Here is a 576,716-nt window from a genome sequence, read left to right on the forward strand (position 1 = left end):
CGTCAATAAGAAGGTCAGAGGGATACAGTAAACCTGAAGTGAAGCATCGGAATCTTTAACTAGTGTCACAGGAATGGTTCAAAACATAGACAGTAAGAAGAGTCAGTCTTTTTGTACTTAAGTCGGCATTGTGCCTTTTGTATATAATGCCGATGCAATTTCTGAGCTTCATCGTCAATAAGAATGTCAGCTGGATACAGTAAACCCGAAGTGAAGCATCGGAATCTATAACTAGTGTCACAGGAATGGTTCAAAACATAAACAGTAAGAAGAGCCGGTCTTCTTGTACTTGAGCCGGCATTGTGCCTTTTGTATTTAATTCCGATGAATTTTCTGTGTTTGATCGTCAATAAGAAGGTCAGAGGGATACAGTAAACCTGAAGTGAAGCATCGAAAACTTTAAGTAGTGTCACAGGAATGGTTCAAAACATAGACAGTAAGAAGAGTCAGTTTTCTTGTACTTATGTCGGCATTGTGCCTTTTGTATTTAATTCCAATGCAATTTCAGTGTTTCATCGTCAATAAGAAGGTCACAGGGATACAGTAAACTTGAAATGAAGCAACAGATTCTATAACTAGTGTCACAGGAATGGTTCAAAACATAAACAGTAAGAAAAGTCAGTTTTCTTGTACTTAGGTCGGCAGTGTGCCTTTTGTATTTAATTCCGATGCAATTTCTGTGTTTCATCGTCAATAAGAACGTCAGAGGGATACAGTAAACCTGAAGTGAAGCATCGGAATCTATAACTAGTGTCACAGAATGGTTCAAAACATAGACAGTAAGAAGAGACAGTCTTCTTGTACTTGAGTCGGCATTGTGCCTTTTGTATTTGATTCCGATGCAATTTCTGTGTTTCATCGTCAATAAGAACGTCAGAGCGATACAGTAAACCTGACGTGAAGCATCGGAATCTATAACTAGTGTCACAGGAATGGTTCAAAACATAGACAGTAAGAAGAGACAGTCTTCTTGTGCATAAGTCGGCATTGTGCCTTTTGTATATAATTCCGATGCAATTACGTGTTTCATCGTCAATAACAAGGTGAGAGGGATACAGTAAACCTGAAGTGAAGCATCGGAAACTATAACTAGTGTCACAGGAATGGTTCAAACCATAGACAGTAAGATGAGTTAGTGTTCTTGTACTGAAGTCGGCATTGTTCCTTTTGTATTTAATTCCGATGCAATTACGTGTTTCATCGTCAATAACAAGGTGAGAGGGATACAGTAAACCTGAAGTGAAGCATCGGAATCTATAACTAGTGTCACAGGAATGGTTCAAAACATAGACAGTATGAAGGGTCAGTCTTCTTGTACTTAAGTCGGCATTGTGCCTTTTGTATTTAATCCAATGAAATATCTGTGTTTCTTCGTCAATAAGGAGGTCAGAGGGATACAGTAAACCTGAAGTGAAGCATCGGAATCTATAACTAGTGTCACAGAGTTGGTTCAAACCATAGACAGTAAGAAGAGACAGTCTTCTTGTACTTGAGTCGGCATTGTGCCTTTTGTATTTAATTCCGATGCAATTTCTGTGTTTCATCGTCAATAAGAACGTCAGAGGGATACAGTAAACCTGAAGTGAAGCATCGGAATCTATAACTAGCTTCACAGGAATGGTTCAAACCATAGACAGTAAGATGAGTTAGTGTTCTTGTACTGAAGTCGGCATTGTGCCTTTTGTATTTAATTAAGATGCAATTTCTGTGTTTCATCGTCAATAAGAAGGTCAGAGGGATACAGTAAACCTGAAGTGAAGCATCGGAATCTTTAACTAGTGTCACAGGAATGGTTCAAAACATAGACAGTAAGAAGAGTCAGTCTTCTTGTACTTAAGTCGGCATTGTGCCTTTTGTATATAATTCCGATGCAATTTCTGTGCTTCATCGTCAATAAGTAGGTCAGAGGGATACAGTAAACCTGAAGTGAAGCATCGGAATCTATAACTAGCTTCACAGGAATGGTTCAAACCATAGACAGTAAGATGAGTTAGTGTTCTTGTACTGAAGTCGGCATTGTGCCTTTTGTATTTAATTAAGATGCAATTTCTGTGTTTCATCGTCAATAAGAAGGTTAGAGGGATACAGTAAACCTGAAGTGAAGCATCGGAATCTTTAACTAGTGTCACAGGAATGGTTCAAAACATAGACAGTAAGAAGAGTCAGTCTTTTTGTACTTAAGTCGGCATTGTGCCTTTTGTATATAATGCCGATGCAATTTCTGTGCTTCATCGTCAATAAGAAGGTCAGCTGGATACAGTAAACCTTAAGTGAAGCATCGGAATCTATAACTAGTGTCACAGGAATGGTTCAAAACATAAACAGTAAGAAGAGCCGGTCTTCTTGTACTTGAGCCGGCATTGTGCCTTTTGTATTTAATTCCGATGAATTTTCTGTGTTTGATCGTCAATAAGAAGGTCAGAGGGATACAGTAAACCTGAAGTGAAGCATCGAAAACTTTAAGTAGTGTCACAGGAATGGTTCAAAACATAGACAGTAAGAAGAGTCAGTTTTCTTGTACTTATGTCGGCATTGTGCCTTTTGTATTTAATTCACATGCAATTTCAGTGTTTCATCGTCAATAAGAAGGTCACAGGGATACAGTAAACTTGAAATGAAGCAACAGATTCTATAACTAGTGTCACAGGAATGGTTCAAATTATAAACAGTAAGAAGAGTCAGTTTTCTTGTACTTAGGTCGGCAGTGTGCCTTTTGTATTTAATTCCGATGCAATTTCTGTGTTTCATCGTCAATAAGAACGTCAGAGGGATACAGTAAACCTGAAGTGAAGCATCGGAATCTATAACTAGTGTCACAGAATGGTTCAAAACATAGACAGTAAGAAGAGACAGTCTTCTTGTACTTGAGTCGGCATTGTGCCTTTTGTATTTAATTCCGATGCAATTTCTGTGTTTCATCGTCAATAAGAACGTCAGAGCGATACAGTAAACCTGACGTGAAGCATCGGAATCTATAACTAGTGTCACAGGAATGGTTCAAAACATAGACAGTAAGAAGAGACAGTCTTCTTGTGCTTAAGTCGGCATTGTGCCTTTTGTATTTAATTCCGATGCTATTTACGTGTTTCATCGTCAATAAGTAGGTCAGAGGGATAAAGTAAACCTGAAGTGAAGCATCGGAATGTATAACTAGTGTAACAGCAATGGTTCGAATCATGGACAGTAAGAAGAGTCAGTTTTCTTGTACGTAAGACGGCATTGTGCCTTTTGTATTTAATTCCGATGCAAATTCTGCGTTTCATCGTCAATAAGAAGGTCACAGGGATACAAAAAACCTGAAATGAAGCAACAGAATCTATAACTAGTGTCACAGGAATGGTTCAAAACATAAACAGTAAGAAGAGTCAGTTTTCTTGTACTTAAGTCGGCATTGTGCCTTTTGTATATAATTCCGATGCAATTTCTGTGCTTCATCGTCAATAAGAAGGTCAGCTGGATACAGTAACCTGAAGTGAAGCATCGGAATCTATTACTAGTGTCACAGGAATGGTTCAAACCATAGACAGTAAGAAGAGTCAGTGTTCTTGTACTTTAGTCGGCATTGTGCCTTTTGTATTTAATTAAGATGCAATTTCTGTGTTTCATCGTCAATAAGAAGGTGAAAGGGATACAGTAAACCTGAAGTGAAGCATCGGAATCAATAACTAGTGTCACAGGAATGGTTCAAAACATAGGCAGTAAGAAGAGTCAGTTTTCTTGCACTTATGTCGGCATTGTGCCTTTTGTATTTAATTCCAATGCAATTTCTGTGTTTCATCGTCAATAAGAAGGTCACAGGGATACAGTGAACTTGAAATGAAGCAACAGAATCTATAACTAGTGTCACAGGAATGGTTCAAAAGATAAACAGTAAGAAGAGTCAGTTTTCTTGTACTTAGGTCGGCAGTGTGCCTTTTGTATTTAATTCCGATGCAATTTCTGTGTTTCATCGTCAATAAGAACGTCAGAGGGATACAGTAAACCTGAAGTGAAGCATCGGAAACTATAACTAGTGTCACAGGAATGGTTCAAACCATAGACAGTAAGATGAGTTAGTGTTCTTGTACTGAAATCGGCATTGTTCCTTTTGTATTTAATTCCGATGCAATTACGTGTTTCATCGTCAATAACAAGGTCAGAGGGATACAGTAAACCTGAAGTGAAGCATCGGAATCTATAACTAGTGTCACAGGAATGGTTCAAAACATAGACAGTATGAAGGGTCAGTCTTCTTGTACTTAAGTCGGCATTGTGCCTTTTGTATTTAATCCGATGAAATATCTGTGTTTCTTCGTCAATAAGGAGGTCAGAGGGATACAGTAAACCTGAAGTGAAGCATCGGAATCTATAACTAGTGTCACAGAATTGGTTCAAACCAAAGACAGTAAGAAGAGACAGTCTTCTTGTACTTGAGTCGGCATTGTGCCTTTTGTATTTAATTCCGATGCAATTTCTGTGTTTCATCGTAAATACGAACGTCTGAGCGATTCAGTAAACCTGACGTGAAGCATCGGAATCTATAACTAGTGTCACAGGAATGGTTCAAAACATAGACAGTAAGAAGAGTCAGTCTTCTTGTGCTTAAGTCGGCATTGTGCCGTTTTTATATGATTCCGATGCAATGTACGTGTTTCATCGTCAATAAGTAAGTCAGAGGGATACAGTAAACCTGAAGTGAAGCATCGGAATCTATAACTAGTGTCAGAGGAATGGTTCAAAACATAGACAGTAAGAAGAGTCAGTCTTCTTGTGCTTAAGTCCGCATTGTGCCTTTTCTATTTAATTCCGATGCAATTTACGTGTTTCATCGTCAATAAGTAGGTCAGAGGGATACAGTAAACCTGAAGTGAAGCATCGGAATCTATACCTAGCTTCACAGGAATGGTTCAAACCTTAGACAGTAAGATGAGTTAGTGTTCTTGTACTGAAGTCGGCATTGTGCCTTTTGTATTTAATTAAGATGCAATTTCTGTGTTTCATCGTCAATAAGAAGGTCAGAGGGATACAGTAAACCTGAAGTGAAGCATCGAAACCTTTAACTAGTGTCACAGGAATGGTTCAAAACATAGACAGTAAGAAGAGTCAGTCTTCTTGTACTTAAGTCGGCATTGTGCCTTTTGTATTTAATTCCGATGCAATTTCTGTGTTTCATCGTCAATAAGAACGACAGAGGGATACAGTAAACCTGAAGTGAAGCATCGGAATCTATAACTAGCTTCACAGGAATGGTTCAAACCATAGACAGTAAGATGAGTTAGTGTTCTTGTACTGAAGTCGGCATTGTGCCTTTTGTATTTAATTAAGATGCAATTTCTGTGTTTCATCGTCAATAAGAAGGTCAGAGGGATACAGTAAACCTGAAGTGAAGCATCGGAATCTATAACTAGTGTCTCAGGAATGGTTCAAAACATAAACAGTAAGAAGAGCCGGTCTTCTTGTACTTGAGCCGGCATTGTGCCTTTTGTATTTAATTCCGATGAATTTTCTGTGTTTGATCGTCAATAAGAACGTCAGAGGGATACAGTAAACCTGAAGTGAAGCATCGGAATCTTTAACTAGTGTCACAGGAATGGTTCAAAACATAGACAGTAAGAAGAGTCAGTCTTCTTGTACTTAAGTCGGCATTGTGCCTTTTCTATATAATTCCGATGCAATTTCTGTGCTTCATCGTCAATAAGGTCAGCTGGATACAGTAAACCTGAAGTGATGCATCGGAATCTATAACTAGTGTCACAGGAATGATTCAAAACATAGACAGTAAGAAGAGTCAGTCTTCTTGTGCTTAAGTCCGCATTGTGCCTTTTGTATTTAATTCCGATGCAATTTCTGTGTTTCATCGTCAATAAGAACGTCAGAGGGATACAGTAAACCTGAAGTGAAGCATCGGAATCTTTAACTAGTGTCACAGGAATGGTTCAAAACATAGACAGTAAGAAGAGTCAGTCTTCTTGTACTTAAGTCGGCATTGTGCCTTTTGTATATAATTCCGATGCAATTTCTGTGCTTCATCGTCAATAAGGTCAGCTGGATACAGTAAACCTGAAGTGAAGCATCGGAATCTATAACTAGTGTCACAGGAATGGTTCAAAACATAGACAGTAAGAAGAGTCAGTCTTCTTGTGCTTAAGTCCGCATTGTGCCTTTTGTATTTAATTCCGATGCAATTTACATGTTTCATCGTCAATAAGTAGGTCAGAGAGATACAGTAAACCTGAAGTGAAGCATAGGAATCTATAACTAGCTTCACAGGAATGGTTCAAACCATAGACAGTAAGATGAGTTAGTGTTCTTGTACTGAAGTCGGCATTGTGCCTTTTGTATTTAATTAAGATGCAATTTCTGTGTTTCATCGTCAATAAGAAGGTCAGAGGGATACAGTAAACCTGAAGTGAAGCATCGGAATCTTTAACTAGTGTCACAGGAATGTTTCAAAACATAGACAGTAAGAAGAGTCAGTCTTCTTGTACTTAAGTCGGCATTGTGCCTTTTGTATATAATTCCGATGCAATTTCTGTGCTTCATCGTCAATAAGAAGGTCAGCTGGATACAGTAAACCTGAAGTGAAGCATCGGAATCTATAACTAGTGTCACAGGAATGGTTCAAAAAATAAACAGTAAGAAGAGCCGGTCTTCTTGTACTTGAGCCGGCATTGTGCATTTTGTATTTAATTCCGATGAATTTTCTGTGTTTAATCGTCAGTAAGAAGGTCAGAGGGATACAGTAAACCTGAAGTGAAGCATCGGAATGTATAACTAGTGTAACAGCAATGGTTCGAATCATGGACAGTAAGAAGAGTCAGTTTTCTTGTACGTAAGTCGGCATTGTGCCTTTTGTATTTAATTCCGATGCAATTTCTGCGTTTCATCGTCAATAAGAAGGTCACAGGGATACAAAAAACCTGAAATGAAGCAACGGAATCTATAACTAGTGTCACAGGAATGGTTCAAAACATAAACAGTAAGAAGAGTCAGTTTTCTTGCACTTATGTCTGCATTGTGCCTTTTGTATTTAATTCCAATGCAATTTCTGTGTTTCATCGTCAATAAGAAGGTCACAGGGATACAGTAAACTTGAAATGAAGCAACAGAATCTATAACTAGTGTCACAGGAATGGTTCAAAAGATAAACAGTAAGAAGAGTCAGTTTTCTTGTACTTAGGTCGGCAGTGTGCCTTTTGTATTTAATTCCGATGCAATTTCTGTGTTTCATCGTCAATAAGAACGTCAGAGGGATACAGTAAACTTGAAGTGAAGCATCGGAATCTATAACTAGTGTCACAGAATTGGTTCAAAACATAGACAGTAAGAAGAGACAGTCTTCTTGTACTTGAGTCGGCATTGTGCCTTTTGTATTTAATTCCGATGCAATTTCTGTGTTTCATCGTCAATAAGAACGTCAGAGGGATACCGTAAACCTGACGTGAAGCATCGGAATCTATAACTAGTGTCACAGGAATGGTTCAAAACATAGACAATAAGAAGAGTCAGTCTTCTTGTGCTTAAGTCCGCATTGTGCCTTTTGTATTTAATTCCGATGCAATTTACGTGTTTCATCGTCAATAAGTAGGTCAGAGGGATACAGTAAACCTGAAGTGAAGCATCGGAATCTATAACTAGCTTCACAGGAATGGTTCAAACCATAGACAGTAAGATGAGTTAGTGTTCTTGTACTGAAGTCGGCATTGTGCCTTTTGTATTTAATTAAGATGCAATTTCTGTGTTTCATCGTCAATAAGAAGGTCAGAGGGATACAGTAAACCTGAAGTGAAGCATCGGAATCTTTAACTAGTGTCACAGGAATGGTTCAAAACATAGACAGTAAGAAGAGTCAGTCTTCTTGTACTTAAGTCGGCATTGTGCCTTTTGTATATAATTCCGATGCAATTTCTGTGCTTCATCGTCAATAAGAAGGTCAGCTGGATACAGTAAACCTGAAGTGAATCATCGGAATCTATAATTAGTGTCACAGGAATGGTTCAAAACATAAACAGTAAGAAGAGCCGGTCTTCTTGTACTTGAGCCGGCATTGTGCCTTTTGTATTTAATTCCGATGAATTTTCTGTGTTTGATCGTCAATAAGAAGGTCAGAGGGATACAGTAAACCTGAAGTGAAGCATCGAAAACTTTAAGTAGTGTCACAGGAATGGTTCAAAACATAGACAGTAAGAAGAGTCAGTTTTCTTGTACTTATGTCGGCCTTGTGCCTTTTGTATTTAATTCCAATGCAATTTCAGTGTTTCATCGTCAATAAGAAGGTCACAGGGATACAGTAAACTTGAAATGAAGCAACAGATTCTATAACTAGTGTCACAGGCATGGTTCAAAACATAGACAGTATGAAGGGTCAGTCTTCTTGTACTTAAGTCGGCATTGTGCCTTTTGTATTTAATCCGATGAAATATCTGTGTTTCTTCGTCAATAAGGAGGTCAGAGGGATACAGTAAACCTGAAGTGAAGCATCGGAATCTATAACTAGTGTCACAGAATTGGTTCAAACCATAGACAGTAAGAAGAGACAGTCTTCTTGTACTTGAGTCAGCATTGTGCCTTTTGTATTTAATTCCGATGCAATTTCTGTGTTTCATCGTAAATTCGAACGTCTGAGCGATACAGTAAACCTGACGTGAAGCATCGGAATCTATAACTAGTGTCACAGGAATGGTTCAAAACATAGACAGTAAGAAGAGTCAGTCTTCTTGTCCTTAAGTCGGCATTGTGCCGTTTTTATATGATTCCGATGCAATGTACGTGTTTCATCGTCAATACGTAAGTCAGAGGGATACAGTAAACCTGAAGTGAAGCATCGGAATCTATAACTAGTGTCATAGGAATGGTTCAAACCATTGACAGTAAGATTAGTTAGTGTTCTTGTACTGAAGTCGGCATTGTGCCTTTTGTATTTAATTAAGATGCAATTTCTGTCTTTCATCGTCAATAAGAAGGTCAGAGGGATACAGTAAACCTGAAGTGAAGCATCGAAAACTTTAAGTAGTGTCACAGGAATGTTTCAAAACATAGACAGTAAGAAGAGTCAGTCTTCTTGTACTTAAGTCAGCATTGTGCCTTTTGTATATAATTCCGATGCAATTTCTGTGCTTCATCGTCAATAAGGTCAGCTGGATACAGTAAACCTGAAGTGAAGCATCGGAATCTATAACTAGTGTCACAGGAATGGTTCAAAACATAGACAGTAAGAAGAGTCAGTCTTCTTGTGCTTAAGTCCGCATTGTGCCTTTTGTATTTAATTCCGATGCAATTTACGTGTTTCATCGTCTATAAGTAGGTCAGAGGGATACAGTAAACCTGAAGTGAAGCATCGGAATCTATACCTAGCTTCACAGGAATGGTTCAAACCATAGCAGCAAGATGAGTTAGTGTTCTTGTACTGAAGTCGGCATTGTGCCTTTTGTATTTAATTAAGATGCAATTTCTGTGTTTCATCGTCAATAAGAAGGTCAGAGGGATACAGTAAACCTGAAGTGAAGCATCGGAATCTTTAACTAGTGTCACAGGAATGTTTCAAAACATAGACAGTAAGAAGAGTCAGTCTTCTTGTACTTAAGTCGGCATTGTGCCTTTTGTATATAATTCCGATGCAATTTCTGTGCTTCATCGTCAATAAGAAGGTCAGCTGGATACAGTAAACCTGAAGTGAAGCATCGGAATCTATAACTAGTGTCACAGGAATGGTTCAAAAAATAAACAGTAAGAAGAGCCGGTCTTCTTGTACTTGAGCCGGCATTGTGCCTTTTGTATTTAATTCCGATGAATTTTCTGTGTTTAATCGTCAGTAAGAAGGTCAGAGGGATACAGTAAACCTGAAGTGAAGCATCGGAATGTATAACTAGTGTAACAGCAATGGTTCGAATCATGGACAGTAAGAAGAGTCAGTTTTCTTGTACGTAAGTCGGCATTGTGCCTTTTGTATTTAATTCCGATGCAATTTCTGCGTTTCATCGTCAATAAGAAGGTCACAGGGATACAAAAAACCTGAAATGAAGCAACGGAATCTATAACTAGTGTCACAGGAATGGTTCAAAACATAAACAGTAAGAAGAGTCAGTTTTCTTGTACTTAGGTCGGCATTGTGCCTTCTGTATTTAATTCCGATGCAATTTCTGTGTTTCATCGTCAATAAGGTCAGAGGGATACAGTAAACCTGATGTGAAGCATCGGAATCTATAACTAGCGTCACAGGAATGGTTCAAAACATAGACAGTAAGAAGAGCCAGTCTTCTTGTACTTGAGCCGGCATTGTGCCTTTTGTATTTAATTCCGATGAATTTTCTGTGTTTGATCGTCAATAAGGTCAGAGGGATACAGTAAACCTGAAGTGAAGCATCGGAATCTATTACTAGTGTCACAGGAATGGTTTAAACCATAGACAGTAAGACGTGACAGTGTTCTTGAACTTAAGTCGGCATTGTGCCTTTTGTATTTAATTAAGATGCAATTTCTGTGTTTCATCATCAATAAGAAGGTGAAAGGGATACAGAAACCCTGAAGTGAAGCATCGGAATCTATAACTAGTGTCACAGGAAAGGTTCAAAACATAGGCAGTAAGAAGAGTCAGTCCTCTTGTACTTAAGTCGGCATTGTGCCTTTTGTATATAATTCTGATGCCATTTCTGTGTTTCATCGTCAATAAGAAGCTCACAGGGATACTGCAAACTTGAAGTGAAGCATACGGAATCTATAACTAGTGTCACAGGAATTTTTCAAAACATAGACAGTAAGAAGAGTCAGTCTTTTTGTACTGAAGTCGGCATTGTGCCTTTTGTATTTAATTCCGATGCAATTTCTGTGTTTCATCGTCAATACGAAGGTCAGAGGGATACAGTAAACCTGAAGTGAAGCATCGGAATCTATAACTAGTGTCACAGGAATGGTTCAAAACATAGACAGTAAGAAGGGTCAGTCTTCTTGTACTTAAGTCGGCATTGTGCCTTTTGTATTTAATCCGATGAAATATCTGTGTTTCTTCGTCAATAAGAAGGTCAGAGTGATACAGTAAACCTGAAGTGAAGGCACAATGCCGACTTAAGTACAAGAACACTGTCACGTCTTACTGTCTATGGTTTAAACCATTCCTGTGACACTAGTAATAGATTCCGATGCTTCACTTCAGGTTTACTGTATCCCTCTGACCTAATTGACGATCAAACACAGAAAATTCATCGGAATTAAATACAAAAGGCACAATGCCGGCTCAAGTACAAGAAGACTGGCTCTTCTTACTGTCTATGTTTTGAACCATTCCTGTGACGCTAGTTATAGATTCCGATGCTTCACATCAGGTTTACTGTATCCCTCTGACCTTATTGACGATGAAACACAGGAATTGCATCGGAATTAAATACAGAAGGCACAATGCCGACCTAAGTACAAGAAAACTGACTCTTCTTACTGTTTATGTTTTGAACCATTCCTGTGACACTAGTTATAGATTCCGTTGCTTCATTTCAGGTTTTTTGTATCCCTGTGACCTTCTTATTGACGATGAAACGCAGAAATTGCATCGGAATTAAATACAAAAGGCACAATGCCGACTTACGTACAAGAAAACTGACTCTTCTTACTGTCCATGATTCGAACCATTGCTGTTACACTAGTTATACATTCCGATGCTTCACTTCAGGTTTACTGTATCCCTCTGACCTACTTATTGACGATGAAACACGTAAATAGCATCGGAATTAAATACAAAAGGTACAATGCCGACTTAAGCACAAGAAGACTGACTCTTCTTACTGTCTATGTTTTGAACCATTCCTGTGACACTAGTTATAGATTCCGATGCTTCACGTCAGGTTTACTGTATCGCTCTGACGTTCTTATTGACGATGAAACACAGAAATTGCATCGGAATTAAATACAAAAGGCACAATGCCGACTCAAGTACAAGAAGACTGTCTCTTCTTACTGTCTATGTTTTGAACCATTCTGTGACACTAGTTATAGATTCCGATGCTTCACTTCAGGTTTACTGTATCCCTCTGACGTTCTTATTGACGATGAAACACAGAAATTGCATCGGAATTAAATACAAAAGGCACACTGCCGACCTAAGTGCAAGAAAACTGACTCTTCTTACTGTTTATGTTTTGAACCATTCCTGTGACACTAGTTATAGAATCTGTTGCTTCATTTCAAGTTTACTGTGTCCCTGTGACCTTCTTATTGACGATGAAACATTGAAATTGCATTGGAATTAAATACAAAAGGCACAATGCCGACATAAGTACAAGAAAACTGACTCTTCTTACTGTCTATGTTTTGAACCATACCTGTGACACTACTTAAAGTTTTCGATGCTTCACTTCAGGTTTACTGTATCCCTCTGACCTTCTTACTGACGATTAAACACAGAAAATTCATCGGAATTAAATACAAAAGGCACAATGCCGGCTCAAGTACAAGAAGACCGGCTCTTCTTACTGTTTATGTTTTGAACCATTCCTGTGACACTAGTTATAGATTCCGATGCTTCACTTCAGGTTTACTGTATCCAGCTGACCTTCTTATTGACGATGAAGCACAGAAATTGCATCGGAATTACATACAAAAGGCACAATGCCGACTTAAGTAGAAGAAGACTGACTCTTCTTACTGTCTATGTTTTGAACCATTCCTGTGACACTAGTTATAGATTCCGATGCTTCACTTCAGATTTACTGTATCCAGCTGACCTTATTGACGATGAAGCACAGAAATTGCATCGGAATTATATACAAAAGGCACAATGCTGACTTAAGTACAAGAAGACTGACTCTTCTTACTGTCTATGTTTTGAAACATTCCTGTGACACTAGTTATAGATTCCGATGCTTCACTTCAGGTTTACTGAAATGAAGCATCGGAATCTATAACTAGTGTCATAGGAATGGTTCAAACCATAGACAGTAAGATTTGTTAGTGTTCTTGTACTGAAGTTGGCATCGCCAATAAGAAGGTCAGAGGGATACAGTAAACCTGAAGTGAAGCATCGGAATCTATAACTAGTGTCACAGAATTGGTTCGAAACATAGACAGTAAGAAGAGACAGTCTTCTTGTGCTTCAGTCGGCATTGTGCTATTTGTATATGATTCCGATGCAATTTACGTGTTTCATCGTCAATAAGTAAGTCAGTGATATACAGTAAACCTGAAATGAAGCATCGGAATCTATAACTAGTGTCATAGGAATGGTTCAAACCATAGACAGTAAGACTTGTTAGTGTTCTTGTACTGAAGTCGGCATTGTGCCTTTTGTATTTAATTAAGATGCAATTTCTGTGTTTCATCGTCAATAAGAACGTCAGAGGGATACAGTAAACCTGAAGTGAAGCATCGGAATCTATAACTAGTGTCACAGGAATGGTTCAAAACATAGACAGTAAGAAGAGGTAGTCTTCTTGTACTTAGGTCGGCATTGTGCCTTCTGTATTTAATTCCGATGCAATTTCTATGTTTCATCGTCAATAAGGTCAGAGGGAACAGTAAACCTGAAGTGAAGCATCGGAATATATAACTAGTGTCACAGGATTGGTTCAAAACATAGACAGCAAGAAGGGTCAGTCTTCGTGTACTTAAGTCGACATTTTGCCTTTTGTATTTAATTCCGATGCAATATCTGTGTTTCTTCGTCAATAGGAAGGTCAGAGGGATACAGTAAACCTGAAGGGAAGCATCGGAATCTATAACTAGTGTCACAGGAATGGTTCAAACCATAGACAGTAAGATGGGTTAATGTTCTTGTCACGAAGTCAGCATTGTGCCTTTTGTATTTAATTAAGATGCAATTTCTGTGTTTCATCGTCAATAAGAAGGTCAGAGGGATACTGTAAACCTGAAGTGATGCATCGAAACCTTTAACTAGTGTCACAGGAATGGTTCAAAACATAGACAGTAAGAAGAGTCAGTCTTCTTGTACTTAAGTCGGCATTGTGCCTTTCGTATATAATTCCGATGCAATTTCAGTGCTTCATCGTCAATAAGAAGGTCAGCTGGATACAGTAAACCTGAAGTGAAGCATCGGAATCTATAACTAGCGTCACAGGAATGGTTCAAAACATAGACAGTAAAAAGAGTCAGTATTCTTGTACTTGAGCCGGCATTGTGCCTTTTGTATTTTATTCCGATGAATTTTCTGTGTTTGATCGTCAATAAGGTCAGAGGGATACAGTAAACCTGAAGTGAAGCATCGGAATCTATTACTAGTGTCACAGGAATGGTTTAAACCATAGACAGTAAGACGTGACAGTGTTCTTGTACTTAAGTCGGCATTGTGCCTTTTGTATTTAATTAAGATGCTATTTCTGTGTTTCATCATCAATAAGAAGGTGAAAGGGATACAGAAACCCTGAAGTGAAGCATCGGAATCTATAACTAGTGTCACAGGAATGGTTCAAAACATAGGCAGTAAGAAGAGTCAGTCTTGTACTTAAGTCGGCATTGTGCCTTTTGTATATAATTCTGATGCCATTTCTGTGTTTCATCGTCAATAAGAAGCTCACAGGGATACTGCAAACCTGAAGTGAAGCATACGGAATCTATAACTAGTGTCACAGGAATTTTTCAAAACATAGACAGTAAGAAGAGTCAGTCTTTTTGTACTTAAGTCGGCATTGTGCCTTTTGTATTTAATTCCGATGCAATTTCTGTGTTTCATCGTCAATACGAAGGTCAGAGGGATACAGTAAACCTGAAGTGAAGCATCGGAATCTATAACTAGTGTCACAGGAATGGTTCAAAACATAGACAGTAAGAAGGGACAGTCTTCTTGTACTTAAGTCGGCATTGTGCCTTTCGTATTTAATCCGATGAAATATCTGTGTTTCTTCGTCAATAAGAAGGTCAGAGTGATACAGTAAACCTGAAGTGAAGCATCGGAATCTATAACTAGTGTCACAGAAATGGTTCAAAACATAGACAGTATGAAGAGACAGTCTTCTTGTACTTAAGTCGGCATTGTGCCTTTTGTATTTAATCCGATGAAATATCTGTGTTTCTTCGTCAATAAGAAGGTCAGAGTGATACAGTAAACCTGAAGTGAAGCATCGGAATCTATAACTAGTGTCACAGGAAAGGTTCAAAACATAGGCAGTAAGAAGAGTCAGTCCTCTTGTACTTAAGTCGGCATTGTGCCTTTTGTATATAATTCTGATGCCATTTCTGTGTTTCATCGTCAATATGAAGCTCACAGGGATACTGCAAACCTGACGTGAAGCATCGGAATCTATAACTAGTGTCACAGGAATGGTTCAAAACATAGACAGTAAGAATAGTCAGTCTTCTTCTGCTTAAGTCGGCATTGTGCCTTTTGTATATGATTCCGATGCAATTTACGTGTTTCATCGTCAATAAGTAAGTCAGAGGGATACAGTAAACCTGAAATGAAGCATCTGAATCTATAACTAGTGTCATAGTAATGGTTCAAATCATAGACAGTAAGATTAGTTAGTGTTCTTGTACTGAAGTCGGCATTGTGCCTTTTGTATTTAATTAAGATGCAATTTCTGTGTTTCATCGTCAATAAGAAGGTCAGAGGGATACAGTAAACCTGAAGCGAAGCATCGAAATCTTTAAGTAGTGTCACAGGAATGGTTAAAACCATAGACAGTAAGAAGAGTCAGTCTTCTTGTACTTAAGTCAACATTGTGCCTTTTGTATATAATTCCGATGCAATTTCTGTGCTTCATCGTCAATAAGGTCAGCTGGATACAGTAAACCTGAAGTGAGGCATCGGAATCTATAACTAGTGTCACAGGAATGGTTCAAAACATAGACAGTGAGAAGGGACAGTCTTCTTGTACTTAAGTCGGCATTGTGCCTTTTGTATTTTATTCCGATGAATTTTTTGTGTTAGATCGTCAATAATAAGGTACGAGGGATACAGCAAACCTGAAAGTTCGAGGGATATAGCAAACCTGAAGTGAAGCATCGGAATCTATTACTAGTGAAACAGGAATGGTTCGAAACATAGTCAGTAAGAAGAGTCAGTTATCTTGTACTTATGTCGGCATTGTGCCTTTTGTATTTAATTCCGATGCAATTTCTGTGTTTCATAGTTAATAAGAAGGTCAGAGGAATACAGTAAACCTGAAGTGAAGCATCGGAACCTATAACTAGTGTCACAGAAATGGTTCATAGCATAGTTAGTAAGAAGAGACAGTCTTCTTGTACTTTAGTCGGCATTGTGCCTTTTGTATTTAATTCCGATGCAATTTACGTGTTTCATCGTCAATAAGAAGGTCAGAGGGATACAGTAAACCTGAAGCGAAGCATCGGAAACTATAACTAGTGTCACAGGAATGGTTCAAAACATAGACAGTAAGAAGAGTCAGTTTTCGTGTACTTAAGTCGGCATTGTGCCTTTTGTATTTAACTCCGATGCAATTTCTGTGTTTCATCGTCAATAAGAAGGTCACAGGGATACAGTAAACCTGAGGTGAAGCATCGGAATCTATAACTAGTGTCACAGGAATGGTTTAAACATAGACTGTAAGAAGAGTCAGTTTTCTTGTACTTAAGTCGGAATTGTGCCCTTTGTACTTAATTCGGATGCAACTTCTGTGTTTCATAATCAATAAGAGCGTCAGAGGGATACAGTAAACCTGAAGTGAAGCATCGGAATCTAAAAGTAGTGTCACAGGAATGGTTCAAATCATAGTCAGTAAAAAGAGTCAGTTCTCTTGTACTTAAGCCAGCATTGTGCCTTTTGTATTTAATTCCGATGCAATTTCTGTGTTTCATCGTTAATAACAAGGTCGGAGGGATACAGTAAACCTGAAGTGAAGCATCGGAATCTATGACTAGTGTCACAGGAGTGGTTCAAAACATAGACAGTAAGAAGAGTCAGTCTTTTTGTACTTAAGTCGGCCTTGTGCCTTTTGTATTTAATTCCGATGCAATTTCTGTGTTTCATCGTCAATACGAAGGTCAGAGAGATACAGTAAACCTGAAGTGAAGCATCGAAATCTATAACTAGTGTCACAGGAATGGTTCAAAACATAGACAGTAAGGAGGGTCAGTCTTCTTGCACTTAAGGCGGCATTGTGCTTTTTGTATTTAATCCGATGCAATATCTGTGTTTCTTCGTCAATAAGAAGGTCAGAGGGATACAGTAAACCTGAAGTTAAGCATCGGAATCTATAACTAGTGTCACCGAAATGGTTCAAAACATAGACAGTAAGAAGAGCCAGTCTTCTTGTACTTGAGTCGGCATTGTGCCTTTTGTATTTAAGTACGATGCAATTTATGAGTTACATCGTCAATAAGAAGGTAAGAGGGATACAGTAAACCTGAAGTGAAGCATCGGAATCTATAACTAGTGTCACAGGAATGGTTCAAAGCATAGACAGTAAGAATAGTCAGTGTTCTTGTACTGAAGTCGGCATTGTGCCTTTTGTATTTAATTCCGATGAATTTTCTGTGTTTGATCGTCAATAAGAAGGTCCGAGGGATACAGCAAACCTGAAGGTCCGAGGGATACAGCAAACCTGAAGTGAAGCATCGGAATCTATAACTAGTTTCACAGGAATGGTTCAAAACATAGTCAGTAAGAAGAGTCAGTTATCTTGTACTTAAGTCGGCATTGTGCCTTTTATATTTAATTCCGATGCAATTTCTGTGTTTCACCCTTAATAAGAAGGTCAGAGGGATACTGTAAACCTGAAGTGAAGCATCGGAATCTATGACTAGTGTCACAGGAATGGTTCAAAACATAGACACTAAGAAGAGTCAGTCTTTTTGTACTGAAGTCGGCATTGTGCCTTTTGTATTTAATTCCGATGAATTTTCTGTGTTAGATCGTCAATAAGAAGGTACGAGGGATACAGCAAACCTGAAGGTCCGAGGGATACAGCAAACCTGAAGTGAAGCATCGGAATCTATAACTAGTGTCACAGGAATGGTTCAAAACATAGTCAGTAAGAAGAGTCAGTTATCTTGTACTTAAGTCGGCATTGTGCCTTTTGTATTTAATTCCGATGCAATTTCTGGGTTTCATCGTTAATAAGAAGGTCAGAGGGATACAGTAAACCTGAAGTAAAGCATCGGAATCTATGACTAGTTCCACAGGAATGGTTCAAAACATAGACAGTAAGAAGAGTCAGTCTTTTTGTACTTAAGTCGGCTTTGTGCCTTTTGTATTTAATTCCGATGCAATTTCTGTGTTTCATCGTCAATACGAAGGTCAGAGGGATACAGTAAACCTGAAGTGAAGCATCGGAATCTATAACTAGTGTCACAGGAATCGTTCAAAACATGGACAGTAAGAAGGGTCAGTCTTCTTGTACTTAAGTCGGCATTGTGCCTTTTGTATTTAATTCCGATGCAATATCTGTGTTTCTTCGTCATTAAGAAGGTCAGAGTGATACAGTAAACCTGAAGTGAAGCATCGGAAACTATAACTAGTGTCACAGAAATCGTTCAAAACATAGTTAGTAAGAAGAGCCAGTCTTCTTGTACTTGAGTCGGCATTTTGCCTTTTGTATTTAATTCCGATGCAATATCTGTGTTTCTTCGTCAATAGGAAGGTCAGAGGGATACAGTAAACCAGAAGTGAAGCATCGGAATCTATAACTAGTGTCACAGAATTGGTTCAAAGCATAGACAGTAAGAAGAGTCAGTCTTCTTGTGCTTAAGTCGGCATTGTGCCCTTTGTATATGATTCCGATGCAATTTACGTGTTTCATCGTCAATAGGTAGGTCAGAGGGATACAGTAAACCTGAAGTGAAGCATCCGAATCTATAACTAGTGTCACAGGAATGGTTCAAACCATAGACAGTAAGATGGGATAGTGTTCTTGTACTGAAGTCGGCATTGTGCCTTTTGTATTTAATTCCGATGCAATTACGTGTTTCATCGTCAATAACAAGGTCAGAGGGATACAGTAAACCTGAAGTGAAGCATCGGAATCTATAACTAGTGTAACAGCAATGCAGAGGGATACAGTAAACCTGAAGTGAAGCATCGGAATCTATAACTAGTGTCATAGGAATGGTTCAAACCATAGACCGTAGATTAGTTAGTGTTCTTGTACTGAAGTCGGCATTGTGCCTTTTGTATTTAATAAAGATACAATTCCTGTGTTTCATCGTCAATAAGAAGGTCAGAGGGATACAGTAAACCTGAAGTGAAGCATCGGAATCTATAACTAGTGTCACAGGAATGGTTCAAATCAAAGACAGTAAGAAGAGCCAGTCTTCTTGTACTTGAGTCGGCTTTGTGCCTTTTGTATTTAATTCCGATGAATTTTCTGTGTTTGATCGTCAATAAGAAGGTCAGAGGGATACAGTAAACCTGAAGTGAAGCATCGGAATCTATTACTAGTGTCACAGGAATGGTTCAAACCACAGACAGTAAGAATAGTCAGTGTTCTTGTACTGAAGTCGGCATTGTACCTTTTGTATTTAATTCCGATGAATTTTCTGTGTTAGATCGTCAACAATAAGGTACGAGGGATACAGCAAACCTGAAGGTCCGAGGGATACAGCAAACCTGAAGTGAAGCATCGGAATCTATAACTAGTGTCACAGGAATGGTTCAAAACATAGACAGTAAGAAGGGCCAGTCTTCTTGTACTTGAGTCGGCATTGTGCGTTTTGTATTTGATTCCGATGCAATTTATGTGTTTCTTCGTCAATAAGAAGGTCAGAGGGACACAGTAAACCCTAAGTGAAGCGTCGGAATCTATAACTAGTGTCACAGGAATGGTTCAAAACATAGACAGTAAGAGGAGTCAGTCTTCTTGTACTTAAGTGGCCATTGTGCCTTTTGTATTTAATTCCGATGCAATTTCTGTGTTTCATCGTCAATACGAAGGTCAGAGGGATACAGTAAACCTGAAGTGAAGCATCGGAATCTGTAACTAGTGTCACAGAAATGGTTCAAAACGTAGACAGTAAGAAAAGTCAGTCCTCTTGTACTTAAGTTGGCATTGTGCCTTTTGTATACAATTCTGACGCAATTTCTGTGTTTCATCGTCAATAAGAAGTGCACAGGGATGCAGCAAACCTGAATTGAAGCACACGGAATCTATAACTAGTGTCACAGGAATTTTTCAAAACATAGACAGTAAGAAGAGCCAGTCTTTTTGTACTTAAGTCGTCATTGTGACTTTTGTATTTAATTCCGATGCAATTTCTGTGTTTCATCGTCAATACGAAGGTCAGAGGGATACAGTAAACCTGAAGGGAAGCATCGGAATCTATAACTAGTGTCACAGAAATGGTTCAAAACATAGACAGTAAGAAGAGGCAGTCTTCTTGTACTTGAGTCGGCATTGTGCTTTTTGTATTTAATTCCGATGCAATTTCTGTGTTTCATCGTAAATAAGAAAGTCAGAGCGATACAGTAAACCTGACGTGAAGCATCGGAATCTATAACTAGTGTCACAGGAATGGTTCAAAACATAGACAGTAAGAAGAGTCAGTCTTCTTGTGCTTTAGTCGGCATTGTGCCTCTTGTATATGATTCCGACGCAATTTACGTGTTTCATCGTCAATAAGTAAGTCAGAGGGATTCAGTAAACCTGAAGTGAAGCATCGGAATCTATAACTAGTGTCATAGGAATGGTTCAAACCATAGACCGTAGATTAGTTAGTGTTCTTGTACTGAAGTCGGCATTGTGCCTTTTGTATTTAATTAAGATACAATTCCTGTGTTTCATCGTCAATAAGAAGGTCAGAGGGATACAGTAAACCTGAAGTGAAGCATCGAAATCTTTAAGTAGTGTCACAGGAATGGTTCAAAACATAGACAGTAAGAAGAGTCAGTCTTCTTGTACTTAAGTCAGCATTGTGCCTTTTGTATATAATTCCGATGCAATTTCTGTGCTTCATCGCAATAAGGTCAGCTGGATACAGTAAACCTGAAGTGAAGCATCGGAATCTATAACTAGTGTCACAGGAATGGTTCAAATCATAGACAGTAAGAAGAGCCAGTCTTCTTGTCCTTGAGTCGGCTTTGTGCCTTTTGTATTTAATTCCGATGAATTTTCTGTATTTGATCGTCAACAAGAAGGTCAGAGGGATACAGTAAACCTGAAGTGAAGCATCGGAATCTATTACTAGTGTCACAGGAATGGTTCAAACCATAGACAGTAAGAAGAGTCAGTGTTCATGTACTTAAGTCGGCATTGTGATTTTTGTATTTATTTAAGATGCAATTTCTTTGTTTCATCGTCAATACGAAGGTCAGAGGGATACAGTAAACCTGAAGTGAAGCATCGGAATCTATAACTAGTGTCGCAGGAATGGTTCAAAACATAGACAGTGAGAAGGGACAGTCTTCTTGTACTTAAGTCGGCATTGTGCTTTTTGTATTTAATTCGATGCCATATCTGTGTTTCTTCGTCAATAAAAGGGTCAGAGGGATACAGTAAACCTGAAGTGAAGCATCGGAAACTATAACTAGTATCACAGAAATGGTTCAAAAAATAGACAGTAAGAAGAGCCAGTATTCTTGTACTGAAGTCGGCATTGTGGCTTTTGTATACAATTCCGATGAATTTTCTGTGTTTGATCGTCAATAAGAAGGTCCGAGGGATACAGCAGACCTCAAGTGAAGCATCGGAATCTATAACTAGTGTCAGGAATGGTTCAAAACATAGACAGTAAGAAGGGTCAGTCTTCTTGTACTTAAGTCAGCATTGTGCCTTTTGTATTTAATCCGATGCAAAATCTGTGTTTCTTCGTCAATAAGAAGGTCAGAGGGATACAGTAAACCTGAAGTGAAGCATCGGAATCTATAACTAGTGTCACAGGAATGGTTCAAAACATAGACAGTAAGAAGAGCCAGTCTTCTTGTACTTGGGTCGGAATTGTGCCTTTTGCACTTAATTCGGATGCAACTTCTGTGTTTCATTATCAATAAGAGCGTCAGAGGGATACAGTAAACCTGAAGTGAAGCATCGGAATCTATAACTAGTGTCACAGGAATGGTTCAAAACATAGACAGTAAGAATAGTCAGTGTTCTTGTACTGAAGTCGGCATTGTGCCTTTTGTATTTAATTAAGATGCAATGTTTTTGTTTCATCGTCAATAATAAGGTCCGAGGGATACAGTAAACCTGAAGTGAAGCATCGGAATCTATAAGTAGTGTCACAGGAATGGTTCAAAACATAGACAGTAAGAAGAAGCAGTCTTCTTGTACTTAAGTCGCCATTGTGCTTTTTGTATTTAATTAAGATGCAATTTCTGTGTTTCTTCGTCAATAAAAAGGTGAAAGGGATACAGTAAACCTGAAGTGAAGCATCGGAATCTATAACTAGTGTCACAGGAATGATTCAAAACATAGACAGTAAGAATAGTCAGTCTTTTTGTCCTTAAGTCGGCATTCTGCCATTTGTATATGATTCCGATGCAATTTCTGTGTTTCATCGTCAACAAGAAGCTCAGAGGGATACAGTAAACCTGAAGTGAAGCATCGGAATCTATAACTAGTGTCACAGGAATGGTTCAAATCATAGTCAGTAAGAAGAGTCAGTTATCTTGTACTTAAGCCGGCATTGTGCCTTTTGTATTTAATTCCGATGCAATGTCTATGTTTCATCGTTAATAAAAAGGTCGGAGGGATACAGTAAACCTGAAGTGAAGCATCGGAATCCATGACTAGTGTCACAGGAATGGTTCAAAACATAGACAGTAAGAAGAGTCAGTCTTTTTGTACTTAAGTCGGCTTTGTGCCGTTTGTATTTAATTCCGATGCTATTTCTGTGTTTCATCGTCAATACGAAGGTCAGAGGGATACAGTGAACCTGATGTGAAGCATCGGAATCTATAACTAGTGTCACAGGAATGATTCAAAACGTAGACAGTAAGAATAGACAGTCTTCTTGTACTTAAGTTTGCTTTGTGCTTTTTGTATTTAATTCCGATGCTATTTCTGTGTATCATCGTCAATACGAAGGTCAGAGGGATACAGTAAACCTGATGTGAAGCATCGGAATCTATAACTAGTGTCACAGGAATGGTTCAAAACATAGACAGTAAGAAGAGCCAGTCTTCTTGTACTTGAGTCGGCATTGTGCCTTTTGTATTTAACTCCGATCCGTGTTACATCGTCAATAAGAAGGTCAGAGGGATACAGTAAACCTGAAGTGAAGCATCGGAATCTATAACTAGTGTCACAGGAATGGTTCAAATCCTAGGCAGTAAGAATAGTCAGTGTTCTTGTACTGATGTCGGCATTGTGCCTTTTGTATTTAATTCCGATGAATTTTCTGTGTTTGATCGTCAATAAGAAGGTCCGAGGGATACAGCAAACCTGAAGGTCCGAGGGATACAGCAAACCTGAAGTGAAGCATCGGAATCTATAAATTGTGTCACAGGAATTGTTCAAAACATAGTCAGTAAGAAGAGTCAGTTATGTTGTACTTAAGTCGGCATTTTGCCTTTTGTATTTAATTCCGATGCAATTTCTGTGTTTCATCGTTAATAAGAAGGTCAGAGGGATACAGTAAACCTGAAGTGAGGCATCGGAATCTATGACTAGTGTCACAGGAATGGTTCAAAACATAGACAGTAAAAAGAGTCAGTCTTTTTGTACTTAAGTCGGCTTTGTGCCTTTTGTATTTAATTCCGATGCAATTTCTGTGTTTCATCGTCTATACGAAGGTCAGAGGGATACAGTAAACCTGAAGTGAAGCATCGGAATCTATAACTAGTGTCACAGGAGTGGTTCAAATCATAGACAGTAAGAAGAGTCAGTTCTCTTATACTTAAGTCGGCATTGTGCCTTTTGTATTTAACTCCGATGCAATTTCTGAGTTTCATCGTCAATAAGAAGGTCACAGGGATACAGTAAAGCTGAAGTGAAGCATCGGAATCTATATCTAGTGTAACAGGAATGGTTCAAAACATTGACAGTAAGAAGAGTCAGTTTTCTTGTACTTACGTTGGCATTGAATCTTTTGACTATAATTACGGTGCAATTTCTGTGTCTCTTCGTCAATAAGAAGGTCTGAGGGATACAGTAAACCTGAAGGCAAGCATCGGAAACTATAACTAGTGTCACAGAAATGGTTCAAAACATAGACAGTAAGAAGAGTCAGTCTTCTTGTACTTGAGTCGGCATTGTGCATTTTGTATTTCATTCCGATGCAATTTATGAGTTTCTTCGTCAAAAAGAAGGTCAGAGGCACAGTAAACCAGAAGTGAAGCATCGGAATCTATAACTAGTGTCACAGGAATGGTTCACAACATAGACAGTAAGAAGAGCCAGTCTTCTTGTACTTGCGTCGGCATTGTGCCTTTTGTATTTAATTCGGATGCAACTTCTGTGTTTCATCATCAATAACAGCGTCACAGGGATACAGTAAACTTGAAGTGAAGCATCGGAATCTATAACTAGTGTCACAGGAATGGTTCAAAACATAGACAGTAAGAAGAGTCAGTCTTCTTGTGCTTAAGTCCGCATTGTGCCTATTGTATTTAATTCCGATGCAATTTACGTGTTTCATCGTCAATTAGTAGGTCAGAGGGATACAGTAAACCTGAAGTGAAGCATCGGAATCTATAACTAGCGTCACAGGAATGGTTCAAACCATAGACAGTAAGATGAGTTAGTGTTCTTGTACTGAAGTCGGCATTGTGCTTTTTGTATTTAATTAAGATGTAATTTCTGTGTTTCATCGTCAATAAGAAGGTCAGAGGAATACAGTAAACCTGAAGTGAAGCATCGGAATCGATTACTAGTGTCACAGGGATGGTTGAAACCATAGACAGTAAGAAGAGTCAGTGTTCTTGTACTTTAGTCGGCATTGTGCCTTTTGTATTTAATTAAGACGCAATTTCTGTGTTTCATCGTCAATAAGAAGGTGAGAGGGATACAGTAATCCTGAAGTGAAGCATCGGAATCTTTAACTAGTGTCACAGGAATGGTTCAAAACATAGACAGTAAGAAGAGTCAGTTTTCTTGTACTTATGTCGGCATTGTGCCTTTTGTATTTAATTCCAATGCAATTTCTGTGTTTCATCGTCAATAAGAAGGTCACAGGGATACAGTAAACTTGAAATGAAGCAACACATTCTATAACTAGTGTCACAGGAAAGGTTCAAAACATAAACAGTAAGAAGAGTCAGTTTTCTTGTACTTAGGTCGGCAGTGTGCCTTTCGTATTTAATTAAGATGCAATTTCTGTGTTTCATCGTCAATAAGAAGGTAAGAGGGATACAGTAAACCTGAAGTGAAGCATCGGAATTTATGATTAGTGTCACAGGAATGGTTCAAAACATAGACAGTAAGAAGAGTCAGTCTTTTTGTACTTAAGTCGGATTTGTGCATTTTGTATTTAATTCCGATGCAATTTCTGTGTTTCATCGTCAATACGAAGGTCAGAGGGATACAGTAAACCTGAAGTGAAGCATCGGAATCTATAACTAGTGTCACAGGAATCGTTAAAAACATAGACAGTAAGAAGGGTCAGTCTTCTTGTACTTGAGTCGGCATTGTGCCTTTTGTATTTAATTCCGATGCAATTTCTGTGTTACATCGTCAATAAGAAGGTCAGAGGGATACAGTAAACCTGAAGTGAAGCATCGGAATCTATAACTAGTGTCACAGGAATGGTTCAAACATAGACAGTAAGAATAGTCAGTGTTCTTGTACTGAAGTCGGCATTGTGCCTTTTGTATTTAATTCCGATGAATTTTCTGTGTTAGATCGTCAATAAGAAGGTACGAGGGATACAGCAAACCTGAAGGTCCGAGGGATACAGAAAACCTGAAGTGAAGCATCGGAATCTATAACTAGTGTCACAGGAATGGTTCAAAACATAGTCAGTAAGAAGAGTCAGTTATCTTGTACTTAAGTCGGCATTGTGCCTTTTGTATTTAATTCCGATGCAATTTCTGGGTTTCATCGTTAATAAGAAGGTCAGAGGGATACAGTAAACCTGAAGTAAAGCATCGGAATCTATGACTAGTTCCACAGGAATGGTTCAAAACATAGACAGTAAGAAGAGTCAGTCTTTTTGTACTTAAGTCGGCTTTGTGCCTTTTGTATTTAATTCCGATGCAATTTCTGTGTTTCATCGTCTATACGAAGGTCAGAGGGATACAGTAAACCTGAAGTGAAGCATCGGAATCTATAACTAGTGTCACAGGAATCGTTCAAAACATGGACAGTAAGAAGGGTCAGTCTTCTTGTACTTAAGTCGGCATTGTGCCTTTTGTATTTAATTCCGATGCAATATCTGTGTTTCTTCGTCATTAAGAAGGTCAGAGTGATACAGTAAACCTGAAGTGAAGCGTCGGAATCTATAACTAGTGTCACAGAAATCGTTCAAAAGATAGTTAGTAAGAAGAGCCAGTCTTCTTGTACTTGAGTCGGCATTTTGCCTTTTGTATTTAATTCCGATGCAATATCTGTGTTTCTTCGTCAATAGGAAGGTCAGAGGGATACAGTAAACCAGAAGTGAAGCATCGGAATCTATAACTAGTGTCACAGAATTGGTTCAAAGCATAGACAGTAAGAAGAGTCAGTCTTCTTGTGCTTAAGTCGGCATTGTGCCCTTTGTATATGATTCCGATGCAATTTACGTGTTTCATCGTCAATAGGTAGGTCAGAGAGATACAGTAAACCTGAAGTGAAGCATCCGAATCTATAACTAGTGTCACAGGAATGGTTCAAACCATAGACAGTAAGATGGGATAGTGTTCTTGTACTGAAGTCGGCATTGTGCCTTTTGTATTTAATTCCGATGCAATTACGTGTTTCATCGTCAATAACAAGGTCAGAGGGATACAGTAAACCTGAAGTGAAGCATCGGAATCTATAACTAGTGTAACAGCAATGCAGAGGGATACAGTAAACCTGAAGTGAAGCATCGGAATCTATAGCTAGTGTCACAGAAATGGTTCAAAACATAGACAGTAAGAAAAGTCAGTCCTCTATACTTAAGTTGGCATTGTGCCTTTTGTATACAATTCTGACGCAATTTCTGTGTTTCATCGTCAATAAGAAGTGCACAGGGATGCAGCAAACCTGAATTGAAGCACACGGAATCTATAACTAGTGTCACAGGAATTTTTCAAAACATAGACAGTAAGAAGAGCCAGTCGTTTTGTACTTAAGTCGGCATTGTGCCTTTTGTATTTAATTCCGATGCAATTTCTGTGTTTCATCGTCAATACGAAGGTCAGAGGGATACAGTAAACCTGAAGTGAAGCATCGGAATCTATAACTAGTGTCACAGGAATGGTTCAAAACATAGACAGTAAGAAGGGTCAGTCTTCTTGTACTGAAGTCGGCATTGTGCCTTTTGTATTTAATCCGATGAAATATCTGAGTTTCTTCGTCAATGAGAAGGTCAGAGGGATACAGTAAACCTGAAGTGAGGCATCGGAATCTATAACTAGTGTCACAGAAATGGTTCAAAGCGAGGACAGTATGAAGAGCCAGTCTTCTTGTACTTGAGTCGGCATTGTGCCTTTTGTATTTAATTCCGATGCAATTTCTGTGTTACATCGCCAATAAGAAGGTCAGAAGGATACAGTAAACTGGAAGTGAAGCATCGGAATCTATAACTAGTGTCACAGAAATGGTTCAAAACATAGACAGTAAGAAGAGGCAGTCTTCTTGTACTTGAGTCGGCATTGTGCTTTTTGTATTTAATTCCGATGCAATTTCTGTGTTTCATCGTAAATAAGAAAGTCAGAGCGATACAGTAAACCTGACGTCAAGCATCGGAATCTATAACTAGTGTCACAGGAATGGTTCAAAACATAGACAGTAAGAAGAGTCAGTCTTCTTGTGCTTAAGTCGGCATTGTGCCTCTTGTATATGATTCCGATCCAATTTACGTGTTTCATCGTCAATAAGTAAATCAGAGGGATACAGTAAACCTGAAGTGAAGCATCGGAATCTATAACTAGTGTCATAGGAATGGTTCAAACCATAGACCGTAGATTAGTTAGTGTTCTTGTACTGAAGTCGGCATTGTGCCTTTTGTATTTAATAAAGATACAATTCCTGAGTTTCATCGTCAATAAGAAGGTCAGAGGGATACAGTAAACCTGAAGTGAAGCATCGGAATCTATAACTAGTGTCACAGGAATGGTTCAAATCAAAGACAGTAAGAAGAGCCAGTCTTCTTGTACTTGAGTCGGCTTTGTGCCTTTTGTATTTAATTCCGATGAATTTTCTGTGTTTGATCGTCAATAAGAAGGTCAGAGGGATACAGTAAACCTGAAGTGAAGCATCGGAATCTATTACTAGTGTCACAGGAATGGTTCAAACCATAGACAGTAAGAATAGTCAGTGTTCTTGTACTGAAGTCGGCATTGTACCTTTTGTATTTAATTCCGATGAATTTTCTGTGTTAGATCGTCAACAATAAGGTACGAGGGATACAGCAAACCTGAAGGTCCGAGGGATACAGCAAACCTGAAGTGAAGCATCGGAATCTATAACTAGTGTCACAGGAATGGTTCAAAACATAGACAGTAAGAAGGGCCAGTCTTCTTGTACTTGAGTCGCCATTGTGCCTTTTGTATTTAATTCCGATGCAATTTCTGTGTTTCATCGTCAATACGAAGGTCAGAGGGATACAGTAAACCTGAAGTGAAGCATCGGTATCTATAACTAGTGTCACAGAAATGGTTCAAAACGTAGACAGTAAGAAAAGTCAGTCCTCTTGTACTTAAGTTGGCATTGTGCCTTTTGTATACAATTCTGACGCAATTTCTGTGTTTCATCGTCAATAAGAAGTGCACAGGGATGCAGCAAACCTGAATTGAAGCACACGGAATCTATAACTAGTGTCACAGGAATTTTTCAAAACATAGACAGTAAGAAGAGCCAGTCTTTTTGTACTTAAGTCTGCATTGTGCCTTTTGTATTTAATTCCGATGCAATTTCTGTGTTTCATCGTCAATACGAAGGTCAGAGGGATACAGTAAACCTGAAGGGAAGCATCGGAATCTATAACTAGTGTCACAGGAATGGTTCAAAACATAGACAGTAAGAAGGGTCAGTCTTCTTGTACTGAAGTCGGCATTGTGCCTTTTGTATTTAATCCGATGAAATATCTGAGTTTCTTCATCAATGACAAGGTCAGAGGGATACAGTAAACCTGAAGTGAAGCATCGGAATCTATAACTAGTGTCACAGAAATGGTTCAAAGCATAGATAGTATGAAGAGCCAGTCTTCTTGTACTTGAGTCGGCATTGTGCCTTTTGTATTTAATTCCGATGCAATTTCTGTGTTACATCGCCAATAAGAAGGTCAGAAGGATACAGTAAACCGGAAGTGAAGCATCGGAATCTATAACTAGTGTCACAGAAATGGTTCAAAACATAGACAGTAAGAAGAGGCAGTCTTCTTGTACTTGAGTCGGCATTGTGCTTTTTGTATTTAATTCCGATGCAATTTCTGTGTTTCTTCGTAAATAAGAAAGTCAGAGCGATACAGTAAACCTGACGTGAAGCATCGGAATCTATAACTAGTGTCACAGGAATAGTTCAAAACATAGACAGTAAGAAGAGTCAGTCTTCTTGTGCTTAAGTCGGCATTGTGCCTCTTGTATATGATTCCGATGCAATTTACGTGTTTCATCGTCAATAAGTAAGTCAGAGGGATACAGTAAACCTGAAGTGAAGCATCGGAATCTATAACTAGTGTCATAGGAATGGTTCAAACCATAGACCGTAGATTAGTTAGTGTTCTTGTACTGAAGTCGGCATTGTGCCTTTTGTATTTAATTAAGATACAATTCCTGTGTTTCATCGTCAATAAGAAGGTCAGAGGGATACAGTAAACCTGAAGTGAAGCATCGAAATCTTTAAGTAGTGTCACAGGAATGGTTCAAAACATAGACAGTAAGAAGAGTCAGTCTTCTTGTACTTAAGTCAGCATTGTGCCTTTTGTATATAATTCCGATGCAATTTCTGTGCTTCATCGCAATAAGGTCAGCTGGATACAGTAAACCTGAAGTGAAGCATCGGAATCTATAACTAGTGTCACAGGAATGGTTCAAATCATAGACAGTAAGAAGAGCCAGTCTTCTTGTCCTTGAGTCGGCTTTGTGCCTTTTGTATTTAATTCCGATGAATTTTCTGTGTTTTATCGTCAATAAGAAGGTCAGAGGGATACAATAAACCTGAAGTGAAGCATCGGAATCTATTACTAGTGTCACAGGAATGGTTCAAACCATAGACAGTAAGAAGAGTCAGTGTTCATGTACTTAAGTCGGCATTGTGATTTTTGTATTTATTTAAGATGCAATTTCTTTGTTTCATCGTCAATACGAAGGTCAGAGGGATACAGTAAACCTGAAGTGAAGCATCGGAATCTATAACTAGTGTCGCAGGAATGGTTCAAAACATAGACAGTGAGAAGGGACAGTCTTCTTGTACTTAAGTCGGCATTGTGCTTTTTGTATTTAATTCGATGCCATATCTGTGTTTCTTCGTCAATAAAAGGGTCAGAGGGATACAGTAAACCTGAAGTGAAGCATCGGAAACTATAACTAGTATCACAGAAATGGTTCAAAAAATAGACAGTAAGAAGAGCCAGTATTCTTGTACTGAAGTCGGCATTGTGGCTTTTGTATACAATTCCGATGAATTTTCTGTGTTTGATCGTCAATAAGAAGGTCCGAGGGATACAGCAGACCTCAAGTGAAGCATCGGAATCTATAACTAGTGTCAGGAATGGTTCAAAACATAGACAGTAAGAAGTGTCAGTCTTCTTGTACTTAAGTCAGCATTGTGCCTTTTGTATTTAATCCGATGCAAAATCTGTGTTTCTTCGTCAATAAGAAGGTCAGAGGGATACAGTAAACCTGAAGTTAAGCATCGGAATCTATAACTAGTGTCACAGAAATGGTTCAACACATAGACAGTAAGAAGAGCCAGTCTTCTTGTACTTGAGTCGGCATTGTGCCTTTTGTACTTAATTCCGATGCAATTTCTGTGTTACATCGTCAATAAGAAGGTCAGAGGGATACAGTAAACCTGAAGTGAAGCATCGGAATCTATAACTAGTGTCACAGGAATGGTTCAAAACATAGACAGTAAGAAGAGCCAGTCTCTTGTACTTGGGTCGGAATTGTGCCTTTTGCACTTAATTCGGATGCAACTTCTGTGTTTCATTATCAATAAGAGCGTCAGAGGGATACAGTAAACCTGAAGTGAAGCATCGGAATCTATAACTAGTGTCACAGGAATGGTTCAAAACATAGACAGTAAGAATAGTCAGTGTTCTTGTACTGAAGTCGGCATTGTGCCTTTTGTATTTAATTAAGATGCAATGTTTTTGTTTCATCGTCAATAATAAGGTCAGAGGGATACAGTAAACCTGAAGTGAAGCATCGGAATCTATAAGTAGTGTCACAGGAATGGTTCAAAACATAGACAGTAAGAAGAAGCAGTCTTCTTGTACTTAAGTCGCCATTGTGCTTTTTGTATTTAATTAAGATGCAATTTCTGTGTTTCTTCGTCAATAAAAAGGTGAAAGGGATACAGTAAACCTGAAGTGAAGCATCGGAATCTATAACTAGTGTCACAGGAATGATTCAAAACATAGACAGTAAGAATAGTCAGTCTTCTTGTCCTTAAGTCGGCATTCTGCCATTTGTATATGATTCCGATGCAATTTCTGTGTTTCATCGTCAACAAGAAGCTCAGAGGGATACAGTAAACCTGAAGTGAAGCATCGGAATCTATAACTAGTGTCACAGGAATGGTTCAAATCATAGTAAGAAGAGTCAGTTATCTTGTACTTAAGCCGGCAATGTGCCTTTTGTATTTAATTCCGATGCAATTTCTGTGTTTCATCGTTAATAAAAAGGTCGGAGGGATACAGTAAACCTGAAGTGAAGCATCGGAATCCATGACTAGTGTCACAGGAATGGTTCAAAACATAGACAGTAAGAAGAGTCAGTCTTTTTGTACTTAAGTCGGCTTTGTGCCGTTTGTATTTAATTCCGATGCTATTTCTGTGTTTCATCGTCAATACGAAGGTCAGAGGGATACAGTAAACCTGATGTGAAGCATCGGAATCTATAACTAGTGTCACAGGAATGATTCAAAACGTAGACAGTAAGAATAGACACTCTTCTTGTACTTAAGTTTGCTTTGTGCTTTTTGTATTTAATTCCGATGCTATTTCTGTGTTTCATCGTTAATAAGAAGGTCAGAGGGATACAGTAAACCTGAAGTGAGGCATCGGAATCTATGACTAGTGTCACAGGAATGGTTCAAAACATAGACAGTAAGAAGAGTCAGTCTTTTTGTACTTAAGTCGGCTTTGTGCCTTTTGTATTTAATTCCGATGCAATTTCTGTGTTTCATCGTCTATACGAAGGTCAGAGGGATACAGTAAGCCTGAAGTGAAGCATCGGAATCTATAACTAGTGTCACAGGAGTGGTTCAAATCATAGACAGTAAGAAGAGTCAGTTTTCTTATACTTAAGTCGGCATTGTGCCTTTTGTATTTAACTCCGATGCAATTTCTGAGTTTCATCGTCAATAAGAAGGTCACAGGGATACAGTAAAGCTGAAGTGAAGCATCGGAATCTATATCTAGTGTAACAGGAATGGTTCAAAACATTGACAGTAAGAAGAGTCAGTTTTCTTGTACTTACGTTGGCATTGAATCTTTTGACTATAATTACGGTGCAATTTCTGTGTCTCTTCGTCAATAAGAAGGTCTGAGGGATACAGTAAACCTGAAGGCAAGCATCGGAAACTATAACTAGTGTCACAGAAATGGTTCAAAACATAGACAGTGAGAAGAGCCAGTCTTCTTGTACTTGCGTCGGCATTGTGCCTTTTGTATTTAATTCGGATGCAACTTCTGTGTTTCATCATCAATAACAGCGTCACAGGGATACAGTAAACTTGAAGTGAAGCATCGGAATCTATAACTAGTGTCACAGGAATTGTTCAAAACATAGACAGTAAGAAGAGTCAGTCTTCTTGTGCTTAAGTCCGCATTGTGCCTATTGTATTTAATTCCGATGCAATTTACGTGTTTCATCGTCAATTAGTAGGTCAGAGGGATACAGTAAACCTGAAGTGAAGCATCGGAATCTATAACTAGCGTCACAGGAATGGTTCAAACCATAGACAGTAAGATGAGTTAGTGTTCTTGTACTGAAGTCGGCATTGTGCTTTTTGTATTTAATTAAGATGTAATTTCTGTGTTTCATCGTCAATAAGAAGGTCAGAGGGATACAGTAAACCTGAAGTGAAGCATCGGAATCGATTACTAGTGTCACAGGGATGGTTGAAACCATAGACAGTAAGAAGAGTCAGTGTTCTTGTACTTTAGTCGGCATTGTGCCATTTGTATTTAATTAAGACGCAATTTCTGTGTTTCATCGTCAATAAGAAGGTGAAAGGGATACAGTAATCCTGAAGTGAAGCATCGGAATCTTTAACTAGTGTCACAGGAATGGTTCAAAACATAGACAGTAAGAAGAGTCAGTTTTCTTGTACTTATGTCGGCATTGTGCCTTTTGTATTTAATTCCAATGCAATTTCTGTGTTTCATCGTCAATAAGAAGGTCACAGGGACACAGTAAACTTGAAATGAAGCAACACATTCTATAACTAGTGTCACAGGAAAGGTTCAAAACATAAACAGTAAGAAGAGTCAGTTTTCTTGTACTTAGGTCGGCAGTGTGCCTTTTGTATTTAATTAAGATGCAATTTCTGTGTTTCATCGTCAATAAGAAGGTAAGAGGGATACAGTAAACCTGAAGTGAAGCATCGGAATCTATGATTAGTTTCACAGGAATGGTTCAAAACATAGACAGTAAGAAGAGTCAGTCTTTTTGTACTTAAGTCGGATTTGTGCCTTTTGTATTTAATTCCGATGCAATTTCTGTGTTTCATCGTCAATACGAAGGTCAGAGGGATACAGTAAACCTGAAGTGAAGCATCGGAATCTATAACTAGTGTCACAGGAATCGTTAAAAACATAGACAGTAAGAAGGGTCAGTCTTCTTGTACTTGAGTCGGCATTGTGCCTTTTGTATTTAATTCCGATGCAATTTCTGTGTTACATCGTCAATAAGAAGGTCAGAGGGATACAGTAAACCTGAAGTGACGCATCGGAATCTATTACTAGTGTCACAGGAATGGTTCAAACATAGACAGTAAGAATAGTCAGTGTTCTTGTACTGAAGTCGGCATTGTGCCTTTTGTATTTAATTCCGATGAATTTTCTGTGTTAGATCGTCAATAATAAGGTACGAGGGATACAGCAAACATGAAGGGTCGAGGGATATAGCAAACCTGAAGTGAAGCATCGGAATCTATAACTAGTGTCACAGGAATGGTTCGAAACATAGTCAGTAAGAAGAGTCAGTTATCTTGTACTTAAGTCGGCATTGTGCCTTTTGTATTTAATTCCGATGCAATTTCTGTGTTTCATCGTTAATAAGAAGGTCAGAGGGATACAGTAAACCTGAAGTGAAGCATCGGAACCTATAACTAGTGTCACAGAAATGGTTCATAGCATAGTTAGTAAGAAGAGCCAGTCTTCTTGCACTTGAGTCGGCATTGTTACTTTTGTATTTAATTCCGATGCAATTTACGTTTTTCATCGTCAATAAGAAGGTCAGAGGGATACAGTAAACCTGAAGGGAAGCATCCGAAACTATAACTAGTGTCACAGAGATGGTTCAAAACATAGACAGTAAGAAGAGCCAGTCTTCTTGTACTTGAGTCGGCATTGTGCGTTTTGTATTTAATTCCGATGCAATTTCTGTCTTTCATCGTTAATAAGAGGGTCAGAGGGATACAGTAAACCCTAAGTGAAGCGTCGGAATCTATAACTAGTGTCACAGGAATGGTTCACAACATAGACAGTAAGAAGAGCCAGTCTTCTTGTACTTGGGTCGGAATTGTGCCTTTTGTACTTAATTCGGAGGCAACTTCTGTGTTTCATAATCAATAAGAGCGTCAGAGGGATACAGTAAACCTGAAGTGAAGCATCGGAATCTATAAGTAGTGTCACAGGAATGGTTCAAAACATAGACAGTAAGAATAGTCAGTGTTCTTGTACTGAAGTCGGCATTGTGCCTTTTGTATTTAATTCCGATGAATTTTCTGTATTTGATCGTCAATAAGAAAGTCCGAGGGAAACAGCAAACCTATAGGTCCGAGGGATACAGCAAACCTGAAGTGAGGCATCGGAATCTATAACTAGTGTCATAGGAATGGTTCAAACCATAGACAGTAAGAAGAGTCAGTGTTCTTGTACTGAAGTCGGCATTGTGCCTTTTGTATTTAATTAAGATGCAATGTTTGTGTTTCATCGTCAATAATAAGGTCAGAGGGATACAGTAAACCTGAAGTGAAGCATCGGAATATTTAAGTAGTGTCACAGGAATGGTTCAAAACATAGACAGTAAGAAGAGTCAGTCTTCTTGTACTTAAGTCGCAATTGTGCTTTTTGTATTTAATTAAGATGCAATTTCTGTGTTTCTTCGTCAATAAAAAGGTGGAAGGGATACAGTAAACCTGAAGTGAAGCATCGGAATCTATAACTAGTGTCACAGGAATGGTTCAAAACACAGTCAGTAAGAAGAGTCAGTTATCTTGTACTTAAGTCGGCATTGTGCCTTTTGTATTTAATTCCGATGCAATTTCTGGGTTTCATCGTTAATAAGAAGGTCAGAGGGATACAGTAAACCTGAAGTGAAGCATCGGAATCTATGACTAGTTCCGCAGGAATGGTTCAAAACATAGACAGTAAGAAGAGTCAGTCTTTTTGTACTTAAGTCGGCTTTGTGCTTTTTGTATTTAATTCCGATGCAATTTCTGTGTTTCATCGTCAATACGAAGGTCAGAGGGATACAGTAAACCTGAAGTGAAGCATCGGAATCTATAACTAGTGTCACAGGAATCGTTCAAAACATAGACAGTAAGAAGGGTCAGTCTTCTTGTATTTAAGTCGGCATTGTGCCTTTTGTATTTAATTCCGATGCAATATCTGTGTTTCTTCGTCATTAAGAAGGTCAGAGGGATACAGTAAACCTGAAGTGAAGCATCGGAATCTATAACTAGTGTCACAGAAATGGTTCAAAACATAGTTAGTAAGAAGAGCCAGTCTTCTAGTTCTTGAGTCGGCATTTTGCCTTTTGTATTTAATTCCGATGCAATATCTGTGTTTCTTCGTCAATAGGAAGGTCAGAGGGATACAGTAAACCTGAAGTGAAGCATCGGAATCTATACCTAGTGTCACAGAATTAGTTCAAAGCATAGACAGTAAGAAGAGTCAGTCTTCTTGTGCTTAAGTCGGCATTGTGCCCTTTGTATATGATTCCGATGCAATTTACGTGTTTCATCGTCAATAGGTAGGTCAGAGGGATACAGTAAACCTGAAGTGAAGCATCGGAATCTATAACTAGTGTCACAGGAATGGTTCAAACCATAGACAGTAAGATGGGTTAGTGTTCCTGTACTGAAGTCGGCATTTTGCCTTTTGTATTTAATTCCGATGCAATTACTTGTTTCATCGTCAATAACAAGGTCAGAGGGATACAGTAAACCTGAAGTGAAGCATCGGAATCTATATCTAGTGTAACAGGAATGGTTCAAAACATTGACAGTAAGAAGAGTCAGTTTTCTTGTACTTACGTTAGCATTGAATCTTTTGACTATAATTACGGTGCAATTTCTGTGTCTCTTCGTCAATAAGAAGGTCTGAGGGATACAGTAAACCTGAAGGCAAGCATCGGAAACTATAACTAGTGTCACAGAAATGGTTCAAAACATAGACAGTGAGAAGAGCCAGTCTTCTTGTACATGAGTCGGCATTGTGCATTTTGTATTTCATTCCGATGCAATTTATGAGTTTCTTCGTCAAAAAGAAGGTCAGAGGCACAGTAAACCAGAAGTGAAGCATCGGAATCTATAACTAGTGTCACAGGAATGGTTCACAACATAGACAGTAAGAAGAGCCAGTCTTCTTGTACTTGCGTCGGCATTATGCCTTTTGTATTTAATTCGGATGTAACTTCTGTGTTTCATCATCAATAACAGCGTCACAGGGATACAGTAAACTTGAAGTGAAGCATCGGAATCTATAACTAGTGTCACAGGAATGGTTCAAAACATAGACAGTAAGAAGAGTCAGTCTTCTTGTGCTTAAGTCCGCATTGTGCCTATTGTATTTAATTCCGATGCAATTTACGTGTTTCATCGTCAATTAGTAGGTCAGAGGGATACAGTAAACCTGAAGTGAAGCATCGGAATCTATAACTAGCGTCACAGGAATGGTTCAAACCATAGACAGTAAGATGAGTTAGTGTTCTTGTACTGAAGTCGGCATTGTGCCTTTTGTATTTAATTAAGATGTAATTTCTGTGTTTCATCGTCAATAAGAAGGTCAGAGGGATACAGTAAACCTGAAGTGAAGCATCGGAATCGATTACTAGTGTCACAGGGATGGTTGAAACCATAGACAGTAAGAAGAGTCAGTGTTCTTGTACTTTAGTCGGCATTGTGCCTTTTGTATTTAATTAAGACGCAATTTCTGTGTTTCATCGTCAATAAGAAGGTGAAAGGGATACAGTAATCCTGAAGTGAAGCATCGGAATCTTTAACTAGTGTCACAGGAATGGTTCAAAACATAGACAGTAAGAAGAGTCAGTTTTCTTGTACTTATGTCGGCATGGTGAATTTTGTATTTAATTCCAATGCAATTTCTGTGTTTCATCGTCAATAAGAAGGTCACAGGGATACAGTAAACTTGAAATGAAGCAACACATTCTATAACTAGTGTCACAGGAAAGGTTCAAAACATAAACAGTAAGAAGAGTCAGTTTTCTTGTACTTAGGTCGGCAGTGTGCCTTTTGTATTTAATTAAGATGCAATTTCTGTGTTTCATCGTCAATAAGAAGGTAAGAGGGATACAGTAAACCTGAAGTGAAGCATCGGAATCTATGATTAGTGTCACAGGAATGGTTCAAAACATAGACAGTAAGAAGAGTCAGTCTTTTTGTACTTAAGTCGGATTTGTGCCTTTTGTATTTAATTCCGATGCAATTTCTGTGTTTCATCGTCAATACGAAGGTCAGAGGGATACAGTAAACCTGAAGTGAAGCATCGGAATCTATAACTAGTGTCACAGGAATCGTTAAAAACATAGAAAGTAAGAAGGGTCAGTCTTCTTGTACTTGAGTCGGCATTGTGCCTTTTGTATTTAATTCCGATGCAATTTCTGTGTTACATCGTCAATAAGAAGGTCAGAGGGATACAGTAAACCTGAAGTGAAGCATCGGAATCTATAACTAGTGTCACAGGAATGGTTCAAACATAGACAGTAAGAATAATCAGTGTTCTTGTACTGAAGTCAGCATTGTGCCTTTTGTAATTAATTCCGATGAATTTTCTGTGTTAGATCGTCAATAATAAGGTACGAGGGATACAGCAAACATGAAGGTTCGAGGGATATAGCAAACCTGAAGTGAAGCATCGGAATCTATAACTAGTGTCACAGGAATGGTTCGAAACATAGTCAGTAAGAAGAGTCAGTTATCTTGTACTTAAGTCGGCATTGTGCCTTTTGTATTTAATTCCGATGCAATATCTGTGTTTCATCGTTAATAAGAAGGTCAGAGGGATACAGTAAACCTGAAGTGAAGCATCGGAACCTATAACTAGTGTCACAGAAATGGTTCATAGCATAGTTAGTAAGAAGAGCCAGTCTTCTTGCACTTGAGTCGGCATTGTTCCTTTTGTATTTAATTCCGATGCAATTTACGTTTTTCATCGTCAATAAGAAGGTCAGAGGGATACAGTAAACCTGAAGGGAAGCATCCGAAACTATAACTAGTGTCACAGAGATGGTTCAAAACATAGACAGTAAGAAGAGCCAGTCTTCTTGTACTTGAGTCGGCATTGTGCGTTTTGTATTTAATTCCGATGCAATTTCTGTCTTTCATCGTTAATAAGAGGGTCAGAGGGATACAGTAAACCCTAAGTGAAGCGTCGGAATCTATAACTAGTGTCACAGGAATGGTTCACAACATAGACAGTAAGAAGAGCCAGTCTTCTTGTACTTGGGTCGGAATTGTGCCTTTTGTACTTAATTCGGAGGCAACTTCTGTGTTTCATAATCAATAAGAGCGTCAGAGGGATACAGTAAACCTGAAGTGAAGCATCGGAATCTATAAGTAGTGTCACAGGAATGGTTCAAAACATAGACAGTAAGAATAGTCAGTGTTCTTGTACTGAAGTCGGCATTGTGCCTTTTGTATTTAATTCCGATGAATTTTCTGTATTTGATCGTCAATAAGAAAGTCCGAGGGAAACAGCAAACCTATAGGTCCGAGGGATACAGCAAACCTGAAGTGAGGCATCGGAATCTATAACTAGTGTCATAGGAATGGTTCAAACCATAGACAGTAAGAAGAGTCAGTGTTCTTGTACTGAAGTCGGCATTGTGCCTTTTGTATTTAATTAAGATGCAATGTTTGTGTTTCATCGTCAATAATAAGGTCAGAGGGATACAGTAAACCTGAAGTGAAGCATCGGAATATTTAAGTAGTGTCACAGGAATGGTTCAAAACATAGACAGTAAGAAGAGTCAGTCTTCTTGTACTTAAGTCGCAATTGTGCTTTTTGTATTTAATTAAGATGCAATTTCTGTGTTTCTTCGTCAATAAAAAGGTGGAAGGGATACAGTAAACCTGAAGTGAAGCATCGGAATCTATAACTAGTGTCACAGGAATGGTTCAAAACACAGTCAGTAAGAAGAGTCAGTTATCTTGTACTTAAGTCGGCATTGTGCCTTTTGTATTTAATTCCGATGCAATTTCTGGGTTTCATCGTTAATAAGAAGGTCAGAGGGATACAGTAAACCTGAAGTGAAGCATCGGAATCTATGACTAGTTCCGCAGGAATGGTTCAAAACATAGACAGTAAGAAGAGTCAGTCTTTTTGTACTTAAGTCGGCTTTGTGCTTTTTGTATTTAATTCCGATGCAATTTCTGTGTTTCATCGTCAATACGAAGGTCAGAGGGATACAGTAAACCTGAAGTGAAGCATCGGAATCTATAACTAGTGTCACAGGAATCGTTCAAAAATAGACAGTAAGAAGGGTCAGTCTTCTTGTATTTAAGTCGGCATTGTGCCTTTTGTATTTAATTCCGATGCAATATCTGTGTTTCTTCGTCATTAAGAAGGTCAGAGGGATACAGTAAACCTGAAGTGAAGCATCGGAATCTATAACTAGTGTCACAGAAATGGTTCAAAACATAGACAGTGAGAAGAGCCACTCTTCTTGTACTTGAGTCGGCATTGTGCCTTTTGTATTTAATTCCGATGCAATATCTGTGTTTCTTCGTCAATAAGAAGGTGAGAGGAATACAGTAAACCTGAAATGAAGCATCGGAATCTATTACTAGTGTCACAGGAATGGTTCAAACCGTAGACAGTAAGAAGAGTCAGTGTTCTTGTACTTAAGTCGGCATTGGGCCTTTTGTATTTAATTAAGATGTAATTTCTGTGTTTCATCATCAATAAGGAGGTGAAAGCGATACAGAAACCCTGAAGTGAAGCATCGGAATCTATAACTAGTGTCACAGAAATGGTTCAAAACATAGACAGTAAGAAGAGTCAATTTTCTTGTACTTATGTCGGCATTGTGACTTTTGTATTTAATTCCGATGCAATTTCTGTGTTTCATCGTCAATACGAAGGTCAGAGGGATACAGTAAACCTGAAGTGAAGCATCGGAATCTATAACTAGTGTCACAGAAATGGTTCAAAACATAGACAGTGAGAAGAGCCACTCTTCTTGTACTTGAGTCGGCATTGTGCCTTTTGTATTTAATTCCGATGCAATTTCTGTGTTACATCGTCAATAAGAAGGTCAGAGGGATACAGTAAACCTGAAGTGAAGCATCGAAATCTTTAAGTAGTGTCACAGGAATGGTTCAAAGCATAGACAGTAAGAAGAGTCAGTCTTCTTGTGCTTAAGTCGGCATTGTGCCCTTTGTATATGATGCCGAAGCAATTTACGTGTTTCATCGTCAATAAGTAGGTCAGAGGGATACAGTAAACCTGAAGTGAAGCATCGGAATCTATAACTAACGTCACAGGAATGGTTAAAACATAGACAGTAAGAAGAGCCAGTCTTCTTGTACTTGAGCCGGCATTGTGCCTTTTGTATTTAATTCCGATGAATTTTCTCTGTTTGATCGTCAATAAGAAGGTGAGAGGAATACAGTAAACCTGAAATGAAGCATCGGAATCTATTACTAGTGTCACAGGAATGGTTCAAACCGTAGACAGTAAGACGAGTCAGTGTTCTTGTACTTAAGTCGGCATTGGGCCTTTTGTATTTAATTAAGATGCAATTTCTGTGTTTCATCATCAATAAGGAGGTGAAAGGGATACAGAAACCCTGAAGTGAAGCATTGGAATCTATAACTAGTGTCACAGAAATGGTTCAAAACATAGACAGTAGAAAGAGTCAGTTTTCTTGTACTTATGTCGGCATTGTGCCTCTTGTATTTAATTCCGATGCAATTTCTGTGTTTCATCGTCAATAAGAAGCTCACAGGGATACAGCAAACCTGAATTGAAGCATACGGAATCTCTAACTAGTGTCACAGGAATTTTTCAAAACATAGACAGTAAGAAGAGCCAGTCTTTTTGTACTTAAGTCGGCATTGTGACTTTTGTATTTAATTCCGATGCAATTTCTGTGTTTCATCGTCAATACGAAGGTCAGAGGGATACAGTAAACCTGAAGTGAAGCATCGGAATCTATAACTAGTGTCACAGGAATGGTTCAAAACATAGACAGTAAGAAGGGTCAGTCTTCTTGTACTGAAGTCAGCATTGTGCCTTTTGTATTTAATCCGATGAAATATCTGTGTTTCTTCGTCAATGAGAAGGTCAGAGGGATACAGTAAACCTGAAGTGAAGCATCGGAATCTATAACTAGTGTCATAGGAATGGTTCAAACCATAGACCGTAGATTAGTTAGTGTTCTTGTACTGAAGTCGGCATTGTGCCTTTTGTATTTAATTAAGATACAATTCCTGTGTTTCATCGTCAATAAGAAGGTCAGAGGGATACAGTAAACCTGAAGTGAAGCATCGAGATCCTTAAGTAGTGTCACAGGAATGGTTCAAACATAGACAGTAAGAAGAGTCAGTCTTCTTGTACTTAAGTCAGCATTGTGCCTTTTGTATATAATTCCGAGGCAATTTCTGTGCTTCATCGTCAATAAGGTCAGCTGGATACAGTAAACCTGAAGTGAAGCATCGGAATCTATAACTAGTGTCACAGGAATGGTTCAAATCATAGAAAGTAAGAAGAGCCAGTCTTCTTGTACTTGAGTCGGCTTTGTGCCTTTTGTATTTAATTCCGATGAATTTTCTGTGTTTGATCGTCAATAAGAAGGTCAGAGGGATACAGTAAACCTGAAGTGAAGCATCGGAATCTATAACTAGTGCCACAGCAATGGTTCAAAACATAGACAGTGAGAAGGGACAGTTTTCTTGTACTTAAGTCGGCATTGTGCTTTTTGTATTTAATTCGATGCCATATCTGTGTTTCTTCGTCAATAAAAAGGTCAGAGGGATACAGTAAACCTGAAGTGAAGCATCGGAAACTATAACTAGTGTCACAGAAATGGTTCAAAAAATAGACAGTAAGAAGAGTCAGTCTTTTTGTACTTAAGTCGGCTTTGTGCCTTTTGTATTTAATTCCGATGCTATCTCTGTGTTTCATCGTCAATACGAAGGTCAGAGGGATACAGTAAACCTGATGTGAAGCATCGGAATCTATAACTAGTGTCACAGGAATCGTTCAAAATATAGACAGTAAGAAGGGTCAGTCTTTTTGTACTTAAGTCGGCATTGTGCCTTTTGTATTTAATTCCGATGCAATTTCTGTGTTTCATTGTCAATACGAAGGTCAGAGAGATACAGTAAACCTGAAGTGAAGCATCGGAATCTATAACTAGTGTCACAGGAATGGTTCAAGACATAGACTTTAAGAAGGGTCAGTCTCCTTGTACTTAAGTCGGCATTGTGCCTTTTGTATTTAATCCGATGCAATATCTGTGTTTCTTCGTCAATAAGATGGTCAGAGGGATACAGTAAACCTGAAGTTAAGCATCGGAATCTATAACTAGTGTCACAGAAATGGTTCAAAACATAGACAGTGAGAAGAGCCACTCTTCTTGTACTTGAGTCGGCATTGTGCCTTTTGTATTTAATTCCGATGCAATTTCTGTGTTACATCGTCAATAAGAAGGTCAGAGGGATACAGTAAACCTGAAGTGAAGCATCGAAATCTTTAAGTAGTGTCACAGGAATGGTTCAAAGCATAGACAGTATGAAGAGCCTGTCTTCTTGTACTTGAGTCGGCATTGTGCCTTTTGTATTTAATTCCGATGCAATTTCTGTGTTACATCGCCAATAAGAAGGTCAGAACGATACAGTAAACCGGAAGTGAAGCACGGAATCTATAACTAGTGTCACAGAAATGGTTCAAAACATAGACAGTAAGAAGATACTGTCTTCTTGTACTTGAGTCGGCATTGTGCTTTTTGTATTTAATTCCGATGCAATTTCTGTGTTTCATCGTAAATAAGAAAGTCAGAGCGATACAGTAAACCTGACGTGAAGCATCGGAATCTATAACTAGTGTCACAGGAATGGTTCAAAACATAGACAGTAAGAAGAGTCAGTCTTCTTGTGCTTAAGTCGGCATTGTGCCTCTTGTATATGATTCCGATGCAATTTACGTGTTTCATCGTCAATGAGTAAGTCAGAGGGATACAGTAAACCTGAAGTGAAGCATCGGAATCTATAACTAGTGTCATAGGAATGGTTCAAACCATAGACCGTAGATTAGTTAGTGTTCTTGTACTGAAGTCGGCATTGTGCCTTTTGTATTTAATTAAGATACAATTCCTGTGTTTCATCGTCAATAAGAAGGTCAGAGGGATACAGTAAACCTGAAGTGGAGCATCGAAATCTTTAAGTAGTTATATAATTCCGATGCAATTTCTGTGCTTCATCGTCAATAAGGTCAGCTGGATACAGTAAACCTGAAGTGAAGCATCGGAATCTATAACTAGTGTCACAGGAATGGTTCAAATCATAGACATTAAGAAGGGTCAGTCTTCTTGTACTTAAGTCGGCATTGTGCCTTTTGTATTTAATTCCGATGCAATTTCTGTGTTTCATTGTCAATACGAAGGTCAGAGAGATACAGTAAACCTGAAGTGAAGCATCGGAATCTATAACTAGTGTCACAGGAATGGTTCGAGACATAGACTTTAAGAAGGGTCAGTCTCCTTGTACTTAAGTCGGCATTGTGCCTTTTGTATTTAATCCGATGCAATATCTGTGTTTCTTCGTCAATAAGATGGTCAGAGGGATACAGTAAACCTGAAGTTAAGCATCGGAATCTATAACTAGTGTCACAGAAATGGTTCAAAACATAGACAGTGAGAAGAGCCACTCTTCTTGTACTTGAGTCGGCATTGTGCCTTTTGTATTTAATTCCGATGCAATTTCTGTGTTACATCGTCAATAAGAAGGTCAGAGGGATACAGTAAACCTGAAGTGAAGCATCGAAATCTTTAAGTAGTGTCACAGGAATGGTTCAAAGCATAGACAGTATGAAGAGCCTGTCTTCTTGTACTTGAGTCGGCATTGTGCCTTTTGTATTTAATTCCGATGCAATTTCTGTGTTACATTGCCAATAAGAAGGTCAGAACGATACAGTAAACCGGAAGTGAAGCACGGAATCTATAACTAGTGTCACAGAAATGGTTCAAAACATAGACAGTAAGAAGATACAGTCTTCTTGTACTTGAGTCGGCATTGTGCTTTTTGTATTTAATTCCGATGCAATTTCTGTGTTTCATCGTAAATAAGAAAGTCAGAGCGATACAGTAAACCTGACGTGAAGCATCGGAATCTATAACTAGTGTCACAGGAATGGTTCAAAACATAGACAGTAAGAAGAGTCAGTCTTTTTGTACTGAAGTCGGCATTGTGCCTTTTGTATTTAATTCCGATAAATTTTCTGTGTTAGATCGTCAATAAGAAGGTACGAGGGATACAGCAAACCTGAAGGTCCGAGGGATACAGCAAACCAGAAGTGAAGCATCGGAATCTATAACTAGTGTCACAGGAATGGTTCAAAACATAGTCAGTAAGAAGAGTCAGTTATCTTGTACTTAAATCGGCATTGTGCCTTTTGTATTTAATTCCGATGCAATTTCTGTGTTTCATCGTTAATACGAAGGTCAGAGGGATACAGTAAACCCGAAGTGAAGCATCAGAATCTATGACTAGTGTCACAGGAATGGTTCAAAACATAGACAGTAAGAAGAGTCAGTCTTTTTGTACATAAGTCGGCTTTGTGCCTTTTGTATTTAATTCCGATGCAATTTCTGTGTTTCATCGTCAATAAGAAGGTCACAGGGATACAGTAAACCTGAAGTGAAGCATCCGAAACTAAAACTAGTGTCACAGAAATGGTTCAAAGCATAGACAGTAAGAAGCGCCAGTCTTCTTGAACTTGGGTCGGAATTGTGCCTTTTGTGCTTAATTCGGATGCAACTTCTGTGTTTCATCATCAATAAGAGCGTCAGAGGGATACGGTAAACCTGAAGTGAAGCATCGGAATCCATAAGTAGTGTCACAGGAATGGTTCAAAACATAGACAGTAAGAGGAGTCAGTCTTCATGTACTTAGGTCGGCATTGTGCCTTTTGTATTTATTTCCGATCCGTGTTACATCGTCAATAAGAAGGTCAGAGGGATACAGTAAACCTGAAGTGAAGCATCGGAATCTATAACTAGTGTCACAGGAATCGTTCAAAACATAGACAGTAAGAAGGGTCAGTCTTCTTGTACTTAAGTCGGCATTGTGCCTTTTGCATTTAATTCCGATGCAATTTCTGTGTTTCATCGTCAATACGAAGGTCAGGGAGATACAGTAAACCTGAAGTGAAGCATCGGAATCTATAACTAGTGTCACAGGAAAGGTTCAAAACATAGACAGTAAGAAAGGTCAGACTTCTTGTACTTAAGTCGGCATTGTGCCTTTTGTATTTAATCCGATGCAATATCTGTGTTTCTTCGTCAATAAGAAGATCAGAGGGATACAGTAAACCTGAAGTTAAGCATCGGAATCTATAACTAGTGTCACAGAAATGGTTCAAAACATAGACAGTAAGGAGAGCCAGTCTTCTTGTACTTGAGTCGGCATTGTGCGTTTTGTATTTAATTCCGATACCTGTTACATCGTCAATAAGAAGGTCAGAGGGATACAGTAAACCTGAAGTGAAGCATCGGAATCTATAACTAGTGTCACAGGAATGGTTCAAATCATAGGCAGTAAGAATAGTCAGTGTTCTTGTACTGATGTCGGCATTGTGCCTTTTGTATTTAATTGCGATGAATTTTCTGTGTTTGATCGTCAATAAGAATGTCCGAGGGATACAGCAAACCTGAAGGTCCGGGGGATACAGCAAACCTGAAGTGAAGCATCGGAATCTATAAATAGTGTCACAGGAATGGTTCAAAACATAGTCAGTAAGAAGAGTCAGTTATATTGTACTTAAGTCGGCATTGTGCCTTTTGTATTTACTTCCGATGCAATTTCTGTGTTTCATCGTTAATAAGAAGGTCAGAGGGATACAGTAAACCTGAAGTGAGGCATCGGAATCTATGACTAGTGTCACAGGAATGGTTCAATACATAGACAGTAAGAAGAGTCAGTCCTTTTGTACTTAAGTCGGCTTTGTGCGTTTTGTATTTAATTCCGATGCAATTTCTGTGTTTCATCGTCTATACGAAGGTCAGAGGGATACAGTAAACCTGAAGTGAAGCATCGGAATCTATAACTTGTGTCACAGGAGTGGTTCAAATCATAGACAGTAAGAAGAGTCAGTTTTCTTATACTTAAGTCGGCATTGTGCCTTTTGTATTTAACTCCGATGCAATTTCTGAGTTTCATCGTCAATAAGAAGGTCACAGGGATACAGTAAAGCTGAAGTGAAGCATCGGAATCTATATGTAGTGTAACAGGAATGGTTCAAAACATAAACAGTAAGAAGAGTCAGTTTTCTTGTACTTACGTTGGCATTGAATCTTTTGACTATAATTACGGTGCAATTTCTGTGTCTCTTCGTCAATAAGAAGGTCTGAGGGATTCAGTAAACCTGAAGGCAAGCATCGGAAACTATAACTAGTGTCACAGAAATGTTTCAAAACATAGACAGTAAGAAGAGCCAGTCTTCTAGTACTTGACTCGGCATTGTGCATTTTGTATTTAATTCCGATGCAATTTATGTGTTTCTTCGTCAAAAAGAAGGTCAGAGGCACAGTAAACCTGAAGTGAAGCATCGGAATCTATAACTAGTGACACAGGAATGGTTCACAACATAGACAGTAAGAAGAGCCAGTCTTCTTGTACTTACGTCGGCATTGTGCCTTTTGTATTTAATTCGGATGCAACTTCTGCGTTTCATCATCAATAAGAGCGTCACAGGGATACAGTAAACTTGAAGTGAAGCATCGGAATCTATAACTAGTGTCACAGGAATTGTTCAAATCATAGACAGTAAGAAGAGTCAGTCTTCTTGTACTTATGTCGGCATTGTGCCTTTTGTATTTAATTCCGATGCAATTTACGTGTTTCATCGTCAATAAGTAGGTCAGAGGGATACAGTAAACCTGAAGTGAAGCATCGGAATCTATAACTAGCGTCACAGGAATGGTTCAAACCATAGACAGTAAGATGAGTTAGTGTTCTTGTACTGAAGTCGGCATTGTGCCTTTTGTATTTAATTAAGATGCAATTTCTGTGTTTCATCGTCAATAAGAAGGTCAGAGGGATACAGTAAACCTGAAGTGAAGCATCGGAATCTTTAACTAGTGTCACAGGGATGGTTGAAACCATAGACAGTAAGAAGAGTCAGTGTTCTTGTACTTTAGTCGGCATTGTGCCTTTTGTATTTAATTAAGATGCAATTTCTGTGTTTCATCGTCAATAAGAAGGTGAAAGGGATACTGTAATCCTGAAGTGAAGCATCGGAATCTTTAACTAGTGTCACAGGAATGGTTCAAAACATAGACAGTAAGAAGAGTCAGTTTTCTTGTACTTATGTCGGCATTGTGCCTTTTGTATTTAATTTCAATGCAATTTCTGTGTTTGATCGTCAATACGAAGGTCACAGGGATACAGTAAACCTGACGTGAAGCATCGGAATCTATAACTAGTGTAACAGCAATGGTTCGAATCATGGACAGTAAGAAGAGTCAGTTTTCTTGTACGTAAGTCGGCATTGTGCCTTTTGTATTTAATTCCGATGCAAGTTCTGCGTTTCATCGTCAATAAGAAGGTCACAGGGATACAAAAAACCTGAAATGAAGCAACGGAATCTATAACTAGTGTCACAGGAATGGTTCAAAACATAAACAGTAAGAAGAGTCAGTTTTCTTGTACTTAGGTCGGCATTGTGCGTTCTGTATTTAATTCCGATGCAATATCTGTGTTTCTTCGTCAATAGGAAGGTCAGAGGGCTACAGTAAACCTGAAGTGAAGCATCGGAATCTATAACTAGTGTCACAGGAATGGTTCAACCCATAGAGAGTAAGATGGGTTAATGTTCTTGTCACGAAGTCGGCATTGTGCCTTTTGTATTTAATTAAGATGCAATTTCAGTGTTTCATCGTCAATAAGAAGGTCAGAGGGATACTGTATACCTGAAGTGAAGCATCGAAACCTTTAACTAGTGTCACAGGAATGGTTCAAATCATAGACAGTAAGAGAAGTCAGTCTTCTTGTATTTAAGTCGGCATTGTGCCTTTTGTATATAATTCCGAAGCAATTTCAGTGCTTCATCGTCAATAAGAAGGTCAGCTGGATACAGTAAACCTGAAGTGAAGCATCGGAATCTATAACTAGCGTCACAGGAATGGTTCAAAACATAGACATTAAGAAGAGCCAGTCTTCTTGTACTTGAGCCGGCATTGTGCCTTTTGTATTTAATTCCGATGAATTTTCTGTGTTTGATCGTCAATAAGAAGGTCAGAGGGATACAGTAAACCTGAAGTGAAGCATCGGAATCTATTACTAGTGTCACAGGAATGGTTCAAACCATAGACAGTAAGAAGTGACAGTGTTCTTGTACTTAAGTCGGCATTGTGCCTTTTGTATTTAATTAAGATGCAATTTCTGTGTTTCATCATCAATAAGAAGGTGAAAGGGATACAGAAACCCTGAAGTGAAGCATCGGAATCTATAACTAGTGTCACAGGAATTTTTCAAAACATAGACAGTAAGAAGAGTCAGTCTTCTTGTGCTTAAGTCAGCATTGTGCATTTTGTATATGATTCCGATGCAATTTACGTGTTTCATCGTCAATAAGTAAGTCAGAGGGATACAGTAAACCTGAAATGAAGCATCGGAATCTATAACTAGTGTCATAGGAATGGTTCAAACCATAGACAGTAAGATTAGTTAGTGTTCTTGTATTGAAGTCGGCATTGTGCCTTTTGTATTTAATTAAGATGCAATTTCTGTGTTTCATCGTCAATAAGAAGGTCAGAGGGATACAGTAAACCTGAAGTGAAGCATCGAAATCTTTAAGTAGTGTCACAGGAATGGCTAAAACCATAGACAGTAAGAAGAGTCAGTCCTCTTGTACTTAAGTCAGCATTGTGCCTTTTGTATATAATTCCGATGCAATTTCTGTGCTTCATCGTCAATAAGGTCAGCTGGATGCAGTAAACCTGAAGTGAAGCATCGGAATCTATAACTAGTGTCACAGGAATGGTTCAAATCATAGACGGTAAGAAGAGCCAGTCTTCTTGTACTTGAGTCGGCTCTGTGCCTTTTGTATTTAATCCCGATGACTTTTCTGTGTTTGATCGTCAATAAGAAGGTCAGAGGGATACAGTAAACCTGCAGTGAAGCATCGGAATCTATAAGTAGTGTCACAGGAATGGTTCAAAACATAGACAGATAGAAGAGTCAGTCTTCTTGTACTTAAGTCGCCATTGTGCCTTTTGTATATAATTCTGATGCAATTTCTGTGTTTCATCGTCAATAAGAAGCTCACAGGGATACTGCAAACCTGAAGTGAAGCATACGGAATCTATAACTAGTGTCACAGGAATTTTTCAAAACATAGACAGTAAGAAGAGTCAGTCTTCTTGTGCTTAAGTCAGCATTGTGCATTTTGTATATGATTCCGATGCAATTTACGTGTTTCATCGTCAATAAGTAAGTCAGAGGGATACAGTAAACCTGAAATGAAGCATCGGAATCTATAACTAGTGTCATAGGAATGGTTCAAACCATAGACAGTAAGATTAGTTAGTGTTCTTGTATTGAAGTCGGCATTGTGCCTTTTGTATTTAATTAAGATGCAATTTCTGTGTTTCATCGTCAATAAGAAGGTCAGAGGGATACAGTAAACCTGAAGTGAAGCATCGAAATCTTTAAGTAGTGTCACAGGAATGGCTAAAACCATAGACAGTAAGAAGAGTCAGTCCTCTTGTACTTAAGTCAGCATTGTGCCTTTTGTATATAATTCCGATGCAATTTCTGTGCTTCATCGTCAATAAGGTCAGCTGGATGCAGTAAACCTGAAGTGAAGCATCGGAATCTATAACTAGTGTCACAGGAATGGTTCAAATCATAGACGGTAAGAAGAGCCAGTCTTCTTGTACTTGAGTCGGCTCTGTGCCTTTTGTATTTAATCCCGATGACTTTTCTGTGTTTGATCGTCAATAAGAAGGTCAGAGGGATACAGTAAACCTGCAGTGAAGCATCGGAATCTATAAGTAGTGTCACAGGAATGGTTCAAAACATAGACAGATAGAAGAGTCAGTCTTCTTGTACTTAAGTCGCCATTGTGCCTTTTGTATTTCATTCCGATGCAATTTCTGTCTTTCATCGTTAATAAGAAGGTCAGAGGGATACAGTAAACCTGAAGTGAAGCATCGGAATCTATGATTAGTGTCACAGGAATGGTTCAAAGCATAGACAGTAAGAAGAGTCAGTCTTTTTGTACTTAAGTCGGATTTGTGCCTTTTGTATTTAATTCCGATGCAATTTCTGTGTTCCATCGTCAATACGAAGGTCAGAGGGATACAGTAAACCTGAAGTGAAGCATCGGAATCTATAACTAGTGTCACAGGAATCGTTAAAACATAGACAGTAAGAAGGGTCAGTCTTCTTGTACTTGAGTCGGCATTGTGCCTTTTGTATTTAATTCCGATGCAATTTCTGTGTTACATCGTCAATAATTAGGTCAGAGGGATACAGTAAACCTGAAGTGAAGCATCGGAACCTATAACTAGTGTCACAGAAATAGTTCATAGCATAGTTAGTAAGAAGAGCCAGTCTTCTTGTACTTAAGTCGCCATTGTGCCTTTTGTATTTAATTCCGATGTAATTTCTGTCTTTCATCGTTAATAAGATGGTCAGAGGGATACAGTAAACCTGCAGTGAAGCATCGGAATCTATAACTAGTGTCACAGGAATCGTTCAAAACATAGACAATAAGAAGGGTCAGTCTTCTTGTACTTAAGTCGGCATTGTGCCTTTTGTATTTAATTCCGATGCAATTTACGTGTTTCATCGTCAATAAGAAGGTCAGAGGGATACAGTAAACCTGAAGTGAAGCATCGGAATCTGTAACTAGTGTCACAGGAATGGTTCAAAACATAGACAGTAAGAAGAGTCAGTTTTTTTGTACTTAAGTCGGCATTGTGCCTTTTGTATTTAACTCCGATGCAATTTCTGTGTTTCATCGTCAATAAGAAGATCACAGGGATACAGTAAACCTGAAGTGAAGCATCGGAATCTTTAACTAGTGTCACAGGAATGGTTTAAACATAGACAGTAAGAAGAGTCAGTTTTCTTGTACTTAAGTCGGCATTGGGTCTTTTGATTATAATTACGGTGCAATTTCTGTGTCTCTTCGTCAATAAGATGGTCTGAGGGATACAGTAAACCTGAAGGGAAGCATCCGAAACTATAACTAGTGTCACAGAGATGGTTCAAAACATAGACAGTAAGAAGCGCCAGTCTTCTTGTACTTAAGTCGGCATTGTGCCTTTTGTATTTAATTCCGATGCAATTTACGTGTTTCATCGTCAATAAGAAGGTCAGAGGGATACAGTAAACCTGAAGTGAAGCATCGGAATCTATAACTAGTGCCACAGCAATGGTTCAAAACATAGACAGTGAGAAGGGACAGTTTTCTTGTACTTAAGTCGGCATTGTGCTTTTTGTATTTAATTCGATGCCATATCTGTGTTTCTTCGTCAATAAAAAGGTCAGAGGGATACAGTAAACCTGAAGTGAAGCATCGGAAACTATAACTAGTGTCACAGAAATGGTTCAAAAAATAGACAGTAAGAAGAGTCAGTCTTTTTGTACTTAAGTCGGCTTTGTGCCTTTTGTATTTAATTCCGATGCTATCTCTGTGTTTCATCGTCAATACGAAGGTCAGAGGGATACAGTAAACCTGATGTGAAGCATCGGAATCTATAACTAGTGTCACAGGAATCGTTCAAAATATAGACAGTAAGAAGGGTCAGTCTTTTTGTACTTAAGTCGGCATTGTGCCTTTTGTATTTAATTCCGATGCAATTTCTGTGTTTCATTGTCAATACGAAGGTCAGAGAGATACAGTAAACCTGAAGTGAAGCATCGGAATCTATAACTAGTGTCACAGGAATGGTTCAAGACATAGACTTTAAGAAGGGTCAGTCTCCTTGTACTTAAGTCGGCATTGTGCCTTTTGTATTTAATCCGATGCAATATCTGTGTTTCTTCGTCAATAAGATGGTCAGAGGGATACAGTAAACCTGAAGTTAAGCATCGGAATCTATAACTAGTGTCACAGAAATGGTTCAAAACATAGACAGTGAGAAGAGCCACTCTTCTTGTACTTGAGTCGGCATTGTGCCTTTTGTATTTAATTCCGATGCAATTTCTGTGTTACATCGTCAATAAGAAGGTCAGAGGGATACAGTAAACCTGAAGTGAAGCATCGAAATCTTTAAGTAGTGTCACAGGAATGGTTCAAAGCATAGACAGTATGAAGAGCCTGTCTTCTTGTACTTGAGTCGGCATTGTGCCTTTTGTATTTAATTCCGATGCAATTTCTGTGTTACATCGCCAATAAGAAGGTCAGAACGATACAGTAAACCGGAAGTGAAGCACGGAATCTATAACTAGTGTCACAGAAATGGTTCAAAACATAGACAGTAAGAAGATACTGTCTTCTTGTACTTGAGTCGGCATTGTGCTTTTTGTATTTAATTCCGATGCAATTTCTGTGTTTCATCGTAAATAAGAAAGTCAGAGCGATACAGTAAACCTGACGTGAAGCATCGGAATCTATAACTAGTGTCACAGGAATGGTTCAAAACATAGACAGTAAGAAGAGTCAGTCTTCTTGTGCTTAAGTCGGCATTGTGCCTCTTGTATATGATTCCGATGCAATTTACGTGTTTCATCGTCAATGAGTAAGTCAGAGGGATACAGTAAACCTGAAGTGAAGCATCGGAATCTATAACTAGTGTCATAGGAATGGTTCAAACCATAGACCGTAGATTAGTTAGTGTTCTTGTACTGAAGTCGGCATTGTGCCTTTTGTATTTAATTAAGATACAATTCCTGTGTTTCATCGTCAATAAGAAGGTCAGAGGGATACAGTAAACCTGAAGTGGAGCATCGAAATCTTTAAGTAGTTATATAATTCCGATGCAATTTCTGTGCTTCATCGTCAATAAGGTCAGCTGGATACAGTAAACCTGAAGTGAAGCATCGGAATCTATAACTAGTGTCACAGGAATGGTTCAAATCATAGACATTAAGAAGGGTCAGTCTTCTTGTACTTAAGTCGGCATTGTGCCTTTTGTATTTAATTCCGATGCAATTTCTGTGTTTCATTGTCAATACGAAGGTCAGAGAGATACAGTAAACCTGAAGTGAAGCATCGGAATCTATAACTAGTGTCACAGGAATGGTTCGAGACATAGACTTTAAGAAGGGTCAGTCTCCTTGTACTTAAGTCGGCATTGTGCCTTTTGTATTTAATCCGATGCAATATCTGTGTTTCTTCGTCAATAAGATGGTCAGAGGGATACAGTAAACCTGAAGTTAAGCATCGGAATCTATAACTAGTGTCACAGAAATGGTTCAAAACATAGACAGTGAGAAGAGCCACTCTTCTTGTACTTGAGTCGGCATTGTGCCTTTTGTATTTAATTCCGATGCAATTTCTGTGTTACATCGTCAATAAGAAGGTCAGAGGGATACAGTAAACCTGAAGTGAAGCATCGAAATCTTTAAGTAGTGTCACAGGAATGGTTCAAAGCATAGACAGTATGAAGAGCCTGTCTTCTTGTACTTGAGTCGGCATTGTGCCTTTTGTATTTAATTCCGATGCAATTTCTGTGTTACATTGCCAATAAGAAGGTCAGAACGATACAGTAAACCGGAAGTGAAGCACGGAATCTATAACTAGTGTCACAGAAATGGTTCAAAACATAGACAGTAAGAAGATACAGTCTTCTTGTACTTGAGTCGGCATTGTGCTTTTTGTATTTAATTCCGATGCAATTTCTGTGTTTCATCGTAAATAAGAAAGTCAGAGCGATACAGTAAACCTGACGTGAAGCATCGGAATCTATAACTAGTGTCACAGGAATGGTTCAAAACATAGACAGTAAGAAGAGTCAGTCTTTTTGTACTGAAGTCGGCATTGTGCCTTTTGTATTTAATTCCGATAAATTTTCTGTGTTAGATCGTCAATAAGAAGGTACGAGGGATACAGCAAACCTGAAGGTCCGAGGGATACAGCAAACCAGAAGTGAAGCATCGGAATCTATAACTAGTGTCACAGGAATGGTTCAAAACATAGTCAGTAAGAAGAGTCAGTTATCTTGTACTTAAATCGGCATTGTGCCTTTTGTATTTAATTCCGATGCAATTTCTGTGTTTCATCGTTAATACGAAGGTCAGAGGGATACAGTAAACCCGAAGTGAAGCATCAGAATCTATGACTAGTGTCACAGGAATGGTTCAAAACATAGACAGTAAGAAGAGTCAGTCTTTTTGTACATAAGTCGGCTTTGTGCCTTTTGTATTTAATTCCGATGCAATTTCTGTGTTTCATCGTCAATAAGAAGGTCACAGGGATACAGTAAACCTGAAGTGAAGCATCCGAAACTAAAACTAGTGTCACAGAAATGGTTCAAAGCATAGACAGTAAGAAGCGCCAGTCTTCTTGAACTTGGGTCGGAATTGTGCCTTTTGTGCTTAATTCGGATGCAACTTCTGTGTTTCATCATCAATAAGAGCGTCAGAGGGATACGGTAAACCTGAAGTGAAGCATCGGAATCCATAAGTAGTGTCACAGGAATGGTTCAAAACATAGACAGTAAGAGGAGTCAGTCTTCATGTACTTAGGTCGGCATTGTGCCTTTTGTATTTATTTCCGATCCGTGTTACATCGTCAATAAGAAGGTCAGAGGGATACAGTAAACCTGAAGTGAAGCATCGGAATCTATAACTAGTGTCACAGGAATCGTTCAAAACATAGACAGTAAGAAGGGTCAGTCTTCTTGTACTTAAGTCGGCATTGTGCCTTTTGCATTTAATTCCGATGCAATTTCTGTGTTTCATCGTCAATACGAAGGTCAGGGAGATACAGTAAACCTGAAGTGAAGCATCGGAATCTATAACTAGTGTCACAGGAAAGGTTCAAAACATAGACAGTAAGAAAGGTCAGACTTCTTGTACTTAAGTCGGCATTGTGCCTTTTGTATTTAATCCGATGCAATATCTGTGTTTCTTCGTCAATAAGAAGATCAGAGGGATACAGTAAACCTGAAGTTAAGCATCGGAATCTATAACTAGTGTCACAGAAATGGTTCAAAACATAGACAGTAAGGAGAGCCAGTCTTCTTGTACTTGAGTCGGCATTGTGCGTTTTGTATTTAATTCCGATACCTGTTACATCGTCAATAAGAAGGTCAGAGGGATACAGTAAACCTGAAGTGAAGCATCGGAATCTATAACTAGTGTCACAGGAATGGTTCAAATCATAGGCAGTAAGAATAGTCAGTGTTCTTGTACTGATGTCGGCATTGTGCCTTTTGTATTTAATTGCGATGAATTTTCTGTGTTTGATCGTCAATAAGAATGTCCGAGGGATACAGCAAACCTGAAGGTCCGGGGGATACAGCAAACCTGAAGTGAAGCATCGGAATCTATAAATAGTGTCACAGGAATGGTTCAAAACATAGTCAGTAAGAAGAGTCAGTTATATTGTACTTAAGTCGGCATTGTGCCTTTTGTATTTACTTCCGATGCAATTTCTGTGTTTCATCGTTAATAAGAAGGTCAGAGGGATACAGTAAACCTGAAGTGAGGCATCGGAATCTATGACTAGTGTCACAGGAATGGTTCAATACATAGACAGTAAGAAGAGTCAGTCCTTTTGTACTTAAGTCGGCTTTGTGCGTTTTGTATTTAATTCCGATGCAATTTCTGTGTTTCATCGTCTATACGAAGGTCAGAGGGATACAGTAAACCTGAAGTGAAGCATCGGAATCTATAACTTGTGTCACAGGAGTGGTTCAAATCATAGACAGTAAGAAGAGTCAGTTTTCTTATACTTAAGTCGGCATTGTGCCTTTTGTATTTAACTCCGATGCAATTTCTGAGTTTCATCGTCAATAAGAAGGTCACAGGGATACAGTAAAGCTGAAGTGAAGCATCGGAATCTATATGTAGTGTAACAGGAATGGTTCAAAACATAAACAGTAAGAAGAGTCAGTTTTCTTGTACTTACGTTGGCATTGAATCTTTTGACTATAATTACGGTGCAATTTCTGTGTCTCTTCGTCAATAAGAAGGTCTGAGGGATTCAGTAAACCTGAAGGCAAGCATCGGAAACTATAACTAGTGTCACAGAAATGTTTCAAAACATAGACAGTAAGAAGAGCCAGTCTTCTAGTACTTGACTCGGCATTGTGCATTTTGTATTTAATTCCGATGCAATTTATGTGTTTCTTCGTCAAAAAGAAGGTCAGAGGCACAGTAAACCTGAAGTGAAGCATCGGAATCTATAACTAGTGACACAGGAATGGTTCACAACATAGACAGTAAGAAGAGCCAGTCTTCTTGTACTTACGTCGGCATTGTGCCTTTTGTATTTAATTCGGATGCAACTTCTGCGTTTCATCATCAATAAGAGCGTCACAGGGATACAGTAAACTTGAAGTGAAGCATCGGAATCTATAACTAGTGTCACAGGAATTGTTCAAATCATAGACAGTAAGAAGAGTCAGTCTTCTTGTACTTATGTCGGCATTGTGCCTTTTGTATTTAATTCCGATGCAATTTACGTGTTTCATCGTCAATAAGTAGGTCAGAGGGATACAGTAAACCTGAAGTGAAGCATCGGAATCTATAACTAGCGTCACAGGAATGGTTCAAACCATAGACAGTAAGATGAGTTAGTGTTCTTGTACTGAAGTCGGCATTGTGCCTTTTGTATTTAATTAAGATGCAATTTCTGTGTTTCATCGTCAATAAGAAGGTCAGAGGGATACAGTAAACCTGAAGTGAAGCATCGGAATCTTTAACTAGTGTCACAGGGATGGTTGAAACCATAGACAGTAAGAAGAGTCAGTGTTCTTGTACTTTAGTCGGCATTGTGCCTTTTGTATTTAATTAAGATGCAATTTCTGTGTTTCATCGTCAATAAGAAGGTGAAAGGGATACTGTAATCCTGAAGTGAAGCATCGGAATCTTTAACTAGTGTCACAGGAATGGTTCAAAACATAGACAGTAAGAAGAGTCAGTTTTCTTGTACTTATGTCGGCATTGTGCCTTTTGTATTTAATTTCAATGCAATTTCTGTGTTTGATCGTCAATACGAAGGTCACAGGGATACAGTAAACCTGACGTGAAGCATCGGAATCTATAACTAGTGTAACAGCAATGGTTCGAATCATGGACAGTAAGAAGAGTCAGTTTTCTTGTACGTAAGTCGGCATTGTGCCTTTTGTATTTAATTCCGATGCAAGTTCTGCGTTTCATCGTCAATAAGAAGGTCACAGGGATACAAAAAACCTGAAATGAAGCAACGGAATCTATAACTAGTGTCACAGGAATGGTTCAAAACATAAACAGTAAGAAGAGTCAGTTTTCTTGTACTTAGGTCGGCATTGTGCGTTCTGTATTTAATTCCGATGCAATATCTGTGTTTCTTCGTCAATAGGAAGGTCAGAGGGCTACAGTAAACCTGAAGTGAAGCATCGGAATCTATAACTAGTGTCACAGGAATGGTTCAACCCATAGAGAGTAAGATGGGTTAATGTTCTTGTCACGAAGTCGGCATTGTGCCTTTTGTATTTAATTAAGATGCAATTTCAGTGTTTCATCGTCAATAAGAAGGTCAGAGGGATACTGTATACCTGAAGTGAAGCATCGAAACCTTTAACTAGTGTCACAGGAATGGTTCAAATCATAGACAGTAAGAGAAGTCAGTCTTCTTGTATTTAAGTCGGCATTGTGCCTTTTGTATATAATTCCGAAGCAATTTCAGTGCTTCATCGTCAATAAGAAGGTCAGCTGGATACAGTAAACCTGAAGTGAAGCATCGGAATCTATAACTAGCGTCACAGGAATGGTTCAAAACATAGACATTAAGAAGAGCCAGTCTTCTTGTACTTGAGCCGGCATTGTGCCTTTTGTATTTAATTCCGATGAATTTTCTGTGTTTGATCGTCAATAAGAAGGTCAGAGGGATACAGTAAACCTGAAGTGAAGCATCGGAATCTATTACTAGTGTCACAGGAATGGTTCAAACCATAGACAGTAAGAAGTGACAGTGTTCTTGTACTTAAGTCGGCATTGTGCCTTTTGTATTTAATTAAGATGCAATTTCTGTGTTTCATCATCAATAAGAAGGTGAAAGGGATACAGAAACCCTGAAGTGAAGCATCGGAATCTATAACTAGTGTCACAGGAATTTTTCAAAACATAGACAGTAAGAAGAGTCAGTCTTCTTGTGCTTAAGTCAGCATTGTGCATTTTGTATATGATTCCGATGCAATTTACGTGTTTCATCGTCAATAAGTAAGTCAGAGGGATACAGTAAACCTGAAATGAAGCATCGGAATCTATAACTAGTGTCATAGGAATGGTTCAAACCATAGACAGTAAGATTAGTTAGTGTTCTTGTATTGAAGTCGGCATTGTGCCTTTTGTATTTAATTAAGATGCAATTTCTGTGTTTCATCGTCAATAAGAAGGTCAGAGGGATACAGTAAACCTGAAGTGAAGCATCGAAATCTTTAAGTAGTGTCACAGGAATGGCTAAAACCATAGACAGTAAGAAGAGTCAGTCCTCTTGTACTTAAGTCAGCATTGTGCCTTTTGTATATAATTCCGATGCAATTTCTGTGCTTCATCGTCAATAAGGTCAGCTGGATGCAGTAAACCTGAAGTGAAGCATCGGAATCTATAACTAGTGTCACAGGAATGGTTCAAATCATAGACGGTAAGAAGAGCCAGTCTTCTTGTACTTGAGTCGGCTCTGTGCCTTTTGTATTTAATCCCGATGACTTTTCTGTGTTTGATCGTCAATAAGAAGGTCAGAGGGATACAGTAAACCTGCAGTGAAGCATCGGAATCTATAAGTAGTGTCACAGGAATGGTTCAAAACATAGACAGATAGAAGAGTCAGTCTTCTTGTACTTAAGTCGCCATTGTGCCTTTTGTATATAATTCTGATGCAATTTCTGTGTTTCATCGTCAATAAGAAGCTCACAGGGATACTGCAAACCTGAAGTGAAGCATACGGAATCTATAACTAGTGTCACAGGAATTTTTCAAAACATAGACAGTAAGAAGAGTCAGTCTTCTTGTGCTTAAGTCAGCATTGTGCATTTTGTATATGATTCCGATGCAATTTACGTGTTTCATCGTCAATAAGTAAGTCAGAGGGATACAGTAAACCTGAAATGAAGCATCGGAATCTATAACTAGTGTCATAGGAATGGTTCAAACCATAGACAGTAAGATTAGTTAGTGTTCTTGTATTGAAGTCGGCATTGTGCCTTTTGTATTTAATTAAGATGCAATTTCTGTGTTTCATCGTCAATAAGAAGGTCAGAGGGATACAGTAAACCTGAAGTGAAGCATCGAAATCTTTAAGTAGTGTCACAGGAATGGCTAAAACCATAGACAGTAAGAAGAGTCAGTCCTCTTGTACTTAAGTCAGCATTGTGCCTTTTGTATATAATTCCGATGCAATTTCTGTGCTTCATCGTCAATAAGGTCAGCTGGATGCAGTAAACCTGAAGTGAAGCATCGGAATCTATAACTAGTGTCACAGGAATGGTTCAAATCATAGACGGTAAGAAGAGCCAGTCTTCTTGTACTTGAGTCGGCTCTGTGCCTTTTGTATTTAATCCCGATGACTTTTCTGTGTTTGATCGTCAATAAGAAGGTCAGAGGGATACAGTAAACCTGCAGTGAAGCATCGGAATCTATAAGTAGTGTCACAGGAATGGTTCAAAACATAGACAGATAGAAGAGTCAGTCTTCTTGTACTTAAGTCGCCATTGTGCCTTTTGTATTTCATTCCGATGCAATTTCTGTCTTTCATCGTTAATAAGAAGGTCAGAGGGATACAGTAAACCTGAAGTGAAGCATCGGAATCTATGATTAGTGTCACAGGAATGGTTCAAAGCATAGACAGTAAGAAGAGTCAGTCTTTTTGTACTTAAGTCGGATTTGTGCCTTTTGTATTTAATTCCGATGCAATTTCTGTGTTCCATCGTCAATACGAAGGTCAGAGGGATACAGTAAACCTGAAGTGAAGCATCGGAATCTATAACTAGTGTCACAGGAATCGTTAAAACATAGACAGTAAGAAGGGTCAGTCTTCTTGTACTTGAGTCGGCATTGTGCCTTTTGTATTTAATTCCGATGCAATTTCTGTGTTACATCGTCAATAATTAGGTCAGAGGGATACAGTAAACCTGAAGTGAAGCATCGGAACCTATAACTAGTGTCACAGAAATAGTTCATAGCATAGTTAGTAAGAAGAGCCAGTCTTCTTGTACTTAAGTCGCCATTGTGCCTTTTGTATTTAATTCCGATGTAATTTCTGTCTTTCATCGTTAATAAGATGGTCAGAGGGATACAGTAAACCTGCAGTGAAGCATCGGAATCTATAACTAGTGTCACAGGAATCGTTCAAAACATAGACAATAAGAAGGGTCAGTCTTCTTGTACTTAAGTCGGCATTGTGCCTTTTGTATTTAATTCCGATGCAATTTACGTGTTTCATCGTCAATAAGAAGGTCAGAGGGATACAGTAAACCTGAAGTGAAGCATCGGAATCTGTAACTAGTGTCACAGGAATGGTTCAAAACATAGACAGTAAGAAGAGTCAGTTTTTTTGTACTTAAGTCGGCATTGTGCCTTTTGTATTTAACTCCGATGCAATTTCTGTGTTTCATCGTCAATAAGAAGATCACAGGGATACAGTAAACCTGAAGTGAAGCATCGGAATCTTTAACTAGTGTCACAGGAATGGTTTAAACATAGACAGTAAGAAGAGTCAGTTTTCTTGTACTTAAGTCGGCATTGGGTCTTTTGATTATAATTACGGTGCAATTTCTGTGTCTCTTCGTCAATAAGATGGTCTGAGGGATACAGTAAACCTGAAGGGAAGCATCCGAAACTATAACTAGTGTCACAGAGATGGTTCAAAACATAGACAGTAAGAAGCGCCAGTCTTCTTGTACTTGAGTCGGCATTGTGCGTTTTGTATTTAATTCCGATGCAATTTATGTGTTTCTTCGTCAATAAGAAGGTCAGAGGGACACAGTAAACCCTAAGTGAAGCGTCGGAATCTATAACTAGTGTCACAGGAATAATTCACAACATAGACAGTAAGAAGAGCCAGTCCTCTTGTACTTGGGTCGGAATTGTGCCTTTTGTACTTAATTCGGATGCAACTTCTGTGTTTCATAATCAATAAGAGCGTCAGAGTGGTACAGTAAACCTGAAGTGAAGCATCGGAATCTATAAGTAGTGTCACAGGAATGGTTCAAAACATAGACAGTAAGAGGAGTCAGTCTTCTTGAACTTAAGTCGCAATTGTGCCTTTTGTATTTAATTCCGATGCAATTTCTGTATTTCATCGTCAATACGAAGGTCAGAGGGATGCAATAAACCTGAAGTGAAGCATCAGAATCTATAACTAGTGTCACAGGAATGGTTCAAAACATAGACAGTAAGAATAGTCAGTGTTCCTGTACTTAAGTCGGCTTTGTGCCTTATGTATTTAATTCCGATGCTATTTCTGTGTTTCATCGTCAATACGAAGGTCAGAGGGATACAGTAAACCTGATGTTAAGCATCGGAATCTATAACTAGTGTCACCGAAATGGTTCAAAACATAGACAGTAAGAAGAGCCAGTCTTCTTGTACTTGAGTCGGCATTGTGCTTTTGTATTTCATTCCGATTCAATTTCTGTGTTACATCGTCAATAAGAAGCTCAGAGGGATACAGTAAACCTGAAGTGAAGCATCGGAATCTATAACTAGTGTCACAGGAATGGTTCAAAACATAGACAGTAAGAATAGTCAGTGTTCCTGTACTGAAGTCGGCATTGTGCCTTTTGTATTTATTTCCGATGAATTTTCTGTGTTTGATCGTCAATAAGAAGGTCCGAGGGATACAGCAAACCCGAAGGTCCGAGGGATACAGCAAACCTGAAGTGAAGCATCGGAATCTATAACTAGTGTCACAGGAATGGTTCAAAACATAGTCAGTAAGAAGAGTCAGTTATCTTGTACTTAAGTCGGCATTGTGCCTTTTGTATTTAATTCCGATGCAATTTCTGTGTTTCATCGTTAATAAGAAGGTCAGAGGGATACTGTAAACCTGAAGTGAAGCATCGGAATCTATGACTAGTGTCACAGGAATGGTTCAAAACATAGACAGTAAGAAGTGTCAGTCTTTTTGTACTGAAGTCGGCATTGTGCCTTTTGTATTAAATTCCGATGAATTTTCTGTGTTAGATCGTCAATAAGAAGGTACGAGGGATACAGCTAACCTGAAGGTCCGAGGGATACAGCAAACCTGAAGTGAAGCATCGGAATCTATAACTAGTGTCACAGGAATGGTTCAAAACACAGTCAGTAAGAAGAGTCAGTTATCTTGTACTTAAGTCGGCATTGTGCCTTTTGTATTTAATTCCGATGCAATTTCTGGGTTTCATCGTTAATAAGAAGGTCAGAGGGATACAGTAAACCTTAAGTGAAGCATCGGAATCTATGACTAGTTCCACAGGAATGGATCAAAACATAGACAGTAAGAAGAGTCAGTTATCTTGTACTTAAGTCGGCATTGTGCCTTTTGTATTTAATTCCGATGCAATTTCTGTGTTTCATCGTTAATAAGAAGGTCAGAGGGATACTGTAAACCTGAAGTGAAGCATCGGAATCTATGACTAGTGTCACAGGAGTGGTTCAAAACATAGACAGTAAGAAGTGTCAGTCTTTTTGTCCTGAAGTCGGCATTGTGCCTTTTGTATTTAATTCCGATGGATTTTCTGTGTTAGATCGTCAATAAGAAGGTCACAGGAATACAGTAAACCTGAAATGAAGCATCGGAATCTATTACTAGTGTCACAGGAATGGTTCAAACCATAGACAGTAAGAAGGGTCAGTCTTCTTGTACTTAAGTCGGCTTTGTGCGTTTTGTATTTAATTCCGATGCAATTTCTGTGTTTCATCGTCTATACGAAGGTCAGAGGGATACAGTAAACCTGAAGTGAAGCATCGGAATCTATAACTTGTGTCACAGGAGTGGTTCAAATCATAGACAGTAAGAAGAGTCAGTTTTCTTATACTTAAGTCGGCATTGTGCCTTTTGTATTTAACTCCGATGCAATTTCTGAGTTTCATCGTCAATAAGAAGGTCACAGGGATACAGTAAAGCTGAAGTGAAGCATCGGAATCTATATGTAGTGTAACAGGAATGGTTCAAAACATAAACAGTAAGAAGAGTCAGTTTTCTTGTACTTACGTTGGCATTGAATCTTTTGACTATAATTACGGTGCAATTTCTGTGTCTCTTCGTCAATAAGAAGGTCTGAGGGATTCAGTAAACCTGAAGGCAAGCATCGGAAACTATAACTAGTGTCACAGAAATGTTTCAAAACATAGACAGTAAGAAGAGCCAGTCTTCTTGTACTTGACTCGGCATTGTGCATTTTGTATTTAATTCCGATGCAATTTATGTGTTTCTTCGTCAAAAAGAAGGTCAGAGGCACAGTAAACCTGAAGTGAAGCATCGGAATCTATAACTAGTGACACAGGAATGGTTCACAACATAGACAGTAAGAAGAGCCAGTCTTCTTGTACTTACGTCGGCATTGTGCCTTTTGTATTTAATTCGGATGCAACTTCTGCGTTTCATCATCAATAAGAGCGTCACAGGGATACAGTAAACTTGAAGTGAAGCATCGGAATCTATAACTAGTGTCACAGGAATTGTTCAAATCATAGACAGTAAGAAGAGTCAGTCTTCTTGTACTTATGTCGGCATTGTGCCTTTTGTATTTAATTCCGATGCAATTTACGTGTTTCATCGTCAATAAGTAGGTCAGAGGGATACAGTAAACCTGAAGTGAAGCATCGGAATCTATAACTAGCGTCACAGGAATGGTTCAAACCATAGACAGTAAGATGAGTTAGTGTTCTTGTACTGAAGTCGGCATTGTGCCTTTTGTATTTAATTAAGATGCAATTTCTGTGTTTCATCGTCAATAAGAAGGTCAGAGGGATACAGTAAACCTGAAGTGAAGCATCGGAATCTTTAACTAGTGTCACAGGGATGGTTGAAACCATAGACAGTAAGAAGAGTCAGTGTTCTTGTACTTTAGTCGGCATTGTGCCTTTTGTATTTAATTAAGATGCAATTTCTGTGTTTCATCGTCAATAAGAAGGTGAAAGGGATACTGTAATCCTGAAGTGAAGCATCGGAATCTTTAACTAGTGTCACAGGAATGGTTCAAAACATAGACAGTAAGAAGAGTCAGTTTTCTTGTACTTATGTCGGCATTGTGCCTTTTGTATTTAATTTCAATGCAATTTCTGTGTTTGATCGTCAATACGAAGGTCACAGGGATACAGTAAACCTGACGTGAAGCATCGGAATCTATAACTAGTGTAACAGCAATGGTTCGAATCATGGACAGTAAGAAGAGTCAGTTTTCTTGTACGTAAGTCGGCATTGTGCCTTTTGTATTTAATTCCGATGCAAGTTCTGCGTTTCATCGTCAATAAGAAGGTCACAGGGATACAAAAAACCTGAAATGAAGCAACGGAATCTATAACTAGTGTCACAGGAATGGTTCAAAACATAAACAGTAAGAAGAGTCAGTTTTCTTGTACTTAGGTCGGCATTGTGCGTTCTGTATTTAATTCCGATGCAATATCTGTGTTTCTTCGTCAATAGGAAGGTCAGAGGGCTACAGTAAACCTGAAGTGAAGCATCGGAATCTATAACTAGTGTCACAGGAATGGTTCAACCCATAGAGAGTAAGATGGGTTAATGTTCTTGTCACGAAGTCGGCATTGTGCCTTTTGTATTTAATTAAGATGCAATTTCAGTGTTTCATCGTCAATAAGAAGGTCAGAGGGATACTGTATACCTGAAGTGAAGCATCGAAACCTTTAACTAGTGTCACAGGAATGGTTCAAATCATAGACAGTAAGAAGAGTCAGTCTTCTTGTATTTAAGTCGGCATTGTGCCTTTTGTATATAATTCCGAAGCAATTTCAGTGCTTCATCGTCAATAAGAAGGTCAGCTGGATACAGTAAACCTGAAGTGAAGCATCGGAATCTATAACTAGCGTCACAGGAATGGTTCAAAACATAGACATTAAGAAGAGCCAGTCTTCTTGTACTTGAGCCGGCATTGTGCCTTTTGTATTTAATTCCGATGAATTTTCTGTGTTTGATCGTCAATAAGAAGGTCAGAGGGATACAGTAAACCTGAAGTGAAGCATCGGAATCTATTACTAGTGTCACAGGAATGGTTCAAACCATAGACAATAAGAATAGTCAGTCTTCTTGTACTTAAGTCGGCATTGTGCCTTTTGTATATAATTCTGATGCAATTTCTGTGTTTCATCGTCAATAAGAAGCTCACAGGGATACTGCAAACCTGAAGTGAAGCATACGGAATCTATAACTAGTGTCACAGGAATTTTTCAAAACATAGACAGTAAGAAGAGTCAGTCTTCTTGTGCTTAAGTCAGCATTGTGCATTTTGTATATGATTCCGATGCAATTTACGTGTTTCATCGTCAATAAGTAAGTCAGAGGGATACAGTAAACCTGAAATGAAGCATCGGAATCTATAACTAGTGTCATAGGAATGGTTCAAACCATAGACAGTAAGATTAGTTAGTGTTCTTGTATTGAAGTCGGCATTGTGCCTTTTGTATTTAATTAAGATGCAATTTCTGTGTTTCATCGTCAATAAGAAGGTCAGAGGGATACAGTAAACCTGAAGTGAAGCATCGAAATCTTTAAGTAGTGTCACAGGAATGGCTAAAACCATAGACAGTAAGAAGAGTCAGTCCTCTAGTACTTAAGTCAGCATTGTGCCTTTTGTATATAATTCCGATGCAATTTCTGTGCTTCATCGTCAATAAGGTCAGCTGGATGCAGTAAACCTGAAGTGAAGCATCGGAATCTATAACTAGTGTCACAGGAATGGTTCAAATCATAGACGGTAAGAAGAGCCAGTCTTCTTGTACTTGAGTCGGCTCTGTGCCTTTTGTATTTAATCCCGATGACTTTTCTGTGTTTGATCGTCAATAAGAAGGTCAGAGGGATACAGTAAACCTGCAGTGAAGCATCGGAATCTATAAGTAGTGTCACAGGAATGGTTCAAAACATAGACAGATAGAAGAGTCAGTCTTCTTGTACTTAAGTCGCCATTGTGCCTTTTGTATTTCATTCCGATGCAATTTCTGTCTTTCATCGTTAATAAGAAGGTCAGAGGGATACAGTAAACCTGAAGTGAAGCATCGGAATCTATGATTAGTGTCACAGGAATGGTTCAAAGCATAGACAGTAAGAAGAGTCAGTCTTTTTGTACTTAAGTCGGATTTGTGCCTTTTGTATTTAATTCCGATGCAATTTCTGTGTTCCATCGTCAATACGAAGGTCAGAGGGATACAGTAAACCTGAAGTGAAGCATCGGAATCTATAACTAGTGTCACAGGAATCGTTAAAACATAGACAGTAAGAAGGGTCAGTCTTCTTGTACTTGAGTCGGCATTGTGCCTTTTGTATTTAATTCCGATGCAATTTCTGTGTAACATCGTCAATAATTAGGTCAGAGGGATACAGTAAACCTGAAGTGAAGCATCGGAACCTATAACTAGTGTCACAGAAATAGTTCATAGCATAGTTAGTAAGAAGAGCCAGTCTTCTTGTACTTAAGTCGCCATTGTGCCTTTTGTATTTAATTCCGATGTAATTTCTGTCTTTCATCGTTAATAAGATGGTCAGAGGGATACAGTAAACCTGCAGTGAAGCATCGGAATCTATAACTAGTGTCACAGGAATCGTTCAAAACATAGACAATAAGAAGGGTCAGTCTTCTTGTACTTAAGTCGGCATTGTGCCTTTTGTATTTAATTCCGATGCAATTTACGTGTTTCATCGTCAATAAGAAGGTCAGAGGGATACAGTAAACCTGAAGTGAAGCATCGGAATCTATAACTAGTGTCACAGGAATGGTTCAAAACATAGACAGTAAGAAGAGTCAGTTTTTTTGTACTTAAGTCGGCATTGTGCCTTTTGTATTTAACTCCGATGCAATTTCTGTGTTTCATCGTCAATAAGAAGATCACAGGGATACAGTAAACCTGAAGTGAAGCATCGGAATCTTTAACTAGTGTCACAGGAATGGTTTAAACATAGACAGTAAGAAGAGTCAGTTTTCTTGTACTTAAGTCGGCATTGGGTCTTTTGATTATAATTACGGTGCAATTTCTGTGTCTCTTCGTCAATAAGATGGTCTGAGGGATACAGTAAACCTGAAGGGAAGCATCCGAAACTATAACTAGTGTCACAGAGATGGTTCAAAACATAGACAGTAAGAAGCGCCAGTCTTCTTGTACTTGAGTCGGCATTGTGCGTTTTGTATTTAATTCCGATGCAATTTATGTGTTTCTTCGTCAATAAGAAGGTCAGAGGGACACAGTAAACCCTAAGTGAAGCGTCGGAATCTATAACTAGTGTCACAGGAATAATTCACAACATAGACAGTAAGAAGAGCCAGTCCTCTTGTACTTGGGTCGGAATTGTGCCTTTTGTACTTAATTCGGATGCAACTTCTGTGTTTCATAATCAATAAGAGCGTCAGAGTGGTACAGTAAACCTGAAGTGAAGCATCGGAATCTATAAGTAGTGTCACAGGAATGGTTCAAAACATAGACAGTAAGAGGAGTCAGTCTTCTTGAACTTAAGTCGCAATTGTGCCTTTTGTATTTAATTCCGATGCAATTTCTGTATTTCATCGTCAATACGAAGGTCAGAGGGATGCAATAAACCTGAAGTGAAGCATCAGAATCTATAACTAGTGTCACAGGAATGGTTCAAAACATAGACAGTAAGAATAGTCAGTGTTCCTGTACTTAAGTCGGCTTTGTGCCTTATGTATTTAATTCCGATGCTATTTCTGTGTTTCATCGTCAATACGAAGGTCAGAGGGATACAGTAAACCTGATGTTAAGCATCGGAATCTATAACTAGTGTCACCGAAATGGTTCAAAACATAGACAGTAAGAAGAGCCAGTCTTCTTGTACTTGAGTCGGCATTGTGCTTTTGTATTTCATTCCGATTCAATTTCTGTGTTATATCGTCAATAAGAAGCTCAGAGGGATACAGTAAACCTGAAGTGAAGCATCGGAATCTATAACTAGTGTCACAGGAATGGTTCAAAACATAGACAGTAAGAATAGTCAGTGTTCCTGTACTGAAGTCGGCATTGTGCCTTTTGTATTTATTTCCGATGAATTTTCTGTGTTTGATCGTCAATAAGAAGGTCCGAGGGATACAGCAAACCCGAAGGTCCGAGGGATACAGCAAACCTGAAGTGAAGCATCGGAATCTATAACTAGTGTCACAGGAATGGTTCAAAACATAGTCAGTAAGAAGAGTCAGTTATCTTGTACTTAAGTCGGCATTGTGCCTTTTGTATTTAATTCCGATGCAATTTCTGTGTTTCATCGTTAATAAGAAGGTCAGAGGGATACTGTAAACCTGAAGTGAAGCATCGGAATCTATGACTAGTGTCACAGGAATGGTTCAAAACATAGACAGTAAGAAGTGTCAGTCTTTTTGTACTGAAGTCGGCATTGTGCCTTTTGTATTAAATTCCGATGAATTTTCTGTGTTAGATCGTCAATAAGAAGGTACGAGGGATACAGCAAACCTGAAGGTCCGAGGGATACAGCAAACCTGAAGTGAAGCATCGGAATCTATAACTAGTGTCACAGGAATGGTTCAAAACACAGTCAGTAAGAAGAGTCAGTTATCTTGTACTTAAGTCGGCATTGTGCCTTTTGTATTTAATTCCGATGCAATTTCTGGGTTTCATCGTTAATAAGAAGGTCAGAGGGATACAGTAAACCTTAAGTGAAGCATCGGAATCTATGACTAGTTCCACAGGAATGGATCAAAACATAGACAGTAAGAAGAGTCAGTTATCTTGTGCTTAAGTCGGCATTGTGCCTTTTGTATTTAATTCCGATGCAATTTCTGTGTTTCATCGTTAATAAGAAGGTCAGAGGGATACTGTAAACCTGAAGTGAAGCATCGGAATCTATGACTAGTGTCACAGGAGTGGTTCAAAACATAGACAGTAAGAAGTGTCAGTCTTTTTGTCCTGAAGTCGGCATTGTGCCTTTTGTATTTAATTCCGATGGATTTTCTGTGTTAGATCGTCAATAAGAAGGTCACAGGAATACAGTAAACCTGAAATGAAGCATCGGAATCTATTACTAGTGTCACAGGAATGGTTCAAACCATAGACAGTAAGAAGGGTCAGTCTTCTTGTACTTAAGTCGGCTTTGTGCCTTTTGTATTTAATTCCGATGTAATTTCTGTGTTTCATCGTCAATACGAAGGTCAGAGGGATACAGTAAACCTGAAGTGAAGCATCGGAATCTATAACTAGTGTCACAGGAATCGTTCAAAACATAGACAGTAAGAAGGGTCAGTCTTCTTGTACTTAAGTCGGCATTGTGCCTTTTGTATTTAATTCCGATGCAATATCTGTGTTTCTTCGTCATTAAGAAGATCAGAGGGATACAGTAAACCTGAAGTGAAGCATCGGAATCTATAACTAGTGTCACAGAAATGGTTCAAAACATAGTTAGTAAGAAGAGCCAGTCTTCTTGTACTTGAGTCGGCATTTTGCCTTTTGTATTTAATTCCGATGCAATATCTGTGTTTCTTCGTCAATAGGAGGGTCAGAGGGATACAGTAAACCTGAAGTGAAGCATCGGAATCTATAACTAGTATCACAGAATTTGTTCAAAGCATAGACAGTAAGAAGAGTCAGTCTTCTTGTGCTTAAGTCGGCATTGTGCCCTTTGTATATGATTCCGATGCAATTTACGTGTTTCATCGTCAATAGGTAGGTCAGAGGGATACAGTAAACCTGAAGTGAAGCATCGGAATCTATAACTAGTGTCACAGGAATGGTTCAAACCATAGACAGTAAGATGGGTTAGTGTTCTTGTACTGAAGTCGGCATTGTGCCTTTTGTATTTAATTCCGATGCAATTACGTGTTTCATCGTCAATAACAAGGTCAGAGGGATACAGTAAACCTGAAGTGAAGCATCGAAATCTATAACTAGTGTAACAGCAATGCAGAGGGATACAGTAAACCTGAAGTGAAGCATCGAAATCTTTAAGTAGTGTCACAGGAATGGTTCAAAACATAGACAGTAAGAAGAGTCAGTCTTCTTGTGCTTAAGTCGGCATTGTGCCCTTTGTATATGATGCCGATGCAATTTACGTGTTTCATCGTCAATAAGTAGGTCAGAGGGATACAGTAAACCTGAAGTGAAGCATCGGAATCTATAACTAGCGTCACAGGAATGGTTAAAACATAGACAGTAAGAAGAGCCAGTCTTCTTGTACTTGAGCCGGCATTGTGCCTTTTGTATTTAATTCCAGTGAATTTTCTGTGTTTGATCGTCAATAAGAAGGTCACAGGAATACAGTAAACCTGAAATGAAGCATCGGAATCTATTACTAGTGTCACAGGAATGGTTCAAACCATAGACAGTAAGAAGAGTCAGTGTTCTTGTACTTAAGTCGGCATTGGGCCTTTTGTATTTAATTAAGATGCAATTTCTGTGTTTCATCATCAATAAGGAGGTGAAAGGGATACAGAAACCCTGAAGTGAAGCATCGGAATCTATAACTAGTGTCACAGAAATGGTTCAAAACATAGACAGTAAGAAGAGTCAGTCCTCTTGTACTTAAGTTGGCATTGTGCCTTTTGTATACAATTCTGACGCAATTTCTGTGTTTCATCGTCAATAAGAAGCTCACAGGGATACAGCAAACCTGAATTGAAGCATACGGAATCTCTAACTAGTGTCTCAGGAATTTTTCAAAACATAGACAGTAAGAAGAGCCAGTCTTTTTGTACTTAAGTCGGCATTGTGACTTTTGTATATGATTCCGATGCAATTTACGTGTTTCATCGTCAATACGTAAGTCAGAGGGATACAGTAAACCTGAAATGAAGCATCGGAATCTATTACTAGTGTCACAGGAATGGTTCAAAACATAGACAGTAAGAAGGGTCAGTCTTCTTGTTCTGAAGTCAGCATTGTGCCTTTTGTATTTAATCCGATGAAATATCTGTGTTTCTTCGTCAATGAGAAGGTCAGAGGGATACAGTAAACTTGAAGTGAAGCTTCGGAATCTATAACTAGTGTCACAGAAATGGTTCAAAACATAGACAGTATGAAGAGACAGTCTTCTTGTACTTGAGTCGGCATTGTGCCTTTTGTATTTAATTCCGATGAAATTTCTGTGTTACATCGCCAATAAGAAGGTCAGAAGGATACAGTAAACCGGAAGTGAAGCATCGGAATCTATAACTAGTGTCACAGGAATGGTTCAAAACATAGACAGTAAGAAGAGTCAGTCTTCTTGTGCTTAAGTCGGCATTGTGCCTCTTGTATATGATTCCGATGCAATTTACGTGTTTCATCGTCAATACGTAAGTCAGAGGGATGCAGTAAACCTGAAGTGAAGCATCGGAATCTATAACTAGTGTCACAGGAATGGTTCAAAACATAGACAGTAAGAAGAGTCAGTCTTCTTGTGCTTAAGTCGGCATTGTGCCTCTTGTATATGATTCCGATGCAATTTACGTGTTTCATCGTCAATACGTAAGTCAGAGGGATGCAGTAAACCTGAAGTGAAGCATCGGAATCTATAACTAGTGTCATAGGAATGGTTCAAACCATAGACCGTAGATTAGTTAGTATTCTTGTACTGAAGTCGGCATTGTGCCTTTTGTATTTAATTAAGATACAATTCCTGTGTTTCATCGTCAATAAGAAGGTCAGAGGGATACAGTAAACCTGAAGTGAAGCATCGGAATCTATAACTAGTGTCACAGGAATGGTTCAAATCATAGACAGTAAGAAGAGCCAGTCTTCTTGTACTTGAGTCGGCTTTGTGCCTTTTGTATTTAATTCCGATGAATTTTCTCTGTTTGTTCGTCAATAAGAAGGTCAGAGGGATACAGTAAACCTGAAGTGAAGCATCGGAATCTATTACTAGTGTCAAAGGAATGGTTCAAACCATAGACAGTAAGAAGAGTCAGTGTTCATGTACTGAAGTCGGCATTGTGATTTTTGTATTTATTTAAGATGCAATTTCTGTGTTTCATCGTCAATACGAAGGTCAGAGGGATACAGTAAACCTGAAGTGAAGCATCGGAATCTATAACTAGTGTCACAGGAATGGTTCAAAACATAGACAGCAAGAAGAAGCAGTCTTCTTGTACTTATGTCGCCATTGTGCTTTTTGTATTTAATTAAGATGCAATTTCTGTGTTTCATCGTCAACAAGAAGCTCAGAGGGATACAGTAAACCTGAAGTGAAGCATCGGAATCTATAACTAGTGTCACAGGAATGGTTCAAAACATAGACAGTAAGAAGGGTCAGTCTTCTTGTACTTAAGTCGGCATTGTGCCTTTTGTATTTAATCCGATGCAATATCTGTGTTTCTTCGTCAATAAGAAGGTCAGAGGGATACAGTAAACCTGAAGTTAAGCATCGGAATCTATAACTAGTGTCACAGAAATGATTCAACACATAGACAGTAAGAAGAGCCGGTCTACTTGTACTTGAGTCGGCATTGTGCCTTTTGTATTTAATTCCGATGCAAATTCTGTGTTACATCGTCAATAAGAAGGTCAGAGGGATACAGTAAACCTGAAGTGAAGCATCGGAATCTATAACTAGTGTCACAGGAATGGTTCAAAACATAGACAGTAAGAATAGTCAGTGTTCTTGTACTGAAGTCGGCATTGTACCTTTTGTATTTAATTCCGATGAATTTTCTGTGTTAGATCGTCAATAATAAGGTACGAGGGATACAGCAAACCTGAAGGTCCGAGGGATACAGCAAACCTGAAGTGAAGCATCGGAATCTATAACTAGTATCACAGGAATGGTTCAAAACATAGGCAGCAAGAAGAAGCAGTCTTCTTGTACTTATGTCGCCATTGTGCTTTTTGTATTTAATTAAGATGCAATTTCTGTGTTTCTTCGTCAATAAAAAGGTGAAAGGGATACAGTAAACCTGAAGTGAAGCATCGGAACCTATAACTAGTGTCACAGGAATGATTCAAAACATAGACAGTAAGAATAGTCAGTCTTCTTGTCCTTAAGTTGGTATTGTGCCTTTTGTGTATGATTCCGATGCAATTTCTGTGTTTCATCGTCAACAAGAAGCTCAGAGGGATACAGTAAACCTGAAGTGAAGCATCGGAATCTATAACTAGTGTCACAGGAATGGTTCAAATAATAGTCAGTAAGAAGAGTCAGTTATCTCGTACTTAAGTCTGCATTGTGCCTTTTGTATTTAATTCCGATGCTATTTCTGTGTTTCATCGTTAATACGAAGGTCGGAGGGATACAGTAAACCTGAAGTGAAGCATCGGAATCTATGACTAGTGTCACAGGAATGGTTCAAAACATAGACAGTAAGAAGAGTCAGTCTTTTTGTACTTAAGTCGGCTTTGTGCCTTTTGTATTTAATTCCGATGCTATTTCTGCGTTTCATCGTCAATACGAAGGTCAGAGGGATACAGTAAACCTGAAGTGAAGCATCGGAATCTATAACTAGTGTCACAGAATTTGTTCAAAGCATAGACAGTAAGAAGAGTCAGTCTTCTTGTGCTTAAGTCGGCATTGTGCCCTTTGTATATGATTCCGATGCAATTTACGTGTTTCATCGTCAATAGGTAGGTCAGAGGGATACAGTAAACCTGAAGTGAAGCATCGGAATCTATAACTAGTGTCACAGGAATGGTTCAAACCATAGACAGAAAGATGGGTTAGTGTTCTTGTACTGAAGTCGGCATTGTGCCTTTTGTATTTAATTCCGATGCAATTACGTGTTTCATCGTCAATAACAAGGTCAGAGGGATACAGTAAACCTGAAGTGAAGCATCGGAATCTATAACTAGTGTAACAGCAATGCAGAGGGATACAGTAAACCTGAAGTGAAGCATCGAAATCTTTAAGTAGTGTCACAGGAATGGTTCAAAACATAGACAGTAAGAAGAGTCAGTCTTCTTGTGCTTAAGTCGGCATTGTGCCCTTTGTATATGATTCCGATGCAATTTACGTGTTACATCGTCAATAAGTAGGTCAGAGGGATACAGTAAACCTGAAGTGAAGCATCGGAATCTATAACTAGCGTCACAGGAATGGTTAAAACATAGACAGTAAGAAGAGCCAGTCTTCTTGTACTTGAGCCGGCATTGTGCCTTTTGTATTTTATTCCAGTGAATTTTCTGTGTTTGATCGTCAATAAGAAGGTCAGAGGAATACAGTAAACCTGAAATGAAGCATCGGAATCTATTACTAGTGTCACAGGAATGGTTCAAAGCATAGACAGTAAGAAGAGTCAGTGTTCTTGTACTTAAGTCGGCATTGGGCCTTTTGTATTTAATTAAGATGCAATTTCTGTGTTTCATCATCAATAAGGAGGTGAAAGGGATACAGAAACCCTGAAGTGAAGCATCGGAATCTATAACTAGTGTCACAGAAATGGTTCAAAACATAGACAGTAAGAAGGGTCAGTCTTCTTGTTCTGAAGTCAGCATTGTGCCTTTTGTATTTAATCCGATGAAATATCTGTGTTTCTTCGTCAATGAGAAGGTCAGAGGGATACAGTAAACTTGAAGTGAAGCATCGGAATCTATAACTAGTGTCACAGAAATGGTTCAAAACATAGACAGTATGAAGAGCCAGTCTTCTTGTACTTGAGTCGGCATTGTGCCTTTTGTATTTAATTCCGATGCAATTTCTGTGTTACATCGCCAATAAGAAGGTCAGAAGGATACAGTAAACCGGAAGTGAAGCATCGGAATCTATAACTAGTGTCACAGAAATGGTTCAAAACATAGACAGTAAGAAGAGACAGCCTTCTTGTACTTGAGTCGGCATTGTGTTTTTTTATTTAATTCCGATGCAATTTCTGTGTTTCATCGTAAATAAGAAAGTCAGAGCGATACAGTAAACCTGACGTGAAGCATCGGAATCTATAACTAGTGTCACAGGAATGGTTCAAAACATAGACAGTATGAAGAGTCAGTCTTCTTGTGCTGAAGTCGGCATTGTGCCTCTTGTATATGATTCCGATGCAATTTACGTGTTTCATCGTCAATAAGTAAGTCAGAGGGATGCAGTAAACCTGAAGTGAAGCATCGGAATCTATAACTAGTGTCATAGGAATGGTTCAAATATAGACCGTAGATTAGTTAGTGTTCTTGTACTGAAGTCGGCATTGTGCCTTTTGTATTTAATTAAGATACAATTCCTGTGTTTCATCGTCAATAAGAAGGTCAGAGGGATACAGTAAACCTGAAGTGAAGCATCGGAATCTATAACTAGTGTCACAGGAATGGTTCAAATCATAGACAGTAAGAAGAGCCAGTCTTCTTGTACTTGAGTCGGCTTTGTGCCTTTTGTATTTAATTCCGATGAATTTTCTCTGTTTGATCGTCAATAAGAAGGTCAGAGGGATACAGTAAACCTGAAGTGAAGCATCGGAATCTATTACTAGTGTCACAGGAATGGTTCAAACCATAGACAGTAAGAAGAGTCAGAGTTCATGAACTGAAGTCGGCATTGTGATTTTTGTATTTATTTAAGATGCAATTTCTGTGTTTCATCGTCAATACGAAGGTCAGAGGGATACAGTAAACCCTTAAGTGAAGCATCGGAAACTATAACTAGTGTCACAGAAATGGTTCAAAAAATAGACAGTAAGAAGAGCCAGTCTTCTTGTACTGAAGTCGGCATTGTGGCTTTTGTATATAATTCCGATGAATTTTCTGTGTTTGATCGTCAATAAGAAGGTCCGAGGGATACAGCAAACCTGAAGTGAAGCATCGGAATCTATAACTAGTGTCACAGGAATGGTTCAAAACATAGACAGTAAGAAGGGTCAGTCTTCTTGTACTTAAGTCGGCATTGTGCCTTTTGTATTTAATCCGATGCAATATCTGTGTTTCTTCGTCAATAAGAAGGTCAGAGGGATACAGTAAACCTGAAGTTAAGCATCGGAATCTATAACTAGTGTCACAGAAATGATTCAACACATAGACAGTAAGAAGAGCCGGTCTTCTTGTACTTGAGTCGGCATTGTGCCTTTTGTATTTAATTCCGATGCAATTTCTGTGTTACCACGTCAATAAGAAGGTCAGAGGGATACAGTAAACCTGAAGTGAAGCATCGGAATCTATAACTATTGTCACAGGAATGGTTCAAAACATAGACAGTAAGAATAGTCAGTGTTCTTGTACTGAAGTCGGCATTGTACCTTTTGTATTTAATTCCGATGAATTTACTGTGTTAGATCGTCAATAATAAGGTACGAGGGATACAGCAAACCTGAAGGTCCGAGGGATACAGCAAACCTGAAGTGAAGCATCGGAATCTATAACTAGTGTCACAGGAATGGTTCAAAACATAGACAGTAAGAAGAAGCAGTCTTCTTGTACTTATGTCGCCATTGTGCTTTTTGTATTTAATTAAGATGCAATTTCTGTGTTTCTTCGTCAATAAAAAGGTGAAAGGGATACAGTAAACCTGAAGTGAAGCATCGGAACCTATAACTAGTGTCACAGGAATGATTCAAAACATAGACAGTAAGAATAGTCAGTCTTCTTGTCCTTAAGTCGGCATTGTGCCTTTTGTATATGATTCCGATGCAATTTCTGTGTTTCATCGTCAACAAGAAGCTCAGAGGGATACAGTAAACCTGAAGTGAAGCATCGGAATCTATAACTAGTGTCACAGGAATGGTTCAAATCATAGTCAGTAAGAAGAGTCAGTTATCTCGTACTTAAGCCGGCATTGTGCCTTTTGTATTTAATTCCGATGCAATTTCTGTGTTTCATCGTTAATAAGAAGGTCGGAGGGATACAGTAAACCTGAAGTGAAGCATCGGAATCTATGACTAGTGTCACAGGAATGGTTCAAAACATAGACAGTAAGAAGAGTCAGTCTTTTTGTACTTAAGTCGGCTTTGTGCCTTTTGTATTTAATTCCGATGCTATTTCTGTGTTTCATCGTCAATACGAAGGTCAGAGGGATACAGTAAACCTGATGTGAAGCATCGGAATCTATAACTAGTGTCACAGGAATCGTTCAAAACATAGACAGTAAGAAGGGTCAGTCTTCTTGTACTTAAGTCGGCATTGTGCCTTTTGTATTTAATTCCGATGCAATTTCTGTGTTTCATTGTCAATACGAAGGTCAGAAAGATACAGTAAACCTGATGTGAAGCATCGGAATCTATAAGTAGTGTCACAGGAATGGTTCAAGACATAGACTTTAAGAAGGGTCATTCTCCTTGTACTTAAGTCGGCATTGTGCCTTTTGTATTTAATCCGATGCAATATCTGTGTTTCTTCGTCAATAAGATGGTCAGAGGGATACAGTAAACCTGAAGTTAAGCATCGGAATCTATAACTAGTGTCACAGAAATGGTTCAAAACATAGACAGTAAGAAGAGCTAGTCTTCTTGTACTTGAGTCGGCATTGTGCCTTTTGTATTTAATTCCGATGCAATTTCTGTGTTACATCGTCAATAAGAAGGTCAGAGGGATACAGTAAACCTGAAGTGAAGCATCGGAATCTATAACTAGTGTCACAGGAATGGTTCAAAACATAGACAGTAATGATAGTCAGTGTTCTTGTACTGAAGTCGGCATTGTGCCTTATGTATTTAATTCCGATGCTATTTCTGTGTTTCATCGTCAATACGAAGGTCAGAGGGATACAGTAAACCTGATGTTAAGCATCGGAATCTATAACAAGTGTCACAGGAATGGTTCAAAACATAGACAGTAAGAATAGTCAGTGTTCCTGTACTGAAGTCGGCATTGTGCCTTTTGTATTTATTTCCGATGAATTTTCTGTGTTTGATCGTCAATAAGAAGGTCCGAGGGATACAGCAAACCCGAAGGTCCGAGGGATACAGCAAACCTGAAGTGAAGCATCGGAATCTATAACTAGTGTCACAGGAATGGTTCAAAACATAGTCAGTAAGAAGAGTCAGTTATCTTGTACTTAAGTCGGCATTGTGCCTTTTGTATTTAATTCCGATGCAATTTCTGTGTTTCATCGTTAATAAGAAGGTCAGAGGGATACTGTAAACCTGAAGTGAAGCATCGGAATCTATGACTAGTGCCACAGGAATGGTTCAAAACATAGACAGTAAGAAGTGTCAGTCTTTTTGTACTGAAGTCGGCATTGTGCCTTTTGTATTTAATTCCGATGAATTTTCTGTGTTAGATCGTCAATAAGAAGGTACGAGGGATACAGCAAACCTGAAGGTCCGAGGGATACAGCAAACCTGAAGTGAAGCATCGGAATCTATAACTAGTGTCACAGGAATGGTTCAAAACACAGCCAGTAAGAAGAGTCAGTTATCTTGTACTTAAGTCGGCATTGTGCCTTTTGTATTTAATTCCGATGCAATTTCTGGGTTTCATCGTTAATAAGAAGGTCAGAGGGATACAGTAAACCTTAAGTGAAGCATCGGAATCTATGACTAGTTCCACAGGAATGGATCAAAACATAGACAGTAAGAAGAGTCAGTTATCTTGTACTTAAGTCGGCATTGTGCCTTTTGTATTTAATTCCGATGCAATTTCTGTGTTTCATCGTTAATAAGAAGGTCAGAGGGATACTGTAAACCTGAAGTGAAGCATCGGAATCTATGACTAGTGTCACAGGAGTGGTTCAAAACATAGACAGTAAGAAGTGTCAGTCTTTTTGTACTGAAGTCGGCATTGTGCCTTTTGTATTTAATTCCGATGGATTTTCTGTGTTAGATCGTCAATAAGAAGGTACGAGGGAGACAGCGAACCTGAAGGTCCGAGGGATGCAGCAAACCTGAAGTGAAGCATCGGAATCTATAACTAGTGTCACAGGAATGGTTCAAAACACAGTCAGTAAGAAGAGTCAGTTATCTTGTACTTAAGTCGGCATTGTGCTTTTTGTATTTAATTCCGATGCAATTTCTGGGTTTCATCGTTAATAAGAAGGTCAGAGGGATACAGTAAACCTGAAGTGAAGCATCGAAATCTATGACTAGTTCCACAGGAATGGTTCAAAACATAGACAGTAAGAAGAGTCAGTCTTTTTGTACTTAAGTCGGCTTTGTGCCTTTTGTATTTAATTCCGATGTAATTTCTGTGTTTCATCGTCAATACGAAGGTCAGAGGGATACAGTAAACCTGAAGTGAAGCATCGGAATCTATAACTAGTGTCACAGGAATCGTTCAAAACATAGACAGTAAGAAGGGTCAGTCTTCTTGTACTTAAGTCGGCATTGTGCCTTTTGTATTTAATTCCGATGCAATATCTGTGTTTCTTCGTCATTAAGAAGATCAGAGGGATACAGTAAACCTGAAGTGAAGTATCGGAATCTATAACTAGTGTCACAGAAATGGTTCAAAACATAGTTAGTAAGAAGAGCCAGTCTTCTTGTACTTGAGTCGGCATTTTGCCTTTTGTATTTAATTCCGATGCAATATCTGTGTTTCTTCGTCAATAGGAGGGTCAGAGGGATACAGTAAACCTGAAGTGAAGCATCGGAATCTATAACTAGTATCACAGAATTTGTTCAAAGCATAGACAGTAAGAAGAGTCAGTCTTCTTGTGCTTAAGTCGGCATTGTGCCCTTTGTATATGATTCCGATGCAATTTACGTGTTTCATCGTCAATAGGTAGGTCAGAGGGATACAGTAAACCTGAAGTGAAGCATCGGAATCTATAACTAGTGTCACAGGAATGGTTCAAACCATAGACAGTAAGATGGGTTAGTGTTCTTGTACTGAAGTCGGCATTGTGCCTTTTGTATTTAATTCCGATGCAATTACGTGTTTCATCGTCAATAACAAGGTCAGAGGGATACAGTAAACCTGAAGTGAAGCATCGGAATCTATAACTAGTGTAACAGCAATGCAGAGGGATACAGTAAACCTGAAGTGAAGCATCGAAATCTTTAAGTAGTGTCACAGGAATGGTTCAAAACATAGACAGTAAGAAGAGTCAGTCTTCTTGTGCTTAAGTCGGCATTGTGCCCTTTGTATATGATGCCGATGCAATTTACGTGTTTCATCGTCAATAAGTAGGTCAGAGGGATACAGTAAACCTGAAGTGAAGCATCGGAATCTATAACTAGCGTCACAGGAATGGTTAAAACATAGACAGTAAGAAGAGCCAGTCTTCTTGTACTTGAGCCGGCATTGTGCCTTTTGTATTTAATTCCAGTGAATTTTCTGTGTTTGATCGTCAATAAGAAGGTCACAGGAATACAGTAAACCTGAAATGAAGCATCGGAATCTATTACTAGTGTCACAGGAATGGTTCAAACCATAGACAGTAAGAAGAGTCAGTGTTCTTGTACTTAAGTCGGCATTGGGCCTTTTGTATTTAATTAAGATGCAATTTCTGTGTTTCATCATCAATAAGGAGGTGAAAGGGATACAGAAACCCTGAAGTGAAGCATCGGAATCTATAACTAGTGTCACAGAAATGGTTCAAAACATAGACAGTAAGAAGAGTCAGTCCTCTTGTACTTAAGTTGGCATTGTGCCTTTTGTATACAATTCTGACGCAATTTCTGTGTTTCATCGTCAATAAGAAGCTCACAGGGATACAGCAAACCTGAATTGAAGCATACGGAATCTCTAACTAGTGTCTCAGGAATTTTTCAAAACATAGACAGTAAGAAGAGCCAGTCTTTTTGTACTTAAGTCGGCATTGTGACTTTTGTATTTAATTCCGATGCAATTTCTGTGTTTCATCGTCAATACGAAGGTCAGAGGGATACAGTAAACCTGAAGTGAAGCATCGGAATCTATAACTAGTGTCACAGGAATGGTTCAAAACATAGACAGTAAGAAGGGTCAGTCTTCTTGTTCTGAAGTCAGCATTGTGCCTTTTGTATTTAATCCGATGAAATATCTGTGTTTCTTCGTCAATGAGAAGGTCAGAGGGATACAGTAAACTTGAAGTGAAGCATCGGAATCTATAACTAGTGTCACAGAAATGGTTCAAAACATAGACAGTATGAAGAGCCGTCTTCTTGTACTTGAGCCGGCATTGTGCCTTTTGTATTTAATTCCGATGCAATTTCTGTGTTACATCGCCAATAAGAAGGTCAGAAGGATACAGTAAACCGGAAGTGAAGCATCGGAATCTATAACTAGTGTCACAGAAATGGTTCAAAACATAGACAGTAAGAAGAGACAGTCTTCTTGTACTTGAGTCGGCATTGTGCTTTTTGTATTTAATTCCGAAGCAATTTCTGTGTTTCATCGTAAATAGAAAGTCAGAGCGATACAGTAAACCTGACGTGAAGCATCGGAATCTATAACTAGTGTCACAGGAATGGTTCAAAACATAGACAGTAAGAAGAGTCAGTCTTCTTGTGCTTAAGTCGGCATTGTGCCTCTTGTATATGATTCCGATGCAATTTACGTGTTTCATCGTCAATACGTAAGTCAGAGGGATGCAGTAAACCTGAAGTGAAGCATCGGAATCTATAACTAGTGTCATAGGAATGGTTCAAACCATAGACCGTAGATTAGTTAGTATTCTTGTACTGAAGTCGGCATTGTGCCTTTTGTATTTAATTAAGATACAATTCCTGTGTTTCATCGTCAATAAGAAGGTCAGAGGGATACAGTAAACCTGAAGTGAAGCATCGGAATCTATAACTAGTGTCACAGGAATGGTTCAAATCATAGACAGTAAGAAGAGCCAGCCTTCTTGTACTTGAGTCGGCTTTGTGCCTTTTGTATTTAATTCCGATGAATTTTCTCTGTTTGTTCGTCAATAAGAAGGTCAGAGGGATACAGTAAACCTGAAGTGAAGCATCGGAATCTATTACTAGTGTCACAGGAATGGTTCAAACCATAGACAGTAAGAAGAGTCAGTGTTCATGTACTGAAGTCGGCATTGTGATTTTTGTATTTATTTAAGATGCAATTTCTGTGTTTCATCGTCAATACGAAGGTCAGAGGGATACAGTAAACCTGAAGTGAAGCATCGGAATCTATAACTAGTGTCACAGGAATGGTTCAAAACATAGACACCAAGAAGAAGCAGTCTTCTTGTACTTATGTCGCCATTGTGCTTTTTGTATTTAATTAAGATGCAATTTCTGTGTTTCTTCGTCAATAAAAAGGTGAAAGGGATACAGTAAACCTGAAGTGAAGCATCGGAACCTATAACTAGTGTCACAGGAATGATTCAAAACATAGACAGTAAGAATAGTCAGTCTTCTTGTCCTTAAGTTGGTATTGTGCCTTTTGTATATGATTCCGATGCAATTTCTGTGTTTCATCGTCAACAAGAAGCTCAGAGGGATACAGTAAACCTGAAGTGAAGCATCGGAATCTATAACTAGTGTCACAGGAATGGTTCAAAACATAGACAGTAAGAAGGGTCAGTCTTCTTGTACTTAAGTCGGCATTGTGCCTTTTGTATTTAATCCGATGCAATATCTGTGTTTCTTCGTCAATAAGAAGGTCAGAGGGATACAGTAAACCTGAAGTTAAGCATCGGAATCTATAACTAGTGTCACAGAAATGATTCAACACATAGACAGTAAGAAGAGCCGGTCTACTTGTACTTGAGTCGGCATTGTGCCTTTTGTATTTAATTCCGATGCAATTTCTGTGTTACATCGTCAATAAGAAGGTCAGAGGGATACAGTAAACCTGAAGTGAAGCATCGGAATCTATAACTAGTGTCACAGGAATGGTTCAAAACATACACAGTAAGAATAGTCAGTGTTCTTGTACTGAAGTCGGCATTGTACCTTTTGCATTTAATTCCGATGAATTTACTGTGTTAGATCGTCAATAATAAGGTACGAGGGATACAGCAAACCTGAAGGTCCGAGGGATACAGCAAACCTGAAGTGAAGCATCGGAATCTATAACTAGTATCACAGGAATGGTTCAAAACATAGGCAGCAAGAAGAAGCAGTCTTCTTGTACTTATGTCGCCATTGTGCTTTTTGTATTTAATTAAGATGCAATTTCTGTGTTTCTTCGTCAATAAAAAGGTAAAAGGGATACAGTAAACCTGAAGTGAAGCATCGGAACCTATAACTAGTGTCACAGGAATGATTCAAAACATAGACAGTAAGAATAGTCAGTCTTCTTGTCCTTAAGTTGGTATTGTGCCTTTTGTGTATGATTCCGATGCAATTTCTGTGTTTCATCGTCAACAAGAAGCTCAGAGGGATACAGTAAACCTGAAGTGAAGCATCGGAATCTATAACTAGTGTCACAGGAATGGTTCAAATCATAGTCAGTAAGAAGAGTCAGTTATCTCGTACTTAAGTCTGCATTGTGCCTTTTGTATTTAATTCCGATGCAATTTCTGTGTTTCATCGTTAATACGAAGGTCGGAGGGATACAGTAAACCTGAAGTGAAGCATCGGAATCTATGACTAGTGTCACAGGAATGGTTCAAAACATAGACAGTAAGAAGAGTCAGTCTTTTTGTACTTAAGTCGGCTTTGTGCCTTTTGTATTTAATTCCGATGCTATTTCTGCGTTTCATCGTCAATACGAAGGTCAGAGGGATACAGTAAACCTGAAGTGAAGCATCGGAATCTATAACTAGTGTCACAGAATTTGTTCAAAGCATAGACAGTAAGAAGAGTCAGTCTTCTTGTGCTTAAGTCGGCATTGTGCCCTTTGTATATGATTCCGATGCAATTTACGTGTTTCATCGTCAATAGGTAGGTCAGAGGGATACAGTAAACCTGAAGTGAAGCATCGGAATCTATAACTAGTGTCACAGGAATGGTTCAAACCATAGACAGAAAGATGGGTTAGTGTTCTTGTACTGAAGTCGGCATTGTGCCTTTTGTATTTAATTCCGATGCAATTACGTGTTTCATCGTCAATAACAAGGTCAGAGGGATACAGTAAACCTGAAGTGAAGCATCGGAATCTATAACTAGTGTAACAGCAATGCAGAGGGATACAGTAAACCTGAAGTGAAGCATCGAAATCTTTAAGTAGTGTCACAGGAATGGTTCAAAACATAGACAGTAAGAAGAGTCAGTCTTCTTGTGCTTAAGTCGGCATTGTGCCCTTTGTATATGATTCCGATGCAATTTACGTGTTACATCGTCAATAAGTAGGTCAGAGGGATACAGTAAACCTGAAGTGAAGCATCGGAATCTATAACTAGCGTCACAGGAATGGTTAAAACATAGACAGTAAGAAGAGCCAGTCTTCTTGTACTTGAGCCGGCATTGTGCCTTTTGTATTTTATTCCAGTGAATTTTCTGTGTTTGATCGTCAATAAGAAGGTCAGAGGAATACAGTAAACCTGAAATGAAGCATCGGAATCTATTACTAGTGTCACAGGAATGGTTCAAAGCATAGACAGTAAGAAGAGTCAGTGTTCTTGTACTTAAGTCGGCATTGGGCCTTTTGTATTTAATTAAGATGCAATTTCTGTGTTTCATCATCAATAAGGAGGTGAAAGGGATACAGAAACCCTGAAGTGAAGCATCGGAATCTATAACTAGTGTCACAGAAAGGGTTCAAAACATAGACAGTAAGAAGGGTCAGTCTTCTTGTTCTGAAGTCAGCATTGTGCCTTTTGTATTTAATCCGATGAAATATCTGTGTTTCTTCGTCAATGAGAAGGTCAGAGGGATACAGTAAACTTGAAGTGAAGCATCGGAATCTATAACTAGTGTCACAGAAATGGTTCAAAACATAGACAGTATGAAGAGCCAGTCTTCTTGTACTTGAGTCGGCATTGTGCCTTTTGTATTTAATTCCGATGCAATTTCTGTGTTACATCGCCAATAAGAAGGTCAGAAGGATACAGTAAACCGGAAGTGAAGCATCGGAATCTATAACTAGTGTCACAGAAATGGTTCAAAACATAGACAGTAAGAAGAGACAGTCTTCTTGTACTTGAGTCGGCATTGTGCTTTTTGTATTTAATTCCGATGCAATTTCTGTGTTTCATCGTAAATAAGAAAGTCAGAGCGATACAGTAAACCTGACGTGAAGCATCGGAATCTATAACTAGTGTCACAGGAATGGTTCAAAACATAGACAGTAAGAAGAGTCAGTCTTCTTGTGCTGAAGTCGGCATTGTGCCTCATGTATATGATTCCGATGCAATTTACGTGTTTCATCGTCAATAAGTAAGTCAGAGGGATGCAGTAAACCTGAAGTGAAGCATCGGAAACTATAACTAGTGTCATAGGAATGGTTCAAATATAGACCGTAGATTAGTTAGTGTTCTTGTACTGAAGTCGGCATTGTGCCTTTTGTATTTAATTAAGATACAATTCCTGTGTTTCATCGTCAATAAGAAGGTCAGAGGGATACAGTAAACCTGAAGTGAAGCATCGGAATCTATAACTAGTGTCACAGGAATGGTTCAAATCATAGACAGTAAGAAGAGCCAGTCTTCTTGTACTTGAGTCGGCTTTGTGCCTTTTGTATTTAATTCCGATGAATTTTCTCTGTTTGATCGTCAATAAGAAGGTCAGAGGGATACAGTAAACCTGAAGTGAAGCATCGGAATCTATTACTAGTGTCACAGGAATGGTTCAAACCATAGACAGTAAGAAGAGTCAGAGTTCATGAACTGAAGTCGGCATTGTGATTTTTGTATTTATTTAAGATGCAATTTCTGTGTTTCATCGTCAATACGAAGGTCAGAGGGATACAGTAAACCCTTAAGTGAAGCATCGGAAACTATAACTAGTGTCACAGAAATGGTTCAAAAAATAGACAGTAAGAAGAGCCAGTCTTCTTGTACTGAAGTCGGCATTGTGGCTTTTGTATATAATTCCGATGAATTTTCTGTGTTTGATCGTCAATAAGAAGGTCCGAGGGATACAGCAAACCTGAAGTGAAGCATCGGAATCTATAACTAGTGTCACAGGAATGGTTCAAAACATAGACAGTAAGAAGGGTCAGTCTTCTTGTACATAAGTCGGCATTGTGCCTTTTGTATTTAATCCGATGCAATATCTGTGTTTCTTCGTCAATAAGAAGGTCAGAGGGATACAGTAAACCTGAAGTTAAGCATCGGAATCTATAACTAGTGTCACAGAAATGATTCAACACATAGACAGTAAGAAGAGCCGGTCTTCTTGTACTTGAGTCGGCATTGTGCCTTTTGTATTTAATTCCGATGCAATTTCTGTGTTACATCGTCAATAAGAAGGTCAGAGGGATACAGTAAACCTGAAGTGAAGCATCGGAATCTATAACTAGTGTCACAGGAATGGTTCAAAACATAGACAGTAAGAATAGTCAGTGTTCTTGTACTGAAGTCGGCATTGTACCTTTTGCATTTAATTCCGATGAATTTACTGTGTTAGATCGTCAATAATAAGGTACGAGGGATACAGCAAACCTGAAGGTCCGAGGGATACAGCAAACCTGAAGTGAAGCATCGGAATCTATAACTAGTGTCACAGGAATGGTTCAAAACATAGACAGTAAGAAGAAGCAGTCTTCTTGTACTTATGTCGCCATTGTGCTTTTTGTATTTAATTAAGATGCAATTTCTGTGTTTCTTCGTCAATAAAAAGGTGAAAGGGATACAGTAAACCTGAAGTGAAGCATCGGAACCTATAACTAGTGTCACAGGAATGATTCAAAACATAGACAGTAAGAATAGTCAGTCTTCTTGTCCTTAAGTCGGCATTGTGCCTTTTGTATATGATTCCGATGCAATTTCTGTGTTTCATCGTCAACAAGAAGCTCAGAGGGATACAGTAAACCTGAAGTGAAGCATCGGAATCTATAACTAGTGTCACAGGAATGGTTCAAATCATAGTCAGTAAGAAGAGTCAGTTATCTCGTACTTAAGCCGGCATTGTGCCTTTTGTATTGAATTCCGATGCAATTTCTGTGTTTCATCGTTAATAAGAAGGTCGGAGGGATACAGTAAACCTGAAGTGAAGCATCGGAATCTATGACTAGTGTCACAGGAATGGTTCAAAACATAGACAGTAAGAAGAGTCAGTCTTTTTGTACTTAAGTCGGCTTTGTGCCTTTTGTATTTAATTCCGATGCTATTTCTGTGTTTCATCGTCAATACGAAGGTCAGAGGGATACAGTAAACCTGATGTGAAGCATCGGAATCTATAACTAGTGTCACAGGAATCGTTCAAAACATAGACAGTAAGAAGGGTCAGTCTTCTTGTACTTAAGTCGGCATTGTGCCTTTTGTATTTAATTCCGATGCAATTTCTGTGTTTCATTGTCAATACGAAGGTCAGAGAGATACAGTAAACCTGATGTGAAGCATCGGAATCTATAACTAGTGTCACAGGAATGGTTCAAGACATAGACTTTAAGAAGGGTCAGTCTCCTTGTACTTAAGTCGTCATTGTGCCTTTTGTATTTAAACCGATGCAATATCTGTGTTTCTTCGTCAATACGATGGTCAGAGGGATACAGTAAACCTGAAGTTAAGCATCGGAATCTATAACTAGTGTCACAGAAATGGTTCAAAACATAGAAAGTAAGAAGAGCTAGTCTTCTTGTACTTGAGTCGGCATTGTGCCTTTTGTATTTAATTCCGATGCAATTTCTGTGTTACATCGCCAATAAGAAGGTCAGAGGGATACAGTAAACCTGAAGTGAAACATCGCAATCTATAACTAGTGTCACAGGAATGGTTCAAAACATAGACAGTAAGAATAGTCAGTGTTCTTGTACTGAAGTCGGCATTGTGCCTTTTGTATTTAATTCCGACGAATTTTCTGTGTTTGATCGTCAATAAGAAGGTCCGAGGGATACAGCAAACCTGAAGGTCCGAGGGATACAGCAAACCTGAAGTGAAGCATCGGAATGTATAACTAGTGTCACAGGAATGGTTCAAAACATAGTCAGTAAGAAGAGTCATTTATCTTGTACTTAAGTCGGCATTGTGCCTTTTGTATTTAATTCCGATGCAATTTCTGTGTTTCATCGTTAATAAGAAGGTCAGAGGGATACAGTAAACCTGAAGTGAAGCATCGGAATCTATGACTAGTGTCACAGGAATGGTTCAAAACATAGACAGTAAGAAGAGTCAGTCTTTTTGTGCTGAAGTCGGCATTGTGCCTTTTGTATTTAATTCCGATGAATTTTCTGTGTTAGATCGTCAATAAGAAGGTACGAGGGATACAGCAAACCTGAAGGTCCGAGGGATACAGCAAACCTGAAGTGAAGCATCGGAATCTATAACTAGTGTCACAGGAATGGTTCAACACATAGTCAGTAAGAAGAGTCAGTTATCTTGTACTTAAGTCGGCATTGTGCCTTCTGTATTTAATTCCGATGCAATTTCTGTGTTTCATCGTTAATAAGAAGGTCAGAGGGATACAGTAAACCTGAAGTGAAGCATCAGAATCTATGACTAGTGTCACAGGAATGGTTCAAAACATAGACAGTAAGAAAAGTCAGTCTTCTTGTACTTAAGTCGGCTTTGTGCCTTTTGTATTTAATTCCGATGCAATTTCTGTGTTTCATCGTCAATACGAAGGTCAGAGGGATACAGTAAACCTGAAGTGAAGCATCGGAATCTATAACTAGTGTCACAGGAATCGTTCAAAGCATAGTTAGTAAGAAGAGCCAGTCTTCTTCTACTTCAGTCGGCATTGTGCCTTTTGTATTTAATTCCGATGCAATTTACGTGTTTCATCGTCAATAAGAATGTCAGAGGGATACAGTGAACCTGAAGTGAAGCATCGGAATCTATAACTAGTGTCACAGGAATGGTTTAAACATAGACAGTAAGAAGAGTCAGTTTTCTTGTACTTAAGTCGGCATTGGGACTTTTGAATATAATTACGGTGCAATTTCTGTGTCTCTTCGTCAATAAGAAGGTCTGAGGGATACAGTAAACCTGAAGGGAAGCATCCGAAACTATAACTAGTGTCACAGAAATGGTTCAAAACATAGACAGTAAGAAGCGCCAGTCTTCTTTAACTTGGGTCGGAATTGTGCCTTTTGTACTTAATTCGGATGCAACTCTTGTGTTTCATCATCAATAAGAGCGTCAGAGGGATACGGTAAACCTGAAGTGAAGCATCGGAATCTATAAGTAGTGTCACAGGAATGGTTCAAATCATAGTCAGTAAGAAGAGTCAGTTATCTTGTACTTAAGCCGGCATTGTGCTTTTTGTATTTAATTAAGATGCAATTTCTGTGTTTCTTCGTCAATAAAAAGGTCAGAGGGATACAGTAAACCTGAAGTGAAGCATCGGAAACTATAACTAGTGTCACAGAAATGGTTCAAAAAATAGACAGTAAGAAGAGCCAGTCTTCTTGTACTGAAGTCGGCATTGTGGCTTTTCTATATAATTCCGATGAATTTTCTGTGTTTGATCGTCAATAAGAAGGTCCGAGGGATACAGCAAACCTGAAGTGAAGCAGCGGAAACTATAACTAGTGTCACAGAAATGGTTCAAAAAATAGACAGTAAGAAGAGCCAGTCTTCTTGTACTGAAGTCGGCATTGTACCTTTTGTATTTAATTCCGATGAATTATCTGTGTTAGATCGTCAATAATAAGGTACGAGGGATACAGTACACCCTAAGTGAAGCGTCGGAATCTATAACTAGTGTCACAGGAATGGTTTACAACATAGACAGTAAGAAGAACCAGTCTTCTTGTACTTGGGTCGGAATTGTGCCTTTTGTACTTAATTCGGATGCATCTTCTGTGTTTCATAATCAATAAGAGCGTCAGAGGGATACAGTAAACCTGAAGTGAAGCATCGGAATCTATAAGTAGTGTCACAGGAATGGTTCAAAACATGGACAATAAGAGGAGTCAGTCTTCTTGTACTTAAGTCGCCATTGTGCCTTTTGTATTTAATTCCGATGCAATTTCTGTGTTTCATCGTCAATACGAAGGTCAGAGGGATGCAGTAAAGCTGAAGTGAAGGATCAGAATCTATGACTAGTGTCACAGGAATGGTTCAAGACATAGACAGTAAGAATAGTCAGTGATCTTGTACTGAAGTCGGCATTGTGCCTTTTGTATTTAATTAAGATGCAATGTTTGTGTTTCATCGTCAATAATAAGGTCAGAGGGATACAGTAAACCTGAAGTGAAGCATCGGAATCTATAAGTAGTGTCACAGGAATGGTTCAAAACATAGACAGTAAGAAGAAGCAGTCTTCTTGTACTTAAGTCGCCATTGTGCTTTTTGTATTTCATTAAGATGCAATTTCTGTGTTTCTTCGTCAATAAAAATGTGAAAGGGATACAGTAAACCTGAAGTGAAGTATCGGAATCTATAACTAGTGTCACAGGAATGATTCAAATCATAGACAGTAAGAATAGTCAGTCTTCTTGTCCTTAAGTCAGCATTGTGCCTTTTGTATATGATTCCGATGCAATTTCTGTGTTTCATCGTCAACAAGAAGCTCAGAGGGATACAGTAAACTTGAAGTGAAGCATCGGAATCTATAACTAGTGTCGCAGGAATGGTTCAAATCATAGTCAGTAAGAAGAGTCAGTTATCTCGTACTTAAGCCGGCATTGTGCCTTTTGTATTTAATTCCGGTGCAATTTCTGTGTTTCATCGTTAATAAGAAGGTCGGAGGGATACAGTAAACCTGAAGTGAAGCATCGGAATCTATGACTAGTGTCACAGGAATGGTTCAAAACATAGACAGTAAGAAGAGTCAGTCTTTTTGTACATCAGTCGGCTTTGTGCCTTTTGTATTTAATTCCGATGCTATTTCTGTGTTTCATCGTCAATACGAAGGTCAGAGGGATACAGTAAACCTGATGTGAAGCATCGGAATCTATAACTAGTGTCACAGGAATCGTTCAAAACATAGACAGTAAGAAGGGTCAGTCTTCTTGTACTTAAGTCGGCATTGTGCCTTTTGTATTTAATTCCGATGCAATTTCTGTGTTTCATTGTCAATACGAAGGTCAGAGAGATACAGTAAACCTGAAGTGAAGCATCGGAATCTATAACTAGTGTCACAGGAATGGTTCAAGACATAGACTTTACGAAGGGTCAGTCTCCTTGTACTTAAGTCGGCATTGTGCCTTTTGTATTTAATCCGATGCAATATCTGTGTTTCTTCGCCAACAAGATGGTCAGAGGGATACAGTAAACCTGAAGTTAAGCATCGGAATCTATAACTAGTGTCACAGAAATGGTTCAAAACATAGACAGTAAGAAGAGCTAGTCTTCTTGTACTTGAGTCGGCATTGTGCCTTTTGTATTTAATTCCGATGCAATTTCTGTGTTACATCGTCAATAAGAAGGTCAGAGGGATACAGTAAACCTGAAGTGAAGCATCGGAATCTATGACTAGTGTCACAGGAATGGTTCAAAACATAGACAGTAAGAAGAGTCAGTCTTTTTGTACTGAAGTCGGCATTGTGCCTTTTGTATTTAATTCCGATGAATTTTCTGTGTTAGATCGTCAATAAGAAGGTACGAGGGATACAGCAAACCTGAAGGTCCGAGGGCTACAGCAAACCTGAAGTGAAGCATCGGAATCTATAACTAGTGTCACAGGAATGGTTCAAAGCATAGTCAGTAAGAAGAGTCAGTTATCTTGTACTTAAGTCGGCATTGTGCCTTTTGTATTTAATTCCGATGCAATTTCTGTGTTTCATCGTTAATAAGAAGGTCAGAGGGATACAGTAAACCTGAAGTGAAGCATCAGAATCTATGACTAGTGTCACAGGAATGGTTCAAAACATAGACAGTAAGAAAAGTCAGTCTTCTTGTACTTAAGTCGGTTTTGTGCCTTTTGTATTGAATTCCGATGCAATTTCTGTGTTTCATCGTCAATGCGAAGGTCAGAGGGATACAGTAAACCTGAAGTGAAGCATCGGAATCTATAACTAGTGTCACAGGAATGGTTTAAACATAGACAGTAAGAAGAGTCAGTTTTCTTGTACTTAAGTCGGCATTGGGACTTTTGAATATAATTACGGTGCAATTTCTGTGTCTCTTCGTCAATAAGAAGGTCTGAGGGATACAGTAAACCTAAAGGGAAGAATCCCAAACTATAACTAGTGTCACAGAAATGGTTCAAAACATAGACAGTAAGAAGCGCCAGTCTTCTTTAACTTGGGTCGGAATTGTGCCTTTTGTACTTAATTCGGATGCAACTTCTGTGTTTCATCATCAATTAGAGCGTCAGAGGGATACGGTAAACCTGAAGTGAAGCATCGGAATCTATAAGTAGTGTCACAGGAATGGTTCAAAACATAGACAGTAAGAGGAGTCAGTCTTCATGTACTTAAGTTGGTATTGTGCCTTTTGTATTTAATTCCGATGCAATTTCTGTGTTTCATCGTCAATGCGAAGGTCAGAGGGATGCAGTAAACCTGAAGTGAAGCATCGGAATCTATAACTAGTGTCACAGGAATGGTTCAAATCATAGTCAGTAAGAAGAGTCAGTTATCTTGTACTCAAGCCGGCATTGTGCCTTTTGTATTTAATTCCGATGCAATTTCTGGGTTTCATCGTTAATAAGAAGGTCAATGGGTTACAGTAAACCTGAAGTGAAGCATCGGAATCTATAACTAGTGTCACAGTTATGGTACAAACATAGACAGCAAGAAGAGTCAGTCTTTTTGTACTTAAGTCGGCATTGTGCCTTTTGTATTTAATTCCGATGCAATTTCTGTGTTTCATCGTTAATAAGAAGGTCAGAGGGATACAGTAAACCTGAAGTGAAGCATCGGAATCTATGACTAGTGTCACAGGAATGGTTCAAATCATAGACAGTAAGAAGAGTCAGTCTTTTTGTACTGAAGTCGGCATTGTGCCTTTTGTATTTAATTCCGATGAATTTTCTGTGTTAGATCGTCCATAAGGAGGTACGAGGGATACAGCAAACCTGAAGGTCCGAGGGATACAGCAAACCTGAAGTGAAGCATCGGAATCTATAACTAGTGTCACAGGAATGGTTCAAAACATAGTCAGTAAGAAGAGTCAGTTATCTTGTACTTAAGTCGGCATTGTGCCTTTTGTATTTAATTCCGATGCAATTTCTGTGATTCATCGTTAATAAGAAGGTTAGAGGGATACAGTAAACCTGAAGTGAAGCATCAGAATCTATGACTAGTGTCACAGGAATGGTTCAAAACATAGACAGTAAGAAAAGTCAGTCTTCTTGTACTTAAGTCGGCTTTGTGCCTTTTGTATTTAATTCCGATGCAATATCTGTGTTTCATCGTCAATACGAAGGTCAGAGGGATACAGTAAACCTGAAGTGAAGCATCGGAATCTATAACTAGTGTCACAGGAATCGTTCAAAACATAGACAGTAAGTAGGGTCAGTCTTCTTGTACTTAAGTCGGCATTGTGCTTTTTGTATTTAATTCCGATGCAATATCTGTGTTTCTTCGTCATTAAGAAGGTCAGAGGGATACAGTAAACCTGAAGTGAAGCATCTGAATCTATAACTAGTGTCACAGAAATGGTTCAAAACATAGTTAGTAAGAAGAGCCAGGCTTCTTCTACTTCAGTCGGCATTGTGCTTTTTGTATTTAATTCCGATGCAATTTCTGTGTTTCATCGTCAATACGAAGGTCAGAGGGATACAGTAAACCTGAAGTGAAGCATCGGAATCTATAACTAGTGTCACAGGAATCGTTCAAAACATAGACAGTAAGAAGAGTCAGTTTTCTTGTACTTAAGTCGGCATTGGGACTTTTGAATATAATTACGGTGCAATTTCTGTGTCTCTTCGTCAATAAGAAGGTCTGAGGGATACAGTAAACCTGAAGGGAAGCATCCGAAACTATAACTAGTGTCACAGAAATGGTTCAAAACATAGACAGTAAGAAGCGCCAGTCTTCTTTAACTTGGGTCGGAATTGTGCCTTTTGTACTTAATTCGGATGCAACTTCTGTGTTTCATCATCAATAAGAGCGTCAGAGGGATACAGTAAACCTAAAGTGAAGCATCGGAATCTATAACTAGTGTCACAGGAATGGATCAAAACATAGACAGTAGGAAGAGTCAGTCTTCTTGTACTTAATTCGGCATTGTGCCTTTTGTATCTAATTAAGATTTAATTTCTGTGTTTCATCGTCAATAATAAGGTCAGAGGGATACAGTAAACCTGATGTGAAGCATCTGAATCTATAACTAGTGTCACAGGAATGGTTCAAAGCATTGACAGTAAGAAGAGTCAGTCTTCTTCTACTTATGTCGCCATTGTGCCTTTTGTAAATAATTCCGATGCAATTTCTGTGTTTCATCGTCAATAAGAAGCTCAGAGGGATACGGTAAATCTGAAGTGAAGCATCGGAATCTATAACTAGTGTCACAGGAATGGTTCAAAACATAGACAATAAGAAGGGGCATTCTCTTGTTCTTAAGTCGGCATTGTGCCTTTTGTATTTAATTCCGATGCAATTTACGTGTTTCATCGTCAATAAGAAGGTCAGAGGGATACAGTAAACCTGAAGTGAAGCATCGGAATCTATAACTAGTGTCACAGGAATGGTTCAAAACATAGACAGTAAGAAGAGTCAGTCTTCTTGTACTTAAGTCGACATTGTGCCTTTTGTATATATTTCCGATGCAATTTCTGTGTTTCATCGTCAATAAGAAGCTCACAAGGATACAGTAACCCTGAAGCGAAGCATCGGAATCTATAACTACTGTCACAGGCATGGTTCAAAACATAGACAGTAAGTAGAGTCAGTCTTTTTGTGCTTAAGTCGGCATTGTGAATTTTTTTTTTAATTCCGGTGCAATTTCTGTGTTTCATCGTCAATACGAAGGTCAGAGGGATACAGTAAACCTGAAGTGAAGCTTCGGAATCTATAACTAGAGTCACAGGAATGGTTCAAAACATAGACCGTAAGAAGGATCTGTCTTCTTGAACTTAAGTCGGCATTGTGCCTTTTGTATTTAATTCCGATGCAATTTCTGTATTTCTTCGTCAATAAGAAGGTCAGAGGGATACAGTATACCTGAAGTGAAGCATCGGAATCTATAACTAGTGTCACAGAAATGGTTCAAAACATAGACAGTAAGAAAAGTCAGTCTTCTTGTACTTAAGTCGGCTTTGTGCCTTTTGTATTTAATTCCGATGCAATTTCTGTGTTTCATCGTCAATACGAAGGTCAGAGGGATACAGTAAACCTGAAGTGAAGCATCGGAATCTATAACTAGTGTCACAGGAATCGTTCAAAGCATAGTTAGTAAGAAGAGCCAGTCTTCTTCTACTTCAGTCGGCATTGTGCCTTTTGTATTTATTTCCGATGCAATTTACGTGTTTCATCGTCAATAAGAATGTCAGAGGGATACAGTGAACCTGAAGTGAAGCATCGGAATCTATAACTAGTGTCACAGGAATGGTTTAAACATAGACAGTAAGAAGAGTCAGTTTTCTTGTACTTAAGTCGGCATTGGGACTTTTGAATATAATTACGGTGCAATTTCTGTGTCTCTTCGTCAATAAGAAGGTCTGAGGGATACAGTAAACCTGAAGGGAAGCATCCGAAACTATAACTAGTGTCACAGAAATGGTTCAAAACATAGACAGTAAGAAGCGCCAGTCTTCTTTAACTTGGGTCGGAATTGTGCCTTTTGTACTTAATTCGGATGCAACTCTTGTGTTTCATCATCAATAAGAGCGTCAGAGGGATACGGTAAACCTGAAGTGAAGCATCGGAATCTATAAGTAGTGTCACAGGAATGGTTCAAATCATAGTCAGTAAGAAGAGTCAGTTATCTTGTACTTAAGCCGGCATTGTGCTTTTTGTATTTAATTAAGATGCAATTTCTGTGTTTCTTCGTCAATAAAAAGGTCAGAGGGATACAGTAAACCTGAAGTGAAGCATCGGAAACTATAACTAGTGTCACAGAAATGGTTCAAAAAATAGACAGTAAGAAGAGCCAGTCTTCTTGTACTGAAGTCGGCATTGTGGCTTTTCTATATAATTCCGATGAATTTTCTGTGTTTGATCGTCAATAAGAAGGTCCGAGGGATACAGCAAACCTGAAGTGAAGCAGCGGAAACTATAACTAGTGTCACAGAAATGGTTCAAAAAATAGACAGTAAGAAGAGCCAGTCTTCTTGTACTGAAGTCGGCATTGTACCTTTTGTATTTAATTCCGATGATTATCTGTGTTAGATCGTCAATAATAAGGTACGAGGGATACAGTACACCCTAAGTGAAGCGTCGGAATCTATAACTAGTGTCACAGGAATGGTTTACAACATAGACAGTAAGAAGAACCAGTCTTCTTGTACTTGGGTCGGAATTGTGCCTTTTGTACTTAATTCGGATGCAACTTCTGTGTTTCATAATCAATAAGAGCGTCAGAGGGATACAGTAAACCTGAAGTGAAGCATCGGAATCTATAAGTAGTGTCACAGGAATGGTTCAAAACATGGACAATAAGAGGAGTCAGTCTTCTTGTACTTAAGTCGCCATTGTGCCTTTTCTATTTAATTCCGATGCAATTTCTGTGTTTCATCGTCAATACGAAGGTCAGAGGGATGCAGTAAAGCTGAAGTGAAGGATCAGAATCTATGACTAGTGTCACAGGAATGGTTCAAGACATAGACAGTAAGAATAGTCAGTGATCTTGTACTGAAGTCGGCATTGTGCCTTTTGTATTTAATTAAGATGCAATGTTTGTGTTTCATCGTCAATAATAAGGTCAGAGGGATACAGTAAACCTGAAGTGAAGCATCGGAATCTATAAGTAGTGTCACAGGAATGGTTCAAAACATAGACAGTAAGAAGAAGCAGTCTTCTTGTACTTAAGTCGCCATTGTGCTTTTTGTATTTCATTAAGATGCAATTTCTGTGTTTCTTCGTCAATAAAAAGGTGAAAGGGATACATTAAACCTGAAGTGAAGTATCGGAATCTATAACTAGTGTCACAGGAATGATTCAAATCATAGACAGTAAGAATAGTCAGTCTTCTTGTCCTTAAGTCGGCATTGTGCCTTTTGTATATGATTCCGATGCAATTTCTGTGTTTCATCGTCAACAAGAAGCTCAGAGGGATACAGTAAACTTGAAGTGAAGCATCGGAATCTATAACTAGTGTCGCAGGAATGGTTCAAATCATAGTCAGTAAGAAGAGTCAGTTATCTCGTACTTAAGCCGGCATTGTGCCTTTTGTATTTAATTCCGGTGCAATTTCTGTGTTTCATCGTTAATAAGAAGGTCGGAGGGATACAGTAAACCTGAAGTGAAGCATCGGAATCTATGACTAGTGTCACAGGAATGGTTCAAAACATAGACAGTAAGAAGAGTCAGTCTTTTTGTACATCAGTCGGCTTTGTGCCTTTTGTATTTAATTCCGATGCTATTTCTGTGTTTCATCGTCAATACGAAGGTCAGAGGGATACAGTAAACCTGATGTGAAGCATCGGAATCTATAACTAGTGTCACAGGAATCGTTCAAAACATAGACAGTAAGAAGGGTCAGTCTTCTTGTACTTAAGTCGGCATTGTGCCTTTTGTATTTAATTCCGATGCAATTTCTGTGTTTCATTGTCAATACGAAGGTCAGAGAGATACAGTAAACCTGAAGTGAAGCATCGGAATCTATAACTAGTGTCACAGGAATGGTTCAAGACATAGACTTTACGAAGGGTCAGTCTCCTTGTACTTAAGTCGGCATTGTGCCTTTTGTATTTAATCCGATGCAATATCTGTGTTTCTTCGCCAACAAGATGGTCAGAGGGATACAGTAAACCTGAAGTTAAGCATCGGAATCTATAACTAGTGTCACAGAAATGGTTCAAAACATAGACAGTAAGAAGAGCTAGTCTTCTTGTACTTGAGTCGGCATTGTGCCTTTTGTATTTAATTCCGATGCAATTTCTGTGTTACATCGTCAATAAGAAGGTCAGAGGGATACAGTAAACCTGAAGTGAAGCATCGGAATCTATGACTAGTGTCACAGGAATGGTTCAAAACATAGACAGTAAGAAGAGTCAGTCTTTTTGTACTGAAGTCGGCATTGTGCCTTTTGTATTTAATTCCGATGAATTTTCTGTGTTAGATCGTCAATAAGAAGGTACGAGGGATACAGCAAACCTGAAGGTCCGAGGGCTACAGCAAACCTGAAGTGAAGCATCGGAATCTATAACTAGTGTCACAGGAATGGTTCAAAGCATAGTCAGTAAGAAGAGTCAGTTATCTTGTACTTAAGTCGGCATTGTGCCTTTTGTATTTAATTCCGATGCAATTTCTGTGTTTCATCGTTAATAAGAAGGTCAGAGGGATACAGTAAACCTGAAGTGAAGCATCAGAATCTATGACTAGTGTCACAGGAATGGTTCAAAACATAGACAGTAAGAAAAGTCAGTCTTCTTGTACTTAAGTCGGTTTTGTGCCTTTTGTATTTAATTCCGATGCAATTTCTGTGTTTCATCGTCAATGCGATGGTCAGAGGGATACAGTAAACCTGAAGTGAAGCATCGGAATCTATAACTAGTGTCACAGGAATGGTTTAAACATAGACAGTAAGAAGAGTCAGTTTTCTTGTACTTAAGTCGGCATTGGGACTTTTGAATATAATTACGGTGCAATTTCTGTGTCTCTTCGTCAATAAGAAGGTCTGAGGGATACAGTAAACCAAACTATAACTAGTGTCACAGAAATGGTTCAAAACATAGACAGTAAGAAGCGCCAGTCTTCTTTAACTTGGGTCGGAATTGTGCCTTTTGTACTTAATTCGGATGCAACTTCTGTGTTTCATCATCAATTAGAGCGTCAGAGGGATACGGTAAACCTGAAGTGAAGCATCGGAATCTATAAGTAGTGTCACACGAATGGTTCAAAACATAGACAGTAAGTGGAGTCAGTCTTCATGTACTTAAGTTGGTATTGTGCCTTTTGTATTTAATTCCGATGCAATTTCTGTGTTTCAACGTCAATACGAAGGTCAGAGGGATGCAGTAAACCTGAAGTGAAGCATCGGAATCTATAACTAGTGTCACAGGAATGGTTCAAATCATAGTCAGTAAGAAGAGTCAGTTATCTTGCACTCAAGCCGGCATTGTGCCTTTTGTATTTAATTCCGATGCAATTTCTGGGTTTCATCGTTAATAAGAAGGTCAATGGGTTACAGTAAACCTGAAGTGAAGCATCGGAATCTATAACTAGTGTCACAGGAATCGTTCAAAACATAGACAGCAAGAAGAGTCAGTCTTTTTGTACTTGAGTCGGCATTGTGCCTTTTGTATTTAATTCCGATGCAATTTCTGTGTTTCATCGTTAATAAGAAGGTCAGAGGGATACAGTAAACCTGAAGTGAAGCATCGGAATCTATGACTAGTGTCACAGGAATGGTTCAAAACATAGACAGTAAGAAGAGTCAGTCTTTTTGTACTGAAGTCGGCATTGTGCCTTTTGTATTTAATTCCGATGAATTTTCTGTGTTAGATCGTCCATAAGGAGGTACGAGGGATACAGCAAACCTGAAGGTCCGAGGGATACAGCAAACCTGAAGTGAAGCATCGGAATCTATAACTAGTGTCACAGGAATGGTTCAAAACATAGTCAGTAAGAAGAGTCAGTTATCTTGTACTTAAGTCGGCATTGTGCCTTTTGTATTTAATTCCGATGCAATTTCTGTGATTCATCGTTAATAAGAAGGTTAGAGGGATACAGTAAACCTGAAGTGAAGCATCAGAATCTATGACTAGTGTCACAGGAATGGTTCAAAACATAGACAGTAAGAAAAGTCAGTCTTCTTGTACTTAAGTCGGCTTTGTGCCTTTTGTATTTAATTCCGATGCAATTTCTGTGTTTCATCGTCAATACGAAGGTCAGAGGGATACAGTAAACCTGAAGTGAAGCATCGGAATCTATAACTAGTGTCACAGGAATCGTTCAAAACATAGACAGTAAGTAGGGTCAGTCTTCTTGTACTTAAGTCGGCATTGTGCTTTTTGTATTTAATTCCGATGCAATATCTGTGTTTCTTCGTCATTAAGAAGGTCAGAGGGATACAGTAAACCTGAAGTGAAGCATCTGAATCTATAACTAGTGTCACAGAAATGGTTCAAAACATAGTTAGTAAGAAGAGCCAGTCTTCTTCTACTTCAGTCGGCATTGTGCTTTTTGTATTTAATTCCGATGCAATTTCTGTGTTTCATCGTCAATACGAAGGTCAGAGGGATACAGTAAACCTGAAGTGAAGCATCGGAATCTATAACTAGTGTCACAGGAATCGTTCAAAACATAGACAGTAAGAAGAGTCAGTTTTCTTGTACTTAAGTCGGCATTGGGACTTTTGAATATAATTACGGTGCAATTTCTGTGTCTCTTCGTCAATAAGAAGGTCTGAGGGATACAGTAAACCTGAAGGGAAGCATCCGAAACTATAACTAGTGTCACAGAAATGGTTCAAAACATAGACAGTAAGAAGCGCCAGTCTTCTTTAACTTGGGTCGGAATTGTGCCTTTTGTACTTAATTCGGATGCAACTTCTGTGTTTCATCATCAATAAGAGCGTCAGAGGGATACAGTAAACCTAAAGTGAAGCATCGGAATCTATAACTAGTGTCACAGGAATGGATCAAAACATAGACAGTAGGAAGAGTCAGTCTTCTTGTACTTAATTCGGCATTGTGCCTTTTGTATCTAATTAAGATTTAATTTCTGTGTTTCATCGTCAATAATAAGGTCAGAGGGATACAGTAAACCTGATGTGAAGCATCTGAATCTATAACTAGTGTCACAGGAATGGTTCAAAGCATTGACAGTAAGAAGAGTCAGTCTTCTTCTACTTATGTCGCCATTGTGCCTTTTGTAAATAATTCCGATGCAATTTCTGTGTTTCATCGTCAATAAGAAGCTCAGAGGGATACGGTAAATCTGAAGTGAAGCATCGGAATCTATAACTAGTGTCACAGGAATGGTTCAAAACATAGACAATAAGAAGGGGCATTCTCTTGTTCTTAAGTCGGCATTGTGCATTTTGTATTTAATTCCGATGCAATTTACGTGTTTCATCGTCAATAAGAAGGTCAGAGGGATACAGTAAACCTGAAGTGAAGCATCGGAATCTATAACTAGTGTCACAGGAATGGTTCAAAACATAGACAGTAAGAAGAGTCAGTCTTCTTGTACTTAAGTCGTCATTGTGCCTTTTGTATATATTTCCGATGCAATTTCTGTGTTTCATCGTCAATAAGAAGCTCACAAGCATACAGTAACCCTGAAGCGAAGCATCGGAATCTATAACTACTGTCACAGGCATGGTTCAAAACATAGACAGTAAGTAGAGTCAGTCTTTTTGTGCTTAAGTCGGCATTGTGAATTTTTTTTTTAATTCCGGTGCAATTTCTGTGTTTCATCGTCAATACGAAGGTCAGAGGGATACAGTAAACCTGAAGTGAAGCTTCGGAATCTATAACTAGAGTCACAGGAATGGTTCAAAACATAGACCGTAAGAAGGATCTGTCTTCTTGAACTTAAGTCGGCATTGTGCCTTTTGTATTTAATTCCGATGCAATTTCTGTATTTCTTCGTCAATAAGAAGGTCAGAGGGATACAGTATACCTGAAGTGAAGCATCGGAATCTATAACTAGTGTCACAGAAATGGTTCAAAACATAGACAGTAAGAAGAGTCAGTCTTTTTGTACTTAAGTCGGCATTGTGCCTTCTGTATTTAATTCCGATGCAATTTCTGTGTTTCATCGTCAATACGAAAGTCAGAGGGATACAGTAAACCTGAAGTGAAGCATAGGAATCTATAACTAGTGTCACAGGAAAGGTTCAAAACATAGACAGTAAGAGGGGTCAGTCTTCTTGTACTTAAGTCGGCATTGTGCCTTTTGTATTTAATTCCGATGCAATTTACGTGTTTCATCGTCAATAAGAAGGTCAGAGGAATACAGTAAACGTGAAGTGAAGCATCGGAATCTATAACTAGTGTCTAAGGAATGGTTCAAAACATAGACAGTAAGAAGGGTAAGTTTTCTTGTACTTAGGTCGGCATTGGGCCTTTTGAATATAATTACGATGCAATTTCTGTGCTTCTTCGTCAATAAGAAGGTCTGAGGGAAGCAGTAAACCTGAAGGGAAGCATCGGAATCTATAACTAGTGTCACAGAAATAGTTCAAAACATAGACAGTAATAAGAGCCAGCCTTCTTGTACTTGTGTCGGCATTGTGCCTTTTCTATTTAATTCGGATGCAACTTCTGTGTTTCATCGTCAATAAGAGCGTCAGAGGGATACAGTAAACCTGAAGTAAAGCATCAGAATCTATACCTAGTGTCAAAGGAATGGTTCAAAACATAGACAGTAGGAACAGTCAGTCTTCTTGTACTTAAGTCGGCATTGTGCCTTTTGTATTTAATTCCGATGTAATTTCTGTGTTTCATCGTCAATAAGAAGCTCAGAGGGATACAGTATACCTGAAGTGAAGCATCGGAATCTATAACTAGTGTCACAGGAATTGTTCAAAACATAGACAGTAAGAACAGTCAGTCTTTTTGTACTTAAGTCGGCATTGTGCCTTTTGTATTTTATTCCGATGCAATTTCTGTGTTTCATCGTCAATACGAAAGTCAGAGGGATACAGTAAACCTGAAGTGAAGCATAGGAATCTATAACTAGTGTCACAGGAAAGGTTCAAAACATAGACAGTAAGAAGGGTCCGTCTTCTTGTACTTAAGTCAGCATTGTGTCTTTTGTATTTAATTCCGATGCAATATCTGTGTTTTTTCGTCATTAAGAAGGTCAGAGGGATACAGTAAAACTGAAGTCAAGCATCGGAATCTATAACTAGTGTCACAGAAATGGTTCAAAACATAGACAGTAAGAAGAGCCAGTCTTCTTGTACTTGAGTCGGCATTGTGCCTTTTGTATTCAATTAGGATGCAACGTCTGTGTTTCATCGTCAATAAGAAGGTCAGAGGGATACGGTAAACCAGAAGTGAAGCATCGGAATCTATAACTAGTGTCACAGGAATGGTTCAAAACATAGACAATAAGAAGACCCATTCTTCTTATACTTATATCGGCATTGTGCCTTTTGTATTTAATTCCGATTCAATTTCTGTGTTTCATCGTCAATAAGAAGGTCACAGGGAGACAGTAAACCTGAACTGAAGCATCGGAATCTATAACTAGTGTCACAGGAATGGTTCAAAACTTAGACAGTAAGAAGAGCCAGTCTTCTTGTACTTGGGTCGACATTGTGCCTTTTGTATTTAATTCGGATCCAACTTCTGTGTTTCATCGTCAATAAGAGCGTCAGAGGGATACAGTAAACCTGAAGTGAAGCATCGGAATCTATTACTAGTGTCACAGGAATGGTTCAAAACATAGACAGTTGGAAGAGTCAGTCTTCTTGTACTTAATTCGGCATTGTGCCTTTTGTATTTAATTAAGATTTAATTTCTGTGTTTCATCGTCAATAATAAGGTCAGAGGCATACAATAAACCTGATGTGAAGCATCGGAATCTATAACTAGTGTCACAGGAATGGTTCAAATCATAGTCAGTAAGAAGAGTCAGATATCTTGTAATTAAGTCGGCCTTGTGCCTTTTGTATTTAATTCCGGTGCAATTTCTGTGTTTCATCGTCAATCAGAAGGTCAGAGGGATACAGTAAACCTGAAGTGAAGCATCGGAATCAATAACTAGTGTCACAGGAACGGTTCAAACATAGACAGTAAGAAGAGTCAGTCTTTTTGTACTTAAGTCGGCATTGTGCCTTTTGTATTTTATTCCGATGCAATTTTTGTGTTTCATCGTCAATACGAAAGTCAGAGGGATACAGTAAACCTGAAGTGAAGCACCGGAATCTATAACTAGTGGCACAGGAATGGTTCAAAACATAGACAGTAAGAAGGGTCGGTCTTCTTGTACTTAAGTCAGCATTGTGCCTTTTGTATTTAATTCCGATGCAATATCTGTGTTTCTTCGTCATTAAGAAGGTCAGAGGGATACAGTAAAACTGAAGTCAAGCATCGGAATCTATAACTAGTGTCACAGAAATTGTTCACAACATAGTAAGAAGAGCCAGTCTTCTGGTACTTGAGTCGGCATTGTGCCTTTTGTATTTAATTAGGATGCAACTTCTGTGTTTCATCGTCAATAAGAAGGTCAGTGGGATACGGTAAACCTGAAGTGAAGCATCGGAATCTATAACTAGTGTCACAGGAATTTTTCAAAACATAGACAGTAAGAAGACCCTTTCTTCTTATACTTAAGTCGGCATTGTGCTTTTTGTATTTAATTCCGATGCAAGTTACGTGTTTCTTCGTCAATAAGAAGGTCAGAGGGATACAGTAAACCTGAAGTGAAGCATCGGAATCTACAACTAGTGTCACAGGAATCGTTCACAGCATAGTCAGTAAGAAAAGTCAATCTTCTTGTACTTAAGTCGGCATTGTGCCTTTTGTATTTAATTAAGATGCAATATCTGTGTTTCATCGTCAATAGGAAGGTGAAAGGGATACAGTAAACCTGAAGTGAAGCTTCGGAATCTATAACTAGTGACTCAGGAATGGTTCAAAACATAGACAGTAGGAAGAGTCAGTTTTCTTGTGCTTAAGTCGGCATTGTGCCTTTTGTATATAATTCCGATGCAATTTCTGTGTTTCATCGTCAATAAGAAGCTCAGAGGGATACAGTAAACCTGAAGTGAAGCATCCGAATCTATAACTAGTGCCACAGGAATGGTTCAAACATAGACAGTAAGAAGAGTCAGTCTTTTTGTAATTAAGTCGGCATTGTGCCTTTTGTATTTAATTCCGATGAATTTTCTGTGCTTGATCGTCAATAAGAAGGTCAGAGGGAAACAGTATACATGATGTGAAGCATGGGAATCTATTACTAGTGTCACAGGAATGGTTCAAGCCAATGACAGTAAGAAGAGTCAGTGTTCTTGTACTTAAGTCGGCATTGTGCCTTTTGTATTTAATTAACATGCAATTTCTGTGTTTCATCGTCAATAAGAAGGTCAGAGGGATACAGTAAACCTGAAGTGAAGCATCGGAATCTATAACTAGTGTCACAGGAATGGTTCAAAACATAGACAGTAAGAAGAGTCAGTCTTCTTGTACTTAAGTCGACATTGTGCCTTTTGTATATATTTCCGATGCAATTTCTGTGTCTCATCGTCAATAAGAAGCTCACAAGGATACAGTAACCCTGAAGTGAAGCATCGGAATCTATAACTAGTGTCACAGGCATGGTTCAAAGCATAGACAGTAAGTAGAGTCAGTCTTTTTGTACTTAAGTCGGCATTGTGAATTTTTTTTTTAATTCCGCTGCAATTTCTGTGTTTCATCGTCAATACGAAGGTCAGAGGGATACAGTAAACCTGAAGTGAAGCATCGGAATCTATAACTAGAGTCACAGGAATGGTTCAAAACATAGACCGTAAGTAGGATCTGTCTTCTTGAACTGAAGTCGGCATTGTGCCTTTTGTATTTAATTCCAATGCAATTTCTGTATTTCTTCGTCAATAAGAAGGTCAGAGGGATACAGTATACCTGAAGTGAATCATCGGAATCTATAACTAGTGTCACAGAAATGGTTCAAAAGATAGACAGTAAGAAGAGTCAGTCCTCTTGTACTTATGTCGGCATTGTGCCTTTTGTAAATAATTCCGATGCAATTTTCGTGTTTCATCGTCAATAAGAAGCTGAGAGGGATGCAGTAAATCTGAAGTGAAGCATCGGAATCTATAACTAGTGTCACAGGAATGGTTCAAACATAGACAGTAAGAAGAGGCATTCTTCTTGTACTTAAGTCGGCATTGTGCCTTTTGTATTTAATTCCGATGCAATTTACGTGTTTCATCGTCCATAAGAAGGTCAGAGGGATACAGTAAACCTGAAGTGAAGCATCGGAATCTATAACTAGTGTCACAGGAATGGTTCAAAACATAGACAGTAAGAAGAGTCAGTCTTTTTGTACTTAAGTCGGCATTGTGCCTTTTGTATTTAATTCCGATGCAATATCTGTGTTTCATCGTCAATACGAAAGTCAGAGGGATACAGTAAACCTGAAGTGAAGCATCAGAATCTATAACTAGTGTCACAGGAAAGGTTCAAATCATAGACAGTAAGAAGAGTCAGTTTTCTTGTACTTAGGTCGGCATTGGGCCTTTTGAATATAATTACGATGCAATTTCTGTGCTTCTTCGTCAATAAGAAGGTCTGAGGGAAGCAGTAAACCTGAAGGGAAGCATCGGAATCTATAACTAGGGTCACAGAAATGGTTCAAAACATAGACAGTAATAAGAGCCAGCCTTCTTGTACTTGTGTCGGCATTGTGCCTTTTCTATTTAATTCGGATGCAACTTCTGTGTTTCATCGTCAATAAGAGCGTCAGAGGGATACAGTAAACCTGAAGTGAAGCATCGGAATCTATACCTAGTGTCACAGGAATGGTTTAAAACATAGACAGTAGGAACAGTCAGTCTTCTTGTACTTAATTCGGCATTGTGCCTTTTGTATTTAATTAAGATTTAATTTCTGTGTTTCATCGTTAATAATAAGGTCAGAGGCATACAGTAAACTGGATGTGAAGGATCGGAATCTATAACTAGTGTCACAGTAATGGTTCAAAACATAGTCAGTAAGAAGAGTCAGTTATCTTGTACTTAAGTCGGCATTGTGCCTTTTGTATTTTATTCCGATGCAATTTCTGTGTTTCATCGTCAATACGAAAGTCAGAGGCATACAGTAAACCAGAAGTGAAGCATCGGAATCTACAACTAGTGTCACAGGAATGGTTCAAAACATAGACAGTAAGAAGGGTCCGTCGTCTTGTACTTAAGTCAGCATTGTGCCTTTTGTATTTAATTCCGATGCAATATCTGTGTTCTTTCGTCATTAAGAAGGTCAGAGGGATACAGTAAACCTGAAGTGAAGCATCTGAATCTATAACTAGTGTCACAGAAATGGTTCAAAACATAGTTAGTAAGAAGAGCCAGTCTTCTTCTACTTCAGTCGGCATTGTGCTTTTTGTATTTAATTCCGATGCCATTTCTGTGTTTCATCGTCAATACGAAGGTCAGAGGGATACAGTAAACCTGAAGTGAAGCATCGGAATCTATAACTAGTGTCACAGGAATCGTTCAAAACATAGACAGTAAGAAGAGTCAGTTTTCTTGTACTTAAGTCGGCATTGGGACTTTTGAATATAATTACGGTGCAATTTCTGTGTCTCTTCGTCAATAAGAAGGTCTGAGGGATACAGTAAACCTGAAGGGAAGCATCCGAAACTATAACTAGTGTCACAGAAATGGTTCAAAACATAGACAGTAAGCAGCGCCAGTCTTCTTTAACTTGGGTCGGAATTGTGCCTTTTGTACTTAATTCGGATGCAACTTCTGTGTTTCATCATCAATAAGAGCGTCAGAGGGATACAGTAAACCTAAAGTGAAGCATCGGAATCTATAACTAGTGTCACAGGAATGGATCAAAACATAGACAGTAGGAAGAGTCAGTCTTCTTGTACTTAATTCGGCATTGTGCCTTTTGTATCTAATTAAGATTTAATTTCTGTGTTTCATCGTCAATAATAAGGTCAGAGGGATACAGTAAACCTGATGTGAAGCATCTGAATCTATAACTAGTGTCACAGGAATGGTTCAAAGCATTGACAGTAAGAAGAGTCAGTCTTCTTCTACTTATGTCGCCATTGTGCCTTTTGTAAATAATTCCGATGCAATTTCTGTGTTTCATCGTCAATAAGAAGCCCAGAGGGATACGGTAAATCTGAAGTGAAGCATCGGAATCTATAACTAGTGTCACAGGAATGGTTCAAAACATAGACAATAAGAAGGGGCAGTCTCTTGTTCTTAAGTCGGCATTGTGCCTTTTGTATTTAATTCCGATGCAATTTACGTGTTTCATCGTCAATAAGAAGGTCAGAGGGATACAGTAAACCTGAAGTGAAGCATCGGAATCTATAACTAGTGTCACAGGAATGGTTCAAAACATAGACAGTAAGAAGAGTCAGTCTTCTTGTACTTAAGTAGTCATTGTGCCTTTTGTATATATTTCCGATGCAATTTCTGTGTTTCATCGTCAATAAGAAGCTCACAAGGATACAGTAACCCTGAAGCGAAGCATCGGAATCTATAACTACTGTCACAGGCATGGTTCAAAACATAGACAGTAAGTAGAGTCAGTCTTTTTGTGCTTAAGTCGGCATTGTGAATTTTTTTTTTAATTCCGGTGCAATTTCTGTGTTTCATCGTCAATACGAAGGTCAGAGGGATACAGTAAACCTGAAGTGAAGCTTCGGAATCTATAACTAGAGTCACAGGAATGGTTCAAAACATAGACCGTAAGAAGGATCTGTCTTCTTGAACTTAAGTCGGCATTGTGCCTTTTGTATTTAATTCCGATGCAATTTCTGTATTTCTTCGTCAATAAGAAGGTCAGAGGGATACAGTAAACCTGAAGTGAAGCATCGGAATCTATAACTAGTGTCACAGGAAAGGTTCAAAACATAGACAGTAAGAAGGGTCAGTCTTCTTGTACTTAAGTCGGCATTGTGCCTTTTGTATTTAATTCCGATGCAATTTACGTGTTTCATCGTCAATAAGAAGGTCAGAGGAATACAGTAAACGTGAAGTGAAGCATCGGAATCTATAACTAGTGTCTAAGGAATGGTTCAAAACATAGACAGTAAGAAGGGTAAGTTTTCTTGTACTTAGGTCGGCATTGGGCCTTTTGAATATAATTACGATGCAATTTCTGTGCTTCTTCGTCAATAAGAAGGTCTGAGGGAAGCAGTAAACCTGAAGGGAAGCATCGGAATCTATAACTAGTGTCACAGAAATAGTTCAAAACATAGACAGTAATAAGAGCCAGCCTTCTTGTACTTGTGTCGGCATTGTGCCTTTTCTATTTAATTCGGATGCAACTTCTGTGTTTCATCGTCAATAAGAGCGTCAGAGGGATACAGTAAACCTGAAGTAAAGCATCAGAATCTATACCTAGTGTCAAAGGAATGGTTCAAAACATAGACAGTAGGAACAGTCAGTCTTCTTGTACTTAAGTCGGCATTGTGCCTTTTGTATTTAATTCCGATGTAATTTCTGTGTTTCATCGTCAATAAGAAGCTCAGAGGGATACAGTATACCTGAAGTGAAGCATCGGAATCTATAACTAGTGTCACAGGAATTGTTCAAAACATAGACAGTAAGAACAGTCAGTCTTTTTGTACTTAAGTCGGCATTGTGCCTTTTGTATTTTATTCCGATGCAATTTCTGTGTTTCATCGTCAATACGAAAGTCAGAGGCATACAGTAAACCTGAAGTGAAGCATCGGAATCTACAACTAGTGTCACAGGAATGGTTCAACACATAGACAGTAAGAAGGGTCCGTCTTCTTGTACTTAAGTCAGCATTGTGTCTTTTGTATTTAATTCCGATGCAATATCTGTGTTTTTTCGTCATTAAGAAGGTCAGAGGGATACAGTAAAACTGAAGTCAAGCATCGGAATCTATAACTAGTGTCACAGAAATGGTTCAAAACATAGACAGTAAGAAGAGCCAGTCTTCTTGTACTTGAGTCGGCATTGTGCCTTTTGTATTCAATTAGGATGCAACGTCTGTGTTTCATCGTCAATAAGAAGGTCAGAGGGATACGGTAAACCAGAAGTGAAGCATCGGAATCTATAACTAGTGTCACAGGAATGGTTCAAAACATAGACAATAAGAAGACCCATTCTTCTTATACTTATATCGGCATTGTGCCTTTTGTATTTAATTCCGATTCAATTTCTGTGTTTCATCGTCAATAAGAAGGTCACAGGGAGACAGTAAACCTGAACTGAAGCATCGGAATCTATAACTAGTGTCACAGGAATGGTTCAAAACTTAGACAGTAAGATGAGCCAGTCTTCTTGTACTTGGGTCGACATTGTGCCTTTTGTATTTAATTCGGATCCAACTTCTGTGTTTCATCGTCAATAAGAGCGTCAGAGGGATACAGTAAACCTGAAGTGAAGCATCGGAATCTATTACTAGTGTCACAGGAATGGTTCAAAACATAGACAGTTGGAAGAGTCAGTCTTCTTGTACTTAATTCGGCATTGTGCCTTTTGTATTTAATTAAGATTTAATTTCTGTGTTTCATCGTCAATAATAAGGTCAGAGGCATACAGTAAACCTGATGTGAAGCATCGGAATCTATAACTAGTGTCACAGGAATGGTTCAAATCATAGTCAGTAAGAAGAGTCAGATATCTTGTAATTAAGTCGGCCTTGTGCCTTTTGTATTTAATTCCGGTGCAATTTCTGTGTTTCATCGTCAATCAGAAGGTCAGAGGGATACAGTAAACCTGAAGTGAAGCATCGGAATCAATAACTAGTGTCACAGGAACGGTTCAAACATAGACAGTAAGAAGAGTCAGTCTTTTTGTACTTAAGTCGGCATTGTGCCTTTTGTATTTTATTCCGATGCAATTTTTGTGTTTCATCGTCAATACGAAAGTCAGAGGGATACAGTAAACCTGAAGTGAAGCACCGGAATCTATAACTAGTGGCACAGGAATGGTTCAAAACATAGACAGTAAGAAGGGTCGGTCTTCTTATACTTAAGTCAGCATTGTGCCTTTTGTATTTAATTCCGATGCAATATCTGTGTTTCTTCGTCATTAAGAAGGTCAGAGGGATACAGTAAAACTGAAGTCAAGCATCGGAATCTATAACTAGTGTCACAGAAATTGTTCACAACATAGTAAGAAGAGCCAGTCTTCTGGTACTCGAGTCGGCATTGTGCCTGTTGTATTTAATTAGGATGCAACTTCTGTGTTTCATCGTCAATAAGAAGGTCAGTGGGATACGGTAAACCTGAAGTGAAGCATCGGAATCTATAACTAGTGTCACAGGAATTTTTCAAAACATAGACAGTAAGAAGACCCTTTCTTCTTATACTTAAGTCGGCATTGTGCTTTTTGTATTTAATTCCGATGCAATTTACGTGTTTCTTCGTCAATAAGAAGGTCAGAGGGATACAGTAAACCTGAAGTGAAGCATCGGAATCTACAACTAGTGTCACAGGAATCGTTCACAGCATAGTCAGTAAGAAGAGTCAATCTTCTTGTACTTAAGTCGGCATTGTGCCTTTTGTATTTAATTAAGATGCAATATCTGTGTTTCATCGTCAATAGGAAGGTGAAAGGGATACAGTAAACCTGAAGTGAAGCTTCGGAATCTATAACTAGTGACTCAGGAATGGTTCAAAACATAGACAGTAGGAAGAGTCAGTTTTCTTGTGCTTAAGTCGGCATTGTGCCTTTTGTATATAATTCCGATGCAATTTCTGTGTTTCATCGTCAATAAGAAGCTCAGAGGGATACAGTAAACCTGAAGTGAAGCATCCGAATCTATAACTAGTGCCACAGGAATGGTTCAAACATAGACAGTAAGAAGAGTCAGTCTTTTTGTAATTAAGTCGGCATTGTGCCTTTTGTATTTAATTCCGATGAATTTTCTGTGCTTGATCGTCAATAAGAAGGTCAGAGGGAAACAGTATACATGATGTGAAGCATGGGAATCTATTACTAGTGTCACAGGAATGGTTCAAGCCAATGACAGTAAGAAGAGTCAGTGTTCTTGTACTTAAGTCGGCATTGTGCCTTTTGTATTTAATTAACATGCAATTTCTGTGTTTCATCGTCAATAAGAAGGTCAGAGGGATACAGTAAACCTGAAGTGAAGCATCGGAATCTATAACTAGTGTCACAGGAATGGTTCAAAACATAGACAGTAAGAAGAGTCAGTCTTCTTGTACTTAAGTCGACATTGTGCCTTTTGTATATATTTCCGATGCAATTTCTGTGTCTCATCGTCAATAAGAAGCTCACAAGGATACAGTAACCCTGAAGTGAAGCATCGGAATCTATAACTAGTGTCACAGGCATGGTTCAAAGCATAGACAGTAAGTAGAGTCAGTCTTTTTGTACTTAAGTCGGCATTGTGAATTTTTTTTTTAATTCCGCTGCAATTTCTGTGTTTCATCGTCAATACGAAGGTCAGAGGGATACAGTAAACCTGAAGTGAAGCATCGGAATCTATAACTAGAGTCACAGGAATGGTTCAAAACATAGACCGTAAGTAGGATCTGTCTTCTTGAACTGAAGTCGGCATTGTGCCTTTTGTATTTAATTCCGATGCAATTTCTGTATTTCTTCGTCAATAAGAAGGTCAGAGGGATACAGTATACCTGAAGTGAATCATCGGAATCTATAACTAGTGTCACAGAAATGGTTCAAAACATAGACAGTAAGAAGAGTCAGTCCTCTTGTACTTATGTCGGCATTGTGCCTTTTGTAAATAATTCCGATGCAATTTCCGTGTTTCATCGTCAATAAGAAGCTGAGAGGGATGCAGTAAATCTGAAGTGAAGCATCGGAATCTATAACTAGTGTCACAGGAATGGTTCAAAACATAGACAGTAAGAAGAGGCATTCTTCTTGTACTTAAGTCGGCATTGTGCCTTTTGTATTTAATTCCGATGCAATTTACGTGTGTCATCGTCAATAAGAAGGTCAGAGGGATACAGTAAACCTGAAGTGAAGCATCGGAATCTATAACTAGTGTCACAGGAATGGTTCAAAACATAGACAGTAAGAAGAGTCAGTCTTTTTGTACTTAAGTCGGCATTGTGCCTTTTGTATTTAATTCCGATGCAATATCTGTGTTTCATCGTCAATACGAAAGTCAGAGGGATACAGTAAACCTGAAGTGAAGCATCAGAATCTATAACTAGTGTCACAGGAAAGGTTCAAATCATAGACAGTAAGAAGAGTCAGTTTTCTTGTACTTAGGTCGGCATTGGGCCTTTTGAATATAATTACGATGCAATTTCTGTGCTTCTTCGTCAATAAGAAGGTCTGAGGGAAGCAGTAAACCTGAAGGGAAGCATCGGAATCTATAACTAGGGTCACAGAAATGGTTCAAAACATAGACAGTAATAAGAGCCAGCCTTCTTGTACTTGTGTCGGCATTGTGCCTTTTCTATTTAATTCGGATGCAACTTCTGTGTTTCATCGTCAATAAGAGCGTCAGAGGGATACAGTAAACCTGAAGTGAAGCATCGGAATCTATACCTAGTGTCACAGGAATGGTTTAAAACATAGACAGTAGGAACAGTCAGTCTTCTTGTACTTAATTCGGCATTGTGCCTTTTGTATTTAATTAAGATTTAATTTCTGTGTTTCATCGTTAATAATAAGGTCAGAGGCATACAGTAAACTGGATGTGAAGGATCGGAATCTATAACTAGTGTCACAGTAATGGTTCAAAACATAGTCAGTAAGAAGAGTCAGTTATCTTGTACTTAAGTCGGCATTGTGCCTTTTGTATTTTATTCCGATGCAATTTCTGTGTTTCATCGTCAATACGAAAGTCAGAGGCATACAGTAAACCAGAAGTGAAGCATCGGAATCTACAACTAGTGTCACAGGAATGGTTCAAAACATAGACAGTAAGAAGGGTCCGTCGTCTTGTACTTAAGTCAGCATTGTGCCTTTTGTATTTAATTCCGATGCAATATCTGTGTTTTTTCGTCATTAAGAAGGTCAGAGGGATACAGTAAACCTGAAGTGAAGCATCTGAATCTATAACTAGTGTCACAGAAATGGTTCAAAACATAGTTAGTAAGAAGAGCCAGTCTTCTTCTACTTCAGTCGGCATTGTGCTTTTTGTATTTAATTCCGATGCCATTTCTGTGTTTCATCGTCAATACGAAGGTCAGAGGGATACAGTAAACCTGAAGTGAAGCATCGGAATCTATAACTAGTGTCACAGGAATCGTTCAAAACATAGACAGTAAGAAGAGTCAGTTTTCTTGTACTTAAGTCGGCATTGGGACTTTTGAATATAATTACGGTGCAATTTCTGTGTCTCTTCGTCAATAAGAAGGTCTGAGGGATACAGTAAACCTGAAGGGAAGCATCCGAAACTATAACTAGTGTCACAGAAATGGTTCAAAACATAGACAGTAAGCAGCGCCAGTCTTCTTTAACTTGGGTCGGAATTGTGCCTTTTGTACTTAATTCGGATGCAACTTCTGTGTTTCATCATCAATAAGAGCGTCAGAGGGATACAGTAAACCTAAAGTGAAGCATCGGAATCTATAACTAGTGTCACAGGAATGGATCAAAACATAGACAGTAGGAAGAGTCAGTCTTCTTGTACTTAATTCGGCATTGTGCCTTTTGTATCTAATTAAGATTTAATTTCTGTGTTTCATCGTCAATAATAAGGTCAGAGGGATACAGTAAACCTGATGTGAAGCATCTGAATCTATAACTAGTGTCACAGGAATGGTTCAAAGCATTGACAGTAAGAAGAGTCAGTCTTCTTCTACTTATGTCGCCATTGTGCCTTTTGTAAATAATTCCGATGCAATTTCTGTGTTTCATCGTCAATAAGAAGCCCAGAGGGATACGGTAAATCTGAAGTGAAGCATCGGAATCTATAACTAGTGTCACAGGAATGGTTCAAAACATAGACAATAAGAAGGGGCAGTCTCTTGTTCTTAAGTCGGCATTGTGATTTTGTATTTAATTCCGATGCAATTTACGTGTTTCATCGTCAATAAGAAGGTCAGAGGGATACAGTAAACCTGAAGTGAAGCATCGGAATCTATAACTAGTGTCACAGGAATGGTTCAAAACATAGACAGTAAGAAGAGTCAGTCTTCTTGTACTTAAGTCGACATTGTGCCTTTTGTATATATTTCCGATGCAATTTCTGTGTTTCATCGTCAATAAGAAGCTCACAAGGATACAGTAACCCTGAAGCGAAGCATCGGAATCTATAACTACTGTCACAGGCATGGTTCAAAACATAGACAGTAAGTAGAGTCAGTCTTTTTGTGCTTAAGTCGGCATTGTGAATTTTTTTTTTAATTCCGGTGCAATTTCTGTGTTTCATCGTCAATACGAAAGTCAGAGGCATACAGTAAACCAGAAGTGAAGCATCGGAATCTACAACTAGTGTCACAGGAATGGTTCAAAACATAGACAGTAAGAAGGGTCCGTCGTCTTGTACTTAAGTCAGCATTGTGCCTTTTGTATTTAATTCCGATGCAATATCTGTGTTTTTTCGTCATTAAGAAGGTCAGAGGGATACAGTAAACCTGAAGTGAAGCATCTGAATCTATAACTAGTGTCACAGAAATGGTTCAAAACATAGTTAGTAAGAAGAGCCAGTCTTCTTCTACTTCAGTCGGCATTGTGCTTTTTGTATTTAATTCCGATGCCATTTCTGTGTTTCATCGTCAATACGAAGGTCAGAGGGATACAGTAAACCTGAAGTGAAGCATCGGAATCTATAACTAGTGTCACAGGAATCGTTCAAAACATAGACAGTAAGAAGAGTCAGTTTTCTTGTACTTAAGTCGGCATTGGGACTTTTGAATATAATTACGGTGCAATTTCTGTGTCTCTTCGTCAATAAGAAGGTCTGAGGGATACAGTAAACCTGAAGGGAAGCATCCGAAACTATAACTAGTGTCACAGAAATGGTTCAAAACATAGACAGTAAGCAGCGCCAGTCTTCTTTAACTTGGGTCGGAATTGTGCCTTTTGTACTTAATTCGGATGCAACTTCTGTGTTTCATCATCAATAAGAGCGTCAGAGGGATACAGTAAACCTGAAGTAAAGCATCAGAATCTATACCTAGTGTCAAAGGAATGGTTCAAAACATAGACAGTAGGAACAGTCAGTCTTCTTGTACTTAAGTCGGCATTGTGCCTTTTGTATTTAATTCCGAGGTAATTTCTGTGTTTCATCGTCAATAAGAATCTCAGAGGGATACAGTATACCTGAAGTGAAGCATCGGAATCTATAACTAGTGTCACAGGAATTGTTCAAAACATAGACAGTAAGAACAGTCAGTCTTTTTGTACTTAAGTCGGCATTGTGCCTTTTGTATTTAATTCCGGTGCAATTTCTGTGTTTCATCGTCAATCAGAAGGTCAGAGGCATACAGTAAACCTGAAGTGAAGCATCGGAATCAATAACTAGTGTCACAGGAACGGTTCAAACATAGACAGTAAGAAGAGTCAGTCTTTTTGTACTTAAGTCGGCATTGTGCCTTTTGTATTTTATTCCGATGCAATTTTTGTGTTTCATCGTCAATACGAAAGTCAGAGGGATACAGTAAACCTGAAGTGAAGCACCGGAATCTATAACTAGTGACACAGGAATGGTTCAAAACATAGACAGTAAGAAGGGTCGGTCTTCTTGTACTTAAGTCAGCATTGTGCCTTTTGTATTTAATTCCGATGCAATATCTGTGTTTCTTCGTCATTAAGAAGGTCAGAGGGATACAGTAAAACTGAAGTCAAGCATCGGAATCTATAACTAGTGTCACAGAAATTGTTCACAACATAGTAAGAAGAGCCAGTCTTCTGGTACTTGAGTCGGCATTGTGCCTTTTGTATTTAATTAGGATGCAACTTCTGTGTTTCATCGTCAATAAGAAGGTCAGTGGGATACGGTAAACCTGAAGTGAAGCATCGGAATCTATAACTAGTGTCACAGGAATTTTTCAAAACATAGACAGTAAGAAGACCCTTTCTTCTTATACTTAAGTCGGCATTGTGCTTTTTGTATTTAATTCCGATGCAATTTACGTGTTTCTTCGTCAATAAGAAGGTCAGAGGGATACAGTAAACCTGAAGTGAAGCATCGGAATCTACAACTAGTGTCACAGGAATCGTTCACAGCATAGTCAGTAAGAAGAGTCAATCTTCTTGTACTTAAGTCGGCATTGTGCCTTTTGTATTTAATTAAGATGCAATATCTGTGTTTCATCGTCAATAGGAAGGTGAAAGGGATACAGTAAACCTGAAGTGAAGCTTCGGAATCTATAACTAGTGACTCAGGAATGGTTCAAAACATAGACAGTAGGAAGAGTCAGTTTTCTTGTGCTTAAGTCGGCATTGTGCCTTTTGTATATAATTCCGATGCAATTTCTGTGTTTCATCGTCAATAAGAAGCTCAGAGGGATACAGTAAACCTGAAGTGAAGCATCCGAATCTATAACTAGTGCCACAGGAATGGTTCAAACATAGACAGTAAGAAGAGTCAGTCTTTTTGTAATTAAGTCGGCATTGTGCCTTTTGTATTTAATTCCGATGAATTTTCTGTGCTTGATCGTCAATAAGAAGGTCAGAGGGAAACAGTATACATGATGTGAAGCATGGGAATCTATTACTAGTGTCACAGGAATGGTTCAAGCCAATGACAGTAAGAAGAGTCAGTGTTCTTGTACTTAAGTCGGCATTGTGCCTTTTGTATTTAATTAACATGCAATTTCTGTGTTTCATCGTCAATAAGAAGGTCAGAGGGATACAGTAAACCTGAAGTGAAGCATCGGAATCTATAACTAGTGTCACAGGAATGGTTCAAAACATAGACAGTAAGAAGATTCAGTCTTCTTGTACTTAAGTCGACATTGTGCGTTTTGTATATATTTCCGATGCAATTTCTGTGTCTCATCGTCAATAAGAAGCTCACAAGGATACAGTAACCCTGAAGTGAAGCATCGGAATCTATAATTAGTGTCACAGGCATGGTTCAAAGCATAGACAGTAAGTAGAGTCAGTCTTTTTGTACTTAAGTCGGCATTGTGAATTTTTTTTTAATTCCGCTGCAATTTCTGTGTTTCATCGTCAATACGAAGGTCAGAGGGATACAGTAAACCTGAAGTGAAGCATCGGAATCTATAGCTAGAGTCACAGGAATGGTTCAAAACATAGACCGTAAGTAGGATCTGTCTTCTTGAACTGAAGTCGGCATTGTGCCTTTTGTATTTAATTCCGATGCAATTTCTGTATTTCTTCGTCAATAAGAAGGTCAGAGGGATACAGTATACCTGAAGTGATTCATCGGAATCTATAACTAGTGTCACAGAAATGGTTCAAAACATAGACAGTAAGAAGAGTCAGTCCTCTTGTACTTATGTCGGCATTGTGCCTTTTGTAAATAATTCCGATGCAATTTCCGTGTTTCATCGTCAATAAGAAGCTGAGAGGGATGCAGTAAATCTGAAGTGAAGCATCGCAATCTATAACTAGTGTCACAGGAATGGTTCAAAACATAGACAGTAAGAAGAGGCATTCTTCTTGTACTTAAGTCGGCATTGTGCCTTTTGTATTTAATTCCGATGCAATTTACGTGTTTCATCGTCAATAAGAAGGTCAGAGGGATACAGTAAACCTGAAGTGAAGCATCGGAATCTATAACTAGTGTCACAGGAATGGTTCAAAACATAGACAGTAAGAAGAGTCAGTCTTTTTGTACTTAAGTCGGCATTGTGCCTTTTGTATTTAATTCCGATGCAATTTCTGTGTTTCATCGTCAATACGAAAGTCAGAGGGATACAGTAAACCTGAAGTGAAGCATCAGAATCTATAACTAGTGTCACAGGAAAGGTTCAAATCATAGACAGTAAGAAGAGTCAGTTTTCTTGTACTTAGGTCGGCATTGGGCCTTTTGAATATAATTACGATGCAATTTCTGTGCTTCTTCGTCAATAAGAAGGTCTGAGGGAAGCAGTAAACCTGAAGGGAAGCATCGGAATCTATAACTAGGGTCACAGAAATGGTTCAAAACATAGACAGTAATAAGAGCCAGCCTTCTTGTACTTGTGTCGGCATTGTGCCTTTTCTATTTAATTCGGATGCAACTTCTGTGTTTCATCGTCAATAAGAGCGTCAGAGGGATACAGTAAACCTGAAGTGAAACATCGGAATCTATACCTAGTGTCACAGGAATGGTTTAAAACATAGACAGTAGGAACAGTCAGTCTTCTTGTACTTAATTCGGCATTGTGCCTTTTGTATTTAATTAAGATTTAATTTCTGTGTTTCATCGTTAATAATAGGGTCAGAGGCATACAGTAAACCGGATGTGAAGGATCGGAATCTATAACTAGTGTCACAGTAATGGTTCAAAACATAGTCAGTAAGAAGAGTCAGTTATCTTGTACTTAAGTCGGCATTGTGCCTTTTGTATTTTATTCCGATGCAATTTCTGTGTTTCATCGTCAATACGAAAGTCAGAGGCATACAGTAAACCTGAAGTGAAGCATCGGAATCTACAACTAGTGTCACAGGAATGGTTCAAAACATAGACAGTAAGAAGGGTCCGTCGTCTTGTACTTAAGTCAGCGTTGTGCCTTTTGTATTTAATTCCGATGCAATATCTGTGTTTTTTCGTCATTAAGAAGGTCAGAGGGATACAGTAAAACTGAAGTGAAGCATCGGAATCTATAACTAGTGTCACAGAAATGGTTCAAAACATAGACAGTAAGAAAAGCCAGTCTTCTTGAACTTGAGTCGGCATTGTGCCTTTTGTATTTAATTCCGATGCAATATCTGTGTTTTTTCGTCATTAAGAAGGTCAGAGGGATACAGTAAAACTGAAGTGAAGCATCGGAATCTATAACTAGTGTCACAGGAATGGTTCAAAACATAGACAGTAAGAAGAGTCAGTTTTCTTGTACTTAATTCGGCATTGGGCCTTTTGAATATTATTACGATGCAATTTCTGTGTTTCTTCGTCAATAAGAAGGTCTGAGGGATACAGTAAACCTCAAGGGAAGCATCGGAATCTATAACTAGTGTCACAGAAATGGTTCAAAACATAGACAGTAAGGAGAGCCAGTCTTCTTGTACTTGTGTCGGCATTGTGCCTTTCGTATTTAATTCCGATGCAATCTATGTGTTTCTTCGTCAATAAGAAGGTCAGAGGGACACAGTAAACCTGAAGTGAAGCATCGGAATCTATATCTAGTGTCACAGGAATGGTTCAAAACATAGACAGTAATAAGAGCCAGTCTTCTTGTACTTGGGTCGGCATTGTGTCTTTTGTATTTAATTAAGATTTAATTTCTGTGTTTCATCGTCAATAATAAGGTCAGAGGGATACAGTAAACCTGAAGTGAAGCATCGGAATCTATAACTAGTGTCACAGGAATGGTTCCAAATCATAGTCAGTAAGAAGAGTCAATGTTGTTGTACTTAAGTCGGCCTTGGGCCTTTTGTATTTAATAAGATGCAATTTCTGTGTTTCATCGTGAATAGGAAGGTGAAAGGGATACAGTAAACCTGGAGTGAAGCTTCGGAAATTTATAACTAGTGTCACAGGAATGGTTCAAATCATAGACAGTAGGAAGAGTCAGTCTTCTTGTACTTAAGTCGGCATTGTGCCTTTTGTATATAATTCCAATGCAATTTCTGTGTTTCATCGTCAATAAGAAGCTTAGAGGGATACAGTAAACCTGAAGTGAAGCATCGGAATCAATAACTAGTGTCACAGGTATGGTTCAAAACATAGACAGTAAGAAGATTCAGTTTTCTTGTACTTAAGTCGGCATTGTGCCTTTTGTATTTAATTCCGATGCAATTTCTGTGTTTCTTCGTCATTAAGAAGGTCAGAGGGATACAGTAAACCTGAAGTGAAGCATCGGAATTTATAACTAGTGTCACAGGATTGGTTCAAAAAATAGACAGTAAGAAGGGTCACTCTTCTTGTACTTAAGTCGGCATTGGGCCTTTTGTATTTAATTCCGATGCAATATCTGTGTTTCTTCGTCATTAAGAAGGTCAGAGGGATACAGTAAACCTGAAGTGAAGCATCGGAATCTATAACTCGTGTCACAGAAATGGTTCAAAACATAGACAGTAAGAAAAGCCAGTCTTCTTGTACTTGAGTCGTTATTGTGCCTTTTGTATTTAATTCCGATGCAATTTCTGTGTTTCATCGTCAATAAGAGGGTCACAGGGATACAGTAAACCTGAAATGAAGCTTCGGAAACTATAACTAGTGTCACAGGAATGGTTCAAAACATAAACAATAAAAAGAGTAAGTTTTTTTGTACTAAGGTCGGCATTGTGCCTTTGGAATTTAATTCCGAAGCAATTTCTGTGTTTCATTGTCAATAAGAAGGTCAGAGGGATACAGTAAACCTGAAGTGAAGCATCGGAATTTATAACTAGTGTCACAGGATTGGTTCAAAAAATAGACAGTAAGAAGGGTCACTCTTCTTGTACTTAAGTCGGCATTGTGCCTTTTGTATTTAATTCCGATGCAATATCTGTGTTTCATCGTCAATAAGAAGGTCAGAGGGATACAGTAAACCTGAAGTGACGAATCGGAATCTATAACTAGTGTCACAGAAATGGTTCAAAACATAGACAGTAAGAAGAGACAGTCTTCTTGTACTTGAGTCGGCATTGTGCCTTTTCTGTTTAATTCCGATACAATTTCTGTGTTTTTTCGTCAATAAGATCGTCAGAAGGATACAGTAAACCTGAAATGAAGCATCGGAATCTATAACTAGAGTCACAGGAATGGTTCAAAACATAGACAGTAAGAAGAGTCAGTCTTCTTGTACTGAAGTCGGCATTGTGCCTTTTGTATTTAATTAAAATGCTATTTCTATGTTTCATCGTCAATAAGAAGGTCAGAGGGATACAGTAAACCTGAAGTGAAGCATCGGAATCTATAACTAGTGTCACAGGAATGGTTCAAAACATAGACAGTAAGAAGAGTCAGTCTTCTTGTACTTAAGTCGGCATTGTGCTTTTTGTATATAATTACGATGCAATTTCTGTGTTTCATCGTCAATAAGAAGGTCAGCTGGATACAGTTACCTGAAGTGAATCATCGGATTCTATAACTAATGTCACCGGAATGGTAGAAAACATTGACAGTAAGAAGAGTCAGTCTTCTTGTACTTAAGTGGGCATTTTGCCTTTTGTATTTAATTCTGATGCAATTTCTGTGCCTCATCGTCAATAAGAAGGTCAGCTGGATACAGTAAACCTGAAGTGAAGCATCGGAATCTATAACTAGTGTCACAGGAAGGGCTCAAAACATAGACAGTAAGAAGAGCCAGTCTTCTTGTACTTGAGTCGGCATTGTGCCTTTTGTATTTAATTCCGATGAATTTTCTGTGTTTGATCGTCAATAAGAAGGTCAGAGGGATACAGTAAACCTGAAGTAAAGCATCGGAATCTATAACTAGTGTCACAGGAATGGTTCAAAGCATTGACAGTAAGAAGAGTCAGTCTTCTTGTTCTTAAGTCGGCATTGTGCCTTTTGCATTTAATTCCGATGCAATTTACGTGTTTCATCGTCAATAAGAAGGTCAGAGGAATACAGTAAACCTGAAGTGAAGCATCGGAATCTATAACTAGAGTCACAGGAATGGTTCAAAACATGGACCGTAAGAAGGATCTGTCTTCTTGAACTTAAGTCGGCATTGTGCCTTTTGTATTTATTTCCGATGCAATATCTGTAATTCTTCGTCAATAAGAAGGTCAGAGGGATGCAGTAAACCTGAAGTGAAGCATCGGAATCTATAACTAGTGTCACAGAAATGGTTCAAAACATAGACAGTAAGAAGAGCCAGTCTTCTTGTACTTGAGTCGGCATTGTGCCTTTTGTTTTTAATTCCGATGCAATTTCTGTATTTCTTCGTCAATAAGAAGGTCAGAGGGATACAGTATACCTGAAGTGAAGCACCGGAATCTATAACTAGTGTTACAGAAATGGATCAAGGTATTGACAGTAAGAAGAGTCAGTCTTCTTGTACTTATGTCGGCATTGTGCCTTTTGTAATTAATTCCGATGCAATATCTGTAATTCTTCGTCAATAAGAAGGTCAGAGGGATGCAGTAAACCTGAAGTGAAGCATCGGAATCTATAACTAGTGTCACAGGAATGGTTCAAAACATAGACACTAAGAAGAGTCAGTCTTATTGTACTTAAGTCGGCATTGTGCCTTTTGTATTTAATTCCGATGCTATTTCTGTGTTTCATCGTCAATACGAAAGTCAGAGGGATACAGTAAACCTGAAGTGAAGCATCGGAATCTATAACTAGTGTCACAGGAAAGGTTCAAAACATAGTCAGTAAGAAGGGTCAGTCTTCTTGTACTTAAGTCGGCATTGTGCCTTTTGTATTTAATTCCGATGCAATTTACGTGTTTCATCGTCAATAAGAAGGTCAGAGGAATACAGTAAACCTGAAGTGAAGCATCGGAATCTATAACTAGTGTCTAAGGAATGGTTCAAAACATAGACAGTAAGAAGAGTCAGTTTTCTTGTACATAAGTCGGCATTGTGCCATTTGTAATTAATTCCGATGCAATTTCTGTGTTTCATCGTCAATAAGAAGGTCACAGGGAGACAGTAAACCTGAACTGAAGTATCGGAATCTATAACTAGTGTCACAGGAATGGTTCAAATCATAGACAGTAAGAAGAGTCAGTTTTCTTGCACTTAGGTCGGCATTGGGCCTTTTGAATCTAATTACGATGCAATTTCTGTGCTTCTTCGTCAATACGAAGGTCTGAGGGATGCAGTAAACCTGAAGGGAAGCATCGGAATCTATAACTAGTGTCACAGAAATGTTTCAAAACATAGACAGTAATAAGAGCCAGCCTTCTTGTACTTGTGTCGGCATTGTGCCTTTTCTATTTAATTCGGATGCAACTTCTATGTTTCATCGTCAATAAGAGCGTCAGAGGGATACAGTAAACCTGAAGTGAAGCATCGGAATCTATAACTAGTGTCACAGGAATGGTTCAAAACATAGACAGTAGGAACAGTCAGTCTTCTTGTACTTAATTTGGCATTGTGCCTTTTGTATTTAATTAAGATTTAATTTCTGTGTTTCATCGTCAATAATCAAATCAGAGGCATACAGTAAACCTGATGTGAAGCATCGGAGTCTATAACTAGTGTCACAGGAATGGTTCAAAACAAAGTCAGTAAGAAGAGTCAGTTATCTTGTACTTAAGTCGGCATTGTGCCTTTTGTATTTAATTCCGATGCAATTTCTGTGTTTCATCGTCAATAAGAAGGTCAGAGGGATACATTATACCTGAAGTGAAGCATCGGAATCTATAACTAGTGTCACAGGAATTGTTCAAATCATAGACACTAAGAACAGTCAGTCTTTTTGTACTTAAGTCGGCATTGTGCCTTTTGTATTTTATTCCGATGCAATTTCTGTGTTTCATCGTCAATAAAGAGGTCAGAGGGATACAGTAAACCTGAAGTGAAGCATCGGAATCTACAACTAGTGTCACAGGAATGGTTCAAAGCATAGTCAGTAAGAAGAGTCAGTCTTCTTGTACTTAAGTCGGCATTGTGCCTTTTGTATTTAATTACGATGCAATTTCTGTGTTTCATCGTCAATAAGAAGGTCAGCTGGATACAGTTACCTGAAGTGAATCATCGGATTCTATAACTAATGTCACCGGAATGGTAGGAAACATTGACAGTAAGAAGAGTCAGTCTTCTTGTACTTAAGTCGGCATTGTGCCTTTTGTATTTAATTAAGATGCGATTTCTGTGTTTCATCGTCAATAAAGAAGTCAGAGGGACACAGGAAACCTGAAGTGAAGCATCGGAATCTAAAACTAGTGTCACAGAAATGGTTCAAAACATAGACAGTAAGAAGACCCATTCTTCTTATACTTATATCGGCATTGTGCCTTATGTATTTAATTCCGATGCAATTTACGTGTTTCGTCGTCAATAAGAAGGTCACAGGGATACAGTAAACCTGAAGTGAATCATCGGATTCAATAACTAATGTCACCGGAATGGTAGAAAACATTGACAGTAAGAAGAGTCAGTCTTCTTGTACTTAAGTCGGCATTGTGCCTTTTGTATTTAATTCCGATGCAATTTCTGTGTTTCATCGTCAATAAGAAGGTCAGAGGGATACAGTATACTTGAAGTGAAGCATCGGAATCTATAACTAGTGTCACAGGAATTGTTCAAATCATAGACAGTAAGAACAGTCAGTCTTTTTGTACTTATGTCGGCATTGTGCCTTTTGTATTTTATTCCGATGCAATTTCTGTGTTTCATCGTCAATACGAATGTCAGAGGGATACAGTAAACCTGAAGTGAAGCATCGGAATCTATAACTAGTGTCACAGGAATGGTTCAAAACATAGACAGTAAGAAGACCCATTCTTCTTATACTTATATCGGCATTGTGCCTTTTGTATTTAATTCCGATGCAATTTACGTGTTTCGTCGTCAATAAGAAGGTCACAGGGATACAGTAAACCTGAAGTGAAGCATCGGAATCTACAACTAGTGTCACAGGAATGGTTCAAAGCATAGTCAGTAAGAAGAGTCAATCTTCTTGTACTTAAGTCGGCATTGTGCCTTTTGTATTTAATTAAGATGCAATATCTGTGTTTCATCGTCAATAGGAAGGTGAAAGGGATACAGTAAACCTGAAGTGAAGCTTCGGAATCTATAACTAGTGACACAGGAATGGTTCAAATCATAGACAGTAGGAAGAGTCAGTTTTCTTGTGCTTAAGTCGGCATTGTGGCTTTTGTATATAATTCCGATGCAATTTCTGTGTTTCATCGTCAATAAGAAGCTCAGAGGGATACAGTAAACCCTTAAGTCAAGCATCGGAATCTATAACTAGTGTCACAGAAATGGTTCAAAACATAGACAGTAAGAAGAGCCAGTCTTCTTGTACTTGAGTCGGCATTGTGCCTTTTGTATTTAATTAGGATGCAACGTCTGTGTTCCATCGTCAATAAGAAGGTCAGAGGGATACGGTAAACCTGAAGTGAAGCATTGGAATCTATAAGTAGTGTCACAGAATGGTTCAAAACATAGACAGTAAGAAGACCCATTCTTCTTATACTTATATCGGCATTGTGCCTTTTGTATTTAATTACGATGCAATTTACGTGTTTCATCGTCAATAAGAAGGTCAGAGGGATACAGTAAACCTGAAGTGAAGCATCGGAATCTACAACTAGTGTCACTGGAATGGTTCAAATCATAGACAGTAAGAAGAGTCAGTCTTTTTGTACTTAAGTCGACATTGTGCCTTTTGTATTTAATTCCGATGCAATTTCTGTGTTTCATCGTCAATACGGAAGTCAGAGGGATACAGTAAACCTGAAGTGAAGCATCGGAATCTATAACTAGTGTCACAGGAATGGTTCAAAGCATAGACAGTAAGAAGGGTCAGTCTTCTTGTACTTAATTCGGCAATGTGCCTTTTGTATTTAATTCCGATGCAATTTACGTGTTTCATCGTCAATAAGAAGGTCAGAGGGATACAGTAAACCTCATGTGAAGCATCGGAATCTATAACTAGTGTCACAGGAATGGTTCAAAACATAGATAGTAAGAAGAGTCAGTCTTTTTGTACTTAAGTCGGCATTGTGCCTTTTGTATTTAATTCCGATGCAATTTCTGTGTTTGATCGTCAATACGAAGGTCAGAGGGAAACAGTATACATGATGTGAAGCATGGGAATCTATTACTAATGTCACAGGAATGGTTCAAACCAATGACAGTAAGAAGAGTCAGTGTTCTTGTACTTAAGTCGGCATTGTGCCTTTTGTAATTAATCAAGATGCAATTTCTGTGTTTCATCGTCAATAAGAAGGTGAAAGGGCACAGTAAACCTGAAGTGAAGCATCGTAATCTATAACTAGAGTCACAGGAATGGTTCAAAACATGGACAGTAAGAAGAGTCAGTCTTCTTGTACTTAAGTCGACATTGTGCCTTTTGTATGTATTTCCGATGCAATTTCTGTGTTTCATCATCAATAAGAAGCTCACAAGGATACAGTAACCATGAAGTGAAGCATCGGAACCTATAACTAGTGTCACAGGCATGGTTCAAAAAATAGACAGTAAGTAGAGTCAGTCTCTTTGTACTTAAGTCGGCATTGTGAATTTTTTTTTAATTCCGGTGCAATTTCTGTGTTTCAACGTCAATACGTAGGTCAGAGGGATACAGTAAACCTGAAGTGAAGCATCGGAATCTATAACTAGAGTCACAGGAATGGTTCAAAACATAGAAAGTAAGAAGGATCTGTCTTCTTGAACTTAAGTCGGCATTGTGCCTTTTGTATTTAATTCCGATGCAATATCTGTATTTCTTCGTCAATAACAAGGTCAGAGAGATGCAGTAAACCTGAAGTGAAGCATCGGAATCTATAACTAGTGTCACAGAAATGGTTCAAAACATAGACAGTAAGAAGAGTCAGTCTTCTTGTACTTATGTCGGCATTGTGCCTTTTGTAAATAATTCCGATGCAATTTCTGTGTTTCATCGTCAATAAGAAGCTCAGAGGGATACAGTAAATCTGAAGTGAAGCATCGGAATCAAAAACTAGTGTCACAGGAATGGTTCAAAACATAGACAGTAAGAAGAGGCATTCTTCTTGTACTTAAGTCGGCATTGTGCCTTTTGTATTTAATTCCGATGCAATTTACGTGTTTCATCGTCAATAAGAAGGTCAGAGGGATACAGTAAACCTGAAGTGAAGCATCGGAATCTATAACTAGTGTCACAGGAATGGTTCAAAACATAGACAGTAAGAAGAATCAGTCTTTTTGTACTTAAGTCGGCATTGTGCCTTTTGTATTTAATTCCGATGCAATTTCTGTGTTTCATCGTCAATACGAAAGTCAGAGGGATACAGTAAACCTGAAGTGAAGCATCGGAATCTATAACTAGTGTCACAGGAAAGGTTCAAAACATAGACAGCAAGAAGGGTCAGTCTTCTTGTACTTAAGTCGGCAATGTGCCTTTTGTATTTAATTCCGATGCAATTTACGTGTTTCATCGTCAATAAGAAGGTCAGAGGGATACAGTAAACCTCATGTGAAGCATCGGAATCTATAACTAGTGTCACAGGAATGGTTCAAAACATAGACAGTAAGAAGAGTCAGTCTTTTTGTACTTAAGTCGGCATTGTGCCTTTTGTATTTAATTCCGATGCAATTTCTGTGTTTCATCGTCAATACGAAAGTCAGAGGGATACAGTAAACCTGAAGTGAAGCATCGGAATCTATAACTAGTGTCACAGGAATGGTTCAAACATAGACAGTAAGAAGAGTCAGTCTTTTTGTACTTAAGTCGGCATTGTGCCTTTTGTATTTAATTCCGATGAATTTTCTGTGTTTGATCGTCAATACGAAGGTCAGAGGGAAACAGTATACATGATGTGAAGCATGGGAATCTATTACTAATGTCACAGGAATGGTTCAAACCAATGACAGTAAGAAGAGTCAGTGTTCTTGTACTTAAGTCGGCATTGTGCCTTTTGTATTTAATCAAGATGCAATTTCTGTGTTTCATCGTCAATAAGAAGGTGAAAGGGCACAGTAAACCTGAAGTGAAGCATCGTAATCTATAACTAGAGTCACAGGAATGGTTCAAAACATGGACAGTAAGAAGAGTCAGTCTTCTTGTACTTAAGTCGACATTGTGCCTTTTGTATGTATTTCCGATGCAATTTCTGTGTTTCATCATCAATAAGAAGCTCACAAGGATACAGTAACCATGAAGTGAAGCATCGGAACCTATAACTAGTGTCACAGGCATGGTTCAAAAAATAGACAGTAAGTAGAGTCAGTCTCTTTGTACTTAAGTCGGCATTGTGAATTTTTTTTTAATTCCGGTGCAATTTCTGTGTTTCAACGTCAATACGTAGGTCAGAGGGATACAGTAAACCTGAAGTGAAGCATCGGAATCTATAACTAGAGTCACAGGAATGGTTCAAAACATAGAAAGTAAGAAGGATCTGTCTTCTTGAACTTAAGTCGGCATTGTGCCTTTTGTATTTAATTCCGATGCAATATCTGTATTTCTTCGTCAATAACAAGGTCAGAGAGATGCAGTAAACCTGAAGTGAAGCATCGGAATCTATAACTAGTGTCACAGAAATGGTTCAAAACATAGACAGTAAGAAGAGTCAGTCTTCTTGTACTTATGTCGGCATTGTGCCTTTTGTAAATAATTCCGATGCAATTTCTGTGTTTCATCGTCAATAAGAAGCTCAGAGGGATACAGTAAATCTGAAGTGAAGCATCGGAATCAAAAACTAGTGTCACAGGAATGGTTCAAAACATAGACAGTAAGAAGAGGCATTCTTCTTGTACTTAAGTCGGCATTGTGCCTTTTGTATTTAATTCCGATGCAATTTACGTGTTTCATCGTCAATAAGAAGGTCAGAGGGATACAGTAAACCTGAAGTGAAGCATCGGAATCTATAACTAGTGTCACAGGAATGGTTCAAAACATAGACAGTAAGAAGAATCAGTCTTTTTGTACTTAAGTCGGCATTGTGCCTTTTGTATTTAATTTCGATGCAATTTCTGTGTTTCATCGTCAATACGAAAGTCAGAGGGATACAGTAAACCTGAAGTGAAGCATCGGAATCTATAACTAGTGTCACAGGAAAGGTTCAAAACATAGACAGCAAGAAGGGTCAGTCTTCTTGTACTTAAGTCGGCAATGTGCCTTTTGTATTTAATTCCGATGCAATTTACGTGTTTCATCGTCAATAAGAAGGTCAGAGGGATACAGTAAACCTCATGTGAAGCATCGGAATCTATAACTAGTGTCACAGGAATGGTTCAAAACATAGACAGTAAGAAGAGTCAGTCTTTTTGTACTTAAGTCGGCATTGTGCCTTTTGTATTTAATTCCGATGCAATTTCTGTGTTTCATCGTCAATACGAAAGTCAGAGGGATACAGTAAACCTGAAGTGAAGCATCGGAATCTATAACTAGTGTCACAGGAATGGTTCAAACATAGACAGTAAGAAGAGTCAGTCTTTTTGTACTTAAGTCGGCATTGTGCCTTTTGTATTTAATTCCGATGAATTTTCTGTGTTTGATCGTCAATACGAAGGTCAGAGGGAAACAGTATACATGATGTGAAGCATGGGAATCTATTACTAATGTCACAGGAATGGTTCAAACCAATGACAGTAAGAAGAGTCAGTGTTCTTGTACTTAAGTCGCCATTGTGCCTTTTGTATTTAATCAAGATGCAATTTCTGTGTTTCATCGTCAATAAGAAGGTGAAAGGGCACAGTAAACCTGAAGTGAAGCATCGGAATCTATAACTAGAGTCACAGGAATGGTTCAAAACATGGACAGTAAGAAGAGTCAGTCTTCTTGTACTTAAGTCGACATTGTGCCTTTTGTATGTATTTCCGATGCAATTTCTGTGTTTCATCGTCAATAAGAAGCTCACAAGGATACAGTAACCCTGAAGTGAAGCATCGGAATCTATAACTAATGTCACAGGCATGGTTCAAAAAATAGACAGTAAGTAGAGTCAGTCTCTTTGTACTTAAGTCGGCATTGTGAATTTTTTTTTAATTCCGGTGCAATTTCTGTGTTTCAACGTCAATACGTAGGTCAGAGGGATACAGTAAACCTGAAGTGAAGCATCGGAATCTATAACTAGAGTCACAGGAATGGTTCAAAACATAGAAAGTAAGAAGGATCTGTCTTCTTGAACTTAAGTCGGCATTGTGCCTTTTGTATTTAATTCCGATGCAATATCTGTATTTCTTCGTCAATAACAAGGTCAGAGAGATGCAGTAAACCTGAAGTGAAGCATCGGAATCTATAACTAGTGTCACAGAAATGGTTCAAAACATAGACAGTAAGAAGAGTCAGTCTTCTTGTACTTATGTCGGCATTGTGCCTTTTGTAAATAATTCCGATGCAATTTCTGTGTTTCATCGTCAATAAGAAGCTCAGAGGGATACAGTAAATCTGAAGTGAAGCATCGGAATCTAAAACTAGTGTCACAGGAATGGTTCAAAACATAGACAGTAAGAAGAGGCATTCTTCTTGTACTTAAGTCGGCATTGTGCCTTTTGTATTTAATTCCGATGCAATTTACGTGTTTCATCGTCAATAAGAAGGTCAGAGGGATACAGTAAACCTGAAGTGAAGCATCGGAATCTATAACTAGTGTCACAGGAATGGTTCAAAACATAGACAGTAAGAAGAATCAGTCTTTTTGTACTTAAGTCGGCATTGTGCCTTTTGTATTTAATTCCGATGCAATTTCTGTGTTTCATCGTCAATACGGAAGTCAGAGGGATACAGTAAACCTGAAGTGAAGCATCGGAATCTATAACTAGTGTCACAGGAAAGGTTCAAAACATAGACAGTAAGAAGGGTCAGTCTTCTTGTACTTAAGTCGGCATTGTGCCTTTTGTATTTAATTCCGATGCAATTTACGTGTTTCATCGTCAATAAGAAGGTCAGAGGAATACAGTAAACCTGAAGTGAAGCAACGGAATCTATAACTAGTGTCTAAGGAATGGTTCAAAACATAGACAGTAAGAAGAGTCAGTTTTCTTCTACATAAGTCGGCATTGTGCCTTTTGCAATTAATTCCGATGCAATTTCTGTGTTTCATCGTCAATAAGAAGGCCACAGGGAGACAGTAAACCAGAACTGAAGTATCGGAATCTATAACTAGTGTCACAGAAATGGTTCAAAACATAGACAGTAATAAGAGCCAGCCTTCTTGTACTTGTGTCGGCATTGTGCCTTTTCTATTTAATTCGGATGCAACTTCTGTGTGTCATCGTCAATAAGAGCGTCAGGGGGATACAGTAAACCTGAAGTGAAGCATCGGAATCTATAACTAGTGTCACAGGAATGGTTCAAAACATAGACAGTAGGAACAGTCAGTCTTCTTGTACTTAATTCGGCATTGTGACATTTGTATTTAATTAAGATTTAATTTCTGTGATTCATCGTCAATAATAAGGTCAGAGGCATACAGTAAACCTGATGTGAAGCATCGGAATCTATAACTAGTGTCACAGGAATGGTTCAAAACATAGTCAGTAAGAAGAGTCAGTTATCTTGTACTTAAGTCGGCATTGTGATTTTGTATTTAAATCCGACGCAATTTCTGTGTTTCATCGTCAATAAGAAGGTCAGAGGGATACAGTATACCTGAAGTGAAGCATCGGAATCTATAACTAGTGTCACAGGAATTGTTCAAATCATAGACAGTAAGAACACTCAGTCTTTTTGTACTTAAGTCAGCATTGTGCCTTTTGTATTTTATTCCGATGCAATTTCTGTGTTTCATCGTCAATACGAAAGCCAGAGGGATACAGTAAACCTGAAGTGAAGCATCGGAATCTGTAACTAGTGTCACAGGAATGGTTCAAAACATAAACAGTAAGAAGGGTCCGTCTTCTTGTACTTAAGTCAGCATTGTGCCTTTTGTATTTAATTCCGATGCAATTTCCGTGTTTCATCGCCAATAAGAAGGTCAGAGGGATACAGTAAACCTGAAGTGAAGCATCGGAATCTATAACTAGAGTCACAGGAATGGTTCAAAACATAGAAAGTAAGAAGGATCTGTCTTCTTGAACTTAAGTCGGCATTGTGCCTTTTGTATTTAATTCCGATGCAATATCTGTATTTCTTCGTCAATAAGAAGGTCAGAGGGATGCAGTAAACCTGAAGTGAAGCATCGGAATCTATAACTAGTGTCACAGAAATGGTTCAAAACATAGACAGTAAGAAGAGCCAGTCTTCTTGTACTTGAGTCGGCATTGTGCCTTTTGTATTTAATTCCGATGCAATTTCTGTATTTCTTCGTCAATAAGAAGGTCAGAGGGATACAGTAAATCTGAAGTGAAGCATCGGAATCTATAACTAGTGTCACAGGAATGGTTCAAAACATAGACAGTAAGAAGGGTCAGTCTTCTTGTACTTAAGACGGCATTGTGCCTTTTGTATTTAATTCCGATGCAATTTACGTGTTTCATCGTCAATAAGAAGGTCAGAGGAATATAGTAAACCTGAAGTGAAGCATCGGAATCTATAACTAGTGTCTAAGGAATGGTTCAAAACATAGACAGTTAGAAGAGTCAGTTTTCTTGTACATAAGTCGGCATTGTGCCTTTTGTAATTAATTACGATGCAATTTCTGTGTTTCATCGTCAATAAGAAGGTCAGAGGGATACAGTATACCTGAAGTGAAGCATCGGAATCTATAACCAGTGTCAAAGGAATGGTTCAAAACATAGACAGTAAGAAGGGTCCGTCTTCTTGTAATTTAGTCAGCATTGTGCCTTTTGTATTTAATTCCGATGCAATATCTGTGTTTTTTCGTCATTAAGAAGGTCAGAGGGATACAGTAAAACTGAAGTCAAGCATCGGAATCCATAACTAGTGTCACAGAAATGGTTCAAATCATAGACAGTAAGAAGAGCCAGTCTTCTTGTACTTGAGTCGGCATTGTGCCTTTTGTATTTAATTAGGATGCAACGTCTGTGTTCCATCGTCAATAAGAAGGTCAGAGGGATACGGTAAACCTGAAGTGAAGCATCGGAATCTATAAGTAGTGTCACAGAATGGTTCAAAACATAGACAGTAAGAAGACCCATTCTTCTTATACTTATATCGGCATTGTGCCTTTTGTATTTAATTACGATGCAATTTACGTGTTTCATCGTCAATAAGAAGGTCAGAGGGATACAGTAAACCTGAAGTGAAGCATCGGAATCTACAACTAGTGTCACAGGAATGGTTCAAATCATAGACAGTAAGAAGAGTCAGTCTTTTTGTACTTAAGTCGACATTGTGCCTTTTGTATTTAATTCCGATGCAATTTCTGTGTTTCATCGTCAATACGGAAGTCAGAGGGATACAGTAAACCTGAAGTGAAGCATCGGAATCTATAACTAGTGTCACAGGAATGGTTCAAAACATAGACAGTAAGAAGGGTCAGTCTTCTTGTACTTAAGTCGGCAATGTGCCTTTTGTATTTAATTCCGATGCAATTTACGTGTTTCATCGTCAATAAGAAGGTCAGAGGGATACAGTAAACCTCATGTGAAGCATCGGAATCTATAACTAGTGTCACAGGAATGGTTCAAAACATAGACAGTAAGAAGAGTCAGTCTTTTTGTACTTAAGTCGGCATTGTGCCTTTTGTATTTAATTCCGATGCAATTTCTGTGTTTCATCGTCAATACGAAAGTCAGAGGGATACAGTAAACCTGAAGTGAAGCATCAGAATCTATAACTAGTGTCACAGGAATGGTTCAAACATAGACAGTAAGAAGAGTCAGTCTTTTTGTACTTAAGTCGGCATTGTGCCTTTTGTATTTAATTCCGATGAATTTTCTGTGTTTGATCGTCAATACGAAGGTCAGAGGGAAACAGTATACATGATGTGAAGCATGGGAATCTATTACTAATGTCACAGGAATGGTTCTAACCAATGACAGTAAGAAGAGTCAGTGTTCTTGTACTTAAGTCGGCATTGTGCCTTTTGTATTTAATCAAGATGCAATTTCTGTCTTTCATCGTCAATAAGAAGGTGAAAGGGCACAGTAAACCTGAAATGAAGTATCGGAATCTATAACTAGTGTCACAGGCATGGTTCAAAAAATAGACAGTAAGTAGAGTCAGTCTTTTTGTACTTAAGTCGGCATTGTGAATTTTTTTTTTAATTCCGGTGCAATTTCTGTGTTTCAACGTCAATACGTAGGTCAGAGGGATGCAGTAAACCTGAAGTGAAGCATCGGAATCTATAACTAGAGTCACAGGAATGGTTCAAAACATAGAAAGTAAGAAGGATCTGTCTTCTTGAACTTAAGTCGGCATTGTGCCTTTTGTATTTAATTCCGATGCAATATCTGTATTTCTTCGTCAATAACAAGGTCAGAGAGATGCAGTAAACCTGAAGTGAAGCATCGGAATCTATAACTAGTGTCACAGAAATGGTTCAAAACATAGACAGTAAGAACAGTCAGTCTTTTTGTACTTAAGTCGGCATTGTGCCTTTTGTATTTTATACCGATGCAATTTCTGTGTTTCATCGTCAATACGAAAGCCAGAGGGATACAGTAAACCTGAAGTGAAGCATCGGAATCTGTAACTAGTGTCACAGGAATGGTTCAAAACATAAACAGTAAGAAGGGTCCGTCTTCTTGTACTTAAGTCAGCATTGTGCCTTTTGTATTTAATTCCGATGCAATTTCTGTGTTTCATCGTCAATAAGAAGGTCAGAGGGATGCAGTAAACCTGAAGTGAAGCATCGGAATCTATAACTAGAGTCACAGGAATTGTTCAAAACATAGAAAGTAAGAAGGATCTGTCTTCTTGAACGTAAGTCGGCATTGTGCCTTTTGTACTTAATTCCGATGCAATATCTGTATTTCTTCGTCAATAAGAAGGTCAGAGGGATGCAGTAAACCTGAAGTGAAGCATCGGAATCTATAACTAGTGTCACAGAAATGGTTCAAAACATAGACAGTAAGTAGAGCCAGTCTTCTTGTACTTGAGTCGGCATTGTGCCTTTTGTATTTAATTCCGATGCAATTTCTGTATTTCTTCGTCAATAAGAAGGTCAGAGGGATACAGTATACCTGAAGTGAACCATCGGAATCTATAACTAGTGTCACAGAAATGGTTCAAAACATAGACAGTAAGAAGAGTCAATCTTCTTGTACTTATGTCGGCATTGTGCCTTTTGTAAATAATTCCGATGCAATTTCTGTGTTTCATCGTCAATAAGAAGCTCAGAGGGATACAGTAAATCTGAAGTGAAGCATCGGAATCTATAACTAGTGTCACAGGAATGGTTCAAAACATAGACAGTAAGAAGAGGCATTCTTCTTGTACTTAAGTCGGCATTGTGCCTTTTGTATTTAATTCCGATGCAATTTACGTGTTTAATCGTCAATAAGAAGGTCAGAGGGATACAGTAAACCTGAAGTGAAGCATCGGAATCTATAACTAGTGTCACAGGAATGGTTAAAAACATAGACAGTAAGAAGAGTCAGTCTTTTTGTACTTGAGTCGGCATTGTGCCTTTTGTATTTAATTCCGATGCAATTTCTGTGTTTCATCGTCAATACGAAAGTGAGAGGGATACAGTAAACCTGACGTGAAGCATCGGAATCTATAACTAGTGTCACAGGAAAGGTTCAAAACATAGACAGTAAGAAGGGTCAGTCTTCTTGTACTTAAGACGGCATTGTGCCTTTTGTATTTAATTCCGATGCAATTTACGTGTTTCATCATCAATAAGAAGGTCAGAGGAATACAGTAAACCTGAAGTGAAGCATCGGAATCTATAACTAGTGTCTAAGGAATGGTTCAAAACATAGACAGTTAGAAGAGTCAGTACTCTTGTACATAAGTCGGCATTGTGCCTTTTGTAATTAATTACGATGCAATTTCTGTGTTTCATCGTCAATAAGAAGGTCAGAGGGATACAGTATACCTGAAGTGAAGCATCGGAATCTATAACCAGTGTCACAGGAATGGTTCAAAACAGAGACAGTAAGAAGGGTCCGTCTTCTTGTACTTTAGTCAGCATTGTGCCTTTTGTATTTGATTCTGATGCAATATCTGTGTTTTTTCGTCATTAAGAAGGTCAGAGGGAAACAGTAAAACTGAAGTCAAGCATCGGAATCTATAACTAGTGTCACAGAAATGGTTCAAAACATAGACAGTAAGAAGAGCCAGTCTTCTTGTACTTGAGTCGGCATTGTGCCTTTTGTATTTAATTAGGATGCAACGTCGGTGTTCCATCGTCAATAAGAAGGTCAGAGGGATACGGTAAACCTGAAGTGAAGCATCGGAATCTATAAGTAGTGTCACAGAATGGTTCAAAACGTAGACAGTAAGAAGACCCATTCTTCTTATACTTATATCGGCATTGTGCCTTTTGTATTTAATTACGATGCAATTTACGTGTTTCATCTTCAATAAGAAGGTCAGAGGGATACAGTAAACCTGAAGTGAAGCATCGGAATCTACAACTAGTGTCACAGGAATGGTTCAAATCATAGACAGTAAGAAGAGTCAGTCTTTTTGTACTTAAGTCGACATTGTGCCTTTTGTATTTAATTCCGATGCAATTTCTGTTTTTCATCGTCAATACGGAAGTCAGAGGGATACAGTAAACCTGAAGTGAAGCATCGGAATCTATAACTAGTGTCACAGGAATGGTTCAAAACATAGACAGTAAGAAGGGTCAGTCTTCTTGTACTTAAGTCGGCAATGTGCTTTTTGTATTTAATTCCGATGCAATTTACGTGTTTCATCGTCAATAAGAAGGTCAGAGGGATACAGTAAACCTCATGTGAAGCATCGGAATCTATAACTAGTGTCACAGGAATGGTTCAAAACATAGACAGTAAGAAGAGTCAGTCTTTTTGTACTTAAGTCGGCATTGTGCCTTTTGTATTTAATTCCGATGCAATTTCTGTGTTTCATCGTCAATACGAAAGTCAGAGGGATACAGTAAACCTGAAGTGAAGCATCGGAATCTATAACTAGTGTCACAGGAATGGTTCAAACATAGACAGTAAGAAGAGTCAGTCTTTTTGTACTTAAGTCGGCATTGTGCCTTTTGTATTTAATTCCGATGAATTTTCTGTGTTTGATCGTCAATACGAAGGTCAGAGGGAAACAGTATACATGATGTGAAGCATGGGAATCTATTACAAATGTCACAGGAATGGTTCAAACCAATGACAGTAAGAAGAGTCAGTGTTCTTGTACTTAAGTCGGCATTGTGCCTTTTGTATTTAATCAAGATGCAATTTCTGTGTTTCATCGTCAATAAGAAGGTGAAAGGGCACAGTAAACCTGAAGTGAAGCATCATAATCTATAACTAGAGCCACAGGAATGGTTCAAAACATGGACAGTAAGAAGAGTCAGTCTTCTTGTACTTAAGTCGACATTGTGCCTTTTGTATGTATTTCCGATGCAATTTCTGTGTTTCATCGTCAATAAGAAGCTCACAAGGATACAGTAACCCTGAAGTGAAGCATCGGAATCTATAACTAGTGTCACAGAAATGGTTCAAAACATAGACAGTAAGAAGAGTCAGTCTTCTTGTACTTATGTCGGCATTGTGCCTTTTGTAAATAATTCCGATGCAATTTCTGTGTTTCGTCGTCAATAAGAAGCTCACAGGGATACAGTAAATCTGAAGTGAAGCATCGGAATCTATAACTAGTGTCACAGGAATCGTTCAAAACATAGACAGTAAGAAGAGGCATTCTTCTTGTACTTAAGTCGGCATTGTGCCTTTTGTATTTAATTCCGATGCAATTTACGTGTTTCATCGTCAATAAGAAGGTCAGAGGGATACAGTAAACCTGAAGTGAAGCATCGGAATCTATAACTAGTGTCACAGGAATGGTTCAAAACATAGACAGTAAGAAGAGTCAGTCTTATTGTACTTAAGTCGGCATTGTGCCTTTTGTATTTAATTCCGATGCAATTTCTGTGTTTCATCGTCAATTCGAAAGTCAGAGGGATACAGTAAACCTGAAGTGAAGCATCGGAATCTATAACTAGTGTCACAGGAAAGGTTCAAAACATAGACAGTAAGAAGGGTCAGTCTTCTTGTACTTAAGTCGGCATTGTGCCTTTTGTATTTAATTCCGATGCAATTTACGTGTTTCATCGTCAATAAGTAGGTCAGAGGAATACAGTAAACCTGAGGTGAAGCATCGGAATCTATAACTAGTGTCTAAGGAATGGTTCAAAACATAGACAGTAAGAAAAGTCAGTTTTCTTGTACATAAGTCGGCATTGTGCCTTTTGCAATTAATTCCGACGCAAATTCTGTGTTTCATCGTCAATAAGAAGGCCACAGGGAGACAGTAAACCTGAACTGAAGTATCGGAATCTATAACTAGTGTCACAGGAATGGTTCAAAACATAGACAGTAATAAGAGCCAGCCTTCTTGTACTTGTGTTGGCATTGTGCCTTTTCTATTTAATTCGGATGCAACTTCTGTGTTTCATCGTCAATAAGAGCGTCAGACGGATACAGTAAACCTGAAGTGAAGCATCGGAATCTATAACTAGTGTCACAGGAATGGTTCAAAACATAGTCAGTAAGAAGAGTCAGTTATCTTGTACTTAAGTCGGCATTGTGATTTTGTATTTAAATCCGATGCAATTTCTGTGTTTCATCGTCAATAAGAAGGTCAGAGGGATACAGTATACCTGAAGTGAAGCATCGGAATCTATAACTAGTGTCACAGGAATTGTTCAAATCATAGACAGTAAGAACAGTCAGTCTTTTTGTACTTAAGTCGGCATTGTGCCTTTTGTATTTTATTCCGATGCAATTTCTGTGTTTCATCGTCAATACGAAAGCCAGAGGGATACAGTAAACCTGAAGTGAAGCATCGGAATCTGTAACTAGTGTCACAGGAATGGTTCAAAACATAAACAGTAAGAAGGATCTGTCTTCTTGAACTTAAGTCGGCATTGTGCCTTTTGTATTTAATTCCGATGCAATATCTGTATTTCTTCGTCAATAAGAAGGTCAGAGGGATGCAGTAAACCTGAAGTGAAGCATCGGAATCTATAACTAGTGTCACAGAAATGGTTCAAAAAATAGACAGTAAGAAGAGCCAGTCTTCTTGTACTTGAGTCGGCATTGTGCCTTTTGTATTTAATTCCGATGCAATTTCTGTATTTCTTCGTCAATAAGAAGGTCAGAGGGATACAGTATACCTGAAGTGAAGCATCGGAATCTATAACTAGTGTCACAGAAATGGTTCAAAACATAGACAGTAAGAAGAGTCAGTTTTCTTGTACATAAGTCGGCATTGTGCCTTTTGCATTTAATTCCGATGCAATTTCTGTGTTTCATCGTCAATAAGAAGGTCACAGGGAGACAGTAAACCTGAACTGAAGCATCGGAATCTATAACTAGTGTCACAGGAATGGTTTCTAAACATAGACAGTAAGAAGGGTCCGTCTTCATGTACTTTAGTCAGCATTGTGCCTTTTGTATTTAATTCCGATGCCATATCTGTGTTTTTTCGTCATTAAGAAGGTCAGAGGGATACAGTAAAACTAAAGTCAAGCATCGGAATCTATAACTAGAGTCACAGAAATGGTTCAAAACATAGACAGTAAGAAGAGCCAGTCTTCTTGTACTTGAGTCGGCATTGTGCCTTTTGTATTTAATTAGGATGCAACGTCTGTGTTTCATCGTCAATAAGAAGGTCAGAGGGATACGGTAAACCTGAAGTGAAGCATCGGAATCTATAATTAGTGTCACAGGAATGGTTTAAAACATAGACAGTAAGAAGACCCATTCTTCTTATACTTATATCGGCATTGTGCCTTTTGTATTTAATTACGATGCAATTTACGTGTTTCATCATCAATAAGAAGGTCAGAGGGATACAGTAAACCTGAAGTGAAGCATCGGAATCTACAACTAGTGTCACAGGAATGGTTCAAAACATAGACAGTAAGAAGAGTCAGTTTTCTTGTACATAAGTCGGCATTGTGCCTTTTGTATTTAATTCCGATGCAATTTCTGTGTTTCATCGTCAATAAGAAGGTCACAGGGAGACAGTAAACCTGAAGTGAAGCATCGGAATCTATAACTAGTGTCACAGGAATGGTTCAAAACATAAACAGTAAGAAGGGTCCGTCTTCTTGTACTTAAGTCAGCATTGTGCCTTTTGTATTTAATTCCGATGCAATATCTGTGTTTTTTCGTCATTAAGAAGGTCAGAGGGATACAGTAAAACTGAAGTCAAGCATCGGAATCTATAACTAGTGTCACAGAAATGGTTCAAAACATAGACAGTAAGAAGAGCCAGTCTTCTTGTACTTGAGTCGGCATTGTGCCTATGGTAATTAATTAGGATGCAACGTCTGTGTTTCATCGTCAATAAGAAGGTCAGAGGGATACGGTAAACCTGAAGTGAAGCATCGGAATCTATAACTAGTGTCACAGGAATGATTTAAAACATAGACAGTAAGAAGACCCATTCTTCTTATACTTAAGTTGGCATTGTGCCTGTTGTATTTAATTCCGATGCAATTTACGTGTTTCATCGTCAATAAGGTCAGAGGAATACAGTAAACCTGAGGTGAAGCATCGAAATCTATAACTAGTGTCTAAGGAATGGTTCAAAACATAGACAGTAAGAAGAGTCAGTTTTCTTGTACATAAGTCGGCATTGTGCCTTTTGCAATTAATTCCGACGCAAATTCTGTGTTTCATCGTCAATAAGAAGGCCACAGGGAGACAGTAAACCTGAACTGAAGTATCGGAATCTATAACTAGTGTCACAGGAATGGTTCAAATCATAGACAGTAAGAAGAGTCAGTTTTCTTGTACTTAGGTCGGCATTGGGCCTTTTGAATATAATTACGATGCAATTTCTGTACTTCTTCGTCAATAAGAAGGTCTGAGGGATGCAGTAAACCTGAAGGGAAGCATCGGAATCTATAACTAGTGTCACAGAAATGGTTCAAAACATAGACAGTAATAAGAGCCAGCCTTCTTGTACTTGTGTCGGCATTGTGCCTTTTCTATTTAATTCGGATGCAACTTCTGTGTTTCATCGTCAATAAGAGCGTCAGAGGGATACAGTAAACCTGAAGTGTAGCATCGGAATCTATAACTAGTGTCACAGGAATGGTTCAAAACATAGACAGTAGGAACAGTCAGTCTTCTTGTACTTAATTCGGCGTTGTGACTTTTGTATTTAATTAAGATTTAATTTCTGTGTTTCATCGTCAATAATAAGGTCAGAGGCATACAGTAAACCTGATGTGAAGCATCGGAATCTATAACTAGTGTCACAGGAATGGTTCAAAACATAGTCAGTAAGAAGAGTCAGTTATCTTGTACTTAAGTCGGCATTGTGATTTTGTATTTAAATCCGATGCAATTTCTGTGTTTCATCGTCAATACGAAGGTCACAGGGAGACAGTATACCTGAAGTGAAGCATCGGAATCTATAACTAGTGTCACAGGAATTGTTCAAATCATAGACAGTAAGAACAGTCAGTCTTTTTGTACTTAAGTCGGCATTGTGCCTTTTGTATTTTATTCCGATGCAATTTCTGTGTTTCATCGTCAATAAGAAGGTCAGAGGGATACAGTAAACCTGAAGTGAAGCATCGGAATCTATAACTAGTGTCACAGGAATGGTTCAAAACATAGTCAGTAAGAAGAGTCAGTTATCTTGTACTTAAGTCGGCATTGTGATTTTGTATTTAAATCCGATGCAATTTCTGTGTTTCATCGTCAATAAGAAGGTCAGAGGGATACAGTATACCTGAAGTGAAGCATCGGAATCTATAACTAGTGTCACAGGAATTGTTCAAATCATAGACAGTAAGAACAGTCAGTCTTTTTGTACTTAAGTCGGCATTGTGCCTTTTGTATTTTATTCCGATGCAATTTCTGTGTTTCATCGTCAATACGAAAGCCAGAGGGATACAGTAAACCTGAAGTGAAGCATCGGAATCTGTAACTAGTGTCACAGGAATGGTTCAAAACATAGAAAGTAAGAAGGATCTGTCTTCTTGAACTTAAGTCGGCATTGTGCCTTTTGTATTTAATTCCGATGCAATATCTGTATTTCTTCGTCAATAAGAAGGTCAGAGGGATGCAGTAAACCTGAAGTGAAGCATCGGAATCTATAACTAGTGTCACAGAAATGGTTCAAAACATAGACAGTAAGAAGAGCCAGTCTTCTTGTACTTGAGTCGGCATTGTGCCTTTTGTATTTAATTCCAATGCAATTTCTGTATTTCTTCGTCAATAAGAAGGTCAGAGGGATACAGTATACCTGAAGTGAAGCATCGGAATCTATAACTAGTGTCACAGAAATGGTTCAAAACATAGACAGTAAGAAGAGTCAGTTTTCTTGTACATAAGTCGGCATTGTGCCTTTTGTATTTAATTCCGATGCAATTTCTGTGTTTCATCGTCAATAAGAAGGTCACAGGGAGACAGTAAACCTGAACTGAAGCATCGGAGTCTATAACTAGTGTCACAGGAATGGTTTCTAAACATAGACAGTAAGAAGGGTCCGTCTTCATGTACTTTAGTCAGCATTGTGCCTTTTGTATTTAATTCCGATGCCATATCTGTGTTTTTTCGTCATCAAGAAGGTCAGAGGGATACAGTAAAACTGAAGTCAAGCATCGGAATCTATAAGTAGAGTCACAGAAATGGTTCAAAACATAGACAGTAAGAAGAGCCAGTCTTCTTGTACTTGAGTCGGCATTGTGCCTTTTGTATTTAATTAGGATGCAACGTCTGTGTTTCATCGTCAATAAGAAGGTCAGAGGGATACGGTAAACCTGAAGTGAAGCATCGGAATCTATAACTAGTCTCACAGGAATGGTTCAAAACATAGACAGTAAGAAGACCCATTCTTCTTATACTTATATCGGCATTGTGCCTTTTGTATTTAATTACGATGCAATTTACGTGTTTCATCGTCAATAAGAAGGTCAGAGGGATACAGTAAACCTGAAGTGAAGCATCGGAATCTACAACTAGTGTCACAGGAATGGTTCAAAACATAGACAGTAAGAAGAGTCAGTTTTCTTGTACATAAGTCGGCATTGTGCCTTTTGTATTTAATTCCGATGCAATTTCTGTGTTTCATCGTCAATAGGAAGGTCACAGGGAGACAGTGAACCTGAACTGAAGCATCGGAATCTATAACTAGTGTCACAGGAATGGTTCAAAACTTAGACAGTAAGAAGAGCCAGTCTTCTTGTACTTGGGTCGACATTGTGCCTTTTGTATTTAATTCGGATGCAACTTCTGTGTTTCATCGTCAATAAGAGCGTCAGAGGGATACAGTAAACCTGAAGTGAAGCATCGGAATCTATAACTAGTGTCACAGGAATGGTTCAAAACATAGACAGTTGGAAGAGTCAGTCTTCTTGTACTTAATTCGGCATTGTGCCTTTTATATTTAATTAAGATTTAATTTCTGTGTTTCATCGTCAATAATAAGGTCAGAGGCATACAGTAAACCTGATGTGAAGCATCGGAATCTATAACTAGTGTCACAGGAATGGTTCAAAACATAGTCAGTAAGAAGAGTCAGTTATCTTGTACTTAAGTCGGCATTGTGCCTTTTGTATTTAATTCCGATGCAATTTCTGTGTTTCATCGTCAATAAGAAGGTCAGAGGGATACAGTATACCTGAAGTGAAGCATCGGAATCTATAACTAGTGTCACAGGAATTGTTCAAATCATAGACAGTAAGAACAGTCAGTCTTTTTGTACTTAAGTCGGCATTGTGCCTTTTGTATTTTATTCCGATGCAATTTCTGTGTTTCATCGTCAATACGAAAGTCAGAGGGATACAGTAAACCTGAAGTGAAGCATCGGAATCTATAACTAGTGTCGCAGGAATGGTTCAAAACATAAACAGTAAGAAGGGTCCGTCTTCTTGTACTTAAGTCAGCATTGTGCCTTTTGTATTTAATTCCGATGCAATATCTGTGTTTTTTCGTCATTAAGAAGGTCAGAGGGATACAGTAAAACTGAAGTCAAGCATCGGAATCTATAACTAGTGTCACAGAAATGGTTCAAAACATAGACAGTAAGAAGAGCCAGTCTTCTTGTACTTGAGTCGGCATTGTGCCTATGGTAATTAATTAGGATGCAACGTCTGTGTTTCATCGTCAATAAGAGCGTCAGAGGGATACAGTAAACCTGAAGTGAAGCATCGGAATCTATAACTAGTGTCACAGGAATGGTTCAAATCATAGACAGTTGGAAGAGTCAGTCTTCGTGTACTTAATTCGGCATTGTGCCTTTTGTATTTAATTAAGATTTAATTTCTGTGTTTCATCGTCAATAATAAGGTCAGAGGCATACAGTAAACCTGATGTGAAGCATCGGAATCTATAACTAGTGTCACAGGAATGGTTCAAATCTTAATCAGTAAGAAGAGTCAGATATCTTGTACTTAAGTCGGCATTGTGCCTTTTGTATTTAATTCCGGTGCAATTTCTGTGTTTCATCGTCAATAAGAAGGTCAGAGGGATACAGTAAACCTGAAGTGAAGCATCGGAATCTATAACTAGTGTCACAGGAACGGTTCAAACATAGACAGTAAGAAGAGTCAGTCTTTTTGTACTTAAGTCGGCATTGTGCCTTTTAAATTTTATTCCGATGCAATATCTGTGTTTCTTCGTCATTAAGAAGGTCAGAGGCATACAGTAAAACTGAAGTCAAGCATCGGAATCTATAACTAGAGTCACAGAAATTGTTCACAACATAGTAAGAAGAGCCAGTCTATTGGTACTTGAGTCGGCATTGTGCCTTTTGTATTTAATTAGGATGTAACTTCTGTGTTTCATCGTCAATAAGAAGGTCAGTGGGATACGGTAAACCTGAAGTGAAGCATCGGAATCTATAACTAGTGTCACAGGAATTTTTCAAAACATAGACAGTAAGAAGACCCTTTCTTCTTATACTTAAGTCGGCATTGTGCTTTTTGTATTTAATTCCGCTGCAATCTACGTGTTTCATCGTCAATAAGAAGGTCAGAGGGATACAGTAAACCTGAAGTGAAGCATCGGAATCTACAACTAGTGTCACAGGAATGGTTCAAAGCATAGTCAGTAAGAAGAGTCAATCTTCTTGTACTTAAGTCGGCATTGTGCCTTTTGTATTTAATTAAGATGCAATATCTGTGTTTCATCGTCAATAGGAAGGTAAAAGGGATACAGTAAACCTGAAGTGAAGCTTCGGAATCTATAACTAGTGATACAGGAATGGTTCAAAACATAGACAGTAGGAAGAGTCAGTTTTCTTGTGCTTAAGTCGGCATTGTGCGTTTTGTATATAATTCCGATGCAATTTCTGTGTTTCATCGTCAATAAGAAGGTCAGAGGGACACAGTAAACCTGAAGTGAAGCATCGGAATCTATAACTAGTGTCACAGGAATGGTTCAAAACATGGACAGTAAGAAGAGTCAGTCTTCTTGTACTTAATTCGGCATTGTGCCTTTTGTATTTAATTAAGATTTAATTTCTGTGTTTCATCGTCAATAATAAGGTCAGAGGGATACAGTAAACCTGAAGTGAAGCATCGGAATCTATAACTAGTGTCACAGGAATGGTTCAAAAACATAGTCAGTAAAAAGAGTCAATCTTCTTGTACTTAAGTCGGCATTGTCCCTTTTGTATTTAAATCCGATGCAATTTCTGTGTTTCATTGTCAATAAGAAGGTCAGAGGGATACAGTAAACCTGAAGTGAAGCATCGGAATTTATAACTAGTGTCACAGGATTGGTTCAAAAAATAGACAGTAAGAAGGGTCAGTCTTCTTGTACTTAAGTCGGCATTGTGCTTTTGTATTTAATTCCGATGCAATATCTGTGTTTCTTCGTCAATAAGAAGGTCAGAGGGATACAGTAAACCTGAAGTGACGAATCGGAATCTATAACTAGTGTCACAGAAATGGTTCAAAACATAGACAGTAAGAACAGACAGTCTTCTTGTACTGAAGTCGGCATTGTGCCTTTTGTATTTTATTAAAATGCTATTTCTATGTTTCATCGTCAATAAGAAGGTCAGAGGGATACAGTAAACCTGAAGTGAAGCATCTGAATCTAAAACTAGTGTCACAGGAATGGTTCAAAACAAAGACACTAGGATGGGTCAGTCTTCTTGTACTTAAGTCGGCATTGTGCTTTTTGTATTTAATTCCGATGCAATATCCGTGTTTCTTCGTCTATAAGAAGGTCAGAGGGATACAGTAAACCTGAAGTGAAGCATTGGAATCTATAACTAGTGTCACAGAAATGGTTTAAATCATAGACAGTAAGAGGAGCCAGTCTTCTTGTACTTGAGTCGGCATTGTGCCTTTGGTATTTAATTCCGATGCAATTTATGTGTTTCTTTGTCTATACGAAGGTCAGAGGGAATCAGTAAACCTAAAGTCAAGCATCGGAATCTATAACTAGTGTCACAGGAATGGTTCAAAACATAGACAGTAAGAAGAGTCATTTTTTTTTTTTTTTGTACTTAAGACGGCATTGTGCCTTTTGTATTTAATTCCGATGCAATTTCTGTGTTTCATCGTCAATACGAAGGTCAGAGGGATACAGTAAACCTAAAGTGAAGCATCGGTATCTATAACTAGTGTCACAGGAATGGCTCAAAACTTAGACAGTAAGAAGGGTCGGTCTTCTTGAACTTAAGTCGGCATTGTGCTTTTGTATTTAATTCCGATGCAATATCTGTGTTTCATCGTCAATAAGAGGGTCAGAGGGATACAGAAAACCTGAAGTGAAGCATCGGAATCTATAACTAGTGTCACAGGAATGGTTCAAAGCATAGACAGTAAGAAGACCCGTTCTTCTTGTACTTAAGTCGGCATTGTGCCTTTTGTATTTAATTCCGATGCAATATCTGTGTTTTTTCGTCATTAAGAAGGTCAGAGGGATACAGTAAACCTGAAGTGAAGCATCGGAATCTATAACTAGTGTCACAGGAATGGCTCAAAACTTAGACAGTAAGAAGGGTCAGTCTTCTTGTACTTAAGTCGGCATTGTGCTTTTGTATTTAATTCCGATGCAATATCTGTGTTTCTTCGTCATTAAGAAGGTCAGAGGGATACAGTAAACCTGAAGTGAAGCATCGGAATCTATAACTAGTGTAACAGGAATGGTTCAAAACATAGACAGTAAGAAGAGTCAGTCTTCTTGTACTTAATTCGGCATTGTGCCTTTTGTATTTAATTAAGATGCAATTTCATTGTTTCATCGTCAATAGGAAGGTGAAAAGGATACAGTAAACCTGAAGTGAAGCATCGGAATCTATAACTAGTGTCACAGGAATGGTTCAAATCATAGACAGTAGGAAGAGTCAGTCTTCTTCTACTTAAGTCGGCATTGTGCATTTTGTAACTAATTCCGATGCAATTTCTGTGTTTCATCGTCAATAAGTAGGTCCGAGGGATACAGTAAAACTGAAGTGAAGCATGGGAACCCATAACTAGTGTCACAGGAATTGTTCAAATCATAGACAGTAAGAAGAGTCAGTCTTCTTGTACTTAAGTCGGCATTTTGCCTTTTGTATTTAATTCCGATGCAATTTCCGTGCTTCATCGTCAATAAAAAGGTCAGCTGGATACAGTTACCTAAAGTGAATTATCGGAATCTATAACTAATGTCACCGGAATGGTAGAAAACATTGACAGTAAGAAGAGTCAGTCTTCTTGTACTTAAGTCGGCATTGTGCCTTTTGTATTTAATTAAGATGCAATTTCTGTGTTTCACCGTCAATAAAGAGGTCAGAGGGATACAGAAAACCTGAAGTGAAGCATCGGAATCTAAAACTAGTGTCACAGGATTGGTTCAAAACATAGACATTAGGAAGAGTCAGTCTTCTTGTACTTAAGTCGGCATTGTGCCTTTTGTATTTAATTCCGATGCAATTTCTGTGTTTCATCGTCAATAAGAGGGTCAGAGGGATACAGTAAAACTGAAGTGAAGCATGGGAAACTATAACTGGTGTCACAGGAATGGTTCAAAACATAGACAGTAACAAGACCCATTCTTTTTGTACTGAAGTCGGCATTGTGCATTTTGTATTTAATTCCGATGCAATTTACGTGTTTCATCGTCAATAAGAAGGTCAGAGGGATACAGTAAACCCGAAGTGAAGCATCGGAATCTATAACTAGTGTCACAGGAATGGCTCAAAACATAGAAAGTAAGAAGAGCCTGCCTTCTTGTACTTGAGTCGGCATTGTGCCTTTTGTATTTAATTCCGATTAATTTTCTGTGTTTGATCGTCAATAAGAAGGTCAGCTGGATACAGTAAACCTGAAGTGAAGCATCGCAATCTATAACTAGTGTCACAGGAATGGTTCAAAACATAGACAGTAAGAAGAGTCAGTCTTCTTGTACTTAATTCGGCATTGTGCCTTTTGTATTTAATTAAGATGCAATTTCATTGTTTCATCGTCAATAGGAAGGTGAAAAGGATACAGTAAACCTGAAGTAAAGCATCGGAATCTATAACTAGTGTCACAGGAATGGTTCAAAGCATTGACAGTAAGAAGAGTCAGTCTTCTTGTACTTAAGTCGGCATTGTGCCTTTTGTATATATTTCCGATGCAATTTCTGTGATTCATCGTCAATAAGAAGCTCACAGGGATACAGTTAACCTGAAGTGAAGCATCCGAATCTATACTTAGTGTCACAGGAATGGTTCAAAACATAGACATTAAGAAGAGTCACTCTTTTTGTACTTAAGTCGGCATTGTGCCATTTGTATTTAATACCGATGCAATTTCTGTGTTTCATCGTCAATACGAAGGTCAGAGGGATACAGTAAACCTGAAGTGAAGCATCGGTATCTATAACTAGTGTCACAGGAATGGTTCAAAGCTTAGACAGTAAGAAGGGTCAGTCTTCTTGTACTTAAGTCGGCATTGTGCCTTTTGTATTTGATTCCGATGCAATATCTGTGTTTCTTCGTCAATAAGAAGGTCACAGGGATACAGTAATCCTGAAGGGATGCATCGGAATCTATAACTAGTGTCACAGAAATGGTTCAAAACATAGACAGTAAGAAGAGCCAGTCTTCTTGTACTTGAGTCGGCATTGTGCCTTTTGTATTAAATTCCGATGCAATTTCTGTGTTTCATCGTCAATAAGAAGGTCAGAAGGATACAGTAAACCTGTAGTGAAGCATCGGAATCTATAACTACTGTCACAGGAATGGTTCAAAACATAGACAGTAAGAAGGGTCAGTCTTCTTGTACTGAAGTCGGCATTGTGCCTTTTGTATTTAATTCCGATGCAATATCTGTGTTTCTTCGTCATTAAGAAGGTCACAGGGATACAGTAAACCTGAAGTGAAGTATCGGAATCTATAACTAGTGTAACAGGAACGGTTCAAACCGTTGACAGTAAGATGAGTTAGTGTTCTTGTACTTAAGTCGGCACTGAGACTTTTGTATTTAATTAAGATGCAATTTCTGTGTTTCATCGTCAATAAAGAGGTCAGAGGGATACAGAAAACCTGAAGTGAAGCATCGGAATCTAAAACTAGTGTCACAGGATTGGTTCAAAACATAGACAGTAGGAAGAGTCAGTCTTCTTGTACTTAAGTCGGCATTGTGCCTTTTGTATTTAATTCCGATGCAATTTCTGTGTTTCATCGTCAATAAGAAGGTCAGAGGGATACAGTAAAACTGAAGTGAAGCATGGGAACCTATAATTAGTGTCACAGGAATCGTTCAAATCATAGACAGTAAGAAGAGTCAGTCTTCTTGTACTTAAGTCGGCATTTTGCCTTTTGTATTTAATTCCGATGCAATTTCTGTGCTTCATCGTCAATAAGAAGGTCAGATGGATACAGTAAACCTAAAGTGAAGCATCGGAATCTATAATTAGTGTCACAGGAATGGCTCAAATCATAGACAGTAAGAAGAGCCTGTCTTCTTGTACTTGAGTCGGCATTGTGCCTTTTGTATTTAATTCCGATGAATTTTCTGTGTTTGATCGTCAATAAGAAGGTCAGAGGGATACAGTAAACCTGAAGTAAAGCATCGGAATCTATAACTAGTGTCACAGGAATGGTTCAAACATTGACAGTAGGAAGAGTCAGTCTTCTTGTACTTAAGTCGGCATTGTGCCTTTTGTATATAATTCCGATGCAATTTCTGTGTTTCATCGTCAATAAGAAGCTCACAGGGATACAGTAAACCTGAAGTGAAGCATCGGAATCTATAACTAGTGTCACAGGAATGGTTCAAAACGTAGACAGTAAGAAGAGTCACTCTTTTTGTACTTAAGTCGGCATTGTGCCATTTGTATTTAATTCCGATGCAATTTCTGTGTTTCATCGTCAATACGAAGGTCAGAGGGATACAGTGAACCAGAAGTGAAGCATCGGAATCTATAACTAGTGTCACAGGAATGGTTTAAAACAAAGACAGTAGGATGGGTCAGTCTTCTTGTACTTAAGTCAGCTTTGTGCCTTTTGTACTTAATTCCGATGCAATATCTGTGTTTCTTCGTCAATAAGAAGGTCAGAGGGATACAGTAAAACTGAAGTGAAGCATTTAACTAGTGTCACAGGAATGGTTCAAATCATAGACAGTAAGAAGAGTCAGTCTTCTTGTACTTAATCGGCGTTGTGCCTTTTGTACTTAACTCTGATGCAATTTCTGTGTTTCATCGTCAATAAGATGGTCAGAGGGATACAGTAAACGTGAAGTGAAGCATCGGAATCTATAACTAGTGTCACAGGAATGGTTCAAAACGTAGTCAGTAGGAAGAGTCAGTTATCTTGTACTTAAGTCGGCATTGTGCCTTTTGTATTTAATTAAGATGCAATTTCATTGTTTCATCGTCAATAGGAAGGTGAAAAGGATACAGTAAACCTGAAGTGAAGCATCGGAATCTATAACTAGTGTCACAGGAATGGTTCAAATCATAGACAGTAGGAAGAGTCAGTCTTCTTCTACTTAAGTCGGCATTGTGCCTTTTGTAACTAATTCCGATGCAATTTCTGTGTTTCATCGTCAATAAGAAGGTCAGAGGGATACAGTAAAACTGAAGTGAAGCATGGGAACCCATAACTAGTGTCACAGGAATTGTTCAAATCATAGACAGTAAGAAGAGTCAGTCTTCTTGTACTTAAGTCGGCATTTTGCCTTTTGTATTTAAGTCCGATGCAATTTCCGTGCTTCATCGTCAATAAAAAGGTCAGCTGGATACAGTTACCTAAAGTGAATTATCGGAATCTATAACTAATGTCACCGGAATGGTAGAAAACATTGACAGTAAGAAGAGTCAGTCTTCTTGTACTTAAGTCGGCATTGTGCCTTTTGTATTTAATTAAGATGCAATTTCTGTGTTTCACCGTCAATATAGAGGTCAGAGGGATACAGAAAACCTGAAGTGAAGCATCGGAATCTAAAACTAGTGTCACAGGATTGGTTCAAAACATAGACATTAGGAAGAGTCAGTCTTCTTGTACTTAAGTCGGCATTGTGCCTTTTGTATTTAATTCCGATGCAATTTCTGTGTTTCATCGTCAATAAGAGGGTCAGAGGGATACAGTAAAACTGAAGTGGAGCATGGGAAACTATAACTGGTGTCACAGGAATGGTTCAAAACATAGACAGTAACAAGACCCATTCTTTTTGTACTGAAGTCGGCATTGTGCATTTTGTATTTAATTCCGATGCAATTTACGTGTTTCATCGTCAATAAGAAGGTCAGCTGGATACAGTAAACCTGAAGTGAAGCATCGGAATCTATAACTCGTGTCACAGGAATGGTTAAAACATAGTCAGTAGGAAGAGTCAGTTATCTTGTACTTAAGTTGGCATTGTGCCTTTTTTATTTAATTAAGATGCAATTTCTGTGTTTCATCGTCAATAGGAAGGTGAAAGGGATACAGTAAACCTGAAGTGAAGCTTCGGAATCTATAACTAGTGTCACAGGAATGGTTCAAAACATAGACAGTAGGAAGAGTCAGTCTTCTTGTACTTAAGTCGGCATTGTGCCTTTTGTATTTAATTCCGATGCAATTTCTGTGTTTCATCGTCAATAAGAAGGTCACAGGGATACAGTAAAACTGAAGTGAAGCATGGGAACCTATAACTAGAGTGACAGGAATGGTTCAAATCACAGACAGTAAGAAGAGTCAGTCTTCTTGTACTTAAGTCGGCATTTTGCCTTTTGTATTTAATTCCAATGCAATTTCTGTGTTTCTTCGTCTATAAGGAGGTCAGAGGGATACAGTAAACCTGAAGTGAAGCATCGGAATCTATAATTAGTGTCACAGGAATGGCTCAAAACATAGACAGTAAGAAGAGCCAGTCTTCTTGTACTTGAGTCGGCATTGTGCCTTTTGCATTTAATTCCGATGAATTTTCTGTGTTTGATCGTCAAAACGAAGGTCAGAGGGATACAGTAAACCTGAAGTAAAGCATCGGAATCTATAACTAGTGTCACAGGAATGGTTCAAAACATTGACAGTAAGAAGAGTCAGTCTTCTTGTACTTAAGTCGGCATTGTGCCTTTTGTATATATTTCCGATGCAATTTCTGTGTTTCATCGTCAATAAGAAGCTCACAGGGATACAGTAAACCTGAAGTGAAGCATCCGAATCTATACTTAGTGTCACAGGAATGGTTCCAAACATAGACATTAAGAAGAGTCACTCTTTTTGTACTTAAGTCGGCATTGTGCCATTTGTATTTAATACCGATGCAATTTCTGTGTTTCATCGTCAATACGAAGGTCAGAGGGATACAGTAAACCTGAAGTGAAGCATCGGTATCTATAACTAGTGTCACAGGAATGGTTCAAACATTGACAGTAAGAAGAGTCAGTCTTCTTGTACTTAAGTCGGCATTGTGCCTTTTGTATTTAATTCCGATGCAATATCTGTGTTTCTTCGTCATTAAGAAGGTCACAGGGATACAGTAAACCTGAAGTGAAGTATCGGAATCTATAACTAGTGTAACAGGAACGGTTCAAACCGTTGACAGTAAGATGAGTTAGTGTTCTTGTACTTAAGTCGGCACTGAGCCTTTTGTATTTAATTAAGATGCAATTTCTGTGTTTCATCGTCAATAAAGAGGTCAGAGGGATACAGAAAACCTGAAGTGAAGCATCGGAATCTAAAACTAGTGTCACAGGATTGGTTCAAAACATAGACAGTAGGAAGAGTCAGTCTTCTTGTACTTAAGTCGGCATTGTGCCTTTTGTATTTAATTCCGATGCAATTTCTGTGTTTCATCGTCAATAAGAAGGTCAGAGGGATACAGTAAAACTGAAGTGAAGCATGGGAACCTGTAACTAGTGTCACAGGAATGGTTCAAATCATAGACAGTAAGAAGAGTCAGTCTTCTTGTACTTAAGGGGATACGGAATCGGATTTTGGGTTAAAAAATCGAATTTTTTTTTATTGGCGTATTATATTCTGCCATGTTTCCTCTTTAAAATGACGTATCATACATAGTTCTACTACAATTATAACTATTTTATTTTTTTATATTTGTGAGATCGGGTATTGCGCTTTAGTTACACACGTCTCTCGTGGCTGACCATGAACTTTTTGGCAGTACCTTTAAAGTGACATGAATTCAAATATCCCGGTTTCCAGCGACTATTTATACACTAGTTGCCCGAAAATGTTTCTCTCTGGTTTCCTCAAGTTACTCTTTGACTTTGTGGTGGGACTGTTTTGTAAACAGTGTGATATAAGAAAGTAGTTGTTGTTGAGTTATTTTGTGTTTAGTGCTTCATTTTTCGCAGTGAAAATGCCTAGAGCTAAAGCAAAAGTATTTAAAAAGCGTGTGAACTGGCAAAAGAAAAGAAATAATGATTCATTAGCAAAGCAAAGCGGTTCATCATCATCACTGTTGGAAAATGTGAATCCACTTATTACTGATTTGCCGAACGAACTTACACCAAATGAAAACAGTGCTTCTCATAAAAAACTAAGAGATTTGGAAGAGAAATATAATTTACTTGATAGAGGGAATGAAGTTTTTGAACTCGTTGATACGAATATATTGTGTGAAGCTCTTGAAAACAGTTTGTGCTGCAAAAAATGTCATGGAAACGTTTTTCTGAAAGTAGAATCCCATGTTGGCCTGGCTGCCCAGTTTAATTTAATATGCAGTGTTTGTAAATACAGCTGTAAGTTTCCAAGTTCGGTTTCAGTAACTGTAAATAATGGATACAAGAAAACTGAACTTTATGGTGTAAATATTAGGTTAGTTTATGGATTGCGAGCAATTGGTAAGGGCAAAGCAGCTGGTGATATGCTATGTGGTGTTCTAAATCTTCCAAGTGCACCTTCAAAGTTTGAAGCTTACAATTATGTAGCAGGATCTGCAGTTGAAGATGTAGCACAGAAGTCAATGCAGGTTGCTGTGGAAGAAGCAGTGGAAGAAAATGACGGCAGTCGTGACCTCACAGTGGCGTTTGATGGCACGTGGCAGAAAAGGGGCCACACCTCCAACAATGGTGTTGTAACAGCAACTAGTGTTGATACTGGCAAGGTTATTGATGTTGCAATAATGTCTAAATACTGTAGGTGCACAGGCAGGCTGAAAAATGAACACAGTGATGACTGTATTGCTAATTATTATGGTAGTAGTGGTGGCATGGAGGTTGCTGGGGTGAAGAAAATTTTTCATCGCTCTTCACGGTGGTATAATGTTCGCTATGTCAAATATCTGGGAGATGGTGACTCTAAAGCATTCAAAGAAGTTTTGGAAAGCAAACCATATGGGAACAGTGTAAATATAAGCAAACTTGAATGTGTAGGACATGTGCAGAAGAGAATGGGTGCCAGGCTGAGAAGGTTAAAATCAGTTATGAAAGGGAAAAAACTAGATGATGGGAAAACCTTGGATGGCAGAGGAAGATTGACTGATTCCATAATAGACCACATTCAGAACTGCTATGGCCTTGCAATCAGGCAAAATACAGGCAATCTTGAAGAAATGAGGAGAGCTATATGGGCTTTATATTTCCACACCGCATCCACGGATGAGCATCCACAACATGGTTTGTGCCCCAAAGGTGAAAACAGCTGGTGTAAATACAATAGGGGACTAACAACAGGAGAGAAATACATTCACCACCACAGTCTACCATCAGCCATCATGGCAGAAATAAAGCCCATTTTCAGAGATCTGGCTGACAGAAGTCTTCTGATGAAATGTCTTCACGGAAAAACGCAGAACCCCAACGAGTGCTTGAATAGTGTGATATGGCATCGTCTCCCAAAAACAGTGTTTGTCGGAATTAATACACTACATTTTGGTGTGTATGATGCTGTGGCAACCTTCAATCTTGGAAATATAACTAAATGCAAGGTCCTTCAAAAGTTGGGTATGTGTGTTGGTTCCCGTACGGTACGTGCTATGTTCTTTTTAGATCAGCACAGACTAAGGCATGCTGATAATATAATCAAGACATTAGTGAAAAAAGCAAGACAGGTGCAGAGGGGTGCCAAAAGAAGACTTGAAGATGATTATGAAGACTGTGAAGGGGGTATTAGCTACGGATCAGGAATGTTTTATCTTCTTTCTCCGTTTCCCGAAAGTTTACTTTTTACTTCATCTAGGAACATTATCTCAGAAATTTTTATGACGTAGTGACATAGGTCCCTATTACATACTGAAACAACGATTTTTTAATTACTTGATTTACAAAAGACTTAGGGGTGATAGTCTAGTAAAAAGCGATGGAAAAAATTTACTTAAAAATAAATGTACAATATCTCTGTAAGAAAATACTTTGACAATAAACTGTTGTTTCAGTATTGTTGTAACATATGAATGCACATACAGTAAAATTTTTACCTCTCTGTCTAAAGTAGTTTGTGAGAAAATGTTCCCTATAGTAGGCATATATTAACATTGCGGGGATAGGTGATTCCCTATCCCCTTAAGTCGGCATTTTGCCTTTTGTATTTAATTCCGATGCAATTTCTGTGCTTCATCGTCAATAAGAAGGTCAGCTGGATACAGTAAACCTGAAGTGAAGCATCGGAATCTATAACTAGTGTCACAGGAATGGCTCAAAACATAGACAGTAAGAAGAGCCAGTCGTCTTGTACTTGAGACGGCATTGTGCCCTTTGTATTTAATTCCGATGAATTTTCTGTGTTTGATCGTCAATAAGAAGGTCAGAGGGATATAGTAAACCTGAAGTAAACCATCGGAATCTATAACTAGTGTCACAGGAATGGTTCAAATCATTGACAGTAAGAAGAGTCAGTCTTCTTGTACTTAAGTCGGCATTGTGCCTTTTGTATTTGATTCCGATGCAATTTCTGTGTTTCTTCGTCAATAAGAAGGTCACAGGGATACAGTAATCCTGAAGGGATGCATCGGAATCTATAACTAGTGTCACAGAAATGGTTCAAAACATAGACAGTAAGAAGGGTCAGTCTTCTTGTACTGAAGTCGGCATTGCGCCTTTTGTATTTAATTCCGATGCAATATCTGTGTTTCTTCGTCATTAAGAAGGTCACAGGGATACAGTAAACCTGAAGTGAAGTATCGGAATCTATAACTAGTGTAACAGGAATGGTTCAAACCATTGACAGTAAGATAAGTTAGTGTTCTTGTACTGAAGTCGGCATTGTGCCTTTTGTATTTAATTGAGGTGCTATTTCTGTGTTTCATCGTCAATAAAATGGTCAGAGGCATACAGTAAACCTGAAGTGAAGCATCGGAATCTATAACTAGTGTCACAGGATTGGTTCAAAACATAGACATTAGGAAGAGTCAGTCTTCTTGTACTTATGTCGGCATTGTGCCTTTTGTATTTAATTCCGATGCAATTTCTGTGTTTCATCGTCAATAAGAAGGTCAGAGGGATACAGTAAAACTGAAGTGAAGCATGGGAACCTATAACTAGTGTCACAGGAATGGTTCAAATCATAGACAGTAAGAAGAGTCAGTCTTCTTGACCTTAAATCTGCATTTTGCCTTTTGTACTTAATTCCGATGCAATTTCTGTGCTTCATCGTCAATAAGAAGGTCAGCTGGATACAGTAAACCTGAAGTGAAGCATCGGAATCTATAACTAGTGTCACAGGAATGGTTCAAAACGTAGTCAGTAGGAAGAGTCAGTTATCTTGTACTTAAGTCGGCATTGCGCTTTTTGTATTTATTTAAGATGTAATTTCTGTGTTTCATCGCCAATAGGAAGGTGAAAGGGATACAGTAAACCTGAAGTGAAGCTTCGGAATCTATAACTAGTGTCACAGGAATGGTTCAAAACATAGGCATTAGGAAGAGTCAGTCTTCTTGTACTTAAGTCGGCATTGTGCCTTTTGTATTTAATTCCGATGCAATTTCTGTGTTTCATCGCCAATAAGAAGGTCAGAGGGATACAGTAAAACTGAAGTGAAGCATGGGAACCTATAATTAGTGTCACAGGAATCGTTCAAATCATAGACAGTAAGAAGAGTCAGTCTTCTTGTACTTAAGTCGGCATTTTGCCTTTTGTATTTAATTCCGATGCAATTTCTGTGCTTCTTCGTCAATAAGAAGGTCAGATGGATACAGTAAACCTAAAGTGAAGCATCGGAATCTATAATTAGTGTCACAGGAACGGCTCAAATCATAGACAGTAAGAAGAGCCTGTCTTCTTGTACTTGAGTCGGCATTGTGCCTTTTGTATTTAATTCCGATGAATTTTCTCTGTTTGATCGTCAATAAGAAGGTCAGAGGGATACAGTAAACCTGAAGTGAAGCATCGCAATCTATAACTAGTGTCACAGGAATGGTTCAAAACATAGACAGTAAGAAGAGTCACTCTTTTTGTTCTTAAGTCGGCATTGTGCCATTTGTATTTAATTCCGATGCAATTTCTGTGTTTCATCGTCAATACGAAGGTCAGAGGGATACAGTAAACCTGAAGTGAAGCATCGGTATCTATAACTACTGTCACAGGAATGGTTCAAAGCTTAGACAGTAAGAAGGGTCAGTCTTCTTGTACTTAAGTCGGCATTGTGCCTTTTGTATTTGATTCCGATGCAATATCTCTGTTTCTTCGTCAATAAGAAGGTCACAGGGATACAGTAATCCTGAAGGGATGCATCGGAATCTATAACTAGTGTCACAGAAATGGTTCAAAACATAGACAGTAAGAAGAGCCAGTCTTCTTGTACTTGAGTCGGCATTGTGCCTTTTGTATTAAATTCCGATGCAATTTCTGTGTTTCATCGTCAATAAGAAGGTCAGAGGGATACAGTAAACCTGTAGTGAAGCATCGGAATGGTTCAAAACATAGTCAGTAAGAAGGGTCAGTCTTCTTGTACTGAAGTCGGCATTGTGCCTTTTGTATTTAATTCCGATGCAATATCTGTGTTTCTTCGTCATTAAGAAGGTCACAGGGATACAGTAAACCTGAAGTGAAGCATCGGAATCTATAACTAGTGTCACAGGATTGTTTCAAAACATAGACATTAGGAAGAGTCAGTTTTCTTGTACTTATGTCGGCATTGTGCCTTTTGTATTTAATTCCCTTGCAATTTCTGTGTTTCATCGTCAATAAGAAGGTCAGAGGGATACAGTAAAACTGAAGTGAAGCATGGGAACCTATAACTAGTGTCACAGGAATGGTTCAAATCATAGACAGTAAGGAGAGTCAGTCTTCTTGACCTTAAATCTGCATTTTGCCTTTTGTATTTAATTCCGATGCAATTTCTGTGCTTCATCGTCAATAAGAAGGTCAGCTTGATACAGTAAACCTGAAGTGAAGCATCGGAATCTATAACTAGTGTCACAGGAATGGTTCAAAACGTAGTCAGTAGGAAGAGTCAGTTATCTTGTACTTAAGTCGGCATTGCGCCTTTTGTATTTAATTAAGATGCAATTTCTGTGTTTCATCGCCAATAGGAAGGTGAAAGGGATACAGTAAACCTGAAGTGAAGCTTCGGAATCTATAACTAGTGTCACAGGAATGGTTCAAAACATAGACAGTAGGAAGAGTCAGTCTTCTTGTACTTAAGTCGGCATTGTGCCTTTTGTATATATTTCCGATGCAATTTCTGTGTTTCATCGTCAATAAGAAGCTCACAGGGATACAGTAAACCTGAAGTGAAGCATCCGAATCTATACTTAGTGTCACAGGAATGGTTCCAAACATAGACATTAAGAAGAGTCACTCTTTTTGTACTTAAGTCGGCATTGTGCCATTTGTATTTAATACCGATGCAATTTCTGTGTTTCATCGTCAATACGAAGGTCAGAGGGATACAGTAAACCTGAAGTGAAGCATCGGTATCTATAACTAGTGTCACAGGAATGGTTCAAACATTGACAGTAAGAAGAGTCAGTCTTCTTGTACTTAAGTCGGCATTGTGCCTTTTGTATTTAATTCCGATGCAATATCTGTGTTTCTTCGTCATTAAGAAGGTCACAGGGATACAGTAAACCTGAAGTGAAGTATCGGAATCTATAACTAGTGTAACAGGAACGGTTCAAACCGTTGACAGTAAGATGAGTTAGTGTTCTTGTACTTAAGTCGGCACTGAGCCTTTTGTATTTAATTAAGATGCAATTTCTGTGTTTCATCGTCAATAAAGAGGTCAGAGGGATACAGAAAACCTGAAGTGAAGCATCGGAATCTAAAACTAGTGTCACAGGATTGGTTCAAAACATAGACAGTAGGAAGAGTCAGTCTTCTTGTACTTAAGTCGGCATTGTGCCTTTTGTATTTAATTCCGATGCAATTTCTGTGTTTCATCGTCAATAAGAAGGTCAGAGGGATACAGTAAAACTGAAGTGAAGCATGGGAACCTGTAACTAGTGTCACAGGAATGGTTCAAATCATAGACAGTAAGAAGAGTCAGTCTTCTTGTACTTAAGGGGATACGGAATCGGATTTTGGGTTAAAAAATCGAATTTTTTTTTATTGGCGTATTATATTCTGCCATGTTTCCTCTTTAAAATGACGTATCATACATAGTTCTACTACAATTATAACTATTTTATTTTTATATATTTGTGAGATCGGGTATTGCGCTTTAGTTACACACGTCTCTCGTGGCTGACCATGAACTTTTTGGCAGTACCTTTAAAGTGACATGAATTCAAATATCCCGGTTTCCAGCGACTATTTATACACTAGTTGCCCGAAAATGTTTCTCTCTGGTTTCCTCAAGTTACTCTTTGACTTTGTGGTGGGACTGTTTTGTAAACAGTGTGATATAAGAAAGTAGTTGTTGTTGAGTTATTTTGTGTTTAGTGCTTCATTTTTCGCAGTGAAAATGCCTAGAGCTAAAGCAAAAGTATTTAAAAAGCGTGTGAACTGGCAAAAGAAAAGAAATAATGATTCATTAGCAAAGCAAAGCGGTTCATCATCATCACTGTTGGAAAATGTGAATCCACTTATTACTGATTTGCCGAACGAACTTACACCAAATGAAAACAGTGCTTCTCATAAAAAACTAAGAGATTTGGAAGAGAAATATAATTTACTTGATAGAGGGAATGAAGTTTTTGAACTCGTTGATACGAATATATTGTGTGAAGCTCTTGAAAACAGTTTGTGCTGCAAAAAATGTCATGGAAACGTTTTTCTGAAAGTAGAATCCCATGTTGGCCTGGCTGCCCAGTTTAATTTAATATGCAGTGTTTGTAAATACAGCTGTAAGTTTCCAAGTTCGGTTTCAGTAACTGTAAATAATGGATACAAGAAAACTGAACTTTATGGTGTAAATATTAGGTTAGTTTATGGATTGCGAGCAATTGGTAAGGGCAAAGCAGCTGGTGATATGCTATGTGGTGTTCTAAATCTTCCAAGTGCACCTTCAAAGTTTGAAGCTTACAATTATGTAGCAGGATCTGCAGTTGAAGATGTAGCACAGAAGTCAATGCAGGTTGCTGTGGAAGAAGCAGTGGAAGAAAATGACGGCAGTCGTGACCTCACAGTGGCGTTTGATGGCACGTGGCAGAAAAGGGGCCACACCTCCAACAATGGTGTTGTAACAGCAACTAGTGTTGATACTGGCAAGGTTATTGATGTTGCAATAATGTCTAAATACTGTAGGTGCACAGGCAGGCTGAAAAATGAACACAGTGATGACTGTATTGCTAATTATTATGGTAGTAGTGGTGGCATGGAGGTTGCTGGGGTGAAGAAAATTTTTCATCGCTCTTCACGGTGGTATAATGTTCGCTATGTCAAATATCTGGGAGATGGTGACTCTAAAGCATTCAAAGAAGTTTTGGAAAGCAAACCATATGGGAACAGTGTAAATATAAGCAAACTTGAATGTGTAGGACATGTGCAGAAGAGAATGGGTGCCAGGCTGAGAAGGTTAAAATCAGTTATGAAAGGGAAAAAACTAGATGATGGGAAAACCTTGGATGGCAGAGGAAGATTGACTGATTCCATAATAGACCACATTCAGAACTGCTATGGCCTTGCAATCAGGCAAAATACAGGCAATCTTGAAGAAATGAGGAGAGCTATATGGGCTTTATATTTCCACACCGCATCCACGGATGAGCATCCACAACATGGTTTGTGCCCCAAAGGTGAAAACAGCTGGTGTAAATACAATAGGGGACTAACAACAGGAGAGAAATACATTCACCACCACAGTCTACCATCAGCCATCATGGCAGAAATAAAGCCCATTTTCAGAGATCTGGCTGACAGAAGTCTTCTGATGAAATGTCTTCACGGAAAAACGCAGAACCCCAACGAGTGCTTGAATAGTGTGATATGGCATCGTCTCCCAAAAACAGTGTTTGTCGGAATTAATACACTACATTTTGGTGTGTATGATGCTGTGGCAACCTTCAATCTTGGAAATATAACTAAATGCAAGGTCCTTCAAAAGTTGGGTATGTGTGTTGGTTCCCGTACGGTACGTGCTATGTTCTTTTTAGATCAGCACAGACTAAGGCATGCTGATAATATAATCAAGACATTAGTGAAAAAAGCAAGACAGGTGCAGAGGGGTGCCAAAAGAAGACTTGAAGATGATTATGAAGACTGTGAAGGGGGTATTAGCTACGGATCAGGAATGTTTTATCTTCTTTCTCCGTTTCCCGAAAGTTTACTTTTTACTTCATCTAGGAACATTATCTCAGAAATTTTTATGACGTAGTGACATAGGTCCCTATTACATACTGAAACAACGATTTTTTAATTACTTGATTTACAAAAGACTTAGGGGTGATAGTCTAGTAAAAAGCGATGGAAAAAATTTACTTAAAAATAAATGTACAATATCTCTGTAAGAAAATACTTTGACAATAAACTGTTGTTTCAGTATTGTTGTAACATATGAATGCACATACAGTAAAATTTTTACCTCTCTGTCTAAAGTAGTTTGTGAGAAAATGTTCCCTATAGTAGGCATATATTAACATTGCGGGGATAGGTGATTCCCTATCCCCTTAAGTCGGCATTTTGCCTTTTGTATTTAATTCCGATGCAATTTCTGTGCTTCATCGTCAATAAGAAGGTCAGCTGGATACAGTAAACCTGAAGTGAAGCATCGGAATCTATAACTAGTGTCACAGGAATGGCTCAAAACATAGACAGTAAGAAGAGCCAGTCGTCTTGTACTTGAGACGGCATTGTGCCCTTTGTATTTAATTCCGATGAATTTTCTGTGTTTGATCGTCAATAAGAAGGTCAGAGGGATATAGTAAACCTGAAGTAAACCATCGGAATCTATAACTAGTGTCACAGGAATGGTTCAAATCATTGACAGTAAGAAGAGTCAGTCTTCTTGTACTTAAGTCGGCATTGTGCCTTTTGTATTTGATTCCGATGCAATTTCTGTGTTTCTTCGTCAATAAGAAGGTCACAGGGATACAGTAATCCTGAAGGGATGCATCGGAATCTATAACTAGTGTCACAGAAATGGTTCAAAACATAGACAGTAAGAAGGGTCAGTCTTCTTGTACTGAAGTCGGCATTGCGCCTTTTGTATTTAATTCCGATGCAATATCTGTGTTTCTTCGTCATTAAGAAGGTCACAGGGATACAGTAAACCTGAAGTGAAGTATCGGAATCTATAACTAGTGTCACAGGAATGGTTCAAACCATTGACAGTAAGATAAGTTAGTGTTCTTGTACTGAAGTCGGCATTGTGCCTTTTGTATTTAATTGAGGTGCTATTTCTGTGTTTCATCGTCAATAAAATGGTCAGAGGCATACAGTAAACCTGAAGTGAAGCATCGGAATCTATAACTAGTGTCACAGGATTGGTTCAAAACATAGACATTAGGAAGAGTCAGTCTTCTTGTACTTATGTCGGCATTGTGCCTTTTGTATTTAATTCCGATGCAATTTCTGTGTTTCATCGTCAATAAGAAGGTCAGAGGGATACAGTAAAACTGAAGTGAAGCATGGGAACCTATAACTAGTGTCACAGGAATGGTTCAAATCATAGACAGTAAGAAGAGTCAGTCTTCTTGACCTTAAATCTGCATTTTGCCTTTTGTACTTAATTCCGATGCAATTTCTGTGCTTCATCGTCAATAAGAAGGTCAGCTGGATACAGTAAACCTGAAGTGAAGCATCGGAATCTATAACTAGTGTCACAGGAATGGTTCAAAACGTAGTCAGTAGGAAGAGTCAGTTATCTTGTACTTAAGTCGGCATTGCGCTTTTTGTATTTATTTAAGATGTAATTTCTGTGTTTCATCGCCAATAGGAAGGTGAAAGGGATACAGTAAACCTGAAGTGAAGCTTCGGAATCTATAACTAGTGTCACAGGAATGGTTCAAAACATAGGCATTAGGAAGAGTCAGTCTTCTTGTACTTAAGTCGGCATTGTGCCTTTTGTATTTAATTCCGATGCAATTTCTGTGTTTCATCGCCAATAAGAAGGTCAGAGGGATACAGTAAAACTGAAGTGAAGCATGGGAACCTATAATTAGTGTCACAGGAATCGTTCAAATCATAGACAGTAAGAAGAGTCAGTCTTCTTGTACTTAAGTCGGCATTTTGCCTTTTGTATTTAATTCCGATGCAATTTCTGTGCTTCTTCGTCAATAAGAAGGTCAGATGGATACAGTAAACCTAAAGTGAAGCATCGGAATCTATAATTAGTGTCACAGGAACGGCTCAAATCATAGACAGTAAGAAGAGCCTGTCTTCTTGTACTTGAGTCGGCATTGTGCCTTTTGTATTTAATTCCGATGAATTTTCTCTGTTTGATCGTCAATAAGAAGGTCAGAGGGATACAGTAAACCTGAAGTGAAGCATCGCAATCTATAACTAGTGTCACAGGAATGGTTCAAAACATAGACAGTAAGAAGAGTCACTCTTTTTGTTCTTAAGTCGGCATTGTGCCATTTGTATTTAATTCCGATGCAATTTCTGTGTTTCATCGTCAATACGAAGGTCAGAGGGATACAGTAAACCTGAAGTGAAGCATCGGTATCTATAACTACTGTCACAGGAATGGTTCAAAGCTTAGACAGTAGGAAGGGTCAGTCTTCTTGTACTTAAGTCGGCATTGTGCCTTTTGTATTTGATTCCGATGCAATATCTCTGTTTCTTCGTCAATAAGAAGGTCACAGGGATACAGTAATCCTGAAGGGATGCATCGGAATCTATAACTAGTGTCACAGAAATGGTTCAAAACATAGACAGTAAGAAGAGCCAGTCTTCTTGTACTTGAGTCGGCATTGTGCCTTTTGTATTAAATTCCGATGCAATTTCTGTGTTTCATCGTCAATAAGAAGGTCAGAGGGATACAGTAAACCTGTAGTGAAGCATCGGAATGGTTCAAAACATAGTCAGTAAGAAGGGTCAGTCTTCTTGTACTGAAGTCGGCATTGTGCCTTTTGTATTTAATTCCGATGCAATATCTGTGTTTCTTCGTCATTAAGAAGGTCACAGGGATACAGTAAACCTGAAGTGAAGCATCGGAATCTATAACTAGTGTCACAGGATTGTTTCAAAACATAGACATTAGGAAGAGTCAGTTTTCTTGTACTTATGTCGGCATTGTGCCTTTTGTATTTAATTCCCTTGCAATTTCTGTGTTTCATCGTCAATAAGAAGGTCAGAGGGATACAGTAAAACTGAAGTGAAGCATGGGAACCTATAACTAGTGTCACAGGAATGGTTCAAATCATAGACAGTAAGGAGAGTCAGTCTTCTTGACCTTAAATCTGCATTTTGCCTTTTGTATTTAATTCCGATGCAATTTCTGTGCTTCATCGTCAATAAGAAGGTCAGCTTGATACAGTAAACCTGAAGTGAAGCATCGGAATCTATAACTAGTGTCACAGGAATGGTTCAAAACGTAGTCAGTAGGAAGAGTCAGTTATCTTGTACTTAAGTCGGCATTGCGCCTTTTGTATTTAATTAAGATGCAATTTCTGTGTTTCATCGCCAATAGGAAGGTGAAAGGGATACAGTAAACCTGAAGTGAAGCTTCGGAATCTATAACTAGTGTCACAGGAATGGTTCAAAACATAGACAGTAGGAAGAGTCAGTCTTCTTGTACTTAAGTCGGCATTGTGCCTTTTGTATTTAATTCCGATGCAATTACTGTGTTTCATCGTCAATAAGAAGGTCAGAGGGATACAGTAAAACTGAAGTGAAGCATGGGAACCTATAATTAGTGTCACAGGAATCGTTCAAATCATAGACAGTAAGAAGAGTCAGTCTTCTTGTACTTAAGACGGCATTTTGCCTTTTGTATTTAATTCCGATGCAATTTCTGTGCTTCATCGTCAATAAGAAGGTCAGATGGATACAGTAAACCTAAAGTGAAGCATCGGAATCTATAATTAGTGTCACAGGAATGGCTCAAATCATAGACAGTAAGAAGAGCCTGTCTTCTTGTACTTGAGTCGGCATTGTGCCTTTTGTATTTAATTCCGATGAATTTTCTGTGTTTGATCGTCAATAAGAAGGTCAGAGGGATACAGTAAACCTAAAGTAAAGCATCGGAATCTATAGCTAGTGTAACAGGAATGGTTCAAACATTGACTGTAAGAAGAGTCAGTCTTCTTGTACTTAAGTCGGCATTGTGCCTTTTGTATATAATTCCGATGCAATTTCTGTGTTTCATCGTCAATAAGAAGCTCACAGGGAGACAGTAAACCTGAAGTGAAGCATCGGAATCTATAACTAGTGCCACAGGAATGGTTCAAAACATAGACAGTAAGAAGAGTCAGTCTTCTTGTACTTCTGTCGGCATTGTGCCTTTTGTATATAATTACCATGCAATTTCTGTGTTTCGTCGTCAATAAGAAGGTCAGCTGGATACAGTTAACTGAATTGAATTATCGGAATCTATAACTAATGTCACCGGAATGGTAGAAAAAATTGACAATAAGAAGAGTCAGTCTTCTTGTACTTAAGTCGGCATTGTGCCTTTTGTATTTAATTAAGATGCAATTTCTGAGTTTCATCGTCGATAAAGTGGTCAGAGGGATACAGAAAACCTGAAGTGAAGCATCGGAATCTATAACTAGTGTCACAGGAATGGTTCAAATCATAGACAGTAGGAAGAGTCAGTCTTCTTCTACTTAAGTCGGCATTGTGCCTTTTGTATTTAATTCCGATGCAATTTCAGTGTTTCATCGTCAATACGAAGGTCAGCTGGATACAGTAAACCTGAAGTGAAGCATCGGAATCTATAACGAGTGTCACAGGAATGGCTCAAAACATAGACAGTAAGAAGAGCCAGTCGTCTTGTACTTGAGTCGGCATTGTGCCTTTTGTATATAATTCCGATGCAATATCTGTGTTTCCTCGTCAATAAGAAGCTCACAGGGATACAGTAAACCTGAAGTGAAGCATCGGAATCTATAACTAGTGTCACAGGAATGGTTCAAATCATGGACAGTAAGAAGAGTCACTCTTTTTGTACTTAAGTCGGCATTTTGCCATTTGTATTTAATTCCGATGCAATTTCTGTCTTTCATCGTCAATACCAAGGTCAGAGGGATACAGTGAACCTGAACTGAAGCATCGGAATCTTTAACTAGTGTCACAGGAATGGTTCAAAACAAAGACAGTGGGATGGGACAGTCTTCTTGTACTTAACTCGTCATTGTGCCTTTTGTATTTAATTCCGATGCAATATCTGTGTTTCTACGTCAATAAGAAGGTCAGAGGGATACAGAAAACCTGAAGTGAAGCATCGGAATCTATAACTAGTGTCACAGAAATGGTTTAAATCATAGACAGTAAGAAGAGCCAGTCTTCTTGTACTTGTGTCGGCATTGTGCCTTTTGTATTTAATTCCGATGCAATTTATGTGTTTCTTTGTCTATAAGAAGGTCAGAGGGAATCAGTAAACCTAAAGTCAAGCATCGGAATCTATAACTAGTGTCACAGGAAAGGTTCGAAACATAGACAGTAAGAAGAGTCAGTCTTTTTGTACTTAAGATGGCATTGTGCCTTTTGTGTTTAATTCCGATGCAATTTCTGTGTTTCATGGTCAATACGAAGGTCAGAGGGATACAGTAAACCTGAAGTGAAGCATCGGTATCTATAACTAGTGTCACAGGAACGGTTCAAAACATAGACAGTAAGAAGGGTCAGTCTTCTTGTACTTAAGTCGGCATTGTGCCTTTTGTATTTAATTCCGATGCAATATCTGTGTTTCTTCGTCAATAAGAAGGTCACAGGGATACAGTAATCCTGAAGGGATGCATCGGAATCTATAACTAGTGTCACAGAAATGGTTCAAAACATAGACAGTAAGAAGAGCCAGTCTTCTTGTACTTGAGTCTGCATTGTGCGTTTTGTATTAAATTCCGATGCAATTTCTGTGTTTCGTCGTCAATAAGAAGGTCAGAGGGATACAGTAAACCTGAAGTGAAGCATCGGAATCTATAACTAGTGTCACAGGAACGGTTCAAAACATAGACATTAAGAAGGGTCAGTCTTCTTGTACTGAAGTCCTCATTGTGCCTTTTGTATTTAATTCCGATGCAATATTTGTGTTTCTACGTCATTAATAAGGTCAGAGTTATACAGTAAAACTGAAGTGAAACATCGGAATCTATAACTAGTGTCACAGAAATGGTTCAAAACATAGACAGTAAGAATAGCCAGTCATCTTGTACTTGAGTCGGCATTGTGCCTTTTGTATTTAATTAGGATGCAATTTCTGTGTTTCATTGTCAATAAGAAGGTCAGAGGGATAAAGTAAACCTGAAGTGAAGCATCGAAATCTATAACTAGTGTCACAGGAATGGTTCAAAACATAGACAGTAAGAAGACCCATTCTTTTTGTACTTAAGTCGGCATTGTGCATTTTGTCTTTAATTCCGATGCAATTTACGTGTTTCATCGCTAAGAAGAAGGTCAGAGGGATACAGTAAACCCGAAGTGAAGCATCGGAATCTATAACTAGTGTAACAGGAATGGTTCAAACCATTGACTGTCAGATGAGTTAGTGTTGTTGCACTGAAGTCGGCATTGTGCCTTTTGTATTCAATTAAGATGCTATTTCTGTGTTTCGTCGTCAATAAGAAGGTCAGCTGGATACAGTTACCTGAAGTGAATCATCGGAATCTATAACTAATGTCACCGGAATGGTAGAAAACATTGACAATAAGAAGAGTCAGTCTTCTTGTACTTAAGTCGGCATTGTGCCTTTTGTATTTAATTAAGATGCAATTTCTGTGTTTCATCGTCGATAAAGAGGTCAGAGGGAAACAGAAAACCTGAAGTGAAGCATCGGAATCTAAAACTAGTGTCACAGGAATGATTCAAATCATAGACAGTAGGAAGAGTCAGTCTTCTTCTACTTAAGTCGGCATTGTGCCTTTTGTATTTAATTCCGATGCAATTTCAGTGTTTCATCGTCAATAAGAAGGTCAGAGGGATACAGTAAAACTGAAGTGAAGCATGGGAACCTGTAACTAGTGTCACAGGAATGGTTCAAATCATAGACAGTAAGAAGAGTCAGTCTTCTTGTACTTAAGTCGGCATTTTGCCTTTTGTATTTAATTCCCATGCAATTTCTGTGCTTCATCGTCAATAAGAAGGTCAGCTGGATACAGTAAACCTGAAGTGAAGCATCGGAATCTATAACTAGTGTCACAGGAATGGCTCAAAACATAGCCAGTAAGAAGAGCCAGTCGGCTTGTACTTGAGTCGGCATTGTGCCTTTTGTATTTAATTCCGATGAATTTTCTGTGTTTGATCGTCAATAAGAAGGTCAGAGGGATATAGTAAACCTGAAGTAAACCATCGGAATCTATAACTAGTGTCACAGGATTGGTTCAAAACATTGACAGTAGGAAGAGTCAGACTTCTTGTACTTAAGTCGGCATTGTGCCTTTTGTATATAATTCCGATGCAATTTCTGTGTTTCATCGTCAATAAGAAGCTCACAGGGATACAGTAAACCTGAAGTGAAGCATCGGAATCTATAACTAGTGTCACAGGAATGGTTCAAATCATAGACAGTAAGAAGAGTCACTCTTTTGTACTTAAGTCGGCATTTTGCCATTTGCATTTAATTCCGATGCAATTTCTGTGTTTCATCGTCAATACGAAGGTCAGAGGGATACAGTAAACCTGAAGTGAAGCATCGGAATCTATAACTAGTGTCACAGAAATGGTTTAAATCCATAGACAGTAAGAAGAGCCAGTCTTCTTGTACTTGAGTCGGCATTGTGCCTTTTGTATTTAATTCTGATGCAATTTATGTGTTTATTTGTCTATAAGAAGGTCAGAGGAATCAGTAAACCTAAAGTCAAGCATCGGAATCTATAACTAGTGTCACAGGAAAGGTTCGAAACATAGACAGTAAGAAGAGTCAGTCTTTTTGTACTTAAGATGGCATTGTGCCTTTTGTATTTAATTCCGATGCAATTTCTGTGTTTCATCGTCAATACGAAGGTCAGAGGGATACAGTAAACCTGAAGTGAAGCATCGGTATCTATAACTAGTGTCACAGGAATGGTTCAAAACAGTCAGTATGAAGAGACAGTCTTCTTTTACTTAAGTCCGGCATTGTGCCTTTTGTATTCCATTCCGATGCAATTTCTGTGTTTCATCGTCAATAAGAAGGTCAGAGGGATACAGTAAAACTGAAGTGTAGCATCAAAATCAATAACTAGTATCACAGGAATGGTTCAAACTTAGACAGTTGGATGAGTCAGTCTTCTAGTACTTAAGTCGGCATTGTGCCTTTTGTATTTAATTCCGATGAAATTTCTGTGTTTCATCGTCAATAAGAAGGTCCAAGGGGTACAGTAAACCTGAAGTGAAGCATCGGAATCTATAACTAGTGTCACAGGAATGTTTCAAAGCATAGAGAGTAAGAAAGGTCAGTCTTCTTGTACTTATGTCGGCATTGAGCCTTTTGTATTTCATTCCGATGCAATTTCTGTGTTTCATCGTCAATAAGAAGGTCCAAGGGATACAGTAAACCTGAAATGAAGCATCGGAATCTATAACTAGTGTCACAGAAATGGTTCAAAACATAGACAGTAAGAAGAGCCAGTCTACTTGTACTTGAGTCGGCATTGTGCCTTTTGTATTAAATTCCGATGCAATTTCTGTGTTTCATCGTCAATAAGAAGGTCAGTGGGATACAGTAAACCTGAAGTCGAAGCATCGGAATCTATAACTAGTGTCACAGGAATGGTTCAAAACATAGACAGTAAGAAGGGTCAGTCTTCTTGTATTGAAGTCGGCATTGTGCGTTTTGTATTTAATTCCGATGCAATATCTGTGTTTTCTTCGTCATTAAGAAGGTCAGAGTTATACAGTAAAACTGAAGTGAAGCATCGGAATCTATAACTAGTGTCACAGAAATGGTTCAAAACATAGACACTAAGAAGAGCCAGTCTTCTTGTATTTGAGTCGGCAATGTGCCTTTTGTATTTAATTAGGATGCAATTTCTGTGTTTCATTGTCAATAAGAGGGTCAGAGGGATACAGTAAACCTGAAGTGAAGCATCGGAATCTATAACTAGTGTCACAGGAATGGTTCAAAACATAGACAGTAAGAAGACCCATTCTTTTTGTACTTAAGTCGGCATTGTGCATTTTGTATTTAATTCCGATGCAATTTACGTGTTTCATCGTCAATAAGAAGGTCAGCAGGATACAGTAAACCTGAAGTGAAGCATCGGAATCTATAACTAGTGTCACAGGAGATGGTTCAAAACGTAGTCAGTAGGAAGAGTCAGTTATCTTGTACTTAAGTCGGCATTGTGCCTTTTGTATTTAATTAAAATGCAATTTCTGTGTCTCATCGTCAATAGGAAGGTGAAAGGGATACAGTAAACCTGAAGTGAAGCATCGGAATCTATAAGTAGTGTCACAGGAATGGCTCAAAACATAGACAGTAAGAAGAGCTAGTCGTCTAGTACTTGAGTCGGCATTGTGCCTTTTGTATTTAATTCCGATGAATTTTCTGTGTTTGATCGTCAATAAGAAGGTCAGAGGGATATAGTAAACCTGAAGTAAACCATCGGAATCTATAACTAGTGTCACAGGAATGGTTCAAAACATTGACAGTAAGAAGAGTCAGTCTTCTTGTACTTAAGTCGGCATTGTGCCTTTTGTATATAATTCCGATGAAATTTCTGTGTTTCATCGTCAATAAGAGGCTCACAGGGATACAGTAAACCTGAAGTGAAGCATCGGAATCTATAACTAGTGTCACAGGAATGGTTCAAATCATAGACAGTAAGAAGAGTCGCCCTTTTTGTACTTAAGTCGGCATTTTGCCATTTGTATTTAATTCCGATGCAATTTCTGAGTTTCATCGTCAATACGAAGATCAGAGGGATACAGTGAACCTGAAGTGAAGCATCGGAATCTATAAGTAGTGTCACAGGAATGGTTCAAAACAAAGACAGTGGGATGGGTCAGTCTTCTTGTACTTAAGTCGTAATTGTGCCTTTTGTATTTAATTCTGATGCAATATCTGTGTTTCTACGTCAATAAGAAGGTCAGAGGGATATAGTAATCCTGAAGGGATGCATCGGAATCTATAACTAGTGTCACAGAAATGGTTCAAAACATAGACAGTAAGAAGAGCCAGTCTTCTTGTACTTGAGTCGGCATTGTGCCTTTTGTATTAAATTCCGATGAAATTTCTGTGTTTCATCGTCAATAAGAAGGACAGAGGGATACAGTAAACCTGAAGTGAAGCATCGGAATCTATAACTAGTGTCACAGGAATGGTTCAAAACATAGTCAGTAGGAAGAGTCAGTTATGTTGTACTTAAGTCGGCATTGTGCCTTTTGTATTTAATTAAAATGCAATTTCTGTGTTTCATCGTCAATAAGAAGCTCACAGGGATACAGTAAACCTGAAGTGAAGCATCGGAATCTATAACGAGTGTCACAGGAATGGTTCAATTCATAGACAGTAAGAAGAGTCAGTCTTCTTGTACTTAAGTCGGCATTTTGCCTTTTGTATTTAATTCCGATGCAATTTCTGTGCTTCATCGTCAATAAGAAGGTCAGCTGGATACAGTAAACCTGAAGTGAAGCATCGGAATCTATAACTAGTGTCACAGGAATGGCTCAAAACATAGACAGTAAGAAGAGCCAGTCGTCTTGTACTTGAGTCGGCATTGTGCCTTTTGTATTTATTTCCGATGCAATTTATGTGTTTCTTTGTCTATAAGAAGGTCAGAGGGAATCAGTAAACATGAAGTGAAGCATCGGAATCTATAACGAGTGTCACAGGAATGGTTCAAATCATAGACAGTAGGAAGAGTCAGTCTTCTTATACTTAAGTCGGCATTGTGCCTTTTGTATTTAATTCCGATGCAATTTCTGTGTTTCATCGTCAATAAGAAGGTCAGAGGGATACGGTAAAACTGAAGTGAAGCATGGGAAACTGTAACTAGTGTCACAGTAATGGTTCAAATTATAGACAGTAAGAAGAGTCAGTCTTCTTGTACTTAAGTCGGCATTTTGCCTTTTGTATTTAATTCCGATGCAATTTCTGTGCTTCATCGTCAATAAGAAGGTCAGCTGGATACAGTAAACCTGAAGTGAAGCATCGGAATCTATAACTAGTGTCACAGGAATGGCTCAAAATATAGACAGTAAGAAGAGCCAGTCGTCTTGTACTTGAGTCGGCATTGTGCCTTTGGTATTTAATTCCGATGAATTTTCTGTGTTTGATCGTCAATAAGAAGGTCAGAGGGATATAGTAAACCTGAAATAAACCATCGGAATCTATAACTAGTGTCACAGGAATGGTTCAAAACATTGACAGTAAGAAGAGTCAGTCTTCTTGTACTTAAGTCGGCATTGTGCCTTTTGTATATAATTCCGATGCAATTTCTGTGTTTCATCGTCAATAAGAAGCTCACAGGGATACAGTAAACCTGAAGTGAAGCATCGGAATCCATAACTAGTGTCACAGGAATGGTTCAAATCATAGACAGTAAGAAGAGTCACTCTTTTTGTACTTAAGTCGGCATTTTGCCATTTGTATTTAATTCCGATGTAATTTCTGTGTTTCATCGTCAATACGAAGGTCAGAGGGATACAGTGAACCTGAAGTGATGCATCGGAATCTATAACTAGTGTCACAGGAATGGTTCAAAACAAAGACAGTGGGATGGGTCAGTCTTCTTGTACTTAAGTCGTCATTGTGCCTTTTGTATTTAATTCTGATGCAATATCTGTGTTTCTACGTCAATAAGAAGGTCAGAGGGATCCAGTAAACCTGAAGTGAAGCATCGGAATCTATAACTAGTGTCACAGGAATGGTTCAAAACAGTCAGTATGAAGAGTCAGTCTTCTTTTACTTAAGTCGGCATTGTGCCTTTTGTATTGCATTCCGATGCAATTTCTGTGTTTCATCGTCAATAAGAAGGTCAGAGGGATACAGTAAAACTGAAGTGTAGCATCAAAATCAATAACTAGTATCACAGGAATGGTTCAAACTTAGACAGTTGGATGAGTCAGTCTTCTTGTACTTAAGTCGGCATTGTGCCTTTTGTATTTAATTCCGATGAAATTTCTGTGTTTCATCGTCAATAAGAAGGTCCAAGGGGTACAGTAAACCTGAAGTGAAGCATCGGAATCTATAACTAGTGTCACAGGAATGTTTCAAAGCATAGAGAGTAAGAAAGTTCAGTCTTCTTGTACTTATGTCGGCATTGAGACTTTTGTATTTCATTCCGATGCAATCTCTGTGTTTCATCGTCAATAAGAAGGTCCAAGGGATACAGTAAACCTGAAATGAAGCATCGGAATCTATAACTAGTGTCACAGGAACGTTTCAAAGTATAGACAGTAGGAAGAGTCAGTCTAAATGTACTTAAGTCGGCATTGTGCCTTTTGTATTTAATTCCGATGCAATTTCTGTGTTTCATCGTCAATAAGAAGGTCAGTGGGATACAGTAAACCTGAAGTGAAGCATCGGAATCTATAACTAGTGTCACAGGAATGGTTCAAAACATAGACAGTAAGAAGGGTCAGTCTTCTTGTACTGAAGTCGGAATTGTGCCTTTTGTATTTAATTCCGATGCAATATCTGTGTTTCTTCGTCATTAAGAAGGTCAGAGTTATACAGTAAAACTGAAGTGAAGCATCGGAATCTATAACTAGTGTCACAGAAATGGTTCAAAACATAGACAGTAAGAAGAGAGAGTCTTCTTGTATTTGAGTCGGCATTGTGCCTTTTGTATTTAATTAGGATGCAATTTCTGTGTTGCATTGTCAATAAGAGGGTCAGAGGGATACAGTAAACCTGAAGTGAAGCATCGGAATCTATAAGTAGTGTCACAGGAATGGTTCAAAACATAGACAGTAAGAAGACCCATTCTTTTTGTACTTAAGTCGGCATTGTGCATTTTGTATTTAATTCCGATGCAATTTACGTGTTTCATCGTCAATAAGAAGGTCAGCTGGATACAGTAAACCTGAAGTGAAGCATCGGAATCTATAACTAGTGTCACAGGAATGGTTCAAAACGTAGTCAGTAGGAAGAGTCAGTTATCTTGTACTTAAGTCGGCGTTGTGCCTTTTGTATTTAATTAAAATGCAATTTCTGTGTTTCATCGTCAATAGGAAGGTGAAAGGGATACAGTAAACCTGAAGTGAAGCATCGGAATCTATAACGAGTGTCACAGGAATGGTTCAAATCATAGACAGTAGGAAGAGTCAGTCTTCTTCTACTTAAGTCGGCATTGTGCCTTTTGTATTTAATTCCGATTCAATTCCTGTGTTTCATCGTCAATAAGAAGGTCAGAGGGATACAATAAAACTGAAGTGAAGCAAGGGAACCTGTAACTAGTGTCACAGGAATGGATCAAATCATAGACAGTAAGAAGAGTCAGTCTTCTTGTACTTAAGTCGGCATTTTGCCTTTTGTATTTAATTCCGATGCAATTTCTGTGCTTCATCGTCAATACGAAGGACAGCTGGATACAGTAAACCTGAAGTGAAGCATCGGAATCTATAACTAGTGCCACAGGAATGGCTCAAAACATAGAGAGTAAGAAGAGCCAGTCGTCTTGTACTTGAGTCGGCATTGTGCCTTTTGTATTTAATTCCGATGAATTTTCTGTGTTTGATCGTCAATAAGAAGGTCAGAGGGATATAGTAAACCTGAAGTAAACCATCACAATCTATAACTAGTGTCACAGGAATGGTTCAAAACATTGACAGTAAGAAGAGTCAGTCTTCTTGTACTTAAGTCGGCATTGTGCCTTTTGTATATAATTCCGATGCAATTTCTGTGTATCATCGTCAATAAGAAGGTCTGAGGGATACAGTACAACTGAAGTGAAGTATGGGAACCTGTAACTAGTGTCACAGGAATGGTTCAAATCATAGACAGTAAGTAGAGTAGGTCTTCTTGTACTTAAGTCGGCATTTTACCTTTTGTATTTAATTCCGATGCAATTTCTGTGCTTCATCGTCAATAAGAAGGTCAGCTGGATACAGTAAACCTGAAGTGAAGCATCGGAATCTATAACTAGTGTCACAGGAATGGCTCAAAACATAGACAGTAAGAAGAGCCAGTCGTCTTGTACTTGAGTCGGCATTGTGCCTTTTGTATTTAATTCCGATGAATTTTCTGTGTTTGATCGTCAATAAGAAGGTCAGAGGGATACAGTGAACCTGAAGTGAAGCATCGGAATCTATAACTAGTGTCACAGGAATGGTTCAAAACAAAGACAGTGGGATGGCTCAGTCTTCTTGTACTTAAGTCGTCATTGTGCCTTTTGTATTTAATTCTGATGCAATATCTGTGTTTCCAAGTCAATAAGAAGGTCAGAGGGATACAGTAAACCTGAAGTTAAGCATCGGAATCTATAACGAGTGTCACAGGAATGGTTCAAATCATAGACAGTAGGAAGAGTCAGTCTTCTTCTACTTAAGTCGGCATTGTGCCTTTTGTATTTAATTCCGATTCAATTCCTGTGTTTCATCGTCAATAAGAAGGTCAGAGGGATACAATAAAACTGAAGTGAAGCAAGGGAACCTGTAACTAGTGTCACAGGAATGGATCAAATCATAGACAGTAAGAAGAGTCAGTCTTCTTGTACTTAAGTCGGCATTTTGCCTTTTGTATTTAATTCCGATGCAATTTCTGTGCTTCATCGTCAATACGAAGGACAGCTGGATACAGTAAACCTGAAGTGAAGCATCGGAATCTATAACTAGTGCCACAGGAATGGCTCAAAACATAGAGAGTAAGAAGAGCCAGTCGTCTTGTACTTGAGTCGGCATTGTGCCTTTTGTATTTAATTCCGATGAATTTTCTGTGTTTGATCGTCAATAAGAAGGTCAGAGGGATATAGTAAACCTGAAGTAAACCATCACAATCTATAACTAGTGTCACAGGAATGGTTCAAAACATTGACAGTAAGAAGAGTCAGTCTTCTTGTACTTAAGTCGGCATTGTGCCTTTTGTATATAATTCCGATGCAATTTCTGTGTATCATCGTCAATAAGAAGGTCTGAGGGATACAGTACAACTGAAGTGAAGTATGGGAACCTGTAACTAGTGTCACAGGAATGGTTCAAATCATAGACAGTAAGTAGAGTAGGTCTTCTTGTACTTAAGTCGGCATTTTACCTTTTGTATTTAATTCCGATGCAATTTCTGTGCTTCATCGTCAATAAGAAGGTCAGCTGGATACAGTAAACCTGAAGTGAAGCATCGGAATCTATAACTAGTGTCACAGGAATGGCTCAAAACATAGACAGTAAGAAGAGCCAGTCGTCTTGTACTTGAGTCGGCATTGTGCCTTTTGTATTTAATTCCGATGAATTTTCTGTGTTTGATCGTCAATAAGAAGGTCAGAGGGATACAGTGAACCTGAAGTGAAGCATCGGAATCTATAACTAGTGTCACAGGAATGGTTCAAACAAAGACAGTGGGATATCTCAGTCTTCTTGTACTTAAGTTGTCATTGTGCCTTTTGTATTTAATTCCGATGCAATATCTGTGTTTCTTCGTCATAAAGAAGGTCAGAGTTATACAGTAAAACTGAAGTGAAGCATCGGAATCTATAACTAGTGTCACAGAAATGGTTCAAAACATAGACAGTAAGAAGAGCCAGTCTTCTTGTATTTGAGTCGGCATTGTGCCTTTTGTATTTAATTAGGATGCAATTTCTGTGTTTCATTGTCAATAGAAGGTCAGAGGGATACAGTAAACCTGAAGTGAAGCATCGGAATCTATAACTAGTGTCACAGGAATGGTTCAAAACATAGACAGTAAGAAGACCCATTCTTTTTGTACTTAAGTCGGCATTGTGCATTTTGTATTTAATTCCGATGCAATTTACGTGTTTCATCGTCAATAAGAAGGTCAGTTGGATACAGTAAACCTGAAGTGAAGCATCGGAATCTATAACTAGTGTCACAGGAATGGTTCAAAACGTAGTCAGTAGGAAGAGTCAGTTATCTTGTACTTAAGTCGGCATTGTGCCTTTTGTATTTAATTAAAATGCAATTTCTGTGTTTCATCGTCGATAGGAAGGTGAAAGGGATACAGTAAACCTGAAGTGAAGCATCGGAATCTATAACGAGTGTCACAGGGATGGTTCAAATCATAGACAGTAGGAAGAGTCAGTCTTCTTCTACTTAAGTCGGCATTGTGCCTTTTGTATTTAATTCCGATGCAATTTCTGTGTTTCATCGTCAATAAGAAGGTCAGAGGGATACAATAAAACTGAAGTGAAGCCAGGGGAACCTGTAACTAGTGTCACAGGAATGGATCAAATCATAGACAGTAAGAAGAGGTCAGTCTTCTTGTACTTAAGTCGGCATTTTGCCTTTTGTATTTAATTCCGATGCAATTTCTGTGCTTCATCGTCAATACGAAGGACAGCTGGATACAGTAAACCTGAAGTGAAGCATCGGAATCTATAACTAGTGCCACAGGAATGGCTCAAAACATAGACAGTAAGAAGAGCCAGTCGTCTTGTACTTGAGTCGGCATTGTGCCTTTTGTATTTAATTCCGATGAATTTTCTGTGTTTGATCGTCAATAAGAAGGTCAGAGGGATATAGTAAACCTGAAGTAAACCATCACAATCTATAACTAGTGTCACAGGAATGGTTCAAAACATTGACAGTAAGAAGAGTCAGTCTTCTTGTACTTAAGTCGGCATTGTGCCTTTTGTATATAATTCCGATGCAATTTCTGTGTTTCATCGTCAATAAGAGCCTCACAGGGATACAGTAAACCTGAAGTGAAGCATCGGAATCTATAACTAGTGTCACAGGAATGGTTCAAATCATAGACAGTAAGAAGAGACACCCTTTTTGTACTTAAGTCGGCATTTTGCCATTTGTATTTAATTCCGATGCAATTTCTGAGTTTCATCGTCAATACGAAGGTCAGAGGGATACAGTGAACCTGAAGTGAAGCATCGGAATCTATAACTAGTGTCACAGGAATGGTTCAAAACAAAGACAGTGGGATGGGTCAGTCTTCTTGTACTTATGTCGGCATTTTGCCTTTTGTATTTAATTCCGATGCAATTTCTGTGCTTCATCGTCAATAAGAAGGTCAGCTGGATACAGTAAACCTGAAGTGAAGCATCGGAATCTATAACTAGTGTCACAGGAATGGCTCAAAGCATAGACAGTAAGAAGAGCCAGTCGTCTTGTACTTGAGTCGGCATTGTGCCTTTTGTATTTATTTCCGATGCAATTTATGTGTTTCTTTGTCTATAAGAAGGTCAGAGGGAATCAGTAAACATCAAGTGAAGCATCGGAATCTATAACGAGTGTCACAGGAATGGTTCAAATCATAGACAGCAGGTAGAGTCAGTCTTCTTATACTTAAGTCGGCATTGTGCCTTTTGTATTTAATTCCGATGCAATTTCTGTGTTTCATCGTCAATAAGAAGGTCAGAGGGATACGGTAAAACTGAAGTGAAGCATGGGAACCTGTAACTAGTGTCACAGTAATGGTTCAAATCATAGACAGTAAGAAGAGTCAGTCTTCTTGTACTTAAGTCGGCATTTTGCCTTTTGTATATAATTCCGATGCAATTTCTGTGCTTCATCGTCAATAAGAAGGTCAGCTGGATACAGTAAACCTGAAGTGAAGCATCGGAATCTATAACTAGTGTCACAGGAATGGCTCAAAATATAGACAGTAAGAAGAGCCAGTCGTCTTGTACTTGAGTCGGCATTGTGCCTTTGGTATTTAATTCCGATGAATTTTCTGTGTTTGATCGTCAATAAGAAGGTCAGAGGGATATAGTAAACCTGAAATAAACCATCGGAATCTATAACTAGTGTCACAGGAATGGTTCAAAACATTGACAGTAAGAAGAGTCAGTCTTCTTGTACTTAAGTCGGCATTGTGCCTTTTGTATATAATTCCGATGCAATTTCTGTGTTTCATCGTCAATAAGAAGCTCACAGGGATACAGTAAACCTGAAGTGAAGCATCGGAATCTATAACTAGTGTCACAGGAATGGTTCAAATCATAGATAGTAAGAAGAGTCACTCTTTTTGTACTTAAGACGGCATTTTGCCATTTGTATTTAATTCCGATGCAATTTCTGTGTTTCATCGTCAATACGAAGGTCAGAGGGATATAGTGAACCTGAAGTGAAGCATCGGAATCTATAACTAGTGTCACAGGAATGGTTCAAAACAAAGACAGTGGGATGGGTCAGTCTTCTTGTACTTAAGTCGTCATTGTGCCTTTTGTATTTAATTCTGATGCAATATCTGTGTTTCTACGTCAATAAGAGGGTCAGAGGGAATCAGTTAAACCTAAAGTCAAGCATCGGAATCTATAACTAGTGTCACAGGAATGGTTCAAATCATAGACAGTAGGAAGAGTCAGTCTTCTTATACTTAAGTCGGTATTGTGCCTTTTGTATTTAATTCTGATGCAATTTCTGTGTTTCATCGTCAATAAGAAGGTCAGAGGGATACAGTAAAACTGAAGTGAAGCATGGGAACCTGTAACTAGTGTCACAGTAATGGTTCAAATCATAGACAGTAAGAAGAGTCAGTCTTCTTGCACTTAAGTCGGCATTTTGCCTTTTGTATTTAATTCCGATGCAATTTCTGTGCTTCATCGTCAATAAGAAGGTCAGCTGGATACAGTAAACCTGAAGTGAAGCATCGGAATCTATAACTAGTGTCACAGGAATGGCTCAAAGCATTGACAGTAAGAAGAGCCAGTCGTCTTGTACTTGAGTCGGCATTGTGCCTTTGGTATTTAATTCCTATGAATTTTCTGTGTTTGATCGTCAATAAGAAGGTCAGAGGGATATAGTAAACCTGAAGTAAACCATCGGAATCTATAACTAGTGTCACAGGAATGGTTCAAAACATTGACAGTAAGAAAAGTCAGTCTTCTTGTACTTAAGTCGGCATTGTGCCTTTTGTATATAATTCCGATGCAATTTCTGTGTTTCATCGTCAATAAGAAGCTCACAGGGATACAGTAAACCTGAAGTGAAGCATCGGAATCTATAACTAGTGTCACAGGAATGTTCAAATCATAGACAGTAAGAAGAGTCACTCTTTTTGTACTTAAGTCGGCATTTTGCCATTTGTATTTAATTCCGATGCAATTTCTGTGTTTCATCGTCAATACGAAGGTCAGAGGGATACAGTGAACCTGAAGTGAAGCATCGGAATCTATAACTAGTGTCACAGGAATGGTTCAAAACAAAGACAGTGGGATGGGTCAGTCTTCTTGTACTTAAATCGTCATTGTGCCTATTGTATTTAATTCCGATGCAATATCTGTGTTTCTACGTCAATAAGAAGGTCAGAGGGATACAGTAAACCAGAAGTGAAGCATCGGAATCTATAACTAGTGTCACAGAAATAGTTTAAAATCATAGACAGTAAGAAGAGCCAGTCTTCTTGTACTTGAGTCGGCATTGTGCCTTTTGTATTTAATTCCGATGCAATTTATGTGTTTCTTTGTCAATAAGAAGGTCAGAGGGAATCAGTAAACCTAAAGTCAAGCATCGGAATCTATAACTAGTGTCACAGGAAAGGTTCGAAACATAGACAGTAAGAAGAGTCAGTCTTTTTGTACTTAAGATGGCATTGTGCCTTTTGTATTTAATTCCGATGCAATTTCTGTGTTTCATCGTCAATACGAAGGTCAGAGGGATACAGTAAACCTGAAGTGAAGCATCGGTATCTATAACTAGTGTCACAGGAATGGTTCAAAACTTAGATAGTAAGAAGGGTCTGTCTTCTTGTACTTCAGTCGGCATTGTGCCTTTTGTATTTAATTCCGATGCAATATCTGTGTTTCTTCGTCAATAAGAAGGTCAGAGGGATATAGTAATCCTGAAGGGATGCATCGGAATCTATAACTAGTGTCACAGAAATGGTTCAAAACATAGACAGTAAGAAGAGCCAGTCTTCTTGTACTTGAGTCGGCATTGTGCCTTTTGTATTAAATTCCGATGGAATTTCTGTGTTTCATCGTCAATAAGAAGGTCAGAGGGATACAGTAAACCTGAAGTGAAGCATCGGAATCTATAACTAGTGTCACAGGAATGGTTCAAAACATAGTCAGTAGGAAGAGTCAGTTATCTTGTACTTAAGTCGGCATTGTGCCTTTTGTATTTAATTAAAATGCAATTTCTGTGTTTCATCGTCAATAAGAAGCTCACAGGGATACAGTAAACCTGAAGTGAAGCATCGGAATCTATAACGAGTGTCACAGGAATGGTTCAAATCATAGACAGTAAGAAGAGTCACTCTTTTTGTACTTAAGTCGGCATTTTGCCATTTGTATTTAATTCCGATGCAATTTCTGTGTTTCATCGTCAATACGAAGGTCAGAGGGATATAGTGAACCTGAAGTGATCGGAATCTATAACTAGTGTCACAGAAATGGTTTAAATCATAGACAGTAAGAAGAGCCAGTCTTCTTGTACTTGAGTCGGCATTGTGCCTTTTGTATTTATTTCCGATGCAATTTATGTGTTTTCTTTGTCTATAAGAAGGTCAGAGGGAATCAGTAAACCTAAAGTCAAGCATCGGAATCTATAACTAGTGTCACAGGAAAGGTTCGAAACATAGACAGTAACCAGAGTCAGTCTTTTTGTACTTAAGATGTCATTGTGCATTTTGTATTTAATTCCGATGCAATTTCCGTGTTTCATCGTCAATACGAAGGTCAGAGGGATACAGTAAACCTGAAGTGAAGCATCGGTATCTATAACTAGTGTCACAGGAATGGTTCAAAACAGTCAGTATGAAAAGTCAGCCTTCTTTTACTTAAGTCGGCATTGTGCCTTTTGTATTCCATTCCGATGTAATTTCTGTGTTTCATCGTCAATAAGAAGGTCAGAGGGATACAGTAAAACTGAAGTGTAGCATCAAAATCAATAACTAGTATCACAGGAATGGTTCAAACTTAGACAGTTGGATGAATCAGTCTTCTTGTACTTAAGTCGGCATTGTGCCTTTTATATTTAATTCCGATGAAATTTCTGTGTTTTCATCGTCAATAAGAAGGTCCAAGGGGTACAGTAAACCTGAAGTGAAGCATCGGAATCTATAACTAGTGTCACAGAAATGGTTCAAAACATAGACAGTAAGAAGAGCCAGTCTTCCTGTATTTGAGTCGGCATTGTGCCTTTTGTATTTAATTAGGATGCAATTTCTGTGTTGCATTGTCAATAAGAGGGTCAGAGGGATACAGTAAACCTGAAGTGAAGCATCGGAATCTATAACTAGTGTCACAGGAATGGTTTCAAAACATAGACAGTAAGAAGACCCATTCTTTTTGTACTTAAGTCGGCATTGTGCATTTTGTATTTAATTCCGATGCAATTTACGTGTTTCATCGTCAATACGAAGGTCAGAGGGATACAGTGAACCTGAAGTGAAGCATCGGAATCTATAACTAGTGTCACAGGAATGGTTCAAAAACAAAGACAGTGGGATGGGTCAGTCTTCTTGTACTTAAGTCGTCATTGTGCCTTTTGTATTTAATTCTGATGCAATATCTGTGTTTCTACGTCAATAAGAAGGTCAGAGGGATCCAGTAAACCTGAAGTGAAGCATCGGAATCTATAACTAGTGTCACAGAAATGGTTTAAATCATAGACAGTAAGAAGAGCCAGTCTTCTTGTACTTGAGTCGGCATTGTGCCTTTTGTATTTATTTCCGATGCAATTTATGTGTTTCTTTGTCTATAAGAAGGTCAGAGGGAATCAGTAAACCTAAAGTCAAGCATCGGAATCTATAACTAGTGTCACAATAATGGTTCAAATCATAGACAGTAGGAAGAGTCAGTCTTCTTATACTTAAGTCGGTATTGTGCCTTTTGTATTTAATTCCGATGCAATTTCTGTGTTTCATCGTCAATAAGAAGGTCAGAGGGATACAGTAAAACTGAAGTGAACCATGGGAACCTGTAACTAGTGTCACAGTAATGGTTCAAATCATAGACAGTAAGAAGAGTCAGTCTTCTTGCACTTAAGTCGGCATTTTGCCTTTTGTATTTAATTCCGATGCAATTTCTGTGCTTCATCGTCAATAAGAAGGTCAGCTGGATACAGTAAACCTGAAGTGAAGCATCGGAATCTATAACTAGTGTCACAGGAATGGCTCAAAGCATAGACAGTAAGAAGAGCCAGTCGTATTGTACTTGAGTCGGCATTGTGCCTTTGGTATTTAATTCCGATGAATTTTCTGTGTTTGATCGTCAATAAGAAGGTCAGAGGCATATAGTAAACCTGAAGTAAACCATCGGAATCTATAACTAGTGTCACAGGAATGGTTCAAAACATTGACAGTAAGAAAAGTCAGTCTTCTTGTACTTAAGTCGGCATTGTGCCTTTTGTATTTAATTAGGATGCAATTTCTGTGTTGCATTGTCAATAAGAGGGTCAGAGGGATACAGTAAACCTGAAGTGAAGCATCGGAATCTATAAGTAGTGTCACAGGAATGGTTCAAAACATAGACAGTAAGAAGACCCATTCTTTTTGTACTTAAGTCGGCATTGTGCATTTTGTATTTAATTCCGATGCAATTTACGTGTTTCATCGTCAATAAGAAGGTCAGCTGGATACAGTAAACCTGAAGTGAAGCATCGGAATCTATAACTAGTGTCACAGGAATGGTTCAAAACGTAGTCAGTAGGAAGAGTCAGTTATCTTGTACTTAAGTCGGCGTTGTGCCTTTTGTATTTAATTAAAATGCAATTTCTGTGTTTCATCGTCAATAGGAAGGTGAAAGGGATACAGTAAACCTGAAGTGAAGCATCGGAATCTATAACGAGTGTCACAGGAATGGTTCAAATCATAGACAGTAGGAAGAGTCAGTCTTCTTCTACTTAAGTCGGCATTGTGCCTTTTGTATTTAATTCCGATTCAATTCCTGTGTTTCATCGTCAATAAGAAGGTCAGAGGGATACAATAAAACTGAAGTGAAGCAAGGGAACCTGTAACTAGTGTCACAGGAATGGATCAAATCATAGACAGTAAGAAGAGTCAGTCTTCTTGTACTTAAGTCGGCATTTTGCCTTTTGTATTTAATTCCGATGCAATTTCTGTGCTTCATCGTCAATACGAAGGACAGCTGGATACAGTAAACCTGAAGTGAAGCATCGGAATCTATAACTAGTGCCACAGGAATGGCTCAAAACATAGAGAGTAAGAAGAGCCAGTCGTCTTGTACTTGAGTCGGCATTGTGCCTTTTGTATTTAATTCCGATGAATTTTCTGTGTTTGATCGTCAATAAGAAGGTCAGAGGGATATAGTAAACCTGAAGTAAACCATCACAATCTATAACTAGTGTCACAGGAATGGTTCAAAACATTGACAGTAAGAAGAGTCAGTCTTCTTGTACTTAAGTCGGCATTGTGCCTTTTGTATATAATTCCGATGCAATTTCTGTGTATCATCGTCAATAAGAAGGTCTGAGGGATACAGTACAACTGAAGTGAAGTATGGGAACCTGTAACTAGTGTCACAGGAATGGTTCAAATCATAGACAGTAAGTAGAGTAGGTCTTCTTGTACTTAAGTCGGCATTTTACCTTTTGTATTTAATTCCGATGCAATTTCTGTGCTTCATCGTCAATAAGAAGGTCAGCTGGATACAGTAAACCTGAAGTGAAGCATCGGAATCTATAACTAGTGTCACAGGAATGGCTCAAAACATAGACAGTAAGAAGAGCCAGTCGTCTTGTACTTGAGTCGGCATTGTGCCTTTTGTATTTAATTCCGATGAATTTTCTGTGTTTGATCGTCAATAAGAAGGTCAGAGGGATACAGTGAACCTGAAGTGAAGCATCGGAATCTATAACTAGTGTCACAGGAATGGTTCAAAACAAAGACAGTGGGATGGCTCAGTCTTCTTGTACTTAAGTCGTCATTGTGCCTTTTGTATTTAATTCTGATGCAATATCTGTGTTTCCAAGTCAATAAGAAGGTCAGAGGGATACAGTAAACCTGAAGTGAAGCATCGGAATCTATAACTAGCGTCACAGATATGGTTTAAATCATAGACAGTAAGAAGAGCCAGTCTTCTTGTACTTGAGTCGGCATTGTGCCTTTTGTATTTATTTCCTATGCAATATATGTGTTTCTTTGTCTATAAGAAGGTCAGAGGGAATCAGTAAACCTAAAGTCAAGCATCGGAATCTATAACTAGTGTCACAGGAAAGATTCGAAACATAGACAGTAACCAGAGTCAGTCTTTTTGTACTTAAGATGGCATTGTGCCTTTTGTATTTAATTCCGATGCAATTTCTGTGTTTCATCGTCAATACGAAGGTCAGAGGGATACAGTAAACCTGAAGTGAAGCATCGGTATCTATAACTAGTGTCACAGGAATGGTTCAAAACTTAGACTGTAAGAAGAGTCACTCTTTTTGTACTTAAGTCGGCATTTTGCCATTTGTATTTAATTCCGATGCAATTTCTGTGTTTCATCGTCAATACGAAGGTCAGAATGATACAGTGAACCTGAAGTGAAGCATCGGAATCTATAACTAGTGTCACAGGAATGGTTCAAACAAAGACAGTGGGATATCTCAGTCTTCTTGTACTTAAGTTGTCATTGTGCCTTTTGTATTTAATTCCGATGCAATATCTGTGTTTCTTCGTCATAAAGAAGGTCAGAGTTATACAGTAAAACTGAAGTGAAGCATCGGAATCTATAACTAGTGTCACAGAAATGGTTCAAAACATAGACAGTAAGAAGAGCCAGTCTTCTTGTATTTGAGTCGGCATTGTGCCTTTTGTATTTAATTAGGATGCAATTTCTGTGTTTCATTGTCAATAAGAAGGTCAGAGGAATACAGTAAACCTGAAGTGAAGCATCGGAATCTATAACTAGTGTCACAGGAATGGTTCAAAACATAGACAGTAAGAAGACCCATTCTTTTTGTACTTAAGTCGGCATTGTGCATTTTGTATTTAATTCCGATGCAATTTACGTGTTTCATCGTCAATAAGAAGGTCAGTTGGATACAGTAAACCTGAAGTGAAGCATCGGAATCTATAACTAGTGTCACAGGAATGGTTCAAAACGTAGTCAGTAGGAAGAGTCAGTTATCTTGTACTTAAGTCGGCATTGTGCCTTTTGTATTTAATTAAAATGCAATTTCTGTGTTTCATCGTCAATAGGAAGGTGAAAGGGATACAGTAAACCTGAAGTGAAGCATCGGAATCTATAACGAGTGTCACAGGGATGGTTCAAATCATAGACAGTAGGAAGAGTCAGTCTTCTTCTACTTAAGTCGGCATTGTGCCTTTTGTATTTAATTCCGATGCAATTTCTGTGTTTCATCGTCAATAAGAAGGTCAGAGGGATACAATAAAACTGAAGTGAAGCCAGGGAACCTGTAACTAGTGTCACAGGAATGGATCAAATCATAGACAGTAAGAAGAGTCAGTCTTCTTGTACTTAAGTCGGCATTTTGCCTTTTGTATTTAATTCCGATGCAATTTCTGTGCTTCATCGTCAATACGAAGGACAGCTGGATACAGTAAACCTGAAGTGAAGCATCGGAATCTATAACTAGTGCCACAGGAATGGCTCAAAACATAGACAGTAAGAAGAGCCAGTCGTCTTGTACTTGAGTCGGCATTGTGCCTTTTGTATTTAATTCCGATGAATTTTCTGTGTTTGATCGTCAATAAGAAGGTCAGAGGGATATAGTAAACCTGAAGTAAACCATCACAATCTATAACTAGTGTCACAGGAATGGTTCAAAACATTGACAGTAAGAAGAGTCAGTCTTCTTGTACTTAAGTCGGCATTGTGCCTTTTGTATATAATTCCGATGCAATTTCTGTGTTTCATCGTCAATAAGAGCCTCACAGGGATACAGTAAACCTGAAGTGAAGCATCGGAATCTATAACTAGTGTCACAGGAATGGTTCAAATCATAGACAGTAAGAAGAGACACCCTTTTTGTACTTAAGTCGGCATTTTGCCATTTGTATTTAATTCCGATGCAATTTCTGAGTTTCATCGTCAATACGAAGGTCAGAGGGATACAGTGAACCTGAAGTGAAGCATCGGAATCTATAACTAGTGTCACAGGAATGGTTCAAAACAAAGACAGTGGGATGGGTCAGTCTTCTTGTACTTATGTCGGCATTTTGCCTTTTGTATTTAATTCCGATGCAATTTCTGTGCTTCATCGTCAATAAGAAGGTCAGCTGGATACAGTAAACCTGAAGTGAAGCATCGGAATCTATAACTAGTGTCACAGGAATGGCTCAAAGCATAGACAGTAAGAAGAGCCAGTCGTCTTGTACTTGAGTCGGCATTGTGCCTTTTGTATTTATTTCCGATGCAATTTATGTGTTTCTTTGTCTATAAGAAGGTCAGAGGGAATCAGTAAACATGAAGTGAAGCATCGGAATCTATAACGAGTGTCACAGGAATGGTTCAAATCATAGACAGCAGGTAGAGTCAGTCTTCTTATACTTAAGTCGGCATTGTGCCTTTTGTATTTAATTCCGATGCAATTTCTGTGTTTCATCGTCAATAAGAAGGTCAGAGGGATACGGTAAAACTGAAGTGAAGCATGGGAACCTGTAACTAGTGTCACAGTAATGGTTCAAATTATAGACAGTAAGAAGAGTCAGTCTTCTTGTACTTAAGTCGGCATTTTGCCTTTTGTATTTAATTCCGATGCAATTTCTGTGCTTCATCGTCAATAAGAAGGTCAGCTGGATACAGTAAACCTGAAGTGAAGCATCGGAATCTATAACTAGTGTCACAGGAATGGCTCAAAATATAGACAGTAAGAAGAGCCAGTCGTCTTGTACTTGAGTCGGCATTGTGCCTTTGGTATTTAATTCCGATGAATTTTCTGTGTTTGATCGTCAATAAGAAGGTCAGAGTGATATAGTAAACCTGAAATAAACCATCGGAATCTATAACTAGTGTCACAGGAATGGTTCAAAACATTGACAGTAAGAAGAGTCAGTCTTCTTGTACTTAAGTCGGCATTGTGCCTTTTGTATATAATTCCGATGCAATTTCTGTGTTTCATCGTCAATAAGAAGCTCACAGGGATACAGTAAACCTGAAGTGAAGCATCGGAATCTATAACTAGTGTCACAGGAATGGTTCAAATCATAGACAGTAAGAAGAGTCACTCTTTTTGTACTTAAGACGGCATTTTGCCATTTGTATTTAATTCCGATGCAATTTCTGTGTTTCATCGTCAATACGAAGGTCAGAGGGATACAGTGAACCTGAAGTGAAGCATCGGAATCTATAACTAGTGTCACAGGAATGGTTCAAAACAAAGACAGTGGGATTGGTCAGTCTTCTTGTACTTAAGTCGTCATTGTGCCTTTTGTATTTAATTCTGATGCAATATCTGTGTTTCTACGTCAATAAGAAGGTCAGAGGGAATCAGTAAACCTAAAGTCAAGCATCGGAATCTATAACTAGTGTCACAGGAATGGTTCAAATCATAGACAGTAGGAAGAGTCAGTCTTCTTATACTTAAGTCGGTATTGTGCCTTTTGTATTTAATTCTGATGCAATTTCTGTGTTTCATCGTCAATAAGAAGGTCAGAGGGACACAGTAAAACTGAAGTGAAGCATGGGAACCTGTAACTAGTGTCACAGTAGTGGTTCAAATCATAGACAGTAAGAAGAGTCAGTCTTCTTGCACTTAAGTCGGCATTTTGCCTTTTGTATTTAATTCCGATGCAATTTCTGTGCTTCATCGTCAATAAGAAGGTCAGCTGGATACAGTAAACCTGAAGTGAAGCATCGGAATCTATAACTAGTGTCACAGGAATGGCTCAAAGCATTGACAGTAAGAAGAGCCAGTCGTCTTGTACTTGAGTCGGCATTGTGCCTTTGGTATTTAATTCCGATGAATTTTCTGTGTTTGATCGTCAATAAGAAGGTCAGAGGGATATAGTAAACCTGAAGTAAACCATCGGAATCTATAACTAGTGTCACAGGAATGGTTCAAAACATTGACAGTAAGAAAAGTCAGTCTTCTTGTACTTAAGTCGGCATTGTGCCTTTTGTATATAATTCCGATGCAATTTCTGTGTTTCATCGTCAATAAGAAGCTCACAGGGATACAGTAAACCTGAAGTGAAGCATCGGAATCTATAACTAGTGTCACAGGAATGGTTCAAATCATAGACAGTAAGAAGAGTCACTCTTTTTGTACTTAAGTCGGCATTTTGCCATTTGTATTTAATTCCGATGCAATTTCTGTGTTTCATCGTCAATACGAAGGTCAGAGGGATACAGTGAACCTGAAGTGAAGCATCGGAATCTATAACTAGTGTCACAGGAATGGTTCAAAACAAAGACAGTGGGATGGGTCAGTCTTCTTGTACTTAAATCGTCATTGTGCCTATTGTATTTAATTCCGATGCAATATCTGTGTTTCTACGTCAATAAGAAGGTCAGAGGGATACAGTAAACCAGAAGTGAAGCATCGGAATCTATAACTCGTGTCACAGAAATAGTTTAAATCATAGACAGTAAGAAGAGCCAGTCTTCTTGTACTTGAGTCGGCATTGTGCCTTTTGTATTTAATTCCGATGCAATTTATGTGTTTCTTTGTCAATAAGAAGGTCAGAGGGAATCAGTAAACCTAAAGTCAAGCATCGGAATCTATAACTAGTGTCACAGGAAAGGTTCGAAACATAGACAGTAAGAAGAGTCAGTCTTTTTGTACTTAAGATGGCATTGTGCCTTTTGTATTTAATTCCGATGCAATTTCTGTGTTTCATCGTCAATACGAAGGTCAGAGGGATACAGTAAACCTGAAGTGAAGCATCGGTATCTATAACTAGTGTCACAGGAATGGTTCAAAACTTAGACAGTAAGAAGGGTCTGTCTTCTTGTACTTCAGTCGGCATTGTGCCTTTTGTATTTAATTCCGATGCAATATCTGTGTTTCTTCGTCAATAAGAAGGTCAGAGGGATATAGTAATCCTGAAGGGATGCATCGGAATCTATAACTAGTGTCACAGAAATGGTTCAAAACATAGACAGTAAGAAGAGCCAGTCTTCTTGTACTTGAGTCGGCATTGTGCCTTTTGTATTAAATTCCGATGGAATTTCTGTGTTTCATCGTCAATAAGAAGGTCAGAGGGATACAGTAAACCTGAAGTGAAGCATCGGAATCTATAACTAGTGTCACAGGAATGGTTCAAAACATAGTCAGTAGGAAGAGTCAGTTATCTTGTACTTAAGTCGGCATTGTGCCTTTTGTATTTAATTAAAATGCAATTTCTGTGTTTCATCGTCAATAAGAAGCTCACAGGGATACAGTAAACCTGAAGTGAAGCATCGGAATCTATAACGAGTGTCACAGGAATGGTTCAAATCATAGACAGTAAGAAGAGTCACTCTTTTTGTACTTAAGTCGGCATTTTGCCATTTGTATTTAATTCCGATGCAATTTCTGTGTTTCATCGTCAATACGAAGGTCAGAGGGATATAGTGAACCTGAAGTGAAGCATCGGAATCTATAACTAGTGTCACAGAAATGGTTTAAATCATAGACAGTAAGAAGAGCCAGTCTTCTTGTACTTGAGTCGGCATTGTGCCTTTTGTATTTATTTCCGATGCAATTTATGTGTTTCTTTGTCTATAAGAAGGTCAGAGGGAATCAGTAAACCTAAAGTCAAGCATCGGAATCTATAACTAGTGTCACAGGAAAGGTTCGAAACATAGACAGTAACCAGAGTCAGTCTTTTTGTACTTAAGATGTCATTGTGCATTTTGTATTTAATTCCGATGCTATTTACGTGTTTCATCGTCAATACGAAGGTCAGAGGGATACAGTGAACCTGAAGTGAAGCATCGGAATCTATAACTAGTGTCACAGGAATGGTTCAAACTTAGACAGTTGGATGAATCAGTCTTCTTGTACTTAAGTCGGCATTGTGCCTTTTATATTTAATTCCGATGAAATTTCTGTGTTTCATCGTCAATAAGAAGGTCCAAGGGGTACAGTAAACCTGAAGTGAAGCATCGGAATCTATAACTAGTGTCACAGAAATGGTTCAAAACATAGACAGTAAGAAGAGCCAGTCTTCCTGTATTTGAGTCGGCATTGTGCCTTTTGTATTTAATTAGGATGCAATTTCTGTGTTGCATTGTCAATAAGAGGGTCAGAGGGATACAGTAAACCTGAAGTGAAGCATCGGAATCTATAACTAGTGTCACAGGAATGGTTCAAAACATAGACAGTAAGAAGACCCATTCTTTTTGTACTTAAGTCGGCATTGTGCATTTTGTATTTAATTCCGATGCTATTTACGTGTTTCATCGTCAATACGAAGGTCAGAGGGATACAGTGAACCTGAAGTGAAGCATCGGAATCTATAACTAGTGTCACAGGAATGGTTCAAATCATAGACAGTAGGAAGAGTCAGTCTTCTTATACTTAAGTCGGTATTGTGCCTTTTGTATTTAATTCCGATGCAATTTCTGTGTTTCATCGTCAATAAGAAGGTCAGAGGGATACAGTAAAACTGAAGTGAAGCATGGGAACCTGTAACTAGTGTCACAGTAATGGTTCAAATCATAGACAGTAAGAAGAGTCAGTCTTCTTGCACTTAAGTCGGCATTTTGCCTTTTGTATTTAATTCCGATGCAATTTCTGTGCTTCATCGTCAATAAGAAGGTCAGCTGGATACAGTAAACCTGAAGTGAAGCATCGGAATCTATAACTAGTGTCACAGGAATGGCTCAAAGCATAGACAGTAAGAAGAGCCAGTCGTCTTGTACTTGAGTCGGCATTGTGCCTTTGGTATTTAATTCCGATGAATTTTCTGTGTTTGATCGTCAATAAGAAGGTCAGAGGGATATAGTAAACCTGAAGTAAACCATCGGAATCTATAACTAGTGTCACAGGAATGGTTCAAAACATTGACAGTAAGAAAAGTCAGTCTTCTTGTACTTAAGTCGGCATTGTGCCTTTTGTATTTAATTAGGATGCAATTTCTGTGTTGCATTGTCAATAAGAGGGTCAGAGGGATACAGTAAACCTGAAGTGAAGCATCGGAATCTATAAGTAGTGTCACAGGAATGGTTCAAAACATAGACAGTAAGAAGACCCATTCTTTTTGTACTTAAGTCGGCATTGTGCATTTTGTATTTAATTCCGATGCAATTTACGTGTTTCATCGTCAATAAGAAGGTCAGCTGGATACAGTTAACCTGAAGTGAAGCATCGGAATCTATAACTAGTGTCACAGGAATGGTTCAAAACGTAGTCAGTAGGAAGAGTCAGTTATCTTGTACTTAAGTCGGCGTTGTGCCTTTTGTATTTAATTAAAATGCAATTTCTGTGTTTCATCGTCAATAGGAAGGTGAAAGCGATACAGTAAACCTGAAGTGAAGCATCGGAATCTATAACGAGTGTCACAGGAATGGTTCAAATCATAGACAGTAGGAAGAGTCAGTCTTCTTCTACTTAAGTCGGCATTGTGCCTTTTGTATTTAATTCCGATTCAATTGCTGTGTTTCATCGTCAATAAGAAGGTCAGAGGGATACAATAAAACTGAAGTGAAGCAAGGGAACCTGTAACTAGTGTCACAGGAATGGATCAAATCATAGACAGTAAGAAGAGTCAGTCTTCTTGTACTTAAGTCGGCATTTTGCCTTTTGTATTTAATTCCGATGCAATTTCTGTGCTTCATCGTCAATACGAAGGACAGCTGGATACAGTAAACCTGAAGTGAAGCATCGGAATCTGTAACTAGTGCCACAGGAATGGCTCAAAACATAGAGAGTAAGAAGAGCCAGTCGTCTTGTACTTGAGTCGGAATTGTGCCTTTTGTATTTAATTCCGATGAATTTTCTGTGTTTGATCGTCAATAAGAAGGTCAGAGGGATATAGTAAACCTGAAGTAAACCATCACAATCTATAACTAGTGTCACAGGAATGGTTCAAAACATTGACAGTAAGAAGAGTCAGTCTTCTTGTACTTAAGTCGGCATTGTGCCTTTTGTATATAATTCCGATGCAATTTCTGTGTATCATCGTCAATAAGAAGGTCTGAGGGATACAGTACAACTGAAGTGAAGTATGGGAACCTGTAACTAGTGTCACAGGAATGGTTCAAATCATAGACAGTAAGTAGAGTAGGTCTTCTTGTACTTAAGTCGGCATTTTACCTTTTGTATTTAATTCCGATGCAATTTCTGTGCTTCATCGTCAATAAGAAGGTCAGCTGGATACAGTAAACCTGAAGTGAAGCATCGGAATCTATAACTAGTGTCACAGGAATGGCTCAAAACATAGACAGTAAGAAGAGCCAGTCGTCTTGTACTTGAGTCGGCATTGTGCCTTTTGTATTTAATTCCGATGAATTTTCTGTGTTTGATCGTCAATAAGAAGGTCAGAGGGATACAGTGAACCTGAAGTGAAGCATCGGAATCTATAACTAGTGTCACAGGAATGGTTCAAAACAAAGACAGTGGGATGGCTCAGTCTTCTTGTACTTAAGTCGTCATTGTGCCTTTTGTATTTAATTCTGATGCAATATCTGTGTTTCCAAGTCAATAAGAAGGTCAGAGGGATACAGTAAACCTGAAGTGAAGCATCGGAATCTATAACTATCGTCACAGATATGGTTTAAATCATAGACAGTAAGAAGAGCCAGTCTTCTTGTACTTGAGTCGGCATTGTGCCTTTTGTATTTATTTCCTATGCAATATATGTGTTTCTTTGTCTATAAGAAGGTCAGAGGGAATCAGTAAACCTAAAGTCAAGCATCGGAATCTATAACTAGTGTCACAGGAAAGATTCGAAACATAGACAGTAACCAGAGTCAGTCTTTTTGTACTTAAGATGGCATTGTGCCTTTTGTATTTAATTCCGATGCAATTTCTGTGTTTCATCGTCAATACGAAGGTCAGAGGGATACAGTAAACCTGAAGTGAAGCATCGGTATCTATAACTAGTGTCACAGGAATGGTTCAAAACTTAGACAGTAAGAAGAGTCACTCTTTTTGTACTTAAGTCGGCATTTTGCCATTTGTATTTAATTCCGATGCAATTTCTGTGTTTCATCGTCAATACGAAGGTCAGAATGATACAGTGAACCTGAAGTGAAGCATCGGAATCTATAACTAGTGTCACAGGAATGGTTCAAACAAAGACAGTGGGATATCTCAGTCTTCTTGTACTTAAGTTGTCATTGTGCCTTTTGTATTTAATTCCGATGCAATATCTGTGTTTCTTCGTCATAAAGAAGGTCAGAGTTATACAGTAAAACTGAAGTGAAGCATCGGAATCTATAACTAGTGTCACAGAAATGGTTCAAAACATAGACAGTAAGAAGAGCCAGTCTTCTTGTATTTGAGTCGGCATTGTGCCTTTTGTATTTAATTAGGATGCAATTTCTGTGTTTCATTGTCAATAAGAAGGTCAGAGGGATACAGTAAACCTGAAGTGAAGCATCGGAATCTATAACTAGTGTCACAGGAATGGTTCAAAACATAGACAGTAAGAAGACCCATTCTTTTTTTACTTAAGTCGGCATTGTGCATTTTGTATTTAATTCCGATGCAATTTACGTGTTTCATCGTCAATAAGAAGGTCAGTTGGATACAGTAAACCTGAAGTGAAGCATCGGAATCTATAACTAGTGTCACAGGAATGGTTCAAAACGTAGTCAGTAGGAAGTGTCAGTTATCTTGTACTTAAGTCGGCATTGTGCCTTTTGTATTTAATTAAAATGCAATTTCTGTGTTTCATCGTCAATAGGAAGGTGAAAGGGATACAGTAAACCTGAAGTGAAGCATCGGAATCTATAACGAGTGTCACAGGGATGGTTCAAATCATAGACAGTAGGAAGAGTCAGTCTTCTTCTACTTAAGTCGGCATTGTGCCTTTTGTATTTAATTCCGATGCAATTTCTGTGTTTCATCGTCAATAAGAAGGTCAGAGGGATACAATAAAACTGAAGTGAAGCCAGGGAACCTGTAACTAGTGTCACAGGAATGGATCAAATCATAGACAGTAAGAAGAGTCAGTCTTCTTGTACTTAAGTCGGCATTTTGCCTTTTGTATTTAATTCCGATGCAATTTCCGTGCTTCATCGTCAATACGAAGGACAGCTGGATACAGTAAACCTGAAGTGAAGCATCGGAATCTATAACTAGTGCCACAGGAATGGCTCAAAACATAGACAGTAAGAAGAGCCAGTCGTCTTGTACTTGAGTCGGCATTGTGCCTTTTGTATTTAATTCCGATGAATTTTCTGTGTTTGATCGTCAATAAGAAGGTCAGAGGGATATAGTAAACCTGAAGTAAACCATCACAATCTATAACTAGTGTCACAGGAATGGTTCAAAACATTGACAGTAAGAAGAGTCAGTCTTCTTGTACTTAAGTCGGCATTGTGCCTTTTGTATATAATTCCGATGCAATTTCTGTGTTTCATCGTCAATAAGAGCCTCACAGGGATACAGTAAACCTGAAGTGAAGCATCGGAATCTATAACTAGTGTCACAGGAATGGTTCAAATCATAGACAGTAAGAAGAGACACCCTTTTTGTACTTAAGTCGGCATTTTGCCATTTGTATTTAATTCCGATGCAATTTCTGAGTTTCATCGTCAATACGAAGGTCAGAGGGATACAGTGAACCTGAAGTGAAGCATCGGAATCTATAACTAGTGTCACAGGAATGGTTCAAAACAAAGACAGTGGGATGGGTCAGTCTTCTTGTACTTATGTCTGCATTTTGCCTTTTGTATTTAATTCCGATGCAATTTCTGTGCTTCATCGTCAATAAGAAGGTCAGCTGGATACAGTAAACCTGAAGTGAAGCATCGGAATCTATAACTAGTGTCACAGGAATGGCTCAAAGCATAGACAGTAAGAAGAGCCAGTCGTCTTGTACTTGAGTCGGCATTGTGCCTTTTGTATTTATTTCCGATGCAATTTATGTGTTTCTTTGTCTATAAGAAGGTCAGAGGGAATCAGTAAACATGAAGTGAAGCATCGGAATCTATAACGAGTGTCACAGGAATGGTTCAAATCATAGACAGCAGGTAGAGTCAGTCTTCTTATACTTAAGTCGGCATTGTGCCTTTTGTATTTAATTCCGATGCAATTTCTGTGTTTCATCGTCAATAAGAAGGTCAGAGGGATACGGTAAAACTGAAGTGAAGCATGGGAACCTGTAACTAGTGTCACAGTAATGGTTCAAATCATAGACAGTAAGAAGAGTCAGTCTTCTTGTACTTAAGTCGGCATTTTGCCTTTTGTATTTAATTCCGATGCAATTTCTGTGCTTCATCGTCAATAAGAAGGTCAGCTGGATACAGTAAACCTGAAGTGAAGCATCGGAATCTATAACTAGTGTCACAGGAATGGCTCAAAATATAGACAGTAAGAAGAGCCAGTCGTCTTGTACTTGAGTCGGCATTGTGCCTTTGGTATTTAATTCCGATGAATTTTCTGTGTTTGATCGTCAATAAGAAGGTCAGAGGGATATAGTAAACCTGAAATAAACCATCGGAATCTATAACTAGTGTCACAGGAATGGTTCAAAACATTGACAGTAAGAAGAGTCAGTCTTCTTGTACTTAAGTCGGCATTGTGCCTTTTGTATATAATTCCGATGCAATTTCTGTGTTTCATCGTCAATAAGAAGCTCACAGGGATACAGTAAACCTGAAGTGAAGCATCGGAATCTATAACTAGTGTCACAGGAATGGTTCAAATCATAGACAGTAAGAAGAGTCACTCTTTTTGTACTTAAGTCGGCATTTTGCCATTTGTATTTAATTCCGATGCAATTTCTGTGTTTCATCGTCAATACGAAGGTCAGAGGGATACAGTGAACCTGAAGTGAAGCATCGGAATCTATAACTAGTGTCACAGGAATGGTTCAAAACAAAGACAGTGGGATGGGTCAGTCTTCTTGTACTTAAGTCGTCATTGTGCCTTTTGTATTTAATTCTGATGCAATATCTGTGTTTCTACGTCAATAAGAAGGTCAGAGGGAATCAGTAAACCTAAAGTCAAGCATCGGAATCTATAACTAGTGTCACAGGAATGGTTCAAATCATAGACAGTAGGAAGAGTCAGTCTTCTTATACTTAAGTCGGTATTGTGCCTTTTGTATTTAATTCTGATGCAATTTCTGTGTTTCATCGTCAATAAGAAGGTCAGAGGGATACAGTAAAACTGAAGTGAAGCATGGGAACCTGTAACTAGTGTCACAGTAATGGTTCAAATCATAGACAGTAAGAAGAGTCAGTCTTCTTGCACTTAAGTCGGCATTTTGCCTTTTGTATTTAATTCCGATGCAATTTCTGTGCTTCATCGTCAATAAGAAGGTCAGCTGGATACAGTAAACCTGAAGTGAAGCATCGGAATCTATAACTAGTGTCACAGGAATGGCTCAAAGCATTGACAGTAAGAAGAGCCAGTCGTCTTGTACTTGAGTCGGCATTGTGCCTTTGGTATTTAATTCCGATGAATTTTCTGTGTTTGATCGTCAATAAGAAGGTCAGAGGGATATAGTAAACCTGAAGTAAACCATCGGAATCTATAACTAGTGTCACAGGAATGGTTCAAAACATTGACAGTAAGAAAAGTCAGTCTTCTTGTACTTGAGTCGGCATTGTGCCTTTTGTATTTATTTCCTATGCAATATATGTGTTTCTTTGTCTATAAGAAGGTCAGAGGGAATCAGTAAACCTAAAGTCAAGCATCGGAATCTATAACTAGTGTCACAGGAAAGATTCGAAACATAGACAGTAACCAGAGTCAGTCTTTTTGTACTTAAGATGGCATTGTGCCTTTTGTATTTAATTCCGATGCAATTTCTGTATTTCATCGTCAATACGAAGGTCAGAGGGATACAGTAAACCTGAAGTGAAGCATCGGTATCTATAACTAGTGTCACAGGAATGGTTCAAAACTTAGACAGTAAGAAGAGTCACTCTTTTTGTACTTAAGTCGGCATTTTGCCATTTGTATTTAATTCCGATGCAATTTCTGTGTTTCATCGTCAATACGAAGGTCAGAATGATACAGTGAACCTGAAGTGAAGCATCGGAATCTATAACTAGTGTCACAGGAATGGTTCAAACAAAGACAGTGGGATATCTCAGTCTTCTTGTACTTAAGTTGTCATTGTGCCTTTTGTATTTAATTCCGATGCAATATCTGTGTTTCTTCGTCATAAAGAAGGTCAGAGTTATACAGTAAAACTGAAGTGAAGCATCGGAATCTATAACTAGTGTCACAGAAATGGTTCAAAACATAGACAGTAAGAAGAGCCAGTCTTCTTGTATTTGAGTCGGCATTGTGCCTTTTGTATTTAATTAGGATGCAATTTCTGTGTTTCATTGTCAATAAGAAGGTCAGAGGGATACAGTAAACCTGAAGTGAAGCATCGGAATCTATAACTAGTGTCACAGGAATGGTTCAAAACATAGACAGTAAGAAGACCCATTCTTTTTTTACTTAAGTCGGCATTGTGCATTTTGTATTTAATTCCGATGCAATTTACGTGTTTCATCGTCAATAAGAAGGTCAGTTGGATACAGTAAACCTGAAGTGAAGCATCGGAATCTATAACTAGTGTCACAGGAATGGTTCAAAACGTAGTCAGTAGGAAGTGTCAGTTATCTTGTACTTAAGTCGGCATTGTGCCTTTTGTATTTAATTAAAATGCAATTTCTGTGTTTCATCGTCAATAGGAAGGTGAAAGGGATACAGTAAACCTGAAGTGAAGCATCGGAATCTATAACGAGTGTCACAGGGATGGTTCAAATCATAGACAGTAGGAAGAGTCAGTCTTCTTCTACTTAAGTCGGCATTGTGCCTTTTGTATTTAATTCCGATGCAATTTCTGTGTTTCATCGTCAATAAGAAGGTCAGAGGGATACAATAAAACTGAAGTGAAGCCAGGGAACCTGTAACTAGTGTCACAGGAATGGATCAAATCATAGACAGTAAGAAGAGTCAGTCTTCTTGTACTTAAGTCGGCATTTTGCCTTTTGTATTTAATTCCGATGCAATTTCTGTGCTTCATCGTCAATACGAAGGACAGCTGGATACAGTAAACCTGAAGTGAAGCATCGGAATCTATAACTAGTGCCACAGGAATGGCTCAAAACATAGACAGTAAGAAGAGCCAGTCGTCTTGTACTTGAGTCGGCGTTGTGCCTTTTGTATTTAATTCCGATGAATTTTCTGTGTTTGATCGTCAATAAGAAGGTCAGAGGGATATAGTAAACCTGAAGTAAACCATCACAATCTATAACTAGTGTCACAGGAATGGTTCAAAACATTGACAGTAAGAAGAGTCAGTCTTCTTGTACTTAAGTCGGCATTGTGCCTTTTGTATATAATTCCGATGCAATTTCTGTGTTTCATCGTCAATAAGAGCCTCACAGGGATACAGTAAACCTGAAGTGAAGCATCGGAATCTATAACTAGTGTCACAGGAATGGTTCAAATCATAGACAGTAAGAAGAGACACCCTTTTTGTACTTAAGTCGGCATTTTGCCATTTGTATTTAATTCCGATGCAATTTCTGAGTTTCATCGTCAATACGAAGGTCAGAGGGATACAGTGAACCTGAAGTGAAGCATCGGAATCTATAACTAGTGTCACAGGAATGGTTCAAAACAAAGACAGTGGGATGGGTCAGTCTTCTTGTACTTATGTCTGCATTTTGCCTTTTGTATTTAATTCCGATGCAATTTCTGTGCTTCATCGTCAATAAGAAGGTCAGCTGGATACAGTAAACCTGAAGTGAAGCATCGGAATCTATAACTAGTGTCACAGGAATGGCTCAAAGCATAGACAGTAAGAAGAGCCAGTCGTCTTGTACTTGAGTCGGCATTGTGCCTTTTGTATTTATTTCCGATGCAATTTATGTGTTTCTTTGTCTATAAGAAGGTCAGAGGGAATCAGTAAACATGAAGTGAAGCATCGGAATCTATAACGAGTGTCACAGGAATGGTTCAAATCATAGACAGCAGGTAGAGTCAGTCTTCTTATACTTAAGTCGGCATTGTGCCTTTTGTATTTAATTCCGATGCAATTTCTGTGTTTCATCGTCAATAAGAAGGTCAGAGGGATACGGTAAAACTGAAGTGAAGCATGGGAACCTGTAACTAGTGTCACAGTAATGGTTCAAATCATAGACAGTAAGAAGAGTCAGTCTTCTTGTACTTAAGTCGGCATTTTGCCTTTTGTATTTAATTCCGATGCAATTTCTGTGCTTCATCGTCAATAAGAAGGTCAGCTGGATACAGTAAACCTGAAGTGAAGCATCGGAATCTATAACTAGTGTCACAGGAATGGCTCAAAATATAGACAGTAAGAAGAGCCAGTCGTCTTGTACTTGAGTCGGCATTGTGCCTTTGGTATTTAATTCCGATGAATTTTCTGTGTTTGATCGTCAATAAGAAGGTCAGAGGGATATAGTAAACCTGAAATAAACCATCGGAATCTATAACTAGTGTCACAGGAATGGTTCAAAACATTGACAGTAAGAAGAGTCAGTCTTCTTGTACTTAAGTCGGCATTGTGCCTTTTGTATATAATTCCGATGCAATTTCTGTGTTTCATCGTCAATAAGAAGCTCACAGGGATACAGTAAACCTGAAGTGAAGCATCGGAATCTATAACTAGTGTCACAGGAATGGTTCAAATCATAGACAGTAAGAAGAGTCACTCTTTTTGTACTTAAGTCGGCATTTTGCCATTTGTATTTAATTCCGATGCAATTTCTGTGTTTCATCGTCAATACGAAGGTCAGAGGGATACAGTGAACCTGAAGTGAAGCATCGGAATCTATAACTAGTGTCACAGGAATGGTTCAAAACAAAGACAGTGGGATGGGTCAGTCTTCTTGTACTTAAGTCGTCATTGTGCCTTTTGTATTTAATTCTGATGCAATATCTGTGTTTCTACGTCAATAAGAAGGTCAGAGGGAATCAGTAAACCTAAAGTCAAGCATCGGAATCTATAACTAGTGTCACAGGAATGGTTCAAATCATAGACAGTAGGAAGAGTCAGTCTTCTTACACTTAAGTCGGTATTGCGCCTTTTGTATTTAATTCTGATGCAATTTCTGTGTTTCATCGTCAATAAGAAGGTCAGAGGGATACAGTAAAACTGAAGTGAAGCATGGGAACCTGTAACTAGTGTCACAGTAATGGTTCAAATCATAGACAGTAAGAAGAGTCACTCTTCTTGCACTTAAGTCGGCATTTTGCCTTTTGTATTTAATTCCGATGCAATTTCTGTGCTTCATCGTCAATAAGAAGGTCAGCTGGATACAGTAAACCTGAAGTGAAGCATCGGAATCTATAACTAGTGTCACAGGAATGGCTCAAAGCATTGACAGTAAGAAGAGCCAGTCGTCTTGTACTTGAGTCGGCATTGTGCCTTTGGTATTTAATTCCGATGAATTTTCTGTGTTTGATCGTCAATAAGAAGGTCAGAGGGATATAGTAAACCTGAAGTAAACCATCGGAATCTATAACTAGTGTCACAGGAATGGTTCAAAACATTGACAGTAAGAAAAGTCAGTCTTCTTGTACTTAAGTCGGCATTGTGCCTTTTGTATATAATTCCGATGCAATTTCTGTGTTTCATCGTCAATAAGAAGCTCACAGGGATACAGTAAACCTGAAGTGAAGCATCGGAATCTATAACTAGTGTCACAGGAATGGTTCAAATCATAGACAGTAAGAAGAGTCACTCTTTTTGTACTTAAGTCGGCATTTTGCCATTTGTATTTAATTCCGATGCAATTTCTGTGTTTCATCGTCAATACGAAGGTCAGAGGGATACAGTGAACCTGAAGTGAAGCATCGGAATCTATAACTAGTGTCACAGGAATGGTTCAAAACAAAGACAGTGGGATGGGTCAGTCTTCTTGTACTTAAATCGTCATTGTGCCTATTGTATTTAATTCCGATGCAATATCTGTGTTTCTACGTCAATAAGAAGGTCAGAGGGATACAGTAAACCCGAAGTGAAGCATCGGAATCTATAACTAGTGTCACAGAAATAGTTTAAATCATAGACAGTAAGAAGAGCCAGCCTTCTTGTACTTGAGTCGGCATTGTGCCTTTTGTATTTAATTCCGATGCAATTTATGTGTTTCTTTGTCAATAAGAAGGTCAGAGGGAATCAGTAAACCTAAAGTCAAGCATCGGAATCTATAACTAGTGTCACAGGAAAGGTTCGAAACATAGACAGTAAGAAGAGTCAGTCTTTTTGTACTTAAGATGGCATTGTGCCTTTTGTATTTAATTCCGATGCAATTTCTGTGTTTCATCGTCAATACGAAGGTCAGAGGGATACAGTAAACCTGAAGTTAAGCATCGGTATCTATAACTAGTGTCACAGGAATGGTTCAAAACTTAGACAGTAAGAAGGGTCTGTCTTCTTGTACTTCAGTCGGCATTGTGCCTTTTGTATTTAATTCCGATGCAATATCTGTGTTTCTTCGTCAATAAGAAGGTCAGAGGGATATAGTAATCCTGAAGGGATGCATCGGAATCTATAACTAGTGTCACAGAAATGGTTCATAACATAGACAGTAAGAAGAGCCAGTCTTCTTGTACTTGAGTCGGCATTGTGCCTTTTGTATTAAATTCCGATGGAATTTCTGTGTTTCATCGTCAATAAGAAGGTCAGAGGGATACAGTAAACCTGAAGTGAAGCATCGGAATCTATAACTAGTGTCACAGGAATGGTTCAAAACATAGTCAGTAGGAAGAGTCAGTTATCTTGTACTTAAGTCGGCATTGTGCCTTTTGTATTTAATTAAAATGCAATTTCTGTGTTTCATCGTCAATAAGAAGCTCACAGGGATACAGTAAACCTGAAGTGAAGCATCGGAATCTATAACGAGTGTCACAGGAATGGTTCAAATCATAGACAGTAAGAAGAGTCACTCTTTTTGTACTTAAGTCGGCATTTTGCCATTTGTATTTAATTCCGATGCAATTTCTGTGTTTCATCGTCAATACGAAGGTCAGAGGGATATAGTGAACCTGAAGTGAAGCATCGGAATCTATAACTAGTGTCACAGAAATGGTTTAAATCATAGACAGTAAGAAGAGCCAGTCTTCTTGTACTTGAGTCGGCATTGTGCCTTTTGTATTTATTTCCGATGCAATTTATGTGTTTCTTTGTCTATAAGAAGGTCAGAGGGAATCAGTAAACCTAAAGTCAAGCATCGGAATCTATAACTAGTGTCACAGGAAAGGTTCGAAACATAGACAGTAACCAGAGTCAGTCTTTTTGTACTTAAGATGTCATTGTGCATTTTGTATTTAATTCCGATGCAATTTCTGTGTTTCATCGTCAATAAGAAGGTCCAAGGGGTACAGTAAACCTGAAGTGAAGCATCGGAATCTATAACTAGTGTCACAGGAATGGTTCAAAACATAGACAGTAAGAAGACCCATTCTTTTTGTACTTAAGTCGGCATTGTGCATTTTGTATTTAATTCCGATGCAATTTACGTGTTTCATCGTCAATACGAAGGTCAGAGGGATACAGTGAACCTGAAGTGAAGCATCGGAATCTATAACTAGTGTCACAGGAATGGTTCAAAACAAAGACAGTGGGATGGGTCAGTCTTCTTGTACTTAAGTCGTCATTGTGCCTCTTGTATTTAATTCTGATGCAATATCTGTGTTTCTACGTCAATAAGAAGGTCAGAGGGATCCAGTAAACCTGAAGTGAAGCATCGGAATCTATAACTAGTGTCACAGAAATGGTTTAATTCATAGACAGTAAGAAGAGCCAGTCTTCTTGTACTTGAGTCGGCATTGTGCCTTTTGTATTTATTTCCGATGCAATTTATGTGTTTCTTTGTCTATAAGAAGGTCAGAGGGAATCAGTAAACCTAAAGTCAAGCATCGGAATCTATAACTAGTGTCACAGGAATGGTTCAAATCATAGACAGTAGGAAGAGTCAGTCTTCTTATACTTAAGTCGGTATTGTGCCTTTTGTATTTAATTCCGATGCAATTTCTGTGTTTCATCGTCAATAAGAAGGTCAGAGGGATACAGTAAAACTGAAGTGAAGCATGGGAACCTGTAACTAGTGTCACAGTAATGGTTCAAATCATAGACAGTAAGAAGAGTCAGTCTTCTTGCACTTAAGTCGGCATTTTGCCTTTTGTATTTAATTCCGATGCAATTTCTGTGTTTCATCGTCAATAAGAAGGTCTGAGGGATACAGTAATCCTGAAGGGATGCATCGGAATCTATAACTAGTGTCACAGGAATAGTTTAAATCATAGACAGTAAGAAGAGCCTGTCTTCTTGTACTTGAGTCGGCATTGTGCCTTTTGTATTTAATTCCGATGCAATTTATGTGTTTCTTTGTCAATAAGAAGGTCAGAGGGAATCAGTAAACCTAAAGTCAAGCATCGGAATCTATAACTAGTGTCACAGGAAAGGTTCGAAACATAGACAGTAAGAAGGGTCTGTCTTCTTGTACTTCAGTCGGCATTGTGCCTTTTGTATTTAATTCCGATGCAATATCTGTGTTTCTTCGTCAATAAGAAGGTCAGAGGGATATAGTAATCCTGAAGGGATGCATCGGAATCTATAACTAGTGTCACAGAAATGGTTCAAAACATAGACAGTAAGAAGAGCCAGTCTTCTTGTACTTGAGTCGGCATTGTGCCTTTTGTATTAAATTCCGATGCAATTTCTGTGTTTCATCGTCAATAAGAAGGTCAGAGGGATACAGTAAACCTGAAGTGAAGCATCGGAATCTATAACTAGTGTCACAGGAATGGTTCAAAACATAGTCAGTAGGAAGAGTCAGTTATCTTGTACTTAAGTCGGCATTGTGCCTTTTGTATTTAATTAAAATGCAATTTCTGTGTTTCATCGTCAATAAGAAGCTCACAGGGATACAGTAAACCTGAAGTGAAGCATCGGAATCTATAACTAGTGTCACAGAAATGGTTCAAAACATAGACAGTAAGAAGAGCCAGTCTTCTTGTATTTGAGTCGGCATTGTGCCTTTTGTATTTAATTAGGATGCAATTTCTGTGTTGCATTGTCAATAAGAGGGTCAGAGGGATACAGTAAACCTGAAGTGAAGCATCGGAATCTATAACTAGTGTCACAAGAATGGTTCAAAACATAGACAGTAAGAAGACCCATTCTTTTTGTACTTAAGTCGGCATTGTGCATTTTGTATTTAATTCCGATGCAATTTACGTGTTTCATCGTCAATAAGAAGGTCAGCTGGATACAGTAAACCTGAAGTGAAGCATCGGAATCTATAACTAGTGTCACAGGAATGGTTCAAAACTTAGTCAGTAGGAAGAGTCAGTTATCTTCTACTTAAGTCGGCATTGTGCCTTTTGTATTTAATTAAAATGCAATTTCTGTGTTTCATCGTCAATAGGAAGGTGAAAGGGATACAGTAAACCTGAAGTGAAGCATCGGAATCTATAACGAGTGTCACAGGAATGGTTCAAATCATAGACAGTAGGAAGAGTCAGTCATCTTCTACTTAAGTCGGCATTGTGCCTTTTGTATTTAATTCCGATGCAATTTCTGTGTTTCATCGTCAATAAGAAGGTCTGAGGGATACAGTAAAACTGAAGTGAAGTATGGGAACCTGTAACTAGTGTCACAGGAATGGTTCAAATCATAGACAGTAAGTAGAGTAGGTCTTCTTGTACTTAAGTCGGCATTTTACCTTTTGTATTTAATTCCGATGCAATTTCTGTGCTTCATCGTCAATAAGAAGGTCAGCTGGATACAGTAAACCTGAAGTGAAGCATCAGAATCTATAACTAGTGTCACAGGAATGGCTCAAAACATAGACAGTAAGAAGAGCCAGTCGTCTTGTACTTGAGTCGGCATTGTGCCTTTTGTATTTAATTCCGATGAATTTTCTGTGTTTGATCGTCAATAAGAAGGTCAGAGGGATACAGTGAACCTGAAGTGAAGCATCGGAATCTATAACTAGTGTCACAGGAATGGTTCAAAACAAAGACAGTGGGATGGCTCAGTCTTCTTGTACTTAAGTCGTCATTGTGCCTTTTGTATTTAATTCTGATGCTATATCTGTGTTTCCACGTCAATAAGAAGGTCAGAGGGGTACAGTAAACCTGAAGTGAAGCATCGGAATCTATAACTAGCGTCACAGAAATGGTTTAAATCATAGACAGTAAGAAGAGCCAGTCTTCTTGTACTTGAGTCGGCATTGTGCCTTTTGTATTTATTTCCTATGCTATTTATGTGTTTCTTTGTCTATAAGAAGGTCAGAGGGAATCAGTAAACCTAAAGTCAAGCATCGGAATCTATAACTAGTGTCACAGGAAAGATTCGGAACATAGACAGTAACCAGAGTCAGTCTTTTTGTACTTAAGATGGCATTGTGCCTTTTGTATTTAATTCCGATGCAATTTCTGTGTTTCATCGTCAATACGAAGGTCAGAGGGATACAGTAAACCTGAAGTGAAGCATCGGTATCTATAACTAGTGTCACAGGAATGGTTCAAAACTTAGACAGTAAGAAGAATCACTCTTTTTGTACTTAAGTCGGCATTTTGCCATTTGTATTTAATTCCGATGCAATTTCTGTGTTTCATCGTCAATGCGAAGGTCAGAGGGATACAGTGAACCTGAAGTGAAGCATCGGAATCTATAACTAGTGTCACAGGAATGGTTCAAAACAAAGACAGTGGGATATCTCAATCTTCTTGTACTTAAGTTGTCATTGTGCCTTTTGTATTTAATTCTGATGCAATATCTGTTTTTCTACGTCAATAAGAGGGTCAGAGGGATACAGTAAACCTGAAGTGAAGCATCGGAATCTATAACTAGTGTCACAGGAACGGTTCAAAACACAGACAGTAAGAAGGGTCAGTCTTCTTGTACTGAAGTCGGCATTGTGCCTTTTGTATTTAATTCCGATGCAATATCTGTGTTTCTTCGTCATTAAGAAGGTCAGAGTTATACAGTAAAACTGAAGTGAAGCATCGGAATCTGTAACTAGTGTCACAGAAATGGTTCAAAACATAGACAGTAAGAAGAGCCAGTCTTCTTGTATTTGAGTCGGCATTGTGCCTTTTGTATTTAATTAGGATGCAATTTCTGTGTTTCATTGTCAATAAGAAGGTCAGAGGGATACAGTAAACCTGAAGTGAAGCATCGGAACCTATAACTAGTGTCACAGGAATGGTTCAAAACATAGACAGTAAGAAGACCCATTCTTTTTGTACTTAAGTCGGCATTGTGCATTTTGTATTTAATTCCGATGCAATTTACGTGTTTCATCGTCAATAAGAAGGTCAGTTGGATACAGTAAACCTGAAGTGAAGCATCGGAATCTATAACTAGTGTCACAGGAATGGTTCAAAACGTAGTCAGTAGGAAGAGTCAGTTATCTTGTACTTAAGTCGGCATTGTGCCTTTTGTATTTAATTACAATGCAATTTCTGTGTTTCATCGTCAATAGGAAGGTGAAAGGGTTACAGTAAACCTGAAGTGAAGCATCGGAATCTATAACGAGTGTCACAGGAATGGTTCAAATCATAGACTGTAGGAAGAGTCAGTCTTCTTCTACTTAAGTCGGCATTGTGCCTTTTGTATTTAATTCCGATGCAATTTCTGTGTTTCTTCGTCAATAAGAAGGTCAGAGGGATATAGTAATCCTGAAGGGATGCATCGGAATCTATAACTAGTGTCACAGAAATGGTTCAAAACATAGACAGTAAGAAGAGCCAGTCTTCTTGTACTTGAGTCGGCATTGTGCCTTTTGTATTAAATTCCGATGCAATTTCTGTGTTTCATCGTCAATAGGAAGGTGAAAGGGATACAGTAAACCTGAAGTGAAGATTCGGAATCTATAACGAGTGTCACAGGAATGGTTCAAATCATAGACAGTAGGAAGAGTCAGTCTTCTTCTACTTAAGTCGGCATTGTGCATTTTGTATTTAATTCCAATGCAATTTCTGTGTTTCATCGTCAATAAGATGGTCAGAGGGATACAATAAAACTGAAGAGAAGCAAGGGAACCTGTAACTAGTGTCACAGGATTGGATCAAATCATAGACAGTAAGAAGAGTCAGTCTTCTTGTACTTAAGTCGGCATTTTGCCTTTTGTATTTAATTCCGATGCAATTTCTGTGCTTCATCGTCAATAAGAAGGTCAGCTGGATACAGTAAACCTGAAGTGAAGCATCGGAATCTATAACTAGTGTCACAGGAATGGCTCAAAACATAGACAGTAAGAAGAGCCAGTCGTCTTGTACTTGAGTCGGCATTGTGCCTTTTTTATTTAATTCCATGAATTTTCTGTGTTTGATCGTCAATGAGAAGGTCAGAGGGATATAGTAAACCTGAAGTAAACCATCGGAATCTATAACTAGTGTCACAGGACTGGTTCAAAACATTGACAGTAAGAAGAGTCAGTCTTCTTGTACTTAAGTCGGCATTGTGCCTTTTGTATGTAATTCCGATGCAATTTCTGTGTTTCATCGTCAATAAGAAGCTCACAGGGATACAGTAAACCTGAAGTGAAGCATTGGAATCTATAACTAGTGTCACAGGAATGGTTCAAATCATAGACAGTAAGAAGAGTCACTCTTTTTGTACTTAAGTCGGCATTTTGCCATTTGTATTTAATTCCGATGCAATTTCTGTGTTTCATCGTCAATACGAAGGTCAGAGGAGTACAGTGAACCTGAAGTGAAACATCGGGATCTATAACTAGTGTCACAGGAACGGTTCAAAGCAAAGACAGTGGGATGGGTCAGTCTTCTTGTACTTAAGTCGTCATTGTGCCTTTTGTATTTAATTCTGATGCAATATCTGTTTTTCTACGTCAATAAGAGGGTCAGAGGGATACAGTAAACCTGAAGTGAAGCATCGGAATCTATAACTAGTGTCACAGGAACGGTTCAAAACACAGATAGTAAGAAGGGTCAGTCTTCTTGTACTGAAGTAGGCATTGTGCCTTTTGTATTTAATTCCGATGCAATATCTGTGTTTCTACGTCAATAAGAAGGTCAGAGGGATACAGTAAACCTGAAGTGAAGCATCGGAATCTATAACTAGCGTCACAGAAATGGTTTAAATCATAGACAGTAAGAAGAGCCAGTCATCTTGTACTTGAGTCGGCATTGTGCCTTTTGTATTTATTTCCTATGCAATTTATGTGTTTCTTTGTCTATAAGAAGGTCAGAGGGAATCAGTAAACCTAAAGTCAAGCATCGGAATCTATAACTAGTGTCACAGGAAAGATTCGAAACATAGACAGTAACCAGAGTCAGTCTTTTTGTACTTAAGATGGCATTGTGCCTTTTGTATTTAATTCCGATGCAATTTCTGTGTTTCATCGTCAATACGAAGGTCAGAGGGATACAGTAAACCTGAAGTGAAGCATCGGTATCTATAACTAGTGTCACAGGAATGGTTCAAAACTTAGACAGTAAGAAGAGTCACTCTTTTTGTACTTAAGTCGGCATTTTGCCATTTGTATTTAATTCCGATGCAATTTCTGTGTTTCATCGTCAATAAGAAGGTCAGAGGGATACAGTAAACCTGAAGTGAAGCATCGGAATCTATAACTAGTGTCACAGGAATGGTTCAAAACATAGTCAGTAGGAAGAGTCAGTTATCTTGTACTTAAGTCGGCATTGTGCCTTTTGTATTTAATTAAAATGCAATTTCTGTGTTTCATCGTCAATAAGAAGCTCACAGGGATACAGTAAACCTGAAGTGAAGCATCGGAATCTATAACGAGTGTCACAGGAATGGTTCAAATCATAGACAGTAAGAAGAGTCACTCTTTTTGTACTTAAGTCGGCATTTTGCCATTTGTATTTAATTCCGATGCAATTTCTGTGTTTCATCGTCAATACGAAGGTCAGAGGGATATAGTGAACCTGAAGTGAAGCATCGGAATCTATAACTAGTGTCACAGGAATGGTTCAAAACAAAGACAGTGGGATGGGTCAGTCTTCTTGTACTTAAGTCGTCATTGTGCCTTTTGTATTTAATTCTGATGCAATATCTGTGTTTCTACGTCAATAAGAAGGTCAGAGGGATCCAGTAAACCTGAAGTGAAGCATCGGAATCTATAACTAGTGTCACAGAAATGGTTTAAATCATAGACAGTAAGAAGAGCCAGTCTTCTTGTACTTGAGTCGGCATTGTGCCTTTTGTATTTATTTCCGATGCAATTTATGTGTTTCTTTGTCTATAAGAAGGTCAGAGGGAATCAGTAAACCTAAAGTCAAGCATCGGAATCTATAACTAGTGTCACAGGAAAGGTTCGAATCATAGACAGTAACCAGAGTCAGTCTTTTTGTACTTAAGATGTCATTGTGCATTTTGTATTTAATTCCGATGCAATTTCTGTGTTTCATCGTCAATACGAAGGTCAGAGGGATACAGTAAACCTGAAGTGAAACATCGGTATCTATAACTAGTGTCACAGGAATGGTTCAAAACAGTCAGTATGAAGAGTCAGTCTTCTTTTACTTAAGTCGGCATTGTGCCTTTTGTATTCCATTCCGATGCAATTTCTGTGTTTCATCGTCAATAAGAAGGTCAGAGGGATACAGTAAAACTGAAGTGTAGCATCAAAATCAATAACTAGTATCACAGGAATGGTTCAAACTTAGACAGTTGGATGAGTCAGTCTTCTTGTACTTAAGTCGGCATTGTGCCTTTTGTATTTAATTCCGATGAAATTTCTGTGTTTCATCGTCAATAAGAAGGTCCAAGGGGTACAGTAAACCTGAAGTGAAGCATCGGAATCTATAACTAGTGTCACAGGAATGTTTCAAAGTATAGACAGTAGGAAGAGTCAGTCTAAATGTACTTAAGTCGGCATTGTGCCTTTTGTATTTAATTCCGATGCAATTTCTGTGTTTCATCGTCAATAAGAAGGTCAGTGGGATACAGTAAACCTGAAGTGAAGCATCGGAATCTATAACTAGTGTCACAGGAATGGTTCAAATCATAGACAGTAAGAAGGGTCAGTCTTCTTGTACTGAAGTCGGAATTGTGCCTTTTGTATTTAATTCCGGATCAATATCTGTGTTTCTTCGTCATTAAGAAGGTCAGAGTTATACAGTAAAACTGAAGTGAAGCATCGGAATCTATAACTAGTGTCACAGAAATGGTTCAAAACATAGACAGTAAGAAGAGCCAGTCTTCTTCTATTTGAGTCGGCATTGTGCCTTTTGTATTTAATTAGGATGCAATTTCTGTGTTGCATTGTCAATAAGAGGGTCAGAGGGATACAGTAAACCTGAAGTGAAGCATCGGAATCTATAACTAGTGTCACAGGAATGGTTCAAAACATAGACAGTAAGATGACCCATTCTTTTTGTACTTAAGTCGGCATTGTGCATTTTGTATTTAATTCCGATGCAATTTACGTGTTTCATCGTCAATAAGAAGGTCAGCTGGATACAGTAAACCTGAAGTGAAGCATCGGAATCTATAACTAGTGTCACAGGAATGGTTCAAAACTTAGTCAGTAGGAAGAGTCAGTTATCTTGTACTTAAGTCGGCATTGTGCCTTTTGTATTTAATTAAAATGCAATTTCTGTGTTTCATCGTCAATAGGAAGGTGAAAGGGATACAGTAAACCTGAAGTGAAGCATCGGAATCTATAACGAGTGTCACAGGAATGGTTCAAATCATAGACAGTAGGAAGAGTCAGTCTTCTTCTACTTAAGTCGGCATTGTGCCTTTTGTATTTAATTCCGATACAATTTCTGTGTTTCATCGTCAATAAGAAGGTCTGAGGGATACAGTAAAACTGAAGTGAAGTATGGGAACCTGTAACTAGTGTCACAGGAATGGTTCAAATCATAGACAGTAAGTAGAGTAGGTCTTCTTGTACTTAAGTCGGCATTTTACCTTTTGTATTTAATTCCGATGCAATTTCTGTGCTTCATCGTCAATAAGGTCAGCTGGATACAGTAAACCTGAATGAAGCATCGGAATCTGTAACTAGTGTCACAGGAATGGCTCAAAACATAGACAGTAAGAAGAGCCAGTCGTCTTGTACTTGAGTCGGCATTGTGCCTTTTGTATTTAATTCCGATGAATTTTCTGTGTTTGATCGTCAATAAGAAGGTCAGAGGGATGCAGTGAACCTGAAGTGAAGCATCGGAATCTATAACTAGTGTCACAGGAATGGTTCAAATCATAGACAGTGTGAAGAGTCACTCTTTTTGTACTTAAGTCGGCATTTTGCCATTTGTATTTAATTCCGATGCAATTTATGTGTTTCTTTGTCAATAAGAAGGTCAGAGGGAATCAGTAAACCTGAAGTGAAGCATCGGAATCTATAACTAGTGTCACAGAAATGGTTTAAATCATAGACAGTAAGAAGAGCCAGTCTTCTTGTACTTGTGTCGGCATTGTGCCTTTTGTATTTAATTCCGATGCAATTTATGTGTTTCTTTGTCAATAAGAAGGTCAGAGGGAATCAGTAAACCTAAAGTCAAGCATCGGAATCTATAACTAGTGTCACAGGAAAGGTTCGAAACATAGACAGTAAGAAGAGTCAGTCTTTTTGTACTTAAGATGGCATTGTGCCTTTTGTATTTAATTCCGATGCAATTTCTGTGTTTCATCGTCAATACGAAGGTCAGAGGGATACAGTAAACCTGAAGTGAAGCATCGGTATCTATAACTAGTGTCACAGGAATGGTTCAAAACTTAGACAGTAAGAAGGGTCAGTCTTCTTGTACTTCAGTCGGCATTGTGCCTTTTGTATTTATTCCGATGCAATATCTGTGTTTCTTCGTCAATAAGAAGGTCAGAGGGATATAGTAATCCTGAAGGGATGCATCGGAATCTATAACTAGTGTCACAGAAATGGTTCAAAACATAGACAGTAAGAAGAGCCAGTCTTCTTGTACTTAAGTCGGCATTTTGCCATTTGTATTTAATTCCGATGCAATTTCTGTGTTTCATCGTCAATACGAAGGTCAGAGGGATACAGTGAACCTGAAGTGAAGCATCGGAATCTATAACTAGTGTCACAGGAATGGTTCAAAACAAAGACAGTGGGATGGGTCAGTCTTCTTGTACTTAAGTCGGCATTTTGCCTTTTGTATTTAATTCCGATGCAATTTCTGTGCTTCATCGTCAATAAGAAGGTCAGCTGGATACAGTAAACCTGAAGTGAAGCATCGGAATCTATAAGTAGTGTCACAGGAATGGCTCAAAACATAGACAGTAAGAAGAGCCAGTCGTCTTGTACTTGAGTCGGCATTGTGCCTTTTGTATTTATTTCCGATGCAATTTATGTGTTTCTTTGTCTATAAGAAGGTCAGAGGGAATCAGTAAACATGAAGTGAAGCATCGGAATCTATAACGAGTGTCACAGGAATGGTTCAAATCATAGACAGTAGGAAGAGTCAGTCTTCTTATACTTAAGTCGGCATTGTGCCTTTTGTATTTAATTCCGATGCAATTTCTGTGTTTCATCGTCAATAAGAAGGTCAGAGGGATACGGTAAAACTGAAGTGAAGCATGGGAACCTGTAACTAGTGTCACAGTAATGGTTCAAATCATAGACAGTAAGAAGAGTCAGTCTTCTTGTACTTAAGTCGGCATTTTGCCTTTTGTATTTAATTCCGATGCAATTTCTGTGCTTCATCGTCAATAAGAAGGTCAGCTGGATACAGTAAACCTGAAGTGAAGCATCGGAATCTATAACTAGTGTCACAGGAATGGCTCAAAATATAGACAGTAAGAAGAGCCAGTCGTCTTGTACTTGAGTCGGCATTGTGCCTTTGGTATTTAATTCCGATGAATTTTCTGTGTTTGATCGTCAATAAGAAGGTCAGAGGGATATAGTAAACCTGAAATAAACCATCGGAATCTATAACTAGTGTCACAGGAATGGTTCAAAACATTGACAGTAAGAAGAGTCAGTCTTCTTGTACTTAAGTCGGCATTGTGCCTTTTGTATATAATTCCGATGCAATTTCTGTGTTTCATCGTCAATAAGAAGCTCACAGGGATACAGTAAACCTGAAGTGAAGCATCGGAATCTATAACTAGTGTCACAGGAATGGTTCAAATCATAGACAGTAAGAAGAGTCACTCTTTTTGTACTTAAGTCGGCATTTTGCCATTTGTATTTAATTCCGATGCAATTTCTGTGTTTCATCGTCAATACGAAGGCCAGAGGGATACAGTGAACCTGAAGTGAAGCATCGGAATCTATAACTAGTGTCACAGGAATGGTTCAAAACAAAGACAGTGGGATGGGTCAGTCTTCTTGTACTTAAGTCGTCATTGTGCCTTTTGTATTTAATTCTGATGCAATATCTGTGTTTCTACGTCAATAAGAAGGTCAGAGGGATCCAGTAAAGCTGAAGTGAAGCATCGGAATCTATAACTAGTGTCACAGAAATGGTTTAAATCATAGACAGTAAGAAGAGCCAGTCTTCTTGTACTTGAGTCGGCATTGTGCCTTTTGTATTTATTTCCGATGCAATTTATGTGTTTCTTTGTCTATAAGAAAGTCAGAGGGAATCAGTAAACCTAAAGTCAAGCATCGGAATCTATAACTAGTGTCACAGGAAAGGTTCGAAACATAGACAGTAAGAAGAGTCAGTCTTTTTGTACTTAAGATGGCATTGTGCCTTTTGTATTTAATTCCGATGCAATTTCTGTGTTTCATCGTCAATACGAAGGTCAGAGGGATACAGTAAACCTGAAGTGAAGCATCGGTATCTATAACTAGTGTCACAGGAATGGTTCAAAACTTGGACAGTAAGAAGGGTCTGTCTTCTTGTACTTCAGTCGGCATTGTGCCTTTTGTATTTAATTCCGATGCAATATCTGTGTTTCTTCGTCAATAAGAAGGTCAGAGGGATATAGTAATCCTGAAGGGATGCATCGGAATCTATAACTAGTGTCACAGAAATGGTTCAAAACACAGACAGTAAGAAGAGCCAGTCTTCTTGTACTTGAGTCGGCATTGTGCCTTTTGTATTAAATTCCGATGGAATTTCTGTGTTTCATCGTCAATAAGAAGGTCAGAGGGATACTGTAAACCTGAAGTGAAGCATCGGAATCTATAACTAGTGTCACAGGAATGGTTCAAAACATAGTCAGTAGGAAGAGTCAGTTATCTTGTACTTAAGTCGGCATTGTGCCTTTTGTATTTAATTAAAATGCAATTTCTGTGTTTCATCGTCAATAAGAAGCTCACAGGGATACAGTAAACCTGAAGTCAAGCATCGGAATCTATAACGAGTGTCACAGGAATGGTTCAAATCATAGACAGTAAGAAGAGTCACTCTTTTTGTACTTAAGTCGGCATTTTGCCATTTGTATTTAATTCCGATGCAATTTCTGTGTTTCATCGTCAATACGAAGGTCAGAGGGATATAGTGAACCTGAAGTGATGCATCGGAATCTATAACTAGTGTCACAGGAATGGTTCAAAGCAAAGACAGTGGGATGGGTCAGTCTTCTTGTACTTAAGTCGTCATTGTGCCTTTTGTATTTAATTCTGATGCAATATCTGTGTTTCTACGTCAATAAGAAGGTCAGAGGGATCCAGTAAACCTGAAGTGAAGCATCAGAATCTATAACTAGTGTCACAGAAATGGTTTAAATCATAGACAGTAAGAAGAGCCAGTCTTCTTGTACTTGAGTCGGCATTGTGCCTTTTGTATTTATTTCCGATGCAATTTATGTGTTTCTTTGTCTATAAGAAGGTCAGAGGGAATCAGTAAACCTAAAGTCAAGCATCGGAATCTATAACTAGTGTCACAGGAAAGGTTCGAAACATAGACAGTAACCAGAGTCAGTCTTTTTGTACTTAAGATGTCATTGTGCATTTTGTATTTAATTCCGATGCAATTTCTGTGTTTCATCGTCAATACGAAGGTCAGAGGGATACAGTAAACCTGAAGTGAAGCATCGGTATCTATAACTAGTGTCACAGGAATGGTTCAAAACAGTCAGTATGAAGAGTCAGTCTTCTTTTACTTAAGTCGGCATTGTGCCTTTTGTATTCCATTCCGATGAAATTTCTGTGTTTCATCGTCAATAAGAAGGTCAGAGGGATACAGTAAAACTGAAGTGTAGCATCAAAATCAATAACTAGTATCACAGGAATGGTTCAAACTTAGACAGTTGGATGAGTCAGTCTTCTTGTACTTAAGTCGGCATTGTGCCTTTTGTATTTAATTCCGATGAAATTTCTGTGTTTCATCGTCAATAAGAAGGTCCAAGGGGTACAGTAAACCTGAAGTGAAGCATCAGAATCTATAACTAGTGTCACAGAAATGGTTCAAAACATAGACAGTAAGAAGAGCCAGTCTTCTTGTATTTGAGTCGGCATTGTGCCTTTTGTATTTAATTAGGATGCAATTTCTGAGTTGCATTGTCAATAAGAGGGTCAGAGGGATACAGTAAACCTGAAGTGAAGCATCGGAATCTATAACTAGTGTCACAGGAATGGTTCAAAACATAGACAGTAAGAAGACCCATTCTTTTTGTACTTAAGTCGGCATTGTGCATTTTGTATTTAATTCCGATGCAATTTACGTGTTTCATCGTCAATACGAAGGTCAGAGGGATACAGTGAACCTGAAGTGAAGCATCGGAATCTATAACTAGTGTCACAGGAATGGTTCAAAACAAAGACAGTGGGATGGGTCAGTCTTCTTGTACTTAAGTCGTCATTGTGCTTTTTGTATTTAATTCTGATGCAATATCTGTGTTTCTACGTCAATAAGAAGGTCAGAGGGATCCAGTAAACCTGAAGTGAAGCATCGGAATCTATAACTAGTGTCACAGAAATGGTTTAAATCATAGACAGTAAGAAGAGCCAGTCTTCTTGTACTTGAGTCGGCATTGTGCCTTTTGTATTTATTTCCGATGCAATTTATGTGTTTCTTTGTCTATAAGAAGGTCAGAGGGAATCAGTAAACCTAAAGTCAAGCATCGGAATCTATAACTAGTGTCACAGGAATGGTTCAAATCATAGACAGTAGGAAGAGTCAGTCTTCTTATACTTAAGTCGGTGTTGTGCCTTTTGTATTTAATTCCGATGCAATTTCTGTGTTTCATCGTCAATAAGAAGGTCAGAGGGATACAGTAAAACTGAAGTGAAGCATGGGAACCTGTTACTAGTGTCACAGTAATGGTTCAAATCATAGACAGTAAGAAGAGTCAGTCTTCTTGCACTTAAGTCGGCATTTTGCCTTTTGTATTTAATTCCGATGCAATTTCTGTGCTTCATCGTCAATAAGAAGGTCAGCTGGATACAGTAAACCTGAAGTGAAGCATCGGAATCTATAACTAGTGTCACAGGAATGGCTCAAAGCATAGACAGTAAGAAGAGCCAGTCGTCTTGTACTTGAGACGGCATTGTGCCTTTGGTATTTAATTCCGATGAATTTTCTGTGTTTGATCGTCAATAAGAAGGTCAGAGGGATATAGTAAACCTGAAGTAAACCATCGGAATCTATAACTAGTGTCACAGGAATGGTTCAAAACATTGACAGTAAGAAAAGTCAGTCTTCTTGTACTTAAGTCGGCATTGTGCCTTTTGTATATAATTCCGATGCAATTTCTGTGTGTCATCGTCAATAAGAAGCTCACAGGGATACAGTAAACCTGAAGTGAAGCATCGGAATCTATAACTAGTGTCACAGGAATGGTTCAAATCATAGACAGTAAGAAGAGTCACTCTTTTTGTACTTAAGTCGGCATTTTGCCATTTGTATTTAATTCCGATGCAATTTCTGTGTTTCATCGTCAATACGAAGGTCAGAGGGATACAGTGAACCTGAAGTGAAGCATCGGAATCTATAACTAGTGTCACAGGAATGGTTCAAAACAAAGACAGTGGGATGGGTCAGTCTTCTTGTACTTAAATCGTCATTGTGCCTTTTGTATTTAATTCCGATGCAATATCTGTGTTTCTACGTCAATAAGAAGGTCAGAGGGATACAGTAAACCCGAAGTGAAGCATCGGAATCTATAACTAGTGTCACAGAAATAGTTTAAATCATAGACAGTAAGAAGAGCCAGTCTTCTTGTACTTGAGTCGGCATTGTGCCTTTTGTATTTAATTCCGATGCAATTTATGTGTTTCTTTGTCAATAAGAAGGTCAGAGGGAATCAGTAAACCTAAAGTCAAGCATCGGAATCTATAACTAGTGTCACAGGAAAGGTTCGAAACATAGACAGTAAGAAGAGTCAGTCTTTTTGTACTTAAGATGGCATTGTGCCTTTTGTATTTAATTCCGATGCAATTTCTGTGTTTCATCGTCAATACGAAGGTCAGAGGGATACAGTAAACCTGAAGTGAAGCATCGGTATCTATAACTAGTGTCACAGGAATGGTTCAAAACTTGGACAGTAAGAAGGGTCTGTCTTCTTGTACTTCAGTCGGCATTGTGCCTTTTGTATTTAATTCCGATGCAATATCTGTGTTTCTTCGTCAATAAGAAGGTCAGAGGGATATAGTAATCCTGAAGGGATGCATCGGAATCTATAACTAGTGTCACAGAAATGGTTCAAAACACAGACAGTAAGAAGAGCCAGTCTTCTTGTACTTGAGTCGGCATTGTGCCTTTTGTATTAAATTCCGATGGAATTTCTGTGTTTCATCGTCAATAAGAAGGTCAGAGGGATACAGTAAACCTGAAGTGAAGCATCGGAATCTATAACTAGTGTCACAGGAATGGTTCAAAACATAGTCAGTAGGAAGAGTCAGTTATCTTGTACTTAAGTCGGCATTGTGCCTTTTGTATTTAATTAAAATGCAATTTCTGTGTTTCATCGTCAATAAGAAGCTCACAGGGATACAGTAAACCTGAAGTCAAGCATCGGAATCTATAACGAGTGTCACAGGAATGGTTCAAATCATAGACAGTAAGAAGAGTCACTCTTTTTGTACTTAAGTCGGCATTTTGCCATTTGTATTTAATTCCGATGCAATTTCTGTGTTTCATCGTCAATACGAAGGTCAGAGGGATATAGTGAACCTGAAGTGATGCATCGGAATCTATAACTAGTGTCACAGGAATGGTTCAAAACAAAGACAGTGGGATGGGTCAGTCTTCTTGTACTTAAGTCGTCATTGTGCCTTTTGTATTTAATTCTGATGCAATATCTGTGTTTCTACGTCAATAAGAAGGTCAGAGGGATCCAGTAAACCTGAAGTGAAGCATCGGAATCTATAACTAGTGTCACAGAAATGGTTTAAATCATAGACAGTAAGAAGAGCCAGTCTTCTTGTACTTGAGTCGGCATTGTGCCTTTTGTATTTATTTCCGATGCAATTTATGTGTTTCTTTGTCTATAAGAAGGTCAGAGGGAATCAGTAAACCTAAAGTCAAGCATCGGAATCTATAACTAGTGTCACAGGAAAGGTTCGAAACATAGACAGTAACCAGAGTCAGTCTTTTTGTACTTAAGATGTCATTGTGCATTTTGTATTTAATTCCGATGCAATTTCTGTGTTTCATCGTCAATACGAAGGTCAGAGGGATACAGTAAACCTGAAGTGAAGCATCGGTATCTATAACTAGTGTCACAGGAATGGTTCAAAACAGTCAGTATGAAGAGTCAGTCTTCTTTTACTTAAGTCGGCATTGTGCCTTTTGTATTCCATTCCGATGAAATTTCTGTGTTTCATCGTCAATAAGAAGGTCAGAGGGATACAGTAAAACTGAAGTGTAGCATCAAAATCAATAACTAGTATCACAGGAATGGTTCAAACTTAGACAGTTGGATGAGTCAGTCTTCTTGTACTTAAGTCGGCATTGTGCCTTTTGTATTTAATTCCGATGAAATTTCTGTGTTTCATCGTCAATAAGAAGGTCCAAGGGGTACAGTAAACCTGAAGTGAAGCATCAGAATCTATAACTAGTGTCACAGAAATGGTTCAAAACATAGACAGTAAGAAGAGCCAGTCTTCTTGTATTTGAGTCGGCATTGTGCCTTTTGTATTTAATTAGGATGCAATTTCTGTGTTGCATTGTCAATAAGAGGGTCAGAGGGATACAGTAAACCTGAAGTGAAGCATCGGAATCTATAACTAGTGTCACAGGAATGGTTCAAAACATAGACAGTAAGAAGACCCATTCTTTTTGTACTTAAGTCGGCATTGTGCATTTTGTATTTAATTCCGATGCAATTTACGTGTTTCATCGTCAATACGAAGGTCAGAGGGATACAGTGAACCTGAAGTGAAGCATCGGAATCTATAACTAGTGTCACAGGAATGGTTCAAAACAAAGACAGTGGGATGGGTCAGTCTTCTTGTACTTAAGTCGTCATTGTGCTTTTTGTATTTAATTCTGATGCAATATCTGTGTTTCTACGTCAATAAGAAGGTCAGAGGGATCCAGTAAACCTGAAGTGAAGCATCGGAATCTATAACTAGTGTCACAGAAATGGTTTAAATCATAGACAGTAAGAAGAGCCAGTCTTCTTGTACTTGAGTCGGCATTGTGCCTTTTGTATTTATTTCCGATGCAATTTATGTGTTTCTTTGTCTATAAGAAGGTCAGAGGGAATCAGGAAACCTAAAGTCAAGCATCGGAATCTATAACTAGTGTCACAGGAATGGTTCAAATCATAGACAGTAGGAAGAGTCAGTCTTCTTATACTTAAGTCGGTGTTGTGCCTTTTGTATTTAATTCCGATGCAATTTCTGTGTTTCATCGTCAATAAGAAGGTCAGAGGGATATAGTAAAACTGAAGTGAAGCATGGGAACCTGTAACTAGTGTCACAGTAATGGTTCAAATCATAGACAGTAAGAAGAGTCAGTCTTCTTGCACTTAAGTCGGCATTTTGCCTTTTGTATTTAATTCCGATGCAATTTCTGTGCTTCATCGTCAATAAGAAGGTCAGCTGGATACAGTAAACCTGAAGTGAAGCATCGGAATCTATAACTAGTGTCACAGGAATGGCTCAAAGCATAGACAGTAAGAAGAGCCAGTCGTCTTGTACTTGAGACGGCATTGTGCCTTTGGTATTTAATTCCGATGAATTTTCTGTGTTTGATCGTCAATAAGAAGGTCAGAGGGATATAGTAAACCTGAAGTAAACCATCGGAATCTATAACTAGTGTCACAGGAATGGTTCAAAACATTGACAGTAAGAAAAGTCAGTCTTCTTGTACTTAAGTCGGCATTGTGCCTTTTGTATATAATTCCGATGCAATTTCTGTGTGTCATCGTCAATAAGAAGCTCACAGGGATACAGTAAACCTGAAGTGAAGCATCGGAATCTATAACTAGTGTCACAGGAATGGTTCAAATCATAGACAGTAAGAAGAGTCACTCTTTTTGTACTTAAGTCGGCATTTTGCCATTTGTATTTAATTCCGATGCAATTTCTGTGTTTCATCGTCAATACGAAGGTCAGAGGGATACAGTGAACCTGAAGTGAAGCATCGGAATCTATAACTAGTGTCACAGGAATGGTTCAAAACAAAGACAGTGGGATGGGTCAGTCTTCTTGTACTTAAATCGTCATTGTGCCTTTTGTATTTAATTCCGATGCAATATCTGTGTTTCTACGTCAATAAGAAGGTCAGAGGGATACAGTAAACCCGAAGTGAAGCATCGGAATCTATAACTAGTGTCACAGAAATAGTTTAAATCATAGACAGTAAGAAGAGCCAGTCTTCTTGTACTTGAGTCGGCATTGTGCCTTTTGTATTTAATTCCGATGCAATTTATGTGTTTCTTTGTCAATAAGAAGGTCAGAGGGAATCAGTAAACCTAAAGTCAAGCATCGGAATCTATAACTAGTGTCACAGGAAAGGTTCGAAACATAGACAGTAAGAAGAGTCAGTCTTTTTGTACTTAAGATGGCATTGTGCCTTTTGTATTTAATTCCGATGCAATTTCTGTGTTTCATCGTCAATACGAAGGTCAGAGGGATACAGTAAACCTGAAGTGAAGCATCGGTATCTATAACTAGTGTCACAGGAATGGTTCAAAACTTGGACAGTAAGAAGGGTCTGTCTTCTTGTACTTCAGTCGGCATTGTGCCTTTTGTATTTAATTCCGATGCAATATCTGTGTTTCTTCGTCAATAAGAAGGTCAGAGGGATATAGTAATCCTGAAGGGATGCATCGGAATCTATAACTAGTGTCACAGAAATGGTTCAAAACACAGACAGTAAGAAGAGCCAGTCTTCTTGTACTTGAGTCGGCATTGTGCCTTTTGTATTAAATTCCGATGGAATTTCTGTGTTTCATCGTCAATAAGAAGGTCAGAGGGATACAGTAAACCTGAAGTGAAGCATCGGAATCTATAACTAGTGTCACAGGAATGGTTCAAAACATAGTCAGTAGGAAGAGTCAGTTATCTTGCACTTAAGTCGGCATTGTGCCTTTTGTATTTAATTAAAATGCAATTTCTGTGTTTCATCGTCAATAAGAAGCTCACAGGGATACAGTAAACCTGAAGTCAAGCATCGGAATCTATAACGAGTGTCACAGGAATGGTTCAAATCATAGACAGTAAGAAGAGTCACTCTTTTTGTACTTAAGTCGGCATTTTGCCATTTGTATTTAATTCCGATGCAATTTCTGTGTTTCATCGTCAATACGAAGGTCAGAGGGATATAGTGAACCTGAAGTGATGCATCGGAATCTATAACTAGTGTCACAGGAATGGTTCAAAACAAAGACAGTGGGATGGGTCAGTCTTCTTGTACTTAAGTCGTCATTGTGCCTTTTGTATTTAATTCTGATGCAATATCTGTGTTTCTACGTCAATAAGAAGGTCAGAGGGATTCAGTAAACCTGAAGTGAAGCATCGGAATCTATAACTAGTGTCACAGAAATGGTTTAAATCATAGACAGTAAGAAGAGCCAGTCTTCTTGTACTTGAGTCGGCATTGTGCCTTTTGTATTTATTTCCGATGCAATTTATGTGTTTCTTTGTCTATAAGAAGGTCAGAGGGAATCAGTAAACCTAAAGTCAAGCATCGGAATCTATAACTAGTGTCACAGGAATGGTTCAAATCATAGACAGTAGGAAGAGTCAGTCTTCTTATACTTAAGTCGGTGTTGTGCCTTTTGTATTTAATTCCGATGCAATTTCTGTGTTTCATCGTCAATAAGAAGGTCAGAGGGATACAGTTAAACTGAAGTGAAGCATGGGAACCTGTAACTAGTGTCACAGTAATGGTTCAAATCATAGACAGTAAGAAGAGTCAGTCTTCTTGCACTTAAGTCGGCATTTTGCCTTTTGTATTTAATTCCGATGCAATTTCTGTGCTTCATCGTCAATAAGAAGGTCAGCTGGATACAGTAAACCTGAAGTGAAGCATCGGAATCTATAACTAGTGTCACAGGAATGGCTCAAAGCATAGACAGTAAGAAGAGCCAGTCGTCTTGTACTTGAGACGGCATTGTGCCTTTGGTATTTAATTCCGATGAATTTTCTGTGTTTGATCGTCAATAAGAAGGTCAGAGGGATATAGTAAACCTGAAGTAAACCATCGGAATCTATAACTAGTGTCACAGGAATGGTTCAAAACATTGACAGTAAGAAAAGTCAGTCTTCTTGTACTTAAGTCGGCATTGTGCCTTTTGTATATAATTCCGATGCAATTTCTGTGTTTCATCGTCAATACGAAGCTCACAGGGATACAGTAAACCTGAAGTGAAGCATCGGAATCTATAACTAGTGTCACAGGAATGGTTCAAATCATAGACAGTAAGAAGAGTCACTCTTTTTGTACTTAAGTCGGCATTTTGCCATTTGTATTTAATTCCGATGCAATTTCTGTGTTTCATCGTCAATACGAAGGTCAGAGGGATACAGTGAACCTGAAGTGAAGCATCGGAATCTATAACTAGTGTCACAGGAATGGTTCAAAACAAAGACAGTGGGATGGGTCAGTCTTCTTGTACTTAAATCGTCATTGTGCCTTTTGTATTTAATTCCGATGCAATATCTGTGTTTCTACGTCAATAAGAAGGTCAGAGGGATACAGTAAACCCGAAGTGAAGCATCGGAATCTATAACTAGTGTCACAGAAATAGTTTAAATCATAGACAGTAAGAAGAGCCAGTCTTCTTGTACTTGAGTCGGCATTGTGCCTTTTGTATTTAATTCCGATGCAATTTATGTGTTTCTTTGTCAATAAGAAGGTCAGAGGGAATCAGTAAACCTAAAGTCAAGCATCGGAATCTATAACTAGTGTCACAGGAAAGGTTCGAAACATAGACAGTAAGAAGAGTCAGTCTTTTTGTACTTAAGATGGCATTGTGCCTTTTGTATTTAATTCCGATGCAATTTCTGTGTTTCATCGTCAATACGAAGGTCAGAGGGATACAGTAAACCTGAAGTGAAGCATCGGTATCTATAACTAGTGTCACAGGAATGGTTCAAAACTTAGACAGTAAGAAGGGTCTGTCTTCTTGTACTTCAGTCGGCATTGTGCCTTTTGTATTAAATTCCGATGCAATTTCTGTGTTTCATCGTCAATAAGAAGGTCAGAGGGATACAGTAAACCTGAAGTGAAGCATCGGAATCTATAACTAGTGTCACAGGAATGGTTCAAAACATAGTCAGTAGGAAGAGTCAGTTATCTTGTACTTAAGTCGGCATTGTGCCTTTTGTATTTAATTAAAATGCAATTTCTGTGTTTCATCGTCAATAAGAAGCTCACAGGGATACAGTAAACCTGAAGTGAAGCATCGGAATCTATAACGAGTGTCACAGGAATGGTTCAAATCATAGACAGTAAGAAGAGTCACTCTTTTTGTACTTAAGTCGGCATTTTGCCATTTGTATTTAATTCCGATGCAATTTCTGTGTTTCATCGTCAATACGAAGGTCAGAGGGATACAGTGAACCTGAAGTGAAGCATCGGAATCTATAACTAGTGTCACAGGAATGGTTCAAAACAAAGAAAGTGGGATATCTCAATCTTCTTGTACTTAAGTTGTCATTGTGCCTTTTGTATTTAATTCTGATGCAATATCTGTTTTTCTACGTCAATAAGAGGGTCAGAGGGATACAGTAAACCTGAAGTGAAGCATCGGAATCTATAACTAGTGTCACAGGAACGGTTCAAAACACAGACAGTAAGAAGGGTCAGTCTTCTTGTACTGAAGTCGGCATTGTGCCTTTTGTATTTAATTCCGATGCAATATCTGTGTTTCTTCGTCATTAAGAAGGTCAGAGTTATACAGTAAAACTGAAGTGAAGCATCGGAATCTATAACTAGTGTCACAGAAATGGTTCAAAACATAGACAGTAAGAAGAGCCAGTCTTCTTGTATTTGAGTCGGCATTGTGCCTTTTGTATTTAATTAGGATGCAATTTCTGTGTTTCATTGTCAATAAGAAGGTCAGAGGGATACAGTAAACCTGAAGTGAAGCATCGGAACCTATAACTAGTGTCACAGCAATGGTTCAAAACATAGACAGTAATAAGACCCATTCTTTTTGTACTTAAGTCGGCATTGTGCATTTTGTATTTAATTCCGATGCAATTTACGTGTTTCATCGTCAATAAGAAGGTCAGTTGGATACAGTAAACCTGAAGTGAAGCATCGGAATCTATAACTAGTGTCACAGGAATGGTTCAAAACGTAGTCAGTAGGAAGAGTCAGTTATCTTGTACTTAAGTCGGCATTGTGCCTTTTGTATTTAATTAAAATGCAATTTCTGTGTTTTATCGTCAATAGGAAGGTGAAAGGGATACAGTAAACCTGAAGTGAAGCATCGGAATCTATAACGAATATCACAGGAATGGTTCAAATCATAGACAGTAGGAAGAGTCAGTCTTCTTCTACTTAAGTCGGCATTGTGCCTTTTGTATTTAATTCCGATGCAACTTCTGTGTTTCTTCGTCAATAAGAAGGTCAGAGGGATATAGTAATCCTGAAGGGATGCATCGGAATCTATAACTAGTGTCACAGAAATGGTTCATAACATAGACAGTAAGAAGAGCCAGTCTTCTTGTACTTGAGTCGGCATTGTGCCTTTTGTATTAAATTCCGATGCAATTTCTGTGTTTCATCGTCAATAGGAAGGTGAAAGGGATACAGTAAACCTGAAGTGAAGCATCGGAATCTATAACGAGTGTCACAGGAATCGTTCAAATCATAGACAGTAGGAAGAGTCAGTCTTCTTCTACTTAAGTCGGCATTTTGCCATTTGTATTTAATTCCGATGCAATTTCTGTGTTTCATCGTCAATACGAAGGTCAGAGGAATACAGTGAACCTGAAGTGAAACATCGGGATCTATAACTAGTGTCACAGGAATGGTTCAAAGCAAAGACAGTGGGAAGGGTCAGTCTTCTTGTACTTATGTCGTCATTGTGCCTTTTGTATTTAATTCTGATGCAATATCTGTTTTTCTACGTCAATAAGAGGGTCAGAGGGATACAGTAAACCTGAAGTGAAGCATCGGAATCTATAACTAGTGTCACAGGAACGGTTCAAAACACAGATAGTAAGAAGGGTCAGTCTTCTTGTACTGAAGTAGGCATTGTGCTTTTGTATTTAATTCCGATGCAATATCTGTGTTTCTACGTCAATAAGAAGGTCAGAGGGATACAGTAAACCTGAAGTGAAGCATCGGAATCTATAACTAGCGTCACAGAAATGGTTTAAATCATAGACAGTAAGAAGAGCCAGTCTTCTTGTACTTGAGTCGGCATTGTGCCTTTTGTATTTATTTCCTATGCAATTTATGTGTTTCTTTGTCTATAAGAAGGTCAGAGGGAATCAGTAAACCTAAAGTCAAGCATCGGAATCTATAACTAGTGTCACAGGAAAGATTCGAAACATAGACAGTAACCAGAGTCAGTCTTTTTGTACTTAAGATGGCATTGTGCCTTTTGTATTTAATTCCGATGCAATTTCTGTGTTTCATCGTCAATACGAAGGTCAGAGGGATACAGTAAACCTCAAGTGAAGCATCGGTATCTATAACTAGTGTCACAGGAATGGTTCAAAACTTAGACAGTAAGAAGAGTCACTCTTTTTGTACTTAAGTCGGCATTTTGCCATTTGTATTTAATTCCGATGCAATTTCTGTGTTTCATCGTCAATAAGAAGGTCAGAGGGATACAGTAAACCTGAAGTGAAGCATCGGAATCTATAACTAGTGTCACAGGAATGGTTCAAAACATAGTCAGTAGGAAGAGTCAGTTATCTTGTACTTAAGTCGGCATTGTGCCTTTTGTATTTAATTAAAATGCAATTTCTGTGTTTCATCGTCAATAAGAAGCTCACAGGGATACAGTAAACCTGAAGTGAAGCATCGGAATCTATAACGAGTGTCACAGGAATGGTTCAAATCATAGACAGTAAGAAGAGTCACTCTTTTTGTACTTAAGTCGGCATTTTGCCATTTGTATTTAATTCCGATGCAATTTCTGTGTTTCATCGTCAATACGAAGGTCAGAGGGATATAGTGAACCTGAAGTGAAGCATCGGAATCTATAACTAGTGTCACAGGAATGGTTCAAAACAAAGACAGTGGGATGGGTCAGTCTTCTTGTACTTAAGTCGTCATTGTGCCTTTTGTATTTAATTCTGATGCAATATCTGTGTTTCTACGTCAATAAGAAGGTCAGAGGGATCCAGTAAACCTGAAGTGAAGCATCGGAATCTATAACAAGTGTCACAGAAATGGTTTAAATCATAGACAGTAAGAAGAGCCAGTCTACTTGTACTTGAGTCGGCATTGTGCCTTTTGTATTAAATTCCGATGCAATTTCTGTGTTTCATCGTCAATAAGAAGGTCAGCTGGATACAGTAAACCTGAAGTGAAGCATCGGAATCTATAACTAGTGTCACAGGAATGGCTCAAAACATAGACAGTAAGAAGAGCCAGTCGTCTTGTACTTGAGTCGGCATTGTGCCTTTTGTATTTAATTCCGATGAATTTTCTGTGTTTGATCGTCAATGAGAAGGTCAGAGGGATATAGTAAACCTGAAGTAAACCATCGGAATCTATAACTAGTGTCACAGGACTGGTTCAAAACATTGACAGTAAGAAGAGTCAGTCTTCTTGTACTTAAGTCGGCATTGTGCCTTTTGTATGTAATTCCGATGCAATTTCTGTGTTTCATCGTCAATAAGAATCTCACAGGGATACAGTAAACCTGAAGTGAAGCATTGGAATCTATAACTAGTGTCACAGGAATGGTTCAAATCATAGACAGTAAGAAGAGTCACTCTTTTTGTACTTAAGTCGGCATTTTGCCATTTGTATTTAATTCCGATGCAATTTCTGTGTTTCATCGTCAATACGAAGGTCAGAGGAATACAGTGAACCTGAAGTGAAACATCGGGATCTATAACTAGTGTCACAGGAATGGTTCAAAGCAAAGACAGTGGGATGGGTCAGTCTTCTTGTACTTAAGTCGTCATTGTGCCTTTTGTATTTAATTCTAATGCAATATCTGTTTTTCTACGTCAATAAGAGGGTCAGAGGGATACAGTAAACCTGAAGTGATGCATCGGAATCTATAACTAGTGTCACAGGAACGGTTCAAAACACAGATAGTAAGAAGGGTCAGTCTTCTTGTACTGAAGTAGGCATTGTGCCTTTTGTATTTAATTCCGATGCAATATCTGTGTTTCTACGTCAATAAGAAGGTCAGAGGGATACAGTAAACCTGAAGTGAAGCATCGGAATCTATAACTAGCGTCACAGAAATGGTTTAAATCATAGACAGTAAGGAGAGCCAGTCTTCTTGTACTTGAGTCGGCATTGTGCCTTTTGTATTTATTTCCTATGCAATTTATGTGTTTCTTTGTCTATAAGAAGGTCAGAGGGAATCAGTAAACCTAAAGTCAAGCATCGGAATCTATAACTAGTGTCACAGGAAAGATTCGAAACATAGACAGTAACCAGAGTCAGTCTTTTTGTACTTAAGATGCCATTGTGCCTTTTGTATTTAATTCCGATGCAATTTCTGTGTTTCATCGTCAATACGAAGGTCAGAGGGATACAGTAAACCTGAAGTGAAGCATCGGTATCTATAACTAGTGTCACAGGAATGGTTCAAAACTTAGACAGTAAGAAGAGTCACTCTTTTTGTACTTAAGTCGGCATTTTGCCATTTGTATTTAATTCCGATGCAATTTCTGTGTTTCATCGTCAATACGAAGGTCAGAGGGATACAGTGAACCTGAAGTGAAGCATCGGATCTATAACTAGTGTCACAGGAATGGTTCAAAACAAAGACAGTGGGATGGCTCAGTCTTCTTGCACTTAAGTTGTCATTGTGCCTTTTGTATTTAATTCTGATGCAATATCTGTTTTTCTACGTCAATAAGAGGTTCAGAGGGATACAGTAAACCTGAAGTGAAGCATCGGAATATATAACTAGTGTCACAGGAACGGTTCAAAACACAGACAGTAAGAAGGGTCAGTCTTCTTGTACTGAAGTCGGCATTGTGCCTTTTGTATTTAATTCCGATGCAATATCTGTGTTTTTTCGTCATTAAGAAGGTCAGAGTTATACAGTAAAACTGAAGTGAAGCATCGGAATCTATAACTATTGTCACACAAATGGTTCAAAACATAGACAGTAAGAAGAGCCAGTCTTCTTGTATTTGAGTCGGCATTGTGCCCTTTGTGTTTAATTAGGATGCAATTTCTGTGTTTCATTGTCAATAAGAAGGTCAGAGGGATACAGTAAACCTGAAGTGAAGCATCGGAATCTATAACTAGTGTCACAGGAATGGTTCAAAACAAAGACAGTGGGATGGGTCAGTCTTCTTGTACTTAAGTCGTCATTGTGCCTTTTGTATTTAATTCTGATGCAATATCTGTGTTTCTACGTCAATAAGAAGGTCAGAGGGATCCAGTAAACCTGAAGTGAAGCATCGGAATCTATAACTAGTGTCACAGAAATGGTTTAAATCATAGACAGTAAGAAGAGCCAGTCTTCTTGTACTTGAGTCGGCATTGTGCCATTTGTATTTATTTCCGATGCAATTTATGTGTTTCTTTGTCTATAAGAAGGTCAGAGGGAATCAGTAAACCAAAGTCAAGCATCGGAATCTATAACTAGTGTCACAGGAAAGGTTCGAAACATAGACAGTAACCAGAGTCAGTCTTTTTGTACTTAAGATGTCATTGTGCATTTTGTATTTAATTCCGATGCAATTTCTGTGTTTCATCGTCAATAAGAAGGTCAGCTGGATACAGTAAACCTGAAGTGAAGCATCGGAATCTATAACTAGTGTCACAGGAATGGCTCAAAACATAGACAGTAAGAAGAGCCAGTCGTCTTGTACTTGAGTCGGCATTGTGCCTTTTGTATTTAATTCCGATGAATTTTCTGTGTTTGATCGTCAATGAGAAGGTCAGAGGGATATAGTAAACCTGAAGTAAACCATCGGAATCTATAACTAGTGTCACAGGACTGGTTCAAAACATTGACAGTAAGAAGAGTCAGTCTTCTTGTACTTAAGTCGGCATTGTGCCTTTTGTATGTAATTCCGATGCAATTTCTGTGTTTCATCGTCAATAAGAATCTCACAGGGATACAGTAAACCTGAAGTGAAGCATTGGAATCTATAACTAGTGTCACAGGAATGGTTCAAATCATAGACAGTAAGAAGAGTCACTCTTTTTGTACTTAAGTCGGCATTTTGCCATTTGTATTTAATTCCGATGCAATTTCTGTGTTTCATCGTCAATACGAAGGTCAGAGGAATACAGTGAACCTGAAGTGAAACATCGGGATCTATAACTAGTGTCACAGGAATGGTTCAAAGCAAAGACAGTGGGATGGGTCAGTCTTCTTGTACTTAAGTCGTCATTGTGCCTTTTGTATTTAATTCTAATGCAATATCTGTTTTTCTACGTCAATAAGAGGGTCAGAGGGATACAGTAAACCTGAAGTGATGCATCGGAATCTATAACTAGTGTCACAGGAACGGTTCAAAACACAGATAGTAAGAAGGGTCAGTCTTCTTGTACTGAAGTAGGCATTGTGCCTTTTGTATTTAATTCCGATGCAATATCTGTGTTTCTACGTCAATAAGAAGGTCAGAGGGATACAGTAAACCTGAAGTGAAGCATCGGAATCTATAACTAGCGTCACAGAAATGGTTTAAATCATAGACAGTAAGGAGAGCCAGTCTTCTTGTACTTGAGTCGGCATTGTGCCTTTTGTATTTATTTCCTATGCAATTTATGTGTTTCTTTGTCTATAAGAAGGTCAGAGGGAATCAGTAAACCTAAAGTCAAGCATCGGAATCTATAACTAGTGTCACAGGAAAGATTCGAAACATAGACAGTAACCAGAGTCAGTCTTTTTGTACTTAAGATGCCATTGTGCCTTTTGTATTTAATTCCGATGCAATTTCTGTGTTTCATCGTCAATACGAAGGTCAGAGGGATACAGTAAACCTGAAGTGAAGCATCGGTATCTATAACTAGTGTCACAGGAATGGTTCAAAACTTAGACAGTAAGAAGAGTCACTCTTTTTGTACTTAAGTCGGCATTTTGCCATTTGTATTTAATTCCGATGCAATTTCTGTGTTTCATCGTCAATACGAAGGTCAGAGGGATACAGTGAACCTGAAGTGAAGCATCGGATCTATAACTAGTGTCACAGGAATGGTTCAAAACAAAGACAGTGGGATGGCTCAGTCTTCTTGTACTTAAGTTGTCATTGTGCCTTTTGTATTTAATTCTGATGCAATATCTGTTTTTCTACGTCAATAAGAGGTTCAGAGGGATACAGTAAACCTGAAGTGAAGCATCGGAATATATAACTAGTGTCACAGGAACGGTTCAAAACACAGACAGTAAGAAGGGTCAGTCTTCTTGTACTGAAGTCGGCATTGTGCCTTTTGTATTTAATTCCGATGCAATATCTGTGTTTTTTCGTCATTAAGAAGGTCAGAGTTATACAGTAAAACTGAAGTGAAGCATCGGAATCTATAACTATTGTCACACAAATGGTTCAAAACATAGACAGTAAGAAGAGCCAGTCTTCTTGTACTTGAGTCGGCATTGTGCCCTTTGTGTTTAATTAGGATGCAATTTCTGTGTTTCATTGTCAATAAGAAGGTCAGAGGGATACAGTAAACCTGAAGTGAAGCATCGGAATCTATAACTAGTGTCACAGGAATGGTTCAAAACAAAGACAGTGGGATGGGTCAGTCTTCTTGTACTTAAGTCGTCATTGTGCCTTTTGTATTTAATTCTGATGCAATATCTGTGTTTCTACGTCAATAAGAAGGTCAGAGGGATCCAGTAAACCTGAAGTGAAGCATCGGAATCTATAACTAGTGTCACAGAAATGGTTTAAATCATAGACAGTAAGAAGAGCCAGTCTTCTTGTACTTGAGTCGGCATTGTGCCATTTGTATTTATTTCCGATGCAATTTATGTGTTTCTTTGTCTATAAGAAGGTCAGAGGGAATCAGTAAACCAAAGTCAAGCATCGGAATCTATAACTAGTGTCACAGGAAAGGTTCGAAACATAGACAGTAACCAGAGTCAGTCTTTTTGTACTTAAGATGTCATTGTGCATTTTGTATTTAATTCCGATGCAATTTCTGTGTTTCATCGTCAATAAGAAGGTCAGAGGGATACAGTAAACCTGAAGTGAAGCATCGGTATCTATAACTAGTGTCACAGGAATGGTTCAAAACAGTCAGTATGAAGAGTCAGTCTTCTTTTACTTAAGTCGGCATTGTGCCTTTTGTATTCCATTCCGATGCAATTTCTGTGTTTCATCGTCAATAAGAAGGTCAGAGGGATACAGTAAAACTGAAGTGTAGCATCAAAATCAATAACTAGTATCACAGGAATGGTTCAAACTTAGACAGTTGGCTGAGTCAGTCTTCTTGTACTTAAGTCGGCATTGTGCCTTTTGTATTTAATTCCGATGAAATTTCTGTGTTTCATCGTCAATAAGAAGGTCCAAGGGGTACAGTAAACCTGAAGTGAAGCATCGGAATCTATAACTAGTGTCACAGGAATGTTTCACAGCATAGAGAGTAAGAAAGGTCAGTCTTCTTGTACTTATGTCGGCATTGAGCCTTTTGTATTTCATTCCGATGCAATTTCTGTGTTTCATCGTCAATAAGAAGGTCCAAGGGATACAGTAAACCTGAAATGAAGCATCGGAATCTGTAACTAGTGTCACAGGAATGTTTCAAAGTATAGACAGTAGGAAGAGTCAGTCTAAATGTACTTAAGTCGGCATTGTGCCTTTTGTATTTAATTCCGATGCAATTTCTGTGTATCATCGTCAATAAGAAGGTCAGTGGGATACAGTAAACCTGAAGTGAAGCATCGGAATCTATAACTAGTGTCACAGGAATGGTTCAAAACATAGACAGTAAGAAGGGTCAGTCTTCTTGTACTGAAGTCGGAATTGTGCCTTTTGTATTTAATTCCGATGCATTATCTGTGTTTCTTCGTCATTAAGAAGGTCAGAGTTATACAGTAAAACTGAAGTGAAGCATCGGAATCTATAACTAGTGTCACAGAAATGGTTCAAAACATAGACGGTAAGAAGAGCCAGTCTTCTTCTATTTGAGTCGGCATTGTGCCTTTTGTATTTAATTAGGATGCAATTTCTGTGTTGCATTGTCAATAAGAGGGTCAGAGGGATACAGTAAACCTGAAGTGAAGCATCGGAATCTATAACTAGTGTCACAGGAATGGTTCAAAACATAGCCAGTAAGAAGACCCATTCTTTTTGTACTTAAGTCGGCATTGTGCATTTTGTATTTAATTCCGATGCAATTTACGTGTTTCATCGTCAATAAGAAGGTCAGCTGGATACAGTAAACCTGAAGTGAAGCATCGGAATCTATAACTAGTGTCACAGGAATGGTTCAAAACTTAGTCAGTAGGAAGAGTCAGTTATCTTGTACTTAAGTCGGCATTGTGCCTTTTGTATTTAATTAAAATGCAATTTCTGTGTTTCATCGTCAAAAGGAAGGTGAAAGGGATACAGTAAACCTGAAGTGAAGCATCGGAATCTATAACGAGTGTCACAGGAATGGTTCAAATCATAGACAGTAGGAAGAGTCAGTCTTCTTCTACTTAAGTCGGCATTGTGCCTTTTGTATTTAATTCCGATGCAATTTCTGTGTTTCATCGTCAATAAGAAGGTCTGAGGGATACAGTAAAACTAAAGTGAAGTATGGGAACCTGTAACTAGTGTCACAGGAATGGTTCAAATCATAGACAGTAAGTAGAGTAGGTCTTCTTGTACTTAAGTCGGCATTTTACCTTTTGTATTTAATTCCGATGCAATTTCTGTGCTTCATCGTCAATAAGAAGGTCAGCTGGATACAGTAAACCTGAAGTGAAGCATCGGAATCTATAACTAGTGTCACAGGAATGGCTCAAAACATAGACAGTAAGAAGAGCCAGTCGTCTTGTACTTGAGTCGGCATTGTGCCTTTTGTATTTAATTCCGATGAATTTTCTGTGTTTGATCGTCAATAAGAAGGTCAGAGGGATACAGTGAACCTGAAGTGAAGCATCGGAATCTATAACTAGTGTCACAGGAATGGTTCAAAACAAAGACAGTGGGATGGCTCAGTCTTCTTGTACTTAAGTCGTCATTGTGCCTTTTGTATTTAATTCTGATGCTATATCTGTGTTTCCACGTCAATAAGAAGGTCAGAGGGGTACAGTTAACCTGAAGTGAAGCATCGGAATCTATAACTAGCGTCACAGAAATGGTTTAAATCATAGGCAGTAAGAAGAGCCAGTCTTCTTGTACTTGAGTCGGCATTGTGCCTTTTGTATTTATTTCCTATGCAATTTATGTGTTTCTTTGTCTATAAGAAGGTCAGAGGGAATCAGTAAACCTAAAGTCAAGCATCGGAATCTATAACTAGTGTCACAGGAAAGATTCGGAACATAGACAGTAACCAGAGTCAGTCTTTTTGTACTTAAGATGGCATTGTGCCTTTTGTATTTAATTCCGATGCAATTTCTGTGTTTCATCGTCAATACGAAGGTCAGAGGGATACAGTAAACCTGAAGTGAAGCATCGGTATCTATAACTAGTGTCACAGGAATGGTTCAAAACTTAGACAGAAAGAAGAGTCACTCTTTTTGTACTTAAGTCGGCATTTTGCCATTTGTGTTTAATTCCGATGCAATATCTGTTTTTCTACGTCAATAAGAGGGTCAGAGGGATACAGTAAACCTGAAGTGAAGCATCGGAATCTATAACTAGTGTCACAGGAACGGTTCAAAACACAGACAGTAAGAAGGGTCAGTCTTCTTGTACTGAAGTCGGCATTGTGCCTTTTGTATTTAATTCCGATGCAATATCTGTGTTTCTTCGTCATTAAGAAGGTCAGAGTTATACAGTAAAACTGAAGTGAAGCATCGGAATCTATAACTAGTGTCACAGAAATGGTTCAAAACATAGACAGTAAGAAGAGCCAGTTTTCTTGTATTTGAGTCGGCATTGTGCCTTTTGTATTTAATTAGGATGCAATTTCTGTGTTTCATTGTCAATAAGAAGGTCAGAGGGATACAGTAAACCTGAAGTGAAGCATCGGAACCTATAACTAGTGTCACAGGAATGGTTCAAAACATAGACAGTAAGAAGACCCGTACTTTTTGTACTTAAGTCGGCATTGTGCATTTTGTATTTAATTCCGATGCAATTTACGTGTTTCATCGTCAATAAGAAGGTCAGTTGGATACAGTAAACCTGAAGTGAAGCATCGGAATCTATAACTAGTGTCACAGGAATGTTTCAAAACGTAGTCAGTAGGAAGAGTCAGTTATCTTGTACTTAAGTCGGCATTGTGCCTTTTGTATTTAATTAAAATGCAATTTCTGTGTTTCATCGTCAATAGGAAGGTGAAAGGGATACAGTAAACCTGAAGTGAAGCATCGGAATCTATAAGGAGTGTCACAGGAATGGTTCAAATCATAGACAGTAGGAAGAGTCAGTCTTCTTCTACTTAAGTCGGCATTGTGCCTTTTGTATTTAATTCCGATGCAATTTCTGTGTTTCATCGTCAATAAGATGGTCAGAGGGATACAATAAAACTGAAGAGAAGCAAGGGAACCTGTAACTAGTGTCACAGGAATGGATCAAATCATAGACAGTTAGAAGAGTCTGTCTTCTTGTGCTTAAGTCGGCATTTTGCCTTTTGTATTTAATTCCGATGCAATTTCTGTGCTTCATCGTCAATAAGAAGGTCAGCTGGATACAGTAAACCTGAAGTGAAGCATCGGAATCTATAACTAGTGTCACAGGAATGGCTCAAAACATAGACAGTAAGAAGAGCCAGTCGTCTTGTACTTGAGTCGGCATTGTGCCTTTTGTATTTAATTCCGATGAATTTTCTGTGTTTGATCGTCAATGAGAAGGTCAGAGGGATATAGTAAACCTGAAGTAAACCATCGGAATCTACAACTAGTGTCACAGGACTGGTTCAAAGCATTGACAGTAAGAAGAGTCAGTCTTCTTGTACTTAAGTCGGCATTGTGCCTTTGGTATGTAATTCCGATGCAATTTCTGTGTTTCATCGTCAATAAGAAGCTCACAGGGATACAGTAAACCTGAAGTGAAGCATTGGAATCTATAACTAGTGTCACAGGAATGGTTCAAATCATAGACAGTAAGAAGAGTCACTCTTTTTGTACTTAAGTCGGCATTTTGCCATTTGTATTTAATTCCGATGCAATTTCTGTGTTTCATCGTCAATACGAAGGTCAGAGGAATACAGTGAACCTGAAGTGAAACATCGGGATCTATAACTAGTGTCACAGGAATGGTTCAAAGCAAAGACAGTGGGATGGGTCAGTCTTCTTGTACTTAAGTCGTCATTGTGCCTTTTGTATTTAATTCTGATGCAATATCTGTTTTTCTACGTCAATAAGAGGGTCAGAGGGATACAGTAAACCTGAAGTGATGCATCGGAATCTATAACTAGTGTCACAGGAACGGTTCAAAACACAGATAGTAAGAAGTGTCAGTCTTCTTGTACTGAAGTAGGCATTGTGCCTTTTGTATTTAATTCCGATGCAATATCTGTGTTTCTACGTCAATAAGAAGGTCAGAGGGATACAGTAAACCTGAAGTGAAGCATCGGAATCTATAACTAGCGTCACAGAAATGGTTTAAATCATAGACAGTAAGAAGAGCCAGTCTTCTTGTACTTGAGTCGGCATTGTGCCTTTTGTATTTATTTCCTATGCAATTTATGTGTTTCTTTGTCTATAAGAAGGTCAGAGGGAATCAGTAAACCTAAAGTCAAGCATCGGAATCTATAACTAGTGTCACAGGAAAGATTCGAAACATAGACAGTAACCAGAGTCAGTCTTTTTGTACTTAAGATGGCATTGTGCCTTTTGTATTTAATTCCGATGCAATTTCTGTGTTTCATCATCAATACGAAGGTCAGAGGGATACAGTAAACCTGAAGTGAAGCATCGGTATCTATAACTAGTGTCACAGGAATGGTTCAAAACTTAGACAGTAAGAAGAGTCACTCTTTTTGTACTTAAGTCGGCATTTTGCCATTTGTATTTAATTCCGATGCAATTTCTGTGTTTCATCGTCAATACGAAGGTCAGAGGGATACAGTGAACCTGAAGTGAAGCATCGGAATCTATAACTAGTGTCACAGGAATGGTTCAAAACAAAGACAGTGGGATGGCTCAGTCTTCTTGTACTTAAGTTGTCATTGTGCCTTTTGTATTTAATTCTGATGCAATATCTGTTTTTCTACGTCAATAAGAGGTTCAGAGGGATACAGTAAACCTGAAGTGAAGCATCGGAATATATAACTAGTGTCACAGGAACGGTTCAAAACACAGACAATAAGAAGGGTCAGTCTTCTTGTACTGAAGTCGGCATTGTGCCTTTTGTATTTAATTCCGATGCAATATCTGTGTTTTTTCGTCATTAAGAAGGTCAGAGTTATACAGTAAAACTGAAGTGAAGCATCGGAATCTATAACTAGTGTCACACATATGGTTCAAAACATAGACAGTAAGAAGAGCCAGTCTTCTTGTATTTGAGTCAACATTGTGCCCTTTGTGTTTAATTAGGATGCAATTTCTGTGTTTCATTGTCAATAAGAAGGTCAGAGGGATACAGTAAACCTGAAGTGAAGCATCGGAATCTATAACTAGTGTCACAGGAATGGTTCAAAACATAGACAGTAAGAAGACCCATTCTTTTTGTACTTAAGTCGGCATTGTGCATTTTGTATTTAATTCCGATGCAATTTACGTGTTTCATCGTCAATAAGAAGGTCAGTTGGATACAGTAAACCTGAAGTGAAGCATCGGAATCTATAACTAGTGTCACAGGAGTGGTTCAAAACGTAGTCAGTAGGAAGAGTCAGTTATCTTGTACTTAAGTCGGCATTGTGCCTTTTGTATTTAATTAAAATGCAATTTCTGTGTTTCATCGTCAATAGGAAGGTGAAAGGGATACAGTAAACCTGAAGTGAAGCATCGGAATCTATAACGAGTGTCACAGGAATGGTTCAAATCATAGACAGTAGGAAGAGTCAGTCTTCTTCTACTTAAGTCGGCATTGTGCCTTTTGTATTTAATTCCGATGCAATTTCTGTGTTTCATCGTCAATAAGAAGGTCAGAGGGATATAGTAATCCTGAAGGGATGCATCGGAATCTATAACTAGTGTCACAGAAATGGTTCAAAACATAGACAGTAAGAAGAGCAAGTCTTCTTGTACTTGAGTCGGCATTGTGCCTTTTGTATTAAATTCCGATGCAATTTCTGTGTTTCATCGTCAATAGGAAGGTGAAAGGGATACAGTAAACCTGAAGTGAAGCATCGGAATCTATAACGAGTCTCACAGGAATGGTTCAAATCATAGACAGTAGGAAGAGTCAGTCTTCTTGTACTTAAGTCGGCATTGTGCCTTTTGTATGTAATTCCGATGCAATTTCTGTGTTTCATCGTCAATAAGAAGCTCACAGGGATACAGTAAACCTGAAGTGAAGCATCGGAATCTATAACTAGTGTCACAGGAATGGTTCAAATCATAGACAGTAAGAAGAGTCACTCTTTTTGTACTTAAGTCGGCATTTTGCCATTTGTATCTAATTCCGATGCAATTTCTGTGTTTCATCGTCAACACGAAGGTCAGAGGAATACAGTGAACCTGAAGTGAAGCATCGGAATCTATAACTAGTGTCACAGGAATGGTTCAAAGCAAAGACAGTGGGATGGGTCAGTCTTCTTGTACTTAAGTCGTCATTGTGCCTTTTGTATTTAATTCTGATGCAATATCTGTGTTTCTACGTCAATAAGAAGGTCAGAGGGATACACTAAACCTGAAGTGAAGCATCGGAATCTATAACTAGTGTCACAGGAATGGTTCAAAACAGTCAGTATGAAGAGACAGTCTTCTTTTACTTAAGTCGGCATTGTGCCTTTTGTATTCCATTCCGATGCAATTTCTGTGTTTCATCGTCAATCAGAAGGTCAGAGTGATACAGTAAAACTGAAGTGTTGCATCAAAATCAATAACTAGTATCACAGGAATGGTTCAAACTTAGACAGTTGGATGAGTCAGTCTTCTTGTACTTAAGTCGGCATTGTGCCTTTTGTATTTAATTCCGATGAAATTTCTGTGTTTCATCGTCAATAAGAAGGTCCAAGGGGTACAGTAAACCTGAAGTGAAGCATCGGAATCTATAACTAGTGTCACAGGAATGTTTCAAAGCATAGAGAGTAAGAAAGGTCAGTCTTCTTGTACTTATGTCGGCATTGAGCCTTTTGTATTTCATTCCGATGCAATTTCTGTGTTTCATCGTCAATAAGAAGGTCCAAGGGATACAGTAAACCTGAAATGAAGCATCGGAATCTGTAACTAGTGTCACAGGAATGTTTCAAAGTATAGACAGTAGGAAGAGTCAGTCTAAATGTACTTAAGTCGGCATTGTGCCTTTTGTATTTAATTCCGATGCAATATCTGTGTTTCTTCGTCAATAAGAAGGTCAGAGTGATATAGTAATCTTGAAGGGATGCATCGGAATCTATAACTAGTGTCACAGAAATGGTTCAAAACATAGACAGTAAGAAGAGCCAGTCTACTTGTACTTGAGTCGGCATTGTGCCTTTTGTATTAAATTCCGATGCAATTTCTGTGTTTCATCGTCAATAAGAAGGTCAGTGGGATACAGTAAACCTGAAGTGAAGCATCGGAATCTATAACTAGTGTCACAGGAATGGTTCAAAACATAGACAGTAAGGAGGGTCAGTCTTCTTGTACTGAAGTCGGCATTGTGCCTTTTGTATGTAATTCCGATGCAATATCTGTGTTTCTTCGTCATTAAGAAGGTCAGAGTTGTACAGTAAAACTGAAGTGAAGCATCGGAATCTATAACTAGTGTCACAGAAATGGTTCAAAGCATAGACAGTAAGAAGAGCCAGTCTTCTTGTATTTTAGTCGGCATTGTGCCTTTTTTATTTAATTAGGATGCAATTTCTGTGTTTCATTGTCAATAAGAGGGTCAGAGGGATACAGTAAACCTGAAGTGAAGCATCGGAATCTATAACTAGTGTCACAGGAATGGTTCAAAACATAGACAGTAAGAAGACCCATTTTTTTTGTACTTAAGTCGGCATTGTGCATTTTGTATTTAATTCCGATGCAATTTACGTGTTTCATCGTCAATAAGAAGGTCAGCTGGATACAGTAAACCTGAAGTGAAGCATCGGAATCTATGACTAGTGTCACAGGAATGGTTCAAAACGTAGTCAGTAGGAAGAGTCAGTTATCTTGTACTTAAGTCGGCATTGTGCCTTTTGTATTTAATTAAAATGCAATTTCTGTGTTTCATCGTCAATAGGAAGGTGAAAGGGATACAGTAAACCTGAAGTGAAGCATCGGAATCTATAACGAGTGTCACAGGAATGGTTCAAATCATAGACAGTAGGAAGAGTCAGTCTTCTTCTACTTAAGTCGGCATTGTGCCTTTTGTATTTAATTATGATGCAATTTCTGTGTTTCATCGTCAATAAGAAGGTCAGAGGGATACAGTAAACCTGAAGTGAAGCATCGGAATCTATAACTAGTGTCACAGGAATGGTTCAAAGCAAAGACAGTGGGATGGGTCAGTCTTCTTGTACTTAAGTCGTCATTGTGCCTTTTGTATTTAATTCTGATGCAATATCTGTGTTTCTACGTCAATAAGAAGGTCAGAGGGATACACTAAACCTGAAGTGAAGCATCGGAATCTATAACTAGTGTCACAGGAATGGTTCAAAACAGTCAGTATGAAGAGACAGTCTTCTTTTACTTAAGTCGGCATTGTGCCTTTTGTATTCCATTCCGATGCAATTTCTGTGTTTCATCGTCAATCAGAAGGTCAGAGTGATACAGTAAAACTGAAGTGTTGCATCAAAATCAATAACTAGTATCACAGGAATGGTTCAAACTTAGACAGTTGGATGAGTCAGTCTTCTTGTACTTAAGTCGGCATTGTGCCTTTTGTATTTAATTCCGATGAAATTTCTGTGTTTCATCGTCAATAAGAAGGTCCAAGGGGTACAGTAAACCTGAAGTGAAGCATCGGAATCTATAACTAGTGTCACAGGAATGTTTCAAAGCATAGAGAGTAAGAAAGGTCAGTCTTCTTGTACTTATGTCGGCATTGAGCCTTTTGTATTTCATTCCGATGCAATTTCTGTGTTTCATCGTCAATAAGAAGGTCCAAGGGATACAGTAAACCTGAAATGAAGCATCGGAATCTGTAACTAGTGTCACAGGAATGTTTCAAAGTATAGACAGTAGGAAGAGTCAGTCTAAATGTACTTAAGTCGGCATTGTGCCTTTTGTATTTAATTCCGATGCAATTTCTGTGTTTCATCGTCAATACGAAGGTCAGAGGGATACAGTAAACCTGAAGTGAAGCATCGGTATCTATAACTAGTGTCACAGGAATGGTTCAAAACTTAGACAGTAAGAAGGGTCAGTTTTCTTGTACTTAAGTCGGCATTGTGCCTTTTGTATTTAATTCCGATGCAATATCTGTGTTTCTTCGTCAATAAGAAGGTCAGAGTGATATAGTAATCTTGAAGGGATGCATCGGAATCTATAACTAGTGTCACAGAAATGGTTCAAAACATAGACAGTAAGAAGAGCCAGTCTACTTGTACTTGAGTCGGCATTGTGCCTTTTGTATTAAATTCCGATGCAATTTCTGTGTTTCATCGTCAATAAGAAGGTCAGTGGGATACAGTAAACCTGAAGTGAAGCATCGGAATCTATAACTAGTGTCACAGGAATGGTTCAAAACATAGACAGTAAGGAGGGTCAGTCTTCTTGTACTGAAGTCGGCATTGTGCCTTTTGTATGTAATTCCGATGCAATATCTGTGTTTCTTCGTCATTAAGAAGGTCAGAGTTGTACAGTAAAACTGAAGTGAAGCATCGGAATCTATAACTAGTGTCACAGAAATGGTTCAAAGCATAGACAGTAAGAAGAGCCAGTCTTCTTGTATTTTAGTCGGCATTGTGCCTTTTTTATTTAATTAGGATGCAATTTCTGTGTTTCATTGTCAATAAGAGGGTCAGAGGGATACAGTAAACCTGAAGTGAAGCATCGGAATCTATAACTAGTGTCACAGGAATGGTTCAAAACATAGACAGTAAGAAGACCCATTTTTTTTGTACTTAAGTCGGCATTGTGCATTTTGTATTTAATTCCGATGCAATTTACGTGTTTCATCGTCAATAAGAAGGTCAGCTGGATACAGTAAACCTGAAGTGAAGCATCGGAATCTATGACTAGTGTCACAGGAATGGTTCAAAACGTAGTCAGTAGGAAGAGTCAGTTATCTTGTACTTAAGTCGGCATTGTGCCTTTTGTATTTAATTAAAATGCAATTTCTGTGTTTCATCGTCAATAAGAAGCTCACAGGGATACAGTAAACCTGAAGTGAAGCATCGGAATCTATAACGAGTGTCACAGGAGTGGTTCAAATCATAGACAGTAGGAAGAGTCAGTCTTCTTATACTTAAGTCGGCATTGGGCCTTTTGTATTTAATTCCGATGCAATTTCTGTGTTTCATCGTCAATAAGAAGGTCAGAGGGATACAGTAAAACTGAAGTGAAGCATGGGAACCTGTAACTAGTGTCACGGTAATGGTTCAATTCATAGACAGTAAGAAGAGTCAGTCTTCTTGTACTTAAGTCGGCATTTTGCCTTTTGTATTTAATTCCGATGCAATTTCTGTGCTTCATCGTCAATAAGAAGGTCAGCTGGATACAGTAAACCTGAAGTGAAGCATCGGAATCTATAACTAGTGTTACAGGAACGGCTCAAAACATAGACAGTAAGAAGAGCCAGTCGTCTTGTACTTGAGTCGGCATTGTGCCTTTTGTATTTATTTCCGATGCAATTTATGTGTTTCTTTGTCTATAAGAAGGTCAGAGGGAATCAGTAAACATGAAGTGAAGCATCGGAATCTATAACGAGTGTCACAGGAATGGTTCAAATCATAGACAGTAGGAAGAGTCAGTCTTCTTATACTTAAGTCGGCATTGTGCCTTTTGTATTTAATTCCGATGCAATTTCTGTGTTTCATCGTCAATAAGAAGGTCAGAGGGATACGGTAAAACTGGAGTGAAGCATGGGAACCTGTAACTAGTGTCACAGTAATGGTTCAAATCATAGACAGTAAGAAGAGTCAGTCTTCTTGTACTTAAGTCGGCATTTTGCCTTTTGTATTTAATTCCGATGAAATTTCTGTGTTTCATCGTCAATAAGAAGGTCCAAGGGGTACAGTAAACCTGAAGTGAAGCATCGGAATCTATAACTAGTGTCACAGGAATGTTTCAAAGCATAGAGAGTAAGAAAGGTCAGTCTCCTTGTACTTATGTCGGCATTGAGCCTTTTGTATTTCATTCCGATGCAATTTCTGTGTTTCATCGTCAATAAGAAGGTCAGTGGGATACAGTAAACCTGAAGTGAAGCATCGGAATCTATAACTAGTGTCACAGGAATGGTTCAAAACATAGACAGTAAGAAGGGTCAGTCTTCTTGTACTGAAGTCGGAATTGTGCCTTTTGTATTTAATTCCGATGCAATATCTGTGTTTCTTCGTCATTAAGAAGGTCAGAGTTATACAGTAAAACTGAAGTGAAGCATCGGAATCTATAACTAGTGTCACAGAAATGGTTCAAAACATAGACAGTAAGAAGAGCCAGTCTTCTTGTATTTGAGTCGGCATTGTGCCTTTTGTATTTAATTAGGATGCAATTTCTGTGTTGCATTGTCAATAAGAGGGTCAGAGGGATACAGTAAACCTGAAGTGAAGCATCGGAATCTATAACTAGCGTCACAGAAATGGTTTAAATCATAGACAGTAAGAAGAGCCAGTCTTCTTGTACTTGAGTCGGCATTGTGCTTTTTGTATTTATTTCCTATGCAATTTATGTGTTTCTTTGTCTATAAGAAGGTCAGAGGGAATCAGTAAACCTAAAGTCAAGCATCGGAATCTATAACTAGTGTCACAGGAAAGATTCGAAACATAGACAGTAACCAGAGTCAGTCTTTTTGTACTTAAGATGGCATTGTGCCTTTTGTATTTAATTCCGATGCAATTTCTGTGTTTCATCGTCAATACGAAGGTCAGAGGGACACAGTAAACCTGAAGTGATGCATCGGTATCTATAACTAGTGTCACAGGAATGGTTCAAAACTTAGACAGTAAGAAGAGTCACTCTTTTTGTACTTAAGTCGGCATTTTGCCATTTGTATTTAATTCCGATGCAATTTCTGTGTTTCATCGTCAATACGAAGGTCAGAGGGATACAGTGAACCTGAAGTGAAGCATCGGAATCTATAACTAGTGTCACAGGAACGGTTCAAAACACAGACAGTAAGAAGGGTCAGTCTTCTTGTACTGAAGTCGGCATTGTGCCTTTTGTATTTAATTCCGATGCAATATCTGTGTTTCTTCGTCATTAAGAAGGTCAGAGTTATACAGTAAAACTGAAGTGAAGCATCGGAATCTATAACTAGTGTCACAGAAATGGTTCAAAACATAGACAGTAAGAAGAGCCAGTCTTCTTGTATTTGAGTCGGCATTGTGCCCTTTGTATTTAATTAGGATGCAATTTCTGTGTTTCATTGTCAATAAGAAGGTCAGAGGGATACAGTAAACCTGAAGTGAAGCATCGGAATCTATAACTAGCGTCACAGGAATGGTTCAAAACATAGACAGTAAGAAGACCCATTCTTTTTGTACTTAAGTCGGCATTGTGCATTTTGTATTTAATTCCGATGCAATTTACGTGTTTCATCGTCAATAAGAAGGTCAGAGGGATACAGTAAACCTGAAGTGAAGCATCGGAATCTATAACTAGTGTCACAGGAATGGTTCAAAACGTAGTCAGTAGGAAGAGTCAGTTATCTTGTACTTAAGTCGGCATTGTGCCTTTTGTATTTAATTAAAATGCAATTTCTGTGTTTCATCGTCAATAGGAAGGTGAAAGGGATACAGTAAACCTGAAGTGAAGCATCGGAATCTATAACGAGTGTCACAGGAATGGTTCAAATCATAGACAGTAGGAAGAGTCAGTCTTCTTCTACTTAAGTCGGCATTGTGCCTTTTGTATTTAATTCCGATGCAATTTCTGTGTTTCATCGTCAATAAGAAGGTCAGAGGGATACAGTAATCCTGAAGGGATGCATCGGAATCTATAACTAGTGTCACAGAAATGGTTCAAAACATAGACAGTTAGAAGAGCATGTCTTCTTGTACTTGAGTCGGCATTGTGCCTTTTGTATTAAATTCCGATGCAATTTCTGTGTTTCATCGTCAATAGGAAGGTGAAAGGGATACAGTAAACCTGAAGTGAAGCATCGGAATCTATAACGAGTGTCACAGGAATGGTTCAAATCATAGACAGTAGGAAGAGTCAGTCTTCTTGTACTTAAGTCGGCATTGTGCCTTTTGTATGTAATTCCGATGCAATTTCTGTGTTTCATCGTCAATAAGAAGCTCACAGGGATACAGTAAACCTGAAGTGAAGCATCGGAATCTATAACTAGTGTCACAGGAAAGGTTCAGATCATAGACAGTAAGAAGAGTCACTCTTTTTGTACTTAAGTCGGCATTTTGCCATTTGTATTTAATTCCGATGCAATTTCTGTGTTTCATCGTCAATACGAAGGTCAGAGGAATACAGTGAACCTGAAGTGAAGCATCGGAATCTATAACTAGTGTCACAGGAATGGTTCAAAGCAAAGACAGTGCGATGGGTCAGTCTCCTTGTACTTAAGTCGTCATTGTGCCTTTTGTATTTAATTCTGATGCAATATCTGTGTTTCTACGTCAATAAGAAGGTCAGAGGGATACACTAAACCTGAAGTGAAGCATCGGAATCTATAACTAGTGTCACAGAAATGGTTTAAATCATAGACAGTAAGAAGAGCCAGTCTTCTTGTACTTGAGTCGGCATTGTGCCTTTTGTATTTATTTCCGATGCAATTTATGTGTTTCTTTGTCTATAAGAAGGTCAGAGGGAATCAGTAAACCTAAAGTCAAGCATCGGAATCTATAACTAGTGTCACAGGAAAGGTTCGAAACATAGACAGTAACCAGAGTCAGTCTTTTTGTACTTAAGATGTCATTGTGCCTTTTGTATTCCATTCCGATGCAATTTCTGTGTTTCATCGTCAATCAGAAGGTCAGAGGGATACAGTAAAACTGAAGTGTAGCATCAAAATCAATAACTAGTATCACAGGAATGGTTCAAACTTAGACAGTTGGATGAGTCAGTCTTCTTGTACTTATGTCGGCATTGTGCCTTTTGTATTTAATTCCGATGAAATTTCTGTGTTTCATCGTCAATAAGAAGGTCCAAGGGGTACAGTAAACCTGAAGTGAAGCATCGGAATCTATAACTAGTGTCACAGGAATGTTTCAAAGCATAGAGAGTAAGAAAGGTCAGTCTTCTTGTACTTATGTCCGCATTGAGCCTTTTGTATTTCATTCCGATGCAATTTCTGTGTTTCATCGTCAATAAGAAGGTCCAAGGGATACAGTAAACCTGAAATGAAGCATCGGAATCTATAACTAGTGTCACAGGAATGTTTCAAAGTATAGACAGTAGGAAGAGTCAGTCTAAATGTACTTAAGTCGGCATTGTGCCTTTTGTATTTAATTCCGATGCAATTTCTGTGTTTCATCGTCAATACGAAGGTCAGAGGGATACAGTAAACCTGAAGTGAAGCATCGGTATCTATAACTAGTGTCACTGGAATGGTTCAAAACTTAGACAGTAAGAAGGGTCAGTTTTTTGTACTTAATTCGGCATTGTGCCTTTTGTATTTAATTCCGATGCAATATCTGTGTTTCTTCGTCAATAAGAAGGTCAGAGGGATATAGTAATCTTGAAGGGATGCATCGGAATCTATAACTAGTGTCACAGAAATGGTTCAAAACATAGACAGTAAGAAGAGCCAGTCCTCTTGTATTTGAGTCGGCATTGTGCCTATTGTATTTAATTAGGATGCAATTTCTGTGTTTCATTGTCAATAAGAGGGTCAGAGGGATACAGTAAACCTGAAGTGAAGCATCGGAATCTATAACTAGTGTCACAGGAATGGTTCTAAACATAGACAGTAAGAAGACCCATTTTTTTTTGGTACTTAAGTCGGCATTGTGCATTTTGTATTTAATTCCGATGCAATTTACGTGTTTCATCGTCAATAAGAAGGTCAGCTGGATACAGTAAACCTGAAGTGAAGCTTCGGAATCTATGACTAGTGTCACAGGAATGGTTCAAAACGTAGTCAGTAGGAAGAGTCAGTTATCTTGTACTTAAGTCGGCATTGTGCCTTTTGTATTTAATAAAAATGCAATTTCTGTGTTTCATCGTCAATAGGAAGGTGAAAAGGATACAGTAAACCTGAAGTGAAGCATCGGAATCTATAACGAGTGTCACAGGAATGGTTCAAATCATAGACAGTAGGAAGAGTCAGTCTTCTTCTACTTAAGTCGGCATTGTGCCTTTTGTATTTAATTATGATGCAATTTCTGTGTTTCATCGTCAATAAGAAGGTCAGAGGGATACAGTAAACCTGAAGTGAAGCATCGGAATCTATAACTAGTGTCACAGGAATGGTTCAAAACATAGTCAGTAGGAAGAGTCAGTTATCTTGTACTTAAGTCGGCATTGTGCCTTTTGTATTTAATTAAAATGCAATTTCTGTGTTTCATCGTCAATAAGAAGCTCACAGGGATACAGTAAACCTGAAGTGAAGCATCGGAATCTATAACGAGTGTCACAGGAGTAGTTCAAATCATAGACAGTAAGAAGGGTCAGTTTTCTTGTACTTAAGTCGGCATTGTGCCTTTTGTATTTAATTCCGATGCAATATCTGTGTTTCTTCGTCAATAAGAAGGTCAGAGTGATATAGTAATCTTGAAGGGATGCATCGGAATCTATAACTAGTGTCACAGAAATGGTTCAAAACATAGACAGTAAGAAGAGCCAGTCTACTTGTACTTGAGTCGGCATTGTGCCTTTTGTATTAAATTCCGATGCAATTTCTGTGTTTCATCGTCAATAAGAAGGTCAGTGGGATACAGTAAACCTGAAGTGAAGCATCGGAATCTATAACTAGTGTCACAGGAATGGTTTAAAACATAGACAGTAAGGAGGGTCAGTCTTCTTGTACTGAAGTCGGCATTGTGCCTTTTGTATGTAATTCCGATGCAATATCTGTGTTTCTTCGTCATTAAGAAGGTCAGAGTTGTACAGTAAAACTGAAGTGAAGCATCGGAATCTATAACTAGTGTCACAGAAATGGTTCAAAGCATAGACAGTAAGAAGAGCCAGTCTTCTTGTATTTTAGTCGGCATTGTGCCTTTTTTATTTAATTAGGATGCAATTTCTGTGTTTCATTGTCAATAAGAGGGTCAGAGGGATACAGTAAACCTGAAGTGAAGCATCGGAATCTATAACTAGTGTCACAGGAATGGTTCAAAACATAGACAGTAAGAAGACCCATTTTTTTTGTACTTAAGTCGGCATTGTGCATTTTGTATTTAATTCCGATGCAATTTACGTGTTTCATCGTCAATAAGAAGGTCAGCTGGATACAGTAAACCTGAAGTGAAGCATCGGAATCTATGACTAGTGTCACAGGAATGGTTCAAAACGTAGTCAGTAGGAAGAGTCAGTTATCTTGTACTTAAGTCGGCATTGTGCCTTTTGTATTTAATTAAAATGCAATTTCTGTGTTTCATCGTCAATAAGAAGCTCACAGGGATACAGTAAACCTGAAGTGAAGCATCGGAATCTATAACGAGTGTCACAGGAGTGGTTCAAATCATAGACAGTAGGAAGAGTCAGTCTTCTTATACTTAAGTCGGCATTGGGCCTTTTGTATTTAATTCCGATGCAATTTCTGTGTTTCATCGTCAATAAGAAGGTCAGAGGGATACAGTAAAACTGAAGTGAAGCATGGGAACCTGTAACTAGTGTCACAGTAATGGTTCAATTCATAGACAGTAAGAAGAGTCAGTCTTCTTGTACTTAAGTCGGCATTTTGCCTTTTGTATTTAATTCCGATGCAATTTCTGTGCTTCATCGTCAATAAGAAGGTCAGCTGGATACAGTAAACCTGAAGTGAAGCATCGGAATCTATAACTAGTGTTACAGGAACGGCTCAAAACATAGACAGTAAGAAGAGCCAGTCGTCTTGTACTTGAGTCGGCATTGTGCCTTTTGTATTTATTTCCGATGCAATTTATGTGTTTCTTTGTCTATAAGAAGGTCAGAGGGAATCAGTAAACATGAAGTGAAGCATCGGAATCTATAACGAGTGTCACAGGAATGGTTCAAATCATAGACAGTAGGAAGAGTCAGTCTTCTTATACTTAAGTCGGCATTGTGCCTTTTGTATTTAATTCCGATGCAATTTCTGTGTTTCATCGTCAATAAGAAGGTCAGAGGGATACGGTAAAACTGGAGTGAAGCATGGGAACCTGTAACTAGTGTCACAGTAATGGTTCAAATCATAGACAGTAAGAAGAGTCAGTCTTCTTGTACTTAAGTCGGCATTTTGCCTTTTGTATTTAATTCCGATGAAATTTCTGTGTTTCATCGTCAATAAGAAGGTCCAAGGGGTACAGTAAACCTGAAGTGAAGCATCGGAATCTATAACTAGTGTCACAGGAATGTTTCAAAGCATAGAGAGTAAGAAAGGTCAGTCTCCTTGTACTTATGTCGGCATTGAGCCTTTTGTATTTCATTCCGATGCAATTTCTGTGTTTCATCGTCAATAAGAAGGTCCAAGGGATACAGTAAACCTGAAATGAAGCATCGGAATCTATAACTAGTGTCACAGGAATGTTTCAAAGTATAGACAGTAGGAAGAGTCAGTCTAAATGTACTTAAGTCGGCATTGTAGCTTTTGTATTTAATTCCGATGCAATTTCTGTGTTTCATCGTCAATAAGAAGGTCAGTGGGATACAGTAAACCTGAAGTGAAGCATCGGAATCTATAACTAGTGTCACAGGAATGGTTCAAAACATAGACAGTAAGAAGGGTCAGTCTTCTTGTACTGAAGTCGGAATTGTGCCTTTTGTATTTAATTCCGATGCAATATCTGTGTTTCTTCGTCATTAAGAAGGTCAGAGTTATACAGTAAAACTGAAGTGAAGCATCGGAATCTATAACTAGTGTCACAGAAATGGTTCAAAACATAGACAGTAAGAAGAGCCAGTCTTCTTGTATTTGAGTCGGCATTGTGCCTTTTGTATTTAATTAGGATGCAATTTCTGTGTTGCATTGTCAATAAGAGGGTCAGAGGGATACAGTAAACCTGAAGTGAAGCATCGGAATCTATAACTAGCGTCACAGAAATGGTTTAAATCATAGACAGTAAGAAGAGCCAGTCTTCTTGTACTTGAGTCGGCATTGTGCTTTTTGTATTTATTTCCTATGCAATTTATGTGTTTCTTTGTCTATAAGAAGGTCAGAGGGAATCAGTAAACCTAAAGTCAAGCATCGGAATCTATAACTAGTGTCACAGGAAAGATTCGAAACATAGACAGTAACCAGAGTCAGTCTTTTTGTACTTAAGATGGCATTGTGCCTTTTGTATTTAATTCCGATGCAATTTCTGTGTTTCATCGTCAATACGAAGGTCAGAGGGACACAGTAAACCTGAAGTGATGCATCGGTATCTATAACTAGTGTCACAGGAATGGTTCAAAACTTAGACAGTAAGAAGAGTCACTCTTTTTGTACTTAAGTCGGCATTTTGCCATTTGTATTTAATTCCGATGCAATTTCTGTGTTTCATCGTCAATACGAAGGTCAGAGGGATACAGTGAACCTGAAGTGAAGCATCGGAATCTATAACTAGTGTCACAGGAACGGTTCAAAACACAGACAGTAAGAAGGGTCAGTCTTCTTGTACTGAAGTCGGCATTGTGCCTTTTGTATTTAATTCCGATGCAATATCTGTGTTTCTTCGTCATTAAGAAGGTCAGAGTTATACAGTAAAACTGAAGTGAAGCATCGGAATCTATAACTAGTGTCACAGGAATGGTTCAAAACGTAGTCAGTAGGAAGAGTCAGTTATCTTGTACTTAAGTCGGCATTGTGCCTTTTGTATTTAATTAAAATGCAATTTCTGTGTTTCATCGTCAATAGGAAGGTGAAAGGGATACAGTAAACCTGAAGTGAAGCATCGGAATCTATAACGAGTGTCACAGGAATGGTTCAAATCATAGACAGTAGGAAGAGTCAGTCTTCTTCTACTTAAGTCGGCATTGTGCCTTTTGTATTTAATTCCGATGCAATTTCTGTGTTTCATCGTCAATAAGAAGGTCAGAGGGATACAGTAATCCTGAAGGGATGCATCGGAATCTATAACTAGTGTCACAGAAATGGTTCAAAACATAGACAGTAAGAAGAGCATGTCTTCTTGTACTTGAGTCGGCATTGTGCCTTTTGTATTTAATTCTGATGCAATATCTGTGTTTCTACGTCAATAAGAAGGTCAGAGGGATACACTAAACCTGAAGTGAAGCATCGGAATCTATAACTAGTGTCACAGAAATGGTTTAAATCATAGACAGTAAGAAGAGCCAGTCTTCTTGTACTTGAGTCGGCATTGTGCCTTTTGTATTTATTTCCGATGCAATTTATGTGTTTCTTTGTCTATAAGAAGGTCAGAGGGAATCAGTAAACCTAAAGTCAAGCATCGGAATCTATAACTAGTGTCACAGGAAAGGTTCGAAACATAGACAGTAACCAGAGTCAGTCTTTTTGTACTTAAGATGTCATTGTGCCTTTTGTATTCCATTCCGATGCAATTTCTGTGTTTCATCGTCAATCAGAAGGTCAGAGGGATACAGTAAAACTGAAGTGTAGCATCAAAATCAATAACTAGTATCACAGGAATGGTTCAAACTTAGACAGTTGGATGAGTCAGTCTTCTTGTACTTAAGTCGGCATTGTGCCTTTTGTATTTAATTCCGATGAAATTTCTGTGTTTCATCGTCAATAAGAAGGTCCAAGGGGTACAGTAAACCTGAAGTGAAGCATCGGAATCTATAACTAGTGTCACAGGAATGTTTCAAAGCATAGAGAGTAAGAAAGGTCAGTCTTCTTGTACTTATGTCCGCATTGAGCCTTTTGTATTTCATTCCGATGCAATTTCTGTGTTTCATCGTCAATAAGAAGGTCCAAGGGATACAGTAAACCTGAAATGAAGCATCGGAATCTATAACTAGTGTCACAGGAATGTTTCAAAGTATAGACAGTAGGAAGAGTCAGTCTAAATGTACTTAAGTCGGCATTGTGCCTTTTGTATTTAATTCCGATGCAATTTCTGTGTTTCATCGTCAATACGAAGGTCAGAGGGATACAGTAAACCTGAAGTGAAGCATCGGTATCTATAACTAGTGTCACTGGAATGGTTCAAACATTAGACAGTAAGAAGGGTCAGTTTTTTGTACTTAAGTCGGCATTGTGCCTTTTGTATTTAATTCCGATGCAATATCTGTGTTTCTTCGTCAATAAGAAGGTCAGAGGGATATAGTAATCTTGAAGGGATGCATCGGAATCTATAACTAGTGTCACAGAAATGGTTCAAAACATAGACAGTAAGAAGAGCCAGTCCTCTTGTATTTGAGTCGGCATTGTGCCTATTGTATTTAATTAGGATGCAATTTCTGTGTTTCATTGTCAATAAGAGGGTCAGAGGGATACAGTAAACCTGAAGTGAAGCATCGGAATCTATAACTAGTGTCACAGGAATGGTTCTAAACATAGACAGTAAGAAGACCCATTTTTTTTTGTACTTAAGTCGGCATTGTGCATTTTGTATTTAATTCCGATGCAATTTACGTGTTTCATCGTCAATAAGAAGGTCAGCTGGATACAGTAAACCTGAAGTGAAGCTTCGGAATCTATGACTAGTGTCACAGGAATGGTTCAAAACGTAGTCAGTAGGAAGAGTCAGTTATCTTGTACTTAAGTCGGCATTGTGCCTTTTGTATTTAATAAAAATGCAATTTCTGTGTTTCATCGTCAATAGGAAGGTGAAAAGGATACAGTAAACCTGAAGTGAAGCATCGGAATCTATAACGAGTGTCACAGGAATGGTTCAAATCATAGACAGTAGGAAGAGTCAGTCTTCTTCTACTTAAGTCGGCATTGTGCCTTTTGTATTTAATTATGATGCAATTTCTGTGTTTCATCGTCAATAAGAAGGTCAGAGGGATACAGTAAACCTGAAGTGAAGCATCGGAATCTATAACTAGTGTCACAGGAATGGTTCAAAACATAGTCAGTAGGAAGAGTCAGTTATCTTGTACTTAAGTCGGCATTGTGCCTTTTGTATTTAATTAAAATGCAATTTCTGTGTTTCATCGTCAATAAGAAGCTCACAGGGATACAGTAAACCTGAAGTGAAGCATCGGAATCTATAACGAGTGTCACAGGAGTAGTTCAAATCATAGACAGTAGGAAGAGTCAGTCTTCTTATACTTAAGTCGGCATTGGGCCTTTTGTATTTAATTCCGATGCAATTTCTGTGTTTCATCGTCAATAAGAAGGTCAGAGGGATACAGTAAAACTGAAGTGAAGCATGGGAACCTGTAACTAGTGTCACAGTAATGGTTCAATTCATAGACAGTAAGAAGATTCAGTCTTCTTGTACTTAAGTCGGCATTTTGCCTTTTGTATTTAATTCCGATGCAATTTCTGTGCTTCATCGTCAATAAGAAGGTCAGCTGGATACAGTAAACCTGAAGTGAAGCATCGGAATCTATAACTAGTGTTACAGGAATGGCTCAAAACATAGACAGTAAGAAGAGCCAGTCGTCTTGTACTTGAGTCGGCATTGTGCCTTTTGTATTTATTTCCGATGCAATTTATGTGTTTCTTTGTCTATAAGAAGGTCAGAGGGAATCAGTAAACATGAAGTGAAGCATCGGAATCTATAACGAGTGTCACAGGAATGGTTCAAATCATAGACAGTAGGCAGAGTCAGTCTTCTTATACTTAAGTCGGCATTGTGCCTTTTGTATTTAATTCCGATGCAATTTCTGTGTTTCATCGTCAATAAGAAGGTCAGAGGGATACGGTAAAACTGGAGTGAAGCATGGGAACCTGTAACTAGTGTCACAGTAATGGTTCAAATCATAGACAGTAAGAAGAGTCAGTCTTCTTGTACTTAAGTCGGCATTTTGCCTTTTGTATTTAATTCCGATGCAATTTCTGTGCTTCATCGTCAATAAGAAGGTCAGCTGGATACAGTAAACCTGAAGTGAAGCATCGGAATCTATAACTAGTGTCACAGGAATGGCTCAAAACATAGACAGTAAGAAGAGCCAGTCGTCTTGTACTTGAGTCGGCATTGTGCCTTTGGTATTTAATTCCGATGAATTTTCTGTGTTTGATCGTCAATAAGAAGGTCAGAGGGATATAGTAAACCTGAAATAAACCATCGGAATCTATAACTAGTGTCACAGGAATGGTTCAAAACATTGACAGTAAGAAGAGTCAGTCTTCTTGTACTTAAGTCGGCATTGTGCCTTTTGTATATAATTCCGATGCAATTTCTGTGTTTCATCGTCAATAAGAAGCTCACAGGGATACAGTAAACCTGAAGTGAAGCATCGGAATCTATAACTAGTGTCACAGGAATGGTTCAAATCATAGACAGTAAGAAGAGTCACTCTTTTTGTACTTAAGTCGCCATTTTGCCATTTGTATTTAATTCCGATGCAATTTCTGTGTTTCATCGTCAATACGAAGGTCAGAGGGATACAGTGAACCTGAAGTGAAGCATCGGAATCTATAACTAGTGTCACAGGAATGGTTCAAAACAAAGACAGTGGGATGGGTCAGTCTTCTTGTACTTAAGTCGTAATTGTGCCTTTTGTATTTAATTCTGATGCAATATCTGTGTTTCTACGTCAATACGAAGGTCAGAGGGATACAGTAAACCTGAAGTGAAGCATCGGAATCTATAACTAGTGTCACAGAAAAGGTTTAAATCATAGACAGTAAGAAGAGCCAGTCTTCTTGTACTTGAGTCGACATTGTGCCTTTTTTATTTATTTCCGATGCAATTTATGTGTTTCTTTGTCTATAAGAAGGTCAGAGGGAATCAGTAAACCTAAAGTCAAGCATCGGAATCTATAACTAGTGTCACAGGAAAGGTTCGAAACATAGACAGTAACCAGAGTCAGTCTTTTTGTACTTAAAATGTCATTGTGCATTTTGTATTTAATTCCGATGCAATTTCTGTGTTTCATCGTCAATACCAAGGTCAGAGGGATACAGTAAACCTCAAGTGAAGCATCGGTATCTATAACTAGTGTCACAGGAATGGTTCAAAACAGTCAGTATGAAGAGTCAGTCTTCTTTTACTTAAGTCGGCATTGTGCCTTTTGTATTCCATTCCGATGCAATTTCTGTGTTTCATCGTCAATAAGAAGGTCAGAGGGATAGAGTAAAACTGAAGTGTAGCATCAAAATCAATAACTAGTATCACAGGAATGGTTCAAACTTAGACAGTTGGATGAGTCAGTCTTCTTGTACTTAAGTCGGCATTGTGCCTTTTGTATTTAATTCCGATGAAATTTCTGTGTTTCATCGTCAATAAGAAGGTCCAAGGGGTACAGTAAACCTGAAGTGAAGCATCGGAATCTATAACTAGTGTCACAGGAATGTTTCAAAGAATAGAGAGTAAGAAAGGTCAGTCTCCTTGTACTTATGTCGGCATTGAGCCTTTTGTATTTCATTCCGATGCAATTTCTGTGTTTCATCGTCAATAAGAAGGTCCAAGGGATACAGTAAACCTGAAATGAAGCATCGGAATCTATAACTAGTGTCACAGGAATGTTTCAAAGTATAGACAGTAGGAAGAGTCAGTCTAAATGTACTTAAGTCGGCATTGTACCTTTTGTATTTAATTCCGATGCAATTTCTGTGTTTCATCGTCAATAAGAAGGTCAGTGGGATACAGTAAACCTGAAGTGAAGCATCGGAATCTATAACTAGTGTCACAGGAATGGTTCAAAACATAGACAGTAAGAAGGGTCAGTCTTCTTGTACTGAAGTCGGAATTGTGCCTTTTGTATTTAATTCCGATGCAATATCTGTGTTTCTTCGTCATTAAGAAGGTCAGAGTTATACAGTTAAACTGAAGTGAAGCATCGGAATCTATAACTAGTGTCACAGGAATGGTTCAAAACGTAGTCAGTAGGAAGAGTCAGTTATCTTGTACTTAAGTCGGCATTGTGCCTTTTGTATTTAATTAAAATGCAATTTCTGTGTTTCATCGTCAATAGGAAGGTGAAAGGGATACAGTAAACCTGAAGTGAAGCATCGGAATCTATAACTAGTGTCACAGGAATGGTTCAAATCATAGACAGTAAGTAGACCCATTCTTTTTGTACTTAAGTCGGCATTGTGCCTTTTGTATTTAATTCCGATGCAATTTCTGTGTTTCATCGTCAATTCGAAGGTCAGAGGGATACAGTAAACCTGAAGTGAAGCATCGGTATCTATAACTAGTGTCACTGGAATGGTTCAAAACTTAGACAGTAAGAAGGGTCAGTTTTTTGTACTTAAGTCGGCATTGTGCCTTTTGTATTTAATTCCGATGCAATATCTGTGTTTCTTCGTCAATAAGAAGGTCAGAGGGATATAGTAATCTTGAAGGGATGCATCGGAATCTATAACTAGTGTCACAGAAATGGTTCAAAACATAGACAGTAAGAAGAGCCAGTCTTCTTGTATTTGAGTCGGCATTGTGCCTATTGTATTTAATTAGGATGCAATTTCTGTGTTTCATTGTCAATAAGAGGGTCAGAGGGATACAGTAAACCTGAAGTGAAGCATCGGAATCTATAACTAGTGTCACAGGAATGGTTCTAAACATAGACAGTAAGAAGACCCATTTTTTTTTGTACTTAAGTCGGCATTGTGCATTTTGTATTTAATTCCGATGCAATTTACGTGTTTCATCGTCAATAAGAAGGTCAGCTGGATACAGTAAACCTGAAGTGAAGCTTCGGAATCTATGACTAGTGTCACAGGAATGGTTCAAAACGTAGTCAGTAGGAAGAGTCAGTTATCTTGTACTTAAGTCGGCATTGTGCCTTTTGTATTTAATAAAAATGCAATTTCTGTGTTTCATCGTCAATAGGAAGGTGAAAAGATACAGTAAACCTGAAGTGAAGCATCGGAATCTATAACGAGTGTCACAGGAATGGTTCAAATCATAGACAGTAGGAAGAGTCAGTCTTCTTCTACTTAAGTCGGCATTGTGCCTTTTGTATTTAATTATGATGCAATTTCTGTGTTTCATCGTCAATAAGAAGGTCAGAGGGATACAGTAAACCTGAAGTGAAGCATCGGAATCTATAACTAGTGTCACAGGAATGGTTCAAAACATAGTCAGTAGGAAGAGTCAGTTATCTTGTACTTAAGTCGGCATTGTGCCTTTTGTATTTAATTAAAATGCAATTTCTGTGTTTCATCGTCAATAAGAAGCTCACAGGGATACAGTAAACCTGAAGTGAAGCATCGGAATCTATAACGAGTGTCACAGGAGTAGTTCAAATCATAGACAGTAGGAAGAGTCAGTCTTCTTATACTTAAGTCGGCATTGGGCCTTTTGTATTTAATTCCGATGCAATTTCTGTGTTTCATCGTCAATAAGAAGGTCAGAGGGATACAGTAAAACTGAAGTGAAGCATGGGAACCTGTAACTAGTGTCACAGTAATGGTTCAATTCATAGACAGTAAGAAGATTCAGTCTTCTTGTACTTAAGTCGGCATTTTGCCTTTTGTATTTAATTCCGATGCAATTTCTGTGCTTCATCGTCAATAAGAAGGTCAGCTGGATACAGTAAACCTGAAGTGAAGCATCGGAATCTATAACTAGTGTTACAGGAATGGCTCAAAACATAGACAGTAAGAAGAGCCAGTCGTCTTGTACTTGAGTCGGCATTGTGCCTTTTGTATTTATTTCCGATGCAATTTATGTGTTTCTTTGTCTATAAGAAGGTCAGAGGGAATCAGTAAACATGAAGTGAAGCATCGGAATCTATAACGAGTGTCACAGGAATGGTTCAAATCATAGACAGTAGGCAGAGTCAGTCTTCTTATACTTAAGTCGGCATTGTGCCTTTTGTATTTAATTCCGATGCAATTTCTGTGTTTCATCGTCAATAAGAAGGTCAGAGGGATACGGTAAAACTGGAGTGAAGCATGGGAACCTGTAACTAGTGTCACAGTAATGGTTCAAATCATAGACAGTAAGAAGAGTCAGTCTTCTTGTACTTAAGTCGGCATTTTGCCTTTTGTATTTAATTCCGATGCAATTTCTGTGCTTCATCGTCAATAAGAAGGTCAGCTGGATACAGTAAACCTGAAGTGAAGCATCGGAATCTATAACTAGTGTCACAGGAATGGCTCAAAACATAGACAGTAAGAAGAGCCAGTCGTCTTGTACTTGAGTCGGCATTGTGCCTTTGGTATTTAATTCCGATGAATTTTCTGTGTTTGATCGTCAATAAGAAGGTCAGAGGGATATAGTAAACCTGAAATAAACCATCGGAATCTATAACTAGTGTCACAGGAATGGTTCAAAACATTGACAGTAAGAAGAGTCAGTCTTCTTGTACTTAAGTCGGCATTGTGCCTTTTGTATATAATTCCGATGCAATTTCTGTGTTTCATCGTCAATAAGAAGCTCACAGGGATACAGTAAACCTGAAGTGAAGCATCGGAATCTATAACTAGTGTCACAGGAATGGTTCAAATCATAGACAGTAAGAAGAGTCACTCTTTTTGTACTTAAGTCGCCATTTTGCCATTTGTATTTAATTCCGATGCAATTTCTGTGTTTCATCGTCAATACGAAGGTCAGAGGGATACAGTGAACCTGAAGTGAAGCATCGGAATCTATAACTAGTGTCACAGGAATGGTTCAAAACAAAGACAGTGGGATGGGTCAGTCTTCTTGTACTTAAGTCGTAATTGTGCCTTTTGTATTTAATTCTGATGCAATATCTGTGTTTCTACGTCAATACGAAGGTCAGAGGGATACAGTAAACCTGAAGTGAAGCATCGGAATCTATAACTAGTGTCACAGAAAAGGTTTAAATCATAGACAGTAAGAAGAGCCAGTCTTCTTGTACTTGAGTCGACATTGTGCCTTTTTTATTTATTTCCGATGCAATTTATGTGTTTCTTTGTCTATAAGAAGGTCAGAGGGAATCAGTAAACCTAAAGTCAAGCATCGGAATCTATAACTAGTGTCACAGGAAAGGTTCGAAACATAGACAGTAACCAGAGTCAGTCTTTTTGTACTTAAAATGTCATTGTGCATTTTGTATTTAATTCCGATGCAATTTCTGTGTTTCATCGTCAATACCAAGGTCAGAGGGATACAGTAAACCTCAAGTGAAGCATCGGTATCTATAACTAGTGTCACAGGAATGGTTCAAAACAGTCAGTATGAAGAGTCAGTCTTCTTTTACTTAAGTCGGCATTGTGCCTTTTGTATTCCATTCCGATGCAATTTCTGTGTTTCATCGTCAATAAGAAGGTCAGAGGGATAGAGTAAAACTGAAGTGTAGCATCAAAATCAATAACTAGTATCACAGGAATGGTTCAAACTTAGACAGTTGGATGAGTCAGTCTTCTTGTACTTAAGTCGGCATTGTGCCTTTTGTATTTAATTCCGATGAAATTTCTGTGTTTCATCGTCAATAAGAAGGTCCAAGGGGTACAGTAAACCTGAAGTGAAGCATCGGAATCTATAACTAGTGTCACAGGAATGTTTCAAAGAATAGAGAGTAAGAAAGGTCAGTCTCCTTGTACTTATGTCGGCATTGAGCCTTTTGTATTTCATTCCGATGCAATTTCTGTGTTTCATCGTCAATAAGAAGGTCCAAGGGATACAGTAAACCTGAAATGAAGCATCGGAATCTATAACTAGTGTCACAGGAATGTTTCAAAGTATAGACAGTAGGAAGAGTCAGTCTAAATGTACTTAAGTCGGCATTGTACCTTTTGTATTTAATTCCGATGCAATTTCTGTGTTTCATCGTCAATAAGAAGGTCAGTGGGATACAGTAAACCTGAAGTGAAGCATCGGAATCTATAACTAGTGTCACAGGAATGGTTCAAAACATAGACAGTAAGAAGGGTCAGTCTTCTTGTACTGAAGTCGGAATTGTGCCTTTTGTATTTAATTCCGATGCAATATCTGTGTTTCTTCGTCATTAAGAAGGTCAGAGTTATACAGTTAAACTGAAGTGAAGCATCGGAATCTATAACTAGTGTCACAGGAATGGTTCAAAACGTAGTCAGTAGGAAGAGTCAGTTATCTTGTACTTAAGTCGGCATTGTGCCTTTTGTATTTAATTAAAATGCAATTTCTGTGTTTCATCGTCAATAGGAAGGTGAAAGGGATACAGTAAACCTGAAGTGAAGCATCGGAATCTATAACTAGTGTCACAGGAATGGTTCAAATCATAGACAGTAAGTAGACCCATTCTTTTTGTACTTAAGTCGGCATTGTGCCTTTTGTATTTAATTCCGATGCAATTTCTGTGTTTCATCGTCAATTCGAAGGTCAGAGGGATACAGTAAACCTGAAGTGAAGCATCGGTATCTATAACTAGTGTCACTGGAATGGTTCAAAACTTAGACAGTAAGAAGGGTCAGTTTTTTGTACTTAAGTCGGCATTGTGCCTTTTGTATTTAATTCCGATGCAATATCTGTGTTTCTTCGTCAATAAGAAGGTCAGAGGGATATAGTAATCTTGAAGGGATGCATCGGAATCTATAACTAGTGTCACAGAAATGGTTCAAAACATAGACAGTAAGAAGAGCCAGTCTTCTTGTATTTGAGTCGGCATTGTGCCTATTGTATTTAATTAGGATGCAATTTCTGTGTTTCATTGTCAATAAGAGGGTCAGAGGGATACAGTAAACCTGAAGTGAAGCATCGGAATCTATAACTAGTGTCACAGGAATGGTTCTAAACATAGACAGTAAGAAGACCCATTTTTTTTTGTACTTAAGTCGGCATTGTGCATTTTGTATTTAATTCCGATGCAATTTACGTGTTTCATCGTCAATAAGAAGGTCAGCTGGATACAGTAAACCTGAAGTGAAGCTTCGGAATCTATGACTAGTGTCACAGGAATGGTTCAAAACGTAGTCAGTAGGAAGAGTCAGTTATCTTGTACTTAAGTCGGCATTGTGCCTTTTGTATTTAATAAAAATGCAATTTCTGTGTTTCATCGTCAATAGGAAGGTGAAAAGATACAGTAAACCTGAAGTGAAGCATCGGAATCTATAACGAGTGTCACAGGAATGGTTCAAATCATAGACAGTAGGAAGAGTCAGTCTTCTTCTACTTAAGTCGGCATTGTGCCTTTTGTATTTAATTATGATGCAATTTCTGTGTTTCATCGTCAATAAGAAGGTCAGAGGGATACAGTAAACCTGAAGTGAAGCATCGGAATCTATAACTAGTGTCACAGGAATGGTTCAAAACATAGTCAGTAGGAAGAGTCAGTTATCTTGCACTTAAGTCGGCATTGTGCCTTTTGTATTTAATTAAAATGCAATTTCTGTGTTTCATCGTCAATAAGTAGCTCACAGGGATACAGTAAACCTGAAGTGAAGCATCGGAATCTATAACGAGTGTCACAGGAGTAGTTCAAATCATAGACAGTAGGAAGAGTCAGTCTTCTTATACTTAAGTCGGCATTGGGCCTTTTGTATTTAATTCCGATGCAATTTCTGTGTTTCATCGTCAATAAGAAGGTCAGAGGGATACAGTAAAACTGAAGTGAAGCATGGGAACCTGTAACTAGTGTCACAGTAATGGTTCAATTCATAGACAGTAAGAAGATTCAGTCTTCTTGTACTTAAGTCGGCATTTTGCCTTTTGTATTTAATTCCGATGCAATTTCTGTGCTTCATCGTCAATAAGAAGGTCAGCTGGATACAGTAAACCTGAAGTGAAGCATCGGAATCTATAACTAGTGTTACAGGAATGGCTCAAAACATAGACAGTAAGAAGAGCCAGTCGTCTTGTACTTGAGTCGGCATTGTGCCTTTTGTATTTATTTCCGATGCAATTTATGTGTTTCTTTGTCTATAAGAAGGTCAGAGGGAATCAGTAAACATGAAGTGAAGCATCGGAATCTATAACGAGTGTCACAGGAATGGTTCAAATCATAGACAGTAGGCAGAGTCAGTCTTCTTATACTTAAGTCGGCATTGTGCCTTTTGTATTTAATTCCGATGCAATTTCTGTGTTTCATCGTCAATAAGAAGGTCAGAGGGATACGGTAAAACTGGAGTGAAGCATGGGAACCTGTAACTAGTGTCACAGTAATGGTTCAAATCATAGACAGTAAGAAGAGTCAGTCTTCTTGTACTTAAGTCGGCATTTTGCCTTTTGTATTTAATTCCGATGCAATTTCTGTGCTTCATCGTCAATAAGAAGGTCAGCTGGATACAGTAAACCTGAAGTGAAGCATCGGAATCTATAACTAGTGTCACAGGAATGGCTCAAAACATAGACAGTAAGAAGAGCCAGTCGTCTTGTACTTGAGTCGGCATTGTGCCTTTGGTATTTAATTCCGATGAATTTTCTGTGTTTGATCGTCAATAAGAAGGTCAGAGGGATATAGTAAACCTGAAATAAACCATCGGAATCTATAACTAGTGTCACAGGAATGGTTCAAAACATTGACAGCAAGAAGAGTCAGTCTTCTTGTACTTAAGTCGGCATTGTGCCTTTTGTATATAATTCCGATGCAATTTCTGTGTTTCATCGTCAATAAGAAGCTCACAGGGATACAGTAAACCTGAAGTGAAGCATCGGAATCTATAACTAGTGTCACAGGAATGGTTCAAATCATAGACAGTAAGAAGAGTCACTCTTTTTGTACTTAAGTCGGCATTTTGCCATTTGTATTTAATTCCGATGCAATTTCTGTGTTTCATCGTCAATACGAAGGTCAGAGGGATACAGTGAACCTGAAGTGAAGCATCGGAATCTATAACTAGTGTCACAGGAATGGTTCAAAACAAAGACAGTGGGATGGGTCAGTCTTCTTGTACTTAAGTCGTAATTGTGCCTTTTGTATTTAATTCTGATGCAATATCTGTGTTTCTACGTCAATACGAAGGTCAGAGGGATACAGTAAACCTGAAGTGAAGCATCGGAATCTATAACTAGTGTCACAGAAAAGGTTTAAATCATAGACAGTAAGAAGAGCCAGTCTTCTTGTACTTGAGTCGACATTGTGCCTTTTTTATTTATTTCCGATGCAATTTATGTGTTTCTTTGTCTATAAGAAGGTCAGAGGGAATCAGTAAACCTAAAGTTAAGCATCGGAATCTATAACTAGTGTCACAGGAAAGGTTCGAAACATAGACAGTAACCAGAGTCAGTCTTTTTGTACTTAAAATGTCATTGTGCATTTTGTATTTAATTCCGATGCAATTTCTGTGTTTCATCGTCAATACGAAGGTCAGAGGGATACAGTAAACCTGAAGTGAAGCATCGGTATCTATAACTAGTGTCACAGGAATGGTTCAAAACAGTCAGTATGAAGAGTCAGTCTTCTTTTACTTAAGTCGGCATTGTGCCTTTTGTATTCCATTCCGATGCAATTTCTGTGTTTCATCGTCAATAAGAAGGTCAGAGGGATAGAGTAAAACTGAAGTGTAGCATCAAAATCAATAACTAGTATCACAGGAATGGTTCAAACTTAGACAGTTGGATGAGTCAGTCTTCTTGTACTTAAGTCGGCATTGTGCCTTTTGTATTTAATTCCGATGAAATTTCTGTGTTTCATCGTCAATAAGAAGGTCCAAGGGGTACAGTAAACCTGAAGTGAAGCATCGGAATCTAGAACTAGTGTCACAGGAATGTTTCAAAGAATAGAGAGTAAGAAAGGTCAGTCTCCTTGTACTTATGTCGGCATTGAGCCTTTTGTATTTCATTCCGATGCAATTTCTGTGTTTCATCGTCAATAAGAAGGTCCAAGGGATACAGTAAACCTGAAATGAAGCATCGGAATCTATAACTAGTGTCACAGGAATGTTTCAAAGTATAGACAGTAGGAAGAGTCAGTCTAAATGTACTTAAGTCGGCATTGTACCTTTTGTATTTAATTCCGATGCAATTTCTGTGTTTCATCGTCAATAAGAAGGTCAGTGGGATACAGTAAACCTGAAGTGAAGCATCGGAATCTATAACTAGTGTCACAGGAATGGTTCAAAACATAGACAGTAAGAAGGGTCAGTCTTCTTGTACTGAAGTCGGAATTGTGCCTTTTGTATTTAATTCCGATGCAATATCTGTGTTTCTTCGTCATTAAGAAGGTCAGAGTTATACAGTTAAACTGAAGTGAAGCATCGGAATCTATAACTAGTGTCACAGGAATGGTTCAAAACGTAGTCAGTAGGAAGAGTCAGTTATCTTGTACTTAAGTCGGCATTGTGCCTTTTGTATTTAATTAAAATGCAATTTCTGTGTTTCATCGTCAATAGGAAGGTGAAAGGGATACAGTAAACCTGAAGTGAAGCATCGGAATCTATAACTAGTGTCACAGGAATGGTTCAAATCATAGACAGTAAGTAGACCCATTCTTTTTGTACTTAAGTCGGCATTGTGCATTTTGTATTTAATTCCGATGCAATTTACGTGTTTCATCGTCAATACGAAGGTCAGAGGGATACAGTAAACCTGAAGTGAAGCATCGGTATCTATAACTAGTGTCACAGGAATGGTTCAAAACTTAGACAGTAAGAAGAGTCACTCTTTTTGTACTTAAGTCGGCATTTTGCCATTTGTATTTAATTCCGATGCAATTTCTGTGTTTCATCGTCAATACGAAGGTCAGAGGGATACAGTGAACCTGAAGTGAAGCATCGGAATCTATAACTAGTGTCACAGGAATGGTTCAAAACAAAGACAGTGGGATGGCTCAGTCTTCTTGTACTTAAGTTGTCATTGTGCCTTTTGTATTTAATTCTGATGCAATATCTGTTTTTCTACGTCAATAAGAGGGTCAGAGGGATACAGTAAACCTGAACTGAAGCATCGGAATCTATAACTAGTGTCACAGGAATGGTTCAAAACATAGACAGTAAGAAGACCCATTCTTTTTGTACTTAAGTCGGCATTGTGCATTTTGTATTTAATTCCGATGCAATTTACGTGTTTCATCGTCAATAAGAAGGTCAGTTGGATACAGTAAACCTGAAGTGAAGCATCGGAATCTATAACTAGTGTCACAGGAATGGCTCAAAACATAGACAGTAAGAAGAGCCAGTCGTCTTGTACTTGAGTCGGCATTGTGCCTTTTGTATTTAATTCCGATGAATTTTCTGTGTTTGATCGTCAATACGAAGGTCAGAGGGATATAGTAAACCTGAAGTAAACCATCGGAATCTATAAGTAGTGTCACAGGAATGGTTCAAAACATTGACAGTAAGAAGAGTCAGTCTTCTTGCACTTAAGTCGGCATTGTGCCTTTTGTATATAATTCCGATGCAATTTCTGTGTTTCATCGTCAATAAGAAGCTCACAGGGATACAGTAAACCTGAAGTGAAGCATCGGAATCTATAACTAGTGTCACAGGAATGGTTCAAATCATAGACAGTAAGAAGAGTCACTCTTTTTGTACTTAAGTCGGCATTTTGCCATTTGTATTTAATTCCGATGCAATTTCTGTGTTTCATCGTCAATACGAAGGTCAGAGGGATACAGTGAACCTGAAGTGAAGCATCGGAATCTATAACTAGTGTCACAGGAATGGTTCAAAACAAAGACAGTGGGATGGGTCAGTCTTCTTGTACTTAAGTCGTAATTGTGCCTTTTGTATTTAATTCTGATGCAATATCTGTGTTTCTACGTCAATACGAAGGTCAGAGGGATACAGTAAACCTGAAGTGAAGCATCGGAATCTATAACTAGTGTCACAGAAAAGGTTTAAATCATAGACAGTAAGAAGAGCCAGTCTTCTTGTACTTGAGTCGACATTGTGCCTTTTTTATTTATTTCCGATGCAATTTATGTGTTTCTTTGTCTATAAGAAGGTCAGAGGGAATCAGTAAACCTAAAGTTAAGCATCGGAATCTATAACTAGTGTCACAGGAAAGGTTCGAAACATAGACAGTAACCAGAGTCAGTCTTTTTGTACTTAAAATGTCATTGTGCATTTTGTATTTAATTCCGATGCAATTTCTGTGTTTCATCGTCAATACGAAGGTCAGAGGGATACAGTAAACCTGAAGTGAAGCATCGGTATCTATAACTAGTGTCACAGGAATGGTTCAAAACAGTCAGTATGAAGAGTCAGTCTTCTTTTACTTAAGTCGGCATTGTGCCTTTTGTATTCCATTCCGATGCAATTTCTGTGTTTCATCGTCAATAAGAAGGTCAGAGGGATAGAGTAAAACTGAAGTGTAGCATCAAAATCAATAACTAGTATCACAGGAATGGTTCAAACTTAGACAGTTGGATGAGTCAGTCTTCTTGTACTTAAGTCGGCATTGTGCCTTTTGTATTTAATTCCGATGAAATTTCTGTGTTTCATCGTCAATAAGAAGGTCCAAGGGGTACAGTAAACCTGAAGTGAAGCATCGGAATCTATAACTAGTGTCACAGGAATGTTTCAAAGAATAGAGAGTAAGAAAGGTCAGTCTCCTTGTACTTATGTCGGCATTGAGCCTTTTGTATTTCATTCCGATGCAATTTCTGTGTTTCATCGTCAATAAGAAGGTCCAAGGGATACAGTAAACCTGAAATGAAGCATCGGAATCTATAACTAGTGTCACAGGAATGTTTCAAAGTATAGACAGTAGGAAGAGTCAGTCTAAATGTACTTAAGTCGGCATTGTACCTTTTGTATTTAATTCCGATGCAATTTCTGTGTTTCATCGTCAATAAGAAGGTCAGTGGGATACAGTAAACCTGAAGTGAAGCATCGGAATCTATAACTAGTGTCACAGGAATGGTTCAAAACATAGACAGTAAGAAGGGTCAGTCTTCTTGTACTGAAGTCGGAATTGTGCCTTTTGTATTTAATTCCGATGCAATATCTGTGTTTCTTCGTCATTAAGAAGGTCAGAGTTATACAGTTAAACTGAAGTGAAGCATCGGAATCTATAACTAGTGTCACAGGAATGGTTCAAAACGTAGTCAGTAGGAAGAGTCAGTTATCTTGTACTTAAGTCGGCATTGTGCCTTTTGTATTTAATTAAAATGCAATTTCTGTGTTTCATCGTCAATAGGAAGGTGAAAGGGATACAGTAAACCTGAAGTGAAGCATCGGAATCTATAACTAGTGTCACAGGAATGGTTCAAATCATAGACAGTAAGTAGACCCATTCTTTTTGTACTTAAGTCGGCATTGTGCATTTTGTATTTAATTCCGATGCAATTTACGTGTTTCATCGTCAATACGAAGGTCAGAGGGATACAGTAAACCTGAAGTGAAGCATCGGTATCTATAACTAGTGTCACAGGAATGGTTCAAAACTTAGACAGTAAGAAGAGTCACTCTTTTTGTACTTAAGTCGGCATTTTGCCATTTGTATTTAATTCCGATGCAATTTCTGTGTTTCATCGTCAATACGAAGGTCAGAGGGATACAGTGAACCTGAAGTGAAGCATCGGAATCTATAACTAGTGTCACAGGAATGGTTCAAAACAAAGACAGTGGGATGGCTCAGTCTTCTTGTACTTAAGTTGTCATTGTGCCTTTTGTATTTAATTCTGATGCAATATCTGTTTTTCTACGTCAATAAGAGGGTCAGAGGGATACAGTAAACCTGAACTGAAGCATCGGAATCTATAACTAGTGTCACAGGAATGGTTCAAAACATAGACAGTAAGAAGACCCATTCTTTTTGTACTTAAGTCGGCATTGTGCATTTTGTATTTAATTCCGATGCAATTTACGTGTTTCATCGTCAATAAGAAGGTCAGTTGGATACAGTAAACCTGAAGTGAAGCATCGGAATCTATAACTAGTGTCACAGGAATGGCTCAAAACATAGACAGTAAGAAGAGCCAGTCGTCTTGTACTTGAGTCGGCATTGTGCCTTTTGTATTTAATTCCGATGAATTTTCTGTGTTTGATCGTCAATACGAAGGTCAGAGGGATATAGTAAACCTGAAGTAAACCATCGGAATCTATAAGTAGTGTCACAGGAATGGTTCAAAACATTGACAGTAAGAAGAGTCAGTCTTCTTGCACTTAAGTCGGCATTGTGCCTTTTGTATATAATTCCGATGCAATTTCTGTGTTTCATCGTCAATAAGAAGCTCACAGGGATACAGTAAACCTGAAGTGAAGCATCGGAATCTATAACTAGTGTCACAGGAATGGTTCAAATCATAGAAAGTAAGAAGAGTCACTCTTTTTGTACTTAAGTCGGCATTTTGCCATTTGTATTTAATTCCGATGCAATTTCTGTGTTGCATCGTCAATACGAAGGTCAGAGGGATACAGTGAACCTGAAGTGAAGCATCGGAATCCATAACTAGTGTCACAGGAATGGTTCAAAACAAAGACAGTGGGATGGGTCAGTCTTCTTGTACTTAAGTCGTCATTGTGCCTTTTGTATTTAATTCCGATGCAATATCTGTGTTTCTACGTCAATAAGAAGGTCAGAGGGATACAGTAAACCTGAAGTAAAGCATCGGAATCTATAACTAGAGTCACAGAAATGGTTTAAATCATAGACAGTAAGAAGAGCCAGTCTTCTTGTACTTGAGTCGGCATTGTGCCTTTTGTATTTAATTCCGATGCAATTTATGTGTTTCTTTGTCTATAAGAAGGTCAGAGGGAATCAGTAAACCTTAAGTCAAGCATCGGAATCTATAACTAGTGTCACAGGAAAGGTTCGAAACATAGACAGTAAGAAGAGTCAGTCTTCTTCTACTTAAGTCGGCATTGTGCCTTTTGTATTTAATTATGATGCAATTTCTGTGTTTCATCGTCAATAAGAAGGTCAGAGGGATACAGTAAACCTGAAGTGAAGCATCGGAATCTATAACTAGTGTCACAGGAATGGTTCAAAACATAGTCAGTAGGAAGAGTCAGTTATCTTGTACTTAAGTCGGCATTGTGCCTTTTGTATTTAATTAAAATGCAATTTCTGTGTTTCATCGTCAATAAGAAGCTCACAGGGATACAGTAAACCTGAAGTGAAGCATCGGAATCTATAACGAGTGTCACAGGAGTAGTTCAAATCATAGACAGTAGGAAGAGTCAGTCTTCTTATACTTAAGTCGGCATTGGGCCTTTTGTATTTAATTCCGATGCAATTTCTGTGTTTCATCGTCAATAAGAAGGTCAGAGGGATACAGTAAAACTGAAGTGAAGCATGGGAACCTGTAACTAGTGTCACAGTAATGGTTCAATTCATAGACAGTAAGAAGATTCAGTCTTCTTGTACTTAAGTCGGCATTTTGCCTTTTGTATTTAATTCCGATGCAATTTCTGTGCTTCATCGTCAATAAGAAGGTCAGCTGGATACAGTAAACCTGAAGTGAAGCATCGGAATCTATAACTAGTGTTACAGGAATGGCTCAAAACATAGACAGTAAGAAGAGCCAGTCGTCTTGTACTTGAGTCGGCATTGTGCCTTTTGTATTTATTTCCGATGCAATTTATGTGTTTCTTTGTCTATAAGAAGGTCAGAGGGAATCAGTAAACATGAAGTGAAGCATCGGAATCTATAACTAGTGTCACAGGAATGTTTCAAATCATAGACAGTAAGAAGGGTCAATCTTCTTGTACTTAAGTCGGCATTGTGCCTTTTGTATTTAATTAAGATGCAATTTCTGTGTTTCATCGTCAATAGGAAGGTGAGAGGGATACAGTACACCTGAAGTGAAGCATCGGAATCTATAACTAGTGTCACAGGAATGGTTCAAAACATAGACAGTAAGAAGAGCCAGTCTTCTTGTACTTGGGTCGGCATTTTCCCTTTTGTATATAATTCCGATGCAATTTCTGTGTTTCATCGTCAATAAGAAGGTCAGAGGGATACAGTAAAACTGAAGTGAAGCATCGGAATCTATAACTAGTGTCACAGAAATGGTTCAAAACATAAACAGTAAGAAGTGCCAGTCTTCTTGTACTTGAGTCGGCATTGTGCCTTTTGTATTTAATTAGGATGCAATTTCTGTGTTTCATCGTCAATAACAAGGTCAGAGGGATACAGTAAACCTGAAGTGAAGCATCGGAATCTATAACTAGTGTCACAGGAATGGTTCAAAATATAGACAGTAAGAAGACCCATTCTTCTTGTACTTAAGTCGGCATTGTGCCTTTTGTATTTAATTCCGATGCAATTTACGTGTTTCATCGTCAGTAAGAAGGTCAGAGGGATACAGTAAACCCGAAGTGAAGCATCGGAATCAATAACTAGTGTCACAGGAATGGTTAAAAACATAGACAGTAAGAAGAGTCAATTTTCTGGTACTTAAGTCGGCATTGGGCCTTTTGATAAAATTACGATGCAATTTCCGTGTTTCTTCGTCAATAAGAAGGTCTGAGGGATACAGTACACCTGAAGGGAAGCATCGGAATCTATAACTGGTGTCACAGAAATGGTTTACAACATGGTCAGTAAGAAGAGCCACTCTTCTTGTACTCGTGTCGGCATTGTGCCTTTTGTATTTAATGAGGATGCAATTTCTGTGTTTCATCGTCAATAAGAAGGTCAGAGGGATACAGTAAACCTGAAGTGAAGCATCGGAATCTATAACTAGTGTCACAGGAATGGTTCAAAACATAGACAGTAAGAAGACCCATTCTTCTTGTACTTAAGTCGGCATTGTGACTTTTGTATTTAATTCCGATGCAATTTATGTGTTTCTTCGTCAGTAAGAAGGTCAGAGGGACACAGTAAACCTGAAGTGAAGCATCGGAATCTATAACTAGTGTCACAGGAATTGTTCAAAACATAGACAGAAAGAAGAGCCAGTCTTCTTGTACTTGGGTCGGCATTGTGCCTTTTGTATTTAATTGGGATGTAACTTCTGTGTTTCATCGTCAACAAGAGCGTCAGAGGGATACAGTAAACCTGAAGTGAAGCATCAGAAACTATAACTAGTGTCACAGGAATGGCTAATATCATAGACAGTAGGAAGAGTCAGTCTTCTTGTACTTATTTCGGCATTGTGACTTTTGTATTTATTTAAGATTTAATTTCTGTGTTTCATCGTCAATAATAAGGTCAGTGGGATACAGTAAACCTGAAATGAAGCATCGGAATCTATAACTAGTATCACAGGAATGTTTCAAAACATAGACAGTAAGAAGAGTCAATCTTCTTGTACTTAAGTCGGCTTTGTGCCTTTTGTATTTAATTAAGATGCAATTTCTGTGTTTCATCGTCAACAGGAAGGTGAAAGGGATACAGTAAACCTGAAGTGAAGCATCGGAATCTATAACTAGTGTCACAGGAATGGTTCAAAGCATAGATAGTAAGAAGACCCATTTTTCTTGTACTTAAGTCGGCATTGTGCCTTTTGTATTTAATTCCGATGCAATTTACGTGTTTCATCGTCAATAAGAAGGTCAGAGGGATACAGTAAACCCGGAGTGAAGCATCGGAATCTATAACTAGTGTCACAGGAATGGTTCAAAACATAGACAGTAAGAAGAGTCAGTTTTCTTGTACATAAGTCGGCATTGTGCCTTTTGTATTTAATTCCGATGCAATTTCTGTGTTTCATCGTCAATAAGAAGGTCACAGGGATACAGTAAACCTGAAGTGAAGTATCGGAATCTATAACTAGTGTCAAAGGAATGGTTAAAAACATAGACGGTAAGAAGAGTCAGTTTTCTTGTACTTAAGTCGGCATTGGGCCTTTTGAATATAATTACGATGCAATTTCTGTGGTTTCTTCGTCAATAAGAAGGTCTGAGGGATACAGTAAACCTGAAGAGAAGCATCGGAAGCTATAACTAGTGTCACAGAAATGGTTTAAAACATAGTTAGCAAGAAGAGCCAGCCTTCTTGTACTTGTGTCGGCATTGTGCCTTTTGTATTTAATTCCGATGCAATTTCTGTGTTTCATCGTCAATAAGAAGGTCACAGGGATACAGTAAAACCTGAAGTGAAGCATCGAAATCTATAACTAGTGTCAAAGGAATGATTAAAGACCTAGACAGTAAGAAGAGTCAGTTTACTTGTACTTAAGTCGGCATTGGGCCTTTTGAATATAATTACGGTGCAATATCTGTGTTTCTTCGTCAATAAGAAGGTCTGAGGGATACAGTAAGACTGAAGGGAAGCATCGGAATCTATAACTAGTGTCACAGAAATGGTTTAAAACATAGTCAGTAAGAAGAGCCAGTCTTCTTGTACTTGTGTCGGCATTGTGCCTTTTGTATTTAATTCCGATGCTATTTATGTGTTTCTTCGTCAATAAGAAGGTCAGAGGGACACAGTAACCCTGAAGTGAAGCATCGGAATCTATAATTAGTGTCACAGGAATGGTTCAAAACATAGACAGTAAGAAGAGCCAGACTTCATGTACTTGGGTCGACATTGTGCCTTTTGTATTTAATTCGGATACAACTTCTGTGTTTCATCGTCAATAAGAAGCTCAGAGGGATACAGTAAACCTGAAGTGAAACATCGGAATCAATAGGTAGTGTCACAGGTATGGTTCAAATCATAGCCAGTTCGAAGAGTTAGTTTTCTTGTACTTAAGTCGGCATTGTGCCTTATGTATTTAATTCCGATGCAATTCCTATGTTTCATCGTCAATACGAAGGTCAGAGGGATACAGTAAACCTGAAGTGAAGCATCGGAATCTATAACTAGTGTGACAGGAATGGTTCAAACCATAGACAGTAAGATGAGTTAGTGTTCTTGTACTGAAGTCGGCATTGTGCCTTATGTATTTAATTAAGATGCTATTTCTGTGTTTCATCGTCTATAGGAAGGTCAGAGGGATACAGTAAACCGGAAGTGAAGCATCGGAATCTATAACTAGTGTCACAGGAATTGTTCAAACCATAGGCAGTAAGAAGAGTCAGTGTTCCTGTACTGATGTCGGTATTGTGCCTTTTGTATTTCATTAAGATGCAATTTATGTGTTTCATCGTCGATAATAAGGTCAGAGGGATACAGTAAACCTGAAGTGAAGCATCGGATTCTATAAGTAGTGTCACAGAAATGGTTTAAATCATAGACAGTAAGAAGAGCCAGTCTTCTTGTACTTGAGTCGGCATTGTGCCTTTTGTATTTAATTCCGATGCAATTTATGTGTTTCTTTGTTAATACGAAGGTCAGAGGGATTCAGTAAACCTAAAGTCAAGCATCGGAACATAAAACTAGTGTAACAGGAATGGTTCAAAACATAGACAGTAAGAAGACCCATTCTTCTTGTACTTAAGTCGGCATTGTGACATTTGTATTTAATTCCGATGCAATTTCTGTGTTTCATCGTCAATACGAAGGTCAGAGAGATACAGTAAACCTGAAGTGAAGCATCGGAATCTATAACTAGTGTCACAGAAATGGTTCAAAACATAGACAGTAAGAAGAGCCAGTCTTCTTGTACTTGAGTCAGCATTGTGCCTTTTGTATTTAATTAGGATGCAATTTCTGTGTTTCATCGTCAATAGGAAGGTCAGAGGGATACAGTAAACCTGAAGTGAAGCATCGAAATCTATAACTAGTGTCACAGGAATGGTTCAAAACATAGACAGTAAGAAGACCCATTCTTCTTGTACTTAAGTCGGCATTGTGCCTTTTGTATTTAATTCCAATGCAATTTACGTGTTTCATCGTGAATAAGAAGGTCAGAGGGATACAGTAAACCTGAAGTGAAGCATCGGAATCTAAAACTAGTGTCACAGGAATGGTTCAAAACAAAGACATTTGGAAGAGTCAGTCTTCTTATTCTTATGTCGGCATTGTGCCTTTTGTATTTAATTCCGATGCAATTTCTGTGCTTCATCGTCAATAAGAACGTCAGAGAGATACAGTGAAACGGAAGTGAAGCATGGGAGCCTATAACTAGTGTCACAGGAATGGTGCAAATCATAGACAGCAAGAAGAGTCAGTCTTCTTGTACTTAAGTCGGCATTGTACCGTCAATAAGAAGCTCAAAGGCATACAGTAAACCTGAAGTGAAGCATCGAAATCAATAACTAGTGTCACAGTTATGGTTCAAAACATAGACAGTAAGAAGAGTTAGTTTTCTTGTACTTAAGTCGGCATTGTGCCTTTTGTATTTAATTCCGATGCAATTTCTGTGTTTCATCGTCAATAAGAAGGTCAGAGGGAAACAGTAATCCTGAAGTGAAGCATCGGAGTCTATAACTAGTGTCACAGGAATGGTTCAAGGCATTGACAGTAAGAAGAGTCAGTCTTCTCTACTTAAGTCGGCATTGTGCCTTTTGTATATAATTCCGATGCAATTTCTGTGTTTCATCGTCAATAAGAAGCTCACAGGGATACAGTAAAACTGAAGTGAAGCATCGGAATCTATAACTAGTGTCAAAGGAATGGTTCAAAACATAGACAGTAAGAAGAGACACTCTTTTTGTACTTAATTCGGCATTGTGCCTTTTGTATTTAATTCCGATGCAATTTCTGTGTTTCATCGTCAATACGAAGGTCAGAGGGATACAGTAAACCTGAAGTGAGGCATCGGAATCTATAACTAGTGTCACAGGAATGGTTCAAATCATAGACAGTAAGAAGAGTCAGTCTTCTTGTACTTAAGTCGGCATTTTGCCTTTTGGATTGAAATAAGATTTAATTTCTGTGTTTCTTCGTCAATAAGAAGCTCAGAGGGATACAGTAAACCAGAAGTGAAGCATCGGAATCTATAACTAGTGTCACAGGAATGGTTCAAAACATAGACAGTAAGAAGGGTCTGTCTTCTTGTACTTAAGTCGGCATTGTGCCTTTCGTATTTAATTAGGCTGCAATATCTGTGTTTCATCGTCAATAAGAAGGTCAGAGGGATACAGTAAACCTGAAGTGAAGCATCGGAATCTGTAACCAGTGTCACAGGAATGGTTCAAAACATAGACAGTGAGAAGACCCATTCTTCTTGTACTTAAGTCGGCATTGTGCCTTTGTATTTAATTCCGATGCAATTTACGTGTTTCATCGTCAATAAGAAGGTCAGAGGGATACAGTAAACCTGAAGTGAAGCGTCGGAATCTATAACTAGTGTCACAGGAATGGTTCAAAACATAGACGGTAAGAAGAGTCAGTTTTCTTGTACTTGAGTCGGCATTGTGCATTTTGTATTTAATTCCGATGCAATTTTTGTGTTTCATCGTCGATAAGAAGGTCACAGGGATACAGTAAACCCGAAGTGAAGCATCGGAATCTATAACTAGTGTCACAGGAATGGTTCAACACATAGACAGTAAGAAGAGTCAGTTTTCTTGTACTTAAGTCGGCATTGGGCCTTTTGGATATTATTACGATGCAATTTCTGTGTTTCCTCGTCCATAAGAAGGTCTGAGGGATACTGTAAACCTGAAGGGAAGCATCGGAATCTATAACTAGTGTCACAGAAATGGTTTAAATCATAGACAGTAAGAAGAGCCAGTCTTCTAGTACTTAGGTCGGCATTGTGCTGTTTGTATTTAATTCGGATGCAACTTCTGTGTATCATCGTCAATAAGAGCATCAGAGGAATACAGTATACCTGAAGTGAAGCATCGGAATCTATAACTAGTGTCACAGAAATGGTTTAAATCATAGACAGTAAGAAGAGCCAGTCTTCTTGTACTTGAGTCCTCATTGTGCCTTTTGTATTTAATTCCGATGCAATTTATGTGTTTCTTTGTCAATAAGAAGGTCAGAGGGATTCAGTAAACCTAAAGTCAAGCATCGGAATCTATAACTAGTGTCACAGGAATGGTTCAAAACATAGACAGTGAGGAGAGTCAGTCTTCTTGTACTTAAGTCGGCATTGTGCCTTTTGTATTTAATTCCGATGCAATATCTGTGTTTCTTCGTCAATAAAAAGGTCAGAGGGATACAGTAAACCTGAAGTGAAGCATCGGAATCTATAACTAGTGTCACAGAAATGGTTTAAATCATAGACAGTAAGAAGAGCCTGTCCTCTTGTACCTGAGTCGGCATTGTGCCTTTTGTATTTAATTGCGATGCAATTTATGTGTTTCTTTGTCTATAAGAAGGTCAGAGGGATTCAGTAAACCTAAAGTCAAGCACCGGAATCTATAACTAGTGTCACAGGAATGGTTCAAAATATAGACGGTAAGAAGAGTCCGTCTTTTTGTACTTAAGACGGCATTGTGCCTTTTGTATTTACTTCCGATGCAATTTCTGTGTTTCATCGTCAATAAGAAGGTCAGAGGGATACAGTAAACCCGAAGTGAAGCATCGGAATCTATAACTAGTGTCACAGGAATGGTTCAACACATAGACAGTAAGAAGAGCCTGTCTTCTTGTACCTGAGTCGGCATTGTGCCTTTTGTATTTAATTACGATGCAATTTCTGTGTTTCCTCGTCCATAAGAAGGTCTGAGGGATACAGTAAACCTGAAGGGAAGCATCGGAATCTATAACTAGTGTCACAGAAATGGTTTAAATAATAGACAGTAAGAAGAGCCAGTCTTCTAGTACTTAGGTCGGCATTGTGCCTTTTGTATTTAATTCGGATGCAACTTCTGTGTATCATCGTCAATAAGAGCATCAGAGGAATACAGTATACCTGAAGTGAAGCATCGGAATCTATAACTAGTGTCACAGAAATGGTTTAAATCATAGACAGTAAGAAGAGCCAGTCTTCTTGTATTTGAGTCCTCATTGTGCCTTTTGTATTTAATTCCGATGCAATTAATGTGTTTCTTTGTCAATAAGAAGGTCAGAGGGATTCAGTAAACCTAAAGTCAAGCATCGGAATCTATAACTAGTGTCACAGGAATGGTTCAAAACATAGACAGTAAGAAGAGTCAGTCTTCTTGTACATAAGTCGGCATTGTGCCTTTTGTATATAATTCCGATTCAATTTCTGTGTTTCATCGTCAAAAAGAAGCTCAAAGGCATACAGTAAACCTGAAGTGAAGCATCGGAATCTATAACTAGTGTCACAGAAATGGTTCAAATCATAACCAGTTCGAAGAGTTAGTTTTCTTGTACTTAAGTCGGCATTGTGCCTTATGTATTTAATTCCGATGCAATTCCTATGTTTCATCGTCAATACGAAGGTCAGAGGGATACAGTAAACCTGAAGTGAAGCATCGGAATCTATAACTAGTGCGACAGGAATGGTTCAAACCATAGACAGTAAGATGAGTTAGTGTTCTTGTACTGAAGTCGGCATTGTGCCTTATGTATTTAATTAAGATGCTATTTCTGTGTTTCATCGTCTATAGGAAGGTCAGAGGGATACAGTAAACCTGAAGTGAAGCATCGGAATCTATAACTAGTGTCACAGGAATTGTTCAAACCATAGACAGTAAGAAGAGTCAGTGTTCCTGTACTGATGTCGGCATTGTGCCTTTTGTATTTCATTAAGATGCAATTTATGTGTTTCATCGTCAATAATAAGGTCAGAGGGATACAGTAAACCTGAAGTGAAGCATCGGATTCTATAACTAGTGTCACAGAAATGGTTTAAATCATAGACAGTAAGAAGAGCCAGTCTTCTTGTACTTGAGTCGGCATTGTGCCTTTTGTATTTAATTCCGATGCAATTTATGTGTTTCTATGTTAATACGAAGGTCAGAGGGATTCAGTAAACCAAAAGTCAAGCATCGGAATCTAAAACTAGTGTAACAGGAATGGTTCAAACATAGACAGTAAGAAGAGTCAGTCTTTTTGTACTTAAGTCGGCATTGTGACATTTGTATTTAATTCCGATGCAATTTCTGTGTTTCATCGTCAATACGAAGGTCAGAGGGATACAGTAAACTTGAAGTGAAGCATCGGAATCTAAAACAGTGTCACAGAAATGGTTCAAAACATAGACAGTAAGAAGGGTCAGTATTCTTGTACTTAAGTCGGCATTGTGCCTTTTGTATTTAATTACGATGCAATATCTGTGTTTCTTCGTCATTACGAATGTCAGAGGGATACAGTAAAACTGAAGTGAAGCATCGGAATCTATAACTAGTGTCACAGGAATGGTTCAAAACATAGACAGTAAGAAGACCCATTCTTCTTGTACTTAAGTCGGCATTGTGACATTTGTATTTAATTCCGATGCAATTTCTGTGTTTCATCGTCAATACGAAGGTCAGAGAGATACAGTAAACCTGAAGTGAAGCATCGGAATCTATAACTAGTGTCACAGAAATGGTTCAGAAACATAGACAGTAAGAAGAGCCAGTCTTCTTGTACTTGAGTCAGCATTGTGCCTTTTGTATTTAATTAGGATGCAATTTCTGTGTTTCATCGTCAATAGGAAGGTCAGAGGGATACAGTAAACCTGAAGTGAAGCATCGAAATCTATAACTAGTGTCACAGGAATGGTTCAAAACATAGACAGTAAGAAGACCCATTCCTCTTGTACTTAAGTCGGCATTGTGCCTTTTGTATTTAATTCCAATGCAATTTACGTGTTTCATCGTGAATAAGGGTCAGAGGGATACAGTAAACCTGAAGTGAAGCATCGGAATCCATAACTAGTGTCACAGGAATGGTTCAAAACATAGACAGTAAGAAGAGTCAGTTTTCTTGTACATAAGTCGGCATTGTGCCTTTTGTATATAATTCCGATGCAATTTCTGTGTTTCATCGTCAATATGAAGCTCAGACGGATACAGTAAACCTGAAGTGAAACATCGGAATCAATAGGTAGTGTCACAGGTATGGTACAAATCATAGCCAGTTCGAAGAGCTAGTTTTCTTGTACTTAAGTCGGCATTGTGCCTTATGTATTTAATTCCGATGCAATTCCTATGTTTCATCGTCAATACGAAGGTCAGAGGGATACAGTAAACCTGAAGTGAAGCATCGGAATCTATAACTAGTGTCACAGGAATGGTTCAAAACATAGACAGTAAGAAGAGCCAGTCTTCTTGTACTTGAGTCGGCATTGTGCCTTTTGTATATAATTCCGATGCAATTTCTGTGTTTCATCGTCAATAAGAAGGTCAGCTGGACACAGTTACCTGAAGTGAATCATCAGAATCTATAACTAATGTCACCGGAATGGTAGAAAACATTGACAGTAAGAAGAGTCAGTCTTCTTGTACTTAAGTCGGCATTGTGCCTTTTGTATTTAATTGAGATGCAATTTCTGTGTTTCATCGTCAATAAGGAGGTCAGAGGGATACAGAAAACCTGAAGTGAAGCATCGGAATCTAAAACTAGTGTCACAGGAATGGTTCAAAACAAAGACATTTGGAAGAGTCAGTCTTCTTATTCTTATGTCGGCATTGTGCCTTTTGTATTTAATTCCGATGCAATTTCTGTGCTTCATCGTCAATAAGAACGTCAGAGAGATACAGTGAAACTGAAGTGAAGCATGGGAGCCTATAACTAGTGTCACAGGAATGGTGCAAATCATAGACAGCAAGAAGAGTCAGTCTTCTTGTACTTAAGTCGGCATTGTACCTTTTGTATTTAATTAAGATTTAATTTCTGTGTTTCAACGTCAATAAGAAGCTCAAAGGCATACAGTAAACCTGAAGTGAAGCATCGTAATCAATAACTAGTGTCACAGTTATGGTTCAAAACATAGACAGTAAGAAGAGTTAGTTTTCTTGTACTTAAGTCGGCATTGTGCCTTTTGTATTTAATTCCGATGCAATTTCTGTGTTTCATCGTCAATAAGAAGGTCAGAGGGATACAGTAATCCTGAAGTGAAGCATCGGAATCTATAACTAGTGTCACAGGAATGGTTCAAGGCATTGACAGTAAGAAGAGTCAGTCTTCTCTACTTAAGTCGGCATTGTGCCTTTTGTATATAATTCCGATGCAATTTCTGTGTTTCATCGTCTAAAGAAGCTCACAGGGATACAGTAAAACTGAAGTGAAGCATCGGAATCTATAACTAGTGTCAAAGGAATGGTTCAAAACATAGACAGTAAGAAGAGACACTCTTTTTGTACTTAATTCGGCATTGTGCCTTTTGTATTTAATTCCGATGCAATTTCTGTGTTTCATCGTCAATACGAAGGTCAGAGGGATACAGCAAACCTGAAGTGAAGCATCGGAATCTATAACTAGTGTCACAGGAATCGTTCAAATCATAGACAGTAAGAAGAGTCAGTCTTCTTGTACTTAAGTCGGCATTTTGCCTTTTGTATTGAAATAAGATTTAATTTCAGTGTTTCTTCGTCAATAAGAAGCTCAGAGGGATACAGTAAACCAGAAGTGAAGCATCGGAATCTATAACTAGTGTCACAGGAATGGTTCAAAACATAGACAGTAAGAAGGGTCTGTCTTCTTGTACTTAAGTCGGCATTGTGCCTTTCGTATTTAATTAGGCTGCAATATCTGTGTTTCATCGTCAATAAGAAGGTCAGAGGGATACAGTAACCCTGAAGTGAAGCATCGGAATCTGTAACTAGTGTCACAGGAATGGTTCAAAACATAGACAGTGAGAAGACCCATTCTTCTTGTACTTAAGTCGGCATTGTGCCTTTGTATTTAATTCCGATGCAATTTACGTGTTTCATCGTCAATAAGAAGGTCAGAGGGATACAGTAAACCTGAAGTGAAGCATCGGAATCTATAACTAGTGTCACAGGAATGGTTCAAAACATAGACGGTAAGAAGAGTCAGTTTTCTTGTACTTGAGTCGGCATTGTGCATTTTGTATTTAATTCCGATGCAATTTTTGTGTTTCATCGTCAATAAGAAGGTCACAGGGATACAGTAAACCCGAAGTGAAGCTTCGGAATCTATAACTAGTGTCACAGGAATGGTTCAACACATAGACAGTAAGAAGAGTCAGTTTTCTTGTACTTAAGTCGGCATTGGGCCTTTTGGATATTATTGCGATGCAATTTCTGTGTTTCCTCGTCCATAAGAAGGTCTGAGGGATACAGTAAACCTGAAGGGAAGCATCGGAATCTATAACTAGTGTCACAGAAATGGTTTAAATAATAGACAGTAAGAAGAGCCAGTCTTCTAGTACTTAGGTCGGCATTGTGCCTTTTGTATTTAATTCGGATGCAACTTCTGTGTATCATCGTCAATAAGAGCATCAGAGGAATACAGTATACCTGAAGTGAAGCATCGGAATCTATAACTAGTGTCACAGAAATGGTTTAAATCATAGACAGTAAGAAGAGCCAGTCTTCTTGTACTTGAGTCCTCATTGTGCCTTTTGTATTTAATTCCGATGCAATTAATGTGTTTCTTTGTCAATAAGAAGGTCAGAGGGATTCAGTAAACCTAAAGTCAAGCATCGGAATCTATAACTAGTGTCACAGGAATGGTTCAAAACATAGACAGTAAGAAGAGTCAGTCTTCTTGTACATAAGTCGGCATTGTGCCTTTTGTATATAATTCCGATTCAATTTCTGTGTTTCATCGTCAAAAAGAAGCTCAAAGGCATACAGTAAACCTGAAGTGAAGCATCGGAATCTATAACTAGTGTCACAGAAATGGTTCAAAACATAGACAGTAAGAAGAGCCAGTCTTCTTGTACTTGAGTCAGCATTGTGACTTTTGTATTTAATTAGGATGCAATTTCTGTGTTTCATCGTCAATAGGAAGGTCAGAGGGATACAGTAAACCTGAAGTGAAGCATCGAAATCTATAACTAGTGTCACATTAATCGTTCAAAACATAGACAGTAAGAAGAGCCAGTCTTCTTGTACTTGAGTCAGCATTGTGACTTTTGTATTTAATTAGGATGCAATTTCTGTGTTTCATCGTCAATAGGAAGGTCAGGGGGATACAGTAAACCTGAAGTGAAGCATCGAAATCTATAACTAGTGTCACAGGAATGGTTCAAAACATAGACAGTAAGAAGACCCATTCTTCTTGTACTTAAGTCGGCATTGTGCCTTTTGTATTTAATTCCAATGCAATTTACGTGTTTCATCGTGAATAAGAAGGTCAGAGGGATACAGTAAACCTGAAGTGAAGCATCGGAATCCATAACTAGTGTCACAGGAATGGTTCAAAACATAGACAGTAAGAAGAGTCAGTTTTCTTGTACATAAGTCGGCATTGTGCCTTTTGTATATAGTTCCGATGCAATTTCTGTGTTTCATCGTCAATAAGAAGGTCAGCTGGACACAGTTACCTGAAGTGAATCATCAGAATCTATAACTAATGTCACCGGAATTGTAGAAAACATTGACAGTAAGAAGAGTCAGTCTTCTTGTACTTAAGTCGGCATTGTGCCTTTTGTATTTAATTAAGATGCAATTTCTGTGTTTCATCGTCAATAAGGAGGTCAGAGGGATACAGAAAACCTGAAGTGAAGCATCGGAATCTAAAACTAGTGTCACAGGAATGGTTCAAAACAAAGACATTTGGAAGAGTCAGTCTTCTTATTCTTATGTCGGCATTGTGCCTTTTGTATTTAATTCCGATGCAATTTCTGTGCTTCATCGTCAATAAGAACGTCAGAGAGATACAGTGAAACTGAAGTGAAGCATGGGAGCCTATAATTAGTGTCACAGGAATGGTGCAAATCATAGACAGCAAGAAGAGTCAGTCTTCTTGTACTTAAGTCGGCATTGTACCTTTTGTATTTAATTAAGATTTAATTTCTGTGTTTCAACGTCAATAATAAGGTCAGAGGGATACAGTAAACCTGAAGTGAAGCATCGGAATCTATAACTAGTGTCACAGGAATGGTTCAAAGATATAGACAGTAAGAGGAGTCTCTCTTCTTGTACTTAAGTCGGCATTGTGCATTTTGTATTTAATTAAGATGCAATTTCTGTGTTTCATCGTCAATAGGAAGGTGAAAGGGATACAGTAAACCTGAAGTGAAGCATCGGAATCTATAACTAGTGTCACAGGAATTGTTCAAAACATAGACAGTAAGAAGAGTCAGTCTTCTTGTACATAAGTCGGCATTGTGCCTTTTGTATATAATTCCGATTCAATTTCTGTGTTTCATCGTCAATAAGAAGCTCAAAGGCATACAGTAAACCTGAAGTGAAGCATCGAAATCAATAACTAGTGTCACAGTTATGGTTCAAAACATAGACAGTAAGAAGAGTTAGTTTTCTTGTACTTAAGTCGGCATTGTGCCTTTTGTATTTAATTCCGATGCAATTTCTGTGTTTCATCGTCAATAAGAAGGTCAGAGGGATACAGTAATCCTGAAGTGAAGCATCGGAATCTATAACTAGTGTCACAGGAATGGTTCAAGGCATTGACAGTAAGAAGAGTCAGTCTTCTCTACTTAAGTCGGCATTGTGCCTTTTGTATATAATTCCGATGCAATTTCTGTGTTTCATCGTCAATAAGAAGCTCACAGGGATACAGTAAAACTGAAGTGAAGCATCGGAATCTATAACTAGTGTCAAAGGAATGGTTCAAAACATAGACAGTAAGAAGAGACACTCTTTTTGTACTTAATTCGGCATTGTGCCTTTTGTATTTAATTCCGATGCAATTTCTGTGTTTCATCGTCAATACGAAGGTCAGAGGGATACAGTAAACCTGAAGTGAAGCATCGGAATCTATAACTAGTGTCACAGGAATGGTTCAAATCATAGACAGTAAGAAGAGTCAGTCTTCTTGTACTTAAGTCGGCATTTTGCCTTTTGTATTGAAATAAGATTTAATTTCTGTGTTTCTTCGTCAATAAGAAGCTCAGAGGGATACAGTAAACCAGAAGTGAAGCATCGGAATCTATAACTAGTGTCACAGGAATGGTTCAAAACATAGACAGTAAGAAGGGTCTGTCTTCTTGTACTTAATTCGGCATTGTGCCTTTCGTATTTAATTAGGCTGCAATATCTGTGTTTCATCGTCAATAAGAAGGTCAGAGGGATACAGTAAACCTGAAGTGAAGCATCGGAATCTGTAACTAGTGTCACAGGAATGGTTCAAAACATAGACAGTAAGAAGACCCATTCTTCTTGTACTTAAGTCGGCATTGTGCCTTTGTATTTAATTCCGATGCAATTTACGTGTTTCATCGTCAATAAGAAGGTCAGAGGGATACGGTAAACCTGAAGTGAAGCATCGGAATCCATAACTAGTGTCACAGGAATGGTTCAAAACATAGACGGTAAGAAGAGTCAGTTTTCTTGTACTTGAGTCGGCATTGTGCATTTTGTATTTAATTCCGATGCAATTTTTGTGTTTCATCGTCAATAAGAAGGTCACGGGGATACAGTAAACCCGAAGGGAAGCATCGGAATCTATAACTAGTGTCACAGGAATGGTTCAACACATAGACAGTAAGAAGAGTCAGTTTTCTTGTACTTAAGTCGGCATTGGGCCTTTTGGATATTATTACGATGCAATTTCTGTGTTTCATCGTCAATAAGAAGGTCAGAGGGATACAGTTAACCCAAAGTGAAGCATCGGAATCTATAACTAGTGTCACAGGAATGGTTCAAAACATGGACAGTAAGAAGAGTCAGTATTCTTGTACATAAGTCGGCATTGTGCCTTTAGTATTTATTTCGGATGCAACTTCTGTGTTTCATCGTCAATAAGAGCGTCAGAGGGATACAGTAAACCCGAAGTGAAGCATCGGAATCTATAACTAGTGTCACAGGAATGGTTCAAAACATAGACAATAGGAAGAGTCAGTCTTCTTGTACTTATTTCGGCATCGTGCCTTTTGTATTTAATCAAGATTTAATTTCTGTGTTTCATCGTCAGTAATAAGGTCAGAGGGATACAGTAAAACTGAAGTGAAGCATCGGAATCTATAACTAGTGTCACAGAAATGGTTCAAAACATAAACAGTAAGAAGTGCCAGTCTTCTTGTACTTGAGTCGGCATTGTGCCTTTTGTATTTAATTAGGATGCAATTTCTGTGTTTCAACGTCAATAACAAGGTCAGAGGGATACAGTAAACCTGAAGTGAAGCATCGGAATCTATAACTAGTGTCACAGGAATGGTTCAAAATATAGACAGTAAGAAGACCCATTCTTCTTGTACTTAAGTCGGCATTGTGCCTTTTGTATTTAATTCCGATGCAATTTACGTCTTTCATCGTCAGTAAGAAGGTCAGAGGGATACAGTAAACCCGAAGTGAAGCATCGGAATCAATAACTAGTGTCACAGGAATGGTTCAAAACATAGACAGTAAGAAGAGTCAGTTTTCTTGTACATAAGTCGGCATTGTGCCCTTTGTATTTAATTCCGATGCAATTTCTGTTTTTCATCGTCACTAACAAGGTCACAGGGAAACAGTAAACCTGAAGTGAAGTATCGGAATCTATAACTAGTGTCAAAGGAAAGGTTAAAAACATAGACAGTAAGAAGAGTCAATTTTCTGGTACTTAGGTCGGCATTGGGCCTTTTGAATATAATTACGATGCAATTTCCGTGTTTCTTCGTCAATAAGAAGGTCTGAGGGATACAGTAAACCTGAAGGGAAGCATCGGAATCTATAACTAGTGTCACAGAAATGGTTTAAAACATGGTCAGTAAGAAGAGCCAGTCTTCTTGTACTCGTGTCGGCATTGTGCCTTTTGTATTTAATTAGGATGTAATTTCTGTGTTTCATCGTCAATAAGAAGGTCAGAGGGATACAGTAAACCTGAAGTGAAGCATCGGAATCTATAACTAGTGTCACAGGAATGGTTCAAAACATAGACAGTAAGAAGACCCATTCTTCTTGCACTTAAGTCGGCATTGTGACTTTTGTATTTAATTCCGATGCAATTTACGTGTTTCATCGTCAATGAGATGGTCAGAGGGATACAGTAAACCCGAAGTGAAGCATCGGAATCTATAACTAGTGTCACAGGAATGGTTCAAAACATAGACAGTAAGAAGAGTCAGTTTTCTTGTACTTAAGTCGGCATTGTGCCTTATGTATTTAGTTCCGATGCAATTTCTGTGTTTCATCGTCAATAAGAAGGTCACAGGGATACAGTAAACCTGCAGTGAAGCATCGGAATCTATAACTAGTGTCAAAGGAATGGTTAAGAACATAGACAGTAAGATGAGTCAGTTTTCTTGTACTTAAGTTGGCATTGGGCCTTTTGAATATAATTACGATGCAATTTTGGTGTTTCTTCGTCAATAAGAAGGTCTGAGGGATACAGTAAACCTGAAGGGAAGCATCGGAATCTATAACTAGTGTCACAGAAATGTTTTAAAACACAGTCAGTAAGAAGAGCCAGTCTTCTTGTGCTTGTGTCGGCATTGTGCCTTTTGTATTTAATTCCGATCCAATTTATGAGTTTCTTCGTCAGTAAGAAGGTCACAGGGACACAGTAAACCTGAAGTGAAGCATCGGAATCTATAACTAGTGTCACAGGAATGGTTCAAAACATAGACAGTAAGAAGAGCCAGTCTTCTAGTACTTAGGTCGGCATTGTGCCTTTTGTATTTAATTCGGATGCAACTTCTGTGTATCATCGTCAATAAGAGCATCAGAGGAATACAGTATACCTGAAGTGAAGCATCGGAATCTATAACTAGTGTCACAGAAATGGTTTAAATCATAGACAGTAAGAAGGGTCAGTCTTCTTGTACTTGATTCGGCATTGTGCCTTTTGTATTTAATTAGGCTGCAGTTTCTGTGTTTCATTGTCAATAAGGAGGTCAGAGAGATACAGTAAACCTGAGGTGAAACATCGGAATCTATAACTAGTGTCACAGGAATGGTTCAAAGCATAGACTGTATGAAGTGTCAGTCTTCTTGTACTTAAGTCGGCATTGTGCCTTTTCTATTTAATTCCGATGCAAATTTCTGTCTTTCATCGTCAATAAGAAGGTCAGAGGGATACAGTAAACCTGAAGTGAAGCATCGGAGTCTATCACTAGTGTCACAGGAATGGTTCAAAACATAGACCGTAGGAAGAGTTTGTCTCCTTGTACTTAAGTCGGCATTGTGCCTTTTCTATTTAATTCCGATGCAATTACTGTGTTTCATCGTCAATAAGAAATACGAGGGATACAGTAAACCTGAAGTGAGGCATCGGAATCTATAACTAGTGTCACAGGAATGGTTCAAAACAGTTAGTAATAAGAGTCAGTCTTCTTGTACTTAAGTCGGCATTGTGCCTTTTCTATTTAATTCCGATGCAATTTCTGTGATTCATCGTAAATAAGAAGGTCCGAGGGATACAGTAAACCTGCAGTGAAACGTCGGAATCTATAATTAGTGTCACAGGTATGATTCAAAACATAGGCAGTAGAAAGAGTCAGTCTTCTTGTACTTAAGTGGGCATTGTGTCATTTTTATTTAATTCCGATGCACTTTCTGTGTTTCATCGTCAATAAGAAGGTCCAAGGGATACAGTTAACCTGAAAGGAAGCATCGGAATCTATAACTAATGTCACAGGAATGTTTCAAAACATAGACAGTAGGAAGAATCAGTCTACATGTACTTAAGTCGGCATTGTGTTTTTTGTATTTAATTCCGACGCAATTTCTGTCTTTCATCGACAACAAGAAGGTCAGAGGGATGCAGTAATCCTGAAATGAAGCATCGGAATCTGTAACTAGCGTCACAGGAATAGTTCAAAGCATAGACAGTAGTAAGAGTCAAACTTCTTGTACTTAAGTCGGCATTGTGCCTTTTCTATTTAATTCCGATGCAATTTCTGTGTTTTATCGTCAATAAGAAGATCAGAGGTATACAGCAAACCTGAAGTGAAGCATCGTAATCTATAACTAGTGTCACAGGAATGGTTCAAAACATAGACAGGAGGAGGAGTCAGGCTTCTTGTACTTAAGTGGGCATTGTGCCTTTTCTGTGCAATTCCTGTGTTTAATCGTCAATAAGAAGGTCAGAGGGATACAGTAAACCTGATGTAAGGCATCGGAATCTATAACTAGTGTCACAGGAATGGTTCAAAACATAGACAGTAGGAAGACTCAGTCTTCTTGTACTTATCTCGGCATTGTGCCTTTTCTATTTAATTCCGTTGCACTTTCTGTGTTTCATCGTCAATAAGAAGGTCCAAGGGATACAGTAATCCTGAAATTAAGCATCGGATTCTATAACTAGTGTCACAGGAATGATTCAAACCATAGACAGCAGGAAGAGTCAGTCTACATGTACTTAAGTCGGCTTTGTGCCTTTTGTATTTAATTCAGATGCAATTTCTGTGTTTGATCGTCAATATGAAGGTTTAAGGGATACAGTAAACCTGAAGTGAAGCATCGGAATCTATAACTAGTGTCACAGGAGTGGTTCAAACCGTAGTAAGTAAGAAGAGTCAGTCTGCTTGTACTTAAGTCGGCATTGTGCCTTTTGTATTAAATTCTGATACAATTTCCGTGTTTCATTGTCAATAAGAAGGTCCAAGGGATACAGTAAACCTGAAGTGAATCATCGGAATCTGTAACTAGCGCCACAGGAATGGTTCAAAGCATAGACAGTAAGAAGAGGCAGTCTTCTTGTACTTAGGTCGGCATTATGCCTTTTCTATTTAATTCCGATGCAATTTCTGTGTTTCATCGTCAATAGGAAGGTCGGAGGGATACAGTAAACCTGAAGTGATACATCGGAATCTATAACTAGTGTCACAGGAAGGGTTCAAAACATAGTCAGAAAGAAGAGTCAGTCTTCTTGTGCTTAAGTCGGCATAGTGTCTTTTCAATTTAATTCCGATGCAATTTCTGTGTTTCATTGTCAATAAGAAGGTCAGAGTGATGCAGTAAACCTGAAGTGAAGCATCGGAATCTGTAACTAGCGTCACAGGAATGGAACAAAACACAGACAATAAGAAGAGTCAGTCTTCTTGTGCTTAAGTCGCCATTGTGCCTTTTGTATTTAATTCCGATGCAATTTCTGTCTTTCATTGACAACAAGAAGGTCAGAGGGATGCAGTAATCCTGAAATGAAGCATCAGAATCTGTAACTAGCGTCACAGGAGTGGTTCAAAACACAGTCAATAAGAAGAGTCAGTCTTCTTGTACTTAAGTCAGCATTGTGCCTTTTCTATTTAATTCCGATGCAATTTCTGTGTTTCATCGTCATTAAGATGGTCAGAGGGATACAGTAAACCTGAAGTTAAGCAGCGGAATCTATAACTAATGTCACAGGAATGGTTCAAAACATAGACAGTAGGAAGAGTCAGTCATCTTGTACTTGAGTCGGCATTGTGCCTATTGTATTTAATTTCCATGCAATTTCTGTGTTTCATCGTCAATAAGAAGATCAGAGGTATACAGCAAACCTGAAGTGAAGCATCGTAATCTATAACTAGTGTCACAGGAATGGTTCAAAACATAGACAGGAGGAGGAGTCAGGCTTCTTGTACTTAAGTAGGCATTGTGCCTTTTCTGTGCAATTTCTGTGTTTAATCGTCAATAAGAAGGTCAGAGGGATACAGTAAACCTGAAGTGAGGCATCGGAATCTATAACTAGTGTCACAGGAACGGTTCAAAACATAGACAGTAAGTAGAGTCAGTCTTCTTGTACTTGAGTCTGCATTGTGCCTTTTGTATTTAATTCCGATGCAATTTCTGTGTTTCATCGTCAATAAGAAGGTCAGAGGGATACAGTAAACCTGAAGTGAAGAATTGGATTCTATAACTAGGGTCACAGGAATGGTTCAAAAGCATAGTACGTAGGAAGAGTGAGTCTTCTTGTACTTAAGTCGGCATTGTGCCTTTTCTATTTTATTCCGATGGAATTTCTGTGTTTCATCGACAATAAGAAAGTCAGAGGGATACAGTAAACCTGATGTAAGGCATCGGAATCTATAACTAGTGTCACAGGAATGGTTCAAAACATAGACAGTAGGAAGAGTCAGTCTTCTTGTACTTAACTAGGCATTGTGCCTTTTCTATTTAATTCCGTTGCACTTTCTGTGTTTCATCGTCAATTAGAAGGTCCAAGGGATACAGTAATCCTGAAATTAAGCATCGGATTCTATAACTAGTGTCACAGGAATGGTTCAAAGCATAGACAGTAGTAAGAGTCAGTCTTCTTGTACTTGAGTCAGCGTTGTGCCTTTTGTATTTAATTCCGATGCAATTTCTGTGTTTCATCGTCATTAACATGGTTAGAGGGATACAGTAAAGCTGAAGTGAAGCATCGGAATTTGTAAATAGCGTCACAGGCATGGGTCAAAACATAGACAGTAAGAAGAGTCAGTCTTCTTGTACGTAAGTCGGCATTGTGCCTTTTCTACTTAATTCCGATGCAATTTCTGTGTTTCATCATCATTAAGAAGGTCCAAATCATACAGTAAACCTGAAGTGAAGCATCGGAATCTATAACTAGTGTCACAGGAATGGTTCAAAACATAGACAGTAAGACGGGTCAGTCTTCTTGTACTTAAGTCGGCATTGTGCCTTTTGTATTTTATACCGATGCAATTTCTGTGTTTCATCGTCAATAAGAAGGTCAGAGGGATACAGTAAACCTGAAGTGAAGCATCGGAATCTATAACTAGTGTCACAGGAATGGTTCAAAACATAGACAGTAAGGAGAGTCAGTCTTCTTGTACTTAATTCGGCATTGTGCCATTTGTATATAATTCCGATGCAATTTCTGTGTTTCATCGTCAATAAGAAGGTCAGAGGGATACAGTAAACCTGAAGTAAAGCATCGGAATCTATAACTAGTATCACAGGAATGGTTCAAAACAGTTAGTAAGAAGAGTCAGTCTTCTTGTACTTAAGTCGGCATTGTGCCTTTTCTATTTAATTCCGATGCAATTTCTGTGATTCATCGTCAATAAGAAGGTCAGAGGGATACAGTAAACCTGAAGTAAAGCATCGGAATCTATAACTAGTATCACAGGAATGGTTCAAAACAGTTAGTAAGAAGAGTCAGTCTTCTTGTACTTAAGTCGGCATTGTGCCTTTTCTATTTAATTCCGATGCAATTTCTGTGATTCATCGTAAATAAGAAGGTCCGAGGGATACAGTAAACCTGCAGTGAAACGTCGGAATCTATAATTAGTGTCACAGGAATGATTCAAAACATAGGCAGTAGGAAGAGTCAGTCTTCTTGTACTTAAGTGGGCATTGTGTCATTTTTATTTAATTCCGATGCACTTTCTTTGTTTCATCGTCAATAAGAAGGTCCAAGGGATACAGTTAACCTGAAAGGAAGCATCGGAATCTATAACTAAGGTCACAGGAATGTTTCAAAACATAGACAGTAGGAAGAATCAGTCTACATGTACTTAAGTCGGCATTGTGCCTTTTGTATTTAATTCCGATGCAATTTCTGTGTTTCATCGTCAATAAGAAGGTCAAAGGGATACAGTAAACCTGAAGTGAAGCATCGGAATCTATAACTAGTGTCACAGGAATGGTTCAAAACATAGACAGTAAGAAGAGCCAGTCTTCTAGTACTTAGGTCGGCATTGTGCCTTTTGTATTTAATTCGGATGCAACTTCTGTGTATCATCGTCAATAAGAGCATCAGAGGAATACAGTATACCTGAAGTGAAGCATCGGAATCTATAACTAGTGTCACAGAAATGGTTTAAATCATAGACAGTAAGAAGGGTCAGTCTTCTTGTACTTGATTCGGCATTGTGCCTTTTGTATTTAATTAGGCTGCAGTTTCTGTGTTTCATTGTCAATAAGGAGGTCAGAGAGATACAGTAAACCTGAGGTGAAACATCGGAATCTATAACTAGTGTCACAGGAATGGTTCAAAGCATAGACTGTATGAAGTGTCAGTCTTCTTGTACTTAAGTCGGCATTGTGCCTTTTCTATTTAATTCCGATGCAAATTTCTGTCTTTCATCGTCAATAAGAAGGTCAGAGGGATACAGTAAACCTGAAGTGAAGCATCGGAGTCTATCACTAGTGTCACAGGAATGGTTCAAAACATAGACCGTAGGAAGAGTTTGTCTCCTTGTACTTAAGTCGGCATTGTGCCTTTTCTATTTAATTCCGATGCAATTACTGTGTTTCATCGTCAATAAGAAATACGAGGGATACAGTAAACCTGAAGTGAGGCATCGGAATCTATAACTAGTGTCACAGGAATGGTTCAAAACAGTTAGTAATAAGAGTCAGTCTTCTTGTACTTAAGTCGGCATTGTGCCTTTTCTATTTAATTCCGATGCAATTTCTGTGATTCATCGTAAATAAGAAGGTCCGAGGGATACAGTAAACCTGCAGTGAAACGTCGGAATCTATAATTAGTGTCACAGGTATGATTCAAAACATAGGCAGTAGAAAGAGTCAGTCTTCTTGTACTTAAGTGGGCATTGTGTCATTTTTATTTAATTCCGATGCACTTTCTGTGTTTCATCGTCAATAAGAAGGTCCAAGGGATACAGTTAACCTGAAAGGAAGCATCGGAATCTATAACTAATGTCACAGGAATGTTTCAAAACATAGACAGTAGGAAGAATCAGTCTACATGTACTTAAGTCGGCATTGTGTTTTTTGTATTTAATTCCGACGCAATTTCTGTCTTTCATCGACAACAAGAAGGTCAGAGGGATGCAGTAATCCTGAAATGAAGCATCGGAATCTGTAACTAGCGTCACAGGAGTGGTTTAAAACACAGTCAATAAGAAGAGTCAGTCTTCTTGTACTTAAGTCGGCATTGTGCCTTTTGTATTTAACTCCGATGCAATTTCTGTCTTTCATCGACAACAAGAAGGTCAGATCGATACAGTAAACCTGAAGTGAAGCATCGGAATCTATAACTAGTGTCACAGGAATAGTTCAAAGCATAGACAGTAGTAAGAGTCAAACTTCTTGTACTTAAGTCGGCATTGTGCCTTTTCTATTTAATTCCGATGCAATTTCTGTGTTTTATCGTCAATAAGGAGATCAGAGGTATACAGCAAACCTGAAGTGAAGCATCGTAATCTATAACTAGTGTCACAGGAATGGTTCAAAACATAGACAGGAGGAGGAGTCAGGCTTCTTGTACTTAAGTGGGCATTGTGCCTTTTCTGTGCAATTTCTGTGTTTAATCGTCAATAAGAAGGTCAGAGGGATACAGTAAACCTGAAGTGAGGCATCGGAATCTATAACTAGTGTCACAGGAACGGTTCAAAACATAGACAGTAAGTAGAGTCAGTCTTCTTGTACTTGAGTCAGCATTGTGCCTTTTGTATTTTATTCCGATGCAATTTCTGTGTTTCATCGACAACAAGAAAGTCAGAGGGATACAGTAAACCTGATGTAAGGCATCGGAATCTATAACTAGTGTCACAGGAATGGTTCAAAACATAGACAGTAGGAAGACTCAGTCTTCTTGTACTTATCTCGGCATTGTGCCTTTTCTATTTAATTCCGTTGCACTTTCTGTGTTTCATCGTCAATAAGAAGGTCCAAGGGATACAGTAATCCTGAAATTAAGCATCGGATTCTATAACTAGTGTCACAGGAATGATTCAAACCATAGACAGCAGGAAGAGTCAGTCTACATGTACTTAAGTCGGCTTTGTGCCTTTTGTATTTAATTCAGATGCAATTTCTGTGTTTGATCGTCAATATGAAGGTTTAAGGGATACAGTAAACCTGAAGTGAAGCATCGGAATCTATAACTAGTGTCACAGGAGTGGTTCAAACCGTAGTAAGTAAGAAGAGTCAGTCTGCTTGTACTTAAGTCGGCATTGTGCCTTTTGTATTAAATTCTGATACAATTTCCGTGTTTCATTGTCAAGGGATACATAAAACCCTGGAGAATTCATCCAGGAATCCGTAACGACGCCACAGGAATGGTTTCAAAGCATAGACTAGATAGAAGAGTGCTAGTGCCGTCTCGTGTACTTGAAGGGTCGAGCATTATGCCTTTTCATATTAATTCCGATGCAATTTCTGTGTTCATCCGTCAATAGGAAGGTCGGAGGGATACAGTAAACCTGAAGTGATACATCGGAATCTATAACTAGTGTCACAGGAAGGGTTCAAAACATAGTCAGAAAGAAGAGTCAGTCTTCTTGTGCTTAAGTCGGCATAGTGTCTTTTCAATTTAATTCCGATGCAATTTCTGTGTTTCATTGTCAATAAGAAGGTCAGAGTGATGCAGTAAACCTGAAGTGAAGCATCGGAATCTGTAACTAGCGTCACAGGAATGGAACAAAACACAGACAATAAGAAGAGTCAGTCTTCTTGTGCTTAAGTCGCCATTGTGCCTTTTGTATTTAATTCCGATGCAATTTCTGTCTTTCATTGACAACAAGAAGGTCAGAGGGATGCAGTAATCCTGAAATGAAGCATCAGAATCTGTAACTAGCGTCACAGGAGTGGTTCAAAACACAGTCAATAAGAAGAGTCAGTCTTCTTGTACTTAAGTCAGCATTGTGCCTTTTCTATTTAATTCCGATGCAATTTCTGTGTTTCATCGTCATTAAGATGGTCAGAGGGATACAGTAAACCTGAAGTTAAGCAGCGGAATCTATAACTAATGTCACAGGAATGGTTCAAAACATAGACAGTAGGAAGAGTCAGTCATCTTGTACTTGAGTCGGCATTGTGCCTATTGTATTTAATTTCCATGCAATTTCTGTGTTTCATCGTCAATAAGAAGATCAGAGGTATACAGCAACCCTGAAGTGAAGCATCGTAATCTATAACTAGTGTCACAGGAATGGTTCAAAACATAGACAGGAGGAGGAGTCAGGCTTCTTGTACTTAAGTAGGCATTGTGCCTTTTCTGTGCAATTTCTGTGTTTAATCGTCAATAAGAAGGTCAGAGGGATACAGTAAACCTGAAGTGAGGCATCGGAATCTATAACTAGTGTCACAGGAACGGTTCAAAACATAGACAGTAAGTAGAGTCAGTCTTCTTGTACTTGAGTCTGCATTGTGCCTTTTGTATTTAATTCCGATGCAATTTCTGTGTTTCATCGTCAATAAGAAGGTCAGAGGGATACAGTAAACCTGAAGTGAAGAATTGGATTCTATAACTAGGGTCACAGGAATGGTTCAAAAGCATAGTACGTAGGAAGAGTGAGTCTTCTTGTACTTAAGTCGGCATTGTGCCTTTTCTATTTTATTCCGATGCAATTTCTGTGTTTCATCGACAATAAGAAAGTCAGAGGGATACAGTAAACCTGATGTAAGGCATCGGAATCTATAACTAGTGTCACAGGAATGGTTCAAAACATAGACAGTAGGAAGAGTCAGTCTTCTTGTACTTAACTAGGCATTGTGCCTTTTCTATTTAATTCCGTTGCACTTTCTGTGTTTCATCGTCAATTAGAAGGTCCAAGGGATACAGTAATCCTGAAATTAAGCATCGGATTCTATAACTAGTGTCACAGGAATGGTTCAAAGCATAGACAGTAGTAAGAGTCAGTCTTCTTGTACTTGAGTCAGCGTTGTGCCTTTTGTATTTAATTCCGATGCAATTTCTGTGTTTCATCGTCATTAACATGGTTAGAGGGATACAGTAAAGCTGAAGTGAAGCATCGGAATTTGTAAATAGCGTCACAGGCATGGGTCAAAACATAGACAGTAAGAAGAGTCAGTCTTCTTGTACGTAAGTCGGCATTGTGCCTTTTCTACTTAATTCCGATGCAATTTCTGTGTTTCATCATCATTAAGAAGGTCCAAATCATACAGTAAACCTGAAGTGAAGCATCGGAATCTATAACTAGTGTCACAGGAATGGTTCAAAACATAGACAGTAAGACGGGTCAGTCTTCTTGTACTTAAGTCGGCATTGTGCCTTTTGTATTTTATACCGATGCAATTTCTGTGTTTCATCGTCAATAAGAAGGTCAGAGGGATACAGTAAACCTGAAGTGAAGCATCGGAATCTATAACTAGTGTCACAGGAATGTTTCAAAACATAGACAGTAAGGAGAGTCAGTCTTCTTGTACTTAATTCGGCATTGTGCCATTTGTATATAATTCCGATGCAATTTCTGTGTTTCATCGTCAATAAGAAGGTCAGAGGGATACAGTAAACCTGAAGTAAAGCATCGGAATCTATAACTAGTATCACAGGAATGGTTCAAAACAGTTAGTAAGAAGAGTCAGTCTTCTTGTACTTAAGTCGGCATTGTGCCTTTTCTATTTAATTCCGATGCAATTTCTGTGATTCATCGTCAATAAGAAGGTCAGAGGGATACAGTAAACCTTAAGTAAAGCATCGGAATCTATAACTAGTATCACAGGAATGGTTCAAAACAGTTAGTAAGAAGAGTCAGTCTTCTTGTACTTAAGTCGGCATTGTGCCTTTTCTATTTAATTCCGATGCAATTTCTGTGATTCATCGTAAATAAGAAGGTCCGAGGGATACAGTAAACCTGCAGTGAAACGTCGGAATCTATAATTAGTGTCACAGGAATGATTCAAAACATAGGCAGTAGGAAGAGTCAGTCTTCTTGTACTTAAGTGGGCATTGTGTCATTTTTATTTAATTCCGATGCACTTTCTTTGTTTCATCGTCAATAAGAAGGTCCAAGGGATACAGTTAACCTGAAAGGAAGCATCGGAATCTATAACTAAGGTCACAGGAATGTTTCAAAACATAGACAGTAGGAAGAATCAGTCTACATGTACTTAAGTCGGCATTGTGCCTTTTGTATTTAATTCCGATGCAATTTCTGTGTTTCATCGTCAATAAGAAGGTCAAAGGGATACAGTAAACCTGAAGTGAAGCATCTGAATCTATAACTAGTGTCACAGGAGTGGTTCAAACCGTAGTAAGTAAGAAGAGTTAGTCTGCTTGTACTTAAGTCGACATTGTGCCTTTTGTATTAAATTCCGATACAATGTCCGTGTTTCATTGTCAATAAGAAGGTCCAAGGGATACAGTAAACCTGAAGTGAATCATCGGAATCTGTAACTAGCGCCACAGGAATGGTTCAAAGCATAGACAGTAAGAAGAGGCAGTCTTCTTGTACTTAGGTCGGCATTATGCCTTTTCTATTTAATTCCGATGCAATTTCTGTGTTTCATCGTCAATAGGAAGGTCGGAGGGATACAGTAAACCTGAAGTGATGCATCGGAATCTATAACTAGTGTCACAGGAAGGGTTCACAACATAGTCAGAAAGAAGAGTCAGTCTTCTTGTACTTAAGTCGGCATAGTGTCTTTTCAATTTAATTCCGATGCAATTTCTGTTTTTCATCGTCAATAAGAAGGTCAGAGTGATACAGTAAACCTGAAGTGAAGCTTCGGAATCTATAAGTGGTGTCACAGGAATGGTTCAAATCATAGTCAGTAAAAAGAGTCAGTCTTCATGTACTTGAGTCGGCACTGTGCTTTTGCTATTTAATTCCGATACAATTTCAGTGTTTCATCGTCAATAAGAACGTCCAAGGGATACAGTAAACCTGAAGTGAGGCATCGGAATTTATAACTAGTGTCACAGGAATGGGTCCAAACATAGACAGTAAGTAAAGTCAGTCTTCTTGTACTTGAGTCAGCATTGTGCCTTTTGTATTTAATTCCGATGCAATTTCTGTGTTTCATCGTCAATAAGAAGGTCAGAGGGATACAGTAAAACTGAAGTGAAGAATTGGATTCTATAACTAGGGTCACAGGAATGGTTCAAATGCATAGAAAGTAGGAAGAGTGAGTCTTCTTGTACTTAAGTCGGTATTGTGCCTTTTTTATTTTATTCCGATGCAATTTCTGTGTTTCATCGTCAATAAGAAAGTCAGAGGGACACAGTAAACCTGAAGTAAGGCATCGGAATCTATAACTAGTGTCACAGGAATGGTTCAAAACATAGTCAGTAATGAGAGTCAGTCTTCTTGTACTTAAGTCGATATTCTGCCTTTTCTATTTAATTCCGATGCAATTTCTGTGTTTCATCGTCAATAAGAAGGTCAGAGGGATACAGTAAACCTGAAGTGAAGAATTGGATTCTATAACTAGTCTCACAGGAATGGTTCAAAAGCATAGAAAGTAGGAAGAGTGAGTCTTCTTGTACTGAAGTCGGCACTGTGCTTTTTCTATTTAATTCCGATACAATTTTAGTGTTTCATCGTCAATAAGAACGTCCAAGGGATACAGTAAACCTGAAGTGAGGCATCGGAATCTATAACTAGTGTCACAGAAATGGTTCACAACATAGACAGTAAGTAGAGTCAGTCTTCTTGTACTTGAGTCAGCATTGTGCCTTTTGTATTTAATTGTGATGCAATTTCTGTGTTTCATCGTCAATAAGAAGCGTCGGAATCTATAAGTGGTGTCACAGGAATGGTTCAAATCATAGTCAGTAAGAAGAGTCAGTCATCTTGTACTTAGGTCGGCACTGTGCTTTTTCTATTTAATTCCGATACAATTTCAGTGTTCCATCGTCAATAAGAACGTCCAAGGGATACAGTAAACCTGAAGTGAAGCGTCGGAATCTATAACTAGTGTCACAGGAATGGTTCAAAACATAGACAGGAGGAAGAGTCAGTCTTCTTGTACTTTAGACCTCATCGTGTCATTTCTCTTTCATTCTGATGCAATTTCTGTGTTTCATCGTCATTAAGAAGGTCAGAGGGATACAGAAAACCTGAAGTGAAGCATGGGAATCTGTAACTAGCGTCACAGGAATGGTTCAAAACATAGATAGTAGGAAGGGTCAGTCTTCTTGTACTTAAAACGGCATTGTGCCTTTTCTATTTAATTCCGATGCAATTTCTGTGTTTCATCGTCATTATGATGGTCAGAGGGATACAGTAAACCTGAAGTGAAACATCTGAATCTGTAAACAGCGTCACAGGAATGGTTCAAAATATAGACAGTAAGAAGGGTCAGCCTTCTTGTACTTAAGTCGGCATTGTGCCTTTTCTACTTAATTCCGATGCAATTTCTGTGTTTCATCGTCAATAAGAAGTTCCAAAGGATACAGTAAACCTGAAGTGAAGCATCGGAATCTATAACTAGTGTCACTGGAATGGTTCAAACCATAGACACTAAGAAGAGTCAGTCTTCTTGTACTTAAGTCGGCATTGTGCCTTTTGTATTTCATTCCTTCGCAATTTCTGTGTTTCATCGTCAATAAGAAGGTCAGAGGGATACAGTAAACGTGAAGTGAAGCATCGGAATCTATAACTAGTGTCACTGGAATGATTCAAACCATAGACAGTAAGAAGAGTCAGTCTTCTTGTACTTAAGTCCGCATTGTGCTCTTCTCTTTGATTCCTATGCAGTTTCTGTGTTTCATCGTCAGTAAGAAGGTCAGAGGGATACAGTAAACCTGAAGTGAAGCATCGAAATCCATAACTAGTGTCACAGGAATGGTTCAAAACATAAACAGTAAGTAGAGTCAGTCTTCTTGTACTTGAGTCAGCATTGTGCCTTTTGTATTTCATTCCTTCGCAATTTCTGTGTTTCATCGTCAATAAGAAGGTCAGCGGGATACAATAAACCTGAAGTGAAGCATCGGAATCTATAACTAGTGTCACAGGAGTGGTTCAAACCGTAGTAAGTAAGAAGAGTCAGTCTGCTTGTACTTAAGTCGGCATTGTGCCTTTTGTATTAAATTCCGATACAATTTCCGTGTTTCATCCTCAATAGGAAGGTCGGAGGGATACAGTAAACCTGAAGTGATGCATCGGAATCTATAACTAGTGTCACAGGAAGGGTTCAAAACATAGTCAGAAAGAAGAGTCAGTCTTCATGTACTTGAGTCGGCACTGTGCTTTTTCTATTTAATTCCGATACAATTACAGTGTTTCATCGTCAATAAGAACGTCCAAGGGATACAGTAAACCTGAAGTGAAGCATCGGAATCCATAACCAGCGTCACCAGAATGGTTTCAACATAGACAGTAAGAAGGGTCAGTCTTCTTGTACTTAACACGGCATTGTGCCTTTTCTATTTAATTCCGATGCAATTTCTGTGTTTCATCGTCATTATGATGGTCAGAGGGATACAGTGAACCTGAAGTGAAGCATCTGAATCTGTAAATAGCGTCACAGGAATGGTTCAAAATACAGACAGTAAGAAGGGTCAGTCTTCTTGTACTTAAGTCGGCATTGTGCCTTTTCTACTTAATTCCGATGCAATTTCTGTGTATCATCGTCAATAAGAAGGTCCAAGGGATACAGTAAACCTGAAGTGAATCATCGGAATCTATAACTAGTGTCACAGGAAGGGTTCAAAACATAGTCAGCAGTAAGAGTCAGTCTTCTTGTACATAAGTCGATATTGTGCCTTTTCTATTTAATTCCGATGCAATTTCTGTGTTTCATCGTCAATAAGAAGGTCAGAGGGATGCAGTAAATCTGAAGTGAAGCATCGGAATCTGTAACTAGCGTCACAGGAATGGTTCAAAACACAGACAATAAGAAGAGTCAGTCTTCTTGTACTTAAGTCGGCATTGTGCCTTTTGTATTTAATTCCGATGCAATTTCTGTCTACCATCGACAACAAGAAGGTCACATCGATACAGTAATCCTGAAATGAAGCATCGTATTCTATAACTAGTGTCACAGGAGTGTTTCAAAGCATAGACAGTAGGAAGAGTCAGTCTACATGTACTTAAGTCGGCACAGTGCTCTTCTATTTAATTCCGATACAATTTTAGTGTTTCATCGTCAATAAGAACGTCCAAGGGATACAGTAAACCTGAAGTGAGGCATCGGAATTTATAACTAGTGTCACAGGAATGGTTCAAAACGTAGACAGTAAGTGGAGTTAGTCTTCTTGTACTTGAGTCAGCATTGTGCCTTTTGTATTTAATTCCGATGCAATTTCTGTGTTTCATCGTCAATAAGAAGGTCAGAGGGATACAGTAAAACTTAAGTGAAGAATTGGATTCTATAACTAGTGTCACAGGAATGGTTCAAAACATAGTCAGTAATGAGAGTCAGTCTTCTTGTACTTAAGTCGATATTCTGCCTTTTCTATTTAATTCCGATGCAATTTCTGTGTTTCATCGTCAATAAGAAGGTCAGAGGGATACAGTAAACCTGAAGTGAAGAATTGGATTCTATAACTAGTCTCACAGGAATGGTTCAAAAGCATAGAAAGTAGGAAGAGTGAGTCTTCTTGTACTGAAGTCGGCACTGTTCTGTTTCTATTTAATTCCGATACAATTTTAGTGTTTCATCGTCAATAAGAACGTCCAAGGGATACAGTAAACCTGAAGTGAAGCATCGGAATCTATAACTAGTGTCACAGGAATGGTTCAAAACATAGACAGGAGGAAGAGTCAGTCTTCTTGTACTTTAGACCTCATCGTGCCATTTCTCTTTCATTCTGATGCAATTTCTGTGTTTCATCGTCATTAAGAAGGTCAGAGGGATACAGAAAACCTGAAGTGAAGTATGGGAATCTGTAACTAGCGTCACAGGAATGGTTAAAAGCATAGACAGTAGGAAGGGTCAGTCTTCTTGTACTTAAAACGGCATTGTGCCTTTTCTATTTAATTCCGATGCAATTTCTGTGTTTCATCGTCATTATGATGGTCAGAGGGATACAGTAAACCTGAAGTGAAGCATCGAAATCCATAACTAGTGTCACAGGAATGGTTCAAAACATATTCAGTAGCAGCAGTTAGTCTTCTTGTACTTAAGTCGGCATTGTGCATTTTCTATATCATTCCGATGCAATTTCTGTGTTTCATCGTAAATAAGAAGGTCAGAGGGATACAGTAAACCTGAAGTGAAGCATCGGAATCTGTAACTAGTGTCACAGGAATGCTTCAAAGCATAGACAGTAAGAAAGGTCAGTCTTCTTGTACTTAAGTCGGCATTGTGCCTTTTGTATTTCATTCCTTCGCAATTTCTGTGTTTCATCGTCAATAAGAAGGTCAGAGGGATACAGTAAACCTGAAGTGAAGCATCGGAATCTATAACTAGTGTCACTGGAATGGTTCAAACCATAGACAGTAAGAAGAGTCAGTCTTCTTGTACTTAAGTCCGCATTGTGCTCTTCTCTTTGATTCCTATGCAGTTTCTGTGTTTCATCGTCAGTAAGAAGGTCAGAGGGATACAGTAAACCTGAAGTGAAGCATCGAAATCCATAACTAGTGTCACAGGAATGGTTCAAAACATAAACAGTAAGTAGAGTCAGTCTTCTTGTACTTGAGTCAGCATTGTGCCTTTTGTATTTAATTCCGATGCAATTTCTGTGTTTCATCGTCAATAAGAAGGTCAGAGGGATACAGTAAACCTGAAGTGAAGAATTGGATTCTATAACTAGTGTCACAGGAATGGTTCAAAAGCATAGAAAGTAGGAAGAGTGAGTCTTCTTGTACTTAAGTCGGCATTGTGCCTTTTCTATTTTATTCCGATGCAATTTCTATGTTCATCGTCAATAAGAAAGTCAGAAGGATACAATAAACCTGAAGTAAGGCATCGGAATCCATAACTAGTGTCACAGGAATGGTTCAAAACATAGACAGTAGGAAGAGTCAGTCTTCTTGTGCTTAAGTCGGCATTGTGCCTTTTTTATTTAATTCCGTTGCACTTTCTGTGTTTCATCGTCAATAAGAAGGTCCAAGGGATACAGTAATCCTGAAATGAAGCATCGTATTCTATAACTAGTGTCACAGGAGTGTTTCAAAGCATAGACAGTCGGAAGAGTCAGTCTACATGTACTTAAGTCGGCATTGTGCCTTTTGTATTTAATTCCGATGCAATTTCTGTGTTTCGTCGTCAATAAAAAGGTTTAAGGGATACAGTAAACCTGAAGTGAAGCATCCGAATCTGTAACTAGCGTCACAGGAATGGTTCAAAACACAGACAATAAGAAGAGTCAGTCTTCTTGTACTTAAGTCGGCATCGTGCCTTTTGTATTTAATTCCGATGCAATTTCTGTCTGTCATCGACAACAAGAAGGTCAGATCGATACAGTAAACCTGACGTGAAGCATCGGAATCTGTAACTAGTGTCACAGGAATGGTTTAAAGCATTGACAGTAGTAAGAGTCAGTCTTCTTCTACTGAAGTCTTCACTGTGCTTTTTCTATTTAATTCCGATACAATTTTAGTGTTTCATCGTCAATAAGAACGTGCAAGGGATACAGTAAACCTGAAGTGAGGCATCGGAATCTATAACTAGTGTCACAGGAACGGTTCAAAACATAGACAGTAAGTAGAGTCAGTCTTCTTGTACTTGAGTCTGCATTGTGCCTTTTGTATTTAATTCCGATGCAATTTCTGTGTTTCATCGTCAATAAGAAGGTCAGAGGGATACAGTAAACCTGAAGTGAAGAATTGGATTCTATAACTAGGGTCACAGGAATGGTTCAAAAGCATAGTACGTAGGAAGAGTGAGTCTTCTTGTACTTAAGTCGGCATTGTGCCTTTTCTATTTTATTCCGATGGAATTTCTGTGTTTCATCGACAATAAGAAAGTCAGAGGGATACAGTAAACCTGATGTAAGGCATCGGAATCTATAACTAGTGTCACAGGAATGGTTCAAAACATAGACAGTAGGAAGAGTCAGTCTTCTTGTACTTAACTAGGCATTGTGCCTTTTCTATTTAATTCCGTTGCACTTTCTGTGTTTCATCGTCAATTAGAAGGTCCAAGGGATACAGTAATCCTGAAATTAAGCATCGGATTCTATAACTAGTGTCACAGGAATGGTTCAAAGCATAGACAGTAGTAAGAGTCAGTCTTCTTGTACTTGAGTCAGCGTTGTGCCTTTTGTATTTAATTCCGATGCAATTTCTGTGTTTCATCGTCATTAACATGGTTAGAGGGATACAGTAAAGCTGAAGTGAAGCATCGGAATTTGTAAATAGCGTCACAGGCATGGGTCAAAACATAGACAGTAAGAAGAGTCAGTCTTCTTGTACGTAAGTCGGCATTGTGCCTTTTCTACTTAATTCCGATGCAATTTCTGTGTTTCATCATCATTAAGAAGGTCCAAATCATACAGTAAACCTGAAGTGAAGCATCGGAATCTATAACTAGTGTCACAGGAATGGTTCAAAACATAGACAGTAAGACGGGTCAGTCTTCTTGTACTTAAGTCGGCATTGTGCCTTTTGTATTTTATACCGATGCAATTTCTGTGTTTCATCGTCAATAAGAAGGTCAGAGGGATACAGTAAACCTGAAGTGAAGCATCGGAATCTATAACTAGTGTCACAGGAATGGTTCAAAACATAGACAGTAAGGAGAGTCAGTCTTCTTGTACTTAATTCGGCATTGTGCCATTTGTATATAATTCCGATGCAATTTCTGTGTTTCATCGTCAATAAGAAGGTCAGAGGGATACAGTAAACCTGAAGTAAAGCATCGGAATCTATAACTAGTATCACAGGAATGGTTCAAAACAGTTAGTAAGAAGAGTCAGTCTTCTTGTACTTAAGTCGGCATTGTGCCTTTTCTATTTAATTCCGATGCAATTTCTGTGATTCATCGTCAATAAGAAGGTCAGAGGGATACAGTAAACCTGAAGTAAAGCATCGGAATCTATAACTAGTATCACAGGAATGGTTCAAAACAGTTAGTAAGAAGAGTCAGTCTTCTTGTACTTAAGTGGGCATTGTGTCATTTTTATTTAATTCCGATGCACTTTCTTTGTTTCATCGTCAATAAGAAGGTCCAAGGGATACAGTTAACCTGAAAGGAAGCATCGGAATCTATAACTAAGGTCACAGGAATGTTTCAAAACATAGACAGTAGGAAGAATCAGTCTACATGTACTTAAGTCGGCATTGTGCCTTTTGTATTTAATTCCGATGCAATTTCTGTGTTTCATCGTCAATAAGAAGGTCAAAGGGATACAGTAAACCTGAAGTGAAGCATCGGAATCTATAACTAGTGTCACAGGAATGGTTCAAAACATAGACAGTAAGAAGAGCCAGTCTTCTAGTACTTAGGTCGGCATTGTGCCTTTTGTATTTAATTCGGATGCAACTTCTGTGTATCATCGTCAATAAGAGCATCAGAGGAATACAGTATACCTGAAGTGAAGCATCGGAATCTATAACTAGTGTCACAGAAATGGTTTAAATCATAGACAGTAAGAAGGGTCAGTCTTCTTGTACTTGATTCGGCATTGTGCCTTTTGTATTTAATTAGGCTGCAGTTTCTGTGTTTCATTGTCAATAAGGAGGTCAGAGAGATACAGTAAACCTGAGGTGAAACATCGGAATCTATAACTAGTGTCACAGGAATGGTTCAAAGCATAGACTGTATGAAGTGTCAGTCTTCTTGTACTTAAGTCGGCATTGTGCCTTTTCTATTTAATTCCGATGCAAATTTCTGTCTTTCATCGTCAATAAGAAGGTCAGAGGGATACAGTAAACCTGAAGTGAAGCATCGGAGTCTATCACTAGTGTCACAGGAATGGTTCAAAACATAGACCGTAGGAAGAGTTTGTCTCCTTGTACTTAAGTCGGCATTGTGCCTTTTCTATTTAATTCCGATGCAATTACTGTGTTTCATCGTCAATAAGAAATACGAGGGATACAGTAAACCTGAAGTGAGGCATCGGAATCTATAACTAGTGTCACAGGAATGGTTCAAAACAGTTAGTAATAAGAGTCAGTCTTCTTGTACTTAAGTCGGCATTGTGCCTTTTCTATTTAATTCCGATGCAATTTCTGTGATTCATCGTAAATAAGAAGGTCCGAGGGATACAGTAAACCTGCAGTGAAACGTCGGAATCTATAATTAGTGTCACAGGTATGATTCAAAACATAGGCAGTAGAAAGAGTCAGTCTTCTTGTACTTAAGTGGGCATTGTGTCATTTTTATTTAATTCCGATGCACTTTCTGTGTTTCATCGTCAATAAGAAGGTCCAAGGGATACAGTTAACCTGAAAGGAAGCATCGGAATCTATAACTAATGTCACAGGAATGTTTCAAAACATAGACAGTAGGAAGAATCAGTCTACATGTACTTAAGTCGGCATTGTGTTTTTTGTATTTAATTCCGACGCAATTTCTGTCTTTCATCGACAACAAGAAGGTCAGAGGGATGCAGTAATCCTGAAATGAAGCATCGGAATCTGTAACTAGCGTCACAGGAGTGGTTTAAAACACAGTCAATAAGAAGAGTCAGTCTTCTTGTACTTAAGTCGGCATTGTGCCTTTTGTATTTAACTCCGATGCAATTTCTGTCTTTCATCGACAACAAGAAGGTCAGATCGATACAGTAAACCTGAAGTGAAGCATCGGAATCTATAACTAGTGTCACAGGAATAGTTCAAAGCATAGACAGTAGTAAGAGTCAAACTTCTTGTACTTAAGTCGGCATTGTGCCTTTTCTATTTAATTCCGATGCAATTTCTGTGTTTTATCGTCAATAAGGAGATCAGAGGTATACAGCAAACCTGAAGTGAAGCATCGTAATCTATAACTAGTGTCACAGGAATGGTTCAAAACATAGACAGGAGGAGGAGTCAGGCTTCTTGTACTTAAGTGGGCATTGTGCCTTTTCTGTGCAATTTCTGTGTTTAATCGTCAATAAGAAGGTCAGAGGGATACAGTAAACCTGAAGTGAGGCATCGGAATCTATAACTAGTGTCACAGGAACGGTTCAAAACATAGACAGTAAGTAGAGTCAGTCTTCTTGTACTTGAGTCAGCATTGTGCCTTTTGTATTTTATTCCGATGCAATTTCTGTGTTTCATCGACAACAAGAAAGTCAGAGGGATACAGTAAACCTGATGTAAGGCATCGGAATCTATAACTAGTGTCACAGGAATGGTTCAAAACATAGACAGTAGGAAGACTCAGTCTTCTTGTACTTATCTCGGCATTGTGCCTTTTCTATTTAATTCCGTTGCACTTTCTGTGTTTCATCGTCAATAAGAAGGTCCAAGGGATACAGTAATCCTGAAATTAAGCATCGGATTCTATAACTAGTGTCACAGGAATGATTCAAACCATAGACAGCAGGAAGAGTCAGTCTACATGTACTTAAGTCGGCTTTGTGCCTTTTGTATTTAATTCAGATGCAATTTCTGTGTTTGATCGTCAATATGAAGGTTTAAGGGATACAGTAAACCTGAAGTGAAGCATCGGAATCTATAACTAGTGTCACAGGAGTGGTTCAAACCGTAGTAAGTAAGAAGAGTCAGTCTGCTTGTACTTAAGTCGGCATTGTGCCTTTTGTATTAAATTCTGATACAATTTCCGTGTTTCATTGTCAATAAGAAGGTCCAAGGGATACAGTAAACCTGAAGTGAATCATCGGAATCTGTAACTAGCGCCACAGGAATGGTTCAAAGCATAGACAGTAAGAAGAGGCAGTCTTCTTGTACTTAGGTCGGCATTATGCCTTTTCTATTTAATTCCGATGCAATTTCTGTGTTTCATCGTCAATAGGAAGGTCGGAGGGATACAGTAAACCTGAAGTGATACATCGGAATCTATAACTAGTGTCACAGGAAGGGTTCAAAACATAGTCAGAAAGAAGAGTCAGTCTTCTTGTGCTTAAGTCGGCATAGTGTCTTTTCAATTTAATTCCGATGCAATTTCTGTGTTTCATTGTCAATAAGAAGGTCAGAGTGATGCAGTAAACCTGAAGTGAAGCATCGGAATCTGTAACTAGCGTCACAGGAATGGAACAAAACACAGACAATAAGAAGAGTCAGTCTTCTTGTGCTTAAGTCGCCATTGTGCCTTTTGTATTTAATTCCGATGCAATTTCTGTCTTTCATTGACAACAAGAAGGTCAGAGGGATGCAGTAATCCTGAAATGAAGCATCAGAATCTGTAACTAGCGTCACAGGAGTGGTTCAAAACACAGTCAATAAGAAGAGTCAGTCTTCTTGTACTTAAGTCAGCATTGTGCCTTTTCTATTTAATTCCGATGCAATTTCTGTGTTTCATCGTCATTAAGATGGTCAGAGGGATACAGTAAACCTGAAGTTAAGCAGCGGAATCTATAACTAATGTCACAGGAATGGTTCAAAACATAGACAGTAGGAAGAGTCAGTCATCTTGTACTTGAGTCGGCATTGTGCCTATTGTATTTAATTTCCATGCAATTTCTGTGTTTCATCGTCAATAAGAAGATCAGAGGTATACAGCAACCCTGAAGTGAAGCATCGTAATCTATAACTAGTGTCACAGGAATGGTTCAAAACATAGACAGGAGGAGGAGTCAGGCTTCTTGTACTTAAGTAGGCATTGTGCCTTTTCTGTGCAATTTCTGTGTTTAATCGTCAATAAGAAGGTCAGAGGGATACAGTAAACCTGAAGTGAGGCATCGGAATCTATAACTAGTGTCACAGGAACGGTTCAAAACATAGACAGTAAGTAGAGTCAGTCTTCTTGTACTTGAGTCTGCATTGTGCCTTTTGTATTTAATTCCGATGCAATTTCTGTGTTTCATCGTCAATAAGAAGGTCAGAGGGATACAGTAAACCTGAAGTGAAGAATTGGATTCTATAACTAGGGTCACAGGAATGGTTCAAAAGCATAGTACGTAGGAAGAGTGAGTCTTCTTGTACTTAAGTCGGCATTGTGCCTTTTCTATTTTATTCCGATGCAATTTCTGTGTTTCATCGACAATAAGAAAGTCAGAGGGATACAGTAAACCTGATGTAAGGCATCGGAATCTATAACTAGTGTCACAGGAATGGTTCAAAACATAGACAGTAGGAAGAGTCAGTCTTCTTGTACTTAACTAGGCATTGTGCCTTTTCTATTTAATTCCGTTGCACTTTCTGTGTTTCATCGTCAATTAGAAGGTCCAAGGGATACAGTAATCCTGAAATTAAGCATCGGATTCTATAACTAGTGTCACAGGAATGGTTCAAAGCATAGACAGTAGTAAGAGTCAGTCTTCTTGTACTTGAGTCAGCGTTGTGCCTTTTGTATTTAATTCCGATGCAATTTCTGTGTTTCATCGTCATTAACATGGTTAGAGGGATACAGTAAAGCTGAAGTGAAGCATCGGAATTTGTAAATAGCGTCACAGGCATGGGTCAAAACATAGACAGTAAGAAGAGTCAGTCTTCTTGTACGTAAGTCGGCATTGTGCCTTTTCTACTTAATTCCGATGCAATTTCTGTGTTTCATCATCATTAAGAAGGTCCAAATCATACAGTAAACCTGAAGTGAAGCATCGGAATCTATAACTAGTGTCACAGGAATGGTTCAAAACATAGACAGTAAGACGGGTCAGTCTTCTTGTACTTAAGTCGGCATTGTGCCTTTTGTATTTTATACCGATGCAATTTCTGTGTTTCATCGTCAATAAGAAGGTCAGAGGGATACAGTAAACCTGAAGTGAAGCATCGGAATCTATAACTAGTGTCACAGGAATGTTTCAAAACATAGACAGTAAGGAGAGTCAGTCTTCTTGTACTTAATTCGGCATTGTGCCATTTGTATATAATTCCGATGCAATTTCTGTGTTTCATCGTCAATAAGAAGGTCAGAGGGATACAGTAAACCTGAAGTAAAGCATCGGAATCTATAACTAGTATCACAGGAATGGTTCAAAACAGTTAGTAAGAAGAGTCAGTCTTCTTGTACTTAAGTCGGCATTGTGCCTTTTCTATTTAATTCCGATGCAATTTCTGTGATTCATCGTCAATAAGAAGGTCAGAGGGATACAGTAAACCTTAAGTAAAGCATCGGAATCTATAACTAGTATCACAGGAATGGTTCAAAACAGTTAGTAAGAAGAGTCAGTCTTCTTGTACTTAAGTCGGCATTGTGCCTTTTCTATTTAATTCCGATGCAATTTCTGTGATTCATCGTAAATAAGAAGGTCCGAGGGATACAGTAAACCTGCAGTGAAACGTCGGAATCTATAATTAGTGTCACAGGAATGATTCAAAACATAGGCAGTAGGAAGAGTCAGTCTTCTTGTACTTAAGTGGGCATTGTGTCATTTTTATTTAATTCCGATGCACTTTCTTTGTTTCATCGTCAATAAGAAGGTCCAAGGGATACAGTTAACCTGAAAGGAAGCATCGGAATCTATAACTAAGGTCACAGGAATGTTTCAAAACATAGACAGTAGGAAGAATCAGTCTACATGTACTTAAGTCGGCATTGTGCCTTTTGTATTTAATTCCGATGCAATTTCTGTGTTTCATCGTCAATAAGAAGGTCAAAGGGATACAGTAAACCTGAAGTGAAGCATCTGAATCTATAACTAGTGTCACAGGAGTGGTTCAAACCGTAGTAAGTAAGAAGAGTTAGTCTGCTTGTACTTAAGTCGACATTGTGCCTTTTGTATTAAATTCCGATACAATGTCCGTGTTTCATTGTCAATAAGAAGGTCCAAGGGATACAGTAAACCTGAAGTGAATCATCGGAATCTGTAACTAGCGCCACAGGAATGGTTCAAAGCATAGACAGTAAGAAGAGGCAGTCTTCTTGTACTTAGGTCGGCATTATGCCTTTTCTATTTAATTCCGATGCAATTTCTGTGTTTCATCGTCAATAGGAAGGTCGGAGGGATACAGTAAACCTGAAGTGATGCATCGGAATCTATAACTAGTGTCACAGGAAGGGTTCACAACATAGTCAGAAAGAAGAGTCAGTCTTCTTGTACTTAAGTCGGCATAGTGTCTTTTCAATTTAATTCCGATGCAATTTCTGTTTTTCATCGTCAATAAGAAGGTCAGAGTGATACAGTAAACCTGAAGTGAAGCTTCGGAATCTATAAGTGGTGTCACAGGAATGGTTCAAATCATAGTCAGTAAAAAGAGTCAGTCTTCATGTACTTGAGTCGGCACTGTGCTTTTGCTATTTAATTCCGATACAATTTCAGTGTTTCATCGTCAATAAGAACGTCCAAGGGATACAGTAAACCTGAAGTGAGGCATCGGAATTTATAACTAGTGTCACAGGAATGGGTCCAAACATAGACAGTAAGTAAAGTCAGTCTTCTTGTACTTGAGTCAGCATTGTGCCTTTTGTATTTAATTCCGATGCAATTTCTGTGTTTCATCGTCAATAAGAAGGTCAGAGGGATACAGTAAAACTGAAGTGAAGAATTGGATTCTATAACTAGGGTCACAGGAATGGTTCAAATGCATAGAAAGTAGGAAGAGTGAGTCTTCTTGTACTTAAGTCGGTATTGTGCCTTTTTTATTTTATTCCGATGCAATTTCTGTGTTTCATCGTCAATAAGAAAGTCAGAGGGACACAGTAAACCTGAAGTAAGGCATCGGAATCTATAACTAGTGTCACAGGAATGGTTCAAAACATAGTCAGTAATGAGAGTCAGTCTTCTTGTACTTAAGTCGATATTCTGCCTTTTCTATTTAATTCCGATGCAATTTCTGTGTTTCATCGTCAATAAGAAGGTCAGAGGGATACAGTAAACCTGAAGTGAAGAATTGGATTCTATAACTAGTCTCACAGGAATGGTTCAAAAGCATAGAAAGTAGGAAGAGTGAGTCTTCTTGTACTGAAGTCGGCACTGTGCTTTTTCTATTTAATTCCGATACAATTTTAGTGTTTCATCGTCAATAAGAACGTCCAAGGGATACAGTAAACCTGAAGTGAGGCATCGGAATCTATAACTAGTGTCACAGAAATGGTTCACAACATAGACAGTAAGTAGAGTCAGTCTTCTTGTACTTGAGTCAGCATTGTGCCTTTTGTATTTAATTGTGATGCAATTTCTGTGTTTCATCGTCAATAAGAAGCGTCGGAATCTATAAGTGGTGTCACAGGAATGGTTCAAATCATAGTCAGTAAGAAGAGTCAGTCATCTTGTACTTAGGTCGGCACTGTGCTTTTTCTATTTAATTCCGATACAATTTCAGTGTTCCATCGTCAATAAGAACGTCCAAGGGATACAGTAAACCTGAAGTGAAGCGTCGGAATCTATAACTAGTGTCACAGGAATGGTTCAAAACATAGACAGGAGGAAGAGTCAGTCTTCTTGTACTTTAGACCTCATCGTGTCATTTCTCTTTCATTCTGATGCAATTTCTGTGTTTCATCGTCATTAAGAAGGTCAGAGGGATACAGAAAACCTGAAGTGAAGCATGGGAATCTGTAACTAGCGTCACAGGAATGGTTCAAAACATAGATAGTAGGAAGGGTCAGTCTTCTTGTACTTAAAACGGCATTGTGCCTTTTCTATTTAATTCCGATGCAATTTCTGTGTTTCATCGTCATTATGATGGTCAGAGGGATACAGTAAACCTGAAGTGAAACATCTGAATCTGTAAACAGCGTCACAGGAATGGTTCAAAATATAGACAGTAAGAAGGGTCAGCCTTCTTGTACTTAAGTCGGCATTGTGCCTTTTCTACTTAATTCCGATGCAATTTCTGTGTTTCATCGTCAATAAGAAGTTCCAAAGGATACAGTAAACCTGAAGTGAAGCATCGGAATCTATAACTAGTGTCACTGGAATGGTTCAAACCATAGACACTAAGAAGAGTCAGTCTTCTTGTACTTAAGTCGGCATTGTGCCTTTTGTATTTCATTCCTTCGCAATTTCTGTGTTTCATCGTCAATAAGAAGGTCAGAGGGATACAGTAAACGTGAAGTGAAGCATCGGAATCTATAACTAGTGTCACTGGAATGATTCAAACCATAGACAGTAAGAAGAGTCAGTCTTCTTGTACTTAAGTCCGCATTGTGCTCTTCTCTTTGATTCCTATGCAGTTTCTGTGTTTCATCGTCAGTAAGAAGGTCAGAGGGATACAGTAAACCTGAAGTGAAGCATCGAAATCCATAACTAGTGTCACAGGAATGGTTCAAAACATAAACAGTAAGTAGAGTCAGTCTTCTTGTACTTGAGTCAGCATTGTGCCTTTTGTATTTCATTCCTTCGCAATTTCTGTGTTTCATCGTCAATAAGAAGGTCAGCGGGATACAATAAACCTGAAGTGAAGCATCGGAATCTATAACTAGTGTCACAGGAGTGGTTCAAACCGTAGTAAGTAAGAAGAGTCAGTCTGCTTGTACTTAAGTCGGCATTGTGCCTTTTGTATTAAATTCCGATACAATTTCCGTGTTTCATCCTCAATAGGAAGGTCGGAGGGATACAGTAAACCTGAAGTGATGCATCGGAATCTATAACTAGTGTCACAGGAAGGGTTCAAAACATAGTCAGAAAGAAGAGTCAGTCTTCATGTACTTGAGTCGGCACTGTGCTTTTTCTATTTAATTCCGATACAATTACAGTGTTTCATCGTCAATAAGAACGTCCAAGGGATACAGTAAACCTGAAGTGAAGCATCGGAATCCATAACCAGCGTCACCAGAATGGTTTCAACATAGACAGTAAGAAGGGTCAGTCTTCTTGTACTTAACACGGCATTGTGCCTTTTCTATTTAATTCCGATGCAATTTCTGTGTTTCATCGTCATTATGATGGTCAGAGGGATACAGTGAACCTGAAGTGAAGCATCTGAATCTGTAAATAGCGTCACAGGAATGGTTCAAAATACAGACAGTAAGAAGGGTCAGTCTTCTTGTACTTAAGTCGGCATTGTGCCTTTTCTACTTAATTCCGATGCAATTTCTGTGTATCATCGTCAATAAGAAGGTCCAAGGGATACAGTAAACCTGAAGTGAATCATCGGAATCTATAACTAGTGTCACAGGAAGGGTTCAAAACATAGTCAGCAGTAAGAGTCAGTCTTCTTGTACATAAGTCGATATTGTGCCTTTTCTATTTAATTCCGATGCAATTTCTGTGTTTCATCGTCAATAAGAAGGTCAGAGGGATGCAGTAAATCTGAAGTGAAGCATCGGAATCTGTAACTAGCGTCACAGGAATGGTTCAAAACACAGACAATAAGAAGAGTCAGTCTTCTTGTACTTAAGTCGGCATTGTGCCTTTTGTATTTAATTCCGATGCAATTTCTGTCTACCATCGACAACAAGAAGGTCACATCGATACAGTAATCCTGAAATGAAGCATCGTATTCTATAACTAGTGTCACAGGAGTGTTTCAAAGCATAGACAGTAGGAAGAGTCAGTCTACATGTACTTAAGTCGGCACAGTGCTCTTCTATTTAATTCCGATACAATTTTAGTGTTTCATCGTCAATAAGAACGTCCAAGGGATACAGTAAACCTGAAGTGAGGCATCGGAATTTATAACTAGTGTCACAGGAATGGTTCAAAACGTAGACAGTAAGTGGAGTTAGTCTTCTTGTACTTGAGTCAGCATTGTGCCTTTTGTATTTAATTCCGATGCAATTTCTGTGTTTCATCGTCAATAAGAAGGTCAGAGGGATACAGTAAAACTTAAGTGAAGAATTGGATTCTATAACTAGTGTCACAGGAATGGTTCAAAACATAGTCAGTAATGAGAGTCAGTCTTCTTGTACTTAAGTCGATATTCTGCCTTTTCTATTTAATTCCGATGCAATTTCTGTGTTTCATCGTCAATAAGAAGGTCAGAGGGATACAGTAAACCTGAAGTGAAGAATTGGATTCTATAACTAGTCTCACAGGAATGGTTCAAAAGCATAGAAAGTAGGAAGAGTGAGTCTTCTTGTACTGAAGTCGGCACTGTTCTGTTTCTATTTAATTCCGATACAATTTTAGTGTTTCATCGTCAATAAGAACGTCCAAGGGATACAGTAAACCTGAAGTGAAGCATCGGAATCTATAACTAGTGTCACAGGAATGGTTCAAAACATAGACAGGAGGAAGAGTCAGTCTTCTTGTACTTTAGACCTCATCGTGCCATTTCTCTTTCATTCTGATGCAATTTCTGTGTTTCATCGTCATTAAGAAGGTCAGAGGGATACAGAAAACCTGAAGTGAAGTATGGGAATCTGTAACTAGCGTCACAGGAATGGTTAAAAGCATAGACAGTAGGAAGGGTCAGTCTTCTTGTACTTAAAACGGCATTGTGCCTTTTCTATTTAATTCCGATGCAATTTCTGTGTTTCATCGTCATTATGATGGTCAGAGGGATACAGTAAACCTGAAGTGAAGCATCGAAATCCATAACTAGTGTCACAGGAATGGTTCAAAACATATTCAGTAGCAGCAGTTAGTCTTCTTGTACTTAAGTCGGCATTGTGCATTTTCTATATCATTCCGATGCAATTTCTGTGTTTCATCGTAAATAAGAAGGTCAGAGGGATACAGTAAACCTGAAGTGAAGCATCGGAATCTGTAACTAGTGTCACAGGAATGCTTCAAAGCATAGACAGTAAGAAAGGTCAGTCTTCTTGTACTTAAGTCGGCATTGTGCCTTTTGTATTTCATTCCTTCGCAATTTCTGTGTTTCATCGTCAATAAGAAGGTCAGAGGGATACAGTAAACCTGAAGTGAAGCATCGGAATCTATAACTAGTGTCACTGGAATGGTTCAAACCATAGACAGTAAGAAGAGTCAGTCTTCTTGTACTTAAGTCCGCATTGTGCTCTTCTCTTTGATTCCTATGCAGTTTCTGTGTTTCATCGTCAGTAAGAAGGTCAGAGGGATACAGTAAACCTGAAGTGAAGCATCGAAATCCATAACTAGTGTCACAGGAATGGTTCAAAACATAAACAGTAAGTAGAGTCAGTCTTCTTGTACTTGAGTCAGCATTGTGCCTTTTGTATTTAATTCCGATGCAATTTCTGTGTTTCATCGTCAATAAGAAGGTCAGAGGGATACAGTAAACCTGAAGTGAAGAATTGGATTCTATAACTAGTGTCACAGGAATGGTTCAAAAGCATAGAAAGTAGGAAGAGTGAGTCTTCTTGTACTTAAGTCGGCATTGTGCCTTTTCTATTTTATTCCGATGCAATTTCTATGTTCATCGTCAATAAGAAAGTCAGAAGGATACAATAAACCTGAAGTAAGGCATCGGAATCCATAACTAGTGTCACAGGAATGGTTCAAAACATAGACAGTAGGAAGAGTCAGTCTTCTTGTGCTTAAGTCGGCATTGTGCCTTTTTTATTTAATTCCGTTGCACTTTCTGTGTTTCATCGTCAATAAGAAGGTCCAAGGGATACAGTAATCCTGAAATGAAGCATCGTATTCTATAACTAGTGTCACAGGAGTGTTTCAAAGCATAGACAGTCGGAAGAGTCAGTCTACATGTACTTAAGTCGGCATTGTGCCTTTTGTATTTAATTCCGATGCAATTTCTGTGTTTCGTCGTCAATAAAAAGGTTTAAGGGATACAGTAAACCTGAAGTGAAGCATCCGAATCTGTAACTAGCGTCACAGGAATGGTTCAAAACACAGACAATAAGAAGAGTCAGTCTTCTTGTACTTAAGTCGGCATCGTGCCTTTTGTATTTAATTCCGATGCAATTTCTGTCTGTCATCGACAACAAGAAGGTCAGATCGATACAGTAAACCTGACGTGAAGCATCGGAATCTGTAACTAGTGTCACAGGAATGGTTTAAAGCATTGACAGTAGTAAGAGTCAGTCTTCTTCTACTGAAGTCTTCACTGTGCTTTTTCTATTTAATTCCGATACAATTTTAGTGTTTCATCGTCAATAAGAACGTGCAAGGGATACAGTAAACCTGAAGTGAGGCATCGGAATCTATAACTAGTGTCACAGGAATGGTTCAAATCATAGACAGGAGGAAGAGTCAGTTTTCTTGTACTGTAGTCGGCATTGTGATTATTCTATTTAATTCCGATGCAATATCTGTGTTTCATCGTCTATAAGAAGGTCAGAGGGATACAGTAAACCTGAAGTGAAGCATCGGAATCTATAACTAGCGTCACCGGAATAGTTCAAACATAGACAGTAGGAAGGGTCAGTCTTCTTGTACTTAAAACGGCATTGTGCCTTTTCTATTTAATTCCGATGCAAGTTCTGTGTTTCATCGTCAATAAGAAAGTCAGAGGGATACAGTAAACCTGAAGTGAAGCATCGGAATCTATAACTAGTGTCACAGGAATGCTTCAAAGCATAGACAGTAAGAAAGGTCAGTCTTCTTGTACTTAAGTCGGCATTGTGCCTTTTGTATTTCATTCCTTCGCAATTTCTGTGTTTCATCGTCAATAAGAAGGTCCGAGGGATACAGTAAACCTGAAGTGAAGCATCGGAATCTATAACTAGTGTCACAGGAATGATTCAAAACATAGACAGTCTCCTTGTACTTAAGTCAGCATTGTGCCTTTTCTATTTAATTCCGATGCACTTTCTGTGTTTCATCGTCAATAAGAATCTCCATGGGATACAGTAAACCTGAAGTGAAGCATCGGAATCTATAACTAGTGTCACAGGAATGCTTCAAATCATAGACAGTAAGAAGAGTCAGTCTTCTTGTACTTAAGTCGGCATTGTGCCGCATCAATTTAATTCCGATGCAATTACTGTGTTTCATCGTCAATGAGAAGGTCAGAGGGATACAGTAAACCTGAAGTGAAGCATCGGAATCTGTAACTAGCGTCACAGGAATGGTTCAAAACATAGACAGTACGAAGAGTCAGTCTTCTTGTACTTAAGTCGGCATTGTGCTTCTTCTATTTAAATCCGATGCAATATCTGTGATTCATCGTCAATAAGAAGGTTTAAGGGATACAGTAAACCTGAAGTGAATCATCGGAATCTATAACTAGTGTCACAGGAATGGTTCAAAACATAGTCAGTAATAAGAGTCAGTCTTCTTGTACTTAAGTCCGCATTGTGCTCTTCTCTTTGATTCCGATGCAGTTTCTGTGTTTCATCGGCAGTAAGAAGGTCAGAGGGAGACAGTAAACCTGAAGTGAAGCATCGAAATCCATAACTAGTGTCACAGGAATGGTTCAAAACATAAACAGTAAGTAGAGTCAGTCTTCTTGTACTTGAGTCAGCATTGTGCCTTTTGTATTTAATTCCGATGCAATTTCTGTGTTTCATCGTCAATAAGAAGGTCAGAGGGATACAGTAAACCTGAAGTGAAGAATTGGATTCTATAACTAGTGTCACATGAATGGTTCAAAAGCATAGAAAGTAGGAAGAGTGAGTCTTCTTGTACTTAAGTCGGCATTGTGCCTTTTCTATTTTATTCCGATGCAATTTCTGTGTTTCATCGTCAATAAGAAAGTCAGAAGGATACAGTAAACCTGAAGTAAGGCTTCGGAATCTATAACTAGTGTCACAGGAATGGTTCAAAACATAGACAGTAGGAAGAGTCAGTCTTCTTGTACTTAAGTCGGCATTGTGCCTTTTTTATTTAATTCCGTTGCACTTTCTGTGTTTCATCGTCAATAAGAAGGTCCAAGGGATACAGTAATCCTGATATGAAGCATCGTATTCCATAACTAGTGTCACAGGAGTGTTTCAAAGCATAGACAGTCGGAAGAGTCAGTCTACATGTACTTAAGTCGGCATTGTGCCTTTTGTATTTAATTCCGATGCAATTTCTGTGTTTCGTCGTCAATAAGAAGGTTTAAGGGATACAGTAAACCTGAAGTGAATCATCGGAATCTATAACTAGTGTCACAGGAAGGGTTCAAATCATAGTCAGTAATAAGAGTCGGTCTTCTTGTACTTAAGTCGAAATTGTGCCTTTTCTATTTAATTCCGATGCAATTTCTGTGTTTCATCGTCAATAAGAAGGTCAGAGGGATGCAGTAAACCTGAAGTGAAGCATCGGAATCTGTAACTAGCGTCACAGGAATGGTCCAAAACACAGACAATAAGAAGAGTCAGTCTTCTTGTACTTAAGTCGGCATTGTGCCTTTTGTATTTAATTCCGATGCAATTTCTGTCTATCATCGACAACAAGAAGGTCAGATCGATACAGTAAACCTGAAGTGATGCATCGGAATCTATAACTAGTGTCACAGGAATGGTTCAAAGCATAGATTGTAGTAAGAGTCAGTCCTCTTGTACTGAAGTCTTCACTGTGCTTTTTCTATTTAATTCCGATACAATTTTAGTGTTTCATCGTCAATAAGAACGTCCAAGGGATACAGTAAACCTGAAGTGAAGCATCGAAATCTATAACTAGTGTCACAGGAATGGTTCAAACCATAGTCAGTAAGAAGAGTCAGTCTTCTTGTACCTTAGTCGGCATTGTGCTTTTTGTATTTAATTCCGATGCAATTTCTGTGTTTCATCGTCAATACGAAGGTCAGAGGGATACAGTAAACCTTAAGTCAAGCATCGGAATCTACAACTAGTTTCGCAGGAATGGTTCAAATCATAGTCAGTAAGATGAAATGTCTTCTTGTACTTAAGTCAGCATTGTGCCATTTGTATTTAGTTCCGATGCAATTTCTGTGTTTCATCGTCAATAAGAAGGTCCTAGGTATGCAGTAAACCTGAAGTGAAGCATCGGAATCTATAAGTTGTGTCACAGGAATGGTTCAAAACATAGACAGTAGGAAGAGACAGTCTTCTTCTACTTAAGTTGGCATTATGCCTTTTGTATTAATTTCCGATGCACTATCTGCGTGTCATCGTCAATAAGAAGGTCCAAGGGATACAGTAAATCTGAAATGAAGCATCGGAATCTATAACTAGTGTCACAGGAATGGTTCAAACATAGACAGTAGGAGGATTCTTTCTACATGTACTTAAGTCGGCATTGAGCCTTTTGTATTTATATCCCATGCAATTTCTGTGTTTCATCGTCAATAAGGAGGTCAGAGGGAAACAGTAAACCTGAAGTGAAGCATCGGAATCTATAACTAGTGTCATAGGAATGGCTCCAAACATAGTCAGGAAGAAGAGTCAGTCTTCTTGTACTTAAGTCGGCATTGTGCCTTTTCTATTTATTCCCATGCAATTTCAGTGTTTCATCGTCAATAAGAGGGTCCAAACGATACAGTAAAACTGAAGTGAATCATCGGAATCTATAACTAGTGTCACAGGAATGGTTCGAAACATAGACAGTAAGAAAAGTCAGTCTTCTTGTACTTAAGTCGGCATTGATCCCTTTTCAATTGAATTCCGATGCAATTACTGTGTTTCATCGTCAATAAAAAAGTCAGAGAGATACAGTAAACCTGAAGTGAAGCATCGGAATCTATAACTAGTGTCACAGGAATGGTTCAAAACATAGTCAGTAAGAAGAGTCAGTCTTCTTGTACCTAAGTCGGCATTGTGCCTTTTGTATTTAATTCCGATGCAATTTCTGAGTTTCATCGTCAATACGAAGGTCCGAGGGATACAGTAAACCTTAAGTGAAGCGTCGGAATCTACAACTAGTGTCGCAGGAATGGTTCAAATCATAGTCAGTAAGATGAAACAGTCTTCTTGTACTTAAGTCGGCATCGTGCCATTTGTATTTAGTTCCGATGCAATTTCTGTGTTTCATCGTCAATAAGAAGGTCCTAGGGATACAGTAAACCTGAAGTGAAGCATCGGAATCTATAAGTTGTGTCACAGGAATGGTTCAAAACATAGACAGTTAGAAGAGTCAGTCTTCTTGTACTTAAGTCGGCATAGTGCCCTTTTCAAATTAATTCCGATGCAATTACTGTGTTTCATCGTCAATACGAAGGTCAGAGGGATATAGTGACCTGAAATGAAGCATCGGAATCTCTAACTAGAGTAACACGAAAGATTCAACACATAGTCGGTAAGAAGAGTCAGTCTGCCTGTACTTAAGACGGCATTGTGCATTTTCTATTTAATTCCGATGCAATTTCTGTGTTTTATCGTCAATAAGAAGGTCCAAGGGATACAGTAAACCTGAAATGAGGCATCGGAATCTATAACTAGTGTCACAGGAATGGTTCAAAACATTGACAGTAGGAAGATTCAGTCTACATGTACTAAAGTCGGCATTGTGCCTTTTGTATTAATTTCCGAAGCAATTTCTGTGTTTCATCGTCAATACGAAAGTCAAAGGGATACACTAAACCTGAAGTGGAGCATCGGAATCTATAACTAGTGTCACAGGAATGGTTCAAAACATAGACAGTAAGAAGATTCAGTCTTCTTGTACTTAAGTCGGCATTGTTCCCTTTTCAATTGAATTCCGATGCAATTATGTGTTTCATCGTCAATAAAAAAGTCAGAGGGATACAGTAAACCTGAAGTGAAGCATCCGAATCTCTAACTAGTGTAACAGGAATGGTTCAACACACAGTCCGTAAGAAGAGTCAGTCTGCTTGTACTTAAGACCGCATTGTGCTTTTTGTATTTAATTCCGATGCACTATCTGTGTTTCATCGTCAATAAGAACGTCCAAGGGATACAGTAAAACTGAAATGAAACAAAGGAATCTATAACTAGTGTCACAGGAATGGTTCAAAACATACTCATTAAGAATAGTCAGTCTTCTTGTACTTAAGTCGGCATTGTGCCTTTTGTATTTAATTCCGATGCAATTCCTGTGTTTCATCGTCAATAAGAAGGTCCAAGGGATACAGTAAACTTGATGTGGAGCATCGGAATCTATAACTAGTGTAACAGGAATGGTTCAACACATAGTCAGTAAGAAGAGTCAGTCTGCTTGTACATAAGACGGCATTGTTCCTTTTCTATTTAATTCCGATGCAATTTCTGTGTTTCATGGTCAATAAGAAGGTCCAAGGGATACAGTAAACCTGAAGTGAAGCATGGGAATCTGTAACTAGCGTCACTGGAATGGTTCAAAACATAGACACTAAGAAGAGTCAGTCTGCTTGTACTTAAGTCGGCATTGTGCCTTTTCTATTTAATTCCGATCAATTTCTATGTTTCATCGTCAATAAGAAGGTCCTAGGGATACAGTAAACCTGAAGTGAAGCATCGGAATCTATAACTAAAGTCACAGGATTCGTTCAAAACATAGGTAGTAGGAAGAGTCAGTCTTCTTGTACTTAAGTCGGCATTGTGCCATTTCTATTTATTTCCGATGTTATTTCTGTGTTTCGTCGTCCATAAGAAGGTCCATGGGATACAGTAAACCTGAAGTGAAGCATCCGAATCTATAACTAGCGTCACAGGAATGGGTCAAAACATAGACAGTAAGAAGAGTCAGTCTTCTTGTACTTAGGTCGGCATTTAGATTTTTGTATTTAATTCCGATGCAATTTCTGTGATTCATCGTCAATAAGAAGGTCCAAGGGATACAGCAAACCTGAAGTGAAGCATCGGAATCTATAAGTAGTGTCACAGGAATGGTTCATACAAAGTCAGTAAGAAGTGTCAGTATTCTAGTACTTAAGTCGACAATGTGCCTTTTGTATTTAATTCAGATGCTATTTCTGTGTTTCATCGTCAATAAGAAGGTCAGAGGGACACAGTAAACCTTAAGTGAAACATCGGAATCTATAACTAGTGTCACAGGAATGGTTCAAAACATACTCAGTAAGAAGAGTCAGTCTTCTTGTACATAAGTCGGCATTGTGCCTTTTCTATTTAATTCCGATGCAATTTCAGTGTTTCATCGTCACAAGAGGGTCCAAGCGATACAGTAAAGCTGAAGTGAATCATCAGAATCTATTACTAGTGTCACAGGAATGGTTCAAAACATACTCAGTGAGAAGAGTCAGTCTTCTTGTACTTAAGTCGGCATTGTGCCATTTGTATTTAGTTCCGATGCAATTTCTGTGTTTCATCGTCAATAAGAAGGTCCTAGGGATACAGTAACCCTGAAGTGAAGCATCGGAATCTATAACTAGTGTCACAGGAATGGTTCAAACCATAGTCAGTAAGAAGAGTCAGTCTTCTTGTACCTTAGTCGGCATTGTGCTTTTTGTATTTAATTCCGATGCAATTTCTGTGTTTCATCGTCAATACGAAGGTCAGAGGGATACAGTAAACCTTAAGTCAAGCGTCGGAATCTACAACTAGTTTCGCAGGAATGGTTCAAATCATAGTCAGTAAGATGAAACAGTCTTCTTGTACTTAAGTCAGCATTGTGCCATTTGTATTTAGTTCCGATGCAATTTCTGTGTTTCATCGTCAATAAGAAGGTCCTAGGTATGCAGTAAACCTGAAGTGAAGCATCGGAATCTATAAGTTGTGTCACAGGAATGGTTCAAAACATAGACAGTAGGAAGAGTCAGTCTTCTTCTACTTAAGTTGGCATTGTGCCTTTTGTATTAATTTCCGATGCACTATCTGCGTGCCATCGTCAATAAGAAGGTCCAAGGGATACAGTAAATCTGAAATGAAGCATCGGAATCTATAACTAGTGTCACAGGAATGGTTCAAACATAGACAGTAGGAGGATTCTTTCTACATGTACTTAAGTCGGCATTGTGCCTTTTGTATTTATATCCGATGCAATTTCTGTGTTTCATCGTCAATAAGGAGGTCAGAGGGAAACAGTAAACCTGAAGTGAAGCATCGGAATCTCTAACTAGTGTCACAGGAATGGTTCAAAGCATAGACAGTAGGAAGAGTCAGTCGTCTTGTACTTAAGTCGGCATTGTGCATTTTCTATTTAATTCCGATGCAATTTCTGTGTTTCGTCGCCAATAAGAAGGTCCAAGGGATACAGTAAACCTGACGTGAAGCATCGGAATCTATAACTAAAGTCACAGGATTCGTTCAGACATAGGCAGTAGTAAGAGTCAGTCTTCTTGTACTTAAGTCGGCATTGTGCCCTTTGTATTTAATTCCGATGCAATATCTGTGTTTCATCGTTGATAAGAAGGTCAGTGGGTTACATTTAACCTGAAGTGAAGCATCGGAATCTACGACTAGTGTCACAGGAATGGTTCAAATCGTAGTCAGTAAGAAGAGTCTGTCTTCTTGTACTTGAGTCGGCATTTAGACTTTTGTATTTAATTCTGATGCAATTTCTGTGATTCATCGTCAATAAGAAGGTCCAAGGGATATTGTAAACCTGAAGTGAAGCATCGGAATCTATAACTAGTGTCACAGGAATGGTTCATACAAAGTCAGTAAGAAGAGTCAGTCTTCTAGTGCTTAAGTCGACAATGTGCCTTTAGTATTTAATGCAGATGCCATTTCTGATTTTCATCGTCAATAAGAAGGTCAGAGGGATACAGTAAACCTGAAATTAAGCATCGGAATCTATAACTAGTGTCACAGGAATGGCTCCAAACATAGTCAGGAAGAAGAGTCAGTCTTCTTGTACTTAAGTCGGCATTGTGCCTTTTCTATTTATTCCCATGCAATTTCAGTGTTTCATCGTCAATAAGAGGGTCCAAACGATACAGTAAAACTGAAGTGAATCATCGGAATCTATAACTAGTCTCACAGGAATGGTTCGAAACATAGACAGTAAGAAAAGTCAGTCTTCTTGTACTTAAGTCGGCATTGATCCCTTTTCAATTGAATTCCGATGCAATTACTGTGTTTCATCGTCAATAAAAAAGTCATAGAGATACAGTAAACCTGAAGTGAAGCATCGGAATCTATAACTAGTGTCACAGGAATGGTTCAAAACATAGTCAGTAAGAAGAGTCAGTCTTCTTGTACCTAAGTCGGCATCGTGCCATTTGTATTTAGTTCCGATGCAATTTCTGTGTTTCATCGTCAATAAGAAGGTCCTAGGGATACAGTAAACCTGAAGTGAAGCATCGGAATCTATAAGTTGTGTCACAGGAATGGTTCAAAACATAGACAGTAGGAAGAGTCAGTCGTCTTGTACTTAAGTCGGCATTGTGCATTTTCTATTTAATTCCGATGCAATTTCTGTGTTTCGTCGCCAATAAGAAGGTCCAAGGGATACAGTAAACCTGACGTGAAGCATCGGAATCTATAACTAAAGTCACAGGATTCGTTCAAAACATAGGCAGTAGGAAGAGTCAGTCTTCTTGTACTTAAGTCGGCATTGTGCCCTTTGTATTTAATTCCGATGTAATATCTGTGTTTCATCGTTGATAAGAAGGTCAGTGGGATACAGTTAACCTGAAGTGAAGCATCGGAATCTACGACTAGTGTCACAGGAATGGTTCAAATCGTAGTCAGTAAGAAGAGTTTGTCTTCTTGTACTTGAGTCGGCATTGTGCCTTTTGTATTTAATTCCGAAGCAATTTCTGTGTATCATCGTCAGTAAGAAGGTCCAAGGGATACAGTAAACCTGAAGTGAAGCATCGGAATCTATACCTAGTGTCACAGGAATGGTTCAAAACATAGACAGTAAGAAGAGTCAGTCCTCTTGTACTTAAGTCGGCATAGTGCCCTTTTCAATTTAATTCCGATGCAATTACTGTGTTTCATCGTCAATACGAAGGTCAGAGGGATACAGTGAACCTGAAATGAAGCATCGGAATCTCTAACTAGTGTAACACGAAAGATTCAACACATAGTCGGTAGGAAGAGTCAGTCTGCCTGTACTTAAGACGGCATTGTGCCTTTTCTATTTAATTCCGATGCATTTTTCTGTGTTTTATCGTCAATAAGAAGGTCCAAGGGATACAGTAAACCTGAAATGAGGCATCGGAATCTATAACTAGTGTCACAGGAATGGTTCAAAACATTGACAGTAGGAAGATTCAGTCTACATGTACTAAAGTCAACATTGTGCCTTTTGTATTAATTTCCGAAGCAATTTCTGTGTTTCATCGTCAATACGAAAGTCAAAGGGATACACTAAACCTGAAGTGGAGCATCGGAATCTATAACTAGTGTCACAGGAATGGTTCAAAACATAGACAGTAAGAAGATTCAGTCTTCTTGTACTTAAGTCGGCATTGTTCCCTTTTCAATTGAATTCCGATGCAATTATGTGTTTCATCGTCAATAAAAAAGTCAGAGGGATACAGTAAACCTGAAGTGAAGCATCCGAATCTCTAACTAGTGTAACAGGAATGGTTCAACACACAGTCCGTAAGAAGAGTCAGTCTGCTTGTACTTAAGACTGCATTGTGCTTTTTGTATTTAATTCCGATGCACTATCTGTGTTTCATCGTCAATAAGAACGTCCAAGGGATACAGTAAAACTGAAATGAAGCAAAGGAATCTATAACTAGTGTCACAGGAATGGTTCAAACCATACTCATTAAGAATAGTCAGTCTTCTTGTACTTAAGTCGGCATTGTGCCTTTTGTATTTAATTCCGATGCAATTCCTGTGTTTCATCGTCAATAAGAAGGTCCAAGGGATACAGTAAACTTGATGTGGAGCATCGGAATCTATAACTAGTGTAACAGGAATGGTTCAACACATAGTCAGTAAGAAGAGTCAGTCTGCTTGTACATAAGACGGCATTGTTCCTTTTCTATTTAATTCCGATGCAATTTCTGTGTTTCATGGTCAATAAGAAGGTCCAAGGGATACAGTAAACCTGAAGTGAAGCATGGGAATCTGTAACTAGCGTCACTGGAATGGTTCAAAACATAGACACTAAGAAGAGTCAGTCTGCTTGTACTTAAGTCGGCATTGTGCCTTTTCTATTTAATTCCGATCAATTTCTATGTTTCATCGTCAATAAGAAGGTCCTAGGGATACAGTAAACCTGAAGTGAAGCATCGGAATCTATAACTAAAGTCACAGGATTCGTTCAAAACATAGGTAGTAGGAAGAGTTATTTCTGTGTTTCGTCGTCCATAAGAAGGTCCATGGGATACAGTAAACCTGAAGTGAAGCATCCGAATCTATAACTAGCGTCACAGGAATGGGTCAAAACATAGACAGTAAGAAGAGTCAGTCTTCTTGTACTTAGGTCGGCATTTAGATTTTTGTATTTAATTCCGATGCAATTTCTGTGATTCATCGTCAATAAGAAGGTCCAAGGGATACAGCAAACCTGAAGTGAAGCATCGGAATCTATAACTAGTGTCACAGGAATGGTTCATACAAAGTCAGTAAGAAGTGTCAGTATTCTAGTACTTAAGTCGACAATGAGCCTTTTGTATTTAATTCAGATGCTATTTCTGTGTTTCATCGTCAATAAGAAGGTCAGAGGGACACAGTAAACCTTAAGTGAAACATCGGAATCTATAACTAGTGTCACAGGAATGGTTCAAAACATACTCAGTAAGAAGAGTCAGTCTTCTTGTACATAAGTCGGCATTGTGCCTTTTCTATTTAATTCCGATGCAATTTCAGTGTTTCATCGTCACAAGAGGGTCCAAGCGATACAGTAAAGCTGAAGTGAATCATCAGAATCTATTACTAGTGTCACAGGAATGGTTCAAAACATACTCAGTGAGAAGAGTCAGTCTTCTTGTACTTAAGTCGGCATTGTGCCATTTGTATTTAGTTCCGATGCAATTTCTGTGTTTCATCGTCAATAAGAAGGTCCTAGGGATACAGTAACCCTGAAGTGAAGCATCGGAATCTATAACTAGTGTCACAGGAATGGTTCAAACCATAGTCAGTAAGAAGAGTCAGTCTTATTGTACCTTAGTCGGCATTGTGCTTTTTGTATTTAATTCCGATGCAATTTCTGTGTTTCATCGTCAATACGAAGGTCAGAGGGATACAGTAAACCTTAAGTCAAGCGTCGGAATCTACAACTAGTTTCGCAGGAATGGTTCAAATCATAGTCAGTAAGATGAAACAGTCTTCTTGTACTTAAGTCAGCATTGTGCCATTTGTATTTAGTTCCGATGCAATTTCTGTGTTTCATCGTCAATAAGAAGGTCCTAGGTATGCAGTAAACCTGAAGTGAAGCATCGGAATCTATAAGTTGTGTCACAGGAATGGTTCAAAACATAGACAGTAGGAAGAGTCAGTCTTCTTCTACTTAAGTTGGCATTGTGCCTTTTGTATTAATTTCCGATGCACTATCTGCGTGCCATCGTCAATAAGAAGGTCCAAGGGATACAGTAAATCTGAAATGAAGCATCGGAATCCATAACTAGTGTCACAGGAATGGTTCAAACATAGACAGTAGGAGGATTCTTTCTACATGTACTTAAGTCGGCATTGTGCCTTTTGTATTTATATCCGATGCAATTTCTGTGTTTCATCGTCAATAAGGAGGTCAGAGGGAAACAGTAAACCTGAAGTGAAGCATCGGAATCTCTAACTAGTGTCACAGGAATGGTTCAAAGCATAGACAGTAGGAAGAGTCAGTCGTCTTGTACTTAAGTCGGCATTGTGCATTTTCTATTTAATTCCGATGCAATTTCTGTGTTTCGTCGCCAATAAGAAGGTCCAAGGGATACAGTAAACCTGACGTGAAGCATCGGAATCTATAACTAAAGTCACAGGATTCGTTCAGACATAGGCAGCAGTAAGAGTCAGTCTTCTTGTACTTAAGTCGGCATTGTGCCCTTTGTATTTAATTCCGATTCAATATCTGTGTTTCATCGTTGATAAGAAGGTCAGTGGGTTACATTTAACCTGAAGTGAAGCATCGGAATCTACGACTAGTGTCACAGGAATGGTTCAAATCGTAGTCAGTAAGAAGAGTCTGTCTTCTTGTACTTGAGTCGGCATTTAGACTTTTGTATTTAATTCTGATGCAATTTCTGTGATTCATCGTCAATAAGAAGGTCCAAGGGATATTGTAAACCTGAAGTGAAGCATCGGAATCTATAACTAGTGTCACAGGAATGGTTCATACAAAGTCAGTAAGAAGAGTCAGTCTTCTAGTGCTTAAGTCGACAATGTGCCTTTAGTATTTAATGCAGATGCCATTTCTGATTTTCATCGTCAATAAGAAGGTCAGAGGGATACAGTAAACCTGAAATTAAGCATCGGAATCTATAACTAGTGTCACAGGAATGGCTCCAAACATAGTCAGGAAGAAGAGTCAGTCTTCTTGTACTTAAGTCGGCATTGTGCCTTTTCTATTTATTCCCATGCAATTTCAGTGTTTCATCGTCAATAAGAGGGTCCAAACGATACAGTAAAACTGAAGTGAATCATCGGAATCTATAACTAGTCTCACAGGAATGGTTCGAAACATAGACAGTAAGAAAAGTCAGTCTTCTTGTACTTAAGTCGGCATTGATCCCTTTTCAATTGAATTCCGATGCAATTACTGTGTTTCATCGTCAATAAAAAAGGCATAGAGATACAGTAAACCTGAAGTGAAGCATCGGAATCTATAACTAGTGTCACAGGAATGGTTCAAAACATAGTCAGTAAGAAGAGTCAGTCTTCTTGTACCTAAGTCGGCATCGTGCCATTTGTATTTAGTTCCGATGCAATTTCTGTGTTTCATCGTCAATAAGAAGGTCCTAGGGATACAGTAAACCTGAAGTGAAGCATCGGAATCTATAAGTTGTGTCACAGGAATGGTTCAAAACATAGACAGTAGGAAGAGTCAGTCGTCTTGTACTTAAGTCGGCATTGTGCATTTTCTATTTAATTCCGATGCAATTTCTGTGTTTCGTCGCCAATAAGAAGGTCCAAGGGATACAGTAAACCTGACGTGAAGCATCGGAATCTATAACTAAAGTCACAGGATTCGTTCAAAACATAGGCAGTAGGAAGAGTCAGTCTTCTTGTACTTAAGTCGGCATTGTGCCCTTTGTATTTAATTCCGATGTAATATCTGTGTTTCATCGTTGATAAGAAGGTCAGTGGGATACAGTTAACCTGAAGTGAAGCATCGGAATCTACGACTAGTGTCACAGGAATGGTTCAAATCGTAGTCAGTAAGAAGAGTTTGTCTTCTTGTACTTGAGTCGGCATTGTGCCTTTTGTATTTAATTCCGAAGCAATTTCTGTGTATCATCGTCAGTAAGAAGGTCCAAGGGATACAGTAAACCTGAAGTGAAGCATCGGAATCTATACCTAGTGTCACAGGAATGGTTCAAAACATAGACAGTAAGAAGAGTCAGTCCTCTTGTACTTAAGTCGGCATAGTGCCCTTTTCAATTTAATTCCGATGCAATTACTGTGTTTCATCGTCAATACGAAGGTCAGAGGGATACAGTGAACCTGAAATGAAGCATCGGAATCTCTAACTAGTGTAACACGAAAGATTCAACACATAGTCGGTAGGAAGAGTCAGTCTGCCTGTACTTAAGACGGCATTGTGCCTTTTCTATTTAATTCCGATGCATTTTTCTGTGTTTTATCGTCAATAAGAAGGTCCAAGGGATACAGTAAACCTGAAATGAGGCATCGGAATCTATAACTAGTGTCACAGGAATGGTTCAAAACATTGACAGTAGGAAGATTCAGTCTACATGTACTAAAGTCAGCATTGTGCCTTTTGTATTAATTTCCGAAGCAATTTCTGTGTTTCATCGTCAATACGAAAGTCAAAGGGATACACTAAACCTGAAGTGGAGCATCGGAATCTATAACTAGTGTCACAGGAATGGTTCAAAACATAGACAGTAAGAAGATTCAGTCTTCTTGTACTTAAGTCGGCATTGCTCCCTTTTCAATTGAATTCCGATGCAATTATGTGTTTCATCGTCAATAAAAAAGTCAGAGGGATACAGTAAACCTGAAGTGAAGCATCCGAATCTCTAACTAGTGTAACAGGAATGGTTCAACACACAGTCCGTAAGAAGAGTCAGTCTGCTTGTACTTAAGACCGCATTGTGCTTTTTGTATTTAATTCCGATGCACTATCTGTGTTTCATCGTCAATAAGAACGTCCAAGGGATACAGTAAAACTGAAATGAAGCAAAGGAATCTATAACTAGTGTCACAGGAATGGTTCAAACCATACTCATTAAGAATAGTCAGTCTTCTTGTACTTAAGTCGGCATTGTGCCTTTTGTATTTAATTCCGATGCAATTCCTGTGTTTCATCGTCAATAAGAAGGTCCAAGGGATACAGTAAACTTGATGTGGAGCATCGGAATCTATAACTAGTGTAACAGGAATGGTTCAACACATAGTCAGTAAGAAGAGTCAGTCTGCTTGTACATAAGACGGCATTGTTCCTTTTCTATTTAATTCCGATGCAATTTCTGTGTTTCATGGTCAATAAGAAGGTCCAAGGGATACAGTAAACCTGAAGTGAAGCATGGGAATCTGTAACTAGCGTCACTGGAATGGTTCAAAACATAGACACTAAGAAGAGTCAGTCTGCTTGTACTTAAGTCGGCATTGTGCCTTTTCTATTTAATTCCGATCAATTTCTATGTTTCATCGTCAATAAGAAGGTCCTAGGGATACAGTAAACCTGAAGTGAAGCATCGGAATCTATAACTAAAGTCACAGGATTCGTTCAAAACATAGGTAGTAGGAAGAGTCAGTCTTCTTGTACTTAAGTCGGCATTGTGCCATTTCTATTTAATTCCGATGTTATTTCTGTGTTTCGTCGTCCATAAGAAGGTCCATGGGATACAGTAAACCTGAAGTGAAGCATCCGAATCTATAACTAGCGTCACAGGAATGGGTCAAAACATAGACAGTAAGAAGAGTCAGTCTTCTTGTACTTAGGTCGGCATTTAGATTTTTGTATTTAATTCCGATGCAATTTCTGTGATTCATCGTCAATAAGAAGGTCCAAGGGATACAGCAAACCTGAAGTGAAGCATCGGAATCTATAACTAGTGTCACAGGAATGGTTCATACAAAGTCAGTAAGAAGTGTCAGTATTCTAGTACTTAAGTCGACAATGTGCCTTTTGTATTTAATTCAGATGCTATTTCTGTGTTTCATCGTCAATAAGAAGGTCAGAGGGACACAGTAAACCTTAAGTGAAACATCGGAATCTATAACTAGTGTCACAGGAATGGTTCAAAACATACTCAGTAAGAAGAGTCAGTCTTCTTGTACATAAGTCGGCATTGTGCCTTTTCTATTTAATTCCGATGCAATTTCAGTGTTTCATCGTCACAAGGGGGTCCAAGCGATACAGTAAAGCTGAAGTGAATCATCAGAATCTATTACTAGTGTCACAGGAATGGTTCAAAACATACTCAGTGAGAAGAGTCAGTCTTCTTGTACTTAAGTCGGCATTGTGCCATTTGTATTTAGTTCCGATGCAATTTCTGTGTTTCATCGTCAATAAGAAGGTCCTAGGGATACAGTAACCCTGAAGTGAAGCATCGGAATCTATAACTAGTGTCACAGGAATGGTTCAAACCATAGTCAGTAAGAAGAGTCAGTCTTCTTGTACCTTAGTCGGCATTGTGCTTTTTGTATTTAATTCCGATGCAATTTCTGTGTTTCATCGTCAATACGAAGGTCAGAGGGATACAGTAAACCTTAAGTCAAGCGTCGGAATCTACAACTAGTTTCGCAGGAATGGTTCAAATCATAGTCAGTAAGATGAAACAGTCTTCTTGTACTTAAGTCAGCATTGTGCCATTTGTATTTAGTTCCGATGCAATTTCTGTGTTTCATCGTCAATAAGAAGGTCCTAGGGATACAGTAAACCTGAAGTGAAGCATCGGAATCTATAACTAAAGTCACAGGATTCGTTCAAAACATAGGTAGTAGGAAGAGTCAGTCTTCTTGTACTTAAGTCGGCATTGTGCCATTTCTATTCAATTCCGATGCTATTTCTGTGTTTCGTCGTCAATAAGAAGGTCCATGGGATACAGTAAACCTGAAGTGAAGCATCCGAATCTATAACTAGCGTCACGGGAATGGGTCAAAACATAGACAGTAAGAAGAGTCAGTCTTCTTGTACTTAGGTCGGCATTTAGATTTTTGTATTTAATTCCGATGCAATTTCTGTGATTCATCGTCAACAAGAAGGTCCAAGGGATACAGCAAACCTGAAGTGAAGCATCGGAATCTATAACTAGTGTCACAGGAATGGTTCATACAAAGTCAGTAAGAAGTGTCAGTATTCTAGTACTTAAGTCGACAATGTGCCTTTTGTATTTAATTCAGATGCTATTTCTGTGTTTCATCGTCAATAAGAAGGTCCAAGGGATACAGTAAACCTGACGTGAAGCATCGGAATCTATAACTAATGTCGCAGGATTCGTTCAAAACATAGACAGAAGGAAGAGACAGTCTTCTTGTATTTAAGTCGGCATTGTGCCTCTTGTACTCAATTCCGATTCAATTTCTGTGTTTCATTGTCAATACGATGGTCAGAGGGATACAGTAAACCTGAAGTGAAGCATCGGAATCTGGAACTTTTGTCACAGGAATGGTTCAAAACATAGACAGTAGTCTTCTTGTACTTAAGTCGGCATTGTGCCATTAGTATTTAGTTCCGATGTAATTTCTGAGGTTCATCGTCAATAAGAAGGTCCAAGGGATACAGTAAACCTGAAGTGAAGCATCGGAATCTATATCTAGTGTCACAGGAATGGTTCAAAACAAAGTCAGTAAGAAGAGTCAGTCTTCTTGTACTTAAGTTGGCATTGTGCCTTTTGTATTTAATTCCGATGTAGTTTCCGTGCTGCATCGTCAATAAGAAGGTCCAAGGGATACAGTAAATCTAAAGTGAAGCATCGGAATCTATAACTAGTGTCACAGGAATGGATCAAGATATGGTCAGTAAGAAGAGGCAATCTTCTTGTACTTAAGTCGACATTGTGCCTTTTCTATTTAATTCCGATGCAATTTCTGCGTTTCATCGTCAAAAGGAAGGTCAGAGGGATATAGTAAACCTTAAGTGAAGCATCGGAAACTATAAGTAGTGTCACAGTAATGGTTCAAAACATAGACAGTAGGAAGAGTCAGTCTTCTTGTACTTAAGTATTCATTGTGCCTTTTGTATTTAATTCCGATGCAATTTCTGTGTTTCATCGTCAATAAAAAGCACCAAGGGATACAGTAAACCTGAAGTGAAGCATCGGAATCTATAACTAGTGTCACAGGAATGGTTCATACAACGTCAGTAAGAAGAGTCAATCTTCTAGTACTGAAGTCGGCAATGTGCCTTTTGTATTTAATTCCGATGCACTATCTGTGTGTCATCGTCAATAAGAAGTTCCAAGGGATACAGTAAACCTGAAATGAAGCATCGGAATTTCTAACTAATGTAACAGGAAAGGTTCATCACATAGTCAGTAAGAAGAGTCTGTCTGCTTGTACTTAAGACGGCATTGTGCCTTTTCTATTTAATTCCGATGCAATTTCTGTGTTTCATCGTCAATAAGAAGGTCCAAGGGATACAGTAAACATGAAGTGGAGCATCGGAATCCATAACTAGTGTCACAGGAATGGTTCCAAACATAGACAGTAGGAAGAGTCAGTCTTGTTGTACTTAAGTCGGCATTGATCCCTTTTCAATTGAATTCCGATGCAATTTTGTGTTTCATCGTCAATAAACAAGTCAGAGGGATACAGTAAACCTGAAGTGAAGCATCGGAATCTCTAACTAGTCTAACAGGAATGGTTCAACACATTGTCAGTAAGAAGAGTCAGTCTGCTTGTACTTAAGTCGGCATTGTGCCTTTGTATTTATTTCCGATGCACTATCTGTGTTTCATCGTTGATATGAAGGTCAGAGGGATTCAGTAAACCTGAAGTGAAACATCGGAATCTATAACTTTTGTCACAGGAATGGTTCAAAACATAGACAGTAATAAGGGTCCGTCTTCTTGTACTTAAGTATTGATTGTGTCTTTTGTATTCAATTCCGATGCAATTTCTGTGTTTCATCGTCAATAAGAAGGACCAAGGGATACAGTAAACCTGAAGTGAAGCATCGGAATCTATAACTAGTGTCACAGGAATGGTTCAAAACATAGACACTAAGAAGAGTCAGTCTTCTTGTACTTAAGTCGGCATTGTGCCTTTTCTATTTAATTCCGACGCAATTTCTGTGTTTCATCGTCAAAAAGATGGTCAGAGGGATACAGTAAACCTGAAGTGAAGCATCGGAATCTATAACTAGTGTCACAGGAATGGCTCCAAACATAGTCAGTAAGAAGAGTCAGTCTTCTTGTACTTAAGTCGGCATTGTGCCTTTTCTATTTAATTCCGACGCAATTTCTGTGTTTCATCGTCAAAAAGATGGTCAGAGGGATACAGTAAACCTGAAGTGAAGCATCGGAATCTATAAGTAGTGTCAAAGGAATGGTTCAAAACATAGACGGAAGGAAGAGTCAATCTTCTTGTACTTAAGTTGGCATTGTGCCTTTTGTATTTAATTCCGATGCACTATCTGTGTGTCATCGTCAATAAGAAGTTCCAAGGGATACAGTAAACCTGAAATGAAGCATCGGAATCTCTAACTAATGTAACAGGAAAGGTTCATCACATAGTCAGTAAGAAGAGTCTGTCTGCTTGTACTTAAGACGGCATTGTGCCTTTTCTATTTAATTCCGATGCAATTTCTGTGTTTCATCGTCAATAAGAAGGTCCAAGGGATACAGTAAACATGAAGTGGAGCATCGGAATCCATAACTAGTGTCACAGGAATGGTTCCAAACATAGACAGTAGGAAGAGTCAGTCTTCTTGTACTTATGTCGGCATTGATCCCTTTTCAATTGAATTCCGATGCAATTTTGTGTTTCATCGTCAATAAACAAGTCAGAGGGATACAGTAAACCTGAAGTGAAGCATCGGAATCTCTAACTAGTGTAACAGGAATGGTTCAACACATAGTCAGTAAGAAGAGTCAGTCTTCTTGTACTTAAGTATTCATTGTGCCTTTTGTATTTAATTCCGATGCAATTTCTGTGTTTCATCGTCAATGAAAAGGACCAAGGGATACAGAAAACCTGAAGTGAAGCATCGGAATCTATAACTAGTGTCACAGGAATGGTTCATACAAAGTCAGTAAGAAGAGTCAGTCTTCTAGTACTTAAGTCGGCAATGTGCCTTTTGTATTTAATTCAGAGGCTATTTCAGTGTTTCTTCGTCAATGTGAGGGTCCAAGGGATACAGTACAGCTGAAGTGAAGCATCGGAAACTGTAACTAGTGTCACAGGAATGGTACAAGACATAGTCAGTAAGAAGAGTCAATCTCCTTGTATTTAAGTCGGCATTGTGCCTTTTGTATTCAATTCCGATTCAATTTCTGTGTTTCATCGTTAATAAGATTGTCAGAGGGATACAGTAAACCTGAAGTGAAGCATCGGAATCTAGAACTTTTGTCACAGGAATGGTTCAAAACATAGACAGTAAGAAGAGTCAATCTTCTTGTCTTTAAGTCCGCATTGTGTCTTTTGTATTCAATTCCGATGCAATTTCTGTGTTTCATCGTCAATAAGAAGGACCAAGGGATACAGTAAACCTGAAGTGAAGCATCGGAATCCATAACTAGTGTCACAGGAATGGTTGATACAAAGTCAGTAAGAAGAGTCAGTCTTCTTGTACTTAAGTCGGCAATGTGCCTTTTGCATTTAATTCAGATGCTATTTCTGAGTTTCATCGTCAATAAGAAGGTCAGAGGGACACAGTAAACCTGAAGTGAAGCATCGGAATCTATACCTAGTGTCACAGGAATGGTTCATACAAAGTCAGTAAGAAGAGTCAGTCTTCTAGTACTTAAGTCGGCAACGTGCCTTTTCTATTTAATTCCGATGCAATTTCAGTGTTTCATCGTCAAAAAGGTGGTCCAAGGGATACAGTAAAGCTGAAGTGAAGCATCGGAATCTCTAACTAGTGTCACAGGAATGGTTCAAAACATAGACAGAAGGAAGAGTCAGTCTTCTTGTACATAAGTCGGCATTGTGCCTTTTCTATTTAATTCCGATGCAATTTCTGTGTTTTGTCACCAATAAGAAGGTTCAAGTGATACAGTAAACCTGACGTGAAGCATCGGAATCTGTAACTAATGTCACAGGATTCGTTCAAAACATAGACTTCAGTCGGCATTGTGCCTTTTGTACTTAATTCTGATGCAATATCTGTGTTTCATCGTTGATATGAAGGTCAGAGGGATACACTAAACCTGAAGTGAAGCATCGGAATCTATAACTTTTGTCACAGGAATGGAACAAAACATAGACAGTAAGAAGGGTCCGTCTTCTTGCATTTAAGTATTCATTGTGCCTTTTGTATTTAATTCCGATGCAATTTCTGTGTTTCATCGTCAATAAGAAGGACCAAGGGATACAGTAAACCTGAAGTGAAGCATCGGAATCTATAACTAGTGTCACAGGAATGGTTCATACAACGTCAGTAAAAAGAGTCGATCTTCTAGTACTGAAGTCGGCAATGTGCCTTTTGTATTTAATTCCGATTCACTATCTGTGTGTCATCGTCAATAAGAAGTTCCAAGGGATACAGTAAACCTGAAATGAAGCATCGGAATTTCTAACTAATGTAACAGGAAAGGTTCAAAACATAGTCAGTAAGAAGAGTCAATCTTCTTGTATTTAATTCGGCATTGTGCCTTTTGTACTCAATTCCGATTCAATTTCTGTCTCCCATCGTCAATACGATGGTCAGAGGGATACACTAAAATTGAAGTGAAGCATCGGAATCTAGAACTTTTGTCACAGGAATGGTTCAAAACAGACAGTAAGAAAGGTCCGTCTTCTTGTACTTAAGTATTCATTGTGCCTTTTGGATTTAATTCCGATGCAATTTCTGTGTTTCATCGTCAAAAAGAAGGTCAGAGGGATACAGTAAACCTGAAGTGAAGCATCGGAATGTATAACTAGTGCCACAGGAATGGAATAAGGTATAGTCAGTAAGAAGAGTCAGTCTTCTTGTACTTAAGTCGACATTGTGGCCTTTCTTTTTAATTCCGATGCAATTTCTGTGTTTCATCGTCAAAAAGAAGCTCAGATGGATACAGTAAACCTGAAGTGAAGCATCGGAACCTATAAGTAGTGTCACAGGAATGGTTCAAAACATAGACAGTAGGAAGAGTCAGTATTCTTGTACTTAAGTTGGCATTGTGCCTTTTGTATTTAATTCCGATGCACTATCTGTGTGGCATCGTCAATAAGAAGGTCCTAGGGATACAGTAAATCTGAAATGAAGCATCGGAATTTATAACTAGTGTCACAGGAATGGTTCAAATATAGACAGTAGGAAGATTCAGTCTACATGTACTTAATTCGGCATTGTGCCTTTTGTATTTATATCCAAAGCAATTTATGTGTTTCATCGTCAATAAGAAGGTCAGAGGGATACAGTAAACCTGAAGTGAAGCATCGGAATCTCTAACTAGTGTCACAGGAATGGTTCCAAACACAGACAGTAGGAAGAGTCAGTCTTTTTGTACATAAGTCGGCATTGTGCCTTTTCTATTTAATTCCGATGCAATTTCTGTGTTTTGTCACCAATAAGAAAGTCCAAGGGATACAGTAAACCTGACGGGAAGCATCGGAATCTATAACTAATGTCACAGGATTCGTTCAAAACATAGACAGAAGGAAGAGACAGTCTTCTTGTACTTAAGTCGGCATTGTGCCTTTTGTACTTAATTCCGATGCAATATCTGTGTTTCATCGTTGATATGATGGTCAGAGGGATACAGTAAACCTGAAGTGATGCATCGGAATCTATAACATTTGTCACAGGAATGGATCAAAACATTGACAGTAAGACGGGTCCGTCTTCTTGCATTTAAGTATTCATTGTGCCTTTTGTATTTAATTCCGATGCAATTTCTGTGTTTCATCGTCAATAAGAAGGACCAAGGGATACAGTAAACTTGAAGTGAAGCATCGGAATCTATAACTAGTGTCACTGGAATGGTTCATACAACGTCAGTAAGAAGAGTCAATCTTCTAGTACTGAAGTCGGCAATGTGCCTTTTGTATTTAATTCAGATGCTATTTCTGTGTTTCATCGTCAATAAGAAGGTCAGAGGGACACAGTAAACCTGAAGTGAAGCATCGGAATCTATAACTAGTGTCAAAGGATTGGTTCAAACCACAGACACTAAGAAGGGTCCATCCTCTTGTGCTTAAGTATTCATTGTGCGTTTTGTATTTAATTCCGATTCAATTTCTGTGTTTCATCGTCAATAAGAAGGACCAAGGTCTACAGTAAACCTGCAGTAAAACATCGGAATCTATAACTAGTGTCACAGGAATGGTTCAAACATAGTCAGTAAGATGAGTCAATCTTCTTGTATTTAAGTCGGCATTGTGCCTCTTGTACTCAATTCCGATTCAATTTCTGTGTTTCATTGTCAATACGATGGTCAGAGGGATACAGTAAACCTGAAGTGAAGCATCGGAATCTGGAACTTTTGTCACAGGAATGGTTCAAAACAAAGACAGTAGAAAGAGTCAGTCTTCTTTGTACTTAAGTGGCATTGTGCCATTTGTATTTAGTTCCGATGCAATTTCTGAGTTTAATCGTCAATAAGAAGGTCCAAGGGATACAGTAAACCTGAAGTGAAGCATCGGAATCTATATCTAGTGTCACAGGAATGGTTCAAAAGAAAGTCAGTAAGAAGAGTCAGTCTTCTTGTACTTAACTCGGCATTGTGCCTTTTGTATTTAATTCCGATGTAGTTTCTGTGTTTCATCGTCAATAGGACGGTCCAAGGGATACAGTAAACCTGAAGTGAAGCATCGGAATCTATAACTAGTGTCACAGGAATGGATCAAGATATGGTCAGTAAGAAGAGGCAGTCTTCTTGTACTTAAGTCGACATTGTGCCTTTTCTATTTAATTCCGATGCAATTTCTGCGTTTCATCGTCAAAAAGAAGGTCAGAGGGATACAGTAAACCTGAAGTGAAGCATCGGAATCTATAAGTAGTGTCACAGTAATGGTTCAAAACATAGACAGTAGGAAGAGTCTGTTTTCTTGTACTTAAGTCGGCACTGTGCCTTATCTATTAAATTCCAGTAAACATGAAGTGGAGCATCGGAATGCATATCTAGTGTAACAGGAATGGTTCAACACATAGTCAGTAAGAAGAGTCAGTCTGCTTGTACTTAAGTCTGCATTGTGCCTTTGTATTTAATTCCGATGCACTATCTGTGTTTCATCGTTGATATGAAGGTCAGAGGGTTACAGTAAACCTGAAGTGAAACATCGGAATCTAGAACTTTTGTCACAGGAATGGTTCAAAACATATACAGTAATAAGGGTCCGTCTTCTTGTACTTAAGTATTCATTGTGCATTTGTATTTAATTCCGATGCAATTTCTGTGTTTCATCGTCAATAAGAAGTACCAAGGTATACAGTAAACCTGAAGTATAGCATCGGAATCTATAACTAGTGTCACAGGAATGGTTCAAAACATAGACACTAAGAAGAGTCAATCTTCTTGTACTTAAGTCGACATTGTGCCTTTTCTATTTAATTCCGATGCAATTTCTGCGTTTCATCGTCAAAAAGAAGGTCCAAGGGATACAGTAAACCTGAAGTGAAGCATCGGAATCTATAACTAGTGTCACAGGAATGGATCAAGATATGGTCAGTAAGAAGAGGCAGTCTTCTTGCACTTAAGTGGACATTGTGCCTTTTCTATTTAATTCCGATGCAATTTCTGCGTTTCATCGTCAAAAAGAAGGTCCAAGGGATACAGTAAACCTGAAGTGAAGCATCGGAATCTATAACTAGTGTCGCAGGAATGGTTCATACAAAGTCAGTAAGAAGAGTCAATCTTCTAGTACTTAAGTCGGCAATGTGCCTTTTGTATTTAATTCAGATGCTATTTCAGTGTTTCTTCGTCCATACGAGGGTCCAAGGGATACAGTACAGCTGAAGTGAAGCATCAGAATCTGTAACTAGTGTCACAGGAATGGTACAAAACATAGTCAGTAAGAAGAGTGAATCTTTTTGTATTTAAGTCGGCATTGTGCCTTTTGTATTCAATTCCGATTCAACTTCTGTAATTCATCGTCAATAAGATTGTCAGAGGGATACAGTAAACCTGAAGTGAAGCATCGGAATCTAGAACTTTTGTCACAGGAATTGTTCAAAACATAGACAGTAAGAAGGGTCCGTCTTCTTGTACTTAAGTATTCATTGTGCATTTGTATTTAATGCCGATGCAATTTCTGTGTTTCATCGTCAATAAGAAGGACCAAGGTATACAGTAAACCTGAAGTATAGCATCGGAATCTATAACTAGTGTCACAGGAATGGTTCAAAACATAGACACTAAGAAGAGTCAGTCTTCTTGTACTTAAGTCGGCGTTGTGCCTTTTCTATTTAATTCCGACGCAAATTCTGTGTTTCATCGTCAAAAAGATGGTGAAAGGGATACAGTAAACCCGAAGTGAAGCATCGGAATCTATAAGTAGTGTCAAAGGAATGGTTCAAAACATAGACAGAAGGAAGAGTCAATCTTCTTGTACTTAAGTAGGCATTGTGCCTTTTGTATTTAATTCCGATGCACTATCTGTGTGTCATCGTCAATAAGAAGGTCCAAGGGATACAGTAAATCTGAAATGAAGCATCGGAATCTATAACTAGTGTCACAGGAATGGTTCAAAACATAGACAGTAGGAAGAGTCAGTCTTCTTGTACTTAAGTCGGCATTGTGCCTTTTCTATTTAATTCCGATGCAATTTCTGTGTTTCGTCGCCAATAAGAAGGTCTAAGGGATACAGTATACCTGACGTGAAGCGTCGGAATCTATAACTAATGTCACAGGATTCGTTCAAAGCATAGACAGAAGGAAGAGACAGTCTTCTTGTACTTAAGTCGGCATTGTGCCTTTTGTATTTAATTCCGATGCAATATCTGTGTTTCATCGTTGATATGAAGGTCAGAGGGATACAGTAAACCTGAAGTGATGCATCGGAATCTATAACTTTTGTCACAGGAATGGATCAAAACATTGACAGTAAGAAGGGTCCGTCTTCTTGCATTTAAGTATTCATTGTGCCTTTTGTATTTAATTCCGATGGAATTTCTGTGTTTCATCGTCAATAAGAAGGACCAAGGGATACAGTAAACTTGAAGTGAAGCATCGGAATCTATAACTAGTGTCACTGGAATGGTTCATACAACGTCAGTAAGAAGAGTCAATCTTCTAGTACTGAAGTCGGCAATGTGCCTTTTGTATTTAATTCAGATGCTATTTCTGTGTTTCATCGTCAATAAGAAGGTCAGAGGGACACAGTAAATCTGAAGTGAAGCATCGGAATCTATAACTAGTGTCAAAGGATTGGTTCAAACCACAGACCCTAAGAAGGGTCCATCCTCTTGTGCTTAAGTATTCATTGTGCCTTTTGTATTTAATTCCGATTCAATTTCTGTGTTTCATCGTCAATAAGAAGGACCAAGGTCTACAGTAAACCTGCAGTAAAACATCGGAATCTATAACTAGTGTCTCAGGAATGGTCAAACATAGTCAGTAAGATGAGTCAATCTTCTTGTATTTAAGTCGGCATTGTGCCTCTTGTACTCAATTCCGATTCAATTTCTGTGTTTCATTGTCAATACGATGGTCAGAGGGATACAGTAAACCTGAAGTGTAGCATCGGAATCTATAAGTAGTGTCAAAGGAATGGTTCAAAACATAGACGGAAGGAAGAGTCAATCTTCTTGTACTTAAGTTGGCATTGTGCCTTTTGTATTTAATTCCGATGCACTATCTGTGTGTCATCGTCAATAAGAAGTTCCAAGGGATACAGTAAACCTGAAATGAAGCATCGCAATCTCTAACTAATGTAACAGGAAAGGTTCATCACATAGTCAGTAAGAAGAGTCTGTCTGCTTGTACTTAAGACGGCATTGTGCCTTTTCTATTTAATTCCGATGCAATTCCTGTGTTTCATCGTCAATAAGAAGGTCCAAGGGATACAGTAAACATGAAGTGGAGCATCGGAATCCATAACTAGTGTCACAGGAATGGTTCCAAACATAGACAGTAGGAAGAGTCAGTCTTCTTGTACTTATGTCGGCATTGATCCCTTTTCAATTGAATTCCGATGCAATTTTGTGTTTCATCGTCAATAAACAAGTCAGAGGGATACAGTAAACCTGAAGTGAAGCATCGGAATCTCTAACTAGTGTAACAGGAATGGTTCAACACATAGTCAGTAAGAAGAGTCAGTCTTCTTGTACTTAAGTATTCATTGTGCCTTTTGTATTTAATTCCGATGCAATTTCTGTGTTTCATCGTCAATGAAAAGGACCAAGGGATACAGAAAACCTGAAGTGAAGCATCGGAATCTATAACTAGTGTCACAGGAATGGTTCATACAAAGTCAGTAAGAAGAGTCAGTCTTCTAGTACTTAAGTCGGCAATGTGCCTTTTGTATTTAATTCAGAGGCTATTTCAGTGTTTCTTCGTCAATGTGAGGGTCCAAGGGATACAGTACAGCTGAAGTGAAGCATCGGAATCTGTAACTAGTGTCACAGGAATGGTACAAAACATAGTCAGTAAGAAGAGTCAATCTCCTTGTATTTAAGTCGGCATTGTGCCTTTTGTATTCAATTCCGATTCAATTTCTGTGTTTCATCGTTAATAAGATTGTCAGAGGGATACAGTAAACCTGAAGTGAAGCATCGGAATCTAGAACTTTTGTCACAGGAATGGTTCAAAACATAGACAGTAAGAAGAGTCAATCTTCTTGTCTTTAAGTCCGCATTGTGTCTTTTGTATTCAATTCCGATGCAATTTCTGTGTTTCATCGTCAATAAGAAGGACCAAGGGATACAGTAAACCTGAAGTGAAGCATCGGAATCCATAACTAGTGTCACAGGAATGGTTGATACAAAGTCAGTAAGAAGAGTCAGTCTTCTTGTACTTAAGTCGGCAATGTGCCTTTTGCATTTAATTCAGATGCTATTTCTGAGTTTCATCGTCAATAAGAAGGTCAGAGGGACACAGTAAACCTGAAGTGAAGCATCGGAATCTATACCTAGTGTCACAGGAATGGTTCATACAAAGTCAGTAAGAAGAGTCAGTCATCTAGTACTTAAGTCGGCAACGTGCCTTTTCTATTTAATTCCGATGCAATTTCAGTGTTTCATCGTCAATAAGATGGTCCAAGGGATACAGTAAAGCTGAAGTGAAGCATCGGAATCTCTAACTAGTGTCACAGGAATGGTTCAAAACATAGACAGAAGGAAGAGTCAGTCTTCTTGTACATAAGTCGGCATTGTGCCTTTTCTATTTAATTCCGATGCAATTTCTGTGTTTTGTCACCAATAAGAAGATTAAAGTGATACAGTAAACCTGACGTGAAGCATCGGAATCTATAACTAATGTCACAGGATTCGTTCAAAACATAGACTTAAGTCGGCATTGTGCCTTTTGTACTTAATTCTGATGCAATATCTGTGTTTCATCGTTGATATGAAGGTCAGAGGGATACACTAAACCTGAAGTGAAGCATCGGAATCTATAACTTTTGTCACAGGAATGGAACAAAACATAGACAGTAAGAAGGGTCCGTCTTCTTGTACTTAAGTATTCATTGTGCCTTTTGTATTTAATTCCGATGCAATTTCTGTGTTTCATCGTCAATAAGAAGGACCAAGGGATACAGTAAACCTGAAATGAAGCATCGGAATTTCTAACTAATGTAACAGGAAAGGTTCAAAACATAGTCAGTAAGAAGAGTCAATCTTCTTGTATTTAATTCGGCATTGTGCCTTTTGTACTCAATTCCGATTCAATTTCTGTCTCCCATCGTCAATACGATGGTCAGAGGGATACACTAAAATTGAAGTGAAGCATCGGAATCTAGAACTTTTGTCACAGGAATGGTTCAAAACAGACAGTAAGAAAGGTCCGTCTTCTTGTACTTAAGTATTCATTGTGCCTTTTGGATTTAATTCCGATGCAATTTCTGTGTTTCATCGTCAAAAAGAAGGTCAGAGGGATACAGTAAACCTGAAGTGAAGCATCGGAATGTATAACTAGTGCCACAGGAATGGAATAAGGTATAGTCAGTAAGAAGAGTCAGTCTTCTTGTACTTAAGTCGACATTGTGGCCTTTCTTTTTAATTCCGATGCAATTTCTGTGTTTCATCGTCAAAAAGAAGCTCAGAGGGATACAGTAAACCTGAAGTGAAGCATCGGAACCTATAAGTTAGTGTCACAGGAATGGTTCAAAACATAGACAGTAGGAAGAGTCAGTATTCTTGTACTTAAGTTGGCATTGTGCCTTTTGTATTTAATTCCGATGCACTATCTGTGTGCCATCGTCAATAAGAAGGTCCTAGGGATACAGTAAATCTGAATGAAGCATCGGAATTTATAACTAGTGTCACAGGAATGGTTCAAATATAGACAGTAGGAAGATTCAGTCTACATGTACTTAATTCGGCATTGTGCCTTTTGTATTTATATCCAAAGCAATTTATGTGTTTCATCGTCAATAAGAAGGTCAGAGGGATACAGTAAACCTGAAGTGAAGCATCGGAATCTCTAACTAGTGTCACAGGAATGGTTCCAAACACAGACAGTAGGAAGAGTCAGTCTTCTTGTACATAAGTCGGCATTGTGCCTTTTCTATTTAATTCCGATGCAATTTCTGTGTTTTGTCACCAATAAGAAAGTCCAAGGGATACAGTAAACCTGACGGGAAGCATCGGAATCTATAACTAATGTCACAGGATTCGTTCAAAACATAGACAGAACGAAGAGACAGTCTTCTTGTACTTAAGTCGGCATTGTGCCTTTTGTACTTAATTCCGATGCAATATCTGTGTTTCATCGTTGATATGATGGTCAGAGGGATACAGTAAACCTGAAGTGATGCATCGGAATCTATAACTTTTGTCACAGGAATGGATCAAAACATTGACAGTAAGACGGGTCCGTCTTCTTGCATTTAAGTATTCATTGTGCCTTTTGTATTTAATTCCGATGCAATTTCTGTGTTTCATCGTCAATAAGAAGGACCAAGGGATACAGTAAACTTGAAGTGAAGCATCGGAATCTATAACTAGTGTCACTGGAATGGTTCATACAACGTCAGTAAGAAGAGTCAATCTTCTAGTACTGAAGTCGGCAATGTGCCTTTTGTATTTAATTCAGATGCTATTTCTGTGTTTCATCGTCAATAAGAAGGTCAGAGGGACACAGTAAACCTGAAGTGAAGCATCGGAATCTATAACTAGTGTCAAAGGATTGGTTCAAACCACAGACACTAAGAAGGGTCCATCCTCTTGTGCTTAAGTATTCATTGTGCGTTTTGTATTTAATTCCGATTCAATTTCTGTGTTTCATCGTCAATAAGAAGGACCAAGGTCTACAGTAAACCTGCAGTAAAACATCGGAATCTATAACTAGTGTCACAGGAATGGTTCAAACATAGTCAGTAAGATGAGTCAATCTTCTTGTATTTAAGTCGGCATTGTGCCTCTTGTACTCAATTCCGATTCAATTTCTGTGTTTCATTGTCAATACGATGGTCAGAGGGATACAGTAAACCTGAAGTGAAGCATCGGAATCTGGAACTTTTGTCACAGGAATGGTTCAAAACAAAGACAGTAGAAAGAGTCAGTCTTCTTTGTACTTAAGTCGGCATTGTGCCATTTGTATTTAGTTCCGATGCAATTTCTGAGTTTAATCGTCAATAAGAAGGTCCAAGGGGTACAGTAAACCTGAAGTGAAGCATCGGAATCTATATCTAGTGTCACAGGAATGGTTCAAAAGAAAGTCAGTAAGAAGAGTCAGTCTTCTTGTACTTAACTCGGCATTGTGCCTTTTGTATTTAATTCCGATGTAGTTTCTGTGTTTCATCGTCAATAGGACGGTCCAAGGGATACAGTAAACCTGAAGTGAAGCATCGGAATCTATAACTAGTGTCACAGGAATGGATCAAGATATGGTCAGTAAGAAGAGGCAGTCTTCTTGTACTTAAGTCGACATTGTGCCTTTTCTATTTAATTCCGATGCAATTTCTGCGTTTCATCGTCAAAAAGAAGGTCAGAGGGATACAGTAAACCTGAAGTGAAGCATCGGAATCTATAAGTAGTGTCACAGCAATGGTTCAAAACATAGACAGTAGGAAGAGTCTGTTTTCTTGTACTTAAGTCGGCACTGTGCCTTATCTATTTAATTCCAGTAAACATGAAGTGGAGCATCGGAATCCATATCTAGTGTAACAGGAATGGTTCAACACATAGTCAGTAAGAAGAGTCAGTCTGCTTGTACTTAAGTCTGCATTGTGCCTTTGTATTTAATTCCGATGCACTATCTGTGTTTCATCGTTGATATGAAGGTCAGAGGGTTACAGTAAACCTGAAGTGAAACATCGGAATCTAGAACTTTTGTCACAGGAATGGTTCAAAACATATACAGTAATAAGGGTCCGTCTTCTTGTACTTAAGTATTCATTGTGCATTTGTATTTAATTCCGATGCAATTTCTGTGTTTCATCGTCAATAAGAAGTACCAAGGTATACAGTAAACCTGAAGTATAGCATCGGAATCTATAACTAGTGTCACAGGAATGGTTCAAAACATAGACACTAAGAAGAGTCAATCTCCTTGTACTTAAGTCGACATTGTGCCTTTTCTATTTAATTCCGATGCAATTTCTGCGTTTCATCGTCAAAAAGAAGGTCCAAGGGATACAGTAAACCTGAAGTGAAGCATCGGAATCTATAACTAGTGTCACAGGAATGGATCAAGATATGGTCAGTAAGAAGAGGCAGTCTTCTTGCACTTAAGTGGACATTGTGACTTTTCTATTTAATTCCGATGCAATTTCTGCGTTTCATCGTCAAAAAGAAGGTCCAAGGGATACAGTAAACCTGAAGTGAAGCATCGGAATCTATAACTAGTGTCGCAGGAATGGTTCATACAAAGTCAGTAAGAAGAGTCAATCTTCTGGTACTTAAGTCGGCAATGTGCCTTTTGTATTTAATTCAGATGCTATTTCAGTGTTTCTTCGTCCATACGAGGGTCCAAGGGATACAGTACAGCTGAAGTGAAGCATCAGAATCTGTAACTAGTGTCACAGGAATGGTACAAAACATAGTCAGTAAGAAGAGTGAATCTTTTTGTATTTAAGTCGGCATTGTGCCTTTTGTATTCAATTCCGATTCAACTTCTGTAATTCATCGTCAATAAGATTGTCAGAGGGATACAGTAAACCTGAAGTGAAGCATCGGAATCTAGAACTTTTGTCACAGGAATTGTTCAAAACATAGACAGTAAGAAGGGTCCGTCTTCTTGTACTTAAGTATTCATTGTGCATTTGTATTTAATGCCGATGCAATTTCTGTGTTTCATCGTCAATAAGAAGGACCAAGGTATACAGTAAACCTGAAGTATAGCATCGGAATCTATAACTAGTGTCACAGGAATGGTTCAAAACATAGACACTAAGAAGAGTCAGTCTTCTTGTACTTAAGTCGGCATTGTGCCATTTGTATTTAGTTCCGATGCAATTTCTGAGTTTAATCGTCAATAAGAAGGTCCAAGGGATACAGTAAACCTGAAGTGAAGCATCGGAATCTATATCTAGTGTCACAGGAATGGTTCAAAAGAAAGTCAGTAAGAAGAGTCAGTCTTCTTGTACTTAACTCGGCATTGTGCCTTTTGTATTTAATTCCGATGTAGTTTCTGTGTTTCATCGTCAATAGGACGGTCCAAGGGATACAGTAAACCTGAAGTGAAGCATCGGAATCTATAACTAGTGTCACAGGAATGGATCAAGATATGGTCAGTAAGAAGAGGCAGTCTTCTTGTACTTAAGTCGACATTGTGCCTTTTCTATTTAATTCCGATGCAATTTCTGCGTTTCATCGTCAAAAAGAAGGTCAGAGGGATACAGTAAACCTGAAGTGAAGCATCGGAATCTATAAGTAGTGTCACAGCAATGGTTCAAAACATAGACAGTAGGAAGAGTCTGTTTTCTTGTACTTAAGTCGGCACTGTGCCTTATCTATTTAATTCCAGTAAACATGAAGTGGAGCATCGGAATCCATATCTAGTGTAACAGGAATGGTTCAACACATAGTCAGTAAGAAGAGTCAGTCTGCTTGTACTTAAGTCTGCATTGTGCCTTTGTATTTAATTCCGATGCACTATCTGTGTTTCATCGTTGATATGAAGGTCAGAGGGTTACAGTAAACCTGAAGTGAAACATCGGAATCTAGAACTTTTGTCACAGGAATGGTTCAAAACATATACAGTAATAAGGGTCCGTCTTCTTGTACTTAAGTATTCATTGTGCATTTGTATTTAATTCCGATGCAATTTCTGTGTTTCATCGTCAATAAGAAGTACCAAGGTATACAGTAAACCTGAAGTATAGCATCGGAATCTATAACTAGTGTCACAGGAATGGTTCAAAACATAGACACTAAGAAGAGTCAATCTCCTTGTACTTAAGTCGACATTGTGCCTTTTCTATTTAATTCCGATGCAATTTCTGCGTTTCATCGTCAAAAAGAAGGTCCAAGGGATACAGTAAACCTGAAGTGAAGCATCGGAATCTATAACTAGTGTCACAGGAATGGATCAAGATATGGTCAGTAAGAAGAGGCAGTCTTCTTGCACTTAAGTGGACATTGTGACTTTTCTATTTAATTCCGATGCAATTTCTGCGTTTCATCGTCAAAAAGAAGGTCCAAGGGATACAGTAAACCTGAAGTGAAGCATCGGAATCTATAACTAGTGTCGCAGGAATGGTTCATACAAAGTCAGTAAGAAGAGTCAATCTTCTGGTACTTAAGTCGGCAATGTGCCTTTTGTATTTAATTCAGATGCTATTTCAGTGTTTCTTCGTCCATACGAGGGTCCAAGGGATACAGTACAGCTGAAGTGAAGCATCAGAATCTGTAACTAGTGTCACAGGAATGGTACAAAACATAGTCAGTAAGAAGAGTGAATCTTTTTGTATTTAAGTCGGCATTGTGCCTTTTGTATTCAATTCCGATTCAACTTCTGTAATTCATCGTCAATAAGATTGTCAGAGGGATACAGTAAACCTGAAGTGAAGCATCGGAATCTAGAACTTTTGTCACAGGAATTGTTCAAAACATAGACAGTAAGAAGGGTCCGTCTTCTTGTACTTAAGTATTCATTGTGCATTTGTATTTAATGCCGATGCAATTTCTGTGTTTCATCGTCAATAAGAAGGACCAAGGTATACAGTAAACCTGAAGTATAGCATCGGAATCTATAACTAGTGTCACAGGAATGGTTCAAAACATAGACACTAAGAAGAGTCAGTCTTCTTGTACTTAAGTCGGCATTGTGCCATTTGTATTTAGTTCCGATGCAATTTCTGAGTTTAATCGTCAATAAGAAGGTCCAAGGGATACAGTAAACCGGAAGTGAAGCATCGGAATCTATATCTAGTGTCACAGGAATGGTTCAAAACAAAGTCAGTAAGAAGAGTCAGTCTTCTTGTACTTAACTCGGCATTGTGCCTTTTGTATTTAATTCCGATGTAGTTTCTGTGTATCATCGTCAATAGGACGGTCCAAGGGATACAGTAAACCTGAAGTGAAGCATCGGAATCTATAACTAGTGTCACAGGAATGGATCAAGATATGGTCAGTAAGAAGAGGCAGTCTTCTTGTACTTAAGTAGACATTGTGCCTTTTCTATTTAATTCCGATGGAATTTCTGTGTTTCATCGTCAATAAGGAGGTCCAAGGGATACAGTAAACATGAAATGGAGCATCGGAATCCATAACTAGTGTCACAGGAAAGGTTCCAAACATAGACAGTAGGAAGAGTCAGTCTTCTTGTACTTAAGTCGGCATTGATCCGTTTTCAATTGAATTCCGATGCAATTTTGTGTTTCATCGTCAATAAACAAGTCAGAGGGATACAGTAAAACTGAAGTGAAGCATCGGAATCTATAACTAGTGTCACAGGAATGGTTCATATAAAGTCAGTAAGAAGAGTCAGTCTTCTAGTACTTAAGTCGGCAATGTGCCTTTTGTATTTAATTCAGATGCTATTTCAGTGTTTCTTCGTCAATACGAGGGTCCAAGGGATACAGTACAGCCGAAGTGAAGCATCGGAATCTGTAACTAGTGTCACAGGAATGGTACAATACATAGTCAGTAAGAAGAGTGAATCTTCTTGTATTTAAGTCGGCATTGTGCCTTTTGTATTCAATTCCGATTCAATTTCTGTGTTTCATCGTCAATAAGATTGTCAGAGGGATACAGTAAACCTGAAGTGAAGCATCGGAATCTAGAACTTTTGTCACAGGAATGGTTCAAAACATAGACAGTAAGAAGGGTCCGTCTTCTTGTACTTAAGTATTCATTGTGCCTTTTGTATTTAATTCCGATGCAATATCTGTGTTTCATCGTCAATAAGAAGGTCCAAGGGATACAGTAAATCTGAAATGAAGCATCGGAATCTATAACTAGTGTCACAGGAATGGTTCAAAACATAGACAGTAGGAAGAGTCAGCCTTCTTGTACTTAAGTCGTCATTGTGCCTTTTCTATTTAATTCCGATGCAATTTCTGTGTTTCGTCGCCAATTAGAAGGTCCAAGGGATACAGTACACCTCACGTGAAGCATCGGAATCTATAACTAATGTCACAGGATTCGTTCAAAGCATAGACAGAAGGAAGAGACAGTCTTCTTGTACTTAAGTCGGCATTGTGCCTTTTGTATTTAATTCCGATGCAATATCTGTGTTTCATCGTTGATATGAAGGTCAGAGGGATACAGTAAACCTGAAGTGAAGCATCGGAATCTAGAACTTTTGTCACAGGAATGGTTCAGAACATAGACAGTAAGAAGAGTCAATCTTCTTGAATTTAATTCGGCATTGTGCCTTTTGTACTCAATTCCGATTCAATTTCTGTGTCTCATCGTCAATACGATGGTCAGAGGCATACAGTAAAATGGAAGTGAAGCATCGGAATCTAGAACTTTTGTCACAGGAATGGTTCAAAACATAGACAGTAAGAAAGGTCCGTCTTCTTGTACTTAAGTATTCATTGTGCCTTTTGTATTTAATTCCGATGCAATTTCTGTGTGTCATCGTCAATAAGAAGTTCCAAGGGATACAGTAAACCTGAAATGAAGCATCGGAATCTCTAACTAATGTAACGGGAAAGGTTCATCACATGGTCGGTTAGAAGAGTCTGTCTGCTTGTTCTTAAGACGGCATTGTGCCTTTTCTATTTAATTCCGATGCAATTTCTGTGTTTCTTCGTCAATAAGAAGGTCCAAGGGATACAGTAAACATGAAGTGGAGCATCGGAATCCATATCTAGTGTAACAGGATTGGTTCATCACATAGTCAGTAAGAAGAGTCAGTCTGCTTGTACTTAAGTCGGCATTCTGCCTTTTGTATTTAATTCCGATGCAATTTTTGGGTTTCATCGTCAATACGAAGGTCCGAGGGACACAGTAAACCAGAAGTGAAGCATCTGAATCTATAACTAGTGTCACAGGAATGGATCAAGATATGGTCAGTAAGAAGAGGCAGTCTTCTTGTACTTAAGTCGACATTGTGCCTTTTCTATTTAATTCCGATGCAATTTCTGCGTTTCATCGTCAAAAAGAAGGTCAGAGGGATGCAGTAAACCTGAAGTGAAGCATCGGAATCTATAAGTAGTGTCACAGTAATGGTTCAAAACATAGACAGTAGGAAGAGTCAGTCTTCTTGTACTTAAGTCGGCATTGATCCCTTTTCAATTGAATTCCGATGCAATTTTGTGTTTCATCGTCAATAAACAAGTCAGAGGGATACAGTAAACCTGAAGTGAAGCATCGGAATCTCTAACTAGTGTATCAGGAATGGTTCAACACATAGTCAGTGAGAAAAGTCAGTCTGCCTGTACTTAAGTCGGCATTGTGCCTTTGTATTTAATTCCGATGCACTATCTGTGTTTCATCGTTGATATGAAGGTCAGAGCGATACAGTAAACCTGAAGTGAAACATCGGAATCTATAACTTTTGTCACAGGAATGGTTCAGAACATAGACAGTAATAAGGGTCCGTCTTCTTGTACTTAGGTATTCATTGTGCCTTTTGTATTTAATTCCGATGCAATTTCTGTGTTTCATCGTCAATGAGAAGGACCAAGGGATACAGAAAACCTGAAGTGAAGCATCGGAATCTATAACTAGTATCACAGGAATGGTTCATATAATGTCAGTAAGAAGAGTCAGTCTTCTAGTACTTAAGTCGGCAATGTGCCTTTTGTATTTAATTCAGATGCTATTTCAGTGTTTCTTCGTCAATACGAGGGTCCAAGGGATACAGTACAGCTGAAGTGAAGCATCGGAATCTGTAACTAGTGTCAGAGGAATGGTACAAAACATAGTCAGTAAGAAGAGTGAATCTTCTTCTATTTAAGTCGGCATTGTGCCTTTTGTATTCAATTCCGATTCAATTTCTGTGTTTCATCGTCAATAAGATTGTCAGAGGGATACAGTAAACCTGAAGTGAAGCATCGGAATCTAGACCTTTTGTCACAGGAATGGTTCAAAACATAGACAGTAAGAAGAGTCAATCTTCTTGTATTTAAGTCGGCATTGTGTCTTTTGTATTCAATTCCGATGCAATTTCTGTGTTTCATCGTCAATAAGAAGGACCAAGGGATACAGTAAACCTGAGGTGAAGCATCGAAATCTATAACTAGTGTCACAGGAATGGTTCAAAACATAGACACTAAGAAGAGTCAGTCTTCTTGTACTTAAGTCGACATTGTGCCCTTTTCAATTTAATTCCGATGCAATTACTGTGTTTCTTCGTCAATACGAAGGTCAGAGGGATACAGTAAACCTGAAATGAGGCATCGGAATCTATAACTAGTGTCACAGGAATGGCTCCAAACATAGTCAGTAAGAAGAGTCAGTCTTCTTGTACTTAAGTCGGCATTGTGCCTTTTGTATTTAATTCCGATGCAATATCTGTGTTTCATCGTTGATATGAAGGTCAGAGGGATACAGTAGACCTGAAGTGAAGCATCGGAATCTAGAACTTTTGTCACAGGAATGGTTCAAAACATAGACAGTAAGAAGAGTCAAACTTCTTGTATTTAAGTCGGCATTGTGTCTTTTGTATTCAATTCCGATGCAATTTCTGTGTTTCATCGTCAATAAGAAGGACCAAGGGATACAGTAAACCTGAAGTGAAGCATCGGAATCTATAACTAGTGTCACAGGAATGGTTGATACAAAGTCAGTAAGAAGAGTCAGTCTTCTAGTACTTAAGTCGGCAATGTGCCTTTTGCATTTAATTCAGATGCTATTTCTGAGTTTCATCGTCAATAAGAAGGTCAGAGGGACACAGTAAACCTGAAATGAAGCTTCGGAATCTATAACTAGTGTCACAGGAATGGTTCAAAACATAGTCAGTAAGAAGAGTCAATCTTCTTGTATTTAATTCGGCATTGTGCCTTTTGTACTCAATTCCGATTCAATTTCTGTCTCCCATCGTCAATACGATGGTCAGAGGGATACACTAAAATTGAAGTGAAGCATCGGAATCTAGACCTTTTGTCACAGGAGTGGTTCAAAACATAGACAGTAAGAAGAGTCAATCTTCTTGTATTTAAGTCGGCATTGTGTCTTTTGTATTCAATTCCGATGCAATTTCTGTGTTTCATCGTCAATAAGAAGGACCAAGGGGTACAGTAAACCTGAAGTGAAGCATCGAAATCTATAACTAGTGTCACAGGAATGGTTCAAAACATAGACACTAAGAAGAGTCAGTCTTCTTGTACTTAAGTCGACATTGTGCCCTTTTCAATTTAATTCCGATGCAATTACTGTGTTTCTTCGTCAATACGAAGGTCAGAGGGAATCAGTAAACCTGAAGTGAAACATCGGAACCTATAAGTAGTGTCACAGGAATGGTTCAAAACATAGACAGTAGGAAGAGTCAGTATTCTTGTACTTAAGTTGGCATTGTGCCATTTGTATTTAATTCCGATGCACTATCTGTGTGCCATCGTCAATAAGAAGGTCTTAGGGATACAGTAAATCTGAAATGAAGCATCGGAATTTATAACTAGTGTCACAGGAATGGTTCAAATATAGACAGTAGGAAGATTCAGTCTACATGTACTTAATTCGGCATTGTGCCTTTTGTATTTATATCCAAAGCAATTTCTGTGTTTCATCGTCAATAAGAAGGTCAGAGGGATACAGTAAACCTGAAGTGAAGCATCGGAATCTCTAACTAGTGTCAGAGGAATGGTTCCAAACATAGACAGTAGGAAGAGTCAGTCTTCTTGTACATAAGTCGGCATTGTGCCTTTTCTATTTAATTCCGATGCAATTTCTGTGTTTTGTCACCAATAAGAAAGTCCAAGGGATACAGTAAACCTGACGGGAAGCATCGGAATCTATAACTAATGTCACAGGATTCGTTCAAAACATAGACAGAAGGAAGAGACAGTCTTCTTGTACTTAAGTCGGCATTGTGCCTTTTGTACTTAATTCCGATCCAATATCTGTGTTTCATCGTTGATATGAAGGTCAGAGGGATACAGTAAACCTGAAGTGATGCATCGGAATCTATAACTTTTGTCACAGGAATGGATCAAAACATTGACAGTAAGAAGGGTCCGTCTTCTTGCATTTAAGTATTCATTGTGCCTTTTGTATTTAATTCCGATGCAATTTCTGTGTTTCATCGTCAATAAGAAGGACCAAGGGATACAGTAAACTTGAAGTGAAGCATCGGAATCTATAACTAGTGTCACTGGAATGGTTCATACAATGTCAGTAAGAAGAGTCAGTCTTCTAGTACTGAAGTCGGCAATGTGCCTTTTGTATTTAATTCAGATGCTATTTCTGTGTTTCATCGTCAATAAGAAGGTCAGAGGGACACAGTAAACCTGAAGTGAAGCATCGGAATCTATAACTAGTGTCAAAGGATTGGTTCAAACCACAGACACTAAGAAGGGTCCATCCTCTTGTGCTTAAGTATTCATTGTGCGTTTTGTATTTAATTCCGATTCAATTTCTGTGTTTCATCGTCAATAAGAAGGACCAAGGTCGACAGTAAACCTGCAGTAAAACATCGGAATCTATAACTAGTGTCACAGGAATGGTTCAAAACATAGACAGTAGGAAGAGTCAGTTTTCTTGTACTTAAGTCGGCACTGTGCCTTATCTATTTAATTCCAGTAAACATGAAGTGGAGCATCGGAATCCATATCTAGTGTAACAGGAATGGTTCAACACATAGACACTAAGAAGAGTCAGTCTTCTTGTACTTAAGTCGACATTGTGCCTTTTCTATTTAATTCCGATGCAATTTCTGCGTTTCATCGTCAAAAAGAAGGTCCAAGGGATACAGTAAACCTGAAGTGAAGCATCGGAATCTATAACTAGTGTCACAGGAATGGATCAAGATATGGTCAGTAAGAAGAGGCAGTCTTCTTGTACTTAAGTGGACATTGTGCCTTTTCTATTTAATTCCGATGCAATTTCTGCGTTTCATCGTCAAAAAGAAGGTCCAAGGGATACAGTAAACCTGAAGTGAAGCATCGGAATCTATAACTAGTGTCACAGGAATGGTTCATACAAAGTCAGTAAGAAGAGTCAGTCTTCTAGTACTTAAGTCGGCAATGTGCCTTTTGTATTTAATTCAGATGCTATTTCAGTGTTTCTTTGTCCATACGAGGGTCCAAGGGATACAGTACAGCTGAAGTGAAGCATCAGAATCTGTAACTAGTGTCACAGGAATGGTACAAAACATAGTCAGTAAGAAGAGTGAATCTTTTTGTATTTAAGTCGGCATTGTGCCTTTTGTATTCAATTCCGATTCAACTTCTGTAATTCATCGTCAGTAAGATTGTCAGAGGGATACAGTAAACCTGAAGTGAAGCATCGGAATCTAGAACTTTTGTCACAGGAATTGTTCAAAACATAGACAGTAAGAAGGGTCCGTCTTCTTGTACTTAAGTATTCATTGTGCATTTGTATTTAATTCCGATGCAATTTCTGTGTTTCATCGTCAATAAGAAGGACCAAGGTATACAGTAAACCTGAAGTATAACATCGGAATCTATAACTAGTGTCACAGGAATGGTTCAAAACATAGACACTAAGAAGAGTCAGTCTTCTTGTACTTAAGTCGGCATTGTGCCTTTTCTATTTAATTCCGACGCAAATTCTGTGTTTCATCGTCAAAAAGATGGTCAAAGGGATACAGTAAACCTGAAGTGAAGCAGCGGAATCTATAAGTAGTGTCAAAGGAATGGTTCAAAACATAGACAGAAGCAAGAGTCAATCTTCTTGTACTTAAGTTGGCATTGTGCCTTTTGTATTTAATTCCGATGCACTATCTGTGTGTCATCGTCAAAAAGAAGGTCCAAGGGATACAGTAAACCTGAAGTGAAGCATCGGAATCTATAACTAGTGTCACAGGAATGGTTCATACAAAGTCAGTAAGAAGAGTCAGTCTTCTAGTACTTAAGTCGGCAATGTGCCTTTTGTATTTAATTCAGATGCTATTTCAGTGTTTCTTCGTCCATACGAGGGTCCAAGGGATACAGTACAGCTGAAGTGAAGCATCAGAATCTGTAACTAGTGTCACAGGAATGGTACAAAACATAGTCAGTAAGAAGAGTGAATCTTTTTGTATTTAAGTCGGCATTGTGCCTTTTGTATTCAATTCCGATTCAACTTCTGTAATTCATCGTCAGTAAGATTGTCAGAGGGATACAGTAAACCTGAAGTGAAGCATCGGAATCTAGAACTTTTGTCACAGGAATTGTTCAAAACATAGACAGTAAGAAGGGTCCGTCTTCTTGTACTTAAGTATTCATTGTGCATTTGTATTTAATTCCGATGCAATTTCTGTGTTTCATCGTCAATAAGAAGGACCAAGGTATACAGTAAACCTGAAGTATAACATCGGAATCTATAACTAGTGTCACAGGAATGGTTCAAAACATAGACACTAAGAAGAGTCAGTCTTCTTGTACTTAAGTCGGCATTGTGCCTTTTCTATTTAATTCCGACGCAAATTCTGTGTTTCATCGTCAAAAAGATGGTCAAAGGGATACAGTAAACCTGAAGTGAAGCAGCGGAATCTATAAGTAGTGTCAAAGGAATGGTTCAAAACATAGACAGAAGCAAGAGTCAATCTTCTTGTACTTAAGTCGGCATTGTGCCTTTTCCATTTAATTCCGATGCAATTTCTGTGTTTCGTCGCCAATAAGAAGGTCCAAGGGATACAGTATACCTGACGTGAAGCGTCGGAATCTATAACTAATGTCACAGGATTCGTTCAAAGCATAGACAGAAGGAAGAGACAGTCTTCTTGTACTTAAGTCGGCATTGTGCCTTTTGTATTTAATTCCGATGCAATATCTGTGTTTCATCGTTGATATGAAGGTCAGAGGGATACAGTAAACCTGAAGTGATGCATCGGAATCTATAACTTTTGTCACAGGAATGGATCAAAACATTGACAGTAAGAAGGGTCCGTCTTCTTGCATTGTGCCTTTTGTATTTAATTCCGATGCAATTTCTGTGTTTCATCGTCAATAAGAAGGACCAAGGGATACAGTAAACTTGAAGTGAAGCATCGGAATCTATAACTAGTGTCACTGGAATGGTTCATACAACGTCAGTAAGAAGAGTCAGTCTTCTAGTACTGAAGTCGGCAATGTGCCTTTTGTATTTAGTTCAGATGCTATTTCTGTGTTTCATTGTCAATAATAAGGTCAGAGGGACACAGTAAACCTGAAGTGAAGCATCGGAATCTATAACTAGTGTCAAAGGATTGGTTCAAACCACAGACCCTAAGAAGGGTCCATCCTCTTGTGCTTAAGTATTCATTGTGCGTTTTGTATTTAATTCCGATTCAATTTCTGTGTTTCATCGTCAATAAGAAGGACCAAGGTCTACAGTAAACCTGCAGTAAAACATCGGAATCTATAACTAGTGTCACAGGAATGGTTCAAACATAGTCAGTAAGATGAGTCATTCTTCTTGTATTTAAGTCGGCATTGTGCCTCTTGTACTCAATTCCGATTCAATTTCTGTGTTTCATTGTCAATACGATGGTCAGAGGGATACAGTAAACCTGAAGTGAAGCATCGGAATCTGGAACTTTTGTCACAGGAATGGTTCAAACCAAAGACAGTAGAAAGAGTCAGTCTTCTTGTACTTAAGTCGGCATTGTTCCATTTGTATTTATTTCCGATGCTAATTCTGTGTTTCATCGTCAATAAGAAGGTCCTAGGGATACAGTAAACCTGAAGTGAAGCATCGGAATCTTTAACTAGTGTCACAGCAATGGATAAAGATATAGTCAGTAAGAAGAGTCAGTCTTCTTGTACTTAAGTCGGCATTATACTTTTCTATTTAATTCCGATGCAATTTCTGTGATTCATCGTCAATAAGAAGGTCCAAGGGATACAGTAAACCTGAAGTGAAGCATCGGAATCTGTAACTAGTGTCACAGGAATGGTTCAAAACAATGTCGGTAAGAAGAGTCAGTCTTCTAGTACTTAAGTCGGCAATGTGCCTTTTTTAATTAATTCAGATGCTATTTCAGTGTTTCTTCGTCAATAAGAGGGTCCAAGCGATACAGTAAAGCTGAAGTGAAGCATCGGAATCTGTAACTAGTGTCACAGGAATGGTACAAAACATAGTCAGTAAAAAGAGTGAATCTTCTTGTATTTAAGTCGGCATTGTGCCTTTTGTATTCAATTCCGAATCAATTTCTGTGTTTCATCGTCAATAAGATGGTCAGAGGGATACAGTCAACCTGAAGCGAAGCATCGGAATCTAGAACTAGTGTCACTGGAATGGTTCCAAACATAGACAATAGGAAGAGTCAGTCTTCTTGTACTTAAGTCGGCATTGTTCCCATTTCAATTGAATTCCAATGCAATTATGTGTTTCATCGTCAATAAAAAAGTCAGAGGGATACAGTAAACCTGAAGTGAAGCATCGGAATCTCTAACTAGTGTAACAGGAATGGTTCAACACATAGTCAGTAAGAAGAGTCAGTCTTCTTGTACTTAAGTCGACATTGTGCCTTTTCTATTTAATTCCGATGCAATTTCTGAGTTTCATCGTCAATAAGAAGGTCAGAAGGATACAGTAAACCTGACGTGAAGCATCGGAATCTCTAACTAGGGTCACAGGAATGGTTCAAATCAGAGACAGTAGGAAGAGTCAGTCTTCTTGTACTTAAGTCGGCATCGTGCCTTTTCTATTTAATTCCGATGCAATATCTGTGTTTCGTTGCCAATAAGAAGGTCCAAGTGATCCAGTAAACCTGAAGTGAAGCATCGGAATCTATAACTAGTGTCATAGGAATGGTTCATACAAAGTCAGTAGGAAGAGTCAGTCTTCTAGTACTTAAGTCGGCAATGTGCCTTTTCTATTTAATTCCGATACAATTTCAGTGTTTCATCGTCAATAACAGGGTCCAGGGGATACAGTAAAGCTGAAGTGAAGCATCGGAATCTGTAACTAGTGTCGCAGGAATGGTTCAAAACATAGTCAGTACGAAGAGTCAATCTTATTGTATTTAAGTCGGCATTGTGCCTTTTGTATTCAATTCCGATTCAATTTCTGTGTTTCATCGTCAATAGGATGGTCAGAGGGATACAGTAAACATGAAGTGAAGCATCGGAATCTATAACTAGTGTCACAGGAATGGTTCAAACCATAGACAGTAAGAAGGGTCCGTCTTCATGTACTTAAGTCGGCATTGTGCCTTTTCTATTTAATTCCGATACAATTTCAGTGGTTCATCGTCAATAACAGGGTCCAGGGGATACAGTAAAGCTGAAGTGAAGCATCGGAATCTGTAACTAGTGTCAAGTAATCGTTCAAAACATAGTCAGTACGAAGAGTCAATCTTCTTTTATTTAAGTCGGCATTGTGCCTTTTGTATTCAATTCCGATTCAATTTCTGTGTTTCATCGTCAATAGGATGGTCAGAGGGATACAGTAAACATGAACTGAAGCATCGGAATCTATAACTAGTGTCACAGGAATGGTTCAAACCATAGACAGTATGAAGGGTCCGTCTTCTTGTACTTAAGTATTCATTGTGCCTTTTGTGTTTAATTCCGATTCAATTTCTGTGTTTCATCGTCAATAAGAAGTACCAAGGTCTACAGGAAACCTGAAGTAAAACATCGGAATCTCTAACTAGTGTCACAGGAATGGTTCATAACATAGACAGTAAGAAGACTCAATCTTCTTGTACTTAAGTCGGCATTGTGCCCTTTTCAATTTAATTCCGATGCAATTACTGTGTTTCATCGTCAATACGAAGGTCAGAGGGATACAGTAAACCTGAAATAAAGCATCGGAATCTATAACTAGTGTCACAGGAATGGCTCCAAACATAGTCAGTAAGAAGAGTCAGTCTTCTTGTACTTAAGTGGGCTTTGTGCCTTTTCTATTTAATTCCGATGCAAATTCGGTGTTTCATCGTCAATAAGAGGGTCCAAGGGATACAGTTAAGCTGAAGTGAAGCATCGGAATCTATAACTAGTGTCACAGGAATGGTTCAAAACACAGTCAGTAAGAAGAGTCAATCTTCTGGTATTTAAGTCGACATTATGCTTCTTGTACTCAATTCCGATTCAATTTCTGTGTTTCATCGTCAATACGGTGGTCAGAGGGATACAGTAAACCTGAAGTGAAGCATCGGAATCTAGAACTTTTGTCACAGGAATGGTTCAAAACATAGACAGTAAGAAGGGTCCGTCTTCTTGTACTTAAGTATTCATTGTTCCTTTTGTATTTAATTCCGATGCAATTTCTGTGTTTCATCGTCAAAAAGAAGGTCAGAGGGATACAGTAAACCTGAAGTGAAGCATCGGAATCTATAAGTAGTGTCACAGGAATGGTTCAAAACATAGACAGTGGGAAGAGTCAGTATTCTTGTACTTAATTCGGCATTGTGCCTTTTGTATTTAATTCCGATGCAATATCTGTGTTTCATCGTTAATAAGAAGGTGAGAGGGATACAGTGAACCTGAAGTGAATCATCGGAATCTACAACTAGTGTCGCAGGATTGGTTCAAATCATAGTCAGTAAGAAGAAACAGTCTTCTTGTACTTAAGTCGGCATTGTGCCATTTGTATTTAGTTCCGATGCAATTTCTGTTTTTTATCGTCAATAAGAAGGTGCTAGGGATACAGCAAACCTGAAGTGAAGCATCGGAATCTTTAACTAGTGTCACAGCAATGGATCAAGATATAGTCAGTAAGAAGAGCCAGTCAACTTGTACTTAAGTTGGCATGTAGTCTTTTGTATTTAGTTCCGATGCAATTTCTGTGTTTCATCGTCAATAAGAAGGTCCAAGTATACAGTAAACCTGAAGTGAAGCATCGGAATCTATAACTAGTGTCACAGGAATGGATCAAGATATGGTCAGTAAGAAGAGTCAGTCTTCTTGTACTTAAGTCGGCATTGTGCCTTTTGTATTTTTATCCGATGCAATTTCTGTGTTTCATCGTCAATAAGAAGGTCATAGGGATACAGTAAACCTGAAGTGGAGCATCGGAATCTCTTACTAGTGTCACAGGAATGGTTGAAAACATAGACAGTAGGAAGACTCAGTCTTCCTGTACTTAAGTCGGCATTGTGCTTTTTCTATTTAATTCCGATGCAATTTCTGTGTTTCGTCGCCAATAAGAGGGTCCAAGGGACACAGTAAACCTGACGTGTAGCATCGGAATCTATAACTATTGTCACAGGATTCGTTCAAAACATAGACAGTAGGAAGAGTCAGTCTTCTTGTACTTAAGTTGGCATTGTGCCTTTTGTATTTAATTCCGAAGCAATATCTGTCTTTCATCGTTGGTGTGAAAGTCAGAGGGATACAGTAAACCTGAAGTAAAGCATCGCAATCTAGAACTTTTGTCACAGGAATGGTTCAAAACATAGACAGTAAGAAGGGTCCGTCATCTTGTACTTATATATTCATTGTGCCTTTTGTATTTAAGTCCGATGCAATATCTGTCTGTCATCGTCAATAAGAAGGACCAAGGGATACAGTAAACCTGAAGTGAAGCATCGGAATCTATAACTAGTGACACAGGAATGGTTCATACAAAGTCAGCAAGAAGAGTCATTCTTCTAGTACTTAAGTCGGCAATGTGCCTTTTGTATTTAATTCAGGTGCTATTTCTGTGTTTCATCGTCAATAAGAAGGTCAGAGGACACAGTAAACCTGAAGTGAAGCATCGGAATCTATAACTAGTGTCACATTAATTGCTCCAAACATTGTCAGTAAGAAGAGTCAGTCTTCTTATACTTTAGTCGGCATTGTGCCTTTTGTATCCAATTCCGATTCAATTTCTGTGTTTCATCGTCAATAAATGGTCAGAGGGATACAGTAAACCTGAAGTGAAGCATCTGAATCTATAACTAGTGTCACAGTAATTGTTCAAACCATAGACAGTAAGAAGGGTCCGTCAACTTGTACTTAAGTATTCATTGTGCCTTTTGTATTTAATTCCGATGCAATTTCTGTCTTTCATCGTCAATAAGAAGGACCAAGGGATACATTAAAGCTGAAGTGAAGCATCGGAATCTGTAACTAGTGTCACAGGAATGGTTCAAACCATAGACATTAAAAAGGGTCCGTCTTCTAGTACTTAAGTATTCATTGTGCCTTTTGTATTTAGTTCCGATTCAATTTCTGTGCTTCATCGTCAATAAGAAGGTCAGAGGGATACAGTAAACCTGAAATAAAACATCGGAATCTATAACTAGTGTCACAGGAATGGTTCAAAACATAGACAGTAAGAAGAGTCAAGCTTCTTGTACTTAAGTCGGCTTTGTGCCCTTTTCAATTTAATTCCAATGCAATTACTGGGTTTTACCGTCAATACGAAGGTCAGAGGGATACAGTAAACCTGAAATGAAACATCGGAATCTATAACTAGTGTCACAGGAAAGGCTCCAAACATAGTCAGTAAGAAGAGTCAGTCTTCTCGTACTTAAGTCGGCATTGTGCCTTTTCCATTTAATTCCGATGCAATTTCAGTGTTTCATCAACTATAAGAGGGTCCAAGGGATACGGTAAAGCTGATGTGAAGCATCGGAATCTATAACTAGTGTCACAGGAATGGTTCAAAACATAGTCAGTAAGAAGAGTCAATCGTCTTGTATATAAGTCGGCATTGTGCTTTTTGTACTCAATTCCGATTCAATTTCTGTGTTTCATCGTCAATACGATGGTCAGAGGGTTACAGTAAACCTGAAGTGAAGCATCGGAATCTAGAACTTTTGTCACAGGAATGGTTCAAAACATAGACAGTAAGAAGGGTCCGTCTTCTTGTACTTAAGTATTCATTGCGCCTTTTGTATTTAATTCCGATGCAATTTCTGTGTTTCATCGTCAAAAAGGTCAGAGGGATACAGTAAACCTGAAGTGAAGCATCGGAATCTATAAGTAGTGTCACAGGAATGGTTCAAAACATAGACAGTAGGAGGAGTCCGTCTTCTTGTACTTAATTCGGCACTGTGCCTTTTGTATTTAATTCCGATGCAATATCTGTGTTTCATCGCTAATAAGAAGGTGAGAGGGATACAGTAAACCTAAAGTGAATCTTCGGAATCTACAACTAGTGTCGCAGGAATGGTTCAAATCATAGTCAGTAAGAAGAAACAGTCTTCTTGTACCTAACTCGGCATTGTGCCTTTTGTATTTAATTCCGATGTAGTTTCTGTGTTTCATCGTCAATAAGAAGGTCCAAAGGATACAGTAAACTTGAAGTGAAGCATCGGAATCTATAACTAGTGTCACAAGAATGGCTCAAAACACACTCAGTAAGAAGAGTCAGTCTTCTTGTACTTAACTCGGCATTGCGCCTTTTGTATTTAATTCCGGTGTAGTTTCTGTGTTTCATCGTCAATAAGAAGGTCCAAGGGATACAGTAAACCTGAAGTGAAGCATCGGAATCTATAACTAGTGTCACAGGAATGGATCAAGATATGGTCAGTAAGAAGAGTCAGTCTTCTTGTACTTAAGTCGGCATTGTGCCTTTTGTATTTTTGTCCGATGCAATTTCTGTGTTTCATCGTCAGTAAGAAGGTCAGAGGGATACAGTAAACCTGAAGTGAAGCATCGGAATCTCTTACTAGTGTCACAGGAATGGCTGAAAACATTGACAGTAGGAAGAGTCAATCTTCTTGTACCTTAGTCGGCATTGTGCTTTTTCTATTTAATTCCGATGCAATTTCTGTGTTTCGTCGCCAATAAGAGGGTCCAAGGGATACAGTAAACCTGACGTGTAGCATCGGAATCTATAACTATTGTCACAGGATTCGTTCAAAACATAGGCAGTAGGAGGAATCAGTCTACTTGTACTTAAGTTGGCATTGTGCCTTTTGTATTTAATTCCGAAGCAATATCTGTGTTTCATCGTTGATGTGAAAGTCAGAGGGATACAGTAAACCTGAAGTAAAGCATCGGAATCTAGAACTTTTGTCACAGGAATGGTTCAAAACATAGACAGTAAGAAGGGTCCGTCATCTTGTACTTAAGTATTCATTGTGCCTTTTGTATTTAATTCCGATGCAATTTCTGTCTTTCATCGTCAATAAGAAGGACCAAGGGATACAGTAAACCTGAAGTGAAGCATCGGAATCTATAACTAGTGACACAGGAATGGTTCATACAAAGTCTGCAAGAAGAGTCATTCTTCTAGTACTTAAGTCGGCAATGTGCCTTTTGTATTTAATTCAGGTGCTATTTCTGTGTTTCATCGTCAATAAGAAGGTCAGAGGACACAGTAAACCTGAAGTGAAGCATCGGAAACTATAACTAGTGTCACAGGAATTGCTCCAAACATAGTCAGTAAGAAGAGTCAGTCTTCTTGTACTTAAGTCGGCATTGTGCCCTTTCTATTTCATTCCGATACAATTTCAGTGTTTCATCGTCAATACGAGGGTCCAGGGGATACATTAAAGCTGAAGTGAAGCATCGGAATCTGTAACTAGTGTCACAGGAATGGTTCAAAACTTAGTCAGTAAGAAGAGTCAATCTTCTTGTATTTAAGTCGGCATTGTGCCTTTTGTATCCAATTCCGATTCAATTTCTGTGTTTCATCGTCAATAAATGGTCAGAGGGATACAATAAACCTGAAGTGAAGCATCGGAATCTATAACTAGTGTCACAGTAATTGTTCAGACCATAGACAGTAAGAAGGGTCCGTCTTCTTGTACCTAAGTATTCATTGTGCCTTTTGTATTTAATTCCGATTCAATTTCTGTGCTTCATCGTCAATAAGAAGGTCAGAGGGATACAGTAAACCTGATGTAAATCAGCGGAATCTATAACTAGTGTCACAGGAATGGATCAAGGTATAGTCAGTAAGAAGAGTCAGTCTTCTTGTACTTAAGTCGACATTGTGCCTTTTCTATTTAATTCCGATGCAATTTAGTTTTTCATCGTCAATAAGAAGGTCAGAAGGATACAGTAAACCTGACGTCAAACATCGGAATCTCTAATTAGTGTCACAGGAATGGTTCAAAACATAGACAGTAGGAAGAGTCAGCCTTCTTGTACTTAAGTCGGCATTGTGCCTTTTCTATTAAATTCCGATGCAATTTCTGTGTTTCATCGCAAATAAGAGGGTCCAAGGGATACAGTAAACTTGACGTGAAGCATCGGAATCTATAACTAATGTCACAGGATTCGTTCAAAACATAGACAGTAGGAAGAGTCAGTCTTCCTGTACTTAAGTCAGCATTGTGCCTTTTGTATTTCCTTCCGATGCACTATCTGTGTTTCATCGTTGATATGAAGGTCAAAGGGATACAGTAAACCTGAAGTGAATCATCGGAATCTAGAACTTTTGTCACAGGAAATGGTTCAAAACATAGACAGTAAGAAGGGTCCGTCTTCTTGTACTTAAGTATTCATTGTGCCTTTTGAATTTAATTCCGATTCAATTTCTGTGTTTCATCGTCAATAAGGAGTACCAAGGTCCACAGGAAACCTGAAGTAAAACATCGGAATCTATAACTAGTGTCACAGGAATGGTTCAAAACATAGACAGTAAGAAGACTCAGTCTTCTTGTACTTAATTCGGCATTGTGCCTTTTGTATTTAATTCCGATGCAATATCTGTGTTTCATCGTTAATAAGAAGGTGAGAGGGATACAGTAAACCTGAAGTGAATCATCGGAATCTACAACTAGTGTCTCAGGATTGGTTCAAATCATAGTCAGTAAGAAGAAACAGTCTTCTTGTACTTAAGTCGGCATTGTGCTATTTGTATTTAGTTCCGATGCAATTTCTGTGTTTCATCGTCAATAAGAAGGTCCTAGGGATACAGCAAACCTGAAGTGAAGCATTGGAATCTTTAACTAGTGTCACAGCAATGGATCAAGATATAGTCAGTAAGAAGAGCCAGTCAACTTGTACTTAAGTTGGCATGTAGTCTTTTGTATTTAGTTCCGATGCAATTTCTGTGTTTCATCGTCAATAAGAAGGTCCAAGGGATACAGTAAACCTGAAGTGAAGCATCGGAATCTATAACTAGTGTCACAGGAATGGATCAAGATATGGTCAGTAAGAAGAGTCAGTCTTCTTGTACTTAAGTCGGCATTGTGCCTTTTGTATTTAATTCCGATGCAATATCTGTGTTTCATCGTTAATAAGAAGGTGAGAGGGATAGAGTAAACCTGAAGTGAAGCATCGGAATCTATATCTAGTGTCACAGGAATGGCTCTAAACACAGTCAGTAAGAAGAGTCAGTCTTCTTGTACTTAACTCGGCATTGTGCCTTTTGTATTTAATTCCGAAGCAATATCTGTGTTTCATCGTTGATGTGAAAGTCAGAGGGATACAGTAAACCTGAAGTAAAGCATCGGAATCTAGAACTTTTGTCACAGCAATGGTTAAAACAAAGACAGTAAGAAGGGTCCGTCCTCTTGTACTTAAGTATTCATTGTGCCTTTTGTATTTAATTCCGATGCAATTTCTGTCTTTCATCGTCAATAAGAAGGACCAAGGGATACATTAAAGCTGAAGTGAAGCATCGGAATCTGTACTAGTGTCACAGGAATGGTTCAAACCATAGACATTAAAAAGGGTCCGTCTTCTAGTACTTAAGTATTCATTGTGCCTTTTGTATTTAATTCCGATTCAATTTCTGTGCTTCATCGTCAATAAGAAGGTCAGAGGGATACAGTAAACCTGAAATAAAACATCGGAATCTATAACTAGTGTCACAGGAATGGTTCAAAACATAGACAGTAAGAAGAGTCAAGCTTCTTGTACTTAAGTCGGCATTGTGCCCTTTTCAATTTAATTCCAATGCAATTACTGGGTCTTATCGTCAATACGAAGGTCAGAGGGATACAGTAAACCTGAAATGAAGCATCGGAATCTATAACTAGTGTCACAGGAAAGGCTCCAAACATAGTCAGTAAGAAGAGTCAGTCTTCTTGTACTTAAGTCGGCATTGTGCCTTTTCCATTTAATTCCGATGCAATTTCAGTGTTTCATCGACTATAAGAGGGTCCAAGGGATACAGTAAAGCTGAAGTGAAGCATCGGAATCTATAACTAGTGTCACAGGAATGGTTCAAAACATAGTCAGTAAGAAGGGTCCGTCTTCTTGTACTTAAGTATTCATTGTGCCTTTTGTATTTAATTCCGATGCAATTTCTGTGTTTCATCGTCAATACGATGGTCAGAGGGTTACAGTAAACCTGAAGTGAAGCATCGGAATCTAGAACTTTTGTCACAGGAATGGTTCAAAACATAGACAGTAAGAAGGGTCCGTCTTCTTGTACTTAAGTATTCATTGTGCCTTTTGTATTTAATTCCGATGCAATTTCTGTGTTTCATCGTCAAAAAGGTCAGAGGGATACAGTAAACCTGAAGTGAAGCATCGGAATCTATAAGTAGTGTCACAGGAATGGTTCAAAACATAGACAGTAGGAGCAGTCAGTCTTCTTGTACTTAACTCGGCATTGTGCCTTTTGTATTTAATTCCGATGTAGTTTCTGTGTTTCATCGTCAATAAGAAGGTCCAAGGGATACAGTAAACCTGAAGTGAAGCATCGGAATCTATAACTAGTGTCACAGGAATGGTTGAAAACATTGACAGTAGGAAGAGTCAGTCTTCTTGTACTTAAGTCGGCATTGTGCTTTTTCTATTTAATTCCGATGCAATTTCTGTGTTTCGTCGCCAATAAGAGGGTCCAAGGGATACAGTAAACCTGACGTGTAGCGTCGGAATCTATAACTATTGTCACAGGATTCGTTCAAAACATAGGCAGTAGGAAGAATCAGTCTTCTTGTACTTAAGTTGGCATTGTGCCTTTTGTATTTAATTCCGAAGCAATATCTGTGTTTCATCGTTGATGTGAAAGTCAGAGGGATACAGTAAACCTGAAGTAAAGCATCGGAATCTAGAACTTTTGTCACAGGAATGGTTCAAAACATAGACAGTAAGAAGGGTCCGTCATCTTGTACTTAAGTATTCATTGTGCCTTTTGTATTTAATTCCGATGCAATTTCTGTCTTTCATCGTCAATAAGAAGGACCAAGGGATACAATAAACCTGAAGTGAAGCATCGGAATCTATAACTAGTGACACAGGAATGGTTCATACAAAGTCAGCAAGAAGAGTCATTCTTCTAGTACTTAAGTCGGCAATGTGCCTTTTGTATTTAATTCAGGTGCTATTTCTGTGTTGCATCGTCAATAAGATAGTCAGAGGACACAATAAACCTGAAGTGAAGCATCGGAATCTATAACTAGTGTCACAGGAATTGCTCCAAGCATAGTCAGTAGGAGGCGTCAGTCTTCTTGTACTTAATTCGGCATTGTGCCTTTTGTATTTAATTCCGATGCAATTTCAGTGTTTCATCGACTATAAGAGGGTCCAAGGGATACAGTAAAGCTGAAGTGAAGCATCGGAATCTAGAACCGTTGTCACAGGAATGGTTCAAAACATAGACAGTAAGAAGGGTCCGTCTTCTTGTACTTAAGTATTCATTGTGCCTTTTGTATTTAATTCCGATGCAATTTCTGTGTTTCATCGTCAAAAAGAAGGTCAGAGGGATACTGTAAACCTGAAGTGAAGCATCGGAATCTATAAGTAGTGTCACAGGAATGGTTCAAAACATAGACAGTAGGAGGAGTCAGTCTTCTTGTACTTAATTCGGCATTGTGCCTTTTGTATTTAATTCCGATGCAATATCTGTGTTTCATCGCTAATAAGAAGGTGAGAGGGATACAGTAAACCTGAAGTGAATCATCGGAATCTACAACTAGTGTCGCAGGAATGGTTCATATCATAGTCAGTAAGAAGAAACAGTCTTCTTGTACCTAACTCGGCATTGTGCCTTTTGTATTTAATTCCGATCTAGTTTCTGTGTTACATCGTCAATAAGAAGGTCCAAGGGATACAGTTAACCTGAAGTGAAGCATCGGAATTTATAACTGGTGTCACAGGAATGGATCATGATATGGTCAGTATGAAGAGTCTGTCTTCTTGTACTTAAGTCGACATTGTCCCTTTTTTATTTAATTCCGATGCATTTTCTGTGTTTCATCGTCAAAAAGAAGGTCAGAGGGATACAGTAAACCTGAAGTGAAGCATCGGAATCTATAAGTAGTGTCACAGGAATGGTTCAAAACATACAAAGTAGGAAGAGACAGTCTTCTTGTACTTAAGTCGGCATTGTGCCTTTTCTATTTAATTCCGATGCAATTTCTGTGTTTCGTCGCCAATAAGAAGGTCCAAGGGATACAGTAAACCTGACGTGAAGCATCGGAATCTATAACTAAAGTCATAGGATTCGTTCAAAACATAGACGGTAGGAAGAGTCAGTCTTCTTGTACTTAAGTTGGCATTGTGCCCTTTGTATTTAATTCCGAAGCAATATCAGTGTTTCATCGTTGATGTGAAGGTCAGAGGGATACAGTAAAACTGAAGTGAAGCATCGGAATCTTTAACTAGTGTCACAGCAATGGATCAAGATATAGTCAGTAAGAAGAGTCAGTCATCTTGTACTTAAGTCGGCAATGTGCCTTCTGTATTTAATTCAGATGCTATTTCTGTGTTTCATCGTCAATAAGAGGGTCCAAGGGATACAGTAAGGCTGAAGTGAAGCATCGGAATCTATAACTAGTGTCACAGGAATGGTTCAAAACATAGTCAGTAAGAAGGGTCAGTCTTCTTGTATTTAAGTCGGCATTGTTGCTTTTGTACTCAATTCCGATTCAATTTCTGTGATTCATCGTCAATAAGATGGTCAGAGGGATACAGTATACCTGAAGTGAACCATCGGAATCTAGAACTTTTGTCACAGGAATGGTTCAAAACATAGACAGTAAGAAGGGACCGTCTTCTTGTACTTAAGTATTCATTGTGCCTATCGTATTTAATTCCGATGCAATTTCTGTGTTTCATCGTCAATAAGAAGGACCAAGGTATACAGTAAACCAGAAGTATAGCATCGGAATCTATAACTAGTGTCACAGGAATGGTTCAGATCATAGTCAGTAAGAAGAGTCAGTCTTCTTGTACTTAAGTTGGCATTGTGCCTTTTGTGTTTAAATCCGATTCACTATCTGTGTTTCATCTTCAATAAGAAGGTTCAAGGGATACAGTAAACCTGAAATGTAGCATCGGAATCTATAACTAGTGTCACAGGAATGGTTCAAAACATAGACAGTAGGAAGATTCAGTCTACATGTACTAAAGTCGGCATTGTGCATTTTGTATTTATTTCCGATGCAATTTCTGTCTTTCATCGTCAATAAGAAGGTCCTAGGGATACAGTAAACCTGAAGTGAAGCATCGGAATCTATAACTAGTGTCACATGAATGGTTCAAAACATAGTCAGTAAGAAGAGTCAGTCTTCTTGTACTTAAGTCCAAGGGATGGAGTAAACCTGAAGTGGAGCATCGGAACCTAGAATCCGACGCATAACTGATAGTTAATTGTAATGTTCAACGCCTCCTAATGACGATGGAACACTCAAATTGCGTCGAGATTCAATACTTCGTCATTCAGCCGACTTGTCTCCAAGGGTCAATTGCTGCCCCGGGCAAATTATGGTCGTTCTCCTATGATTATAGATTTTCGTATCCGACGCAAAACTGATAGTTAATTGTAACGTTCAGCGCCTCCTAATGGCGATTCAACACTCAAATTGCGTCGAGATTCAATACATCGTCCTCCAGCCGACATGTCTCCAAGGGTTATTGCTGCCTCTGGCACCTTATGGTCATGCTCCTGTGCGTTTAGATTTTCAAATCCGACGCAAGACTAATGGTTAATTGTAACGTTAAGGGCCTCCTAACGAATATGGAACACTCAAATTGCGTCGAGATTAAATACATAGTCCTCCAGCCGACTTGACTCCAAGGGGATATTGCTGCCTTGGGTACCATATGGTCCGTCTCCTGTGAGTGTAGATTTTCGAATCCGACGCGAAACTGCAAGTTAATTGAAACGTTCAGTGCCTCCTAATGACGTTGGAACACTCAAATTGCAACGAAATTCAATACATCGTCCTCCAGCCGACTTGTCTCCAAGAGTCTCTTGCTGCCTCTGGCACCTTATGGTGGATCTCCTGTGAGTCTGGAGTTTCGAATCCGACGCAAAGCTGACAGTTAATTGTAACGTTCATGACCTCCTATTGACGATGGAACACTCAAATTGCGTCGACATGCAAAACATCGACCTCCAGCCGACTTGTCTCCAAGGGTCTATTGCTTCCTCGGGCACCTTATGTTCGTTCTCCTGTGAGTCTAAATTTTCGAATCAGACGCAAAACTGATAGTTAATTGTAACGTTAAGGGCCTCCTAATGATGATGGAACACTCAATTGCGTCGAGATTCAATACATCGTCCTCCAGCCGCCTTGTCTCCAAGGGGATGTTGCTGCCTCGGGCTCCTGTGAGTCTAGATTTTCGTATCCGACGCAAAACTGATAGTTAATTGTTACGTTCAGCGCCTCCTATTTACGATGGAACAATCAAATTCGGTCGAGATTCAATACATCGTCCTCCAGCCGACTTATCTACAAGGGGATATTGCTACCTCGGGCAACTTATGATCCGTCTCCTGTGAGTCTAAATTTTCGAATCCGACGCAAAACTGATGGTTAATCGTAACGTTAATGGCCTCCTAATGACGATGGAACACTCATATTGCGTCTAGATTCAATACATCGTCATTCTGCCGATTTGTCCGCAAGGGTCTATTGCTGCCTCGGGCACCTTATGGTCGTTCTCCTGTGAGTCTAGTTTTTTGTATCCGACGCAAAACTGATAGTTAATTGTAACGTTCAGCGCCTCCTAATGGCGATTCAGCACTCAAATTGCGTCGAGATTCAATACATCGTCCTCCAGCCGACTTTTCTCCAAGGGTCTATTGCTGCCTTGGGAACCTTATGGTCTTTCTCCTGTGAGTCTAAATTTTCGAATCAGACGCAAAACTTATAGTTAATTGTAACGTTAAGAGCCTCCTAATGGCGATGGTACACTCAAATTGCGTCGAGGTTCAATACATCGTCCTCCAGCCGACTTGTCTCCAAGGTGATATAGCTGCCTCGGGCACCTTATGGTCGTTCTCCTGTGAGTCTAGATTTTCGAATCCGACGCATAACTGATAGTTAAATATAACGTTCAGCGGCTCCTAATGACAATGGAACACTCAAATTGCGTCGAGATTCAATACATCGTCATTCAGCCGACTTGTCTCCAAAGGTCAATTGCTGCCGCGGGCACCTTATGGTCGTTCTCCTGTGAGTCTAGATTTTCGAATCCAACGCAAAGCTGACAGTTAATTCTAACGTTCATGTCCTCGTAATGACGATGGAACTCTCAAATTGCGTCGAAATTCAATATATCGTCCTCCTGCCGACTTGTCTCCAAGGGTTTATTGCTGCCTCGGGCACCTTATGGTCGTTCTCCTGTGTGGTCTAGATTTTCGAATCCGACGCATAACTGATAGTTAAATGTAACGTTCAGCGGCTCCTAATGACGATGGAACACTCAAATTGCGTCGAGGTTCAATACATCGTCCTCCAGCCGACCTGTCTCCAAGGGGATATTGCTGCCTTGGGTACCATATGGTCCGTCTCCTGTGAGTGTAGATTTTCGAATCCGACGCGAAACTGCAAGTTAATTGTAACGTTCAATGCCTCCTAATGACGTTGGAACACTCAAATTGCGTCGAGATGCAATACATCGTCCTTCAGTCGACTTGTCTCCAAGAGTCTCTTGCTGCCTCTGGCACCTTATGGTGGTTCTCCTTTGAGTCTAGATTTTCGAATCCGACGCAAAGCTGACAGTTAATTGTAACGTTCATGACCTCCTAATGACGATGGAACACTCAAATTGCGTCGAGATGCAATACATCGACCTCCAGCGGACTTGTCTCCAAGGGTCTATTGCTGCCTCGGGCACCTTATGGTCGTTCTCCTGTGAGTCTAAATTTTCGAATCCGACGAATAACGGATAGTTAATTTTAACGTTCAGCGCCTCCAAATGACGATGGAACACTCAAATTGCGTCGAGATTCAATACATCGTCCTCCAGCCGCCTTGTCTCCAAGGGGATATCGCGACCTCGGGCAACTTATGATCCGTCTCCTGTGAGTCTACATTTTCGAATCCGACGTAAAACTGATGGTTAATTGTAACGTTAATGGCCTCCTAATGACGATGGAACACTCTAATTGCGTCGAGATGCAATATATCGACCTCCAGGCGACTTGTCTCCAAGGGTCTATTGCTGCCTCGGGCACCTTATGGTCGTTCTCCTCAGAGTCTAGATTTTCGAATCCGACGCTAAACTGATAGTTAATTGTAAAGTTCAGGGCCTCCAAATGACGATGGCATACTCAAATTACGTCGAGATTCAAAACATCGTCCTCCAGGCGACTTGTCTCCAAGCGGATATTGGTGCCTCGGGCACCATATGGTCCGTCTCCTATGACTCTAGATTTTCGTATCCGACCCAAAACTGACAGTTAATTGTAACGTTCAGGGCCTCCTAATGACGATGGAACACTCAAATTACGTCCAGAGTCAATACATCGTCCTCCAGCCGACTTGTCTCCAAGGGGATATTGCTGCCTCGGTCACCATATGATTCGTTTCCTGTGAGTCTAGATTTTCGTATCCGACGCATAACTGATAGTTAATTGTAACGTTCAGCGCCTTCTAATGGCGAATGAACACTCAAATTGCGTCGAGATTCAATACATCGTCCTCCAGCCGACTTGTCTCCAAGGGTCTATTGCTGCCTCGGGCACCTTATGGTTGTTCTCCTATGAGTCTAAATTTTCGAATCAGACGCAAAACTTATAGTTAATTCTAACGTTAAGAGCCTCCAATTACGATGGAACACTCAAATTGCGTCGAGACTCAATACATCGTCCTCGAGCCGAATTGTCTCCAAGGGGATATTGTTGCCTTGGGCAGCATATGGGCCGTTTCTGAGAGTCAAGATTTTCGGATCCGACGCGAAACTGCTAGTTAATTGTAACGTTCAGCGCCGGCTAATGACGCTGGAACACTCAAATTGCGCCGAGATTCAATACATCGTCCTTCAGCCGACTTGTCTCCAAGAGGATATTGCTGCCTGGCGCACCTTATGGTGGTTCTCCTGTGAGTCTAGATTTTCGAACCCAACGCAAATCTGATAGTTAATACTAACTATCATGGCCTCCTAATGACGATGGAACACTCAAATTGCGTCGAAATTCAATACATCGTCCTCCAGCCGATTTGTCTCCAAGGATCTATTGCTGCCTCGGGCACCTTATGGTCGTTCTCCTGTGAGTCTAGATTTTCGAATCCGACGCATAACTGATAGTTAATTGTAATGTTCAGCGCCTCCTAATGACGATGGACACTCAAATTGCGTCGAGATTAAATACATCGTTATTCAGCCGACTTGTCTCCAAGGGTCTATTGCTGCCTCGGGCACCTTATCGTCGTTCTCCAGTGAGTCTAAGTTTGCGAATCAGACGAAAAACTGATAGTTAATTGTAACGTTCAGGGTCTCCTAATGAGGATGGAACACTCAAATTGCGTCGCGATTCATTACATCGTCCTCCAGGCGACTTGTCTCCAAGGGGAAATTGCTGCCTTGGGTACCAAATGGTCCGTCTCCTGTGAGTGTAGATTTTCGAATCCGACGCGAAACTGCAAGTTATTTGTAACGTTCAGTGCCTCCTAATGACGTTGGAAGACTCAAATTCCGTCGAGATTCAATACATCGTCCTCCAGCCGATTAGTCTCCAAGGGTCTATGCTGCCTCGGGCACCTTAAGGTCGTTCTCCTGTGAGTCTAGATTTTCGAATCCGACGCTTAGCTGATAGTTAATTGTAACGTTCAGCGCCTCCTAATGACGATGGAACACTAACATTTTGTCGAGATTCAATACATCGTCATTCAGCCGTCTTGTCTCCAAGGGTTTATTGCTGCCTCGGGCGCCTTATGGTGGTTCTCCTGTGAGTCTAGGTTTTCGAAACCGACGCAAAACTGATAGTTAATTGTAACGTTCGGGGACTCTAATGACGATGGAACACTCAAATTGCGTCGAGATGCAATATATCGACCTCCAGCCGACTTGTCTCCAAGGGTCTATTGCACCTTATGGTCGTTCTCCTCAGAGTCTAGATTTTCGAATCCGACGCAAAACAGATAGTTAATTGTAAAGCTCAGGGCCTCCTAATGACGATGGAACACTCAAATTACGTCGAGATTCAATACATCGTCCTCCAGCCGACTTGTCTCCAAGCGGATATTGCTGCCTCGGGCACCATATGGTCCGTCTCCTATGACTCTAGATTTTCGTATCCGACCCAAAACTGATAGTTAATTGTATCGTTCAGCGCCTCCTAATGACGTTGGAACACTCAAATTGCGTCGAGATGCAATACATCGTCCTTCAACCGACTTGTCTCCAAGAGTCTCTTGCTGCCTCTGGCACCTTATGGTGGTTCTCCTGTGAGTTTAGATTTTCGAATCCGACGCAAAGCTGACAGTTAATTGTAACGTTCTTGACCTCCTAATGACGATGGAACACTCAAATTGCGTCGAGATGCAATACATCGACCTCCTGCCGACTTGTCTCCAAGGGTCTATTGCTGCCTCGGGCACCTTATGGTCGTTCTCCTGTGAGTCTAAATTTTCGAATCCGACGAATAACTGATAGTTAATTTTAAAGTTCAGCGCCTCCAAATGACGATGGAACACTCAAATTGCGTCGAAATTCAATACATCGTCCTCCAGCCGCCTTGTCTCCAAGGAATGTTGCTGTGAGTCTAGATTTTCGTATCGGACGCAAAACTGATAGTTAATTGTTACGTTCAGCGCCTCCTAATGATGATGGAACACTCAAATTCCGTCGAGATTCAATACATCGCCCTCCAGCCGACTTATCTACAAGGGGATATCGCGACCTCGGGCAACTTATGATCCGTCTACTGTGAGTCTACATTTTCGAATCCGACGTAAAACTGATGGTTAATTGTAACGTTAATGGCCTCCTAATGTCGATGGAACACTCTAATTGCGTCGAGATGCAATATATCGACCTCCAGGCGACTTGTCTCCAAGGGTCTATTGCTGCCTCGGGCACCTTATGGTCGTTCTCCTCAGAGTCTAGATTTTCGAATCCGACGCTAAACTGATAGTTAATTGTAAAGTTCAGGGCCTCCAAATGACGATGGAATACTCAAATTACGTCGAGATTCAAAACATCGTCCTCCAGGCGACTTGTCTCCAAGCGGATATTGGTGCCTCGGGCACCATATGGTCCGTCTCCTATGACTCTAGATTTTCGTATCCGACCCAAAACTGACAGTTAATTGTAACGTTCAGCGCCTCCTAATGACGTTGGAACACTCGAATTGCGTCGAGATGCAATACATCGTCCTTCAACCGACTTGTCTCCAAGAGTCTCTTGCTGCCTCTGGCACCTTATGGTGGTTCTCCTGTGAGTTTAGATTTTCGAATCCGACGCAAAGCTGACAGTTAATTGTAACGTTCTTGACCTCCTAATGACGATGGAACACTCAAATTGCGTCGAGATGCAATACATCGACCTCCAGCCGACTTGTCTCCAAGGGTCTATTGCTGCCTCGGGCACCTTATGGTCGTTCTCCTGTGAGTCTACATTTTCGAATCCGACGCATAACAGATAGTTAATTGTAATGTTCAGCGCCTCCTAATGACGATGGAACACTCAAATGGCGTCGAGATTCAATACATCGTCCTCCAGCCGACTTATCTACAAGGGGATATTGCTGCCACGGGCAACTTATGATCTGTCTCCTGTGAATAGATTTTCGAATCCGACGCATAACTGATGCTTAATTGTAATGTTATTGGCCTCCTAATGACGATGGACACTCAAATTGCGTCTAGTTTCAATACATCGTCATTCAGCCGACTTGTCTCCAAGGGTCTATTGCTGCCTCGGGCACCTTATGGTCGTTCTCCTGAGAGTCTACATTTTCGAATCCTACGCTAAACTGATTGTTAATTGTAACGTTCAGGGCCTCCTAATGACGATGGAACACTCAAATTACGTCGAGATTCAATACATCGTCCTCCAGCCGACATGTCTCCAAGGGGATATTGTTGCCTTGGGCAGCATATGGGCCGTTTCTGTGAGTCAAGATTTTCGGATCCGACGCGAAACTGCTAGTTAATTGGAACGTTCAGGGCCTGCTAATGACGCTGGAACACTCAAATTGCGCCGAGATTCAAAACATCGTTCTTCAGCTGACTTGCCTCCAAGAGTCTATTGCTGCCTCGGGCACCTTATGGTGGTTCTCCTGTGAGTCTAGATTTTCGAATCCAACGCAAATCTGATAGTTAATTCTAACGTTCATGGCCTCCTAATGACTATGGAACACTCAAATTGCGTCGAAATTCAATACATCGTCCTCCAGCCGACTTGACTCCAAGGATCTATTGCTGCCTCCGGCACCTTATCGTCGTTCTCCAGTGAGTCTAAATTTGCGAATCACACGAAAAACTGATAGTTAATGTAACGTTCAGGGTCTCATAATGACGATGGGACACTCTAATTGCGTCGCGATTCAATACATCGTCCTCCAGCCGACATGTCTCCAAGGGTTATTGCTGCCTCTGGCACCTTATGGTCATGCTCCTGTGCGTTTAGATTTTCAAATCCGACGCAAGACTAATGGTTAATTGTAACGTTAAGGGCCTCCTAACGAATATGGAACACTCAAATTGCGTCGAGATTCAATACATAGTCCTCCAGCCGACTTGTCTCCAAGAGTCTCTTGCTGCCTCTGGCACCTTATGGTGGTTCTCCTGTGAGTCTGGAGTTTCGAATCCGACGCAAAGCTGACAGTTAATTGTAACGTTCATGACCTCCTAATGACGATGGAACACTCAAATTGCGTCGACATGCAATTCATCGACCTCCAGCCGACTTGTCTCCAAGGGTCTATAGCTGCCTCGGGCACCTTATGGTCGTTCTCGTGTGAGTCTACATTTTCGAATCCGACGCATAACTGATCCTTAATTGTAATGTTAATGGCCTCCTATTGACGATGGAACACTCAAATTGCGTCTAGTCTCAATACATCGTCCTCCAGTCGACTTGTCTTCAAGGGGATATTGCTGCCTCTGGCACCATATGGTAGGTCTCCTATGACTCTAGATTTTCGTATCCGACCCAAAACTGATAGTTAACTGTAACGTTCAGCGCCTCCTAATGACGATGCAACACTAAAATTGCGTCGAGATTCAATACATCGTTTTCCAGCCGACTTATCTACAAGGGGATATTGCTGCCTCGGGCAACTTATGATCCGTCTCCTGTGAGTCTACATTTTCGATTGCGACGCATAACTGGTGCTTAATTGTAATGTTAATGGCCTCCTAAAGACGATGGAACACTCAAATTGCGTCGAAATTCAATACATCGTCCTCCAGCCGACTTGACTCCAAGGATCTATTGCTGCCTCGGGCATCTTATGGTCGTTCTCCTGTGAGTCTAGATTTTCGAATCCGACGCTAAACTGATTGTTAATTGTAACGTTCAGGGCCTCCTAATGACGATGGAACACTCAAATTACGTCCACATTCAATACATCGTCCTCCAGCCGACTTGTCTTCAAGGGGATATTGCTGCTCGGTCACCATATGATTCGTCTTCCGTGCGTCTAGATTTTCGTATCCGACGCAAAACTGATAGTTAATTGTAAAGCTCAGGGCCTCCTAATGACGATGGAACACTCAAATTACGACGAGATTCAATACATCGTCATTCAGCCGACTTGTCTCCAAGGGTCTATTGCTGTCCCGGGCACCTTATGGTCGTTCTCCTGTGAGTCTAAATTTTCGAATGAGACGCAAAATTCAAACGTTAAGAGCCTCCTAATGACGATGGAACACTCAAATTGCGTCGAGACTCAATACATCGTCCTCGAGCCGACTTGTCTCCAAGGGTATATTGCTGCTTTGGGCACCATATGGGCCGTTTCTGTGAGTCAAGATTTTCGGATCCGACGCGAAACTGCTAGTTAGTTGTAACGTTCAGGGCCTGCTAATGACGCTGGAACACTCAAATTGCGCCGAGATTCAAAACATCGTTCTTCAGCTGACTTGCCTCCAAGAGTCTATTGCTGCCTCGGGCACCTTATGGTGGTTCTCCTGTGAGTCTGGAGTTTCGAATCCGACGCAAAGCTGACAGTTAATTGTAACGTTCATGACTTCCTAATGACGATGGAACACTCAAATTGCGTCGACATGCAATACATCGACCTCCAGCCGACTTGTCTCCAAGGGGATATTGCTGCCTTGGGTACCATATGGTCCGTCTCCTGTGAGTGTAGATTTTCGAATCCGACGCGAAACTGCAAGTTAATTGAAACGTTCAGTGCCTCCTAATGACGTTGGAACACTCAAATTGCAACGAAATTCAATGCATCGTCCTCCAGCCGACTTGTCTCCAAGAGTCTCTTGCTGCCTCTGGCACCTTATGGTGGTTCTCCTGTGAGTCTGGAGTTTCGAATCCGACGCAAAGCTGACAGTTAATTGTAACGTTCATGACCTCCTAATGACGATGGAACACTCAAATTGCGTCGACATGCAATACATCGACCTCCAGCCGACTTGTCTCCAAGGGTCTATTGCTGCCTCGGGCACCTTATGGTCGTTCTCCTGTGAGTCTAAATTTTCGAATCCGACGCAAAACTGATGGTTAATCGTAACGTTAATGGCCTCCTAATGACGGTGGAACACTCATATTGCGTCTAGATTCAATACATCGTCATTCTGCCGACTTGTCCGCAAGGGTCTATTGCTGCCTCGGGCACCTTATGGTCGTTCTCCTGTGAGTCTAGTTTTTTGTATCCGACGCTAAAGTGATTGTTAATTGTAACGTTCAGGTCCTCCTAATGACGATGGAACACTCACATTACGTCCAAAATCAATACACCGTCCTTCAGCCGACTTGTCTCCAAGGGGATATTGCTGCCCCGGGCACAATATGGTCCGTCTCCTGTGAGTCTAGATTTTCGTATCCGACGCAAAACTGATAGTTAATAGTAACGTTCAGCGCCTCCTAATGACGACGGAACACTCAAATTGCGTCGAGATTCAATACATCGTCCTCCAGCCGACTAGTCTCCAAGGATCTATTGCTGCCTCAGGCACCTTAAGGTCGTTCTCCTGTGAGTCTAGATTTTCGAATCCGACGCATTGCTGATAGTTAATTGTAAGGTTCAGCGCCTCCGAATGATAGTGGAGCACTAAAATTTTGTCGAGATTCAATACATCGTCATTCAGCCGACTTGTCTCCAAGGGTCTATTGCTGCCTCGGGCACCTTATGGTCGTTCTCCTCAGAGTCTAGATTTTCGAATCCGACGCTAAAGTGATAGTTAATTGTAACGATCAGCGTCTCATAATGACGAATCAACACACAAATTGCGTCGAGATCCAATACATCGTCCTCCAGCCGACTTGTCTCCAAGGGTCTTCTGCTGCCTCGGGCACCTGATGGTCGATCTCCTGTGAGTCTAAATTTTCGAATGAGACGCAAAACTTATAGTTAATTCTAACGTTAAGAGCCTCCTAATGACGATGGAACACTCAAATTGCGTCGAGACTCAATACATCGTCCTCGAGCCGACTTGACTCCAAGGGGATAATGCTGCCTTGGGCACCATACGGGCTGTTTCAGTGAGTCAAGATTTTCAGATCCGACGCGAAACTGCTAGTTAATTGTAACGTTCAGGGCCGGCTAATGACGATGGAACACTCAAATTGCGTCGAAATTCAATACATCGTCCTCCAGCCGACTTGTCTCCAAGGATCTATTGCTGCCTCGCGCACCTTATGGTCGTTCTCCTGTGAGTCTAGATTTTCGAATCCGACGCATAACTGATAGTTAATTGTAATGTTCATGGCCTCCTAATGACGATGGAAAACTCAAATTGCGTCGAGATTAAATACATCGTCCTCCAGCCGACATGTCTCCAAGGGTCTACTGCTGCCTCTGGCACCTTATGGTCGTGCTCCTGTGCGTTTAGATTTTCAAATCCGACGCAAAACTAATAGTTAATTGTAACGTTAAGGGCCTCCTAACGAATATGGAACACTCAAATTGCGTCGAGACTCAATACATCGTCCTCCAGCCGACTTGTCCCCAAAGGGGAAATTGCTGCCTTGGGTACCATATGTTCCGTCTCCTGTGAGTGTAGATTTTCGAATCCGACGCGAAACTGCAAGTTATTTGTAATGGTCAGTGCCTCCTAATGACGTTGGAACACTCAAATTGCGTCGAGATGCAATACATCGTACTTCAGCCGACTTTTCTCCAAGAGTCTCTTGCTGCCTCTGGCACCTTATGGTGGTTCTCCTGTGAGTCTAGATTTTCGAATCCGACGCAAAGCTGACAGTTAATTGTAACGTTCATGACCTCCTAGTGACAATGGAACACTCAAATTGCGTCGAGATGCAATATATCGACCTCCAGCCGACTTGTCTCCACGGGTCTGTTGCTGCCCGGTACCTTATGGTCGTTCTCCTGTGAGTCTAAATTCTCGAATCCGACACATAACTGATAGTAAATTGTAACGTTCAGCGCCTCCTAATGACGATGGAACACTCAAATTGCGTCGAGATTCAATACATCGTCCTCCTGCCGACTTATCTACAAGGGGATATTGTTGCCCCGGGCGACTTATGATCCGTCTCCTGTGAGTTTAGATTTTCGAATCCGACGCATAACTCATGCTTCATTGTAATGTTAATGGCCTCCTAATGACGATGGAACACTCAAATTGCGTCTAGTCCAATACATCGCAATTCAGCCGACATGTCTCGAAGGGTCTATTGCTGCCTCGGGCACCTTATGGTCGTTTTCCTGTGAGTCTACTTTTTCGAATTCGACGCTAAACTGATTGTTAATTGTAACGTTCTCGCCTCCTAATGACGATGGAACACTCAAATTGCGTCGAGATTCAATACATCGTCCTCCATCCGACTAGTCTCCAAGGGTCTATTGCTGCCTCGGGCACCTTAATGTTGTTCTCCTGTGAGTCTAGATTTTCGAATCCGACGCATTGCTGATAGTTAATTGTAACGTTCAGCGCCTCCTAATGACGACGGAACACTAAAATTTTGTCGAGATTCAATACATCGTCCTCCAGCCGACTTGTCCCCAAGCGGATATTGCTGCCTCGGGCACCATATGGTCCGTCTCCTATGACTCTAGATTTTCGTATCCGACCCAAAACTGATAGTTAACTGTAACGTTCAGCGCCTCCTAATGACGATGCAACACTAAAATTGCGTCGAGATTCAATACATCGTCCTCCTGCCGACTTATCTACAAGGGGATATTGCTGCCCCGGGCAACTTATGATCCGTCTCCTGTGCGTCTAGATTTTCGATTCCGACGAATAACTGGTGCTTAATTGTAATGTTAGTGTCCTCCTAATGACGATGGAACTCTCAAATTGCGTCTAGTTTCAATACAGCGTCATTCAGCCGACATGTCTCCAAGGGGATATTGCTGCCTTGGGTACCATATGGTCCGTCTCCTGTGAGTGTAGATTTTCGAATCCGACGCGAAACTGCAAGTTAATAGTTACGTTCAGTGCCACCCAATGACGGTGGAAGACTCAAATTGCGTCGAGATGCAATACATCGTCCTTCAGCCGACTTGTCTCCAAGAGTCTCTTGCTGCCTCTGGCACCTTATGGTGGTTCTCCTGTGAGTCTAGATTTTCGAATCCGACGCAAAGCTGATAGTTAATTGTATCGTTCTTGACCTCCTAATGACGATGGAACACTCAAATTGCGTCGAGATGCAATACATCAATCTCCAGCCGACTTGTCTCCAAGGGTCTATTGCTGCCTCGGGCACCTTATGGTCGTTCTCTTGTGAGTCTACATTTTCGAATCCGACGCATAACTGATCCTTAATTGTAATGTTAATGGCCTCCTATTGACGATGGAACACTCAAATTGCGTCTAGTCTCAATACATCGTCCTCCAGTCGACTTGTCTTCAAGGGGATATTGCTGCCTCGGGCACCATATGGTAGGTCTCCTATGACTCTAGATTTTCGTATCCGACCCAAAACTGATAGTTAACTGTAACGTTCAGCGCCTCCTAATGACGATGCAACACTAAAATTGCGTCGAGATTCAATAAATCGTTTTCCAGCCGACTTATCTACAAGGGGATATTGCTGCCTCGGGCAACTTATGATCCGTCTCCTGTGAGTCTACATTTTCGATTCCGACGCATAACTGGTGCTTAATTGTAATGTTAATGGCCTCCTAAAGACGATGGAACACTCAAATTGCCTCGAAATTCAATACATCGTCCTCCAGCCGACTTGACTCCAAGGATCTATTGCTGCCTCGGGCATATTATGGTCGTTCTCCTGTGAGTCTAGATTTTCGAATCCGACGCACAACTGATTGTTAATTGTAACGTTCAGGGCCTCCTAATGACGATGGAACACTCAAATTACGTCCACATTCAATACATCGTCCTCCAGCCGACTTGTCTTCAAGGGGATATTGCTGCTCGGTCACCATATGATTCGTCTCCCGTGCGTCTAGATTTTCGTAACCGACGCAAAACTGATAGTTAATTGTAAAGCTCAGGGCCTCCTAATGACGATGGAACACTCAAATTACGTCGAGATTCAATACATCGTCATTCAGCCGACTTGTCTCCAAGGGTCAATTGCTGCCCCGGGCACCTTATGGTCGTTCTCCTGTGAGTCTAGATGTTCGTATCCGACGCAAAACTGATAGTTAATTGTAACGTTCAGCGCCTCCTAATGGCGAATCAACACTCAAATTGCGTCGAGATTCAATACATCGTCCTCCAGCCGACTTGACTCCAAGGATCTATTGCTGCCTCGGGCACCTTATCGTCGTTCTCCAGTGAGTCTAAATTTGCGAATCAGACGAAAAACTGATAGTTAATGTAACGTTCAGGGTCTCATAATGACGATGGGACACTCTAATTGCGTCGCGATTCAATACATCGTCCTCCAGCCGATATGTCTCCAAGGGTTATTGCTGCCTCTGGCACCTTATGCTCATGCTCCTGTGCGTTTAGATTTTCAAATCCGACGCAAGACTAATGGTTAATTGTAAAGTTAAGGGCCTCCAAACGAATATGGAACACTCAAATTGCGTCGAGATTAAATACATAGTCCTCCAGCCGACTTGACTCCAAGGGGTATTGCTGCCTTGGGTACCATATGGTCCGTCTCCTGTGAGTGTAGATTTTCGAATCCGACGCGAAACTGCAAGTTAATTGAAACGTTCAGTGCCTCCTAATGACGTTGGAACACTCAAATTGCAACGAAATTCAATACATCGTCCTCCAGCCGACTTGTATCCAAGAGTCTCTTGCTGCCTCTGGCACCTTATGGTGGTTCTCCTGTGAGTCTGGAGTTTCGAATCCGACGCAAAGCTGACAGTTAATTGTAACGTTCATGACCTCCTAATGACGATGGAACACTCAAATTGCGTCGACATGCAATACATCGACCTCCAGCCGACTTGTCTCCAAGGGTCTATTGCTGCCTCGGGCACCTTATGGTCGTTCTCCTGTGAGTCTAAATTTTCGAATCAGACGCAGAACTGATAGTTAATTGTAACGTTAAGGGCCTCCTAATGATGATGGAACACTCAAATTGCGTCGAGATTCAATACACCGTCCTCCAGCCGCCTTGTCTCCAAGGGGATGTTGCTGCCTCGGGCTCCATATGGTCCGTCTCCTGTGAGTCTAGATTTTCGTATCCAACGCAAAACTGATAGTTAATTGTTACGTTCAGCGCCTCCTATTTACGATGGAACACTCAAATTCGGTCGAGATTCAATACATCGTCCTCCAGCCGACTTATCTACAAGGGGATATTGCTACCTCGGGCAACTTATGATCCGTCTCCTGTGAGTCTAAATTTTCGAATCCGACGCAAAACTGATGGTTAATCGTAACGTTAATGGCCTCCTAATGACGGTGGAACACTCATATTGCGTCTAGATTCAATACATCGTCATTCTGCCGACTTGTCCGCAAGGGTCTATTGCTGCCTCGGGCACCTTATGGTCGTTGACCTGTGAGTCTAGTTTTTTGTATCCGACGCTAAACTGATTGTTAATTGTAACGTTCAGGGCCTCCTAATGACGATGGAACACACACATTGCGTCGAGATTAAATACATCGTCATTCAGCCGACTTGTCTCCACGGGTCTATTGCTGCCTCGGGTACATTATCGTCGTTCTCCAGTGAGTCTAAATTTTCGAATCAGACGCAAAACTGATAGTTAATTGTAACGTTAAGGGCCTCCTAATGATGATGGAACACTCAAATTGCGTCGAGATTCAATACATCGTCCTCCAGCCGACTTATCTATAAGGGGATATTGCTGCCTCGGGCAACTTATGATCCGTCTCCTGTGTCTAGATTTTCGAATCCGACGCATAACTGATGCTTAATTGTAATGTTAATGGCCTCCTAATGACGATGGAACACTCAAATTGCGTCTAGTTTCAATACATCGTCATTCAGCCGACTTCTCTCCAAGGGTATATTGCTGCCTCGGGCACCTTATGGTCGTTCTCCTGTGAGTCTACTTTTTCGAATCCGACGCTAAACTGATTGTTAATTTTAACGTTCAGGGCCTCCTAATGACGATGGAACACTCAAATTACGTCCAGAATCAATACATCGTCCTCCAGCTTACTTGTCTCCAAGCGGATATTGCTGCCTCGGGCACCATATGGTCCGTCTCCTATGACTCTAGATTTTCGTATCCGAACCAAAACTGATAGTTAATTGTAACGTTCAGCGCCTCGTAATGACGATGGAACACTGAAATTGCGTCGAGATTCAATACATCGTCATTCAGCCGACTTGTCTCCAAGGGTCAATTGCTGCCCCGGGCACCTTATGGTCGTTCTCCTGTGAGTCTAGATTTTCGTCTCCGACGCAAAACTGATAGTTAATTGTAAGGTTCAGCGCCTCCTAATGGCGATTCAACACTCAAATTGCGTCGTGATTCAATACATCGTCCTCCAGCCGACTTGTCTCCAAGGGTGTATTGCTGCGTCGGGCACCTTATGGTCGTTCTCCTGTGAGTCTAGATTTTCGAAACCGACGCAAAGCTGACAGTTATTTGTAACGTTCTGGACCACCTATTGATGATGGAACACTCAAATTGCGTCGATATGCAATACATCGACCTCCAGCCGACTTGTCTCCAAGGGTCTATTGCTGCCTCGGGCACCTTATGGTCGTTCTCCTGTGAGTCTACATTTTCGAATCCGACGCATAACTGATATTTAATTGTAATGTTAATGGCCTCCTATTGACGATGGAACACTCAAATTGCGTCTAGTTTCAATACATCACCTTTCAGCCGACTTGTCTAGAAGGGTCTATTGCTGCCTCGTGCACCTTATGGTCGTTGTCCTGTGAGTCTACTTTTTCGAATCCGACGCTAAACTGATACTTAATTGTAATGTTAATGGCCTCCTATTGACGATGGAACACTCAAATTGCGTCTAGTTTCAATACAGCGTCATTCAGCCGACATGTCTCCAAGGGGATATTGCTGCCTTGGGTACCATATGGTCCGTCTACTGTGAGTGTAGATTTTCGAATCCGACGCGAAACTGCAAGTTAATTGTAACGTTCAGTGCCTCCTAATGACGTTGGAAGACTCAAATTGCAACGAGATGCAATACATCGTCCTTCAGCCGACTTGTCTCCAAAAGTCTCTTGCTGCCTCTGGCACCTTATGGTGGTTCTCCTGTGAGTCTAGATTTTCGAATCCGACGCAAAGCTGATAGTTAATTTATCGTTCTTGACCTCCTAATGACGATGGAACACTCAAATTGCGTCGAGATGCAATACATCAATCTCCAGCCGACTTGTCTCCAAGGGTCTATTGCTGCCTCGGGCACCTTATGGTCGTTCTCCTGTGAGTCTACATTTTCGAATCCGACGCATAACAGATAGTTAATTGTAATGTTCAGCGCCTCCTATTGACGATGGAACACTCAAATTGCGTCGAGATTCAATACATCGTCCTCGAGCCGACTTACCTACAAGGGGATATTGCTGCCACGGGCAACTTATGATCCGTCTGCTGTGAGTAGATTTTCGAATCCGTCGCATAACTGATCCTTAATTGTAATGTTAATGGCCTCCTATTGACGATGGAACACTCAAATTGCGTCTAGTTTCAATACATCGTCCTCCAGTCGACTTGTCTTCAAGGGGATATAGCTACCTTGGTCACCATATGATTCGTCTCCTGTGCGTCTAGATTTTCGTATCCGACGCAAAACTGATTGTTAATTGTAACGTTCAGCGCCTCGTAATGACGATGGAACACTCAAATTGCGTCGAAATTCAATACATCATCCTCCAGCCGACTTGACTCCAAGGATCTATTGCTGCCTCGGGCATCTTATGGTCGTTCTCTTGTGAGTCTAGATTTTCGAATCCGACGCATAACTGATAGTTAATTGTAATGTTCAGCGCCTCCTAATGACGATGGAACACTCAAATTGCGTCGAGATTAAATACATCGTCATTCAGCCGACTTGTCTCCAAGGGTCTATTGCTGCCTCGGGCACATTATCGTCGTTCTCCAGTGAGTCTAAATTTGCAAATCAGACGAAAAACTGATTGTTAATTGTAACGTTCAGGGCCTCCTAACGAATATGGAAAACTCAAATTGCGTCGAGATTCAATACATCGTCCTCCAGCCGCCTTGTCTCCAAGGGGATGTTGCTGCCTCGGGCTCAACATGTTCCGTCACCTGTGAGTCTAGATTTTCGTATCCGACGCAAAACAGACACTTAATTGTTACGTTCAGCGCCTCCTAATGACGATGGAACACTCAAATTGCGTCGAGATTCAATAGATCGTCCTCCAGCCGACTAGTCTCCAAGGGTCTATTGCTGCCTCGGGCACCTTATGGTCGTTCTCGTGTGAGTCTAGATTTTAGAATCCAACGCAAAACTGATAGTTAATTGTAACGTTCAGGGCCTCCTATCGAAGAGGGAACACTCAAATTGCGTCGGGATTCAATACATGTCCTCCAGCCGTCTTGCCTCCAAGGGGATATCGCTGCCTTTGGCACCATATGGTTCATCTCCTGTGAGTCTAAATTTTCGAATCCGACGCGAAACTGCTAGTTAATTGTACCGTTCAGTGCCTCCTAATGACTTTGGAACTCTCAAATTGCGTCGAGATTCAATACATCGTCCTTCAGTCGACTTGTATCCAAGGGTTTATTGCTGCCTCGGGCACCTTAAGATCGTTCTCCTGTGAGTCTAGATTTTCGAATCCGACGCAAACCTGATAGTTAATTGTAAAGCTCAGGGCCTCCTAATGACGATGGAACACTCAAATTACGTCCAGATTCAATACATCGTCCTCCAGCCGACTTGACTCCAAGCGGATATTGCTGCCTCGGGCACCATATGGTCCGTCTCCTATGACTCTAGATTTTCGTATCCGACCCAAAACTGATAGTTAAGTGTAACGTTCAGCGCCTCCTAATGACGATGCAACACTCAAATTGCGTCGAGATTCAATACATCGTCCTCCAGCCGACTTATCTACAAGGGGATATTGCTGCCTCGGGCAACTTATGATCAGTCTCCTGTGAGTCTAGATTTTCGAATCCGACGCATAACTGATGCTTAATTGTAATGTTAATGGCCTCCTAATGACGATGGAACACTCAAATTACGTCCAGAATCAATACATCGTCCTCCAGCCGACTTGTCTCCAAGGGGATATTGCTGCATCGGTCACCATATGAGTCGTATCCGACGCAAAACTGATAGTTAATTGTAACGTTCAGCGCCTCGTGATGACGATGGAACACTGAAATTGCGTCGAGATTCAATACATCGTCATTCAGCCGACTTGTCTCCCAGGGTCAATTGCTGCCCCGGGCACCTTATGGCCGTTCTCCTGTGAGTCAAGATTTTCGTATCCGACGCAAAACTGATAGTTAATTGTAAGGTTCAGCGCCTCCTAATGGCGAATCAACACTCAAATTGCGTCGAGATTCCATACATCGTCCTCCGGCCGACTTGTCTCCAAGGGTGTATTGCTGCCTCGGGCACCTTATGGTCGTTCTCCTGTGAGTCTAGATTTTCGTATCCGACGCAAAACTGATAGTTAATTGTAAGGTTCAGCGCCTCCTAATGGCGAATCAACACTAAAATTGCGTCGAGATTCAATACATCGTCCTCCAGCCGACTTGTCTCCAAGGGTGTATTGCTGCGTCGGGCACCTCATGGTCGTTCTCCTGTGAGTCTAGATTTTCGAATCCGACGCAAAGCTGACAGTTAATTGTAACGTTCTTCACCACCTATTGACGATGGATCACTCAAATTGCGTCGAGATGCAATACATCGACCTCCAGCCGACTTGTCTCCAAGGGTCTATTGCTGCCTCGGGCACCTTATGGTCGTTCTCCTGGGAGTCTACATTTTCGAATCCGTTGCATAACTGATACTTAATTGTAATGTTAATAGCCTCCTATTGACGATGGAACACTCAAATTGCGTCTAGTTTCAATACATCGCCATTCAGCCGACTTGTCTCGAAGGGTCTATTGCTGCCTCGGGCACCTTATGGTCGTTCTCCTGTGAGTCTACTTTTTCGAATCCGACGCTAAACTGATTGTTAATTGTAACGTTCAGCGCCTCCTAATGACGATGGAACACTCAAATTGCGTCGAGATTCAATACATCGTCCTCCAGCCGACTAGTCTCCAAGTGTCTATTGCTACCTCGGGCACCTTAAGGTCGTTCTCCTGTGAGTCTAGATTTTGAATCCGACGCATTGCTGATAGTTAATTGAAACGTTCAGCGCCTCCTAATGTTGATGGAACACTAAAATTTTGTCTAGTTTCAATACAGCGTCATTCAGCCGACATGTCTCCAAGGGGATATTGCTGCCTTGGGTACCATATGGTCCGTCTCCTGTGAGTGTAGATTTTCGAATCCGACGCGAAACTGCAAGTTAATTGTAACGTTCAGTGCCTCCTAATGACGTTGGAAGACTCAAATTGCGTCGAGATTCCATACATCGTCCTCCAGCCGACTTGTCTCCAAGGGTGTATTGCTGCCTCGGGCACCTTATGGTCGTTCTCCTGTGAGTCTAGATTTTCGTATCCGACGCAAAACTGATAGTTAATTGTAAGGTTCAGCGCCTCCTAATGGCGAATCAACACTAAAATTGCGTCGAGATTCAATACATCGTCCTCCAGCCGACTTGTCTCCAAGGGTGTATTGCTGCGTCGGGCACCTCATGGTCGTTCTCCTGTGAGTCTAGATTTTCGAATCCAACGCAAAGCTGACAGTTAATTGTAACGTTCTTCACCACCTATTGACGATGGATCACTCAAATTGCGTCGAGATGCAATACATCGACCTCCAGCCGACTTGTCTCCAAGGGTCTATTGCTGCCTCGGGCACCTTATGGTCGTTCTCCTGGGAGTCTACATTTTCGAATCCGTTGCATAACTGATACTTAATTGTAATGTTAATAGCCTCCTATTGACGATGGAACACTCAAATTGCGTCTAGTTTCAATACATCGCCATTCAGCCGACTTGTCTCGAAGGGTCTATTGCTGCCTCGGGCACCTTATGGTCGTTCTCCTGTGAGTCTACTTTTTCGAATCCGACGCTAAACTGATTGTTAATTGTAACGTTCAGCGCCTCCTAATGACGATGGAACACTCAAATTGCGTCGAGATTCAATACATCGTCCTCCAGCCGACTAGTCTCCAAGTGTCTATATTGCTACCTCGGGCACCTTAAGGTCGTTCTCCTGTGAGTCTAGATTTTGAATCCGACGCATTGCTGATAGTTAATTGAAACGTTCAGCGCCTCCTAATGTTGATGGAACACTAAAATTTTGTCTAGTTTCAATACAGTGTCATTCAGCCGACATGTCTCCAAGGGGATATTGCTGCCTTGGGTACCATATGGTCCGTCTCCTGTGAGTGTAGATTTTCGAATCCGACGCGAAACTGCAAGTTAATTGTAACGTTCAGTGCCTCCTAATGACGTTGGAAGACTCAAATTGCAACGAGATGCAATACATCGTCCTTCAGCCGACTTGTCTCCAAGAGTCTCTTGCTGCCTCTGGCACCTTATGGTGGTTCTCCTGTGAGTCTAGATTTTCGAATCCGACGCAAAGCTGATAGTTAATTTATCGTTCTTGACGACCTAATGACGATGGAACACTCAAATTGCGTCGAGATGTAATACATCAATCTCCAGCCGACTTGTCTCCAAGGGTCTATTGCTGCCTCGGGCACCTTATGGTCGTTCTCCTGTGAGTCTACATTTTCGAATCCGACGCATAACAGATAGTTAATAGTAATGTTCAGCGCCTCCTATTGACGATGGAACACTCAAATTGCGTCGAGATTCAATACATCGTCCTCGAGCCGACTTATCTACAAGGGGATATTGCTGCCACGGGCAACTTATGATCCGTCTGCTGTGAGTAGATTTTCGAATCCGACGCATAACTGATCCTTAATTGTAATGTTAATGGCCTCCTATTGACGATGGAACACTCAAATTGCGTCTAGTTTCAATACATCGTCCTCCAGTCGACTTGTCTTCAAGGGGAAATTGCTACCTCGGTCACCATATGATTCGTCTCCTGTGCGTCTAGATTTTCGTATCCGACGCAAAACTGATAGTTAATTGTAACGTTCAGCGCCTCGTAATGACGATGGAACACTCAAATTGCGTCGAGATTCAATACATCGTCATTCAGCCGACTTGTCTCCAAGGGTCTATTGCTGCCTCGGGCACTTTATGGTCGTTCTCCTGTGAGTCTAAATTTTCGAATGAGACGCAAAATTCTAACGTTAAGAGCCTCCTAATGACGATGGAACACTCAAATTGCGTCGAGACTCAATACATCGTCCTCGAGCCGACATGTCTCCAAGGGTATATTGCTGCCTTCGGCACCATATGGGCCGTTTCTGTGAGTCAAGATTTTCGGATTCGACGCGAAACTGCTAGTTAATTGTAACGCTCAGGGCCTGCTAATGACGCTGGAACACTCAAATTGCGCCGAGATTCAAAACATCGTTCTTCAGCCGACTTGCCTCCAAGAGTCTATTGTTGCCTCGGGCACCTTATGGTGGTTCTCCTGTGAGTCTAGATTTTCGAATCCAACGCAAATCTGATAGCTAATTCTAACGTTCATGGTCTCCTAATGACGATGGGACACTCAAATTGCGTCGAAATTCAATACATCGTCCTCAAGCCGACTTGACTCCAAGGATCTATTGCTGCCTCGGGCATCTTATGGTCGTTCTCCTGTGAGTCTAGATTTTCGAATCCGACGCATAACTGATAGTTAATTGTAATGTTCAGCGCCTCCTAATGACGATGGAACACTCAAATTGCGTCGAGATTAAATACATCGTCATTCAGCCGACTTGTCTCCAAGGGTCTATTGCTGCCTCGGGCACATTATCGTCGTTCTCCAGTGAGTCTAAATTTGCAAATCAGACGAAAAACTGATTGTTAATTGTAACGTTCAGGGCCTCCTAACGAATATGGAACACTCAAATTGCGTCGAGATTCAATACATCGTCCTCCAGCCGCCTTGTCTCCAAGGGGATGTTGCTGCCTCGGGCTCAACATGTTCCGTCACCTGTGAGTCTAGATTTTCGTATCCGACGCAAAACTGACACTTAATTGTTACGTTCAGCGCCTCCTAATGACGATGGAACACTCAAATTGCGTCGAGATTCAATACATCGTCCTCCAGCCGACTAGTCTCCAAGGGTCTCTTGCTGCCTCGGGCACGTTATGGTCGTTCTCGTGTGAGTCTAGATTTTAGAATCCAACGCAAAACTGATAGTTAATTGTAACGTTCAGGGCATCCTATCGAAGAGGGAACACTCAAATTGCGTCGAGATTCAATACATGTCCTCCAGCCGTCTTGCCTCCAAGCGGATATCGCTGCCTTGGGCACCATATGGTCCATCTCCTGTGAGTCTAAATTTTCGAATCCGACGCGAAACTGCTAGTTAATTGTACCGTTCAGTGCCTCCTAATGACTTTGGAACTCTCAAATTGCGTCGAGATTCAATACATCGTCCTTCAGTCGACTTGTATCCAAGGGTTTATTGCTCCCTCGGGCGCCTTATGGTGGTTCTCCTGTTTTGTCTAGGTTTTTCGAAACCGACGCAAAACTGATTGTTAATTGTAAGGTTCAGCGCCTCCTAATGACGATGGAACACTCAAATTGCGTCGAGATTCAATACATCGTCCTCCAGCCGACTAGTCTCCAAGGGTCTATTGCTGCCTCGGGCACCTTAAGATCGTTCTGCTGTGAGTCTAAATTTTCGAATCCGACGCAAACCTGATAGTTAATTGTAAAGCTCAGGGCCTCCTAATGACGATGGAACACTAAAATTACGTCCAGATTCAATACATCGTCCTCCAGCCGACTTGTCTCCAAGCGGATATTGCTGCCTCGGGCACCATATGGTCCGTCTCCTATGACTCTAGATTTTCGTATCCGAGCCAAAACTGATAGTTAAGTGTAACGTTCAGCGCCTCCTAATGACGATGCAACACTCAAATTGCGTCGAGATTCCTCCAGCCGACTTATCTACAAGGGGATATTGCTGCCTCGGGCAACTTATGATCAGTCTCCTGTGAGTCTAGATTTTCGAATCCGACGCATAACTGATGCTTAATTGTAATGTTAATGGCCTCCTAATGACGATGGAACACTCAAATTACGTCCAGAATCAATACATCGTCCTCCAGCCGACTTGTCTCCAAGGGGATATTGCTGCATCGGTCACCATATGAGTCGTATCCTACGCAAAACTGATAGTTAATTGTAACGTTCAGCGCCTCGTAATGACGATGTAACACTGAAATTGCGTCAGGATTCAATACATCGTCATTCAGCCGACTTGTCTCCAAGGGTCAATTGCTGCCCCGGGCACCTTATGGCCGTTCTCCTGTGAGTCAAGATTTTCGAATCCGACGCAAAACTGATAGTTAATTGTAAGGTTCAGCGCCTCCTAATGGCGAATCAACACTAAAATTGCGTCGAGATTCAATACATCGTCCTCCAGCCGACTTGTCTCCAAGGGTGTATTGCTGCGTCGGGCACCTTATGGTCGTTCTCCTGTGAGTCTAGATTTTCGAATCCGACGCAAAGCTGACAGTTAATTGTAACGTTCTTCACCACCTATTGACGATGGAACACTCAAATTGCGTCGAGATGCAATACATCGACCTCCAGCTGACTTGTCTCCAAGGGTCTATTGCTGCCTCGGGCACCTTATGGTCGTTCTCCTGTGAGTCTACATTTTCGAATCCGATGCATAACTGATACTTAATTGTAATGTTAATGGCCTCCTATTGACGATGGAACACTCAAATTGCGTCTAGTTTCAATACATCGTCATTCAGCCGACTTGTCTCCAAGGGTCAATTGCTGCCCCGGGCACCTTATGGCCGTTCTTCTGTGAGTCTAGATTTTCGTATCCGACGCAAACCTGATAGTTAATTGTAAATCTCAGGGCCTCCTAATGACGATGGAACACTCAAATTACGTCGAGATTCAATACATCGTCCTCCAGCCGACTTGTCTCCTAGCGGATATTGCTGCCTCGGGCACCATATGGTCCGTCTCCTATGATTCTAGATTTTCGTATCCGACCCAAAACTGATAGTTAAGTGTAACGTTCAGCGCCTCCTAATGACGATGCAACACTCAAATTGCGTCGAGATTCAATACATCGTCCTCCAGTCGACTTATCTACAAGGGGATAATTGCTGCCTCGGGCAACTTATGATCCGTCTCCTGTGAGTCTAGATTTTCGAATCCGACGCATAACTGATGCTTAATTGTAATGTTAATGGCCTCCTAATGACGATGGAACACCCAAATTGCGTCTAGTTTCAATACATCGTCATTCAGCCGACTTCTCCAAGGGTCTATTGCTGCCTCGGGCACCTTATGGTCGTTCTCCTGTGAGTCTTCTTTTTCGAATCCGACGCTAAACTGATTGTTAATTTTAACGTTCAGGGCCTCCTAATGACGATGGAACACTCAAATTACGTCCAGAATCAATACATCGTCCTCCAGCCGACTTGTCCCCAAGGGGATATTGTTGCATCGGTCACCATATGATGCGTATCCGACGCAAAACTGATAGTTAATTGTAACGTTCAGTGCCTCGTAATGACGATGGAACACTCAAATTGCGTCGTGATTCAATACATCGTCATTCAGCCGACTTGTCTCCAAGGGTCAATTGCTGCCCCGGGCACCTTATAGTCGTCCTCCTGTGGGTCTAGATTTTCGTATCCGACGCAAAACTGATAGTTAATTGTAAGGTTCAGCGCCTCATAATGGCGAATCAACACTCAAATTGCGTCTAGTTTCAATACATCGTCATTCAGCCGACTTGTCTCCAAGGGGATATTGCTGCCTTGGGTACCATATGGTCCATCTCCTGTGAGTGAAAATTTTCGAATCCGACGCGAAAACTGCATGTTAATTGCAACGTTCAGTGCCTCCTAATGACGTTGGAAGACTCAAATTGCGTCGAGATGCAATACATCGTCCTTCAGCCGACTTGTCTCCAAGAGTCTCTTGCTGCCTCTGGAACCTTATGGGTGGTTCTCCTGTGAGTCGAGATTTTCGAATCCGACGCGAAACTGCATGTTAATTGCAACGTTCAGTGCCTCCTAATGACGTTGGAAGACTCAAATTGCGTCGAGATGCAATACATCGTCCTTCAGCCGACTTGTCTCCAAGAGTCTCTTGCTGCCTCTGGAACCTTATGGTGGTTCTCCTGTGAGTCGAGATTTTCGAATCCGACGCAAAGTTGATAGTTAATTGTATCGTTCTTGACCTCCTAATGACGATGGAACACTCAAATTGCGTCGAGATGCAATACATCAACCTCCAGCCGACTTGTCTCCAAGGGTCTATTGCTGCCTCGGGCACCTTATGGTCGTTCTCCTGTGAGTCTACATTTTCGAATCCGACGCATAACTGATAGTTAATTGTAATGTTCAGCGCCTCCTAATGACGATGGAACACTCAAATTGCGTCGAGATTCAAACACATCGTCCTCCAGCCGACTTATCTACAAGGGGGATATTGCTGCCACGGGCAACTTATGATCCGTCTCCTGTGAGTAGATTTTCGAATCCGACGCATAACTGATCCTTAATTGTAATGTTAATGGCCTCCTATTGACGATGGAACACTCAAATTGCGTCTAGTTTCAATACATAGTCATCCAGTCCACCTTATGGTCGTTCTCCTGTGAGTCTAAATTTTCGAATGAGACGCAAAATTCTAACGTTAAGAGCCTCCTAATGACGATGGAACACTCAATACATCGTCCTCCAGTCGACTTGTGTTCAAGGGGATATTGTTGCCTCGGTCACCATATAATTCGTCTCCTGTGCGTCTAGATTTTCGTATCCGACGCAAAACTGATAGTTAATTGTAACGTTCAGCGCCTCGTAATGACGATGGAACACTCAAATTGCGTCGAGATTCAATACATCGTCATTCAGCCGACTTGTCTCCAAGGGGCTATTGCTGCCTCGGGCACCTTATGGTCGTTCTCCTGTGAGTCTAAATTTTCGAATGAGACGCAAAATTCTAACGTTAAGAGCCTCCTAATGACGATGGAACACTCAATACATCGTCCTCCAGTCGACTTGTGTTCAAGGGGATATTGCTGCCTCGGTCACCATATGATTCGTCTCCTGTGCGTCTAGATTTTCGTATCCGACGCAAAACTGATAGTTAATTGTAACGTTCAGCGCCTCGTAATGACGATGGAACACTCAAATTGCGTCGAGATTCAATACATCGTCATTCAGCCGACTTGTCTCCAAGGGTCTATTGCTGCCTCGGGCACCTTATGGTCGTTCTCCTGTGAGTCTAAATTTTCGAATGAGACGCAAATTCTAACGTTAAGAGCCTCCTAATGACGATGGAACACTCAATACATCGTCCTCCAGTCGACTTGTGTTCAAGGGGATATTGCTGCCTCGGTCACCATATGATTCGTCTCCTGTGCGTCTAGATTTTCGTATCCGACGCAAAACTGATAGTTAATTGTAACGTTCAGGGCCTGCTAATGACGCTGGAACACTCAAATTGCGCCGAGATTCAAAACATCGTTCTTCAGCCGACTTGCCTCCAAGAGTCTATTGCTGCCTCGGGCACCTTATGGTGGTTCTCCTGTGAGTCTAGATTTTCGAATCCAACGCAAATCTGATAGTTAATTCTAACGTTCATGGCCTCCTAATGACGATGGAACACTCAAATGGCGTCGAAATTCAATACATCGTCGTCCAGCCGACTTGACTCCAAGGATCTATTGCTGCCTCGGGCATCTTATGGTCGTTCTCCTGTGAGTCTAGATTTTCGAATCCGACGCATAACTGATAGTTAATTGTAATGTTCAGCGCCTCCTAATGACGATGGAACACTCAAATTGCGTCGAGATTAAATACATCGTCATTCAGCCGACTTGTCTCCAAGGGTCTATTGCTGCCTCGGGCACATCATCGTCGTTCTCCAGTGAGTCTAAATTTGCAAATCAGACGAAAAACTGATTGTTAATTGTAACGTTCACGGCCTCCTAACGAATATGGAACACTCAAATTGCGTGGAGATTCAATACATCGTCCTCCAGCCGCCTTGTCTCCAAGGGGATGTTGCTGCCTCGGGCTCAACATGTTCCGTCTCCTGTGAGTCTAGATTTTCGTATCCGACGCAAAACTGATACTTAATTGTTACGTTCAGCGCCTCCTAATGACGATGGAACACTCAAATTGCGTCGAGATTCAATACATCGTCCTCCAGCCGACTAGTCTCCAAGGGTCTATTGCTGCCTCGGGCACCTTTAGGTCGTTCTCCTGTGAGTCTAGATTTTCGAATCCGACGCGTTGCTGATAGTTAATTGTAACGTTCAGCGCCTCCTAATGACGATGGAAAACTAAATTTTTCTCGAGATTCAATGCATCGTCATTCAGTGACTTGTCTCCAAGGGCCTATTGCTGCCTCGGGCGCCTTATGGTGGTTCTCCTGTGGGTCTAGGTTTTCGAAACACACGCAAAACTGATAGTTAATTGTCCGTTGAGGGACTCTAATGACGATGGAACACTCAAATTGCGTCGAGATGCAATATATCGACCTCCAGCCGACTTGTCTCCAATGGTCTATTGCTGCCTCGGGTACCTTATGGTCGTTCTCCTCAGAGTCTAGATTTTCGAATCCGACGCAAAACTGATAGTTAATTGTAAAGCACAGGGCGTCCTAATGAGGATGGAACACTCAAATTACGTCGAGATTCAATACATCGTCCTCCAGCCGACTTGTCTCCAAGCGGATATTGCTGCCTCGGGCACCATATTGTCCGTCTCCTATGACTCTAGATTTTCGTATCCGACCCAAAACCGATAGTTAAGTGTAACGTTCAGCGCCTCCTAATGACGATGCAACACTGAAATTGCGTCGAGATTCAATACATCGTCCTCCAGCCGACTTATCTACAAGGGGATATTGCTGCATCGGTCACCATATGATTCGTCTCCTGTGAGTCTAGATTTTCGTATCCGACGCAAAACTGATAGTTAATTGTAACGTTCAGCGCCTCGTAATGACGATGGAACACTCAAATTGCGTCGGGATTCAATACATCGTCATTCAGCCGACTTGTCTCCAATGGTCAAGTGCTGCCCCGGGCACCTTATGGTCGTTCTCCTGTGAGTCTAGATTTTCGTATCCGACGCAAAACTGATAGTTAATTGTAAGGTTCAGCGCCTCCTAATGGCGAATCAACACTCAAATTGCGTCGAGATTCAATACATCGTCCTCCAGCCGACTTGTCTCCAAGGGTCTATTGCTGCCTCGGGCACATTATCGTCGTTCTCCAGTGAGTCTAAATTTGCAAATCAGCCGAAAAACTGATTGTTAATTGTAACGTTCAGGGCCTCCTAACGAATATGGAACACTCAAATTGCGTCGAGATTCAATACATCGTCCTCCAGCCGCCTTGTCTCCAAGGGGATGTTGCTGCCTCGGGCTCAACATGTTCCGTCTCCTGTGAGTCTAGATTTTCGTATCCGACGCAAAACTGACACTTAATTGTTACGTTCAGCGCCTCCTAATGACGATGGAACACTCAAATTGCGTCGAGATTCAATACATCGTCCTCCAGCCGACTAGTCTCCAAGGGTCTATTGCTGCCTCGGGCACCTTTAGGTCGTTCTCCTGTGAGTCTAGATTTTCGAATCCGACGCGTTGCTGATAGTTAATTGTAACGTTCAGCGCCTCCTAATGACGATGGAAAACTAAATTTTTCTCGAGATTCAATGCATCGTCATTCAGCCGACTTGTCTCCAAGGGCCTATTGCTGCCTCGGGCGCCTTATGGTGGTTCTCCTGTGGGTCTAGGTTTTCGAAACCGACGCAAAACTGATAGTTAATTGTCCGTTGAGGGACTCTAATGACGATGGAACACTCAAATTGCGTCGAGATGCAATATATCGACCTCCAGCCGACTTGTCTCCAAGGGTCTATTGCTGCCTCGGGCACCTTATGGTCGTTCTCCTGTGAGTCTAAATTTTCGAATGAGACGCAAAGCTTATAGTTAATTCTAACGTTAAGAGCCTCCTAATGACGATGGAACACTCAAATTGCGTCGAGTCTCAATACATCGTCCTCGCGCCGACTTGTCTCCAAGGGGATATTGCTGCCTTGGGCACCATATGGGCCGTTTCTGTGAGACAAGATTTTCGGATCCGACGCGAAACTGCAAGTTAATTGTAACGTTCAGGGCCTGCTAATGACGCTGGAACACTCAAATTGCGCCGAGATTCAATACATCGTCCTTCAGCCGACTTGCCTCCAAGGGTCTATTGCTGCCTCTGGCACCTTATGGTGGTTCTCCTGTGAGTCTAGACTTTCGAATCCGACGCAAAGCTGACCGTTAATTGTAACGTTCTTGACCTCCTAATAACGATGGAACACTCAAATTGCGTCGAGTTGCAATACATCGACCTCCAGCCGACTTGTCTCCAAGAGTCTATTGCTGCCTCGGGCACCTTATGGTCGTTCTCCTGTGAGTCTACATTTTCGAATCCAACGCATAACTGATAGTTAATTGAAACGTTCAGCGCCTCCTAATGACGATGGAACACTCAAATTACGTCGAGATTCAATACATCGTCCTCCAGCCGACGTTTCTGCAAGGGGATATTGCTGCCTCGGGCACCATATGGTCGTTCTCCTGTGAGTCTACATTTTCGAATCCAACGCATAACTGATACTTAGTTGTAATGATAATGGCCTCCTATTGACGATGGAACACTCAAATTGCGTCTAGTTTTAATACGTCGCCATTCAGCCGACTTGTCTCGAAGGGTCTATTGCTGCCTCGGGCACTTTGAGGTCGTTCTCCTGTGAGTCTAGATTTTCGAATCCGACGCATTGCTGATAGTTAATTGTAACGTTCAGCGCCTCCTAACGACAATGGGACACTAAAATATTGTCGAGATTCAATACATCGTCATTCAGCCGACTTGTCTCCAAGGGTCTATTGCTGCCTCGAGCACCTTATGGTCGTTCTCCTCAGAGTCTAGATTTTCGAATCCGACGCAAAACTGATAGTTAATTGTAACGTTCAGGGTCTCATAATGACGATTGCTGCCTTCGGTACCATATGGTCCGTCTCCTGTGAGTGTGGACTTTCGAATCCGACGCGAAACTGCAAGTTAATTGTAACGTTGAGTGTCTCCTAATGACGTTGGAACACTCAAATTGCGTCGAAATTCAATATATCGTCCTCCAGCCGACTTGTCTCCAAGAGTCTCTAGTTGCCTCTGGCACCTTATGGTGGTTCTCCTGTGAGTCTAGACTTTCGAATCCGACGCAAAACTGCAAGTTAATTGTAACGTTCAGGGCCTCCAATCGACGTTGGAACACTCAAATTGCGTCGAGATTCAATACATGTCCTCCAGCCGTCTTGCCTTGGGCACCATATGGTCCATCTCCTGTGAGTCTAAATTTTCGAATCCGACGCGAAACTGCTAGTTAATTGTACCGTTCAGTGCCTCTTAATGACTTTGGAACTCTCAAATTGCGTCGAGATTCAATACATCGTCCTTCAGTCGACTTGTCTCCAAGGGTTTATTGCTGCCTCGGGCGCCTTATGGTGGTTCTCCTGTGAGTCTAGGTTTTCGAAACCGACGCAAAAGTGATAGTTAATTGTAACGTTCAGGGACTCTAATGACGATGGAACAATCAAAATGCGTCGAGATGCAATATATCGACCTCCAGCCGACTTGTCTCCAAGGGTCCATTGCTGCCTCGGGCACCTTACGGTCGTTCTCCTCAGAGTCTAGATTTTCGAATCCGACGCAAAACTGATAGTTAATTGTAAAGCTCAGGGCATCCTAATGACGATGGAACACTCAAATTGCGTCGGGATTCAATACATCGTCATTCAGCCGACTTGTCTCCAATGGTCAAGTGCTGCCCCGGGCACCTTATGGTCGTTCTCCTGTGAATCTAGATTTTCGTATCCGACGCAAAACTGATAGTTAATTGTAAGGTTCAGCGCCTCGTAATGACGATGGAACACTCAAATTGCGTCGGGATTCAATACATCGTCATTCAGCCGACTTGTCTCCAACGGTCAAGTGCTGCCCCGGGCACCTTATGGTCGTTCTCCTGTGAGTCTAGATTTTCGTATCCGACGCAAAACTGATAGTTAATTGTAAGGTTCAGCGCCTCCTAATGACGAATCAACACTCAAATTGCGTCGAGATTCAATACATCGTCCTCCAGCCGACTTGTCTCCAAGGGTCTATTGCTGCTTCGGGCACCTTATGGTCGTTCTCCTGTGAGTCTAAATTTTCGAATGAGACGCAAAGCTTATAGTTAATTCTAACGTTAAGAGCCTCCTAATGACGATGGAACACTCAAATTGCGTCGAGTCTCAATACATCGTCCTCGCGCCGACTTGTCTCCAAGGGGATATTGCTGCCTTGGGCACCATATGGGCCGTTTCTGTGAGACAAGATTTTCGGATCCGACGCGAAACTGCAAGTTAATTGTAACGTTCAGGGCCTGCTAATGACGCTGGAACACTCAAATTGCGCCGAGATTCAATACATCGTCCTTCAGCCGACTTGCCTCCAAGGGTCTATTGCTGCCTCTGGCACCTTATGGTGGTTCTCCTGTGAGTCTAGACTTTCGAATCCGACGCAAAGCTGACCGTTAATTGTAACGTTCTTGACCTCCTAATGACGATGGAACACTCAAATTGCGTCGAGTTGCAATACATCGACCTCCAGCCGACTTGTCTCCAAGGGTCTATTGCTGCCTCGGGCACCTTATGGTCGTTCTCCTGTGAGTCTACATTTTCGAATCCAACGCATAACTGATACTTAGTTGTAATGATAATGGCCTCCTATTGACGATGGAACACTCAAATTGCGTCTAGTTTTAATACGTCGCCATTCAGCTGACTTGTCTCGAAGGGTCTATTGCTGCCTCGGGCACTTTGAGGTCGTTCTACTGTGAGTCTAGATTTTCGAATCCGACGCATTGCTGATAGTTAATTGTAACGTTCAGCGCCTCCTAACGACAATGGGACACTAAAATATTGTCGAGATTCAATACATCGTCATTCAGCCGACTTGTCTCCAAGGGTCTATTGCTGCCTCGAGCACCTTATGGTCGTTCTCCTCAGAGTCTAGATTTTCGAATCCGACGCAAAACTGATAGTTAATTGTAACGTTCAGGGTCTCATAATGACGATTGCTGCCTTCGGTACCATATGCTCCGTCTCCTGTGAGTGTGGACTTTCGAATCCGACGCGAAACTGCAAGTTAATTGTAACGTTGAGTGTCTCCTAATGACGTTGGAACACTCAAATTGCGTCGAAATTCAATATATCGACCTCCAGCCGACTTGTCTCGAAGGGTCTATTGCTGCTTCGGGCACCTTATGGTCGTTCTCCTGTGAGTCTAAATTTTCGAATGAGACGCAAAGCTTATAGTTAATTCTAACGTTAAGAGCCTCCTAATGACGATGGAACACTCAAATTGCGTCGAGTCTCAATACATCGTCCTCGAGCCGAATTGTCCCCATGGGGATATTGCTGCCTGTGAGTCAAGATTTTCGGATCCGACGCGAAACTGCTAGTTAATTGTAAAGTTCAGGGCGTGCTAATGACGCTGGAACACTCCAATTGCGCCGAGATTCAATACATCGTCCTTCAGCCGACTTGTCTCCAAGGGTCCAATGCTGCCTCGGGCACCTTATGGTCGTTCTCCTGTGAGTCTACTTTTTCGAATCCGACGCTAAACTGATTGTTAATTGTAACGTTCAGGGCCTCCTAATGACGATGGAACACTCAAATTACGTCCAGAATCAATACGTCGTCCTCCAGCCGACTTGTCTCCGAGGGGATATTGCTGCCTCCGTCACCATATGATTCGTCTCCTGTGCGTCTAAATTTTCGTATCCGACGCAAAACTGATAGTTAATTGTAACGTTCAGCGCCTCATAATGACGATGGAACACTCAAATTGCGTCGAGATTCAATACATCGTCATTCAGCCGACTTGTCTCCAAGGGTCAATTGCTGCCCCGGGCACCTTATGGTCGTTCTCCTGTGAGTCTAGATTTTCGTATCCGACGCAAAACTGATAGTTAATTGTAACGTTCAGCGCCTCCTAATGGCGAATGAACACTCAAATTGCGTCGAGTTTCACTACATCGTCCTTCAGCCGACTTGTCTCCAAGGGTCTATTGCTGCCTCGGGCCCCTTATGGTCGTTCTCCTGTGAGTCTAAATTTTGGAATGAGACGCAAAATTCTAACGTTAAGAGCCTCCTAATGACGCTGGAACACTCAAATTGCGCCGAGATTCAAAACATCGTTCTTCTGCCGACTTGCCTCCAAGAGTCTATTGCTGCCTCGGGCACCTTATGGTGGTTCTCCCGTGAGTCTAGATTTTCGAATCCAACGCAAATCTGATAGTTAATTCTAATGTTCATGGCCTCCTAATGACGATGGAACACTCAAATTACGTCGAAATTCAATACATCGTCCTCCAGCCGACTTGTATCCAAGTATCTATTGCTGCCTCGGGCACCTTATGGTCGTTCTCCTGTGAGTCTAAATTTTCGAATCCGACGCATATCTGATAGTTAATTGAAACGTTCAGCGCCTCCTAATGACGATGGAACACTCAAATTACGTCGAGATTCAATACATCGTCCTCCAGCCGACTTTTCTGCAAGGGGATATTGCTGCCTCGGGCACCATATGGTCCATCCCCTGTGAGTCTAGATTTTCGTATCCGACGCAAAACTGATAGTTAATTATAAAGTTTAGCGCCTCCAAATGACGATGGAACACTCAAATAGCGTCGAGATGCAATACATCGTCCTGCAGCCGACTTGTCTCCAAGGGTCTATTGCTGCCTCGGGCACCTTATGGTCGTTCTCCTGTGAGTCTAAATTTTGGAATGAGACGCAAAATTCTAACGTTAAGAGCCTCCTAATGACGCTGGAACACTCAAATTGCGCCGAGATTCAAAACATCGTTCTTCAGCCGACTTGCCTCCAAGAGTCTATTGCTGGCTCGGGCACCTTATGGTGGTTCTCCCGTGAGTCTAGATTTTCGAATCCAACGCAAATCTGATAGTTAATTCTAATGTTCATGGCCTCCTAATGACGATGGAACACTCAAATTACGTCGAAATTCAATACATCGTCCTCCAGCCGACTTTTCTGCAAGGGGATATTGCTGCCTCGGGCACCATATGGTCCATCCCCTGTGAGTCTAGATTTTCGTATCCGACGCAAAACTGATAGCTAATTATAAAGTTTAGCGCCTCCAAATGACGATGGAACACTCAAATAGCGTCGAGATGCAATACATCGTCCTGCAGCCGACTTGTCTCCAAGGGTCTATTGCTGCCTCGGGCACCTTATGGTCGTTCTCCTGTGAGTCTAAATTTTCGAATCAGACGCAAAACGTATAGTTAATTGTAACGTTCAGGGCCTCCTAATGACGATGGAACACTCAAATTACGTCCAGAATCAATACATCGTCCTCCAGCCGACTTGTCTCCGCGGGGATATTGCTGCCTCCGTCACCATATGATTCGTCTCCTGTGCGTCTAGATTTTCGTATCCGACGCAAAACTGATAGTTAATTGTAACGTTCAGCGCCTCATAATGACGATGGAACACTCAAATTGCGTCGAGATTCAATACATCGTCATTCAGCCGACTTGTCTGCAAGGGTCAATTGCTGCCCCGGGCACCTTTGGTCGTTCTCCTGTGAGTCTAGATTTTCGTATCCGACGCAAAACTGATAGTTAATTGTAACGTTCAGCGCCTCCTAATGGCGAATGAACACTCAAATTGCGTCGAGTTTCACTACATCGTCCTTCAGCCGACTTGTCTCCAAGGGTCTATTGCTGCCTCGGGCCCCTTATGGTCGTTCTCCTGTGAGTCTAAATTTTGGAATGAGACGCAAAATTCTAACGTTAAGAGCCTCCTAATGACGCTGGAACACTCAAATTGCGCCGAGATTCAAAACATCGTTCTTCTGCCGACTTGCCTCCAAGAGTCTATTGCTGCCTCGGGCACCTTATGGTGGTTCTCCCGTGAGTCTAGATTTTCGAATCCAACGCAAATCTGATAGTTAATTCTAATGTTCATGGCCTCCTAATGACGATGGAACACTCAAATTACGTCGAAATTCAATACATCGTCCTCCAGCCGACTTGTATCCAAGTTTCTATTGCTGCCTCGGGCACCTTATGGTCGTTCTCCTGTGAGTCTAAATTTTCGAATCCGACGCATATCTGATAGTTAATTGAAACGTTCAGCGCCTCCTAATGACGATGGAACACTCAAATTACGTCGAGATTCAATACATCGTCCTCCAGCCGACTTTTCTGCAAGGGGATATTGCTGCCTCGGGCACCATATGGTCCATCCCCTGTGAGTCTAGATTTTCGTATCCGACGCAAAACTGATAGTTAATTATAAAGTTTAGCGCCTCCAAATGACGATGGAACACTCAAATAGCGTCGAGATGCAATACATCGTCCTGCAGCCGACTTGTCTCCAAGGGTCTATTGCTGCCTCGGGCACCTTATGGTCGTTCTCCTGTGAGTCTACATTTTCGAATCCAACGCATAACTGATACTTAGTTGTAATGATAATGGCCTCCTATTGACGATGGAACACTCAAATTGCGTCTAGTTTTAATACGTCGCCATTCAGCCGACTTGTCTCGAAGGGTCTATTGCTGCCTCGGGCACTTTGAGGTCGTTCTCCTGTGAGTCTAGATTTTCGAATCCGACGCATTGCTGATAGTTAATTGTAACGTTCAGCGCCTCCTAACGACAATGGGACACTAAAATATTGTCGAGATTCAATACATCGTCATTCAGCCGACTTGTCTCCAAGGGTCTATTGCTGCCTCGAGCACCTTATGGTCGTTCTCCTCAGAGTCTAGATTTTCGAATCCGACGCAAAACTGATAGTTAATTGTAACGTTCAGGGTCTCATAATGACGATTGCTGCCTTCGGTACCATATGGTCCGTCTCCTGTGAGTGTGGACTTTCGAATCCGACGCGAAACTGCAAGTTAATTGTAACGTTGAGTGTCTCCTAATGACGTTGGAACACTCAAATTGCGTCGAAATTCAATATATCGACCTCCAGCCGACTTGTCTCCAAGAGTCTCTTGTTGCCTCTGGCACCTTATGGTGGTTCTCCTGTGAGTCTAGACTTTCGAATCCGACGCAAAACTGCAAGTTAATTGTAACGTTCAGGGCCTCCAATCGACGTTGGAACACTCAAATTGCGTCGAGATTCAATACATGTCCTCCAGCCGTCTTGCCTTGGGCACCATATGGTCCATCTCCTGTGAGTCTAAATTTTCGAATCCGACGCGAAACTGCTAGTTAATTGTACCGTTCAGTGCCTCTTAATGACTTTGGAACTCTCAAATTGCGTCGAGATTCAATACATCGTCCTTCAGTCGACTTGTCTCCAAGGGTTTGTTGCTGCCTCGGGCGCCTTATGGTGGTTCTCCTGTGAGTCTAGGTTTTCGAAACCGACGCAAAAGTGATAGTTAATTGTAACGTTCAGGGACTCTAATGACGATGGAACAATCAAAATGCGTCGAGATGCAATATATCGACCTCCAGCCGACTTGTCTCCAAGGGTCTATTGCTGCCTCGGGCGCCTTACGGTCGTTCTCCTCAGAGTCTAGACTTTCGAATCCGACGCAAAACTGATAGTTAATTGTAAAGCTCAGGGCCTCCTAATGACGATGGAACACTCAAATTACGTCGGGATTCAATAAATCGTCATTCAGCCGACTTCTCTCCAAGGGTCTATTGCTGCCTCGGGCACCTTATGCTGGTTCTCCTGTCAGTCTAGGTTTTCGAAACCGACGCAAAACTGATAGTTAATCGTAACGTTCAGCGCCTCCTAATGGCGAATGAACACTCAAATTGCGTCGAGTTTCACTACATCGTCCTTCAGCCGACTTGTCTCCAAGGGTCTATTGCTGCCTCGGGCCCCTTATGGTCGTTCTCCTGTGAGTCTAAATTTTGGAATGAGACGCAAAATTCTAACGTTAAGAGCCTCCTAATGACGCTGGAACACTCAAATTGCGCCGAGATTCAAAACATCGTTCTTCTGCCGACTTGCCTCCAAGAGTCTATTGCTGCCTCGGGCACCTTATGGTGGTTCTCCCGTGAGTCTAGATTTTCGAATCCAACGCAAATCTGATAGTTAATTCTAATGTTCATGGCCTCCTAATGACGATGGAACACTCAAATTACGTCGAAATTCAATACATCTTCCTCCAGCCGACTTGTATCCAAGTATCTATTGCTGCCTCGGGCACCTTATGGTCGTTCTCCTGTGAGTCTAAATTTTCGAATCCGACGCATAACTGATAGTTAATTGAAACGTTCAGCGCCTCCTAATGACGATGGAACACTCAAATTACGTCGAGATTCAATTCATCGTCCTCCAGCCGACTTATCTCCAAGGGTCTATTGCTGCCTCGGGCACCTTATGCTCGTTCTCCTGTGAGTCTAGATTTTCGTTTCCGACGCAAAACTGATAGTTAATTGTAACGTTCAGCGCCTCCTAATGGCGAATAAACACTCAAATTGCGTCGAGTTTCACTACATCGTCCTTCAGCCGACTTGTCTCCAAGGGTCTATTGCTGCCTAGGGCACCTTATGGTCGTTCTCCTGTGAGTCTGAATTTTCGAATCAGACGCAAAACGTATAGTTAATTGTAACGTTAAGGGCCTCCTAATGAAGATGGAACACTCAAATTGCGTCGAGATGCAATACATCGTCCTCCAGCCGACTTGCTTCCAAGGGGATATTGCTGCCTCCGACACCTTATGGTCGTTCTCCTCACAGTCTAGAATTTCGAATCCGACGCATAACTGATAGTTAATTGTAACGTTCATGGCCTCCTAACGAAGATATAACACTCAAATTGCGTCGAAATTCAATACATCGTCCTTCAGCCGACTTGTCTCCAAGAGTCTATTGCTGCCTCGGGCACCTTATGGTCGTTCTCCTGTGAGTCTACATTTTAAAATCCGACGCAAAACTGATAGTTAATTGTATCGTTCAGGGCCTCCTAATGACGATGGAACACTCAAATTACGTCGAGATTCAATACATCGTCCTCCAGCCGACTTGTCTCCAAGGGTCTATTGCTGCCTCGGGCACCTTATGCTCGTTCTCCTGTGAGTCTAGATTTACGGATCCGACGCATAACTGATAGTTAATAGTTGTGTTCAGCGCCTCCTAATGACGATGGAACACTCAAATTGCGTCGAGATTCAATACATCGACATCTGCCGACTTGTCTCCAAGGGTCTATTGTTGCTTCGGGCACATTATGGTCGTTCCCCTGTGAGTCGAAATTTTCCAATCAGACGCAAAACTGGTGCTTAATTGTAATTTCAATGGCCTCCTAAAGACGATGGAACACGCAAATTTCGTCTAGTTTCAATACATCGTCCTCCAGCCGACTTGTCTCCAAGGGTGGATTGCTGCCTCGGGCACCTTATGGTCGTTCTCCTGTGAGTCTAAATTTTCGAATGAGACGCAAAACTTATAGTTAATTCTAACGTTAAGAGCCTCATAATGACGATGGAACACTCTAATTGCGTCGAGTCCCAATACATCGTCCTCGAGCCGACTTGTCTCCAAGAGGATATTGCTGCCTTGGGCACCATATGGGCCGTTTCTGTGGGTCAAGATTTTCGGATCCGACGCGAAACTGCTAGTTAATAGTAACGTTCAGGGTCTCCTAATGACGATGGAACACTCAAATTATATCGCGATTCAAGACATCGTCCTCCAGCCGCCTTGTCTCCAAGGGGATGTTGCTGCCTCGGGCTCCATATGGTCCGTCTCCTGTGAGTGTAGATTTTCGAATGCGACGCGAAACTGCAAGTTAATTGTAACGGTCTGTGCCTCCGAATGACGTTGGAACACTGAAATTGCGTCGAGATTCAATACATCGTCCTCCAGCTGCCTTGTCTCCAAGGGGATGTTGCTGCCTCGGGCTCCATATGGTCCGTCTCCTGTGGGTCTAGATTCTCGTATCCGACGCAAAACTGATAGTTAATTGTTACGTTCAGCGCCTCCTAATGACAATGGAACACTTAAATTCCGTCGAGATTCAACACATCGTCCTCCAGCCGAGTTATCTACAAGGGGATATTGCTACCTCGGGCATCTTATGATCCGTCTCCTGTGAGTCTTAATTTTAAATCCGACGTAAAACTGATGTTTAATATTAAAGCTTATGGCCTCCTAATGATGGTGGAATACTCAAATTGCGTCGAGATTCAATACATCGTCCTCCAGCCGACTTGTTTCCGATTGTCTATTACTGACTCGGGCACCTTATGGTCGTTCTCCTGTGAGTCTAGATTTTCGAATCCGACGCGTAACTGATAGTTAAATGTAACGTTCAGCGGCTCTTAATGACGATGGAACAGTCAAATTGCGTCGAGATACAATACATCGTCATTCAGCCGACTTGTCTCCAAGGGTCAATTGCTGCCCCGGGCAAATTATGGTCGTTCTCCTATGAGTATAGATTTTCGTATCCGACGAAAAACTGATAGTTAATTGTAACGTTCAGCGCCTCCTCATGGCGATTCAACACTCAAATTGCGTCGAGATTCAATACATCGTCCTCCAGCTGACTTGTCTCCAAGGGTCTATTGCTGCCTCGGGAACCTTATGGTCGATCTCCTGTGAGTCTAAATTTTCGAATCAGACGCAAAACTTATAGTTAATGGTAACGTTAAGAGCCTCCTAATGACGATGGAACACTCAAATTGCGTCGAGGTTCAATACATCGTCATTCAGCCGACTTGTCTCCAAGGGTCTATTGCTGCCTCGGGCACCTTATGGTTGTTTTCCTGTGAGTCTAGGTTTTCGAAACCGTTGCAAAACTGATAGTTAATTGTAACGTTCAGCGCCTCCTAATGACGAATCAACACTCAAATTGCGTCGAGATTCACTACATCGTCCTTCTGCCGACTTGCCTCCAAGAGTCTATTGCTGCCTCGGGCACCTTATGGTGGTTCTCCTGTGAGTCTTGATTCTCGAATCCAACGCAAATCTGATAGTTAATTCTAACGTTCATGGCCTCCAATTGACGATGGAACACTCAAATTGCGTCGAAATTCAATACCTCATCCTCCAGCCGACTTGTCTCCAAGGATCTATTGCTGCCTCGGGCACCTTATGGTCGTTCTCCTGTGAATCTAGATTTTCGAATCCGACGCATAACTGATAGTCAATTGTAATGTTCAGCGCCTCCTAATGACGATGGAACACTCACATTGCGTCGAGATTAAATACATCGTCATTCAGCCGACTTGTCTCCAAGGGTCTATTGCTGCCTCGGGCACATTATCGTCGTTCTCCAGTGAGTCTAAATTTGCGAATCCGACGCTAAACTGATTGTTAATTGTAACGTTCAGGGCCTCCTCATGACGATGCAACACTCAAATTACGTCCAAAATCATTACATCGACCTTCAGTCGACTTGTCTCCAAGGGGATATTGCTGCCTTGGGCACCATATGGTCCATCTCCTGTGAGTCTAAATTTTCGAATCCGACGCGAAACTGCTAGTTAATTGTACCGTACAGTGCCTCCGAATGACTTTGGAACTCTCAAATTGCGTCGAGATTCAATACATCGTCCTTCAGCCGACTTGTCTCCAAGGGTTTATTGCTGCCTCGGGTGCCTTATGGTGGTTCTCCTGTGAGTCTAGGATTTCGAAACCGACGCAAAACTGATAGTTAATTGTTACGTTCAGGGACTCCTAATGACGATGGAACACTCAAATTGCGTCGAGATGCAATATATCGACCTCCAGCCGACATGTCTCCAAGGGTCTATTGCTGCCTCGGGCACCTAATGGTCGTTCTCCTCAGAGTCTAGATTTTCGAATCCGACGCAAAACTGATAGTTAATTGTAATGTTCAGCGCCTCCTAATGACGATGGAACACTCAAATCGCGTCTAGTTTCAATACATCGTCATTCAGCCGACTTGTCTCCAAGGGTCTATTGCTGCCTCGGGCACGTTATCGTCGTTCTCCAGTGAGTTTATATTTGCGAATCAGACGCGAAACTGATACTAATTTGTAACGTTCAGGGTTTCCTAATGACGATGGAACACTCAAATTGCGTCGCGATTCAATACATCGTCCTTCAGCCGACTTGTCTCCAAGAGTGTCTTGCTGCCTCGGGCACCTCATGGTCGTTCTCCTGTGAGTCTAAATTTTCGAATCCGACGCATAACTGATAGTTAATTGTAAAGTTCAGCGCCTCCTAATGACGATGGAACACTCAAATTGCGTCGAGATTCAATACATCGTCCTCCAGCCGACTTGTCTCCAAGGGGATATTGCTGCCTTGGGTACCATATGGTCCGTCTCCTGTGAGTGTAGATTATCGAATCCGACGCGAAACTGCAAGTTAATTGTAACGTTCAGTGCCTCCTAATGACGTTGGCACACTCAAATTGCGTCGAGATGCAATACATCGTCCTTCAGCCGACTTGTCTCCAAGAGTCTCTTGCTGCCTCTGGCACCTTATGGTGGTTCTCCTGTGAGTCTAGATTTTCGAATCCGATGCCAAACTGATGGTTAATATTAACGTTTATGGCCTCCTAATGATGGTGGAACACTCAAATTGCGTCGAGATTCAATACATCGTCCTCCAGCCGACTTGTTTCCGAGGGTCTATTACTGACTCGGGCACCTTATGGTCGTTCTCCTGTGAGTCTAGATTTTCTAATCCAACGCAAATCTGATAGTTAATTCTAACGTTCATGGCCTCCAATTGACGATGGAACACTCAAATTGCGTTGAGATTCAATACATCGGCCTCCAGCTGACTTGTCTCCAAGGGTCTATTGCTGCCTCGGGAACCTTTGGTCGATCTCCTGTGAGTCTAAATTTTCGAATCAGACGCAAAACTTATAGTTAATGGTAACGTTAAGAGCCTCCTAATGACGATGGAACACTCAAATTGCGTCGAGGTTCAATACTTCGTCCTCCAGCCGACTTGTCTCCAAGGTGATATTGCTGCCTTGGGCACCTTATGGTCGTTCTCCAGTGAGTCTAGATTTTCGAATCAGACGCATAACTGATAGTTAAATGTAACGTTCATCGGCTCCTAATGACAATGGAACACTTAAATTGGGTCGAGATTCAATACATTGTCATTCAGCCGACTTGTCTCCAAGGGTCTATTGCTGCCTCGGGCACCTTATGGTTGTTCTCGTGTGAGTCTAGGTTTTCGAAACCGACGAAAACTGATAGTTAATTGTAACGTTCAGGGACTCCTAATGACGATGGAACACTCAAATTGCGTCGAGATGCAATATATCGACCTCCAGCCATCTTGTCTCCAAGGGTCTATTGCTGCCTCGGGCACCTTATGGTCGTTCTCCTCAGAGTCTAGATTTTCGAATCCGACGCAAAACTGATAGTTAATTTTAAAGCTCAGGGCCTCGTAATGACGATGGAACACTCAAATTACGTCGAGATTCAATACATCGTCCTCGACCCGACTTGTCTCCAACGGGATATTGCTGCCTTGGGCACCATATGAGCCGTTTCTGTTAGTCAAGATTTTCGGATCCGCCGCGAAACTGCTAGTTAACTGTAACGTTCAACGCCTGCTAATGACGCTGGAACACTCAAATTGCGCCGAGATTCAATACATCGTCATTCAGCCGACTTGACTCCAAGGGTCAATTGCTGCCCCGGGCACCTTATGGTCGTTCTCCTGTGCGTCTAGATTTTCGTATCCGACGCAAAACTAATAGTTAATTGTAACGTTCAGCGCCTCCTAATGACGAATCAACACTCAAATTGCGTCGAGATTCAATACATCGTCCTTCAGCCGACTTGCTTCCAAGAGTCTATTGCTGCCTCGGGCACCTTATGGTGGTTCTCCTGTGAGTCTAGATTTTCTAATCCAACGCAAATCTGATAGTTAATTCTAACGTTCATGGCCTCCAATTGACGATGGAACACTCAAATTGCGTCGAAATTCAATACATCATCCTCCAGCCTACTTGTCTCCAAGGATCTATTCCTCCCTCGGGCACCTTATGGTCTTTCTCCTGTGAATCTAGATTTTCGAATCCGACGCATAACTGATAGTTAATTGTAATGTTCAGCGCCTCCTAATGACGATGGAACACTCACATTGCGTCGAGATTAAATACATCGTCATTCAGCCGACTTGTCTCCAAGGGTCTATTGCTGCCTCGCGGGCACCTTATCGTCGTTCTCCAGTGAGTCTAAATTTGCGAATCAGACGAAAAACTGATAGTTAATTGTAACGTTCAGGGTCTCCTAATGACGATGGAACACTCAAATTGCGTCGCGATTCAATACATCGTCCTCCAGCAACCTTGTCTCCAAGGGGATGTTGCTGCCTCGGGCTCCATATGTTCCGTCTCATGTGAGTGTAGATTTTCGAATCCGACGCGAAACTGGAAGTTAATTGTAACGGTCAGTGCCTCCTAATGACGTTGGAGCACTCAAACTGCGTCGAAATTCAATACATCGTCCTCCAGCCGATTTGTCTCCAAGAGTCTCTTGCTGCCTGTGGCACTTATGGTGGTTCTCCTGTGAGTTTAGATTTTCGAATCCGACGCAAAGCCGAAAGTTAATTGTAACGTTCATGACCTCCTAATGACGATGGAACACTCAAATTGCGTCGAGATGCAATACATCGACCTCCAGCCGACTTGTCTCCAAGGGTTTATTGCTGCCTCGGGCACCTTATGGTCGTTCTCCTGTGAGTCTAAATTTTGGAATCAGACGCAAAGCTGATAGTTAATTGTAACGTTAAGGGCCTCCTAATGTTGATGGAAGTCTCAAATTGCGCCTAGATTCAAAACATCGTCATTCAGCCGAATTGTCTCCAAGGGTCTATTGCTGCCTCGGGCACCTTATGGTAGTTCTCCTATGAGTCTAGTTTTTCGAATCCGACGCTAAACTGATTGTAAATTGTAACGTTCATGGCCTCCTAACGAAGATGGAACACTCAAATTGCGTCGAGATTCAATACATGTCCTCCAACCGAATTGCCTCCAAGGGGATATTGCTGCCTTGGGCACCATATGGTCCATCTCCTGTGAGTGTAGATTTTCGATTCCGACACGAAACTGCTAGTTAATTGTACCGTTCAGTGCCTCCTAATGACTTTGGAACTCTCAAATTGCGTCGAGATTCAATACATCGTCCTTCAGCCGACTTGTCTCCAAAGGTCTATTGCTGCCTCGGGCGCGTTATGGTCGTTCTCCTGGAGTCCAGATTTTAGAATCCGGCGCAAAACTGATAGTTCATTGTACGTTCAGGGCCTCCTAATGACGATGGAACACTCAAATAGCGTCGTGATTCAATACATCGTCCTCCAGCCTACTTGTCTCCAAGGGGATATTGCTGCCTCGGGCACCATATGGTCCGCCTCCTGTGAGTCAAGATTTTCGTATCCGACGCAAAACTGATTGTTAATTGTCACGTTCAGCGCCTCCTAATGACGATGGAACACTCAAATTGCGTCGCGATTCAATTCATCGTCCTCCAGCCGACTTGTCTCCAAGGGTCTATTGCTGCCTCTGGCACCTTATGGTCGTGCTCCTCTGCGTCTAGATTTTCAAATCCGACGCGAAACTGATAGTTAATTGTAAGGTTAAGGGCCTCCTAATGACGATGGAACACTCAAATTGCGTTGAGATTCAATACATCGTCCTCCAGCCGACTTGTCTCCAAGGGGATAATGCTGGCTTGGGCACCATATGGGCCGTCTCCTTTGAGTCTAGATTTTCGAATCCTACGCGAATTTGCCTGATAATTGTAACGTTCATGGCCTCCTAATGACGTTGGAACACTCAAATTGCGTCGACGTTCAATACATCGTCCTTCAGCCGACTTGTCTCCAACAGTCTATTGCTGCCTCGGGCACGTTATGGTGGTTCTCCTGTAAGACTAGATTTTCGAATGCGACGCAAAATGGATAGTTAATTGTAACGTTCAGAGACTCCTAATGACGGTGGATCACTCAAATTGCGTCTAGATGCAATACATCGACCTCCGGCCGACTTGTCTACAAGGGTCAATTGCTGCCTCGGGCACCTTATGGTCGGTCTCCTGTGAGTCTAAATTTTCGAATCAGACGCAAAACTTATAGTTAATTGTAACGTTAAGGGCCTCCTAATGACGATGGAACACTCTAATTGCGTCGAGATGCAATACATCGTCCTCCAGCCGACTTGTATCCAAGGGGATATTGTTGCCGCGGGAGCCATATGGACCGACTCCTGTGAGTCTAGATTTTCGTATCCGACGCAAACCTGATACTTAAATGTAACGTTAAGCGCCTCCTAATGACGCTGGAACACTCAAATTGCGTCGAGATGCAATATATATCGACCTCCAGCCGACTTGTCTCCAAGAGTCAATTGCTGCCTCGGTCACCTTATGATCGTTCTCCTGTGAGTCTAGAATTTCGAATCCAACGCATAACTGATAGTTAATTGTAACGTTCATGGCCTCCTAATGCCCATCGTACACTCAAATTGCGTCGAGATTCAATACATCGTCATTCAGCCGACTTGTCTCCATTGCTGCCTCGGGCACCTTATGGTCGTTCTCGTGGAGTCTAGATTTTTGAATCCGACGCAAAACTGATAGTTCATTGTAACGTTCAGGGCCTCCTAATGACGATGGAACACTCAAATAGCGTCGAGATTCAATACATCGTCCTCCAGCCTACTTGTCTTCAAGGGGCTATTGCTGCCTCGGTACACGTTACGGTTGTTCTCCTGTGAGTTTAGAATTTAGAATCCGACGCAAAATTGATAGTTAATTGTAACGTTGAGGGACTCCTAATGACGATGGAACACTCAAATTGCGTCGCGATTCAACTCATCGTCCTCCAGCCGGCTTGTCTCCAAGGGTCAATTGCTGCCTCGGGCACCTTATGGTCGTTCTTCTGTGAGTCTAGATTTTCGAATCCGACGCATAGCGCCTCCTAATGACGATGGACACTCAAATTGCGTCGTTATTCAATACATCGTCTTTCAGCCGACTTGTCTCCAAGGGTCTATTGCTGCCTCGGGCACCTTATGGTCGTTCTCCTCTGAGTCTAGATTTTAGAATACGACGCAAAACTGATAGTTAATTGCAAAGTTCAGGGCCTCCTAATGACGATGCAACACTCAAATTACGTCGAGACTCAATAAATCGTCCTCCAGCCGACTTGTCTCCAAGGGAATATTCCTCCCTCGGGCTCCATATGGTCCGTTTCCTGTGAGTCTAGATTCCCGTATCCGCCGCAAAACTGATAGGTAATTGTAACGATCAGCGCCTCCTAATGACGATGGAACACTCAAATTGCGTCGAGATTCAATACATCGTCCTCCAGCCGACTTGTCTTCAAGGAGATATTGCTGCCTCGGGCAACTTATGATCCGTCTCCTGTGAGTCTAGATTTTCGAATCCGACGCATAACTGATGCTTAATTGTAATGTTAATGGCCTCCTAATGACGATGGAACACTCAAATTGCGTCTAGTTTCAAAACATCGTCATTCTGTCGACTTGTCTCCAAGGGTCTATTGCTGCCTCGGGCATCTTATGGTCGTTCTCCTGAGCTTCTACTTTTTCGAATCCGACGGTAAACTGTTTATTAATTGTAATGTTCAGGGCCTCCTAATGACGATGGACCACTCTAATTACGTCCAGAATCAATACATCGTCCTCCAGCCGACTTGTCTCCAAAGGTCTATCGCTGCCTCGGGCACCTTATGGTCGTTCTTCTGTGAGTCTAGATTTTCGAATCCGACGCATAGCTGATAGTTAATTGTAACGCTCAACGCCTCCTAATGACGATGGAACACTCTAATTGCGTCGTTATTCAATACATCGTCCTCTAGCCGATTTGTCTCCAAGGGTCTATTGTTGCCTCTGGCACCTTATGGTCGTGCTCCTGTGAGTCTAGATTTTCAAATCCGACGCGAAACTGATAGTTAATTGTAACGTTAAGGGCCTCATAATGACGATGGAACACTCAAATTGCGTTGCGATTCAATACATCGTCCACCAGCCGACTTGTCTCCAAGGGGATATTGCTGCTACGGGCACCATGTGGTCCGACTCCTGTGAGTCTAGATTTTCGTATCCGACGCAAAACTGATACTTAATTGTAACGTTAAGCGCCTCCTAATGACGATGGAACACTCAAATTGCGTCGAGATGCAATATATATCGACCTCCAGCCGACTTGTCTCCAAGGGTCTATTGCTGCCTCGGGCACCTTATGATCGTTCTCCTGTGAGTCTAGAATTTCGAATCCAACGCATAACTGATAGTTAATTGTAACGTTCATGGCCTCCTAATGCCGATCGTACACTCAAATTGCGTCGAGATTCAATACATCGTCCTCCAGCCGACTTATCTACAAAGGGATATTGCTGCCTCGGGCAAATTATGATCCGTCTCCTGTGAGTCTAAATTTTCAAATCAGACGCAAAACTTATAGTTAATTGTAACGTTAAGGGCCTCCTAATGACGATGGAACACTCAAATTGCGTCGAGATGCAATACATCGGTCTCCAGCCGACTTGCCTCCAAGGGGATATTGCTGCCTCCTTCACCATATGGTCCGTCCCCTGTGAGTCTAGATTTTCGTATCCCACGCAAAACTGATAGTTAATTGCAACGCTCAGGGCCTCCTAACAACGATGGAATACTCAAATTACGTCGAGATTCAATACATCGTCATTCAGCCGACTTGTCTCCATTGCTGCCTCGGGCGCGTTATGGTCTATCTCCTGGAGTCCAGATTTTAGAATCCGGCGCAAAACTGATAGTTCATTGTACGTTCAGGGCCTCCTAATGACGATGGAACACTCAAATAGCGTCGAGATTCAATACATCGTCCTCCAGCCTACTTGTCTCCAAGGGGATATTGCTGCCTCGGGCACCATATGGTCCGCCTCCTGTGAGTCAAGATTTTCGTATCCGACGCAAAACTGATTGTTAATTGTCACGTTCAGCGCCTCCTAATGACGATGGAACACTCAAATTGCGTCGCGATTCAATTCATCGTCCTCCAGCCGACTTGTCTCCAAGGGTCTATTGCTGCCTCTGGCACCTTATGGTCGTGCTCCTGTGCGTCTAGATTTTCAAATCCGACGCGAAACTGATAGTTAATTGTAAGGTTAAGGGCCTCCTAATGACGATGGAACACTCAAATTGCGTTGAGATTCAATACATCGTCCTCCAGCCGACTTGTCTCCAAGGGGATATTGCTGCCTTGGGCACCATATGGGCCGTCTCCTTTGAGTCTAGATTTTCGAATCCGACGCGAATTTGCTTGATAATTGTAACGTTCATGGCCTCCTAATGACGTTGGAACACTCAAATTGCGTCGACGTTCAATACATCGTCCTTCAGCCGACTTGTCTCTAACAGTCTATTGCTGCCTCGGGCACCATATGGTGGTTCTCCTGTGAGTCTAGATTTTCGAACCCGACGCAAAACATAGTTAATTGTAACGTTCATGACCTCCTAATCACGATGGAACACTCAAATTGCGTCGAGACACAATACATCGTCCTCCAGCCGGCTTGTCTCCAAGGGTCAATTGCTGCCTCGGGCACCTTATGTTCGTTCTTCTGTGAGTCTAGATTTTCGAATCCGACGCATAGCTGATAGTTAAGGGGAGTTGGAATGCCCTATCTCGCCAATGTTAAATTTGCTAACTTTGTGTACCTTTTTCTTTGGAACTATTATCTTCAGAACTTTGAAATTCTGGCAGAGGTTTTCAGCATATATTGTGAGCCCACTGAACTAGAACCAATGTTTTCTTTTTGTTGGTATAGTATTTATGAATTTTTTACCATTAAGCCATTTTTTATTGGAAAAAGTATAACATAAACTTCCCTAGTTCAGAGAATAAGCCAGTTCTTGTCATGATTCTAGTTCAGTGGCCTCTTTGAACTGTTTTGCAGCATTTCTGAAAATTTGAATGTTGTTGGTTGAGTGGTTTATGAGATAAAGGTACATGTAACACTAAAAATGTCAAATGCCAGAAAATGCGATTAAAGTAATTTATTATGAAAATTCACAAATACCTTTTATTCTATTATCAAAAGTGTCCAGCAGAGTAATCAGGGTCATCTTCTAGTTCTTCTTCTTCACCTAGAAGCTTTCTTCTCCTTGCTGCCCTTGCTTTTTTTGTATTAAATTCAGCTGCATACTGAGCCTTCCTTACTCGCACGCTGTCCAGAAGCTGAAGACCTCTGATGGTGTTGATACCAGGAGCAATGCCGAGCCTTGCCATGACCTTTAGCCTACCCATATGACCATCATTGAATGAAATAACAGCATCACTGACTCCCCATTTCAATGTTTTTATCCCAACAAATACATTCTTAGGTACACGAGTCCAAATGAGGTTGTTGAACGACTCGTTTTGATTCTGGGTACAACCATGAAGACATTTTCGCAGAAGATCAGGATGCCCCAAGTCTCTATATATTGGTTTAATTACTTCCATAACAGCCAATGGAATATAATTTTTATGGTGATAAGGATCCCCAGTAGCTTGAGATTTTCTATAATTGCACCATGACTGAGGACCATCTGGACAAGCAAAATGTTGAGGATTATCATCAGTTGATGATCGATGTAAATATGTGGCCCATACAGCTTGTCTCATTTCCTGCAAATTATTTGCATTATTTCTTATTGCCATACCATAGTATTGTTGTAATTCATTTATAATTTTATCTGACAGGCGACCTCTAATGGTTTTACCATCTGACAAAATTTTGTCCTTCAGATTCTGTTTCAGTTTCCTTAGACGAGTGCCCATTCGTTTCTGAACATGACCAACACATTCTAGTTTAGTTATTGTCTTATTGACATATGGCATGGATTCTGTAACACTTTTGTATGCCTTGGAGTCCCCATCTCCAAGGAATTTTGTGTAAAATACTCCCCGTTCTTTTTCTGATCTGCTAAACATTTTCACAGCAGCGGCAGCCTCCATGCCTCCACTCGTACCTTCATAATTCTTGCTACACATGTGAGCTGCTTCTATCTTACCAGATGCACAATGGTAACAATGTTTAGTGAGCACTTCATAGTCCAAAACTTTACCGCTGTCCACACTAGTAACAGTAGCAACAGCATTTTTGGATGTGTGACCCCTTTTCTGCCAGGTTCCATCAAAAGCAACAGGGATATCTGGGTTTCCTTCATTTATATATTTTGCTTCACTGGCAGCAGCTTTCATTGATAAATCTGCTACAGACTGAACAGCATCTCCTATCACTTCAGTGTAATTGTCAATTTTAGCAGGTGGAGGTGGAAGATTCATTATGGCACAAAATGTTTGAGCAGCAGTATGTCCTTTACCAATTGCTCTCATTGCATACATTAGCCTGATATTACTCTCAAACAAATTGCTACTGCATGTTTTAGAGCTCCAAAAACAGGTCTCATTTTCACAACTGGCACAAACTATAGCAATTTTGCAGGAAAGTCCTATAGATTTTGTTATGTTCATATCAAAAGAACCTCCACAAAGATTACAACACAAACATTTCTTCATAAACTCAGTAAAAACAGGAAAGTCGACTAAAACATATTGTTCATTAGAAGCTTCATCTGTAATTTCACTTGCACAGTTTGATAACTTCTTTTTTGATGCACTGGTGGGCGTGTCTCCTTCACACATCTCAGCTGTACAAACGTCAGAACTTTCACCAGCATCAACAGGTGCTGAAGCAGAATCACTTGAACAAACGTTATTTGTAAATCTATTACCGCGAAACTTTCGCTTTTTAAATAATGATGCACTCCTAGGCATCGTAGAAACTACGCACTCACCACTGAAAGTCAAAACAAGACAGATAACAAACTCCAAATGAGCGACAAACTAAACTCGAGGCTCAAAACAAACACTCACAGATCAAAAACTGAACAATAAACACAGCTAGTCGTAAAAACAATGGTACCTATGGAAGGATCAAAGATTCTACAACTGAAGAGTGAAATCCACAGCCTTCTATATGTAATGTTTTCGGAAATGCGAAGATTTAAATGTGTACAAATCACAAGATGGGTAACTTTGCTGGGCGCACATGTAATTTTGAAAAATTAAATAAAAATACTTCCAATTGGAATTTCTTAACAAATTTTGCACCATTTTAAGCAGAAAATTTCAAATTAAGTTATAAGGTTAAAAACTGAAAATGTGAATTTTTTCCATTTTCCGGCATTCCAACTCCCCTTAATTGTAACGTTCAGCGCTTCCTAATGACGATGGAACACTCAAATTGCGTCGACGTTCAATACATCGTCAATCAGCCGACTTGTCTCCAAGGTTCTATTGCTGCCTCGGGCACCTTATGGTCGTTCTCCTCTGAGTCTAGATTTTAGAATACGACGCAAAACTGATAGTTAATTGTCACGTACTGGGTCTCCTACTGTCGATGGAACACTCACATTGCGTCGCGATTCAATACATCGTCCTCCAGCCGACTTGTCTCCAAGGGTTTATTGCCGCCTCGGGCACGTTATGGTGGTTCTCCTGTGAGACTAGATTTTCGAATGCGACGCAAAATGGATAGTTAATTGTAACGTTCAGAGACTCCTAATGACGGTGGATCACTCAAATTGTGTCTAGATGCAATACATCGACCTCCGGCCGACTTGTCTACAAGGGTCAATTGCTGCCTCGGTCACCTTATGGTCGGTCTCCTGTGAGTCTAAATTTTCGAATCAGACGCAAAACTTATAGTTAATTGTAACGTTAAGGGCCTCCTAATGACGATGGAACACTCTAATTGCGTCGAGATGCAATACATCGTCCTCCAGCCGACTTGTATCCAAGGGGATATTGCTGCCGCGGGAGCCATATGGACCGACTCCTGTGAGTCTAGATTTTCGTATCCGACGCAAACCTGATACTTAATTGTAACGTTAAGCGCCTCCTAATGACGATGGAACACTCAAATTGCGTCGAGATGCAATATATATCGACCTCCAGCCGACTTGTCTTCAAGGGGCTATTGCTGCCTCGGTACACGTTACGGTTGTTCTCCTGTGAGTTTAGAATTTAGAATCCGACGCAAAATTGATAGTTAATTGTAACGTTGAGGGACTCCTAATGACGATGGAACACTCAAATTGCGTCGCGATTCAACTCATCGTCCTCCAGCCGGCTTGTCTCCAAGGGTCAATTGCTGCCTCGGGCACCTTATGGTCATTCTTCTGTGAGTCTAGATTTTCGAATCCGACGCATAGCGCCTCCTAATGACGATGGAACACTCAAATTGCGTCGTTATTCAATACATCGTCTTTCAGCCGACTTGTCTCCAAGGGTCTATTGCTGCCTCGGGCACCTTATGGTCGTTCTCCTCTGAGTCTAGATTTTAGAATACGACGCAAAACTGATAGTTAATTGCAAAGTTCAGGGCCTCCTAATGACGATGCAAAACTCAAATTACGTCGAGACTCAATAAATCGTCCTCCAGCCGACTTGTCTCCAAGGGAATATTCCTCCCTCGGGCTCCATATGGTCCGTTTCCTGTGAGTCTAGATTCCCGTATCCGCCGCAAAACTGATAGGTAATTGTAACGATCAGCGCCTCCTAATGACGATGGAACACTCAAATTGCGTCGAGATTCAATACATCGTCCTCCAGTCGACTTGTCTCCAAGGGTCTATTTCTGCCTCGGGCACATTATGGTCGTTCTCCTGTGAGTCTAAATTTTCGAATCAATCGCAAGATTTAAAGTTAATTGTAACGTTAAGGGCCTCACAATGAATATGGGAGACTTAAATTGCGTCGAGCTTCAATACATCGTCCTCCAGCCGACTTGTCTTCAAGGAGATATTGCTGCCTCGGGCAACTTATGATCCGTCTCCTGTGAGTCTAGATTTTCGAATCCGACGCATAACTGATGCTTAATTGTAATGTCAATGGCCTCCTAATGACGATGGAACACTCAAATTGCGTCTAGTTTCAAAACATCGTCATTCTGTCGACTTGTCTCCAAGGGTCTATTGCTGCCTCGGGCACCTTATGGTCGTTCTCCTGAGCATCTACTTTTTCGAATCCGACGGTAAACTGATTATTAATTGTAACGTTCAGGGCCTCCTAATGACGATGGACCACTCAAATTACGTCCAGAATCAATACATCGTCCTCCAGCCGCCTTGTCTCCAAGGGGATATTGCTGCCACTTGCACCATATGGTCCGACTCCTGTGAGTCTAGATTTTCGTATCCGACGCAAAACTGATACTTAATTGTAACGTTAAGCGCCTCCTAATGTCGATGGAACACTCAAATTGCGTCGAGATGCAATATATATCGACCTCCAGCCGACTTGTCTCCAAGGGTCTATTGCTGCCTCGGGCACCTTATGATCGTTCTCCTGTGAGTCTAGAATTTCGAATCCAACGCATAATTGTAACGTTCATGGCCTCCTAATGCCGATCGTACACTCAAATTGCGTCGAGATTCAATACATCGTCCTCCAGCCGACTTATCTACAAAGGGATATTGCAGCCTCGGGCAAATTATGATCCGTCTCCTGTGAGTCTAAATTTTCAAATCAGACGCAAAACTTATAGTTAATTGTAACGTTAAGGGCCTCCTAATGACGATAGAACACTCAAATTGCGTCGAGATGCAATACATCGCTCTCCAGCCGACTTGCCTCCAAGGGGATATTGCTGCCTCCTTCACCATATGGTCCGTCCCCTGTGAGTCTAGATTTTCGTATCCCACGCAAAACTGATAGTTAATTGCAACGCTCAGGGCCTCCTAACAACGATGGAATACTCAAATTACGTCGAGATTCAATACATCGTCATTCAGCCGACTTCTCTCCATTGCTGCCTCGGGCGCGTTATGGTCGTTCTCCTGGAGTCCAGATTTTAAAATCCGGCGCAAAACTGATAGTTCGTTGTACGTTCAGGGCCTCCTAATGACGATGGAACACTCAAATAGCGTCGAGATTCAATACATCGTCCTCCAGCCTACTTGTCTCCAAGGGGATATTGCTGCCTCGGGCACCATATGGTCCGCCTCCTGTGAGTCAAGATTTTCGTATCCGACGCAAAACTGATTGTTAATTGTCACGCTCAGCGCCTCCTAATGACGATGGAACACTCAAATTGCGTCGCGATTCAATTCATCGTCCTCCAGCCGACTTGTCTCCAAGGGTCTATTGCTGCCTCTGGCACCTTATGGTCGTGCTCCTGTGCGTCTAGATTTTCAAATCCGACGCGAAACTGATAGTTAATTGTAAGGTTAGGGGCCTCCTAATGACGATGGAACACTCAAATTGCGTTGAGATTCAATACATCGTCCTCCAGCCGACTTGTCTCCAAGAGGATGTTGCTGCCTTGGGCACCATATGGGCCGTCTCCTTTGAGTCTAGATTTTCGAATCCGACGCGAATTTGCTTGATAAATGTTACGTTCATGGCCTCCTAATGACGTTGGAACACTCAAATTGCGTCGACGTTCAATACATCGTCCTTCAGCCGACTTGTCTCCAACAGTCTATTGCTGCTTCGGGCACCTTATGGTGGTTCTCCTGTGAGTCTAGATTTTCGAACCCGACGCAAAACATAGTTAATTGTAACGTTCATGACATCCTAATGACGATGGAACACTCAAATTGCGTCGAGACACAATACATCGTCCTCCAGCCGACTTGTCTCCAAGGGTCAATTGCTGCCTCGGGCACCTTATGTTCGTTCTTCTGTGAGTCTAGATTTTCGAATCCTACGCATAGCTGATAGTTAATTGTAACGTTCAGCGCCTCCTAATGACGATGGAACACTCAAATTGCGTCGTTATTCAATACATCGTCATTCAGCCGACTTGTCTCCAAGGGTCTATTGCTGCCTCGGGCACCTTATGGTCGTTCTCCTCTGAGTCTAGATTTTAGAATACGACGCAAAACTGATAGTTAATTGTCACGTACTGGGTCTCCTACTGTCGATGGAACACTCACATTGCGTCGCGATTCAATACATCGTCCTCCAGCCGACTTGTCTCCAAGGGTTTATTGCCGCCTCGGGCACGTTATGGTGGTTCTCCTGTGAGACTAGATTTTCGAATGCGACGCAAAATGGATAGTTAATTGTAACGTTAAGGGCCTCCTAATGACGATGGAACACTCTAATTGCGTCGAGATGCAATACATCGTCGTCCAGCCGACTTGTATCCAAGGGGATATTGCTGCCGCGGGAGCCATATGGACCGACTCCTGTGAGTCTAGATTTTCGTATCCGACGCAAACCTGATACTTAATTGTAACGTTAAGCGCCTACTAATGACGATGGAACACTCAAATTGCGTCGAGATGCAATATATATCGACCTCCAGCCGACTTGTCTCCAAGGGTCAATTTCTGCCTCGGTCACCTTATGATCGTTCTCCTGTGAGTCTAGAATTTCGAATCCAACGCATAACTGATAGTTAATTGTAACGTTCATGGCCTCCTAATGCCGATCGTACACTCAAATTGCGTCGAGATTCAATACATCGTCATTCAGCCGACTTGTCTCCATTGCTGCCTCGGGCACCTTATGGTCGTTCTCGTGGAGTCTAGATTTTTGAATCCGACGCAAAACTGATAGTTCATTGTAACGTTCAGGGCCTCCTAATGACGATGGAACACTCAAATAGCGTCGAGATTCAATACATCGTCCTCCAGCCTACTTGTCTTCAAGGGGCTATTGCTGCCTCGGTACACGTTACGGTTGTTCTCCTGTGAGTTTAGAATTTAGAATCCGACGCAAAATTGATAGTTAATTGTAACGTTGAGGGACTCCTAATGACGATGGAACACTCAAATTGCGTCGCGATTCAACTCATCGTCCTCCAGCCGGCTTGTCTCCAAGGGTCAATTGCTGCCTCGGGCACCTTATGGTCGTTCTTCTGTGAGTCTAGATTTTCGAATCCGACGCATAGCGCCTCCTAATGACGATGGACACTCAAATTGCGTCGTTATTCAATACATCGTCTTTTAGCCGACTTGTCTCCAAGGGTCTATTGCTGCCTCGGGCACCTTATGGTCGTTCTCCTCTGAGTCTAGATTTTAGAATACGACGCAAAACTGATAGTTAATTGCAAAGTTCAGGGCCTCCTAATGACGATGCAACACTCAAATTACGTCGAGACTCAATAAATCGTCCTCCAGCCGACTTGTCTCCAAGGGAATATTCCTCCCTCGGGCTCCATATGGTCCGTTTCCTGTGAGTCTAGATTCCCGTATCCGCCGCAAAACTGATAGGTAATTGTAACGATCAGCGCCTCCTAATGACGATGGAACACTCAAATTGCGTCGAGATTCAATACATCGTCCTCCAGCCGACTTGTCTTCAAGGAGATATTGCTGCCTCGGGCAACTTATGATCCGTCTCCTGTGAGTCTAGATTTTCGAATCCGACGCATAACTGATGCTTAATTGTAATGTTAATGGCCTCCTAATGACGATGGAACACTCAAATTGCGTCTAGTTTCAAAACATCGTCATTCTGTCGACTTGTCTCCAAGGGTCTATTGCTGCCTCGGGCATCTTATGGTCGTTCTCCTGAGCTTCTACTTTTTCGAATCCGACGGTAAACTGTTTATTAATTGTAACGTTCAGGGCCTCCTAATGACGATGGACCACTCTAATTACGTCCAGAATCAATACATCGTCCTCCAGCCGACTTGTCTCCAAAGGTCTATCGCTGCCTCGGGCACCTTATGGTCGTTCTTCTGTGAGTCTAGATTTTCGAATCCGACGCATAGCTGATAGTTAATTGTAACGCTCAACGCCTCCTAATGACGATGGAACACTCTAATTGCGTCGTTATTCAATACATCGTCCTCTAGCCGATTTGTCTCCAAGGGTCTATTGTTGCCTCTGGCACCTTATGGTCGTGCTCCTGTGAGTCTAGATTTTCAAATCCGACGCGAAACTGATAGTTAATTGTAACGTTAAGGGCCTCATAATGACGATGGAACACTCAAATTGCGTTGCGATTCAATACATCGTCCACCAGCCGACTTGTCTCCAAGGGGATATTGCTGCTACGGGCACCATGTGGTCCGACTCCTGTGAGTCTAGATTTTCGTATCCGACGCAAAACTGATACTTAATTGTAACGTTAAGCGCCTCCTAATGACGATGGAACACTCAAATTGCGTCGAGATGCAATATATATCGACCTCCAGCCGACTTGTCTCCAAGGGTCTATTGCTGCCTCGTGCACCTTATGATCGTTCTCCTGTGAGTCTAGAATTTCGAATCCAACGCATAACTGATAGTTAATTGTAACGTTCATGGCCTCCTAATGCCGATCGTACACTCAAATTGCGTCGAGATTCAATACATCGTCCTCCAGCCGACTTATCTACAAAGGGATATTGCTGCCTCGGGCAAATTATGATCCGTCTCCTGTGAGTCTAAATTTTCAAATCAGACGCAAAACTTATAGTTAATTGTAACGTTAAGGGCCTCCTAATGACGTTGGAACACTCAAATTGCGTCGACGTTCAATACATCGTCCTTCAGCCGACTTGTCTCTAACAGTCTATTGCTGCCTCGGGCACCTTATGGTGGTTCTCCTGTGAGTCTAGATTTTCGAACCCGACGCAAAACATAGTTAATTGTAACGTTCATGACCTCCTAATCACGATGGAACACTCAAATTGCGTCGAGACACAATACATCGTCCTCCAGCCGGCTTGTCTCCAAGGGTCAATTGCTGCCTCGGGCACCTTATGGTCGTTCTCCTGTGAGTCTAAATTTTCGAATCAGACGCAAAACTTATAGTTAATTGTAACGTTAAGGGCCTCCTAATGACGATGGAACACTCTAATTGCGTCGAGGTGCAATACATCGTCCTCCAGCCGACTTGTATCCAAGGGGATATTGCTGCCGCGGGAGCCATATGGACCGACTCCTGTGAGTCTAGATTTTCGTATCCGACGCAAACCTGATACTTAAATGTAACGTTAAGCGCCTCCTAATGACGCTGGAACACTCAAATTGCGTCGAGATGCAATATATATCGACCTCCAGCCGACTTGTCTCCAAGAGTCAATTGCTGCCTCGGTCAGCTTATGATCGTTCTCCTGTGAGTCTAGAATTTCGAATCCAACGCATAACTGATAGTTAATTGTAACGTTCATGGCCTCCTAATGCCGATCGTACACTCAAATTGCGTCGAGATTCAATACATCGTCATTCAGCCGACTTGTCTCCATTGCTGCCTCGTGGAGTCTAGATTTTTGAATCCGACGCAAAACTGATAGTTCATTGTAACGTTCAGGGCCTCCTAATGACGATGGAACACTCAAATAGCGTCGAGATTCAATACATCGTCCTCCAGCCTACTTGTCTTCAAGGGGCTATTGCTGCCTCGGTACACGTTACGGTTGTTCTCCTGTGAGTTTAGAATTTAGAATCCGACGCAAAATTGATAGTTAATTGTAACGTTGAGGGACTCCTAATGACGATGGAACACTCAAATTGCGTCGCGATTCAACTCATCGTCCTCCAGCCGGCTTGTCTCCAAGGGTCAATTGCTGCCTCGGGCACCTTATGGTCGTTCTTCTGTGAGTCTAGATTTTCGAATCCGACGCATAGCGCCTCCTAATGACGATGGAACACTCAAATAGCGTCGAGATTCAATACATCGTCCTCCAGCCTACTTGTCTCCAAGGGGATATTGCTGCCTCGGGCACCATATGGTCCGCCTCCTGTGAGTCAAGATTTTCGTATCCGACGCAAAACTGATTGTTAATTGTCACGTTCAGCGCCTCCTAATGACGATGGAACACTCAAATAGCGTCGCGATTCAATTCATCGTCCTCCAGCCGACTTGTCTCCAAGGGTCTATTGCTGCCTCTGGCACCTTATGGTCGTGCTCCTGTGCGTCTAGATTTTCAAATCCGACGCGAAACTGATAGTTAATTGTAAGGTTAAGGGCCTCCTAATGACGATTGAACACTCAAATTGCGTTGAGATTCAATACATCGTCCTCCAGCCGACTTGTCTCCAAGGGGATATTGCTGCCTTGGGCACCATATGGGCCGTCTCCTTTGAGTCTAGATTTTCGGATCCGACGCGAATTTGCTTGATAATTGTAACGTTCATGGCCTCCTAATGACGTTGGAACACTCAAATTGCGTCGACGTTCAATACATCGTCCTTCAGCCGACTTGTCTCTAACAGTCTATTGCTGCCTCGGGCACCTTATGGTGGTTCTCCTGTGAGTCTAGATTTTCGAACCCGACGCAAAACATAGTTAATTGTAACGTTCATGACCTCCTAATCACGATGGAACACTCAAATTGCGTCGAGACACAATACATCGTCCTCCAGCCGGCTTGTCTCCAAGGGTCAATTGCTGCCTCGGGCACCTTATGTTCGTTCTTCTGTGAGTCTAGATTTTCGAATCCGACGCATAGCTGATAGTTAATTGTAACGTTCAGCGCTTCCTAATGACGATGGAACACTCAAATTGCGTCGTTATTCAATACATCGTCAATCAGCCGACTTGTCTCCAAGGTTCTATTGCTGCCTCGGGCACCTTATGGTCGTTCTCCTCTGAGTCTAGATTTTAGAATACGACGCAAAACTGATAGTTAATTGTCACGTACTGGGTCTCCTACTGTCGATGGAACACTCACATTGCGTCGCGATTCAATACATCGTCCTCCAGCCGACTTGTCTCCAAGGGTTTATTGCCGCCTCGGGCACGTTATGGTGGTTCTCCTGTGAGACTAGATTTTCGAATGCGACGCAAAATGGATAGTTAATTGTAACGTTCAGAGACTCCTAATGACGGTGGATCACTCAAATTGTGTCTAGATGCAATACATCGACCTCCGGCCGACTTGTCTACAAGGGTCAATTGCTGCCTCGGTCACCTTATGGTCGGTCTCCTGTGAGTCTAAATTTTCGAATCAGACGCAAAACTTATAGTTAATTGTAACGTTAAGGGCCTCCTAATGACGATGGAACACTCTAATTGCGTCGAGATGCAATACATCGTCCTCCAGCCGACTTGTATCCAAGGGGATATTGCTGCCGCGGGAGCCATATGGACCGACTCCTGTGAGTCTAGATTTTCGTATCCGACGCAAACCTGATACTTAATTGTAACGTTAAGCGCCTCCTAATGACGATGGAACACTCAAATTGCGTCGAGATGCAAATTATATCGACCTCCAGCCGACTTGTCTTCAAGGGGCTATTGCTGCCTCGGTACACGTTACGGTTGTTCTCCTGTGAGTTTAGAATTTAGAATCCGACGCAAAATTGATAGTTAATTGTAACGTTGAGGGACTCCTAATGACGATGGAACACTCAAATTGCGTCGCGATTCAACTCATCGTCCTCCAGCCGGCTTGTCTCCAAGGGTCAATTGCTGCCTCGGGCACCTTATGGTCGTTCTTCTGTGAGTCTAGATTTTCGAATCCGACGCATAGCGCCTCCTAATGACGATGGAACACTCAAATTGCGTCGTTATTCAATACATCGTCTTTCAGCCGACTTGTCTCCAAGGGTCTATTGCTGCCTCGGGCACCTTATGGTCGTTCTCCTCTGAGTCTAGATTTTAGAATACGACGCAAAACTGATAGTTAATTGCAAAGTTCAGGGCCTCCTAATGACGATGCAACACTCAAATTACGTCGAGACTCAATAAATCGTCCTCCAGCCGACTTGTCTCCAAGGGAATATTCCTCCCTCGGGCTCCATATGGTCCGTTTCCTGTGAGTCTAGATTCCCGTATCCGCCGCAAAACTGATAGGTAATTGTAACGATCAGCGCCTCCTAATGACGATGGAACACTCAAATTGCGTCGAGATTCAATACATCGTCCTCCAGTCGACTTGTCTCCAAGGGTCTATTTCTGCCTCGGGCACATTATGGCCGTTCTCCTGTGAGTCTAAATTTTCGAATCAATCGCAAGATTTATAGTTAATTGTAACGTTAAGGGCCTCACAATGAATATGGGAGACTTAAATTGCGTCGAGCTTCAATACATCGTCCTCCAGCCGACTTGTCTTCAAGGAGATATTGCTGCCTCGGGCAACTTATGATCCGTCTCCTGTGAGTCTAGATTTTCGAATCCGACGCATAACTGATGCTTAATTGTAATGTCAATGGCCTCCTAATGACGATGGAACACTCAAATTGCGTCTAGTTTCAAAACATCGTCATTCTGTCGACTTGTCTCCAAGGGTCTATTGCTGCCTCGGGCACCTTATGGTCGTTCTCCTGAGCTTCTACTTTTTCGAATCCGACGGTAAACTGATTATTAATTGTAACGTTCAGGGCCTCCTAATGACGATGGACCACTCAAATTACGTCCAGAATCAATACATCGTCCTCCAGCCGACTTGTCTCCAAGGGGATATTGCAGCCACTTGCACCATATGGTCCGACTCCTGTGAGTCTAGATTTTCGTATCCGACGCAAAACTGATACTTAATTGTAACGTTAAGCGCCTCCTAATGACGATGGAACACTCAAATTGCGTCGAGATGCAATATATATCGACCTCCAGCCGACTTGTCTCCAAGGGTCTATTGCTGCCTCGGGCACCTTATGATCGTTCTCCTGTGAGTCTAGAATTTCGAATCCAACGCATAACTGATAGTTAATTGTAACGTTCATGGCCTCCTAATGCCGATCGTACACTCAAATTGCGTCGAGATTCAATACATCGTCCTCCAGCCGACTTATCTACAAAGGGATATTGCAGCCTCGGGCAAATTATGATCCGTCTCCTGTGAGTCTAAATTTTCAAATCAGACGCAAAACTTATAGTTAATTGTAACGATAAGGGCCTCCTAATGACGATAGAACACTCAAATTGCGTCGAGATGCAATACATCGCTCTCCAGCCGACTTGCCTCCAAGGGGATATTGCTGCCTCCTTCACCATATGGTCCGTCCCCTGTGAGTCTAGATTTTCGTATCCCACGCAAAACTGATAGTTAATTGCAACGCTCAGGGCCTCCTAACAACGATGGAATACTCAAATTACGTCGAGATTCAATACATCGTCATTCAGCCGACTTGTCTCCATTGCTGCCTCGGGCGCGTTATGGTCGTTCTCCTGGAGTCCAGATTTTAAAATCCGGCGCAAAACTGATAGTTCGTTGTACGTTCAGGGCCTCCTAATGACGATGGAACACTCAAATAGCGTCGAGATTCAATACATCGTCCTCCAGCCTACTTGTCTCCAAGGGGATATTGCTGCCTCGGGCACCATATGGTCCGCCTCCTGTGAGTCAAGATTTTCGTATCCGACGCAAAACTGATTGTTAATTGTCACGCTCAGCGCCTCCTAATGACGATGGAACACTCAAATTGCGTCGCGATTCAATTCATCGTCCTCCAGCCGACTTGTCTCCAAGGGTCTATTGCTGCCTCTGGCACCTTATGGTCGTGCTCCTCTGCGTCTAGATTTTCAAATCCGACGCGAAACTGATAGTTAATTGTAAGGTTAGGGGCCTCCTAATGACGATGGAACACTCAAATTGCGTTGAGATTCAATACATCGTCCTCCAGCCGACTTGTCTCCAAGGGGATGTTGCTGTCTTGGGCACCATATGGGCCGTCTCCTTTGAGTCTAGATTTTCGAATCCGACGCGAATTTGCTTGATAATTGTAACGTTCATGGCCTCCTAATGACGTTGGAACACTCAAATTGCGTCGACGTTCAATACATCGTCCTTCAGCCGACTTGTCTCCAACAGTCTATTGCTGCTTCGGGCACCTTATGGTGGTTCTCCTGTGAGTCTAGATTTTCGAACCCGACGCAAAACATACTTAATTGTAACGTTCATGACCTCCTAATGACGATGGAACACTCAAATTGCGTCGAGACACAATACATCGTCCTCCAGCCGACTTGTCTCCAAGGGTCAATTGCTGCCTCGGGCACCTTATGTTCGTTCTTCTGTGAGTCTAGATTTTCGAATCCTACGCATAGCTGATAGTTAATTGTAACGTTCAGCGCCTCCTAATGACGATGGAACACTCAAATTGCGTCGTTATTCAATACATCGTCATTCAGCCGACTTGACTCCAAGGGTCTATTGCTGCCTCGGGCACCTTATGGTCGTTCTCCTCTGAGTCTAGATTTTAGAATACGACGCAAAACTGATAGTTAATTGTCACGTACTGGGTGTCCTACTGTCGATGGAACACTCACATTGCGTCGCGATTCAATACATCGTCCTCCAGCCGACTTGTCTCCAAGGGTTTATTGCCGCCTCGGGCACGTTATGGTGGTTCTCCTGTGAGACTAGATTTTCGAATGCGACGCAAAATGGATAGTTAATTGTAACGTTAAGGGCCTCCTAATGACGATGGAACACTCTAATTGCGTCGAGATGCAATACATCGTCGTCCAGCCGACTTGTATCCAAGGGGATATTGCTGCCGCGGGAGCCATATGGACCGACTCCTGTGAGTCTAGATTTTCGTATCCGACGCAAACCTGATACTTAATTGTAACGTTAAGCGCCTCCTAATGACGATGGAACACTCAAATTGCGTCGAGATGCAATATATATCGACCTCCAGCCGACTTGTCTCCAAGGGTCAATTTCTGCCTCGGTCACCTTATGATCGTTCTCCTGTGAGTCTAGAATTTCGAATCCAACGCATAACTGATAGTTAATTGTAACGTTCATGGCCTCCTAATGCCGATCGTACACTCAAATTGCGTCGAGATTCAATACATCGTCATTCAGCCGACTTGTCTCCATTGCTGCCTCGGGCACCTTATGGTCGTTCTCGTGGAGTCTAGATTTTTGAATCTGACGCAAAACTGATAGTTCATTGTAACGTTCAGGGCCTCCTAATGACGATGGAACACTCAAATAGCGTCGAGATTCAATACATCGTCCTCCAGCCTACTTGTCTTCAAGGGGCTATTGCTGCCTCGGTACACGTTACGGTTGTTCTCCTGTGAGTTTAGAATTTAGAATCCGACGCAAAATTGATAGTTAATTGTAACGTTGAGGGACTCCTAATGACGATGGAACACTCAAATTGCGTCGCGATTCAACTCATCGTCCTCCAGCCGGCTTGTCTCCAAGGGTCAATTGCTGCCTCGGGCACCTTATGGTCGTTCTTCTGTGAGTCTAGATTTTCGAATCCGACGCATAGCGCCTCGAAATGACGATGGTACACTCAAATTGCGTCGTTATTCAATACATCGTCTTTCAGCCGACTTGTCTCCAAGGGTCTATTGCTGCCTCGGGCACCTTATGGTCGTTCTCCTCTGAGTCTAGATTTTAGAATACGACGCAAAACTGATAGTTAATTGCAAAGTTCAGGGCCTCCTAATGACGATGCAACACTCAAATTACGTCGAGACTCAATAAATCGTCCTCCAGCCGACTTGTCTCCAAGGGAATATTCCTCCCTCGGGCTCCATATGGTCCGTTTCCTGTGAGTCTAGATTCCCGTATCCGCCGCAAAACTGATAGGTAATTGTAACGATCGGCGCCTCCTAATGACGATGGAACACTCAAATTGCGTCGAGATTCAATACATCGTCCTCCAGCCGACTTGTCTTCAAGGAGATACTGCTGCCTCGGGCAACTTATGATCCGTCTCCTGTGAGTCTAGATTTTCGAATCCGACGCATAACTGATGCTTAATTGTAATGTTAATGGCCTCCTAATGACGATGGAACACTCAAATTGCGTCTAGTTTCAAAACATCGTCATTCTGTCGACTTGTCTCCAATGGTCTATTGCTGCCTCGGGCACCTTATGGTCGTTCTCCTGAGCTTCTACTTTTTCGAATCCGACGGTAAACTGATTATTAATTGTAATATTCAGGGCCTCCTAATGACGATGGACCACTCAAATTACGTCCAGAATCAATACATCGTCCTCCAGCCGACTTGTCTCCAAAGGTCTATCGCTCCCTCGGGCACCTTATGGTCGTTCTTCTGTGAGTCTAGATTTTCGAATCCGACGCATAGCTGATAGTTAATTGTAACGCTCAACGCCTCCTAATGACGATGGAACACTCTAATTGCGTCGTTATTCAATACATCGTCCTCTAGCCGATTTGTCTCCAAGGGTCTATTGCTGCCTCTGGCACCTTATGGTCGTGCTCCTGTGCGTCTAGATTTTCAAATCCGACGCGAAACTGATAGTTAATTGTAAGGTTAAGGGCCTCCTAATGACGATGGAACACTCAAATTGCGTTGAGATTCAATACATCGTCCTCCAGCCGACTTATCTACAAAGGGATATTGCTGCCTCGGGCAAATTATGATCCGTCTCCTGTGAGTCTAAATTTTCAAATCAGACGCAAAACTTATAGTTAATTGTAATGTTAAGGGCCTCCTAATGACGATGGAACACTCAAATAGCGTCGAGATTCAATACATCGTCCTCCAGCCTACTTGTCTCCAAGGGGATATTGCTGCCTCGGGCACCATATGGTCCGCCTCCTGTGAGTCAAGATTTTCGTATCCGACGCAAAACTGATTGTTAATTGTCACGTTCAGCGCCTCCTAATGACGATGGAACACTCAAATTGCGTCGAGATTCAATTCATCGTCCTCCAGCCGACTTGTCTCCAAGGGTCTATTGCTGCCTCTGGCACCTTATGGTCGTGCTCCTGTGCGTCTAGATTTTCAAATCCGACGCGAAACTGATAGTTAATTGTAAGGTTAAGGGCCTCCTAATGACGATGGAACACTCAAATTGCGTTGAGATTCAATACATCGTCCTCCAGCCGACTTGTCTCCAAGGGGATATTGCTGCCTTGGGCACCATATGGGCCGTCTCCTTTGAGTCTAGATTTTCGAATCCGACGCGAATTTGCTTGATAATTGTAACGTTCATGGCCTCCTAATGACGTTGGAACACTCAAATTGCGTCGACGTTCAATACATCGTCTTTCAGCCGACTTGTCTCTAACAGTCTATTGCTGCCTTGGGCACCTTATGGTGGTTCTCCTGTGAGTCTAGATTTACGAACCCGACGCAAAACATAGTTAATTGTAACGTTCATGACCTCCTAATGACGATGGAACACTCAAATTGCGTCGAGACACAATACATCGTCCTCCAGCCGGCTTGTCTCCAAGGGTCAATTGCTGCCTCGGGCACCTTATGTTCGTTCTTCTGTGAGTCTAGATTTTCGAATCCGACGCATAGCTGATAGTTAATTGTAACGTTCAGCGCCTCCTAATGACGATGGAACACTCAAATTGCGTCGTTATTCAATACATCGTCGTTCAGCCGACTTGTCTCCAAGGTTCTATTGCTGCCTCGGGCACCTTATGGTCGTTCTCCTCTGAGTCTAGATTTTAGAATACGACGCAAAACTGATAGTTAATTGTCACGTACTGGGTCTCCTACTGTCGATGGAACACTCACATTGCGTCGCGATTCAATACATCGTCCTCCAGCCGACTTGTCTCCAAGGGTTTATTGCCGCCTCGGGCACGTTATGGTGGTTCTCCTGTGAGACTAGATTTTCGAATGCGACGCAAAATGGATAGTTAATTGTAACGTTCAGAGACTCCTAATGACGGTGGATCACTCAAATTGCGTCTAGATGCAATACATCGACCTCCGGCCGACTTGTCTACAAGGGTCAATTGCTGCCTCGGGCACCTTATGGTCGGTCTACTGTGAGTCTAAATTTTCGAATCAGACGCAAAACTTATAGTTAATTGTAACGTTAAGGGCCTCCTAATGACGATGGAACACTCTAATTGCGTCGAGATGCAATACATCGTCCTCCAGCCGACTTGTATCCAAGGGGATATTGCTGCCGCGGGAGCCATATGGACCGACTCCTGTGAGTCTAGATTTTCGTATCCGACGCAAACCTGATACTTAATTGTAACGTTAAGCGCCTCCTAATGACGATGGAACACTCAAATTGCGTCGAGATGCAATATATATCGACCTCCAGCCGACTTGTCTCCAAGGGTCAATTGCTGCCTCGGTCACCTTATGATCGTTCTCCTGTGAGTCTAGAATTTCGAATCCAACGCATAACTGATAGTTAATTGTAACGTTCATGGCCTCCTAATGCCGATCGTACACTCAAATTGCGTCGAGATTCAATACATCGTCATTCAGCCGACTTGTCTCCATTGCTGCCTCGGGCACCTTATGGTCGTTCTCGTGGAGTCTAGATTTTTGAATCCGACGCAAAACTGATAGTTCATTGTAACGTTCAGGGCCTCCTAATGACGATGGAACACTCAAATAGCGTCTAGATTCAATACATCGTCCTCCAGCCTACTTGTCTTCAAGGGTCTATTGCTGCCTCGGTACACGTTACGGTTGTTCTCCTGTGAGTTTAGAATTTAGAATCCGACGCAAAATTGATAGTTAATTGTAACGTTGAGGGACTCCTAATGACGATGGAACACTCAAATTGCGTCGCGATTCAACTCATCGTCCTCCAGCCGGCTTGTCTCCAAGGGTCAATTGCTGCCTCGGGCACCTTATGGTCGTTCTTCTGTGAGTCTAGATTTTCGAATCCGACGCATAGCGCCTCCTAATGACGATGGAACACTCAAATTGCGTCGTTATTCAATACATCGTCTTTCAGCCGACTTGTCTCCAAGGGTCTATTGCTGCCTCGGGCACCTTATGGTCGTTCTCCTCTGAGTCTAGATTTTAGAATACGACGCAAAACTGATAGTTAATTGCAAAGTTCAGGGCCTCCTAATGACGATGCAACACTCAAATTACGTCGAGACTCAATAAATCGTCCTCCAGCCGACTTGTCTCCAAGGGAATATTCCTCCCTCGGGCTCCATATGGTCCGTTTCCTGTGAGTCTAGATTCCCGTATCCGCCGCAAAACTGATAGGTAATTGTAACGATCAGCGCCTCCTAATGACGATGGAACACTCAAATTGCGTCGAGATTCAATACATCGTCCTCCAGTCGACTTGTCTCCAAGGGTCTATTGCTGCCTCGGGCACCTTATGGTCATTCTCCTGTGAGTCTAAATTTTCGAATCAATCGCAAAATTTATAGTTAATTGTAACGTTAAGGGGCTCACAATGAATATGGGAGACTTAAATTGCGTCGAGCTTCAATACATCGTCCTCCAGCCGACTTGTCTTCAAGGAGATATTGCTGCCTCGGGCAACTTATGATCCGTCTCCTGTGAGTCTAAATTTTCGAATGAGACGCAAAATTCAAACGTTAAGAGCCTCCTAATGACGATGGAACACTCAAATTGCGTTGCGATTCAATACATCGTCCTCCAGCCGACTTGTCTCCAAGGGGATATTGCTGCCACGGGCACCATATGGTCCGACTCCTGTGAGTCTAGATTTTCGTATCCGACGCAAAACTGATACTTAATTTAATTGTAACGTTAAGCGCCTCCTAATGACGATGGAACACTCAAATTGCGTCGAGATGCAATATATATCGACCTCCAGCCGACTTGTCTCCAAGGGTCTATTGCTGCCTCGGGCACCTTATGATCGTTCTCCTGTGAGTCTAGAATTTCGAATCCAACGCATAACTGATAGTTAATTGTAACGTTCATGGCCTCCTAATGCCGATCGTACACTCAAATTGCGTCGAGATTCAATACATCGTCCTCCAGCCGACTTATCTACAAAGGGACATTGCTGCCTCGGGCAAATTATGATCCGTCTCCTGTGAGTCTAAATTTTCAAATCAGACGCAAAACTTATAGTTAATTGTAACGTTAAGGGCCTCCTAATGACGATGGAACACTCAAATTGCGTCGAGATGCAATACATCGCTCTCCAGCCGACTTGCCTCCAAGGGGATATTGCTGCCTCCTTCACCATATGGTCCGTCCCCTGTGAGTCTAGATTTTCGTATCCCACGCAAAACTGATAGTTAATTGCAACGCTCAGGGCCTCCTAACAACGATGGAATACTCAAATTACGTCGTGATTCAATACATCGTCATTCAGCCGACTTGTCTCCATTGCTGCCTCGGGCGCGTTATGGTCGTTCTCCTGGAGTCCAGATTTTAAAATCCGGCGCAAAACTGATAGTTCATTGTACGTTCAGGGCCTCCTAATGACGATGGAACACTCAAATAGCGTCGAGATTCAATACATCGTCCTCCAGCCTACTTGTCTCCAAGGGGATATTGCTGCCTCGGGCACCATATGGTCCGCCTCCTGTGAGTCAAGATTTTCGTATCCGACGCAAAACTGATTGTTAATTGTCACGTTCAGCGCCTCCTAATGACGATGGAACACTCAAATTGCGTCGCGATTCAATTCATCGTCCTCCAGCCGACTTGTCTCCAAGGGTCTATTGCTGCCTCTGGCACCTTATGGTCGTGCTCCTGTGCGTCTAGATTTTCAAATCCGACGCGAAACTGATAGTTAATTGTAAGGTTAAGGGCCTCCTAATGACGATGGAACACTCAAATTGCGTTGAGATTCAATACATCGTCCTCCAGCCGACTTGTCTCCAAGGGGATATTGCTGCCTTGGGCACCATATGGGCCGTCTCCTTTGAGTCTAGATTTTCGAATCCGACGCGAATTTGCTTGATAATTGTAACGTTCAAGGCCTCCTAATGACGTTGGAACACTCAAATTGCGTCGACGTTCAATACATCGTCCTTCAGCCGACTTGTCTCCAACAGTCTATTGCTGCCTCGGGCACCTTATGGTGGTTCTCCTGTGAGTCTAGATTTTCGAACCCGACGCAAAACATAGTTAATTGTAACGTTCATGACCTCCTAATGACGATGGAACACTCAAATTGCGTCGAGACACAATACATCGTCCTCCAGCCGGCTTGTCTCCAAGGGTCAATTGCTGCCTCGGGCACCTTATGTTCGTTCTTCTGTGAGTCTAGATTTTCGAATCCTACGCATAGCTGATAGTTAATTGTAACGTTCAGCGCCTCCTAATGACGATGGAACACTCAAATTGCGTCGTTATTCAATACATCGTCATTCAGCCGACTTGTCTCCAAGGGTCTATTGCTGCCTCGGGCACCTTATGGTCGTTCTCCTCTGAGTCTAGATTTTAGAATACGACGCAAAACTGATAGTTAATTGTCACGTACTGGGTCTCGTACTGTCGATGGAACACTCACATTGCGTCGCGATTCAATACATCGTCCTCCAGCCGACTTGTCTCCAAGGGTTTATTGCCGCCTCGGGCACGTTATGGTGGTTCTCCTGTGAGACTAGATTTTCGAAGGCGACGCAAAATGGATAGTTAATTGTAACGTTAAGGGCCTCCTAATGACGATGGAACACTCTAATTGCGTCGAGATGCAATACATCGTCGTCCAGCCGACTTGTATCCAAGGGGATATTGCTGCCGCGGGAGCCATATGGACCGACTCCTGTGAGTCTAGATTTTCGTATCCGACGCAAACCTGATACTTAATTGTAACGTTAAGCGCCTCCTAATGACGATGGAACACTCAAATTGCGTCGAGATCCAATATTAATCGACCTCCAGCCGACTTGTCTCCAAGGGTCAATTGCTGCCTCCTGTGAGTCTAGAATTTCGAATCCAACGCATAACTGATAGTTAATTGTAACGTTCATGGCCTCCTAATGCCGATCGTACACTCAAATTGCGTCGAGATTCAATACATCGTCATTCAGCCGACTTGTCTCCATTGCTGCCTCGGGCACCTTATCGTCGTTCTCGTGGAGTCTAGATTTTTGAATCCGACGCAAAACTGATAGTTCATTGTAACGTTCAGGGCCTCCTAATGACGATGGAACACTCAAATAGCGTCGAGATTCAATACATCGTCCTCCAGCCTACTTGTCTTCAAGGGTCTATTGCTGCCTCGGTACACGTTACGGTTGTTCTCCTGTGAGTTTAGAATTTAGAATCCGACGCAAAATTGATAGTTAATTGTAACGTTGAGGGACTCCTAATGACGATGGAAAACTCAAATTGCGTCGCGATTCAACTCATCGTCCTCCAGCCGGCTTGTCTCCAAGGGTCAATTGCTGCCTCGGGCACCTTATGGTCGTTCTTCTGTGAGTCTAGATTTTCGAATCCGACGCATAGCGCCTCCAAATGACGATGGAACACTCAAATTGCGTCGTTATTCAATACATCATCCTTCAGCCGACTTGTCTCCAAGGGTCTATTGCTGCCTCGGGCACCTTATGGTCGTTCTCCTCTGAGTCTAGATTTTAGAATACGACGCAAAACTGATAGTTAATTGCAAAGTTCAGGGCCTCCTAATGACGATGCAACACTCAAATTACGTCGAGACTCAATAAATCGTCCTCCAGCCGACTTGTCTCCAAGGGAATATTCCTCCCTCGGGCTCCATATGGTCCGTTTCCTGTGAGTCTAGATTCCCGTATCCGCCGCAAAACTGATAGGTAATTGTAACGATCAGCGCCTCCTAATGACGATGGAACACTCAAATTGCGTCGAGATTCAATACATCGTCCTCAAGCCGACTTGTCTTCAAGGAGATACTGCTGCCTCGGGCAACTTATGATCCGTCTCCTGTGAGTCTAGATTTTCGAATCCGACGCATAACTGATGCTTAATTGTAATGTCAATGGCCTCCTAATGACGATGGAACACTCTAATTGCGTCTAGTTTCAAAACATCGTCATTCTGTCGACTTGTCTCCAAGGGTCTATTGCTGCCTCGGGCACCTTATGGTCGTTCTCCTGAGCTTCTACTTTTTCGAATCCGACGGTAAACTGATTATTAATTGTAATGTTCAGGGCCTCCTAATGACGATGGACCACTCAAATTACGTCCAGAATCAATACATCGTCCTCCAGCCGACTTGTCTCCAAAGGTCTATCGCTGCCTCGGGCACCTTATGGTCGTTCTTCTGTGAGTCTAGATTTTCGAATCCGACGCATAGCTGATAGTTAATTGTAACGCTCAACGCCTCCTAATGACGATGGAACACTCTAATTGCGTCGTTATTCAATACATCGTCCTCTAGCCGATTTGTCTCCAAGGGTCTATTGCTGCCTCTGGCACCTTATGGTCGTACTCCTGTGAGTCTAGATTTTCAAATCCGACGCGAAACTGATAGTTAATTGTAACGTTAAGGGCCTCATAATGACGATGGAACACTCAAATTGCGTTGCGATTCAATACATCGTCCACCAGCCGACTTGTCTCCAAGGGGATATTGCTGCCACGGGCACCATATGGTCCGACTCCTGTGAGTCTAGATTTTCGTATCCGACGCAAAACTGATACTTAATTGTAACGTTAAGCGCCTCCTAATGACGATGGAACACTCAAATTGCGTCGAGATGCAATATATATCGACCTCCAGCCGACTTGTCTCCAAGGGTCTATTGCTGCCTCGGGCACCTTGTGATCGTTCTCCTGTGAGTCTAGAATTTCAAATCCAACGCATAACTGATAGTTAATTGTAACGTTCATGGCCTCCTAATGCCGAGCGTACACTCAAATTGCGTCGAGATTCAATACATCGTCCTCCAGCCGACTTATCTACAAAGGGATATTGCTGCCTCGGGCAAATTATGATCCGTCTCCTGTGAGTCTAAATTTTCAAATCAGACGCAAAACTTATAGTTAATTGTAACGTTAAGGGCCTCCTAATGACGATGGAACACTCAAATTGCGTCGAGATGCAATACATCGCTCTCCAGCCGACTTGCCTCCAAGGGGATATTGCTGCCTCCTTCACCATATGGTCCGTCCCCTGTGAGTCTAGATTTTCGTATCCCACGCAAAACTGATAGTTAATTGCAACGCTCAGGGCCTCCTAACAACGATGGAATACTCAAATTACGTCGAGATTCAATACATCGTCATTCAGCCGACTTGTCTCCATTGCTGCCTCGGGCGCGTTATGGTCGTTCTCCTGGAGTCCAGATTTTAGAATCCGGCGCAAAACTGATAGTTCATTGTACGTTCAGGGCCTCCTAATGACGATGGAACACTCAAATAGCGTCGAGATTCAATACATCGTCCTCCAGCCTACTTGTCTCCAAGGGGATATTGCTGCCTCGGGCACCATATGGTCCGCCTCCTGTGAGTCAAGATTTTCGTATCCGACGCAAAACTGATTGTTAATTGTAACGTTCATGGCCTCCTAATGCCGATCGTACACTCAAATTGCGTCGAGATTCAATACATCGTCCTCCAGCCGACTTATCTACAAAGGGATATTTGCTGCCTCGGGCAAATTATGATCCGTCTCCTGTGAGTCTAAATTTTCAAATCAGACGCGAAACTGATAGTTAATTGTAAGGTTAAGGGCCTCCTAATGACGATGGAACACTCAAATTGCGTTGAGATTCAATACATCGTCCTCCAGCCGACTTGTCTCCAAGGGGATATTCCTGCCTTGGGCACCATATGGGCCGTCTCCTTTGAGTCTAGATTTTCGAATCCGACGCGAATTTGCTTGATAATTGTAACGTTCATGGCCTCCTAATGACGTTGGAACACTCAAATTGCGTCGACGTTCAATACATCGTCCTTCAGCCGACTTGTCTCCAACAGTCTATTGCTGCCTCGGGCACCTTATGGTGGTTCTCCTGTGAGTCTAGATTTTAGAATACGACGCAAAACTGATAGTTAATTGTCACGTACTGGGTCTCCTACTGTCGATGGAACACTCACATTGCGTCGCGATTCAATACATCGTCCTCCAGCCGACTTGTCTCCAAGGGTTTATTGCCGCCTCGGGCACGTTATGGTGGTTCTCCTGTGAGACTAGATTTTCGAATGCGACGCAAAATGGATAGTTAATTGTAACGTTAAGGGCCTCCTAATGACGATGGAACACACTAATTGCGTCGAGATGCAATACATGGTCGTCCAGCCGACTTGTATCCAAGGGGATATTGCTGCCGCAGGAGCCATATGGACCGACTCCTGTGAGTCTAGATTTTCGTATCCGACGCAAACCTGATACTTAATTGTAACGTTAAGCGCCTCCTAATGACGATGGAACACTCAAATTGCGTCGAGATGCAATATATATCGACCTCCAGCCGACTTGTCTCCAAGGGTCAATTGCTGCCTCGGTCACCTTATGATCGTTCTCCTGTGAGTCTAGAATTTCGAATCCAACGCATAACTGATAGTTAATTGTAACGTTCATGGCCTCCTAATGCCGATCGTACACTCAAATTGCGTCGAGATTCAATACATCGTCATTCAGCCGACTTGTCTCCATAGCTGCCTCGGGCACCTTATGGTCGTTCTCGTGGAGTGTAGATTTTTGAATCCGACGCAAAACTGATAGTTCATTGTAACGTTCAGGGCCTCCTAATGACGATGGAACACTCAAATAGCGTCGAGATTCAATACATCGTCCTCCAGCCTACTTGTCTTCAAGGGTCTATTGCTGCCTCGGTACACGTTACGGTTGTTCTCCTGTGAGTTTAGAATTTAGAATCCGACGCAAAATTGATAGTTAATTGTAACGTTGAGGGACTCCTAATGACGATGGATCACTCAAATTGCGTCGCGATTCAACTCATCGTCCTCCAGCCGGCTTGTCTCCAAGGGTCAATTGCTGCCTCGGGCACCTTATGGTCGTTCTTCTGTGAGTCTAGATTTTCGAATCCGACGCATAGCGCCTCCTAATGACGATGGAACACTCAAATTGCGTCGTTATTCAATACATCGTCTTTCAGCCGACTTGTCTCCAAGGGTCTATTGCTGCCTCGGGCACCTTATGGTCGTTCTCCTCTGAGTCTAGATTTTAGAATACGACGCAAAACTGATAGTTAATTGCAAAGTTCAGGGCCTCCTAATGACGATGCAACACTCAAATTACGTCGAGACTCAATAAATCGTCCTCCAGCCGACTTGTCTCCAAGGGAATATTCCTCCCTCGGGCTCCATATGGTCCGTTTCCTGTGAGTCTAGATTCCCGTATCCGCCGCAAAACTGATAGGTAATTGTAACGATCAGCTCCTCCTAATGACGATGGAACACTCAAATTGCGTCGAGATTCAATGCATCGTCCTCCAGTCGACTTGTCTCCAAGGGTCTATTGCTGCCTCGGGCACCTTATGGTCGTACTCCTGTGAGTCTAAATTTTCGAATCTATCGCAAAATTTATAGTTAATTGTAACGTTAAGGGCCTCACAATGAATATGGGAGACTTAAATTGCGTCGAGCTTCAATACATCGTCCTCCAGCCGACTTGTCTTCAACGAGATATTGCTGCCTCGGGCAACTTATGATCCGTCTCCTGTGAGTCTAGATTTTCGAATCCGACGCATAACTGATGCTTAATTGTAATGTTAATGGCCTCCTAATGACGATGGAACACTCAAATTGCGTCTAGTTTCAAAACATCGTCATTCTGTCGACTTGTCTCCAAGGGTCTATTGCTGCCTCGGGCACCTTATGGTCGTTCTCCTGAGCTTCTACTTTTTCGAATCCGACGGTAAACTGATTATTAATTGTAACGTTCAGGGCCTCCTAATGACGATGGACCACTCAAATTACGTCCAGAATCAATACATCGTCCTCCAGCCGACTTGTCTCCAAAGGTCTATCGCTGCCTCGGGCACCTTATGGTCGTTCTTCTGTGAGTCTAGATTTTCGAATCCGCCGCATAGCTGATAGTTAATTGTAACGCTCAACGCCTCCTAATGACGATGGAACACTCTAATTGCGTCGTTATTCAATACATCGTCCTCTAGCCGATTTGTCTCCAAGGGTCTATTGCTGCCTCTGGCACCTTATGGTCGTGCTCCTGTGAGTCTAGATTTTCAAATCCGACGCGAAACTGATAGTTAATTGTAACGTTAAGGGCCTCATAATGACGATGGAACACTCAAATTGCGTTGCGATTCAATACATCGTCCACCAGCCGACTTGTCTCCAAGGGGATATTGCTGCCACGGGCACCATATGGTCCGACTCCTGTGAGTCTAGATTTTCGTATCCGACGCAAAACTGATACTTAATTGTAACGTAAGGCGCCTCCTAATGACGATGGAACACTCAAATTGCGTCGAGATGCAATATATATCGACCTCCAGCCGACTTGTCTCCAAGGGTCTATTGCTGTCTCGGGCACCTTATGATCGTTCTCCTGTGAGTCTAGAATTTCGAATCCAACGCATAACTGATAGTTAATTGTAACGCTCATGGCCTCCTAATGCCGATCGTACACTCAAATTGCGTCGAGATTCAATACATCGTCCTCCAGCCGACTTATCTACAAAGGGATATTGCTGCCTCGGGCAAATTATGATCCGTCTCCTGTGAGTCTAAATTTTCAAATCACACGCAAAACTTATAGTTAATTGTAACGTTAAGGGCCTCCTAATGACGATGGAACACTCAAATTGCGTCGAGATGCAATACATCGGTCTCCAGCCGACTCGCCTCCAAGGGGATATTGCTGCCTCCTTCACCAATTGGTCCGTCCCCAGTGACTCTAGATTTTCGTATCCCACGCAAAACTGATAGTTAATTGCAACGCTCAGGGCCTCCTAACAACGATGGAATACTCAAATTACGTCGAGATTCAATACATCGTGATTCAGCCGACTTGTCTCCATTGCTGCCTCGGGCGCGTTATGGTCGTTCTCCTGAAGTCCACATTTTAGAATCCGGCGCAGAACTGATAGTTCATTGTACGTTCAGGGCCTCCTAATGACGATGGAACACTCAAATAGCATCGAGATTCAATACATCGTCCTCCAGCCTACTTGTCTCCAAGGGGATATTGCTGCCTCGGGCACCATATGGTCCGCCTCCTGTGAGTCAAGATTTTCGTATCCGACGCAAAACTGTTAATTGTCACGCTCAGCGCCTCCTAATGACGATGGAACACTCAAATTGCGTCGCGATTCAATTCATCGTCCTCCAGCCGACTTGTCTCCAAGGGTCTATTGCTGCATCTGGCACCTTATGGTCGTGCTCCTGTGCGTCTAGATTTTCAAATCCGACGCGAAACTGATAGTTAATTGTAAGGTTAAGGGCCTCCTAATGACGATGGAACACTCAAATTGCGTTGAGATTCAATACATCGTACTCCAGCCGGCTTGTCTCCAAGGGTCAATTGCTGCCTCGGGCACCTTATGTTCGTTCTTCTGTGAGTCTAGATTTTCGAATCCGACGCATAGCTGATAGTTAATTGTAACGTTCAGCGCCTCCTAATGACGATGGAACACTCAAATTGCGTCGAGATGCAATACATCGTCCTCCAGCCGACTTGTCTCCAAGGGTTTATTGCCGCCTCGGGCACATTATGGTGGTTCTCCTGTGAGACTAGATTTTCGAATGCGACGCAAAATGGATAGTTAATTGTAACGTTCAGAGACTCCTAATGACGGTGGATCACTCAAATTGCGTCTAGATGCAATACATCGACCTCCGGCCGACTTGTCTACAAGGGCCAATTGCTGCCTCGGGCACCTTATGGTCGGTCTCCTGTGAGTCTAATTTTGCGAATCAGACGCAAAAATTATAGTTAATTGTAACGTTAAGGGCCTCCTAATGACGATGGAACACTCTAATTGCGTCGAGGTGCAATACATCGTCCTCCAGCCGACTTGTATCCAAGGGGATATTGCTGCCGCGGGAGCCATATGGACCGACTCCTGTGAGTCTAGATTTTCGTATCCGACGCAAACCTGATACTTAATTGTAACGTTAAGCGCCCCCCTAATGTCGATGGAACACTCAAATTGCGTCGAGATGCAATATATATCGATCTCCAGCCGCCTTGTCTCCAAGGGTCAATTGCTGTCTCGGTCACCTTATGATCGTTCTCCTGTGAGTCTAGAATTTCGAATCCAACGCATAACTGATAGTTAATTGTAACGTTGAGGGACTCCTAATGACGATGGAACACTCAAATAGCGTCGAGATTCAATACATCGTCCTCCAGCCTACTTGTCTTCAAGGGTCTATTGATGCCTCGGTACACGTTACGGTTGTTCTCCTGTGAGTTTAGAATTTAGAATCCGACGCAAAATTGATAGTTAATTGTAACGTTGAGGGACTCCTAATGACGATGGAACACTCAAATTGCGTCGCGATTCAACTCATCGTCCTCCAGCCGGCTTGTCTCCAAGGGTCAATTGCTGCCTCGGGCACCTTATGGTAGTTCTTCTGTGAGTCTAGATTTTCGAGTCCGACGCATAGCGCCTCCTAATGACGATGGAACACTCAAATTGCGTCGTTAATCAATACATCGTCTTTCAGCCGACTTGTCTCCAAGGGTATATTGCTGCCTCGGGCACCTTATGGTCGTTCTCCTCTGAGTCTAGATTTTAGAATACGACGCAAAACTGATAGTTAATTGTCACGTACTGGGTCTCCTAATGACGATGCAACACTCACATTGCGTCGCGATTCAATACATCGTCCTCCAGCAGACTTGTCTCAAAGGATTTATTGCTGCCTCGGGCACCTTATGGTCGTTCTCCAGTGAGTCTAGATTTTAGATTCCGACGCAAAACTGATAGTTAATTGCAAAGTTCAGGGCCTCCTAATGACGATGCAACACTCAAATTACGTCGAGACTCAATAAATCGTCCTCCAGCCCACTTGTCTCCAAGGGAATATTCCTCCCTCGGGCTCCATATGGTCCGTTTCCTGTGAGTCTAGATTCCCGTATCCGCCGCAAAACTGTTAGGAAATTGTAACGATCAGCGCCTCCTAATGACGATGGAACACTCTAATTGCGTCGAGATTCAATACATCGTCCTCCAGTCGACTTGTCTCCAAGGGTCTATTGCTGCCTCGGGCACCTTATGGTCGTTCTCCTGTGAGTCTAAATTTTCGAATCAATCGCAAAATTTATAGTTAATTGTAACGTTAAGGGCCTCACAATGAATATGGGAGACTTAAATTGCGTCGAGCTTCAATACATCGTCCTCCAGCCGACTTGACTTCAAGGAGATATTGCTGCCTCGGGCAACTTATGATCCGTCTCCTGTGAGTGTAGATTTTCGAATCCGACGCATAACTGATGCTTAATTGTAATGTTAATGGCCTCCTAATGACGATGGAACACTCAAATTGCGTCTAGTTTCAAAACATCGTCATTCTGTCCACTTGTCTCCAAGTGTCTATTGCTGCCTCGGGCACCTTATGGTCGTTCTCCTGAGCTTCTACTTTTTCGAATCCGACGGTAAACTGATTATTAATTGTAACGTTCAGGGCCTCCTAATGACGATGGACCACTCAAATTACGTCCAGAATCAATACATCGTCCACCAGCCGACTTGTCTCCAAAGGTCTATCGCTGCCTCGGGCACCTTATGGTCGTTCTTCTGTGAGTCTAGATTTTCGAATCCGACGCATAGCTGATAGTTAATTGTAACGCTCAACGCCTCCTAATGACGATGGAACACTCTAATTGCGTCGTTATTCAATACATCGTCCTCTAGCCGATTTGTCTCCAAGGGTCTATTGCTGCCTCTGGCACCTTATGGTCGTACTCCTGTGAGTCTAGATTTTCAAATCCGACGCGAAAGTGATAGTTAATTGTAACGTTAAGGGCCTCATAATGACGATGGAACACTCAAATTGCGTTGCGATTCAATACATCGTCCACCAGCCGACTTGTCTCCAAGGGGATATTGCTGCCACGGGCACCATATGATCCGACTCCTGTGAGTCTAGATTTTCGTATCCGACGCAAAACTGATACTTAATTGTAACGTTAAGCGCCTCCTAATGACGATGGAACACTCAAATTGCGTCGAGATGCAATATATATCGACCTCCAGCCGACTTGTCTCCAAGGGTCTATTGCTGCCTCGGGCACCTTATGATCGTTCTCCTGTGAGTCTAGAATTTCGAATCCAACGCATAACTGATAGTTAATTGTAACGTTCATGGCCTCCTAATGCCGATCGTACAGTCAAATTGCGTCGAGATTCAATACATCGTCCTACAACCGGCGTGTCTCCAAGGGTCTATTGCTGCTTCGGGCACGTTATGGTCGTTCTCCTGTGAGTCTAGGCGTTCGAATCCGACACATAACTGATAGTAAATTGTAACGTTTATGGCCTCCTAACGAAGATGGAACACTCAAATTGCGTCGAGAGTCAATACATCGTCCCTCAGCCGACTTGTCTCCAACAGTCTATTGCTGCCTCGGGTACTTTATGGTCGTTCTCCTGTGAGTCTACATTTTAGAATCCCACGCAAAACTGATAGTTAATTGTAACGTTCAGGGCATCCTAAAGACGACGGAACACTCTAATTACGTCGAGATTCAATACATCGTCCTCCAGCCGATCTGTCTCCAAGGGTCTATTGCTGCCTCGGGCACCTTATGCTCATTCTCCTGTAGGTCTAGGTTTACGGATCGGACGCATAACTGATAGTTAATTGTAACGTTCAGCGCCCGCTAATGACGATGGAACACTCAAATTGCGTCGAGATTAATACATCGTAGTCCAGCCGACTAGTCTCCAAGGGTCTATTGCTGCCTCGGGCATCTTATGGTCGTTCTCCTGTGAGTCTAAATTTTCGAATCCGATGCGTTGCTGACAGTTAATTGTAACGTTCAGCGCCTCCTATTGACGATGGAACACTAAAATTTTGTCGAGAATCAATACATCGTCATTCAGCCGACTTGTCTCCAAGGGTCTATTGCTGCCTCGGGCACCTTATGGTCGTTCGCCTGTGAGTCTAGATTTTCGAATCCGACGCATTGCTGATAGTTCATTGTAACGTTCAGGGACTCCTAATGACGATGGAACACTCAAATTGCGTCGTTATTCAATACATCGTCTTTCAGCCGACTTGTCTCCAAGGGTCTATTGCTGCCTCGGGCACCTTATGGTCGTTTTCCTCTGAGTCTAGATTTTAGAATACGATGCAAAACTGATAGTTAATTGTCACGTACTGGGTCTCCTAATGACGATGCAACACTCACATTGCGTCGCGATTCAATACATCGTCCTCCAGCAGACTTGTCTCAAAGGATTTATTGCTGCCTCGGGCACCTTATGGTCGTTCTCCAGTGAGTCTAGATTTTAGAATCCGACGCAAAACTGATAGTTAATTGCAAAGTTCAGGGCCTCCTAATGACGATGCAACACTCAAATTACGTCGAGACTCAATAAATCGTCCTCCAGCCGACTTGTCTCCAAGGGAATATTCCTCCCTCGGGCTCCATATGGTCCGTTTCCTGTGAGTCTAGATTCCCGTATCCGCCGCAAAACTGATAGGTAATTGTAACGATCAGCGCCTCCTAATGACGATGGAACACTCAAATTGCGTCGAGATTCAATACATCGTCCTCCAGTCGACTTGTCTCCAAGGGTCTATTGCTGCCTCGGGCACCTTATGGTCGTTCTCCTGTGAGTCTAAATTTTCGAATCAATCGCAAAATTTATAGTTAATTGTAACGTTAAGGGCCTCACTATGAATATGGGAGACTTAAATTGCGTCGAGCTTCAATACATCGTCCTCCAGCCGACTTGACTTCAAGGAGATATTGCTGCCTCGGGCAACTTATGATCCGTCTCCTGTGAGTCTAGATTTTCGAATCCGACGCATAACTGATGCTTAATTGTAATGTTAATGGCCTCCTAATGACGATGGAACACTCAAATTGCGTCTAGTTTCAAAACATCGTCATTCTGTCGACTTGTCTGCAAGGGTCTATTGCTGCCTCGGGCACCTTATGGTCGTTCTCCTGAGCTTCTACTTTTTCGAATCCGACGGTAAACTGATTATTAATTGTAACGTTCAGGGCCTCCTAATGACGATGGACCACTCAAATTACGTCCAGAATCAATACATCGTCCTCCAGCCGACTTGTCTCCAAAGGTCTATCGCTGCCTCGGGCACCTTATGGTCGTTCTTCTGTGAGTCTAGATTTTCGAATCCGACGCATAGCTGATAGATAATTGTAACGCTCAACGCCTCCTAATGACGATGGAACACTCTAATTGCGTCGTTATTCAATACATCGTCCTCTAGCCGATTTGTCTCCAAGGGTCTATTGCTGCCTCTGGCACCTTATGGTCGTGCTCCTGTGAGTCTAGATTTTCAAATCCGACGCGAAACTGATAGTTAATTGTAACGTTAAGGGCCTCATAATGACGATGGAACACTCAAATTGCGTTGCGATTCAATACATCGTCCACCAGCCGACTTGTCTCCAAGGGGATATTGCTGCCACGGGCACCATATGGTCCGACTCCTGTGAGTCTAGATTTTCGTATCCGACGCAAAACTGATACTTAATTGTAACGTTAAGCGCCTCCTAATGACGATGGAACACTCAAATTGCGTCGAGATGCAATATATATCGACCTCCAGCCGACTTGTCTCCAAGGGTCTATTGCTGCCTCGGGCACCTTATGATCGTTCTCCTGTGAGTCTAGAATTTCGAATCCAACGCATAACTGATAGTTATTTGTAACGTTCATGGCCTCCTAATGCCGATCGTACACTCAAATTGCGTCGAGATTCAATACATCGTCATTCAGCCGACTTGTCTCCATTGCTGCCTCGGGCACCTTATGGTCGTTCTCCTGGAGTCTAGATTTTAGAATCCGACACAAAACTGATAGTTCATTGTAACGTTCAGGGCCTCATAATGACAATGGAACACTCAAATAGCGTCGAGATTCAATACATCGTCCTCCAGCCTACTTGTCTCCAAGGGGATATTGCTGCTTCGGTACAGGTTATGGTCGTTCTCCTGTGAGTCTAGAGTTTAGAATCTGACGCAAAATTGATACTTAATTGTAACGCTGAGGGCCTCCTAATGACGATGGAACTATCTTCAGGGACTACTTATGACGAAGGAACACTCAAATTGCGTCGAGATTCAATACATCGACCTCCAGCCGACTTCTCTCCAAGGTGATAGTGCTGCCTCGGGCACCTTATGGTAGTTCTCCAGTGAGTCTAGATTTTCGAATCCGACGCAAAACTGATAGTTAATTGTAACGTTCAGCGCCTCCTAATGACGATGGAACACTCAAATTGCGTCGCGATTCAATACATCGTCCTCCAGCCGACTTGTCTCCAAGGGTCTATAGCTGCCTCGGGCACCTTATGGTGGTTCTCCTGTGAGTCCAGATTTTCGAATCCGACGCAAAACTGATAGTTAATTGTAAAATTCAGCGCCTCCTAATGAAGATGGAACACTCAAATTGCGTCGAGATTCAATACATCGTCCTACAACCGGCGTGTCTCCAAGGGTCTATTGCTGCTTCGGGCACGTTATGGTCGTTCTCCTGTGAGTCTAGGCGTTCGAATCCGACACATAACTGATATTAAATTGTAACGTTCATGGCCTCCTAACGAAGATGGAACACTCAAATTGCGTCGAGAGTCAATACATCGTCCCTCAACCGACTTGTCTCCAACAGTCTATTGCTGCCTCGGGCACCTTATGGTCGTTCTCCTGTGAGTCTACATTTTAGAATCCGACGCAAAACTGATAGTTAATTGTAACGTTCAGGGCATCCTATAGACGACGGAACACTCTAATTACGTCGAGATTCAATACATCGTCCTCCAGCCGATTTGTCTCCAAGGGTCTATTGCTGCCTCGGGCACCTTATGCTCATTCTCCTGTAGGTCTAGGTTTACGGATAGGACGCATAACTGATAGTTAATTGTAACGTTCAGCGCCCCCTAATGACGAAGGAACACTCAAATTGCGTCGAGATTAATACATCGTCGTCCAGCCGACTAGTCTCCAAGGGTCTATTGCTGCCTCGGGCATCTTATGGTCGTTCTCCTGTGAGTCTAAATTTTCGAATCCGATGCATTGCTGACAGTTAATTGTAACGTTCAGCTCCTCTTAATGACGATGGAACACTAAAATTTTGTCGAGATTCAATACATCGTCATTCAGCCGACTTGTCTCCAAGGGTCTATTGCTGCCTCGGGCACCTTTTGGTCGTTCTCCAGTGAGTCTACATTTTAGATTCCGACGCAAAACTGATAGTTAATTGTAACGTTCAGGGCCTCCTAAAGACGATGGATCACTCTAATTACGTCGAGATTCAATACATCGTCCTCCAGCCAAATTGTCTCCAAGGGTCTATTGCTGCCTCGGGCACCTTATGGTCGTTCGCCTGTGAGTCTAGATTTTCGAATCCGACGCATTGCTGATAGTTCATTGTAACGTTCAGGGACTCCTAATGACGATGGAACACTCAAATTGCGTCGAGATGCAATATATCGACCTCCAGTCGACTTGTCTCCAAGGGTCTATGGCTGCCTAGGGCTCCTTATGGTCGTACTCCTGTGAGTCTAGATTTTCGAATCCGACGCATAGCTGATAGTTAATTGTAACGTTCAGCGCCAACTAATGACGATGGAACACTCAAATTGCGTCGAGATTCAATACATCGTCATTCAGGCGACTTATCTTCAAGGATTTATTGCTGCCTCGGGCACCTTATGATCGTTCTCCAGTGAGTCTAGATTTTAGAATCCGACGCAAAACTGATAGTTTATTGCAAAGTTCAGGGCCTCCTAATGACGATGCAACACTCAAATTACGTCGAGACTCAATAAATCGTCCTCCAGCCCACTTGTCTCCAAGGGAATATTCCTCCCTCGGGCTCCATATGGTCCGTTTCCTGTGAGTCTAGATTCCCGTATCCGCCGCAAAACTGATGGGTAATTGTAACGATCAGCGCCTCCTAATGACGATGGAACACTCAAATTGCGTCGAGATTCAATACATCGTCCTCCAGTCGACTTGTCTCCAAGGGTCTATTGCTGCCTCGGGCACCTTATGGTCGTTCTCCTGTGAGTCTAAATTTTCGAATCAATCGCAAAATTTATAGTTAATTGTAACGTTAAGGGCCTCACAATGAATATGGGAGACTTAAATTGCGTCGAGCTTCAATACATCGTCCTCCAGCCGATTTGTCTCCAAGGGTCTATTGCTGCCTCGGGCACCTTATGCTCATTCTCCTGTAGGTCTAGGTTTACGGATCGGACGCATAACTGATAGTTAATTGTAACGTTCAGCGCCCCCTAATGACGATGGAACACTCAAATTGCGTCGTGATTAATACATCGTCGTCCAGCCGACTAGTCTCCAAGGGTCTATTGCTGCCTCGGGCATCTTATGGTCGATCTCCTGTGAGTCTAAATTTTCGAATCCGATGCATTGCTGACAGTTAATTGTAACGTTCAGCGCCTCTTAATGACGATGGAACACTAAAATTTTGTCGAGATTCAATACATCGTCATTCAGCCGACTTGTCTCCAAGGGTCTATTGCTGCCTCGGGCACCTTTTGGTCGTTCTCCAGTGAGTCTACATTTTAGACTCCGACGCAAAACTGACAGTTAATTGTAACGTTCAGGGCCTCCTAAAGACGATGGATCACTCTAATTACGTCGAGATTCAATACATCGTCCTCCAGCCAAATTGTCTCCAAGGGTCTATTGCTGCCTCGGGCACCTTATGGTCGTTCGCCTGTGAGTCTAGATTTTCGAATCCGACGCATTGCTGATAGTTCATTGTAACGTTCAGGGACTCCTAATGACGATGGAACACTCAAATTGCGTCGAGATGCAATATATCGACCTCCAGTCGACTTGTCTCCAAGGGTCTATGGCTGCCTAGGGCTCCTTATGGTCGTACTCCTGTGAGTCTAGATTTTCGAATCCGACGCATAGCTGATAGTTAATTGTAACGTTCAGCGCCAACTAATGACGATGGAACACTCAAATTGCGTCGAGATTCAATACATCGTCATTCAGGCGACTTATCTTCAAGGATTTATTGCTGCCTCGGGCACCTTATGATCGTTCTCCAGTGAGTCTAGATTTTAGAATCCGACGCAAAACTGATAGTTTATTGCAAAGTTCAGGGCCTCCTAATGACGATGCAACACTCAAATTACGTCGAGACTCAATAAATCGTCCTCCAGCCCACTTGTCTCCAAGGGAATATTCCTCCCTCGGGCTCCATATGGTCCGTTTCCTGTGAGTCTAGATTCCCGTATCCGCCGCAAAACTGATAGGTAATTGTAACGTTAAGCGCCTCCTAATGACGATGGAACACTCAAATTGCGTCGAGATTCAATACTTCGTCATTCAGGCGACTTATCTTCAAGGATTTATTGCTGCCTCGGGCACCTTATGATCGTTCTCCAGTGAGTCTAGATTTTAGAATCCGACGCAAAACTGATAGTTTATTGCAAAGTTCAGGGCCTCCTAATGACGATGCAACACTCAAATTACGTCGAGACTCAATAAATCGTCCTCCAGCCCACTTGTCTCCAAGGGAATATTCCTCCCTCGGGCTCCATATGGTCCGTTTCCTGTGAGTCTAGATTCCCGTATCCGCCGCAAAACTGATAGGTAATTGTAACGATCAGCGCCTCCTAATGACGATGGAGCACTCAAATTGCGTCGAGATTCAATACATCGTCCTCCAGTCGACTTGTCTCCAAGGGTCTATTGCTGCCTCGGGCACCTTATGGTCGTTCTCCTGTGAGTCTAAATTTTCGAATCAATCGCAAAATTTATAGTTAATTGTAACGTTAAGGGCCTCACAATGAATATGGGAGACTTAAATTGCGTCGAGCTTCAATACATCGTCCTCCAGCCGACTTGTCTCCAAAGGTCTATCGCTGCCTCGGGCACCTTATGGTCGTTCTTCTGTGAGTCTAGATTTTCGAATCCGACGCATAGCTGATAGTTAATTGTAACGCTCAACGCCTCCTAATGACGATGGAACACTCTAATTGCGTCGTTATTCAATACATCGTCCTCTAGCCGATTTGTCTCCAAGGGTCTATTGCTGCCTCTGGCACCTTATGGTCGTGCTCCTGTGAGTCTAGATTTTCAAATCCGACGCGAAACTGATAGTTAATTGTAACGTTAAGGGCCTCATAATGACGATGGAACACTCAAATTGCGTTGCGATTCAATACATCGTCCACCAGCCGACTTGTCTCCAAGGGGATATTGCTGCCACGGGCACCATATGGTCCGACTCCTGTGAGTCTAGATTTTCGTATCCGACGCATAGCTGATAGTTAATTGTAACGTTCAGCGCCTCCTAATGACGATGGAACACTCAAATTGCGTCGAGATGCAATATATATCGACCTCCAGCCGACTTGTCTCCAAGGGTCTATTGCTGCCTCGGGCACCTTATGATCGTTCTCCTGTGAGTCTAGAATTTCGAATCCAACGCATAGCTGATAGTTAATTGTAGCGTTCAGCGCCTCCTAATCACGATGGAACGCTCAAATTGCGTCGAGATTCAATACATCGTCATTCAGCCGACTTGTCATCAGGGGTCAATTGCTGCCTCTGGCACCTTATGGTCGTTCACCTGTGAGTCTAGATTTTAGAATCCGACGCAAAACTGATAGTTAATTTAAGGTTCAGGGCCTCCTAATGACGATGGATCACTCAAATTACGTCGAGATTCAATACATCGTCCTCCAGCCGACTTGTCTCCAAGGGGTATTGCTGCCTCGGGCACCATATTATCCGTCTCCTGTGAGTCTAGATTTTCGTATCCGACGCAAAACTGATAGTTAATTGTAAAGTTCAACGCCTCCTAATGACGATGGACCACTCAAATTGCGTCGAGATTCAATACATCGTCCCCCAGCCGACTTGTCTCCAAGGGTCTATTGCTGCCTCGAGCACCTTATGGTCGTTCTCCTGTGAGTCTAAATTTTCGAATCAGACGCAAAACTTATAGTTAATTGTAACGATAAGGGCCTCCTAATGACGATGGAACACTCAAATTTGAGATTCAATACATCGTCCTCCAGCCGACTTGCTTCCAAGGGGATATTGGTGCCTCCGGGACCTTATGGTCGTTATCCACAGAGTCTAGATTTTCGAATCCGACCCCAAACTGATAGTTAATTGTCACGTTCTGGGTCTCCGAATGACGATGGAGCACTCAAATTGCGTCGCGATTCAATACATCGTCCTCCAGCCGACTTGTCTCAAAGGGTCTACTGCACCTTATGGTCGTGCACCTGTGCGTCTAGATTTTCGAATCAGACGCAAAACTGATAGTTAATTTTAACGTTCAGGGACTCCTAATGACGATGGAACACTCAAATTGCGTCGAGATTCAATACATCGTCATCCAGCCGACTTGTCTCCAAGCGTCTATAGCTGCCTCGGGCACCTTATGGTGGTTCTCCTGTGAGTCTAGATTTTCGAATCCGACGCAAAACAGATAGTTAATTGAAAATTCAGCGCCTCCTAATGAAGAAGGAACACTCAAATTGCGTCGAGATTCAATACATCGTCCTACAACCGGCGTGTCTCCAAGGGTGTATTGCTGCTTCGGGCACCTTATGGTCGTTCTCCTGTGAGTCTAGGCGTTCGAATCCGACACATAACTGATAGTAAATTGTAACGTTCATGGCCTCCCAACGAAGATGGAACACTCAAATTGCGTCGAGATTCAATACATCGTCCCTCTGCTGACTTGTCTCCAACAGTCTATTGCTGCCTCGGGCACCTTATGGTCGTTCTCCTGTGAGTCTACATTTTAGAATCCTACGCAAAGCTGATAGTTAATTGTAACGTTCAGGGCATCGTAAAGACGACGGAACACACTAATTACGTCGAGATTCAATACATCGTCGTCCAGCCGACTAGTCTCCAAGGGTCTATTGCTGCCTCGGGCATCTTATGGTCGTTCTCCTGTGAGTCTAGATTTTCGAATCCGATGCATTGCTGACAGTTAATTGTAACGTTCAGCGCCTCCTAATGACGATGGAACTCTAAAACTTTGTCGAGATTCAATACATCGTAATTCAGCCGACTTATCTCCAAGGGTCTATTGCTGCCTCGGGCATCTTATGGTCGTTCTCCTGTGGGTCTACATTTTAGAATCCAACGCAAAACTGATAGTTAATTGTAACGTTCAGAGCCTCCTAAAGACGATGGAACTCTCTAATTACGTCGAGATTCAATACATCGTCCTCCAGCCAACTTCTCTCCAAGGGTCTATTGCTGCCTCGGGCACCTTATGGTCGTTCTCCTGTGAGTCTAGATTTTCGAATCCGACTCATTGCTGATAGTTCATTGTAACGTTCAGGGACTCCTAATGACGATGGAACACTCAAATTGCGTCGAGATGCAATATATCGACCTCCAGTCGACTTGTCTCCAAGGGTCTATTGCTGCCTCGGGCACCTTATGGTCGTTCTCCTCAGAGTCTAGATTTTCGAATCCGACGCAAAACTGATAGTTAATTGTAACGTTAAGGGGCTCCTAATGACGATGGAACACTCAAATTGCGTTGCGATTCAATACATCGTCCTCCAGCCGACTTGTCTCCAAGGTGATAGTGCTGCCTCGGGCACCTTATGGTCGTTCTCCTCAGAGTCCAGATTTTCGAATCCGACACATAACTGATAGTAAATTGTAACGTTCATGGCCTCCTAACGAAGATGGAACACTCAAATTGCGTCGAGATTCAATACATCGTCCCTCAGCCGACTTGTCTCCAACAGTCTATTGCTGCCTCGGGCACCTTATGGTCGTTCTCCTGTGAGTCTACATTTTAGAATCCGACGCAAAACTGATACTTAATTGTAACGTTCAGGGCATCCTAAAGACGACGGAACACTCTAATTACGTCGAGATTCAATACATCGTCCTCCAGCCGATTTGTCTCCAAGGGTCTATTGCTGCCTCGGGCACCTTATGCTCATTCTCCTGGATTTACGGATCGGACGCATAACTGATAGTTAATTGTAACGTTCAGCGCCTCCTAATCACGATGGAACACTCAAATTGCGTCGAGATTAATACATCGTCGTCCAGCCGACTAGTCTCCAAGGGTCTATTGCTGCCTCGGGCATCTTATGGTCGTTCTCCTGTGAGTCTAGATTTTAGAATCCGATGCATTGCTGACAGTTAATTGTAACGTTCAGCGCCTCCTAATGACGATGGAACACTAAAATTTTGTCGAGATTCAATACATCGTCATTCAGCCGACTTGTCTCCAAGGGTCTATTGCTGTCTCGGTCACCTTATGGTCCTTCTCCTGTTAGTCTACATTTTAGAATCCGACGCAAAACTGATAGTTAATTGTAATGTTCAGGGACTCCTAATGACGATGGAACACTCAAATTGCGTCGAGCATCAATCCATCGTCATCCAGCCGACTAGTCTCCAAGGGTCTATAGCTGCCTTGGGCTCCTTATGGTCCCATTCCTGTGAGTCTAGATTTTCGAATCCGACGCATAGCTGATGCTTAATTGTATTGTTAATGGCCTCCTAAAGACGATGGAACACTCAAATTGCGTCGACATTCAATACATCGTCCTTTAGCCAACTTGCCTCCAAGGGGTTATTGCTGCCTCCGGTACCTTATGGTCGTTCTCCTCAGAGTCTAGATTTTCGAATCCGACGCAAATCTGATAAATAATTGTAAGGTTCAGTGCACCCTAATGACGATGGAACACTCAAATTCCGTCGAGATTCAATACATCGTCCTCCAGCCGACTTATCTACAAGGGGATATTGCTGCCTCGGGCAACTTATGATCCGTCTCCTGTTAGTCTAGATTTTCGAATCCGACGAAAAACTGATGGTTAATTGTGACGTTAATGGCCTCCTAATGACGATGGAACACTCAAATTGCGTCTAGATTCAAGACATCGTCATTCAGCCGACTTGTCTCCAAGGGTCTATTGCTGCCTCGGGCACCTTATGGTCGTTCTCCTGTGAGTCTAGTCTTTCGAATACGACGCTAAAGTGATTGTTAATTGTAACGTTCAGGGCTTCCTAAAGACGATGGTACACTCAAATTACGTCCAGAATCAATACATCGTCCTCCTGCCGACTAGTCTCCAAGGGTCTACTGCTGCGTTGGGCACCTTATTGTCGTTCTCCTGTGGGTCTAGGTTTTCGAATCCGACGCATAGCTGATGGTTAATTGTAGCGTTCAGCGCCTCCTAATGACGATGGAACGCTCAAATTGCGTCGAGATTCAATACATCGTCATTCAGCCGACTTGTCTTCAAGGGTCTATTGCTGCCTCGAGCGGTCGTTCTCCTGTGAGTCTAAATTTTCGAATCAGACGCAAAACTTATAGTTAATTGTAATGGTAAGGGCCTCCTAATGACGATGGAACACTCAAATTTGAGATTCAATACATCGTCCTCCAGCCGACATGCTTCCATGGGGATATTGCTGCCTCTGGGACCTTATGGTCGTTATCCTCAGATACTAGATTTTCGAATCCGACCCCAAACTGATAGTTAAATGTCACGTTCTGGGTCTCCGAATGACGATGGAGCACTCAAATTGCGACGCGATTCAATACATCGTCCTCCAGCCGACTTCTCTCAAAGGGTCTATTGCTGCCCCTCGCAACTTATGGTCGTGCACCTGTGCGTCTAGATTTTCGAATCAGACGCAAAACTGATAGTTAAGTGTAACGTTCAGGACTCCTAATGACGATGGAACACACAATTTGCGTCGAGATTCAATAGATCGTCATCCAGCCGACTTGTCTCCAAGCGTCTATAGCTGCCTCGGCCACCTTATGATCGTTCTCCTGTGAGTCTAGGCGTTCGAATCCGACACATAACTGATAGTAAATTGTAACGTTCATGGCCTACTAACGAAGATGGAACACTGAAATTGCGTCGAGATTCAATACATCGTCCCTCAGCCGACTTGTCTCCAACAGTCTATTGCTGCCTTGGGCACCTTATGGTCGTTCTCCTGTGAGTCTACATTTTAGAATCCGACGCAAAACTGATAGTTAATTGTAACGTTCAGGGCATCCTAAAGACGACGGAACTCTCTAATTACGTCGAGATTCAATACATCGTCCTCCAGCCGACTTGTCTCCAAGGGTCTATTGCTGCCTCGGGCACCTTATGCCTATTCTCCTGTAGGTCTAGATTTACGGATCGGTCGTATAACTGATAGTTAATTGTAACGTTCAGCGCCTCCTAATTACGATGGAACACTCTAATTGCGTCGAGATTAATACATCGTCGCCCAGCCGACTAGTCTCCAAGGGTCTATTGCCGCCTCGGGCATCTTATGCTCGTTCTCCTGTGAGTCTAGATTTTCGAATCCGATGCATTGCTGACAGTTAATTGAAACGTTCAGCGACTCCTAATGACGATGGAACACTAAAATTTTGTCGAGATTCAATACATTGTCATTCAGCCGACTTGTCTCCAAGGGTCTATTGCTGCCTCGGGCATCTTATGGTCGTTCTCCTGTGACTCTACATTTTAGAATCCGACGCAAAACTGATAGTTAATTGTAAAATTCTGCGCCTCCTAATGAAGAAGGAACATTCAAATTGCGTCGAGATTCAATACATCGTCCTACAACCGGCGTGTCTCCAAGGGTCTATTGCTGCTTCGGGCACCTTATGGTCGTTCTCCTGTGAGTCTAGGCGTTCGAATCCGACACATAACTGATAGTAAATTGTAACGTTCATGGCCTCCTAACGAAGATGGAACACTGAAATTGCGTCGAGATTCAATACATCGTCCCTCAGCCGACTTGTCTCCAACAGTCTATTGCCGCCTCGGGCATCTTATGGTCGTTCTCCTGTGAGTCTAGATTTTCGTATCCGACGCATAACTGATGCTTAATTGTATTGTTAATGGCCTCCTAATGACGATGGAACACTCACATTGCGTCTAGTTTCAATACATCGTCCTCCAGCCGACTTGTCTCCAAAGGTCTATTGCTGCCTCGGGCACCTTATGGTCGTTCTCCTGTGAGTCTAGGCTTTCGAATCCGACACATAACTGATAGTTAATTGTAACGTTCATGGCCTCCTAACGAAGATGGAACACTCACATTGCGTCGAGATTCAATACATCGTCCTTCAGCCGACTTGTCTCCAAGGGTCTATTGCTGCCTCGGGCACCTTATGCTCGTTCTCCTGTAGGTCTAGATTTACGGATCGGATGCATAACTGATTGTTAATTGTAGCGTTCAGCGCCTCCTAATGACGATGGAACACTCAAATTGCGTCGAGATTCAATACATCGACATTCAGCCGACTTGTCTCCAAGGCTCTATTGCTGCCTCGGGCACGTTATGGTCGTTCTCCTGTGGTTCTAGATTTTAGGATCGGACGCAAAACTGATAGTTAATTGAAAAGTTCAGCGCCTCCTAATGACGATGGAACACTCAAATTGCGTCGCGATTCAATAGATCGTCCTCCAGCCGACATGTCTCCAAGGGTCTATTGCTGCCTCTGGCACCTTATGGTCGTGCTCCTGTGCGTTTAGATTTTCAAATCCGACGCAAAACTAATAGTTAATTGTAACGTTAAGGGCCTCATAATGATAATGGAACACTCAAATTGCGTCGAGATTCAATACATCGTCCTCCAGCCGCCTTGTCTCCAATGGGATATTGCTGCCTCGGGCTCCATATGGTCCGTCTCCTGTGAGTCTAGATTTTCGTATCCGACGCAAAACTGAGAGTTAATTGTTACGTTCAGCGCCTCCTAATGACGATGGAACACTCAAATTGCGTCGAGATTCAATACATCGTCATTCAGCCGACTTATCTTCAAGGCTTTATTGCTGCCTCGGGCACCTTATGGTCGTTCTCCTGTGAGTCTAGATTTTAGAATCCGACGCAGAACTGATAGTTAATTGTAACTTTCAATGCCTCCTAATGACGACGAAACACTCAAATTACGTCGAGATTCAATACATCGTCCTGCAGCCGACTTGTCTCCAATGGGATATTGCTGCCTCGGGCACCATATGGTCAGTCTCCAGTGAGTCTAGATTTTCGTATCCGACGCAAAACTGATAGTTAATTGTAAGGTTCAGCGCCTCCTAATGACGATGGAACACTCACATTGCGTCGAGAATCAATACATCGTCCTCCAGCTGACTTGTCTCCAAGGGTCTATTGCTGCCTCGGGCACCTTATGGTCGTTCCCATATGAGTCTAAATTTTCGAATCAGACGCAAAACTTATAGTTAATTGTACGGTTTAGGGCCTCCTAATGACGATGGAACACTCAAATTGCGTCGAGATTCAATACATCGTCCTTTAGCCAACTTGCCTCCAAGGGGATATTGCTGCCTCCGGTACCTTATGGTCGTTCTCCTCAGAGTCTAGATTTTCGAATCCGACGCATATCTGATAAATAATTGTAAGGTTCAGTGCCTCCTATCGACGATGGAACACTCAAATTCCGTCGAGATTCAATACTTCGTCCTCCAGCCGACTTATCTACAAGGGGATATTGCTGCCTCGGGCAACTTATGATCCGTCTCCTGTAAGTCTAGATTTTCAAATCCGACGCAAAACTGCTGGTTAATTGTGACGTTAATGGCCTCCTAATGACGATGGAACACTCAAATTGCGTCTAGATTCAAGACATCGTCATTCAGCCGACTTGTCTCCAAGGGTCTATTGCTGCCTCGGGCACCTTATGGTCGTTCTCCTGTGAGTCTAGTCTTTCGAATCCGACGCTAAAGTGATTGTTAATTGTAACGTTCAGGGCTTCCTAAAGACGATGGAACACTCAAATTACGTCCAGAATCAAAACATCGTCCTCCAGCCGACTAGACTCCAAGGGTCTACTGCTGCGTCGGGCACCTTATTGTCGTTCTCCTGTGGGTCTAGGTTTTCGAATCCGACGCATAGCTGATAGTTAATTGTAGCGTTCAGCGCCTCCTAATGACGATGGAACACTCATATTGCGACGAGATTCAATACATCGTCATTCAGCCGACTTGTCTTCAAGGGTCTATTGCTGCCTCTGGCACCTTATGGTCGTTCTCCTGTGAGCCTAAATTTTCGAATCAGACGCAAAACTTATAGTTAATTGTAACGGTAAGGGCCTCCTAATGACGATGGAACACTCAAATTTGAGATTCAATACATCGTCCTCCAGCCGACTTGCCTCCAAGGGGATATTGCTGCCTCTGGGACCTTATGGTCGTTATCCTCAGAGTCTAGATTTTCGAATCCGACCCCAAACTGATAGTTAATTGTCACGTTCTGCGTCTCCGAATGACGATGGAGCACTCAAATTGCGTCGCGATTCAATACATCGTCCTCCAGCCGACTTGTCTCAAAAGGTCTACTGCTGCCCCTCGCACCTTATGGTCGTGCACCTGTGCGTCTAGATTTTCGAATCAGACGCAAAACTGATAGTTAATTGTAACGTTCAGGGACTCCTAATGACGAAGGAACACTAAAATTGCGTCGAGATTCAATACATCGTCATCCAGCCGACTAGTCTGCAAGGGTCTATTGCTGCCTCGGGCACCTTATGGTCGTACTCCTGTGAGTCTAGATTTTCGAATCCGAAGCAGAACTGATAGATAATTGTAACGTTCAGGGCCTCCTAATGGCGATGGAACACTCAAATTACGTCGAGATTCAATACATCGTCCTGCAGCCTATTTGTCTCCAATGGGATATTGCTGCCTCGGGCACCGTATGGTCCGTCTCCTGTGAGTCTAGATTTTCGTATCCGACGCAAAACTGATAGTTAATTGTAACGTTCAGCGCCTCCTAATGACGATGGAACACTCAAATTGCGTCGAGATTCAATACATCGTTTTTCAGCCGACTTATCTCCAAGGGTTTACTGCTGCCTCGGGCACCTTACGGTGTTTCTCCTGTGAGTCTAGATTTTAGAATCCGACGCAGAACTGATAGTTAATTGTAACGTTCAGGGCCTCCTAATGGCGATGGAACACTCAAATTACGTCGAGATTCAATACATCGTCTTGCAGCCTACTTGTCTCCAATGGGATATTACTGCCTCGGACACCGTATGGTCCGTCTCCTGTGAGTCTAGATTTTCGTATCCGACGCTAAACTGATAGTTAATTGTAACGTTCAGCGCCTCCTAATGACGATGGAACACTCAAATTGCGTCGAGATTCAATACATCGTCCTCCAGCCAACTTGTCTCCAAGGATCTATTGCTGCCTCGGTCACCTTATGGTCGTTCTCATGTAAGTCTAAATTTTCGAATCAGACGCAAAAGTTATAGTTAATTGTAACGTTAAGGGCCTCCTAATGACGATGGAACACTCTAATTGCGTCGCGATTCAATACATCGTCATTCAGCCGACTTGTGTCCAAGGGGAAATTGCTGCCTCGGGCACCATATGGTCCGTCTCCTGTGAGTCTAGATTTTCGTATCTGACTCAAAAATGATTGTTAATTGTAACGTTCAGCACCTCGTAATGACGATGGACCACTCAAATTACGTCGAGATTCAATACATCGTCCCCCAGCCGACTTGTCTCCAAGGGTCTATTGCTGCCTCGAGTACCTTATGGTCGTTCTCCTGTGAGTCTAAATTTTCGAATCAGACGCAAAACTTATAGTTAATTGTAACGGTATGGGCCTCATATTGACGATGGAACACTCAAATTGCTTTGAGATTCAATACATCGTCCTCCAGCCGACTTGCCTCCAAGGGGATATTGCTGCCTCCGGCACCTTATGGTCGTTATCCTCAGAGTCTAGATTTTCGAATCCGACCCCAAACTGATAGTTAATTGTCACGTTCTGGGTCTCCTAATGACGATGGAACACTCAAATTGCGTCGCGATTCAATAAATCGTCCTCCAGCCGACTTGTCTCAAAGGGTCTATTGCTGCCCCTCGCACCTTATGGTCGTGCACCTGTGCGTCTAGATTTTCGAATCAGACGCAAAACTGATAGTTAATTGTAACGTTCAGCGCCTCTTAATGACGATGGAACACTCAAATTGCGTCGAGATTCAATACATCGTCCTCCAGGCGACTTGTCTCCAAGCGTCTATTGCTGCCTCGGTCACCTTATGGTCGTTCTCATGTAAGTCTAAATTTTCGAATCAGACGCAAAACTTATAGTTAATTGTAACGTTATGGGCCTCCTACTGACGATGGAACACTCAAATTGCGTCGAGATTCAATACATCGTCCTGCAGCCGACTTGCCTCCCCACCTCCGGCACCTTATGGTCGTTCTTTTCAGATTCTAGATTTTCGAATCCGACGAAAAACTTATAGTTAATTGTAACGTTCAGGGACTCCGAATGGCGATGGAACACTCAAACTGCGTCGCGATTCAATAAATCGTCCTCTAGCCAACTTGTCTCCAAGGGTCTATTGATGCCTCCGGCACCTTACGGTCGTTCTCCTCGGATTCTAGATTTTCGAATCGGACGAAAAACTTATAGTTAATTGTAACGTTCAGGGACTCCTAATGACGTTGGAACGCTCAAATTGCGAGGAGATTCAATACATCGTCCTTCAGCCGACTTGTCTCCATGGGTTTATTGCTGCTTCGGGCACCTTATGGTGGTTCTCCTGTGAGTCTAGATTTTCGTATCCGACGCAAAACTGATAGTTAATTGTAACGTTCAGCGCCTCTTATTGACGATGGAACACTCAAATTGCGTCGAGATTCAATGCATCGTCATTCAGCCGACTTATCTCCAAGGGTTTACTGCTGCCTCGGGCACCTTACGGTCGTTCTCCTGTGAGTCTAGATTTTAGAATCTGACGCAGAACTGATAGTTAATTGTAACGATCAGGGCCTCCTAATGCCGATGGAACACTCAAATTACGTCGAGATTCAATACATCGTCCTGCAGCCTACTAGTCTCCAATGGGATATTGCTGCCTCGGGCACCGTAAGGTCCGTGTCCTGTGAGTCTAGATTTTCGTATCCGACGCAAAACTGATAGTTAATTGTAACGTTCAGCGCCTGTTATTGACGATGGAACACTCAAATTGCGTCGAGATTCAATACATCGTCCTCGAGGCGACTTGTCTCCAAGGGTCTATTGCTGTCTCGGTCACCTTATGGTCGTCCTCATGTAAGTCTAAATTTTCGAATCAGACGCAAAACTTATAGTTAATTGTAACGTTAAGGGCCTCCTACTGACGAGGGAACTCTCAAATTGCGTCGAGATTCAATACATCGTCCTCCAGCCGACTTGCCTCCAGGGGGATATTTTGTGCCTCCGGCACCTTATGGTCGTTCTCCTCAGAGTCTAAAATTTCGAATCCGACGAAAATCTGATTGTTAATTGTCACGTTCTGGGTCTCTTAATGACGATGGAACACTCAAATTGCGTCGCGATTCAATACATCGTCCTCTAGCCGACTTGTCTCCAAGTGTCTATTGCTGCCTCCGGCACCTTATGGTCGTTCACCTCAGATTCTAGATTTTCGAATCCGACGAAAAACTTATAGTTAATTGTAACGTTCAGCGCCTCCTAATGACGATGGAACACTCAAATTGCGTCGAGATTCAATACATCGTCATTCAGCCGACTTATCTCCAAGGGTTTACTGCTGCTTCGGGCACCTTACGGTCGTTCTCCTGTGAGTCTAGATTTTAGAATCCGACGCAGAACTGATATTTAATTGTAACGTTCAGGGCCTCCTAATGCCGATGGAACACTCAAATTACGTCGAGATTCAATACATCGTCCTGCAGCCTACTAGTCTCCAATGGGATATTGCTGCCTCGGGCACCGTATGGTCCGTCTCCTGTGAGTCTAGATTTTCGTATCCGACGCAAAACTGATAGTTCATTGTAACGTTCAGGAACTCCTAATGACGTTGGAACGCTCAAATTGCGTCGAAATTCAATACATCGTCCTTCAGTCGACTTATCTTCAAGGCTTTATTGCTCCCTCGGGCACCTTATTGTCGTTCTCCTGTGAGTCTAGATTTTAGAATCCGACGCAGAACTGATAGTTAATTGTAACGTTCAGGGCCTCCTAATGACGATGGAACGCTCAAATTACGTCGAGATTCAATACATCGTCCTGCAGCTGACTTGTCTCCAATGGGTAATTGCTGCCTCGGGCACCATATGGTCCGTCTCCTGTCAGTCTACATTTTCGTATCCGACGCAAAACTGATAGTAAATTGTAACGCTCAGCAACTCCCAATGACGATGGAACACTCAAATTGCGTCGAGATTCAATACATCTTCATTCAGCCGACTTGTCTCCAAGGGGTTATTGCTGCCTCCGGCACCTTATGGTCGTTCTCCTCAGAGTCTAGATTTTCGAATCCGACCCAAAACTGATAGTTAATTGTAACGTTAAGGTCGTCTTAACGAAGATGGAACACTCAAATTGCGTTGAGATTCAATACATCGTCCTCCAGCCGACTTGTCTCCAAGGGGATATTGCTGCCTTGGGCACCATATGGTCCGTCTCCTGTGAGTCCAGATTTTCCGAATCCGACGCGAAACTGCTAATTAATTGTAACGTTCAGTGCCTCCTAATGACGTTGGAACTCTCAAATTGCGTCGAGATTCAATACATCGACCTTCCGCCGACTTGTCTCCAAGAGTTTATTGCTGCCTCGGGCACCTTTTGGTGTTTCACCTGTGAGTCTAGATTTTCGAATCCGACGCAAAACTGATAGTTAATTGTAACGTTCAGGGACTCCAAATGATGATGGAGAACTCAAATTGCGTCGAGATGCTCCAGCCGACTTGTCTCCAAGGGTCTATTGCTGCCTCGGGCACCTTATGGTCGTTCTCCTCAGAGTCCAGATTTTCGAATCCGACGAAAAACTGATAGTTAACTGTCAAGCTCTGGGTCTCCTAATGACGATGGAACACTCAAATTGCGTCGCGATTCAATAAATCTTCCTCCAGCCGACTTGTCTCCAACTGTCTATTGCTGCCTCGGGCACCTTAAGGCCGTTCTCCAGTGAGTCTAAATTTTCGAATCAGACGCAAAACTTATAGTTAATTGTAATCTTAAGGGCCTCCAAATGACGATGGAATACTCAAATTGCGTCGAGATTCAATTCATCGTCCTCCAGCCGACTTGTCTCCAAGGGGAAATTACTGCCTTGAGCACCCTATGGTCCGTCTCCTGTGAGTTTAGATTTTCGAATCCGACGCGATACTGCTAGTTATTTGTAACGTCCTAATGACGTTGGAACACTCAAATTGCGAGATCCAATACATCATCCTCCAGTCGACTTGTCTCCAAGGGTCTATTGATGCCTCGGGCACTTTATGGTCGTTCTCCTGTGAATCTAGATTTTCGAATCCGACGCGTAACTGATAGTTAATTGTAACGTTCAGCGCCTCCTAAAGACGATGTAACACTCAAATTGCGTCGAGATTCAATACATCGTCATTCAGCCGACTTCTCTCCAAGGGTCTATTGCAGCCTCGGTCGTTCTCCTGTGATTCTAGATTTTAGAATCCGACGCATAACTGATAGTTAATTGTGAAATTAAGGACCTCCTAATGACGATAGAACACTCAAATTGCGTCGAGATTCAATAGATCGTCCTCCAGCAGACTAGTCTCCAAGAGTCTATTGCTGCCTCGTGCATCGTATGGTGGTTCTCCTGTGAGTCTAGAATTTCGAATCCGACGCAAAGCTGATTGTCAATTGTAACGGTCATCTCCTAATAATGACGATGGAACACTCAAATTGCGTCGAGATGCAATACATCGACCTCCAGCCGACTAGTCTCCAAAGGTCTATTGCTGCCTCGTTCACCTTATGGTCGTTCTCCTGTGAGTCTAGATTTTCGAATCCGATGCATAACTGATAGTTACTTGTAATGTTCAGCGCCTCCTAATGACGATGGAACACTCAAGTTGCGTCGAGATTCAATACATCGTCCTTAAGCCGACTTGTCTCCAAGAGTTTATTGCTGCCTCGGGCACATTATGGTGGTTCTCCTGTGAGTCAAGATTTTCGAATCCGACGCATAACTGATAGTTAATTGTAACGTTCATGGCCTCCTAATGACGATGGAACACTCAAACTGCGTCGTGATTCAATACATAGTCATTCAGCCGACTTGTCTCCATTGCTGCCTCGGTCACCTTATGGTCGTTCTCATGTAAGTCTAAATTTTCGAATCAGACGCAAAACTTATAGTTAATTGTAACGTTATGGGCCTCCTACTGACGATGGAACACTCAAATTGCGTCGAGATTCAATACATCGTCTCCCAGCCGACATGCATCCCCACCTCCGGCACCTTATGGTCGTTCTTTTCAGATTCTAGATTTTCGAATCCGACGCAGAACTGATAGTTAATTGTAACGTTCAGGGCCTCCTAATGCCGATGGAACACTCAAATTACGTCGAGATTCAATACATCGTCCTGCAGCCTACTAGTCTCCAATGGGATATTGCTGCTCGGGCACCGTAAGGTCCAGTCTCCTGTGAGTCTAGATTTTCGTATCCGACGCAAAACTGATAGTTAATTGTAACGTTCAGCGCCTCTTATTGACGATGGAACACTCAAATTGCGTCGAGATTCAATACATCGTCCTCGAGGCGACTTGTCTCCAAGGGTCTATTGCTGTCTCGGTCACCTTATGGTCGTCCTCATGTAAGTCTAAATTTTCGAATCAGACGCAAAACTTATAGTTAATTGTAACGTTAAGGGCCTCCTACTGACGAGGGAACACTCAAATTGCGTCGAGATTCAATACATCGTCCTCCAGCCGACTTGCCTCCAGGGGGATATTTTGTGCCTCCGGCACCTTATGGTCGTTCTCCTCAGAGTCTACATTTTCGAATCCGACGAAAATCTGATTGTCAATTGTCACGTTCTGGGTCTCTTAATGACGATGGAACACTCAAATTGCGTCGCGATTCAATACATCGTCCTCTAGCCGACTTGTCTCCGGCACCTTATGGTCGTTCACCTCAGATTCTAGATTTTCGAATCCGACGAAAAACTTATAGTTCATTGTAACGTTCAGGAACTCCTAATGACGTTGGAACGCTCAAATTGCGTCGAAATTCAATACATCGTCCTTCAGTCGACTTATCTTCAAGGCTTTATTGCTCCCTCGGGCACCTTATTGTCGTTCTCCTGTGAGTCTAGATTTTAGAATCCGACGCAGAGCTGATAGTTAATTGTAACGTTCAGGTCCTCCTAATGACGATGGAACGCTCAAATTACGTCGAGATTCAATACATCGTCCTGCAGCTGACTTGTCTCCAATGGGATATTGCTGCCTCGGGCACCATATGGTCCGTCTCCTGTGAGTCTACATTTTCGTATCCGACGCAAAACTGATAGTAAATTGTAACGCTCAGCAACTCCCAATGACGATGGAACACTCAAATTGCGTCGAGATTCAATACATCTTCATTCAGCCGACTTGTCTCCAAGGGTCTATTGCTGCCTCTGGCACCTTATGGTCGTTCTCCTGTGAGTCTAGATTTTAGAATCCGACGCAAAACTGATAGTTAATTTAACGTTCAGGGCTTCCTAATGACGATGGACCTCTCAAATTGCGTCGAGATTCAATACATCGTCCCCCAGCGACTTGTCTCCAAGGGCCTATTGCTGCCTCGAGCACTTTATGGTCGTTCTCCTGTGAGTCTAAATTTTCGAATCAGACGCAAAACTTATAGTTAATTGTAACGGTAAGGGCCTCCTAATGACGATGGAACACTCTAATTGCGTTGAGATGCAATAAATCGTCCTGCAGCCGACTTGCCTCCAAGGGGTTATTGCTGCCTCCGGCACCTTATGGTCGTTCTCCTCAGAGTCTAGATTTTCGAATCCGACCCAAAACTGATAGTTAATTGTAACGTTAAGGTCGTCTTAACGAAGATGGAACACTCAAATTGCGTTGAGATTCAATACATCGTCCTCCAGCCGACTTGTCTCCAAGGGGATATTGCTGCCTTGGGCACCATATGGTCCGTCTCCTGTGAGTCCAGATTTTCCGAATCCGACGCGAAACTGCTAATTAATTGTAACGTTCAGTGCCTCCTAATGACGTTGGAACTCTCAAATTGCGTCGAGATTCAATACATCGTCCTCCAGCCGACTTGTCTCCAAGGGGATATTACTGCCTTGAGCACCTTATGGTCCGTCTCCTGTGAGTCTAGATTTTCGAATCCGACGCGATACTGCTAGTTATTTGTAACGTCCTAATGACGTTGGAACACTCAAATTGCGATATCCAATACATCATCCTCCAGCCGACTTGTCTCCAAGGGGATATTGCTGCCTTGAGCAACTTATGGTCCGTCTCCTGTGAATCTAGATTTTCGAATCCGACGCGATACTGCTTGTTATTTGTAACGTCCTAATGAGGTTGGAACACTCAAATTGCGTCGAGATTCATTACACCGTCCTTCAGCCGACTTGTCTCCAAGAGTCTATTGCTGCCTCGGGCACCTTATGGTGGTTCTCCTGTGAGTCTAGATTTTCGAATCCGAAGCAAAACTGATAGTTAATTGTAACGTTCAGGGACTCGTAATGACGATGGAACACTCAAATTGGGTCGAAATGCAATACATCGACCTCCAGCCGACTTGTCTCCAAGGGTCTAATGCTGCCTTGGGCACCTTATGGTCGTTCTCCTGTGGGTCTCGATTTTCGAATCCGACGCATAACTGATGGTTAATTGTAACGTTCAGGGCTTCCTAATGACGATGGAACACTCTAATTACGTCCAGAATCAATACATCGTCCTCCAGCCGACTAGTCTCCACGGGTCTATTGCTGCCTCGGGCACCATATGGTCCGTCTCCTATGAGTCTAGATTTTCGTATCCGACGCAAAACTGATAGTTAATTGTAACGTCAACGCCTCCTAATGACGATGGACCACTCAAATTGCGTCGAGATTCAATACATCGACCCCCAGCCGACTTGTCTCAAAGGGTCAATTGCTGCCTCGAGCACTTTATGGTCGTTCTCCTGTGACTCTAAATTTTCGAATCTGACGCAAAACTTATAGTTAATTGTAACGGTAAGGGCCTCCTAATGACGATGGAACACTCTAATTGCGTTGAGATTCAATATATCGTCCTCCAGCCGACTTGCCTCCAAGGGGATATTGCTGCCTCCGGCATCTTATGGTCGTTCTCCTCAGAGTCTAGATTTTCGAATCCGACCCAAAACTGATAGTTAATTGTAACGTTAAGGTCGTCTTAACGAAGATGGAACACTCAAATTGCGTTGAGATTCAATACATCGTCCTCCAGCCGACTTGTCTCCTTCTGTCTATTGCTGCCTCGGGCACCTTAAGGCCGTTCTCCAGTGAGTCTAAATTTTCGAATCAGACGCAAAACTTATAGTTAATTGTAATCTTAAGGGCCTCCAAATGACGATGGAATACTCAAATTGCGTCGAGATTCATTACACCGTCCTTCAGCCGACTTGTCTCCAAGAGTCTATTGCTGCCTCGGGCACCTTATGGTGGTTCTCCTGTGAGTCTAGATTTTCGAATCCGACGCAAAACTGGTAGTTAACTGTCACGCTCTGGGTCTCCTAATGACGATGGAACACTCAAATTGCGTCGCGATTCAATAAATCTTCCTCCAGCCGACTTGTCTCCAACTGTCTTTGCTACCTCGGGCACCTTAAGGTCGTTCTCCAGTGAGTCTAAATTTTCGAATCAGGCGCAAAACTAATAGTTAATTGTAACGTTAAGGGCCTCCTAATGACGATGGAACGCTCAAATCGCATCGAGACTAAATACATCGTCATTCAGCCGACTTGTCTCCAAGGGTCTATTGCTGCCTATGGCACCTTATGTTCGTGCTCCTGTGCGTCTAGATTTTCAAATCCGACGCAAAACTGATAGTTAAATGTAACGTTAATGGCATCCTAATAAAAATGGTGTTTCTCCTGTGAGTCAAGATTTTCGAATCCGACGCATAACTGATAGTTAATAGTAATGTTCATGGCCTCCTAATGACGATGGAACACTCAAACTGCGTCGTGATTCAATACATAGTCATTCAGCCGACTTGTCTCCATTGCTGCCTCGGGCACCTTATGGTCGGTCTCCTCAGAGTTTAGATTTTATAATCCGACGCAAATTGTAACGTTCAGGACCTCATTATGACGATGGAACACTCAAATTACGTCGAGATTCAACACATCGTCCTCCAGCCGATTTGTCTCCAAGGGGATTTGCTGCCTCGGGCGGTCCGTCTCCTGTCAGTCTAGATTTTCGAATCCGACGCAAAACTGATAGTTAATTGTGACATTAAGGGCCTCCTAATGACGATGGAACACTCAAATGGCGTCGAGATTCAATAAATCGTCCTCCAGCCGACTTGTCTCCAAGGGGATATTGCTGCTTTGGGCACCATATGGCCGTCTCCGGTGAGTCTAGATTTTCGTATCCGACGCGAAACTGCTAGTTAATTGTAACGTTAAGGGCCTCCTAATGACGATGGAACACTCAAATTGCGTCGAAATTCAATACATCGTCCTCCAGCCGACTTGTCTCCAAGGGGATATTGCTGCCTTGGGCACCATATGGACCGTCTCCTGTGAGTCTAGATTTTCGAATCCGACGGGAAACTGCTAGTTAATTGCAAGGTTCAGGGGCTCCTAATGACGATGGAACACTCAAATTGCGTCGAGATGCAATATATCGACCTCCATCAGACTTGTCTCCAAGGGTCTATTGATGCCTCGGGCACCTTATGGTCGTTCTCCGGTGAGTAAAGATTTTCGAATCCGACGCAAAACTGATAGTTAATTGTAACGTTCAGGGCCTCATAATGACGATGGAACACTCAAATTACGTCGAGATTCAATACATCGTCCTCCAGCCGATTTGTCTCCAAGAGGATTTGCTGCCTCGGGCGGTCCGTCTCCTGTCAGTCTAGATTTTCGAATCCGACGCAAAACTGATAGTTAATTGTGACATTAAGGGCCTCCTAATGACGATGGAACACTCAAATGGCGTCGAGATTCAATAAATCGTCCTCCAGCCGACTTGTCTCCAAGGGGACATTGCTGCCTTGGGCACCATATGGCCGTCTCCGGTGAGTCTAGATTTTCGTATCCGACGCGAAACTGCTAGTTAATTGTAACGTTAAGGGCCTCCTAATGACGATGGTACACTCAAATTGCGTCGAGATGCAATATATCGACCTCCATCAGACTTGTCTCCAACGTTCTATTGCTGCCTCGGGCACCTTATGGTCGTTCTCCGGTGAGTCCAGATTTTCGAATCCGACGCATAACTGATAGTTAATTGTGACGTTCATGGCCTCCTAATGACGATGGAGCACTCAAATTACGTCGAGATTCAAAACATAGTCCTCCAGCCGATTGGTCTACAAGGGGATATTGCTGCGTCGGGCAACTTATGATCCGTCTCCTGTGAGTCTAGATTTTCGAATCGGACGCAAAGATGATAGTTAATTGTAACGTTCATGGCCTCCTAATGACGATGGAACAAACAAATTGCGTCGAGATTCAATACATAGTCATTCAGCAGACTTGTCTCCATTGCTGCCTCGGGCACCTTATGGTCGTTCTCCTGTGAGGCTAGATTTCAGAATCCGACGCAAAACCGATAGTTAATTGTAACGTTCAGGGCCTCATAATGACGATGGAACACTCAAATTACGTCGAGATTCAATACATCGTCCTCCAGCCGACTTGTCTCCAAGGGGATATTGCTGCCTCGGGCACCATATGGTCCGTCTCCTGTGAGTCTAGATATTTTTACCCGTCTCAAAGCTGATAGTTAATTGTAACGTTCAGCGCCTCCTTATGACGATGGAACACTCAAACTGCGTCGAGATTTAATACATAGTCCTCCAGCCGATTGGTTTAGAAGGGGATATTGCTGCGTCGGGCAACTTATGATCCGTCTCCTGTGAGTCTAGATTTTCGAATCCGACGCAAAACTGATGGTTTATTGTAACGTTTATGGCCTCCTAATGACGATGGAATACTCTAATTGCGTCGAAATTCAATACATCGTCCTCCAGTCGACTTGTCTCCAAGGGTCTATTGCTGCCTCGGGCACTTTATGGTCGTTCTCCTGTGAATCTAGATTTTCGAATCCGACGCATAACTGATAGTTAATTGTAACGTTCAGCGCCTCCTAAAGACGATGTAACACTCAAATTGCGTCGAGATTCAATACATCGTCATTCAGCCGACTTCTCTCCAAGCGTCTATTGCTGCCTCGGGCACCTTATGGTCGTTCTCCTGTGATTCTAGATTTTAGAATCCGACGCATAACTGACAGTTAATTGTAACGTACGGCGCCTCCTAATGACGATGGAATACACAAATTGCGTCGAGATTCAATACATCGTCCTCCAGCCGACATGCCTCCAAGGGGATATTGCTGCCTCGGGCACCTTATGGTCGTTCTCCTCTGAGTCTAGATTTTCGAATCCGACGCCAAACTGATAGTAATTTGTAACGTTCAGTGCCTCCTAATGACGATGGTACACTCAAATTGCGTCGCGATTCAATACATCGTCGGCCAGCCGACTTGTCTCCAAGGGTCTATTCCTGCTTCTGGCAAATTATGGTCGTGCTCCTGTGCGTCTAGATTTTCAAATCCGACGCAAAACTGATAGTTAATTGTAACGTTAAGGGCCTCGTAACGAAGATGGAACACTCAAATTGCGTCGACATTCAATACATCGTCCTCCAGCCGACTTGTCTCCAACGGGATATTGCTGCCTTGGGCACCATATGGACCGTCTCCTGTGAGTCTAGATTTTCGAATCCGACGGGAAACTGCTAGTTAATTGCAAGGTTCAGGGGCTCCTAATGACGATGGAACACTCAAATTGCGTCGAGATGCAATATATCGACCTCCATCAGACTTGTCTCCAAGGGTCTATTGATGCCTCGGGCACCTTATGGTCGTTCTCCGGTGAGTCCAGATTTTCGAATCCGACGCGAAACTGATAGTTAATTGTGACGTTCAGGATCTCCTAATGACGATGGAACACTCAAATTGCGTCGAGATGCAATATATCGACCTCCATCAGACTTGTCTCCAAGGTTCTATTGCTGCCTCGGGCACCTTATGGTCGTTCTCCAGTGAGTCCAGATTTTCGAATCCGACGCATAACTGATAGTTAATTGTAACGTTCATGGCCTCCTAATGACGATGGACCACTCAAATTACGTCGAGATTCAATACATAGTCCTCCAGCCGATTGGTCTACAAGGGGATATTGCTGCGTCGGGCAACTTATTATCCGTCTCCTGTGAGTCTAGATTTTCGAATCGGACGCAAAGATGATAGTTAATTGTAACGTTCATGGCCTCCTAATGACGATGGAACAAACAAATTGCGTCGAGATTCAATACATCGTCCTCCAGCCGACTTGTCTCCAAGGGGATACTGCTGCCGTGGGCACCATATGGCCGTCTCCGGTGAGTCTAGATTTACGTATCCGACGCGAAACTGCTAGTTAATTGTAACGTTCAGGGCCGCCTAATGACGATGGAACACTCAAATTGCGTCGAGATTCAATACATAGTCATTCAGCAGACTTGTCTCCATTGCTGCCTCGGGCACCTTATGGTCGTTCTCCTGTGAGGCTAGATTTCAGAATCCGACGCAAAACCGATAGTTAATTGTAAGGTTCAGGGCCTCATAATGACGATGGAACACTCAAATTACGTCGAGATTCAATACATCGTCCTCCAGCCGACTTGTCTCCAAGGAGATATTGCTGCCTCGGGCACCATATGGTCCGTCTCCTGTGAGTCTAGATATTTTTACCCGTCTCAAAGCTGATTGTTAATTGTAACGTTCAGCGCCTCCTAATGACGATGGAACACTCAAACTGCGTCGAGATTCAATACATAGTCCTCCAGCCGATTGGTCTACAAGGGGATATTGCTGCGTCGGGCAACTTATGATCCGTCTCCTGTGAGTCTAGATTTTCGAATCGGACGCAAAGATGATAGTTAATTGTAACGTTCATGGCCTCCTAGTGACGATGGAACAAACAAATTGCGTCGAGATTCAATACATCGTCCTCCAGCCGACTTGTCTCCAAGGGGATATTGCTGCCGTCTCCGGTGAGTCTAGATTTTCGTATCCGACGCGAAACTGCTAGTTAATTGTAACGTTCAGGGCCGCCTAATGACGATGGAACACTCAAATTGCGTCGAGATTCAATACATAGTCATTCAGCAGACTTGTCTCCATTGCTGCCTCGAGCACCTTATGGTCGTTCTCCTGTGAGGCTAGATTTCAGAATCCGACGCAAAACCGATAGTTAATTGTAACGTTCAGGGCCTCATAATGACGATGGAACACTCAAATTACGTCGAGATTCAATACATCGTTCTCCAGCCGATTTGTCTCCAAGGGGATTTGCTGCCTCGGGCGGTCCGTCTCCTGTCAGTCTAGATTTTCGAATCCGACGCAAAACTGATAGTTAATTGTGACATTAAGGTCCTCCTAATGACGATGGAATACACAAATTGCGTCGAGATTCAATACATCGCCCTGCAGCCGACATGCCTCCAAGGGGATATTGCTGCCTCGGGCACCTTATGGTCGTTCTCCTCTGAGTCTAGATTTTCGAATCCGACGCCAAACTGATAGTAATTTGTAACGTTCAGTGCCTCCTAATGACGATGGTACACTCAAATTGCGTCGCGATTCAATACATCGTCGGCCAGCCGACTCGTCTCCAAGGGTCTATTCCTGCTTCTGGCAAATTATGGTCGTGCTCCTGTGCGTCTAGATTTTCAAATCCGACGCAAAACTGATATTTAATTGTAACGTTAAGGGCCTCCTTATGACGATGGAACACTCAAATTGCGTCGAAATTCAATACATCGTCCTCCAGCCGACTTCTCTCCAAGGGGATATTGCTGCCTTGGGCACCATATGGACCGTCTCCCGTGAGTCTAGATTTTCAAATCCGACGGGAAACTGCTAGTTAATTGCAACGTTCAGGGGCTCCTAATGACGATGGAACACTCAAATTGCTTCGAGATGCAATACATCGACCTCCAGCCGACTAGTCTCCAAAGGTCTATTGCTGCCTCGTTCACCTTATGGTCGTTCTCCTGTGAGTCTAGATTTTCGAATCCGATGCATAACTGATAGTTACTTGTAATGTTCAGCGCCTCCTAATGACGATGGAACACTCAAGTTGCGTCGAGATTCAATACATCGTCCTTAAGCCGACTTGTCTCCAAGAGTTTATTGCTGCCTCGGGCACATTATGGTGGTTCTCCTGTGAGTCAAGATTTTCGAATCCGACGCATAACTGATAGTTAATTGTAACGTTCATGGCCTCCTAATGACGATGGAACACTCAAACTGCGTCGTGATTCAATACATAGTCATTCAGCCGACTTGTCTCCATTGCTGCCTCGGTCACCTTATGGTCGTTCTCATGTAAGTCTAAATTTTCGAATCAGACGCAAAACTTATAGTTAATTGTAACGTTATGGGCCTCCTACTGACGATGGAACACTCAAATTGCGTCGAGATTCAATACATCGTCTCCCAGCCGACATGCATCCCCACCTCCGGCACCTTATGGTCGTTCTTTTCAGATTCTAGATTTTCGAATCCGACGAAAAACTTATAGTTAATTGTAACGTTCAGGGACTCCTAATGACGTTGGAACGCTCAAATTGCGAGGAGATTCAATACATCGTCCTTCAGCCGACTTGTCTCCATGGGTTTATTGCTGCCTCGGGCACCTTATGGTGGTTCTCCTGTGAGTCTAGATTTTCGTATCCGACGCAAGACTGATAGTTAATTGTAACGTTCAGCGCCTCTTATTGACGATGGAACACTCAAATTGCGTCGAGATTCAATGCATCGTCATTCAGCCGACTTATCTCCAAGGGTTTACTGCTGCCTCGGGCACCTTACGGTCGTTCTCCTGTGAGTCTAGATTTTAGAATCCGACGCAGAACTGATAGTTAATTGTAACGTTCAGGGCCTCCTAATGCCGATGGAACACTCAAATTACGTCGAGATTCAATACATCGTCCTGCAGCCTACTAGTCTCCAATGGGATATTGCTGCTCGGGCACCGTAAGGTCCGTCTCCTGTGAGTCTAGATTTTCGTATCCGACGCAAAACTGATAGTTAATTGTAACGTTCAGCGCCTCTTATTGACGATGGAACACTCAAATTGCGTCGAGATTCAATACATCGTCCTCGAGGCGACTTGTCTCCAAGGGTCTATTGCTGTCTCGGTCACCTTATGGTCGTCCTCATGTAAGTCTAAATTTTCGAATCAGAAGCAAAACTTATAGTTAATTGTAACGTTAAGGGCCTCCTACTGACGAGGGAACACTCAAATTGCGTCGAGATTCAATACATCGTCCTCCAGCCGACTTGCCTCCAGGGGGATATTTTGTGCCTCCGGCACCTTATGGTCGTTCTCCTCAGAGTCTACATTTTCGAATCCGACGAAAATCTGATTGTCAATTGTCACGTTCTGGGTCTCTTAATGACGATGGAACACTCAAATTGCGTCGCGATTCAATACATCGTCCTCTAGCCGACTTGTCTCCGGCACCTTATGGTCGTTCACCTCAGATTCTAGATTTTCGAATCCGACGAAAAACTTATAGTTCATTGTAACGTTCAGGAACTCCTAATGACGTTGGAACGCTCAAATTGCGTCGAAATTCAATACATCGTCCTTCAGTCGACTTATCTTCAAGGCTTTATTGCTCCCTCGGGCACCTTATTGTCGTTCTCCTGTGAGTCTAGATTTTAGAATCCGACGCAGAGCTGATAGTTAATTGTAACGTTCAGGTCCTCCTAATGACGATGGAACGCTCAAATTACGTCGAGATTCAATACATCGTCCTGCAGCTGACTTGTCTCCAATGGGATATTGCTGCCTCGGGCACCATATGGTCCGTCTCCTGTGAGTCTACATTTTCGTATCTGACGCAAAACTGATAGTAAATTGTAACGCTCAGCAACTCCCAATGACGATGGAACACTCAAATTGCGTCGAGATTCAATACATCTTCATTCAGCCGACTTGTCTCCAAGGGTCTATTGCTGCCTCTGGCACCTTATGGTCGTTCTCCTGTGAGTCTAGATTTTAGAATCCGACGCAAAACTGATAGTTAATTTAACGTTCAGGGCTTCCTAATGACGATGGACCTCTCAAATTGCGTCGAGATTCAATACATCGTCCCCCAGCGACTTGTCTCCAAGGGCCTATTGCTGCCTCGAGCACTTTATGGTCGTTCTCCTGTGAGTCTAAATTTTCGAATCAGACGCAAAACTTATAGTTAATTGTAACGGTAAGGGCCTCCTAATGACGATGGAACACTCTAATTGCGTTGAGATGCAATAAATCGTCCTGCAGCCGACTTGCCTCCAAGGGGTTATTGCTGCCTCCGGCACCTTATGGTCGTTCTCCTCAGAGTCTAGATTTTCGAATCCGACCCAAAACTGATAGTTAATTGTAACGTTAAGGTCGTCTTAACGAAGATGGAACACTCAAATTGCGTTGAGATTCAATACATCGTCCTCCAGCCGACTTGTCTCCAAGGGGATATTGCTGCCTTGGGCACCATATGGTCCGTCTCCTGTGAGTCCAGATTTTCCGAATCCGACGCGAAACTGCTAATTAATTGTAACGTTCAGTGCCTCCTAATGACGTTGGAACTCTCAAATTGCGTCGAGATTCAATACATCGTCCTCCAGCCGACTTGTCTCCAAGGGGATATTACTGCCTTGAGCACCTTATGGTCCGTCTCCTGTGAGTCTAGATTTTCGAATCCGACGCGATACTGCTAGTTATTTGTAACGTCGTAATGACGTTGGAACACTCAAATTGCGATATCCAATACATCATCCTCCAGCCGACTTGTCTCCAAGGGGATATTGCTGCCTTGAGCAACTTATGGTCCGTCTCCTGTGAATCTAGATTTTCGAATCCGACGCGATACTGCTTGTTATTTGTAACGTCCTAATGAGGTTGGAACACTCAAATTGCGTCGAGATTCATTACACCGTCCTTCAGCCGACTTGTCTCCAAGAGTCTATTGCTGCCTCGGGCACCTTATGGTGGTTCTCCTGTGAGTCTAGATTTTCGAATCCGAAGCAAAACTGATAGTTAATTGTAACGTTCAGGGACTCGTAATGACGATGGAACACTCAAATTGGGTCGAAATGCAATACATCGACCTCCAGCCGACTTGTCTCCAAGGGTCTAATGCTGCCTTGGGCACCTTATGGTCGTTCTCCTGTGGGTCTCGATTTTCGAATCCGACGCATAACTGATGGTTAATTGTAACGTTCAGGGCTTCCTAATGACGATGGAACACTCTAATTACGTCCAGAATCAATACATCGTCCTCCAGCCGACTAGTCTCCACGGGTCTATTGCTGCCTCGGGCACTTTATGGTCGTTCTCCTGTGACTCTAAATTTTCGAATCTGACGCAAAACTTATAGTTAATTGTAACGGTAAGGGCCTCCTAATGACGATGGAACACTCTAATTGCGTTGAGATTCAATATATCGTCCTCCAGCCGACTTGCCTCCAAGGGGATATTGCTGCCTCCGGCATCTTATGGTCGTTCTCCTCAGAGTCTAGATTTTCGAATCCGACCCAAAACTGATAGTTAATTGTAACGTTAAGGTCGTCTTAACGAAGATGGAACACTCAAATTGCGTTGAGATTCAATACATCGTCCTCCAGCCGACTTGTCTCCAACTGTCTATTGCTGCCTCGGGCACCTTAAGGCCGTTCTCCAGTGAGTCTAAATTTTCGAATCAGACGCAAAACTTATAGTTAATTGTAATCTTAAGGGCCTCCAAATGACGATGGAATACTCAAATTGCGTCGAGATTCATTACACCGTCCTTCAGCCGACTTGTCTCCAAGAGTCTATTGCTGCCTCGGGCACCTTATGGTGGTTCTCCTGTGAGTCTAGATTTTCGAATCCGACGCAAAACTGGTAGTTAACTGTCACGCTCTGGGTCTCCTAATGACGATGGAACACTCAAATTGCGTCGCGATTCAATAAATCTTCCTCCAGCCGACTTGTCTCCAACTGTCTTTGCTACCTCGGGCACCTTAAGGTCGTTCTCCAGTGAGTCTAAATTTTCGAATCAGGCGCAAAACTAATAGTTAATTGTAACGTTAAGGGCCTCCTAATGACGATGGAACGCTCAAATCGCATCGAGACTAAATACATCGTCATTCAGCCGACTTGTCTCCAAGGGTCTATTGCTGCCTATGGCACCTTATGTTCGTGCTCCTGTGCGTCTAGATTTTCAAATCCGACGCAAAACTGATAGTTAAATGTAACGTTAATGGCATCCTAATAAAAATGGTGTTTCTCCTGTGAGTCAAGATTTTCGAATCCGACGCATAACTGATAGTTAATAGTAATGTTCATGGCCTCCTAATGACGATGGAACACTCAAACTGCGTCGTGATTCAATACATAGTCATTCAGCCGACTTGTCTCCATTGCTGCCTCGGGCACCTTATGGTCGGTCTCCTCAGAGTTTAGATTTTATAATCCGACGCAAATTGTAACGTTCAGGACCTCATTATGACGATGGAACACTCAAATTACGTCGAGATTCAACACATCGTCCTCCAGCCGATTTGTCTCCAAGGGGATTTGCTGCCTCGGGCGGTCCGTCTCCTGTCAGTCTAGATTTTCGAATCCGACGCAAAACTGATAGTTAATTGTGACATTAAGGGCCTCCTAATGACGATGGAACACTCAAATGGCGTCGAGATTCAATAAATCGTCCTCCAGCCGACTTGTCTCCAAGGGGATATTGCTGCTTTGGGCACCATATGGCCGTCTCCGGTGAGTCTAGATTTTCGTATCCGACGCGAAACTGCTAGTTAATTGTAACGTTAAGGGCCTCCTAATGACGATGGAACACTCAAATTGCGTCGAAATTCAATACATCGTCCTCCAGCCGACTTGTCTCCAAGGGGATATTGCTGCCTTGGGCACCATATGGACCGTCTCCTGTGAGTCTAGATTTTCGAATCCGACGGGAAACTGCTAGTTAATTGCAAGGTTCAGGGGCTCCTAATGACGATGGAACACTCAAATTGCGTCGAGATGCAATATATCGACCTCCATCAGACTTGTCTCCAAGGGTCTATTGATGCCTCGGGCACCTTATGGTCGTTCTCCGGTGAGTCCAGATTTTCGAATCCGACGCAAAACTGATAGTTAATTGTAACGTTCAGGGCCTCATAATGACGATGGAACACTCAAATTACGTCGAGATTCAATACATCGTCCTCCAGCCGATTTGTCTCCAAGAGGATTTGCTGCCTCGGGCGGTCCGTCTCCTGTCAGTCTAGATTTTCGAATCCGACGCAAAACTGATAGTTAATTGTGACATTAAGGGCCTCCTAATGACGATGGAACACTCAAATGGCGTCGAGATTCAATAAATCGTCCTCCAGCCGACTTGTCTCCAAGGGGACATTGCTGCCTTGGGCACCATATGGCCGTCTCCGGTGAGTCTAGATTTTCGTATCCGACGCGAAACTGCTAGTTAATTGTAACGTTAAGGGCCTCCTAATGACGATGGTACACTCAAATTGCGTCGAGATGCAATATATCGACCTCCATCAGACTTGTCTCCAACGTTCTATTGCTGCCTCGGGCACCTTATGGTCGTTCTCCGGTGAGTCCAGATTTTCGAATCCGACGCATAACTGATAGTTAATTGTAACGTTCATGGCCTCCTAATGACGATGGAGCACTCAAATTACGTCGAGATTCAAAACATAGTCCTCCAGCCGATTGGTCTACAAGGGGATATTGCTGCGTCGGGCAACTTATGATCCGTCTCCTGTGAGTCTAGATTTTCGAATCGGACGCAAAGATGATAGTTAATTGTAACGTTCATGGCCTCCTAATGACGATGGAACAAACAAATTGCGTCGAGATTCAATACATAGTCATTCAGCAGACTTGTCTCCATTGCTGCCTCGGGCACCTTATGGTCGTTCTCCTGTGAGGCTAGATTTCAGAATCCGACGCAAAACCGATAGTTAATTGTAACGTTCAGGGCCTCATAATGACGATGGAACACTCAAATTACGTCGAGATTCAATACATCGTCCTCCAGCCGACTTGTCTCCAAGGGGATATTGCTGCCTCGGGCACCATATGGTCCGTCTCCTGTGAGTCTAGATATTTTTACCCGTCTCAAAGCTGATTGTTAATTGTAACGTTCAGCGCCTCCTTATGACGATGGAACACTCAAACTGCGTCGAGATTTAATACATAGTCCTCCAGCCGATTGGTTTAGAAGGGGATATTGCTGCGTCGGGCAACTTATGATCCGTCTCCTGTGAGTCTAGATTTTCGAATCCGACGCAAAACTGATGGTTTATTGTAACGTTTATGGCCTCCTAATGACGATGGAATACTCTAATTGCGTCGAAATTCAATACATCGTCCTCCAGTCGACTTGTCTCCAAGGGTCTATTGCTGCCTCGGGCACTTTATGGTCGTTCTCCTGTGAATCTAGATTTTCGAATCCGACGCATAACTGATAGTTAATTGTAACGTTCAGCGCCTCCTAAAGACGATGTAACACTCAAATTGCGTCGAGATTCAATACATCGTCATTCAGCCGACTTCTCTCCAAGCGTCTATTGCTGCCTCGGGCACCTTATGGTCGTTCTCCTGTGATTCTAGATTTTAGAATCCGACGCATAACTGACAGTTAATTGTAACGTACGGCGCCTCCTAATGACGATGGAATACACAAATTGCGTCGAGATTCAATACATCGTCCTCCAGCCGACATGCCTCCAAGGGGATATTGCTGCCTCGGGCACCTTATGGTCGTTCTCCTCTGAGTCTAGATTTTCGAATCCGACGCCAAACTGATAGTAATTTGTAACGTTCAGTGCCTCCTAATGACGATGGTACACTCAAATTGCGTCGCGATTCAATACATCGTCGGCCAGCCGACTTGTCTCCAAGGGTCTATTCCTGCTTCTGGCAAATTATGGACGTGCTCCTGTGCGTCTAGATTTTCAAATCCGACGCAAAACTGATAGTTAATTGTAACGTTAAGGGCCTCGTAACGAAGATGGAACACTCAAATTGCGTCGAGATTCAATACATCGTCCTCCAGCCGACTTGTCTCCAACGGGATATTGCTGCCTTGGGCACCATATGGACCGTCTCCTGTGAGTCTAGATTTTCGAATCCGACGGGAAACTGCTAGTTAATTGCAAGGTTCAGGGGCTCCTAATGACGATGGAACACTCAAATTGCGTCGAGATGCAATATATCGACCTCCATCAGACTTGTCTCCTAGGGTCTATTGATGCCTCGGGCACCTTATGGTCGTTCTCCGGTGAGTCCAGATTTTCGAATCCGACGCGAAACTGATAGTTAATTGTGACGTTCAGGATCTCCTAATGACGATGGAACACTCAAATTGCGTCGAGATGCAATATATCGACCTCCATCAGACTTGTCTCCAAGGTTCTATTGCTGCCTCGGGCACCTTATGGTCGTTCTCCGGTGAGTCCAGATTTTCGAATCCGACGCATAACTGATAGTTAATTGTAACGTTCATGGCCTCCTAATGACGATGGACCACTCAAATTACGTCGAGATTCAATACATAGTCCTCCAGCCGATTGGTCTACAAGGGGATATTGCTGCGTCGGGCAAATTATGATCCGTCTCCTGTGAGTCTAGATTTTCGAATCCGACGCAAAACTGATGGTTAATTGTAACGTTTATGGCCTCCTAATGACGATGGAATACTCAAATTGCGTCGAAATTCAATACATCGTCCTCCAGTCGACTTGTCTCCAAGGGTCTATTGCTGCCTCGGGCACTTTATGGTCGTTCTCTTGTGAATCTAGATTTTCGAATCCGACGCATAACTGATAGTTAATTGTAACGTTCAGCGCCTCCTAAAGACGATGTAACACTCAAATTGCGTCGAGATTCAATACATCGTCATTCAGCCGACTTCTCCCCAAGGGTCTATTGCTGCCTCGGTCGTTCCCCTGTGATTCTAGATTTTAGAATCCGACGCATAACTGATAGTTAATTGTGAAATTAAGGACCTCCTAATGACGATGGAACACTCAAATTGCGTCGAGATTCAATAGATCGTCCTCCAGCCGACTAGTCTCCAAGAGTCTATTGCTGCCTCTTGCATCTTATGGTGGTTCTCCTGTGAGTCTAGATTTTCGAATCCGACGGGAAACTGCTAGTTAATTGCAACGTTCAGGGGCTCCTAATGACGATGGAACACTCAAATTGCGTCGAGATGCAATATATCGACCTCCATCAGACTTGTCTCCAAGGGTCTATTGATGCCTCGGGCACCTAATGGTCGTTCTCCGGTGAGTCCAGATTTTCGAATCCGACGCATAACTGATAGTTAATTGTAACGTTCATGGCCTCCTAATGACGATGGAGCACTCAAATTACGTCGATATTCAATACATAGTCCTCCAGCCGATTGGTCTACAAGGGGATATTGCTGCGTCGGGCAACTTATTATCCGTCTCCTGTGAGTCTAGATTTTCGAATCGGACGCAAAGATGATAGTTAATTGTAACGTTCATGGCCTCCTAATGACGATGGAACAAACAAATTGCGTCGAGATTCAATACATCGTCCTCCAGCCGACTTGTCTCCAAGGGGATACTGCTGCCGTGGGCACCATATGGCCGTCTCCGGTGAGTCTAGATTTACGTATCCGACGCGAAACTGCTAGTTAATTGTAACGTTCAGGGCCGCCTAATGACGATGGAACACTCAAATAGCGTCGAGATTCAATACATAGTCATTCAGCAGACTTGTCTCCATTGCTGCCTCGGGCACCTTATGGTCGTTCTCCTGTGAGGCTAGATTTCAGAATCCGACGCAAAACCGATAGTTAATTGTAAGGTTCAGGGCCTCATAATGACGATGGAACACTCAAATTACGTCGAGATTCAATACATCGTCCTCCAGCCGACTTGTCTCCAAGGAGATATTGCTGCCTCGGGCACCATATGGTCCGTCTCCTGTGAGTCTAGATATTTTTACCCGTCTCAAAGCTGATTGTTAATTGTAACGTTCAGCGCCTCCTAATGACGATGGAACACTCAAACTGCGTCGAGATTCAATACATAGTCCTCCAGCCGATTGGTCTACAAGGGGATATTGCTGCGTCGGGCAACTTATGATCCGTCTCCTGTGAGTCTAGATTTTCGAATCGGACGCAAAGATGATAGTTAATTGTAACGTTCATGGCCTCCTAGTGACGATGGAACAAACAAATTGCGTCGAGATTCAATACATCGTCCTCCAGCCGACTTGTCTCCAAGGGGATATTGCTGCCGTCTCCGGTGAGTCTAGATTTTCGTATCCGACGCGAAACTGCTAGTTAATTGTAACGTTCAGGGCCGCCTAATGACGATGGAACACTCAAATTGCGTCGAGATTCAATACATAGTCATTCAGCAGACTTGTCTCCATTGCTGCCTCGAGCACCTTATGGTCGTTCTCCTGTGAGGCTAGATTTCAGAATCCGACGCAAAACCGATAGTTAATTGTAACGTTCAGGGCCTCATAATGACGATGGAACACTCAAATTACGTCGAGATTCAATACATCGTTCTCCAGCCGATTTGTCTCCAAGGGGATTTGCTGCCTCGGGCGGTCCGTCTCCTGTCAGTCTAGATTTTCGAATCCGACGCAAAACTGATAGTTAATTGTGACATTAAGGTCCTCCTAATGACGATGGAATACACAAATTGCGTCGAGATTCAATACATCGCCCTGCAGCCGACATGCCTCCAAGGGGATATTGCTGCCTCGGGCACCTTATGGTCGTTCTCCTCTGAGTCTAGATTTTCGAATCCGACGCCAAACTGATAGTAATTTGTAACGTTCAGTGCCTCCTAATGACGATGGTACACTCAAATTGCGTCGCGATTCAATACATCGTCGGCCAGCCGACTCGTCTCCAAGGGTCTATTCATGCTTCTGGCAAATTATGGTCGTGCTCCTGTGCGTCTAGATTTTCAAATCCGACGCAAAACTGATATTTAATTGTAACGTTAAGGGCCTCCTTATGACGATGGAACACTCAAATTGCGTCGAAATTCAATACATCGTCCTCCAGCCGACTTCTCTCCAAGGGGATATTGCTGCCTTGGGCACCATATGGACCGTCTCCCGTGAGTCTAGATTTTCAAATCCGACGGGAAACTGCTAGTTAATTGCAACGTTCAGGGGCTCCTAATGACGATGGAACACTCAAATTGCGTCGAGATGCAATATATCGACCTCCATCAGACTTGTCTCCAAGGGTCTATTGATGCCTCGGGCACCTAATGGTCGTTCTCCGGTGAGTCCAGATTTTCGAATCTGACGCATAACTGATAGTTATATGTAACGTTCATGGCCTCCTAATGACGCTGGAGCACTCAAATTACGTCGATATTCAATACATAGTCCTCCAGCCGATTGGTCTACAAGGGTATATTGCTGCGTCGGGCAACTTATTATCCGTCTCCTGTGAGTCTAGATTTTCGAATCGGACGCAAAGATGATAGTTAATTGTAACGTTCATGGCCTCCTAGTGATGATGGAACAAACAAATTGCGTCGAGATTCAATACATCGTCCTCCAGCCGACTTGTCTCCAAGGGGATTTTGCTGCCGTGGGCACCATATGGCCGTCTCCGGTGAGTCTAGATTTTCATATCCGACGCGAAACTGCTAGTTAATTGTAACGTTCAGGGCCGCCTAATGACGATGGAACACTCAAATTGCGTCGAGATTCAATACATAGTCATTCAGCAGACTTGTCTCCATTGCTGCCTCGGGCACCTTATGGTCGTTCTCCTGTGAGGCTAGATTTCAGAATCCGACGCAAAACCGATAGTTAATTGTAACGTTCAGGGCCTCATAATGACGATGGAACACTCAAATTACGTCGAGATTCAATACATCTTCCTCCAGCCGACTTGTCTCCAAGGGGATATTGCTGCCTCGGGCACTATATGGTCCGTCTCCTGTGAGTCTAGATATTTTTACCCGTCTCAAAGCTGATTGTTAATTGTAACGTTCAGCGCCTCCTAATGACGATGGAACACTCAAACTGCGTCGAGATTCAATACATAGTCCTCCAGCCGATTGGTTTACAAGGGGATATTGCTGCGTCGGGCAACGTATGATCCGTCTCCTGTGAGTCTAGATTTTCGAATCCGACGCAAAACTGATGGTTAATTGTAACGTTTATGGCCTCCTAATGACGATGGAATACTCTAATTGCTTCGAAAATCAATACATCGTCCTCCAGTCGACTTGTCTCCAAGGGTCTATTGCTGCCTCGGGCACTTTATGGTCGTTCTCCTGTGAATCTAAATTTTCGAATCCGACGCATAACTGATAGTTAATTGTAACGTTCAGCGCCTCCTAAAGACCATGTAACACTCAAATTGCGTCGAGATTCAATACATCGTCATTCAGCCGACTTCTCTCCAAGGGTCTATTGCTGCCTCGGGTACCTTATGGTCGTTCTCCTGTGATTCTAGATTTTAGAATCCGACGCATAACTGACAGTTAATTGTAACGTACGGCGCCTCCTAATGACGATGGAATACACAAATTGCGTCGAGATTCAATACATCGTCCTCCAGCCGACATGCCTCCAAGGGGATATTGCTGCCTCGGGCACCTTATGGTCGTTCTCCTCTGAGTCTAGATTTTCGAATCCGACGGCAAACTGATTGTAATTTGTAACATTCAGTGCCTCCTAATGACGATGGTACACTCAAATTGCGTCGCGATTCAATACATCGTCGGCCAGCCGACTCGTCTCCAGGGGTCTATTCCTGCTTCTGCCAAATTATGGTCGTGCTCCTGTGCGTCTAGATTTTCAAATCCGACGCAAAACTGATAGTTAATTGTAACGTTAAGGGCCTCGTAACGAAGATGGAACACTCAAATTGCGTCGAGATTCAATACATCGTCCTCCAGCCGACTTGTCTCCAAGGGGATATTGCTGCCTTGGGCACCATATGGACCGTCTCCTGTGAGTCTAGATTTTCGAATCCGACGGGAAACTGCTAGTTAATTGCAACGTTCAGGGGCTCCTAATGACGATGGAACACTCAAATTGCGTCGAGATGCAATATATCGACCTCCATCAGACTTGTCTCCAAGGTTCTATTGCTGCCTCGGGCACCTTATGGTCGTTCTCCGGTGAGTCCAGATTTTCGAATCCGACGCATAACTGATAGTTAATTGTAACGTTAATGGCCTCCTAATGACGATGGACCACTCAAATTACGTCGAGATTCAATACATAGTCCTCTAGCAAATTGGTCTACAAGGGGATATTGCTGCGTCGGGCAACTTATGATCCGTCTCCTGTGAGTCTAGATTTTCGAATCGGACGCAAAGATGATAGTTAATTGTAACGTTCATGGCCTCCTAGTGACGATGGAACAAACAAATTGCGTCGAGATTCAATACATCGTCCTCCAGCCGACTTGTCTCCAAGGGGATATTGCTGCCGTCTCCGGTGAGTCTAGATTTTCGTATCCGACGCGAAACTGCTAGTTAATTGTAACGTTCAGGGCCGCCTAATGACGATGGAACACTAAAAATTGCGTCGAGATTCAATACATAGTCATTCAGCAGACTTGTCTCCATTGCTGCCTCGAGCACCTTATGGTCGTTCTCCTGTGAGGCTAGATTTCAGAATCCGACGCAAAACCGATAGTTAATTGTAACGTTCAGGGCCTCATAATGACGATGGAACACTCAAATTACGTCGAGATTCAATACATCGTTCTCCAGCCGATTTGTCTCCAAGGGGATTTGCTGCCTCGGGCGGTCCGTCTCCTGTCAGTCTAGATTTTCGAATCCGACGCAAAACTGATAGTTAATTGTGACATTAAGGTCCTCCTAATGACGATGGAATACACAAATTGCGTCGAGATTCAATACATCGCCCTGCAGCCGACATGCCTCCAAGGGGATATTGCTGCCTCGGGCACCTTATGGTCGTTGTCCTCTGAGTCTAGATTTTCGAATCCGACGCCAAACTGATAGTAATTTGTAACGTTCAGTGCCTCCTAATGACGATGGTACACTCAAATTGCGTCGCGATTCAATACATCGTCGGCCAGCCGACTCGTCTCCAAGGGTCTATTCCTGCTTCTGGCAAATTATGGTCGTGCTCCTGTGCGTCTAGATTTTCAAATCCGACGCAAAACTGATATTTAATTGTAACGTTAAGGGCCTCCTTATGACGATGGAACACTCAAATTGCGTCGAAATTCAATACATCGTCCTCCAGCCGACTTCTCTCCAAGGGGATATTGCTGCCTTGGGCACCATATGGACCGTCTCCCGTGAGTCTAGATTTTCAAATCCGACGGGAAACTGCTAGTTAATTGCAACGTTCAGGGGCTCCTAATGACGATGGAACACTCAAATTGCGTCGAGATGCAATATATCGACCTCCATCAGACTTGTCTCCAAGGGTCTATTGATGCCTCGGGCACCTAATGGTCGTTCTCCGGTGAGTCCAGATTTTCGAATCTGACGCACAACTGATAGTTATATGTAACGTTCATGGCCTCCTAATGACGCTGGAGCACTCAAATTACGTCGATATTCAATACATAGTCCTCCAGCCGATTGGTCTACAAGGGTATATTGCTGCGTCGGGCAACTTATTATCCGTCTCCTGTGAGTCTAGATTTTCGAATCGGACGCAAAGATGATAGTTAATTGTAACGTTCATGGCCTCCTAGTGATGATGGAACAAACAAATTGCGTCGAGATTCAATACATCGTCCTCCAGCCGACTTGTCTCCAAGGGGATTTTGCTGCCTTGGGCACCATATGGCCGTCTCCGGTGAGTCTAGATTTTCATATCCGACGCGAAACTGCTAGTTAATTGTAACGTTCAGGGCCGCCTAATGACGATGGAACACTCAAATTGCGTCGAGATTCAATACATAGTCATTCAGCAGACTTGTCTCCATTGCTGCCTCGGGCACCTTATGGTCGTTCTCCTGTGAGGCTAGATTTCAGAATCCGACGCAAAACCGATAGTTAATTGTAACGTTCAGGGCCTCATAATGACGATGGAACACTCAAATTACGTCGAGATTCAATACATCTTCCTCCAGCCGACTTGTCTCCAAGGGGATATTGCTGCCTCGGGCACTATATGGTCCGTCTCCTGTGAGTCTAGATATTTTTACCCGTCTCAAAGCTGATTGTTAATTGTAACGTTCAGCGCCTCCTAATGACGATGGAACACTCAAACTGCGTCGAGATTCAATACATAGTCCTCCAGCCGATTGGTTTACAAGGGGATATTGCTGCGTCGGGCAACTTATGATCCGTCTCCTGTGAGTCTAGATTTTCGAATCCGACGCAAAACTGATGGTTAATTGTAACGTTTATGGCCTCCTAATGACGATGGAATACTCTAATTGCTTCGAAAATCAATACATCGTCCTCCAGTCGACTTGTCTCCAAGGGTCTATTGCTGCCTCGGGCACTTTATGGTCGTTCTCCTGTGAATCTAGATTTTCGAATCCGACGCATAACTGATAGTTAATTGTAACGTTCAGCGCCTCCTAAAGACCATGTAACACTCAAATTGCGTCGAGATTCAATACATCGTCATTCAGCCGACTTCTCTCCAAGGGTCTATTGCTGCCTCGGGTACCTTATGGTCGTTCTCCTGTGATTCTAGATTTTAGAATCCGACGCATAACTGACAGTTAATTGTAACGTACGGCGCCTCCTAATGACGATGGAATACACAAATTGCGTCGAGATTCAATACATCGTCCTCCAGCCGACATGCCTCCAAGGGGATATTGCTGCCTCGGGCACCTTATGGTCGTTCTCCTCTGAGTCTAGATTTTCGAATCCGACGGCAAACTGATTGTAATTTGTAACGTTCAGTGCCTCCTAATGACGATGGTACACTCAAATTGCGTCGCGATTCAATACATCGTCGGCCAGCCGACTCGTCTCCAGGGGTCTATTCCTGCTTCTGCCAAATTATGGTCGTGCTCCTGTGCGTCTAGATTTTCAAATCCGACGCAAAACTGATAGTTAATTGTAACGTTAAGGGCCTCGTAACGAAGATGGAACACTCAAATTGCGTCGAGATTCAATACATCGTCCTCCAGCCGACTTGTCTCCAAGGGGATATTGCTGCCTTGGGCACCATATGGACCGTCTCCTGTGAGTCTAGATTTTCGAATCCGACGGGAAACTGCTAGTTAATTGCAACGTTCAGGGGCTCCTAATGACGATGGAACACTCAAATTGCGTCGAGATGCAATATATCGACCTCCCTCAGACTTGTCTCCAAGGTTCTATTGCTGCCTCGGGCACCTTATGGTCGTTCTCCGGTGAGTCCAGATTTTCGAATCCGACGCATAACTGATAGTTAATTGTAACGTTAATGGCCTCCTAATGACGATGGACCACTCAAATTACGTCGAGATTCAATACATAGTCCTCCAGCAAATTGGTCTACAAGGGGATATTGCTGCGTCGGGCAACTTATGATCCGTCTCCTGTGAGTCTAGATTTTCGAATCGGACGCAAAGATGATAGTTAATTGTAACGTTCATGGCCTCCTAGTGACGATGGAACAAACAAATTGCGTCGAGATTCAATACATCGTCCTCCAGCCGACTTGTCTCCAAGGGGATATTGCTGCCGTGGGCACCATATGGCCGTCTCCTGTGAGTCTAGATTTTCGAATCGGACGCAAAGATGATAGTTAATTGTAACGTTCATGGCCTCCTAGTGACTATGGAACAAACAAATTGCGTCGAGATTCAATACATCGTCCTCCAGCCGACTTGTCTCCAAGGGGATATTGCTGCCGTGGGCAGAGTCTAGATTTTCGTATCCGACGCGAAACTGCTAGTTAATTGTAACGTTCAGGGCCGCCTAATGACGATGGAACACTCAAATTGCGTCGAGATTCAATACATAGTCATTCAGCAGACTTGTCTCCATTGCTGCCTCGGGCACCTTATGGTCGTTCTCCTGTGAGGCTAGATTTCAGAATCCGACGCAAAACCGATAGTTAATTGTAACGTTCATGGCCTCCTAATGACGATGGAGCACTCAAATTACGTCGAGATTCAATACATAGTCCTCCAGCCGATTGGTCTACAAGGGGATATTGCTGCATCGGGCAACTTATGATCCGTCTCCTGTGAGTCTAGATTTTCGAATCGGACGCAAAGATGATAGTTAATTGTAACGTTAAGGGCCTCCTAATGACGATGGAACACTTAAATCGCGTCGAGACTAAATACATCGTCATTCAGCCGACTTGTCTCCAAGCGTCTATTGCTGCCTATGGCATCTTATGTTCGTGCTCCTGTACCTCTAGATTTTCAAATCCGACGCAAAACTGATAGTTAATTGTAACGTTAATGGCACCCTAATAAAAATGGATCACTCAAATTGCGTGGAGATTCATTACACCGTCCTTCAGCCGACTTGTCTCCAAGAGTTTATTGCTGCCTCGGGCACGTTATGGTGGTTCTCCTGTGAGTCAAGATTTTCGAATCCGACGCATAACTGATAGTTAATTGTAACGTTCATGGCCTCCTAATGACGATGGAACACTCAAACTGCGTCGTGATTCAATACATAGTCATTCAGCCGACTTGTCTCCATTAATGCCTCGGGCACCTTATGGTCGGTCTCCTCAGAGTTTAGATTTTATAATCCGACGCAAAACCGATATTCAATTCTAACGTTCAGGAGCTCATTATGACGATGGAACACTCAAATTACGTCGAGATTCGATACATCGTCCTCCAGCCGATTTGTCTCCAAGGGGATTTGCTGCCTCGGGCGGTCCGTCTCCTGTCAGTCTAGATTTTCGAATCCGACGCAAAACTGATAGTTAATTGTGACATTAAGGGCCTCCTAATGACGATGGAACACTCAAATGGCGTCGAGATTCAATAAATCGTGCTCCAGCCGACTTGTCTCCAAGGGGATATTTCTGCCTTGAGCACCATATGGCCGTCTCCGGTGAGTCTAGATTTTCGAATCCGACGCGAAACTGCTAGTTAATTGTAACGCTAAGGGCCTCCTAATGACGATGGAACACTCAAATTGCGTCGAAATTCAATACATCGTCCTCCAGCCGACTTGACTCCAAGGGGATATTGCTGCCTTGGGCATCATATGGACCGTCTCCTGTGAGTCTAGATTTTCGAATCCGACGGGAAACTGCTAGTTAATTGCAACGTTCATGGCTCCTAATGACGATGCAACACTCAAATTGCGTCGAGATGCAATATATCGACCTCCATCAGACTTGTCTCCAAGGGTCTATATGGTCGTTCTCCGGTGAGTCCAGATTTTCGAATCCGACGCAAAACTGATAGTTAATTGTAACGTTCAGGGGCTCCTAATGACGATGGAACACTCAAATTGCGTCGAGATTCAATACATCGTCCTGCAGCCGACATGCTTCCAAGGGGATATTGCTGCCTCGGGCACCTTATGGTCGTTCTCCTCTGAGTCTAGATTTTCGAATCCGACGCCAAACTGATTGTAATTTGTAACGTTCAGTGCCTCCTAATGATGATGGTACACTCAAATTGCGTCGCGATTCAATACATCGTCGGCCAGCCGACTCGTCTCCAAGGGTCTATTCCTGCTTCTGGCAAATTATGGTCGTGCTCCTGTGCGTCTAGATTTTCAAATCCGGCGCAAAACTGATAGTTAATTGTAACGTTAAGGGCCTCGTAACGAAGATGGAACACTCAAATTGCGTCGAGATTCAATACATCGTCCTCCAGCCGACTTGTCTCCAAGGGGAAATTGCTGCCTTGGGCACCACATGGACCGTCTCCTGTGTCTAGATTTTCGTATCCGACGGGAAACTGCTAGTTAATTGCAACGTTCAGGGGCTCCTAATGACGATGGAACACTCAAATTGCGTCGAGATGCAATATATCGACCTCCATCAGACTTGTCTCCAAGGGTCTATTGATGCCTCGGGCACCTATGGTCGTTCTCCGGTGAGTCCAGATTTTCGAATCCGACGCAAAACTGATAGTTAATCGTAACGTTCAGGGGCTCCTAATGACGATGGAACACTCAAATTGCGACGAGATGCAATATATCGACCTCCATCAGACTTGTCTCCAAGGTTCTATTGCTGCCTCGGGCACCTTATGGTCGTTCTCCGGTGAGTCCAGATTTTCGAATCCGACGCATAACTGATAGTTAATTGTAACGTTCATGGCCTCCTAATGACGATGGACCACTCAAATTACGTCGAGATTCAATACATAGTCCTCCAGCAAATTGGTCTACAAGGGGATATTGCTGCGTCGGGCAACTTATGGTCCGTCTCCTGTGAGTCTAGATTTTCGAATCGGACGCAAAGATGATAGTTAATTGTAACGTTCATGGCCTCCTAGTGACGATGGAACAAACAAATTGCGTCGAGATTCAATACATCGTCCTCTAGCCGACTTGTCTCCAAGGGGATATTGCTGCCGTGGGCACCATATGGCCGTCTCCGGTGAGTCTAGATTTTCGTATCCGACGCGAAACTGCTAGTTAATTGTAACGTTAAGGGCCTCCTAATGACGATGGAACACTCAAATTACGTCGAGATTCAATACATCGTCCTCCAGCCGATTTGTCGCCAAGGGGATTTGCTGCCTCGGGCGGTCCGTCTCCTGTCAGTCTAGATTTTCGAATCCGACGCAAAACTGATAGTTAATTGTGACATTAAGGGCCTCCTAATGACGATGGAACACTCAAATGGCGTCGAGATTCAATAAATCGTCCTCCAGCCGACTTGTCTCCAAGGGGATATTGCTGCCTTGGGCACCATATGGCCGTCTCCGGTGAGTCTAGATTTTCGTATCCGACGCGAAACTGCTAGTTAATTGTAACGTTAAGGGCCTCCTAATGACGATGGAACACTCAAATTGCGTCGAAATCCAATAAATCGTCCTCCAGCCGACTTGTCTCCAAGGGGATATTGCTGCCTTGGGCACCATATGGACCGTCTCCTGTGAGTCTAGATTTTCAAATCCGACGTGAAACTGCTAGTTAATTGCAACGTTCAGGGGCTCCTAATGACGATGGAACACTCAAATTGTGTCGAGATGCAATATATCGACCTTAATCAGACTTGTCTCCAAGGGTCTATTGATGCCTCGGGCACCTTATGGTCGTTCTCCGGTGAGTCCAGATTTTCGAATCCGACGCAAAACTGATAGTTAATTGTAACGTTCAGGGGCTCCTAATGACGATGGAACACTCAAATTGCGTCGAGATGCAATATATCGACCTCCATCAGACTTGTCTCCAAGGTTCTATTGCTGCCTCGGGCACCTGATGGTCGTTCTCCGGTGAGTCCAGATTTTCGAATCCGACGCATAACTGATAGTTAATTGTAACGTTCATGGCCTCCTAATGACGATGGACCACCCAAATTACGTCGAGATTCAATACATAGTCCTCCAGCCGATTGGTCTACAAGGGGATATTGCTGCGTCGGGCAACTTATGATCCGTCTCCTGTGAGTCTAGATTTTCGAATCGGACGCAAAGATGATAGTTAATTGTAACGTTCATGGCCTCCTAGTGATGATGGAACAAACAAATTGCGTCGAGATTCAATACATCGTCCTCCAGCCGACTTGTCTCCAAGGGGATATGCTGCCGTGGGCACCCTATGCCGTCTCCCGTGAGTCCTAGATTTTCATATCCGACGCGAAACAGCTCGTAAATTGTAACGTTCAGCGCCTCCTAAGACGAGCTGTAACACTCAAATTGCGTCGAGATTCAATACAAAGTCCTCCAGCCGAGTCTAGCAAGGGGATATATGCTGCGTCGGGCAACTTATGATCCGTCTACCTGTGAGTCTAGATTTTCGAATCCGACGCAAAACTGATGGTTAATTGTAACGTTTATGGCCTCCTAATGACGATGGAATACTCTAATTGCGTCGAAATTCGACACATCGTCCTCCAGTCGACTTGTCTCCAAGGGTCTATTGCTGCCTCAGGCACTTTATGGTCGTTCACCTGTTAATCTAGATTTTCGAATCCGACGCATAACTGATAGTTAATTGTAACGTTCAGCGCCTCCTAAAGACGATGTAACACTCAAATTGCGTCGAGATTCAATACATCGTCATTCAGCCGACTTCTCTCCAAGGGTCTGTTGCTGCCTCGGGCACCTTATGGTCGTTCACCTGTGATCCTAGATTTTAGAATCCGACGCATAACTGACAGTTAGTTGTAACGTACGGCGCCTCCTAATGACGATGGAATACACAAATGGCGTCGAGATTCAATAAATCGTCCTCCAGCCGACATGCCTCCAAGGGGATATTGCTGACTCGGGCACCTTAAGGTCGTTCTCCTCTGAGTCTAGATATTCGAATCCCGACGCCAAACTGATAGTAATTTGTAACGTTCAGTGCCTCCTAATGACGATGGTACACTCAAATTGCGTCGCGATTCAATACATCGTCGGCCAGCCAACTTGTCTCCAAGGGTCTATTCCTGCTTCTCTGGCAAATTATGGTCGTGCTCCTGTGCGTCTAGATTTTCAAATCCGACGCAAAACTGATAGTTAATTGTAACGTTAAGGGCCTCGTAACGAAGATGGAACACTCAAATTGCGTCGAGATTCAATACATCGTCCTCCTGCCGACTTGTCTCCAACGGGATATTGCTGCCTTGTGCACTATATGGACCGTCTCCTGTGAGTCTAGATTTTCGAATCCGACGGGAAACTGCTAGTTAATTGCAACGTTCAGGGGCTCCTAATGACGATGGAACACTCAAATTGCGTCGAGATGCAATATATCGACCTCCATCAGACTTGTCTCCAAGGGTCTATTATTGCCTCGGGCACCTTATGGTCGTTCTCCGGTGAGTCCAGATTTTCGAATCCGACGCAAAACTGATAGTTAATTGTAACGTTCATGGCCTCCTAATGACGATGGAGCACTCAAATTACGTCGAGATTCAATACATAGTCCTCCAGCCGATTGGTCTACAAGGGGATATTGCTGCATCGGGCAACTTATGATCCGTCTCCTGTGAGTCTAGATTTTCGAATCGGGACGCAAAGATGATAGTTAATTGTAACGTTCATGGCCTCCTAATGACGATGGAACAAACAAATTGCGTCGAGATTCAATACATAGTCATTAAGCAGACTTGTCTCCATTGCTGCCTCGGGCACCTTATGGTCGTTCTCCTGTGAGGCTAGATTTCAGAATCCGACGTTCAGGGCCTCATAATGACGATGGAACACTCAAATTACGTCGAGATTCAATACATCGTCATTCAGCCGACTTCTCTCCAAGGGTCTGTTGCTGCCTCGGGCACCTTATGGTCGTTCTCCTGTGATTCTAGATTTTAGAATCCGACGCATAACTGATAGTTACTTGTGAAATTAAGGACCTCCTAATGACGATGGAACACTCAAATTGCGTCGAGATTCAATAGATCGTCCTCCAGCCGACTTGTCTCCAAGAGTCTATTGCTGCCTCGTGCATCTTATGGTGGTTCTCCTGTGAGTCTAGATTTTCGAATCCGACGCAAAGCTGATTGTCAATTGTAACGGTCATCTCCTAATAATGACGATGGAACACTCAAATTGCGTCGAGATGCAATACATCGACCTCCAGGTGACTAGTCTCCAAAGGTCTATTGCTGCCTCGTTCACCTTATGGTCGTTCTCCTGTGAGTCTAGATTTTCGAATCCGATGCATAACTGATAGTTACTTGTAATGTTCAGCGCCTCCTAATGACGATGGAACACTCAAGTTGCGTCGAGATTCAATACATCGTCCTCCAGCCGACTTGGCTCCAAGGGTCTATTGCTGCCTCGGGCACCTTATGGTCGTTCTCCTGAGTGTCTAAATTTTCGAATCAGACGCGAAACTAATAGTTAATTGTAACGTTAAGGGCCTCCTAATGACGATGGAACACTTAAATCGCGTCGCGACTAAATACATCGTCATTCAGCCGACTTGTCTCCAACGGTCTATTGCTGCCTATGGCACCTTATGTTCGTGCTCCTGTACCTCTAGATTTTCAAATCCGACGCAAAACTGATAGTTAATTGTAACGTTAATGGCACCCTAATAAAAATGGATCACTCAAATTGCGTGGAGATTCATTACACCGTCCTTCAGCCGACTTGTCTCCAAGAGTTTATTGCTGCCTCGGGCACGTTATGGTGGTTCTCCTGTGAGTCAAGATTTTCGAATCCGACGCATAACTGATAGTTAATTGTAACGTTCATGGCCTCCTAATGACGATGGAACACTCAAACTGCGTCGTGATTCAATACATAGTCATTCAGCCGACTTGTCTCCATTACTGCCTCGGGCACCTTATGGTCGGTCTCCTCAGAGTTTAGATTTTATAATCCGAAGCAAAACCGATAGTTAATTGTAACGTTCAGGAGCTCATTATGACGATGGAACACTCAAATTACGTCGAGATTCAATACATCGTCCTCCAGCCGATTTGTCTCCAAGGGGATTTGCTGCCTCGGGCGGTCCGTCTCCTGTCAGTCTAGATTTTCGAATCCGACGCAAAACTGATAGTTAATTGTGACATTAAGGGCCTCCTAATGACGATGGACCACTCAAATGGCGTCGAGATTCAATAAATCGTCCTCCAGCCGACTTGTCTCCAAGGGGATATTGCTGCCTTGGGCACCATATGGCCGTCTCCGGTGAGTCTAGATTTTCGAATCCGACGCGAAACTGCTAGTCAATTGTAACGCTAAGGGCCTCCTAATGACGATGGAACACTCAAATTGCGTCGAAATTCAATACATCGTCCTCCAGCCGACTTGACTCCAAGGGGATATTGCTGCCTTGGGCATCATATGGACCGTCTCCTGTGAGTCTAGATTTTCGAATCCGACGGGAAACTGCTAGTTAATTGCAACGTTCATGGCTCCTAATGACGATGGAACACTCAAATTGCGTCGAGATGCAATATATCGACCTCCATCAGACTTGTCTCCAAGGGTCTATTGATGCCTCGGGCAACTTATGGTCGTTCTCCGGTGAGTCCAGATTTTCGAATCCGACGCAAAACTGATAGTTAATTGTAACGTTCAGGGGCTCCTAATGACGATGGAACACTCAAATTGCGTCGAGATGCAATATATCGACCTCCATCAGACTTGTCTCCAAGGTTCTATTGCTGCCTCGGGCACCTTATGGTCGTTCTCCGGTGAGTCCAAATTTTCGAATCCGACGCATAACTGATAGTTAATTGTAACGTTCATGGCCTCCTAATGACGATGGACCACTCAAATTACGTCGAGATTCAATACATTGTCCTCCAGCCGATTGGTCTACAAGGGTATATTGCTGTGTCGGGCAACTTATGATCCGTCTCCTGTGAGTCTAGGTTTTCGAATCGGACGCAAACGTTCATGGCCTCCTAGTGACGATGGAACAAACAAATTGCGTCGAGATTCAATACATCGTCCTCCAGCCGACTTGTCTCCAAGGGGATTTTGCTGCCGTGGGCACCATATGGCCGTCTCCGGTGAGTCTAGATTTTCATATCCGACGCGAAACTGCTAGTTAATTGTAACGTTCAGGGCCGCCTAATGACGATGGAACACTCAAATTGCGTCGAGATTCAATACATAGTCATTCAGCAGACTTGTCTCCATTGCTGCCTCGGGCACCTTATGGTCGTTCTCCTGTGAGGCTAGATTTCAGAATCCGACGCAAAACCGATAGTTAATTGTAACGTTCAGGGCCTCATAATGACGATGGAACACTCAAATTACGTCGAGATTCAATACATCGTCCTCCAGCCGACTTGTCTCCAAGGGGATATTGCTGCCTCGGGCACCATATGGTCCGTCTCCTGTGAGTCTAGATATTTTTACCCGTCTCAAAGCTGATTGTTAATTGTAACGTTCAGCGCCTCCTAATGACTATGGAACCCTCAAACTGCGTCGAGATTCAATACATAGTCCTCCAGCCGATTGGTCTAGAAGGGGATATTGCTGCGTCGGGCAACTTATGATCCGTCTCCTGTGAGTCTAGATTTTCGAATCCGACGCAAAACTGATGGTTAATTGTAACGTTTATGGCCTCCTAATGACGATGGAATACTCTAATTGCGTCGAAATTCGACACATCGTCCTCCAGTCGACTTGTCTCCAAGGGTCTATTGCTGCCTCGGGCACTTTATGGTCGTTCACCTGTTAATCTAGATTTTCGAATCCGACGCATAACTGATAGTTAATTGTAACGTTCAGCGCCTCCTAAAGACGATGTAACACTCAAATTGCGTCGAGATTCAATACATCGTCATTCAGCCGACTTCTCTCCAAGGGTCTGTTGCTGCCTCGGGCACCTTATGGTCGTTCACCTGTGATTCTAGATTTTAGAATCCGACGCATAACTGACAGTTAGTTGTAACGTACGGCGCCTCCTAATGACGATGGAATACACAAATGGCGTCGAGATTCAATAAATCGTCCTCCAGCCGACATGCCTCCAAGGGGATATTGCTGACTCGGGCACCTTAAGGTCGTTCTCCTCTGAGTCTAGATATTCGAATCCGACGCCAAACTGATAGTAATTTGTAACGTTCAGTGCCTCCTAATGACGATGGTACACTGAAATTGCGTCGCGATTCATTACATCGTCGGCCAGCCAACTTGTCTCCAAGGGTCTATTCCTGCTTCTGGCAAATTATGGTCGTGCTCCTGTGCGTCTAGATTTTCAAATCCGACGCAAAACTGATAGTTAATTGTAACGTTAAGGGCCTCGTAACGAAGATGGAACACTCAAATTGCGTCGAGATTCAATACATCGTCCTCCTGCCGACTTGTCTCCAACGGGATATTGCTGCCTTGTGCACCATATGGACCGTCTCCTGTGAGTCTAGATTTTCGAATCCGACGGGAAACTGCTAGTTAATTGCAACGTTCAGGGGCTCCTAATGACGATGGAACACTCAAATTGCGTCGAGATGCAATATATCGACCTCCATCAGACTTGTCTCCAAGGGTCTATTATTGCCTCGGGCACCTTATGGTCGTTCTCCGGTGAGTCCAGATTTTCGAATCCGACGCAAAACTGATAGTTAATTGTAACGTTCATGGCCTCCTAATGACGATGGAGCATTCAAATTACGTCGAGATTCAATACATAGTCCTCCAGCCGATTGGTCTACAAGGGGATATTGCTGCATCGGGCAACTTATGATCCGTCTCCTGTGAGTCTAGATTTTCGAATCGGACGCAAAGATGATAGTTAATTGTAACGTTCATGGCCTCCTAATGACGATGGAACAAACAAATTGCGTCGAGATTCAATACATAGTCATTCAGCAGACTTGTCTCCATCGCTGCCTCGGGCACCTTATGGTCGTTCTCCTGTGAGGCTAGATTTCAGAATCCGACGTTCAGGGCCTCATAATGACGATGGAACACTCAAATTACGTCGAGATTCAATACATCGTCATTCAGCCGACTTCTCTCCAAGGGTCTGTTGCTGCCTCGGGCACCTTATGGTCGTTCTCCTGTGATTCTAGATTTTAGAATCCGACGCATAACTGATAGTTACTTGTGAAATTAAGGACCTCCTAATGACGATGGAACACTCAAATTGCGTCGAGATTCAATAGATCGTCCTCCAGCCGACTTGTCTCCAAGAGTCTATTGCTGCCTCGTGCATCTTATGGTGGTTCTCCTGTGAGTCTAGATTTTCGAATCCGACGCAAAGCTGATTGTCAATTGTAACGGTCATCTCCTAATAATGACGATGGAACACTCAAATTGCGTCGAGATGCAATACATCGACCTCCAGGTGACTAGTCTCCAAAGGTCTATTGCTGCCTCGTTCACCTTATGGTCGTTCTCCTGTGAGTCTAGATTTTCGAATCCGATGCATAACTGATAGTTACTTGTAATGTTCAGCGCCTCCTAATGACGATGGAACACTCAAGTTGCGTCGAGATTCAATACATCGTCCTCCAGCCGACTTGGCTCCAAGGGTCTATTGCTGCCTCGGGCACCTTATGGTCGTTCTCCTGAGTGTCTAAATTTTCGAATCAGACGCGAAACTAATAGTTAATTGTAACGTTAAGGGCCTCCTAATGACGATGGAACACTTAAATCGCGTCGCGACTAAATACATCGTCATTCAGCCGACTTGTCTCCAACGGTCTATTGCTGCCTATGGCACCTTATGTTCGTGCTCCTGTACCTCTAGATTTTCAAATCCGACGCAAAACTGATAGTTAATTGTAACGTTAATGGCACCCTAATAAAAATGGATCACTCAAATTGCGTGGAGATTCATTACACCGTCCTTCAGCCGACTTGTCTCCAAGAGTTTATTGCTGCCTCGGGCACGTTATGGTGGTTCTCCTGTGAGTCAAGATTTTCGAATCCGACGCATAACTGATAGTTAATTGTAACGTTCATGGCCTCCTAATGACGATGGAACACTCAAACTGCGTCGTGATTCAATACATAGTCATTCAGCCGACTTGTCTCCATTACTGCCTCGGGCACCTTATGGTCGGTCTCCTCAGAGTTTAGATTTTATAATCCGACGCAAAACCGATAGTTAATTGTAACGTTCAGGAGCTCATTATGACGATGGAACACTCAAATTACGTCGAGATACAATACATCGTCCTCCAGCCGATTTGTCTCCAAGGGGATTTGCTGCCTCGGGCGGTCCGTCTCCTGTCAGTCTAGATTTTCGAATCCGACGCAAAACTGATAGTTAATTGTGACATTAAGGGCCTCCTAATGACGATGGAACACTCAAATGGCGTCGAGATTCAATAAATCGTCCTCCAGCCGACTTGTCTCCAAGGGGATATTGCTGCCTTGGGCACCATATGGCCGTCTCCGGTGAGTCTAGATTTTCGAATCCGACGCGAAACTGCTAGTTAATTGTAACGCTAACGGCCTCCTAATGACGATGGAACACACAAATTGCGTCGAAATTCAATACATCGTCCTCCAGCCGACTTGACTCCAAGGGGATATTGCTGCCTTGGGCATCATATGGACCGTCTCCTGTGAGTCTAGATTTTCGAATCCGACGGGAAACTGCTAGTTAATTGCAACGTTCATGGCTCCTAATGACGATGGAACACTCAAATTGCGTCGAGATGCAATATATCGACCTCCATCAGACTTGTCTCCAAGGGTCTATTGATGCCTCGGGCAACTTATGGTCGTTCTCCGGTGAGTCCAGATTTTCGAATCCGACGCAAAACTGATAGTTAATTGTAACGTTCATGGCCTCCTAATGACGATGGACCAGTCAAATTACGTCGAGATTCAATACATTGTCCTCCAGCCGATTGGTCTACAAGGGTATATTGCTGTGTCGGGCAACTTATGATCCGTCTCCTGTGAGTCTAGGTTTTCGAATCGGACGCAAACGTTCATGGCCTCCTAGTGACGATGGAACAAACAAATTGCGTCGAGATTCAATACATCGTCCTCCAGCCGACTTGTCTCCAAGGGGATATTGCTGCCGTGAGCACCATATGGCCGTCTCCGGTGAGTCTAGATTTTCGTATCCGACGCGAAACTGCTAGTTAATTGTAACGTTCAGGGCCGCCTAATGACGATGGAACACTCAAATTGCGTCGAGATTCAATACATAGTCATTCAACAGACTTGTCTCCATTGCTGCCTCGGGCACCTTATGGTCGTTCTCCTGTGAGGCTAGATTTCAGAATCCGACGCAAAACCGACAGTTAATTGTAACGTACAGGGCCTCATAATGACGATGGAACACTCAAATTACGTCGAGATTCAATACATCGTCCTCCAGCCGATTTGTCTCCAAGGGGATTTGCTGCCTCGGGCGGTCCGTCTCCTGTCAGTCTAGATTTTCGAATCCGACGCAAAACTGGTAGTTAATTGTGACTTTAAGGGCCTCCTAATGACGATGGATCACTCAAATGGCGTCGAGATTCAATAAATCGTCCTCCAGCCGACTTGTCTCCAAGGGGATATTGCTGCCTTGGGCACCATATGGCCGTCTCCGGGGAGTCTAGATTTTCGTATCCGACGCGAAACTGCTAGTTAATTGTAACGTTAAGGGCCTCCTAATGACGATGGAACACTCAAATTGCGTCGAAATTCAATACATCGTCCTCCAGCCGACTTGTCTCCAAGGGGATATTGCTGCCTTGGGCACCATATGGACCGTCTCCTGTGAGTCTAGATTTTGAAATCCGACGGGAAACTGCTAGTTAATTGCAACTTTCAGGGGCTCCTAATGACGATGGAACACTCAAATTGCGTCGAGATGCAATATATCGACCTCCATCAGACTTGTCTCCAAGGGTCTATTGATGCCTCGGGCACCTAATGGTCGTTCTCCGGTGACTCCAGATTTTCGAATCCGACGCAAAGCTGATAGTTAATTGTAACGTTCAGGGGCTGCTAATGACGATGGAACACTCAAATTGCGTCGAGATGCAATATATCGACCTCCATCAGACTTGTCTCCAAGGGTCTATTGCTGCCTCGGGCACCTGATGGTCGTTCTCCGGTGAATCCAGATTTTCGAATCCGACGCATAACTGATAGTTAATTGTAACGTTCATGTCCTCCTAATGACGATGGAGCACTCAAATTACGTCGATATTCAATACATAGTCCTCCAGCCGATTGGTCTACAAGGGGATATTGCTGCGTCGGGCAACTTATGATCCGTCTCCTGTGAGTCTAGATTTTCGAATCCGACGCAAAACTGATGGTTAATTGTAACGTTTATGGCCTCCTAATGACGATGGAATACTCTAATTGCGTCGAAATTCGACACATCGTCCTCCAGTCGACTTGTCTCCAAGGGTCTATTGCTGCCTCGGGCACCTGTTAATCTAGATTTTCGAATCCGACGCATAACTGATAGTTAATTGTAACGTTCAGCGCCTCCTAAAGACGATGTAACACTCAAATTGCGTCGCGATTCAATACATCGTCATTCAGCCGACTTCTCTCCAAGGGTCTGTTGCTGCCTCGGGCACCTTATGGTCGTTCTCCTGTGATTCTAGATTTTAGAATCCGACGCATAACTGATAGTTACTTGTGAAATTAAGGACCTCCTAATGACGATGGAACACTCAAATTGCGTCGAGATTCAATAGATCGTCCTCCAGCCGACTTGTCTCCAAGAGTCTATTGCTGCCTCGTGCATCTTATGGTGGTTCTCCTGTGAGTCTAGATTTTCGAATCCGACGCAAAGCTGATTGTCAATTGTAACGGTCATCTCCTAATAATGACGATGGAACACTCAAATTGCGTCGAGATGCAATACATCGACCTCCAGGTGACTAGTCTCCAAAGGTCTATTGCTGCCTCGTTCACCTTATGGTCGTTCTCCTGTGAGTCTAGATTTTCGAATCCGATGCATAACTGATAGTTACTTGTAATGTTCAGCGCCTCCTAATGACGATGGAACACTCAAGTTGCGTCGAGATTCAATACATCGTCCTCCAGCCGACTTGGCTCCGGGGGTCTATTGCTGCCTCGGGCACCTTATGGTCGTTCTCCTGAGTGTCTAAATTTTCGAATCAGACGCGAAACTAATAGTTAATTGTAACGTTAAGGGCCTCCTAATGACGATGGAACACTTAAATCGCGTCGCGACTAAATACATCGTCATTCAGCCGACTTGTCTCCAAGGGTCTATTGCTGCCTATGGCACCTTATGTTCGTGCTCCTGTACCTCTAGATTTTCAAATCCGACGCAAAACTGATAGTTAATTGTAACGTTAATGGCACCCTAATAAAAATGGATCACTCAAATTGCGTGGAGATTCATTACACCGTCCTTCAGCCGACTTGTCTCCAAGAGTTTATTGCTGCCTCGGGCACGTTATGGTGGTTCTCCTGTGAGTCAAGATTTTCGAATCCGACGCATAACTGATAGTTAATTGTAACGTTCATGGCCTCCTAATGACGATGGAACACTCAAACTGCGTCGTGATTCAATACATAGTCATTCAGCCGACTTGTCTCCATTACTGCCTCGGGCACCTTATGGTCGGTCTCCTCAGAGTTTAGATTTTATAATCCGACGCAAAACCGATAGTTAATTGTAACGTTCAGGAGCTCATTATGACGATGGAACACTCAAATTACGTCGAGATTCAATACATCGTCCTCCAGCCGATTTGTCTCCAAGGGGATTTGCTGCCTCGGGCGGTCCGTCTCCTGTCAGTCTAGATTTTCGAATCCGACGCAAAACTGATAGTTAATTGTGACATTAAGGGCCTCCTAATGACGATGGAACACTCAAATGGCGTCGAGATGCAATAAATCGTCCTCCAGCCGACTTGTCTCCAAGGGGATATTGCTGCCTTGGGCACCATATGGCCGTCTCCGGTGAGTCTAGATTTTCGAATCCGACGCGAAACTGCTAGTTAATTGTAACGCTAAGGGCCTCCTAATGACGATGGAACACTCAAATTGCGTCGAAATTCAATACATCGTCCTCCAGCCGACTTGACTCCAAGGGGATATTGCTGCCTTGGGCATCATATGGACCGTCTCCTGTGAGTCTAGCTTTTCGAATCCGACGGGAAACTGCTAGTTAATTGCAACGTTCATGGCTCCTAATGACGATGGAACACTCAAATTGCGTCGAGATGCAATATATCGACCTCCATCAGACTTGTCTCCAAGGGTCTATTGATGCCTCGGGCACCTTATGGTCGTTCTCCGGTGAGTCCAGATTTTCGAATCCGACGCAAAACTGATAGTTAATTGTAACGTTCAGGGGCTCCTAATGACGATGGAACACTCAAATTGCGTCGAGATGCAATATATCGACCTCCATCAGACTTGTCTCCAAGGTTCTATTGCTGCCTCGGGCACCTGATGGTCGTTCTCCGGTGAGTCCAGATTTTCGAATCCGACGCATAACTGATAGTTAATTGTAACGTTCATGGCCTCCTAATGACGATGGACCACCCAAATTACGTCGAGATTCAATACATAGTCCTCCAACCGATTGGTCTACAAGGGGATATTGCTGCGTCGGGCAACTTATGATCCGTCTCCTGTGAGTCTAGATTTTCGAATCGGACGCAAAGATGATAGTTAATTGTAACGTTCATGGCCTCCTAGTGATGATGGAACAAACAAATTGCGTCGAGATTCAATACATCGTCCTCCAGCCGACTTGTCTCCAAGGGGATTTTGCTGCCGTGGGCACCATATGGCCGTCTCCGGTGAGTCTAGATTTTCATATCCGACGCGAAACTGCTAGTTAATTGTAACGTTCAGGGCCGCCTAATGACGATGGAACACTCAAATTGCGTCGAGATTCAATACATAGTCATTCAGCAGACTTGTCTCCATTGCTGCCTCGGGCACCTTATGGTCGTTCTCCTGTGAGGCTAGATTTCAGAATCCGACGCAAAACCGATAGTTAATTGTAACGTTCAGGGCCTCATAATGACGATGGAACACTCAAATTACGTCGAGATTCAATACATCGTCCTCCAGCCGACTTGTCTCCAAGGGGATATTGCTGCCTCGGGCACCATATGGTCCGTCTCCTGTGAGTCTAGATATTTTTACCCGTCTCAAAGCTGATTGTTAATTGTAACGTTCAGCGCCTCCTATTGACTATGGAACACTCAAACTGCGTCGAGATTCAATACATAGTCCTCCAGCCGATTGGTCTAGAAGGGGATATTGCTGCGTCGGGCAACTTATGATCCGTCTCCTGTGAGTCTAGATTTTCGAATCCGACGCAAAACTGATGGTTAATTGTAACGTTTATGGCCTCCTAATGACGATGGAATACTCTAATTGCGTCGAAATTCGACACATCGTCCTCCAGTCGACTTGTCTCCAAGGGTCTATTGCTGCCTCGGGCACTTTATGGTCGTTCACCTGTTAATCTAGATTTTCGAATCCGACGCATAACTGATAGTTAATTGTAACGTTCAGCGCCTCCTAAAGACGATGTAACACTCAAATTGCGTCGAGATTCAATACATCGTCATTCTGCCGACTTCTCTCCAAGGGTCTGTTGCTGCCTCGGGCACCTTATGGTCGTTCACCTGTGATTCTAGATTTTAGAATCCGACGCATAACTGACAGTTAGTTGTAACGTACGGCGCCTCCTAATGACGATGGAATACACAAATGGCGTCGAGATTCAATAAATCGTCCTCCAGCCGACATGCCTCCAAGGGGATATTGCTGCCTCGGGCACCTTAAGGTCGTTCTCCTCTGAGTCTAGATATTCGAATCCGACGCCAAACTGATAGTAATTTGTAACGTTCAGTGCCTCCTAATGACGATGGTACACTCAAATTGCGTCGCGATTCAATGCATCGTCGGCCAGCCAACTTGTCTCCAAGGGTCTATTCCTGCTTCTGGCAAATTATGGTCGTGCTCCTGTGCGTCTAGATTTTCAAATCCGACGCAAAACTGATAGTTAATTGTAACGTTAAGGGCCTCGTAACGAAGATGGAACACTCAAATTGCGTCGAGATTCAATACATCGTCCTCCTGCCGACTTGTCTCCAACGGGATATTGCTGCCTTGTGCACCATATGGACCGTCTCCTGTGAGTCTAGATTTTCGAATCCGACGGGAAACTGCTAGTTAATTGCAACGTTCAGGGGCTCCTAATGACGATGGAACACTCAAATTGCGTCGAGATGCAATATATCGACCTCCATCAGACTTGTCTCCAAGGGTCTATTATTGCCTCGGGCACCTTATGGTCGTTCTCCGGTGAGTCCAGATTTTCGAATCCGACGCAAAACTGATAGTTAATTGTAACGTTCATGGCCTCCTAATGACGATGGAACAAACAAATTGCGTCGAGATTCAATACATAGTCATTCAGCAGACTTGTCTCCATTGCTGCCTCGGGCACCTTATGGTCGTTCTCCTGTGAGGCTAGATTTCAGAATCCGACGTTCAGGGCCTCATAATGACGATGGAACACTCAAATTACGTCGAGATTCAATACATCGTCATTCAGCCGACTTCTCTCCAAGGGTCTGTTGCTGCCTCGGGCACCTTATGGTCGTTCTCCTGTGATTCTAGATTTTAGAATCCGACGCATAACTGATAGTTACTTGTGAAATTAAGGACCTCCTAATGACGATGGAACACTCAAATTGCGTCGAGATTCAATAGATCGTCCTCCAGCCGACTTGTCTCCAAGAGTCTATTGCTGCCTCGTGCATCTTATGGTGGTTCTCCTGTGAGTCTAGATTTTCGAATCCGACGCAAAGCTGATTGTCAATTGTAACGGTCATCTCCTAATAATGACGATGGAACACTCAAATTGCGTCGAGATGCAATACATCGACCTCCAGGTGACTAGTCTCCAAAGGTCTATTGCTGCCTCGTTCACCTTATGGTCGTTCTCCTGTGAGTCTAGATTTTCGAATCCGATGCATAACTGATAGTTACTTGTAATGTTCAGCGCCTCCTAATGACGATGGAACACTCAAGTTGCGTCGAGATTCAATACATCGTCCTCCAGCCGACTTGGCTCCAAGGGTCTATTGCTGCCTCGGGCACCTTATGGTCGTTCTCCTGAGTGTCTAAATTTTCGAATCAGACGCGAAACCAATAGTTAATTGTAACGTTAAGGGCCTCCTAATGACGATGGAACACTTAAATCGCGTCGCGACTAAATACATCGTCATTCAGCCGACTTGTCTCCAAGGGTCTATTGCTGCCTATGGCACCTTATGTTCGTGCTCCTGTACCTCTAGATTTTCAAATCCGACGCAAAACTGATAGTTAATTGTAACGTTAATGGCACCCTAATAAAAATGGATCACTCAAATTGCGTGGAGATTCATTACACCGTCCTTCAGCCGACTTGTCTCCAAGAGTTTATTGCTGCCTCGGGCACGTTATGGTGGTTCTCCTGTGAGTCAAGATTTTCGAATCCGACGCATAACTGATAGTTAATTGTAACGTTCATGGCCTCCTAATGACGATGGAACACTCAAACTGCGTCGTGATTCAATACATAGTCATTCAGCCGACTTGTCTCCATTACTGCCTCGGGCACCTTATGGTCAGTCTCCTCAGAGTTTAGATTTTATAATCCGACGCAAAACCGATAGTTAATTGTAACGTTCAGGAGCTCATTATGACGATGGAACACTCAAATTACGTCGAGATTCAATACATCGTCCTCCAGCCGATTTGTCTCCAAGGGGATTTGCTGCCTCGGGCGGTCCGTCTCCTGTCAGTCTAGATTTTCTAATCCGACGCAAAACTGATAGTTAATTGTGACATTAAGGGCCTCCTAATGACGATGGAACACTCAAATGGCGTCGAGATGCAATAAATCGTCCTCCAGCCGACTTGTCTCCAAGGGGATATTGCTGCCTTGGGCACCATATGGCCGTCTCCGGTGAGTCTAGATTTTCGAATCCGACGCGAAACTGCTAGTTAACTGTAACGCTAAGGGCCTCCTAATGACGATGGAACACTCAAATTGCGTCGAAATTCAATACATCGTCCTCCAGCCGACTTGACTCCAAGGGGATATTGCTGCCTTGGGCATCATATGGACCGTCTCCTGTGAGTCTATATTTTCGAATCCGTTCATGGCTCCTAATGACGATGGAACACTCAAATTGCGTCGAGATGCAATATATCGACCTCCATCAGACTTGTCTCCAAGGGTCTATTGATGCCTCGGGCACCTTATGGTCGTTCTCCGGTGAGTCCAGATTTTCGAATCCGACGCAAAACTGATAGTTAATTGTAACGTTCAGGGGCTCCTAATGACGATGGAACACTCAAATTGCGTCGAGATGCAATATATCGACCTCCATCAGACTTGTCTCCAAGGTTCTATTGCTGCCTCGGGCACCTGATGGTCGTTCTCCGGTGAGTCCAGATTTTCGAATCCGACGCATAACTGATAGTTAATTGTAACGTTCATGGCCTCCTAATGACGATGGACCACCCAAATTACGTCGAGATTCAATACATAGTCCTCCAACCGATTGGTCTACAAGGGGATATTGCTGCGTCGGGCAACTTATGATCCGTCTCCTGTGAGTCTAGATTTTCGAATCGGACGCAAAGATGATAGTTAATTGTAACGTTCATGGCCTCCAAGTGATGATGGAACAAACAAATTGCGTCGAGATTCAATACATCGTCCTCCAGCCGACTTGTCTCCAAGGGGATTTTGCTGCCGTGGGCACCATATGGCCGTCTCCGGTGAGTCTAGATTTTCATATCCGACGCGAAACTGCTAGTTAATTGTAACGTTCAGGGCCGCCTAATGACGATGGAACACTCAAATTGCGTCGAGATTCAATACATAGTCATTCAGCAGACTTGTCTCCATTGCTGCCTCGGGCACCTTATGGTCGTTCTCCTGTGAGGCTAGATTTCAGAATCCGACGCAAAACCGATAGTTAATTGTAACGTTCAGGACCTCATAATGACGATGGAACACTCAAATTACGTCGAGATTCAATACATCGTCCTCCAGCCGACTTGTCTCCAAGGGGATATTGCTGCCTCGGGCACCATATGGTCCGTCTCCTGTGAGTCTAGATATTTTTACCCGTCTCAAAGCTGATTGTTAATTGTAACGTTCAGCGCCTCCTAATGACTATGGAACACTCAAACTGCGTCGAGATTCAATACATAGTCCTCCAGCCGATTGGTCTAGAAGGGGATATTGCTGCGTCGGGCAACTTATGATCCGTCTCCTGTGAGTCTAGATTTTCGAATCCGACGCAAAACTGATGGTTAATTGTAACGTTTATGGCCTCCTAATGACGATGGAATACTCTAATTGCGTCGAAATTCGACACATCGTCCTCCAGTCGACTTGTCTCCAAGGGTCTATTGCTGCCTCGGGCACTTTATGGTCGTTCACCTGTTAATCTAGATTTTCGAATCCGACGCATAACTGATAGTTAATTGTAACGTTCAGCGCCTCCTAAAGACGATGTAACACTCAAATTGCGTCGAGATTCAATACATCGTCATTCAGCCGACTTCTCTCCAAGGGTCTGTTGCTGCCTCGGGCACCTTATGGTCGTTCACCTGTGATTCTAGATTTTAGAATCCGACGCATAACTGACAGTTAGTTGTAACGTACGGCGCCTCCTAATGACGATGGAATACACAAATGGCGTCGAGATTCAATAAATCGTCCTCCAGCCGACATGCCTCCAAGGGGATATTGCTGCCTCGGGCACCTTAAGGTCGTTCTCCTCTGAGTCTAGATATTCGAATCCGACGCCAAACTGATAGTAATTTGTAACGTTCAGTGCCTCCTAATGACGATGGTACACTCAAATTGCGTCGCGATTCAATACATCGTCGGCCAGCCAACTTGTCTCCAAGGGTCTATTCCTGCTTCTGGCAAATTATGGTCGTGCTCCTGTGCGTCTAGATTTTCAAATCCGACGCAAAACTGATAGTTAATTGTAACGTTAAGGGCCTCGTAACGAAGATGGAACACTCAAATTGCGTCGAGATTCAATACATCGTCCTCCTGCCGACTTGTCTCCAACGGGATATTGCTGCCTTGTGCACCATATGGACCGTCTCCTGTGAGTCTTGATTTTCGAATCCGACGGGAAACTGCTAGTTAATTGCAACGTTCAGGGGCTCCTAATGACGATGGAACACTCAAATTGCGTCGAGATGCAATATATCGACCTCCATCAGACTTGTCTCCAAGGGTCTATTATTGCCTCGGGCACCTTATGGTCGTTCTCCGGTGAGTCCAGATTTTCGAATCCGACGCAAAACTGATAGTTAATTGTAACGTTCATGGCCTCCTAATGACGATGGAGCACTCAAATTACGTCGAGATTCAATACATAGTCCTCCAGCCGATTGGTCTACAAGGGGATATTGCTGCATCGGACAACTTATGATCCGTCTCCTGTGAGTCTAGATTTTCGAATCGGACGCAAAGATGATAGTTAATTGTAACGTTCATGGCCTCCTAATGACGATGGAACAAACAAATTGCGTCGAGATTCAATACATAGTCATTCAGCAGACTTGTCTCCATTGCTGCCTCGGGCACCTTATGGTCGTTCTCCTGTGAGGCTAGATTTCAGAATCCGACGTTCAGGGCCTCATAATGACGATGGAACACTCAAATTACGTCGAGATTCAATACATCGTCATTCAGCCGACTTCTCTCCAAGGGTCTGTTGCTGCCTCGGGCACCTTATGGTCGTTCTCCTGTGATTCTAGATTTTAGAATCCGACGCATAACTGATAGTTACTTGTGAAATTAAGGACCTCCTAATGACGATGGAACACTCAAATTGCGTCGAGATTCAATAGATCGTCCTCCAGCCGACTTGTCTCCAAGAGTCTATTGCTGCCTCGTGCATCTTATGGTGGTTCTCCTGTGAGTCTAGATTTTCGAATCCGACGCAAAGCTGATTGTCAATTGTAACGGTCATCTCCTAATAATGACGATGGAACACTCAAATTGCGTCGAGATGCAATACATCGACCTCCAGGTGACTAGTCTCCAAAGGTCTATTGCTGCCTCGTTCACCTTATGGTCGTTCTCCTGTGAGTCTAGATTTTCGAATCCGATGCATAACTGATAGTTACTTGTAATGTTCAGCGCCTCCTAATGACGATGGAACACTCAAGTTACGTCGAGATTCAATACATCGTCCTCCAGCCGACTTGGCTCCAAGGGTCTATTGCTGCCTCGGGCACCTTATGGTCGTTCTCCTGAGTGTCTAAATTTTCGAATCAGACGCGAAACTAATAGTTAATTGTAACGTTAAGGGCCTCCTAATGACGATGGAACACTTAAATCGCGTCGCGACTAAATACATCGTCATTCAGCCGACTTGTCTCCAAGGGTCTATTGCTGCCTATGGCACCTTATGTTCGTGCTCCTGTACCTCTAGATTTTCAAATCCGACGCAAAACTGATAGTTAATTGTAACGTTAATGGCACCCTAATAAAAATGGATCACTCAAATTGCGTGGAGATTCATTACACCGTCCTTCAGCCGACTTGTCTCCAAGAGTTTATTGCTGCCTCGGGCACGTTATGGTGGTTCTCCTGTGAGTCAAGATTTTCGAATCCGACGCATAACTGATAGTTAATTGTAACGTTCATGGCCTCCTAATGACGATGGATCACTCAAACTGCGTCGTGATTCAATACATAGTCATTCAGCCGACTTGTCTCCATTACTGCCTCGGGCACCTTATGGTCGGTCTCCTCAGAGTTTAGATTTTATAATCCGACGCAAAACCGATAGTTAATTGTAACGTTCAGGAGCTCATTATGACGATGGAACACTCAAATTACGTCGAGATTCAATACATCGTCCTCCAGCCGATTTGTCTCCAAGGGGATTTGCTGCCTCGGGCGGTCCGTCTCCTGTCAGTCTAGATTTTCGAATCCGACGCAAAACTGATAGTTAATTGTGACATTAAGGGCCTCCTAATGACGATGGAACACTCCAATGGCGTCGAGATGCAATAAATCGTCCTCCAGCCGACTTGTCTCCAAGGGGATATTGCTGCCTTGGGCACCATATGGCCGTCTCCGGTGAGTCTAGATTTTCGAATCCGACGCGAAACTGCTAGTTAATTGTAACGCTAAGGGCCTCCTAATGACGATGGAACACTCAAATTGCGTCGAAATTCAATACATCGTCCTCCAGCCGACTTGACTCCAAGGGGATATTGCTGCCTTGGGCATCATATGGACCGTCTCCTGTGAGTCTAGCTTTTCGAATCCGACGGGAAACTGCTAGTTAATTGCAACGTTCATGGCTCCTAATGACGATGGAACACTCAAATTGCGTCGAGATGCACTATATCGACCTCCATCAGACTTGTCTCCAAGGGTCTATTGATGCCTCGGGCACCTTATGGTCGTTCTCCGGTGAGTCCAGATTTTCGAATCCGACGCAAAACTGATAGTTAATTGTAACGTTCAGGGGCTCCTAATGACGATGGAACACTCAAATTGCGTCGAGATGCAATATATCGACCTCCATCAGACTTGTCTCCAAGGTTCTATTGCTGCCTCGGGCACCTGATGGTCGTTCTCCGGTGAGTCCAGATTTTCGAATCCGACGCATAACTGATAGTTAATTGTAACGTTCATGGCCTCCTAATGACGATGGACCACCCAAATTACGTCGAGATTCAATACATAGTCCTCCAACCGATTGGTCTACAAGGGGATATTGCTGCGTCGGGCAACTTATGATCCGTCTCCTGTGAGTCTAGATTTTCGAATCGGACGCAAAGATGATAGTTAATTCTAACGTTCATGGCCTCCTAGTGATGATGGAACAAACAAATTGCGTCGAGATTCAATACATCGTCCTCCAGCCGACTTGTCTCCAAGGGGATTTTGCTGCCGTGGGCACCATATGGCCGTCTCCGGTGAGTCTAGATTTTCATATCCGACGCGAAACTGCTAGTTAATTGTAACGTTCAGGGCCGCCTAATGACGATGGAACACTCAAATTGCGTCGAGATTCAATACATAGTCATTCAGCAGACTTGTCTCCATTGCTGCCTCGGGCACCTTATGGTCGTTCTCCTGTGAGGCTAGATTTCAGAATCCGACGCAAAACCGATAGTTAATTGTAACGTTCAGGGCCTCATAATGACGATGGAACACTCAAATTACGTCGAGATTCAATACATCGTCCTCCAGCCGACTTGTCTCCAAGGGGATATTGCTGCCTCGGGCACCATATGGTCCGTCTCCTGTGAGTCTAGATATTTTTACCCGTCTCAAAGCTGATTGTTAATTGTAACGTTCAGCGCCTCCTAATGACTATGGAACACTCAAACTGCGTCGAGATTCAATACATACTCCTCCAGCCGATTGGTCTAGAAGGGGATATTGCTGCGTCGGGCAACTTATGATCCGTCTCCTGTGAGTCTAGATTTTCGAATCCGACGCAAAACTGATGGTTAATTGTAACGTTTATGGCCTCCTAATGACGATGGAATACTCTAATTGCGTCGAAATTCGACACATCGTCCTCCAGTCGACTTGTCTCCAAGGGTCTATTGCTGCCTCGGGCACTTTATGGTCGTTCACCTGTTAATCTAGATTTTCGAATCCGACGCATAACTGATAGTTAATTGTAACGTTCAGCGCCTCCTAAAGACGATGTAACACTCAAATTGCGTCGAGATTCAATACATCGTCATTCAGCCGACTTCTCTCCAAGGGTCTGTTGCTGCCTCGGGCACCTTATGGTCGTTCACCTGTGATTCTAGATTTTAGAATCCGACGCATAACTGACAGTTAGTTGTAACGTACGGCGCCTCCTAATGACGATGGAATACACAAATGGCGTCGAGATTCAATAAATCGTCCTCCAGCCGACATGCCTCCAAGGGGATATTGCTGCCTCGGGCACCTTAAGGTCGTTCTCCTCTGAGTCTAGATATTCGAATCCGACGCCAAACTGATAGTAATTTGTAACGTTCAGTGCCTCCTAATGACGATGGTACACTCAAATTGCGTCGCGATTCAATACATCGTCGGCCAGCCAACTTGTCTCCAAGGGTCTATTCCTGCTTCTGGCAAATTATGGTCGTGCTCCTGTGCGTCTAGATTTTCAAATCCGACGCAAAACTGATAGTTAATTGTAACGTTAAGGGCCTCGTAACGAAGATGGAACACTCAAATTGCGTCGAGATTCAATACATCGTCCTCCTGCCGACTTGTCTCCAACGGGATATTGCTGCCTTGTGCACCATATGGACCGTCTCCTGTGAGTCTAGATTTTCGAATCCGACGGGAAACTGCTAGTTAATTGCAACGTTCAGGGGCTCCTAATGACGATGGAACACTCAAATTGCGTCGAGATGCAATATATCGACCTCCATCAGACTTGTCTCCAAGGGTCTATTATTGCCTCGGGCACCTTATGGTCGTTCTCCGGTGAGTCCAGATTTTCGAATCCGACGCAAAACTGATAGTTAATTGTAACGTTCATGGCCTCCTAATGACGATGGAGCACTCAAATTACGTCGAGATTCAATACATAGTCCTCCAGCCGATTGGTCTACAAGGGGATATTGCTGCATCGGGCAACTTATGATCCGTCTCCTGTGAGTCTAGATTTTCGAATCGGACGCAAAGAAGATAGTTAATTGTAACGTTCATGGCCTCCTAATGACGATGGAACAAACAAATTGCGTCGAGATTCAATACATAGTCATTCAGCAGACTTGTCTCCATTGCTGCCTCGGGCACCTTATGGTCGTTCTCCTGTGAGGCTAGATTTCAGAATCCGACGTTCAGGGCCTCATAATGACGATGGAACACTCAAATTACGTCGAGATTCAATACATCGTCATTCAGCCGACTTCTCTCCAAGGGTCTGTTGCTGCCTCGGGCACCTTATGGTCGTTCTCCTGTGATTCTAGATTTTAGACTCCGACGCATAACTGATAGTTACTTGTGAAATTAAGGACCTCCTAATGACGATGGAACACTCAAATTGCGTCGAGATTCAATAGATCGTCCTCCAGCCGACTTGTCTCCAAGAGTCTATTGCTGCCTCGTGCATCTTATGGTGGTTCTCCTGTGAGTCTAGATTTTCGAATCCGACGCAAAGCTGATTGTCAATTGTAACGGTCATCTCCTAATAATGACGATGGAACACTCAAATTGCGTCGAGATGCAATACATCGACCTCCAGGTGACTAGTCACCAAAGGTCTATTGCTGCCTCGTTCACCTTATGGTCGTTCTCCTGTGAGTCTAGATTTTCGAATCCGATGCATAACTGATAGCTACTTGTAATGTTCAGCGCCTCCTAATGACGATGGAACACTCAAGTTGCGTCGAGATTCAATACATCGTCCTCCAGCCGACTTGGCTCCAAGGGTCTATTGCTGCCTCGGGCACCTTATGGTCGTTCTCCTGAGTGTCTAAATTTTCGAATCAGACGCGAAACTAATAGTTAATTGTAACGTTAAGGGCCTCCTAATGACGATGGAACACTTAAATCGCGTCGCGACTAAATACATCGTCATTCAGCCGACTTGTCTCCAACGGTCTATTGCTGCCTATGGCACCTTATGTTCGTGCTCCTGTACCTCTAGATTTTCAAATCCGACGCAAAACTGATAGTTAATTGTAACGTTAATGGCACCCTAATAAAAATGGATCACTCAAATTGCGTGGAGATTCATTACACCGTCCTTCAGCCGACTTGTCTCCAAGAGTTTATTGCTGCCTCGGGCACGTTATGGTGGTTCTCCTGTGAGTCAAGATTTTCGAATCCGACGCATAACTGATAGTTAATTGTAACGTTCATGGCCTCCTAATGACGATGGAACACTCAAACTGCGTCGTGATTCAATACATAGTCATTCAGCCGACTTGTCTCCATTACTGCCTCGGGCACCTTATGGTCGGTCTCCTCAGAGTTTAGATTTTATAATCCGACGCAAAACCGATAGTTAATTGTAACGTTCAGGAGCTCATTATGACGATGGAACACTCAAATTACGTCGAGATTCAATACATCGTCCTCCAGCCGATTTGTCTCCAAGGGGATTTGCTGCCTCGGGCGGTCCGTCTCCTGTCAGTCTAGATTTTCGAATCCGACGCAAAACTGATAGTTAATTGTGACATTAAGGGCCTCCTAATGACGATGGAACACTCAAATGGCGTCGAGATGCAATAAATCGTCCTCCAGCCGACTTGTCTCCAAGGGGATATTGCTGCCTTGGGCACCATATGGCCGTCTCCGGTGAGTCTAGATTTTCGAATCCGACGGAAAACTGCTAGTTAATTGCAACGTTCATGGCTCCTAATGACGATGGAACACTCAAATTGCGTCGAGATGCAATATATCGACCTCCATCAGACTTGTCTCCAAGGGTCTATTGATGCCTCGGGCACCTTATGGTCGTTCTCCGGTGAGTCCAGATTTTCGAATCCGACGCAAAACTGATAGTTAATTGTAACGTTCATGGCCTCCTAATGACGATGGACCACCCAAATTACGTCGAGATTCAATACATAGTCCTCCAACCGATTGGTCTACAAGGGGATATTGCTGCGTCGGGCAACTTATGATCCGTCTCCTGTGAGTCTAGATTTTCGAATCGGACGCAAAGATGATAGTTAATTGTAACGTTCATGGCCTCCAAGTGTGGATGGAACAAACAAATTGCGTCGAGATTCAATACATCGTCCTCCAGCCGACTTGTCTCCAAGGGGATTTTGCTGCCGTGGGCACCATATGGCCGTCTCCGGTGAGTCTAGATTTTCATATCCGACGCGAAACTGCTAGTTAATTGTAACGTTCAGGGCCGCCTAATGACGATGGAACACTCAAATTGCGTCGAGATTCAATACATAGTCATTCAGCAGACTTGTCTCCATTGCTGCCTCGGGCACCTTATGGTCGTTCTCCTGTGAGGCTAGATTTCAGAATCCGACGCAAAACCGATAGTTAATTGTAACGTTCAGGGCCTCATAATGACGATGGAACACTCAAATTACGTCGAGATTCAATACATCGTCCTCCAGCCGACTTGTCTCCAAGGGGATATTGCTGCCTCGGGCACCATATGGTCCGTCTCCTGTGAGTCTAGATATTTTTACCCGTCTCAAAGCTGATTGTTAATTGTAACGTTCAGCGCCTCCTAATGACTATGGAACACTCAAACTGCGTCGAGATTCAATACATAGTCCTCAAGCCGATTGGTCTAGAAGGGGATATTGCTGCGTCGGGCAACTTATGATCCGTCTCCTGTGAGTCTAGATTTTCGAATCCGACGCAAAACTGATGGTTAATTGTAACGTTTATGGCCTCCTAATGACGATGGAATACTCTAATTGCGTCGAAATTCGACACATCGTCCTCCAGTCGACTTGTCTCCAAGGGTCTATTGCTGCCTCGGGCACTTTATGGTCGTTCACCTGTTAATCTAGATTTTCGAATCCGACGCATAACTGATAGTTAATTGTAACGTTCAGCGCCTCCTAAAGACGATGTAACACTCAAATTGCGTCGAGATTCAATACATCGTCATTCAGCCGACTTCTCTCCAAGGGTCTGTTGCTGCCTCGGGCACCTTATGGTCGTTCACCTGTGATTCTAGATTTTAGAATCCGACGCATAACTGACAGTTAGTTGTAACGTACGGCGCCTCCTAATGACGATGGAATACACAAATGGCGTCGAGATTCAATAAATCGTCCTCCAGCCGACATGCCTCCAAGGGGATATTGCTGCCTCGGGCACCTTAAGGTCGTTCTCCTCTGAGTCTAGATATTCGAATCCGACGCCAAACTGATAGTAATTTGTAACGTTCAGTGCCTCCTAATGACGATGGTACACTCAAATTGCGTCGCGATTCAATACATCGTCGACCAGCCAACTTGTCTCCAAGGGTCTATTCCTGCTTCTGGCAAATTATGGTCGTGCTCCTGTGCGTCTAGATTTTCAAATCCGACGCAAAACTGATAGTTAATTGTAACGTTAAGGGCCTCGTAACGAAGATGGAACACTCAAATTGCGTCGAGATTCAATACATCGTCCTCCTGCCGACTTGTCTCCAACGGGATATTGCTGCCTTGTGCACCATATGGACCGTCTCCTGTGAGTCTTGATTTTCGAATCCGACGGGAAACTGCTAGTTAATTGCAACGTTCAGGGGCTCCTAATGACGATGGAACACTCAAATTGCGTCGAGATGCAATATATCGACCTCCATCAGACTTGTCTCCAAGGGTCTATTATTGCCTCGGGCACCTTATGGTCGTTCTCCGGTGAGTCCAGATTTTCGAATCCGACGCAAAACTGATAGTTAATTGTAACGTTCATGGCCTCCTAATGACGATGGAGCACTCAAATTACGTCGAGATTCAATACATAGTCCTCCAGCCGATTGGTCTACAAGGGGATATTGCTGCATCGGACAACTTATGATCCGTCTCCTGTGAGTCTAGATTTTCGAATCGGACGCAAAGATGATAGTTAATTGTAACGTTCATGGCCTCCTAATGACGATGGAACAAACAAATTGCGTCGAGATTCAATACATAGTCATTCAGCAGACTTGTCTCCATTGCTGCCTCGGGCACCTTATGGTCGTTCTCCTGTGAGGCTAGATTTCAGAATCCGACGTTCAGGGCCTCATAATGACGATGGAACACTCAAATTACGTCGAGATTCAATACATCGTCATTCAGCCGACTTCTCTCCAAGGGTCTGTTGCTGCCTCGGGCACCTTATGGTCGTTCTCCTGTGATTCTAGATTTTAGAATCCGACGCATAACTGATAGTTACTTGTGAAATTAAGGACCTCCTAATGACGATGGAACACTCAAATTGCGTCGAGATTCAATAGATCGTCCTCCAGCCGACTTGTCTCCAAGAGTCTATTGCTGCCTCGTGCATCTTATGGTGGTTCTCCTGTGAGTCTAGATTTTCGAATCCGACGCAAAGCTGATTGTCAATTGTAACGGTCATCTCCTAATAATGACGATGGAACACTCAAATTGCGTCGAGATGCAATACATCGACCTCCAGGTGACTAGTCTCCAAAGGTCTATTGCTGCCTCGTTCACCTTATGGTCGTTCTCCTGTGAGTCTAGATTTTCGAATCCGATGCATAACTGATAGTTACTTGTAATGTTCAGCGCCTCCTAATGACGATGGAACACTCAAGTTGCGTCGAGATTCAATACATCGTCCTCCAGCCGACTTGGCTCCAAGGGTCTATTGCTGCCTCGGGCACCTTATGGTCGTTCTCCTGAGTGTCTAAATTTTCGAATCAGACGCGAAACTAATAGTTAATTGTAACGTTAAGGGCCTCCTAATGACGATGGAACACTTAAATCGCGTCGCGACTAAATACATCGTCATTCAGCCGACTTGTCTCCAAGGGTCTATTGCTGCCTATGGCACCTTATGTTCGTGCTCCTGTACCTCTAGATTTTCAAATCCGACGCAAAACTGATAGTTAATTGTAACGTTAATGGCACCCTAATAAAAATGGATCACTCAAATTGCGTGGAGATTCATTACACCGTCCTTCAGCCGACTTGTCTCCAACAGTTTATTGCTGCCTCGGGCACGTTATGGTGGTTCTCCTGTGAGTCAAGATTTTCGAATCCGACGCATAACTGATAGTTAATTGTAACGTTCATGGCCTCCTAATGACGATGGAACACTCAAATGGCGTCGAGATGCAATAAATCGTCCTCCAGCCGACTTGTCTCCAAGGGGATATTGCTGCCGTGAGCACCATATGGCCGTCTCCGGTGAGTCTAGATTTTCGTATCCGACGCGAAACTGCTAGTTAATTGTAACGTTCAGGGCCGCCTAATGACGATGGAACACTCAAATTGCGTCGAGATTCAATACATAGTCATTCAACAGACTTGTCTCCATTGCTGCCTCGGGCACCTTATGGTCGTTCTCCTGTGAGGCTAGATTTCAGAATCCGACGCAAAACCGATAGTCAATTGTAACGTACAGGGCCTCATAATGACGATGGAACACTCAAATTACGTCGAGATTCAATACATCGTCCTCCAGCCGATTTGTCTCCAAGGGGATTTGCTGCCTCGGGCGGCCCGTCTCCTGTCAGTCTAGATTTTCGAATCCGACGCAAAACTGGTAGTTAATTGTGACTTTAAGGGCCTCCTAATGACGATGGAACACTCAAATGGCGTCGAGATTCAATAAATCGTCCTCCAGCCGACTTGTCTGCAAGGGGATATTGCTGCCTTGGGCACCATATGGCCGTCTCCGGGGAGTCTAGATTTTCGTATCCGACGCGAAACTGCTAGTTAATTGTAACGTTAAGGGCCTCCTAATGACGATGGAACACTCAAATTGCGTCGAAATTCAATACATCGTCCTCCAGCCGACTTGTCTCCAAGGGGATATTGCTGCCTTGGGCACCATATGGACCGTCTCCTGTGAGTCTAGATTTTCAAATCCGACGGGAAACTGCTAGTTAATTGCAACGTTCAGGGGCTCCTAATGACGATGGAACACTCAAATTGCGTCGAGATGCAATATATCGACCTCCATCAGACTTGTCTCCAAGGGTCTATTGATGCCTCGGGCACCTAATGGTCGTTCTCCGGTGACTCCAGATTTTCGAATCCGACGCAAAGCTGATAGTTAATTGTAACGTTCAGGGGCTGCTAATGACGATGGAACACTCAAATTGCGTCGAGATGCAATATATCGACCTCCATCAGACTTGTCTCCAAGGGTCTATTGCTGCCTCGGGCACCTGATGGTCGTTCTCCGGTGAATCCAGATTTTCGAATCCGACGCATAACTGATAGTTAATTGTAACGTTCATGGCCTCCTAATGACGATGGAGCACTCAAATTACGTCGATATTCAATGCATAGTCCTCCAGCCGATTAGTCTACAAGGGGATATTGCTGCGTCGGGCAACTTATGATCCGTCTCCTGTGAGTCTAGATTTTCGAATCCGACGCACAACTGATGGTTAATTGTAACGTTTATGGCCTCCTAATGACGATGGAATACTCTAATTGCGTCGAAATTCGACACATCGTCCTCCAGTCGACTTGTCTCCAAGGGTCTATTGCTGCCTCGGGCACTTTATGGTCGTTCACCTGTTAATCTAGATTTTCGAATCCGACGCATAACTGATAGTTAACTGTAACGTTCAGCGCCTCCTAAAGACGATGTAACACTCAAATTGCGTCGAGATTCAATACATCGTCATTCAGCCGACTTCTCTCCAAGGGTCTGTTGCTGCCTCGGCCACCTTATGGTCGTTCACCTGTGATTCTAGATTTTAGAATCCGACGCATAACTGACAGTTAATTGTAACGTACGGCGCCTCCTAATGACGATGGAATACACAAATGGCGTCGAGATTCAATAAATCGTCCTCCAGCCGACATGCCTCCAAGGGGATATTGCTGCCTCGGGCACCTTAAGGTCGTTCTCCTCTGAGTCTAGATATTCGAATCCGACGCCAAACTGATAGTAATTTGTAACGTTCAGTGCCTCCTAATGACGATGGTACACTCAAATTGCGTCGCGATTCAATACATCGTCGGCCAGCCAACTTGTCTCCAAGGGTCTATTCCTGCTTCTGGCAAATTATGGTCGTGCTCCTGTGCGTCTAGATTTTCAAATCCGACGCAAAACTGATAGTTAATTGTAACGTTAAGGGCCTCGTAACGAAGATGGAACACTCAAATTGCGTCGAGATTCAATACATCGTCCTCCTGCCGACTTGTCTCCAACGGGATATTGCTGCCTTGTGCACCATATGGACCGTCTCCTGTGAGTCTAGATTTTCGAATCCGACGGGAAACTGCTAGTTAATTGCAACGTTCAGGGGCTCCTAATGACGATGGAACACTCAAATTGCGTCGAGATGCAATATATCGACCTCCATCAGACTTGTCTCCAAGGGTCTATTATTGCCTCGGGCACCTTATGGTCGTTCTCCGGTGAGTCCAGATTTTCGAATCCGACGCAAAACTGATAGTTAATTGTAACGTTCATGGCCTCCTAGTGACGATGGAACAAACAAATTGCGTCGAGATTCAATACATCGTCCTCCAGCCGACTTGTCTCCAAGGGGATTTGCTGCTGTGGGCACCATATGGCCGTCTCCGGTGAGTCTAGATTTTCGTATCCGACGCGAAACTGCTAGTTAATTGTAACGTTCAGAGCCGCCTAATGACGATGGAACACTCAAATTGCGTGGAGATTCAATACATAGTCATTCAGCAGACTTGTCTCCATTGCAGCCTCGGGCACCTTACGGTCGTTCTCCTGTGAGGCTAGATTTCAGAATCCGACGCAAAACCGATCGTTAATTGTAACGTTCAGGGCCTCATAATGACGATGGAACACTCAAATTACGTCGAGATTCAATACATCGTCCTCCAGCCGATTTGCCTCCAGGGGGATTTGCTGCCTCGGGCGGTCCGTCTCCTCTCAGTCTAGATTTTCGAATCCGACGCCAAACTGATAGTAATTTGTAACGTTCAGTGCCTCCTAATGACGATGGACCACTCAAATTACGTCGAGATTCAATACATAGTCCTCCAGCCGATTGGTCTACAAGAGGATATTGCTGCGTCGAGCAACTTATGATCCGTCTCCTGTGAGTCTAGATTTTCGAATCGGACGCAAAGATGATAGTTAATTGTAACGTTCATGGCCTCCTAGTGACGATGGAACAAACAAATTGCGTCGAGATTCAATACATCGTCCTCCAGCCGACTTGTCTCCAAGGGGATTTGCTGCTGTGGGCACCATTTGGCCGTCTCCGGTGAGTCTAGATTTTCGTATCCGACGCGAAACTGCTAGTTAATTGTAACGTTCAGAGCCGCCTAATGACGATGGAACACTCAAATTGCGTGGAGATTCAATACATAGTCATTCAGCAGACTTGTCTACATTGCAGCCTCGGGCACCTTACGGTCGTTCTCCTGTGAGGCTAGATTTCAGAATCCGACGCAAAACCGATAGTTAATTGTAACGTTCAGGGCCTCATAATGACGATGGTACACTCAAATTGCGTCGCGATTCAATACATCGTCGGCCAGCCGACTCGTCTCCAAGGGTCTATTCCTGCTTCTGGCAAATTATGGTCGTGCTCCTGTGCGTCTAGATTTTCAAATCCGACGCAAAACTGATAGTTAATTGTAACATTAAGGGCCTCGTAACGAAGATGGAACACTCAAATTGCGTCGAGATTCAATACATCGTCCTCCAGCCGACTTGTCTCCAAGGGATATTGCTGCCTTGGGCACCATATGGACCGTCTCCTGTGAGTCTAGATTTTCGAATCCGACGGGAAACTGCTTGTTAATTGCAACGTTCAGGGGCTCCTAATGACGATGGAACACTCAAATTGGGTCGAGATGCAATATATCGACCTCCATCAGACTTGTCTCCAAAGGTCTATTGATGCCTCGGGCACCTTATGGTCGTTCTCCGGTGAGTCCAGATTTTCGAATCCGACGCAAAACTGATAGTTAATTGTAACGTTCAGGGGCTCCTAATGACGATGGAACACTCAAATTGCGTCGAGATGCAATCTATCGACCTCCATCAGACTTGTCTCCAAGGTTGTATTGCTGCCTCGGGCACCTTATGGTCGTTCTCCGGTGAGTCCAGATTTTCGAATCCGACGCATAACTGATAGTTAATTGTAACGTTCATGGCCTCCTAATGACGATGGACCACTCAAATTATGTCGATATTCAATACATAGTCCTCCAGCCGATTGGTCAACAAGGGGATATTGCTGCGTCGGGCAACTTATGACCCGTCTCCTGTGAGTCTAGATTTTCGAATCGGACGCAAAAATGATAGTTAATTGTAACGTTCATGGCCTCCTAGTGACGATGGAACAAACAAATTGCGTCGAGATTCAATACATCGTCCTCCAGCCGACTTGTCTCCAAGGGGATATTGCTGCCGTGGGCACCATATGGCCGTCTCCGGTGAGTCTAGATTTTCGTATCCGACGCGAAACTGCTAGTTAATTGTAACGTTCAGGGCCGCCTAATGACGATGGAACACTCAAATTGCGTCGAGATTCAATACATAGTCATTCAGCAGACTTGTCTCCATTGCTGCCTCGGGCACCTTATGGTCGTTCTCCTGTGAGGCTAGATTTCAGAATCCGACGCAAAACCGATAGTTAATTGTAACGTTCAGGGCCTCATAATGACGATGGAACACTCAAATTACGTCGAGATTCAATACTTCGTCCTCCAGCCGATTTGCCTCCAGGGGGATTTGCTGCCACGGGCGGTCCGTCTCCTGTCAGTCTAGATTTTCGAATCCGACGCAAAACTGATAGTTAATTGTGACATTAAGGGCCTCCTAGTGACGATGGAACACTCAAATGGCGTCGAGATTCAATAAATCGTCCTCCAGCCGACTTGTCTCCTAGGGGATATTGCTGCCTTGGGCACCATATGGCCGTCTCCAGTGAGTCTAGATTTTCGTATCCGACGCATAACTGATAGTTAATTGTAACGTTCATGGCCTCCTAATGACGATGGACCACTCAAATTACGTCGATATTCAATACATAGTCCTCCAGCCGATTGGTCTACAAGAGGATATTGCTGCGTCGGGCAACTTATGATCCGTCTCCTGTGAGTCTAGATTTTCGAATCGGACGCAAAGATGATAGTTAATTGTAACGTTCATTGCCTCCTAGTGACGATGGAACAAACAAATTGCGTCGAGATTCAATACATCGTCCTCCAGCCGACTTGCCTCCAAGGGGATATTGCTGCTGTGGGCACCATATGGCCGTCTCCGTGAGTCTAGATTTTCGTATCCGACGCGAAACTGCTAGTTAATTGTAACGTGCAGGGCCGCCTAATGACGATGGAACACTCAAATTGCGTCGAAATTCAATACATCGTCCTCCAGCCGATTTGTCTCCAAGTGGATTTGCTGCCTCGGGCGGTCCGTCTCCTGTCATTCTAGATTTTCGAATCCGACGCAAAACTGATAGTTAATTGTGACATTAAGGGCCTCCTAATGACGATGAAACACTCAAATGGCGTCGAGATTTAATAAATCGTCCACCAGCCGATTTGTCTCCAAGGGGATATTGCTGCCTTTTGCACCATATGGCCGTCTCCGGTGAGTCTAGATTTTCGTATCAGACGCGAAACTGCTAGTTAATTGTAACGTTAAGGGCCTCCTAATGACGATGGAACACTCAAATTGCGTCGAAATTCAATACATCGTCCTCCAGCCGACTTGTCTCCAAGGGGATATTGCTGCCTTGGGCACCATATGGACCGTCTCCTGTGAGTCTAGATTTTCAAATCCGACGGGAAACTGCTAGTTAATTGCAACGTTCAGGGGCTCCTAATGACGATGGAACACTCAAATTGCGTCGAGATGCAATATATCGACCTCCATCAGACTTGTCTCCAAGGGTCTATTGATGCCTCGGGCACCTAATGGTCGTTCTCCGGTGAGTCCAGATTTTCGAATCCGACACAAAACTGATAGTTAATTGTAACGTTCAGGGGCTCCTAATGACGATGGAACACTCAAATTGCGTCGAGATGCAATATATCGACCTCCATCAGACTTGTCTCCAAGGTTCTATTGCTGCCTCGGGCACCTGATGGTCGTTCTCCGGTGAGTCCAGATTTTCAAATCCGACGCATAACTGATGGTTAATTGTAACGTTCAGCGCCCCCTAAAGACGATGTAACACTCAAATTGCGTCGAGATTCAATACATCGTCATTCAGCCGACTTCTCTCCAAGGGTCTATTGCTGCCTCGGGCACCTTATGGTCGTTCTCCTGTGATTCTAGATTTTAGAATCCGACGCATAACTGACAGTTAATTGTAACGTACGGTGCCTCCTAATGACGATGGAACAAACAAATTGCGTCGAGATTCAATACATCGTCCTCCAGCCGACTTGTCTCCAAGGGGATACTGCTGCCGTGGGCACCATATGGCCGTCTCCGGTGAGTCTAGATTTTCGTATCAGACGCGAAACTGCTAGTTAATTGTAACGTTCAGGGCCTCAAAATGACGATGGAACACTCAAATTACGTCGAGATTCAATACATCGTCCTCCAGCCGACTTGTCTCCAAGGGGATATTGCTGCCTCGGGCACCATATGGTCCGTCTCCTGTGAGTCTAGATATTTTTACCCGTCTCAAAGCTGATTGTTAATTGTAACGTTCAGCGCCTCCTAATGACGATGGAACACTCAAACTGCGTCGAGATTCAATACATAGTCCTCCAGCCGATTGGTCTACAAGGGGATATTGCTGCCTCGGGCACCTTATGGTCGCTCTCCTCTGAGTCTAGATTTTCGAATCCGACGCCAAACTGATAGTAATTTGTAACGTTCAGTGCCTCCTAATGACGATGGTACACTCAAATTCCGTCGCGATTCAATACATCGTCGGCCAGCCGACTCGTCTCCAAGGGTCTATTCCTGCTTCTGGCAAATTATGGTCGTGCTCCTGTGCGTCTAGATTTTCAAATCCGACGCAAAACTGATAGTTAATTGTAACGTTAAGGGTCTCGTAACGAAGACGGAACACTCAAATTGCGTCGAGATTTAATACATCGTCCTCCAGCCGACTTGTCTCCAAGGGGATATTGTTGCCTTGAGCACCGTATGGTCTGTTTCCTGTGAGTCTAGATTTTCATATCCGCCGCGATACTGCTAGTTATCTGTAACGTTCAGTGCCTCCTAATGACGTTGGAACACTCAAATTGCGTGGAGATTCATTACACCGTCCTTCACCTGACTTGTTTCCAAGTGTTTATTGCTGCCTCGCGTTCTCCAGTGAGTCAAGATTTTCGAATCCGACGCAAAACTGATAGTTAATTGTGACATTAAGAGCCTCCTAATGACGAAGGAACACTCAAATTGCGTCGAGATTCAATAGATCGTCCTCTAGCCGACTTGTCTCCAAGAGTCTATTGCTGCCTCGGGCATCTTATTGTGGTTCTCCTGTGAGTCTAGATTTTCGAATCCGACGCAAAGCTGATTGTCAATTGTAACGTTCATCTCCTAATAATGACGATGGAACACTCAAATTGCGTCGAGATGCAATACATCGACCTCCAGCCCACTAGTCTCCAAAGGTTTTATGCTGCCTCGTTCACCTTATGGTCGTTCTCCTGTAAGTCTAGATTTTCGAATCCGACGGATAACTGATAGTTAATTGTAATGTTCAGCGCCTCCTAATGACGATGGAACACTCAAGTTGCGTCGAGATTCATTACATCGTCCTCCAGCCGACTTGTCTCCAAGGGTCTATTGCTGCGTCGGGCACCGTATGGTCGTTCTCCTGAGTGTCTAAATTTTCGAATCAGACGCAAAAATAATAGTTAATTGTAACGTTAAGGGCCTCCTAATGACGATGGAACACTCAAATTGCGTCGAGACTAAATACATCGTCATTCAGCCGACTTGTCTCCAAGGGTCTATTGCTGCCTCTGGCACCTTATGTACGTGCTCCTGTACGTCTAGATTTTCAAATCCGACGCAAAACTGATAGTTAATTGTAACGTTAATGGCATCCTAATAAAAATGGAACACTCAAATTGCGTCGAGATTCAATACATCTTCCTTCAGCCGACATGTCTCCAAGGGTCTATTGCTGCCTCTGGCACCTTATGGTTGCGCTCCAGTGCATCTAGATTTTCAAATCCGACGCAAAACTGTTAGTTAATTGTAATGTTAATGGCATCCTAATAAAAATGGAACACTCAAATTGCGTCGAGATTCAATACATCGTCCTCCAGCCGACTTGTCTCCAAGGGGATATTGCTGCCTTGGGCAACATATGGTCCGTCTCCTGTGAGTCTAGATTTTCGAATCCGACGCAAGACTGCTAGTTAATTGTAAAGTTCAGTGCGTCCTAATAACGTTGGAACACTCAAATTACGTCGAGATTCAATACATCGTCCTTCAGACGACTTGTCTCTAAGAGTCTATTGCTGCCTCGGGCACCTTATGGTGGTTCTCCTGTGAGTCTAGATTTTCGAATCAGACGTAAAACTGATAGTTAATTGTAACGTTCAAGGACTCCTATTGACGATGGAACACTCAAATTGCGTCGAGATGCAATATATCAACCTCCAGCCGACTTGTCTCCAATGGTCTATTGCTGCCTCGGGCACCTTATGATGAATCTCCTGTGAGCTTAGATTTTCGAATCCGACACATAACTGAAAGTTATTTGTAACGTTCAGTGCCTTCTAATGACGTTGGAACACTCAAATTGCGTCAAGATTCATTACACCGTCCTTCAGCCGACTTGTCTCCAAGAGTCTATTGCTGCCTCGGGCACCTTATGGTGGTTCTCCTGTGAGTCTAGATTTTCTTATCCCACGCAAAGATGATAGTTAATTGTAACGTTCATGGCCTCCTAATGACGATGGAACACTCAAATTGCGTCGAGATTCAATACATAGTCATTCAGCCGACTTGTCTCCAAGGGAATATTGCTGCCTCGGGCGGTCCGTCTCCTGTGAGTCTAGATTTTCGAATCCGACGAAAAACTGATAGTTAATTGTAACGTTCAGGGTCTCTTAATGACGATGGACCACTCAAATTCCGTCGAGATTCAATGCATCGTCCTCCAGCCGACTTCTCACCAAAAATCTATTTCTGCATCTGGCACTTGATGGTCGTGCTCCTGTGCGTCTAGAATTTCAAATCCGACGCAAAACTGATAGTTAATTGTGACATTAAGGGCCTCCTAATTTCGATGGAACACTCAAATAGCGTCGAGATTCAATAGATCGTCCTCCAGCCGACTTGTCTACAAGAGGATATTGCTGCCTTGGGCACCATATGGCCGTCTCCGGTGAGTCTAGATATTCGTATCCGACACGAAACTGCTAATTAATTGTAACGTTCAGGGCCTCCTAATGACGATGGAACACTCAAATGACGTCGAGATTCAATCCATCGGTCTCCAGCGGACTTGTCTCCAAGGGGATATTGCTGCCTCGGGCACCATATGGTCCGTCTCCTGCGAGTCTAGATTTTCGTATCCAACGCAAAACTGATAGTTAATTGTGACGTTCAGCTCCTCCTAATGACGATGGATTACTCAAATTGCGTCGAGATTCAATACATCGTACTCCACCCGACTTGTCTCCAAGGGTCTATTGCTGCCTCGGGCACCTTATGTTCGTTCTCCTGTGCGTCTAGAGTTTCAAATCCGACGCATAACTGATGGTTAATTGTAATGTTCATGGCCTCCTAATGACGATGGAACACTCAAATTGCGTCGAGATTCAATACTTCGTCCTCGAGCCGACTTGTCTCCAAGGAGATATTGCTGCCTCGGGCACCATATGGTCCGTCTCCTGCGAGTCTAGATTTTCGTATCCAACGCAAAACTGATAGTTAATTGTCACGTTCAGGGCCTCCTAATGACGATGGAACACTCAAAATTGGTTCGAGATTCAATATATCGTCCTCTAGACGACTTGTCTCCAAGGATCTATTGCTGCCTCTGGCACCTTATGGTCGTTCTCCTCAGAGTCTAGATTTTCGAATCCGACAATCGTTAATTGTAACGTTCAGCGCCTCCTAATGACATTGGAACAATCAAATTGCGTCGAGAATCAATGCATCGTCATTCAGCCGACTTGTCTCCAACGGTCTATTGCTGCCTGGGGCACCGTATGGTCGTTCTCCTGTGAGTCTAGATTTTCGAATCCGATGCAAAACTGATAGTTAATTGTAACGTTCAGGGTCTCCTAGTGACGATGGAACACTCAAATTTGCGTCGCGATTCAATACATCGTCCTCCAGCCGACTTGTCTCCAAGGATCTATTGCTGCCTCTGGCACCTTATGGTCGTGATCCTGTGCGTCTAGAGTTTCAAATCCGACGCATAACTGATGGTTAATTGTAACGTTCAGCGCCCCCTAAGGACGATGTAACACTCAAATTGCGTCGAGATTCAATACATCGTCATTCAGCCGACTTCTCTCCAAGGGTCTATTGCTGCCTCGGGCACCTTATGGTCGTTCTTCTGGATTCTAGATTTTAGAATCCGACGCATAACTGACAGTTAATTGTAACGTACGGTGCCTCCTAATGACGATGGAATACACAAATTGCGTCGAGATTCAATACATCGTCCTCCAGCTGACATGCCTCCAAGGGGATATTGCTGCCTCGGGCACCTTATGGTCGTTCTCCTCTGAGTCTAGATTTTCGAATCCGACGCCAAACTGATAGTAATTTGTAACGTTCAGTGCCTCCTACTGACGATGGAACACTCAAATTGCGTCGCGATTCAATACATCGTCGGCCAGCCGACTTGTCTCCAAGGGTCTATTCCTGGTTCTGGCAAATTATGGTCGTGCTGCTGTGCGTCTAGATTTTCAAATCCGACGCAAAACTGATAGTTAATTGTAACGTTAAGGGCCTCTTAACGAAGATGGAACACTCAAATTGCGTCGAGATTCAATACATCGTCCTCCAGCCGACTTGTCTCCAAGGGGATATTGCTGCCTCGGGCACCATATGGTCCGTCTCCTGTGAGTCTAGATATTTTTACCCGTCTCAAAGCTGATTGTTAATTGTAACGTTCAGCGCCTCCTAATGACAATGGAACACTCAAACTGCGTCGAGATTCAATACATAGTCCTCCAGCCGATTGGTCAACAAGGAGATATTGCTGCGTCGGGCAACTTATGATGCGTCTCCTGTGAGTCTAGATTTTCGAATCCGACGCAAAACTGATGGTTAATTGTAACGTTTATGGCCTCCTAATGACGATGGAATACTCTAATTGCGTCGAAATTCAATACATCGTCCTCCAGTCGACTTGTCTCCAAGGGTCTATTGCTGCCTCGGGCACTTTATGGTCGTTCTCCTGTGAATCTAGATTTTCGAATCCGACACATAACTGATAGTTAATTGTAATGTTCAGCGCCTCCTAAAGACGATGGAACACTCAAATTGCGTCGAGGTTCAATAGATCGTCCTCCAGCCGACTTGTCTCCAAGGGGATATTGCTGACTTGGGCACCATATGGCCGTCTCCGGTGAGTCTAGATCTTCGTATCCGACGCGAAACTGCTAGTTATTTGTAACGTTCAGGGCCTCCTAATGACGATGGAACACTCAAATTGCGTCGAGATTCAATACATCTTCCTTCAGCCGACTTGTCTCCAAGAGTCTATTGCTGCCTCGGGCACCTTATGGTGGTTCTCCTGTGAGTCTAGATTTTCGAATCCGACGCAAAGCTGATGGTTAATTGTAACGTTCATCTTCTAATAATGACGATGGAACACTCAAATTGCGTCGAGATGCAATACATCGAACTCCAGCCGACTAGTCTCCAAAAGTCTATTGCTGCCTCGTTCAGCTTATGGTCGTTCTCCTGTGAGTCTAGATTTTCGAATCCGACGCATAACTGATAGTTAATTGTAACGTTCATGGCCTCCTAATGACGATGGAACACTCAAGTTGCGTCGAGATGCAATACATCGTCCTCCAGCCGACTTGTCTCCAAGAGTCTATTGCTACCTCGGGCACCTTATGGTCGTTCTCCTGAGAGCCTAAATTTTCGAATCAGACGCAAAACTAATAGTTAATTGTAACGTTAAGGGCTTCCTAATGGTGATGGAACACTCAAATTGCGTCGAGATTCAATACATCGTCATTCAGCCGACATGTGTCCAACGGTCAATTGCTGCCTCTGGCACCTTATGGTCGGGCTCCTGTGCGTCTAGATTTTCAAATCCGACGCAAAACTGATAGTTAATTGTAATGTTAATGGCATCCTAATAAAAATGGAACACTCAAATTGCGTCGAGATTCAATGCATTGTCCTCCAGCCGACTTGTCTCCAAGGGGATATTGCTGCCTTGGGCAATATATGGTCCGTCTCCTGTGAGTCTAGATTTTCGAATCCGACGCGAGACTGCTAGTTAATTGTAAAGTTCAGTGCGTCCTAATGACGTTGGAACACTCAAATTACGTCGAGATTCAATACATCGTCCTTCAGACGACTTGTCTCTAACAGTCTATTGCTGCCTCGGGCACCTTATGGTGGTTCTCCTGTGAGTCTAGATTTTCGAATCAGACGCAAAACTGATAGTTAATTGTAACGTTCAGGGACTCCTATTGACGATGGAACACTCAAATTGCGTCGAGATGCAATATATCAACCTCCAGCCGACTTGTCTCCAAGGGTCTATTGCTGCCTCGGGCACCTTATGATGAATCTCCTGTGAGTCTAGATTTTCGAATCCGACGCATAACTGATAGTTATTTGTAACGTTCAGTGCCTTCTAATGACGTTGGAACACTCAAATTGCGTCGAGATTCATTACACCGTCCTTCAGCCGACTTGTCTCCAAGAGTCTATTGCTGCCTCGGGCACCTTATGGTGGTTCTCCTGTGAGTCTAGATTTTCTTATCCGACGCAAAGATGATAGTTAATTGTAACGTTCATGGCCTCCTAATGACGATGGAACACTCAAATTGCGTCGAGATTCAATAGATCGTCCTCCAGCCGACTTGTCTCCAAGGGAATATTGCTGCCTTGGGCACCATATGGCCGTCTCCGGTGAATCTAGATTTTCGTATCCGACGCGAAACTGCTAGTTAATTGTAACTTTCAGGGCATCCTATTGACGATGGAACACTCAAATTGCGTCGAGATGCAATCTATCAACCTCCAGCCGACTTGTTTCCAAGGGTCCATTGCTGCCTCGGGCACCTTATGGTCGTTCTCCTGTAAGTCTAGATTTTCGAATCCGACGCATAACTGATAGTTAATTGTAAGGTTCATGGCCTCCTAATGACGATGGAAAACTCAAATTGCGTCAAGATTCAATACATCGTCATTCAGCCGACTTGTCTCCATTGCTTCCTCGGGCACCTTGTGGTCGTTCTCCTGTGAGTCTAGATTTTAGAATGCGAGGAAAAACTGTAACGTTCAGGGCCTACTAATGACGATGGAGCACTCAAATTGCGTCGAGATTCAATACATCGCCATTCAGCCGATTTGTCTCCAAGGGGATATTGCTGCCTCGGGCAACTTATGGTTCGTCTCCTGTGTCTCTAGATTTTCGAATCCGACACAAAAATGATAGTCAATTGTTACGTTCAGCGCCTCCAAATGACGATGGAACACTCAATTTGCGTCGAGAGTCAATATATGGACCTCCAGCCCACTTGTGTAGAAGGGAATATGCTGCCTCGGGTACCATGTGGTCCGTGTCCTGTGAGTCTAGATTTTCGAATCCGACGAGATACTGATAGTTAATTGTAACGTTCATGGCCTCCTAATGACGATGGAGCACTCAAATTGCGTCGCGATTCAATACATCGTCCTCCAGCGAATTGGTCTCCAAGGGGATATCGTTGCCACGGGCACCTTATGTGAGTCTAGATTTTCGAATCCGACGAAAAACTGATAGTTAATTGTAACATTCAGGGCTTCCTAATGGCGATGGAACACTCAAATTGCGTCGGAATCCAATACATCGTCCTCCAGGCGACTTGTCTCCAAGGGTCTTTTGCTGCCTCGGGCAATATATGATCGTTCTCCTGTGAGTCTACATTTTTGAACCCGACGCAAAACTGACAGTTAATTGTAACGTTCAGCGCCTCCTAATGACGATGGATCTCTCAAATTGCGTCGCGATTCAATAGATCGTCCTCCACCCAACTTATCTCCAAGGGTCTATTGCTGCCTCGGGCTCCTCATGGACGTTCTCCTGTGAGTCTAGATTTTCTAATCCGACGCAAAACTGATGTTAATTGTAGCGTTCAGGGCCTCCTAATGACGATGGAGTACTCAAATTGCGTCGCGATCCAATACATCGTCCTCCAGCGGACTGGTCTCCAAGGGGATACTGCTGCTTCCGGAACCTTTTGGTCCGTCTCCAGTGAGTCTAGATTTTCCAATCCGAGAAAAACTTATAGTTAATTGTAAAATTCAGGCCTCCTAGTTACGATGGAACACTCAAATTGCGTAGCGATCCAAAACATCGTTCTCCAGCCGAATTGTCTCCAAGCGTCTATTGCTGCCTGGGTACCTTATGATCGTTCTCCTGTAAGTCTAGATTTTCGAATCCTACGCGAAACTGATAGTTAAATGTAACGTTCAGAGCCTCATAATGACGATGGAGCACTCAAATTGCGTCGAGATTCAATACATCGACCTTCAGCCGACTTGTCTACAAGGGGATATTGCTGCCTCGGGCACCATACGGTCCTTCTCATGTAAGTCTAGATTTTCGAATCCGCCGCGAAACTGATAGTTAATTGTAACGTTCACGGCCTCATAATGACGATGGAGCACTCAAATTCCGTCGCAATTCAATACATCGTCTTCCAGCGGACTGGTCTCCAAGGGGATATTGCTGCTTCAGGAATCTAATTTTCCGTCTCCAATGAGTCTGGATTTTCGAATCCGACGCGAAACTGATAGTTTATTGTAACGGTCAGGGCCTCCAAAAGACGATGGAACACTCAAATGGAGTCGAGATTCAATACATCGTCCTTCAGGCGACTTGTCTCCAAGGGTCTATTGCTGCCTCGGTCACCTTATGGTCGATCTCCAGTGAGTCTACATTTTCTAATCCGACGCAAAACTGATTGTTAATTGTAATGACGATGAAACACTCAAATTGATTCGAGTTTCAATACATCGTCTTCCAGCCGACTTGTATCCAAGGGGATACTGCTGTTTCGGGCACCATATGATCCTTCTCCTGTGAGTAGATTTTCGAATCCGACGCCAAATGATAGATAAATGTAACTTTCAGCGCGTCCTAATGACGATGGAACACTCAAATTGCGTCGAGTGTCAATTCATCGTCCTCCAGCCGACTTGTCTCCAAGGGTCTATTCCTGCCTCGGGCACCTTATGGTCGTTCTCATGTGAGTCTACATTTTCTAATCCGACGCAAAAATGATAGTTAATTGTAACGTTCAGCGCCTCCTAATGACGATGGAACACTCAAATTGCGTCGAGATTCAATACATCGTCCTTCAGCCTCGGGCACCTTATGGTCGTTCTCCTGTGAGTCTAGATTTTCGAATCCGACGCAAAAATGATAGTTAATTGTAATGTTCAGGGCCTCCTAATGAAGATGGAACACTCAAATTGCGTCGAGATTGGATACATCGGCCTCCAACCGACATGCCTCGAAGAGTCCGTTGCTGCCTCGGGCACCTTATGGTCGTTTCTCCTGTGACTCTAGATTTTCGAATCCGACGCATAACTGATAGTTAATTGTATCGTTCAGCGTCTCCTAATGACGATGGAACACTCAATTTGCGTCGAGAGTCAATACATGGACCTCCAGCCCACTTGTCTAGAAGGGGATACGCTGCCTCGGGTTCCATGTGGTCCGTGTCCTGTGAGTCTAGATTTTCGAATCCGACGAGATACTGATAGTTAATTGTAACGTTCATGGCCTCCTAATGACGATGGAGCACTCAAATTGCGTCGCGATCAATACATCGTCCTCCAGCGGACTGGTCTCCAAGGTGATATCATTGCCACGGGCACCTTATGTGAGTCTAGATTATCGAATCCGACGAAAAACTGATAGATAATTGTAACATTCAGGGCCTCTTAATGACTATGGAACACTCAAATTGCGTCGAGATTCGATACATCGTCCTCCAGTCGACTTGTCTCCAAGGGTCTATTGCTGCCTCGGGCACTATATGATCGTTCTCCTGAAAGTATAGATTTCCGAACCCGACGCAAAACTGACAGTTAATTGTAACGTTCAGCGCCTCCTAATGAGGATGGAACACTCAAATTGCGTCAAGATTCAATACATCGACCTCCAGCCGACCTGTCTCCAAGGGGATATTGCTGCCTAGGGCTCCATAAGGTCCTTCTCCTGTGAGTCTAGATTTTCGAATCCGACTCGAAACTGATTGTTAATTGTAACAGTCAGGGCCTCCTAATGACGATGGATCTCTCAAATTGCGTCGCGATTCAATACATCGTCCTCCAGCCAACTTGTCTCCAAGGGTCTATTGCTGTCTCGGGCACCTTATGGTCGTTCTCCTGTGAATCTAGATTTTCTAATCCGACACAAAACTGATTGTTAATTGTAACGTTCAGGGCCTCCTAATGACGATGGAGCACTCACATTGCTTCGGGATCCAATACATATTCCTCCAGCGGACTGGTCTCCAAGGGATACTGCTGCTTCCGGAACCTTATGGTCCGTCTCCAGTGAGTCTAGAATTTCCAATCCGACGAAAACCTTATAGTTAATTCTAACATTCAGGGCGTCCTAGTTACGATGGAATACTCAAATTGCGTCGCGATCGAAAAGATCGTCCTCCAGCCGACTTGTCTCCAAGCGTCTATTGCTGCCTGGGGCACCTTATGATCGTTCTCTTGTAAGTCTAGATTTTCGAATCCGACGCGAAACTGATGGTTTATTGTAACGTTCAGGGCCTCATATTGACGATGGAGCACTCAAATTGCGCCGAGATTAAATACATCGTCCTTCAGCCGACTTGTCTCCAACGGTCTATAGCTGCCTCGGGCACCTTAAGGTCGTTCTCCTGTGAGTCTACATTTTCGAATCCGACGCAAAACTGATTGTTAACTGTAACGTTCAGGGCCTCCTAATGACGATGGAACACACATATTGCGTCGAGATTCAATACATCGTCCTCCAGCCGGCTTGTATCCGAGGGGATATTGCTGTCACGAGCACCATAAGAACTTCTCCTGTAAGTAGATTTTCGAATCCGACGCGAAAATGATAGTTAATTGTAACGTTCAGCGCCTCCTAATGACGATGGAACACTCTAATTGCGTCGAGATTCAATACATCGTTCTTCAGCTGACTTGTGTCCAAGGGTCTATAGCTGCCTCGGGCACCTTATGGTCGTTCTTCTGTGAGTCTACATTTTCGAATCCGACGCAAAATTGATAGTTAATTGTAACGTTCAGGGCCTCCTAATGACGATGGAACACTCAAATTGCGTCGAGATTCAATAAATCGGAATCCAGGTAACTTGTCTCCAAGGGGCTGTTGCTGCCTCCGGCACCTTATGGTCGTTCTCCTGTGAGTCTAAATTTTTGAATCCGACGCAAAAATGATAGTTAATTGTAATGTTCAGCGCCTCCTAATGACGATGGAACACTCAATTTGCGTCGAGAGTCAATACATGGACCTCCAGCCCACTTGTGTAGAAGGGGATATGCTGCCTCGGGTACCATGTGGTCCGTGTCCTGTGAGTCTAGATTTTCGAATCCGACGAGATACTGATAGTTAATTGTAACGTTCATGGCCTCCTAATGACGATGGAGCACTCAAATTGCGTCGCGATTCAATACATCGTCCTCCAGCGAATTGGTCTCCAAGGGGATATCGTTGCCACGGGCACCTTATGTGAGTCTAGATTTTCGAATCCGACGAAAAACATTCAGGGCCTCCTAATGGCGATGGAACACTCAAATTGCGTCGAATCCAATACATCGTCCTCCAGGCGACTTGTCTCCAAGGGTCTATTGCTGCCTCGGGCAATATATGATCGTTCTCCTGTGAGTCTACATTTTTGAACCCGACGCAAAACTGACAGTTAATTGTAACGTTCAGCGCCTCCTAATGACGATGGATCTCTCAAATTGCGTCGCGATTCAATAGATCGTCCTCCACCCAACTTATCTCCAAGGGTCTATTGCTGCCTCGGGCTCCTCATGGACGTTCTCCTGTGAGTCTAGATTTTCTAATCCGACGCAAAACTGATGTTAATTGTAACGTTCAGGGCCTCCTAATGACGATGGAGTACTCAAATTGCGTCGCGATCCAATACATCGTCCTCCAGCGGACTGGTCTCCAAGGGGATACTGCTGCTTCCGGAACCTTTTGGTCCGTCTCCAGTGAGTCTAGATTTTCCAATCCGAGGAAAAACTTATAGTTAATTGTAAAATTCAGGGCCTCCTAGTTACGATGGAACACTCAAATTGCGTAGCGATCCAAAACATCGTTCTCCAGCCGACTTGTCTCCAAGCGTCTATTGCTGCCTGGGTACCTTATGACCGTTCTCCTGTAAGTCTAGATTTTCGAATCCTACGCGAAACTGATAGTTAAATGTAACGTTCAGAGCCTCATAATGACGATGGAGCACTCAAATTGCGTCGAGATTCAATACATCGACCTTCAGCCGACTTGTCTACAAGGGGATATTGCTGCCTCGGGCACCATACGGTCCTTCTCATGTAAGTCTAGATTTTCGAATCCGCCGCGAAACTGATAGTTAATTGTAACGTTCACGGCCTCATAATGACGATGGAGCACTCAAATTCCGTCGCAATTCAATACATCGTCTTCCAGCGGACTGGTCTCCAAGGGGATATTGCTGCTTCCGGAACCTAATGGTCCGTCTCCAATGAGTCTGGATTTTCGAATCCGACGCGAAACTGATAGTTTATTGTAACGGTCAGGGCCTCCAAAAGACGATGGAACACTCAAATGGAGTCGAGATTCAATACATCGTCCTTCAGGCGACTTGTCTCCAAGGGTCTATTGCTGCCTCGGTCACCTTATGGTCGATCTCCAGTGAGTCTACATTTTCTAATCCGACGCAAAACTGATTGTTAATTGTAATGACGATGAAACACTCAAATTGATTCGAGTTTCAATACATCGTCTTCCAGCCGACTTGTATCCAAGGGGATACTGCTGTTTCGGGCACCATATGATCCTTCTCCTGTGAGTAGATTTTCGAATCCGACGCCAAATGATAGATAAATGTAACTTTCAGCGCGTCCTAATGACGATGGAACACTCAAATTGCGTCGAGTGTCAATTCATCGTCCTCCAGCCGACTTGTCTCCAAGGGTCTATTCCTGCCTCGGGCACCTTATGGTCGTTCTCCTGTGAGTCTAGATTTTCTAATCCGACGCAAAAATGATTGTTAATTGTAAAGTTCAGGGCCTCCGAAAGACGCTGGAACACTCAAATTGCGTCGAGATTCAATACATCGGAATCCTGCTAACTTGTCTCCAAGAGGCTGTTGCTGCCTCGGGCACCTTATGGTCGTTCTCCTGTGAGTCTAGATTTTCGAATCCGACGCAAAAATGATAGTTAATTGTAACGTTCAGCGCCTCCTAATGACGATGGAACACTCAAATTGCGTCGAGATTCAATACATCGTCCTTCAGCCTCGGGCACCTTATGGTCGTTCTCCTGTGAGTCTAGATTTTCGAATCCGACGCAAAAATGATAGTTAATTGTAATGTTCAGGGCCTCCTAATGAAGATGGAACACTCAAATTGCGTCGAGATTGGATACATCGGCCTCCAACCGACTTGCCTCGAAGAGTCCGTTGCTGCCTCGGGCACCTTATGGTCGTTCTCCTGTGACTCTAGATTTTCGAATCCGACGCATAACTGATAGTTAATTGTATCGTTCAGCGTCTCCTAATGACGATGGAACACTCAATTTGCGTCGAGAGTCAATACATGGACCTCCAGCCCACTTGTCTAGAAGGGGATATGCTGCCTCGGGTTCCATGTGGTCCGTGTCCTGTGAGTCTAGATTTTCGAATCCGACGAGATACTGATAGTTAATTGTAACGTTCATGGCCTCCTAATGACGATGGAGCACTCAAATTGCGTCGCGATCAATACATCGTCCTCCAGCGGACTGGTCTCCAAGGTGATATCATTGCCACGGGCACCTTATGTGAGTCTAGATTATCGAATCCGACGAAAAACTGATAGATAATTGTAACATTCAGGGCCTCTTAATGACGATGGAACACTCAAATTGCGTCGAGATTCGATACATCGTCCTCCAGTCGACTTGTCTCCAAGGGTCTATTGCTGCCTCGGGCACTATATGATCGTTCTCCTGAAAGTATAGATTTCCGAACCCGACGCAAAACTGACAGTTAATTGTAACGTTCAGCGCCTCCTAATGAGGATGGAACACTCAAATTGCGTCAAGATTCAATACATCGACCTCCAGCCGACCTGTCTCCAAGGGGATATTGCTGCCTAGGGCTCCATAAGGTCCTTCTCCTGTGAGTCTAGATTTTCGAATCCGACTCGAAACTGATTGTTAATTGTAACAGTCAGGGCCTCCTAATGACGATGGATCTCTCAAATTGCGTCGCGATTCAATACATCGTCCTCCAGCCAACTTGTCTCCAAGGGTCTATTGCTGTCTCGGGCACCTTATGGTCGTTCTCCTGTGAATCTAGATTTTCTAATCCGACACATAACTGATTGTTAATTGTAACGTTCAGGGCCTCCTAATGACGATGGAGCACTCAAATTGCGTCGGGATCCAATACATATTCCTCCAGCGGACTGGTCTCCAAGGGATACTGCTGCTTCCGGAACCTTATGGTCCGTCTCCAGTGAGTCTAGAATTTCCAATCCTACGAAAACCTTATAGTTAATTCTAACATTCAGGGCGTCCTAGTTACGATGGAATACTCAAATTGCGTCGCGATCGAAAAGATCGTCCTCCAGCCGACTTGTCTCCAAGCGTCTATTGCTGCCTGGGGCACCTTATGATCGTTCTCTTGTAAGTCTAGATTTTCGAATCCGACGCGAAACTGATGGTTTATTGTAACGTTCAGGGCCTCATATTGACGATGGAGCACTCAAATTGCGGCGAGATTAAATACATCGTCCTTCAGCCGACTTGTCTCCAACGGTCTATAGCTGCCTGGGGCACCTTAAGGTCGTTCTCCTGTGAGTCTACATTTTCGAATCCGACGCAAAATTGATAGTTAATTGTAACGTTCAGGGCCTCCTAATGACGATGGAACACTCAAATTGCGTCGAGATTCAATAAATCGGAATCCAGCTAACTTGTCTCCAAGGGGCTGTTACTGCCTCCGGCACCTTATGGTCGTTCTCCTGTGAGTCTAAATTTTCGAATCCGACGCAAAAATGATAGTTAATTGTAATGTTCAGCGCCTCCTAATGACGATGGAACACTCAATTTGCGTCGAGAGTCAATACATGGACCTCCAGCCCACTTGTGTAGAAGATGATTTGCTGCCTCGGGTTCCATGTGGTCCGTGTCCTATGAGTCTAGATTTTCGAATCGGACGAGACACTGATAGTTAATTGTAACGTTCATGGCCTCCTAATGACGATGGATCTCTCAAATTGCGTCGCGATTCAATACATCGTCCTCCAGCCAACTTGTCTCCAAGGGTCTATTGCTGCCTCGGGCTTCTTATGGACGTTCTCCTGTGAGTCTAGATTTTCTAATCCGACGCAAAACTGAATGTTAATTGTAAAATTCAGGGCCTCCTAGTTACGATGGAACACTCAAATTGCGTCGCGATCCAAAACATCGTCCTCCAGCCGAATTGTCTCCAAGCGTCTATTGCTGCCTGGGGCACCTTATGATCGTTCTCCAATAAGTCTAGATTTTCGAATCCGACGCGAAACTGATAGTTAATTGTAACGTTCAGGGCCTCATAATGACGATGGAGCACTCAAATTGCGTCGAGATTCAATACATCGTCCTTCAGCCGACTTGTCTCCAAGGGTCTATAGCTGCCTCGGGCACCTTATGGTCGTTCTCCTGTGAGTCTACATTTTCGAATCCGACGCAAAAATGATAGTTAATTGAAATGTTCAGGGCCTCCTACTGACGATGGAACACTCAAATTGCGTCGAGATTCAATACAGCCGACTTGTCTCGAAGAGTCCGTTGCTGCCTCGGGCACCTTATGGTCGTTCTCCTGTGACTCTAGATTTTCGAATCCGACGCATAACTTATAGTTAATTGTATCGTTCAGCGCCTCCTAATGACGATGGAACAATCAAATTGGATCGAGATTCAATATATCGTCCTCCAGCCGACTTGCCTCCAAGGGGATATTGCTGCCTCTGGCACCTAATTGTCCTTATCCTGTGAGTCTAGATTTTCGAATCCGACGAAAAACTGATAGTTAATTGTAACATTCAGGGCCTCCTAATGACGGTGGAACACTCAAATTGCGTCGGGATCCAATACATCGTCCACCAGGCGACTTGTCTCCAAGGGTCTATTGCTGCCTAGGGCTCCATACGGTACTTCTCCTGTGAGTCTAGATTTTCTAATCCGACGCAAAACTGATTGTTAATAGTAACGTTCAGGGCCTCCTAATGACGATGGAACACTCAAATTGCGTCGCGTTTCAATACATCGTCCTCCAGCGGAATGGTCTCCGAGGGGATATCGTTGCCACGTGCACCTTATGTGAGTCTAGATTTACGAATCCGATGCAAAACTCATAGTTAATTGTAACGCTCAGGGCCTCCTAATTACGATGGAACACACTAATTGCGTCGAGATGCAATATATCTTCTTCCAGCTGACTTGTTTTCATGGGGATTTTGCTGCCTCGGGCTCCTTATGGTCGCTCTCCTGTGTGTCTAGATTTTCGAATCCGACGCAAAAATGAAAGTCAATTGTTACGGTCAGCGCCTCCTAATGACGATGGAACTCTCAATTTGCGTCGAGAGTCAATACATGGACCTCCAGCCCACTTGTCTAGAAGGGGATATGCTGCCTCGGGTTCCATGTGGTCCGTGTCCTGTAAGTCTAGATTTTCGAATCCGACGAGTTACTGATACTTCATTGTAACGTTCATGGCCTCATAATGACGATGGAGCACTCAAATTGCGCCGAGATTAAATACATCGTCCTTCAGCCGACTTGTCTCCAACGGTCTATATCTGCCTCGGCACCTTAAGGTCGTTCTCCTGTGAGTCTACATTTTCGAATCCGACGCAAAACTGATTGTTAACTGTAACGTTCAGGGCCTCCTAATGACGATGGAACACACATATTGCGTCGAGATTCAATACATCGTCCTCCAGCCGGCTTGTATCCGAGGGGATATTGCTGTCACGAGCACCATAAGAACTTCTCCTGTAAGTAGATTTTCGAATCCGACGCGAAAATGATAGTTAATTGTAACGTTCAGCGCCTCCTAATAACGATGGAACACTCTAATTGCGTCGAGATTCAATACATCGTTCTTCAGCTGACTTGTCTCCAAGGGTCTATAGCTGCCTCGGGCACCTTATGGTCGTTCTTCTGTGAGTCTACATTTTCGAATCCGACGCAAAATTGATAGTTAATTGTAACGTTCAGGGCCTCCTAATGACGATGGAACACTCAAATTGCGTCGAGATTCAATAAATCGGAATCCAGCTAACTTGTCTCCAAGGGGCTGTTGCTGCCTCCGGCACCTTATGGTCGTTCTCCTGTGAGTCTAAATTTTCGAATCCGACGCAAAAATGATAGTTAATTGTAATGTTCAGCGCCTCCTAATGACGATGGAACACTCAATTTGCGTCGAGAGTCAATACATGGACCTCCAGCCCACTTGTGTAGAAGGGGATATGCTGCCTGGGGTACCATGTGGTCCGTGTCCTGTGAGTCTAGATTTTCGAATCCGACGAGATACTGATAGTTAATTGTAACGTTCGTGGCCTCCTAATGACGATGGAGCACTCAAATTGCGTCGCGATTCAATACATCGTCCTCCAGCGAATTGGTCTCCAAGGGGATATCGTTGCCACGGGCACCTTATGTGAGTCTAGATTTTCGAATCCGACGAAAAACATTCAGGGCCTCCTAATGGCGATGGAACACTCAAATTGCGTCGGAATCCAATACATCGTCCTCCAGGCGACTTGTCTCCAAGGGTCTATTGCTGCCTCGGGCAATATATGATCGTTCTCCTGTGAGTCTACATTTTTGAACCCGACGCAAAACTGACAGTTAATTGTAACGTTCAGCGCCTCCTAATGACGATGGATCTCTCAAATTGCGTCGCGATTCAATAGATCGTCCTCCACCCAACTTATCTCCAAGGGTCTATTGCTGCCTCGGGCTCCTCATGGACGTTCTCCTGTGAGTCTAGATTTTCTAATCCGACGCAAAACTGATGTTAATTGTAACGTTCAGGGCCTCCTAATGACGATGGAGTACTCAAATTGCGTCGCGATCCAATACATCGTCCTCCAGCGGACTGGTCTCCAAGGGGATACTGCTGCTTCCGGAACCTTTTGGTCCGTCTCCAGTGAGTCTAGATTTTCCAATCCGAGGAAAAACTTATAGTTAATTGTAAAATTCAGGGCCTCCTAGTTACGATGGAACACTCAAATTGCGTAGCGATCCAAAACATCGTTCTCCAGCCGACTTGTCTCCAAGCGTCTATTGCTGCCTGGGTACCTTATGACCGTTCTCCTGTAAGTCTAGATTTTCGAATCCTACGCGAAACTGATAGTTAAATGTAACGTTCAGAGCCTCATAATGACGATGGAGCACTCAAATTGCGTCGAGATTCAATACATCGACCTTCAGCCGACTTGTCTACAAGGGGATATTGCTGCCTCGGGCACCATACGGTCCTTCTCATGTAAGTCTAGATTTTCGAATCCGCCGCGAAACTGATAGTTAATTGTAACGTTCACGGCCTCATAATGACGATGGAGCACTCAAATTCCGTCGCAATTCAATACATCGTCTTCCAGCGGACTGGTCTCCGAGGGGATATTGCTGCTTCCGGAACTTAATGGTCCGTCTCCAATGAGTCTGGATTTTCGAATCCGACGCGAAACTGATAGTTTATTGTAACGGTCAGGGCCTCCAAAAGACGATGGAACACTCAAATGGAGTCGAGATTCAATACATCGTCCTTCAGGCGACTTGTCTCCAAGGATCTATTGCTGCCTCGGTCACCTTATGGTCGATCTCCAGTGAGTCTACATTTTCTAATCCGACGCAAAACTGATTGTTAATTGTAATGACGATGAAACACTCAAATTGATTCGAGTTTCAATACATCGTCTTCCAGCCGACTTGTATCCAAGGGGATACTGCTGTTTCGGGCACCATATGATCCTTCTCCTGTGAGTAGATTTTCGAATCCGACGCCAAATGATAGATAAATGTAACTTTCAGCGCGTCCTAATGACGATGGAACACTCAAATTGCGTCGAGTGTCAATTCATCGTCCTCCAGCCGACTTGTCTCCAAGGGTCTATTCCTGCCTCGGGCACCTTATGGTCGTTCTCCTGTGAGTCTAGATTTTCTAATCCGACGCAAAAATGATTGTTAATTGTAAAGTTCAGGGCCTCCGAAAGACGCTGGAACACTCAAATTGCGTCGAGATTCAATACATCGGAATCCTGCTAACTTGTCTCCAAGAGGCTGTTGCTGCCTCGGGCACCTTATGGTCGTTCTCCTGTGAGTCTAGATTTTCGAATCCGACGCAAGAATGATAGTTAATTGTAACGTTCAACGCCTCCTAATGACGATGGAACACTCAAATTGCGTCGAGATTCAATACATCGTCCTTCAGCCTCGGGCACCTTATGGTCGTTCTCCTGTGAGTCTAGATTTTCGAATCCGACGCAAAAATGATAGTTAATTGTAATGTTCAGGGCCTCCTAATGAAGATGGAACACTCAAATTGCGTCGAGATTGGATACATCGGCCTCCAACCGACTTGCCTCGAAGAGTCCGTTGCTGCCTCGGGCACCTTATGGTCGTTCTCCTGTGACTCTAGATTTTCGAATCCGACGCATAACTGATAGTTAATTGTATCGTTCAGCGTCTCCTAATGACGATGGAACACTCAATTTGCGTCGAGAGTCAATACATTGACCTCCAGCCCACTTGTCTAGAAGGGGATATGCTGCCTCGGGTTCCATGTGGTCCGTGTCCTGTGAGTCTAGATTTTCGAATCCGACGAGATACTGATAGTTAATTGTAACGTTCATGGCCTCCTAATGACGATGGAGCACTCAAATTGCGTCGCGATCAATACATCGTCCTCCAGCGGACTGGTCTCCAAGGTGATATCATTGCCACGGGCACCTTATGTGAGTCTAGATTATCGAATCCGACGAAAAACTGATAGATAATTGTAACATTCAGGGCCTCTTAATGACGATGGAACACTCAAATTGCGTCGAGATTCGATACATCGTCCTCCAGTCGACTTGTCTCCAAGGGTCTATTGCTGCCTCGGGCACTATATGATCGTTCTCCTGAAAGTATAGATTTCCGAACCCGACGCAAAACTGACAGTTAATTGTAACGTTCAGCGCCTCCTAATGAGGATGGAACACTCAAATTGCGTCAAGATTCAATACATCGACCTCCAGCCGACCTGTCTCCAAGGGGATATTGCTGCCTAGGGCTCCATAAGGTCCTTCTCCTGTGAGTCTAGATTTTCGAATCCGACTCGAAACTGATTGTTAATTGTAACAGTCAGGGCCTCCTAATGACGATGGATCTCTCAAATTGCGTCGCGATTCAATACATCGTCCTCCAGCCAACTTGTCTCCAAGGGTCTATTGCTGTCTCGGGCACCTTATGGTCGTTCTCCTGTGAATCTAGATTTTCTAATCCGACACATAACTGATTGTTAATTGTAACGTTCAGGGCCTCCTAATGACGATGGAGCACTCAAATTGCGTCGGGATCCAATACATATTCCTCCAGCGGACTGGTCTCCAAGGGATACTGCTGCTTCCGGAACCTTATGGTCCGTCTCCAGTGAGTCTAGAATTTCCAATCCTACGAAAACCTTATAGTTAATTCTAACATTCAGGGCGTCCTAGTTACGATGGAATACTCAAATTGCGTCGCGATCGAAAAGATCGTCCTCCAGCCGACTTGTCTCCAAGCGTCTATTGCTGCCTGGGGCACCTTATGATCGTTCTCTTGTAAGTCTAGATTTTCGAATCCGACGCGAAACTGATGGTTTATTGTAACGTTCAGGGCCTCATATTGACGATGGAGCACTCAAATTGCGGCGAGATTAAATACATCGTCCTTCAGCCGACTTGTCTCCAACGGTCTATAGCTGCCTGGGGCACCTTAAGGTCGTTCTCCTGTGAGTCTACATTTTCGAATCCGACGCAAAATTGATAGTTAATTGTAACGTTCAGGGCCTCCTAATGACGATGGAACACTCAAATTGCGTCGAGATTCAATAAATCGGAATCCAGCTAACTTGTCTCCAAGGGGCTGTTGCTGCCTCCGGCACCTTATGGTCGTTCTCCTGTGAGTCTAAATTTTCGAATCCGACGCAAAAATGATAGTTAATTGTAATGTTCAGCGCCTCCTAATGACGATGGAACACTCAATTTGCGTCGAGAGTCAATACATGGACCTCCAGCCCACTTGTGTAGAAGATGATTTGCTGCCTCGGGTTCCATGTGGTCCGTGTCCTATGAGTCTAGATTTTCGAATCGGACGAGACACTGATAGTTAATTGTAACGTTCATGGCCTCCTAATGACGATGGATCTCTCAAATTGCGTCGCGATTCAATACATCGTCCTCCAGCCAACTTGTCTCCAAGGGTCTATTGCTGCCTCGGGCTTCTTATGGACGTTCTCCTGTGAGTCTAGATTTTCTAATCCGACGCAAAACTGAATGTTAATTGTAAAATTCAGGGCCTCCTAGTTACGATGGAACACTCAAATTGCGTCGCGATCCAAAACATCGTCCTCCAGCCGAATTGTCTCCAAGCGTCTATTGCTGCCTGGGGCACCTTATGATCGTTCTCCAATAAGTCTAGATTTTCGAATCCGACGCGAAACTGATAGTTAATTGTAACGTTCAGGGCCTCATAATGACGATGGAACACTCAAATTGCGTCGAGATTCAATACATCGTCCTTCAGCCGACTTGTCTCCAAGGGTCTATAGCTGCCTCGGGCACCTTATGGTCGTTCTCCTGTGAGTCTACATTTTCGAATCCGACGCAAAAATGATAGTTAATTGAAATGTTCAGGGCCTCCTACTGACGATGGAACACTCAAATTGCGTCGAGATTCAATACAGCCGACTTGTCTCGAAGAGTCCGTTGCTGCCTCGGGCACCTTATGGTCGTTCTCCTGTGACTCTAGATTTTCGAATCCGACGCATAACTTATAGTTAATTGTATCGTTCAGCGCCTCCTAATGACGATGGAACAATCAAATTGGATCGAGATTCAATATATCGTCCTCCAGCCGACTTGCCTCCAAGGGGATATTGCTGCCTCTGGCACCTAATTGTCCTTATCCTGTGAGTCTAGATTTTCGAATCCGACGAAAAACTGATAGTTAATTGTAACATTCAGGGCCTCCTAATGACGGTGGAACACTCAAATTGCGTCGGGATCCAATACATCGTCCACCAGGCGACTTGTCTCCAAGGGTCTATTGCTGCCTAGGGCTCCATACGGTACTTCTCCTGTGAGTCTAGATTTTCTAATCCGACGCAAAACTGATTGTTAATAGTAACGTTCAGGGCCTCCTAATGACGATGGAACACTCAAATTGCGTCGCGTTTCAATACATCGTCCTCCAGCGGAATGGTCTCCGAGGGGATATCGTTGCCACGTGCACCTTATGTGAGTCTAGATTTACGAATCCGATGCAAAACTCATAGTTAATTGTAACGCTCAGGGCCTCCTAATTACGATGGAACACACTAATTGCGTCGAGATGCAATATATCTTCTTCCAGCTGACTTGTTTTCATGGGGATTTTGCTGCCTCGGGCTCCTTATGGTCGCTCTCCTGTGTGTCTAGATTTTCGAATCCGACGCAAAAATGAAAGTCAATTGTTACGGTCAGCGCCTCCTAATGACGATGGAACACTCAATTTGCGTCGAGAGTCAATACATGGACCTCCAGCCCACTTGTCTAGAAGGGGATATGCTGCCTCGGGTTCCATGTGGTCCGTGTCCTGTAAGTCTAGATTTTCGAATCCGACGAGTTACTGATACTTCATTGTAACGTTCATGGCCTCATAATGACGATGGAGCACTCAAATTACGTCGAGATTCAATACATCGTCCTTCAGCCGACTTGTCTCCAAGGGGATATATCTGCTTCAGGCTCCATACGATCCTTCTCCTGTGAGTCTAGATTTTCGAATCCGACGCGAAACTGATTGTTAATTGTAACGTTCAGAGCCTCCTAATGACGATGGAACAGTAAGATTGTGTCGAGAGTCAATACATCGACCTACAACCGACTTGTATTCAAGGGGATATTGCTGTCTCGGGCACACTATGAACTTCTCCTGTGAGTAGATTTTCGAATCCAACGCTAAAATGATAGTTAATTGTAAGGTTCAGTGCCTCCTATTGACGATGGAACACTCAAATTGCGTCGAGAGTCAATACATCGTCCTTCAGCCGACTCGTCTCCAAAGGTCTATTGCTGCCTCGGGCACCTTATGGTCGTCATCCTTTGAGTCCAGATTTTCGAATCCGACTCAAAAACGATAGTTAATTGTAACGATCAGGGCCCCCTAATGACGATGGAACACTCAAATTGCGTCGAGATTCAATACATCGGAATCCAGCTAACTTCTCTCCAAGGGGCTGTTGCTGCCTCGGGCACCTTATGGTCGTTCTCCTGTGAGTCTAGATTTTCGAATCCGATGCAAAAATGACAGTTAATTGTAACGTTCCGGGCCTCCTAATAACGATGGAACAGTCAAATTGCGTCGAGATTCAATACATCGCCATTCAGCCGATTTGTCTCCAAGGGGATTTTGCTGCCTCGGGCAACATATGGTTCGTCTCCTGTGTGTCTAGATTTTCGAATCCGACGCAAAAATTATCGTCAATTGTTACGTTCAGCGACTCCTAATGACGATGGAACACTCAATTAGCGTCGAGAGTCAATACATGGACCTCCAGTCCACTTGTCAAGAAGGGCATATCCTGCATCGGGTTCCATGTGTTCCGTGTCCTGTGAATCTAGATTTTCGAATCCGACGATATACTGATAGTTAATTGTAACGTTCAGGGCCTCCTAATGACGATGGAACACTCAAATTGCGTCAAGATTCAATACATCGGAATCCAGCTAACTTGTCTCCAAGGGGCTGTTGCTGCCTCGGGCACTATATGATCGTTCTCCTGAGAGTATAGATATCCGAACCCGACGCAAAACTGACAGTTACTTGTAACGTTGAGCGCCTCCTAATGACGATGGAACACTCAAATTGCGTCAAGATTCAATACATCGACCTCCAGCCGACCTGTCTCACAGGGGATATTGATGCCTGGGGCTCCATACGGTCCTTCTCCTGTGAGTTTAGATTTTCGAATCCGACTCGAAACTGATTGTTAATTGTAACATTCAGGGCCTCCTAATGACGATGGATCTCTGAAATTGCGTCGCGATTCAATACATCGTCCTCCAGCCTACTCGTCTCCAAGGGTCTACTGCTGTCTCGGGCACCTTATGGTCGTTCTCCTGTGATTCTAGATTTTCTAATCCGACGCAAAGCTGATTGTTAATTGTAACGTTCAGGGCCTCCTAATGACGATGGAACACTCAAATTGCGTCGGGATCCAATACATAGTCCTCCAGCGGTCTGGTCTCCAAGGGGATACTGCTGCTTCCGGAACCTTATGGTCCGTCTCCAGTGAGTCTAGAATTTCCAATCCGACGAAAACCTTTTAGTTAATTCAGGGCCTTCTAGTTACGATGGAACACTCAAATTGAGTCGCGATCGAAAAGATCGTCCTCCAGCCGTCTTGTCTCCAAGCGTCTATTGCTGCCTGGGGCACCTTGTGATCGTTCTCTTGTAAGTCTAGATTTTCGAATCCGACGCGAAACTGATAGTTTATTGTAACTTTCAGGGCCTCATATTGACGATGGAGCACTCAAATTCCGTCGCCATTCAATACATCGTCTTCAAGCCGACTTGTCTCCAAGGGTCTATAGCTGCCTGGGGCACCTTATGATCATTCTCCTGTAAGTCTAGATTTTCGAATCCGACGCGAAACTGATAGTTAATCGGAACGTTCAGGGCCTCATAATGACGATGGAGCACTCAAATTGCGCCGAGATTCAATACATCGTCCTTCAGCCGACTTGTCTCCAAGGGTCTATAGCTGCCTCGGGCACCTTATGGTCGTTCTCCTGTGAGCCTACATTTTCGAATCCGACGCAAAACTGATTGTTAACTGTAACGTTCAGGGCCTCCTAATGACGATGGAACACTCATATTGCGTCGAGATTCAATACATCGTTCTTCAGCTGACTTGTCTCCAAGGGTCTATAGCTGCCTCGGGCACCTTATGGTCGTTCTCCTGTGAGTCTACATTTTCGAATCCGACGCAAAAATGATAGTTAATTGTAACGTTCAGGGCCTCCTAATGACGATGGAACACTCAAATTGCGTCGAGATTCAATACATCGGAATCCAGCTAACTTGTCTCCAAGGGGCTGTTGCTGCCTCCGGCACCTTATGGTCGTTCTCCTGTGAGTCTAAATTTTCGAATCCGACGCAAAAATGATAGTTAATTGTCACGTTCAGCGCCTCCTAATGACGATGGAACACTCAAATTGCGTCGAGATTCAATACATCGTCCTTCAGCCGACTTGTAACCAACGGTCTATAGCTCCCTCGGGGACCTTATGGTCGTTCTCCTGTGAGTCTAGATTTTCGAATCCGACGAAAAAATGATAGTTAATTGTAATGTTCAGGGCCTCCTAATGACGATGGAACACTCAAATTGCGTCGCGATTCAAAACATCGTCCTCCTGCGGACTGGTCTCCAAGGGGATATTGCTGCCTCGGGCACATTATGTGAGTCTATATTTACGAATCCGGCGAAAAACTGATAGTTAGATGTAACACTCAGGGCCTCCTAATGACTCTGAAACACTCAAATTGCGTCGCGATCCAATATTTCGTCCACCAGCCGAATTGTCTCCAAGCGTCTATTGCTGCCTCGGGCACATTATGATCGTTCTCCTGTGAGTCTAGATTTTCGAACCCGACGGAAAAATGATTGTTAATTGTAACGTTAAGCGCCTCCTAATGACGATGGAACACTCAATTTGCGTCAAGAGTCAATACATGGACCTCCAGCCCACTTGTGTAGAAGATGATTTGCTGCCTTGGGTTCCATGTGGTCCGTGTCCTATGAGTCTATATTTTCGAATCGGACGAGATACTGATAGTTAATTGTAACGTTCATGGCCTCCTAATGACGATGGATCTCTCAAATTGCGTCGCGATTCAATACATCGTCCTCCAGCCAACTTGTCTCCAAGGGTCTATTGCTGCCTCGGGCACCTTATGGACGTTCTCCTGTGACTCTAGATTTTCTAATCCGACGCAAAACTGAATGTTAATTGTAAAATTCGGTGCCTCCTAGTTACGATGGAACACTCAAATTGCGTCGCAATCCTAAACATCGTCCTCCAGCCGACTTGTCTCCATGCGTCTATTGCTGCCCTGGGCACCTTATGATCGTTCTCCTGTAAGTCTAGATTTTGAATCCGACGCGAAACTGATAGTTAATTGTAACGTTCAGGGCCTCATAATGACGATGGAGCACTCAAATTGCGTCGAGATTCAATACATCGTCCTTCAGCCGACTTGTCTCCAAGGGTCTATAGCTGCCTCGGGCACCTTATGGTCGTTCTCCTGTGAGTCTACATTTTCGAATCCGACGCAAAAATGATAGTTAATTGTAATGTTCAGGGCCTCCTACTGACGATGGAACGCTCAAATTGCGTCGAGATTCAATACATCGGCCTCCAGCCGACTTGTCTCGAAGAGTCCGTTGCTGCCTCGGGCACCTTATGGTCGTTCTCCTGTGACTCTAGATTTTCGAATCCGACGCATAACTGATAGTTAATTGTATCGTTCAGCGCCTCCTAATGACGATGGAGCACTCAAATTGTGTCGCGATTCAATACACCGTCCTCCAGCGGACTGGTCTCGAAGGGGATATCGTTGCCACGGGCACCTTATGTGAGTCCAGATTTTCGAATCCGACGAAAAACTGATAGTTAATTGTAACATTCAGGGCCTCCTAATGACGGTGGAACACTCAAATAGCGTCGGGATCCAATACATCGTCCACCAGGCGACTTGTCTCCAAGTGTCTATGGCTGCCTAGGGCTCCATACGGTTCTTCTCCTGTGAGTCTAGATTTTCGAATCCGACGAAAAACTGATAGTTAATTGTAACATTCAGGGCTTCCTAGTTACGATGGAACACTCAAATTGCGTCGCGATCCAAAACATCGTCCTCCAGCCGTCTTCTCTTCAAGCGTCTATTGCTGCCTAGGGGCACCTTATGATCGTTCTCCTGTAAGTCTAGATTTTCGAATCCGACGCGAAACTGATAGTTAACTGTAACGTTCAGAGCCTCATAATGACGATGGAGCACTCAAACTGCGTCCAGATTCAATACATCGGCCTCCAGCCGACTTGTCTCGAAGGGTCCGTTGCTGCCTCGGGCACCTTATGGTCGTTCTCCTGTGATTCTAGATTTTCGAATCCGACGCATAACTGATAGTTAATTGTATCGTTCAGCGCCTCCTAATGACGATGGAACACTCAAATTGGGTCGAGATTCAATATATCGTCCTCCAGCCGACTTGTCTCCAAGGGGATATTGCTGCATCGGGCACCATATGGTCCTTATCCTATGAGTCTAGATTTTCGAATCGGACGAGATACTGATAGTTAATTCTAACGTTGATGGCCTCCTAATGACGATGGATCTCTCAAATTGCGTCGCGATTCAATACTTCGTCCTCCAGCCAACTTGTCTCCAAGGGTCTATTGCTGCCTCGGGCACCTTATGGACGTTCTCCTGTGAGTCTAGATTTTCTAATCCGACGCAAAACTGAATGTTAATTGTAATATTCAGGGCCTCCTAGTTACTATGGAACACTCAAATTGCGTCACGATCCAAAACATCGTCCTCCAGCCGACTTGTCTCCAAGCGTCTATTGCTGCCTGGGGCACCTTATGATCGTTCTCCTGTAAGTCTAGATTTTCGAATCCGACGCGAAACTGATAGTTAATTGTAACGTTCAGGGCCTCATAATGACGATGGAACACTCAAATTGCTTCGCTATTCAACACATCGTCCTCCAGCCGACTTCTCTCCAAGGGTCTATTGCTGCCTCGGGCACCTTATGGTCGTTCTCCTGTGACTCTAGATTTTCTAATCCGACGCAAAACTGATTGTTAAATGTAACGTTCAGGACCTCCTATTGTCGATGGAACACTTAAATTGAATCAAGATTCAATACATCGTCTTCCAGCCGACTTGTATCCAAGGGGATATTGCTGTTTCGGGCACCATATGATCCTTCTCCTGTGAGTAGATTTTCGAATCCGACGCTAAAATGATAGTTAATTGTAATTTTCAGCGCCTCCTAATGACGATGGAACACTCAAATTGCGTCGAGTGTCAATACATCGTCCTCCAGCCGACTTGTCTCCAAGGGTCTATTCCTGCCTCGGGCAGCTTATGGTCGTTCTCCTGTGAGTCTAGATTTTCTAATCCGACGCAAAACTGATTGTTAATTGTAACGTACAGGGCCTCAAAATGATGATGGAACACTCAAATTGCGTCGAGATTCAATACATCGGAATCCAGCTAACTTGTCTCCAAGGGGCTGTTGCTGGCTCGGGCACCTTATGGTCGTCGTCCTGTGAGTCTAGATTTTCGAATCCGACGCAAAAATGATAGTTAATTGTAACGTTCAGTGCCTCCTAATAACGATGGAACACTCAATTTGCGTTGAGAGTCAATACATGGACCTCCAGCCCACTTGTCTAGAAGGGGATATGCTGCCTCGGGTTCCATGTGGTCCGTGTCCTGTAAGTCTAGATTTTCGAATCCGACGAGATACTGATACTTAATTGTAACGTTCACGGCCTCATAATGACGATGAAGCACTCAAATTACGTCGAGATTCAATACATTGTCCTTCAGCCGACTTGTCTCCAAGGGGATATATCTGCTTCAGGCTCCATACGATCCTTCTCCTGTGAGTCTAGATTTTCGAATCCGACGCGAAACCGATTGTTAATTGTAACGTTCAGAGCCTCCTAATGACGATGGAACACTAAGATTGTGTCGAGAGTCAATACATCGACCTCCAGCCGACCTGCCTACAAGGGGATATTGCCGCCTGGGGCTCCATGTGGCCCGTCTCGTGTGAGTCTAGATTTTCGAATCCGACGCGAAACTGATAGTTAATTGTAACGTTCAGGGCCTCCTAAAGACGATGGTACACTCAAAATGCGTCGAGATTCAATACATCGACATACAGCCGACTTGTATTCAAGGGTCTGTTGCTGCCTCGGGCACCTTATAGGCGTTCTCCTGTTGGTCTAGATTTTCGAATCCGACTCATATCTGATAGTTAATTGTAACGTTCAGAGCCTCCTAATGACGATGGAACACTCAAATTGCGTCGAGATTCAATACATCGTCCTCCTGCCGGCTTGTATCCAAGGGGATATTGCTGTCGCGAGCACAATATGAACTTCCCCTGTAAGTAGATTTTGGAATCCGACGCGAAAATGATAGTTAATTGTAACGCTCAGCGCCTCCTAATGACGATGGAACACTCAAATTGAATCGAGATTCAAAACATCGTCTTCCAGCCGACTTGTATCCAAGGCGATATTGCTGTATCGGGCACCATATGATCCTTCTCCTGTGAGTAGATTTTCGAATCCGACGCTAAAATGATAGTTAATTGTAACTTTCAGCGCCTCTTATGACGATGGAACACTCAAATTTCGTCGAGTGTCAATACAACGTCCTCCAGCCGACTTGTCTCCAAGGGTCTATTCCTGCCTCGGGCACATTATGGTCGTTCTCCTGTGAGTCAAGATTTTGGAATCCGACGCAAAAATGATAGTTAATTGTAAAGTTCAGGGCCTCCTAATAACGATGGAACATTCAAATACCGTCGAGATTCAATACATCGCCATTCAGCCGATTTGTCTCCAAGGAGATATTGCTCCCTCGGGCACATTATGTGAGTCTATATTTACGAATCCGGCGAAAAACGGATAGTTAGATGTAAGATTCAGGGCCTCCTAATGACTCTGAAACACTCAAATTGCGTCGCGATCCAATATTTCGTCCACCAGCCGAATTGTCTCCAAGCGTCTATTGCTGCCTCGGGCACCTTATGGTCGTTCTCCTGTGAGTCTAGATTTTCTAATCCGACGCAAAACTGATTGTTAAATGTAACGTTCAGGGCCTCCTATTGTCGATGGAACACTTAAATTGAATCGAGATTCAATACATCGTCTTACAGCCGACTTGTATCCAAGGGGATATTGCTGTTTCGGGCACCATATGATCCTTCACCTGTGAGTAGATTTTCGAATCCTACGCTAAAATGATAGTTAATTGTAACTTTCAGCGCCTCCTAATGACGATCGAACACTCAAATTGCGTCAAGATTCAATACATCGGAATCGAGCTAACTTGGATCCAAGGGGCTGTTGCTGCCTCGGGCACCTTATGTTCGTTCTCCTGTGAGTCTAGATTTTCAAATCCGACGCAAAAATGATAGTTAATTGTAACGTTTAGGGCCTCCTAATAACGATGGAACACTCAACTTGCGTCGAGATTCAAAACATCGCCATTCAGCAGATTTGTCTCCAAAGGGATATTGCTGCCTCGGGCAACATATGGTTCGTCTCCTGTGTGTCTAGATTTTCGAATCCGACGCAAAAATGATCGTCAATTGTTGCGTTCATCGACTACTAATGACGATGGAACACTCAATTAGCGTCGAGAGTCAATACATGGACCTCCAGTCCACTTGTCAAGAAGGGGATACGCTGCATCGGGTTCCATGTGTTCCGTGTCCTGTGAGTCTAGATTTTCGAATCCGACGATATACTGATAGTTAATTGTAACGTTCATGGCCTCCTAATGACGATGCAGCACTCAAATTGCGTCGCGTTTCAATACATCGTCCTCCAGCGGACTGGTCTCCAAGGGGATATCGTTGCCACGAGCACCTTATGAGAGTCTAGATTTTCGAATCCGACGAAAAACTGATAGATAATTGTAACATTCAGATCCTCCTATTGACGATGGAAACTCAAATTGTGTCGGGATCCGAAACATCGTCCTCCAGGCGACTTGTCTCCAAGTGACTATTGTTGCCTCGGGCACTATATGATCGTTCTCCTGTGAGTTTAGATTTTCGAATCCGACTCGAAACTAATTGTTAATTGTAACATTCAGGGCCTCCTAATGACGATGGATCTCTCAAATTGCGTCGCGATTCAATACATCGTCCTCCAGCCAACTCGTCTACAAGGGTCTATTGCTGTCTCGGGCACCTTATGGTCGTTCTCCTGTGATTCTAGATTTTCTAATCCGACGCAAAACTGATTGTTAATTGTAACGTTCAGGGCCTCCTAATGACGATGGAACACTCAAATTGCGTCGGGATCCAATACATAGTCCTCCAGCGGACTGGTCTCCAAGGGGATACTGCTGCTTCCGGAACCTTATGGTCCGTCTCCAGTGAGTCTAGAATTTCCAATCCGACGAAAACCTTATAGTTAATTGTAACATTCAGGGCGTCCTAGTTACGAAGGAACACTCAAATTGCGTCGCGATCGAAAAGATCGTCCTCCAGCCGACTTGTCTCCAAGCGTCTATTGCTGCCTGGGGCACCTTATGATCGTTCTCTTGTAAGTCTAGATTTTCGAATCCGACGCGAAACTGATAGTTAATCGTAACGTTCAGGGCCTCATAATGACGATGGAGCACTCAAATTGCGCCGAGATTCAACACATCGTCCTTCAGCCGACTTGTCTCCAACGGTCTATAGCAGCCTCGGGCACCTTATGGTCGTTCTCCTGTGAGTCTACATTTTCGAATCCGACGCAAAACTGATTGTTAACTGTAACGTTCAGGGCCTCCTAATGACGATGGAACACTCATATTGCGTCGAGATTCAATACATCGTCCTCCAGCCGGCTTGTATCCAAGGGGATATTGCTGTCACGAGCACCATAAGAACTTCTCCCGTAAGTAGATTTTCGAATCCGACGCGAAAATGATAGTTAATTGTAACGTTCAGCGCCTCCTAATGACGATGGAACACTCTAATTGCGTCGAGGTTCAATACATCGTTCTTCAGCTGACTTGTCTCCAAGGGTCTATAGCTGCCTCGGGCACCTTATGGTCGTTCTCCTGTGAGTCTACATTTTCGAATCCGACGCAAAAATGATAGTTAATTGTAACGTTCAGGGCCTCCTAATGACGATGGAACACTCAAATTGCGTCGAGATTCAATACATCGGAATCCAGCTAACTTGTCTCCAACGGGCTGTTGCTGCCTCCGGCACCTTATGGTCGTTCTCCTGTGAGTCTAGATTTTCGAATCCGACGCGAAACTTATAGTTAATTGTAACGTTCAGGGCCTCCTAATGACGATGGAGCGCTCAAATTGCGTCGCGATTCAAAAGATCGTCCTCCTGCGGACTGGTCTCGAAGGGGATATTGCTGCATCGGGCACATTATGTGAGTCTATATTTACGAATCCGGCGAAAAACTGATAGTTAGATGTAACATTCAGGGCCTCCTAATGACTCTGAAACACTCAAATTGCCTCGCGATCAAATATTTCGTCCACCAGCCGAATTGTCTCCAAGCGTCTATTGCTGCCTCGGGCACCTTATGATCGTTCTCCTGTGAGTCTAGACTTTCGAACCCGACCCAAAAATGATTGTTAATTGTAACGTTCAGCGCCTCCTAATGACGATGGAACACTCAATTTGCGTCGAGAGTCAATACATGGACCTCCAGCCCACTTGCGTAGAAGATGATTTGCTGCCTCGGGTTCCATGTGTTCCGTGTCCTGTGAGTCTAGATTTTCGAATCCGACGATATACTGATAGTTAATTGTAACGTTCATGGCCTCCTAATGACGATGCAGCACTCAAATTGCGTCGCGTTTCAATACATCGTCCTCCAGCGGACTGGTCTCCAAGGGGATATCGTTGCCACGAGCATCTTATGAGAGTCTAGATTTTCGAATCCGACGAAAAACTGATAGACAATTGTAACATTCAGATCCTCCTATTGACGATGGAAACTCAAATTGCGTCGGGATCCGAAACATCGTCCTCCAGGCGACTTGTCTCCAAGTGTCTATTGTTGCCTCGGGCACTATATGATCGTTCTCCTGTGAGTTTAGATTTTCGAATCCGACTCGAAACTAATTGTTAATTGTAACATTCAGGGCCTCCTAATGACGATGGATCTCTCAAATTGCGTCGCGATTCAATACATCGTCCTCCAGCCAACTCGTCTCCAAGGGTCTATTGCTGTCTCGGGCACCTTATGGTCGTTCTCCTGTGATTCTAGATTTTCTAATCCGACGCAAAACTGATTGTTAATTGTAACGTTCAGGGCCTCCTAATGACGATGGAACACTCAAATTGCGTCGGGATCCAATACATAGTCCTCCAGCGGACTGGTCTCCAAGGGGATACTGCTGCTTCCGGAACCTTATGGTCCGTCTCCAGTGAGTCTAGAATTTCCAATCCGACGAAAACCTTATAGTTAATTGTAACATTCAGGGCGTCCTAGTTACGAAGGAACACTCAAATTGCGTCGCGATCGAAAAGATCGTCCTCCAGCCGACTTGTCTCCAAGCGTCTATTGCTGCCTGGGGCACCTTATGATCGTTCTCTTGTAAGTCTAGATTTTCGAATCCGACGCGAAACTGATAGTTTATTATAATGTTCAGGGCCTAATATTGACGATGGAGCACTCAAATTCCGTCGCCATTCAATACATCGTCTTCCAGCCGACTTGTCTCCAACGGTCTATAGCAGCCTCGGGCACCTTATGGTCGTTCTCCTGTGAGTCTACATTTTCGAATCCGACGCAAAACTGATTGTTAACTGTAACGTTCAGGGCCTCCTAATGACGATGGAACACTCATATTGCGTCGAGATTCAATACATCGTCCTCCAGCCGGCTTGTATCCAAGGCAATATTGCTGTCACGAGCACCATAAGAACTTCTCCTGTAAGTAGATTTTCGAATCCGACGCGAAAATGATAGTTAATTGTAACGTTCAGCGCCTCCTAATGACGATGGAACACTCTAATTGCGTCGAGGTTCAATACATCGTTCTTCAGCTGACTTGTCTCCAAGGGTCTATAGCTGCCTCGGGCACCTTATGGTCGTTCTCCTGTGAGTCTACATTTACGAATCCGACGCAAAAATGATAGTTAATTGTAACGTTCAGGGCCTCCTAATGACGATGGAACACTCAAATTGCGTCGAGATTCAATACATCGGAATCCAGCTAACTTGTCTCCAAGGGGCTGTTGCTGCCTCCGGCACCTTATGGTCGTTCTCCTGTGAGTCTAAATTTTCGAATCCGACGCAAAAATGATAGTTAATTGTAATGTTCAGCGCCTCCTAATGACGATGGAACACTCAAATTGCGTCGAGATTCGATACATTGGCCTCCAACCGACTTGCCTCGAAGAATCCGTTGCTGCCTCGGGCACCTTATGGTCGTTCTCCTGTGACTCTAGATATTCGAATCCGACGCATAACTGATAGTTAATTGTATCGTTCATCGCCTCCTAATGACGATGGAACACTCAAATTGGGTCGAGATTCAATATATCGTCCTCCAGGCGACTTGTCTCCAAGGGGTTTATTGCCGCCTCGGGTACCATATGGTGCTTATCCTGTGAGTCTAGATTTTCGAATCCGACGCGAAACTTATAGTTAATTGTAACGTTCAGGGCCTCCTAATGACGATGGAGCGCTCAAATTGCGTCGCGATTCAAAACATCGTCCTCCTGCGGACTGGTCTCCAAGGGGATATTGCTGCATCGGGCACATTATGTGAGTCTATATTTACGAATCCGGCGAAAAACTGATAGTTAGATGTAACATTCAGGGCCTCCTAATGACTCTGAAACACTCAAATTGCCTCGCGATCCAATATTTCGTCCACCAGCCGAATTGTCTCCAAGCGTCTATTGCTGCCTCGGGCACCTTATGATCGTTCTCCTGTGAGTCTAGACTTTCGAACCCGATCCAAAAATGATTGTTAATTGTAACGTTCAGCGCCTCCTAATGACGATGGAACACTCAATTTGCGTCGAGAGTCAATACATGGACCTCCAGCCCACTTGTGTAGAAGATGATTTGCTGCCTCGGGTTCCATGTGGTCCGTGTCCTATGAGTCTAGATTTTCGAATCGGACGAAATACTGATAGTTAATTGTAACGTTCATGGCCTCCTAATGACGATGGATCTCTCAAATTGCGTCGCGATTCAATACATCGTCCTCCAGCCAACTTGTCTCCAACGGCCTATTGTTGCCTCGGGCACCTTATGGACGTTCCCCTGTGAGTCTAGATTTTCTAATCCGACGCAAAACTGAATGTTAATTGTAAAATTCAGGGTCTCCTAGTTACGATGGAACACTCAAATTGCGTCGCGATCCAAAACATCGTTCTCCAGCCGACTTGTCTCCAAGCGTCTATTGCTGCCTGGGGCACCTTATTCTCGTTCTCCTGTAAGTCTAGATTTTCGAATCCGACGCGAAACTGATAGTTAATTGTAACGTTCAGAGCCTCATAATGACGATGGAGCACTCAAACTGCGTCGAGACTCAATACATCGTCCTTCAGCCGACTTGTCTCCAAGGGTCTATAGCTGCCTCGGGCACCTTATGGTCGTTCTCCTGTGAGTCTACATTTTCGAATCCGACGCAAAAATGATATTTAATTGTAATGTTCAGGGCCTCCTACTGACGATGGAACACTCAAATTGCGTCGAGATTCAATACATCGGCCTCCAGCCGACTTGTCTCGAAGAGTCCGTTGCTGCCTCGGGCACCTTATCGTCGTTCTCCTGTGACTCTAGATTTTCGAATCCGACGCATAACTGATAGTTAATTGTATCGTTCAGCGCCTCCTAATGACGATGGAACACTCTAATTGGGTCGAGATTCAATATATCGTCCTCCAGCCGACTTGCCTCCAAGGGGATATTGCTGCCTCGGGCACCTTATGGTCCTTATCCTGTGAGTCTAGATTTTCGAATCCGACGCGAAACTTATAGTTAATTGTAACGTTCAGGGCCTCCTAATGACGGTCGAACACTCAAATTGCGTCGGGATCCAATACATCGTCCACCAGGCGACTTGTCTCCAAGGGTCTATTGCTGCCTAGGGCTCCATACGGTCCTTCTCCTGTGAGTCTAGATTTTCTAATCCGACGCAAAACTGATTGTTAATAGTAACGTTCAGGGACTCCTATTGACGATGGAACACTCAAATTGCGTCGCGATCCAATACATCGTCCTCCAGCGGACTGATCTCCAAGGGGATACTGCTGCTTCCGGAACCTTATGGTCCGTCTCCAGTGAGTCTAGAATTTCCAATCCGACGAAAAACTTATAGTTAATTGTAACATTCAGGGCCTCCTAGTTACGATGGAACACTCAAATTGCGTCGCGATCCAAAACATCGTCCTGCAGCCGACTTGTCTCCAAGCGTCTATTGCTGCCTGGGGCACCTTATGATCGTTCTCCTGTAAGTCTAGATTTTCGAATCCGACGCGAAACTGATAGTTAATTGTAACGTTCAGAGCCTCATAATGACGATGGAGCACTCAAACTGCGTCGAGACTCAATACATCGTCCTTCAGCCGACTTGTCTCCAAGGGTCTATAGCTGCCTCGGGCACCTTATGGTCGCTCTCCTGTTAGTCTACATTTTCGAATCCGACGCAAAAATGATAGTTAGTTGTTATGTTCAGGGCCTCCTACTGACGATGGAACACTCAAATTGCGTCCAGATTCAATACATCGGCCTCCAGCCGACTTGTCTCGAAGAGTCCGTTGCTGCCTCGGGCACCTTATGGTCGTTCTCCTGTGACTCTAGATTTTCGAATCCGACGCATAACTGATAGTTAATTGTATCGTTCAGCGCCTCCTAATGACGATGGAACACTCAAATTGGGTGGAGATTCAATATATCGTCCTCCAGCCGACTTGTCTCCAAGGGGATATTGCTGCCTCGAGCACCATATGGTCCTTTAACCTGTGAGTCTAGATTTTCGAATCCGACGCGAAACTTATAGTTAATTGTAACGTTCAGGGCCTCCTATACACGATGGATCACTCAAATTGCGTTGAGATTCAATACATCGTCCTTCAGCCGACTTCTCTCGAAGGGTCTATTGCTGCCTCGTACACCTTATGGTCGTTCTCCTGTGAGTCTAGATTTTCGAATGCGACGCGAAGCTGATTGTTAATTGTAACTTTCAGGGCCTCCTAATGACGATGGAACACTCAAATTGAATCGAGATTCAATACATCGTCTTCCAGCCGACTTGTATCCAAGGCGAGATTGCTGTATCGGGCACCATATGATCCTTCTCCAGTGAGTAGATTTTCGAATCCGACGCTAAAAATATAGTTAATTGTAACTTTCAGCGCCTCCTAATGACGATGGAACAATCAATTTGCGTCGAGAGTCAATACATGGACCTCCAGCCCACTTGTGTAGAAGATGACTTGCTGCCTCGGGTTCCATGTGGTCCGTGTCCTATGAGTCTAGATTTTCGAATCGGACGAAATACTGATAGTTAATTGTAACGTTCATGGCCTCCTAATGACGATGGATCTCTCAAATTGCGTCGCGATTCAATACATCGTCCTCCAGCCAACTTGTCTCCAACGGCCTATTGCTGCCTCGGGCACCTTATGGACGTTCCCCTGTGAGTCTAGATTTTCTAATCCGACGCAAAACTGAATGTTAATTGTAAAATTCAGGGTCTCCTAGTTACGATGGAACACTCAAATTGCGTCGCGATCCAAAACATCGTTCTCCAGCCGACTTGTCTCCAAGCGTCTATTGCTGCCTGGGGCACCTTATTCTCGTTCTCCTGTAAGTCTAGATTTTCGAATCCGACGCGAAACTGATAGTTATTTGTAACGTTCAGGGCCTCATAATGACGATGGAGCACTCAAATTGCGTCGAGATTCAATACATCGACCTTCAGCAGACTTGTCTCCAAGGGTCTATAGCTGCCTCGGGCACCTTATGGTCGTTCTCCTGTGAGTCTACATTTTCGAATCCGACGCAAAAATGATATTTAATTGTAATGTTCAGGGCCTCCTACTGACGATGGAACACTCAAATTGCGTCGAGATTCAATACATCGGCCTCCAGCCGACTTGTCTCGAAGAGTCCGTTGCTGCCTCGGGCACCTTATCGTCGTTCTCCTGTGACTCTAGATTTTCGAATCCGACGCATAACTGATAGTTAATTGTATCGTTCAGCGCCTCCTAATGACGATGGAACACTCTAATTGGGTCGAGATTCAATATATCGTCCTCCAGCCGACTTGCCTCCAAGGGGATATTGCTGCCTCGGGCACCTTATGGTCCTTATCCTGTGAGTCTAGATTTTCGAATCCGACGCGAAACTTATAGTTAATTGTAACGTTCAGGGCCTCCTAATGACGGTCGAACACTCAAATTGCGTCGGGATCCAATACATCGTCCACCAGGCGACTTGTCTCCAAGGGTCTATTGCTGCCTAGGGCTCCATACGGTCCTTCTCCTGTGAGTCTAGATTTTCTAATCCGACGCAAAACTGATTGTTAATAGTAACGTTCAGGGACTCCTATTGACGATGGAACACTCAAATTGCGTCGCGATCCAATACATCGTCCTCCAGCGGACTGATCTCCAAGGGGATACTGCTGCTTCCGGAACCTTATGGTCCGTCTCCAGTGAGTCTAGAATTTCCAATCCGACGAAAAACTTATAGTTAATTGTAACATTCGGGGCCTCCTAGTTACGATGGAACACTCAAATTGCGTCGCGATCCAAAACACCGTCCTTCAGCCGACTTGTCTCCAAGCGTCTATTGCTGCCTGGGGCACCTTATGATCGTTCTCCTGTAAGTCTAGATTTTCGAATCCGACGCGAAACTGATAGTTAATTGTAACGTTCAGAGCCTCATAATGACGATGGAGCACTCAAACTGCGTCGAGACTCAATACATCGTCCTTCAGCCGACTTGTCTCCAAGGGTCTATAGCTGCCTCGGGCACCTTATGGTCGCTCTCCTGTTAGTCTACATTTTCGAATCCGACGCAAAAATGATAGTTAGTTGTTATGTTCAGGGCCTCCTACTGACGATGGAACACTCAAATTTCGTCCAGATTCAATACATCGGCCTCCAGCCGACTTGTCTCGAAGAGTCCGTTGCTGCCTCGGGCACCTTATGGTCGTTCTCCTGTGACTCTAGATTTTCGAATCCGACGCATAACTGATAGTTAATTGTATCGTTCAGCGCCTCCTAATGACGATGGAACACTCAAATTGGGTGGAGATTCAATATATCGTCCTCCAGCCGACTTGTCTCCAAGGGGATATTGCTGCCTCGGGCACCATATGGTCCTTAAACCTGTGAGTCTAGATTTTCGAATCCGACGCGAAACTTATAGTTAATTGTAACGTTCAGGGCCTCCTATACACGATGGATCACTCAAATTGCGTTGAGATTCAATACATCGTCCTTCAGCCGACTTCTCTCGAAGGGTCTATTGCTGCCTCGTACACCTTATGGTCGTTCTCCTGTGAGTCTAGATTTTCGAATGCGACGCGAAGCTGATTGTTAATTGTAACTTTCAGGGCCTCCTAATGACGATGGAACACTCAAATTGAATCGAGATTCAATACATCGTCTTCCAGCCGACTTGTATCCAAGGGGAGATTGCTGTATCGGGCACCATATGATCCTTCTCCAGTGAGTAGATTTTCGAATCCGACGCTAAAATTATAGTTAATTGTAACTTTCAGCGCCTCCTAATGACGATGGAACAATCAATTTTCGTCGAGTGTCAATACATCGTCCTCCAGCTGACTTGTCTCCAAGGGTCTATTCCTGCCTCGGGCACCTTATGGTCGTTCTCCTGTGAGTCTAGATTTTGGAATCCGACGCAAAAATGATAGTTAATTGTAAAGTTCAGGGCCTCCTAATAACGATGGAACACCCAAATATCGTCGAGATTCAATACATCACCATTCAGCCGATTTGTCTCCACGGGGATATTTCTGTCTCGGGCAACATATGGTTCGTCTCCTGTGAGTCTAGATTTTCGAATCCGACGCAAAAATGATAGTCAATTGTTACGTTCAGCGACTCCTAATGACGATGGAACACTCAATTTGCGTCGAGAGTCAATACATGGACCTCCAGCCCACTTGTCTGGAAGGGGATATGCTGCCTCGGGTTCCATGTGGTCCGTGTCTTGTGAGTCTAGATTTTCGAATCCGACGATATACTGATAGTTAATTGTAACGGTCATGGCCTCCTATTGACGATGCAGCACTCAAATTGCGTCGCGTTACAATACATCGTCCTCCAAGGGGATATCGTTGCAACGGGCACCTAGATTTTCAAATCCGACGCGAAACTGATTGTTAATTGTAATGTTCAGGGCCTAATATTGACGATGGAGCACTCAAATTCCGTCGCCATTCAATACATCGTCTTCCAGCCGACTTGTCTCCAACGGTCTATAGCAGCCTCGGGCACCTTATGGTCGTTCTCCTGTGAGTCTACATTTTCGAATCCGACGCAAAACTGATTGTTAACTGTAACGTTCAGGGCCTCCTAATGACGATGGAACACTCATATTGCGTCGTGATTCAATACATCGTCCTCCAGCCGGCTTGTATCCAAGGGAATATTGCTGTCACGAGCACCATAAGAACTTCTCCTGTAAGTAGATTTTCGAATCCGACGCGAAAATGATAGTTAATTGTAACGTTCAGCGCCTCCTAATGACGATGGAACACTCTAATTGCGTCGAGGTTCAATA

This window comes from Schistocerca piceifrons, unplaced genomic scaffold (assembly GCF_021461385.2).
Source record: "Schistocerca piceifrons isolate TAMUIC-IGC-003096 unplaced genomic scaffold, iqSchPice1.1 HiC_scaffold_2179, whole genome shotgun sequence".
Lineage (NCBI taxonomy): Eukaryota > Metazoa > Arthropoda > Insecta > Orthoptera > Acrididae > Schistocerca > Schistocerca piceifrons.